Source organism: Balaenoptera ricei, chromosome 8 (assembly GCF_028023285.1).
Source record: "Balaenoptera ricei isolate mBalRic1 chromosome 8, mBalRic1.hap2, whole genome shotgun sequence".
NCBI classification, from domain to species: Eukaryota; Metazoa; Chordata; class Mammalia; order Artiodactyla; family Balaenopteridae; genus Balaenoptera; species Balaenoptera ricei.
In genome coordinates, this window is record NC_082646.1 from 19,529,801 (window position 1) to 20,106,516 (window position 576,716).

Consider the following 576,716-nt stretch of genomic DNA (forward strand, 5'->3'; position numbering starts at 1 on the left):
TATGAGACTCAGAGAAGTTAAGTGCTCAGCTAAGATCATATAAACATTGAACAAAAAGGCAGAACTCAAACTGAGATCATCTTCAAATGAAATTATAACAGTCCCTAATTCCTAAGAGAGCACTTTGGGTAAACTCTTAACATTTCCTGTAATTGGTCTCTTCCAGGAACATGAGTGCCTTGGACATGGATTCCTAGTAGCAGAAGACAGTTCTTCCTCTAGGCTCCTGTACTGTTCCTGTGGTAACAGAGAAAGTGTACTTGGATGTGAGCCATTCTTCATATTCCTGGCATATGTTGAGGCAACATTCTCAGAACTTTGGAAAATGTCTTTTTAAAAATGTGCTAGGATATGTTTTTATTTTTTGCATTATATATACACTCTAAATAGAATCTATATTCATCTTGTGGTCCTTCATCAGACTATCGTAAATATTGCAGTGACCCCAATATCCAGAAATCTCTTGTCCTGGGCTCTCTGAATAAGAATCTGGCTCAAGGCATCACTTCACATCAATAATCAACATAACTTGATATCACATGATTTGAGCTGTTGTGACAGTTCTTAGGTGTCATTCTCTTTTAAGGTGACTCTTTTTCTTAAAGAATCAGTGCTCCTCATCCACAATCCCCCATCAGATCATTGAGGTAAGCCTCAACAGCCCAAGCAGGTTTTTAAGTGACGTTCAGATTATCAAAGGTGAGCATTTCTCATGTTCTAGAAGGGCAGGGAATAAGAGTCAAGAGGGAGTCCTTGTCTTCCAACTGCACTGAATGCAGGAAGAAAGCCAGCAGAGTCATCCTTGGCCTGGAATATCAGCATCAGTGGCTCAAAAAAGTTCAAGTCCAGTTAGTTCCCTTAGAGAAAAATCTAGAAAATCTAGACTGTGCCAGTATCAGAATCTTATGGAATTTTATAAACTTAAGTTTTAGAGGGAAAAGTGTCATTCAGACAAATAATTTGACCATAATAAAAGGGAATTTGGAGAATCATAACTTTTCACCTTAAGCCATGGAAATAATGAAAATGGAATAAAAAGCCATGGAGGCTAGTATGATAAATGACCATATAAATACTGTGAAACTTTGTTAGGGTTGGGGTGGGCAGTGGGGTGGTGGGGAACAAGTTTTTTGTTTATGTCTTTTGTTAAAGGCATATGGGCACTTGACAGTTTTAGGCCCATACTTTCTAGCTCTCACTAAGCTCTTCAGTTTAAGTCATGGACATCAGCAGGCAGTAGAAATTAAAACATAACTTGTATAACTAATGATAGTTTCTGTTTGTTTGTTTGTATTGCAGATGACTAGCAAAAAACACTAACAATGCAGACATGCAAACTTTTGCTAGCATGCATCTTTGCATCTAGAATGGGTCCTTTTCTATGCAGCTTAAAAATTCCATCTCAGAGGTTCCATTGTAGTATTATTACCTTGAGATATTTAGGATAATTTACTGATGCACATGCAAATTCTGATAAAGGCTTTTAAAATAAACTTTTAGTTTTAAAACAGTTTTAGATTTACAGAATTATTGTGAAGATAGCACACAGAGTTCTTATATATACCACACTCAGTTTCCCCTATTATTAACATATTATGGTATATTTGTCAAAATTAATAAAACAGTATTAACTAAACTCCAAATTATTCAGATTTCCTCAGTGTATATCTAACTTCCTTTTTCCTGTTACAGGATCCCATCTAGGATACCACAGTACAATTAGTTTTGATGTCTCCTTAAGTTCCTCTTGGCTGTGTCTGAGAGAGTGTCTCAGACTTTCCTTGTTTTTGATGACCTTGACAGTTTTGAGGAGTACTGGTCAAATATTTTACAGACCATTCCTCAGTTTGGATTTTACTGATGTTTTTCTCATGGTTGGACTGAGACTATGCATCTTTAGGAGGAAGAACATAGGAGTAAAATGCCATTCTCATCACATCATATCAAGGATACCTACTATTAATGTGATTTATCACTGTTGCTGTTAATCTTGATCACCTGGCTGAGGCAGTGTTTATCAGGTTTCTCTACTGTAAAGTTACTCTGTTCCCTCCTTTTTTGTACTGTACTTTTTGGAAGAAAGTCACCATGCACAGTGCAGATTTAAGAAGTGGAGAGCTACGCACTATCTCCCTAAGGGTAAGTACCTACATAAATATTTATCATTCTTCTGCATGGGAGATTTGTCTATTCTCCTCTATTTATTTATTTATTTATTCAATCAATCATTTGTTTATATCAGAAAGGACTCTTGGATATTTATTTTATACTTTGGGTTACCATCCAATATTACTTTATTTTTTTTTTTGCTCAAATTTTTCCAGCTTTGACTACTGGTAGCTCTTTTGGTTAGCTCCTGTATCCCTTTGATATACCCCATCATTCTGGGGTTTGTTTTGTGTTTTGAGCACTTCCTTACTTTCTGATCCTACAAGATGCTCCAGGCTCATCTTGTCTCTTTCTTGCCTCACTCCAAGAATCGCCATTTCTCCAAAGAGCCCTGGTTACTTTGATTGGAAAATGGTATTAGAAACAAAGATCTGGGCACTAGATGTACTATTGGAGTGTCCTTACTTCTAGGGCTTCTCAACTGACAGAGCAAGGAGATGTGAACACTGATCTATGTATATGCACATATCTATAAATATTTCTGTATGTATCTATCTGTGTCTATATTAAAATAATCATGAGTTCATACTGATGTCTCCAACTCTAATTCATTACAACTGGATCATTCTAGTTTCCTCCCTTTGTTTACACGTAACCTCCCAATACAACAGTGAGAAACCCAGCTCCCACCATGCATTACAAATTTACTTAATTGTTGAATTCCAGTGTACAGGTACAGTGGTTTCAGAATTGTTAACCTGTACTCCTGTGGGGGACAACTTGATCAACTAGAGTACAGTGTTTATGTAGTTAGTTCCTTTTCCCTTTAGGCTTGCAGACTCCACTCGTTTCCAGAGTTACTTTGGTCAGCACCTTTTCCACCTACACTCTTCAGTGAGGTTGTTTCAAACATTTGTAATACATTTAGATTCTTTTGTCACATTCTGCAGTCCATCTGGGATCCCTCTGCTTATCCAGTCACCTATTGAAAGATATCTTGATTGCTTCTAGTTTTTGGCTATTATAAATAAGACTAAACATTTACATGCAGGTATCTGTGTGGACATAAGTTTTCAACTCAGTTGGGTAGATTGCTAGGAGCACAATTTCTAGATTACATGGTAAGACAACATTTAGTTTTATCAGAAGCTGTCTTCCAAAATAGCTGTACCATTTTGCACTCCCACCAGCAATGAATAAGTGTCCCTACTGCATCTTCCCCGACAGTTGGTATTTTCAGTTTTCTTAGGTTTTGGCCATTTTAATAGGTGTATAGTGGTATCTCATTGCTGTTTTCTTTTTTTTTTTAATTTTTATTTATTTATTTATGGCTGTGCTGGGTCTTCGTTTCTGTGTGAGGGCTTTCTCTAGTTGTGGCAAGCGGGGGCCACTCTTCATCGCGGTGTGCGGGCCTCTCACTATCGCGGCCTCTCCTGTTGTGGAGCACAGGCTCCAGACGCGCAGGCTCAGTAATTGTGGCTCATGGGCCCAGCTGCTCCGCGGCACGTGGGATCTTCCCAGACCAGGGCTCGAACCCGTGTCCCCTGCATTGGCAGGCAGAGTCTCAACCACTGCGCCACCAGGGAAGCCCTCATTGCTGTTTTAATTTGCAATTCCTTAATGACAAATGATGTTGAGCAACTTTTCATATGCCTTTTTGTATCTTACATCTTTTTTTTAACATCTTTATTGGAGTAGAATTGCTTTACATTGTTGTATTAGTTTCTGCTGCATAACAAAAGTGAATCAACTATATGTATACATATATCCCCATATCCCCTCCCGATGCATCTCCCTCCCAATCTCCCTATCCCACCCCTCTAGGTGGTCACAAAGCACTGAGCTGATCTCTCTGTGCTATGCATCTGCTTCCCACTAGCTATCTGTTTTATATTTGGTAGTGTATATACGTCCATGCCACTCTCTCACTTCATCCCAGCTTACCCTTCCCACTCCCCGTGTCCTCAAGTCCATTCTCTAAGTCTGCATCTTTATTCCTGTCTTGCCCCTAGGTTCTTCAGAACCATTCTTTTCTTTTTTAGATTCCATATATATGTGTTAGCATATGGTATTTGTTTTTCTTTTTCTGACTTACTTCACTCTGTATGGCAGACTCTAAGTCCATTGACCTCACTGCAAATAACTCAATTTATTTCTTTTTATGGCTAATATTCCATTGTATATATGTGCCACAACTTCTTTATCCATTCATCTGTTGATGGACACTTAGGTTGCTTCCATGTCCTGGCTATTGTAAATAGAGCTGCAATGAACATTGTGGTACATGACTCTTTTTGAATTATGGTTTTCTCAGGGTATATGCCCAGTAGTGAGATTGCTGGGTCATATGGTAGTTCTATTTTTAGTTTTTTAAGGAACTTCCATACTGTTCTCCATAGTGGCTGTATCAATTTACATTCCCATCAACAGGGCAAGAGGGATCCCTTTTCTCCATGCCCTCTCCAGCATTTATTGTTTCTAGCTTTTTGATGATGGCCATTCTGACTGATGTGAGGTGATACCTCATTGCAGTTTTGATTTGCATTTCTCTAATGATTAGTGATGCTGTGTTTGTTGGCAATCTGTATATCTTCTTTGGAGAAATGTCTATTTAGGTCTTCTGCCCGTTTTTGGATTGGGTTGTTTGTGTTTTTGATATTGAGCTGCATGAGCTGCTTGTATATTTTGGAGATTAATCCTTTGTCAGTTGCTTTGTTTGCAAATATTTTCTCCCATTCTGAGGGTTGTTTTTTCGTCTTGTTTATGGTTTCCTTTGCTGTGCAAAAGCTTTTAACTTTCATTAGGTCCCATTTGTTTATTTTTCATTTTATTTCCATTTCTCTAGGAGGTGGGTCAAAAAAGGATCTTGCTGTGATTTATGTCATACAGTGTTCTGCCTATGTTTTCCTCTAAGAGTTTGATAGTGTCTGGCCTTACATTTAGGTCTTTAATCTATTTTGAGTTTATTTTTGTGTATGGTGTTAGGGAGTGCTCTAATTTCATTCTTTTACATGTAGCTGTTCAGTTTTCCCAGCACCATTTATTGAAGAGGCTGTCTTTTCTGCATTGTATATTCTTGCCTCCTTTATCAAAGATAAGGTGACCATATGTGCGTGGGTTTATCTCTGGGTTTTCTATCCTGTTCCTTTGATCTATATTTTTGTTTTTGTGCTAGTACCATACTGTCTTGATTACTGTAGCTTTGTATTATAGTCTGAAGTCAGGGAGCCTGATTCCTCCAGCTCTGTTTTTCTTTCTCAAGATTGCTTTGGCTATTCGGGGTATTTTGTGTTTCCATACAAATTGTGAAATGTTTTGTTCTAGTTCTGTGAAAAATGCCATTGGTAATTTGATAGGGATTGCATTGAATCTGTAGATTGCTTTGGGTGGTATAGTCATTTTCACATTATTGATTCTTCCAATCCAAGAACATGGTATATCTCTCCATCTGTTCGTATCATCTTTAATTTCTTCATCAGTGTCTTATAGTTTTCTGCATACAGGTCTTTTGTCTCGTTAGGTAGGTTTGTTCCTAGGTATTTTATTCTTTTTGTTGAAATGGTAAATGGGAGTGTTTCCTTAATTTCTCTTTCAGATTTTTCATCATTAGTATATAGGAATGCAAGAGATTTCTGTGAATTAATTTTGTATCCTGCTACTTTACCAAATTCATTGATTAGCTCTAGTGGTTTTCTGGTAGCATCTTTAGGATTCTCTCTATATAGTATCATGTCATCTGCAAACAGTGACAGTTTTACTTCTTCTTTTCCAATTTGTATTCCTTTTATTTCTTTTTCTTCTCTGATTGCTGTGGCTAAAACTTCCAAAACTATGTTGAATTATACTGGTGAGAGTGGACAACCTTGTCTTGTTCCTTATCTTAGTGGAAATGGTTCAGTTTTTTACCATTGAGAATGATGTTTGCTGTGGGTTTGTCATATATGGCCTTTATTATGTTGAGGTAAGTTCCCTCTATGCCTACATTCTGGAGGGTTTTTATCATAAATGGGTGTTGAATTTTGTCAAAAGCTTTTTCTGCATCTATTGATATGATCATATGGTTTTTATCCTTCAATTTGTTAATATGGTGTATCACATTGATTGATTTGTGTAATTGAAGAATCCTTGCGTTTCTGGGATAAACTCCACTTGATCACTGTGTATGATCCTTTTAATGTGCTGTTGGATTTTGTTTGCTAGTATTGTGTTGAGGATTTTTGCATCTATGTTCATCAGTGATATTGGCCTGTAATTTTCTTTTTTTGTGACATCTTTGTCTGGTTTTGGTATCAGGGTGATAGTGGCCTCGTAGAATGTGTTTGGGAGTGTTCCTCCCTCTGTTATATTTTGGAAGAGTTTGAGAAGTATAGGTGTTAGCTCTTCTCTAAATGTTTGATAGAATTCACCTGTGAATCATTCTGGTCCTGGGCTTTTGTTTATTGGAAGATTTTTGATCACAGTTTCAATTTCAGTGCTTGTGATTGGTCTGTTTATATTTTCTATTTCTTCCTGGTTCAGTCTTGGAATGTTGTGCTTTTCTAACAATTTGTCCATTTCTTCCAGGTTGTCCATTTTATTGGCATTTAGTTGCTTGCAGTAGTCTCTCATGATCCTTGGTATTTCTGCAGTGTCAGTTGTTACTTCTCCTTTTCCATTTCTAATTCTGTTGATTTGAGTCTTCTCCCTTTTTTTCTTGATGAGTTTGGCTAATGCTTCTTACCAAAGAAACAGCTTTTAGTTTTATTGATCTTTGTTATCGTTTCCTTCAGTTCTTTTTCATTTATTTCTGATCTGATCTTTATGATTTCTTTCCGTCTGCTGACTCTGGGGTTTTTTTGTTCTTCTTTCTGTAATTGCTTTAGGTGTAAGGCTAAGTTGTTTGTTTGAGATTTTTCTTGTTTCTTGAGGTAGGATTGTATTGCTATAAACTTCCCTCTTAGAACTGCTTTTGCTGCATCCCATAGGTTTTGGGTTGGCGTGTTTTCATTGTGATTTATTTCTAGGTATTTTGTGATTTCCTCTTTGACTTCTTCAGTGATCTCTTGGTTATTTAGTAGTGTACTGTTGAGCCTCCATGTGTTTGTATTTTTTACAGTTTTTTTCCTGTAATTGACATCTAGTCTCATAGCATTGTGGTGGAAAAAGATACTTGATATGATTTCCATGTTTTTTTCTTTACCGAGGCTTGATTTGTGACCCAGGATACGATCTATCCTGGAGAATGTTCCATGAGTACTTGAGAAGAAAGTGTATTCTGTTGTTTTTGGATGGAATGTCCTATAAATATCAATTAAGTCCATCTTGTTTAATGTGTCATTTAAACCTTGTGTTTCCTTATTTATTTTCATTTTGGTTGATCTGTCCATTGGTGAAAGTGGGGTGTTAAAGTCCCCTACTGTTATTGTGTCCCTGTCGATTTCGCCTTTTATGGCTGTTAGCATTTGCCTTATGTATTGAGGTGCTCCTATGTTGAGTGCATAAATATTTACAATTGTTATATCTTCTTCTTGATGGATCCCTTGATCATTATGTAGTGTCCTTCTTTGTCTCTTGTAATAGTCTTTATTTAAAGTCAATTTTGTCTGATATGAGAATGGCTACTCCAGCTTTCTTTTGACTTCCATTTGCATGAAGTATCTTTTTCCATCCCCTCACTTTCAGTCTGTATGTGTCCCTAGGTCTGAAGTGGGTCTCTCATAGACAGCATATATATGGGTCCTGTTTTTGTATGCATTCAGCCAGTCTGTGTCTTTTGGATGGAGCATTTAATCCATTCACGTTTAAGGTAATTATCGATATGTATGTTCCTATTACCATTTTCTTAATTGTTTTGGGTTTGTTATTGTAGGTCTTTTCCTTCCCTTGCATTTCCTGCCTAGAGAAGTTCCTTTAGCATTTGTTGTAAAGCTGGTTTGGTGGTGCTGAATTCTCTTAGCTTTTGCTTGTCTGTGAAGGTTTTATTTTCTCTGTCAAATCTGAATGAGATCCTTGCTGGGTAGAGTAATCTTGGTTGTATGTTTTTCCCTTTCATCACTTTAAATATGTCTTGCCACTCCCTTCTGGCTTGCAGAGTTTCTGCTGAAAGATCAGCTGTTAACCTTATGGGGATTCCCTTGCATGTTATTTGTTGCTTTTCCCTTGTTGCTTTTAATAATTTTTCTTTGTATTTAATTTTTGATAGTTTGATTAATATGTGTCTTGGCGTGTTTCTCCTTGGATTTATCCTGTATGGGGCTCTCTGTGCTTCCTGGACTTGATTGACAATTTCCTTTCCCATGTTAGGGCAGTTTTCAACTATAATCTCGTCAAATATTTTCTCAGTCCCTTTCTTTTTCTCTTCTTCTTTTGGGACCCCTATAATTTGAATGATGGTGCATTTAATGTTGCCCCAGAGGTCTCTGAGACTGTCCTCAATTCTTTTCATTCTTTTTTCTTTATTCTGCTCTGCAGTAGTTATTTCCACTATTTTATCTTCCAGGTCACTTATCCGTTCTTCTGCCTCAGTTATTCTGCTCTTGATTCCTTCTAGAGAATTTTTTTAAAATTTTTATTTATTTATTTATCTATTTATTTTATTATTTTATTTTTTTAACATCTTTATTGGAGTATAATTGTTTACAATGTTGTGTTAGTTTCTGCTGTATAACAAAGTGAATCAGCTATATGTATACATATATTCCCATATCCCCTCCCTCTTGCACCTCCTTCCCACCCTCCCTACCCCACCCCTCCAGGTCATCGCAAATCACTTAGCTGATCTCCCTGTGCTATGCAACTGTTTCCCACTAGCTACCTATTTTACATTTGGTAGTGTATATATGTCAATGCTACTCTTTCACTTCGTCCCAGCTTACCCTTCTCCCTCGTCATGTCCTCAAGTCCATTCTCTACATCTGTGTCTTTTTTCTTGTCCTGCCCCTAGGGTCATCAGAACAATGTTTTTTTAGATTCCATATATATGGGTTAGCATACGGTATTTGTTTTTCTCTTTCTGACTTACTTCACTCTGTATGACAGACTCTAGGTCCACCCACCTCACTACAAATAACTCAATTTCATTTCTTTTCATGGCTGAGTAATATTCCATTGTATATATATGCCACATCTTCTATATCCATTCATCTGTCGATGGACACTTAGGTTGCTTCCATGTCCTGGCTATTGTAGATAGTGCTGCAGTGAACATTGGGGTACATGTCTCTTTTTGAATTATGTTTTTCTCAGGGTATATACCCAGTAGTGGGATTGCTGGGTCATATGGTAGTTCTATTTTTAGTTTTTTAAGGAACCTCCATACTGTTCTCCATAGTGGCTGTACCAATTTACATTCCCACCAACAGTGCAAGAGGGTTCCCTTTTCTCCACACCATCTCCAGCATTTAATGCTTGTAGATTTTTTGATGATGGCCATTCTGACGGGTGTGAGGTGACACCTCATTGTAGTTTTGATTTGCATTCCTCTAATGATTAGCGATGTTGAGCATCCTTTCATGTGTTTGTGGCAGTCTGTATATCTTCTTTGGAGAAATGTCTATTTAGGTCTTCTGCCCATTTTTGGATTGGGTTGTTTGTTTTTTTGATATTGAGCTGTATGAGCTACTTGTATATTTTGGAGATTAATCCTTTGTCAGTTGCTTCATTTGCAAATATTTCCTCCCATTCTGAGGGCTGTCTTTTCATCCTGTTTATGGTTTCCTTTGCTGTGCAAAAGCTTTTGAGTTTCCTTAGGTCCCATTTGTTTATGTTTGTTTTTATTTCCATTACTCTAGGAGGTGGGTCAAAAAGGATCTTGCTATGATTTATGCCATAGAGTGTTCTGCCTATGTTTTCCTCTAAGAGTTTTATGGTGTCTGGCCTTATATTTAATCCATTTTGAGTTTATTTTTGTGTATGGTGTTAGGAAGCGTTCTAATTACATTCTTTTACATGTAGCTGTACAGTTTTCCCAGCACCACTTATTGAAGAGGCTGTCTTTTCTCCATTGTATTAGAGAATTTTTAACTTCATTTTTTATTGTGTTGTTCATCATTGTTTGCTCGCTCTTTAGTTCTTCTAGGTCCTTGTTAAACATTTCTTGTATTTTCTCCATTCTATTTGCAAGATTTTGGATCATCTTTACTATCATTACCCTGAACTCTTTTTCAGGTAGACTGCCCATTTCCTCTTTATCTGTTATTTCTCTGTCTTCTCATTATGCTTAACTTACTGTTTTTGGAGTCTCTATTTTACAGGCTGCATGTTCGTAGTTCCTGTTTTTGGTGTCTGCCTCCAGTGGCTAAGGTTGGTTCAGTGGGTTGTGTAGGTTTCCTGGTGTAGGGGTCTGGTGCCTGTGTTCTGGTGGATGGGGCTGGATCTGTCTTTCTGGTGGCAGGAGCGCATCTGGTGGCGTGTTTTGGGGGGTCTGTGAACTTATTATGATTTTAGGCAGCCTCTCTGCTAATGGGTGGGGTGTGTTCCTATCTTACTAGTTGTTTGGCATGGGGCATCCAGCACTGTAACTTGCTGGTTGTTGAGTGGAGCTGGGTTTTAGCGTTGAGACGGAGATCTCTGGGAGAGCTCTCGCCGATTGATATTATGTGGGACCAGGTGGTCTCTGGTGGTCCAATGTCTTGAACTCGGCTCTCCCACCTCCGAGGCTCTGGCCTGACAGCCAGCTGGAGCACCAGAACCCCGTCAGCCACATGGCCAGGTAAGTGGGGAGTTTCTTGCTTTGTCAGAAGTCTGAGGTCTTCTGCCAGCATTCAGTAGGTGTTCTGTAGGAGTTGTTCTGCATGTAGATGTATCTTTGATGTATTTGTGGGGAGGAAGGTTATCTGCACGTCTTACTCCTCTGCCATCTTGAATGTCCTCTCTATGTCTTCTTTTATGGGATGTCAGAGCAGATCTTTTGCCCATTTAAAAAACTGGGATATTTTCTTATCATTGAGTTTAAAGAATTATTTATATATTTTATTTTTATTTCAACATTTTAAGTATTTCATCCAACTCTCTTCTTGCTTACAAGATTTCTAATGAGAAGCTGTAATTCTTATCCTGTTCCAGTACACGAAAAGTGTATTTTTTTTTCCTTGGACTTCTTTGAGGATTTTCTCTTTGTCTTTGGTTTTCTGAGTTTGATTACAGATGCCTACATGTAGTTTGTTTGTTTGTTTGGTTTTAGTATTTATTCTACTTTGTAACGCTAAGCTTCCTAGATCTGTGGTTTGAGGTCATTAATTTTGGAAAGTTTGTGGCCATTATTACTTCAAATATTTCTATTTCTGCTATTCTCTCTTTCTTCTCCTTCTGGCATTCCGATTGTTCATATGTTATATGTTTAAAATTATCTGACAGTTTTAAAATTTACTTTTCTGATTGTCAATTTTTTTTCTATTCAGTTCAGCATGGAGAGTTTTTATTGACCTATCTTCAAGTTAACTGATTCTTTCCTTCAAGTTAACTGATTCTTTATCAGTCAAATCTGCTGGTAAACCCATCAAAGACATTGTTTTTTAAAGTTTCTGTTACAACGTTTTTGATTTCTATCATTTCCTTCTGATTCTTAAAATTTCTTTCTGTCTACTTACATTATTTATCTGTTCTTGCATGTTGACTACTTTTTCCATTAGAGCCTTTAACATATTAGTCATAGTTATTTTAAATTCCTTTTCTAATACTTCCAATATCTGCTTCATATCTAAGTTTGGTTCTGATGCTTGCTTTGCCTCTTTGGACTTTTTTCTTGTATATTGACGTGTCTTTTCAATTTTTTGTCAGAAGCCTGGTACATTGTATTAGGTAATAGGAACTGAGGTGTGTGAGAGTTTATGGTAATCCGGCTAGGAGTTGAGCTTTGTTTAATGTTTGCTGTAGTTATAGGTGCCAGAGGCTTCAGATTCCTCTAGTGTTCTTGGTTTTATATCTTCTGTTGACCTTGGGCTTCCCTAAGTTCTTCTCCTTAGAGAGAGCCTGGGTATTGCAGTTTTTTTCAGTTATAACCCACTACTATTACATTGGAGCCTTGCTGGAGTGGTGGTAAGGTGTAGGGGAGGGGGAGGGTCAATAATTTTCCAATTCAATGCCAATCTTTTATTGGGTCTATGTCTCTTGCCTGTGATTTTCACAAGTATTTTTTCTTAGATAGTCCTTCCCTCACTTTAGGTAAGACAGGAAGACTAGAAGGGCTGGGGTGAGAGGAATGTCCTTCCCTCATGAATCTGGGACAAGGCTCTGGTAAAGTTGTTTCTCCTGGAGGGTAGGCCTTTATCATGGAGAAGACTTTAGGAATATTTCATAATAATTACTCTTCCCCTCACCCTGGCCACAAGGGCATTTTTCTCAGATCTTTACTTTGAGAACCTGGTGGGATTGGCCACCTCCTCTGTCCCTCTCTCCCACCCACCCACCCTGAGACTGTGGGTCCTACTTATGCTAATCTGCATTCAAACTCCAACAATTCACCAAAATTATGATCCAAGTATTCCTACCTGTTTATGGCTCCAGCAGCTTCTGCTTTGGATAGGCAGATCTTGGCTGTGAGTGTTTGGATTTGTCTGTTTTTCCAGATTTCAGGGTGGCAGTTTGCCCTGCAAACTCAGTTTTCTCATGGTTCCAAGAAATGTAATTGATTTCACTTTGTTCAGCTTTTTTGTTGCTGTTGTAGGATGGGAGTTACCCTGTCCAAACTCTCTATGTGTCAGAGGTGAACTGGTAATCTCCTGATAAAGATTCTTATTTAATCTATGCAAGACGTAGAAATATATGGAAATAGTACATAAGTAGTGGACAATTAGATTTAAATCATCTTAAATAACCAAAGTCAGTTCATGTTAGAAATAATAAGATTAGCTCCAGGTGAAGATAAACTACTATTTATGAAGCTCTTAATTCTTCCTAGAACAGGATAGATGAAAGCTGTCCAGTGATAAAACAGATGGAAATTATAAAAATGTTTTCAGTGCCAAACTGGGATACAATATCCAGTGCTGTCATTTACTAGGTCGGTGACCCTGGGCATATTATTTAATCTTTCTAAGCTTCAGTTATCTCATCTGAAAAATGGGCTGTGTAAGGTTTAGAGATAATGTATGTTATGAATCTAGCAATGCATAGCACTTACTAGATGCTCAATAAATGTTGACAGTTACTTTTAATTGAAAATAATGTGATGGAAGAAAGAATTCATAAGTATTCCAGAGAATTTGAGGAGTACTAATTGTAGGCCATGTTCTAAAAGCTGATTGTTACAAGGCAGATAAACTGACAGGAAAACCAACTGCTTGGTGGCTATAAAAACTCTGAATTTGGTCTAATCCCGAGGGAAAGAGAGTACATAATCCTGAACTGCCACCTGCTGGCCATGACCAACTAAAAAGAACTAACTGTAAGTTCCAATTCCTTACTAAGTGAAAAAAGTGGTAGAGGTTTAGTTTATCTCAGACAAATGATTAGGGCATGAGTTTTCAAATATTTTTACTAGTAGACCTCTTTATCAGAATCTTTATGGTGAGAGCTACAGTAATTTTTACTGATAACTTCCATGAGTGGAGATGGTTTTGTTAGGCTTGTTAGTATTATCTATGGTTCAAATGTGATTCAAGGGCATATGGAGACTTTATTCATTTCTATTTCCTTTTCATATGTTAATCTTTCATAGTTTTATTATTGTGTAATTTTAGTGGCATTAAACTGGAACTGATTCAAATTATATAATTAATTATAACCAGCTTCAATTATTATGATTAATTATAATCTATTAGACCAGAGGTTCCCCCAAAACAATGTGCAGACCAGTTGATCTGGCTCATCCCATCAGATTGTCTAGTTTCCGTTTCATACTTGCAGAATCAGAATATTTTTGGGTAAAACTGAGGAAGCACTATTTTCTAAAAAAACTCCCTTTGTGATTCTCAGGAAGCTAATTTCAGAGACTATCATACTAGGTTATAAACTCCTTGAGGCAAGGACAATTTCTTATTCATTTTGTATTCTTGAGGCTTAACAATGTCCATCCAGTACACTGTAGGCACCCACAAAAAATTAGATAAATGAATGAACAAATGCGTGCAGAGACAAACTGCAATTGATTCATGACTCCTGGCAGAGGTTAGAAACACAACAGCTGTGGTGGCCAGAACCTCTTGGCCTTCTAGTTTATGTGTTCTAGCCAATTAGGCAAATATATTTTTGTTGTTGAAAATTTCAGAGATGTTACATACACTGTGGTTCTCTGGGATTAAAGTGGCTGCATGTTGGCCCTGCCAGGTTTTAGAGGATGTGAGTTAAAGAAGATGGAACCAACCTAAGCTGCAACCTCTAAAATTCCATAGAGGTATTGTGCCCCAAAATGACTTCAGACTGATGATATTTATAAGGCATAAAGAGACAAAGAGGGATTTCTTTATTTGAATAAACATATACTTCGTTGTAGGGTTATTAATTTCCTTTTCAATAACAAAGTTGACATACAATTGACTTGATTTACCATAAATTATTTGCCTTTTTTACATGACAAGAGGACTTAGATGAATCATCTTTTAGCTTCTCAGGCCAAGTTATTCAGCTGCTATGGGACTCTCCTGAAATTAAACAGTATTTAATTTCAGTAGCAATGTAAGAGGTAGTTACATTATAGAGAGGAGAAAAACTTAAACAAAGAACTACTATTGAAGAGATCCTTTCTGTGCCTGGGAACAAATTGACCGGTAGCAGTTAACTCTAAAACATAACAGTAAAACTACCAGGTTTTTTAAATTGAAGTATAGTTCATGTACAATGTTATATAAATTATAGGTATACAATATAATGAGTCACAATTTTTAACGGTTATACTCCATTTACAGTTATTATATAATGTTGGCTATATTCCCTATGTTGTACTTATAGCTTATTTTATACCTAATATTGATAGTTCGTACCTCTTAATCGCCTGTCCCTATATTGCCCCTCCCTCCTTCCTTCTCCCCACTGGTAACCACTAGTTTGTTCTCTGTATCTGTGAGTCTGCTTCTTTTTTGTTACATTCACTGGTTTGTAGTACTTTTTAGATTCCACATATAAGTTATATCATACAGTATTTGTCTTTCTCTGTCTGACTTATTTCACTTAGCATAATGCCCTCCAAGTCCATCCATCTTGCTGCAAATGGCAAAATTTCATTCTTTATTATGGCTGAGTAGTATTCCATTGTGTGTGTGTGTGTGTGTGTGTGTGTGTGTGTGTGTGTGTATACATATATGCCACATCTTCTTTATCCATTCATCTGTTGATGGATACTTAGGTTGCTGCCATATCTTGGCAATTGTAAATAATGCTGCTATGAACATTGGGGTGCATGTATCTTTTTGAATTAGTGTTTTTTTTTTTTTCAGATGTATACCCAGAAGTGGAATTGCTGGGTCATATGGTAGTTCTATTTTTAGTTTTTTGAGAAACCTCCATAATGTTTTCCAGCTGCACCAATTTACATTCTCACCAATGCTGTACAAGGGTTCCCTTTTCCCCACATCCTTGCCAACCTTTGTTATTTGTTAAAAGTATCACATTGTTTAAAAAAATAGGGTGATCCTCTTATCCTGCAGTCAAAATAAGTAAGATCCCCAAAGTACATGTTATATAACAATAATTTAGCAATTCCTAGGTAAGCATTAGGTGATTATACAAGAGTACATGCTTCCTTGTTCTTATAAAATGTCATTAGGCAAAAATAATCAGTGTTGAAATTTAGCAGCCTTTTTGGGTATATATTGTTTTAAATTTTTACAAATTTTGAGATAAAATACAAAGCTCATATAATTTCTTACTAGATATCAGAAACATAATTTTAAATATTAATAGAACCAGAAAACAAAAAGAGGAAGCTATTATAGAGGAAAGTGAAATAATATTATTTGGTTAATTGAGAAAATATAGGGGGGATACAGTACTGGAAAAAATAGTATTTTCATAGACTGTGGAACTCAGAGCAGGGTGGGAATTTACTTACCTCCATGTCAATCAAGACACATGAATTGAAATAAAAACTGGAAGAGAAAAAATTAAATATACATTTTTACCCATGTATTTTCTTCCAATTCATGTATATGGCCACATAACTTGAATATTAAAGAATAGGTCATTCTTCTTGGAAATTATCTGTGACAAGCAAGAAATTAAAATTAAAAAATAAAAAACAGCACACGTGGAAGTTTTGGAAACTTTGTAAAAAATACAAACTCTTTCAAAGAGTGAAAACTTACTAGATTCTGTTTATTGTACCTTGAAGGAATGTTTTTATCAAAAGTTATCAAAGAATGAAAAAAATGCAAATGGATGCAAAGACTCGCATTTATCACATGTTCCTAGAAATGATAAAGAGAATGAAAAAGCACATCAGCAAAATGTTAAGTATTCAAAATTGAAATTGGATTTTAAAAGTATATATGCAACTGTTGGTGCTGTGGAATAGAGACTATACTTAGAGGGTAAAATATAAAACCAAATAATTAACACAATAGCAGACGCATTACATGAGATTATTTGGATAAGGCAAGATATGCTAAATATTGCTCAATTGTTTTAGTTATAACCTTCATAGAACCCATGTAAAAGAGATAACAATTACTGTTAGATTTGTGGATTTCTAAAATCCACTCTTTCTGTATATGAACATAGATTTTGCTCAGCAAATGACACAACTGGAGAATTATCAGATCTACATATCTAGTGGGCTACTTATAAACACAGAACAGAAACCAAAATCATGTGAAGGGAAGAGATCTTTGTGATTTGTGATGGTACTCTCCATGATGAGAGCATGTTGGCCAAAGTAAAGCTTCCCTGAAGACTGAATTCAAAGTAAATGCCAAAAAAGCTTCTGACAGCAGTGTAGAAATTGTGACAGTGAAAAAAAATACTGTTACCTGACTAAAGTTTGAAATGCTACAGTTTTGAGGTGAAGATGTTACGGCAAATTGAAAATGATCTATCCTTAAGAAAAAAAAAGTAACTACTGGTTCATAGGTTGATATTTGGAAAAAAATTTGGTTCAAATAATAATAATTTCAGCAGTAATAATAATATTATTATTAATATACTACTACTACTATTATTAATAGCTTGGAAGTCAGAGATATGATAGTGTCACAATTTTGTAAATGAAAAGCCAAATGGATTTTGACAGGAAGATTCTCAAAAAGTAATTCTAGAGAATTCCATATCCCTGTCGTACGTTCTTCAAACTTAATGGTGAAAAACACAGCAAAAATCTTTTTTTTATACATTTGAAATTTTCATATCATCTAAGAACTATACGTCTACCTTTTAGTTCATTGAAACATGGAAGAGTATTAAAATATTAATTTTGAAATCATTATAAAATAAACGATGTGAAAGTCCAGTTGAGGTCATCCTGTCACTAAAACTCAATTAGAGGCAATAAACAATGCTCTTTTATAAATTATTGATATTTTTAAAGCTAAATTATCTGGATAAAGGTTAGAATGCTAGCCAAAGATATACTTTTGAAAATACCTAGGTTTAAATGTATTTTCTCAGCACTATTTTGGTATGACACTTTTGGTGTGGACATTTTATATTTTAAACCATTTTTATTGAAAATATAACATACCTATAGAAAACGATATAAAACAAGTATAGAACTTATGAAGTATTATGAGGCCAACATTCTTATGACTAGCACCTAGGTCAATAAATAGAACTGTGCCCTCTATTCCCATCATTCTTTGAACTCTTTTTAAAAATTTTTTGGCACCTCAAGACATTCTAGGCTCATTCTGTACTTTTCCTGCCCCATCCCTGGAATTAGTTATTTCTCCAAAGAGCTCTGGTTCATTTGATTGGAAAAAAGGGTATTTACAGACCAAGATCTGGGCGGCAGTTGGGCTCATCACTACTGGGTATCATTGCTTCTGTGCTTTTGCAGATAAGATAATCTTTAAAAAACAGTTTTAAAGTACAGAAAGCATATAATGGTCTTTTCAAATTTTAGAGACATATGTAATTTGAAGAATTTTGATGATGAACAAGCACAACTATGTAAAAATTAAAATAGAAACTAATGATGAATAATATTAAATGGGCTATAATATATGAGGAACTGATATTACATCCTTCTCCCCCTAAATTTTAATAAAGCCCCTGCCCCCACTGAAGTTTTGCCTGTATTTGTAGTAGCAGTTACCAGGCATATTTCCAAATACTTTTTAGCCCTTTAGGGGCCTTTTTTTTTAAAAGTATTTATTTATTTATTGGCTGTGCCGGGTCTTCGTTGTGGCACGCGGGATCTTCATTGCTGCATGCGAGATCTTCTTTGCGGCATGTGGGATCTTTAGTTGCGGCATGCGGGATCTTTAATTGCGGCATGCGGGATCTAGTTCCCTGACCAGGGATCGAACTTGGGCCCCCTGCATTGGGAGCACAGGGTCTTAACCACTGGACCACCAGGGAATTCCCAGGAGCTTTTTGAATATTGGCTGGTAGTGGAGGATGTAGTCTGAAAATTAAAATGTGTTAACAACTATTTAATGATGTCCTCAATGTCACTGAACGTTTGTCTCAGGGTCATTTCTACAGAAAACAGGTTATTGGAGTAAATAAGCATTGAAACCATCATAAAAATATTATTTTATCCAATCAGGATGTGACTTATTTTTATTACAAATCATTAAATCCATTAGTGACTTTGGAATGTGATATTGAGTTTTTTATTGTGATTAAGCTTTGAATTTTCTTATTTTATGTCAAAAATTTGATATATATAATGAACAAAATGATTTCCATTGAGTTCTATTTAATTCTCTGAATAGTTTCTGTTCTTACACATGGATACCATATCTTACCTTTCTAAAAATATTAATTTTTGAAGATTTATTTTTCTCTTTGCATTCATTTGTTAGTTTTAGCTTCCAACTTTTTAGTTAAAGGATTTCCTCAAATGTTTGGTGGTCTTTGCTTATTATTTCGTATTTGAGTAAGGCTGATCAGAAACAGGTGTTTGGAAGGGCTTATTAATTGGTAGGTTTCACTGAAGAGCCAGGGGAGGTCAATGACTTGCCATTTATTTGGTCGCTGCCTAAATGCCATCATATCCAGGTCTTTCTCTTATGCCAGTCAGCTTCCCGAGAGACAAACGGTCCAGTTTTTTTGCCTGAGGCATGTTTATGCTTGGCTGCTTCAGATTTAGAAGAAAAGTGAGAATTAGAGTTGAGATCCTCATTGTTCTGTATATACCCTTAAAAAATTAAAATAATTTAAAAAATTGTGGTAAAGTACACATAAAATTTGCCATTTAAACCAGTTTAAAGTGTAGAGTTCAGTGGCATTAAGTATATTCACATCCTTGTGCAACCAACCTCCAGAACTCTTTTCATCTTACAAAACTGAAACTCTCTACCCCCTAAACAGCAATTCCTCATTTCCCCTCCCCCCAGCCCCTGGCAACCACCATTTTACTTTCCATCTCTATAAATCTGACTACTTTAGGTACCTTATATAAGTGGAATCAGATGGTATTTGTCTTTTTGTGACTGTCTTATCTCATTTAGCCTCATGTCTTCAAGGTTCATCTATGTTGTAGCATTGTCAGAATTTCCTTCCTTCTTAAGGATGAGTAATATTCCATTGTATGCATATACCGCATTTTGTTTATCCACCATTTGTGGATGGACACTTGGGGTGCTTCCACCTTTTGGCTGTTGTGAATAATGCTGCTATGAACATGGGAATGCAGGTCTCTTCCAGACCGTGCTTTCAATTCTTTTGTGTGTGTATCCAGAAGTAGAATTGCTAGATCTTGTGGCAGTTCTATTTTTAACTTTCAGTGGATGTATATATACTTTTATATAACCTCCCCATATTGAGCTTTACTGTCTACCACATCTAGTGACTCTGAGTGTGGAGATTTTCCAGTTCACCTGCTCCCCCATTCCCTCACCCTCCATCCTCTGTTTAGGGAATGGGCTCGTGGTTGGGGCATTCATCTGGCTTTGTGGGGTTGGAAGGGGAATTTGAGGGTCCAAGTACTCTGCATGTGAACTTTGAACTTCATTTCCCTGTTTTCCTTGCCACAACTGTGCCCTCACCCCTCCCTAGTGTGTATTTGTGCTCTAGGTAAATGTACCAGAAAAACCAATTCACTGAAAGCCAATTCACTTAAACGGCCAACTTGCAAATAACTTTTAATTCTTTATTTTTACTTATTTTGTCTTCATGATAGCCTTTTAAGGCAATTCAATTTGACTCTGCTCCAGTTCCCTACTGCTGCAGCTACACTCTGACGGGCTAGAAAAAGGGGTAAACCCAGAAGGACATAAGAAGAATACAGAATATTCATTTTTATTCCTAGGGAGGTACCCTGCAGTGGACAGAAATCAGAAGTTGTTAACTAGCTGTTTGATTTTGGGGCAAACCATTCGGCTCCCTGGGCTGAAACATGCAAAACGAGGATCACAATTATAATTCACAGATGGGTGTGTGTGTGTGTATATGTGTGTGTGGCGGGGGGTGGGGCGGTGTGTGTGTGTGTGTGTGTGTGTGTGTGTGTGGCGCGGGGGTGGAGGGGCGCGCAGTGGTGTTAGCGCGCGGTTCGCTAATGAAAACGCAGAGCAAAGTAACAGCCTTTAAGGGTTAAGTTGTACGACCTCACCATAGTAACAGCAACCAGCGCGCATGCGCCTATTTAAAGCGCCGGCGTGCTTTAGGAGCCACTCAGCCCCGCCCTCTTCCTCAGATTGCCCCGTTTCCGATTGCCCCGTTTCCGTTTCCCCCGAGCCTGCTCCGCTCCGCTCTGCGGATTCCGAGACGCCAATCACCGCCCACTTTTTTCTAGCTGTGAACACGGCGCGTGCCCAAGTTTCGAAAGCCCGGGGGCGGGCTCGTGGTTTCGCGCACGCGCAGTCGTCCTCTTTCCCCACGCTGGTTCCGCGTCGTCTCAGTGCCGTATGTCCTCCTAGCCTCATCTCGTGTTTGGGCACCGTGTGGGCTGTCGCCACCGCCGCGATGGGCAAAACTTCCGCCTCGCAGGGTCCAGGAGCTCGGCCTGACCCGGTGCGGAGCTTCAATCGTTGGAAGAAGAAACACAGCCACAAGCAGAGCCAAAAAAACCAGTTGAGGAAGCAGCTGAAGAAACCCGAGTGGCAGGTCGAGCGCGAGGTTATCAGCCGCCTCATGCAGAACTATGAGAAGGTGAGGCCGGCGCCGGGGAGGGGGCGCGGGCCGGCTGCGGGGCTACATGTCCCTGCCGCGCTGGGCTGCACAGACGAGGGGGCCGACCTGTCACTGGGACCCTGCCTGGGGAGCAAGCCGTTAGTCCCGGAGAAGGGAGTGGGGTGAGGGGTGCCACCCGGGGCCCTGTTGAGGCCACAGGTGGTCTGCTGGGTGCCACAACCCAGGCCTCCTGACCGTCCAGGCCGCTCTTCTGCTCACCACACTGGTCTTGATAAAATGATGGAAATGCAGTGGTACTTAAGCATAGGGAGATTAATTGTTATAATAGGTATAGCAATATTCATAAAAATAATACTAACAACAGTAATGGTAAATAATGACACATTTTAAGCCACTCACCATGTGCTTCACACTAATTATTTGACTTGATCTTAGGCATTGGGTCTTATTTTCATTTTACAGATGAGAACATTGAGGCTCCAAGAGAGTAAGAAACTTGTCTGGAACCTAGACTCACGTCTTTCTGATTCCAAAGCCTTTGCTTTTAACCGTTATGCTAGTCTTGCATCTCTCATCACCATCTTTCCTATGCTTATTTTTTCTACTTGTTTCATGTCCCCATCCAAGAATTGCTGTAGGAAAGCTGGACTCTTGGTGTGTTTCTGGTACCTGCCATCCCACAATGTAGCTGATGTTCCCAGATGAATGTCCCTGTAGTTATCATTTTGACTTCTTGATCTCTTCCAAGCTCGCGCTCCTTGGGGCTGCCACTACCCCTTCTTTTCCTTCCTCCTAAATTCCACGTCTGTTGGCCTTCACCCACCTCACTTAGCCTTTCAGTGATTGCCCCCTTCTAGTGCAGTGTAATCGGGGATTTAACATATGGGATATATCTGGAATTAAAGCCATCACGTGTCATGCTGGTACAACTTTTCTTTAAACAACGCTTAGATCAAAAGTAAGGTTAGATGGAGCTTAGAGTTTGTTTTGGGCTTTTAAGTTAAGATGATGATGATTTGATTCTGGCTTTTGGTTGCCCGATGAGTGACTTTGGGCAAGTTACTTTGCTTCTCTGGTCTTTAAAAGGCATAATAATATCTACCTTATAAGTTATGGGCAGTTAGTAAGAATGCATGTAAAGTATTCTGCACAATGCCTGACGCATAAATATTCCATATATTACCTGTTATATTACTACTGCTGCTGTATACACAGCACCTCAAGAAGCCACTGTAAGGTAAATTACTGTCAGATTGCATTTTGGGCTCTTCATCTGACTGGAATTGCTTCCGGAGGAGAGCCTCAGCCCTTGCTTCTTCTCACTCTGTTCTCTTCTCTTGTGTAATTCCAAGGTTTATTCTTGCGACTCCTCCTTCTTGCATTCTACCCAGAGCTCTTCTGAGTTCATATCCTTTTTTTTTTTTTTCTGACGGCGCTGAATGTCTTTATTTGTGTCATAGGATACCTTCAATGTCGCAGATCTAAAACTGAGTTCATTATATTTTTCTTCTAAATTCACAGTCCTGTGTATTATTTCCGTATTGCCACCATGGCAAATTACCACAAATTTGGTGCCTAAAAACAACAGGAATTTACTCTCTCACAGTTCTGGAAGCCAGAAGTCTGAAATCAGTTTCACTGGGCTGAAATCAAGGTGTCAGTGGGGACACACTCCCTCTAGAGGCTCTAGGGGAAATTCTGTTTCTTGCTTCTTCTAGCTTCTGGGGGATGTATTCCTTGGCCTGTGGCTGCATTACTCCGATCTCTGCCTCCATGGACACACTACCTTCTCCTGTTCTATGTCAAATCTACCTCTATCCTTTTTTTGTAAGGGTACTTTTGATCACATTTGGGGTCTACTCAAATAATTGAGGATAATCTCCCCATCTCAAGATTTTTAATCACTGTGCAAAGTCTCTTTTGTCATGTAAGATAATATCCACAGTTCCGGAGATTGGGATATGGACATATTTGGGGACCATTATTTAGGCTACCCCATCCTAGCCCCACCATCTAAGCAGACTGCTGAGCTAGAAACCTAGGAGTAATCCTAGAGGCCTCCGTCTTACCACTCTTACATTCAGTTAGTCACAGTGGTGATTAACTCTGCTTCTTAAATTTCTCAAATGCTTCTCCATCCCCAGTGCCATGCCTTAGTTCAGGCTCCATCATCTCTTGCCTGGGTTACTACAGTAGCTATTGCTTGTAACATGGGTCAGCAGACTTTTCCTGTAAAGGACAGGACAGTAAATGGTTTTAGCTTTGCAGGTTGTAAGGGTGGAACTACTCAACTCTGCCATTGTAACACAAAAGCTTGCCATGGAAATAACTTAAATGGGCATAGCAAAACTTCAGTTAATAAAACAGGTGGTGGGATTTGTCCCTGAGGCCTTACTGTCTTCTTTTTTTTTTTTTTTTAAATAAAGTCTATTTTTTTTTTTTAAAGGAACTCCTTTATTTATTTATTTATTTATTTATTTTTGGCTGTGTTGGGTCTTCGTTTCTATGCGAGGGCTTTCTCTAGTTGCGGCAAGTGGGGGCCACTCTTCATTGCGGAGCGTGGGCCTCTCACTATCGCCGCCTCTCTTGTTGTGGAGCACAGGCTCCAGACGCGCAGGCTCAGTAATTGTGGCTCACGGGCCTAGTTGCTCCGCGGCATGTGGGATCTTCCCAGACCAGGGCTCGAACCTGTGTCCCCTGCATCGGCAGGCAGACTCTCAACCACTGCGCCACCAAGGAAGCCCATGCCTTCTAATCTATCCTCCATATTTGCTAGAATGATTCTTTCCAAGATGAGATCCAATTGTTTTACTCCTGATTAAAACCCTTCCTTGGCTCACAGTTATTTTCAGGAAAGTGGTCAAACACTTCAGTGTGTCAGCGTGTTCTAGTCCAGTGAAAGAGTAAGTTATTGGTAGTCAGGCAGACCTGGTTTAAATCTCACTCAGTTCAGGTGTTGACTCGCCAAATTTCTTTATGTCCCTGTGTCTCAGTTTCTTTATTCAACAGAGATTATTAACCACCCAGAGTGTTGTCAGGCTCAAATGAGGTGATGTATATAAACCAAGTGGTATGTGGTAGGCACACATGGAAGAACAACCTGCACTTTTGGGAACTGGCCATGCTCCTTGATGCTTCTTGTCCTGGTCCTTGATGTTTCCACTGCTTGCAGTGAGCAGTCCCATTTCCCCAACCCTAGGGACACCTACTCATCCTCCAAGATTTACCTCCAACTTCTCTTCCTGACCTCCCCAGGTAGGGCTAGGGCTGCTGTGTGTCCGTAGCATTTTGTATATGCCGTTATTATAGCAGTCGTCAGCAGGCTGTGATGACTGGCTTTAACTTCTTTGTCAACTCTACCACTAGGCCATTGATGATATACTTGCTTTGCTCTCCGCAAAGATGGGTCCCACAGTGCTTGTCCTTGAGAAGACCTTCAGTGTTTAGATGTTTGGTGCACACTGACCTTTTCCAGGTGGCTTTGTTCTGCTCGGTAACGTGGGTCCGTTCTTTTTGGTCTCTTGTTTTAATAATAATTACTAACATTTATCAAGCTTTTATACATGTTGATTTGCCATATTCTCACAACAAACAGCCCTATGAGATAGTTCCCATTATATAAGTGAGGAAACTTTAAGACACAGCAAGGCTAAATAATTTGCACTACATTAAACAGTAAGTGAAAATGCTATTGATAGTAAGGGAAAAAGTTCTAATCCGGGAGGCATAGGTCTGATGCCAGGGCTCCAGACCACCATGCTTTACTGTGTTGCACAAATGTTTAAATCCCAATCTTTTCACTAAGTTGAAGGAACATTTTTTTTCCTGCCAAGTGTTGTTCTTTTTTTTTTTTTTAAGTTTTAGAAATATTTTCTTAAGATTTTGTTAAGAAATAAATGCAGTATGGAGTCAGTTGCCATGGCTAGCAATACTAGAATACCGTCAGGGCAGATTGTATGTAAAAAGGGGCAGACCCTACCATATGGCTTCTCAGATGGTAGAATCTGTGCACAGAAGTTTTATTACAGTGGACAGGACACAGGTGGTGCTCAGTAGCCTCACTGGTGAAATACTGAACAATTTGATTCAGAGACATTTTGAAACATTTTGACAGGTTGTTGTTGAGGCTTAGGTAAAAATAGGTGCGAAAAAAATACCTGTCTGTATCTCTAGGGAGGTGGGGTGGGGTTGATACATTTTGACAGATGTAATGCTAGTAAATATGTGCAGTGCCCTGGAGTTCGAGGATGGTGTAATCAGGGGAAAAAAGTTGAGTTATTCTGTGCAGAGCCCTTTCTGGCCAGATGACTTAGAGAAAGGTTTTACCTCTGGGAAAAACCTACCCTTCTTCCTGGCGGTTGCAGCCTCAGGCCTGGCTGGTGGAGCTGAAAGTGGGCTGGATTTCAGCTCCCACACCTCAGCCTTACCAGATGCCTTTGGGTAGAGCATGAACTGTACAGCAGTTTGTGGTAGCCATGAGTGGAGCCAGTTCTTGAATGACGTGTTCTCCAGGTGGAAAAGATTGGCAAGGACATTGTAGGTGGAGGGAGCAACAAGAGGAGATACAAAAAGATGTGAAAATACATGGTGTTCTTTGAGGGGGACATACTCCTTGGAGTGTGATATGTGTTCCAGAATTGGCTTCAGATGAGGTTGAAGAAGAGAGTTGAAGGTAGACTGAATAGCTTTGGAGGCTGTAGTAGGTAGAATAATGATCTCCTGAAGACGTCAGCATCCTAATCCTCAGACCTGTGAATAAGTTACATGGCAAGGGGTAATTCAGGTTGCTAATCAGCTGACTTTAAAATATGTTGGTTGATCTGGATTATCCAAGTGGACCCAGTGTAATCATCCAAGGGCCCTTAAGTGTGGAGGAGGGAGGCAGAAGAGTCAATGTCAGAGCACTGTGAAGTGAGAGACTTGACTGTCCATGCTGGCTGGCTTTGAAGATGGAAGGGGGTCATAAGCCAAGGAATGTGGGCAGCCTCTAGAAGCTGGAAAACGCAAGGAAATGGATTCTCTCCTAAAGTTACCCAAAAGAATGCAGCCCTGCCAACACCTTGATTTTAGTTGAGTGAGACTGGTTTTGGACTTCTGACTTCCAGAATTGTAAGTAATAAATTTATATTGGTTTAAGCCACTGTTCTTGGTAATTTGTTACAGCAGCAGTAGGAAACTTATATAGAGGCTGTCTTTAAAAGCTTTATCTAGAAGCAGTGGTGAGTTTCTGGGGGCAATTAGAGAATATATCCAAACTGTAAAGGGTCTGGAGGCTAGACTGTTGGTATAGTCTAGATCCTGGGTCCTCTGAGAGGCAGATGCCAAGATGGGGTTAAGTGAATTGGAATTTATTGGGGGAAAGTGTCTGTAAAGGTAAAGGAGAGGGAACAGGAATAGGGAGGGAAAGGAAGGAGGACAGAAGGAGGAGGGGGTAGGAAGCGCGCAGGCTGCAACACTGTTTTCAGAAAGCTGACAGGATGTCCTCGAACCAAAGTTGCACATTAGAGGAATCCCCTGCCCTGCGGGAACGGGTACTGCTGCTGTGCTTGGTCATTGGCTGGGTGCAGGCCAGGCAGGCATGGCTTTTTCAGTGGTGGCTCTAGAGGGGTGACAGCTGGCATTTATCAGTCGGCTCTGCTCCCGAAGTGGGAACTCTGGGTGGCTTATTTCTAAGGCCACTATGTAGGGTGTGTGTTCTAGAGGGAATGACGGAGAGCTGGGGATTGAAGCTTATGGAGAAATGTTGAACTATTTGTTTAGTAATGGTTTTCACTTGCTGAATGACTCAAGCTCTCCGCACCTAGGATTCATTTAGATTTTTTATTGTAATCAGCTATGCTGTATAGGAACTCTGCTTTCTAATCTGATTTTTTTTTTTTCTCTAATCAGAATTTGGTCTGGTGTAATTTGAAGTAGATTGCTTTTCTTCTCTTGATTGCAATAGGTGGAGCATTCTAGGAAGTTTTAAATACTTTTTCCTCCCTGCTTCGGGATGTAAGAGCATCATTCACTTTTGTGAAAAAAAGACAGTTGGAAGAAGTATAGGAGAGTGGTTAAGTAATATCCACCCTGTTCTCCTTTCCTCTGACCCCTCTAACTTTTCCACCAATGCTGGGACGTTCTTAATAAGTATCGTCACTGAAACATCTGTTCTTTGATTTCAGAAGAATGATGATACAGATTTTTAGAGGTTTTGATTGATAGAGATGTTATGATTTTTCTAAGAGTGATTTTTTTCTAAGAAAAGAAAAGGATGAAAGGAAGGGGAAAGAGAGTTTTATTTTTTTTGTAGGAACCATAGCCATCTTCTTTTGTGGCTTCCTAGTGTTCCTTGGACTATAATTGACAGTCTTCTAGAACATGCTTGGCAGACTTTTTCTGTGAATATTAAGATAGTGAATATTAAGTTTTGTGGGCCAGATGGTCTCTGTCACAACTACATAGACAGTATGTAAATGAATGGTTGTAGTTGTGCCCCAGTAAAACTGTATTTACAAAAACAGGGAGGAAAAGATTGGGCCTGTGGGCCATAGTCTGCTGACCCTTGTTCTAGACATCAGTGGAGTAAAAAATGTCCTTTTTGTTTCTTTGGTGACCTCTTTCTAAGCGTATAGTGTGCAGTTTTATGTTGTAATGGCTGGTAGAGTACTGGAATAGTTTGTTTCTTCCAGACTTTTCCTTTAGGAGGTTGATAGACTTTAGAAAGATATGCACTCTTTTGTCTGAGTAGCCCACTTTGCCTGTGGGCTGTATCTGTGATGGGGATTAAAGTGTGTGTTGCCCGTCTAGCTCCTGTAAGCATTCTACTTGCTGTGAAAACAGATTTTTAGCTGATAATACCACAAGTGCAGGGTGGACTGCACCTGATTTTAATGTCCGGTTTGGGAGATTACTTACCTCCTAATTTAGGTTCCTTGATAGGACAGGATATTATTTGAATGAAGTTTTCTCCTTCTACTGTTCGTACACTGATTCTGCCTCCTCTCCAGTGTTATCTGGAATGGGTTGTAGGGATTAAGGCAATGTTTTAATAATTATGTTTTCATCATTTGAGGCCAGAGAATAACCCTGTCTGGACTACATTAAGAATCTGTAGACTAAAATGAAATACAGGCTGTCATCCCTTTACTGCCTGGAGTGTAATGTTAATAAATGAACCTTACAAATGCAGCTTCCCCCTTTTGCGAATCATGAATAATTTGGCAGCACATTCCCAGATCTGAGTAGTTCCTACTATCAGCATCTATGATAAAATAATTCTCCTGAGCATCCGAAATGACATTCAGAAAATTGAGTTTATGCTAATGAAGAACATCAGTGATGAACATTTAGATAATGTAAAGTTAAAGGGCAAAATGTTACTTTTTGTGACTTCAGATCATGACAGAGACACTTTCCCTGGTTATTGTTAAATAATACCCCATCTCCAGTATACCCCCAAACGAGTAGTTGTCAGGTTGGGTTTGAAAGGTTTGTGCTAGCAAGATATATTTCTGCACCTAACTTCAAGTTAGTCTCTAAAGTGTGTAAAGAGAAGTTTTCTCATCGTGGTCTGTGGTTTATAGTCATTTTGCCCTTTACTTCCTAGACTGATATTCTTTGAAGGATGGGATGAAGGGAAATTTTCTTCCTAAAATTGACGTGATGATGACTTATTGTATTGTTAACATTTTAGAGGTGTTTGAAGATATTGAAGGTAGGGGTGTGTGTGTGTGTGTGTGTGTGTGTGTGTGTTGAGTGAATGAAGTTTTTTTTTTATCCAGTTGAAATGGTTACAGAGTTATATTTTTGATGATAGCTTCTTCAAGGCATATTTCTTTTCAGAAGGAATGATAGTTTTTACTTAGAAGTGATGATTGAATTCAATCCTGCAGTACCAAGGATGTGCTACGCAGCACAATGTAGACAAAAATTAGTTTTGTTGTAAAACAAATGAATTATGCAGTATGTTATTTTGCCTTATCTCACATAGTCCCCTTTTACTTTTCAGATAAATGTAAATGAAATTACAAGATTTTCAGATTTCCCCTTGTCCAAAAAAACACTGAAAGGTAGGTTCATGGTGATCTTGGACATATTGTTGGATTTCTTGATGCTTTTTTTAAATGGAAAAATGTTTAGAGAAAGTTTAACCTGAAAAAAGTCTTATTTTGTGGGACCTAATGAAATTTAAAAGCTTTTGCACAGCAAAGGAAACTATAAACAAGACGAAAAGACAACCCTCAGAATGGGAGAAAATATTTGCAAATGAATCAACGGACAAAGGATTAATCTCCAAAATATATAAACAGCTCAGGCAGCTCAATATTAAAAAAACAAACAACCCAATCAAAAAATGGGCAAAAAACCTAAATAGACATTTCTCCAAAGAAGACATACAGATGGCCAAGGGGCACATGAAAAGCTGCTCAACCTCACTAATTATTAGAGAAATGCAAATCAAAACTACAATGAGGTATCACTTCACACCGGTTAGAATGGGCATCATCAGAAAATCTACAAACAACAAATGTGAGAGGGTGTGGAGAAAAGAGAACCCTCTTTAACAGTTGGTGGGAATGTAAATTGATACAGCCACTATAGAGAACAGTATGGAGGTTCCTTAAAAAACTAAAAATAGAATTACCATATGACCCAGCAGTACCACTACTGGGCATATACCCAGAGAAAACCATAATTCAAAAAGACACATACACCCCAGTGTTCATTGCAGCACTATTTACAATAGCCAGGTCATGGAAGCAACCTGAATGCCCATCGACAGACGAATGGATAAAGAAGTTGTGGTACATATATACAATGGAATATTACTCAGCCATAAAAAGGAACGAAATTGAGTCATTTGTTGAGAAGTGGATGGATCTAGAGACTGTCATACAGAGTGAAGTAAGTCAGAAAGAGAAAAACAAATATCGTATGTTAACACATATATGTGGAACCCAGAAAAATGGTACAGATGAACCAGTTTGCAAGGCAGAAATAGAGACACAGATGTAGAGAACAAACGTATGGACACCAAGGGGGGAAAGCGGGGGGTGGTGGTGGTGGTAGTGGTGGGATGAATTGGGAGATTGGGATTGACATATATACACTAATATGTATCAAATAGATAACTAATAAGAACATGCTATATAAAAAAATAAAATAAAATTCAAAAAGAATCTTATTTTGATACCATGAAAACCTATAGCAAGAAACAGTATTAATTTATTTAAGTTTTACCAATTTGTCATTCTCATTCTTTCTGGACTGATTAAAAAAACAGTAGTAAAAAACCAAGGTGCCAGGGCCCCTGAATAATTAAAATGTTTAAAATAAGCAAGAGAGCAAACAAAAATGTGTCACCTTTTGTATTGATTTGCTTGTGCCACCGGAACAAAATAACACAGACTAGGTGGCTTAAACAACAGAAATTTATTTTCTCATTGTTCTGGAGGCCAGAAGTCTAAGATCAAGGTGCTGGCAGGGGTGGTTTCCTCTGAGGGCCATGATGGAAGTATATGTTCCAGGCCTCTCTCCTTGGCTTACAGATGGTCGCCCTCTGCTGCCTCTTAAAGTAGTTGTCCGTCTGTGTACTCACACCCCTAGTGTTTGTTTTTGTGTCCAAATTTTCCCTTCCTATAAAGACATCAGTCAGATTGGATTTGGGCCCACCCTAATGGACTCATTTTAACTTAATCACCTCTTTAATCACCTGTGTCTGAATACAGTCACATTCTAAGTACTGGGGGTTAGGGGTTCAACATATGAATTCTGGGATTGAGCAGGTGCACAATTCAGCCCATAGTACTGTTCTGCAGGGATGCTCTAAAGTGTCATTTTCTTCCTGTCCATACTGGCAGGTTTGCAAGAAGCGCAGTACCGTTTGGTAACTGAGATACAGAAGCAGACCATTGGGTTGGCATTGCAAGGTAAAGATGTCCTTGGAGCTGCCAAAACTGGATCTGGCAAGACTTTGGCTTTCCTTGTTCCAGTAAGTAGTTTTTTCATGTTGGGTCAGATCCTTTGTTATATGATTTTAAAACATTCTGTGCCTAGATAGAAATAAACAGTTATGTGAAGAGTTGTTTCGTGTTGGGTTTCCCTGTCTAGAATGCAAGCTTTATCAGACTGGTGCCACATCTGTCTTGTTTTCTACTGTATCCCCCATGTCCTAGCACAGCACCTTGCACATGATGGGCACTCAATAACTTACTGAATGAATGAATTATCGTGTGCCGACAAGCCTGAATTCCTGAAGGATGTAGGGTGTTCCAGGGTGGCGGATCAGAATGGTTCTCTGCAGTGAGCCCGGTGGCGTGGCAGGGAAGGCTGTTTCTGTACTCACCCTTGCAAACCTGCCAATCGCATTTATACTTGCCACCTGTTTAGTATAAAGCTGAAATTGCTCACTTTAAGGAAATTGGGTCATTCATTGAGAATTTTCCAGGACATTGATATCTATCTTTTATAGCAGTAAAACAATAGAGCCTCTTAGGAATTCACTTATATCTGTTATTCAGTTGGTCTCATAATTTTTAATTCCTGCTAAATAATCAGCTCAGAAAAATCACATTTGATTTTTTGTTCCAAGTGTTAACCATTTTTCTCTTAAATTCTATTTTTTGTAACAACATCTTTCTACAACTAGAAAATTCAGTCACTGTATAACTACGGCAGTTACACAGAGTTTATTTTAATGTGGTTTCTGTTCAGAAAATGGCGACATATATTTTTCTGAAATCTGTTTTAATGAACTGTGGGCTATACAGACCTTTCACTGATTGCCATCTCCTCATGGCATGTCTCTGGTAGCAGCTGCACTGCCATGGGGCTTCTTTTCCTCTATGACTTGGGGGAGGATGCTTCTGGTGGATAGAAGAAAAAGAAAAAACAAAGCAAACAGTTTCTTCTTTCTGATTAAGACTCATGACAGGTATGCTTTCTGCTTGGAAGGTGTCTTTGATTTGGGGGGGCAAGGTTGACTCAGGAGTCAAAAAGTTGCTTCTCTGAAGGACTTACTGAACGTGAATTTGTTCTTTTTTGAGGTGCTGGAAGGCTTGTATCGTCTGCAGTGGACCTCAACAGATGGGCTGGGAGTTCTGATTATATCACCTACAAGAGAACTGGCCTATCAGACCTTTGAGGTTCTCCGAAAAGTAGGGAAGAATCATGACTTTTCAGCTGGCCTCATCATTGGCGGAAAGGTTTGGGTTTTTGTCCTTGTCCTTCTTTCTTTCCTTCTATAACTTATTTATGTTGGAGCACTGTGGCGGTTGACTGGGAAGAGGTAGAGATATCATCTAAACAGAGACTGGCCCCCTAGACAGGAGGTGGCAGCATCCTGGTGTGGTCACTATCATCCAGAATATGTTTGTCAGTTTTGCAGGTCCAGAAAGTCTGTTTTGTCAGGGTATCTGGATTGATCAGATTCTCTGAGACTAATTAATTCTAATTAGCCTGTAAATCTATTTGTTAATATTCATTGGAAAAGGTACATTTCAGTATGTAGACTAGTTCCTTTCAATAAAGTATCTAGGAGGTTGAATAATTCAGAACATTGCTGGGTCAGCAGCAGAAGAAAGGAAGGCAGAAGGTAGTTTTGAGGCGTGTTTATTTTAGGTTATAGTAAAGCCTGCTGCCCTACTTCTCTTTCTTCCGGTTTACCTGGACTACTTGTCTCGGCTAGAGTCTCTTCTAGATTGTGAGGAATTCTTGAATTTATATGCAAACATGCACAAAAAAAGGAAGAGTATCACAAGCCCTCACATACTCATGTACCTATCACCCAGCTTTAACATCTAACATTCTGTGGCTCTTGTTTCGAGGAGAGATATTCTAGAATGTGGAGAACTCAGCTCTTGTTTTCAGTCCAGAAGTGCGGTGAGTGGTGTCAGAGAGCCTGTTCAGTGCCCCTGGGTTCTGACTTAAAAGAATGGCTATAATTCTAGTTTTTAAGTAGGTTCTGGCAGACACAGGAGGAAATAAAGACTTGGAGCAGTCACATATTTTTCTTGGCTTCAAAATCCCAGATATGATGAAGAATCTAGAGGAGCTCTGAACTCTTTAGGTCTTCACTAAGGACTTTTATTTAGCCCAGAAATTTGGATGTGCTATATAGAAGGGAGAAATTACATTTATTTCTAGAGTATCTACATTGCTATGATGAAATGCCGCATGCAGATGGCTTGTATAGTTTTGGTTCACAGGCTGCTCAGTGATGGGTCTGTGTAATCAAAAGAAACAACTGTTTTCAGGATCTGAAACACGAAGCTGAGAGGATCAATAACATAAATATACTTGTTTGCACACCGGGTCGGCTTCTTCAACACATGGATGAAACGATATGTTTTCACGCTACCAATCTCCAGATGTTAGGTAAGTCTAATATATCTCTAATGAAAAAAATCTCAGGCTTAGGAGCGAGCGCTCATAAATTTTAATGATAGAAATATTTTATTGAATAAATATTGTGACTAAAAATCTGAGAAATAACTTGAAGCAATTTTTTGGCATACAGTTCTAAATCCAGAGAGTACAACTCAGACTTTTTTTTTATATCTTTATTGGAGTATAATTGCTGTACAATGTTGTGTTAGTTTCTGCTGTATAACAAAGTGAATCAGCTACATGTATACATATATCCCCATATCCCCTCCCTCTTGAGCCTCCCTCCCACCCTCCCTATCCCACCCCTCTAGGTGGTCACAAAACATCGAGCTGATCTCCCTGTGCTATGCAGCAGCTTCCTACTAGCCATGCATTTTACATTTGGTAGTGTATATATGTCAGTGCTGCTCTCTCACTTCATCCCAGCTTCCCCTTCCCCCTCCCCACGTCCTCAAGTCCATTCTCTACATCTGTGTCTTTATTCCTGCCCTGCCACTAGGTGCATCAGTACTGTTTTTTAAGATTCCATATGTGTGCGTTAGCATACGGTATTTGTTTTTCTCTTTCTGACTTACTTCACTCTGTATGACAGACTCTAGGTCACTCTACCTCATTACAAATAACTCAATTTCATTCCTTTTTATGGCTGAGTAATATTCCATTGTATATATGTGCCACATCTTCTTTATCCATTCATTTGTTGATGGACATTTAGGTTGCTTCCATGTCCTGGCTATTGTAAATAGTGCTGCAATGAACATTGTGGTACGTGTAACTTTTTTTTTTTTTTTTTTTTTTTTTTTTAAATTTTATTTATTTATTTTTGGCTGTGTTGGGTCTTCGTTTCTGTGCGAGGGCTTTCTCTAGTTGCGGCGAGCGGGGGCCATTCTTCATCGCGGTGCAGGGGCCTCTCAGTATCGCGGCCTCTCTTATTGCGGAGCACAGGCTCCAGACGCGCAGGCTCAGTAGTTGTGGCTCACGGGCCCAGTTGCTCCGTGGCATGTGGGATCTTCCCAGACCAGGGCTCGAACCCGTTTCCCCTGCATTGGCAGGCAGATTCTCAACCACTGCGCCACCAGGGAAGCCCTTTTTTTTTTTTTTTTAACATCTTTATTGGAGTATAATTGCTTTACAATGGTGTGTTAGTTTCTGCTTCATGTAACTTTTTGAATTACCGTTTTCACTGAGACCTTTTTAAAATCAAAATAGTCAGAAAGAGATAAGCCCTCTTTTCTATAGGAAATTAGACACCTCAGTATTTGACACTGCTAAGAGTTATCTTTTAAGGTACTTCTACTTATGATGTTACCTAATGTGTATTTTTTTAAATCAACTTCGGAATAATTCTAGATTTATAGAAAAGTTGCAGTGATAGTACAGACGTTCCTCTATACCCTTCCATCCCTCAGTTTCCCCCAGTGTATAATCTTACATAACTTTGGTATCTTTGCCAAAACTAAGTGATTAACATTGGCATATTTATTTAACATACAGACTTTTTTTCGATTTCACCAGTTTTTCTACGAATTTCCTTTTTGTGTTCTAGAATCCAGTGCAGAATACCATATTGCATTTAGCCTAACGTGTATCTTAAATATTGTTGTTCAACTTGCATTCTCTCTTTTTAGTTCTTGATGAAGCAGATAGAATCTTGGATATGGGCTTTGCTGATACCATGAATGCTATTATTGAAAACCTTCCCAAGAAACGTCAGACTTTGCTTTTCTCAGCTACACAAACCAAATCTGTAAAGGACCTTGCACGCTTGAGTTTGAAAAACCCTGAGTATGTTTGGGTTCATGAAAAAGCAAAATACAGGTATGTACTATTTGAAACCATATTTGATTCAATCACAATCAATGTTCTCTGTTTTTAGATTAAGAATTTGCCATTTCAAATTAATACTACTTTTCTAGGAAATAAAGCGTTATTTTATATTGTTGATTAACTATGCAAAGCATAGTAAGTATACTGGTAAAAATTATTTAAATTCTCTATGCACCTTTAAATGTGTGACTACTCTAATGCAATATTTTCCAAAATGTGGTGTGGGGAACAAATTCTCCCATAAAATAGGGGTGAGGTGGGGAAATGCATACCTAGATAGATAAATAGCAAATGTTGAGTTAAGGTAAAGCAGTGTTCTTCAAGACTTCTCAGAACCTTTAATATTTTCTTGGACATTGTGATTCTTCAAAGCAGTGGGAGATGAATAAAGCTTCCTGCATTTACCGAAATTATTTTGGTACAGAATCATTCTTTTTAGCTGTATTATGTAGGACTAATGTGCTGTGGAACACATTTTATCAACTGCATTAATATTTAGCAAAATACCTTTCTGTTTAAAGCATTCCAGCAATGTTTTGTGTTGGTCTCACTAAAACTGGAAAGTAAGGTATGTGTGTCTGTGTGACAGTAAAAGGTGTGTGTGTGTGTGTGTGTGTGAGAGAGAGAGAGAGGTGTAAATGGGTTGGGGGAAATATGTTTTAAAGTGTATTTTGATATTATGACTGCTGGAAGTGTATGTATGTTTGGTATGAATCATACGTACATACGTGCAGACTGTGGACATACCTGACTTCCAGAAATGTTTTCCAGTGAATTTAAATTGAATCTGTATTGAAGATCTCAATATGGACTCACCTCTACCATTATCTCTATCTTAACTTTCATTTCTTGCTGTGAAATGTTAGTCTAAAAAGAAATATATTGGGAAAACGCATTGGGTTATCTTCTTGGGAAGTCTTTAAATACAGGGGATATGGGCATTGAGGCCCACCTTGACCTTGTTCAACCAATAGATGTCTAGGATTAAAAAAAGCCTGAGAAGAGGCTAGATTCTATGCTTCCAGGTGATCCTAGTGGATAAACTTTGGAGAATCTGAGTTCTGGTAGCTTTGGTTATTAAGAACTCCTTAGGAATGGGATAGCAAGAGATATTTGAAGTACAGTTTCCTCCTTGGCTTACCATTGAGTAGACACTGGTTTTTGTTTGTAAATTTGTGTCGAGATAGCTATTGAAATTCTTGGTACAATTAATTTGATAATCTAAAGACTGTTTAGGTCTTCTGATTTTATTCTTTGTTCTCTTTGCTGTTTCCTTTCTGCCTGTTTTTATCTTTACCTGACACTAATTTTTCAATCATTAGATGGTCTCTAAAATGTAAATTAATTTTATATATTATCTCTGTTCCCAATTTCTGTAGATAATAGTTGGTCATTATCTGTAGATCATGGAGTTAGTTAGAAAAAAATTAATGCAAAAACTGTTTATTTCATAAATGATTCTTGAAAGCAGTTCCATCATTTATGAAAAAAATGTGACTATCAGAAAACATATTGGAAGACAGGTATTTAGCAACATAATTTACAAAACTGCAGGTTATATGATAATGACTGCAGTACTCTGTAATTTCAAATTCACCAGAAGCACTATAAAAAGCAGATGCTATTGTGAATTTTGTTTAATATCGTTATTGAATTTTCCCCTTTAGCAACTTAACAGTTTGGTTAATATATCCTGAGAGATTATGGCCGAGAATATTTTAAGGCATAAAAGAATATTTACTCTCAAATTACAAAGGACCAGAAAAATCAGGATTGAATCTTTCTGAGTTGTATATCAGAGTATACGTAGAAGAAGTGCACCAGTGTGTTTCCTTTATATTGCTATATGTTGCTCTTTTTTCTCCTCTTTATACAAACAGACACACCCACAGGGTTGCCTGTGTGTGCATGAATGTATATATACCTTCACTCTGATAAATGGTACCAAATTTTATGTACTATTCTTCTTTGCCTCTTTCACTTAACAGTATGCCCTAGAGATCACACCATAGCACTATATATATTCCTCATTCCTTTTTTTGCAGTTGCATGATACATTATTGTGTACAATAGTTCATTACACCAGTTTTCTACTACATATGGGTTGATTTCCATCTTTTTTTTTTTTTCTTTGTAAATAATACTGTATCTTTTTGTGTTTTTACCAGATTATTTTTTGGAACAGAATCCTTAAAGTAGGTTTATTAGTTCAAAGAGTAAATGCATGTATGTTTCTCTCCAACATTTTTATTATGAGAAATTTCAAACACGCAGCACAATTGAAAGAATTTTGCAGTGAAAACCCTATACCCATCCCTCTGTATATCAACCCATCTTATTTTTGATGCATTTCAAAGTAATTTGCAGACATCTGTACGCTTCCCCTAGATATTTCAGTACACATGTCACTAACTAGAGTTCAGTATTTGTATAAAGATTTTCTTTTTTGATGTAAGATTTACATACAATGCGAACAAACGAACAAATTAAGAGTACATTTACTGAGTTTTGATAAATGTGTATGTCTCTGTAACCCAAGGCCCTGCTAAGAAGTAGAACGGTACCATGTGCCCGGCAAGTTCCCTCATGGCCTTAAGTTGATCCTTGACCCTACCCTTGCAGAGGTGACCCCTGTTTGCATGTATATTTTTGATATATAATCTATAAGGGATTTTGTATGTATTTTGGTCATGTGCTATATTCATTTCCTAAGGGACAGTAGAGAGGTTGTTTTGGGGGGTATGTATGTATGTGTGTGTGTGTATGTGTGTGTCTGAAAAATTTGCTTGAGAGGCATGCCACTGTTAACATTTGTTTTGTTTTTTGGTCTGGATTTCAAAGTTACCAACACGGCATATTTTTAACATTTTCCCTCTTATTTCCATAAGCACCCCTGCCACTTTGGAACAGAACTACATAGTCTGTGAGCTACCGCAAAAAATAAGTGTGCTGTATTCCTTTTTGAGAAGCCACCTGAAGAAGAAAAGTATTATATTTTTCTCCAGTTGTAAAGAGGTACCTAGTGTTTATTTTTCTTAAGTTATTCGTGTTGAATTGTCCCTTTTAAAATATCAAATTTCTGTTAGAAAATGCTATTTGTCTATTTTAATAGATACAGTGCTAAATGTGGAGGGATTTGTAGATAATGAAAATCTTGCCTCTTCATTTTTAAAGGAACCCATGGATGAGACTGTAAGCTCAGTGAGGAAGGGCAGAAGCTGTCCGTTTTTACTTCAGTATTGTTAGCACCTAGCACAATACTGAGGACATAGTAGTCCTCAATACATATTGGTAGAACCAACAATTGAATGGCTAGACTAACTAGAGGTCTTTATAACCTCATGTCTACCTTACCCTCCGTGAATACCGAACTGAATATGCCATTTATTTCCATGCCTCCATATCTTTGTTCATGCTGGTCTCCCTGCATCCCTCCATCCTAATTCTGGAGGAATATTTCATATCCTTTAAGACTAAGCTCAAATGTTATACCTGAAAGTCCTTTTCTGACACTCCCCAACCCCCTTGTGACAATGAACTGCACCTTCCTCTATCATTCTGTAGTGTTTTGTTTATATCTTTAGTTGATCAGTATTTCTTAAACACTAGTCATATGCTTATAAGTAAGGGATTTAGTGATGTATAAGAAAACTTGGTCTTTTCCCTTAAAGAGAAGAAACTGTGGTCGATTTTGTGTGTCGCTTTTCTTCTACTATATTTCAGATTTCCTGATGACATATAGTTGTTGGTATATAGTAGGTTGATTCTAGATTTATAGCTTTTGCAATAGCTTAGCATGATAAATATGCAGTGAGTTTTCCTCCAGCTTATGGGTAAGATAAGTAGTGGTCTGTTTTTTGGGGAAAGCACAGAACCTCATTATTTTTCCATGTAAAGAATGACTTCAGATTTTTTAGGACTTCTTTTAGATTTTTAGAATTTTATATCTTCTAAAGAAAGGATGTTTTTTGTATCTGTGTACCAGGAAATAATTTTAAGAGTTAATGTTTAAAGTTTTTACTCCGTAATACTCTGCCTTTCCTCTTCACAGTGGGCCAAGTATACTCTGCCCTTTCTCGAGCTATACTCTTTCTATACCTCTTTAGTTCCATGGCTTTAAATGCCATCTGTATTCTAACAACTGCCAAATCTACATCCTAAGCCCTGACTTCTTTTCTGAGCCCCAGACTTGTTTATCCACTTGACTACTATATATTTCCAGTTGGGTGTCTAGAGGGCATCTTAAATTTAACATAGGAAAAGCAGTTTTAAGATTTCCTATCCCTAAGTTCTGCTCCCTCTAACTCTTCCTCATCTCATTAAATGACCGAATCCTTAATTCTTGCTTGTCTTCAATTCATATTCAATCTGTTGACAGTTCTCATTAGTTTTACCACTTCTCACCACCCATCATGCTACAGTGCAGTTTAAACCATGCTTAACTTTCTCTTAGCCTCTTGGTTGATCTTCCATTTTAATAGTTCTTCAATTTCCATATATGCTTTTCTGAGATTGGGTTGCCTGAGAGTACATCTGTGGTCTGGTCTGTGGGCTCTCCTTTCTCATCTCCGCTTTCATGGTAGCCCTTTTAAAAACTTTACAAAGGAAAAGCAGGAGTCCCTCTATCCCGAGTCTTACTGGTGCATTGTCTCAGGATCAGAGAACCTTCCTAACACTAGAATATTGTTTGAGAAAGTGAGTAACTTTAATTTTGGAGTAACAAGTCATTTTGCAATTTAGGTGGTTTCCCATTCTTTACTTTCAACAAAATCCGAAGGAAGACTTAATGGAGTTATTAGCTGATAGATAAAATTATTTGTAATCTATCATCATGTTTTTGACATATTTTATAGGAGTTCAAAAAGTTAAGGTCCCTTCCAGTCCATTTTCTATATTTTCATGAAGAGATTTTCTTAACACCTGTGTTAGAGAAATAGGAATAAAATGATGCTGTACTCTGCCTCAGTCTAGCAACCAGTGGTATTCATTTATAAGTACGTAAACTAAAGAAAAATAAAACTAAAGCAACAGCTCTATCTACTCTCATATATTAAGAGAGATATTTATAATAGAATTTTATTTTTTATGTTTAACAGTTTTTTAAATCAAATTTTAACATTTTTTTGTTTTGGCCAGTTCTGTACTAATAATTGTAATAGTAGCTGAGTCTGAGAACTTTTAATGCAGCTTTACGGCTACAGGAAATTAAAATTAAAACTTACATATACATAGTTTTGTTGTAGAAAATCACAAATTGTGATAAAGTGATCAATAGACTTTCGAGCATAAAACAAGATAAAATTCTGTGAGGTCAGGAAATAGAAATATGAATTCAAGGAAGAAAAGAAATGATGTAAAATTTTTCTGTTAAGGAAGAGGTTCGTCACATTTTGTTAGTAATCTTCCTTTTTTAAAGACTGTTTTAGAGCAGTCTTAGGTTCGCAGCAAAATTGAGGGGTCCTGCCCCACACTTGCGTAGCCTTCCCCATTATTTTTATATATTTTTAAATAACTGGTGGTGGATATCATATTGCTGTGCTATTTAGAATCAATTGGATACATTTATAAGAGGTAAGTCTTTATTTTAAAATATATTTAAATATACCAGAAATTACATTCTTTGCAACCACTTAAATTTGGAAAAATGTCAGATACTAACTTAAAAATGTAAGGAGGGCATATGTTTTTCAAAATTCTTTTAGGAAATAATGTGAGCAAAAATGTTCAAAGACCACAGCTTTGTTTGAAGACCACAGCTCTAGACTACATTTCCCTTTCTGTGCTCTGTACTTTAATTGATGAACCTGTGCTCTGTAATGCATTTTTCTGTTCATCTTGCAAGCTTACTTCCTGCTGCTACCCAGAAGTACTACCAAAATCATTTTTCTGTAAATGCCTAGGTTCAGTATCTGTACCGAGTATTCTGCCGGCTACGTCCTGGCATTTCTATCCTCGCCCTGCATGGTCGACAGCAGCAGATGAGAAGAATGGAAGTCTATAATGAATTTGTTCGCAAGAAAGCTGCAGTACTCTTTGCTACTGATCTTGCAGCCAGGGGGCTGGGTAAGAAAACTTCTTTTGAGAAAATATTCTGTGATCATGGGCTTATAAATGGGTGTATTCCGGTAATTCAAATAGTTTGACTCAAATAATTGGGCTTTCTTATTTTATAAAAGAAAATTAAGTAAATTGATAACTGGGATGACTAACACTAAGGATATGTCAGTGAAAATTTTTATGATGTCTTCATCTTTTGTGCTCTTATTGTTTCATGATAGTAATTACATCATAGAATCCGAGGAGCCTACAGGATCAAAGGAGAATTAAAAATTTAAAGATGTGAAAAAAAATTGTTTCTTTGAAAATTGGAAACTTTGACAAATACTATAACTTACTTAACAAGAAAAATCAGTGAAGTCCATCTTTTCTCCAACCATTCTAATTTTTATTTTAAAATCATTACATTTAATGTGTTTAAACTTTCAAAAAGCCATTATAGTATCATACAACTGATGGCTTTGTGGGGGTGGGATGGGGTATGGAAGTAATTACAGAGGATAACTAGTTCAGAGGCAAGAACAAAAGATAAGGATAAATAAGTGGTAATTTGAATTCTTCAAACACCTAATTTTATTGCATTAATTATTATGGTAAATTTTAAACATACACAGAGATTGAGTCTGAAGTACCGTCATATACATATTACCCAGTTTGAGCAGTTATCTTTCTCATGACCACCCACTTAGCTCCCCGACTTCCGTCCCTCTGGGAGTATTTTAAAGCATATCTCAGTCATCATAAAGTTCATTCCCATGTGACTGGCAGCAGTAGTCAAGTATGCATATTTTTAAAGCTCTCTAGGCTATTTTCTCAGGTCCACAATAACTCATTCCAACTACCCTCCCCCACCCCCTGCCCCTCATCACTGTTTTGAATGTACCGTTTTGAAACATTTTAGTTATGTTTGTATATACTTATATTACACTCTGATTCCACCCTTCCCCTCCCGATTTTTGAACCTAAAATAGTTTAGGTCAAAATAAGCAATTAATTATATTGCATATATAACATGTATTCTGTATATTGATATATCACAATGAACAGGTATTACTATTTTGTCATATTTTCCTTGCAGTTTGTTAAAGAAACCAAATATTTAGTAGATGTAGTTGAAATCCTTTTTGTACCCTTTCCCAGTCTCACTATTTTCCCTCTCCTCCTTTCCCTAGACATATTTACTGTCATATAGTTGGTAGGTAACCTTTTAATTGAAGGCTCTTCACTTCTTGTCTGTGATAGAATTCAGGGTGTCTGTGAACTTAGATGGGGAAAAAATTACATATATTCACTAACCTTTAATTGAGATTTAGCATTTCCTTCAATTATAAATGTAAGCAGCGAACTGTTGTGGTAGTACCTGTAACTTTGTCATCAATTGAAAATCATAGATATTTTCATTTTACATTACATTTTCTGTAGATATCTTGGAATGTTTACACTTAGTACTATTTTGATATTATGGTAGTTATTAGATATACAGCTAGGTTGTGTTATTTAATATGTTAGTAAATAAGCATATATATTGCTATATGAAAAATTCAATAAAAATGTTTATTTCATTATAATTGTTTTCTCTTATAATCCTATATGTTTTACTTTATGCGTTTAAAAAATATTCTGAAAAGGGGTTCATAGGTTTTAACTATGGCACAAAAAGTGTCAAGAATCTCTCTTCTAGTTTATTTTAAAAAGCTTATATGAATGTATTCATGAGTAATATATAGTATTATGTGTTTATGAAGTGTATAAAATAATATTATACATACCAGTCTATGACTTGCTTTCCAAGGCTTTCCATGTCAGTGTATAAAGTTCCAGTGTATTTATGTAGCATATCTCATAGTATGTCCAGGAATTTCTTTAGAGTACACCAGTATCTTTTAAAAACTTTATTCTTAATTTTTCTCAGTTTTATTTCTTAGTGAATAATATGCGATATGGGTAAAAATGAATTATGAGACATATAGCAAGCCCTACTCTACCCCTCCTCACTCTCCAGAAGCCATTATTTCTCTTGGTATTTAGCTTCATATTTCTAAGTACACTTCTTATATCAAGTTAATGATTGAGTTAAAATTAGTTTTGTGTTTCCTGTTCTAACTTTCCTCAAATGTTCCAGCAGATGTCACATGCCTAGTTTCCTAACAGTTCAAACACAGTCTGTTTCTTTTTCCCTTGGGATCTCCTTGTTGCAGCCTTTTAAAAGTCTTCAGCTCTAATCTGGACTGGTTGCTCCATAAGCCTGATGCACGTTTGTCATCGTGAGACTTTTCATTTTGGGTCTTCATTGCTGCGCGTGGGCTTTCTCTAGTTGTGGCGAATGGGGGCTACTCTTCGTTGCAGTGCACGGGCTTCTCACTGTGGTGGCATCTCTTGTTGCGGAGCACAGGCTCTAGGCGTGGCTTCAGTAGCTGTGGCTCGCGGGCTCTAGAGCGCAGGCTCAGTAGTTGCGGCGCACGGGCTTAGTTGCTCCGCAGCATGTGGGATCTTCTCAGACCAGGGATTGAACCCTTGTCCCCTGCATTGGCAGGCGGATTCTTAACCACTGCGCCACCAGGGAAGTCCCCTTTCTCTTTCTTGATTTATTATTATTATTGTTTTTTAAACTAAAGCTCATTCTTTAATAGCTTCCTAAAAGTAAGAGTGCATGGGAGGTACATTTTTTGAATTGTTGCATATCTGATAATGTCCTATTCTTGAATGATAGTTGTATTGAGAATAGAAATCTAGGTTGAAATAATTTTCTCTTAGAACTTTGCAGATAGTGCTCCATTGTCTTACAGTAGTCAGTATTATGTTGAAAAGACCTTTGCCTTTCTGATTCTGTTTTTTTGTAGCCCCCTTTTCTTTTTCTGGCTGTTCTTAGTATTTTCTGTTTATCTATGGAGTCCTGAAATTTTATGATAATGTGCCTTAGTGTGAGGTCCCATTTGTTGTATAGGCATTCAGTATATTTTTTCAATCTAGACCAGCAGTGTTCAATAGAATTTTCTTTGATCACTGAAATGTTCTATGTGTGCACTGTCTAATACTATAGCTACTAGCTACACGTGACAATTGACCACTTAAAATGTGTCCAGTGCAATGAGGAAAGACTGAGTTATTAATACTATTAAATTTTAAACTTGAATACCTTCCGTATTGAGCAGCACACAATAGGGACTCATGTCTTTCAGTTGCAGGAAATATACTTCTGAATTACTTCTTTGGTGATTTGGTTAAATAAATATTCAGTATTTGTTTTGAGTATGTAATTACTGCTTACTAATGGGGAATTTGTGTACTTAGCTTGTTTCCTTTCTCATACCTTTTTTATAACATTTTCCCATTCCCCCCTTATTTTCTCTTTCTGGAAGAGTATTTGACCTCTTTGATCAATCCTCTAGTTTTCCTGTTTCTTCTGTTGCCATTTCATTGTCTTTTTCTTGTTATTTCTGGGGGATTTCTTGATTTTATATTTCAACTTTTCTGATTAAAATTTTAATGAAGTACCAAGAGTTCCTTTTTTATAGCCTCTTACTCTTATTTGATGGATGCAGTGTTTTAGCTCTCTGAAGATATTAGGTTAAAGTTCTCTTCACATTGTTTCTGTTTCTGTTGAGTTTCATTTTTACTCTTTTATCTGTCTCTTCATTTTTGAGACTTTTCCCGATTGTCTGCAATTGACTGTCTTTTATTATATTTAACAGTGAGGCATCAAAAAGCTTATTTGAAGTGATTTGTATGTGGATGAGGCTTGTTGACTAACAGCCTTCATTGCCAGGGGATTTAGACGGAGTTGGTCATCTTGTGGAAGACCAAGATGTCAAAGTGTATTCTTTTTGAACATTCAGTCTCTCCAGATAAGAATACTTCAACCTCTTGAGCAGAAGAAGGATTAAGCTTGCTGCTGGCTCTCTAGAAGCCTAGCAAGGAAGTGGACATAGAGGGCTCCCAGGATTCAGACTTACACTCAGTACCCCTGTTTTCACTCTGGCTCTGGTGCCTCTTTTTTCCACTCTCTCTGATGTCTTGGCTTGAAGCCTTTCTCGAGAATAAGACTCTCGCTTTTCTTCAGGAGACCCAGAGTATAGGATCCAGGAGGGGACCTGAGGATCTGAGTGCTACTTTCAACCTATCTTCCTTTTTACAACCCTGAAATATATCCTTGCCTTCTGAGGTACCTGGTTACTTCAAGTCCCAAGGGAGAGAATTGTTCTAAATATCTTTTTTCTGTTTTTCTTGGGTTATGCCCATTTAAATAGATTCAGCCCTTTTGAATAGCTTGTATAACTTGGTCGTAGTTTTTATGCTCATAGGTATCCATAGGTATCATTATCTTCCCAAATCTTTCTCTTTTTCTTTTTCCTTCCTTCCTCCCTCCCTCCCTTAGCTTTTTTCTCTGTGATAGACATTGATCTGAAATCCTTATGGCAAAATCCGTAAATGACTAAAGGTAGTTTTCTTAAGTTGTTGAGACCAGGATCTCTGGGAATGAATGGAAACTTTTGCAGCCAGAAATAAATAGGAAGTAATTATTGCTAGGAAATGGGGAGAGGGGTTTAAAAAGACATCATTAATTTGAATGGAGATGGAAATAGCAGGAAAAGTAAATTTTCATTAAAATTTATAAACCAGTTTCATAGTTCGCTGGGAGCTCATGAGAAGTGGTTCTTTTAGGTTATTAACTATCAGGATATTTCATTATTTGTGTGACACAAAGCAGTCTGTCTCCTCTGTCAGATACAAAATGATCTTCACATTCAAACACTGTCATTAATTTTAGTTCAGTTTGTCAAAGAAGAGAAGTGTTTATTATCTCTCAGTTCATGCAATTAATTTTATTTTTAATAGTGTCCACAGATGATATCTATCAGTTTGATGTGATGGAAAGCCCTGGCAAGCAATATTATAAAATAAAAATAGTGCAGCAGGAAGATCTTGTAACTGGTTTTTCAACTTGATATTCCTTCTGTACAGATTTCCCAGCTGTGAATTGGGTTCTTCAGTTTGATTGTCCAGAGGATGCCAACACATATATTCACAGAGCAGGTAGAACTGCCAGGTAGGTGTGCCGGCCTATTTCTTTGCTTTTGGTTTTATCTCAGCAAAAAAGCATGCTTTCTGAACTGTGTACAAACAAAGAATGGAGGAATTCAGGTAAGTGACTGATGGTTTGACATTTTTGTGTTGTTGGTTGCTAGCAAGTGGACAGCTCTTGCTAAGTGATTATGGCCGAGACTTGATCATGAGGGCTGAGAAAAATCCATGAAGATCTTCCTTTAGTGTTTTTGTTCTAACTTTCTTCCCTTACTAAGCTTTTCATTAGAACTGCTCACTGAACATCATCTCTTTGATGAGGTATAAGACTGTTTATTCAGTCTCTGTTTTCAGATGACAAAACTTGAGTGTTTTGAGCAGTTAAACATTTTGTTTGAAAATCCATAGAGCCAGGATTTGAACCAAGGCAGTCTGACTCCTGTAGTCTAGATCTGTGCTCTTACCTTCTCTGGTATAGGTTCTAATAAGAGACAAGGTGGTTTTGAGTCACAGATTTCTCTTTTCCTTTTTTCTAGTGTGGGAATTAGAGGCATTGCTGGAGGCCGCTCCCAGATACTCCCTTTTCACCACCCCCCACCCCCAGTAAAAGTATCCTGTGTTTGCTCATGAATGTGGGGGAGCTGTTTGGAAAAGAATATAGCAAAGTCATTTGGGAGGAAAGGGCATAGAAAGGTATATGAATGAATGAAAAGGATAACATGCTACGTCATTGCTATTGAGGTTGCAGTGAAGTTGGGAGATGTGTGCTGCAGGTAGAATTATAAATGTTAGCATCTTTCTGGGTAATATTTGGTAGTACTTATCAAAAGCCTTAGAGTTCTTCCTTTTGCTTCAGTAATTCCACGTCCAGAAATTGATCTTAATAAAGTTTCTGTAAAGGTGTTCATCTTACTGACATTTGTAATGGTTAAGAATTGGAAATAACCAATTAAGTGTTAGACCCAAAATCACTAAGTATATGGCAGAAACAGAACTAGAATTCAGATCTTTTGACCCCGGATTTCATTCTTGTTCACTAAGTAACCATTCATGAAAGACCAACCACGTGTGAGGTACTGGATTAGGCCTGGTGTGAGCTTCTGCATGAAAATAAGATATAGTGTCCATTCCATTAAGGACGTTTTAGTACCTTGAAAACAGTCTATAGTAGAGGCATATACAGTATTAGAGGTATTGACAGAAGTTTCATGGAGCTACAGCGGAAGTAGAGAAGAAAACTTCACAGAGGAGAAACAGTTGGGTTCAGTTTTGATTGGCAGATACAAGTTCTTGGGAGGCAACTTGATACAAGATATTTCTTCCTCTGTTAACTATGTGCTATATAATATATCTTTCTGTATTTTAACTCAGACTCAAATCCCATCTACTCTTTTTTTAAAAAATTTAATTAATTAATTAATTAATTAATTTATGACTGTGTTGGGTCTTCGTTTCTGTGCGAGGGCTTTCTCTAGTTGTGGCAAGCGGGGACCACTCTTCATCGCGGTGCGCGGGCCTCTCACTATCGTGGCCTCTCTTGTTGTGGAGCACAGGCTCCAGACGCGCAGGCTCAGCAATTGTGGCTCACAGGCCTAGTCACTCCGCGGCATGTGGGATCTTCCCAGACCAGGGCTCGAACCCGTGTCCCCTGCATTGGCAGGCAGATTCTCAACCACTGCACCACCAGGGAAGCCCCCCATCTACTCTTGATAATTTTTTTTGAGGGAGGGACTACTAGAAAATACAAGAGTTCTATGTGTCCATATCGTAAAATGTGATCCTTTCCATAAGCATCTCCAAACACTGAACCCCTAGTCAGTTGTAAAACATTGTTCCCTAAAGTTAAGGAGTGGTCTGTGTGCCATGCAGTACTGCAACCACTTGCAACATGTGGCTATTTAAATTTCAATTAAGTAAAATTAAATTAAAATAAAAATACAGTTTCTCAGTCACACTAGTCACATTTAAACTGCTAATACCACATCTTGAACAGAGCAGGTATAGAACATTTCCATCATTGTGAAAAGTTCTATTGAATACTACTGGTATATGTTTAAAATACATTTTGCTTAAAATTGTTGCACCAAAGAACCATAGATTCATATAATAAAACCATAAAATAGAAAATCATAAAGACGTTAGAACTGAAAGTAATCTGGATTCACTCATTCATTTGTTCTATATGGATTTAACAAATACATATTAAGTGCCAGGCATTGTACATAGTAGGAGATAAAACGAGCAAAACAGACATGATTCCTGACCTCGTTCATCTTGAAACCTAGAGGGAATACAGGCAATAAAATGCATAATTTCAGTAGAATGTGATTGATTATTTACTCCTATCTCTAATTTTGTTGCAGTCATGAGAACGCATGGCAACTCTCTTAGGTTTACACATGCAAAGAGAAATAGACATTTTTGTCTCCTGAGAGGTTATAATCTTTCTGAGTCACAAAAACCCCCCTACTAACTAAAGTTTTCTTTCAGAGATTTCTGTAGGTTTTTGAGGTGTGAGCTTATTAACAGGCATTTTTACCTCACATAGATTCAAATATGAGGTTCTTCAAATGTGGGTACATTTCGTTTAAAAAAGAAAATTGGAAACAACGTAAATAATAATCACAATAAGGTTGTGATTGGTTATGATGGACTATCTCTTTGGTTTTACATTTTCTTTCTCATCAAAACTGCATGAGTATTTATAATATGGATGTCAGTGAGACATTAATGCTTAATGATGGAAGAGATACGAACTGTTGGTTTAAATGGACCAAGTTACTTCTGATTATTAAGCCACCAACTTCTATTTAATGAGTTCCCAGGGATGGCAGGATCTTTAAGACCCAAGATTTAAATCCTCATCTAGGGACTTCCCTGGTGGTCCAGTGGTAAAGAATTCGCCTTGCAATGCAGGGGGCACGGGTTCGATCCCTGGTCTGGGAAGTAAGGTCCCACATGCCGTGGGGCAACTAAGCCTGCTTGCCACAACTGCTGAGCTCGCGTGCCTCGAGTAGAGAGCCTGCGTGCTGCACACTACAGAGCCCTCGCGCCCTGGAGCCTGTGGGCCACAACTAGAGAAGAGAAAAAACCCACACGCAGCAACTAGAGAGAAGCCCGTGCACCGCGACAAAGAGTCTGTGCACTGCAACGAAGAGCCCGTGCGCCACAACGAAAGATCCCACATGCCTCAACGAAGATTCCGCATGCCGCAACTAAAAGACCTGATGCAGCCAAAAATAAATAAAATAAATAAATAATAAATAAATCTTAAAAAAAAAAAAAGAAATCCTCATCTGAGCAAAGTCTGTCATTCGCCAGCAGGCTTGCTTTTCTACCTGCCCTGCACCCATTTCAGCCAGTGGCCTCAAGTTTGAATGTGTCCTCTATCCTTTGCTTATCTAGGAAGTCCCTTTGGAGTTGAGTCTCTTAAATTTCTTTGTATCTACTGTTCTTGGATGGCTTTAAAGGGAAAAAATTTTTTTGTTTGTATTTGGTCAATTTTGTTGTTGTTTCAGTTGAAGTGGAGGTTTTTCCTGTTCTACAGCCTAACAGGGTATAGAGCTCCTTCTTCCTATAATTTTCTAATTTTCATAAACTGTTTTAATGTTTAAACATTTTTCGATTGATTCAGATTTACCCTGTGGGCTGTCAAACATGGGCTATGATCAAAATGTACTCATTTAAATTAAATGCATTTCTTTTGACCAGCATGAAGAAGGAAAGGAGAGATTAGTACAATAGTGAAAGATAAAACTATTTAACAGTAGGATTGTACTAGAGGATTCAAAAGTAAGTCTTTTTTATTGTAATTAATTATATAATTTGAGCAAGTAATAGAGTTAGAACTAGGCTCTGTGTATGATTTCATTGTACATTCAGACAGACTTGTCTTTAGACTGGTAACCTTTTGGTTTCTAGTGGGATCTAAGTAAATGGAACATAGGTAGAACAGCAGCTTTGTTTTCCATTTTGTAAGAAGGTACATGGTGCATCAGAGGTCTTTGTGTTGGGTACATGTTTGGATTATCTTTCATAGTGACATATTTAGAGAAGTCATTAGTAGTGGTTGGTGGAATTAGTATTTCACCACTGTTTAATTCTCCTCAGTAAATGTGTAGCATGTATGAATTTGTACATGTATTTGTGCACACATTTGCATTTCGTGGCCCTGTGGGCCTCTGGATAGGTGAGGTTGGTGGATATCATCTATCATTAGTGTATTGGACCAGGCCAGACAGGCTTTTTAGATGTGCTAATGGTGTGGGCATGGACAGGTTAAACTGATTCCTTTATAGAATACATTTAGCAGTATTTTAAAATTATTCATCCTATATGAAGATTATTTGACATCTCAGTATATCAGGAAAAGTTTCAAGAAGGGGAAATATTTCAGGGTGCTTGGTTCTTGGAGAAGTCGTTAAAAATCTTATGTAGTTGAACATGCCATGGTAAGCATTAAATTGGTTTTAATGACTGTGGAGGTGAAGAGGAGGTACAACATCACAATGATTGTGTTTGAAGAGAGAATACCAATTTAAAAAACTATTATAATGTAGTTTCTAATATGGTCATTAATTTTTAAAGTACAAGCCTGTTTGACTCTTTGTAACCAATTAAAAATATTTTGAATTGACTGTTTAGATGCATAGTTAGTGGAAAGGTTTAGGATATGTAATGCTTATTTTTTCTTTGTCAGTCTAATAAAAAAAAGAACCAAACTGCAAAAAGTTAAAAGTTACCATTAATGGGCTTAGAGATAATTAGAAAGTTTTGTGGGCCATCAGACTGGATAATTGAATTGAATAAAAGCTAAATTAAAATTCGAAACTAATTAAAATCCTGTGTATATGCTGTAATTAAAACTAGGTTGCCAGATAGTGTTTGCTTTTGGAAGTGAACTATACTATATAAATATAGAGAAATGAATTCACTGCTTTGTGGCAGAATAGCTAAGGTTTGGGGAATCTGTTTTTTTCCTTTCTCTGTTTTAGCTAAAAATAAAGGGTGGTTTAGGTACTTGTTGCCTTAAGTGCTTTATTCTGTTTTAATTTATTCACCTATTTAAAATTCTTTTGATCTTTAGCAATTGAGAGAAATTTCTGTTTTCTTAAATATCCACACCCCTTTTAACAAAATGATCTCGTTTAGGAGACAAATGAGGCAAGGAATATGAATATAGTTTTTTAAAGCCGTGTTCTGTGATACATTCTACCACTTAAAAGCGAATGTCTTTAGGGCTTGTAGTTTTTAGTACTCATAAAACCAAGCTCTTCTATTTCTTATAAAAATGCTCAGTTGAAAATAAAAAGGATTTGGGAATGGAAAGTCCTTACATATCAGATACTCCTAATTTTTAAAATGCTTTTATTTGGGCAGTAGGGGTCTGTGGGTGGAAGACGGGAGCTTATATATAACTGTGTATATTTAAACAGTTGGGAGTTTATATATAAGAGTTGGGACTTTATATATATAACTGCTTGGTTTTCCAGAGTAGTGGTAAAATTCCAGCAGTATTTCAACTGAGCCTTATTTGCCTGGCTGCATTTTGTGGATCTCAGATTTTGTGGGAGATTTAGGTAGCAAAATGTGATTCCAGTAGGGGGCAGCAGAGGCCAGTCCTTTGCATTGCACACTGGCTTACATCAGTTTAGATTAACAACAGCAAATATGCAGATGGGAAGTAGTTAAAATTTCTAATGTGATAACTTGTGCAGAGTTCATGGTTTGTGGTAAATACTAGTACTTTATGGAATAGATAATGAGAATTTTTTAAGTAGTGTCTTTAATTGGTTTGTAAATTGAAATAATAAAAGTGAAAAGACAATTTCCATGAGCATTAATTTACTGAAACATACTGTGTATATCTTAGGTATAAGATAGGAACAGTCTTTGCTAGTGAAAATTCTTATTACTTTGATTCCTTCGTTGACTGAAGCTGCTAACTTTACTCAGCTCCTCCTAGATAGAGGCTGGTGCTTCCTCACATGGCCTTCTGCCTTTGTTGTTATCTAGGATTTAAAGCAAAAAGGCAAAACCAATGCTTTATTTTGCGTCAAAAAGCACTGAGCTGGGGTAGAGTATGACCACTATAGCTAGAGAGGTAGATAAGGGGGCTGATATTTCTTAGGGGTCTCTTATTTCCTAGCACTTCCCCCTTGCTCTCCTGCTGTCTATTCTCAATATAGCAGACTGAGTGATCCTTTAAAAACACAAGTCAGATCATGGGACTCCTCTGATGGCTCCCCATTTCACTCAGAGTAAAAGCCAGTGACCTACTGGGCCTATGCTATTCAACCCCCCTCCAATCTTATTTCCTATTATTCTCCGCTTGTTATTATTCTCCGCTTGTTCCCTTGCTCCACACTGGTCTTGCTATTTCTCCTGCATGCCAGGCATATTTTTGCCTCAAAGCCTTTATATTATGCTTCTTCCACTGGAATGCTTTTTCCTCAAGTATCCACATGGCTGTCTTTCTTTACACTGCCCCAACCACTCCTCCTTACCTTGCTCTATATTATCTTTTTTCCATAGCACTTATCACCTTCCAATATACTAGAGCATTTACTTATTTTATTGTTTTTTTCTTTTTCTCTTCATAAGACTGTAAGCTCCATAAAGGCAAAGGAGTTTGTCTACTTAATTGATGGTTCCAGAGCACTTAGAACAGGGTCTGGAATGGAGGAGGCACTTGAGATAACACAATTAGTTTTTCAAATCAGACTCATGAGTCAGAGATAACACATAAATTATTTATTATGATGTAATGAATTACCCCACAACTTAGTGGCTTGAAGCAAGAACCATATATTATGTCATGGTATCTGTGGGTCAGGAATTCAGGTGGGGCTCGTCTGGGTCCTCTGGCTCTTGATCTGTCACACGGTTGCAAATCAAGGTGTCACAGGTACTTTAAGGCTCAACTGGGGCTGGGTCTCTTTCCAAGCTCATGCGTGTGCTTGTTGACAGGATTCATTCTCTTGCTGGCTGTTGGTCAGAGGTGTCTTTCAATTCCTTTCCATGTGGTCCTCCTCTTCAGAGGGCTTCTCACAATGTGGCAGCTGGTCTCATCAGAGAGAGCAAATGAGAGGGGAAGGAGTACGGTGGAAGCAGCAATGTCTTTTATGACCTAGACTCAGAAGTCAAACTCCGTTTTTTTTTTTTTAATAATTGACATACAACATTATATTAGTTTCAGGTGTACAACATAACAATTCAGTACTTGTATATTTTGCAAAATGATCATCAAAATAAGTCTAATCTGTTACCATACATAGTTACAGAATTTTTTTTCTTGTGATGAGAACTTTTAAGGTCTACTCTCTTAGCAACTTTCAAATATACAGTACAGTATTATTAACTGTAGTCACCGTGCTGTACGTTACATCCGCATGACTTATTTTATAACTGGAATTTTGTTCCCCTTCTCCCATTTTGTCTACTCCCTGCCCCCTGCCCCTGGCAACCACCAATCTGTTCTCTGTATCTATGAGCTTGGTTTTTTGTTTGTTTGTTTTTAGATTCCACGTATAAGTGAGATCATACAGTATTTGTCTTTCTCTGACTTATTTCACTTATTATTGTTTTAAATCTATTTTTGCCCCACCTGCTCCTGACATATTTTCTATAGTGTAATGCCCTTAAGGTCCTTTCACGTTGTTGCAAATGGCAAAATTTCATTCTTTTTAATGCCAAATAATATTCCATTGTATATATATACTACATCTTCTTTATCCATTCATCCATTGGTGGACGCTTAGGTTGCTTCCATATCTTGGCAATTGTAAATAATGCTGCAGTGAACATGGGGGTGCATATATCTTTTTGAGTTATTGTTTTTCTTTTCTTTGGATAAATACCCTTAAGTGGAATTGCTGGATCACATGGTAGTTCTATTTTTAATTTTTTTGAGGAACCTCCATACTGTTTTCTATACCGACTGCACCAATTTACATTCCCACCAACAGTGCACAAGGGTTCCCTGTTGTCCACATCCTTGTCAACACTTGTCATTTCCAATCTTTTGTATAATAGCCATTCTGACAGGTGTGAGGTGATATCTTATAGTGGTTTTGATTTGCATTTCTCTGATGATTAGTGATGTTAAGAACCTTTTCATGTACCTGTTGACCATTTGTATGTCTTCTTTGAAAAAAATGTCTACTGCCCATTTTTTGAATGAGATTCTTTGGTTTTTGCTATTGTGTGAATTCCTTGAATATTTTATTTTATTTTATTTTGGTTTTTAAAATAAATTTATTTATTTATTTATTTATGGCTGCATTGGGTCTTCGTTGCTGCGTGCGGACTTTTCTCTAGTTGTGGTGAGCGGGGGCTACTCTTCATTGTGGTGCGCAGGCTTCTCATTGCGGTGGCTTCTCTCGTTGCAGAGCACGGGCTCTAGGCACGTGGGCTTCAGTAGTTGTGGCACGTGGGCTCAGTAGCTGTGGCTTGCGGGCTCTAGAGTGCAGGCTCAGTAGTTGTGGCGCATGGGCTTAGTTGCTCCGCCGCATGTGGGATCTTCCCTGACCAGCGCTTCAACCCATGTCCCCTGCATTTGCAGGTGGATTCTTAACCACTGCGCCACCAGGGAAGCCTCCTTGAATATTTTAGAACTTACCAGATATATGGTTTGCAAATATTTTCTCCCATTCAGTAGGTTGCCTTTTTATTTTGTCGATGGTTTCCTTTTCTGTGCAGGAGCTTTTTAGTTTGATGTAGTCCCACTTGTTTGTTTTTGCTTTTGTTGCCTTTGCTTTTGGTGTCACACACAAAAAATCATTGCCAAGAGCAGTGTCAACACTTCATCTTGGCCAGGAGGCCCAGATTACAGTTAAGTCCCCTACATACAAACGAGTTCCGTTCTGAGAGCGCGTTCGTAAGTCCAATTTGTTTGTAAGTCCAACAAAGTTAGCCTAGGTACCCAACCAACACAATCGGCTATATAGTACTGTACTGTAATAGGTTTATAATACTTTTCACACAAATAATACGTAAAAGACAAACACAAAAAATAAAGAAAACATTTTAAATCTTACAGTACAGTACCTTGAAGAGTACAGTAGTATAGTACAACAGCTGGCACACAGGGGCTGGCATCGAGTGAACAGGCAAGAAGAGTTACTGACTGGAGGAGGGAGAGGAGGTGGGAGATGGTAGAACTGAAGGATTGTCAGCAGTGGGAGATGTAGGGCAAGCTGCAGTTTCACTCACGCCTGACGTTGATGGCACGGTTTCTGGTTCCTTGTTGGATTCAACTCTATCTACGCTCTTGAAAAAACAATCCAGTGATGTCTGGGTAATAGCTCTTTTTTTCTCATCATAGATGACATGGTAGCACTGGATTGCATTCTGAATGGCTGCTGCAACCTTTGTGTACCGTTCTACATTAGGGTCCTATGCCTAAAAAACTTATCAGTGCCTCCTCAAATAAAGAAAATTCCCTTGCCATTTCCTGCGTCGTGAATCTCTTTGGTTCTTCAGTTACTTCTTCTTCCTCTTGTCTCTCTTGGTCCTTTCTCTGGGCTTCCAATTCCATCAGGTCTTCATTAGTAAGCTCCTCGTGGTGTACAGCAAAGAGTTCAATGAAGTTGTCCTCTTGCAGATCTAGCTTGAAATAACGATACTGTACAGTATTACTGTACTCTATACAGTACTGTACAGTAAAGTACACAAAAAGCACAACCACTTGTAGAGTTTGCATGCACATGACAATGTACGCCAGACACATGAACTAACGTACGTGATTGGACATGCGAACGCACGTTCGCATCTTTGAAAGTTCGCAACTTGAAGATTTGTGTGTAGGGAACTTACTGTATTGGGAGCCAGTAATTTAGAAGCTGCCTACCACACCTAATGTCAAACTTCACTAGTATGTAATTTCAAGTGCAGAGGTAATCACGCGGTATAGGTGAAGCAGGAAGAGGTCTGGGACCTCCATTACAGCTCCGCAGGTGCATTCTTGCCACATCAGGGTGTGCTGTGGCCCAGATTAACCTCAGAGTCTCTAAGTGGTATATGAGGTTTATCATTTACACAGATGGGCCACTGGTATAGTTACAAAGCTGACCCCAGAGACCTACTCCTTAAATGCATAGACTGTAAACAAACCTGGTACATCGTCTTAGTATCTCATAGATGAGGACTCTCATGCTAGCAGATCTACCATGTTTGTTTCCCAGGAGGCTTGTCATTGGTATGTTTACGAGGAGGTTTGACTATATCACTTGTTTTTTTGGCCAGGGTAGCTCCTTCCCTGCCCCCTTCTGCACCTCCACAGTGAATGATGGGTTGTGGCTTAGCCATTCACTTCCTAACACATAGCTGGGTGAATATGAATGAACTCATTTAGCTTTTATAATAACCTTATGAGAGAGGTCTTCTTATTAAAAAACTGTTTCTCAGAGATTCTGAGGTAAAATGTGTCTAAGATCACTCAGGAAGTACCATGGCTGGGATTTATACTTGGGTCTTTCTGACTCTACAGCTCATGTTCTTGTCAGTGTGTCCCAAACTAGCCGTTTTCATTTAATGAAGTCTAGTGGCCGTTGCTTCCATGCAGGGCTTCTAGAATGTATGAAAGGCAGGTACTTGGAGAAGGAAGGTAGATATTTCTATTTAAGTTTGCTGCCATTCATAGTCATGAGGGTAAACTAAAAATATATGCGTTTTCCTTGTTTATTTGGACTGTGAGAGACAGATATCCCATAGTTGATCAAACACTGTCCTTAAAAGTCAAGAAGTTTAGGTTTGGACATGGCTCTGTCACCTGATGGCTGTGTACCCTTGGACCTTGTGTTCTTAACTTCTTTAAGCCTCGGTTTCTTTTGTAAAATGGGATTAATCATATCCCTCAGGTTCCTAAAAGTATAATTTTAGGTAGTATCAGTACCACTTTTGTATAGGTTTTCTTTTTATTTTTAATCTATTAAAACTTTAGTCTTTTTCAAAAAAAAATTCTTTTCTGGGGACAGAGTTGACAGAGTTTAATGATTTCTGCCCTTTCCCTGTGAACTTCATAAATCCTTATACTTAATCAGTTTGCTAGAAGCTTTCCATACAACGCATGTTAGCCAGCTTGGTTTCTTTCCAGTTATTTTATGGTGAACCTCATTTGTCAAACTGTTGCGCCTATGTGGTATACCTGTTTGTATTTCTAAGATCTTAGGCTGCAGATGACTTCATCTTTCCCGGAACATTTCCCAGTCTGTCTTTTTCTTTTTTAAATCTCGTGTAGTATCTTTAGATCCTGGAATAAGCTCTCCTTTGTACCACGTTGTGCAGGAGGAGCAGAACAATTGGACCCTGATTCTTATGGCTGTCTGTCTGCCTCTGCATGGCTGACTGCACTGTCCTCCCACAGTGTTAGGAACTCTTGGGGCTGGTTGCCACAGGTAAGGCTAAGGCATAGGGAGAATAGAAGCAGACACAGGGCGGGGACAAAAGAGAGAAGGGCTGTGGCATAGCAGAGTGTGACCAACAGTTGTCCCCATTTCTCCATCTCTTGATCATACTTGTATTGTGAACAATGACTAGTATATTAATACAGTCACAGGTGTAGAATTAAGGTCCTAAAGGGACCTATATCGTCTCATTCAAACTGTGTTATTTATAAATAAGAAAATGCAATATATAGTGATAAAATGACTCATTATCCAAGGTTATAAAGCTAATGAATAGTAGAACTGGGACTTGAAATCAGTTCTCTTGATTCCAAATCCAGTATTTCATCTGCTAGTGCAACTTCTAGTGGTTTGTTTGCATTTTTTCACCCACCAAATATTTAGTCACCAGCTTTTAGGTACATACGATATATGTTAGGTCTGAAAGTCAGATTCATACATGTTAATTTAGTGGTCAAGATAAGAGAATACACTAATATTGGTAGTACTAGGATGTGTTAAACAAGGTAAGAATTATATAAAAGATGTAGATTTTCAAAGCTTATAAAGTTTTTACTTGTTTTTGATAACTTGTGTTTTATTACAAAAGAAATGCTTATTTATTATACAAATTTGAGACAATGGGCAAAACAGTTAAACCACCCAAATTCTACCACCTAGAAAAATTTCTTTTTCGTGTATGTTTGTATATATATATTTTTAAATGACAAAAGTCGAATCATTCTAAACATTCTTTTATAACCTGATTGATAACCTGGAGAACCAGGCTGGGAGAACTCAGAGTGGCAGTTGTGAACACTGTCAGATCCTGCTGCAGCAGTTGTTGAAGGTAGGAGTGAGCAAGGTTTAAGGGCCATTTAAAAACTCAACTAGAATGGAGTTTGTGTTGAGGAATCTGAATTGGAGGATTAATGACTCTTGGGTAGGAGGCAAACTATTGCCAGAATGGCAAGGCCTTTTTCCCTTCCTCTGGCCATATTGTTTCAAGGTTATTTCAGTGGAAGAATTACCATTGGGATCCAAGAGTCAGTGGTCTGGATCTCCTATTTTAGCTAGAGATACAAGTGAGCTGTAGGGTGTAGAAGTAAGTTTCCTGATATCAGACAGTTAGGATCAATCTATTGAGGATCCTTCTTTCTGGACAGAATCCTGGTATAGTTGAAAAGGAGTATGGAATTGAAAGTGTAGTCATCAGCTGATTATTTATTTATTTAGGCCAATTTCTTGGCCTTTCAGGAGCTTTTTTATTTGCTTCCTCTATTGGTTGCTTGCTTTTAAGATTGGCAAATTAATGTAAAATGAAGCTTATTATAAATTCTGAAGAGTTACATAAATGTAACATGGTATTAACACTGATGGTAAAAATGAGACTTTTTGTTGTGTTTCAGATGCAGAGCTTTTTTTTTTTTTTTGATGCCTACAGTGTTTCTTAAAATAATCTGTCTAAATATATAGAACTTTAAAATGTAGGTCTTATGAAGAACATTTATTTCTCTATGCATATATTTAGCCTTGGGCCTTGGATATTGCTTTGGAAATATAAACGCTAGCTCATGGGTAAATAGATTATTCTTGTAAGCATTTTAAAAAAGGGGGGACAAATGTGCTTATGCTTTTTTAAAAGTGCTTTTCTTTTTGAAATAAAAGCTTACTGGAAAATTTTGAGTGTTGGTATGTGGGAGATAATTTGTGCTCTACATTGTTTCTGGGAAAAAATGTGTGTGATGTAAAATAGGTAAAATAACCAGTGATGATCTTTATTAAAAGATGCTTGCTCTGTGGGATGCGACTTTGGACATGTTTTTCCATTTTCCTTTGGGAATCTTTTTCTTCTAAATTTCAGTGTTGCAGTCTGTCTTAACCTTAGCCTTTTATGTGTATATTCTGTTAGGTATATTCTGTTAAAGGTTTGAATATGGCCCCTTTATGACTTTACTCGTGACTTATCCTCCTAGATTATCCCTGGATGCATGAATGGGTAGATAAGATAGATGTAGATGGTTAGACTTATTCTTGCTTATGAGTCAGTCTGAAGATCGAGATCTTCATTGGATTCCTTTTTGATATCCTAGAGATTTCTCTTTACCCCTTTGCTACAGCTCTGGCCTAAGTAGACTTTGGAAGCCTTTTTATTTTCTCTCTCCATCTCTGAATTTGGATGTAGAATGTTAGAAACGTTTGTTATCCTTCAACCACTCATCTCCCTTATTCCTAATTGTTTTTCTTTGTGCCACATGAAATAAGCTTTTTTACTTATGAAGGTAACTGATTTTACCTCGAGTTGGGCTGCTTTGAGGGTATTTGGTAAGTGCATACATAGTGAATCAGTATTAACTGATATCTGTCCTCTTTGACCTTCACCCTGTCCTTGGTAAAATTTTAGAATTTCAGAAGTTGTGATGTCTCTCAGATATCTTGTTTGTTCAGTTGCCTCACTACTTCATAGACTAATAATTTCTGCTCACAGATAGTTTAGTCCAACAGTTCTTAGGGGAAATGCTTTAAATTCATATTTCTTCATAGTAAATTAAGATGAAACATTTGGGTCATACTAGTCTGTATTAAAATACAGTGAAGAAGTTTTTCAGTTACGAAACAGATTCTTTGTAAAAGGAGTAAATGCATGCTTAGTTACTCTCGTCTCCCTGTTTAATACACAAGCATTTAGAAAACATGGATAAAACGAACAAGCACGAAGTAGACAAGACTACCAACTGGACTCTCTCAAATGCTGTTTTCCCCGAGGAAAACTTGACTCTCCCCTAGCAGTTGACTAATTCCTAATTGTTCTTTAAATCTCAGCTCTTAGATGTCATTTTCTCGGGGCAGTTTTTTTTTTTTAAACTCCTAGAGCACATTGTGTAGAACTCTGTGTTATGTGTTCTTGTAGCTTCCCATATGTCTACTGTAGCAGTCATATCACTTTGTTGTTATTATGGGTTTTATGTCTATCCCTAATAGTCTGTAAGCTCTGTGACAGCCAGAACTGTATCTGTTTTATCACTCTATTTCAGTGCCTGGCATATAGTAGCCCCTTAATTTTTTTAAATTTATGAATTAACTTAAACCTTTTAATACTTTTGATGTTTTATTTCATACATTTCTATGTGTCTGGGTACACATAAAAATATATAAACACACATACTTTTGTAATGGTATTACACTGGAGTTTTTTTACCCTTTTGTGTAGGAATAGAATTTTGAAATCAACATGTGAGGTAAAAATTGCTCTTCAGTCTTTGGATTGACAATAAGTCAACAAAGTCAGTTTCCCTCCAGTGTACAGTGATAAAGGTCTGCTTCTATACAGTGGTAGTTGGTCTCTGTAGAGACTTATCCAAGGTCCTCTAAAACCAGACTCTCATGTACCTTCCGGCAATCTTTCCTGCTGTGCACTTACATACACTGGCTTCAGTTGAATTTCTCCTATCTTTAGTTTACTCTGTGTTTGTCTTGTATTTTCTGGTTCCCGCTCCTTTGTTCATGCCATTTTTTCCTCTTTGGAATACCTTAGCTTTTCCCTTTCTATCCATTTTTAAGGCCCACCTCAAATTCCATCTGCTGTGACATGTTTCTCTTTTTCTCTGGCTAACCCTTAGTGTCCTCCTTTCACTTCTGAGTTCATGGCGCTTTATTGCCAGTGGTTATCCTTTGACACTTGGTGATTTACCATTTTGGGACTGTTTTTTGAGTCTCTTGCTTTTGTGTGAGTTTGTCTTTTCTGGTAACCATATTGTTGGATCACTGAAGGCAGGGATATTCATCTTCTATTTATTTGTGTTCTTCACAATTTATACCTGGCACAAAGTTTCTCAGTAAATAGTTTATTTGGTTAACTATAAAAATTTATTTGCGGGCTTCCCTGGTGGTGCAGTGGTTGAGAATCTGCCTGCCAATGCAGGGGACACGGGTTCGAGCCCTGGGCTGGGAAGATCCCACATGCCACGGAGCAACTAGGCCCGTGAGCCACAGCTGCTGAGCCTGCGCGTCTGGAGCCCGTGCTCCGCAACAAGAGAGGCCGCGACAGTGAAAGGCCCGCGCACCGCAATGAAGAGTGGCCCCCACTTGCCACAACTAGAGAAAGCCCTCACACAGAAACGAAGACCCAACACAGCTAAAAATAAATAAATAAATAAAAAATTTAAAAAAACAAAAAAACCCCAAAAAAAACCAAAAAAAAACCCAATGAACACATGTAGGAAAATAAGAGCGTAGTAGACAAGAAACTTTAAAAAAAAAAAAAAAAAAAAATTTATTTGCCCCTCATATTTATAGCATGAACCCTGAAGAGAATGCTTTGAGATTACTTTTTCTTTTGTGTCTTTAAGAAATTTCTACAAATACCTGATTCTGTTCTGTCTTACTGCTTGCATGTAATATCTAAGGTGTCAAGGAAATCTGTATATAAGTAGCACGAGAAGCTTAAGTAACTATGGGGTGCCTTATGGCCCACTTACATAGAAATTTTTGATGGTGCACCTATACTAGGTGAAGGAAGAGAAATCACGGATTAGAGGTAAGTTTTTCAGCGGAGCAGAGATCCATTCCTTATAACTGATGCCTCTGAACTCTGAACCATGTTATTCCCAACATAGAAGAAAAATCTCCAGGAAGATGATTAGATTTCCTTAATGTATTGGGAGCCATGTTTATTAAATGATTAGTTTTATTACAGCAGTCTTGTGACTTGAATGAGAAATTGTCTCCTTGCTATAGGTAGACCGTTATTTAAGAAATTCTTCTTAATTGATTTGTTTCTTCTACTGTGGTATAGCCTAAAAATCAATGGGAACTGTAACTAGTGATGAATTTTGAGAAAGGTGTTCAAGAGCCCTAGTTTTCTGTTGTCACAGATGTTAAAAAAAATGGTATTCCTAATATTTACTAATTTGGTGAACTTGCTTTCTTGTTACCTGTTCATCAGACTGTTAAAATGTAAAGTGCAGATTGCATTAATGTGGAAGAGATTTTGTTTGTTTTTTGTCTAGGTACAAAGAGGATGGTGAAGCTTTATTAATTTTGCTTCCCTCAGAAGAAAAAGGGATGGTGCAGCAGCTTCTTCAGAAGAAAGTGCCTGTGAAGGAAATCAAGTAAGAACTATTTGCTGTCTTGATATTATTGTTAGAAAAATGAAGGCATGGAATTATTATGCCTAATTATGTATACCTAATTCCCTCCTCCCTCTAAGCTTTTCTGCTGTCTGATTTTGGACTTTTTGTTTGTTTTGTTTTTAACAACTTTTTTAGAAGACTGTCAGCGGAGAAAACAAGATGAAAAAGAGAACTTATTAGCATCAGGAGGCATTGATGGTTGAAAGGATTAAACCTCTTGGATGAACTTATTTTTGGGGTTGTCTGTCTATTTCAGAGGATTGTCCTCTCCTGTCATTGAAGATGTTTAGATTGAAGTGTCAGCAGAATTGATTGTAGTCTCACTTATATTGGGACCCTTGAAACACCCTACTTTCATTTGGAGGAAAATAACCTGGGAGGGTGGTGAGATGTGGTGGAGGAGTGGATAAGAGTTTAGATGAAACAAGATTGGGTGTGAGTTGATAATTGTTGAGGCTGAGTGAAAGTTTTCTACCTTTGTATATTTTGATATTTTCTGTAATTAAAAAAAGTAAAAAACACCTCATCTGCCACCACCTATTACCACTCCAGCTTTTCGGGAACAAAATTATTCAGTCTAAAATCAGGGAAACAAGTGGAGTTTCCTTTGTGAAACCTAGAATAGATGCTTGTAAGAATTACATTCTTTGCTGTAATTTTCATTCTAAACCTGGGCAGATTTAAGTAACCATTCTATTATGTTATGCCTGATTTCTAGATAAGGAAAACTATATCCTTGGCTACTTGTTTATTATTTGACTTTTGTTTTACGGTATTTGACTGAAAATGGAAATCGTATAAAAATGACGTTTGCTTTCATTTATTCCATTTCATTGATGATCCACCTCCCACAAGAGGCTACTTTCTATCCTTAAAGACTTAAGAAGTGAACATTGCTAATTGTGGTGTTAACCTAATCTTTCACTCACTCAGCATGGGTTGTTTAGAGAAAATGTCTAATTTTACATTTCTTTTTCCTGCATTATTCAAAATATGCAGAGTCAAATTTCTGTCTAGTGTAATTTCAGTCTAATCTGGGTCATAGATGAGAAATAATGTTATAAGTTATAAAAATACTGAGGAAAATAGAAAATGCTATGTACTGTTTTCAGTTTCTGAAATTGAGATGTCTTAGTTTAACCTTTATCTTTTTGTTACAAAAGAATCAATCCAGAAAAACTTACAGATGTTCAGAAAAAATTGGAATCGTTTTTAGCTCAAGATCAAGATTTAAAAGAAAGAGCTCAAAGGGTAAGTCATTTTTGAATTTGATACCTTCACTGGAATAGAGCATATAATTAAGTTATGTTGTATCATTTTCTACTACTTCTAGGTTGCATAGTTATGCTTCAGATATTCAGGTAGTATAATGTTCAGGTAAATTTAACTTATTCTTTAACTTCGAAAATATTATGTATTTCTTTCTTTCTTTTTTAAAAAAAATTTTTTGGCTGCACCGCGTGGCATGTGGGATCTTAGTTCCCCAACCAGGGATTGAACCCGTGTCCCATGCAGTGGCAGCATGGAGTCTTAACCACTGGACCACTAGGGAAGTCCTAAAAGTATATATTTCTTATAGTAACTTGGAAAAATGTCTATTATTTGTCCATAATCTTGTCAGACATATAGAAAATCCTCTTAATGATTTTTAAGTGCACAATGGCTGGATTTCTAATATACTTGATAAAGTTATCAACTTTTGATTTCTTCAGTAAAGTTATTATTAACTTCTGACTGCACTTTCTTGACTGTAAAATTAATATCTTTTTTTTTTTAACTTTGGGTTTATTTATTTATTTATTTATTTATTTATGGCTGTGTTGGGTCTTCGTTTCTGTGGGAGGGCTTTCTCTAGTTGCGGCAAGTGGGGGCCACTCTTCATTGCGGTGCACGGGCCTCTCGTTATCGCGGCCTCTCTTGTCGCGGAGCACAGGCTCCAGATGCGCAGGCTCAGTAATTGTGGCTCACGGGCCTAGTTGCTCTGCGGCATGTGGGATCTTCCCAGACCAGGGCTCGAACCCGTGTCCCCTGCATTGGCAGGCAGAGTCTCAACCACTGCGCCACCAGGGAAGCCCTAAAATTAATATCTTATATTAGGTTAAATTTCTAGAAAGCATAGCACTCTTGCTAAATTCTCTTTAGGAATGAGATTTTAATCTATAAGTGTGACAGTGTTCCCAAACTGCTTTTTTTGGACTTAGAAATCCTCTTGAATAGCAAATACACAAAGAATTGTCACTTTTAGGTATACTTATTTTTTAGTGCTTAGAGTACCCAGCAGTAGATCTTTAGAAAAGGAAGATGTGAAATTATTTTGCGTTGCGCTTACAGCTGTCCAATCTTTGAATTGACAAATATTTGAGTCCCTGTTATGAAGTTCTTCATTTTCAATACTCTTTTACTTATATTTTAGTTACGAGATCTACATAGGATATCTACATCTGCATCTCCCATAACTCAACAATGAGTTAAAGAGTAGGGATTCAGAGATTGGAGGAAGAAAATAAAGAGGAGGCATGGAAAGGGCATCCTCAGTATATAGAGGAGCCTGAGCAGAAAAAGTCAGTAGTCAGCCTTTTGTGTGATGGTTTTGAAACTGGATATTCTAAGCAAAGAAGTTTTATTTAAAGAGAAGATCTTATGTTCAAAAAATTAACTTAGGTTATATTTTATCAAATTATTGTCGCTGTGCTTAAAATACCAACATTAATGATGAAAGCTAAAATTCAGATGCTTAGTATGTGCTAGGCACTTAGCTGCAGCATGACCCTATTACATGACAGTTTGGTTTTTTTTTTTGTTTGTTTTTTACATGACAGTTTGATATGCATTGTGTTATCTAATCTTGCCAACAACCTGTGAGGTAGGTGATATTGATTTGATTTTATAGATGGGAAAATAGGAGCTGAGGAAATTAAAAATTATCCAGGGTGACGTAGCTGTTAAGTGGCAGACCTAAGATTTAAATCCAGGTCTTTCTTCAGAACTTCCATGATACATCAGGAGAAATTAATTCCAAAGTATAAGATAACCAAATAATGAACTGTGCGTAGTTAAACTTCTGTAAGCTCACTTCACCTGAAATCTAATGAAAAGGGTCTTTAAACAGATTTTTTTTTCTTAGTTTTTGGGCATATATTTAGGCATGGAAACATTTGTGTGCATGTTTTGCCTAGCAGACATACTTTAAGCTAGGAGTTAAATCTTTTAGAAGCTTTGCAAATAGTATGCACATTTGAAAATAATATACATGAATTCTGATGTCATGACTTTGTGCATACTTAGGTCATTCTATTATGAATCAGGAAATATGAAACACTGGAAGGATGTCGTTTCACTGGTTTCTGTGTATAACAAATGAGCCTTCCAGAACAAGATTATAGAAAAGCACATTGAAATAAATGATGTGATTTAATGGGTGTCACGCATGGTTTAGCAGAACGGCTAACTGTTGTCAGCTGCAGCAAGCTATCTAATTTCACAGAAGCGATTTTCTAGCTTTTGATTATAATCTGGATAGAACAAAAACAATAAGCAACTGGGATGATTTCTTGTGGACGATTGTAGGGGAAAAAATTATCCTTGAATTATTCATTTTAATGCCTATGGAGACAGGGAAAATGGTTTGAAGATTAGTGTAAATGGTTTGAAGAAAGGATTAGTGTAAAGTTAGAGAAAATGTGAAGTTTAGGAAATATAGAAATGGAAATTAAATATATTTTACAAAAATTAATTTTGAAATCAAAAAATAAAGCTCCTGCTTACATGTGTTTCACCATCTTTGCTGCCTGTTTATTTTACAGACTGACAGAGGATCCAGGACCATGTTTACTTTTTAGTTTGTAATAGCTCTTGGCATAAAGATAGTTTACTTTCTTTCTTTTTTTTTTAACACAAACAGAAGAAAAATATTACAAGTTAATGACAGATTACTTGAAATTATAATGACAAGTAATTACTTGAAATTATAATAAAAAAGAAAAAGCTTTAGGAATAAACTTTTCCTGTTATGATTTTGTTAAGCTTAATATAAGTACAGTAAAATTTTATTTTGTTGTAGTAGTCAAAGGATGTTTTCAAGTAATAATTATTACTTATAACTGGTATTCATTGGTACTTAATGTATTCCAGAAGAAATGCCAAGTATTCTACATGCATTTTTCTCATTTAATTCTCATAACACTCTAAGTAGAAGGTACTGTTACATTATGTTCAATAGATGAGGAAACTGACGAGAAATGAGAAACTTGCTCAGCTAGTAAGATGTGGAGCTCAGATTTCAACGGTATTATTCCAAAGCCTGTGTTTTTCCCTATTAATGCACCTGAATGATATTAACTTCTAGAATAGCTTTTTGAGAAGGTTATGTTTTATGTTGAGTTGGCTTGATGAAACCAAATTTAAAGTCTTTTCTAATATTACAATTCGAAAAAGGTAGGTTTTTTGCTTTTGTGGGATGACATATACTCAGCTATTTTTGAGGTTTTTCACTACTGTTGAATTTATCCCTTTGATTAATTTTTTTATCTCAGTTAAAATTCATTTTCTATTTCTGACTAGTATATATCTTACACTTCAACCTTTTATGTTTACAGTGTTTTGTCTCCTACATACGTTCAGTGTATCTGATGAAGGATAAAGAAGTATTTGATGTGAGCAAGTTACCTATACCTGAATATGCCCTGTAAGTATTCATATTATAGTTTTGCTTGTGAATCCTTAAAGTTAGAGGGAATTTGTTTGAAACCTGGTTCTGAGAGTCTTAGTTTAAACCACTCTGCCTTACCTTAAAAGAATCTGTTGAAGATTTGCAGAGAAAAAGATTATATAAACTGTAGAAAACTTATTGAGCATTCAGTTCAGTCAGGATTTTCAGTCAGGAAGAAGTTTCTTACTTGTAAGTATGAATTCCTGAAAGTTACACTGGCAGTTTCCTGTAGTTTGGGCTTGAAGGAGATGGAGAGCAATTGACAAGCATTCTTTGAAATCTTTAAATGTCTGTAGTCCTCTTGTTTTCTAAAAAGCTGGCTTGGTTTACTATAGTTCTTTTTATGCTTTGGATGCAAGTCTCTTTGTCAGTTCTTCCCTGCTTTTAGATTGGTTTCCCATGCTGCTTATTGCCTGGATATTCTTTGTGTCTTGGTGTTTCTTACAGGTGCTCACAGTTACCATGGCAAAATGTCTCTCTTTAGTAATTGTGGTTACTATTATATGAAAATGGAACTCTTGGTCTTGTTTTGGCTTAGTATTTGAAGGATTTTTTTCCCTAACCTTTTCAGGTATAAAGGAGGAGCATCTGTTTTTCATTGGGGTCCCACCTGTGGGAAAAGCATTGACAAAATCCTATAGAAGCACCCTTAAGGTTACTCATACTTTGAATGTCAGATTGAAATCTCCTAGTCTGTGATGAAATATATACTTTCAAAGCAAGGTCTGTGTATTTGGCCTGCTTTCCAGGAATTCGAGTACCTTTACCTTTAAGTTGAGTCTAATAAAAACTTGTATCCGAGTGAACTGCTGTTTTCCATTCTTCATGTTAGATTGCAAGTTCAGTATAACAGGTAATTTGTCAGTTGTAACATTTTAGAGCCATTTAATTTGCTAGATAACAAAGTAAGGTCACTGACTTTTTGTTTAGGTAATGGATGGAAAATCACATGCCATGGATAACATGTTTTTGTTTGCTTATCTCTTTACGAATTTTACAATTTCTGAATATGATTCATGGTTTAGGTTATTAGCTGATTTTTGTACTTTATGAAGTTCTATCCTGGTTTCCTGGTTTTCTCATTGACACAGCTGAGATATTAGCAAAGAGGAGAGGCAAAGGTCTTTTAATGCTGCAGGGCCATATTTAGGGGACATTTTGTTGCCACAGATGCCAGTAAATCTCATCTGTTTACAGTTGAAGACCTTTGCTTTTTATTGGTGATGCTTAGGGAAGCAGAAAGTTAAATTCTGAGCCTAAATTACTGGTACAGTTTAACTTGGTGTTTTAATTTAATTTTTGTGGATTTTAGATGTATAATTTCCTTGATCTATAATTTCCTTTAGAAGCCTTTGATACCTAAAACAGTGCTATGTATGTAGGATAAAATAAAGGTTTAAAAAACTATTTTACTGAAGAAATATTTATTTATTTACATTAGTAAAATACTTTTTTGAAAATTAAAGAAATATGTTTTAAATACCTAATATGTCTAGTTCATTGAGCTAGGCATTAAAATTATAGATGTACGGTTATGTACTTCTACCTTAAAGGAGGTCCAAGTTTAGTAGCAGAGAAAGACATGTAAACGTAACTGTAATACATTGAGAGAAATGCTCTGATGCGTACTGAGTTTGTGATCCTAACTGTATCCCCTATAACAGTAATAATGACAAGTGCTCAGTAGTGGCTGCGTGTGTGCTAGGCACTCTTTTAGATGCATTGCCTCTGTGAACTCATTTTATTTTTATAATGACCCTATAATGTAGGTGCTCTTGTCATGCCATTTTGCAAATGAGAGAACTGAGGTATAGAGAGGTTTAATAATGTCCTTTGATCATACAGCTAATAGGTGACAGAGCCAGGATTTTAACCTCAACAGTTCTATTTATGAGTCCAGGTTTTACAACCACACCTCTCAGTTTCTGTGAATTGTGTCTTATAGGAAAAAGGCAGTCGGTCCATTTTCTAATGTTAGCTTTTTATTACAGCAGGCCTTGCTTTAAGAGTTTCTTTTCAATCCATCTGTGGGAACTTAGAAGCTGGGAAAGACCTGACCATAAAGTAAATCTTGATCTTAGAAGGAGAAAATAAGATTTTTTTTTCTTTTTTGGTCTCAAGTTTAAAAATCCTTTTTTATAGAAGTGATTGTGCCACATTTTGTGTGTTAGAAGGGAGGATGATAATACTTGAGTGCATTCGTTGCAGAGAACTGTGTTTGGTTCTTGCATGGTCATGTCTTTTCCAGCTTTAGTATTTATATTTTACAAAGTATTTTCATATAGTTAGTACATCAGATATTTAAAACAACTGTGAGATAGGCCTGGTAGGTATTGTTATCTCACATTTGAGAAAGCTGAGGCTGAGAGAGTTATACTGGAAATAGGCAGATCTAGTAGTTGCACTGTTTCCTTGTATCTGGTCTCATGCCCTTTATTTTGTTAACCGTGTTACCGTCATAGTGGAAAATGGGGTGTCTCCAATATTTTCTGACAGGTATTCATTATCTTTTAGATCACCTAACGTGTCAAGATTGAGTTGTATCTCAGAGGAACATTTTCTTAAAAAAAAAGTTCCAAAAATCTCAACTCCTGAGAAACCATTTCATAATAAACTCATAAACACACCATCAGTGTACTGAGGTAACTGTTTTCATTTGCTCATATTTAAGGTCTCTTGGTCTTGCTGTGGCACCACGGGTAAGATTTCTTCAGAGAATGCAAAAACAACCCAACAAAGAACTGGTAGTGAGCCAAGATAATAAAGTAATTGAGCCAAGGACTCTCTCCCTCACCAATGATGAAGTGGAAGAATTTAGAGCCTACTTCAATGAGAAAATGTCTATTCTCCACAAAAGTGGGAAAATAGCAGAAGGGACAGAGTACAGACTGGCTCGTGGTATTAGTGATGAAGAGGAAGAAGAGAAAGAATGTGAAGAAGAAATGGAAGAGAAACTGGGAAAAACAAAAGGGTCTCAACCTCAATCTGTCCCTAGCAACAAAGAGTCACAGAAGAACAGAGAAGTTCCTGTGCAGTTCTTGGACAGAGATGATGATGAGGAGGACGATGGCCTCAATGCTGACTTCTTGAAGGTGAAGAGGCACAATGTGTTTGGGTTGGATCTTAAAGAGAATAAAACATTACAGGTAAGTTTACCCCTAGTGGAGGATCTTCTATTATTTCCTACCACTTCTTACCACGTGCTTCTTGTTGCCTTTGGGGAACTATGGGAAAATAACCAGGAGAAATTTGTAGAATGACTTTCTTTGCTGTGAACTCTCCCTCCTTCTCCATCTTTAAAGATGGAATAGGTGCTAAAGAATTCTCATTTTTCATAACTTCGGGAATTCTAAGAGGTTGACAGCTTTAATCTTTTCATTTATTGGTTTTCTGATGCATGTTTTAAAAAGTAGCCAGAGTCATGATTATAACATTAAGTAATAAGGTGATGGGGTTTCGTGGTTTATGATGTGAGGATCCTTCATTGTGATTCTTAGTATACTACTTTCTGATTTAAATAATTACAAATATTCCTTACAACAATTCGATCGCTCTAAACTTTTAATGAGACATTTGGTTTTGGGCACCAATCCAGAATCTTAAAAAGAAAGCCAGCACTTCTATTTAAAGGCCGCTTATGAAGGTTTATTAAGTTTCACATAGGTCCTTTGTTTTTCACTAGGCACCTGCTAGGAGGAATAAAAGAGATAATCCAGGTAAAGGACCTGTTTCCTGGGGTACTTGTAGGTGCACAGTAAATATGTTTCTCTACCCTTCCCTTATTTTCGTTTTAATTTTGTATGCCTATTCTTGATCATTTCTTTGGAGAGAATTGAATGAAAAATGAACCTGAACTCTTATTTTTTATACAATTCTAAGAGTCACAATAGGAAATATTAAATTTTGAACTATGAAACTTGGATAGGTGTTTTTTTAAGTAACTAAATAAAAATTTTAAAAGTAGCAAACATACTTACTAAGTACTTTATGTATTGGGCATTTTCTAAACATTATCTCATTTGGTCCTTGAATAACCCTCTAGGTAGGTACTCTATCATTATACAAGTAAGAGGAGAAAAACGGAGATACAGAGATAATAAAATAGTGAGGTGCACAATTAGTTATTGCCAAAGTTGGAGTTTGAATCTAGGTATTCTCACTCTAATATTCATATCTTGACCAATAATCTGTTTTTTTGAAGTCTGATTTAGGTTTCCTCTTACGTTTTCTTCTGGACTTTTTATAGTTTTAGCACTTGAGTTTAGGGCTAGTGTTCATTTCAATTTAATTTTTGTGTATGGTGTGAGGTAAGGGTTGAGGTTCCAATGCCTCCCTCCCCACATGTGGATGTCCAGTTGAACCAGTACTGTTTTCTGAAATTACTGTCCTTTTTCCATTCTAGTTACCTTGACTCTTTGTTGAAAGTTAGTTGACCATGTACGTGTAGGTCTCTGTGTTGACTCACTTGGTTTTCTACAGTTATCCTTTCATAAATAACACTGGTGTCGATTAGTATAGCTTTATGGTAAATCTCAAGTCAGATAGTGTTAGTCTTCCAACTTGATATTTTAAAAAATTGTGAGCATTTTTAGACCATTGCATTTCCATGTAAGTTTTTGAATCTGCTAGTTAATATTTACAAAAAGTCTTTTCATATTTTCATTGAGATTGCATTGAATCTATAAATCTATTTGGGGAGAATTAACAATATTGACTCTTCCGATTCATGAATATGACATATCTTTCCATTTATCTAGGCCTTCTTTAATATCTTTTAGCATTTTTTAATAATTTTAAGCATGTGCATCTTACCACATATTTTGTTAGATCCATCTCTTACTATTTTATAGTTTTCAATGCTATTATAAATACTTCAAAAATTCAGTTTCTTATTTTTTGTTGCTAGAATATAGAAGTACAGTTTTTGCGTACCAGTCATTCTAAACGGTCCTGTTAAGTTCTTGTGGCTGTTTTTTGAGATTCTTTGGAGTTTTCTTTAGATCTTCTCTGTAGCTGGTCATGGTATTTGTGAATAAAGATAGTTTCATTTCTTCCTTTCCAATCTGTGTGTCTTTTATTTCATTTTCTTACTTGATTACACTGTATGTTGAACAGCAGTAGTGAGAATGGACATCATTGTCTTGTTCTTATCTTAGGGAGGGGAAACATTCAGTCCTTTACCATTACATCCGATGTTAGCTGTAGGTTTTTTGTAAATGCTTTTAACGGGTTGAAGAAGTTCATTCTATTTCTGGCTGGTTTAGTGTTTTTATCAGAAATGGATGGTGAATTTTGTCAGATGCTTTTTCTGCAACTGTTAGGGTGGACATAGAGTTGTTGTTATTTATTCTGTCAGCACATTGATTTTTCTAATGTTGAACCAACCTTTAATTCCTATGATAAACCTCACTCATTCGTGATGTGCTTTCCTTTATCTATTACAGGACTCTATTTGCTAATATTTTGTTAAGGGCCTTTGCTTCTGTGTTCATAAGGGACATTGGCTCGTAGTTTTCCTGTAATGACTTTGAGGACATGACATGTTTTAAAAGCTTTAGATACATTTTGCCAAACTGTCCTGCAGAGAGGTCATATTGATCATTGTCTCACTGGCTTTACGTCCGTGCCCATTTACTAACACCAACACTGAATATCCACATGTTTTTACTGTTTTGAAACAAACAATTAATGAGAAATTCAAACTTACTATTTGAATTTATTTTTCCTTGATTCTGTTACTGAACATTGTTCATTTATTTATCCATTGTATAATTTGTGTGTGTATTGCTTGTTTTCCTCTCTCTTTTTTTCTCTTATGATATTGGTGTCTTTCCTGTCGATTTGTAAGATGTCCTTAAACTTTAATTACTATTCCTGGCTTTTAATTATTTTATAGCTCCCACCACATTTCTTGCCTGCCTTCCTTACTGGATTTTGAATTTCCTGAAATTATTGTCTTACTGACCAGTGTGTGTTCACGGCTTGATACAGTGTCTAGGACCTAGTGCAGATTTCACAAATGTTTCATGAATGAATAAGTGAATCACGCATATCTTCTTTCACTTTGATAGTTTTGTTTGCTGTGAATTATGTAGAATTCATATATGTAGAGTATATTCTTTGAAATCTATATTTTGAAACTAAGTATGATTTGCCTGATTGACTTAACAATAATTCAAAAGGTATTGTTGAATTTTCTATAAACATGAGCAGAAATGACTTATTTGACTTGAATGATATACCTGTGCAGGCCAAGCTTTGTAATTTAGATAGTAAATAAAAATATCTAATAGTAATGATGTAAAATTCTGTTAACTAAGAATACATTTGCATAGCATACTATAAAAAGTTCTATCTTTAAAATACCTGCTTTTTTTTTTTTTTTTTAACCATAACAAATGGAAAGTATTATGGTGTTTGTGTCAAATGTGAGGGAACTTTTGGGGCAGTTACAGGATTTTTAAGAAGCCAACAAAGTAATGTTTTTCTGTATCTTCCTGCACATTTCCTAGTACTATACACAAAAAGTAGAGTTAAAATTATTGGCTCTTCAGCTGAAATAGAAATAGAAAGGCTTGTCAACTTTACCTGTTAATTTGCCTTTGGATCTTCAAAATCAATACTTATTTGTACTCAGATTGTCATTTTTTTGTTGTTGTTGTTCTTTATCATGTTTTCAAGGCATTTGGTTTTGAGTGTGATTTTGTATCCACAATCTCAACTTGACTTTCCTATTTAGCCTTTGTTTTGGCATTTTATATTTTCGTATTGCATTGCAACCATCACTCACTGGAAGCTGTTTTTTTCTTTTATTACCTGTTTTTAAGGATAGATCTGACAAAGTAAAGAAAACCAAACAAACCTTACACAAAATGGGAAATAATACTATCATTTACATGTGTAAATGAATCTGTTCTTCTTGAGAGATTAAGTATTGGGTTGGCTGAAAAGTTTGTTTGGGTTTTTCCACAACATCTTATGGAAAAACCTGGATGAACTTTTTGGCCAACCCAAAACTTTTTCAGACACTGCTGCCTTTGTTCAAATATTTTTGTTGCTCCTGTTTTAGAATTTTCTTTAGGGACAGCATACCAGGCATGCAAGGGAACTGGTTTCCTTACCTCTATCACAGGCTGTTCTCTTTGTCTTGTTATCTTTTTCCTCATTTCTTGCTCCCTTGGAGCAGTTGTAGAACTCAGTTGAGACTTGGAGTCAGTGGGAACACACTGGATTACAGATTACATGGAATTTGTTTATCATATCATATCATTAATAAAATAATATATTTTTTGGTATTTTACCATATACCAGTGCTTTCCTTGCAAGTATTCATTTTATCCTCATGACAGGAAAGGTAGATGTTATTATTTAAAATTTCAGAGACTTTTAAGTGACTTTTCCAAGGTTACAGTAGTGGAGTTAGTACTCCAGTCTATCCCTGATGTCAGATCACATTCTCTTTCTCTTTTATCCTGTTGCCTACCGTCATTTGTGTGTGGTTTACTTTCTGTAAACGGGTAGTGCCAGTGTAATTGACAGCACTGTAGATAATTTTGGGCTACCCATTGTGTGCAGACACTTTGAATAGAGAATTGATAAGTTTACCTCTTTAGACTTGGGCATAAATGGAGAAGAGAGGTACTGAGTGCGAGGAGCAAGTGATATCTTCTGGAAGGCTGCCCTGTCACAGTTCTTTTCCATTTGACAGGTTCAGGGCATTGACAGAGAAACAGATCTCCTTAGCATTGGAGAGGGAGTCATGAGTGATGGAGCCATGAAAGAAATGGGCGGGAGAGAGCACACTTGGGCTGATTAGGCACTACGGTAGTAAGAGAAGGTTGGTTGACCTCCCACCATAGGGAAGGGACTTTTGTTTTGCCTTGCTTTCTTGGCTGTTGTGTGTATGGAAAGTTAGCTTCCCGAGAGACAGTGTTAGAGAAGAGCGTGAATATATAATTAAAATGTTGAAATTGAAAATGATTTTAAAACATGTTCTTAAATAATGAGAATGAAATCTCCAAGCAAATACTTTTCTCTCTCACATTTTACAGTTGTTTAGAAATGAGACTGATAGGTGGATTCCATTTTAGCTCAGCAAGTGTCCTTTTAAGGCTTTCTCAACAGTAAACATAGATCAGTCTTAGTTAAGATTTGAGTGATACTCATAAATTATTCTTTGTCCTTAGAGCTGAATCTATATTCTGTTTACATTTTAATTTTATATTTTGGCACAAAATTCTTAGTATTTTAAGAACTCACTGTTGGTGGTAAAACATAGGTTAGCTAACTTTATTATTAAATTGTTGCTTATGAGTATTTTCTTATAAATATATTAGAAGTTCTGCATCAAGATTCCGATATTTGGGAGCTGGGATTTTTCTGCCTCTTGTCTCCTCTCCTTTTCCCTTTCACTCCCTTCTCGCTTTCTTTTTTTTCTCCTCCCAGCAGTGATTACTGAGTGCCTACAAGGTGCCAGGGACTGTGCTAGGTTCTTAGTAAGTTTCAGAGCCTTATACTTTAGTTAACCTAGCAGATTATTAAACCAAAAATTCAGTACAGAATCCTAGATTTCTGTTCATTTATTGATTCTTGAAACCAAACGTTTTAAAGTGTTGACATTGGCACCACAGTAGAGAAGACATCCTGAGGGAAGTTGAGCCTTAAAGAATGGATATGAGTTAATAGGAAGGGGAAAAAGCATTCTAAGCAGAGAGTACAGAATGAGCAAAACCATGGCCACAAGAAAGTGTGTGTTTAGTGTGGGGAACTATTTCTGGTATGATGTTTAGTTTCAGTAGTTAGCCTTTCTGAGGCTTAGTGTCCATCTCTGTAAAGTTACTACCTGGCAAAGTTATTGTGATGCTTAGAGATAGAAAGCAACCAGCACAGTTTGTGTATGTAGAAGGAGCATGGTTAAAATTAGCTGTTATTTCCACTTGATGAAGTATAATAGGAACATACAGGTAAAGGGTTGATAGAACTTTGCCAGTGCAATGGCTAGGCAGTGTCCGAGGTACTGCTGAAAAATAAAGGCTTTTTCTGAATCGGGTCGCATTGTAGAGAGAAAAAGTGATGCATTTTATTTATTCCAGGTGTAGTATCAGGAAACAAGACTACTTTTTGATTTTAGCATAGTTGATAGAGCAGTTTTCACATTTTCAGTGTCCTGCATTGATCTGGAGAGTGCTAAGGCCTACACTGATACCACAGGTCAGGTGATGTCATAGCCAGGTATTTAAGGAGAACTTATAATTTGGTATAATCAGACCATAACTAGGCAAGCACAGTGCCCTGTGGAAATGAATCAATTGGTTATAAATAAAACTAAAAATGATGTTAGTAGTAGATATTTCATGTGGAGTCATTAAATGAAATTCATTATTATATGAATATTTTTCTGGGTGGAGTTCTCTGTCCAGTTAACTGGCAGTATTCTTGTGGATATTAATACTGTGCAGTATACCTCTAGAAGATATTATAAAGAAGATATTAGGTTATGGATGTTGTTTATATGTTTAAGACTGTTGATTTAAAAATGGACATTAGACCATTGACAGAGGAATGGATAAAGAAGATGTGGTACATATATACAATGGAATATTACTTAGCCATAAGAAAGAATGAAATAATGCCATTTGCAGCAACATGGATGGACCTAGAGATTGTCATACTGAGTGAAGTAAGTAAGACAAAGACAAATATCATACAATATTGCTTATATGTGGAATTTAAAAAAATGGTACAAATGAACTTATTTACAAAACAGAAATAGAGTCACAGATGTAGTAATCTTATGGTTACCAGCAGGGGAAGGGAAGGAGGGATAAACTGGGAGATTGGGATTGACATATACACACTACTGTGTATAAAATAGATAACTAATAAGGACCTACTATATAGCATAGGGAACTCTACTCAAAACTCTGTAATGACCTATATGGGAAAAGAATCAAAAAAGAGTGGGTATATGTATATATATATAGCTGATTCACTTTGCTGTACAGCAAAAACTAATATAACATTGTAAATCAGCTATACTTCAATAAAAATTTTTAAAAAAATGGCATTAGAGAAAGTAACGCCCTTGTTTGGGGAGTGACTGGGCATGCTGATGAGCTGCTTTAGGAGAGTGCTGATTTAGCTGTTTTTTTAGCCCCATAATTATTTAATTTAAAAATGGGAATGAACCATGTTAACTTATTTCCAGAAATTTCTTGCAGACAACTATGTTATTGTAGAAGAAGATCAGGAAATGATGATCATCTTTTGGTTTTCTATAATCTGCCATGCCTTTGAATATTGCATCTCATTGCTTAAACTCTCCACAACCTTGCACAGTATTATCCCCATTTTGTGGGTTAAGAAACAGAGGCTTTGAAAAGTTCTATTGCTTGCCTAATGCCCCACAGTTGGTGAAGTGGCAGAACTGGAATTTGTTGTGCCCAGGCCCATGGACTGTTTTGACTGTGCTTTTTTCGATTCCTGTCATTCCTACATTTTAGCAGTTCTTCTTTACTTTTAGTGTTCCTCTTTACTTCCCACTGGCACTACCACTGTTCTGTCCCACACCGTTTTCACCTCAGACTTGGCTTGTGGGATAAGCCTCGTAATTGGTCCCAAATGTTGTTCTTCTGAGTCACCTTCCTGTGAACCTCTCTCAGGTCTGTTTTTTTCACATGGTTGACCTTCCATGCCTCCCTTCAGTTCATCCTTTTCAGGTGGGCTTTGTAAGCTAGCCCCTCCCCTGGTAAACTACCAGTCCAGCCCATTCTTCCCAGTGTGATTTTCCACTTACACTGAAGGGATTCCTTCCTAGGATATTCTCACCATTCCAGCCTTTCACATCTTACCTTTCAAGATTCACGGCTGATCTTGCCTCTTCCTTGAAGTCTTTTCTTTACTTACTTATCCCACTGACCTCTGGATTCCAATTGTCTATTTTGCTAGTACTTTTCTTTTTGGCTCCTCATAATATACCTACTTGAATGTCTTAATTTCCATTTCTCTTGGTGATTCCTGAGATTGTCATAACCTTTGTATGCAAGGGTCTTATATATTGCTGTTGAATTAAACAGAAGGGAAAACTCTTTAATATAAAACCTAGGAGTCAAGAGACTTTATTCTCAATTTTTTGGTACCATGAAGTGGAACACAATCTTAAATGTTGAGTAGCTCAAATAGAGTTGGTATATATGTTCTTTTGTCTTCTTACAGGTGCTTTTTTTTTTTTTGCATCCTGTGCTTAATTCTTATAAGCTTCATTCTAATTCAAAAGGAATAGTTACTGTGTGACTTGAAGCTTAAGTGTACATACTGAGTTGCTATGTATATGTATATATATATTTTTCTCCCCTATTTGAGTTTTGTATGCAAGTGATTTCCTAAGGATGTAAATTCTCAATGAAAAGCTAAAAGTTTTTGGCTTGATGTTTATTCTTTCACATGCTGCATCATTATTGTATCAAAAATATTTCAACTTGTTTCTCTTCATTTCCTAGTTCTATACATATTAAGTGTATAAAGGAACTGCTGACTAGTACTGGATTTTCTCATGACCTACTTTTATAGCCTAAATTTCAGGAACTACATTTATCAGGGTATGCTTATCTTCATTTTAAGGTAAAGTGGAGGTAATGACAGAAATTTGATATAGGACAGGCTATTCTTGAAGAGTGTCATATAAGTCGCCCTTGAACTTGACTGTTAGGATAATCAGAAATGAGCTTTTCAAAGTCATCAACAGGTGCTTCTGTACGTGTGTGTGTGTGTGTGTGTGTGTGTGTGTGTGTGTGTGTATAAAACAAATATAACTATAGAGAATTTAGACTAATATGCCAGGTTTTCTGCTGATGAACAGATTAGTTCCAATATGCTCTTTGTGAGATCCTTTGTTCTTGAGTCTAAGCCATCAGTATATGTATATTTACCTAAAGCTTTTTAATGGGAGGACTGTCTTTGTGGTGACACACTGGATTTAACTGTTAAGTTTCTTTCCAACTCTTAAATTTGTCCAAATGTATTTCACTTTTGACTTTGTTCTTTTCAGTGTATGTTTTTGAAACACAGCTTCCAAAATCCATGCTGTGTCTTAAGTCCAAGGCAGCAGTTGAAGCTAGTGCCATCTGGTGGTGACAGGCAGAGTTAAATCACATTTGCTTTGATGTGAAGCTTTGTTCCTATCATGAAAGTTTCTATTTTAGGTGAAAGGAAGGCTTGTTAAATAAAGCATTAATGAGATAAAAAAAAAAATTCACTCCTTCAGCAAATATTTACTGCATACCTGCTATGTGCTAGGCATTGAAACATCACCATTCCCTCTCCTCATGGAGTTTTATGTTCTAGTGAGGGGAGATAGGCAAAAACTATAAACATGTGCTGTGGGACAAATGAAGCACGGTAAGGGGGTGGGGTGGAGCATTTCAAATAGTAGGATGGTGAGAGGCACCTCCCTGTGAGTGTGTAAGGCACTCTTCTACTATTGCTAGATTAAGACCCTTAGATGTTTTCAGCACTGAAGATTATGGTGCTTCCTCTGCCCATATATAATTTGAAACAAAAAGAGTACCACATTTTAAAACAGAGTCCTCAAGTTATTATTTTTTCCATGATGACCACTTCATTGCTTTTGTTGAAATATGTTATTTCAGAAACATTTTTTCTTAAAATACTCCAGTTTTGCTGGTGCCCTGAGCATGTGTTGTGAATAGCCGGTTGGTTAATTGCACTTGAAAGCTAAGCCTGGTAGGGGAATGGAAAGAGAATTCAGAGCCTCTTGGGAGCAGGCGCTAGCAAGTAAATTGGTCAGAGCAGTGGCACTTCAGTGAAGTTCAGTGGGAACAGGGATACCTGTATATTAAGAAAGGCCTATTTTTCAGTAAAAGTAAAGTCTAAGCATAAATTACATACTTACAAAATAAGTGTAAGATTAGCATAGTGATTTCATGATGGTTTAAAATTTTAAAGTCTTTAGGGCAATACTTCTCAAGCTATGTTTGCTGAAGGGCTAGCATTTTAATTTCCAATTCATCGCACACCAATAATGTTATAAAATAGATTAAAGAAAAATTACTAAAAAAGTGAAATGAACGTTTTCTTGGCTCTTTTCTTTCTCTACCTTTTTTCCTGCCTTTTCTTTCTCTCTCTGGGTTAGATGATTATCTTCTCTTTTACTATTTGATCATAAAGCCTCTTTCTGTATTCTTTTTTTTTGTTTCTCCCCATTTCTTCTGTTTGTGTGGCCATAATAGAATACAGTGTTGTGGGGTGTTTGTGTAATGAATGATGTTTAATGAATGGAACATACTGTTTGTCATTTAGAAAACTGTGTAGTTTCTCTTTAACCCTTCCATGGCTTTTGGGTTATTTTTGATGAATGGGATTTGGCCCTGTAAGGGATACCACCACAGTTGGGATATGAGTGTTCCTTGGCCCTTTTTGGTATTAGTTCCTTGTTTAAGTTGTGCACTTTAAACAAGGAAAGATTAAGAGGGAGAAATGATTGGTAAATGGGCTTTTGGTAGGCACATTGACTATACAGAGAAATGTGTAGTAAGATGTATCTCCCTTGGCTGTGTCAGGTCGTATTTGCGGCGCGTGGGCTCTTTGTTGCAGTGCGCCGGCTTCTCTCTAGTTGTGGTGAATGGGCTGCAGAGCGCGTGGGCTCTGTATTTACAACACTCGGGCTCTATAGTTGTGGTGTGCGGGCTTAGTTACCCCTCGGCATGTGGGATCTTAGTTCCCCGACCAGGAATCCAAGTGGCGTCCACTGCATTGCAAGACGGATTCTCAACCACTGGACCACCAGGGAAGTCCCCGCACTTCTTGCTTGTAGCTGCATCCTCTGCAGCATCTTTTACATGGTAGACACTGAATGCTTGTTTCTAGCGTGGGGTCATTTGCTTTCAATGAGCCTCTCCTGTGGCATTCATTGACAGCACTTTCATCCTTAGTATCAAAATGAAAGAAAACAATAATGTAGCTCTTCCTAAACAAATCATAATTAGAAACATCTACGATGAAGTTTTAATAAACTGAATTTAAAAAAATTTATTTATTTTTCAAGCTGGGAGTGTTTTGCCATAGAATAAAAAATTTATCTCGATTAAGCAAGAGGCAGACCATCAATCTCTGGACATTTTCTCCCCAAGAACGCTGTTGCTGTTTTTGGTTTGTTTTCCTTTCTTTTCTTCTTTTAGCTTGCCTGCTGGCTGTTAGAACAGAGGTGACAGACAGACCTGATATACTGTTGGGTAGAGAATCTGCTGGTTTTTATTTGGCATAATAAATGATTGAAAACAGAGTGATATTTTGTTACAGTTCTAATAAAGCCAATACAGTGGTGATTCTTACAATGCATTGATTTTAAGCTCCAGAAACAAGTGCCTTACTATACTGGGCACTGTAAATGTCCCTGGAATATATGAAGAAAATCCTAAGCATTTGGCAAATGTGATAGAAGTCATGTATTGCAACTTTTCTGAGAGCACATAAAGGATGCAGCTCATATTTTCAGGGATAATTGCTCTTGATAAAATTTTCTTACTGTTGGTCTGTTCCCTCCCCACCCCTCACATTGGTGGAATAAGCGAATCAATTAATTTCTCAGTGGCAGTCAATATAGAGCCTGCCTCCAAATAATAATTCCTACCTGAGTTTGTTTTCTAAATTAAAATGGCATATTTCCCATTATTTCTTTTGTGTGATCACAATTAGAATAATTCTTCCATCTGCACGCATTTTCATGTCTGCTGGTTTATGTCATAGGAAGCAACAGAGCAGAGGAATGCTTTCTTCCTTGCTGTGCTACCTAATTTGGAGGTATACTAATTTCAGAATGTTTGTTGTAGGAAATGGTTGCATATTCCAAAAACAGTAAGAACTTGCTGAATAATGTTCTCTCCTGTGGTGTGGTTCAGCACTGTTTTTTTTTGCATTTTTTTTATCTATCTGGACTGTTTTTCCTATCTGCTGACATTCCATAAAGTAGAACTTTACAAATCAGAGAGTAGGTAAATTTCTATTAGGTTCTCTATCTCTACTCCCCACCCAAATCTTCTGAGACTGAACTTTTTTTTTTTTTTTTTTAAGAAATCTGAAAAGCTGACCTTTAGTGAATCTTATTTTCTCCTTACTATTTTCCATTAAGTGTTTTTAGGTTGACTCAATTTCAAGCATACTTAGTAGTACATGTTTTAATAGCTATTGAACAATTTTATTTAATAACTTGAACAAAGTAGTGGTGTTCAGTGGGTGTTTTTAGAAATAATAGTCTATTTCTAACTCTCCTCCTTCACATATTGCCCAAGAATATGGCATCAGTGTCCTGGAGCCTACCTACCTATCTAATTTCTAGCCTGTCTGCTAACACCAGCTTAGCTAACCAGATTTATAATGGATTTACAGTTACAGGATTAGACGTGGTATACTGGGTTACTCTTCCTCTCTTCCTTTCCCCACCTCCCATTAACTAGCCCTGTTCTGTGGTGGAAATTGCAGGTTAATTTGGCTTTTCTTATTCTTTTACTGAAAAGAGAAAAATTATTTCTAGGTTTCAAGAACCATGAAGAGTCTGAGATTCTACTCTACTTGCCATGAGTTAGCCTGCCATATTTTTTTTTAAAATTTTTATTTATTTATTTATTTTAGTTTTGACTGTGTTGGGTCTTCGTTTCTGTGCGAGGGCTTTCTCTAGTTGAGGCGAGCGGGGGCCACTCTTCATCGCGGTGCACGGGCCTCTCACTGTCACGGCCTCTCTTGTTGCGGAACACAGGCTCCGGACGCGCAGGCTCAGCAGTTGTGGCTCACGGGCCCAGCTGCTCCGCGGCATGTGGGATCTTCCCAGACCAGGGCTCGAACCCGTGTCCCCTGCATTGGCGGGCAGATTCTCAACCACTGCGCCACCAGGGAAGCCCAGCCTGCCATATTTTGATATATGTTGCTAGACAACTCATGGGACAGCAGGCCGCATGAGCTTCAAGTTTGCATTGGTCCCCCTGCCTCTGAGGTTCCACAGGGGCCATGCGAAGGTGTCCCCAGGTTGGAGCTGTCCACAGGGTAGCTTTGTGTCAGAGCTAGGAAGAAGACTCCTGGCAAACCTGCCCAGCCTTCACCCAGAGGGAAACGTTGTCTCTATTAACCTGGTCAGGAGGAAGTCTGTTCATTGCCCCCAGGGGAGATACTGTCTGTCTTCTAAGGCTGTATGCTGTGTTGACATCCTTGAAAGATAATCTGGAAGAGTAACTGATTTAAGATGTGCAGAAACATGAGAGACCCATAGGTGATTATCTCTCAATGCTTGGTAGCAGCAGAGTCAGAACTGTTTCCTTCTGGTTCTGTTTTGGTGTGTTTCTCCCAAATCAGAATGTAGAAAAACTAGTTTAAATGATCAACATGAATTCCAGAGACACAGATTCCTCCATGGGAGAACTGTTGCTTTTATTTGATAAGGCCTAAAATAGTGGGTAGTTAGGTTTGCTGGGACCAAGTCAGGTGCTCCAAAGTGTGCGTCCGGAGCAACCTGTCCTCATGCTGTCATAGCACTGAGCACGCTGCACTGTCATATTGTTTGTTTTCCCCACCGTATGATGTACCTTTACAGAGGCAGGGAATATATATTAATTCATTTTTGTGTCTTTATATCTGTCAGGGTTGCCTGTCATTGTAATAGGTTTTTAGTAGCTGTTTGTTGAATGAAAAGAATGAATAAATAAATAAACAAGTAGAGCCTTTTAAATTCAAATCTGGTTAATCTTTTGTCTGTTTAATCAGATTTCTTACCCCAGTTTGAGACTGTATCATTTGATAGAAAAATGTACTGGGAACACAAGGGGTTCAGAAAATATTTGTTGCCTGAATGGGTTAATCTTAGGTAGGACCCTTGTGTTGGATTAGAAAAGCTGGGTTAGGTACAGAGTAAATACCTTGTGTGAAATCTTTCCTAAGCCTGACTTTAATTCATCCATATCCTTTTCTTTGCATATTGGTTATTTTGATCTCTAGGACCTGTTTTCTTGCTGTGGTCCTCCGTTGTTCTCGAGAAAAATAAAAATTTAAGTGATATTTTGGCTCTTCACCTTTTTCTAAAGATGGTTGAGAAAATATTTTAGAAAAACTAACTTCTTATGTTGAACAGCCAGTAATTTTATTTTACTGAGCTTTACTGAGTAAAGTGAGTTTACTTGTAGAGATTAGTTTGATCCTAATGCTGTCCATCAGTGGGTTGTTTTAGGTCTAGATTGGTATATAGTTTTGAGCAGAGTGTGTGTTTAAATCACTATTTCCAGGAGAGTTTGCAAGACTCTTTCCCACCGTTGTGTACTTCTTCAGCCTAGACTTAACCTTAGCAAAGGCAGGTGGAGGCAGGCTTCCTGTTTCTCAGTGCTGGCACAGACGCTCCTCCATTTGCAGCACCACGTGAGTCCTGGTGTCCCCACACTTAAGAAGCTTGGAGAAGCAATTTAAGAACTACTAGACAGTACTTGTGCTGTCTCTTTTGAGACATGAGTAAGCACAATAATCAAAATTACCTAGTTATTTTAAACCAGAAATGACAGAATTGTTTTGGCAGGTCTGTGTGTTCACATCTGTGTTGGGTTTATATGTTCCTGCAAAAAGTGTATTTAGCAGTATAAAGGAGAATAATGATTCATAAGCTTTTTCAAATTCAGATCTACAATTCATTTATATGTAATTATATCCTCATTAATATCATTTTGAATGGCTTTATATGGTTTTCTAGGAATTCCTCAGATTAGAAGTTGAGGGAAAGAGTAGTTTCATTGCAGCTGGGGAAGCATTTTTCCAGTTGTGTCCATGTGTATTGAGTTGCACATATTGTGTGAAATGTAGAGCCTTAGCATGTGCCAAGAAACAATCATTTAATGAGGCTATTTATGTCTCTGGTTTTCTCAGGTTGAAAGACCCTGCTAGACTGCTTAGAACACCAGCTTCTGTCTTATTCTGTTGAGATCTCTGTAAAAACACCCATAGCCACTTCAGGGACTTATTTATTCCTGCTTTCACTGAAATAATTCATGGTTCCCAGACCCAAAAGTCTATTGAAAGAATAAAAATACTGAACCTTTAGGGATAGTGGGTTAGTCTGAGCATTTGGGATTGTTTGTGTCAGTTGGCCTTAAATATCTTCTGCCACAGTTTACCCCCGTAGTTAATCAAGTGTTTATTTTACTCACTTAATGTGGACATGTTACTGTACCAAATACGAAACAATTGGACTTGTCAGCTCTCAGGAAAGTTACAGACTTGAGGAGATAGGACATTTATGTGGAAATGTTATATGAAAAAACAATATAAGATAGCTGTGTAAAAAGGATAATGTAAAATATTTACCTAAATAAAATGTTTTGAATTTAGGCTAGAGTCTTAGAGATCTTTCTGAGTAGGTGGGACTTGATTAGTACTAAAGGCTGTGTTGTATCTGATAGGTGGAGAAAGAGGGAAAGGATATGAGCAGAGTTGGGGGCAGTAGTTTGGATCATTAGTTTTGGAAGAGTAGAAGAGCTTTGCAGGAACCATGAGGCAAGTCAAGAGTGATTCTATTTATATGTCTTTGTATTATCCAAGTTCACTACTATGACCACTACTGCAGTTTAAATATAAATCCGATCATAGTATCAAGTAAAGGAAAGTTGATGCAGATTCATCTTAAAACATGACTTCTGAAAGTTAGTCTTCCTTTTTACAGTTCTCTGAGTAGTCCTAATTATTATTACAATTAGCATTTATAATTGTGATTTTTATCAGTGAGAAGAAAATAAGTATATCAGATACTGAACTCTTCTAGACCTTGAAGATCTGATATATGGTTCGATATGTTGGAAATTAGTGCATCATGTTATTCCCTTCTCAGTGGAAGACTTCCAGCATGTCTCTCATATCCCCTCTTTTTAGATAACAGCTTTATTGAGATATAATTCACGTATTATAAAATTCGTCTATTTAAATTGTACAACTCAGTAGCTTTTGGTATGTTTGCAGAGTTGTCCAACCATCATCACAATCATAGAATATTTCATTACCTCTGAGGAAATCCCACACCCTTTAGCTGTTACTCCTCAAGCCCCCATTTTTCCTCAGCCATAAGCAACCACTAATATATTTTCTATCTCTACAGGTTTGCTTATTTTGGATAGTCCGTATAAATGGAATCATATATGTGGTCTTTTGTGACTGGCTTCTTTCACTTGAGATTATGGTTTTAAGCTTCATTCATATTGTTGCATGTATCAGTACTTCATTCCTTTTTATGGCTGAATAATATTCCACTATGTAGATACACCACATTTTGTTCATCCCTTCATCAGTGTCCATCTTTTGGCAATTATGAATGATGCTGCTATGAACATTCGTGTACAAATTTTTGTGTGAACCTAAGTATTCATTTCTGTTGGGTATATACCTAGGATTGCAGTTGCTAGGTCATATAGTAAGAATGTTTAACCTTTTGCAAGTCTGTTTTCCAGAGTGATTGTACCACTAACAGTGTACGAGAGCTCCAGTCCTCCCATATCTTCAGTAGCACTTGTTATCATCTACCTTTTTGATTATAGCCATCCTACTGGATGTGAAATGGTATTTCATTGTGGATTTGACTTGCATTTCCCTGATGACCAGTGAGTTGCTTATACTCATGTTGTTTTAGTTTGGTTCAGTATACAGAGCATAAGCATTAAAAGATGATTAACAATACCTGTTAGCTTAGGTATGTTATAGAAATATTTTGGAAGGAGATAGTGCAAGGACCTGTGAGGGTGGGACTTGAATTGAGTCTTGAAGAAAAGAATTTTAGCTACAATTGTGATTATAAGGATTTTTTAGCAAGGCGATAGCATAAACAAAGCCTTGCAGATAGAAATGTACATTTCATGTTGTGAAAGTGTACTGGGTGGAGTTGTGAAGGTACATGTAAAGGAATCATAGCTAAGTTTGGATAGGTAGGTTGTGCTAGATTAGGAGGCTCAGTATACGAATTTGATCTTGATAGTGTAAATAGGGATCATTTAACATATTTTTGTTTAGTCTGATTATATATAAATCATTTTTGGTAGATCAGTCTGATCAAAATATAAATCAAGGATAGTAGATAGGTGTCCTATTATATGCTAACTGATTAGTTGGTGTTGGCAACCTGGATCTCTATATTGAAAAGAATGATAAATTCAGTTTGGCTCAGGGGACCAGAGTGTGGTGATTGAATAGTGAGGCCCACTTTTAATATGGTATGGAAGAGTTTTGACAGGATCAATACTTACTTCCCATTTCTAGGTAGACTGAGGTGATTGATAGCAGTGAATGTAAGAAACATGGAGAGAAGTGTTAATGGCATAATACTGTGGGGGCAAAATGTTTGTGACTTCTACCCAGACATTCCTTTTGTTTTCTGGGTAACTTACTTACTTACCTGTATACTTTCTAATTTCTTTGACTCATTCCCCATCCTCTTCATGCCTACCACTATCCTCTCCCTATTCTTTCCTTTGGACTGTTAAATTAGTCCCCTAACCGATCTCCTTTCTCAAATCCATCCTCTAACATAGCCATCAGAATTGTCTTAATTAAAGGCACATCTAGTCAGTACTATTAATGATCTTCCTCTTGCTATATATACTATGACTCCAGAGTTATTGAGTCATGGAATTCATCCTATCAAACTTTTTATGGATTTTGGCCTTCCTGAGACCTTGGGGTACACTGAGTCCATTATCAGGTTTCAGACAGAAACATGTACGCACACACACGAGCCTGCACACGCGCGCACACACACACACAAAGTAACATTGAAAAACAGTTTAAGTCTGCATAGGGGCTTCTATGATGTAGGTATAGTAAGCGTCTAATAGACTGATCCTCCTGCAGTTAAGAATCATAAGTTTTGGACAGAACAAAAACTTAAAGACTCGAGAGAGAGCAAAAGTAAGCAGATTTTAGAGGGGAGTCAAAACTTGCAAGAAAGGACTGGCTGACACAGGGTGGATTTTCTGTTGTGGCCCCTCTGTCCTAAGGATGGGCCACAGTAACAAAGTGGGAAAAACTCTCATAGGAAGTATGCAGTCTTACTGGCCTGAGGAAAAGAGTGGGGCTAGGGCAATTACGGCCCTCAGAGTGAGAGGAGACCTCTGGAAGAGAGAGGCGGAGAAGGAGAGCTCCAAATCATTTTAAGGCCATTTAACTCTCCTTTGTCAGCAAATGATAGAGCAACTAGATTTAAAGAAATCAATAGACATATGAAAACATTGAGAATGTATCTGGATAATACTATCAACTACCTAGGCCTAACTGATATTTTAGAACAATACATCCAACAACTGCAGAGTATTTATTTGTTTCCAGTTCACATGGTGTTTTCATAATACATTATATACTAAGTCATAAAATAAGCATCAATATATTTAAAAGGTTTGAATTCCTACTGAGTATGTACTTTGATTACAACTGAATTAAAATAAGAATCAGTAAAACATCTAGGAAGACCCCAAATACTGGGACACCCAATCCATTCAAAGCTTGAAGATAGTGAGTATCCTTGCTAATTACCTATTTTTGTCTTCTCATTGCTAATATTGACATGAATATGCATTTTAAATAGTGGGGTAGAAGTACAGAGGAACACAGAATGGGTTACATATGAATATTGAAATCTGTATCTGGATTTTTTCCTTAGCTTTATTGAGATATAATCATGTAGATATTTTTAAAGGCCAGAATGGTAAAGGAAATAGAATTCCATCCATTATTATATACAATTTATGAAATAGGGATTTGTTACGGTGTACTATAATTCTCCTAATTATCGTACTAACAGTGTTTACACTGTTAATGATGGGAATCTTTATTCCAGGAATGGGGGATTACTGCCGTATTTATTTCACTCTTCAATAGTTTGTTAGCTTACTGAAAGGTTGCATGTTTTATCAGGACAAATTTAAAAGTTCTCTTGATGCTTAAAGGTCAAAGAACTGATCCTCTTTTGTTATTCTTGAAAGAGAGAAACCATGTAATTTTATTAAACGCTTCCTTTAAATGCTTGGTTTTCTTCCTCATGCTTCTTGGAGTCTTCACTGCTATAATTTTTTTCTGTAAATGTCAGTATATATAGAGTGTGTACTACAGTATGAAGTAAATTGTGGCTGAATCCCATTTAATCTGTAAAATTTTATTAATAAAATTGAGTTATCATGAAAGAAATCACGCTGAAGCTAAGTGTTTAATGATCATTTAGAAGTCTAGAATTTCAACCAGGTGTTTATTTTGACTTAAGTTTTATTTGAGCCAAACTGAGGACAATAGCCTGGGAGACATCCTCTCAGATAACTCTGAGGAACTGCTCTGGAGAAGCATGGTTTTCAGCACAAAGAACATCGAACAAATCAGGGATACCTTCCTTCATGGTTTTAAAAAAAAAAGATCAGCGTGTACACGGCAAGTCGGTAGGGCCTTGGCAGCTGGGAAGGGAGTCTTATCATCAAAGGAGAACCAACATTGGCCTCCCAAGAAGGGAGGCATTTAATCTTTATTTTTAACATGGAGGTTCTTTACTTTTGGTCAGTGCACCCGTTTCTTTAATAATTAAAGCAGATGTATGTTTGATAGGCCACAGACAGGTTGTTTTAGTTAGCATAAAATTCAAGTTAAATCATGAGTAAGCCAGAATGACCTCCCCATACTTCAGTATGTCAAAATTTCTTTCATCAATAGTGTGATGATTTGATATACATATATTGTGAAAGGATTTCTCTCACAGAGTAAATTAACAACACATCTGTCACCTCACCTGTGTGTGTATGTGTGTGTGTGTCTGTGTGTGTACATTTAAATTCTGCTCTCTTAGGAAATTTCAGTTACATTACACAGTGTTATTAACTGTGGTCACCATGTTATACATTAGATTCTTAGACCTTCATCTTATAACTGAATGTTTGTATCCTTTTACCAACCTTTCCCTCTCTCCCTCATCTCCCAACCCCAGGCAACAACCTTTCTACCCGCTTGCAGTGACTAGTTTTTATGTGGAGGTGTTAGAAGTACATTTGTGTAGGTTCTTCAAATTTAATCTAAGATTAAACCTGCTGATTTGCTTCTTGCTCTTGATGTGTACTCAACACAAGATAGAAAAAACAAGTAGAGGTGTCCTCATGCTGCCTTCAGCATGGCAGTGCTTTGGGTTTCTGCCACCTATTTCTGCTTCTCTCTTTACTTTCTCTCTTGTGGCATGAATTGGGTAGAGGTGGCTCACCAAGTAATTTATGTAGAGCTTTGGTTAAATTCACAGCTGTCACCACTGATAGCATGAACATCCAGTAGTGTTTTATCTAGTAACCAGTGATACATGTGATGCCTGTTTTGCATCACTAGCATGGATCCATCTTGGTGTGCTTCTGAATGAGTAGGTAGCTGGTGAATGTCATGACTCAGTTGGAACAGTTTTTGTTGTTCTGGTCTAACAGCCAGATTGGATTGTCATATGCCATGTAATAGTCATTCACTGTGGAATGATCACAGTGGTGAGAACTTGTGATGTCTATTTGAAACGGTTTTGTATTTGTCATATTCATATTATATGCACTTCTAAAATAGAATTGGTAGAAAATTACAAGACAGTATTTTCCCCAGCACTAAACTATAAACATAGCCTAACATTTTGCCATGTTGAGCAGTAGCACCTTAATTTTTATATTTCCTAGGCAATTCAGTGTTGTTTTTTGATGCCAGATTTTGAGTCGCTACTAGACAGTGAATGTCACAAAAGTTCCATTTTTGTCCCTTGAGGCCTGGCACAGTAGGTACTAAATAAATATTTGCTGTATTGAATTCTGGTGGCCAAACTATAATGTTAGAAAACGTATAGCTCTTTATCATCAACTAGAAACGTGTTTCATATCGATTACCAGTGACTGTTAGCAGTCTTTATTTCAGAAAGGAGACTTCATAATGCATAATAATTTGTACAAACCAAATTTGTTTAGTTTTTTTTATAGATGGACTAACAACAACACAACTGGAACGCTCATTAAAAATTTATGTCTTAATCACAAGGCACAAACCTTGCGTAACTACTTCCGCACTTATCCTTGGTTGGAGAAAGTCTATCTAAATAGAGCCACTGTTTTCTAATTTTCAATGTTAAAAGTCTACTGTCCTTCACGGGGAGGGGGAAGGGTAAGCTGGGACGAAGTGAGAGTGGCATGGACATATATACACTACCAAACGTAAACTAGATAGCTAGTGGGAAGCAGCCACATAGCACAGGGAGATCAGCTCGGTGCTTTGTGACCACCTAGAGGGGTGGGATAGGGAGGGTGGGAGGGAAGGAGATGCAAGAGGGAAGAGATATGGGAACATATGTATATGTATAACTGATTCACTTTGTTGTAAAGCAGAAACTAACACACCATTGTAAAGCAATTATATTCCAATAAAGATGTTAAAAAAAAAATAAAGAACAGAGGCATCCTAAAATTTAGATTGTTCTCAAACAAACAAACAAACCTACAAAATGGAGTCATCCACTCCAACATAGATAAACATTCCAAAAGGAAGCAACAGTACTGTATTATTACATATTGCCCTTACAAGTGTTAAAGCTACTTCGAAATGCCCAACCATTCCCCACCTGTCACGTTTTTAGTGATTACACTTTTTTATATATCATGAGTGCTAAGGATTCTCTGTGCATTGATTCCTGTAAATAACTGGTTCAGAACAAAATTGGAAGCTAGAGTAAGCATGTAAGATGTGTAGTTCCTATGGTGTGTTCTCATTTGGAAAGGGAAAAGCATCATGAAAAATTGGAAATACTGAATGCAGGACAATTAAGCAAAAGTATTCTCCTGGAATTAATTTGGAAATATTTAGTAAAGTTTTATATTAGTGAGTTACCAAATAAGTGAGCTTAATTTTAGATTTAGTATTATTCTGAGCCAGATAATACTTGCTTTTATAGGAGTATTAAGAGGTTTAGTGACTTGAAATTTCTTAGACTTTTCTTGAGATGCCTTATGAATGTAAAATGCTGAATGCAGAGTGGGGTGTGTGTGTGTGTGTGTGTGTGTGTATGTGTATGTATAAAGTAACATATTTATATATTACATTTATTTTTGGCTGCCTTTTCCCTAAAAGTCAATCCAAGACATCAGTCTCTCAATTTACCTGTTTAATTCAGTGTTGACAACTGTTCTCATTCATTAAAAATTTTGTTTCTAACAGAGTTAGTTTTTTTTTTTTTTAATAGCTATTCTATTTATTTATTTATTTATTTATTTATTTTTAGCTGTGTTGGGTCTTCGTTTCGTGCGAGGGCTTTCTCCAGTTGCGGCAAGCGGGGACCACTCTTCATCGTGGCGCGGGGGCCACTCTTCATCGCGGTGCGCGGGCCCCTCACCATCGCGGCCCCTCCCGTTGCGGGGCACAGGCTCCAGACGCGCAGGCCCAGCAGCTGTGGCTCACGGGCCCAGTTGCTCCGCGGCATGTGGGATCCTCCCAGACCAGGGCTCGAACCCATGTCCCCTGCATTAGCAGGCAGACTCTCAACCACTGCGCCACCAGGGAAGCCCCAGAGTTAGTTTTGATGCTGATTTATGTTGTAGTGAAGTAATGGACTCTATACAGTGGCTTGTTTTTTTGTTCACATTTGATGCTGCTGTTCTTGCTGGGATGTATCATATCACTGAGCTATTTACTGTTCTTAGTACATAGTATGACTCTAAAGGCCCAGTCTTAGTATGACCTTCACTGTATGCTTTCCCTGGTGGGTTGTCCAAGCTGAATGAACCGTGCCTTCATTACTGTTTTCATAGTGTTTTATACATTAATATGTTTGAGTGTATCATTCACTTTACAAGGATTATTTTGGTAGTGCCAAGTTTGGAACCTATGGCCATAATCTAGTTTCTGTGTAGAATGTGCTTGATGAAGCATTGGGATATAGGAAGAAAATATTAGAACCTGTATTTGCTTATCTATCCTTTATACTTTTCTTGTATAATTTGATTTTATATACACCTACATATATTCATACACAAATTTTGTAAGTTAAAATGTGTATTGGGTACATATTTAAAATGTTTTTACTAAAAGGTGTAAGTGATGAAAAACATTTGTAAACTAAATAAATAATAGGTGGGTAAAAGTTAAATTAGAGAGGTAATGTCAGGAATCGGAGAGGAAGGGGAGTAATTTAAGATATAGTGCAACGTTTAGCTGTAGGTGGGAGGTAAGATAAGAATAAGGTGGGCGACAGAAGGATCAAAGAAATTCCATTTTCTTGTTCATAACTTCAGTTAGCCTGGGGGATCTATGAGAACAGAGGGGAAACCTTGTTCACAGTTCTATTCCCTGTACCTAACTGGGTGAGTAGCCAGGAGGATAGCGGTTAAAAACTAGAAAGTCAGCATCAGAAAAGGTTGAATTTTCAGAGTGATGCATTTATATCTGTTTAATTTGCATACTCTACTGAAATGCACTCTCATGCTTCCTGCCTTTACTGTTCAGAAAATCAGATTTTGTTGGCTGAATGTTATGACCCCAACCCTAACAGTACAGATGCTATTGATGGGGAGTAAATGTGGGCCAGGAACAAATGTAGGCTGTGCAGCAGCCCTGGTGCAAATGGCTGTGACTTTATAAAACCTGTTCTTGGCAGGACGTACTGCCTCCCCTGGGGATTTAGAAAAACCTAGATGTGTCCGTGAGAGGCGGCAAAGAGAAAAGCTGCGCTAAACGCTAAAACAGTGCCTTTTAACAATGTAATTAAAAATACAAATCTTTCTGCAAATAAAACTACTTGCCCTTGAGAAGGTCCTTGATGTTACTTCTTATAGCTTCTGTGCAGACTTTTTTCTGTAATGGATTTATATAGGAGTCATAAGTCTACTGAAAAAAAAAAAAAAAAGTCTACTGAAACTTTTAAAATCTCCTGCTTATGAACTAGCCTGGGTTGGCAAACTACGGCCCCTGAGATAAGTCTGACCTATTACCTGTGTTTGTAAATAAAATTTAACTTTTTAAATAAATTTTATTGGAACACAGCAGAGCTCATTTGTTTATGGTTACTTTCTGGCTGCAGTAGCAGGGATGAGTAGTTGTGTAGTTATGACGGAGGCCACATGGGCCATAAAACCTGAAATATTTATTATCTGACCCTTCACAGAGAAAGTTTGCTTACCCCTGAGTGAGTTGATCTTGCAGATGTTTTATGAATAGTTGTTTCTCTTTACTCAGATTTGATTGTTTTTTTGTTTTTAATGTTTCCATGGAGAAGCTTACCTTTTATGAGACAGTATAGTGGAATGATTAACAACACTGACTCTGGAGTAAAACTTTGTGAGTTCAGGTCTTGCTTCAGCCACTTGTCAATTTTGTGACTTGGGGAATATTACTTCTCTTCCCTTTAGTTTCCTTTCTGGAAAGTAGGGCTAATAATAGTACTAGCTCAAAGGCTTGTTCTAAGAATTCAATAAGTAAAGTGTCTAGTGTACGGCAGGTGCTCAGTAAATAAATATTAGCTGTTTTCACTACAGGTTTTTTTTTCTTTGAAATCTGAAATATAATGGTAAAAGGAACAATTCCAAGATCATACATCATGTCAGAAGTTTGCACCTTCCCTCATACTTAGCCTCTGGCTACAATGATTTCGTTAGTGCTGCTTCAGTTTTCTTCTTTAAAGATATTTGTCCAAACCACAAGAAGGTTAGTTTGTGGTAAATTTTATTGAATGTGATTTCTGTTGGATAATCCATGTTTATTTTTCATACACTGACTTCATAAAATTCAACCCGATTGTTCATTGGACTGGGTGATTCTTACATAGAGAATTTATCAGTGCTGTGGACCTCATGCATCTGGATGTCAAACTCACTGAGATCAGATTACATTCTTCATCTGCTTTAATCATATTGCAAGCATAATGAAGTTCAAATTTATAGTTGTCTTGAGAATAGGCTGCAGAATTGATGAGAGGTAAATTGAAATTGACCCTGTATTTTTCACTCAAGTTAATTTACTCACTTCACTGTGTATAGTTGGATTTGTCTGTTGATTTAGGATATTATGGACTTTACCCAATCTTTGGTTTACATAGTCCTGAACTAGTAACCTTGTTCCTATAATATCTTTTTAGTTTTGCTCTTTGAGCTACAGATAAGTTAGAGCTGTGAATAATTTTCTGCAGACTTCAGGTTGCTTTCTTTTGGAAGTTCCTTTCAGAGCAGCTTGTCTAAAACCAGTAAGGTAGTATTCTCATGATGTTTTCAGAGTATCTATTTTTGCTTTCTTGATGGCTTGTGATGGCCATTAGGCTTTTTTTGGCTATTCCTACAGTGAGAAAAATGCAGTTCTTATGTTTTGGAAATTACAGTCAACATCCATCTACTCATGTCTTGCTTTCAGATTCTTTTGGTCTTAATTGAAGGAAAGTGTTGTAAAGTCATTTATTAAGTAGAATTATCTCTCTTGTAATTCCTAAAGCATACCAACACACATTATCTTTTTTGACCTAGGAACTATCTGAAAAATATAGCAGATAACAGAGCATTTGATTTTAGTCCGGATCTATATTTTGATAGAGGGTAAGACTGCTGAGGAAGGTGCTGTGTTGGAAGCTGGATGACTTTTTGAAGCCCGTGGTCTGTGGTTTCACTAGTTCATTTCAGGTGTTATTTCACCAACCCAATCACAGAACTCTCCCATCTCTCCCCACAGAGAATTCTTTAAACCAAAATCAGCCTGTCTGCATTCACCTTTATTTCCATCTCTTCCTCTTTTCCTGTCTCTATAGGAGAAATGTTTTTTTCTCCTTTCCATGATTCGTTTTGCATATCAAAATCATTTGATTTCTAGAAACTCAGTTTCTGCCTTTTGTGTTCTTGTCTGTGTAACGTAAGCTACACCTGTTAATTATAGTTTTATGTAATTATCCAGATAAAAATATTTATTGGTAACTGTATTTTTATAATTCTGAATACTGTTTATGGGATTTGGGAGCAGATGTGTGCACATGACGCTCTTTTATTTATTATGATAATTTCCATACTCATCGAAATGCCTGGATCCAAATAGCCAAGAGTTCTGTGGCCAAGAATGCCCGACCGACCCAGGGGTTTCCTGAAAAAGTATGGTTATCTTCCTTGGTGTCAGCCTTAGTAATCAAGCTTCTCTTTATAGGCTTGTGATTTTATTATGCCTAGATTTGACCAAGCTCTTTGACTTTTTAGTTCCTTCTGGAACCATCTGTCCATTGCCCTGTTGGAAACTGTCATACTCTCTGACTCTGATTTCTTAACCTTCCAGCCCTTATAATGTATTATTCTTCCTCTTCTTGTTTTCTGGCTTTTCCCTGATCTCTAGCCCCCAAGTCAGTACATTTTCTTACCATTTGTCAGCCTTAGCTTCCTGTATTTCCTTCCTGTCTGCTTTCTAATTTGTGATCGATTGAACCTTTTTCTTTTTTGCTTTGTTTCTTTCAGTACCTTTAATGCCATTGCATTCTTGTCTTTCTAACTCATCTGCCCAACAGACTTCATACTGGAATTCACCTGACCTGTCCACCTTCCCCACGCCTGGACCTGGGTTGCCACAGCAACCTCAGCTGGGCTTTGCTCTTTCCGCCTTCTCTTACGCATAGTGACAACATCAAATTTTTACTCTTCCTAAGCCTCCTAACCAGTCATCTCCCTGCTCAGTTTTATCAAATGGCTCCAAAGAGAAAATAGCTACCATCTGGCAGAAAATCTGGTTCATGGTAAGTAAGCGAGGGGTGAATCTATAATACATTTTTTGTATCCTCAGCACCTACTGCAAGTTCATGTGCTGTGGGTATTCTGGACGTTTGACAATGTTGTATCATTTATTTTAAAAATTTATACCATCTCAGCCTATAAAGGATTTGAAATAGCTCACAGGAAATACATATTAAACAGTGAAATAAACTTAAAAAATGAAACTTTTGGATTTTGTAAAATGTCAGGACAAGAGATATATATAGCATGGGGAAAATGGAATAATAGAGGGATTGTACTAGTTTCCTGTAGCAGCTTTAACAAGTTATTACAAGCTTAGTGGCTTTAAAGCAACACAGATTTGTTTTCTTACAGTTCTGTAGTTCAGAAGTCTTACATGGGCCTCATTGGGCTAAAAACAAGGTGTCAGCAGGGCTGTGTTCCTTTCTGGAGGCTCTAGGAGTGAGTTCGTTTCCTTGCTCTTTCGATTATAGAGAGGCTGCCCATGTTCCTTGGCTTCCTGCCTTCTTTCTCTGTCTTCAAAGTCGGCAACAGTGGGTTGAGTTCTTCTCACATCACATCGCTCTGACCTCTTTGCCTCCTCCCGCTTTTAAGGATCCTTGTGATTATATTGGACTCACCTGGATAATCCAGGATGATCTCCCTATTTTAAGATCAGCTGATTAGCAACCTTAATTCCAATTACAACCTTAATTCCCTTTGCCATATAATGTAATAGATTCATAGGATGGAGGGATTAGCACATGGACATATATTTTTTGGGGGAGGATGGTGTTTTTCTACCTACCACAGGGACTGACTATAAAATCCCACTCAGTTGTTCTAGTTAAGTCATAATTGTGTCTCTAAGATGCCTTTAAGGTAGCCGAAAGGAAAATAGGAAATATTGCTTGTTTTATATTTATTTTATATATATATTTGTGTGTGTATATACATATATATATGTGTGTGTATGTATATGTGTGTGTGTGTGTGTGTATATATATATATATATATATATATATATATATATATATATATATTGCCTTTACTAACAAACATACCAGTTCTAGTAATGCTGTTAAAGTATAATCCACATGATATTTTTAGTTCTTCCCTCAACCATGTTGACTTGCGTTATTGAAGGTTGGTATTAGATGTTAATAAAAGTAATTATAAATGAATAATGCAATAAAAATTAACTTGTTTATCTTTTAGATGCTATGTAATTGTTTCCTTAAATTATTTGATTACGATACAACTTAACAAAAAACTGTGTCTAAGTTCCTTGTACTTAGAGCTCTTATATACCTGTAAAACCAAAACGAGATAAAAAACAAAGCTAAAAACCAGTGCACTTCAAATAAACAGCATTCATTGTATGAGCGGGGTGATGCTGTTTTGAGTTAGTCATGAGTGCAGGGGTTGTGTGATGAGTCAGTGCTCCCACTCTGCTCCAACTTCTCTACCTTTGCTCCTGCAGTTCCAGCACTTCTGCTTCGTGCCAGTATGGTTGTCAGGACTCCACTGAACTCAGATGTTAGATTTGGTTGTAGGATCATCATCCAGTTGATCCAGAATGTAAACTAAGCATTTTAGATTGTCTCTGAACTAAAAATGCAACATTTTAAGTTCTTACAGCGAATTTATAGTTCATTGAGACCTCTTTTTCTACTACATCAGTCCCAGGGCTGCTTTGATGACTCCAAAACTAAAGTCGGCAGAACTTGGTTTATTACCATCATCCTGCGTCTTTTTTCTTCATCGGTTAATAGCTCATGACTGAGATTTTCCATACATTTCTTTATTCCAATAGCTCAGATTAGGATGTGGCAGTAAGACTTTTGATTTAAGATACTTATTCCAGATGTCATATTTTATCAGGAATTAGTGTTATTACAAAATTACAAGTTAATGAAGGAATTTTCCAGGCATTCATGCTGTGCCAAAAAAGCAGGTATTTTTGTGTGGAGGATGCTTGGCCTAGCCTCCTTCCATTTCACTGTATAGCTGATTTTGTCTGCAAAAGAAAGAGTTTTGATGTATTTAGAGAAATTGCCTGCCCTGATTCACTACAAATAAAAATATGATTATCCGACTGTGAAAGAGATAACTTGGATGTGTGAGTAGCGGGTGCGTCTTTCGCGTCTTATGTTTCTTATTGGTTGTTCTTTACTTTGCTTGAATCTGGAACTTTCACTTTCACGTTTTCCTTTTCGTTAACCTTTTCTGTGTGGTATGTGTGAAGGTTGGTTTTTCTTATCATTAAGTAAAGGTTTGTTTAAGCTTTAAGAATTGTTTTTTATACTGGGCTGAGTTCTAATTGGGCTTTGTTCTGTTGTTCGTGAAGTAGATCTCTGCAGGAAACTGGCACAGCTCATTAGATTACTTAGTGAGTTTGATGGGTGAGCTGGTGGGGATGGTTGTGGGTGGACATGTGAAAACTAAGGGAGAGACAGAAGGACATAGATTCTAAAATGTTTCTACTTTTTATATTTTTATACATTTTTAAATGATTACTACGTTTGATGTATTAAAAAAAACCCAAACTTGTTAAAGTTCCTATATGCTTTCATGTTAATTCATGTGAGAATGTTCTTAAATTGATCTTTTAGGATTACAGGTAATAAATTTATTTGTACAACTATGAAATCATATTCAGATTTGATTTAGGATATGTTTTTATTAAAGTACAACATAGTATTGTTTTAAAAAAAAAAGGTTTGGGGCCTGTAACAGGAAAGGTGGTTACCTTATCCTGACTGTATCCCATTAACTTACAGATGAATGACTTGTTGAAGTAGAAGTCTAGAGTTTAGGAATAGGAAAAATCTCCTTTTATGCTGGTCTCAGAAAGGAGCTTTAAGTTTGATTTTAACTTTTGCCATGTAATTCTTTCTCATGGATCGTTTTGATGGTTATTTTCTATGATTGGCAGGGCTATTCACCTACATCTTCTTTGAAATGATGTGAAAAATCTTTGGGAGTAGGAGATTGAATAAACAAAGTAATTCAGTCACCTAAGCACATGCTGTTGGAATTCTAGCTGTGTGACAAAACCTAACTCACACATAGTGCTTTATCAGGGCCTGTAGAAAAAATGAAACAAATGCAAGGTGTAAAATGAAAACAATTTTCAAACTCTCATCACTTCAGAAAGCTTTTATTTTGGAGTGTGATAGGACCTCTAAGGACCTGGTTGGTTTTCTGCTTCCTCTTTCCTTTTTGTGGCAACAGTATGAGCATCCTTCAAGAAGGAATGAGCCAGCAGATCTCTTCCACTCTGTCAACTACTCAAAGCAGGGAAGATGTATAGAAAGCCTGATTCTATTTTGATTCTGTTAGGAAAATTGTTATTTTATGTGCTTGTGTTTTTCTCTTCCTCTCCGTTTGGAGAATAGTAGTTTAGAGGCAGCTTCTCTCCAGTTTTCTGGTGGCCTTTTTGCATGGCAATAACTGAAGTGGGATTAAAGTCCTCTTTGATTCTGGACTTTTCTTTCTAAATGGCTGTTAACGTTAACTTTTAAAGAGCTTTTGGACTTCCGATCCCTTCTAATATAAAATTTCTTCGATTTAGAATGCTGTTACTTCTGGCTGGTGAGATTGCTATTTATATTTCCCTGTTACTCTCTGTCCTCAGTGATCAAGAGATTACCATGTATCGGGACTTCCCTGGTGGTCCAGTGGTTGACTCCATGCTTCCACTGTAGGGGGCGTGGGTTCAGTCCCTAGTTGGGGAACTAAGATCCCATGTGCTGTGCGAAGCGGCCAAAAAAAAGAGAGAGAGATTACCATGTATTGCTTCTGTGTTCATTGGGAAACTTAGAAAACATGTATGGACCACTATATCAGGGAGGTTAGTGTTTTAGAGAAAGAGTCAAGTATAAATCCAGATCTGTTCTTCTTGTAAGACATTTCAGTAGCCGTAGTGTTGTTTTTGCTTCAACTTGTGTATCTTTTGGCCTCTTCCATTTGGCTTAGAATAAGAAAGGACCATCAGAGAGAGGAAGTATCTTGTAATTAGAAGTGAAACTTACTGTTAGTGTGGAGAGGTGTGTATTGCAGGAAATTTGAATATCCATTTTGTGGAAGCATAATATGTTAGTACCTTGGCAGATTTACTAAGAATGGAAAATAAGATAATTTGTAATAAATCATTAGGTAAATGTATGTAATATTTTATGTAGTAATGGAAATGTGAAAAATCAAAGTTTGACATTGCACTCATTAAGAATGTGTATGATTGATGTTTATTGTTCACTGGGGTTTCTCAGTTGGATTAGAACAATAATCTTTCTTTTGGATTGAACCTGCTGTTCCTAGTTTTTGTAAATTATTAAAAGAAGGCCTGCATATATTTAAATGAAGAATTATGGGCAAGTCATGGCCCGTTGTTCATTTAGTAAATCTGATTGATTTACCAAATCTCTGTGTTGAGAACGTGAATATTACAACCTACCAGGTGTGCATCAGAGATAACCTTTCCTTAACTCCCTGTCCCCAGTCCCTCCTGATTTGTCATGATTACTTTATAGAGGGTGTAATAAAGTTTCTACTAGAGAGCAAACAACTTGACCTTATTTTAAGTAATAGACATATTCAGCCTAAGTTGCAGAAAGGGACATTTTGTGCATTTAAAAACATTTCCCTGTTGATTCTATTGTAACTTAAGTGCTATGGTAATAACAAAAAGTTTGTATCTAGTACATAATAAAAATCAATCTTGTTAACTTAAATATTCAATTCAAGGGACATTTTGCCATTTACTGTTAAAGTCTTCAGGCCTTTAATTCTACAGTAACACTTGCAAAAAGATTTTCAAATGGACAGTGCATCTTTATGACCTTACTATTAAAAAGGCTCAAGTATGTCCAAATGACAGTTAATTCCTATTAATCCTTAGTGACTTCTGTACTTGTTCTGCTATACAAGTTAATTCTGTACTTCAGCCAGCTGTTGCTTTGCGAGTTGCAGTCAGCTATGTCTGAGAACAAGAAACTAAGTCTTACTCAGTTGATAGACCACTATAAATTAGATGATACATTGCTACACTGTAACAGAAATGAAGAAGAATTTATAGGTATTTAATTCATAATTTTTTCTCCAGATTATCTTTTTGAATGACAACTTAATTAAAAGATACTTACACATTTTAAAGGGAAGTTATAAGCCATTAGGGCTTAGAGAAAGGCATACTGGTGAACCTGGATCAATTTTAGGGCACTCTGGTGTATAAGTACAAACTAAGTTCTAAAATGAAAATTTAGTATTTTGGATAAACTTAACCAATGAAAACTTGACAGTTAAAGAAATGTGAAAAAAATTTAAATCATGTTAAAAAATAATTTGGACAATTCTGGAAGTCAGTTTTAATACGCTGTTTTATTGTGATAAAAAGTTTTATTTAAAGTTAAAAAATAGTCCAATTTGGTGAGTCTAAACCTAAACAGGTCTATAAATGCCTGCCCTTCTCCTAAGTTTATGACCCGTGTTTCCATTCATTTACCATATATTTCCATTTCAACTGATTTCAACTGAACTAAACTTAAATACTTAAGCATTTGGATTAATGTATTATTCCAGGAACTTGCCATTTTCTAGATATGAGCCGTACATGGATTCCTTTTCACACCCCCCCACCCTCCGCCCCAATACCATTCACCTCTCCCTAAAACAATGAAGGCATTGTTGTTTTTGGCATCACTGAATTATATGCTTGGCTTTTAAAGAGAATTGTTGGTATATTCATAGTCACTGAATAATACTTGAGAATTTGTTTTTTAAAAAGTGCTAGAAGTTAGAAGAATGGCACAGAGTGAATAAATGTTTTAAAAAAATTGAGGTAGATTCTGGCAGTGAAAAAACTGGCAAGCTAACCTTCATCTTTAGTGAAAATTCTAGATCTTATTAAACAGATGTGAGCAACATAGGGGAAAAAAAGGAATGAATGTTAGAAGTCAGTGTGGATTACTTTAAATCTAGTTCATTTTCTGAATAGGATTGCTAGATTGACAAATACAGGGACTTATTTAGAAGTGTAGTGTGTTCTGCTTTTTGACAGATATTCTCAGAGCATCTTTGGTAGCAAGATAAAGAAACTAGGAATCCCCAAAGTATTGTCTGTTTTGTTCTAAAGCAATGCTACTCAAAGTATGATTTGTATACCAGTTTCAGTTCATAAACTGTTTGTTGTTGACCTTGATCAAATTGGTATTTAAGGTTTTAAACTTGACTCTTAATTTCTGTTTTCACTCTTAGAAGACAGAAGAGGGTTGGACTAGATATCTCTTAGCTTCCTTCCTTGCTCTAAATTTCCGATGCTCAGGGATATTTTTATTTGGTTTACTTGTTGTGGAGTGAGATGCTCAAATATGTAAGACAGATGTGTACCAGTGAGGTGGAAATATATCAGCAGTCCCTATTTAGGTAACAAAACTCAACAGAATGGGTAGTTATTCCTCCTTGAGTTACTTTCCCCTTTATCAGGGTTGTGCTGCCAGGCAAACAGTGTGGTTCATTTATGCTGTTTTTGTGAAAAGAAGCAAGCACACAAACAAACCAGGGATTCAGGATAATAAATATATCCTTTTCCATTTCTGGTATCACAGTTACAATGGGAATTGGGTATTATCAGTCTAGATCAGGAACCCAGGCTTAAAAACTGGGGAACAAAGATTGAAAACCTAGGCAGGAGTTTCTGAAAGCAGGACATAACCTACTGGTCAACTAGAGGTCTTCTAGACTAATGGAACTTGATTACTAAATTAAAGGCCCTGTGAGACAGAGATTCTCAAAATACCCTTAAATTGGTCTCCTGTGGGTAAGGCAGATCTTATCTTGTTGGAGGTAAGTAAATGATCTTGATTAAAGTCAGAAGAAAGCAAAGTAATGTCTATATCAGTGGTCTCATTTTTGGGGGACATGTATACAAAAATTATGTGCATTTCTACCCTCATTTTATACATTATTTTATTCCACCTTCCCATGGAGAACACTGTCTCTTTGGCTGACAGTGAACATTCCTTTCCTTTTCCCTTTCTTAGAACAGTGTGATTCCTTAAAATGTTGAAAATAGGTTCTGCTGGCTTTCTTTCCTTGCGTATAGAATAATTTGATTCCCATTAAAATATCTTTGAGTTTCAGTATCATGCCTCAAAGGAATAAATTCTAGTCACAAAACAACTGTGGTACATATGGATCCTGTTCTCTCTTATCTTTTGCTGCCTCTGTGTTCTTGAACACATTGATTCCTTCACCATGGTGCATGCCTCTTTGTAGAGCAGGACCTGGGTGTCCTTGACAAAAATCGCCATGACAGGCAGAGCAGGTGCTCGGTTAACAGATTCAAAGGACAAAAATCGCCATGACAGGCAGAGCAGGTGCTCGGTTAACAGATTCAAAGAGGGGGCTAGTGCTCTTCTTCCTCTGGTTTCAGTTCCACTGCTGCCAGACTGGACTGCACTGTAGCAGTTATATTGAGAAGAAGTTGATAGTTCCTCTGATGAAGGGGGATGGCACTGATGTCTAATTTCACAGGCCTTTATGAAGGTCATCTGCACTTGGGCTTATCTTTACCTAGTCTCTCTCCACTTGGTTTCGCAAGAATCCATAGTAACTTAAACATTAAAAAAAAGTATCCATAAGGCATTCTATTACTAGAAACAATGTGTTAATAAACAAATAAGACTGATTAGAGATATGGGGGATGCTGAACACTTGGCAGTGCACACATATTAAGGATTTTCTGTATTGGTGAGCACCATGCTTTTTCCAGTGTTGAATTTATTTGGCTTCATTTTTAAATGGGCTAGAAAGCTTTGTAGTTTTGAAATGTTTTATTGTTGTGCTTTGATACAACCAAAGTCATTTGGTATAAGGACAGTACACTTAATTTTTTTTTTTTTTTCATTTTTTTTTTAACATCTTTATTGGAGTATAATTGCTTTACAATGTTGTGTTAATTTCTGCTGTATAGCAAAGTGAATCAGCTGTACATATACATATACCCCCATATCCCCTCCCTCTTGCATCTCCCTCCTACCTCCCCCATCCCACCCCTCTAGGTGGGCACAAAGCATGGAGCTGATCTCCCTGTGCTATGTGGCTGCTTCCCGCTAGCTATGTATTTTACATTTGGTAGTGTATATATGTCCATGCCACTCTCTCACTTTGTCCCAGCTTACCCTTCCCCCTCCCCATGAAGGACAGTAGACTTTTAAAATTGAATTTTTAAATTGAGTTGTGAATCATTGGGTAGTAGGTTCTATTTTAATTGTGGATATAAAGGAATAAATGGGAGAGAAAATATTTGACTCTGCTCAGAATGTATGTATAGTAAAAAGAAAAGGGTTTCCATTCTCAACAAACATTCTCTACTTAGTAATACTGCATTGAACAGTTCAGGTTTAAAATTTTATATAAGAATACCTGATATTCAAAGAGAATATGCTGTGTTTCCACATATTCAAATTTGCAGAAAATAGAAATTGATAAATACTAACCATTGAAAATATGGTGCTTTTATTTCTTTATTGACTAAGTAAAAAGAGAAGAGTGAAAATTATGAGAATTGTGGAAATAAACCATTTTTGTTTTGAAGGCAAAACATCTAAAGCCTGTGGTAGGTTTTGAATAAAAAACTTTGTATTTTAGTGCATCTTTATAACTCCACACTCATGTTTGGGAACTGCTTTTGCAGGACAGTATATATTGTGTTAGATGAGCAGCAAAATGAAGTTTGCCTCTTTCAATTTTATGAAAGAGTCAAACACAACATCAAAGGAATATCATCTCTTCCAGGGAATTTTTTGTTTAGCCAAGTAGAACACAAGATGAAGAGTGAGAGAGACGTTTACAAGGGTTGTTAATTCATTTTGGTGTGGGAGAGAAGAGAGAAATAGCATGCTGAAGTTAGTTTTTAAAAATTTCACTACAACACAGATCAGTTTCACTATGTTTGCAAGGAGACGTAAATTAGGAGGACATTCAGCGAGCAGAACAACAAAAACAAAACAAAGCAAAATAACAAAAACAAAACAAAGCTTGGGAAAAGAACAAAAAAAAAATACTACCTTGATACTATGAATATAAGAAATAAAAAGTTTAATTGGAAGTGGACTGAGGTAGGGCATGGGATGCATTTTATAGTATGCTTTCCTTGACTTTGTCTCTTAAAAATCTATAATGATTTGAAAATTGATTATATAAACAATGAAAAATACTTAGATAAAATGTCTTCTGAACTGTCGTATTTATGGTGATTCTAGTATAAATAACAACATAAAGTTAAACCTAAAATTCGTTCTATTAGCTTTGGGATAAAAAGCACGTTCTTTAATAATATATTCTATCAGATAGGACATACAAATGAAAAGAAACTACTTGGATTGCAATTTAAATTTTTATTTTCGTTTCCTTGTTTTTAGTAAGATATTAACTTCCGTGCAAGATTGTAATTGACCTTCAAAGTAATTTTAAATATTTTGAAGAAAGCAAAATTTCCTAGTAGACCTGAAAGATGGAGAAATCTACAGTTATAATACTTTGCCAGTTCCACAAAGTAGATTTGTACCATGACTCTGAGACTTTGAGGCAATGAATATAACAATCTATTACTTAAAGTCAGTGGAAGTGTCAAAAGAGCTACAGTGCTACTGAATTTAAAAAGTAGACTGCTTTAGTTTTATGCTACATCCTCATATTGTCCCTTCATTGAATAACCTATATACAATTAGTCATAGTCTTCGAATATGGATAAGAAAAACACTAGCATTCAAGTTTTGTATACTGTAGCTTTAGAAAATTACCGCTCTTTTAGAAATGTTGACAAGGTGCTATTAGTTTTTAAGTAAATTTGGTGCTCTGTCTTTAAGTTAGGCCTAGAAAAATATTTGTAAGCTATAGTTTCACTTCAGCTGTCTAAAGGAAATAAAATATTTTGACTGCAGTTTGAGAAATTTGACAACCTCATATTAAATCCAGGAGTCATTCTGTATTTTATAGATGCCAGTTTACTTCTGCATTGTAAAATATATTACTAACCGTGATGTTTGACATTTGTTCATATACTTTATTTTTCATGCAAGCCTCACAAAATGATGATCTGTGCCTAAATAGGTGAGATTTTCTATTAAGTCAACTCTGCAATTCAACAATCATTTAATTGTGTACTTTTGCCTTTACATACACTGAGAGGGTTTTGAATGGAGTGGAAGATTGGGCTAGGTGATGCTGTAAAGAACCTTAAATTGTTGATGAATTTGACCATGTTTTAAGGAAATTTAAATAGTTTCTTATTAATTAGTTGGAGTATTGAATCACAGGCGCCTACAAAATTTAGTGATCAGTGAGAGCCACAGTTGTATGCTTAACTTCAGCACAGCCTTACTTAAATTTAATTGATGTTACTTACTTAAAGCTTTACTTAAAAAATGATTTTGAATTGGGTATTTTCCTCAATATAATAATACATGGGCCTCTACATTTATAGTTCGATTGTATTTTCCTTTGTTTCTGTTATCTTTGTATCTTTTTTTCCTCCACTAGATTATAAGCTTATGAGGGCAGAACTGTCAATATGTCTTGTTTGCCTTTGTATCCCTCACAGAACCCAGCAGTATGGGTCAAAAAGAAGTAAATTAATACATTTTGTACCGTGTATCTAATATTACATATTCCTGATTATTCCTTCATAATGACAAATCTGTAATTTCTTTTCATGATGACAGTTAAAATAGAAACAAAGGTGGTGTAGGATTTTAAAAAATTTCTTACTTCATTCAAGTACATAATCTAGATGAAAGTAGCACTTTACACACACGTGACTTTGGACACTTGCTTGAAAACCATTGCAAGCTAATTACTGTGTATTTTAGATCTTTTTTATGATCATAATTGATATTAACAGACATTTATTGAACACCTGCTGTGTAAGTATGTGTTTTCTTATCCCAATTGTTTAGATTTGGAGCAAACTTACATTATAGGTACTTGGGTGTGCGTCTTATTTGTATTACTCAGAACTTTAAACAAAACAATATGAAGAGAATTTTAGTTAACGAAAGTCATGGTTCTTGAGATTAAATAGTAACAAGCTGGGGAAGTGTTATGTTGTATTGGGAAGGAACATCTGTTTTCATCACAAGATGGCAGCACCAATGCCTAGTTTTTTTTTGGCTGAGCTGCATGCCATGTGGGATCTTAGTTCCCAACCAGGGATGATGGAACCCGCATTCTCTGCATTGGCAGTGCAGAGTCTTAACCACTGGACTGCCAGGGAAATCCTCCGCCCCCCCACCCCAGTACATAGTTAACACTCATTGACTAATTGAATGACTGACTGAGTGAACAAATACATGAATAAACAACTGAATACAATTTAAGAAGGTTGGTACAGAGTAATTAATTGGCTAGGCTGGTGTGCAACCATTAGGATTTGAGTCGTTTGTTGATTAAAAGCTTCAGTTTGACTTCAAGAGTATGGAAAACTTACTTTGTGAACTCTTTATTAAGTAATGGGTGCTAATTGCCTGATGTCTATTAAGCAGTTGTTGGGGCAAGAGAATCTTACTTCCACTTTTGGGGTGCCAGCTGTTTTAGTTTTGGAGAGTGAAAGGGAAAGCAGTATTAGGCACTAAGCAATATGGACCTCATCTTATGTATCACCAATAGTCTATATATGCTTTCAGCAGTCTATGGAATTGTATTACTACTTATTGAAAGTCACTATCTTGATTATTTGTTTTATACTGAGGTACATTCTGAGAAAAGGTGGTGTAAAAGTGCGTCTGTGCAATGGAAATTCATTTTGTGCAATAAAATGGAACTCAGATTTCACGTTCCTTTGGGGCCAAACAGTAAAACCCTGTCTACTTTCCAATTTAGGCATCTGCAATTTGATAACATATGGTGAGTACAGGACACTGATTACTGTGAGGAGAGGAAGGTGGAAAAGAGACTGGGATCCACTGGCAGCTTTATCTCCTGCGTTAGAGATGAGGATGTCTCCTGTTGGTTTTTAGAAGTGAATGCCAGGGAGATGAGCTTTGTGCCCTTGCAGTTCAGAACTGCAAATTTCGAACTGTTTTTAGTTTTCCTACACAAACCATGCTGTTTTATCCCTTTGGCTTTTACTCATGCTCTTACATCTCTTTGGAACAAACTTCACTTAACCCATTCTTTGCCTAGTTAATTCATGGTTTATTATGTCAAGGAGTATTTTATCTGGGGAAGCTGCCCCCCCATCCTTCCTCCCTGGTAATTGTAAGTTAGTTCTCTAAGTCTGTGAGTGTTTCTGTTTTGTAAATAAGTTTCTTTGTATTAATTTTTTTTTTTTTAGATTCTGCATATAAGTGATATCATATGATATTTGTCTTTCTCTGTCTGACTTACTTCACTTAGTATGATAATCTCTAGGTCCATCCATGTTGCTACAAATGGCATTATTTCATTCTTTTTAATGGCTGAGTAATAAGTATTCCATTGTATATATGTACCGCATCTTCTTTTTCCATTCATCTGTCAGTGGACATTTAGGTTGCTTCCACGTCCTGGCTATTGTAAACAGTGCTGCAACGAACATTGAGGCGCATGTATCCTTTCGAACTATGTTTTTCTCTGTATATATGCCCAGGAGTGGGATTGCTGGGTCACGTGGTAGCCCTATTTTTAGTTTCTTAACCTCCATACTGTTCTCCATAGTGGCTGTACCAATTTACATTCCCACCAACAGTGTAGGAGGGTTTCCTTTTCTCCACCCTCTCCAGCATTTATTGTTTGTAGATTTCTTGACGATGGCCATTCTGACTGGTGTGAGGTGATAGCTCATTGTAGTTTTCATTTGCACTTCTCTAATAATTAGCAAAGATGTTTAGCATCTTTGCATGCGCCTGTTGGCCATCTGTATGTCTTTGTTGCAGAAATGTCTATTTTCGGTCTTCTGCCCGTTTTTTTTTTCCCTTGACGAGTTAACTTTTATTTTATTTTTTATTGGCTGCACCGCATGGCTTGTGAGATCTTAGTTCCCTGACCAGGGATTGAACCCAGGCCCCAGGTGAAAGTGTGGAGTCCTAACCACTGGACCGACAGGGAATTCCCTGCCCATTTTTTGATTGGGTTGTTTGTTTTTTTGATATTGAGCCATGTGAACTGTTTATAAATTTTGAAGACTAATCCCTCGTTGGTTGCATCATTTGCAAATATTTTCTCCCATTCTGTGGGTTGTCTTTTCATTTTTTTTTTTTTAATATCTGTGATCTTTTCTTAATTTTATTTATTTATTTATCTATTTATTTTTATTTTTTGGCTGTGTTGGGTCTTCATTTCTGTGCAAGGGCTTCCTCTAGTTGCGGCGAGCGGGGGCCACTCTTCATCGCGGTGCGCGGGCCTCTCACTGTCACAGCCTCTCTTGTAGCGGAGCACAAGCTCCAGACGCGCAGGCTCAGTAGGTGTGGCTCATGGGCCTAGTTGCTCCGCGGCATGTGGGATCTTCCCAGACCAGGGCTCGAACCCGTGTCCCCTGCATTAACAGGCAGATTCTCAACCACTGCGCCACCAGGGAAGCCCCTGTCTTTTCATTTCATTTATGGTTTCCTTTGCTGTGCAAAAGCTTTTGATTTTAATTAGGTTCCATTTGTTTATTTTTGTTTTTATTTCCATTACTCTGGGAGACAGCTTAGAAAAGATATTGCTGTGATTTGTCGAAGAGTGTTCTGCCTATGTTTTCCTCTAAGAATTTTATAGTATCCGGTCTTACATTTAGGTCACCATTTTGAGTTTATTTTTATGTATGGTGTTAAAGAATGTTCTAATTTCATTTTTTTACATGTAGCTGCCCAGTTTTCCCAGCACCATTTATTGAAGAGACTGCTTTCCTTCACTGTATGGTCTTGCCTCCTTTGCTGTAGATTAATTGACCATTGGTGTGTACATTTATTTCTGGGCTTTCTGTCCTGTTCCATAGGTCTACATTTCTGTTTTTGTGCCAGTACCATACTGTTTTGATGACTGTAGCTTTGTAGTATAGTCTGAAGTCAGGGAGTCTGATTCCTCCAGCTTCATTTTTCTTTCTCAAGATTGCTTTGGCTATTCAGGGTTTTTGTGTCTCCATACAAATTTTAAGATTTTTTTGTTCTAGTTCTGTGAAAAATGCCATTGGTAATTTGATAGAGATAGCATTGAATCGTAGATTGCCTTGGGTAGTATAGTCATTTTGGCAATATTGATTCTTCCAATCCAAGAACATGGTATATCTTTCCATCTATTTGTGTCATCTTTGATTTATTTCATCAGCACATTATAGTTTTCAGAGTACAGGTCTTTTGTCTCCTTAGGTAGGTTTATTCCTAGGTATTTTATTCTTTTTGATGCAGTGGTAAATGGAATTGTTTCTTTAATTTCTCTTTCTGATCTTTTGTTGTTAGTGTATTGAAGTGCAACAGGTATCTCTGTGTTAATTTTGTATCCTGCAACTTTACTGAATTCATTGATGAGCTCTAGTAGTTTTCTGGTAGCATCTTTAGGATTTTCTATGTATAATATCATGTCATCTGCAGTGACATTTTTACTTCTTCTTCTCCAATTTGGATTTCTTTTATTTCTTTTCTTCTCTAATTGCTGTGGCTAGGACTTCCAAAACTATGTTGAATAAAAGTGGTGAGAGTGGACATCCTTGTCTTGTTCCTAACCTTACAAGAAATGCTTTCAGCTTTTCACCATTGAGTATGATGGTAGCTGTAGTTTTGTCATGTATTGCCTTTATTATGTCAATGTAGATTCCCTCTACTCCCACTTTCTAGAGAGTTTTTATCATAAATGGGTGTTGAATTCTGTCAGTAGCTTTTTCTCCATCTATTGAGATGATCATATAGTTCTTATTCTTCAGTTTGTTGATGTGGTATATCATACTGATTGATTTGTGGTTATTGAAAAATCCTTGCATTCCTGGGATAAATCCTACTTGATCATGGTGTATGTTCCTTTTGATATATTGTTGTATTCGGATTGCTAGTATTTTGTTGAGGATTTTTGCTCTATGTTCTTCAGTGATATTGGTCTATAATTTTCTTTTTCTGTGGTATCTTTATCTGGTTTTGGTATCAGGGTGATGGTAGCCTCATAGAATGAGTTTGGGAGTGTTCCTTCCTCTGCAATTTTTTGGAATAGTTTCAGAAGGATAGGTATTAACTCTTCTCTAAATGTTTCATAGAATTCGCCTGTGAAGCCATCTGGTCCTGGACTTTTGTTTGTTGGAAGATTTTAAATCATGGTTTCAATTTTAGTACTTGTGATTGATCTGTTCATATTTTCTATTTCTTCTTGGTTCAGTCTTGGGAGATTGTACCTTTCTACGAATTTGTCCATTTTTTTCTTGGTTGTCCATTTTATTGGCATATAGTTGCTTGTAGTAGTCTCTTATTATCCTTCGTATTTCTTGGTGTCCATTGTAACGTCTCCTTTTTTATTTCTAATCTTATTGATTTGAGCTGTCTCCCTTTTTTCCTTGGAGTCTGGCTAAAGGTTTATCAATTTTGTTTATCTTTTCAAGGAACCAACTTTTAGTTTCATTGATCTTTTCTATTGTTTTCTTCATTTCTATTTCATTTATTTCTGTTCTGATTTTTATGATTTCTTTCCCTCTATGAGCTTTGGGTTTTGTTTGTTCTTCTTTCTCTAGTTGCTTTAGGTACAAGGTTAGGTTGTTTATTTGTGATTTTTCTTGTTTCCTGAGGTAAGATTGTATCACTATAAACTTCCCTCTTAGGACTGCTTTTGCTGCATCCCATAGGTTTTGGATCATCGTGTTTTTGTTGTAACTTGTCTCTAGGTATTTTTTGATTTCCTCTTTGATTTCAGCAGTGATCTGTTGGTTGTTTAGTAGCATAGTGTTTAGCCTCCATGTGTTTGTGTTTTTTACAGTTATTTTCTTGTAGTTGATTTCTAATCTCAGTGTTTGTGCCCAGAAAAGATGCTTGATATGATTTCAATTTTCTTAAATTTACTGTGGGTCGCTTTGTGGCCTAGCATGTGATCAGTCCTGGAGAATGTTCCATGTCCACTTGAGAAGAATGTGTATTCTGCTCCTTTTGGATGGAATGCTCTATAAATATCAATTAAAGCTGTCTGGTCTAATGTATCATTTAAGGCCTGTGTTTCCTTATTGATCTTCCGTCTGTATGGTCTGTCCTTTGATGACAGTGGGGTATTAAAGTCCCCCACTATTATTGTGTTACTGTTGATTTCTCCTTTTATTGCTGGTAGTATTTACCTTATATATTGGGGTGCTCCTATGTTGGGTGCACATATATTTACAGTTGTTTTATCTTCTTCTTGGATTGGTTCCTTGATCATTATTTAGTGTCCTTCTTTGTCTCTTGTAACAGTCTTTATTTTAAAGTCTATTTTGTCTGACATGAGTATTGCTACTCCAGCTTTCTTTTGATTTTCATTTGCATGGAATACCTTTTTCCATCCCCTCACTTTCAGTCTGTATGTATCCCTAGATCTGAATTGGGTCTCTTGTAGGCAGCATATATATGGGTCTCGTTTTTGTATCCCTTCAGCCAGTCTGTGTTTTTTGGTTGAAGCATTTAATCCATTTACATTTAAGGTACTTATCAATATGTATGTTTGTATTGCCATTTTCTTAATTGTTATGGATTTGTTTTTGTCGGTCTTTTTCTTCCCTTTTTTGTTCTCTTGTGATTTGATGACTAACTTCAGTGTTCTTTTGGATTCCGTTTTCTTTTTTGTTTGTGTATCTATTGTAGATTTTCGGTTTGTGGTTACCATGAGGTTTTGATATAGCAGTCTATATATAACCTAGATTGTTTCAAATTGCTCGTCTTTTAATTTCAAATGCACTTCCAATATCCTGCATTTGTGCTCTCCTCTTCTCACAATTGCTGGTTTTGATAACATATTTGTGTACAGATGATTTCCTACCTTTACTTTATGTTTGCCTTTACCAGTGAGTTTTTCTATCTGTAATTTTCTTGTTTCTAATTTTCTTGTTTCTTGTTTTCTTGTTTCTTGTAGTGGCCTTTTCTTTTCCACTTAGAGAAGTTCCTTTAGCATTTGTTGCAAAGCTGGTCTGGTGGTTCTGAGTTCTCTTAGCTTTTGCTTGTCTGTAAAGCTTTTGATTTCTCCATCGAATCTGAATGAGGGCCTTACTGGGTAGAGTATTCTTGGTTGTAGGTTATTCCCTTTCATCACTTTAAATATATCATTCCACTCCCTTCTGGCCTTCAGAGTTTCTGCTGAGAAGTCAGCTGATAACCTTATGAGAGTTACCTTGTATGTTATTTGTTGCTTTTCCCTTGTTGCTTTTAATATTTTTTCTTTGTCTTTAATTTTTGTTAATTTGATTACTACGTGTCTTGGCATGTTTCTCCTTGGGTTTATCCTTCCTGGGACTGTCTGTGCTTCCTGGACTTGGGTGACTCTTTCCTTTCCCATGTTAGGGAAGTTTTCAGCTGTTATTTGTTCAAATATTTTCTCAGGTCATTTCTCTCTCTCTTCTCCTTCTGCGACCCCTATAATGCGAATCTTGGTGCGTTTAATGCTGTCTCTTAGACTGTCTTCATTTCTTTTCATTCTTTTTTCTTTATTCTGTTCCATGGCAGTGATTTCCACCATTCAGTCTTCCCGGTCACTTATCTGTGCTCCTGCTTCACTTACTCTGCTGTTGCCTTTTAGTGTATTTTTCATTTCAGTTATTGTATTGTTCATTTCTGTTTGTTCTTTAGTACTTCTAGGTCTTTGTTAAACATTTCTTGCCTTTTCTCGATCTGTGCCTCCATTCTTTTTCTGAGATCTTGGGATCATCTTCACTGTTATTACTCTGAATTCTTTTTCTGGTAGATTGCCTATCTCCACTTCACATAGTTGGTCTTCTGGGGTTTTATCTTGTTCCTTCATCTGGGATATATTCCTGTGCTGTCTCATTTTGTTTAATTTTCTGTGATTGCGGTTTCCATTCTGCAGGCTGCAGGATTGTAGTTCTCCTTGTTTCTGCTATTTATCCTCTGGTGGATGTCTAAGTCTCATGCAGGCTTCCCAATGGGAGGGACTGGTTCCTGCCACTAGTGGCTGGAGCTGGGTCTTGTCCCTCTGGTGGGCAGGGCTGTGCTTAGGAAGACTTTAAGTAGCCTGTCTGCTGATGTGTGGGGCTTTGTTCCCTCCCTGTTGGTTGTTTGGCCTTAGGCGGCCCAGCACTGGGAGCTTTCAGACTGCTGGGTGGGGCTAGGTCTTGGGGAGGAAATGGCGGCCTGCAGGAGGGATCATGTCAATGAGTACTTGCCGGAACTGCTGCTGCCAGTGTATTTGTCCCCACAGGGAGCCACAGCCACCCCCTGCCTCCACAGAAGACCCTCCAATACTAGCAGGTATGTCTGGCCAAGTCTCTTATGAGGTCATTGTTTTTTTCCCTGGGTCCTGGTGTGCAAGGGACCTTGTGTGTACCCTCCAAGAGTGGAGTTTCTGTTTTCCCTGGTCCTGTGGAATTCCTGAGATCAAACCCCACTGACTTTCAAAGCCAGATTCCCTGGGGGCTCCTCCTTCTGTTGCCAGGCCCCCAGGCTGGGAAGCCTCACGTGGGGCTTAGGACTCTCTCCCTCACGTGGGGGAGAACTTCTGTGGTTTAATTACTTTCCAGTGTGTGGGTCACCCACCCAGCAGGCATGGAGTTTGATTTTATTGTGATTGCTCCCCTTCTACTCTCTTGTTGTGGCTTTTTCGTTTTCTTTGGATGTAAGGTGTCTTTTTTGGTAGGTTTCAGCATTTTTTTTGTTGATGGTTTTTCAGCAGTTAGTTGTGATTTTGGTGTTTTTGTAAGAAGGGGTGGGCTCACGTCCTTCTACTCCGCCATCTAGCTGGCCAATTGGCCTTGCTCTGGTTGTTCTTTTTTATGATGATGGATTGTTTCCATGTGTGTTTTATAATTTTGTATTCTGAAGCTATCTTCAGACTACCTTCCCCTGTGGTAATTTTGTGTGCTGTAGTTTGCATATATGTTCCCCTGAACCTGTTTTGTATTTGTTTTGGCACCTGAAGTATCCCAGACTTCACTCAGGTTATTTTCTTGGGTAGGGAGTTCTCAGACCAACCATGTAAATAAACATTGACCTGTTATTCTTCATTTACTTTGTTCTGAATTGGGATGTTTGTATATATACCCTTAGTGTCATATTATTGAGATCTGGGAACTTTCATTTAAGTGTTAGGAATTAAATTGTAGTTCAAGTTGTGTTGTACCTGCCTTATTGTGTGAGATAAGATTTGAACAATCTGAATGATTCTTTGTCATAGAAAGTTATTGAAACTGGTGGGTAGAAGGAGTGAGGTTGTTTTGAAAAGTAGGAACAGTTCAAGCTAGTGATACTAAAACTTAGTGGTTGCACAAACTTTTGACACCCATAGTCATTATTGAGGGCCCCAAAGAGCTTTTGTTTCTGGGGGTTATATATATTGATATTTATTGTATTGGAAATAAACACTGAGAGATTTTTTTTTCTTTTATTTATTTTTAATACAGCAGGTTCTTAATAGTCATCCATTTTATACATATTAGTGTATACATGTCAATCCCAATCTCCCAGTTCATCACACCACCACCCCCACCACCCACCGCTTTCCCCCCTTGGTGTCCATACGTTTGTTGTCTACATCTGTGTCTCAATTTCTGTCCTGCAGACCGGTTCATCTGTACCATTTTTCTAGGTTCCATATATATGCGTTAATATATGATATTTGTTTTTCTCTTTCTGAACTTACTTCACTCTGTATGACAGTCTCTAGATCTGTCCACGTCTCTACAAATGACCCAATTTCGTTCCTCTTTATGGCTGAATAATATACCATTGTATATATGTACCACATCTTCTTTATCCATTCGTCTGTCAATGGGCATTTAGATTGTTTCCATGACCTGGCTATTGTAAATAGTGCTGCAATGAATGCCGGAGTGCATGTGTCTTTTTGAATTATGGTTTTATCTGGGTGTATGCCCAGTAGTGGGATTGCTGGGTCATATGGTAATTCTATTTTTAGTTTTTTAAGGAACCTCCATACTGTTCTCCATAGTGGCTGTATCAATTTACATTCCCACCAACAGTGCAAGAGGGTTCCCTTTTCTCCACACCCTCTCCAGCATTTGTTGTTCGTAGATTTTCTGATGTTGCCCACTCTGACTGGTGTGAGGTGATACCTCATTGTAGTTTTGATTTGCATTTCTCTAATAATTAGTGATGTTGAACATCTTTTCATGTGCTTCTTGGCCATCTGTATGTCTTCTTTGGAGAAAAGTCTATTTAGGTCTTCTGCCCATTTTTGGATTGGGCTGTTTGTTTTCTTAATATTGAGCTGCATGAGCTGTTTATATATTTTGGAGATTAATCCATTGTCCATTGATGCGTTTGCAAATATTTTCTCCCATTCTGAGGGTTGTCTTTTCGTCTTGTTTATGGTTTCTTTTGCTGTGCAAAAGCTTTTAAGTTTCTTTAGGTCCCATTTGTTTATTTTTGTTCTTATTTCCATTACTCTAGGAGGTGGATGAAAAAAGATCTTGCTGTGATTGATGTCAAAGAGTGTTCTTTCTATGTTTTCCTCGAAGAGTTTTATAGTGTCCGGTCTTACATTTAGGTCTCTAATCCATTTTGAGTTTATTTTTGTGTATGGTGTTAGGGAGTGTTCTAATTTCATTCTTTTACATGTAGCTGTCCAGTTTTCCCAGCACCACTTATTGAAGAGACGGTCGTTTCTCTATTGTATATCCTTGCCTCCTTCGTCATTGATTAGTTGACCATAGGTGCGTGGGTTTATCTCTGGGCTTTCTATCTTGTTCCATTGATCTGTGTTTCTGTTTTTGTGCCAGTACCATATTGTCTTGATGACTGTAGCTTTGTAGTATAGTCTGAAGTCAGGGAGTCTGATTCCTCCAGCTCCGCTTTTTTCCCTCAAGACTGCTTTGGCTATTCGGGGTCTTTTGTGTCTCCATACAAATTTTAAGAGTTTTTGTTCTAGTTCTGTAAAAAATACCATTGGTAATTTGATAGGGATTGCATTGAATCTGTAGATTGCTTTGGGTAGTATAGTCATTTTCACAATATTGAGTCTTCCAATCCAGGAACATGGTATATCTCTCCATCTGTTGGTATCATCTTTAATTTCTTTCATCAGTGTCTTTTAGTTTTCTGCATACAGGTCATTTTTCTCCTTAGGTAGGTTTCTTCCTAGCTATTTTATTCTTTTTGTTGCAATGGTAAATGGGAGTGTTTCCTTAATTTCTCTTTCAGATTTTTCATCATTAGTGTATAGGAATGCAAGAGATTTCTATGCATTAATTTTGCATCCTGCTACTTTACCAAAGTCATTGAAGCTCTAGTAGTCTTCTTGTGGCATCTTTAGGATTCTCTATGTATAGTATCATGCCATCTGCAAACAGTGACAGTTTTACTTTTTCTTTTCCAATTTGTATTCCTTTCATTTCTTTTTCTTCTCTGATTGCTGTGGCTAGGAATTCCAAAACTATGTTGAATAATAGTGGTGAACGTGGACATCCTTGTCTTGTTCCTGATCTTAGAGTAAATGCTTTCAGTTTTTCACCATTGAGAATGATGTTTGCTGTGGGTTTGTCGTATATGGCCTTTATTATGTTGAGCTAGGTTCCCTCTGTGCCCACTTTTGGAGAGTTTTTGTCGTAAATGGGTGTTGAATTTTGTCAAAAGCTTTTTCTGCATCTATTGAGATGATCATATGGTTTTTATTCTTTAATATGTTAATATGGTGATTCACATTGATTGATTTGCATATATTGAAGAATCCTTGCATCCCTGGGATAAATCCCACTTGCTCATGGTGTATGATTCTTTTAATGTGTTGTTGGATTCTGTTTGCTAGTATTTTGTTATGGATATTTGCATCTATATTCATCAGTGATATTGGTCTGTAATTTTCTTTTTTTGTAGTATCTTTGTCTGGTTTTGGTATCAGGGTGATGGCGGCCTCATAGAATGAGTTTGGGAGTTTTTGGAAGAGTTTGAGAAGGATTGATGTTAGCACCTCTCTAAATGTTTGATAGAATTCACCTGTGAAGCCATCTGGTCCTGGACTTTTGTTTGTTGGAAGATTTTTAATCACAGTTTCAATTTCATTACTTGCGATTGGTCTGTTCTTATTTTCTGTTTCTTCCTGGTTCAGTCTTGGAAGGTTATACCTGTCTAAGAATTTGTCTGTTCTAGGAATTTGTCTGTTTCTTCCAAGTTGTCCATTTTACTGGCATAGAGTTGCTTGTAGTAGTCTTTTATGATCCTTTGTATTTCTGCAGTGTCTGTTGTAACTTCTCCTTTTTCATTTCTAATATTATTGATTTGAGTCCTCTCCCTCTTTTTCTTGATGAGCCTGGCTAATGGTTTATCAATTTTGTTTATCTTCTCAAAGAACCAGCTTTTAGTTTTAGTGATCTTTGCTATTGTTTTCTTTGTTTCTATTTCATTTATTTCTGCTCTGATCTTTATGATTTCTCTCCTTGTGCTAACTTTGGGTTCGTTTGTTCTTCTTCCTCCAGTTCCTTTAGGTGTAAGGTTAGATTGTTTACTTGAGATGTTTCTTGTTTCTTGAGGTAGGCTTGTATAGCTACAAACTTCCCTCTTAGAACTGCTTTTGCTTCATCCATAGGTTTTGAATCGTCGTGTTTTCATTGTCATTTGTCTCTAGGTATTTTTTGATTTCCTCTTTGATTTCCTCAGTGATCTCTTGGTTATTTAGTAATGTATTGTTTAGTCTCCATGTGTTTGTGTTTTTTACGTTTTTTTTCCCTGTAATTCATTTCTAATCTCATAGCGTTGTGGTCAGAAAAGATGCTTGATAGGATTTCAGTTATCTTAAATTTACTTAGGCTTGATTTGTGACCCAAGATGTGATCTGTCCTGGAGAATGTTCCGTGCGCACTTGAGAAGAACGTGTAATCTGCTGTTTTTGGATGGAATGTCCTATATATATCAATTAAATCTATCTGGTCTATTTTGTCATTTAAAGCTTGTGTTTCCTTATTTATTTTCATTTTGGATGATCTGTCCATTGGTGTAAGTGAGGTGTTAAAGTCCCCCACTATTATTGTGTTACTGTTGATTTCCTCTTTTATAGCTGTTAGGAGTTGCCTTATGTATTGAGGTGCTCCTATGTTGGGTGCATATATTTTTATAATTGTTACATCTTCTTCTTGGATTGATCCCTTGATCATTATGTAGTGTCCTTCCTTGTCTCTTGTAACATTTTTTTTTAAGGTCTATTTTGTCTGATATGAGCATTGCTACTTCACCTTTCTTTTGTTTTCCATTTGCATAGAATATCTTTTTCCATCCCCTCACTTTCAGTCTGTATGTATCCCTAGTTCTGAATTGGGTCTCTTGTAGAAAGCATATATATGGGTCTTGTTTTTGTATGCATTCAGCAAGCCTGTGTCTTTTGGTTGGAGCATTTAATCCATTCACGTTTAAGGTAATTATCGATATGTATGTTCCTGTTACCATTTTCTTAATTGTTTTGGGTTTGCTTTTGTAGGTCCTTTTCTTCTCTTGTGTTTCCCACTTAGAGAAGTTCCTTTAGCATTTGTTGTAGAGCTGGTTTGGTGGTGCTGAATTCTCTTAGCTTTTGCTTGTCTGTGAAGCTTTTGATTTCTCCATCGAATCTGAATGAGATCCTTGCAGGGTAGAGTAATCTTGGTTGTAGGTTCTTCCCTTTCATCACTTTAAGTATATCGTGTCACTCCCTTGTGGCTTGTGTAGTTTCTGCTGAGAAATCAGCTGTTAACCTTATGGGAGTTCCCTTGTATGTTATTTGTCGTTTTTCCCTTGCTGCTTTCAATAATTTTTCTTTGTCTTTAATTTTTGACAGTTTGATTACTGTTTGTCTCGGTGTGTTTCTCCTTGGGTTTATCCTGTATGGGACTCTCTGTGCTTCCTGGACTTGGGTGGCTATTTCCTTTCCCATGTTAGGGAAGTTTTCGACTATAATCTCTTCAAATATTTTCTCTGGTCCTTTCTCTCGCTCTTCTCCTTCTGGGACCCCTATAATGCGAATGTTGTTGCATTTAATGTTGTCCCAGAGGTCTCTTAGGCTGTCTTTATTTCTTTTCATTCTTTTTTCTTTATTCTGTTCCACAGCAGTGAATTCCACCATTCTGTCTTCCAGGTCACTTATCCTTTCTTCTGCCTTGCCTTTGTTATTCTGCTATTGATTCCTTCTAGTGTATTTTTCATTTCAGTTATTGTATTGTTCATCTCTGTTTGTTAGTTCTTTAATTCTTCTAGGTCTTTGTTAAACATTTTTTGCATCTTCTCGATCTTTGCCTCCAACCTTTTTCCGTGGTCCTGGATCATCTTCACTATCATTATTCTGAATTCTTTTTCTGGAAGGTTGCCTATCTCCACTTCATTTAGTTGTTTTTCTGGGGTTTTATCTTGTTCCTTCATCTGGTACATAGCCCTCTGCCTTTTCATCTTGTCTATCTTTCTGTGAATGTGGTTTTTGTTCCACAGGCTGCAGGATTGTAGTTTTTCTTGCTTCTGCTGTCTGCCCTCTGGTGGATGAGGCTATCTAAGAGGCTTGTGCAAGTTTCCTGATGGGAGGGACTGGTGGTTGGTAGAGGTGGGTGTTGCTCTGGTGGGCAGAGCTCAGTAAAACTTTAATCCGCTTGTCTGCTGATGGGTGGGGCTGGGTTCCCTGCCTGTTGGTTGTGTGGCCTGAGGCAACCCAACACTGGAGCCTACCTGGGCTGTTTGGTGGGGCTAATGGCAGACTCTGGGAGGGCTCATGCCAAGGAGTACTTCCCAGAACTTCTGCTGCCAGTGTCCTTCTCCCCCCGGTGAGCTACAGCCACCCCCCGCCTCTGCAGGAGACCCTCCAACACTAGCAGGTAGGTCTGGTTCCGTCTCCCCTGGGGTCACTGCTCCTTCCCCTGTGTTCCAATGCACACACTACTTTGTGTGTGCCTTCCAAGTGCGGAGTCTCTGTTTCCCCCAGTCCTGTCAAAGTCCTGCAATCAAACCCCGCTAGCCTTCAAAGTCTGATTCTCTACGAATTCCTCCTCCCGTTGCAGGACCCACAGGTTGGGAAGCCTGACATGGGTCTCAGAATCTTCATTCCAGTGGGTGGACTTCTGTGGTATAAGTGTTCTCTAGTCTGTGAGTCACCCACCCAGCAGTTATGGGATTTGATTTTACTGTGATTGCACCCCTCCTACCTTCTCATTGTGGCTTCTCCTTTGTCTTTGGATGTGGGGTATCTTTTTAGTGAGTTCCAGTGTCTTCCAGTCGATGATTGTCCAGCAGCTAGTTGTGATTCTCGTGTTCTCACAAGAGGGAGTGAGAGCACGTCCTTCTACTCCGCCATCTTGGTCACAAGCTCCATGGATGCTATTTTAAATGGCTAAGTTTGTGGTAATTTGTTATGCAGCAATTGAAAACTAATACAACAGGGTTTTCACCCAGCAAGATTTCCTTCTTTCTTGGTAATCCCGTTCAGTTCCTACTTGATTTTGGTTGCCCTCCAGTGCCTTCAAAGAGTTGTTTTACATATTTTGAGTGGAGTTTTTAATTGCCATCTGTGGGAGTGCTAGTAGGTTACAATCTATTTTACCATTGCCGGAGCTAAAACCCTGCATATTAATTTCAGGGTTTCCTTTTCTTTAAAAATTATTTATATGGTCTTCATGTTAGTTATACAATATTTCTTTCTGTTGAAGTACCATTCTCCTAATGTTAGCTATTTGGTTGTTTCTGATTTTTGCTATAAAAAGCAAAAATATCTTATATGAGTCTGTGTTTTGGTTTTGTTGATTTATTTACTTAGGATAAATTTGGGGTAGAGTTCCTAGGTTGAAGAGATTAGAGGAAATAAAGCCTTTGGAGGGATATGTGAGTTCACATTCTGCTATGCTACTTACTAGCTGTGAGACTGTGGCAATTTAACCTGGTGGAGCCTTATTTTCATCTTATGTGGAAAGTTAAGAAAACCTCTCCTTTGTGGTTGTTTGAGCATTAAATTATATAGCTTATAGAAAGCACTGGGAAAAGAGAGGATTCTTAATGGTAGATGAAGAGATGAGGGTTTTGATGATAGCTATTGATGTGTTTTGCCATCTTGCTTTCCGGTAGTAAAATGCCAATTTACAGTTGGATTGCTTTCTTTAATAGGTCTTCTGTGTAACTAATGACACAAGGAGGGACAACTGCAAAATGCAGAGCACAGGACAGCATAGCTGAAGTTAAAGATGAAAGAACAGACTTTATAATACTACCGCATACGTATTTGGTGCTGAATCAGCTCTCCAAAAGATATAATTGTCCTATCCTCCTTAGTTGGTGCATCAAAAGGAAATCTTTTGAGGCGACTTAGAGGGGTGGTTTCTGGACACTTTCTTTCCCTCTGTGCTTTGGTTTCGGTCTAGTATGTTTGTTCAGGCCAGCAGACTATATTATCTGGTTTGTTTTCAGTATAGCTGTCATTTGAATAATCTGAAAAGCTTTTTATTGGAGGTCTTTATCAAGTGCTAGTTGGATTTGTAATTTTCCTAGTTTACCACATCCTCCATAAATATACTTGTCTTGTCTCTGTGTCCCAGGGGATGCTATTGTATTACAACTCATTGAAATAACATATTCTTAGCATTCCATTCAAGCATTTTATTAATATAGATGCCTGGGTTATATTGTTGCAGAATGTTTGTTATTGACAACTTGCTCTCTTTTTATTTGGATGGGGCAATAAATACAGGTACTTAATTTACATAAGCCTATTAAATGAAATTCTCAAGAGGAAAGAAAATAATTTTAAATGCAGTTTACAATGTGGTAAAAGCTGATCCACTTACAAATAAGCTCATTTAGTGGAATTGGATTGAATGAAGAAAAAAAAAACTTTGCATAACATTATTGTTTGTGATATATACCAAACGGTATTTATGATACTGAGCTGCATGAAGAGATAAACTCTATTCCTACTGACCCCTTCTCTTCTCTCTTCTTACCCCTAGAGGGTACTATTCCTATTGACCCCTTTTCTTCTTGCTTCTTACCCCTAGAGAGTAAAAGAAGAAAGAGGGTTTTTGTTTTGTTTTCCAAAATGGTTCTATCAATGTGTAATTAATATGGCTTTCCTTTAAAAGGGAAGCAAAGAGTCTGAGCTGCAGTTATTAGATGTTCTAAAAGTGTAGTTCAAGTTGCAAACCAAAGAATCATCTCTCCCGAATGTTTGTTTCCTTTCTTGAATGAATAATTTTTCGGGGTAGAAAATAAAATTAGCAAGAGAGTATGAATAGGACAACTGAATTGTTCTATTTTTAGTATCTCTTCAAAAGTTTTTAAAAGTAGCTTCTGTAACGCCATAAGGATTTTGTTTCCATTGGCCATTGGGAGTTAAGAGCACAGTCATCAGAAGAGATTATTCTCACATTTTCCTCTTTGACCTTCACAAAGGTGCATTTCCTTCTTGAAAATGCACAAAGGTGCATTTTCTTTGACCTTCACAAAGGTGCATTTTCTTTCTTCACAAAGGTGCATTTTCTTTCTTCAGCTAATGTGGAACATGGAGCCCATTTGTTTAAAGGGTTTCAGCCTTAGGGCACAAATATAACACATCAGCTCTTCCAGTTAATTTCTGGCAAGCTCAGGTGATGACTTTGATATGTTGGATCATGTATGGTGTGGATATGGGACTTGGTTACCTTAGAAACCATCTTTTTTCTTAGGTTTCTGCTTAGGAATTGTGATTCTTACAGGCAATTCTGCAGAAGATTTTCAGATTTGAATTTGGATGTAGAGGACTCACCCACATTCTTCAGAGAAAGCACTAGGCTAGAATTCTTCTCCCATTAATTCATTCTGCAATCATTTTTCAAAATCTGGATATGGTTAAAATTTGTATCATCAGTTTTTCTCATCTGCAATTAAATTCTAGTTAGATTATTTCTAAATCACAAATTCTGCAGTTTCATTGTCCCAGGATCACTTTCTGCTTGCTTCTGTTGTATACATTTTATTAATTTACGGTAGTGTACCTGAGGCCACTACTCATGCACTATATTATCCTCATAACTGCTATTTTTTGTACATGTTTGTTTGGACGTTACTTTTATGAAAGCAATTAATTTGACTAATCCTGTGGAGAGAACTGAATATTCTTTTTCTCATCAGTACATCATTAAAGTTGCAAATGAAAACTTTTTATAGTGACCCAGTTTGCAGTGTCTACCAACCAGTAGGAGGCTGGGATCAAATCTTCTTGAGAGCATTTAGAGTGTGAGGAAGATGGAGACAGACTCTTGGGAATAGAAAAAGAATCCCACAAAAGAGTGGGATGGGAGGAAAGCCAGAGAGAGAGTATCAAGAAAGGAATAGTAATCAGTGATATCAAATTTTGCCTGACAGGTTAATTAATTTCTCCTAGATCCATCCCTTCCTTCCTGCTCACTGATGCAGCCTGACTTAAGGTCATTTCTCTATTTTTCACGTGTATATACTCTGTCTGAAATATCCTTTTTCAGTGTCTACAACATTATGAATTCCTGTTAAACCTGTAAAACTTTGATTGTTCATTGCTTCTTTGAAACTGTTACTAGCTCCTGTTCCCTGTGATTTCCCTGTATCATGTATAGGCTTCTGTCATTGAAATTATTTACCAGGTATTAAAATCATCTCTGTGACTATTTCTCCCATTAGACTGAGCTTTTTAAGATAGGGGCTGTTTTAATCAACCTTGGACATCTAGTGCCTAACACAGTTTGGCTTTAATGGAAGCTTAAAAATAATCAAGAAAGAACTGCAAAGACTCAAAAGGGGTCATTAATTTTAGCCATGAGGCAATAATTGGTGACCTTTCCCAGAGCAATTTTAATCAGGTAGTGGAGGTGGAAGCCATATTGAAGTGGGTTGATAAATGAAGAGATAAGTGGCCACAGTTCAGGTTGACTGTAAAAGGCATGGTTGGGAGTGGAGGCCATAGCTGGCAGGGCAGGGAATATAAGGTGCAGAGTCTTATACTGTGTGTAAGAAGTGGGAGGTGTGAACATAATTCAAGGCCTAAGACAAGGAGCCCTGCACCTTATGGAAGCCAGTGGGGACATTGAAGAGCAGCAGGTTCAGGAGGGGTGGGAGGGATCCAGTCCAGGGTATGGGGGAGAGGTGAGCTTCGGGCGTGACAAGGTGTCCACATTCCCTCGAGAACGAAATGAAGAAAAGTTTAAATAATTGACTCAGAAGTGAATTTAGGGAGAGAATCCTTTATTTTCTTAAACAGGTTTAATTCACTTTACTTTTCTGGTATGAAAGCTATGTGGTGACCACAGTTGGAGCCTGGGTCCTCTGCAGGGAGACTCTGGTTTGGGTCTTTTTGAGATGGTCAGTGAATTCCTGATAGGGAGACTTGGTGAAAGTGGTCTCTGTAGAGGCTTAGGGATACAGCTGTAGGTTTGGAGATGACATCAAAAGCAGCTTTGGTGAAGTTGCCAGGGAGTGTTCTAGCCATCCTCAGTACCGTCTGTAGCAGCTTCTTGGGTCTAGGGGCCTAGATGATGCCATTGCCCCTGGGGGTGAGGATGAGGAGCACCTGCATAGAGCCACAGCGGCTGGTCACCTTGCAAGGGATGGTTAGGGCTTGCTGATCTTGTGTCCCCAGTAGCCTCGCCACACAGGAGGTGATGAAGAGCCTGGCCTGGACGATAGCCCTGAGGATGGCAGTGGCTACCTCCATGGAGTGCGTAACACCCAGACCAGCACGTCTGTAGTAAACCCCAGTGGTGACAGATGCCTTAAACCTGGTCCACTGGCCAGCACAGGTCTGCTTTTGCATGGGCATAATCTTCAAAACCTTGAGGGACATCCCTGAAAAAAGTCAGTGATCTCAGATTCTGTGAAGGGCAAGGAGAAGAAAGAGATCTCCTCCAGGGACTTTACTTCATATCCTTGACCAGGCAGCTCAGTTTGGTGACAGGGACCCACTTCTTGTCCTTTGCCGTGCCTCCACGGAGCCCTTCCCATAGCACCTGCCCATCATCCACCGTTACATGTTCTCTCGGAGAAGAAATGCAGAATTCTTCAAATCAGGTGCTTTCTCCTCTTGTACCTTAAATCAGAGCCAAAGTTGAGTATACACCAGCAGCATAGGCTTGGTAGCAGTTGCTTTTACTGTGTTTAGGTAGTTTGAATTGATGAGCAGAACAAAGAAGGAAATGTCATCTGTGTATTGTTTCATTCTGGTTTTTGTGAATGTCCTTCTTCATTTCAGACTAATATTATAGGTGTATCTGGGAGATAGCTCTTAAAATACTTGTGAAAAATATATGTGCAAGTTGATATTTTATACTACTGTATCATTCAGTTTCAAAGAAGAAACTCTAGTCATTTGAAGATGCAATTGAGCAGGCTCAGTCTGTTCAAATATTCAAAATTAGATGTATTTTATAAGCTTTGAAAAGATCTTTTCAGTAAAATGATGTCATTTTTTGCTGGCTCCTGTAAAATTGGCTTGTCCTTTGTCAGCAGAATGACTGAAGTTCTGCTTCCTGTTTATAAAGCTAAACTTTTTTATCCTGAAAATTGTATTGCCAGGCGTATAGCCTGTAGGATACTCTTCATTGCAAGAAACAGGAAACACAACCAGAAGTGGCTTAAAAAATGAGAATTGTTAATTACATAATGAGAAACCTGGATGAAAGACAGTTCTATTGTCAGTTAATTCAACAAAGTTTTCAAAATCAAGGTTCTTTCCATCTTTCTGCTCTTAGTTAATATTGAGTTGACTTTTGTCCTCAGACTTGTCCCCTAATGATTAAAAAGACACTGTTACTCCAGACCAGTTAAATGAGAATCACTATGGGGGAGTGAGGGAGTCCAGTCATTAGTCCATTTAAAAGTTCCCAGATGATTCTATCCTGCAGCTTGCTAGGACTGAGAACAGAGTTACACCAAATAAGATTAACCCTGGGGATTATAATCCCAGCTACCGTGAAGTATATGGCCATTTGATAGCTGAAGAAAACAGGAGTTCTTTTAGCAAGGAATAATGGAGAAGAATTAGGCCAATATTGTCTGCCATGCTACGGATGATTTATTTAAAGTGTAAAAAACAAATAATATGTTTTGAATTCACGTTTGATCATTATTGTCACTTAAAAAAGCTATGTAAATTGTTCCTACCCCTTGCCTTAGAGACAAATCTTCAGATAGGCAGTTATATTAACCCACTGAAGTACAAAGAGAATGTTTTGGCTAGGAAGGAAGCAGGAGTATTAAAGCATACTTTCTGGCATTTGGTGTGTAGATAAATATCCATCTTTTAAGTAAATATAAAGTAATGATCTATGTTGCCTTGTCTAAGGATTGTAGTCGACTTTTTTTTTTTAATCAGAAGCACCAGTCCTTGTTTATTTTTTTTTTAAATTAATTAATTAATTAATTAATTTACTTTTGGCTGTGTTGGGTCTTCGTTTCTGTGCAAGGGCTTTCTCTAGTTGCGGTGAGCGGGGGCCACTCTTCATTGCGGTGCGCGGGCCTCTCACTGTCGCGGAGCACAAGCTCCAGATGCGCAGGCTCAGTAGTTGTGGCTCACGGGCCTAGTTGCTCCGCGGCATGTGGGATCTTCCCAGACCAGGGCCCGAACCTGTGTCCCCTGCATTGGCAGGCAGATTCTCAACCACTGCGCCACCAGGGAAGCCCCTGTAGTCGACTCTTGATCAATCAGAATTGAGTCTCTTCTTCATGGGTTATATAATATGTGCTCTTTGTTTTGGCTCTCTTGTTTTTTAATTTTCAGATGCATTCTACCTCTGCCAACATGTGTCAGAACAGAATTTGTTATTATCCCTTCTAAACTTGTGTTGCTTAATGACGTTACCATTTTCCAGCCAAGACATTTCACTTGTATTCGTATAGCATCTCTGGCAAGCATGTTTTCTCTTCTTTCTTGCTCACAGACATTGTGCCACTTGAGGGTCTCCTTTGCTTTTGACTCCAAAATACCATCTTAAAAGGTCCTCCCTCTCCTTCCCTTTGCTTCCCATATATTTTTCAGTCTCTCTGTTTTAGTTTATCTGTAATAGTGCTTCTGGAGTTATCATCCTAAAATTTAGATAGGATCATGTTTTTACATTGCCCTATCTACCACTTATCTACAGAATAAAAATTCAGTGTGTTAGATTGTCTTTTCCAAGATAGTCATAAAAATATTTCCCATCTCACACACTCTGCTTTATACTGTGATGTTGATACTTCTCCCATGAAGAGGTGGGATCTGTGTCCCTTCACTAGAATCTGGGCAGGCTTCTGACTGTGGTGGAAGAGACACTAATGTGACCGCCTAGACTAGGTCATAAAGAGTGATAGGGCTTCTGCCTGTACCTTTGGGATACGTAGTATTGGAACCGAAGTCCCCATGATGTGAGTGAGAGCCCAGCCAAAACCTTCCCTGCAGCCCTTGCTAAGCTTCCAGCTCCCACCATCTTCCTGCCCTGTGAGTGATCTTAGAAGTGGATCCTTCCCCCAGTTAAGCCACCCAAGCTGACCTTTGTGGAGAAGGACTGAGCCATCCCTGCCAAGTCCGCCTGTATTGGAAAATCATGGGGGGAAAAAAAAGGTTACTTGTATTTAAAGTGACCAGATTTTTCTTTTTAAAATCAGCTGTGATGAAGTATAAGGTCCATAAAATTTCAATAATGTTCAGTATACAATTCAATGAATTTTGACAAATATTTGCGGTCTTTTCACACTAACACAATCAAAATAGAACAGTTACATCATTTTACAAAGTTCTCTTGTATACCTTTGCATTCAGTCCTCTGTCACTATCCTTAGTCCCTGGTAACCGCTGATCTGCTTTCTATTATTAGAGTTTTTCCTTTTGCAGAATGGAAAATTTGTTTCTGTACTAGTTTTTGGCTGTTATAAATATACCTGTTATGAATAGTCAAGTATAAGTCTTTTTGTAGATATCAGTTTTCATTAGTAAAGAGTGGAATTGCTGGGTTATATGGTAGTACATGCTTAATTTTTTAAACTGCCTGTTTTCCAATTTTCCAGAGTAGTTTTTCCAGCAATGTATGAGAGTTTTAGTTGCCCTGTGTTTTTGCTAGTTCTTGTTATTGCTGTCTTTTTTTTTTTTAAGTTCAGCCATTCTCATGGGTGTAAAGGCATCTGATTGCTGTTTTAATTTGCATAGCCCTAATGACTAGTTGTGTTGACATCCTTCGTGTGTTTGCTATTTCTATATCTTCTTTGATAAAGTATCTATTCAAGTCATCTGCCATGTAAAAAAAGATTGGGTTGTTTATCTCTTTAATACTTAGTTTTAAGATTTTTTTTATATTTGGGATATGTTTCCTATCAGATATATAGTTTGTAAATATTTCCTCCTGCTCCGTGGGTTGTCTTTTCACTTTCTTGATGGTGTCCTTTGAAGCACAAAGTTTATCATTTTGGTCAAAGTACAGTTTATCAATTTTTTATTTTGTGGTTCATGTCTTTTGTGTTTTATCTAAAAAAACAAACAGACAAACAAACAAAAACTTTGCCTAAACAAGGTCACAAAGATTTTTCTCCTGTGTTTTCTTCTAGAAGCTTTATATTTTTAGCTCTTGCATCTAGGGGTATGACCCATTTTGAGTTAATTTTTGTATATGGTGTGGGGGAAGTTTCAAAGTTCATTTGTATATTTTCAACAACATTTGTTAAAAAGACCATCTTTTTCTCATTGAAATATCTTGGCACCTTTCTTGAAAATCAGTTGACCATATTCATATGGGTTTGTTTCTGGAGTATGTGTTCTGTTCCCTTGATTATCTGTCTATCCTTATGCCAATATTATACTCTCTTGATTACTGCAGCTTTATAGTCAACCTTGAAATCAGTTAGTGTTAAGTTTTCCAACATTTGTTCTTTTTTCAAAGATGCTCTAATTGTTCCAGGTTCTTTGCATTTCCATATAGATTTTATAATAAGCTTTTAATTGCTATGAAAAGGTTTGCTAGAATGGGGATTGGATTGAATATATTGATTAATTTACTGACAGTAACATCTTTAGTATTTTTTCTCATTTTGCATATCCATTTACTTAGTTCTTTTAGCAGTGTTTAGTAGTTTTCAGTGTATAAGTTTTGCACGTTTTGTGAAATTTATTCTTTGCACTAATGGTGGCAGTCCAGATAGGGTTCAGTTACTAAAGAACACTCAAAGGCTCCAAAATTAGAAATTTATTGCAGGGAAAGGATTCAACATAGCAACAGGATTAGAACATTAAGGATATGCGTTGCGGCCAGAGGTTCCCTGATTGCAAGAGCTTTAGAAGGGCTAGGCATGACCTCTGACTGTCCTCTTTGTTGATCATATGGACACACTTTTCCTCTCAGATCAGGTGCCACTGATGTGTGCACAGAACCATGTAGCCCCTAATGGAGTCTAGGCTGGTACTCCTTATGCTCTGCTGGTTATGTAGGCATAGTCTTTCTCATAACCAGCCCCAAAGGTAGAGCCCTCTGTGGTGTTTCACTAAGACCAGATGCAAATCATCAAATCTCACTTATCAATAAACATTGTTGACAGTCTGATACCCTGAAACTTACCTTAAACCCATCAGTACAAAGCAACACTATCAAGCCATACATTTCATGTCTTGACAGGGATCAGCACCATACAGGTACATTTTTACTTTAGCAGAACAACTCGGGCTAATTCCAGGTGTGCTGCAGTTGACTCACATCCCTAAATTTTTCTTTGGTCCTGTTATAATTGGTATTTAAAAAAATTTCCATTTCCAATGTGTATTGCTTTTATATGTAAATAAAACATGCTTTTTGTATATTGACCTTATATCTTGTGACCTTGCTAACTCACTTATTACTTTTAGTAGCTTTTTGTAGATTTCCTAGGAATTTTTACATTGAAAGTCTTGCAGTCTTTGAATAAGGGTAGTGTTTCTTCATTCTTACCAATCTGTATGCCTTTTATTTCTTTTTCTTGCCTTGCTGCATTGGCTAAGAACTCTAGTACAATGTTGACTAAAAGTGATGACAGCATTCTTTCTGATCTTAGAGATAAAACATTCAGTATCTCAGTATTAAGTAGGATGTCGTCTCTAGGATTTTTATAGATATTATTTATCAAGTTGAAGGATTTCCTTTTCCTTTTATTCCAAGTTTTTATCATGAATGGATATTGAATTTTGTCAGATACATTTTTTGCTTTCATTAAGACAATCATTTGGTTCCTTTGGTGGTGGCGGGGGTATGTTAGTCTTTTAATATGGTGAACTTGTATTAATTTTTGAATGTTAAACCAGCTTTGCATTCCTGGAATAGACCTCTCTTGACCATGATTCTTTTTATATATTGCTTCGTTCAATTTGCAAATATCCTGTTAAGGATTTTTACTTCTGGGTTTATGAGAAACATTGGTCTTTAGTTTTCTTTTTTTGTAATACCTTTGTCTAATTTGGGTATTAGGGTAATGCTTGACTCACAGAATGATTTGGAGCCTGTTTCTTCTTCCGTATTTTGCACAAGTTTATGCAGCATTGTTATCTATTTCTTACATGTTTGGTATAACTCACCAGTGAAGCCAACTGGACTTGTGAATTTTCTTTGTGGGTAGGTTTTTAAACTACGAATTCTTTTTCTCTAATAAATATAGGGCTATTCAGGTTATCTATTTTTTTCTTGGATGACCTTCAGTAGTTTGTACCGTTCAAGAAATTTGCCCATTGCATTTAAGTTACTGAATTTGTTGATATAGAATTCTTAGTAATATTCTCTTATTAGCCTTTTAATGTCTGTATGATCTGTAGTGATGTTCTGTCTTTCATTCTTGATATTGTGAATTGTGTTTACTCTCTTTTTTCCTTATCAATTTTACTGACCTTTCAAAGAGCTCGTTTGGGGTTCATTGATTTTCAATAAAGACATTGTTTTTATGTTTTTTGTTTTATGATGGCAGAACTATCCTTATTCCTCATAACCTTTATAGTACAGATCCCTTCTGTTCTAATTGAATGTGTACTTGTGTTTTACCCCTTCACCTCCCAGGTGAATATGCTTTTTGGGACAACTATTGTTATTCATCTTTGTCATTTTGACAGAATCTTAATTTAAATTGGACTCAGTAATAGTGAATAAAGATCTTGGAAGTTAGCATAAGTTGATTTAGTGTTCTGGTAACTGCCTCATATAGAATTCAATAGTAAGTTAAAACAAGAAGGCATAGAGAGAATTCTCATTATTTGGATGGAAAATTTAGCCTTTTTTAAATAAAAAATTGTCTCTATAATGTGTTTTAAATATTTATATTTTTATTATGATTCACATGCTTTAGGTAATTCTGGTCTCATTTTCTTTTGGTATATAAAAGGAGAGAAGGGCTCTTTTAGTACATTTATCTGTTTTAGAGCTTTCTTTTCACCTCACTTCAAGTCTTTCTCCCATGCTGCCGTGGAGATGAATGCAAAGGAATCCATACTAGGATTTAACAGAATAAATAAATGATTTCTATTACGAAAAGAGCCACTCTAGGAAATAAAGCTCTATCTAGTAAATATGGGCTTACTTAGTACATTTAACATGTGACTGGAGTTACCACAATTTTGTTTATAAAATCTTTCAGAATTTCATCTATCACGTAATTTGTAAAGAGAGTTGTATCATTATTACAGCAGCTCAAATTTTGGCATACTTCCATTGTGCTTGGCCAACAGCGAGTAACAGAACAGTGGTTATTTACTGACCTTTTCAGATATTTTTAGATGAAGAAAGGTGTAAATAAATAAAGCAATTCTTTGATTCCTGATAAATGGCCTGGAAGGCTGATCTTGTGCAGTTTACTGTACCTTTATCTGCTTGCTCAGCCACTGCTTAATAAAGATCCCAAGGGAGCCGACTGAGGCTACATCCCTCCTCTTACTCATGCTAGAAATCTTAACAACTTCATCTTTGAACTGATCCCTAAAATGGTTATTTCTTTTCAATTTTTCTAAACAGTTTTTCTTGACTCCCTCCTTCCAGCTCTCATTTCCATCTGACATATTTTAATATATTGATGTCATTTTAATCTTGCTAAAAAACATTGCAATTATATCATTCTTTTGCCCCCAGACTTTCACAGAATAAAATACTCTGAACTCTTCGTCCCCAGTAAGTGATTCATTTGGTTTCACTCACTGCCTTGGGACATGGGCTCATCCTCAGTTATTCGCCATTTCAGTCTCAATTTTTAAAAATATTTTAGTAATATTTTAAAACACACATGAAATTTCCCATCTTAACTGCTTTCAAGTGTACAGTTCAGTATTGTTAAGTATATTCACACTGTTGTGCAGCCAGTCTCCAAAACTTTTTCATATTGCAAAACTGAAACTCTATTTGTTAAATAGTAACACCACTTTTTCTCACCCCTCCAGCCCTTGGCAACCATCATTATACTTTGTTTCTATGAATTTGACTAATCTAGATTTCTCATATAAGTAGAATTATACAGTATTTGTCTTTTTTTTTTTTTAACTTTGGGATTATTCATTTATTTATTTATTTATTTATGGCTGTGTTGGGTCTTCGTTTCTGTGTGAGGGCTTTCTCCAGTTGCGGCAATTGGGGCCACTCTTCATCGCGGTGCACGGGCCTGTCATTATCGCGGCCTCTCTTGTTGCGGAGCACAGGCTCCAGACGCGCAGGCTCAGTAATTGTGGCTCACGGGCCTAGTTGCTCCGCGGCATGTGGAATCTTCCCAGACCAGGGCTTGAACCCCTGTCCCCTGCACCGGCAGGCAGACTTTCAACCACTGTGCCACCAGGGAAGCCCGTATTTGTCTTTTTGAGACTGGCTTATTTCACTTAGCATGATGTCTTTAAATTCATCCATGTTGAAGCATGTGTCAAAGTTTCCTTCCTTTTTAAGGCTGAATATCAGATCTCTTTTTAAGAGCAGGGTTTTTTATGGGAAGGGGATTGAAGATGTTAGAATATTAAATATGTGAGAAGAATTACTATAGTTAGAAGGCAGGCTGGTGGGGGGAACATTCTGGGGCTTCTGAAAGTTCCAACTTCGCTTACCCTACTTGTGTAGGGTAGCAGAATATGCCACCCCCAAATATGCCACTGGGGCATAAGGATTATTCTGAGTCAAAGGCACATAAACAGCAGATGCAAGAAGGCCATTCTGATCTTTCTTTTTCTTCTTGAAAGCAAGAGGTAAACTCTCATGTAAAAGGTGCCTTCTGGATACCAGGTGAAAGGAAAACATTCTTACTACTAGAGATGGGGAATAGAGGCTGGGAACAATCTGTACAAACAAACCTTGTTACTAATCCTTATCTTTCTCATCACTTTTCCACAATTATCTGCTCTAGCCCAAACCCTTTGTCTTGTTACATCTTCACAATTTACTACTTTTTATCCAACCATACATATAAGCTTTTGGCCCTACCTGCTTCTTTGGGTCTTTATTTTCCTTGTGAAGGCTTTCAGATACACAAAAAAATTACTAAATAAAACCTGTGTGCTTTTCTCCTGTTCATGTGTCTTGTGTCAGTCTAATTCTTAGGCCCAGCTGGGAGAGGGTAGAGGAGAAATTTTATCACCCCCTCTCCCCCAAGTCTTGTTTCCCATTTACTGAGTTTCCTGTAGGTATTAGTAGTGCCTGGGTTTTCGTAATTCTTTTTATTTAAGTAAAATCCCATCTCAGACCAAGTTTATTTCTAATTAATAGGCATACTGATTCAATAATGTATCTGCTGTCTTAGGAGTCGCCTTTTCTTTGCAGTCTTTGCAATACATGTTTTTTGTTTTTGTTCTTTCACTGAAGATCTGTTAAAATTAATGTAAATGTCTTTTTGGACTCATGATAACCCAGATGACCTGAAAAATAAGTTGTTTCTTTGGAGTTCTCTTAGTCATTGATAAGTGTGTGCATGACAAAGTTTACTTTTCTTGTTATATAATAAAACAGTCTTCAATGTAAAAAAGTTCAGTCTTCAATTTGGACAGAACTTTTTTTTTCTACTTACTGTGTAGCAAATATGATAGTCTTCTGAAAGGGTTAGTTCTTGGCCTCCTTGAACCAGAACCATCCTAAGAAGTTTTTTGGGACAAATCTGATCTCTTTATACCTCCAGAGTATGCCCCTGTCTTTTTCTATATGTGAATTCCAAAATCTTTAGCTACTAAGTGTTTTACAGTCTGGTGCAAAACTAAATACATGTCCTATTTCTTGTCAGACTCCAATTCTCTCCCTACTCACTTTCATCCCTGCCTTCAACTCAACGAAATGACTTAGAATTCTCCAAATGTGGCATACCTTTCCCTTGGCCTAGCAAATAAGATTCTCCCTGCTTGGGATACCCAATTCTTGTTTCTCTGTATCTGGTGAAATCTCCCTATTTGATGGAAGCCTTTGTCTGCCACGGTTTCCTTTTTTTTTTTTAAATGAATGAATGAATGAATTAAGCTGCATTGACCCTTCGTTTCTGCACACGGGCTTTCTCTGGTTGCGGCGAGTGGGGGCTACTCTTCGTTGCAGTGCACAAGCTTCTCATTGTGGTGGCTTCTGTTGCGGAGCACAGGCTCTAGGCACATGGGCTTCAGTAGTTGTGGCGCACAGGGTCAGTAGTTGTGACGCACGGGCTTAGTTGCTCCGCGGCATGTGGGATCTTCCCGCACCATGGTTTGAACCCGTGTCCCTTGCATTGGCAGGTGGATTCTTAACGACTGCGCCACCAGGGAAGTCTCTCTGCCAGGGTTTCTTATCTGAACCTCAGAACTCAATGATTTGAATGACTGTTTCTCAGTTTTTTTAAAGATGGTGTATGAAAAAAAATAAAGATGGTGTATGAATATTATTCTAGACGTATAAGAACAAAGTTAATTTATTACCTTCAATGGATACTTTAGGGCATTAGGAATTAATTTTCTTTTGAGACCCCCACTAAAAAAGGTGTAGTCTGAGTTTGTTTCCTTCTATTGCCCTTGCACAAATTTTAAACTCCTTTGGAACATTTGTCATATTATAATTATTTGTTTATATATTATATATTATTTTTTGTCAGCTTTTCCATTTAGACTGGACATCTAGAGAACAGTCTGTCTTATTTATTCTCACACCCCAGTACGCGGCACCATGCCTGATATAGTGTTGATGTTCAATAAATTTTAGTGAATATAGATAGATACAGATGCTGAGGATTATACTGACTTCCTTAAAGTAGCTTAGCTTCATTTTTTTCAGCATGACTATACTCCACGTTCTTCATTCCCTTTTCGAACTTATTTTTGTATTTGCTTTCTTTCTTAAATGAGCACCTTAATATTTGCTACCCTATCCTCTACTTGTCTATATATCACACTTCAGCAATTTTCTTGTTCCTTGTGGATGCTTTGCCTGCTTAAATAGAGCTAAGTGCTCCTATTGGTATGGATTTTTGGAATCTCTCGTGTCAGATTTATAAGAAATTAAACTCATTGATTAATTGACAGCTACACGGAAAATTGTATGAGATGATGCTTTTGCCTAATTTTATTTGAATAATAATGTTGCTTTTGTAGTATTTATAATTTGTGTTATCTGTTTCCATTTTCTCAGTTGATGATCATTTTCACTATACATTATTACACTTACCCTTTGAGTGTTTGCTCTATGAATTGATTTCTCATCCAGATGGTAATTTCCCTCCATTCTTTTTGCATCCCTATCTGTCCAGTATGTAGAGATGGAAATAGATATTGGTTGTTATTTGATGTCATTTTGTCAAGTATATGCTATGTTCATCAAGAACAAAAGAGTTAATCCTTCAAATTGGCAGAACCACAGACAATGCTGAGGTATCAATTCTCTCTCAGACTCTGGAGGATAATGACAGTACAGCTTCTCTTCGTGGAAAAGACCCTGTAGTTGTTAGATTATGTACTTTGGAATGTCAGAATGGGTTCTTTGCCAGAGTGTGATTGTTTCCATTTTTGTCAAGCAAATATTAAACTAGACCATAGTTTTCTAACAATATTAGAATAAAACAAAAAATTTGTCTTCATGTCTCCTTACCTGCCTAGCCTATGAAGATTGATAGGACACATTCACTATTTTGTTAACTGCCGTAGAATCAGCAGTAGGTTTCTCTTCTGTTGTGCTGTCTTTCTCCTCTCCTTAAAGCTTGAGATAAGTGTGCTTTTTTGAGGTTGATTAGAAACATGTTTTCAAAGTGTCTGAATTGGTGAAATGTTAAACCATTCCAAGATTGGAAGTAGCTTGGCATGTGTGGAGAAAACCACATGGCTAATGGACTAAGATGTCAGAAGACCTGTGAATCCTGACTATGTTATGTTCTGTTTCCTGAATTTGTCCTTAACTTCTTGTAGCCTCAGTTTTCTCTTGTTGTGAAAATCAAATAAAAACATACACAGTAATATTTATATAGCCTGTATGGAACAAATGTGAAGTGGCATTACTTTCTGTGTTTGGTTGATAGGGTATTATTAAGCGAGCTTCTATTTTCTCCTGCTTGAATACATTCTCCATATTCTTCTTGCCCCTTTGTAATGCATCCAACCTTGAAAACCCTCTTCCTCATGAAAAATTTGAGTATTGTTTTAAATGAGCTAGACACTGCTAAATAAAAACATAACTAGTAAGTAGCAAAGTTAGAATTCAAATCCAGGTCCTTTTTACCCCTGAGCTTGTGCCATTAACCAATATATGCTATCAACTATCAACATTCTTTTATCGTCATTAATGTTGAATGGTGATCTTGAGAATCTTATTATTCAGAGATAACTGTTAATTAAAAGGGAGCTATAGGAAGCCTGGCAAAGAAAATTATAGAAATTCTCAACATGACACTGTTCTAGTAGGTGTGTTTGTAGTCAAAACAAACAAACAAAAAAATAGGATCAGTGTGAACTGAGTACTGTGTGGCCTACTGTGGCTGATGAAGTAGAACCCATCACTTCTCTGTTCAGAAAACTCAGAAATGTGTGTGGGTAAGTCTGGAACATCCAAATAATCGTGCATTAATGTGATTTAAAATTTACTAAATGCAATAATACTGTTACTTGAAAGATGCCAGGTTTTTTTTTTTTTAATTCTTTAAAGCAGTCTTTCAAATTTTTTTTTGAATTTTATTTTATTTATTTTTTTATACAGCAGGTTCTTTTTAGTTATCCATTTTATACATATTAGTGTATATATGCCAATCCCAATCTCCCAATTCATCACATTTCATCATTTGAATTTCTTTCAAATTTTTATTAATCCATTTTTGTTTATGTACCAGAAGAAGTATCTGATTTCTTGTACAAAGTTTATGTTTACAAGACAGCAGCATTTTATTTCTCTTCAGGGAGATGTCATTCTCTCAAGCCTGGTTCTGTATTGCTTAGAATAAGTTGTTTTTCTTTTGTCTGAAACTTTGTGAGATTTTTAAAAAGCTAATTAAAAGATCCCTAGAGTTAGTTGCTTACATTGCATGGAAAGAGACAGGTATGTGCTTTTATTTTTATATGTGCACTTTAGTGAAAATTACCCCTCCCTCCTCATTAACAAGGTGAATTTTTGAATGAGAAAGTGCTGACTTAGGATACTTGTCTCATGAATTTATCTTTCCAGGCTTGAAATTTGATTTTATCACTCCCTCAGATTTAGATATAAATACAGCTCCTAAATACTGTCATCAGAAGCAACCTATAAAATTGATGTCCGTATCATTTTTATAAATCCATCATTTAAGAAAAAGTAAAAAATATAGTTCTTAGAAAAGCCAATCAGATTTAAATTTATTCTATAGAACTTATACTCTGCTATTACAGACGCATGTGGTCTCCACCAACCTTTTCTTTTTCTTTTGGCTGTTTATTTCAGTTTCCTCTGCTTTTTCTTTCTTTCTTTTCAAACAAATGATTCTTTGCCAGCAGCATTCTTTCAATCTCTCCAATTTGGTTCAATATTGAAAGTTTTTCTGCTACCTTTGTTACTCAGGGTCATTTCCACTCAGATGAATAATATTACCCAGGAGCAGTATTTTAGAACCTTTAAGGATCTGTTTTTCTTTATCATTGCTGTTCACATTATATCTCTGAGGCATATATTATATATAATATATATAATATATATAAATAAAAATTATATTTTGAAGTCATATAAAATATATTTAATATATATTTTTATATGCTCATTCTTTTATATTTTTAGGTAAGTAAATTTCAGATATTAATTTCAGCAGAAAGTTTTTGATTTTAAATGATCTTTTGCTTATAAAGTAATCTCTAGGTAATAGAAACTGAGAGATAAAGCAAATGCTCATGTGTTGGAAATAAATATCTTTGGTTGTTGCCCCTGGACTGTGTTTTCCTTTTGCTAACCTGTGAGGATCACATGAAATAATTGCATTTTTGGAATATTTTCTCACTTTTGAGTTCTGTAGCTTCTCATCTCTTTTTAGAGTAAGGCATTGCTAATGGGTCTCTTTTCAAGGCAATTTCTAGCTTTTCTCATTTGTGGGCTTTTTTTTTTTTGCCTGTTTTACGACAGAATTGAAATATAAGTTGGCCAAAAAGATCAAACTCGCACAGTTAATTCAGTAGGCATTTATTGAGGGCATTGTATGTTGTGTAAGTCCAAGTACATCAAAGAAATAAAAATGAAATCAAATTAGCGAGCTGTTCTAAGGCAGTGCATTAGTTTTCTATTGCTGCATAACAAATTTCCACAAATTTAGCAGCTTAAAACAATACACATTTATTATCTCATTTTTTTTGTGGTGCTGGAGTCGGCACGGTTTAGCTGGTTCTCTGCTCAGGATCTCACAAGGCTGCAGTCAAGGTATTGGCCAGTCTACATTCTCATCTAGGGACCTGAATGGAGAAGATTCCTATTCTGGGCTCATTCAAGTTGTTGGCAGAATTTCTTTGGCAGCTGTATGATGTAGGCCCCAGATTTTGGTTGGCCATTGGCTGGGTGGTGATCACCCTTAGTTCCTAGAGGCTGCCCACAGCTCCTTCCATGTGGGCTTCTCCAGTGTGGCTGTTTACCTCATTAAGCCTGCAAGGGGAGTCTGTAGCTCCAGTCTGCTGGTAAGATGGAGGCTTATATAATGTAACATAATCATGGGAGTGATATCTCATTACCTTTGCCACATTCTGTTGACTAGAAGAAAGTCATAGGTCCTGCTTACGCTGAAGGAGACAGGATTACACAAAGGCATGAACACCAGGAGATGGGATCATGGAGAGTCACTTTTGGATCATTCTGCCGCAGGCAAGATGTAAATAAATGGGTGATAAGTAAACCTTGAGTGATTAAAAATGGTACATTTTATTGCTTATATATATTATGTTCATGCTGGGGTTAGATTAGACAGTGTTGAAGCTGGGCCATTACTGTGATTGGCACCTTGTTGAAGCATGGTTTCTACTTTGACGAGACTGTGCAAGCTAAGGATGAGGTCTATTTCACGAAGCCCTGCAGTCTGTGTGCCCTAGCATTCCAAAGACGTACCTACATATATTTGAGCCTCCATAGTAGAGGCCAGAATTTCTTTCTCTCCACATTTTATTCATTAAGATTTCAGAATTGTCATCAGACTTTTAATATAGTTAGTTGCTTTTGTTTAAAGTAGCAAACAGGGGCTTCCCTGGTGGCGCAGTGGTTGAGAATCTGCCTGCTAATGCAGGGGACACGGGTTCGAGCCCTGGTCTGGGAAGATCCCACGTGCCGCGGAGCAACTGGGCCCTAGAGCCACAACTACTGAGCCTGCGCGTCTGGAGCCTGTGCTCCGCAACAAGAGAGGCCGTGACAGTGAGAGGCCCGCGCACCGCGATGAAGAGTGGCCCCCGCTTGCCACAACTAGAGAAAACCCTTGCACAGAAACAAAGAACCAACACAGCCAAAAATAAATAAATAAATTTAAAGTAGCAAACAATGCAGACATAAATGATAAGTTTCTTATTAGGTTGAATAAAAATCTCATTAAAATAATCATTTAGGGGCTTCCCTCGTGGCGCAGTGGTTGAGAATCTGCCTGCCAATGCAGGGGATGCGGGTTCGAGCCCTGGTCTGGGAAGATCCCACGTGCCGCGGAGCAACTGGGCCCGTGAGCCACAACTACTGAGCCTGCGCGTCTGGAGCCTGTGCCCTGCAACAAGAGAGGCCGCGATAGTGAAAGGCCCGCGCACCGCGATGAAGAGTGGCCCCCGCTCGCCACAACTAGAGAAAGCCCTTGCAAAGAAACAAAGACCCAACACAGACAAAAATAAATAAATAAAATAAATAAATTAAAAAAAAAAAGAATAATCATTTAGACATGTATAGAGGATAATTTTTTTTAGATTTATATGTTCTCGGAAAGCAGCAATATATTTTTAGATTTCATAATAACGTTAGGGTTTCTTTTTTTGCTTCAACTTACTCAGTTATTTAAACAGGTAATGAGATTAGTTCCATTGAATTTTTTCACCTTTTCTTATTTTTCCTCCTACTTAATACTAGGCCTTGTTTTACATTGCTCAGTTGATATCATGAATTTAATGACTTAGAACAGTGACCTTTAATTTTGGCTATAGATTAAAATCAAAGATATCAAATTTCTCAGTGTCCTGCCTCTGCAACCTCAGTTTATTTATGCCAATATAAGCTGCTTTGATTTTAAAGATTTCTGGATTAAATTCACATTTTAAATATATTTTTATTCTTGGGAAATATACCAATTTAATAGTGAAAATTAAAAAAAGTTGATATTTGTAGATATTTTTGAAAGTTAAATTTGTAGAATAAATCATAGTCTTTTAAAAATAATTGTTTATACATTTTTTTTCTTTTTTAATTGAAGTATAGTTGATAAGAATTCTGTTTATACATAAAAAAAACTTTTCTATTAAGAAGAACTGCAACAACAGGAATAAGTGGGTGGAAGGGACTTGAATAGATATATCTTTTCCCCTGACTGTATTCTTTTGATGTTGTTTTATAACATGAGTCATGAGAGCAGTGATGACAACCTGTGTGGAGAAGAGTAGGATGTACTGTACCCAGTTGCATTTATAGATGATTTATAGGTTTGGCTTGGAGGGCTGGGGGTGTGTGTGTGTGTGTGTGTGTGTGTGTGTGTTTTGGGGGGCGATAAGGGAGGAGAGGTTGATTGAGAAATGGAGATGGTGTTCTCAGTTGTACTAACTTTCATTGTTTAGAATTGACTGATGTGGACCACATCTCTAAAATGGGTACACTAAGCTCCAATTAAAGTATAAACTTCTTAAGTATAAACTTTCGCTTTTCCATGGAATTTGTGCTTTGTCTTCTTTTGAATTTTTTCCACACTTGAGTGATAATGCGTGCACATGTGTGTACATGCACACAATGCATGTACACACATGTGCACACACACACAAATGCATGGCTAGATGCTCTGGGAATCTTAACAACCACCAACCCCTGATCCCCACCTCCCTCAAACACACATACCACACACTTGCCATTCCTCCTTTACCCTGCTGTGTATTTTTTCCCATAGCACTTACACCTTCCAGTCATTATTCTTTGTCTGTCTCCAATGGACTGTAATATCCAAGGGAGATGTTTTTGTCCATTTTGTTCACTTTCTACAAAAAAGGTGAACAAAATATATTTTACAAGATATTTTTGTCTGTTCACCTTCTACAAGAGATCACTAGATTTTGTTGACTAAGTCAGTAGTTGGTCACTTGATGTAAGTTATGATGCCATCTTTTTCGTACTCAGCAGTGTGCCAGTGTGGTGTATGTCTATGTTGGGATGGTGGTGGTGGCTGTGGTTATATATACTTTCAACCTGTCACACCTCACTTGATTATATTGTGATTATATTGTGGAGATAGGTAGTATGTGTAAAAATTAGCAAACGATACAAGACCTTATAAAATTAAGTGCTAAATTATATGGTAGTAGGAATTGATCAAAGATCATCCTGTTGGATTGGGCAAGAGACAGCTTCATGGCATAGGTGGACCTTGCACTGGTCTTTTAAAATTATAGAGGGTAAGGAAGGATATTCTAGGAAAGGAGCCCTTATGCTGCCTCCTTGCTGAACTTTCTCTGATTTTACCCCCATCCTTTAGGATTTATTTTTAAAAAGGAAACACACTAAAACGTTATTCACCATCTTCTACCATGATCTGGCATATAGCACATAATTAAATTTACATATTATAATGTAATTATTTGTATACCGTTTTTTACTCAAAAAAAACCAAAAAAAAAGTCTTAGACATATTGTTGATGTTACCTTAGAGATATTTGTTAAAAAGCAAGCAGATAGAATGTGTTTTCTCTTTCAGTGAGGGGGAAAGAATCCTCAGAAGACAGTATGGATCTATTTAGCACCCAGTTATATTTTCTCATTAACTGTCCACCAGTTTCCCATTGCCTTTATGCCCTAGAAGTGACAAGTGATCCTACTGAATTTTAGTTAGCTAGGACTAATAGAGCAAAGGATACTTCTGGAAGGGAAATTGACTATAAATGTGATAAAGAGAGAGCCAGTAATTAATAAGACGGGCAATTTTTGATACACATTTGCTGTACTCTTTTTGTATATATTTTAATTGTATATATGTAGAAGATCCTCATGTTTTTTGATAATGTTCACTTATCCTAAAATTTTTATACTGGTACTAGTTAAAGGTAAGCATGTTACTATGTTCCTGTTTTTCTTCTAGTAAAATCATTGATCATTTTGCAGTAATGGCTGCAACCAGTCTGCTCATTAATTTCTTTGTTGCAAGAGGCTTTGCCTGACACACTAGATACAATTTGAGGAATGGACAACAAAGTCAATAAATAAGATATTTTCCAAAACCCAGTTATCTTTCAGGGTTTATTAAGCAGATCACTGATACACAGATATTATGCCTTTGAAATGAGCTTTGCCACATAGCATCATCAAATCTTGCTGTGTTTGACATCCTGTGTAGCCAATTAATTAGCCGCCTTTGTTTTCAATTGATTTTTGCTTTTCAAAAGTAAATTCCCTAAATATTCTTTTTATAGTGTTATATCTCTCAAAACGCTGCACGTGAATGAGAATTTTAGTATACTTCATTTTTGATGAAATAGACATGTAAGCTCATTACTTACATTGATTTATAAGTACATGATAATAGTCAACACTGAGTTACATTTTTGTAGTTCTGAGGTATTACCACCCTTTATCTACTTGTATATGTTTTTCAGTAACTGTTGACTAAATGGATTATAGCATGTGTGAAAAGATGTAAAATGAATATTTCTAAAATTATAATAATGAAAAGTCATAAAAATGCCATGAACATTTACTCTGTTTATGAACAGATTTCTCAAGTTGTTCTTAAGTTGTTATAAAATTCATAATATATGTTTTTGAAAACAGACAACCAGCCAAAACCATATGTATTTTCTTCCTTACTGATATAGAAAATATTTGAGTGTGTATTTCTCTTCATTTAAAAATAAACTATAGAATAAATTCCCAGAAGTGAAATTACTAAATCAAAGGGTCTGTACGTTTAAATTTTTGATAGATATTGTAAATTGGGCTATTATTTCTGTTTGTAATACATGATACCACTTTTTCTCCTAACACAGCATCTTTTCAAATATTTGATCTTTCCCAGTTACACAGGAGAAAACTGGTATCTCTGTGAAGTTTTCATTTACATTTCTCATATCATGAGTGAGCCATTTGTATTGCATTTTCTGGGAACTATCCATATCTTTTGCCTTACTGGGAGGTTGATCTTTTTTCTTACTCTTTGCATTACCTCTTTATATTGGGAAAATTTGACCTTTGCTTGGATCTAATGAATTGCAAGTAGTTTGCTTTTGTTTTTTGTTCTTGGTTTGTTTTTGTTTTCCAGATTAGACTATCTTTTGTTTTTCTTACTTTGGATCATGTTTTAAAAATTTTTTATGTAGTTGAATTTGCCAATTTGGTCTTTTGTGACTTCTGAGTTTCATGTCAAAGTTGAAAAGAACCTTCACTGCTCTAAGGTTATAAAAGACTTCTCCCAGTATTTATTCCAGTACTTTTATGGTTTAATTTTGTGCATATAAGTTTTTGATCCACTTGGAAAATATTCTTTTGTAAGGTGTGAAGTGTGGAAAAAATAAACTGTATTTTTTCTAGATAGCTATTTTGTTCTAACACCATTTGTTGAAGTCTGTCTTTTGCACTGATTTAATGTGCCACCTTTATTCTATGTGAAAACCTTTATATATTTTGGTTCTATTTTTGGACTTTCTGTTCCATTCCATTGATATGTATATTTTCCTTTATCATAAGCTTAAATATTTCATAGAGCTACTCATCACTTACTCTTTTACAGATTTCCCAAAATTCTGAACTTAAATGTAAACTATTTTTTGTTTATTTCTTAACCTGGGGGTTTCTGGTGGTGTAAATTTGGGCAATCCACCTTGGGTTTTTTATTTTATTCTAGGATTTTTTACTCATCTCCCTCCCCTTAGTCTCTTTCTTGTACCCAGAGCTCAGAGCCTGAACTGATCTAACCTTCCTTGTTGTCTTTTTGGGCCCCCAGCCGTATTTTTTTCTGGTCCTTCTTTGACAGAGCATACAGCCATTTGAGAGTTTCATAGCGGATTGATTGTTCTCATTTCCTGCATCTCTTCTGCCAAGTGTGAGTGTAATACTCAGTCCCATAGCATTTGTGGTTTGTTTTGGGTTGATAGTACACCTGAGGACTACCCAATTTCCTTTTCCTTTTCTGACTTGGGGGATTTTTTCTTGCTAAATTAGCAATATATTTAATTATTGAAAAGCTATTTAGTTATATTTTATCAGTGTTTCTAGATATTTATGGTGTGAGAGCTTCTACCATGTTGCCAGAACTGGAAGTCTCTAAATATTACACATTTAAAACCACCTTTCCTATCTTGGCAGTGAATGAATAGTGATTTATAATTTTCTCTTATGCCTAGATTAGGTAATGTGTGTAAAGTTTAAACTTTAGCTGGTCTTTTGATATTAGTATTCATCTTTTTGCTACATGTAAGCCAGGGTTTAGAAAAAACAAAAATGACATGTTTGTCAATGTTTCTAAGTTAACATTGGACACAAATTGTTTTCTTTATTTTCTTGAATACTGCTAACAAGTGTTGGTAGAGGTTTATTTTTCAAGCTTGTGACTGGTTTATTTTTGGCCAGATTTATGGTAGGTGACTTTCTACTTAAAGGAGCTAAAATTGAAAACAGGGGCCAGGTCTGCAGTAGCATATGTAAGAGAGTATAAGGTGGCAAGATACCATAGTGAAGTTGAAAGAGTAACAGCTGGATGGTCAGACAGTCAAAGCTAGATGCCATTCTCAGTAGGATGATGAGTGGAGGTAGACCAGAGTAGGAGGACACATCTGTGATCAGAGCTGGTTGATGAATTTTGAGGTTAGTAGACTAGATGAGTGAAGACATATTTACTAATTAATCCTGAAGGTAACCCTATCAAAAATATATTATCGTGGGCTTCCCTGGTGGCGCAGTGGTTGAGAATAAGCCTGCCAATGCAGGGGAGATGGGTTCGAGCCCTGGTCTGGGAAGATCCCACATGCCGCAGAGCAACTGGGCCCGTGAGCCACAATTACTGAGCCTGCGCGTCTGGAGCCTGTGCTCCGCAACAAGAGAGGCCGTGATAGTGAGAGGCCCGTGCACCGCGATGAAGATTGGCCCCCGCTTGCCACAACTAGAGAAAGCCCTCGCAAAGAAACGAAGACCCAACACAGCCATAAATTAATTAATTAATTAATTAAAAAAAATTACTATCTGGCTTACATTGTATTTCTATAAAAAAATATATTATCGTTCCTATTTTACAGATGAGGAAGTTGAAGATTGGGAGGTTAAAAAATCTTGAGCTAGTAAATGATAGAGCTAGGATTAGGACATAGTAATAAGTAGTTCCAAAATTTATGTGCTTAATCTTTATACTGACTTAATAATGAAGCAGGTTTTTTGGGTCAGTTTTCATCTTTTTGTTAATTTGTTAGACTTAACTGTAGAAAATGTTCACCCCTTTAACATGCTTGTGTGAATGCTGGCTGGCTGGGTCTAGGCTGGGTCACACAATAAGTGTATAATTAAGTCTTTGCGTAGCTTTTGTAGAGTTACTCTCTTATCCCTGTACATATTTATTAAGAATAAAAAATTAACAGATTTCTTTGTTGGTGATTTTTAAAATACAACACTGTTATTAAAATAAAACAAGCTAGCTATTAACTTCATGAATAACAGAACATGTTACCTTTCCATACTCTGTCCACCCTACTAGATTTGGGAGGCAAAATCTAATTTGACATTAGGAAGCTCTCAGTTAATCATTAGATAAATTTTTATGAGTTTCCCTTAGCATGATGCTGGGAGGTAGTTTAAAATAAAATAATGGGCAAGGTAAGTAAGATGGAAGCTTACCATTGTTTTCGGAAGAACTAGATTTTAAAAAAAAATGAGTACTGGGATTCCCTGGTGGCGCAGTGGTTGAGAATCTGCCTGCTAATGCAGGGGACATGGGTTTGAGCCCTGGTCTGGGAAGATCCCACATGCCGCGGAGCAACTAGGCCCTTGAGCCACAACTACTGAGCCTGCGCGTCTGGAGCCTGTGCTCCGCGACAAGAGAGGCCGCGACAGTGAGAGGCCCGCGCACCGTGATGAAGAGTGGCTCCCGCTTGCCACAACTAGAGAAAGCCCTCACACAGAAATGAAGACCCAACACAGCCAAAAATAATAAAATAAATAAATTAATTAAAAAAAAAAAGAGTACTATTAATGATCCAAAAGCTCCCTGGGAGACAGACATAAAATGTTTTTAGGATGTTCAGAAGACCTGGATGTCCTGTAAAATGGGCTTATTGATTGCTTTAATGGTTGTAAAATTGGGACCATCAATCAAACAACTCTTTAAATAATGAGATTTCTTTGGGCTTAGTTAGCTTTATTCCTTTTCCTTATTAATTTGAATCTGAATGGTAGTGAACTGATTTGTCATTCCCTCCATTATAGCATGAAGATGAGGTCAAAAGGAGTAAGCTTGTTACTTTCCACTTTAAAATTACAAAAATTTAATTTTATTTATTTGCTTAGTTTATTTGGTTTTCTCTGCTGGTTCCCCCATCTTTAAATGAGGGAGTGCCCCAAGACTCTGCCTTAAACTAGTCTCCACCTAAATACATTCCCTAGGCAAACCTAGACGTTGGATTTGTCGATGAATCCAAATACATGTCCTGAACCTCTTCTGCTTCACTTAAACTCCTTTTAACTAGGTGTTTAATATCTTTTGGATATTTAACACCCGTCACTCAGTCACTCAGTCTAAGAACCTAGGAGTTATCCCTGAATCCTCTTTCACCTCCCACATCTACTCTTCTGGCAAGTGTTGTTACTGTTCCTTCAAAATATATCCAGACTCGACTGTGTTCTTCACTTGCTACTCTGATTCAAACCATCTATGATCTTGCATGTAGACTGATAGATTAATTTTCTAATTGGTTTTCTTGTTTTTTCTTTGTCCCCCCGTTGCTTCTATACAATTTGGTGTCTTCACAGCGGGGTGGGGGGGGTCGATAAAAAAAGAGTAAGCTAGATCATGTCCTCTTTCTTGCTCAAAACTTGTATTCATTCTGTTGTATTCAGGGTAAAATCATACTCCTTATAGTGTCCTACAAGGCCTTGCCTAATCAGAAATCTTCCTTTGTCTCTGATTACCTCTCTTATCACCCTCCATCTTGCTCACTTTTGTCTGGTCACTCAGAAGTTTTTGTTTCTTGAAAATAATAAACTCATTTCCGCTTGTGGGCCTTAAGCACTTATTGTTTCCTCTACCTGCAAAGGTTACATAGATTACTGACGACTTCCTCTTTCACATCCTTATGATATTTGCTCAGGTGTCCCCTCTTCAGAGAGGCCTTCTCTGTCTGAAATTTCTCCATTCTACTCAGTCACTTCTAGCCCCTTACTCTGCCTTTGTTTCTAGCTCATAAAGCTCCTTGACATATTAGTGTGTGTGTGTGTTTGTGTGTATGTGTGTGTGTCTGTGTTTTCCGACTAGAATCCAAGCTTCACTATATCCTTAGTGCCTAGGATAGGACTTGGGATATAATAGGTACTTAGTGTTTGATGTATAAATAACTGAGCTTCCTTTATTCCTTTTAATTATATTTTATCCCTCCTAATCCCACAAGGAATTTGAAGTGGCTTAAAAAATACTTCTAAATGTAATAAAGTGGAAAACATCAGGCATGCAAAATATAGATAGAATAGAAATGACTGGTGGGAAATTAAATATGCAGGTCATGCCAGGTTTTACCTGGTTCTTAATATGGATCAGGAATTTGGCTCTGGGGTCTTAAGTGCCAAAATGAAAAGAAGAACACTTTTTTCATATGGAGAAAACATTCTTCTACTTTATAGAAACACAGCTTTTCCTTGCAATTTAACAACTGTCCTACAGTACATAAAGTAATAAATTTTTTATGGCAATTTTCAATACCTATCTTAAGTAACTGGAGAGATGATGCCAGGGTAAGTTCAGGGAAAGCAACTCTCTAGAAACTGATAAGATACTCATACACATTCATATTTGCTCCCTCCCTCTGTGCCTTCCTCCGCCAAAAAAAAAATGCATGCATGCTTCTCTGAGTAAGGTGGAGCTTACTTTAACATGATTGTCAAGGTATAGCAGCTGATTTCTGACGAAGCAGTGAATTACAACTTACTGTTCTTAAAATGGTTAGTCCATTCCAAAGCAAGTTAAAAATTATCCAGATGCTATGCCTTCAGTTGAACGAGGCTTAGTGTAGGTGCTTAAATAAATAGCTGATAATAGTACTATTTTGATCAAGTTACTCTGTGATAGTTTGTGGTCTTTATTAGGAAGTTTTGACATCTAGCATCTTAGATTCAGAACTAATGAAGCAAATTATTAGTGAGCTTCATAATATGCTGACTCCAGAAATCTTAATACATGAGTGGAGAATTAATTGCATTTTAATAGAGAAAATTCCCATCAATTCAGCCTGTTTACTTGATTAGATTGAAATCGAATGTATTTGAAATTAGTTTTAGGTAAATCTTTTATTAGGATCATCACTGAGTTATTAATGATTCAACCAAATCCTTCGAATTATTGTATGATTTAAATAATTCAAGTTTTTGGAGAAGAACCGGTTTAGGATATGTTATAAATAGTATTGGTCAGTGGTAGCCTACTAACTTGGAAATAACCACACTGAGTTCGAAAGATTCATTTCATGTTTTAATATACTCTTTTCTTTTGAACTTACCACCTCTATTCTTATATCTCAGGCATTCTTTTGGTGTAAGGAAGAGAATATTTGGGAGATGGAAGACAGTTATTCATCCTGTCAGTATGTTTTCCCTATTTAGAGTTGATAGTTTGGTTAGGTGTCTGTTAGGGGGAAAAAGTGAATTGGCTGTATGGTGCAGTGTTTTTGCAACACATCACTAATCGGGAGAGGAATTTGTTTTCTTAGAGCTTTTCCTTTCCCTTGTTTCTTCCTTTCTTGTGATTTTGTTTTCAGGTTGTCTCCTTTTATTACTGTAACTGTCTTGACTCTGCACAGCTGTCCTTTTTCTTGTCTATATTGTTCCATACATGTTGTCTCTTTTGTCCCCAGTCTTCCCCGAGTCTTGTCACAGAACTCTTATTAGCTCTCTACCACCCCCCAACTTTATTTCGCCTCTGTCTGTAATTAGTATTTTCTTTTTCCTAGATTGACATAAAATTCAATTTGTCTTTGTTTTCATTACCAGAAGAGGCCTCTAAAGGGTAAGAGTGGAACTTTGAAAAAAGCATTTAGATTGGGATTTTGACCAATATTAATTGCTTATGTGGTTTGGAAACTACATTAATTTTTTAGTAAAAAGAGTAATTTTCCTTGCTGTTTTCTATTAATGTAATTTATTCTTTTAAAAATACATAGGAAAGATAGCAATAGGTGCCCAGTGCAACACACGTTTTCTTTATTTAGTGAATTCGCTATCAAAGGATTTGTTCAAGTAGAAATAGTATTTCAATCTCTGAGAGAGGTTATGGGCTCCAGCATTTGGAAAGTAGACTAAAGGTTCCTACAAACAATGTTTCTAAAGTTTTTTTAATCAGTGACATTGTGGAGTCCTGAGAAGAGCATGAGCTTCAGCGTTTGAGATTATAAAATTTGAGTTTGATGGGTCTGTGTTTAGAACTCCCTCTATCTCTTTTAGCAGGATAATTGTTAAACTTATTTTATTGTCAGTTTCATCACCTGTAAGATGCAGGAAATACCTCAAAAGGGAAGTTGTGAGGAGTAAATGAAATGTAAAACATCTAGCATGGTACCTGGCAGATGGCATCTCTAATTAGCTACTGTTCTATAAACTTCTCAAAGAAAAGTTTAGTGATCTTCTGATCTGCTGGTAAGTCCATCTGGATTGGCACTTGTCATGCATCAGAGCTTAGGACAAATTTCACAATATCATGGCATGGATTAAGGAATAGGCTTTATTGGGAACAGGTGACATTTTATGGGGAAAAGCCAGGATCAGCAAGAAGAAGGTAAGGCATGGGTTTCCCATCCTTTTATTATTCCACACAGAGGAATGCCAGAGGTTTGACAGTCTACTCAATATAAAGCATAGGTATTATTCTAGTGAAGGTATCCTGTCCTATATATTATTCTCTCTTACGTATTAGAATACGTGGTAGATCAACCTCATATGTGAATTGTCACACAGACTACTTGGGAATCAGACAGAATAGTGTGGATGCCTGCAGTCATCTAAGAAATTCATCTGTCCAGCATGTGGAGACCTGGGGCCCATGGGAAGTTGGGTTTGCCCTGCTAAGGGAAGAAGCTCTGGCTTTGTCTAAAGCTGAGTGAGGTCACACAGCCTCTCCTGCTGGGAGAAGGGGATGAAGGAGTGATTCCAGCTCACTGACTAGGCACCCAGAGTGACTCCTGACTGCATTTACAGACAGTTCTACTTCTTGCATCATACTTTATTGTCCAGAGTCAGTGAATCCATTTTCTCAACTAATAAGTGTCAAATGTGAAATATTATATGTTTGTTTATTTTTATGTTATTTAAGTAAGTTGATGTCAGAATAGGTAACAGAAGAATGCATTTCAGAGTCTTTGAATGAACGTTGCTCCCAACAAAAATTGGTCTTGATTTGACCAGTCTCAGCTCAGCTTCACAAATAATTATTAGTTTGTCCAGGCACAGTGTTAGGCACTTACTCTAGGAATTGAACAACGAGTAAGACAAAGTCCATATCCTCAGGGAGTTTGGTGTGGTGTCTAAGAGGAGTAAAATAGAAGTAGCAGAATTTCTTAAAAATAGAAGTAGAGTATAAGAAAAACCATGAAAGATAATCACCAGAAGACCGAGGGAAGAAAGTGAGAAAAGGTCTCAAAAGACAGCCAGTGTTGAATCTTAAACTTTCCTTTTGTGGGAGAATTTCAGGCATTTTTTAAAAAATTGAAGTATAGTTAATTTACGATGTTGTGTTAGTTTCTGGTGTACAGCAAAGTGATTCAGTTATACATATGCGTGTGTATATATATATTCTTTTTCATATTGTTTTCTGTTATGGTTTATTATGAGATGTTGAATACAGTTCTTTGTGCTATACAGTAGGACCTTATTGTTTATATATTTTATTTATAGTAGTTCATATCTGCTAATCCCAAACTCCTAATTTATCCCCCCCCTTCCCCTTTGGTAACCATAAAATTGTTTTCTATGTCTGTGAGTCTATTTCTGTTTTATAAATAAGTTCATTTGTATCTTTTTTTTTTTTTTAGATTCCACATATAAGTGATACTTGTCTTTCTCTGACTGACTTCACTTAGTATGATAACCTCTAGGTTCATCCATGTTGCTGCAAATGGCATTATTTCATTCTTTTCTATGGCTGAGTAGTATTCCATTGTGTTTATATATATGTGTGTGTGTATGGGTATATATATATATATATATATATATATATATATATATATATATATATATATATATATATACACACACATACCCATACACACACACAACGCCTTCTTTATCTGTTCATCCGTTAATGGACATTTAGGTTGCTTCCATGTCTTGGCTATTGTACGTAGTGCTGCAATGAACATTGCAGTGCATGTATCTTTTCAATTTATGTTTTTCTCCGGATATATGCCCAGGAGTGAGATTGCTGGATCATATGGTAACTCTATTTTAGTTTTTTAAGGAGCCTTCATACTATGCTCCATAGTGGCTGCACCAATTTACATTCCCACCAACAGTGTAGGAGGGTTCCCACTTCTCCACACCCTCTCCAGCATTTATTATTTGTAGACTTTTTGATGATGGCCATTCTGACCAGTGTAAGGTTGAATGTCTCATTGTAGTTTTGATTTGCATTTCTCTGATAATTAGCAATGTTGAGCATCTTTTCATGTGCCTTTTGGCCATCTGTATGTTTTCTTTGGAGAAATGTCTGTTTAGGTCTTATGTCCACTTTTCTGATTGGGTTGTTTGTGTTTTTGTTATTGAGTTGTATGAACTGTTTGTATATTTTGGAAATTAAGCCCTTGTCAGTTGCATTGTTTGCACATACTTTCTGCCAGTCCGTAGGTTGTCTTTTCATTTTGTTTATGGTTTCCTTTGCTGTGCATCAAGCATATTGATAGCTCCTACATTTTCTAGGTTGTGGATGGGACAGTAGGAAGAAGACTGATTTAAAAAAATAAAAAGTGTTGCTTGGCTGTGTAGCATAAGGAGTTTGGAGCTTAGCAAAAATTTCATTTTACTTCTTTGGGAAGTGTGGTTTACAGTAGTTTTTAGTAAGTGGTAGTCCAGAATATTACATTTTAGTGTTACAGATTTACTAATGAAATAACAGGGACTCATTCTAAGGTAGGAGAAAAATAAACAAGTGAGCAAGAATCTGTCAACACCTTTCAGTCACTGTCAAGCTTTTAAAAATGTTTAAGTGCTAAAGAGGGCAGATGGAAATTATATTAATCACTGCATGCTCGGCATGCAATTTACCAGGAAAAAAAAGCACATTGAGAGGCAGAATACTTTTTTCTAGATGTTATGCTTTTGAGAGATTTAAAAAAAATAGAGGTCAGATTTAGTCGTATATCTGGTCCTGCCATTAAAAAAAAAAAAAAAAGAAAAACACTTTTAAAATGCATTCCTTGAGAAATTCTTTGCGTTTTAAGGAAAACTGTTTGTTGTTGACCAGCTTTTGATTTCTATTTTATGGAGCGTTTGAATATTGTTTAGGAAAATTATGATTCTCAGAGGAAAGTGTGGTCTCTGAGATGTTTCTAAGATATTTTATTAGTTATACGTGGTATTAAGATAAGACCACAAACTAGGTTTTGGGGTGTTTTTTTTTGGTGATCAATATAGGTTTTATTTTTCTTGTTTTTAAGTATAATTGATTTACAATATTATATTAGTGTCAGGTGTACAACATAGTGATTCAGTATTTTTATATATCACGAAGTGGTCACCACAGTAAGTCTGGTTACCATCTGTCAAAATTAAAAAAAAAAGTTATTACAGTATTATTGGCTATATTCCCTATGCTGTACATTACATCCTGCAACTTATGTATCTTATAGCTGGAAGTTCTTACCTCTTAATTCCCTTTATGTTGCCCACCCCTCTACCCCAGGACTTAGAGTTCTAGCCCTAACCTTGCTGGTATTGTTGTGTGATCTTGAAAACCTCTTAACTTCTACATATACAGGTGCATGCAGTGTTATTTTTCTAGGTGATCTTGGCCTTTTCATCCTTCCAGGTTCTGTATTTAATAATGCCAGTATTTAAAAATCACCATTATATGGCTTTGCATACCACTATTTTATAAATGGTGTATTTTTAAGAATATCCAATTTTAAATGACTGGACATAATCCAAGCACATTTTGTTGACATGTGTACATGTAGGCTGGCCTTTGACCTTTCATTTGGTACTTTTTGCTTAGCTAACTTTTGTATACAACAGAAGGCAGAGCTTGGAAACTTGATTTATGTGTAGTTGTGAACATGGCTTGGACTGGACGTGGTAGTGATGTTTATTATTTCTCTCTCAGTTAAGATACATTCCCATTCATGTCTTGTGATTACTAGTGTTAACCAATTTAGAAAAATGGCAGACACTGGAACCGTGGAAGGTGGTAGAGAAGTAGACAGCTTAGTTGCTTTCCCCAAGAGAGTATACCTTAGTGTCATATTGTTTCTAGTAGTTTCATAAGTGCTGCCCCAAGTCTTTTAACTTAGTTTATTACCACCAGTAGCAGTGATTGCCTTGTCTTGGGAGTTTGGGAGGTTGGCATCAACATCTCTTAAATGTCTTAAAATGGCCTGTCAAAATTGGCTTAACTAACTAGGTACCAAGGCCAGTTTGAGTTTAGTATATATCTTTTTAAAAAAAAGAATCACAAATATTTCATAATAAATATTTTGTCATTGCTGCTTAATATATTGTAGTGCTCAGTAACCATTCTCATTACTTTATACATTGAAATTGCAGTTCACAGACTACAGTGAAATTAGTAGTGCATGGCCTTATTAACCATACAGAATAGAGAAGGAGAAAGATTAACATTTACTTATGGTTTGCTTCTTAATATAAGATGGACTTATTGTATATTAAGCTAGCTCCTTAATATACAAGGACTGATCTAACCTTAAAGTAAATGAGGAACTTTGTTGGGCTATGTAGGCTCTCATCTATATGATTTTGTGTTTAGAATAAACACACATTATTTATAAAATTTAAGAATTTGGAAGGATTTGTAGAATGGGTTATTTAGGCAATCTTTTAGATATAATTTATGAAGTGTCAATATCAAGTAATGAGACAAGTATCTCATACAAATAAATTCTATAACAGCTATGATTCTCATCAGAAAGGAGGTAGGGTTGGGGTCTTGTAATTTGAATAGAATATTCTTAGCAATGATCTTTTGGTTAAGATGCCAAAAGCATAGGCAACAAAAGCTGAAATAAGCAAAGGGACTACATCAAACTAAAAAGCTCTACACAGCAAAGGAAACAAGTTAAAAAGGCAATCTATAGAATGGGAGAAAATATTTACAGATGATGTATCTGATAAAGGGTTAATATCTTAGATATATAAGGAACTCATACAACTTAAAAACAAAAAACCAAATAATCATATTTTAAAATGGGCAAACAACCTGAATAGACTTTTTTCCAAAGAGGATATACAAATAGGCAATAAGTACATGAAAATGTGCTCAACATCACTCATAATCAGAGAAGTTTAGATAGCTTTAAAATAGATTGTCAAATAGTACATCCTTATTTTATACTGTAAAATTAAAATTTGTGAATCATTGTAGTTCAGCAAATATAGAATGATTAAGGATTAAGTTTACATGGCAGGCAGTTATGCTTTTTTTAGAAAAAAGTAATAAACAAGTTCTAGTAGGGTTTGGTTATTTAGGCAGCAGAAATATCTGAAGTTAAGTACATTTGGACTTTGGGGCAATAGTGTTTATAAATGTTACAAAAGGCCCTTATCTTTAGCATGAGGGCATAATAGGTATCCTCTAAGGTTCCCACCAGGATTGATAGTTCTTTATTTTGTTGGTTTTCTTCACTTTTAGATACAATTTCTATTATAAACTATTAATTATTCAGTGACACACATGGAGCTACTTTAGGGAAAGATAAAAATCTGATTTCTTTGGAGTATCTTTCCCTTTAATTTTAACTTTCATCTCCTTATGGTTTTGTTTTTCATCGTTTTGCAATAATACTTTTATCCTCTATGATATCTAGTAATGTTTATACTAAGGTAGGTTTTTTTCATTGATTGTATTTTGAATCTTCTTGTAGCCAATATTAACTAACGTGGCCCTTTTGATAGGAACTGTTATTGTGTTTGTAACTGTTCTCGTTGTTCTTTTATCTTCCAAGTTATTCATGGCAACCTGCTACAGCTGTCACTATCGAGAATGACTTGATGCTTTGTCAGCTTTGTATTTTATGACAGTTTTCCTCTTGGCATTTTATTTTAAAGTATAGCATACATGTTGTGGAAGAAGTGCAAATAGAAATGAAAATTGCATTTTGATGTTTTATGTCTTGTCAGGAAATCTTTCATTATACTTTGTGACTGCTGCAAATTTCATTCTTGTACCAATAATATAAAGGCTTATAGTCAAAATATAACTCTTGCCTAGCAATAGGTATAATTTATATTCTTTTGTGACAATGTATGGAAATGTAAAGTATTAATGAGTACTTTCCCCCTTGTTCAAGAGCCAGTGTTGAAACTTTTAAGAAAAGTAAGACCTGCATTTTAAGGAGTTAAATTCATTTTTAAAAAGTCTTTTAGTTGGAAAAGTATTAAGTATGGCACAAACCTAGAAAACCCAGAAAATTTTATTATTTAAAAAAATTAATTTTATAAAAATTAAAAATATATGCCTGGCAAAAGCCAAAAACAAAGCAAAACAAAAGAATATTACCCTGTATGGCAGAAGTATAAACATAAATGATGAAGTAAGAGAAAATATTGAAGCATCTTTAATCAATGAAGAAATTTCACAAATTAATAAATGAAATTCCAGGAATTCATTAAAAATGCTGGCAAAGAACATATACAGTGCACTGAAAAATAAATGCCTTTGCAGAGATGTTCTGCTATGTTTAAAATACAAATGCAAATTAAAACTTCCCTGAGATATTATTTTTTCACCTAGTTGACTGGTAAACATAAAGCCTAATATTATATTGGGTGGGCCAAAAAGTTTGTCTGGGTTTTTCCCTAAGATCTTACAGAACTTTTTGTCCAAACCAATACTTTGTTTGAATAGATAAGGAGAAGCAGTTACTCTCAGATTTTTGATTGGGTTATAAATTTGTATAACTTCTCTGGAAATATCTTTCAAAATTTAAATACACATAGTCTTTGACCAAGTGCTTTAAGTTTTAGAAATGTATCCTAGATAGATAAATACACATGTATATGAAGGTGTAAATACAAGACTGTTCATTGCAGGGAGGGCTCTTTTAGTAACTTGTTGCTCTTCATATGTACCTCAATGTGGGTAGAATGTCTCTGGAAGGGTACAGAAAAAGCTAGTAGCAGTGCTTGCTTCTTGGGGCATAAACTGAGATAGCTGGAGAGGACATAAATGCAGCTTTTTTTTTTTTTTTTTTAGAATAATTCTTTATTTTTATTTATTTATTTTTGGCTGTGTTGGGTCTTCATTTCTGTGTGAGGGCTTTCTCTAGTTGTGGCAAGCGGGGGCCACTCTTCATCGCGGTGCGCAGGCCTCTCACTATCGTGGCCTCTCTTGTTGCGGAGCACAGGCTCCAGATGCACAGGCTCAGTAGTTGTGGCTCACGGGCCCAGTTGCTCCGCGGCATGTGGGATCTTCCCAGACCAGGGCTCGAACCTGTGTCCCCTGCATTGGCAGGCAGATTCTCAACCACTGCGCCACCAAGGAAGCCCATAAATGCAGCTTTTTAACTGAATATCCTTTACAGAATAAATAAGCATGTGTTACCTGCTAAAATTAGTATTCAAAAGAATGACACTGAACTAAAACTTTCTTATAAGCCATATGTGAAATACGCCATCAGTGGACACACAGAAGGTATTTGTTCATCACCAGTGTGTCAGTAATGCAGCAGTGTTCGGGTGTTTGCTACTCCATTCAAACATCTGTCTCTCAAGAGGAAGTTTTCTTTGACTTCCTCTCCTCACTCTAGACTAGCTAGGGCAGGCACCCTATTAAAGATTTATTCATCCTCTGTATTTTGTCTGAGCACTTACTACATCTGTGATTAAATAGTTAATGTTTAATGTTTTTTTCCCCCATTGTTAGAGTTAGGTTCATTGAGGGTCTTTCACTGTTGGGGCAGTATGTACTATGATAACTTGTGTTTTGATAACAGTGCATATTTGAATGAGTGAGGATTAATTCTAGAGTATCAGAGCAAAGCCACAGCCTATTAGGAAATTACAATAAACATGTCTTCTCACCCATGTTGACATTTCTGTTCCTTCTTTCAGTGGCTTCCCTAAACAATTCCCTGAACAAACAATTTAACCTTTTTTTTGTGGGGAGGAGGGGGAGATCACAGATCCCTTTTAGAAACCATGATAATCATAAAACTGCGGAGATGCAAATACCCCCAAATTTTGTTACATAATTTCAGTAGTATCATGGATTTCCCTAAAGCTCTTGATGTTGTAGACCCACATCACTCCAAGGTTTCACTCTGCAGGATTGATTCTTCTGACTGACTATTATTTTATTCTGACAGTTTTTGGTGTCTTTGCTTTTTTGACCGTTTCTCTTGTTCCTAGGACTGGGCTTTTGTATTTTATTACAGTAAATTTCAAGCATACAGAAAAGTTGAAAAACTGTACTTTGGATACCAAAATATCCATCACTCCTATTCTATAATTAACTTTTTGCCATATCTCCTTTCTCATGTAATTTCCCATCAATCCATTCATTATCCTTTTTTTATTTAATGCATTTCTGAGTAAGTTGTTAACATCATTACCCTTTCTTCCATGTACTTCAGCTTGCCTGGCATTAACTTAAAGTTCAGTATTGTTTACAAGATTCTTCTTTGAGGTAGAAATTTATATACAGTGAAATGCACCAATTTTAAGTGTAACATTTGATGAATTTTGACAAGCGTATACGCGTGTGTAACTCAAACTCCTATTGAGATGTAGACCGTTATCATCACCCCCAGAAAGTTTGCTCCTGTTGCTCCTCAGTATTTTTTGTGCTTTATTTAAGTGATAACTTACTCCTGTTTAATTGTTATTTTTACATCATGATGATTCTCTCAGATTTGCACTGTTTGATCAGCATTGTCTCTATCATAAGCTGAGGGTTGGTGACAGAGTATCAGCCAACCCAGGATCCTTAAGAATCAGCCTAGACATAAAACCAAGAAGATCCAGTAGGAGTCAGTAACATAGTCTCCAACCTGGTGGTTGTGTTGGTGGTGTTTGCAGGGTAAAAGAGGGGTAGGAGGAATGACTGGGTGGGAGGAAGTCTTATTAGTGCCCTGTGTTCACAGGGTACACTACAGGGAGAAATTTATTTTGGTTGACAAACTTCCTGTTCAAGAACTCTTACTCGATCTCAGCTTTGAACACAACTTAGTTATCATAGGATGTTTTCCAGTATTCATATAGTGAATTACTGTAATGGGAGGAAGATTGTTGAGTCACAATGTATTGGAGTCATTTTGCTTTCCAGGGAAACATTTTCCTAGTCTAAAATTTTAAGTGTGTGCTTGGAAGTTAGAGCTGTTTTTAAAATGTGCTGTTTTTAGCTGGAAGATAGCTTACTTTATCTTACATGTCCATTTTATCACATTATCATGTAGTTTCTGATGCTTTAACATTATCGGGATAGCACAGTTTTAGTAACAGAAGAAATTTAAGGTTATTTACGTCTCACATTCACATTCAAACTTAAACCCCTTTAGCATTGGGGGGGGTCATTAGTTAATAAGTCTAATAATTTTATTTCTGGACAGCAGTTTTGGTGCTTCTCATTAGCCAAGGAGCAATAAACACGCTCTGTTTTGGAAAGTGTATTGCCAGTGTTAAATTGTTAATATAAAATTGTAAATATAAAATTTACCTAATCATCTGTGTTTTTTTGTGTATTCTCACACAGAAGAAAGAACCTTGTAAATCCAGTGTGGAGAAAAAAGTGACCAAGGTTGCAGAAGCAAAAAAAGTAATGAAGAGAAATTTTAAAGTAAATAAGAAAATAACATTTACTGATGAAGGAGAGGTAAGATTCTGTAAATGCTTCATTTCTGAGGTACATTCCAAGTATTAGAAAGAGTTTGACTCTCCTGCTGACTTTGCCATTCTTTAATAAGAAAAATAATGTTTTTCTAAAGCACTTGGGCAATTCCTTTCATTGTTACTGTAGGTAATTGGTCAGCTCTGCATCTGTAGGCAAGAATGACTTTCTGACAATAAGCTGGGTTACTTTCTAGTAATAACAACAGAGTTGGTTTTGAACTTTACAAATCCTGTTTTTATAGATAAGACTTTCATGTCATGGGGTCCATCTGTTAACATGCTCTATGGGAACATGCTCAAGGATAGTAACACAAGTACTGGCCACAGCTTCTTTTGCTTGACTCTGGAAAGCCTCTGCTCTGTGGTTCCTCAATTTTAGATGCCATATTGGCATGTTTTTTACTTACTGGCCTGCTGTGGGAAGGAATTCCCTGCTTTAAAATAACCTCGGACATATAGGTGCCTGGTTTTCATTTCACCATTACCTGATCTCAGTGTAAATACATCCCAATAGAGTAGGAAAGGGGTTACCACTCACAGATTGCTCATGAAAGATCACTCTATTAGATAATAATATCTTCATTTTTAAAGAGGAAACATATCTAGAATGTCAAGTGACTCACCTAAGGAGTGATGGCTAGAGTCAGTGGTCATAGCAGGATCTTCTGAATATTGTCTCTGTTTCACTCTCACCAACCTACAGGTTTCCCCATTCATTCTGATATAGCACTCAGCACCCAATGCCCACCATGATCTCATTTCCCTTGCCCTATGTTTATTTTTTCTTCATAGCACTTATTATGAGACTTTACATTCTGTATTTATTTGGTGGTTGTCCATTTCTTCCATTCCAGTAGGATGAGGGAAGGTATTTCTATTTCACTGGGTTGAGAAAAGCTACATGAGGGAAGGTATTTGTTGGCTATGTTTACTACTCTTTCCTCTGCACTTAGAATAGTGCCTAACAAATAGTAAGCCTGCAGAAAAAGTCTGTTCTAATACCCCAGTAAAATAACAGAGCTTTTTATACTGACTATAATGTATCACATCAGATAGTTCATCATTATTAATAAAAATGCTTCCTGCATAGTCTGTATTCAGTGGAGTGTGTTTCCTTTTAATTCTGAAGTTAACAAAGATTTGCACATTACTTTGGGGAAGAGGGCTTTGTTTTAGAAGCCCAAATTTGCACTAGTAATATGGAGTAAAATGGTGTATAAACCATACGAAAACTAACAAAATAGAATGTAATTCAGCGTGTTGAAGTTGCAGAGGAAGCCTATATAATTGGAAAATACGAATCTTTGTGAAATTACTGAGAAGAGGTCAGCACCTGAGAAACAGGCTAGACCAGAAAATAGTTGTAGTATTACATCAATGCTCACTGTAAAAGATTAGTGCTGTTAGCATAATGAGGTTCCTTACTGTGCTACTAAATTTAACTGTATGTATTCTACCCATTAGCTTCAAGTTGAGTGTTAATCCTTAACTGTAAAATGTTTCAATGTAAACTTATTGCTGATAGGAGCTCTGTGTGGCTGGCAGCCGCTGCACTGAAACTTCTGATCTAAAACTCTGAAAGAAATGCTACCATTTGTTCAGCCCACAGAGGGATGAATTTTTTTCACTCTGATAGAAAAAGGAGTGAAGAGTCAGAGCAGTGGATGCGTTCTTACTGTCACAGCGCATCCCTTTCACTGCTTCCTCAGTGCCGGTGACTGCTAGCATGGCTACTCATGCATTTGTGACCCTTGTTCGTTGCTTCAAGCTGCAACTCTGTCGGAATCTCATCTTGGAGAATGTGGTGGCGACAGGAGTGAGAGGAGGCACTAATACCTGTGATGTGTGTGCCTGCAACTTCCATTTGCCTGCCGTTTAATTAGCAGTCTTCCAGAAACTGTGGCAGCTGCTTAAGTCCTCCTGGCAACCAGTTATTAGGCAAAACAAGAAAATTGTTTTTGTCTAAACTGTCTAGAATTTTACTGTGTTAGGCCCGGAAGATTATTAAGTCAGACAACCCTTATTTTTCAGGTAATGACACAGATGTCCAGAGATTAAGTAATTCATTCAGGATTATGCACTGGGCTAGTGAAAAAGCCAGGACATTCAGACAGATCTCCTGACTCCCAGATCAGTGCTCTGACTTCTTTGTCACCTTGTTCCTAACATAAAAAGTTTGTGTAAAATTGGGTAGATCTGAGCAGGCTTGTGAAACCCAAACTAACTTTCTCCTTTACGCTTAAGTTAGTTATTTCAGTTTGTATGTGCGGTATCAGCTGATATGTGATTCCTCAGTCAATTTTGAGCATCTCATGTGTGCCAGATAATGTGTTGGGTTCTGAGGACCCATGAATAAGGCATATGGCTGCCCTCAAGGAGATTAGTGATTAATTTACAGGAAAGTAAAACAACCCAGTGTGGTGAGAGAGGTGTTACAGGAGGTACACCAAGGTGCCATGGCAGTGGCGGGGCTGCACTCTGGCCAGCCTGGGTACTGCCCTGTGCGGGTCATTTGAAGCTGAGTTGGTGGAGTACAGCATACTAAGAACACTGAAATGATGTTGAAGCAACTACCTTCTCCTCCAAATTATTTAATGAAAATTTCCTTTAATCCTGCTCTCATGAGTTATGGCAGCATTACTTTGTCCTGACTGGGAAAGTCTTTTCTGTGACTTGCTCACTTTTATTATAAAGCTTGTTAGAAAGTTTAAGAAATGTAGGTTGTAAGGCAGAAAGTATGTATCATTATGCAAAGGAAAGTGGTGTTCTGTTACTATTCCTTGTCTCCTGCCGCATACTCACCTTTTTCCTCTCTGCAGTTGGTTCAGCAGTGGCCACAAGTGCAGAAGTCTGTCTCCAAGGATACTGAGGAAGAGGACGATGCTGGTGGTATTGACTTAGATAAAGCAAAGGAAAGGCTTGAAGAAGAGGACAAATTTGACAAAGAAGAATATAGGAAGAAAATTAAGGCAAAGCATCGGGTAAGCTTTCCATCTTGAATTAATACTGAGTGAAATTTAATATGTCCTAAATATATGTATATGTTCATTAGATATTCTTTGGTAACCAAGTTACTTTATTGTTTTCTTTAACCTTATTTTTCTGTGGCTACTTTGTTGTTTTCTCTAGTCCTTCTTTTCCCTTCTGCTGGTGGAGTCTTTGTATATTAACTAATTTCTGGGAATGTCACCTAAATCTGCTTTTGGTTGAGGTGACCCAAATTATAGTGATTTTTTTTTTCAAATAAAGTTTTAATTTGGAGATAACTGTAGTTGCACATGTAGTAGTTAGAAGTAACAGAGAGAGATCCTGTGTGCTCCGTTTCTATAACTTTGTCATTTCAGGAATGTTATATAGATGAAACTGTGTAGTATGTAGCCTTTTAAGATTGGGTTTTTTCACTCAACACTCCATTCTTTCTGTTACTGAGTAGTGTTCCGTGGTGTGGATGAAGCACAGTTTGTTTCACGTTTCACCCATTTGAGCAACATAAGTGTTGTTTCCAGTTTCGACTTAATAGTTAAATTTCTTTCCATAAGCGATTACTTGGTAATAGATATTAGATTAAATTTACTATATTAAGAAAAAAAATAAGGAAACCTTGTGAGAGGGAGTGCTTCCACTTAGGCATATGCCCTATTGGCCTTAAACTTGGCAGTTTTCAATTATCATTGAAACAGAAAGGGTTACTCCATTCTGGTCACTCATGATATTACTGTCCTTTCACACTACTTAAAAGTGGACATTTCACTGGATAAATGAATCAGTTAATGAACTAAAGCAGATTTACATTTTTTAAGAAGTTTCTGCAGCATGCCCTTGAGACAATGAATGATCTCAGGGTAACACAGTATCATATGCAAGAATCACTGCTATAATGTTGGGCTGGCCAAAAAGTTCGTTCCAGTTTTTCCATAAGATGTTACAGAAGAACCAGAACAAACTCTTTGGCCAACCCAATATTAAGTTCTGTACCAAAAAAATTTTAAGCCTTTGGATGTGGACATTATTAACTGTATCCTGAGGAGGGTTCTCATAGTTTTTGACTCCTGTTTGACCTTGTTACTATTTAATAACCCAGTAAACTTTTTTTTTAATAGAGCAGCAATTCTCATTTCTTTAAGACTTGATACAGCTTCCCAGTAGCATTTAATAAATAAGAAAACGTAGATATTGAAGATAGCTTTCAAGGATGGAAACGAATGGTGGGAAAAACGTTCCAGAAATATGGAGAACAAATGAACCTGAAATATACTGGTTACAGTTTTTGGGTATTTATGTTATTGAGAGAACTAAACATCTCCTGTATTGCTGCTTTTAGTACAGTACTTTAAATGGAAATTTGGTGTTAATAATTTGTTACTAAAATTTTTTTTAAGTGTCAGCAGCTTGCCATGTTTCTGCTTATAGTCTTCTTAGAGTATGTATCCAACATAAGAACATTTTACCTTTAAATTGTAGCCAGCAGTAAAAGGAATATGGAGAATTTACATAAAATCAAGCCCCCCCCACCCCGCCACCTGCTTCCCCTTTCTTATCTTCCCTTTCACTCCTTTTCCCAATGTGTGGAAGTTACTACTGTATCCAGGTTGTAGAATATTTTTTCTGAAAAATTTAGGAACTTAATTTCAAATTGACTGTTGTATATTTATTACACAGTGTTTGTGTGCTAGGCTCTGCCTTAGGCAGTGAAGATGGAATATTTAAAATACATGGGTTCCTCTATCCTCAGGAAGATTATTATAGTTAAATCATAGTTAACTATGGGCATTCTGTCACTGCACAGAAGCTTTTTGTGCCCCAATTTTTTTACATTAAAATTTTTGAAATGAATAATCTCTTTACATTTTTCCAAAATCAAGAGGGATAAAAAAGTTAATGTTGAGAAGTCTTGCTTCTGCCCATACCTGTCATTTTTATTCATCCCTCCACCCCAGAGGTAACTTTTTATTAATTATTAATGTATCCTTATAGTTTCTTTATGCAAAGACTAGTAAATAGAAATACATATTCTTGCTTTCTCCCTTTGTCACATGAAAGGTAGTATACTGTAGATTGTTCTATACTATTTCATTTTCACTTATTTTTGAGATTTTATGTAAATCATTTTCTTTCCTTTGTACCATTGTTAAAACATAGCATATGATTTTAAAACTATCACTGTGATTGTCTCACAGCAAGGTTGAACAGAGCAGTTTGGGGCTGACACAATTGTGAGAGAAATCACAAGAGCTTTCCATGCTACTGGTTTTGAACCAGTTCTCTATAACTAAAATAGGTATAAGGTCTTTTTAAAACAAGTCAAAACTTGTTGTTTTATATAAAATAAGTATATACTACACAAGGTGGCCCATGGCATACTTTCTATATTGGAGGTTGAAAATATTATGTAGCCTAAAAAGAACACAAAGAAGTAACCGAAATAGTCTTCTCTCTATTCAACTTTAATGTAAATGCTACCTGGCACAAATATGATTCGTTTCTTGGTATTTTCATCAGTAAAGTTATTATTTAAACACATATAAGTATTTGTGTATTAAATTAGTGAAAATTTCATGTTTGTGAGCACTTAGTATGTTTATTACAATAGCATACATAAGATACAATACAGGTGCTCAAATCAATTATTTACCAAGCTGCAATGGACCGGATTTCTACCTAGAAGGCATATGGAATATCTTTTTCAAATGGCAAGTTTTAACATTTGGCATAATGTTTGGTGGAAAGAGTGTTGTGCTATAACAAGTTGGAATACTTGCATTTGAGTCCTGAGTCTAGCATTACCTAGTCCATTTGGGATCACCAGTCACCAGTTTGGATTGCACTTTCCTATTCTGAAAAATGAGGGAGTGAGAATGGGGGTTCATACCAAGTGATCAGAGAGATCCGCTGGCTCTCTGTGTATAGGTAAGATGTGAGAATAAAATGATCCTTTCCTGTCTGAAAAATGGAATTTTAATTTGTCGTTTTTCCCTGCTGACCAGTCGGGTTCCGTGCTTGATGATAAGGCTTCCTTCTTGTTCACTTATTTTTCCAATGGTTACTAAAATTTTACCTTAAAAAGTAAATATATTCTTTTTTTAAAAAATTTATTTATTATTTATTTATTATCTATCCTTGGCTGTGTTGGGTCTTCGTTTCTGTGCGAGGGCCCTCCCTAGTTGCGGCAAGCGGGGGCCACTCTTCATCGCGATGCGCGGGCCTCTCACCATCGCGGCCTCTCTTGTTGTGGAGCACAGGCTGCAGACGCGCAGGCTCAGCAGTTGTGGCTCACGGGCCCAGTTGCTCCGCGGCATGTGGGATCCTCCCAGACCAGGGCTCGAGCCTGCGTCCCCTGCATTGGCAGGCAGATTCTCAACCACTGTGCCACCAGGGAAGCCCCAATATATTCTTTTTTTTTTTTTTTTAATTTATTTTTATTTATTTATGGCTGTGTTGGGTCTTCGTTTCTGTGCGAGGGCTTTCTCCAGTTGTGGCAAGTGGGGGCCACTCCTCATCGCAGTGCGCGGGCTTCTCACCATCGCGGCCTCTCTTATTGCGGAGCACAGGCTCCAGACGCGCAGGCTCAGTAATTGTGGCTCACGGGCCCAGCTGCTCCGCGGCATGTGGGATCTTCCGGGACCAGGGCTCGAACCCGTGTCCCCTGCATTGGCAGGTGGATTCTTAACCACTGCGCCACCAGGGGAGTCCCCCAATATATTCTTAATCCTGCACAGTTTATTTTATTTTAATTGCATTAGCTGAACACATTATTGGTTTTAAAATCATATTTTTTTTCTTAACACAAAACTGTGAATGAGGAATGTGCCTGAAAGACTTTTACGTATGAAAAGAAAACTCCATAAAATCTGTAACATAATTCTGTATTTGATACATATTATGACACATATTATATTTTTAAAAATATGTATCAATTTTAGAAGCTTTTTTGAGCTTAAAAATCTTTCAGCATGTTTAAAATAATTGTATTTCATGATTATATTTTTGGTTTAAGAGGATAAGCTAGTTAATATATAAGTTATATATAGGTGAATATATATAATCATTAGTCTTAATGACTCTGTTTGAAAGTAGTTGTTTGTTCTTGCTGTTTAAAATTAACAGCCTCACACCATAGCTTCTAATATACACTCAGTCTTTGTATTGTAGGTCTCAGCTATTCATTTATTCCCACCTGTTTTTCCTCCGTGCTGTAACACCTGTCCTTGACTCATTTTTCATCTACCAAGTTCTGAAATCTGTGTAATTTCTACTGTGACTCAAGTAAATATCTTTGTCCTAAAGATTTAGAAACTGAACTATAGAATTTTAACTAGTTTATAGCCAAAAAAAAAAAAGCAAAAGAAAAAATAAAGGCAGTACAGTTTATGACATCACTGGGAGTGGAACTCAGCTGCCCGCTTGCTGGAACTTAGCCACTCGCTCTGGAGACTCAGGAGCCCTTGCATAACTGCTTTGGATCACCCAGTCTGTAGCTTTGTTTCTCTTCATGAGTCTTCATTGTAGTCATTAAGCATCATTTTCTTCTGAGACCATTCTGGTCTTTCTCTTTCCCTGGCAATTTATAAGTAACTATACTTAATTAGGCCTGTTACTGTTTTCTTTGCTAAACCTCTTGAAACTATTTATCAGAAGTAAAATTATAGCAAAAGCTATATTTTTACATATAAAACCATTAGTAAATTACTAAGTTGTAAAGGCGAAAGTGCTGCTTTTGCATGGAAACAGTGTGTTTTCTGGTAATTCAGTCAGAACTGTGAAAGATGGGCCATGGATCATATCATTGAAAGGTTTTTACTTAAATGGAATGAAAATCTGCTCTGTGGTGTATGTCATCATTCTTAGCTCTGAAAGATAGCTTGTGTTTAGTGTGATAATATCTGCTGTAACAGCTGAGAGTGGAGAGAAGCAATTCATTATGAGATTCTCTTTCATTTCTTTGAAATTTGCTTTGAGTGCTTTATCCATTTTGGATTGTATATTTAGGTGACATGTTCATAAAGTGTCTCTGGACTGTTTGCAAAGTTGCTCTGGGTTCTACTTAACTACTAGCATGAATATTAGAACATTAAGAAAGAATTAAAGGGACTTTTTAGAAAATCTGTTTTGTTTTGTTGTTGTTTACACAGAATTGAGTTGGCATGGAACCCAGGTATCTTAAACATAAATTTATTATGATAGTCAAGAAGGAGGGAAGCTGTAATTAGGCATCTTAGGAATAATAATAACAAGTAGCAGTTAGTTAACTGGGCCCTGCACTAAGCATTTTTTATGTGTCGTATTATATGCTAACAATTAACTTCTGATATAAGTGGGTTACCTCATTTTATTAATGATAAAACTAAGACTTATAAGGGTCAAGTAATTTGTCCAAGGCCCCACAGCTTATAAAAGCTTACAAATAGTAGCCCTGGGACTCTTACCAAGGTCTTTGTTTCTCTACACACTGTTTTTAACTATGTAGCTGCTACCTATCTCATACCAATAGCCATTCTCTTACAACAGGATAACTCTGAAGCAATGAATCAAAAGGTAGAGGATGACAGCTGGAGACGAGGATTTTGAAGAAGGAATGACACATAATAGAAATTGTTCATGTTTCCAGAGCAAGGTCATTGGTCTAAAATAAATTTAGAATAAAATAAGCATTGAGGTTAGTAGTTTAGTTTAGGACCACATACTAACATTACCTTTCCCTGAATGTTCATTGCATAGCTATATAGTTACTAGTACCATAATCCATTTTTAAGAAGGTATGGCCATTTAAGCGTCTAAGGCATTGTCAGAGACTGGTCTAGCTCATATGAGCTTATGAAGTTTTACTAATGTCAGAAATGTCATCATGGGGAGACATGTATCCCATACTTAATTCTAAAATTCACTTTATGAATAAAGCTTATTTATGGGGGAGGAAAGGAGATTCTCTTCTTGTACAACCGTCCTACTACCTGTCCCCTTCCTACTACCATCACAACCGGATTTATTATAAAAAAGGAACCAGCCTATTACTATAGAACCTTTGCGTATAATTTAGAGATGTCTACCTGGGAGGTTTCTCTTCTTATTCTCATGAGCTTATAGCATCTTGTGATAGTCAGTCCAACATCTGGGTATTTGGGCCTTTTTTCATATCCAGCATCCAAATGAGATAAATACTCAAGATTATATAGGTCTTATCCACTTTGTGGCAAGTCTTTGACCTGTTTATTATCTCTATTTTTATTGTTAAGTTCTTTGTTTTGTGGATTTTTAAAAAAAAAACACCATATGTTGTTTGAGAGGTGGGGTGGTTGTTAGATTGATGGTAGGTAGCTGGAGAGGTTGAGGAGCAAGGGCAGAGTTTGGTGCTGATGGAATTCAGGGATCTGGCAAGATTAGGTCATAGACTACAAAGATGAGGGGAAGCTTGGCTGTGTCTGTTTTGCCCATCCCTATATACCCAGACCCCACCACGGGACCTGGAACATAGTAGCTCAGCAGATGGTTGAAGGAATTGATTAGTGAATCGGTGTTTCTATGTAAATTTGTTTTTCTCCCTGTCTTCATATCCTTACTGCAGTTGTTACACATTTATATATGGAAGCCCAATTTTTTATGTTGTTCAGATGAAACTCTGTAGAACAGGTAACAGATCAGAGAACCTTGTTGTGTTCTTCGTTCCCAGGAGGGATTTAGGCTTACTGGGATTTTGTTCTTGGAGGACAGGGGGTATCTTCAGGGCCAAAAATCCTTGTAATCATTCTTTGACTCACTTCTGTTGAGCCAATTTTCTTCCCTGAAAAAGAGGTTCCTGTAATACTGAAATGAGGATCGATGTCCCCTCCTTCTTTATGTGACAGCTGGGAACTCCATTCCTTACCAAACTGACACAGTTGCCTGAGGCTCATTCAGATAGGTTGTATGCTTCCACCACCTCCTGAAAAATATTGGTTTCCAAATCTACAGATTTCCAAGCACCATGGAATGAAAATGGTTTAAATACATAGTCCTGACATGTTGAAATTCATATTTCTGGAAGCTAAGGACCTGTAGTGTGTGAGAAGCCAAAAGACATATAGTAACGTCTATAAAGAAGTATTTTGTACCTTGAAATGTAATTTTTCTGTTTTCTTTTGAATTTGATTTTTATTATTGAATTTCATGATCTTATACTTAATCATTTGTAGCATGGCAGAACTAAAGATAAAATTGTGCATTCTTTTTGTTGGCATAAAATACCTTTTGGTACCAATCCTAAAAAATGAAATAGGAAAAGAAAGGATTTAAAGCATTTAAACCACCTAAAATTAAGTGTGTGTGGGGGGGTGATTCGGTTACTGAATCTAATAAAATTCAATTGTATTTTTCCCCTAGTCATTGTAATTCAACCTTTTATTTTTATGTCTTGTCATTTATAGCATCTATGATTCACATACTCTTCTTTTAAGAAAAGAACCCTTTTCCTGCCTTAGCAAAAGAAGAAATTGTACTTTCTTCCCTATATCCGTTTCCCAAATTTTGGATTACCATAATTCTATTTCCTATTCTCCTCTGTTTAAAGACTAATGTTTACTCTTTCCTCTTTTCAGATAGAGTGCTAATATAGCTTTTTAAGATAAGAAAGAGAAGTTTTCTAATTTTCTTTTTGTTTCACCCAATATTGAAAGTTTGTTCTTTTTATTATACTTCATTTTCATGTCCTGGTCATGTTCATTTCATATTTTAAAGGTTTTGAATATCCCTCACCCACCTGAGACTTGTGGCAGAAATCTTAAAAGGAAAAATTATTCTACTTGCATACACATGTGAACTCTGATAGCCAATTTAAATTTTGAAATTCAAAATATTCTTCATTGACTATCATGAGTCAATACTGGTGTTCAATAGTAGTAGAAATTTGTTAATATTTTTTTTCTGCTCTGATTAAAGTGGCTAGATGAAAAGCCCCAAAAGAGAGATTGCATTTACTTGTTTAGAGAGAGTTTGTCTGATGTGAACATATCGAGGTTATTCTTTGGAACTTTGAAATGCCATTTTCAGATGCTCTAGTGTGCTGGGAGAAGGCCAGTTACTGAATAAGTACAACAACAATTTGTGTGACTGTTAAATGTGGTTAATTATGTTTTTTCTGGACAGGAAACAGGCAAAAATTAATTAAATAGTGTACATAAAATGCTATCAGGAAAAAAATGCTCTCAGGATGAAAGACCCATACGGTAACCGACCATTATTAATAATAAAAGGAAATGCAACATTTGGCTGAAACATGTTGTTAAGATAAAAACTATTCATCTAACAAAGCTGCGTAAACTTTCTCATGGAGGAGAGAAGAGGTATAGACGTGTGCTGGAGTTGAGGGAGTTGGGGGTGTTGACTCCATGGACCCAATTTTAGTCTCAGCTCTATCACACTGGCTGTGTGACATAAGGAAGGTTACTTCATCACTCTGATCTTCAATTTTTTCATCTATAAGATGGAAATGATAATACCTCAAAAGTTTTGTTACATAGAATTAAAAATATATGTGAAATGTTTAGCACACTGCTGATTCTTAATAATTCAGTGCTTCTACTGTTAGTAAGAAAATAACAATAGCAATAATGTGCTAATGAACAGATACATATGTATAAAAGTACAGTTTTTTTTTTTTTTAAAGTTTTAATTGATTGATTGATTGATTGCTTGATGGCTATGTTGGGTCTTCGTTTCCGTGCCAGGGCCCTCCCCAGTTGCGGCAAGCGGGGGCCACTCCTCATCGCGGTGCGCGGGCCTCTCACTATCGTGGCCTCTCCTGTTGCGGAGCACAGGCTCCAGACGCGCAGGCTCAGCAGCTGCGGCTCACGGGTCCCATCGCTCCACGGCATGTGGGATCCTCCCAGACCAGGGCGCGAACCCGCGTCCCCTGCATTAGCAGGCAGACTCTTAACCACTGCGCCACCAGGGAAGCCCCTAAAAGTACAGTTTTATCACTCTCTAGTTATTTGACATTTTATGTAGCTGTAGTTTTAAAATTAGTTTAAGCAGTACAACACTCAAAAGTCACTGTGATCTTTGTAGACTAACATAAAATACTGTTCTGCTTAATTTTACTTTCCATACATGAAAACTTTGTGTGGAAAATGAAACTAAATTGTGTATGTATGAAAGAGAGAAGAGAGAGGAAATTACAAATACATTCATCCACAAACTAAAGCCAGCTCTCGAACTAAGCATAATTATGGTCAGTGGTTTAAAATTTTTTTCCTTAATATTATTTTGCTACTTTCATTTATTTTGTAGTCTGCTAATACTCATAGAGAATCAGTAATTGGTGCCAACTTTTGTGAAAAATTTGGGTGCAGATGTTTACAAACTGTCATCCATTAACTTTTTCCCCTCCCACAAATGAGGACACACTGAGATTATTTCACTTTAGTGGCCGAGCAACTCTCATAAGCTCATTAGAGAACCAATTCATGTATAGTGTCTTAATAACTATTGCATTCATTGGCTGCTTGGTAAAATAATAGTAAGTTTATTTTTTTCTGTTATAAGTCACACATGTTAAATTCTCCAAATCCTGACTTTTAATTTTTTTGAGAATGTATCCAAAAAAGACACCAGACTTGGCACACGGAGACCCATGTTTGAGATCGGTCTCTCACTTACTAATCTCTTTGACAATGAAAAGAATGTGTTTGACAACACGTTCTTAGTTTTGATTCCTTCATCTTTCCTTTTCTCCTGACCTTGATCCTGGAACTTCCAAATAATCTTTAGAATGTTTCTCTGTATAATTGCACATTGTTTAAGTTTTACATGCCCTTTTAGTTGTATGTTTTATTTGGAAGTCAAAGTAATCCATTTTCTCCAAAACTAGTGTAGAAAAAGAATAATAATCACAGAAAAGAATAATTTAACATTATGCATTATTTAGGGGTATGACACATGAACAGTTGCCATTTGAATTTGAATTTTCACTTAGAATTTAGCTTTCCTGCTATGCAATCTGAAGCTATAAAAACTGAATCTATAAGTTCTCTGGGCTCCCCTCCTCTTTGCATTAATTAGTACTTAACCCCCTTTGAAACTTTTAACATTTATGTTCTCACTATTAAAAAGAAGTCTATAAACCTAGATAGGGTGTATAGTGTGGATTGTAGCAGTTTCTTGCCCTTCTCAAAGCTGTGAGCAATAGACCAGCCTCAGGTCTGTCTCTAGAGTATGTATTAGAATTGGTTCTTCAATCTGGAGAAAGCTATGTATGAAGCATAGTGATAATGATAGATTGTCCAGACTGAAAAAATTGTTAATTCTCATGTTAGTGGATATTTAATGTAAGAGTGAATCATGGTCACAGTTTCATATTACTTCATGAAAGAATTATTTGCTGTTTATTCACTTTTTACATTGATCTAGTAGTTCATTAAATTTAAAATAGTTAGCTATGAATTCTGGATTGAGACTAGCCTCTATATTGTTTTACCACTTTATTTTTTGAAGAGGAAAGGAGGTGTTTTATTTAAAACAAAAGTTTTTTCAACTTTAGCTTCATTTTGTTGTTTTGAATTTTATTAATATACATATTTATTTTTCTTATTTTGAAAACATTAGTGCTGTATTTTCTGCCTGTTTTATGATCATTGGAAAACTAATGGGGAAATTATAAAACAATTCAGTAAAATAAGGTGCTTATAAGAATAATCTTCCATTGTTTTTGTTTTGAGAAAAATACTGCCACTTTTCTAAGAACCCCAAGGTTGAGGATTTCATATCCTTTATAAATTCTGCTTTTAGAGGAAAAGGAAAATAATCATTACTGCATTTCTTCCTTTTTATTTTAATAGCCAACACTGTGAACCAGTCATATGTCAGACATTGTGCTAATAAGCATTTATGTTATTTTATATAGTTCTTATACCAACTTTATGAAATGTGTGCTCCTGATATCTCCATGTTTAGATGAGAAAATGAGAGGTAGCGAATAAGTTGCCCAAAACTGCACAGCTAGTAAATGGTCGAACTGTAATTTGATTCCAGATCTGTTTGACACATACTTAATGATTATGAAAACTTACTAATTTTCCCCCTCTTCCTGTAGGAGAAAAGACTGAAAGAAAGGGAAGCCAGAAGAGAAGCCAGTAAGAAACAAGCAAAGGTAAGGGTTTATATTTTAATGAGAAGAATGTTTGTAACATTGAATGGAATTTAAATACTTTTCTTTTCCATATGTAATTTATATTTATTTATACATCATGTCATTTGAATTGGATTTAAGTCCGTGTATGTGTATCACTTGCTTTCTCATATTCATTTGTTTCCTCTGTGGTGCAGGGTGAAAAATACATAAGATAATTTGTTTGTTGGGCTTTGCCCTCCTGCCCTCACCATCTTTTTCCATTATGTTTTGTGTGTATTAAGTATAGGAGATGGTTGACTCTGTGGGCCAGGCCTGATAGGATTTTATTCTATGTCATCTTCAGACTAGAGAGACAGCTTGTGTGAACCCAACTTGCTAATAGATAACCCTGAAAGTATTGGTTGCTTCAACTCCTAGAACCTAGGGGAAAGCACTCTGTATCTCCCACCTTCACTGTATTCTGTAAACAGAAATTTTCAGCAAGTGTATATGTACAGTTTCTTTCAAGTATATGTACAATTGTAAACACTGTCATCCATGTGCAGCTAAAATTTTTATCTGGTGTGTTTGACACCAAGGAAGGAAGGTTCAGCTTCTGCATTCTGAGGACATTTAGTAGAAATGATTTCCTAGAACCAGGGCACAGAAATGTATGTCATTTCTCATGCTGTATCTCATTGTGCTATGCCTGACTAGCCATCATTTCTTCTTAGCAGTTAACAAAGATCTGACTCCCTTGAGTAAAGCCGTAATGTTCTTTGTCATTTTTTTCCATGCTGACCATAGCACTTAGAGAGCAAGTCAGAGATGATAACTCATGCTGTAGTTCTGAAGTGGGAAGCAATTAATCTTCAGTGTAAGATGAAAAGACTGCTTATATTCAGTATTAAATATCACTTTGTCTTCAAAGGTGCCCTAAAACGAGAGCTACAGTGTGTGCAGCCTAACTGCTAAATCAGGTGGTGGATTCTGTATTTGCTTTTAAAATGCAGATGTGAACTGTCATGGCATGGAAATGAGATCTCAGGGACTATAGTGGGAAAATTTTAAATTTAAGAAGGAAATCTTAACTTTAATGAAAGCAGTTGATATTTATGAATATTGTATGTTCAGCATAAAAATAAATCATTTTATTTTACTAAGAAGCTCTCATTTCTTTCTGCACATGAAATTATAAAATGAAAGATATCAATACAGTCTGGAGCCAAAAGAAAACCCTGTATTTCCTTTGTGTGTATTTGTGCATATTTGTGTATATTACCAAATCTGGTTTATTTTTTATACTTGTTGATACTGTATGCTTCATCTTTTGTAGTGGTTTAAGCTGTAAGAAAGAAATTGCTCTCACCCTTGAGCGTGCCTCTTGTGCCTCTTCTTTTATTTCCCTATAAGTTGCTGTATGTATTTGGTTCTGATACTGTGCCAGCTGGGAAATGAAAAGCCGTAAAGGCCGTCAGAGTTAGGTTTTGCCACTGGGGTAGACCTCTAAAGTGAACTCCTCAAGCCAAGCCCGTCCCTCCACTCCACACCCCTTCCCCTGTTTGTCATGTGTGTTTTGTTTCCTGATGTCTAAGAAAGGAGGAGGACTTCCTTGTCAAGAGGTTGTCTCATTTCTGTATAAGTGCTAAGGACTGTTCTGGGAACAAAGAAAAGAACAGCTGACATGGCTTTGCTGCTCAGCCAGGAGCTTTCAATAGACAGAGGCGGTGTTTTAGTATTGCTCTGAATAATCGAGCTGCCTCCATTTCACAGCCCTGTGTGAGTGCTCAGAGACAGCAGCCCTCTTTTTTTTTTAATTAATTTTTATTGGAGTATAGTTGCTTTACAATGTTGTGTTAGTTTCTACCGTACAGCAAAATGAATCAGCTATAGATATACACATATTCCCTCTTTTTTGGATTTCCTCTTATAAGAGTGATATTAGCAGAGAGATGAGAGGACAGGTTGTATCCAGGACTCGAATATTCCTCAGCACACCAAGGACTGACAGCAGTGACAGATTCAGGCTGACTCATGGAGGCCAAGGAATTAGCTTGGGCTAACCTTTTTGCACCCAGCTTCTTTTCAAATGAAAGTGACAGAGGATGGAGGCTCTTACAGCTTTTCAGGTGCCCCTTTGGAAACAGACCCAGAAGATGTTGGAGGGACTCTGTAGAGAGGTGATGGGCCAGAGTTCTGTGATAGCTAAGAAGAAATATATGAGATGAATTTTCAGGTTTTCCAATTGTTTGTGTGTGTATGCACGCACAAGCTTTAAATTATGGCTATGTCTTAGTTTTAGAGTAAAAATTGTCTTCTCTTTAATATGTCTAAACATAGTCGTTGTGTGACTTGAGGCTGTTGCCTTCTGAGGCCTTCTGGTCAGCTTCAATCCAGAGCATCCTTCAGTCTCTGAACCTATATCTAAAAGATACCTTAGTGGTGAAAGAAAGTGGTGTGTGCAGACTTACGATAGCACCGGAGGTGTTTTCTTACCCATTTATACCTATTTCAAGAAATCAGTGCATAGAAACTGGAAGTTTGAGAAAGGGAGACTCACAGAACAGTTTTCTACCTTGTTTTGTGCTTCATTTAGCAAACATCATGTTAAAGGAGGAGGAACATAGAAGACACAGAGTATTGCTTTAAAAATTGGAAAAATGTGTTAGAATAAAAGTTGATAGTATTATCTTTATTTCCAAGACAAGAGAAGGTTTAAAGATATTGTGAGTTCTCAATTTTATAAATGATGCTTGGTGGTTATCTCTTCCCAATACACAGTAAGTATTCCTAAGAAAAATTTCTTTGAAGTTGGAGTGCAGTAAAATAAAGTTGGAATGGACCTCTCAGAAAGCTGATGCAACTTTTTTTTGAAAGATGGTTATAAGATCTGCCTAGAATACATTATGTGCAGTGTCAGGAGTTGGAGAGAAATATGAAGTTGAAACTCCTAAGAAAGTTTTCAGGGTACCCAATGTCTAGTGATTTGAGAGAGAGAGGTCTTTGGGTATCAAAACTTTCCTTAGCATTGAAATATTTGAACTGCTAAAGAATATTTGACTTTTACCTTAGCTAATGGGATGTTGTGTGTTCTTATAAGTTAGAAATTTTAAACTGAGATCTGAAAAAGTAGTTGTAGCAATGATGAATAGACCACATTACTTTTTGGATTCAGGGAGGTTACATAATCCTAGAAATACAGCTTTACCTCATTATCCAGCTAGATTTCCTCATGTTACTTTGATGGTCTCAAGTGCTTGTACCAACCTGTGGTGGCTGGAAGGATTTTACAGAAATGTAAAGAAATAAAGTATGTGGTTGGTAAAACTGAACACTGAGTGTGAAGGAGCAAAGAGTAGAAAACAGCTCAGAGGCACTTAAACACCATAAAGTTAAGCGTTGCTTGGACTTTATATTACAGATGATGCTTATAGTTTTTATTTTTTAGGCATGGGGGAAATTATATGAAAATAATTAAAATGATGTATGTTTTGAGGTTGATGTTATGTAGCACTGTAAATTTTAACTTGATTTTCTCTTTCTGTTTTCTTTTATTGCTTTTTAAAATTTTAGTGACTCTGGAGCACTTTATTAATGTACTTCATGAATAGTAGTCTTAGGAGATAGTTTTAGGTAAAGTGGTTTTGGTTAGTTCTTTCATGATAAGAGTAGAAGAAGTTGTATAATTTTAGAACTTGAATATACCTGAGAGATGGTCTGGAGGTGTTTCCTAAAACTGGTTTATAATATCTTTTTCTCTGGCTAACAATAGTTTCATAAAGCAAAGCTAAATTTATTTATTTTGATATTATGTTCTTTCGAAATCTTTTTGAACTTTTCCTGGTCCATGAAATGTAAGAATGGAAATTCCAGCAGTTTTAAATAGTGCATTGAGTAGCCTAGGGGTTCTGCAGAGGTATACCACCCCCCCTCCCCATCCCCCCAGGATACAGGAGGGTTATTTGGGCAGGACTCCAGGCTCCCATTTTGTCTTCAATAAGAGTAGCCCCCTTTTTTTCTCTATGTATACTGAAGCTTCCAGGGAAACTTTTGTTTGAAATAATGGTTCTACTTAAATACATACATCCATTCATACTTGTTATTTTTAAAATACCCAAATAAAGTAAAGCTAAAAGCAAGTAAATGACTTAACATCGTCACTGGCTTCTCTGATGGCAGAACCGCTATGTGTACTCAGGCTCCCTGAATCCTCATTTCCTGTTATTCTTATTGCACCATGCAGTTTCTGTATGTTACTTTTTACCTCTTCTATTTCTATTTTTTTTTCTTTAAGAAACAACCCTGATCTATGGTATATAGGCTAACAACTATTCGTAGAAAATTACTCATAGCAAATACCTTGAGTAAGGAGAGAACGCCACACTAAGACTGGAAAGCAGTCTGTGTCTCGATTGCTGGGTGACCCCTTGTTCTGAGCCAAAATATGTAACAAGAAGTATGTCTTACTACAGGCTTATCTGCTAAAGGATTATCTCTCCTTGTAGAGCTACAAATAGACATTGATAAGTGTTGGTAATGGTCATTCACAACTTTTCTAGGTCTTCAGCCTTTGCATTTATTCCCTTTTGGCAGTGCTTTATTGACTGACACCAAACTAGTATTTTTTAATTTGTGGGGAAATACCTCCTTATTCCATATATTTCATATAAACCTTCTACCCCCCCTCCCACCACCTTTTTTCTTTTTTGGCATTTTATAACATTGAAATATTTAACTGGTCTCTTCCTTTGTTCTTAATATGTTTAGGATTTCAAGGGCTCTAGAGGATTGTCTATTTCAAACCAAACAGCTTTTGATAAAATTAAAAACAAGATAATGGAAACGTAAGTTTGTTTATAGTCCCAATTCCCAGTGAAAGCAAAGGTGCTCCCTGGAAGTAAATTGCTCTCCCATTTGAAGGGTCCGAACTCTTCCAGGGCACCGATTGCTGCACTGATACAGTCACTTATTCAGTGGTGTCCTAAATGAAGTCATTCAGTTTCTCTAAGCAAACTATTCAAATAATACCTTATTTTAGTGCTATAATAAGACCCATTAAGCTGTCCTTCTACTTCTTAAATAAACAACATTGAGTCTTTTAGAAGGGGTGCTTTTTCTGTTTAATATCTACTTGAGTTAGCAATGAAAACCCAAGTAGCTTTTATTGTAATTCTAGTGTTGGTTTGGTTGTGTGGAGATTAATGTAGTGGTTTTTGAATTTTTTCCCCTCTCTTTCTTTCTTTGGTGATAATGAAGAAGGGGATCACTAGGTTCGAACTTTTAACCATCTTGGGTTATTTAAGAGGTACTTCCAGTGTTCACTGTAAGAGAATTGCCCTTTTCTAGTCATGAAGATTTAAAAGTTAACTATGGGAGAAGGAACGGTTCTGGTCATGCATATCATCCAGACGGTGAATACATGCTGTTCTTTTAAGACTCAGTTTATGGGTCTTTTATGAAGATTTTTCCAACCCTCTCAGATATAATATGGACTCCTGCTTTTGTAAGTCTTACTCCAGCCTCCTTTATGAAGCATCTGGTGGTTTATAGCACTTATCTGGACACGTGTCTGTTTTTCCTGCTCAGCTCGAAGTCTCGTTGTTTGTATTCCCTATCACAGTGCTTGGTTCATAATAAGCACTTAGTAAATATTTGAATGAAGGAGGGGGTGAATGAGTGACTTAAAGGGATACAGAGCACAGACTGTAAAATTCTTTATAGTGGTAAAATATATCATCACATTTGCTACTTTAACCGCTTTTCTGTGTACCGTTTGGGAGCGTTGATTACATTCACATTGCTGCGAACAGCTGCCACTGTCATTTCCAGAGCGCTGTCATCATCCTGGGCTGAAATTCTTTGCCCCTTAAACAGCAGCTCTCCATTCCCACCTCTCCCAAGGGTACAAGCTTTTAAAGAGGAAAGTCATATTCCTAATCATTCTTTAACAGGTGAGAAAGTGGAGGCCTTTAATGAATAGGTGATTCTTCCAGTGTCTTACAGTTAATTAATAGCAAAATAGGGCTAGACCCCACCCAGGTCTCTGAGTGATTTGTGTGTGCTTTTTTAAAAAATTATTTATTTATTTATTTATTTATGGATGGCTGCGTTGGGTCTTCGTTTCTGTGCGAGGGCTTTCTCTAGTTGCGGCAAGAAGGGGCCACTCTTCATCGCGGTGGGCGGGCCTCTCACCATCGCGGCCTCTCTTGTTGCGGAGCACAGGCTCCAGACGCGCAGGCTCAGTAATCGTGGCTCACGGGCCTAGTTGCTCCGTGGCATGGGGGATCTTCCCAGACCAGGGCTCGAACCCGTGTCCCCTGCATTGGCACGCGGATTCTCAACCACTGCGCCACCAGGAAAGCCCGAGGTAACTGGTATTATCGCCATTTCCAAGATGAGGAAAGATTATGCAACTTCCCCAAGATCACAGAGCTAAGGATATGGCAAGCCAAACTCAAATCTACTTTACTGAACTCTTTTTTTTTTTTTTTTTAAATATTTATTTATTTATTTTGGCTGCACCGGGTCTTGGTTGTGACACGTGGGATCTCCGTTGCGGTATGTGAACTCTTAGTTGTGGCATGTATGTGGGATCTAGTTCCCTGACCAGGGATCGAGCCTGGGCCCCCTGAATTGGGAGCACGAAGTCTTACCCACTGGACCACGAGGGAAGTCCCTACTTTACTGGACTCTAAAAGAGCCTTGACCCTTAAGCATAAGGCCATACTGTCCCCTCATTTCCAAGGCAGTCAAGAGTATTCACATTTGAGAGCCCTAAAAGCTAAAATAGAAGTTACAAGTAAATACTTTCTTCTCCTGAAATTTCCCTTCTTATCCACAGTTAGTTCCCTGTTATAGTGGTTACTTTAAGAAACAGAACAGATAGTTGCATAACCATTGGCAGATATAGAGTATTGTTAATTTCCTGCTAGTTTCTATAAAACCTCACTGTAATCCCAGTAGTCAAGTTTTTTTCTTATGAATGAAGTATTATGAAACAATTTACCATTATTTCCAGCCCATGGAGATCAGTTAAAATTGTCACATTCTCCTATATTTACTTTTACACAAACTTTCCCTCTGCCTAGAATGTCCTGTCTTCATTACTTCTTCCTCCTAGCACCATTTCCTTTTTTTTGAAGCCTTTCCTGCCTTCTTCAGGAGATTTAGACATTTTTTCCTTTCTGCTCTACTCTACTTTTTGGACATTATTCTGTCATGATACTTAGTGATTGTCTCTCTTACCTCTAGACTGTAAACTCCTTGTGAGCAGCAACTGAGATTTTTCATAGCTGGCATATAATAAATGCTCGTAAATATTTATTGAACACATCAGTGAAATGCAGGTATATTTATTCTTAAAGTTAACATTTACATGTTAATGCTTTGTCAGTTACAGGCTCCTTGAAATCCAGCAACTGGGCCCATGGAATACAGTGGAGTTGCATCATATGCATTTAAATTTCAGCCAAACTGTGAACGTACCCAGCATACCTGGGCTCACCAAGTTGATGCTCCTCTCCTCCCCCATCTTGTTTATTCAACACAATTTCAGACAAACCCATTAACTTACATTAAGGTTATAGATGCTTAATACTAAAACAGAATGTAGTAAACTCTTAGGCAGTCAGGATCCCTTTATTTTTTTTATTTTTATTTTATTACTTTATTTTTTATTACTTTATTTTTAACATCTTTATTGGAGTATAATTGCTTTACAATGGTGTGTTAGTTTCTGCTTTATAACAAAGTGAATCAGTTATACATATACATATGTTCCCATATCTCTTCCCTCTTGCGTCTCCCTCCCTCCCACCCTCCCTATCCCACCCCTCTAGGTGGTCACAGAGCACCGAGCTGATCTCCCTGTGCTATGCGGCTGCTTCCCACTAGCTATCTATTTTACGTTTGGTAGTGTATATATGTCCATGCCACTCTCTCACTTTGTCACAGCTTACCCTTCCCCCTCCCCATACCCTCAAGTTCATTCTCTAGTAGGTCTGTGTCTTTATAGCCAGGATCCCTTTAGAATACTTGAGCCATATCCTATTTGCTAAGAATATATTACCTTAAAAGTTGAGCTGTCCTAATATGTACATATTGATTTTCCTTTTCTTCCCGCCTTTTTTCTAACTTAGAGGTTCTCAAGCTTTAGTGTAGTTGAATACAGAAAACTATGTGTATTGTACTTTATGGAGGATAAAAAGAACATTCTAGGGTAGTTTGATCGTGATGATTGTCACCTTGCCTGCTTATTTTGGAACCTAACCTCTATCGGAGTTGTGCGACTTCATTCTGTCATTCAGTACCTTGCTCACAAATATTTGTTGATTGACCAAATCAGTGGATCCTGCTAAAACTTCTTTGTTCACAGCGTCATGTTGAATATTATATTTGATGATATTGAACATGGGTTGCCTGAGTAATTGCAACCTTATTGAAATGTGATTAGACCATGAAAGAGTGAGCACAAAGATGCAGGTCTGTCTTCACTTCCTGACTTGTGAACACTGAGGGCCCTGCAGGGGTGTTAAGGTTAAGGGTAATCCTAAACATGTGCTGTGCGAGACATTAACCCTGAGAACAAGAAGAAATTTTTTGGAAAACAAGCCATATTTGTTACTTTTAAATTTGCAATGCAGTACCAGATTAATTTGAGACAGAATTTTTGAGACAGAATTTTAATAACTATTTCAGGAGGTGTTCTAATACTTCTTAGAGAATGTTGTTTCCTTTATAAAACTTGCAAAATAAAAATGTTCTAACCACATAAAATTGGAGGAAAATAAACTCACAACACAGTTGAATAATGTGTCAAAAAAGCACTCGTGCTTACGTTCTCTCTTTCACTCTCGTGTGTGTATATATATATATATATATATATATATATATATTATTTTGTATATGTTATAGATGAACATTGTATTATTGAATGGTCTGTTGGATTCTGCTGAGTTGGGTGGTCATTTAGGTCTATTAGGACTCCGAGTTCAGATTGGACCAAATGGAATCAAGTAATCCTTGTGATGCCCTTTATACTCATGGTTTATTCTCCTTATCTTAAGTTAGGATATGATGGTTTATAGTCTTCTCTTTTTAACAGTTTAATTGAAGTGTAGGTTAAATACAATATTATATTAATTTCAGGTGTACAGCATAGTGATTCAACATTTATGTACCTTATGAATTGATCACCACAGTAAGTCTGGTAACTGTGTCACCATACAAAGTTAATGGAATAGTATTGAGTATGTTCCCTATGCTGTATATTATGTCCCCATGACTTATTTATTTTATAACTCTAAGTTTGTACCTCTTAATCGCTTTCACCTATTTTGCTGCACTCCCCTCCCCTCTGGTGACTACTGGCTTGTTCTCTGTATCTATGAGTCTGTATCTATTTTATTTTGTTTATTTGTTTTGTTTCTTAGATTCCATATATAAGTGAACTCATATGGTATTTGTTTTTCTCTGACTTACTTTTATTAGCATAATACCCTCCAGTTTCATCCATATTGTCACAAATGGCAAGATGTTATTCTTTTTTATGGATGAGTGATAGTCCGTAGTGTATATATACACTTCTTTATCCATTCATCTATCAATGGACACTTCAGTCACTTCCATACCTTCGTTACTGTACAGTACCATACAGTTCTGATTACTATAGCTTTGTAGTATAGTTTGAAATCAGGGAGCATAATACCTCCAACTTTGTTCTTCTTTCTTAAGATGCTTTGGCTATCTGGTGTCTTTTGTGGTTCCAGCAAATTTTAGGATTATTTATTCAAGTTCTGTGAAAAATGCCATTGGTATTTTGATAGGGATTGCATTGAATCTATAGATTGCTTTGGGCAGTATGGACATTTTAACAATATTAATTCTTCCAATCTGTGAGCAAGGTATACCTTTCCATTTATTTGTGTTGTCTTCGGTTTCTTTCATCAGTGTCTTATAGTTTTCAGAGTAAAGGTTTTCAACTCCTTGGTTAATTTATTCCTAGGTATTTTATTCTTTTTGATTTGATGGTAAATGGGATTGTTTCTTAATTTTTCTTCCAGATAGCTCATTATTAGTGTGTAGAAATGTGATCGATTTTTGTATCCTGCAACTTTACTGAATTCATTTATTAGTTCTGATAGTTTTTTGGTGGAGTCTTTAGGCTTTTCTCTCTGTATATAGTATCATGTCATTGGCAAATAGTGACTTTTACTTCTTCATTTCCAGTTTGGATGCATTTTCTCTCTTTTTCCTGTCTGATTTCTGTGGTTAAGACTTCCAATACTATGTTGAAAAACAAGTGGTGAGAGTGGGCATCCTTGTCTTGTTCCTGATCTTAGAGGAAAAGCTTTCAGCTTTTCATTGTTGAGTATTATGTTAATTGTGAGTTTGTCATATATGGCCTTTATTATGTTGAGGTATGTTCCCTCTATGCCCACTTTCTGGAGAATTTTTATCATAAATGGATGCTGGCTTTTGTCAGATGCTTTTTCTGCACCTATTGAGATGATCATATGATTTTTATCCTTTAATTTGGTAAGGTGATGTATCATATTGATTGATTTGCAGATATTAAACCCTGGAATAAATCCCACTTGGTTATGATGTATGATCATTTTAATGTGCTGTTAGTTTCTCTTTGCTAATATTTTGTTGAGGATTTTTGCATTTCTCTTCAACAGGGGTGTTGGCCTGTAGTTTTGTTGTTTTTTTAAAATGTCTTTATCTGGTTTTAGTATCAGGGAGATGCTAACCTTTTAGCATCCTTCCTCAGATTTGGAAGCATTCCTTCCTCAGTTTTTCAGAATAGTTTGAGGATAGTTGTTAACTCTTCTTTAAGTGTTTGGTAGAATTCACCTGTGAAGCAGTCTTGTCCTCAACTTTTGTTTGTTGGGAGTTTTTTGATTACTGACTCAATTTCATTACTGGTGATTGGTCTGTTCAGATTTTCTATTTATTCCTGAATCAGTCTTGGGAGATTGTATGTTTCTAGGAATTTATCCATTTCTTCTAGGTTGTCCAGTTTGTTGGTGTATAATTATTTGTAGTAATCTCTTATAATCCTTTGTATTTCTGTGGTGTCAGTTGTCATTTCTCCTGTTTCATTTCTGATTTTGCTCATTTGGGCCCTTTTTTTCTTGATGAGTCTGGCTAAAGGTTTATCAATTTTGTTTTTCAAAAACCAGCTCTTAGTTTCATTGATCTTTTTTATTATCTTTTTCAGTCTCTTGTTTCATTTATTTCTGCTCTTATCTTTATTATTTTCTTCCTTCTACTAACTTTAGGCTTTATTGTTCTTTTTTCACCCCCTAGTTCTTTTAGATAAGAACGAGTGTAAGATATAAGGTTAGATTGTTTGACCTGCTGGTTGTTTAGCCTCCACATGTTCTTGTTTTTTCCAGTTTCTTATTGTAATGGATTCATACCATTGTGGTTGGAAAAGATGCTTGGTATGATTTCAGTCTTCTTAAATTTATTAAGACTAGTTTTGTGGTGTAACATGTGATCTGTCTGGTAGAATGTTCCATGTGCAGTCGGAAAGAATGTGTATTCTGCTGTTTTGGGGTGGAGTGTTTTATATGTATATATGTATTAAGTCTGTCTGTCTAATATGTCATTTAAAGTCACAGTTTCCTTATTGATTTTCTGTCTTGATGATCTTTCCATTGATGTAAGGTTTTAAAGTCCACTACTATAATAGTATTAGTCAATTGTCCCCTTTATGTCTGTTAATGTTTGTTTTATGTATTTAGGTGCTTCTTTGTTGTATTTACAAATGTTATATCCTTTTGTTCGATTGATTTCTTTATCATTAGATAAAGTAATGCCCTTCTTTGTCTCTTGTTAGTCTTTGTCTTAAAGCCTATTTTATCTGATATAAGTATTGCTACCCCAGCTTTCTTTTTGTTTCCATTTGCATGGAATATCTCCTTCTATCCCCTCACTTTCAGCCTGTGTGTATCTTTAGCTCTGAAGTGAGTCTCTTGTAGGCAGTATAAAATGGGTCTTCTTTTTTTATTTATTCAGCCATACTATGTCTTTTGATGGGAGTGTTTAGTTCATTTACATGAAAGTAATTATCGAAGGTATGTACTTATTGCCATTTTACTGATTGTTTTCTGGTTGTTTTTTGTAGTTCTTTTCTGTTCCTTTCTTCTTCTCTTCCCCTGTGATTTAATTGTTTTAGTTGTGTGTTTGTACTCCCTTTTCTTTATTTTTTGCATATCCGTTATAGGTTTTTGGTTTGTGGCTAACCATGAGGTTCATATATAACACCTATGTATATAGCAGTCTATTTTAAGATGATGATCACTTAGGTTTGAGGCATTCTAAATGCACTACATTTCTGTTACCTTACCCCCCCCCCACGTTTTATGTTTTTGATGTCATATTTTACATTGTAAAATTTTGTGTATTGTTTAACCAATTCTTTTAGATATAGATGATTTTACTACTTGATACACTACCTTTACTATATATTTGCTTTTACCAGTGGAATTTTTTTTGTTTCGTAATTTTCTTGTTTCTGGTTATGGCCTTTTCTTTTCCATTTAAAGAAATTCCTTAAATGTTTCTTGTAGGGTGGATTTTTTTTTTTTTTTCATTTCTGATTGATAACTGCTGTGTAAAGTATTCTTGGTTGTAAGTTTTTTCTTTCAGCACTTTGAATATGTTGTGCCAGTCTCTTCTGGTCTGTTAAGTTTCTGCTTAAAAATCAGCAGATAGTCTTGTGTTGGCAGGCAGACGGGGAACCTTCTATGTAACTAGTTGTTTTTTTCTTGCTGCTGCTTTTAAGATTCTCTGTTTCATTTTTAACTTTTGACTTTTCAATTATAGTGTGTCTTGGTGTGGGTCTCCTTGGGTTCAGCTTGTTTGGGACTCTCTGTGCTTCCTGCACATGGATGTGCATTTCCTTGGCCAGGTTAGGGAAGATTTCAGCCATTATTTCTTCACATAGGTTTTCTGTCTTTTCTCTTTTTCTCTCCTTTTGAGACCCCTGTAATGTGAATGTTAGTATGCTTGGTGTTGTCCAAGAGGTCCCTGAAACTATCCTCATTTTTAAAAAAATTCTTTCTTCTTTTTGTTTTTTGCTTTGAGTGATTTTCACTGCGTTGTCTTCCAGATTGCTGATCCATTCTTTTCTAATCTGCTGTTGATGCCTTCAAGTATATTTTTTATATCAGTTATTATATTCTTCAGTTCTGACTGGTTCGTTTTTATATTTTCTGCCTCTTTGTTGAAGTTTTCACTTGAGTTCATCCATTCTTTTTCTAGTTTTGGTGAGCATCTTTCTTTGAATTCCTTATCTGGAAGATTGCTTATCTCCATTTCATTTAGTTCTTTTTCTGAGGTTTTGTCTTGTTCTTTCATTTGGTAGATCTTCCTTTATCTTCTCATTTTTCCTAACTCTCTTATGTTTGTTTCTGTGTATAAAGTATATCAGCTATGTCTCCCAGTTTTAAGAGTGGTTTTATGTAGATGGTGTCCTGTGGGGCCAAGTTTTGCAGTCCCCCCTTGTCACCAGAGCCAGGTGCTCTAGGGGTATCCCCTGCGCGGCCTGCATATGCCCTCTGTTGTGGTTGGGCCGTTATTCCTGTGGGTGTGTTTGGCCCCTAGGCCAGCTGGCTGAATGGCTTTGATATGACTGTTGTGGACACCTTGGTGGGTGGGGCCCGTCTTTGGCTGTCTCTGAGCCCTGGCTGTGAGTGCTACATGTGTGCTGGTGAGTGGGTCTGGCCCTACGCTTGGCTGGCTGGGACTGCTTTGGGCACACTGATGTGTGGAGCTGGCCCCCGGTGTGACTGGCTGTGAGGCCCGACTGCAACTCTTGCAGGTGTGCTGGTGTGTGGAGCTTGCCCTTCGGAGTGGGAGCTAGTTTGGAGGGGTGCTAGGCAGGGCAGGTTCTTAGGGGCACGTTGCAGCAGAGTGCATGGCATTAGCTAGGTTGATGGAGAGGTGACAGACATGGTGCCACCAGTGCCAGGCCAGCTAGGTAGAAGGAAAAAAAAATGGCGCTTGCCAGTGCTTTTGTCCCAGGAGAAAGTTCTACCAAATCCATGACATACACCATAAAATTAGTCAGTGAATCTTCTTGTATTACCCAAGTGCTTTTTAAGCTGCTGCCTCTATGCTGGGACTTGGAGTGAGTGAGTTTGTACGCAAGCCCTTCAAGAGGAGTCTCGGTTTCCCACAGTCTTCCTCCAGCTCTCCCAGACGTAAGCTCCATGACTTTTCAAAGCCAGATGTAACAAGAGGAGTCTCGGTTTCCCACAGTCTTCCTCCAGCTCTCCCAGACGTAAGCTCCATGACTTTTCAAAGCCAGGTGTAATGGGAGCTGATCCTCCTGGTCCAGGTTTCCCAGGCTGGGGAACCTGATGTGGGGCTTGGACTCATGGCTCCTCAGGGGAGACCTCCATAGTTGTGATATCCCTCCCGCTTGTGTTTCACTGTATCATGGGTGTAGGTTTTGACTAGACTATGTCTCTGCCCTTCCTACCAGTCTCAGTATGGTCTTTTCTTTATATCCTTTAATTATAAAAAATCTGTTCTCCTAGTCTTCAGTTTGTTCTCAGAGATAGTTATCCTGTGTGTAGTTGTAGTTTTGATGTGTCTGTAGGAGGAGGTGAGCTCAGGATCTTCCCACTCCACCATCCTGATCCACACTCCTTGAACAGTCAATGGATAGAAGTTTTGTGTTAATTCCTAAAGGCCATTCCTGATCTTGGAGTTTGATGGGAGGATAAAGCTGATTCCTAATTTTCCAGTGTTTATGGTTACTACTCCTGTGTGAAATACTTTTCAGTGAATAAGGAAACCTCTTTGGGGAGGGTGAACTTTTACTCTGTTCTGTGGTGTTTGTGGAGTATAAAGTAGCTAAGCTTTATTGCCCCTTCTTTTGTAAATTAAAAAAAATTTTTTTTATATTTTTATTAGAGTATAATTGCTTCACAATGTGATGTTATTTTCTGCTGTAGAACAAAGTGAATCAGCTATATGTATCCCCATATCCCCTCCCTCTCAAACCTCCCTCCCACCCTCCCTATCCCGCCCCTCTAGATTGTCACAAAGCATCGAGTTGATCTCCCTGTGCTATGCAGCTGCTTCCCACTAGCCGTCCATTTTACATTTGGTAGTATATATATGTCAATGCTACTCTCTCACTTCATCCCAGCTTCTCCTTCCCCCACTGTGTCCTCAAGTCCGTTCTCTACGTCTGCATCTTTATTCCTGCCCTGCCACTAGGTTCATCAGTACTGTTTCTTTAGATTCCATATATATATGTGTTAGCATACGGTATTTGTTTTTCTCTTTCTGACTCACTTCACTTTGTATGACAGACTCTAGGTCCATCCACCTCATTACAAATAACTCCATTTCGTTCCTTTTTATGGCTGAGTAATATTCCATTGTATATATGTGCCACATCTTCTTTATTCATTCATCTGTTGATGGACACTTAGGTTGGTTCCATGTCCTGACTATTGTAAATAGTGCTGCAGTGAACATTGTGATACATGACTCTTTTTGAATTATGGTTTTCTCAGGGTATATGCCCAGTAGTGGGATTGCTGGGTCAAACGGTAGTTCTATTTTTAGTTTTTTAAGAAACCTCCATACTGTTCTCCATAGTGGCTGTATCAATTTACATTCCCACCAACACTGCAGGAGGGTTCCCTTTTCTCCACACCCTCTCCAGCATTTACAGTTTCTAGATTTTTTGATTATGGCCATCCTCACCGGTGTGAGGTGATACATCCTTGTGGTTTTGATTTGCATTTCTCTAACAGTTAGTGATGTTGAGCATCTTTTCATGTGTTTGTTGGTAATCTGTATGTCTTCTTGGGAGAAATGTCTCTTTAGGTCTTCTGCCCATTTTTGGATAGAGTTGTTTGTTTTTTGATATTGAGCTGCATGAGCTGTTTGTATATTTTGGAGATTAATCCTTTGTCAGTAGCTTCGTTTGCAAATATTTTCTTCCATTCCAAGAGTTGTCTTTTCATCTTGTTTATAGTTTCCTTTGCTGTGCAAAAGCTTTTCAGTTTCATTAGTTGCCATTTGTTTATTTTTGTTTTTATTTCCATTACTCTAGGAGGTGTGTCAAAAGGGATCTTGCTGTGATTTATGCCATAGAGTGTTCTGCCTATGTTTTCCTCTAAGAGTTTTATAGTGTTCGGCCTTACATTTAGGTCTTTAATCCATTTTGAGTTTATTTTTGTGTATGGTGTTAGGAAGTGTTTTATTTTCATTCTTTTACATGTAGCTGTCCAGTTTTCCCAGCACCACTTACTGAAGAGGCCGTCTTTTCTCCACTGTATATTCTTGCCTCCTTTGTCAAAGATAAGGTGACCATATGTGCATGGGTTTATCTCTGGGCTTTCTATCCTGTTCTATTGATCTATATTTCTGTTTTTCTGCCAGTACTATACTGTCTTGATTACTGTAGCTTTGTAGTATAGTCGGAAGTCAGGGAGCCTGATTCCTCCAGCTCCATTTTTCTTTCGCAGGATTGCTTTGGCTATTCGGGGTCTTTTTTGTTTCCATTCAAATTGTAAAATTTCTTGTTTTAGTTCTGCGAAAAATGCCATTGGTAATTTGATAGGGATTGCACTGAATCTGTAGATTGCTTTGGGTAGTATAGTCATTTTCACAATGTTGATTCTTCCAATCCAAGAACATAATATATCTCTCCATCTGTTTGTATCGTCTTTGATTTCTTTCATCACTGTCTTATGGTTTCCTGCATATAGGTCTTTTGCCTCCTTATGTAGGTTTATTCCCAGGTATTTTATTCTTTTTGTTGCAGTGGTAAATGGGAGCATTTCCTTAATTTCTCTTTCTGATTTTTTGTTAGTGTATAGGAATGCAAGAGATTTCTGTGCAATAATTTTGTATCCTGCTGCTTTACCAAATTCATTGATTAGCTCTAGTTGTTTTCTGGTGGCATATTTAGGATTTTCTATGTATAGTATCATTTCATCTGCAAACAGTGACAGTTTTACTTCTTCTTTTCCAATTTGGAATCCTTTTATTTCTTTTTCTTCTCTGATTGCCATGGCTATACCTTCCAAAACTATGTTGAATAATAGTGGTGAGAGTGGGCACCCTTGTCTTGTTCCTGATCTTAGAGTAAATGCTTTCAGTTTTTCACCATTGAGAATGATGTTTGCTGTGGGTTTGTCCTATACGGCTTTTATTATGTTGAGGTAGGTTCGCTCTATGTCCACTTTCTGGAGAGTTTTTATCATAAATGGGTGTTGAATTTTGTCAAAAGCTTTTTCTGCATGTATCGAGATTATCATGGTTTTTGTCCTTCAGTTTGTCAATATGGTGTATCACATTGATTGATTTGGGTATATTGAAGAATCCTTGCATTCCTGGGATAAACCCCACTTGATCATGGTGTATGATCCTTTTAATGTCCTGTTGGATTCTGTTTGCTAGTATGTTGTTGAGGATTTTTACGTCTATGTTCGTTAGTGACATTGGCCTGTAATTTTCTCTTTTTGTGATATCTTTGCCTAGTTTTGGTATCAGAGTGATGGTGGCTTGTAGAATGAGTTTCAGTGTTCCTCCTCTGCTATATTTTGGGAGAGTCTGAGAAGGGTAGGTGTCAGCTCTTCTCTAAATGTTTGATAGAATTTGCATGTGAAGCCATCTGGCCCTGGGCTTTTGTTTGCTGGAAGATTTTATTTATTTATTTATTTACTTATTATTTATTTTGGCTCTGCTGGGTCTTATTTGCGGCATGTGGGCTTCTTAGTTGCAGCCTGCATGTGGGATCTAGTTCTGTGAACAGGGGTTGAATCTGGGCCCCCCTGCATTGGGAACACGGAGTCTTACCCACTGCACCACCATGGAAGTCCCTGTTGGAAGATTTTTAATCACAGTTTCAATTTCAGTGCTTGTGATTGGTCTGTTCATATTTTCTATTTCTTCCTGGTTCAGTCTTGGAAGGTTGTACTTTTCTAAGAATTTGTCCATTTCTTCCAGTTTGTCCATTTTATTCGCATATAGTTGCTTGTAGTAATCTCTCCTGATCCTTTGTATTTCTCCAGTGTCAGTTGTTACTTCTCCTTTTTCATTTCTAGTTCTGTTGATTTGAGTCTTCTCCCTTTTTTTCCTGATGAGTCTGGCTAATAGTTTATCAATTTTGTTTATCTTCTCAAAGAACCAACTTTTAGTTTTGTTGATCTTTGATATTGTTTCATTTCTTTTTCATTTATTTCTGATCTGATCTTTATGATTTCTTTCCTTCTGCTGACTTGGTTTTTTTTTGTTTTTTGTTTTTTTGTTCTTCTTTCTCTAATTGCTTTAAGTCTAAGGTTAGGTTGTTTGAGATTTTTCTTGTTTTTTGAGGTAGGATTGTATTGCTGTAAACTTCCCTCTTAGAACTGCTTTTGCCGCATCCCGTAGGTTTTGAGTCATCGTGTTTTCATTGTCATTTGTTTCTAGGTATTTTATTTCCTCTTTGTTTTCTTCAGTGATCACTTGGTTTTTTAGTAGCGTATTGTTTAGCCTCTGCGTGTTTGTGTTTTTTACGATTTTTTTCATGTAATTGGTATCTAGTCTCGTAGCGCTGTGGTTGGAAAAGATGCTTGATAGGATTTCAGTTTTCTTAAATTTACCGAGGCTCACTATGGAGAACAGTATGGAGGTTCCTTAAAAAACTAAAAATAGAACTACCATACAACCCTGCAATCCCCTGCAAAACCATAATTCAAAAAGAGTCATGTACCAAAATGTTCATTGCAGCTCTATTTACAATAGCCAGGACATGGAAGCAGCCTAAGTGTCCATCATCGGATGAATGGATAAAGAAGATGTGGCACATATATACAATGGAATATTACTCAGCCATAAAAAGAAACGAAATGGAGTTATTTGTAGTGAGGTGGATGGAGTTAGAGTCTGTCATACAGAGTGAAGTAAGTCAGAAAGAGAAAAACAAATACAGTATGCTGACACATATATATGGAATCTAAGGGGAAAAAAAAAAAGCTCATGAAGAACCTAGTGGTAAGATGGGAATAAAGACACAGACCTACTAGAGAATGGACTTGAAGGTATGGGGAGGGGGAAGGGTAAGCTGTGACAAAGTGAGAGAGTGGCATGGACATATATACACTACCAAACGTAAAATAGATAGCTACTGGGAAGCAGCCACATAGCACAGGGAGATCAGCTTGGTGCTTTATGATCACCTAGAGGGGTGGGATAGGGAGGGTGGGAGGGAGGGAGATGCAAGCAGGAAGAGATATGGGAACATATGTATATGTATAACTGATTCACTTTGTTATAAAGCAGAAACTAACCATTGTAAAGCAATTAAACTCCAATAAAGATGTTAAAAAAATAAATTTACCGAGGCTTGATTTGTGACCCAAGATGTGATCTATCCTGGAGAACCTTCCATGAGCACTTGAGAAGAAAGTGTATTCTGTTGTTTGTGGATGGAATATCCTATAAACATCAATTAAGTCCATCTGGTCTAATGTGTCATTTAAAGCTTGTGTTTCCTCATTTATTGTCTGCTTGTATGATCTGTCCATTGATGTAAGTGGGGTGTTAAAGTCCCCTAATATTATTGTGTTACTGTCGATTTCCCCTTTTATGGCTGTTAACATTTGCCTTATGTATTGAGGTTCTCCTGCGTTGGGTGAATAGATATTTACAATTGTTATGTCTTCTTCTTGGATTGATCCCTTGATTGTTATGTAGTGTCCTTCCTTGTCTCTTGTAATAGTCTTTATTTTAAAATCTGTTTTGTCTGATGTGAGTATTGCTACTCCAGTTTTCTTTTGATTTCCATTTGCACAGAATATCTTTTTCCATCCTCTCACTTTCAATCTGTATGTGTCCCTAGGTCTGAAGTGGGTCTCTTGTAGACAGCATATATACCGGTCTTGTTTTTGTATCTATTCAGCCAGTCTCTGTCTTTTGGTTGGAGCATTTAATCAATTTACATTTAAGGTAATTATCGATATGTATGTTCCTATTACCATTTTCTTGTTTTGGGTTTGTTTGTGTAGGTCTTTTCCTTCCCTTGTGTTTCCTGCCTAGAGAAGTTCCTTTAGCATTTGTTGTAAAGCTGGTTTGGTGGTGGTGAATTCTCTTAACTTTTGCTTGTCTGTAAAGCTTTTGATTTCTCCGTCAAATCTGAATGAGATTCTTGCTGGGTTGAGTAATCTTGGTTGTAGGTTTTTCCCTTTCATCACTTTAAATATATTTTGCCACTCCCTTCTGGCCTGTAGAGTTTCTGCTGAAAGATCAGCTGTTAACCTTATGGGGATTCCCTTTTATGTTGCTTGTTGCTTTTAATATTTTTTCTTTGTGTGTAATTTTTGTTCATTTGATTAATGTGTGTCTCGGTGTGTTTCTCCTTGGGTTTATCCTGTATGGGGCTCCCTGCACTTCTTGGACTTCATTGACTATTTGCTTTTCCATGATGGAGAAGTTTTCAGCTATAATCTCTTCAAATATTTTCTCAGACCCTTGTTTTTTTTTTCTTATTCTTCTGGGATGCCTATAATTCGAATGTTGGTGTGCTTAATGTTGTCCCAGAGGTCTCTGAGACTGTCCTCCATATTTTCATTCTTTTTTCTTTATTCTGTTCTGTGGCAGTTATTTCCACCATTCTGTCTTGCAGCTCACTTATCCGTTCTTCTGCCTCAGTTATTCTGCTATTGCTTCCTTCTAGAGTATTTTTAATTCCAATTATTGTGTTGTTCATTACTGATTGTGTTTACTCTTTAGTTCTTTTAGGTCATTGTTAAACGTTTCTTGTATTTTCTCTATTCTATTTCTGAGATTTCGGATCATCTTTACTATCATTACTCTGAATTCTATTTTAGGTAGTTTGCCTATTTCCTCTTCATTTATTGGGTTTTGTTTGTTTTTATCTTGCTCCTTTGCCTGCAAGATATTTCTCTGTTTTCTCATTTTGTCTCATTTACAGTATTTGAGGTCTCCTTTCTCTAGGCTGCAGGGTCGTAGTTCCTCTTGCTTCTATTCTCTGCCCCTGGTGGTGAGGTTGGCCCAGTGGCTTGTGTGGGCTTCCTGATGGGAGGGACTTGTGCCTGCATTCTGGTGGGTGGAGCTGAGTGTTTTCCCTCTGGTGAAGGCGCCGTGTCAGGTGGTGTGCTTTTGGGTGTCTGTGAGCTTAGTATGACTTTAGGTAGTCTGTGTGCTGGTGGGTTGGTTTGTGTTTCTGTCTTGTTTGTTGTTTGGTATGAGGCGTCCAGTGCTGGTTTCTGCTGGCAGTTGGGTGGAGCCGTGTCTTGGATTCAGATAGAGACCTCCGTGAGAGCTCTCAGCGACTAATCTTCCCTGGGGCCGGGAATTCTCTAGTGTTCCGGCATTCTGGACTTGGTGATCCCACCCCAGGGCATCAGGCCTGACTTCCGGTAGAGGAACCAAGACCCCTCAAGTCTCTCGTCCCGGCAATAAAGGGGATTGGAAAAAAAAAAAAAGATTAAACCCCAGACAAATGGTAAAAATTTAATTCAAACAAACAGAAACAGAAACAAGGAAACACGCACACTCACAAAAGAAATAAAAACAGAACCAAATAAAACAAAAAGCAAGAGAACAACTAGACAAACAAAACAACCTAAGGATGAAGTCAAACAATTAAAAAGAAAACTGAGAAAACACAAAACCAGAAAACAAAACCAGAGCAGAGTACCAACTGAAGAATGAAGCAAAGAAAGAAAACAAACTGACAAAAATGATGATTAAAAAAAAAGAGAGAAAGGGGAAAGAAGACAAAACAACAGAAAAGGAACATAGAAATAGAAATATAAAAAAATAAAATAGAAAATATATATACAAAAATAGAGAAACAAAACCCCAGAGAAATGGTAAAAACAAAATCAAACAAACAAAAGCAGAAGCAAGGAAACACACATGGAAAAGAAACAAAAACAGAACCAAATAAAACAAAAAGCAAGAGAACAACCAGAAAAATAGAACTCAAAAATGAAATAAAACAATTAGAATCAAAACTAACAAAAACACAAAACCTAAAAACAAAACCAAAGCAGTGTGCCAGCTCAAGAATCAGACAAGGAAATAGAACAAACTGATAAACATGATTGAAAAATAATAATAATAAAATAAAATAAAAAGGGAAAAATAACAGAACAGAGAAGCAAAGTAGAAATGGAAATATTAAAAAAATAAAAATATATTAAAGACAAAGAAGAAGAAAAAAATAAGGTGAAAGAACACAGAATAACAGAAAAGCAAAGTAAGAATAGAAATATATTTAAAAAGTAAAAATAAAAAATAAAAAATGCTGTGAAACACGAATATTCCAAAAGACAAAAAAAAAAACAACTAAAACAACAACAAACAAATAAGATAAAGAAAAGGAACCAAAAAAAACCCAGCCAGAACCAAGAACAGAATGACTCAAAACATAATAAAATTAATAGTAGTAATTGTTTCCCTGGGGTAAGTGTCTTTGCACACACTGTGAGCCACAGCCCACCTCCGCCTCCCCAAGAGGCCCTCGTTTGCCTCTGGGCTGGTCTCTGGACCTGCTGTGGGCCCTGTGGGAACCACTCAGACTCTGATCTGGCCCAGTTCCTGCATGTGCTTGGCCCCAAAGTCCACAGCTGCCAGGGCTAGACCGTTTTCATTTGTGGGAACACTCATTGTCTACTCATATATACCATAGATGCAGGGTCTACCTAGCTGATCGTGGGATTTAATCTGCAGGTTGTACAGCTGACGGAAAGATTTTCAATCTTCTTCCTTAGTCACCCCGTCCCTGGGGTTCAGCTTTGGTTTTATCCCAACCTCTGCATGTGGTTCACCCACAGAGTCTGTTTCTGAGGCTGCCCTGGAGCTGTTGGGTCTGCCCCAGTGAGGACAGGGCACAGAGGTGGTATGACTGCATGGACCACGGGATGGCTCCAAATGTGCAGGGAAGCCGGCGGCCACAGGCACAAGGGATATGGCCCTAGTGAGGGCCTTTTCTGGCACCCGGCATAAGGCGCGTTGAGTATCGCCCCTTCTTTAAGCTATAATAACTTCTGTTGGAGAGCACCATAAGCCAGTGTTCTAAAGAGAAAAGTTAGTGGCTAGAAGAATTTGTTCCTATAGGTAATCAAATATACCAGAAATTTTGTTGAGAAGACTTATTTTTCTCACTGACATCTTTTTTTCAATACTCTAAAGAATTATATATGAAATGTGTTATAACTATAGAGCTCTGTTTAGCTAGTTTTATTACTCTTATTATTGCAGTTATTATCAGCAACATTAAATGATTTCCTGTTTGCTGTATTTTCTCACTTTAGGTAAAGATGTAGCCAGATGTCTGCAATATTTTATACAGTAATATTTTTTTCCTTTGCCTATTAACTATTATTGATATATATTATAGGGTTCAAAGATTCTTTACTTAATGAGAACTCCAGAATTTGTTGTTTATAGACTATGTTGGGGTAAATTTTCTGTAATATCACATAGCATTTATCCTTTTCAAAGTACTTTCATCAAGATTATCACACTTGATTAATCAATTTATGTATAAGTAGAAGCCATTATAGTTATCTGACAGTTGAAAAGCTTTACTGTGGAGAAGCTAGGTAGGTGACTTGGTTAAGGTCATGTACCTAATTAGTAGGTTAAAATAAACAAACCTTAGGTTTCTGTATCAGGACCTGATATGTAGAGGTCTTTTGGTATTATTTAGGAGTTCATCCTTTTTCTTTCCTTCAGATTTTACATTAATATATCTTCTCACCCTGAATGCCTTGAGCATTATCTGCAATGTTCAGAAGGGAGTAATATTACATTATGAGACCTTGAATTTATCTCTCTTTCTTTTCCTGACTCACTGTATATTTTGGTACAAAATCACTATAATTCTGTAAGCTTTACTTTTCCTTTTTAGCAGTTTAACTACTTGGGGAAAATGTTTGGTGATGTCTACTAAGCTGAATGTATACCTACCCTGTGTCCCCCACTTCCTCTCCTAGGTATATACCCAAGAGAAATGTCTACATGTTTACCAAAAGATGTTCATAAAGCAGCACTATTTATAATCATCAAATTTGGAAATAACTCAAAGTGTAGAATGGATAAGTTTTGGGTTTAATATAATTAAATATTACAGTTGACCCTTGAACATCATGGGAGTTAGGGGTGCCAACCCCCATGCAGTGGAAAATCCAAGTATAATTTCACAGTTGACCCTCTGTGTTTAAAGTAGTACCTTGTCTGCAGATTCAACTAACCACGATCATGTAGCACTGTAGTATGTATTCATTGAAAAAAATTCACATATAAGTGGACCCACATAGTTCAAACCTGTGTTGTTCAAGGGTCAACTGTATATAGTTTTGAAAGAATTATTGCTACATGCAATAATAATAAGGACAGATTTCAAATATTGAGTTTAAGAAGCCAGACACAAAAGAGTAAATACTATAGTATTCTATTTACATAAAGTTTGTTTGTTTTTTTTTAAAGTAAAACTAATGTTTGGGATAAGTGTCAGGGTGGTGGGATTACCTTTGGGGGAAAATAGGGGTTGTTGCTGGAAATGAGCATGAGGGCAGGTTTCTAGAGAACTTGGGAGTGTTCTGATTTCTTATTTTGTGTGGTGGATACATGGGGGTGTTCTCTGTGAAAATTCATCAAGCTGTATGCTTATGATTTCTGCACGTTCCTGAATTTATGTCATACTTCAATTAAAAAAAGTTTCTTTTAAAAAATGAAGTGGTAGACTGGATCTCTGTATGTGTTTTTAACCTAGATGTTTTAATTTTTGGATTTAGGAATATACAGGGTATTATGGATAACTCTGGTAACTCTAGAAGTATTAAGAACCTTAGTCCCTAGAGTCATCCATGTTTTATGAAAGCTATGAAAGAAAATAATTTATATTCCTCAAATGCACATTTCTTTTAAAAATCCTCTTGTTCTGAGAAGTATGATATTTTACCCCCTAAAACTTAATAAACACTTTCTCCCAAATGAGAAAATCAGTGTTCTTTTAATTCTCATGCAAATTAAAAAATAAAATGCTTATTTTCTAAAAGAGGCACAGTAATCATTGTGCTGCTCAGAGATTTGAAACCGTTCTACGCCAGTGGATTTTCTGCTTTCTACACTAAATTTATGAGGTGGTTTTGTGGCCTTAGAATGTTGTATAGGTTTCTACTGTTCATACCCTCTGAGATGATAGTGAGAGCTATTGAATTGGACTTTATTTAGAATAGGGAACACAAGGGTAATGAAACAGACATTAGTATGAATGGTCCCTATGTGTAATTACTGTAACTTCACAAATTGAAATAATAACTGACACAGAAATTAAGAAATATTCAGAACTTGGAGGATCCTAATCAAAGAAGTGATTATCTTCCTATGAGTAGGCTTTTTTCATTTAGTTTACCTCGTTATTGCCCTAGACTCTGGTTATCCATGCATGTCTTATGTGAATTAAGTATTTACTTCTTTCCTTTTGCTACCTGCAGATAAGCATCAATTTGACAGGTACTTGCTGAACATCTGTCATGTACCTGGTCCAGTAGTAAGAGTTTACAGTGTTAATGAGGAGGAAGTAGACTCTTTTTGTTAATATAGCCTCATTTTATCTTTACTTGAGGGAGTAAATTTCTTGCAACTCCATCTCAATTGTTAAGCTTGGAAAATGCGCAGAAATAGTGTATGCATGATCCAAAAGTTCCTGTATCAAGAAACATATTGCTTGTCTGTCTTTGAACTGTAAGATAATCGCTGCTAGAATTAAGAACAATTGTTTTATTTTACTTATCTTGATTTTCAGCTGTGTACATAAATTTTTCCCTTTACTACAGACGCATTTGATTTTGATTTTGTAAAGTCATCTCATTTCGTTCAGTTGGAAATGATATATACTCTCAATCTTATCCATTTATTTATATTAGTGCAGCTTTTTTTGAAAAGTAGAAAGTATATTGTCGGAGAGCTTCAGCGTCATTGAATTGCTTTTAACATGAGTCTTATCTAAATTCTAAACACAACTGCTGTTGATTGCTGCCTCCTGGCATACATCCAACCCTAAGATTTTTGCCCTTCTCCATACAGCTGTTACATGGTATTTTTGTGGTGTTCCTTTGAGGATAACAGAAAGTGAAAGAAGGAAGAAAAATACTGAGTCATCTCTAAGTAAAAGAAAAAATTAAGATTGACTGATACTGTAGTCTGCACTGTAAATTCATCAGTAATGTTAGATTATAGATTTGGGGTTTAAGGTCAGCTTTTATCATTAACTGCCAGGTGGTTAGAGCTCTCCCAAAAGAGCATGAGATTTGGAAATAGAAGAGCCAGGTTCAGTTCTTGCTAGTAAGCTTTGGAATCCATGGCAATCATCTTTCCCCTGAGCCTCAGTTCCTCTTCTGTAGAATAACAGCAGTGATGTTGCCTGCATTGTCAGCCTCTTGTGAAGATAATAAATGTGTAAGGGCTTGATGAGCTATGAATCACTCTAATGTTACTATATGTTGCCTTTTTAGACACACTTCTGCCTAAATTCTGAACTACCCAGGATCTAAAGCAGTGGTTAAATCAGGACTGGAGTGTGTTGAATCCAGATTACTGAAAGATGTCTCAGAATGCACATATCTAGCTTCTCCCCTCCTCACCTTCCTCCCATCAGAATCTCTGGGGAAGAGGGCTTATTTGCATGTATTCATGCAGTATATGTGTATATAATTAAGATACTACCACCACCCTATTAAGAGCCAGTGGTCTAAATCCAGATATGCACCTTTACTTGCTTACAACCCTCAGGTGCTAATAATAAGCCTTTTCCATTTTTTAGTTTGGCTTACGTCACCATGGTAGAATGTCGTTCTGCTAGAAATACGTGGATAAATGCAAGCTCAGTCTCTTGAGTCAGTTTGTAACCTGGCATGAGCAGTGTAATTCTCCCTTAGCATGTTTGATTGTATGCAGATTGGCATCAGAGAAAGATCTCTTTTTGTTCTTGGCCCTGAAACCTTATGAATAACCTTTGAACCAATGCTGGGTGTAAGGGAATGAGAGTATGAGAGGAATATCGCCTAGAGCCTTGTAAAAGACAAGGACCACCAGTATTTGGCCCCTCCATGGCATGTAAACATGTAAGTCCTGCTTTTTTCAGCTTAGTGTTGGGGGAAGGAGAGAGTCCTACGAGTGACCACACTGGGATAAAGTGGACCTGGTTTGTTAGGTGGAACTCATGCTGACCTAGAGGATCTAATGGCCTGGGAGCCTGATTTCTACGCTGCCAATGGATCACTGTGTGGCCTTGAGCAAATTTCTCAACTGGCTCCAAGTGTCTTGGACTAGATGTTCTGTATGGCCCCTTTCAGCTACTACTTCTGATTTCCTTTTTTATTCAAGAGCTGATAAAATATTTTCTATCATTTTTAGATCCTTTCTAACCTTCCCAAATACTACTTGTAGGTGTGTTGTCTATTCTGTGTAGTATGGTCACCAGTGTTAGAAATACAGCAAGAGACCATAACCATTCCAGTTTAAAAGATTTGACTGGCATTTTTGGGGCTTTGGGGAAGCATCTCAATTGGGAGGGTCTATCAGTTTTTACTGGTATGCAAGAAGAGTAACAGGAGCTAGAGCTGGAGAAAGTTGGTAGATCATAGACGATCCCAAATGCTTAGTTAAAGATCTGGGCTGATTCAGGAATGTGGGGTATGCACTGAAGATTAAAGGAAGGGTCCAACATAAGCAGTAGGATGATCCTAGAAAGATTTATGCACTTATTCTACGCACATTTCCTGAGTGCCTACTATGTATTAGCCTTCATAACTCCAAGATAGAATTAACCTGCTCTTGAGGAACTATAAATCTAATGGAAGGAATTTGTAGGTAGCACAATATAATGAATGCTATGATAGAGAAGTTTTGTGAATTGTCTACATATATAATGGTTGAAGACAAAGGGGAAAAAATGAAATGTTTATATGGTGCTTTCCATGTGTCAGATACTATTGTAAGTACTTTCCATGGATTTTTAAAAATTTATTTTAGTGTACAAATTTCAGCCCTTGAAGTTATAGGTAATAATATTGTTATGCCCATTTAACAGATGAAGAAATTTTAGCATAGAGGGTTGTACACCTCTTTGTCTACAGCGATTCAAGATTCCAAGCTATAGATGGTCTGACTCCAGAGAGTGGATGACAGAGCGAGAGCCAGGTCACAAATCCTGGGGAACAGCAACATTTAAGGGGCAGGCAGATGAAAAGCAGTTAGGACAATTGAGAAGATATTATCAGAAAGATAGGAGAGGAAGGAAAATTGGTATATTGGTTTAGGAAGTATGGAGAGAGAATTTAAAGTAGGACCTAGTCAAGAGTGCTAAATGCTATGGAGAGATAAACTAGGATGAGAACTGAAAACAGACACCATTTGGTAATTAGAATGTCACTATGATCTTACCAAGATTAGTTTTGTTTGCATTGTGTGGTTGGATTGGAGGGCTAGGAAGGCTAGTGAGGAAAGGACATTTTATGCAAGGTATTCAAGAAATATAGCTATCAAAGAACGATAACTGATTGGGCCTGAGGAGGCTGGGAGAGATGAGTCAAAGATTACCCTGAGGTTTCCAAAACTTGGTACCCAAGGTGGTATCAGGTACTGACTGCTTCAGGGAGTGCAAAGGACTGTAACAGAGAGCCGTTTTTAATAGCTACCAGTATTAAACTATTATGTACTGTACACTATTCTAAGGCATTTTATTTAGTACTACTCACATGTAGGTATTCTCAACACAATTTGATAGGAGGGACCGGAGGCTTAGAGAAATTGAATAAATTTGTCCAGGGACTCACATTCAGTAAGTGACTATCTGAGTCTACATTCTTACATTTAACTTCTGTTCTAGAAGGCAGATCTAGTAAAAGAGATAAAATAATGGACATAATTGTAGTAGCAGCTCCACCCATGAGTGATACAAGGTACAAACAATTCAGAAGTTGGAGAGATTATTCTTTACTTGTAGAATTCAAAAAAGAGAGGATTGCAGGAAAGGGGGCCATTTGAGTCAAGCCTTGAAGCATAAATCAAATAAGTCTTCCTGAAAGTTCTTTCATTGCAATGAACCATAGAACTATCATATTGACAATAAGTGGGGTTGAATGTACCCAGTTGGCATCAAAAAGAAGCAAGGGAGAATTAAGTTACAAGTTATTAGCAGCAGAATTTTTTCTGAGGGGTAGAGGTTCTCAACGTGGAGCAGTACAAGTTGGGGTTGGAAATAGAGGGCCTTGAATGTTATAATAAGTAGAGTGCACTTTATTAGTGGGTGGTAGAGAGCCATGAAGAGTTGTGAGCAGATGTAGGGATGTGTGTTTATGTGTCAGCTCATGTTTTAGTAGTTTTGTGTATACCTGTATTGAGTAGTGTGAGTAGAAATTTGGAACTTTGATTTGATGCTTCTTAGGAGGTGAAAATATAAATGGAAGCACATAATTAATTTAAAAAACTGAAATCTAATTCATCCTTGATACAATACCTTACTTATTTGAAAACCGTTGACTAGAGTCAAGAACCAGGAAGTGAACAGAAGTCTCTGGCCAGTCAACGTAGAAGTCACAACATCCGGGTGCTGAGCACATGCAGTCTGCCTCCAGGGAAGGTCCGCAGCCACTACACATTGATTTGCATTTTAGTCACAATCCTGACAAATATGATTTGGTGGGTTATGAGGCTACAGAGGATAAATAGCAAAGTAGAACAGGTAGTTTGTTAGAGGCCAGTCCTCTATCATCAGTCAAATGAGATAAGGAAAATGTATAGCAAAATTATTAATAAAACAGACCTCCTTTTTTTTTTTTTAAACATCTTTATTGGAGTATAATTACTTTACAATGGTGTGTTAGTTTCTGCTTTATAACAAAGTGAATCAGTTATACATATACATATGTTCCCATATCTCTTCCCTCTTGCATCTCCCTCCCTCCCACCCTCCCCATCCCACCCCTCCAGGTGGTCCAGACCTCCTTATTGAAAGCACAGTAGTACTGGGACAGAGTCCTCAGGAATCTCAGTAGACCCAGAAGGCACCACTCTGTTACAGTACTGATGGTTGTAATTTTTGCCCTCAGACATCAAGGAAATACTGTTATATTCTGTCTTCAGGCAGCCCTTCATATATGGTTTGACTTAAAGGCCTCTTTCATATGAATAGTAGCTTGGGACCCAAGGTAATAGGAAACTCCTAATTTTATAGATATTACAACTTGGTATTCACTGGGTTCATTTTTCTTTTGCCTCCAGTGTTTAAGCCTACTGACATTACTTATTTACCTTGGCATTGGGCTTTACAGTCAGGAACGAAGAAAGGGCAGAGAAAAGCTCTTGGTGCCTCATCTCACTTAATACCTTTTAACAAGGGACTTTGATCTGTTGCTCGTAGTAGCACTGTGAGATGGCTGTTTGTGTTACCTCCATTTTTCAGATAAGGAAAAAAGACCCAGAAAGTTTAGGTAGAAGGGCAGTCTGGGTGCAAGACTAGATGATTGAAGATCATGAAGTTATGGTTGTGGAAGAGTGAGTAGCTCACTATAGGGTTTTCCACACTTTTTTTGTCTAGACCCTAGAGTAAGAAACACATTTTACATCTCTTCCTAGTAACGTGTATAAACAACATTGAAAGATAAATTTCACAAAACAATACTTACTATGCGTCATACACAGAATTTTCTATTCTGTTTTCTTTTAAAAAATAGTCACAATCCACTCAGTGACTTCCTGTTCACTAATGAGTTAAGATGTGCAATCTGATAAACGCTGGTATAATGTGACTTGAAAGTAGATTATTTTATGAGGAGGTAAAGCCAGAGGGATATATTGCGGTTAGATTGCACATGTTCTTTAGTGCCAGGCCAAGGAACTTATCTCTCATGGGCAACATAAAGTCCTTGAAGAATTTGTGTCAAGGTGATAATATGATTATGTCTTTGCGTCAGGAATGTGAAGATCATACCCTAACAGAGCTCCTTACAGTTTATAAGTAACTTTCACATCCGTTATTTAACTTGTTCCCATTAATAACCTTGAGAAGTAGATAAGAAGAGATATTTATCGCCTTTATGCAGACGAAGAAACTGAGGTTTAAAGAGGTAAGGCCCTTTCTCAAGTTTAAAGCCACAGTTAGGAATTAAGCTCAGTTTTTCTGACTGCTAGATCAGTGAGTGGGAGAAAAAGCTTATAGCTAACAGGCCTTTTCAAATATCTGGGCAAGAGGAAATGACAGTGATGGAAATGAAGGGGAGGGGTCAGATGCAGAATTAAAGGAAAACCCAAATAATTGCTTGAAGAATTTATTTTTATGTAGAAAGTCATATGCATACATCCTTAACTCTGATTTTGTCTTTTGTAAGATAGTTTTTTGGTTATATTGTACAATTCCAGCCCATTTACCCAGCAAGGGCAGGGTATAAAATTGCCATTATGCTCTGTCATGGCCTATGATAGTTTTCATCATTCATTTTCTCTTTGGAGGGAACTGAATTGAGAAAGCGTTTTTCACTGTTTCATGTTCAAATCTGGAAATACTGATATTTAAACTTCGGAAACATATCATTTGGAATAAGACATGTCAGCAGGCCTTTTGCTAATTGTGAATTGTTACAGATATGCCTGAATTCTTCCTTTTTGTTATAGATTAATCTGTATTTTTATTGATAAACTTTCATTAACATCTTATTTATTTGGATTCCTTACCCCTCTGAAAGTCATTAAAAAACTAAGTCTTGCTCCAAATTTCACTCTGAACAGACTGCAGATTATCAATATTAGTCTGAAATGAAAGAATGAAGAAATGAATGCTTAAATATATTTGTATACAGGTAAACTTCAAAATCTCAGTTTTGTCCTTTTTTGATCTATAATTTGCCAAAAGAATTTTTCTTTTACCAAGAAAAGTATGATATATATTCTGTTTTTAAAAAAAAATACTTTATGTAAAATGGTTAAAAGGTTATTACTGACATTTTGACAGTTCAGAGTTTTTAGCTTCATTATAGGGAATTATGGTAAAATGTGGATATTAAGAGAAGGCTAAAATTGAAAAACTTCTCTATCATCATCATTTACCTGTTTTTTTCTTGCCTAGAAACCTGGGAATCATTTTTAGCTTTTTCTACTCATTATATGCAATTAAGCATCAAGTTCCTGCAATTCTATTTTTAAAATCTCTCTCAAACTAATATATTACTCTTCCTTGAAACCTCTGTTCATATAATCAACTGCGTACTGGAAATCTTCACTTGGATTTTTAGTAGGAGTCTCAAACTTAACATAGACAAATTCAAACTTCAGATTTTTTTCTCCCAAATTTGTTCTTCCCATGGTCTTCCTCATCCCAGGAAATGACAGCTCCATCCTTCCAGTTGCTCAGGAAGGATGAAACCCTAGAGACATCCTTGACTTCTCATTCTTATACTCCATCACAATTCATCAGTAAATCTTGTTGACTTTACCTTAAAAATAGATCCAGGAAAATTGGTACAGTCTAATAAGTTTCGTTAATAGTAATATGCCAGTGTTGGTTTCTTAACTGTGACAGATATAACACAAGAAGTTAAGAATAGGGGAAACCTGGATGAGGATTATATGGGAACTCTGTACTGCGTTAGAAAATTTTCTGTAAATCTAAAATAGTTTAAAAATGAAAACTTTCTTAGTAAATCCAGACCACAACCACTTTTTAACACCCTTACTACTATCACTTTGATCCAAGTCACCATCATCTGTAGCATGGACCGTTAATTGTAATAGCATTCTAAGTAGTCTACTTGTCTCCCTTCTTTTACCCTTCCTGCCTCTGTCCCCCACCTCAGTTTATTCTTAATGTAGTAGCCAGAATGAGCCTTTAAAAGTAAGTCACAGGGACTTCCCTGGTAGTCCACTGGTTAAGACTCGGTGCTCCCAATGCAGGGGGCACGGGTTCTATCCCTGGTCAGGGAACTAAGATCCCGCATGCTGCTCGGCGTGGCCTAAATAAATAAATAAATAAATAAATAAATAAATTCTTCTCAGTTAAAAAAAAAAAAAGTAAATCACATTATATCACTCCCTGTTCAGAACCCAACCCGCAGAGGGCTTCCCTATCTTATTCATAATCAGAAGTACAAAGTCCTACATATATGATCTAGCTCTCAGCTCCCTCTCTGATCTTATCTTCCACTGTTTTGCCACTAAATCCTTTAACATCAGGCCCTCCTTATTTTTCCTCAAATCAGCTGATTGTGTCCTTTGCCCTTTGTACCTCAGATAGCTATTTGATTTGCTTCCTTACTCCTAAAAGCATTTCCTCCCACCCTGCTTTCTCTTACTGTGATTTAATTTTCTCCAGAGTACTTCCCTCTACCAGACAGTACATAAAAATATACTCATTGGGACTTCCCAGGCCGTCCAGTGGTTAAGACTCTTCGCCTCCACTGCAGGGGGTGCAGGTTCGATCCCTGGTCAGGGAACTAAGATCCCGCATGCCACGTGGCACGGCCAAAAAAAAAGATACTGTTGTTGCTTGTCTTATTCCAGCTAGAATGCAAACTCCATGACAAGTGTATCACCAGTGCCTAGACTAGTGTACCCAGCAAATAGTAGGCACTCAATATTTAATGAGTGAATGAAATAGTAACTCTTTAATGAAGTTACTTATTTTCACTGTTACACTTATAAAACATGATGTAGCATAATTATAGTATGCTATTTATTGGAAGGCAAAATAATTTGGGGGATATTTCAAGGTCATTTTAGAGGAAAAACAGTAAAACAAAACAAAATAAGGTTGGGGGGCACCTAGAAAGCAGTGTTATTGGGCCAAATAGGAATTATTAAATCTCTGATGGTACATTTTACGTCTCCAAGTTCCGTTGTAAGCTGGAGCATGTTTTTTCCATAGAAAAGATGTCATACACTGGGGTTGATGAGGGTGACCATATAAAGTACCATACAAACAGGATACTTTAGAGAGTGAAAATAAGTGGAACGAATAACTACACCTGGACAGCTGGCCCTGGGCAAACCTAAGGCTGTCATTGGCAAACCCGGGTCTCCTTCATTATAACTCAAAGATACCTTTAACCTATGTGAAAGGGCATCCTGAGCTCTAAGGGGGCTTGGGACTCTGGAAACAATCTCCTGCTGGTAGAAAATATGAGTTGTAAAGTCATGCCACATTTTGTTTCATCTCTCCCCTTTCCTTTCCAGGATACTCTACTCGTCACTTTAGCACTGAGCGGGGGAAATCTTTTCCCCACACTATTCTAGAATTTAAAATAAATTTCAGTTTTCCTTGCACTATCCATCCACTTGCCTACATCCCCACTTCATCCTCCTCCTTACTAGTCCCAGTAATTAAAGAAAAAAAGTTGAGCTTTGATGATAGGTCTCCCCCTGTTTATGTATAACGGAGTTTCAGTGAAGTAAGTACTAAGAAATTTTATGAGTTAACAAATGATTGGAATAATAGTAGTGGTTTACTAAAGTACATCCATTGCAACATTCTGAATTTGTGCTATGAGGTAACTATTTTGCAGTTATCTTGATTCTTACTTTTGCACAGTGTGTTCTTGAAAACTCATCTTGTCAAATGTTCCTCTGAATACCAACAAGATAAATCACAAATATATAAAAGATTGATGATTAATTGCAATCAAAGTCAACTTAATTTTACATAATTGATTTTCCATTAAGTGGTTATTTGCACTGAATATCCTTTAAGATCATTGTGTTCTATTTTAGTGTCTATAAAATAAGAAGTTTCTTCACTAGGTTCAGCTATTTCAGAAAAAAGCAAATTGGTATAAGCATAAGACACTTAAGAAAACATACCTTAAGTTTTAATTTCCTTAAAATTAGCACTTACATAAGTTAGCGTAGGGAGTAGAGGGATGGGGGTGTAGCCTCTAAAAAGTATTTGAGTTGCACAAAACCAGGGATACTTTGAGATAATATTCTCCCTATGTTTAGACAGCTTTGGTTTGTAAAATAAACTTGTTTAGACAGCAAAAATATGAGTCCATTTTGGTTCAGTGTGCTAGCTTCTCAACTGACTTCTGTTATTTTTGGCACTATTACCATTCTGTTTCTTTTAGAAGAACTTCTAAGTTAATTGTACTCAGTGGTGTCTGGTAGGGTGTGTGTGTTTGAATTTGTGGAAATACTTGACAGTATTTACCTTCAGCAGTGTGTTCTGGTGCAAATACCAGTGTGTTGTTTATCTAAAGTATATGGATGCTAATTTCTCCTGTCAGCTCTCTTACTCACCCATTTCTCTTTCTCTCTCATTCTCCTTCCCATTCAGTCTCTCACTCTCCTGTGCCTTCTACCCCCATACTATAAAGGCTCTGAAAACTAGGAAATGCCCTCATTAAATATGACCTATATTGTGATTTAAGACCAGGAGCCACTGCTCAGAAGGAGGCCTAGAATGAATTCTGTGAGTACATGTTTGTAGGGTAAACATCATGGGCGTAATTCATAGTGAAATAATCCTGAGGATTTATGCAATTCTTTAACTGTTTCATGTATCACTGGAAGGTTACCGTGAGATTTTACCTTGTCATCTTGTGTTAGCATTGTGTTGGTATTTAAGTTTGGACTAAGTGGCCATTTTTTTGGTTGGAAAATTGAGCCATGGTGTATTGTTCTTCTAAATAGGTAGACAAGGGTGTCTGAACTGTCCGATGGTTAAATTTGAGGAAAACTTGACACGCTGTTCCTGAATAGCATGGTATTTGTCAGGGATTAGTGTGTGTTGTTTCAGTCCCCATGGAAAAAAAACTTACAGTCTCTTTTCCCTTCTTCCTTTTCACTTCAGCTTTAGATCTCTAGACTTGAAGTACCTAATAGTTCAGAGAGATATGTTTTTATCCTCCTGACTGACTGAATATCCCCTTTATATAGGAGTGAACCATTATAGAACTATTTTTTCCCTCCAAGTCTATGGTTTTCTTTGTCTTATAACATTGTCCTGGGTGTTCCAACCATGAAAACTTTTATTTACCAGAGAACACCTCCTTTTTGGGACAAATTCTTTTGTGGTCTGGATATGCTTCTCTTTTTCCTTTATAAAGAATTTCAAATTCCTTTCATAAAACGTTTCCAAAGGTTAAATGATTGATGGGCCAGGAAGGGGAATTCAGACTTAATACCCTCTGACGTCTACACTGCCTGTGCATTTTGTTTGACCCACAACATTCACTTAAATATTTTGTCCATGATACAAAGCTGCCTCATAAGAAAGTTTAGTTGTCAGTATAGTTTTATCAAAACAGATTATACAGCACCAATCCCAAATAAGTTACTTTATTAATCTTTTATTTTTCTGGGTATTGAACTAAATTGGATCAAACAGTACCTGAGCTGTATTTCATTCAAATAACTCCAAAGGGTCTATTTCTGTTAAATGTTTTAGCTGTCCACAGTTAGTAGGTGTGCTTGCCTGACCTCCTGAAGAAGGGTACATTCTATTTAATCTTCAAGATTGCTAAGAAGGGGTATTGATTTAGGTGATAATACTGTGTTTTCACAGCAGTAGAAAAAAGTCCTCATGTTTTACAGCCACAGGAAGTGCAGCAAATTGTTGATTAATTGAAGATGACATGGCTTTTGAAAAAGAAATTTTAAAAAACAGTGTATGTGATGAAGGTTGCATGTGGAAGAACTTCATGACAGTTAGAACTGTTGAGAAATGAAATGAGTTCTCTCATAAGGGGAAAGTGTTGTATCCTTCACTTTCAGACACCATTCTCAATGAAGCTAGAAACTCCTACCCAACATAGGAGTTTGAATGAGAGAACTTCTGAGGCCTGTGAAGACACTCAAAGCTCATAATTGTGTTGATTCTACTTGGAGAGGGATCAGAGGAGGCACACAACATGTTCTGTAGCAGAGAGCTGTCTATAAGACTGATAGTGGATTTAAGAATAGGTACTCTGAGATATTTGAAGGTGCTTGAAGTTGGTTTCCTTTGTTTAGTAGCGCAAACCTTTTTAACATCCTAAGAAATCCAGCCTTACTTAATAGCTAAACAGTTAATTTCAGTTGGACTTTTAAAAAAAACTATCAATGTGAAAGCAATGGGCCTAAATTAATAAAGTATTGTGCAGTACTTAAGCCCAGTTCCTTTATTGAAGGCAGTAGAGCAGAGTGGTAAAGAGGGCTGGGCCTGGAATCAGAATGCCTGGGTTTGAATTCTTTGGCAACTTATTGAAACCCTTAGAGCAGTTTCCCCATTTCTAAAATGAAGTCAATAATAGTACCTATTTCACAGCACTGTTTGGGGGTTAAGTGAGGTAATGCATGTAAAATTAGCACAACTAAAGTTAACCAATAAAAGGTTGTTATTGAGCCAGAGGTTTAGGGCAAATAGTTTTGCTTATTTCAAGGAATAACTCTAAATCAAGAAAGGACATAAAGTTTCTAGGAAAATTCACTACAATGTACATCATTTGAATTCTGATTAAAAGGAAAAGAGACTGGCTGATTTTGGTCAATCTATGCTAGTTGTCCGTTGCCACACAGATATTTTCTAAAGTTTTAATGCATGTATTTAAAAAATTTGACTTCTTGTACCTTAGGCCTTTGTCTCCACTGAGACCTTAATGAGTCATGGTTTGAAAGTGCAGATCCTGGTGGAAACCAGAGGGCCTGAATGGGTCAGAAGCTTAAAAAAAAATTGCGGGTACTTCTTTTTTTTTTTTTTTTTAATGTTTTATTTATTTTATTTTATTTATTTTTGACTGCGTTGGGTCTTCATTGCTGTGCATGGGCTTTCTTCTAGTTGCGGCAAGTGGGGGCTGCTCTTCGTTGCGGTGCGCAGCCTTCTCATTGCTGTGGCTTCTCTTGTTGTGGAGCATGGGCTCTAGGTGCGTGGGCTTCAGTAGTTGTCGCACACGGGTTCAGTAGTTGTGGCTCTCGGGCTCTAGAGCGCAAGCTTAGTAGTTGTGGCGCACAGGCTTAGTTGCTCCGCGGCATGTGGGATCTTCCCGGACCAGGGCTCGAACCCATGTCCCCTGCATTGGCAGGTGGATTCTTAACCACTGTGCCACCAGGGAAGCCCCTGAAGGTACTTCCAGTCCCAATTTTAGAACTCCCTGTGTCCCTCTTATCTGTCATTATAGAATAGTTTCAGGGGTTCTAAACTCAGAAGGGTCTCTCAGCAAGAGATTTGTTGTTCCAGATTTTAAGCTCACATCAGAATGAATGCCTTTTGAAACTGCTGATGTATTAAGCGCACAGATGCAGAATAGTGTCTGTAACATTCTAGTATGCATGACCAGGTGGCTGAAAGAGTCTTTATTTCCAGGATAAATGACCAGGTGGCCAGAAGAGCAATCAGAGAATATTTCCACAGGGAATGTCCAGAGTTAGCATTCTGCCAGATGTTACCTGTAACAACAGTGGCTAAGGTCCGCATTGGCTTTCCAGTTCCTGGAACGCTTTCACGTGGCATGCCTCTGTTGATTAGCTTCTCACTACTAGCCTTCCCAGTAAGGTGGTGGCTAGGAATTACTATTGTATTCGTAGGAACTGGGGGTGGTTGGTGAGGTTGGAGATGGCAGATGGTGGTCTATGAGTTTTCCTGTTTATTTTCATATAGCCTGTTAGATTCAGGGAGCCCCACTCAGTGACTCAAGTCTTTATCTGCACTAGATCATCTAATGTAATGTTCTCAACAAATCTATGATGTGTAAGTAATGTTGTTCTCCCAGTTCTGCACATGAGGAAAATTGAGCCCTGGAGAGGTTAAATATCGGTTGAATCTTTAAAAATTACTGATATCTGATAATCTTTCATTGACAAAAACAGCACTTTCACATGGTTCAATCTAATAATTTTCAGTGATACTAAATAGGCATGTTTGTATAGCTCTGTTCTGATTTATTTTACGTTGATTTTTATCATTTGACTCTTAGAAGACTATCTTATTTTCATTCATTTTTAGTTTCTTTTGAGGGTACCTTCCTATTGGCACCATGTTTTACCTGACAGTTTTTATTTTCTTTCATCAGATGAGCATCACAGGGGTTAAGTGATTTGTCTATAATGCACAAGTTATATAACAGGTAAAATCCATATCCTCCAAACCTCTTTTCCCTGTATGCCACATCAGTGGACAAAATGGTTAGAGGACTTTGGAGGCATGAGATATTACGAATGGTTGCAGAGGAACTGCAGATATTTAACTTGGCTGAGAAAATACTTAAGAAAGGAAAATAGCATTGACTTTTGAGTCATACAGACCTGGATTAAAACCCATCTCATTATTTACTAGGTATGTGATCTTGAACAAGTTTCTTAAACTCTCTAAGTTTTTTCATCTGCCAAATAGGGCTATCGATACCTAAATCCTAGAATTATTGAAAGAAATAAGTAAGATAACATTTATGAAGTACCTGTTATTGCTTGACATATAAGAGTTTCTCCACAAATTATTTCCCTTTCATACCACACTTCTTCAGAAGAGAGAAAATGCATCTTATTTATTTATTTATTTATTTATTTATTTATTTATTTATATTATTGTGTGAAGTCACGTCAGCCATTTTATGGATGTTAAAATATGGCAGATTTCGTCACAATTTTTTAGAGAGATTTCAGTTAAAGTTATACTACCACCACCACTACTTGTGTCCAAATAAAAGTCCCCTTTGTTATAAAAGGGATTCTTGGTTCAATAATGGTTAGTCCAGTTGACCTCCAAAAACTTTCCTAGTTTTTTGGAGAGGTAGCCATGAGCTAAAAGAGCAAAAGGCCAACACTTGTCATGTTGTCATCATAAACATCAAAATATTCTGGAACATTCAAAATTTTAATATATTTCTAAGATTGCTTTTTTCCTTTAAATCTCGACTATCTAGATCCCATTATGAAAAGCATAAGTGGATGAAATCTTGTTCCCTGTGACTGTTTTTACATACTACTGTATTTAATTTTTCAAAAGAATGTTTAGGTTAAAGCATGTGCAAACTTGAATGTAAGTAACTTGTATGGTTGTTTTATTTTCATGATTCTTTGAAAATCTTCAGCGCCATTTGTCTTCTGTTTTTTTTTTTGACCTAGACATTGTTCTAGGAAGTCTAGTAAGTTATGTGTAGCTATAGTTCTTTAAATTTATGTAATGCTTTTGGGTATAGACAGCACAGGTGGAATTTCATTTTAGTGACCAGATGAGATTTCATGTTATATCTAAATCTCAGTCACAGTCTGTTGTTACAGCATAGTTACCATAAAGAATTTCACTGGGTTTCTAAAATATTTGTATAAAGCAAACTTGTGTTAGGTATTTATTGTGTTACTAACGATGAAGGGGGAGTTGGCTGTTGGCTATGCATGGTTGATTTGGAGGAGGGGCAAAGTGCCTTCTGAAGGTAAATTTACATTGTCCACATTTGATTTGTAAAAGGCATACAGTTGATGATCTGGACTCAGGGTCCTGGGTAGACATAAACATTACCATAGGAATCCTGTGGAAGATACCTGTATAACTCCCTGCCTTGGAGAGTTTTGTCTTGATAGCTGGAAAATAGAAAAATGCAGTTCCCATTTGATTTGCCATTTGTTGTAGCTTTCCAAATCTGGCAGAGTTCATTTGATCATTTGAAGTGAAACAGTCTAGCCCAAAGAAAATAAATTTCACATCCAGGAAGCTTATTAAGGCACTGCTAGATGATGCTAGCTAATGTTTCTTTTTCTTTATCTTGCTTCTATTTGTACCTTGGTGATTTCTTTTTCACTTCTTCCCTCCCTCTTCTTCTCCTCCCTTCCTGTCCTCCTTTATTTCAGAAAAAGGAAGATATTTAATGGAAGGCTTTTTTTTCTCTTTCTCTCTACTTATTATTTGAAAATAATTTCTAAGGTAAAATACCAGTTTTGGCTGTTTTTGAACCTCCATGTTATTCAGAATTAGGCATATTGGATTAGTATACAGGACAAAAAATTTTTTTATTAGAGACAGTGTAATAATTTTTCCAACTTCAGATATGGAAAAGTTTAGAAGCAAAAGATGAAGAGGTGGATTGGGCAGAAATTCGTGTTTGTTTGTTTGTTACTCCTTGGAAGACAGATGCACTGATACATTCTCTTATAAAGAACGTGTTGTCTCTGTACTTCATATTGCATGTCAAACTTTTCTATAAATTGCTATGTGGATATAGATGTATATCACACGACTGCTACAGAAAGTTTTTTTATGCTTTTTTACCACTTTCTCTTGGTCAGCTACTATTTCACTGGAGAATGAGCTCTACACTGATTCTCTTTTCTTGCTTCCTTCCCCTAATGTGATATTTCAGTTTTCCTTTTGGAATGAAATTATTCATTACTTGAAAATCATTCTCCCTTTTTTCCAGAGTAGCTCCTCAAGTCTTATGACAAAGCTTCCTCTAATGTCTCACTTCGTTTTTTTTTTTTCTGATGAAGGTCTTCATTTGGCACACTGTTACAAAGGGATTCTCTATCTTGAGGACTGGGTAAATACTTGCCTTTCTTTGTCAGTTGGTTGCCAGAGCCATGTTTTAGTGCAGAGAACTTGGGGGTTGTTGACAAACACACTTGTTTTTTCATCCTAATTCAAAAACTTCATAGGTCTGTGAACTTGGGCAAATCACTTAACTGCTCCAACTTCAGTTTACTGACTTATAAAGCGAGGAGAGCCTCTAAATAGAACTGAAATACTTTTGCTTTTATTATAGCTTTCATAGAGTTCCATGTTCAGCATTAACTGGAATTAAGGATAGAAAAAATTTTTCCCATTAGAATTTTCTAAGTCTTCTAAACACTGAGTTTAATTAATTTGCTGTATTCTTCTAAAGATAAACAGCTTCCTATTTATATGAACAACATTTAGTTTATACTCTAGCTTGGATTCCTCTTCAAATACCTGTGGAGGAACCATATTCATAAATAATATAATCTTCCTAAAATAATAACTTCTGCATTGCTCCTACTGATGAAAGATCATGTAATAAGAATTGCAGTAGGCTTTAGAAGCACATGGTTATGTAACATTTGGCTTGCTGTTTGATACAGAGACATGGTGAAGTACAAAAAAGATAAACAAAATCCTTTACTTTCCCCTGTTTTTATTATTGAGTTATGACAGTAAAATAGGTAACCGTGACCACCTCCTAATGTTACCACTCTTGCCAGCTCTGGATAGGTGACAGGCAGGAATAGATAAGAATCATCACTATCTCTGCACATAATACTTGTTAATAAAAAAAATTGATTTTGCCTTCTATTGGGGTCATTCTGACCTGGCTTCATCAAATTAGCCTTGTCACAATGTCCCTTATTTCAAGGTTACCATATCAAAATGTTTTGTTGTGGCTTACACATGTCAAGACCAAGATTTTACGGGTATAATTGCATACTTTTCCAACTTTGACATGTTGTCCAAAAAATACGTGCTAGTAATTGAAGGGAATTTACTAATTTGTGGATTTTTGAAGACTAGCTTTTAAAAACACTCTTCCTGACCAAAATGCTTTCTTGATATTAGTCAGCTCAGGCTGCCATAACAAAATATCACAGACTGGGTAGCTTAAACAACAGAAATTTATTTTCTCATGGTTCTGGAAGCTAGAAGTCCAAGATCAAGGTGCTGTCAGGATTGGTTTCTGGTAAGGCCTCTCTTCCAGGCTTGTGGATAGCTGCCTTCTCACTGTGTCCTCACATGGCCTTTCCTCTGTGCTTGCATGCTGGGAAAGAAATTTCTGGTGTGTCTTCCTCCTCATGTAAGGACGCCTGTCCTATTAGATTAGAGCCCCACCTTTATGACCCCATTTAACCTTAATTACCTCATTTAAGGCCCTGTCTCCAAATATAGTCACATTGAGGGTTAGGGCTTCAAATATATGAATTTGGGGAGGAGGCACAAGTTAGTCCATAACAGCATTGCGTTGGATATATGAACATTAATTAGACCTCATCTTAATCTTCAAAGGGTTCTGTGTGGAAGCTCAATGTATAAACAGATTATAGTGTATTATCTAGTAAGTGTGATAGCAGATGTATTCAAACGACAGTATCATTTTAGTTGGATAATAATAAAAAAAAAACTGTAGGCTTTGCTATGAAGAAAGAAAATACAGGCATTCTGGGAAAAGGAAGTAACGTCACACTTCAGGGTTGAGCTGTAGTTAACAGTGAACCTGGTAGAGCTTTAAACAGGAAAACTCTGACATAACCTGATTTATATTTTAGAAAGATAACATTGGTCATCTGGTCCAGACTCCAGACAGATGTAGAACTCCCTAATTCTTTAAGCACTTAATCAAAGCTATGGCCAGGTGGTACTTCTAACTATATTTCTGGGAAGAACTTTCTTCTACCATGGTATTATGGAGTCTTTTTTTTTATTGACATTCAAATTTCCTTATGCAGCTTAGAGCATTTTTACATTTTTTTTTTTGGCCTGAGGGAAAAAAGTTTATTTTTATCACTACCACTGTATTTATAGATGGACTCTTACGTACCTTTTTGCTTTCTCTGAACTAAGCCATGTGTATTAGGTGTTTAAAACTTCCCGTTAATCACTTTTGAAGGGCTCTTTAAACTCTCACTTTCTTGATGTACCACATGCATTGTGAGCACAAATTTTACAGCATCAAAAAGGAGTCAGTATTTTATCCTGTAGAAAGCTCTGTGAAGAGTTAGTCTAACTGGTAGCTTAATGGTTGTTTCCCCTCTCCTACAAGATGGGGTAGCTGTTAGGCTTCATGGCTGCTTTCTGTGGGAAGGTTGGCTTCGTGGAAATTTCTTTTTCATAGATCAGTTTGGCATAGAAACCTTAGATGTGAATTAAAGATGAGAAGCTTAGTGTGATTATAATGGCAAGCCTGATATTTGACATAAAACAATCTGGGAAAATATACCTTATTTTTATAAAGATATAAAACAAGGTCAAAGGAATTAAGAGGGTCTAACCTAGAGGAGAAAAGACTTTGAGAAGATTTAAAACCAGTCAGAAATATATACAAGTATAGTTTTCAGATGATTATGATAGACTCCATTTTCTTTTAGTACAGGAAGAGAGTTTGTGGGCCTAAGCTCTTGTCAGAAGGTATTAGGTTAGGCGCCTTGAAGTGCCTTACCACAAGAGCTGCGGAGTCTCTGAAAATTTCCAGGGAAGGGGGTTAGGCACCATCTTTTCTGGGAAAGGATTGAATTGGATGCCTTCTTAAGAGCCTTTTCAGTTCTATGCATGTGTGATATTTTAATATATTATACTGTGGGTATTACAGAATCAGAGTTTATATTCTGAATAAATCCTTCTATGCTAGATAGAGAGGAGAAAAGATTGTTTTTGCTGGTTAGAGAGCAGAACTATAAATAATTAGCTCTTTGCTGCAACTTTTTGTTTCTGCTTGTTAGGCAGGATCATTTTTCGATGAGTTGTTTAAATATTGTCTCTATCTTCATTAACTACAAACAGGTTAGAATCACCAACAAACAAGTTTTTTAAACACCTGCTTGTTAGAAACAAGGATTCTATGAATTGTTTTCAGGTGTGGAGAACATTCATTAATTTTATTCTCAAAGGATTTATCAAAACTACCCAGCGCTTGCTTCCTTAAGTCTGATGGATGTTTCTTTTCTAGTCTTCTTTCCCATTGCCATCCACTCCAATTTGAGATTTCTGTTGTATCAAACTATACTGCTACAAAAACTTTCTAAATGGCTCCAGATTCTTAGAATTATTTTCTAGGAGGTATGATTCACATACAATATAGTGCTAATGATGCCTTTTGGAGTTGTGCAGCTCATAGCAGCCCTGTGATACCCCCTTCACCAACCAGCCTCTCATAGTTCTGTAAAATTCATCCTACCAAAATGCTGCTCTCACTGTATTAGTCTGTTAAGAATCTTCATTTTTTTTCCTTTTGCTTATTAGCTAAAGTTAAAGCTCCTACTTAGAAATCTGGCTATCCCTCATGAATTACTTTCATTTTGTTTTGTGGTTTGCTCCCTCCCCCGACTTCCTAATCTGAGGGCTACTCACTTTCTCAACATTTCAGGCCTTAACTTCATTTCCAAAGACTTGCCTGATCCATAAAGACCTTACTTTACAGATATCTTTGCCTGTTTTAAATATGGTGAGGAAGGGGGAGAGAAAGGAAAATAAAATATGTGTACTGTGTGGGCCAGGGGCTCCCTATGCACTATCTCATTTAATTCTTTCTCCAAACGTAGGACATCCTAGAAACCATACCAATTTGACAGAAGAGGAAATAGCTTCAGAGAGATTCAATCATTTAAATGAAGTTATACAACCCAGAGAGTTGGGATTTGAACTTGGGTTTGTCTAATTTCAGAACTCTTTCTCTATCTGATTGTCATTTAGCCCCTACTATATTAGCTATACCAGGTTTTATTTTCTTAAGTTTTATTTAGGTTATAACAAAATGTCATCTAGGGCAGCCTCCCAACAGAAGGCTTCCTGCTTTCTCATAAAGCTGTTGGGAACATTTCTCTCCTCTCTCTGTCTCTGTCTCACAACAGGGTTATTATTTGAACAGTGTTAATCCTTTCAATTCAGTAATATAAAGTAGTCCTTTTATGATAATAAGGGACACATCTTAGATAAGTAAAGTCTATGTAGAGTTCCCAAATGTTGTTTTATCCTGTGATAGCATATCCTTCCAAGAGTAAACCATTAGGAGATTCACTAACAAGTGGTCAAATTGTCAGGTCTAAAACTAATTTATTTTTATTAACTCCATTTACTTCCCGGTAGAGAATTGAGCATCATGAGGGTTGCTTAACCATGGAATAATTATGAATTATGGGGGAGAAAGAAAACTAAAAGCATCCATCCTCTCTAAACTAGATGAAATAATCACTCCAAATTATTCAAGAATTCTCTGAAGTCATTTTCTTGCTTTTCTATATTTTCCTCCATAGTAGTATTTGCTTAAAATCTGCCCCCTCCCATCCCATTTTTTTTTTAAGATCTTTATTGGAGTATAATTGCTTTACAGTGGTGTGTTAGTTTCTGCTTTATAACAAAGTGAATCAGTTATACATATACATATGTCCCCATATCTCTTCCCTCTTGCATCTCCCTCCCTCCCACCCTCCCTATCCCACCCCTCTAGGTGGTCACAAAGCACCGAGCTAATCTCCCTGTGCTATGCAGCTGCTTCCCACTAGCTAGCTATTTTATGTTTGGTAGTGTATATATGTCCATGCCACTCTCTCACTTTGTCACAGCTTACCCTTCCCCCTCCCCATATCCTCAAGTCCATTCTCTAGTAGGTCTGCATCTTTATTCCCATGTTGCCCCTAGGTTCTTCATGACCATTTTTTTTTTTTAAGATTCCATATATATGTGTTAACATACGGTATTTGTTTTTCTCTTTTGGACTTACTTCTCTCTGTATGACAGTCTCTAGGTCCATCCACCTCACTACAAATAAGTCAGTTTTGTTCTTTTTTATGGCTGAGTAATATTCCATTGTGTATATGTGCCGCATCTTTTTTTTTTTTTTTAAACTATTATGAAGAATTAATGCTGTCCATCTTTTTTTTTTTTTTTTTAAATTTTATAGCTACTTTTATTTTTATTTATTTATTTATTTTTGGCTGTGCTGGGTTTTCGGTTCGTGCGAGGGCTTTCTCTAGTTGCGGCAAGTGGGGGCCACTCTTCATCGCGGTGCGGGGACCGCTCTTCATCGCGGTGCGGGGACCGCTCTTCATCGCGGTGCGGGGACCGCTCTTCATTGCGGTGCGCGGGCCTTTCACTATCGCGGCCCCTCCCGTTGCAGGGCACAGGCTCCAGATGCGCAGGCTCAGTAGTTGTGGCTCACGGGCCCAGCTGCTCTGTGGCATGTGGGATCTTCCCAGACCAGGGCTCGAACCCGTGTCCCCTGCATTAGCAGGCAGATTCTCAACCACTGCGCCACCAGGGAAGCCCTGTGCCACATCTTCTTTATCAGTTCATCTGTTGATGGACACTTAGGTTGCTTCCATGTACTGGCTGTTGTAAATAGAGCTGCAATGAACATTTTGGTACATGACTCTTTTTGAATTGTGGTTTTCTCAGGGTATATGCCCAGTAGTGGGATTGCTGGGTCGCCTCCCATCCCATTTTTTAAAATCTGGGAGCAGGTAGAAATGGACCCAATTTTTGTGCTAATATTTGAAGATTATTCTCAACCATTATGATCTCAGGGTGCTCCATTCATGTTGTAATTCTGCATTTCACCCAGAACTGGAGGCAGTGGTTAGGTAAGAGCAAGCACGTAGTCCATGAGGATTGGGGTGAAACAAGGAGTTTAGCAGTCTGTTTGACTACATTTAAAAACCTCATTATAATTTCATGGTGACATCCATAATATAAGCAGTTAATCCTCAATTGTATAGATAATAAGGTATCATGAAACATGCTCTTAAGCCATTAGGTAGAGTGTAAAAATTTGTTGCTTTTCATTGATAGATAGGAGGTCAGATTTTTAAGTTTCTTGTATGTCTGTTAACTTTGATTTTATTTCTTTTAGTACCTTAGGAAATTACAGAAAATGCGTTTTAGCTAATATTGTACAAAAGTATTATAATGAAAAAGGATTTGGAACAGTAGTCTGGAATTAGGACACCATGCTTCTTGCTTGTTCTGGGACAGTGACATGACCTTGAACAAATCATTTTAAATCTCTGGGTCTTTAACATTTCCTCATTTATTTTTATTTATTTAAAAAAAAGTTTATTTATTTTATTTATTTTATTTTTTTGGCTGTGTTGGGTCTTTGTTGCTGCGCACGGGCTTTCTCTAGTTGTGAGAAGCAGGGGCTACTCTTCGTTGTGGTGCACAGGCTTCTCATTGTGGTGGCTTCTCTTGTTGCGGAGCATGGGCTCTAGGTGTGCACACTTCAGTAGTTGTGATACACGGGCTCAGTGGTTGTGGCGCATGGGCTCTAGAGCGCAGGCTCAGTAGTTATGGCGCACGGGCTTAGTTGCTCTGCAGCATGTGGGATCTTCCTGGATCAGGGATCGAACCTGTGTCCCCTGCATTGACAGGCAGATTCTTAACCATGGCGCCACCAGGGAAGCCCCCCCTCATTTATTTTTAAAATGTTGCTTTCACATCTAAAATTCTGTGACTCAATACTGTAATGGCTTTCTCTGCATTCATTCCTCTTTGTTGCTCCTACCATTTAAAATAATGATTACATTAAAATCCTAAACACTGGTTTTAAAAAAGCACAGGTGGATATACTGTGGGGTTTTTCTTTTTTTTCTGTTGTGCTCTCTGTTTAAGGACACTTTGTGCTAGTTTGCATTAAAACTTGAATTGTAGCTCAGCAGGTTGCTAATTATGTTTCGTTGGAATACCAAAGGGAATTGAAAATAACTTTTTACCTATATGACTCATAAGAGCAGTGATTATACTTCAAGACTTTACTTTCTCTGTAATATTAGGAATTATGAGATTCACAGGAAAATCAGTAGTTTTTTGCCTTTCAGATCAGTCTATAATGGAATGAAATTCTGGGTATGATATATGCTGTTTTCTTCTTTGCTTTCAGAGAACACATAGGCTTGGAAGGTAACATGATACAAATAATTTTGCAGTTTTTTACCTCTGTGGTAATATATGCATATCACACCTTCTTGAGGTTTGCTTTATTGTAAGTGGTGTTGTCTAGAAGAGTGAGCACTGAAGAAATAAATGTTCCAGCTCTGTAGTAGTGGGCTGCATGACTGTGACCTTAGGGACGATTCCCATCCCCCAATTCTGTGACCTCCTTTATTCTAGAAGGAGGTTGAACTAAATTATTTTTGGTAACAATCAGTTGCTAACATTTCTTGAATACTTACACAAATGTTCAAAGAGGCAGGTCCTGCTATCGCCCTACCTCATTTCAAGAAGAAACTGAGGTCTAGTAGAGAGTAAGTAATTAGCCCTTAGTAGTGGAAGAGCCTGGTATTCAACCAACACCTACCCACGCACCACCTGCTTTTAAAACTCATAATTTGACCACTTCAATATACTGCCTTCCAACTTAAACAGTCTGTGATTATGGGAATTTCTAATACAGGAGTATCTATCTTAAACAACATTCAGAATCTCCAGATACTGCCCACATCAGTTGCTAAGTATTCCTATGTAAATTTTCTACAGCCCATGCCAGATCACTATGTACATTTGTAACACTGCTGTTTCTAAATAACTTTAAAATAGTTTGTACTCGTATTCACAACACTCCATAAGGTAAGTTGGGCAACTGAGGTATTATAATACAGATGAGAAAGAAGATTTGGCAGGTGTTATTTAGGTGGTGAATTGGTAGAACCAGATCTTGAACCCACTTCTTGGCTACTCCTGTTTTCTGTAGAACATATACCTATGATGATTGCTTTTAAAGATTCACACAAAAAAAGATCAATCACTGAAAGACTCTCTCAGATTACTACTGAGAAAATAGTAATAATCCAAGAGGTTATTTTATATTATATAATATTCCTTCCTGCACCTGTGACTTTCCATCTGTTACCATGAATAAATTGTCCCATCTCCGATCCAAGGCCAGCCTCTACTTGGGCTCTGGATCTCATCCCTTCCCTTCTACTCAAGAACTTTGTTCTTGAATTTTTCCATGTCTCTTCTGTAACATCGATTTCTTTCTCTTTACCAGATCATTCTTATTAGCATACAAACATGTTATATCTTTCATCGTAAGGGGGAAAACATCCTTTCCTAGATTTTGCATTCTCCCTTAGTTTTGTCACATATTGGATGCACTTAGTTGTGTCACATTTTTGTCAATTTCCCTTGATAGTAAAACTCCACAGAATTTTTTATGCTTCTGTTACCATTTCCTTATTCTTCCATCTCTCCAGTCTCCTTGCTCAGGATGTACTACTTCCACTTCACTGAAATTTTTCTTTTCATAATTATCATCAACTTCCATCTTAACAAACAAGTGGTTGGTTCCCAGTCTTCATTTTACTGGACCTCTCAGTACTTGACCCACTTGTTCATTTTCTCCTTCTTAAAACCTTTCTTTACTAAGCTTTAAGACTGTCAAGTTCTGAAAATCTCCCTGGAAGCCTCTCTTTTACTAACATTCTCTTTTACTCCTGGACTTCTGGTTGTTGGAATGCCTCTGAACACAGTCCATGAACCTCTTTTCTTTGTCTTCACTCATCCTCAGATGGTCTCATTCATTCTCAGCACTTTAAATATCATTCCACAAACAGTTTTTTGCATGAACCAATTTAAGTCTCTCATACTGTTTGTGCTACTTTGCACTGACTCAGCCTGTTGCAATTTAATCTAACCCCCATCCCCTGAAAAATAAATAAAACAGCTTTAGCCAAAAAAACCCAAATCATTCCAATGTGATGAATCCTAAATTTGTATCTTTAGCCTTCACCTCTCTCCTGAGGTCCTGATACGTATATTTAACTGCCTACTTAATATTTGGGTGGCTGTTAGGCATTTCAAATTTATGATGATTAAACATACTATTTTATTCTATTTTACTTTAATGCTGAACAAGGAAATTGATAAGCTTTTAAGATCAACAAACCAAAGGGAATGAAAAGAATTTAAATGGTCTCCAATCTTGGGAAAGCACAAGAGCATGTTATGTGATGGGTAGAATGTCAACTCATCTTCATTTATGGGCAATTCCAAAGGTATTCTATTCTGTCCCCCATGAAAGAAAGAGAGAGTAGTAGTAAATCATTTTTGAAACAGACCCAATGACATAAGAATCCATTCTTCCAACAATTTGAAACCTATTGTACCTTGAAAAAATTTAACTAATGCCACCCAATGCAGTTAGATGAAAAGCTGGAAAGGCAAGATATTTTGAGTTGAAAATGCAAGCTAAACTGTTGACTTACAGATCTCTGTTTTTGTTTCTGCTAAATTTGTACCTCTCAAGTCTTCCCCACCATAGTTTATGGCAGTTGATTTGGGTAAAACGATAGGTAGGAGTTCCTTGAACTCACCAAGCTCATTGCTACCTCTGAGCCTTTACACTTGATGGTCCCTCTTCAGATAATTCTTTCCCCAAATCCACGTATGGTTTTCCTTTCTATCTCTTCCCCCTCTTCTTTCCTCCTCTCTTTCCTTCTCTCCCCCTTCTTACCTGTCTCCTCTCCTCCCCTTCCTTCCCTCTTTCTGTCTCTCTGACTCTCCCTCTCCTTCTCCCTTTTTCTGTCTCTCTGTCTTCATGTTCTGGTGAACAGGATGTGAAACGCCTCTACCTCCTTAAAATCTGGGCTCTTTTGAGAGGACTACTGAATTTTGCCATGGAAAATCCATCATCATTTGAATGCTATTTAAGCATTGCTTTGCTTCTTTTGACATCTAAACATATCAGTGACATCAGAGTGTCAGACACCAGTAACAAAGTAGCTTTTATTTATTTGGAATGAAACAAATCAAAACCACAAGATGGTAGCTAAGAGAGATGTCTTCTCAAGACAGATCAAACAAATGTTTTTCAGTTTTTTAACCGCTGAGTTATTAAGTTGATCTTTCTTTCAATCTGTGTTATTTTTTGTTGTTTTAATTGTTTACTAGCAAACATCATTCCATTAGCCACATAAAACTAATTCAGTACATGAAGATGCACATGCTGTACTGGACATTTGAAGGTTTTCCGGTTCTTACCACTGTTTCAGCTTAATGAAATGTTTCCATATTTTATCTTCTGGGCTACTCTTAATCACCATTCTCCTTTCTTTTTTTATTAAACATATAATTCTTGGGAAATGATATATTGCTTGGAAATATTAGAAATGCAATACTAGTTACTAATGTGTGTTATAGTTCTGGAAATACCTACAAATTAGCAAATATTAATTTTCATAGAGAAATTGAAGATTAGTTTCTTGTTTGTAATTTTAAGCTTCTGAGTTTACTGCTATATTGTACATGGGTATCATGTAATATATTGCTTTACCCAGTGCAAAAGTCAAGGCTATTAATCACCAAAGAACTAATTAATCTTTAGAATTAAGTACTTATTTCCAAAATAAAAAAATGTCGAAGTATTTCTTAAAATTTTAGAGATATATATTTCTCTCATTTATATTTTTCTCTGTATAGCAAATCAGTTGCTTGGAAAAGCATTCTTGTTTCTGTTTTGTTCTAGTTTTATCATTGATTTTTTAAAAAAATTTTCTTAAGGAAAACTGATTGTGGTACAGCAAGTTTGTTAGGCCCTGAGCAGATCACTCGTGAATTCTCTTGATGCAGAGGATAAAATCACATCTGAAATAACCTGAAAATCATAGTCAGCTAAAAACACTGGTTAGAAATATATTAATGTTCTACCACCCACCCCCCTAACTTTCTAGCTACTAAATTACTCTTGGTTTTTATAACTTTTTCTCTCAGAGGAAATAGATATTGCTTTGTTTGAGATAGTGTTTTTTATGCTTATACGTCTTATTTTTAAGATTATGACTCATGGATTTTAATAGCCCTGTCAGTCACTTTATGGACAAATCTTCTTAGCGGAGGGATAATGATTAGAAAATAAAGATACCAAGCCCTTTGTATTATAGGCCCTGAACTGTAAAAATCATCTGTTTTTATGGAATGTCAAATTAAATTCAAATAAGGGGTAAAAATAATACTATCAAATTCTAACATGAATTTACTAATAACATATCTGCAGAATCATGCATGGTTTCAGTTATCTGGAAGTACCTACACATATTTAATTTATATGCCTCCACCCTCTTAGCCTTGAGTTATGTTGACCAAAGAAGCCACTGAATTCTTTTATTTATTATGCAAAAACCCAAGTGATGGTATAAGTAAAATATACTGTTTTCTGGTTGCAAAGTTTATATGCCATTTCACTTCCTGTAATCAAATATAGCTGTTACTATTATCATGTCTTGACTATCTCTGTGTATGCTCTGCATAACTGCAGTATGCACTCACAGATTCGTGAAAGACTATACAGCTGTTCGAGATTAGGGTTTATGCTGCAAAATCTCTGTGCACTTTCCTAGTTTGGTTAAATTCACTTAAACAAAAGCATTTTACTGGGGAAGTTGGACATGCTATATATACTGGTAATAGACTAGAAATGAGATATAGATGTTGATATATTTGACAAGACTTATCAACCACTCTCCCCTCTCCCCTTAAAAAAGTTTTGATGCCTAACCAGTAGATTTTCTTGGTGTTCATCTCTATGGTTTAAGTCTAATTTTCCACACCATAAGATGTTATGATATAGTGATAAGAACATAGAATATGTAGTTAGACCCAATTCTAGTCCAGATTCTGCTGTTCACCAGAATTATGGCCTTAGGCCAAGATATTTAAGGTCTCTAAGTCTTACTTACCTTGTCTATAAAATAGAAATAAAAGCCCATCAAATAGATTTGTTTGAGAATTGAGTTAACATAAAAAATGTGCTTTGTAAACTGTATATTGATTATATAGATGTCAGAATTCTTACAGATATTACCTATCCTTAATAATTCAGTATTTTACAATATATCCAGGTTATCTTCCTCACTTTTTATGATGATTACATAACCTGTCAGCGTCAAAATGACAAGAGATGGAGTTGAACCTGTAGTGACCCATAACACATACTGCTTCTTTCACCTAAAAGTCCTTTGTCCCCAATTTCTACTTAACTGGAAGTTCCAGTTGTGTTTGAATAATGGAGGTTTTAGTTTTTTTATGACTTCAAAGTACTTTCAGCTGATAAAATTTGAGCCACAACACAGTTGACCATAGAAAAGACACTAGGGACTTCCCTCGTGGCGCAGTGGTTAAGAATCCGCCTGCCAATGCAAGGGACACGGGTTCGAGCCCTGGTTCGGGAAGACCCCACATGCCGCGGAGCAACTAAGCCTGTGTGCCACAACTACTGAGCCTGCACTCTAGAGCCTGTGAGCCACAACTACTGAAGCCTGCGCTCTTAGAGCCCGTGCTCCGCACCAAGAGAAGCCACAGCAATGAGAAGCCCGTGCACCTCAAGGAAGAGTGGCCCCCGCTCACCGTGACTAGAGAAAGCCCGTGAGCAGCAACAAAGACCCAATGCAGCCAAAAATGAACTAAAAAAAAAAGACACTAAATTCTGAAGCCTGTATAAGAATAACTTGAATTGTACCAATATATATTTAAAAAAAAAACCTTGAAAAGGTTATTTAGTTATAACTAGTAATTTATTGTGTGTGTTTATGGTTGCTATGAGACAAGTAAACGAGAATTAAAGAGCAAACTCACAGTTTCAGCACAGCCAAAAATGAAAATGAGAAGCTTGAGAAAGGAAATTTTTTTTCTTGTTTGGTTTGTATCGGCACATCGTAAATATAAGTGATCGTTTTGACATTTTGAGGCATTATAAAGAAAATTCTATGTATAACATACCAAGTCTTAAGTAAATAGAAGTTTTCAATAATTAAATAGGTTAAGGAATAGCAGTGTTATTTCTTTTGTAGCAGAGATTTTCAAAAAGGTGTATTGAATCTCCTTAAAAAGATAAAAATATATGAAACTTGACATAGGATCAGACAGTATAGAACAGACCAATAGATCTTAAATATTTGTTAAAGTATAGATGCATGGCTGCCTTAGAGAAAGTCCTTCTTTGAGAATTTCACTATTCTGAGTATTTGGTAAATATACTGTGTCCTCTACAAGGTTAAATATAATTTGATAGAAATAGGACATCACTTCAGGAGCTATCAATCCATATCACTATGATAAACTGCAGCTGAGAGAGACACTGTCCATTCTGCCTACGAGTGGCTTGTTGGGAATGACAAGTGCAGCCTGTGTAGGATCTGAGGACAATATGTTGCAAATGCCCTCAGCTCTTCTGGAGCTGCCACTTTGTTCTCAGTGTCTTCTGATTGTCGCCTGGTACCTGTAGCGCTGCAACACCCTTGCCTACTCCTGCCCTTTTTTAAAAAAAAAATTAAAAAAAAATTTTTTTAATTGCTTCAGCATGATGCTTATTGCTAGAATGAATTTTTCAACTACCACATTTTAAATAAAATGCCACTTCTCTGTTTAAGAACCCATGTAGACATCCTCATTCATTAAACTACTCTTTCAACATTCCAGATTCTCCGTAGTCTGACCTCACCCTACAATTCCATCCCAAATTTGTTTATTATACCAAGTTCCATTCCACAGAGGATTGGGGGAGCCCATGAGAATACTTATGATAAAATAATGGATAAATATATTTAGAAATGAGGAACCTTGGAAATACAGAAATAAAGAGCCCAGAAGGTGACACTGGGGACGAAAACCTAGATGCACAGCTTATACCTGCTGTAACTAAGGTTAAGGTTTGGCTCTGAACTGCTAGATATCATCTGTTCTGCCGTCCCCTCCAACATGCATCCTCTCTACTTCAGCCTTCTCCCAACTGTGCCCATGTTTAGTGACATTTCCGTGTATGTGGGTGTGTTCACTTATCTTTCTGCTATCCTCCCATTATTCAAAGTTCAGTCTTATATCCATTTCCCATCTTCCATGAAGCCTTCCCTGTGTGTTCCAGCCCTCTTGGAATTCCTTCTTTGACTTCTGTAGCAGTTATACTCACTGTACAATAGTGTCAGCTCTTTATCACCCATCTTTTGTGGTGATCAGGAATTATGTTTTCGGCCAGCTTTCTTGAAATAGATTTTTAAGTATTCCGAGAAATTTTTATATTTCTAAGCTTGTCTGTTGGTGGCTCCCTTTATTCACACTGACATCCTATACTGGTGCCTGTGCCACCAGCATTCTTCAGGCATCGTGTCTCACTCTCCTTCTGCATCCTTCACAGGAGCCTGCACAAGGCCGAGATTATAGTGTAGGCAGTAAAGTCAGGAATGACTGGCAGGTAAGTAAGTCTGTCTAGTCAATGCTTGTATTTGCAAAAAGCATGGCTTTAATATTTGGAGCTTTCCATTGTGGACCTTTTCAGATATATGGCTGTGTGGATAGTTTAACCACTCTCTGGAGGAAAAGTAGACTTTGAAGAAAAGTGTTACAATTCTGAACTTTCTTACCTGAAAGCACAATTGCGAATCAGTCCCCTTCATAATGTCATTACTCCTGACCTTATACTTCATACTGTGGCTCTGGAATGAAACTCAGGTAGGTCCCAAAACCTGTCTACTAAAGCATTCTATACAATTCTAATCACCCAGTGTTGCAGTAATTTATGCCCAGGATTATGCTACTGATTACTTGAATTTGGTGAACAGCAGGTATGGAGCCAGAAATTTCCAGAACATTTTGAGGGAGGGTATGAGGCAGAGAGGTGAAGAGTTACCAGGATGATATAAAAACCCCTGTAAAACTAGCAAAGATGAGGTTCTCATACTGGGCAGTATCTGCAATCTGTTCAAATGTTACCAGTATCTTCTGCATGTCTCCAGACAGACCTTTGGAGGCCTGGGAAGCCTGCATCTGTATCTGGGAGTGTGCTGCCTCATCTGGTGCTTTCTGTAGTAGTCAGGACAGATGTGGTTCCATATCCTTTGCCTTTAAAGAAATTTTATATTTTTAACCTCATCTGTTGATGTCACCTTCATTTGCATCATCCTGTAGTAATGCCTGTGCAGCCAGCATTTTTAAAAAACTACCTCAATTAAAAACCCTGAACTGAATAATTCTCATACATATGAAGTACTAATTTGAACATGCATATAGTTGCTATTAGCATTAGTAAAAATATACATTTTAAAAGGGTCTCAATTTATAGTAATTTTGGTCATTGCATATATTCTCAAAACTAAGAATTACTATCATTATGGGGGGAAATGAGGATGGAGGAATCTAGGCATTTTTTTAATGGTTTAAAAAAAAAATCCTAGTTTTAAAAATGTTAATAGTGTTGGGCCCATAGAATTAAGTCCAGATTTCCTTAGCATATGTTCAAGGCCCTTCCCAAGCTGGCCCTTGTCTACTTTTCTGGCTTTGGCACCCACTGTTGTCCCATCCTTCATAGTCCTGAAACCCCCCTGTTGTTTCCTGCCCCTCTCTCTTTCCCTTTGTCCTATAAATTCTGACTCATTCTCGAGACTATTTTGAATCTCTTCTGTGAAATCTTCTCTGTCCTTTTAGATTCCCTTTGTATGTGTGTGTGCACACAAATAAAGTAACTCTATGAGCAGATGCTTTACAATTTAGAAGTCTTTCATTCACTAAACTGGCTTATGTAAATAATCTATAAATACTTGCTGAAGGAAGGAAGGAAAAGACAAAGTGCACATGAGCGTTCATAAATTTGTATAATGCTTCTTGTATAGTGATTGTTTAGGATTTATATTGATTTGAAGATTATTATTAACATCACTGACTTGGTAGTTCAGATTATGGATGAAGGTGGGAGATACTTGTTTAAATTATCTTTTTTGGAAAGATTTTAGGTTAATTTTGTATTGTAACCCAAAGGTTTGGGTTCTATCTCTACCACTGACTATATTTAAATTATCTAATCCTATTTCCTTATCTGTAAACTGTGAAATTTTAATATAATTTTCATTCATTCATTCATTTGTTCATTCATTAAACATTTGTCGTCTAGACATTATTTTTATCTTTAAAATTTAACCTTTAAATAATGGGCTTTCCAGTTATACTGCTTAAACCTTTAGAAAATGCACCAAAATGTTTGTGTTTTCTTTTTGTTTTTCCTTAGCAGCTTATTTGCCTACCTTATTCTTTTGGAAAGCTGCACAAAACAAACTGTCTTTCAGATATATGGTCACTAGAGATTGTAGTTTCAGCTCTATCTATAAATAATTATATATGGATAGGTGATTTAATCTTAGCCCAACATCTGAAATGATATACAAAAATTGCTTTTTGTTAGTTTCTTACCAGGGAAGCATTGATTGCTAAATAGAATATTAAAGAGATTGACATGCAAGATTAGCTATTTTTTTCCAAAGAGAGAAAGTAATAGAAGGTAAGAAATTTCATGCAGATTTATGCAGTGGATGAGTTAGCTGTGATTTCCTCAAAGTATGTTTCTCCTTTGTAAACAAAACATTTTCTTTGCTTTTGTCTTGCTGAATGGAAAATTGATTATCTTAATTGTGCCTCTATTCAAACTCACTTATAAATGACTATGTGGCAAACTGTAAGGAAATAGAATAGAGAATTTCAGCATTTGAAAGTTTTCACTGCACAAGTGAACTTTAATTTTGGATTTTAAATTTTAATTTGGCTATTAAAATCATGAGCTAGTTGATTTCTTAGTTAAAGAAAATTTGTGAGAACATGGGGATAATAATACACTGTGACTACACATGTCATGTTTTAGCAGAGGAGGTACTAGGTTGGTGCTGAGAAGTTTTATAGATAGGAAGAGTAAGAATTAGGAAATAGTAAGTGAACTTGAAATTTCATAGTATATTTTTATTGCCTTTAAGGTGAAGGTGGCAAAGATGTAGGAAGTTGATGGTAATTCAGTCTTTCTATAATATAAGGCACTTAAGATATTCTTTTGTAAACTTTTAAAAATGTATTTAAACAACTTAAATGAGAGTTAATCTTTTCATTATTGTAAGCCATTGTTTATTATGTGCTGCAGATCATGATTTTTCTAGTTTTAATGTGTAATTCATTTCAACTAAATTTGAAAATAGAAGCCTGAAATGGAGTAAACTTAAGACTACTGGAGTAGATTTATCTCTGACAAATCTACTTATCTTAGCAGTGGTTTATTAGTTTTTTTAAATGAAAACTCAATTCTTTGGTTGCCAAAGTGTCATGGGGGAAATAACAAAAGTTAATAGGATTCAAAATGCAGAACATTTTGGAAAATGGTGTTTTGCTCATTTAGGCATACTCCTTTGTAAAATACTTTGTCATTAAAAGAAATAAAACTTCCAATAAAGGACAACTATGTGACTTTTCAATTAAGTAGTGATTGTGGAATTTTAAGGGAACTTGGGAGCAATTTATAATTCATTTCCATTTTTGAAGAAGAAAAGACTTTTGTTTACTGCTGTAAAGAATATCGAATGATTACTGTCTTCCTTTTTTTTTTTAAGTGGAAATTTCTTATCCTATATAGAAACATTTTAGAATTTTAGATTTGTAGTTGGCATTTATGCTCTGGCCTACGATTCAGATCATGACTATTTTGGTCAATTTCAAAATAAGAAAAAGATGGAATTTTAAGTAATTTGTAGTTTATGTTTAGCGAGGTTTGGAATATATCCTCTGATTGACAGAGGCAAGCTTTGACCTGGGTAATTAAAAAGAGTGCATACTGGGACCAATTTACTAATGCTTGAACAGTTAATTGGCTCTGTTTTAAGATGTGTAAGAGTGCTTGTAATACACTCTCCAGAGTGTTAGATGCCATCATTGAGTTGTTTTTCTATGCATTGTTTTATTAGTCCTGTTGTATTATATCACTAAATCAGTATTCAGCTAAACCCAAATGGCACCATTATGGAATAAATTTCTAGGAGACAGAAATAAACTGAAAATATTCAAAAATATTTTAATTAGTATGATAATATTATTATTAAAAAGTGAAGGGGAAATCAGGCTATTACAATTTAGCATTATGGTGCAGGAACAGTAATTTCTCAGCTCTGTCAGCTGCTCTTGGGTTTACTGTTCTGCACATTTACCTTAGTAGGTAGATGCTCATTTTCAGCAGGCACATTTAATAATAACATTAATCTTTTTGTGTTCATAACTCATAAAAAACGTTTTCAATAATTTCTTCTCTAACTAAGTTTGTACCTGGGATTTATAGCTTGGGTAAATCTCAAAAATCAGTCTCTCTTTAACTATCAAAAATGGTTGGCTGTATATAGCAATCAGAATTTTTTTATCTTCCCAGTGCTTTCTTAGAAAGTTGTTTTGAAGCTTTACTAGTGAGAACAGAATGTATTTTGAATACCTCATTTTTCTGTAAAATTTTCTTTTCTTCACAATCTTTATATTCTTTGTCAGGATCAGAAATAGCTTATCATGAATTTTGGAATTTTCCCTCCTTGTGAAATTTTGAGGTGTCAAAGTTGACATTCCGCTTTTAATTCATACAATATGGGGAGGTTCCTTTTTAAACATCCTAAGTGGTGGCTTCCCTGGTGGTGCAGTGGTTAAGAATCCGCCTGCCAATGCAGGGGACACGGGTTCAAGCCCTGGTCCGGGAAGATCCCACATGCCGCAGAGCAACGAAGCCCGTGCGCCACAACTACTGAGCCTGCGCTCTAGAGCCTGCGAGCCACAACTACGGAAGCCCGTGTGCCTAGAGCCCGTGCTCTGCAACAAGAGAAGCCACCGCAATGAGAAGCCCGCACACCGCAACAAGGAGTAACCCCCGCTCGCCACAAATAGAGAAAGCCTGCATGCAGCAACGAAGACCCACTACAGCCAAAAATAAATAAATAAAATAAAAAAATAAAATTTTAAAAAATCCTAAGTGGAATTAAGTAACTAAAATTTAAATACAATTCTTAAAGCTTATTTCTATGAATGCTATATGGTAAACAGAAAGGCAATAAAGATAATTCTCTATATTTAGACTGAATTGATTTCCTCACTAACAAACACTGACTGACCAGCAAGAATGCCCATTCACTCCTTAATCCATTACATGCAATGTGGCTTCCACCTCTACTCCTTAGTAGAGTGGTTGAAATTGTCTCATTCCCTTTTACTTTATAAACATTTAAGGTCTTTGGCCTAACAAAATTTACTGTGGCACTAAGGGATGATCCTTTACTTTCTGTTTAGTACAAGGAAATAATCTATTCTCCTTCACTTCACATCAGCCCTCCTCTCCATTTCTCAGAGATGTTCTGGAGTTATATAACTTTGTTTTTAATTTGAATACAGCTTCAAGAGTGTTACCCTTTTTTTTTTTTTTTTTAAGAATCACTTATTGTTTAGTTAATGTTGTAATTTATAGCAGCAGTCCCCAACCTTTTTGGCACCAGGGGCCGGTTTCGCGGAAGACAGTTTTTCCACGGGGTGGGGGAGGGAATGGTTCAGGCGGTAATGCGAGCGATGGGGAGCGGCCAGTGAAGCTTTCCTTGCTCACCCGCCACTCACCTCCTGCTGTGCAGCCTGGTTCCTAACAGGCCACGGACCAACACCAGTCCACCGCCCAGGGGTTGGGGACCCCTGATTTATAGAGTTTGCTTAATCGCTCTTTTTTTTTTTGTTTTTTGATGTGGACCATTTTAAAAGTCTTTATTGAATTTGTTACAATATTGCTTCTGTTTTATGTTTTTGGTTTTTTGGCTGCAAGCCATGTGGGATCTTAGCTCCCCGACCAGGGATCAAACCTGCATGCCCTTCATTGGAAGGTGAAGTCTTAACCACTGGACCGCCAGGGAAGTCCCAGTTACACTTCTTATTGAGACATTTTGTGCTCTCTCAATTTTAACATTAGAATTTCATTTTTGTTTTTGCTTTTGCTGTAGTTGTGAATGCTCTCAGAAAGAAAAAGAGATAAGGGAAATATAGCATGTGTAGAAGCATATTTAAGCATACATTTATACCTCTTTTAGAGAAAAAATGAGATATACAAGATATATTCTGTTGCATGTCTACCAGAGGAATTTTATACAATATTCTAAAGTTTTAAACTTCTCAGAAGTAAGACCCTAACTCATTCATTTTTGCATACCTATTATGGGCTAAATATACTAAGCACTCAGCAAATGATTATTAATTCAAGCTGAAGGGAGTGCTTGAGGTTTCTATATTTTTTTAATGAAATTCAAATTCATGTAATGGTCATGAATTTGATCATACATAAGTCCATATGTATAGAAATAACTAGATTCTTTGTATATGTATAAACCCTCAGTGTGTATACAGACTCTTACATGAAGTTTTCTTGCATGATTCTCTAGAGGGAATTTTAAACAACTTATTTGTTATTTTATAGGCGTATTGCACATTTCATTTTTCTTTACTGACTACTCATTTTTTTTCCCATTAAGGTGCTGATTGCATATTTTCCAAGCATCTGCAATTAATTAAAATCTTTACAAGCTTGCTTAAACCTGAATACTGTAAATTTTATACTTGAGAAATCTGAGATGGAAATTAAGTGGTTGACAGTTATTAATAAAAATCTTATGATCAGATCTGAATTTCATATGATCGGATTTCTAGCGTTAAACCCTTATCAATAATAAGTACTTATATATTTTTTATTTTTTATACTCAGTATTCAATAAATAATAATAAATAATAAATATTTAATAGTATTGTATTCCACTTTAATATTTTCACATTAAATATCTATTTATCAAATATTTGAGAACCTGCTCTGTGCTTTTTGACTACAGTAGTGAGCAATGTTAAAAAATGTTTAAAGAAGATAGTTTAGGTGATACAAGCTTTAACATTTCATGAAGTGGACAGTTTCCTTTTGGAGAACTGCAAAATGGGGCAGAAGGCAGGAGGCTTTTATAGGATAAAGAACAAAGAAGAGAAAAATTGAAGATATCTGATTGATTGGGGCCACATTAATCAACCTTGTTTGGAGTGAGAAGACCCAGAGTTGGCTTGGCGTTTGGGGATTGGCTGACAGGACATACAGCATTTCTGGTCAAGTGGACATTTATAGGGACACGGAAGTTGTCTAAGTTTTGGTTTGCTGATGTGGCACCCCAGGCAGGAGCAGCTCCATCTTAGCCCTAGAAATCTATTTCAATAATGATAACAGGACCTGGCCTCTACTCTCATGAAACTTATTGCCTAGGAAAGGTTGCAGACATTAAACAAATAATGAATTCACTCTAGGTATAGCACTGAAGAGAAATCTACAGGATGTTTTACTAAGGGAGTGATGTTTAGAAATGTTTAATCTGAGACCTGATTACTTGAAGTTAACCAGGTTTGGTATAATAAGAATATATATTTGGTCTTTGTCCCTGGTTCCTGACAATGAAGTCAGAGGTTTTAACCCATGGAATTTCCTGAGTGATGGAAGTGTTTTGTTGTTCATAAGAAGCCCCTGTTCAACACACTTGAATTTATGCTGATGAGGTGACTCAGGGTGGGATGTCTAGATAGCTTCAGAGTGGGGACTGGTCACCAGAAAGACTAAGCGTGTGATTAGCCCCATCCCCCTTCCTGGGAGGAGGTTGGGCCTGGAAATTGAGTTATAAGAACTCTTGAACAACAAGATTCTGAGACCTTCCAGATTGGTGAATGTGTTGATGTGCTGGGAAGGTGACCCTCCTGTAGAAGACATGGAAGCTCTGCACCCCATCCCCACTGCATACCTCGTCCTGTGCATCTCTTCCATCTGGCTGTTCCTAAGTTATACCCTTTAAATAAATAAACTGGTAATCATAAGTAAAGCACTTTCCTGAGTTCTAGAGAATTATCAGACCTGAGGAGGGGGTCGTGAGAATCCCTGAATTTGTAGTCGGCCAGGTAGAATGGCAGGTAGCTTGGCGACTGCATTTTGCAGCTGGCATCTGAAGTATGGAGTCTTGTGGGACTGAGCCCTTTACCCCTGGGGTCTACGCTAACTCTGCATAGTGTCAGAATTAAATTGAATTGATAGACACTCATTTGACTTTGAAGACTTAGTGTTGAAGAGAAACCACATGTTTGGTGTCAGAAAACACTACAAACCAGGCAAAAGGAAGTAGAAGAAGATTCCAGTAGAGAAGTAGCAGTAATGCAGACTCTGAGGTGGGAAGGGGCTTGACTTGTTCCAGGATCTGAAAGTGTGGCTTCAAAGCTTGTAAGCAGGTGATAGACATGATCAGATTTGAAACTTATTAAAAAAAAAATTCTAATGACAACACAGAGAATTGGAGTGATCAGAAGAAGAATGGTTGCAGGGAGACTCATTAGGAAGCTGGTACAATATTCCACACAACAGAGAAGAGAGGCTTGGGAGCAAGGGTCATGAAAGTGGGGATGGTCACATACAAGGTGACACAGAAAGCATCCCCATATGTTTTATGAAGCTTATAAAATATTATTGATTCTGAAGAAATAATTGTACAAGTAGCAAATTCAAAGCTTTAATGGTGAAAGTTGAGATTCAGGATGATGTAGGAGAAGACCTAGCATATGCACATATTTGTGTGACCTTGTTAAGCTATTTAGTCATCTGACTCACATTTTCTTAATTTTGAAAATGGGAACAATAATTCTTTTTCTTCCTACTTCATAGAGTTTGAAGATGAAGTAAGATAATGTATGTCAGAGCACTTCATAAATTTGTTGTAGAAGAATGCCACTTCTCATCTGTATTTCTTCTCATCATCAAAACTGAAAGCAAAATAAAAGTTGGTTGGGTTACATTTCTTTTTTGGATATTTTCATCTGCCCTACTTAATAACTGAGTCTTCCAAGTGTGTATTTTAGGAAAAGTATTCCTATTTTAGGTGAAATATTTTTCTCAGAGGTTCTGAAACTATATTTCAGGAACAGCCAGTTCATAGAGGTGACCCTGATCTCTTAGTGTGTATGAACTACTTTTTTTTTTTTTTAATTTCTCAGAGCCTTAAGACAAGAGTGTGGGTGTGACCGTAGGGCTGGGAGGGTAGAGAAAAATGAGAGAATTATCAGTCAGTGAGGGAGGAGTGGTTGCAGCTTCCAATCTGGAAGCACCTGAAGAGAAAGAGGCATGTTGACAGCCAGGATCCATAAGTTGAAGGCTGCATTCTACCAGATGTTAAGCATTTAGCAGGGCAGGTGGAGTCGATTCATTCTTTAGTGGCTGCTCCCCAGAAACAGAAGAACATGGCTTTCATTTTAGTGCTTATGTGGATAACTATCCTAGAACAGTTCATTTTATCATCAGGGCAGGGACTCTGTCTTATTCACTGCTATATCCCCAGTACCTAGTAGTATGTCTGTCACATGTCTCCTTAATAAAAACGTATTGAAGGAAGGCATTTTTGTAAAGTGTCTTCATAATACTTATTAAACTTTCTTAGACCATGTTTATCATGTACAACTCTGCTTATGAACATAATGATCCTCTGAAATATACCATCTACCCATGTAGTCCACAGAGTCTAGTTGGTTCTCCCTCCTTAACATCTCTCGAACCTGTTCCCCACTTCCATCTCCACTGCGACTTCCTTCCTTGAATCCCTTTCCTCACCTGGATTATTGTAGTTTTTAAACTGATATCCTACCTTCAAATCTTATACCCTCCAACCACCCTTCCCATTGTTGCCAGGGTGCAGCATCTGTAAGATATAAGTTTAGTCTTCTGCTAAAGGACTTAAATGGTTCCCTTTTACTTAGAGCAGTGAGTTTCCAGCCATGATGTTCTAACACACTGATATGTCACAATCATTTGGAAGGTGATAGGTATATCATAGTATTTGTGCTGTCTCTCATGAAAATGAGTCCAGAGAGAGATAAAAGTGAGGATGGCGCCATATTTATAAATTAGCTTTTAAATGGTTCATGAAATCACAAGGAGAGAGAGAGAGAGAGAGACAGAGCAGCTAAAATGTCCAATGTCCATTTTCTTTACCACCTTATCTAACTAGAAAGAGCATACTTCTAAACTAGACCTTGCCAGAACAATAAACTCAGTACTTTTCTCCAGAATGTTTTCATTATGGCAATACCCTCTTTACTTAGTGATTTTTATTTATGCTTGGTGTTTGTTGTAGATGATAGTGTTTTTTAAATTTTTTAATAGATTAAAGGCATTAATAGAGGGACATTATACTTTTTAGTACAGATATTATACATTTTTATAGTTATATGTTTCTAACCCTTCAAAGAATGAACTAAAAGACAAAAAAGATCAATATGAAAATGTCTTTCTCCATCATCTCTACACTTTTGGTAGGTTGAAATTGTGTTTCTGAAAGGAGTGATTGTCAACTTAAATTTATTTGTCATTGTCATGAATTGAGGAGTATAATGCAGCACAGACAATATGGTATGGCATCAACAGTGGGATCATCTTGTAGATCAGGAAATAGCAAGACCTGAATGTTGTCAATTACACAAGAGTCATAGTAATACAAATTCCAGATAATGTTTTATCCATTTAAAAGTAAGTTTTCATCATTTTGAATTTGTATTTTCCTTCAAATAGATAAACATGTACAGTGGAATATTGAGTTAAGGTGTTTATACTAACTCACTTTCTAATTTATTTTGTATTATATTGTACTTAATTTGTGAAGGCCACTTGCTTTATAGTAAATGTTAAAAGGAGCATATTAAATGATTCTAGGTGTTAAAATACAATTAATTGAAGTATTCTGCTTGACATATCAGAGTACAGATCTCAGAGCCAACAGAGCAACTGGAGATTAGGGGAAAACCCAAGAAGCAAGGAAATCACAGAGAGGGGAGCCCAACTCTGCCTAAATCCTTGGCTGAGTGTCACATTTCACAGGCTGAGGGAAGACTCATAGGAAACCAGGCTAAAAAAACAGCAGTTGGAAGCCATAAGAACAAAACAGAGATGAGATATAAGTAGCTGAGTACCATGGGTTAGAGAGAATTTGCAGTTTGAATCCAGGCAAGGTAATTGTCTATTAGAATAGAAATCTAATAATCCTCAGAAAAACCTAACAGAATTCAGTTTTTCTATAATATATTATCTAAAGTGTCTAGTTTTCTACAAAAATATGAAACATGTAGTGAAGCAGGAAATTGTGATCCATGGCCAAGAAAAAGTAGTCAATAGAAACTCTTGTTAGCCCAGATTTGAATTTAACATAGATTTCAATGTAGCTGTTTTAAATATGTTAAAAGAATTAAAGGAAAATATAGGTATGTAAATAAACAGATAGGTAGCCTCCCCAGAGCAATGGAAACTATATTTAAACAAAACAAAAACAAATGTGGTATTAGACCTGCCTGAAAGCACAATTACTGTAAAATTTTTGCCAGGCAGGCTGAAAAACAGTTTGGAATTGTCAGAAGAAAGCAACAGCAAACCCAAGGACCCAGTAGAAATAACCCTGTGCAAAGAACAGAAAGAAAAAAGATTGAAGAAAAATGAACAAAACTAAGAGAACTGTGAAGTAGTCCATTATACATGTTCTTGCAATCATGGAAGGAACGGTAAGAAAGAGGTATAAAAATATTTGAAGAAATCATAGCCAAAAACTTCCCAAATTTACTGAAAAGCATTGATAGATCCAAGAGGCTTGCAGAGCCCCAAGAAAGATGAATACAAAGAAAACCATTCTTAGACACATCATAGTCTAACTGCTATATGATAAAGAGAAAATTCTGAAAGCAGCCAGAGGAAAACGACACTTGTTGCTACACTTCAAAGAAAACACTGAAATTATTTCTCGCTAATGAAAAAATTCAAGCTTCTAAGAAAAAATTAGAATTTTAGAAAACTTATATCCACCAGTAACTTCGCAATACTTTGAAAGACATTTAAAATGATATTGACCATGATATTAAGAAATATGATTTTAAAAAATATTGTATAATGAAATGTGTTAATATTTGAAGATCCACATAAGGAAGATATGCATAATTTAGTGAACCAGTATTTTCCAAATGACCGGTGCACAGTGTTATGAAATCATTCACTGGTAAAAGATCCATTCAAAGTGCAAAGTAGACCAATGGATTTTAATGTAACAGAGTACAGAAAGTTTATTGATAATGGCTTCAGATTCCACATTGTAACTACTTTTTAAGAAACTTCCAGTCATCAGTGTTTATTGTAGTATCAAAGGAGAGTAACTGCACTTCTCTAAAAAGGCTGTTAAATTACTTTTCCCTTTCCCAACTACCTATCTCTGAGAGACTGGATTTTCTTCGTATATTTCAACCAGAACAACGTATTGAATGCAGAAGCAGATATGAGCATCCGGATATCTTCTTCTGAGCCAGACATTAAAGAAATTTGTAAAAATGTAAAACAGAGTCCTTTTGTTTTGGAAATAGTAGCTATTTTCATAAAAACACTATGTTACCATATATGTTAATATATAATAATGTAGAGTTTATTATTACTTTTAAGTTAATGAATTTTTTAAAATTCGAGTTTCAACTTCTAATACATTAAATGGCGATAGATATAATCCACATTAACAGGAGCTCTTTGGAGTCCTTCATATATTTAAATGTAAAGGTGCCATGGGACCAAAAAAGCTTGAGAATTACTTTGGTAATTCTCTGGCTCCACCTTTAGATAACAGATTCCTTTGAGAGCACCAGACTGGAAAATTGGAAATATCTTGTAGCCTGGGAGATTAGTGTTCTTCAGTATATGATGACATTCAATTTTTGTTGACATCCTTGATTATTTTCAAGTGGACCGTATAGTAGTATGCTGTTGAGTTGTACTGCTTACTGCCTCTGATGGTGGCCTTTTCTTCTTCCCTTCTGATATTTGTTTCCAGACCTTTTATTTTTAGCAGGGAATTTTACCAAGAAAGCAATAAAGGACTTTTGCAGTGGTGACTAATCCTTATTTTCTTTACTTCTTCCTTCTTTGGCTATGTTTAGAGGTTATCAAGGGAGAGCTGTACAAAGAGTGTAAGCAGACTTCAGTAGAGGGCTGCACAGTCAATTGCTATGCTATGCTATGCTGAGTTGTTATTCAGTTTCTGGGAAACAGCATTAATCATTTGAAATCAAAGAATCCTTGAAGTTTGTCTCATATGGTGTGAAACAGAATTATAAAGTGGGTAACTAAGAGTAATTCGTCCAGAATTGTTTTTTAGTCCTGCTTACTACTTATAATCTGTTAAATGCATGTGACAATGTTTGTTTGTATTTCTTATCTACCAGGTGACAAAACCAATCTGCCAGAAATAAACTGGTTATAAAGGATGTTCATTACATAAATGTGTAGTAAATTTATTTTAACATTGCATTACTTTGTTCTTTGACAAAAATAAACCCTTGCAAAACAAAAGTAAAAAAGCCTAAATACCTACCTACTTGCATGAAACTGGATAGTTCCCAACTTTCTGTATCTTGGTATTCCATCTTATTTTTTAATTGTTCTTAGTGACTTTGTACTTAATTCGAATTTAGAAGGCCCCTCACTATTAAAGAGCTTGTACAGATCTGATTGTTGCTTTAAGATTTATTGCGGTCAAAAAATTATCAGACAGATATTTCTGTACTCTCTCTTCTGGCCTTTTACATTTTTACCTAATATTTTTGGTAGTTTTGAAACTTGCATAGTGGACAGGAGCACTAAAACAAATTTATTTGACACTTTATTTCTTTGATAGTTGAGTTACATGGAAGTAATTAAACGGTCAAATTTGTCCCATATTGTGTTTAAGGGACTTAATAGTGATTTACTTTTTGAACCATATTTTGTTTTACTTTTGAAATGACATGGGTTTTCTTTCTCAGTGCAAATGATTATGTTTCTGAAAGTCACATAGAGGCTTTCGCCAGAATAAAAGGCTTCTGATTTGAGGATCTCAGTTAGGGGTATTTATTTGGGGCTAGAAATAAGACCTGATTATTTATGAGCTGTTTTCTTAAACCACAATTTCCCTTGTGTTTTCTTAGGCTAAAGATGAAGAAGAAGCCTTTCTGGATTGGAGTAATGATGATAATGATGGATTTGATCCAAGCACACTTCCAGATCCAGATAAGTACAGAAGCTCCGAAGAATCAGATAATGAAGATATGGAAAATAAAATTAGGTATGTTTCTACCATTGGTGGCATTAAGAATATGGGTCTTCTCCTTTTAATAAGTTCAAAAGATGTGTGGAGACAAACGTCTCATGCCCTTCTCGTCGTTTTAGGGGCCCTTCTGCTGTTTCTGTTAATTCCTGTTAACAGATATATGGGTGATATGAGAGCTGTATCTTTTTCTTGGTCTATTCTCTTCTTGTCTCTCTCTTTCTGAATCTTTTATGCTTAAGTATTTGATGCACTAGGGTATATTTAGTGCAAACAGAGGTAAGATTTTATTTTGATTCACTGTTGAGATTGTTGTTAAAAATTATTTCTGAATTTTTTAAAAGGGAAGTTATACTTTCACATTCTTTGATGTAAAATTAAGTAAGAAACACATAAAATAATGGAAAACTCATACATAAACAGCCTTTGACAAATTCTCTCAAATTAGAATCTGTTCATTTTAATGTGGACTTACTTGCTGCCATGCCAAAAACAGATGAAATGTAATGAATTGAATGACTTGCTCAGCACTTGTTTTCAGAGTACTATGTATTAGATTAAATTGAGATTCTGTTGATTTAAAAGTTGAGAATATTGAACTGCATGGTTCATGATTGAACTAAATCAATGAGCCTATTTAGGCACAAGGGGGAGGTACTAATGATGGATGAAGTTAATATGGTTGAAGGGGAGAGGAAGCTTGTTGGAACCCCTCAAGTGCTAGTCTGAAAAGTTTGGAGTTGAAAAAATAGGCCACAGAGAGCTATAATCCGGTTTTAACTAAGAGCATTATGAAAAGGTCTCAAAAAGATTATCCCCTTAGGAGAAAAATGCTATAGAGAGATCATTTCAGAGTTACTCTTCATTTTAATATTGTGCTCATTTAAACATAGTATTATTTTATAATAGTGAAAATGACTTATCCAAAATGCAGTCTTCCCATGTGATGCCAGAAACTTGAGACATTTGCTATTGGACAACTAGCTTTACTACCACATAATAGCTTTACTACCACAAGACATAATAGCTTTACTACCACAAGAAGCACCACAGGTGAAAATAATTTATTAGGATTTAGAAAAAATATTTAAATGATAAGGGTTAAATAATTTAGGTCCAGGGTGTAATTCTAATCTTTAGAAATTGACCTCTAAGAGTAAATATGCATATTCTACTTCAGAAAGTTTCGTGGTACACATGTCCAGACCTTGATGAACTGTCAGTATGGTTGTTTGTTGCCCTTTTTATTCTTATATAAACGTCCCTGTTTCAGAGTAGTTTATGGGATCTCCATTTTGATAGATGTGATCTAACTTAACACGTATAACTTTATATCATTAACTTCCAAATGCTCTGTGTAATTTTACTTTCTGAAGGGAACTTTAATTGGTTCTTACAGTTTGTTATTTGGCCATATTTTCCACATCTGTCTAACATACCTTTAAAACATAAAGCCAACCTTTGAAATCACTGGTAAGATGTCAGCAATCCTTCTGTATCTGATTCATAAGGATTTTTTTCAAACATTTTTCATGATAGTTTCTGGGTCATCCTTAATCTACGTACAGCAGACATTTCGTTTCATTCTTTTGGCATCTCTCACCCTCATAGTGACATTTCCCTGCTACCACCTAGCTAATATGACTTGTTCTCAAATAGTTTCACGTTTCATCCTCTTAATGAGCCTGTAAATGCTGTGTAGCTAGAAAATCTGTCTTTTTATGCCAATACTTTCAGCTCCAGCCTTTACTCATCTCCCCAGCATTGTCATAGGCACAGAGAAAGGCCCTGAAATACTTGTATTGATTAATAGATTGATGAAGGAGATTTATAGAGTAAAAGAGAGAAGCATAATGCTTAAATGATACCAGAGATGACAGAATAGATGGTTGGAGAACTGGAAGAAGCCAGGTTCAGATAGTGTAATGGTGATGCACAAGATGGTAGTAATACCTTGAGACATGCCAAAGCATCTTAACTCACTGACAAGCGTTCAGATGGGAGATATTTAAGCATTACATGAAAATTAAAATAGTTTTAAGTTAAGGCATAACTGATAACTACATTAGCAGAGATTGAAAGGAATTGATAAACTTGTCTTAGGCTGAAGAAAAATTATCTTGTTGTTGAAAAGAATATCAACAAGGGCTTTATTCCTTTTGTGCATTTAGGGGCTTGCTAGCAGTTTTGTCTGTGTATGAGCACAGTGATTATCTAGTCCAACCCCCTCCTCTTATAGATGAAAAAGCCAAGCCTTCGAGGGATAAAATAATTTGTCTGTGATCACAATACAAGTTAGGGACAGGTCAGTGTGATCTGCCTGAATCAAATTGATCCTCTGGTTCTAATACTCCAAACAAGATATATAGAATTACTATGGCATTAGGAGAGGTAGCTCAGGAAAACTACCTCAAGACATATTTAATGTTATTTGGCTGAAGACCTGATCCATGGACTAACCATAGGATAGATTTGACTGGACCATGGTTTCCCTACCTCAGCATTATTGGCATTCTGGCCCAGATGATTTTTTGTTTTGGAGAGTTTGAGGTGGTTGTAGACTGTCTAGCCGCATCCTCTACCACTAGCACCTCCCCAGTTGGGATAACCAGAAGTATCTTCAGACATTGCCAGGTATCCTTTGGGGAGCAAAATCTCTCACAGTTGAGAACCAGTGGACTAGACCCAGGATGGCAGAATGTATTACTAGTGCTTAATTGCCCCACCCCTCATCCAGGATAGGCTTTGTCTGTATTCCTTTCCATTGAGTCCTAGCAGTCCTTCTCAAGCAGGGTCCATCAATCAGTCGGGATTGGTACACAAGATAAAACCTGTTTTCCATTCCTGGACTAGAAGGTAGGATTTAGGGTAAGTTACAAGTAATAGTCTACATGTGAAATTTCTATTTATACTCTCATTTTCCCTTCTCTCTTGAAATTACCTCAGTGGCAATGAATAAAGATATATGTAAACTAAAACCACATTGTTTTGGATAAGAAGAGGTACTCACAAGTAAATTCACGTACATTAGGATTTTGACAGTAGTAATTGCTTCTGCTGTGTATAATAATAGCACCAATTCTATCTTCCTATATTGTTCCAGTTCTGCTACGTCTTTTTTCCTTTGCCTCTCATGGACATGACCGAATGCTAAGATTTTGTGATGTTAGCTTTAGAGGATCCTCCTGGCTTGTTCACAGGTTTTATTTGGTGCACTGTTTCTGGCTTCTGCTCAATAATTGTAGGAACAGCTAGTGTTCCAGCCTCTTGGTCATCCTCACCCTGTCAGTAGGTTATTCTCTGGATATTAATTTAGCATTTTCAGATATGAGTTTGTATAGGACTGGTTATACCAATTAGAAACTGGCTATTAGTCCCAAACTAACCAGTATGAGCTAATTTCTTTGAACATTTCCTTTCTGTCTCTTTTTCCTTCACTTTGGTGACACCCATAGATATTGCGCACAGGTAACACATTTGTCTCTCTACATGGAAAGACACTTAGTCAGTAGGAAATAGGCAAAGGAGAGCCAGATTTAGTGGAGAACGACTGAACTTGGGGTCAATAATTCCTCCTCAGGGAGGTCTGATAGGATTTTATAGAGTTTGTACCTCTGTCCTCCTCCTCAGCTCAGTATATAGCCACAGTAGAATTTAAACCCTCCTTAACCCTCTGTAGAATTATCAGAATTGTCATTCAAGAGATTCAAAAGAGATTCTCATATATAAGATGCAACTTCTTTAAGTTAGCATGACAAAAAGAGATATCTTGCTTATAATATGGTCCCAGGGACAATGAAAATTATATGACCCTGAGTTCCTTTTAAGGAACTTTAAGAATGCTGCCATTAATAGCTCCATTTACCCTTAGAAACAGAGCTGTGAAATAGGGGGAGTGGGTAATCTACCCATCGTACAGAAGGAATGTTCGCTGGTTAGTCAGCAGCAGATGCCTGAATTCCATTGGAAGCTCTAAGCTTTTGTGCGCTAGTTTTGAAAGTAGGTATAGAAGGGAGAGCTTGCTTTGATGCTCTCTGCTTTCTTTTCTCATCTTCTTCCATCTTACGAATTGGTCCATGCTGTGTTTTACTCTGTGGTTTTCATTTCTGATTCCTTCTACGGAACTAGCATAGGTAGAGTTAATACAAGATATTGGGATTTGTTGTTATTATTATTGTTATTAAAATAGACAGAAAAATTTCGTAGGAAACCTAGCCCTTTGTTGCAGTGGACTTTGTGACATCAGAGAATTCATTGGTCTGCTGGGAACTACACAGAATCATGTGTTCTTGCCTCCAGTGAGTTTTGATATAGACTTTCATACCTTTTGAGGACGTAAGACCTCAAATATTGCATGTAATTATCTTTGTGCTCATAAGTGATTTTTCATTTCTTAATCTCCCAAATAGTCCGTATAGTAGAGTTATACTGCTTTGACAATAAACATATTTGTCTAGCTTCTATATGTGGTGCCAAGAGCTGGAGAAGCAACTTTCTGCATTATTTAAATCACATTCTGGTTATTTAAGAGTAAAAAAATATCTACTTGATCTGTAGTCTCTGGCTTCTTGTCACATTTCCTCCATCAATTCTTTCAACTACGAATTTTTTTAGTACCTATCCTGTGCCAGGCATAGTGCAGGTACAGAGGATAAAACATTAAGCAAGAAAAATACCTTTGCTGCTTTCACAGAACTTTTAGTTCAGTGGAGGTTACAGATGGATAAGCAAGCAATTACAAAACAACATGATGGTTAAGTACTGTGATTTGTGCACTGGGGAAGGTGGTGGGGAGAGGAATGGATGAGCACGAAAGTGATGGGCCTAACAGTTGGGCTTGGCAAACCAGAAACAGCTTCCTGAAGGGAGTGATGGCTAAGCTAAACCTGAAGTAAGTTTAAGTTGTAAGAGAGCCGGGAGAAGGGTAAATTGCCATTCTAAAGAATATGGCCTTTGAAGTGAGACAAGTGTCTAACCATATTCCAGTTAAACTCTTCTTTCAATAAAAGTGTTCCTTTTAGCTGCGCCTCACAAGCTGAGAGAGATTTGGTCCTGAACATGTAATATAAGATTAATTTTTGTATATCTGGTAGCATTCATCATGTTTGGTTTATGGCCATCTTCATGTGAATTGCTAATGATGTGAAAATTTGCAGAGTATTGAATACGATGAAAAAGAAGCAGCTGGATGTTCCAGATATTCATTATCCAGTCAAATTAAGTTTTTAATATTTATAATCTTAACCTTTTTCAAGCAAAAAAGGGAAAGAAAAAGGTTGTGGTTAGACTGTTACTGCATTATATCAATCTTTTCTTCACAGAACACAGTCTCTGACTAAGGCAGATTGCTTTATAAAGAACTGTTATATGGTGGGGTATTTGGTAGCTTATTCTAGGTGGTATAAGACCACTCACGTGTAATTTGTACTGAGACTGTTGGCATAATTTAGACATGAAAACCTCTATATGGATTGGTACCTTTTCCTGTACAGGGTAAATTTTCACATCTAATATAATTAGCTGTTCTTTTTGCCTAGCCTGACACAGCTCTGAATCAAAAGGCTGATCAAGGATTTTTGTCTGGTTTTCCATTTGTTTTGTTTTAAAAATCTGTTTTATACTAGTTTTCTGTTTTTGAGTGAACTTGCCCATCTTTAAAGTTCTCTCTTACATGAAGGAGATGAGCCACTTAATCTGTATGGTTTCTCCTAGTGTTCTGTGACAACTCTTCAGTGAATTTTGCCCAGCAACTACTCTTCTACAACTTTACAGTCAGCTTTGTAATACATGGAAGACTTTTCACCTGGAAAAGAAATATGTATGCATTAAAGATAAATTTGGGGGGAAGGAAAATTCCCAGAAAGCATTTTCCTTTCTTAACTGGTTTTGGTTGGGGCTGAGTATGACACATTATGTATTTTATATTAATTGGTGGCATCATTGGTGCTAAATATAGGGGATGATTTTTTAAGGGATTTTTTTTACTCAGAGTCTAGGTGATTGTTAAATAGGATTGGCTATAGTTTTCACTTACTTGAACCAGTGTCCATTGGTGAATCTAGTTGTGGGTGGTAGATATGGAAAGAAGTTGGCTCAGCTCAGTGATATATTGACTTTATTGTATGCCTGCCATTCTTTCCTTTTATTTTTTTTTAACTTCAGGAGATTTATCTCTGATTCCAATATGCCTAGCAGCTTTCAAGAGAAAATCTCAGTCATCTCTTCTTCTTTGTGAAATACAAAGTTCATGACCTATCAAAGTTCATAGAGCTTTTATCAGCACTTAACATGAATTGTGAATAACAAGAAGAGTTCATTTACTTGACTTTCTTTAAATTGTGTTCCTTTTGTCTTTCTCCCTTTTGCCATTGCCCTAAAACAAAACAAAAGCATATCCTGTGTGATGTAAAGCATGAATGGACAAACTTCCGAGGCAGATTGTTGGGGTAGCAGGGAGAGGGGAGTGGGGAGGGTGGGAGAGGAGTGGGAAGGCAGTATTATTTGTCTTGGGACTCTTAGGGGAAAGGTTGCTACCTATTGAGGAAGGAAGGCATTATTTTCTGAGGTGAGGGTTGGGATGGGGAAAACACATTTTGAGAAATTTGAGGTTTAGGAAGCTCTCAGCTTGACCTTACTTGCAGTCTCAGGTTTTGCCCTGTGCTTTCTACTCCTCTGTCATTTAGACACCCATTGAATAACTGTCACTCAGTGACAGTGGTGGGTTTGTCATGTTTCAGAAATACTAGGATCTCTAAGAAGATGGATGAATGGCTCAGGATGCCATGAGGCCAAGGTGAACCACCTAGTAGGTTCACCTAGTAGATGAAACACCTAGTAGGGTTCTCTTGGCTGCTGCCCTGATTATGGTGCATGTTGACTTTGCTTTCACTGAAAAGACTGTTGAACATGACACTTTCTCAGAACCAACCTTGAGAATGACACCACCCTTTTTTTTTACTTCACATTGCTTCATGTAGAATGCATTAATACCTAATGACTATATTACATCATTTAGTTATGCCATAATTTCTTTATCCATTCCTCTTTTAGAATTTTAGGTCATACTCATGCTTAGTTGTTTGGTTTTGTTTTCTTTTGTTTTTGCTATTATAAGTAATTCTTTAATGGATAACTTTGTTGAACATTGGGTTCTCTCTCTCTTGAAATCATTTGAAGGACTAATGAAGAGTTAGTCTAAACTGTAAAACTTAATTTTGCCAGAAAGCTAGAACATTGGGGACATGATTAGGTAGGTGGTGATCTTGAATATTAAAAACTAATCAGTGAAAGTAGTTTGAGGAGAAAAGCTGTTGTGCTTTTTGGGAGCAGAAATATTTTAATACAGATTAGTAGCAAGAAAAATCCATAACATAAACCCAACTTGTATGAGTGTTTAAATATTTTTTTTAATCTGGGAGAAGAGAAATCATGTATGTCTTCTAAATTGCTGCAGAGCAGAAGTTCTTAACCTGAACTCCATGGATGAACTTTAGGGGAATCTCAAACATCTTGAACTTGTATGCAAAATGATGGTTTGGGTGTGCATGTAGCAGACACTCCCGTGCCTTTATCTGGCAAAAGCGTCACGAATTTTCATCAAATTCTTAAGTGGGTTTATAAACCAAAAAAATAGAGATTGGGGGAGCCAAAACTTTTTGCCCGTCCCAAATGATGTTTGTGGTTTTTAGAAGGAAACATGTACACGGGTCAGTAGTGTGATTGCAGTCCCTTGTGTACTGTTGCCTTCTCACAATCCCCAGCCTTCTCTGATTATTAGAGTTCTGATCTAAGAGGATATCGTCTGCTCTTGCAGTTATGTTTGTAATGAATGCTGAGCCAGTCACTCTTTTCTTTGACTAAATTGTTTTTACAGATCCGTTTCTAGTACCGAGCAGCTAGAAAAGAGACAATAAGGACATGATACATTTTCAGTTCCATTTCTATATGCGATAGCCTTCACCATCAGAAGGAAACTGGGCAGATTTTATGGAATGTACTGCAGTAATTAATCTTCATTAGGACTGTTGCCATGGCCTTGTAAGTGAAAATTTATGATAAGGGGAAAGTCTTTGGCACAACGTATTTGAATACCAGAGTGCCAGTACTTAAGGATAGGTATAGAGATCTCTGAGAATTTTTTAATGATCCCAAGGTCATTTATTATTAGCTTAAAATTCTTTAAGAAAAAGTCCAAGCTACATTTACTGATATGAATGCAAGAAGGAGAGTTTTATACGATAGGGGCACAAACTGGACATTCAGATGCTGAACTCTTGGTAGCTTTCCACACACAGTTTGGCAGCATGTTGTAAAAGGACACCCAAGGGTTTCTGTGTGAGTGAATACTCCGCTCTCCACCTCAGTCCTCAGCTTCCTTGCAGCTAGCTCAGTCTGCAGTTTCACCTGATTTCTTCCCTTTGCATTCCAAAAAAGAATGAGAAAACAGCATGAGGTTGAAAGCTGCACAGACACTGTAGTAAAGGGAGTGTGCTTTCTTCCAGCAGCCCCTTGTCCTGGCATTTGTTAGATTTCTGAACAGGCTTGTATGGTGATGTTGGTTCTCCATTTTATGATGTAGCACACACCAACTTTCACAGCCTTAATTGTGCATGAACAAAGGCAGCCAGTACAGAAGTAAGGAGCTCTAACATATGGCATCATGATGCTTTCTGGCTGCACAGTCTTCCAGTATCAGGTTTACAGAATCCCTGGTGATTCTGGTTGCCATTTTGTAACTTAATTATTGGAACTGCTTGCCCCAGTGTCCTTGGAAGTTTAGTGCTCACTCCATTACACTGTGTTTCTATAAAGCCTTGCATACACCAGGGAAGAAGTCGAAAAGTTTTCCCAGCATATCTTTTCTTCTGTAGTGCCTTGGCCACAATCATATCAGACAGCACTTGGAACATTCTTGAGATTTGGAGTAGCAGTTCCAAATTCAGCACCCTTGTAGCCCAGGGAACGTGGTTTCCAGGTTACAGAGGACATTCTGATGTCTTGTATTGGAGTTTATTCACACATCATTTATTTAAAGTATGCTGTTTAACAATTAGTAGTCTTTCTATTCATGGCAGGTACTAATGGTTACATTCTTCTTGTTGGACTGTCCCATCCCTTTCTACATCTGTTAAGACTGTTGACTAAAGCTTCCTAAGGGCCAGAGAGAGAATTTGTAAAAATCAAGCCAAATAAGACTTGGTAGTTTCCTCTACATGGAAAAAATATTATATCAAGGAATCAGGCTCTCTCCTTTTGCCTTTCTGTATTAATACATAGGAATTTAAAGTATGTCTGTTCCTGGAAGAATGGTCTCAGATGCATCTGTACTATGGTTCTATGAACCCAGAGACTGAATGACTTGCCCACATGCACCACCGCATATAGTTTGGGAATATGGATCTACATTACGTATCCTAAACTTGGCAACATGTGGAGAAGTAGGAGTTTTGTGAAATTAAGTCTGTGTTAGAACAAAGGCAGGCTACTTCGCCCTGTGGGATAATTGTGACTTTTGGAGTCAGATAGACAGACCTAAGTTTGAATGTTACTTTCTTTTACAAGTTGTGGACCATGGACACATTAAGTTACTTAACCTCTCTGACCCTCAGTTTTCTTCATCAGTCTTTCTTTATCAGATGATAATTCTTACCTTGCCAAGGTTACCATGAAGATCTAATTAGGGTGAAAAGAAAGCAGAGTATGATATGTAATAGAGTCATTAATATATGATAATCATTTTAATTACTAAAAGCAAAACTGTGGCAGGAGTTTTTAAATGAGTATATACATTTACAAGAATAGAATTGAATGTCTTCTGGGATATCAACTTTCCTTTTTCCTCATCAAAATCATTCATTAAGCCTCAGATACACAACATGGCAGGCCCTATATTCAAAACAGTCTGCAAAACTATCCTACAGACTAGGTTGAAGTGATGCATGATATAATGAAAATAATGTCATTAACATATCCTATTCAATGTATGGATAAAGAGTCCATATTACCAAATTGGAATGTGGGAAATGTCTTCACTTGTCTGTTCTTCTTCCTCAACGTTTCCATTATTCAGGAATTAAACACACTGGAAGGTTACTATGTGCTTGGCATAGAGCAATAGAGATACTAGATCCCAGCCCTCATAAAGCTTATATTCCAGTGAGAGAATGTAAGTAAAGAGAAGAGATGGTGATAAGGGCCATGAAAGTGGTAAATGTAGGGTAACTAGAGAGGAATTGGGAGAGTTTGCTTTATATAAAGTGGTTAGGAAAAACTTCTCTGAAGTGAGACCTGAAGAATTATTGAAAGCCCTCTCTTTAGGAAAGAAGGAATCATTCATCCTAACGTTCTAACCATGAATTGCTTGGACAATTATTAAAATTTAAATATTTAAATTAATGTTTAATATTAATATCAAATAAATAATTATTTAATATTCAATTTAAATATTTACCCTTATAGCAACTCTATATAATTATGTATATTCCTGCCAGAGGAGATTCCTCGGCTTTTTTTCATTCCATCATCCTTCAACCATGTGTCTGTTCCGACTATGATTCTGATTGGTTTCATGGAAGGTGATGAGGATAAGAAGCAGCTGCTATTCTAGTCCGTAAAGTGGCAACTCATTAGAAAGGTGTATGCCAGCATGAAGTTGATGAGAACAGGAGAGTGAAGTTAAGATGGACTGATTACTCCAATTGAAGACTGGGAAGGTATTTCAGGTTATGAGTTAAAGCACCATGCCATTCATTGGGGGTAAGAGGAGAAAACTTGAATGTATTTTTATGCCTAATTATTTAGGTTATAATGTATTGATGGTATATCAACTCTTTTTGAATATATATACAGTGGAATATTACTCAGCCATAAAAAAGAACGAAATAATGCCATTTGCAACAACATGGATAGACCTAGAGAGTATTATGCTTAGTGAAGTAAGTCAGACAGAGAAAGAAAAAATCTGTATGTTATCATTTATATGTGGAATCTAAAAAAGAAAACAGATGAATGTATATAAGAGAACAGAAACAGACCCAGATAAAGAAAACAAACTAATGGTTACCACTATTGGTTACCAGTGGGGAGAGTACAGAGGGGAGGGTCAAGATAGGGGTTTGGGATTAAGAGATACAAACTACCAGGTATAATATAAATAAGAAACAAAGATATATTGTCCAATACAGGGAAATATAGCCGTTATTTTGTAGTAACTTTACGTGGAGTACTATCTTTAAAAATATTGAATTACTATGTTGTACACCTGAAACTAACATAATATTGTAAATCGACTGTACTTTAATAAAAAAGAGAGAAGTTAGTTCCCGTCAACGGGATTTGGAGATACTATAATTAATATTTATAATGCATTTACTGTGCGTATATCACTTATCTTGCATGAGGTAGATATTAATCACATTTTACAAATTAGGAAATTAACACTCCATGAAGTTAAGCAGTTTTCCAAAGTTTTAGGCATTTGCTAGCATTTGAGTCAGGTCTGACTCCGAAGCCACTTTCTTCCATACCAGAATTTTTGTAAAACTATCTGTTAAGTAACTGATTTTAAAAAGCAGACATTTCAACATTAAACATGCTGGGGGGAAAAGATGTTCTTTACATTATGAGATATACAATCCAGAGAAGTTACATGTATTGTTTCAAAGAAAATCAAAATTACTCTTTTTTTGTTGAATCAAAATGGCAAGTTATACTCCTTCTGTAATATTGAAGTATTGTTTCATTTTTTATTCTGAGTCTGAGGTTATTGGGTGCTTCTTTCTAGTATTATTTTCCTTATGCCATTAATGTTTTAATTTTCACTGTAGCTTTGATCTTTTGGATTTCTTTGGGATTAATGATATGCGATTTGAAAAAAAATGCAGTACAGATTTTAATGTCCACTTATATACTCTCTCACAAAGAACGTAAGAATGTGGTTTTAGTTAGAGATTACTGTGCCTAACTTTATATGATAAAGAGTGGGCCAGTCAGATATTTAGCAGTATAGAAGCTTATTAGCCTAGTGGGTTTATTCGTCATTATTCAAGAAGTATTTTTTGAGCCTATGGATACTAGGGCAATGTGACTGCAAAGAATAAGACAGTTTTTGTCCTTAAGGAACTTGGAATCTAATCAGTGAAGCAGATAAGTAAAATAGACAGTCTTAGTACAGCATTTCATAGGGTGTAATGGAGGAGTGCATAGTGCTAGGGGGCACCTAAGAGGGCACTTAACCTAGACTAGGATGGTCTGGGGAGGCTTCCCAGAGCTGAGTCAGGAGGGGAATGAACAACAAATAGTTACAGAGGCACTAGAAAGACTTAGATGGGTTTGAGAGAGATTAGTGAAGAAATGATCAATTAAATTAAGGAGGTGAAGAAGAAGTAGTTAAAGGACGACTTCCAGGCTTTTAGTAGGGGTATTACTGTTCACTCAGAAGGAAAATATAGGAGGAAGAATAGATTTGGGGAAAACATGTAGTAGTTAGGGGCATGTTGAGTTTGCAGTGCCTTTGCAAATGTAAATAGAGATTTCCAGGATCCAGCTGAATATGCTGATCTGGTGGTCAGGAAAGAACTCTAGGCTATAAAGATGCATATTTTATAAGTCATTAGCACTATGGAAGATAGTTGAAATACTGAACTGCATGAGAATACTCAGAATGAATATGTAAAGTGAGAATAGTAAAGGGCCAAGGATGGAACCTAGAAATATAGATAGTTAAGTAATGGTGACAAAGGAAGAGGAAACTAAGATACCATTAGGGAGGTAGTAGTTAATCTGTAAGTACTTAAAAGTTAGATGGCTGCCCGTTACATCTCATGGAAGCTGCAGTAATGGTAAAATTTTAACCGTCCGCTGACTGGGTGTTAACTCAACAGAAGTCATGTGTTTGGAAAAATGAATTACTAAATTTAGCCTTAACATGACCATTTATATAATTTTGAAAAACATATGCAAAGCCAAAATTTAGAACACTGGGAACTTGTGCTATTAAAAACAGGGGATTGGTCAGCAGACTGGCGCCTGTGTACCCACAGACCGGACTGAGTGCTGTGGGAGTTTTCCCATGAGTAAAGCTCTGCTCTGTGACTCCGTTGGAACTTGAATTAGAAGCAAGGTCTAATGGAACATTGTCTTCTTCATTGCAGTAACGGTACCTCTCAGGACTCCAAAGAACCTTCAACAAGGTCATGATTTCTGCCTTTCAGATGAGTGGGCATTTATTGAATGACTTCTTTTTTTTTTAACATCTTTATTGGAGTATAACTGCTTTACAATGGTGTGTTAGTTTCTGCTTTATGACAAAGTGAATCAGTTATACATATACATATATCCCCATATCTCTTCCCTCTTGCATCTCCCTCCCTCCCTATCCCACCCCTCTAGGTGGTCACAAAGCACCGAGCTAATCTCCCTGTGCTATGGGGCTGCTTCCCACTAGCTATCTATTTTACATTTGGTAGTGTATATATGTCCATGCTACTCTCTCACTTTGTCCCAGCTTACCCTTCCCCCTCCCCATATCCTCAAGTCCATTCTCTAGTAGGTTTGCGTCTTTATTCCCATCTTGCCCCTAGGTTCTTCATGACCTTTTTTATTTGTTTTTTAGATTCCATATATATGTGTTAGCATACGATATTTGTTTTTCTCTTTCTGACTTACTTCACTCTGTATGACAGACTCTAGGTCCATCCACCTGACTACAAATAACTCAATTTCATTTCTTTTTAGGGCTGAGTAATATTCCATTGTATATATGTGCCACATCTTCTTTATCCATTCATCTGTTGATGGACACTTAAGCTGCTTCCATGTCCTGGCTATTGTAAATAGTGCTGCAATGAACATTGTGGTATGTGACTTTTTGGATTATGGTTTTCTCAGTGTATATGCCCTGAGTAAACCATAATAGTAGTGGGATTGCTGGGTCATATGGTAGTTCTATTTTTAGTTTTTTAAAGAACCTCCATAGTGTTCTCCATAGTGGCTGTATCAATTCACATTCCCACCAGCAGTGCAAGAGGGTTCCCTTTTCACTACACCCTCTCCAGCATTTATTGTTTGTAGATTTTTTGATGATGGCCATTCTGACCGGTGTGAGGTGATATCTCCTTGTAGTTTTGATTTGTATTTCTCTAATAATTAGTGATGTTGAGTACACTTTCGTGTGTTTGTTGGCAATTTGTATATCTTTGGAGAAATGTCTATTGAGGTCTTCTGCCCATTTTTGGATTGGGTTGTTTGTTGTTTTCATATTGAGCTGCATGAGCTGCTTTTATATTTTGGAGATTAATCCTTTGTCAGTTGGTTCATTTGCAAATATTTTCTCCCATTCTGAGAGTTGTCTTTTCGTCTTGTTTGTAGTTTCCTTTGCTGTGCAAAAGCTTTTAAGTTTCATTAGGTCCCATTTGTTTATTTTTGTTTTTATTTCCATTACTCTAGGAAGTGAGTCAAAAGGGATCTTGCTGTGATTTATGTCACAGAGAGTTCTGCCTGTGTTTTCCTCTATGAGTTTTATAGTGTCTGGCCTTACATTTAGGTCTTTAATCCATTTTGAGTTTATTTTTGTGTACGGTGTTAGGAAGTGTTCTAATTCATTCTTTTACATGTAGTTGTCCAGTTTTCCCAACACCACTTATTGAAGAGGCTCTTTTTTCTCCATTGTATATTCTTTTCTCCTTTATCAAAGATAAGGTGACCATATGTGTGTGGGTTTATCTCTGGGCTTTCTATCCTGTTCCATTGACCTATATTTCTGTTTTTGTGCCAGTACCATATTGTCTTGATTACTGTAGCTTTGTAGTATAGTCTGAAGTCAGGGAGCCTGATTCATCCAACTCCATTTTTCTTTCTCAAGATTGCTTTGGCTATTCAGGATCTTTTGTGTTTCCACACAAATTGTGAAATGTTTTGTTCTAGTTCTGTGAAAAATGCCATTGGTAGTTTAATAGGGATTGCATTGAGTCTGTAGATGGCTTTGGGCAGTGTAGTTATTTTCACAATGTTGATTCTTCCAATCCAAGAACATGGTATATCTCTCCATCTGTTTGTATCGTCTTTAATTTCTTTCATCAGTGTCTTATAGGTTTTCTGCATACATGTCTTTTGTCTCCTTAGGTAGGTTTATCCCTATGTATTTTATTCTTTTTGTTACAGTGGTAAATGGGATAGTTTCCTTATTTTCCCTTTCAGATTTTTCGTCATTAGTGTATAGGAATGCAAGAGATTACTGTGCATTAATTTTGTATCCTGCTACTTTACCAAAATCATTGATTAGCTCTAGTAGTTTTCTGGTAGCATCTTTAGGATTCTCTATATGTAGTGTCATGTCATCTGCAAACAGTGACAGTTTTACTTCTTCTTTTCCGATTTGGATTCCTTTTATTTCTTTTTCTTCTCTGCTTGCTGTGGCTAAAACTTCTAAAAGTATGTTGTATAATAGTGGCGAGAGTGGACAACCTTGTCTTGTTCCTGATCTTAGAGGAAATGTTTTCAGTTTTTCACCATTGAGAACGATGTTGGCTGTGGATTTGTCATATATGGCCTTTATTATGTTGAGGTAGGTTCCCTCTATATCCACTTTCTGGAGAGTTTTTATCATAAATGGGTGTTGAATTTTGTCAAAAGCTTTTTCTGCATCTATTGAGATCATCGTATGGTTTTTATCCTTCAATTTTTTAATATGGTGTATCACATTGATTGATTTGCATGTATTGAAAAATCCTCACATTGCTGGGATAAATCCCACTTGATCATGGTGTATGATCCTTTAATGCGTTATTGGATTCTGTTTGCTAGTATTTTGTTGTAGATTTTTGCATCTATGTACATCAGTGATATTGGCCTGTAGTTTTCTTTTCTTGTGACATATTTGTCTGGTTTTGGTATCAGGGTGATGGTGGCCTCATAGAATGAGTTTGGGAGTGTTCCTCCCTCTGCTATTTTTTGGAAGAGTTTGAGAAGGATAGGTGTTAACTCTTCTTCTCTAAATGTTTGATAGAATTCCCCTGTGAAGCCCTCTGGTCCTGGGCTTTTGTTTGTTTGAAGAATTTTAATCACAGTTTTAATTTCAGTGCTTGTGATTGGTCTGTTCATATTTTCTATTTCTAACTGTTTCAGTCTTGGAAGGTTGTACTTTTCTAAGAATTTGTCCATTTCTTCCAGGTTGTCCATTTTATTGGCATATAGTTGACTTGTATGAATCTCTCATGATCCTTTGTATTTCTGCAGTGTCAGTTGTTACTTCTCCTTTTTCATTTCTAAATCTGTTGATTTGAGTCTTCTCCCTTTTGTTCTTGATGAGTCTGGCTAATTGTTTATCAATTTTGTTTATCTTCTCAAAGAACCAGCTTTTAGTTTTATTGATCTTTACTATTGTTTTCTTCATTTCTTTTTCATTTATTTCTGATCTGATCTTTATGATTTCTTTCCTTCTGCTAACTTTGAGTTTTTTTGTTCTTCTTTCTCTGATTGCTTTAGGTGTAAGGTTAGGTTGTTTAGTTGAGATGTTTCTTGTTTCTTGAGGTAGGATTGTATTGCTGTAAACTTCCCTCTGAGAACTGCTTTTACTGCATCCCATAGGTTTTGGGTCATCGTATTTTCATTGTCATTTGTTTCTAGGTATTTTTTATTTCCTCTTTGATTTCTTCAGTGATCTCTTGGTTATTTAGTAGCGTATTGTTTAGCCTTCATGTATTTGCATTTTGTACAGTTTTTTTCTTGTAATTGATATCCAGTCTCATAGTGTTGTAGTCGGAAAGGAAACTTGGTAAGATTTCAATTTTCTTAAATTTACCAAGGCTTGATTTGTTACACAAGATATGATCTATCCTGGAGAATGTTCCATGAGCACTTGAGAAAGTGTATTCTGTTGTTTTTGGATGGAATGTCCTATTAATATCAATTAAGTCCATCTTGTCTAATGTATCATTTAAAGCTTGTGTTTCCTTATTTATTTTCATTTTGGATGATCTGTCCATTGGTGAAAGTGGCGTGTTAAAGTCCCCTACTATTATTGTGTTACTTTTGATTTCCCCCTTTACAGCTGTTAGCATTTGCCTTATGGATTGAGGTGCTCCTGTGTTGGGTGCATAAATATTTACAATTGTTATGTCTTCTTCTTGGATTGATCCCTTGATCATTGTGTAGTGTCCTTCTTTGTCTCTTGTAATAGTCTTTATTTTAAAGTCTATTTTGTCTGATATGAGAATGGCTACTCCAGCTTTCTTTTGATTTGCATGCATGGAATATCTTTTTCCATCCTCTCACTTTCAGTCTGAATGTGTCCCTAGGTCTGAAGTGAGTCTCTTGTAGACAGCATATATACGGGTGTTGTTTTTGTATCCATTCAGCCAGTCTGTGTCTTTTGGTTGGAGCTTTTAATCCATTTACATTTGAGGTCATTATCGATATGTATGTTCCTATTACCATTTTCTTAATTGATTTGGGTTTGTTTTTGTAGGTCTTTTCCTTCTTTTGTGTTTCCTGCCTAGAGAAGTTCCTTTAGCATTTGTTGTAAAGCTGGTTTGGTGGTGGTGAATTCTCTTAACTTTTTCTTGTCTGTAAAGGTTTTAAGTTCTCCTTCAAATCTGAATGAGATTCTTGCCAGGTAGAGTAATCTTGGTTGGAGGTTTTTCTCTTTCATCACTTTAAATATGTCCTGCCACTCCCTTCTGGCTTGCAGAGTTTCTGCTGAAAGATCAGCTGCTAACCTTATGGGGATTCCCTTATATGTTATTTGTTGCTTTTCCCTTGCTGCTTTTAATATTTTTTCTATGTATTTAATTTTTGATAGTTTGATTAATATGTGTCTTGGCATGTTTTTCCTTGGATTTATCCTATATGGGGCTCTCTGCGCTTCCTGGACTTGACTGTTTCCTTTCCCATGTTAGGGAAGTTTTCAACTATAATCTCTTCAGATATTTTCTCACACCTTTTCTTTTTCTCTTCTTCTTCTGAGACCCCTATAATTCGAATGTTGGTGTGTTTAATTTTCTCCCAGAGGTCTCTGAGACTGTCCTCAATTCTTTTCATTCTTTTTTCTTTATTCTGCTCTTTGGTAGTTATTTCCACTGTTTTATCTTCTGGGTCACTTATCCGTTCTTCTGCCTCAGTTATTCTGCTATTAATTCCTTCTAGAGAATTTTTAATTTCATTTGTTGTGTTGTTCATCATTGTTTGTTTGCTCTTTAGTTCTTCTAGGTCCTTGTTGAATGCTTCTTGTATTTTCTCCATTCTATTTGCAAGATTTTGGATCATCTTTACTATCATTACTCTGAATTCTTTTTCAGGTAGGCTGCCTATTTCCTCTTCATTTGTTTGGTCTGGTGGGTTTTTACTTTACTCCTTCATCTGCTGCATATTTCTCTGTCTGCTTATTTTGTTTAACTTACTCTGTTTGTGGTCTCCTTTTCACAGGCTGCAGTTTCATAGTTCATGTTGTTTTTGGTGTCTGCCCCCAATGGATGAGGTTGGTTCAGTGTATTGTGTAGGCTTCCTGGTGTAGGGGACTGGTGCCTGTGTTCTGGTGGGTGAGTCTCGATCTTGTCTCTCTGGTGGGCAGGGCCGCATCCGGTGGTGTGTTTTGGGGTTGTCTGTCAATTTAGTATGATTATAGGCAGCCTCTCTGCTAATCGATGGGGTTGTGTTCCTATCTTACTAGTTGTCTGGCATGGGGCGTCCAACTGCTGGCCGTTGGGTGAGACTTGTCTTAGCACTGAGATGGAGATCTCTGGGAGAGCTCTTGCCAGTTGGTATTACGTGGGCCGGGAGGTCTCTGGTGGTCCAGTGTCCTGAACTTGGCTATCCCATCTCAGAGGCTCAGGCCTGACACCAGGCCAGAGCACCAAGACCCTGTTGGCCACACAGCTCAGAAGAAAAGGGAGAAGAAAAGAAAGAAAAAAAATAAAAGATAAAAAAATAATAAGAAAAAACTTAAAAATTATTAACATAAAGAGAATAATATTTCAAAAAATAAAGAAGAGAGCAACCAAACCAATAAACAAATCCACCAGTGATAACAAGCGCTAAAAACTAAACTAAGATAAACCTAAATATCAGAAACAAATCAGTCGCAGACAGCAAACCCCATGTCTACAGTTGCTCCTGAAGTCTACCGCCTCAATTTTGGGACGATTCGTTCTCTGTTCAGGTATTCAACTGATGCAGGGTACATCAAGTTGATTGTGGGGATTTAATCCACTGCTCCTGAGGCTGCACGGAGAAATGTCCCTTTCTCTTCTTTGTTCGCACAGTCCTGGAGTTCAGCTTTGTTTTGGCCCCACCTCTGCATGTAGGTCACCCTCAGGTATCTGTTCCCTGCCCAGCCAGGAGGTGGTTAAAGCAGCAGCTGATTAGGGGCTGTGGCTCACTCAGGCAAGGGGGAGGGACGGTCTGGTAGTCATAATTGGAATGCGGGGTGAGCCTGCGGCGGCAGAGGCCAGCATGATGTTGCAACAGCCTGAGGCGTGCCACGTGTTCTCCCGGGGAAGTTGTCCCTAGATCACGGGACCCTGGCGGTGGCGGGCTGCACAGGCTCCCGGTGGAGGGGTGTGGAGAGTGACCTGTGCTTCCGCACAGGATTGTTGGTGGCAGTGGCAGCAGCCTTAGTGCTTCATGGCTGTCTCTGGGGTCCGCGCTGATAGCCGTGGCTTGCGCCCATCTCTGGAGCTCATTTAGGCGGTGCTCTGAATCCCCTCTCCTCGCGTACCCCAAAACAATGGTCTCTTTCCTCTTAGGCAGTTCCAGACTTTTTCCCGGACTCCCTCCTGGCTAGACCATAAAAATAAAACTAATTTCTGAAGGTAGAGAAAATCACTTGATACAGTAAAATCAGAAGAAAAAGCAAAACATCCTCAAGGCATTTTAACATACCATCATCATGTTCAAAGATGACCGAATTATTGGATGCAAGTTTAAAACAAAATAAAAAATCCATCTAGTAGCAATGGCGGTAGCAAGTATTTATTAAGGGCTTACCAAGTGTGGCACACTAGCCCCCTTCAGGCTGTGTTCACGCAGCCAACCCCAGTCCTCTCCCTGGGGCCTGACCTCGGAAACCCAAGCCTCAGCTCCCGGCCCCACCCCCCCGCCCCGGTGGGTGAGCAGACAAGCCTCTCAGGTTGGTAAGTGCTGGTTGGCACTGATCCTGTGTGCGGGAATCTCTCCGCTTTTCCCTCTGCACCCCTGTTGCTGAGCTCTCCTCTGTGGCTCCAAAGCTTCCCTCCACCAGAGGCTCCAGAAGAGACTTCTTAGGGTGTGGAAACTTTTCCTCCTTCACAGCTCCATCCCAGAGGTGCAGGTCCTGTCCCTATTCTTTTGTCTCTGTTTTTTCTTTTTCCTTTTGCCGTACCCAGGTACGTGGGGAGTTTCTTGCCTTCTGGGAGATAGAGGTCTTCTGCCAGTGTTAAGTAGGCGTTATGTAGGAGTTGTTCCACATGTAGATGTATTTCTGATGTATTTGTGGAGAGGAAGGTGATCTCCACGTCTTACTCCTCCGCCATCTTGAAGGTCCCCCCAAGAGTCCTTTTCTGAAGATACCAAATTATGACCATATTCTGGCTAAATGTTTACCAGATTTATTACATTATTCCCTTTGGGGGAAATGAAATGTTTTCTAGATTCATAACATTTTCCCCTTTTTTAGTAAGTTACCTGTAGAATATCTAAATCATTATTTAATAATTAATTTGTTCTACCAATTACCACTTTTTTGCTACGGAAAGTATTATAAAATATCTTTTTAAAATTTGAACTGGTCCACAAAGCAGCAGTGCTGCTAATTCTGAAAATATTTTCCATCTACATAAATTTTCCATCTTTTTTTTTAGTATCTGAACCAGCTGTTTCCTGCACAGAATATAGTGTGCAGGAGCACATGAAGAAAGGAGACGTTAGTAAAGCCCACTAATTAGGCTGCTTCTGATGAGCTGCTCTTAGATGCACTTGAAATACAGGCAGGGCAAAAATCAGTGCTAACTTGTTCCAAATAAATCACGGTACTCTAGCCCAGTGGAATTGGCACCATGCTGGCCATAATCAAGCAGGTTAGGACTCAGTACTTTTTTTTTTTTTTTTTAATTTTATTTATTTATTTATTTATTTATTATTTTTGGCTGTGTTTTGTCTTCGTTTCTGTGGGAGGGCTTTCTCTAGTTGCGACGAGTGGGGGCCACTCTTCATCGCGGTGCACAGGCCTCTCACTGTCACAGCCTCTCTTGTTGTGGAGCACAGGCTCCAGACGCGCAGGCTCAGTAGTTGTGGCTCACGGGTCTAGTTGCTCTGCGGCATGTGGGATCCTCCCAGACCAGGGCTCGAACCCATGTCCCCTGCATTGGCAGGCAGATTCTCAACCACTGCACCACCAGGGAAGCCCAGTACTTTTTTTTAAAGTCCTCTTTCCACTAAGAGTAACTTTCTTTACTGACTGAATTCCCATTATAGGGAACTCTTTTGTGTTCATGTCTGTAGGTACATACCCACCCTTTTAAAATATGATTATTTGTAGCTGTAAATAACCTCATAGTTTGTCTTTCCTCCAGTGGTGAGAGAGAACCTGCTGCTGAGTCAGAGTACTGGGCATTTCTGGGAGGTGAATGGGGAAATAGTTTACAGTTTTGCTTCAGGCTGGTCAGAACTGGATATGCTGATTAGGCACATTCACTTTAATATCCCCACTATCTTCTTAAGGCATAATAGAGTCCGTTGGAACTTGAGCAGTTTATTCTCTTTTGGAATACATCCTATGCTTGGAATACATTTTGCTTTCAATTGTCTGGCTTTGGGGCTGAATTTAGAGTAATTTAGCTCTGGGTTTGAATTCCATGTGCATAATCTGGGTTCAATCATTTAACCTCTTTTAACCTCATTGTAGAATGAGGCCAGTGCTCACCACACCAAGGATTGTCATGAAGGGAAATGTTGTAATCTATGTAAAGCATATACCACAGTGCCAGACCCTTGGTAAGCCCTTAAATAAATAGTTGCTACTGCCATTGCTACTAGATGGATTTTTTATTTTGTTTTAAACTTGCATCCAGTAATTCGGTCATCTTTGAACATGATGATGGTATGTTAAAATGCCTTGAGGATGTTTTGCTTTTTCTTCTGATTTTAATGTATCAAGTGATTTTCTCTACCTTCAGAAATTAGTTTTATTTTTATGGTCTATGCCTCAAGTGTGTGCTGAATACTGCAGTAATGTTTATGTTTTCTTCAGACCATTTGTGAGTCTTAGATACAGATTTAAATGGGGCAGATTTACTTGATGTCTTAAGTAATTTGTAACTTAACATTTCAGGTTCTATTTTATTCATGATCTATATATCACAACAGATATTACTGCTACCTAAACGATAACCTAACTATATAGAGAGGGTTTGATGTGACAGGACAAGCGCAGATTGGAGCCAGTCTGGAGCCAGAATGTGGGCCAGTTGGTATCCTCATATTGTGAATGATATGTCCAGAGCTTCCTAGAATTACTGTGAGGATTGGATGACATAGTGTATACAGTGTACCCTGCACAGTGCCTGGTATATGATAGGCCCCCTCCCCACATCTGTTAATGGGAGGGTAATTACTATGACACAGATAGCCTGATGTTGTTATAGCTTCTTTCCCTCTTGAATAATATCACTTTACCAGGTATCTGTTATTGGTAATTTTGTTCTATTTTAAGTGTTTGACTTCATAATAATGGATTTATTTATTTATAAAGTAAATCATTGGATTTGTTCCCACCAGTGATACCAAGAAGAAGCAGGCAATGAGGAAAAGGAACAACAGTGAAGTGGAAGACGTGGGACCCCCAAGTCATGACAGAAAGAAGACCAAGTGGGAAACCTCAGAGCCTTTGGATACAGGCCTGTCTTTAGCCGAGGATGAAGAGCTGGTGTTACATCTGCTCAAAAGTCAAAGCTAAATAGTACTTGCTCTTGTCTTCTCCTTGAAACCTCTAGTCATGATTATGTGGGCAAGAAGTTGAAAAAACAGTTGGCTTTGGGGCACTTAGGTAACATGAGTCCCATGCCCAAAGGACCCATTCTTTCAGACAGGAGTTATCACACCTCTAAGCCCCTTTCACAGGCCATGCTTGCACCATCCCAGAGCAAACTCAGAGTGATGGTGGATTATAAAATTTCCTGCTCCCATTTTTCAGCCTGTGCTCTGTTAGATTTTATCCGTGGGTTCCTATATCTTATCACTGGAAATGCTTCCTTTGTTTTACTGGCAAGTTCTAGAGACCTTGTTTCATTGTTGGAAATTCCTGTCTTGCTTACCATACAGAAGTTTCTCTGTAATATTAAACAAAATTGCTCAGAGAAAGAGTATGATGAGTATGATGGACCAACCCTGAGAAAAAATGAATATTTTTTAATTGCCATGATCAATAACAAACATGTTTCCTATAAAATAAAATATTAATGTTTTCACTGTATCCAGAAATACGAGACCATTCTCAAGGGAAGTTTCTTAAGATTAAAATGCTGGGCCAATTCCTGAAACAGTGAATCTTTCATATTCTTAAATTAGCCTTCCTAAAGATACCATTTAACTTACACTTGCAGACTTGGTAGCCATTTATAAATAGAAATCCTGAATCTGAAGACTCTGTGATCTAAAACCAGATCTGTTAGTGAGCACCTAGTATGCTGTAGGTCTTCTACAAGTGCCTTTTTCAGCAGGTACCACAGATCCCTGCCCAGAGCCAGCTCCTGATAATGAGTAGAATAAGACAGAGCCTCTTTTGGTTATAAGTAACTGGCAAATTCTTCACAGGGAAAGAAATCTGTGCCTTGGCCATGACACCACTGATTTGATCATAGATTTGTCACCTTCTCCTTATTCTCTCCCTTTCCTACTTTCCACTCCATGCACAAACAAAAATAATTTTTGCTTACTGGTACAAATGATTCATGAATCCAAGGAAGGGAATATCCATAATTGCTTCCCTCTCAGCCTGAGTCCATATTTGTCTCGGAAAAGTTTCTCCTGCTTCCTTGCTTGGTATCCTTGTGAGCAACACCAACACCTTTTAGTCCTCAAAATGAGAAACTTGACGACTGCTCAGCTTCTCCCTTTCCCCACCCTTCGCTTTGATGGTTCTATTGATTCTTCTTCATAATGACTCTCTTATCTCCATTGTTTCTTCTCTGTCTTCACAGCTTCTGCTTTCAGGCAGAGTTAGATTCTCATCATGACCTACTCAGATTTCTGCAGTGGTCTCCTAACTGGTCATTGTGCTTCCTACCTCACATTTTTCTAGGCCAATCTTCCATGTTGTCAGAATTCTCTTCATAGCATTGATCTGGCATGTTTCTTACTTCTGTTGCAGTGCTTAGTATGTAATGTTTCAGACATTTGTTTACAAGCCTGTTGCCCCTGTTGTAAGACAAGTTTCTTGAGAGCATAAGGGATATGTTTTATCCCTCCTGTGTATCCCCAGAGCCAAACACACCTGCCCTATAGTAGGTTCAATAAAGGCTTTTTGAATTAATGAATGGACAGTGAAAAACCAAGACAGTTTTTGAAAGTGTGTGGTAGTGCATTGCTCTGTTACCTCTGGTGGGAAGGATATAAAATGGTGGAAATGAGAACTGGATGAAATGGCTATAATGGGCAAGAATGACCATAATGGAGAAAACAGATGAGAAAGGAATTTGGGGTATAACAACCTGGGATGATTTTGAAATTAAGGTTTCTGGTACAGGATCTCTTGAATATTTTCAAAGGACAAAAAGACGCAAGAGTATATAAACTAAAGGTTTGGGCTTCCCTGGTGCACAGTGGTTAAGAATCTGCCTGCCAATGCAGGCGACACGGGTTTGAGCCCTGGTCCAGGAAGATGCCACATGCCGTGGAGCAACTAAGCCCAGGTGCCACAACTGCTGAAGCCCATGCACCTAGAGCCCATGCCCTGCAACAAGAGAGGTCGCCGCAACGAGAAGCCTATGCACTGCAACGAAGAGTAGCCCCCTCACACAGCTATGAAGACCCAACACAGCCAAAAATAATTAATTAATTTAAAAAAAAACAAAACTAAAGGTTTACCATTGAATTCACTCTATGCAGTTGTAGATTTTGTTTTTTCTAATCCAAATAAGGAATTTTTACTTATTTTTTACTCTATATATGTAAGCATTGAATAAATATACTGCAAGGCCTTTGGTTCATAAACTAGTTTGAGCTGTATTCTGTCCCTAGACCTGAATGGATCCTGACCTAATATATACATTGTAAGGAACTTTAGCTTGCTGAAATTTGAAAACTGGTTAAAACATCAGAATAGTGCTGATTGAAAACTCAGGTAACAAACATATGTTTCGGTAGACTAAATTGTTACTGTTTTAGCTGTGGTGGAGTTGGGGGCACATGACCTAAATCTGACTGGCCAAGCTATTTCCTAGACTCGGAGATTGGCCTAGACGTGGGTATAACACTCAGGTAAGGACAGAAAGAAAGAAAGACTCCTTCCTTGAGAGTAAAGTACAGAATATGAAAGAAAAATTCCTTACCCATGGGGAATTCCTAAAAAGGGAAGATGTCGATCTGGGACCTTTGGCAGCAATTTTTTCTGGTCAAATGGAGGCTGCTTCTGAGAGGTTGGAGAGAATAAGACCAGCACCGTGAGGTGAGCAGAGTGGAGAGATGGAGAGAGAGCCCTGATGGCATCATTTGAACCCTTTGGCTTCAACTGTATCTGCTCCTTGTACTTCCTAATTATGGGTCAGTAAGTTTCTTTTTTGCATAAACTACTTTGAATTGTATTTTGTTCCTGGAACTGAATGGATCCTAACTTAATATATACATTGTGGGGGATTTTAGTTTGCTGATTTGAAAGTGAATTAGAACATGGGAATAGTGCCGATAGAAAGCTTGGGCATTGTTGTTCAGCAGACAGCAGCTCCAGCTCCTCCCTCCCTTGGAGAAGCATGAGTTTCCCACTCTGCTCACGTTGGACTTGGCCCTGTGACTGACTTTAGCCCGCGAAGTGTGGTGGAAGTGACTGTGTGCCTGTTACAAACAGAGGCTTTAAGGTGCTCTGATGCTTCCATCAGCCCTCTTACACTCTTGTCTTCTACCCTAAGACCAGCGTGGACCAGAGAGGATACTGCTTCAGGCTGGGCACAAGGTGAGAAGACATGTGAAACAGACCTACAGCCCCCTCCAAGTCCTGTGGAGCAAGAAATCCACTGAGACTTGGGGTTCTTCACAGGAAAAGATGAGAGAAGCACTTAACCAATGAGCAAAAGCATTCATTCGTTCATTCAATAAATGTCAATACAGCAACTACTGTGTGCCAGGCCCTGTACTTAAGAGAAATAGAGCAGTCCCCTCCCCTGCTGTCATGTAGTAAAGGGAAAAAGAGAAGAAAATTCATAATTTCAGTGCATTATGAAAAGAGCAGGCAGGAAAAGGAAGATTGCTCTTTGAATGAGAAAGCTGTTGCTGGAGTACAGGAAGGATGGAGGACATGGGTAGTTTCTTGGCCTGCGACCCAAAGACCAATTCTTGCTTGATGCTTAACTGAGGCAGAGAGGCCATTCATCAGACTTACTCATGTAAAACGATCCCTAAGATGTGTAAGTCTCTGAGCAGCTACACTCAGCAGCAGAGTGCTTTGGAGGACTGCCCTCTCATAAGCTTAACATGGCATTTTTTTTTAATAAATTTATTTATTTATTTATTTATTTTTGGCTGTGTTGGGTCTTCGTTGCTGTGCGTGGGCTTTCTCTAGTTGCGGCGAGCAGGGGCTATTCTTCATTGCGGTGCATGGGCTTCTCATTGTGGTGGCTTCTCTTGTTTTTGTTTTTTTTTATTCAGTAGGTATTTATTGAGTACCTACTGTCTGCCAGGCACTGGGAAGTCAGGGGTCTTCAAGCAGACATAGGGGAGACAGTGAATTCACATGAGCATTTCAGATCATGGTAAGTGCTATGGGAAAATAAAGAGGGAAAAAGGGAACAACAAGGTGTTTGTGGAGTGGGGGCAGGCGTGAGATAAGGCAGTCAGGGAAAGCCTCTTGGAGGCTGGAGTTGAGGCCTTTCTAAAAGTGGGGTGATGAGGATTCCAGGTAGCGAGAACAGCCAGTGCAAAGGCCCTGTGGTGGGAGTGATTGGCATAGTTGAGGATCAGAAAGGAGACGTGTAGTTGGTGTAGAGAGCCAGAGGGTGAGTGCAGGCGTGAGTTATAGAGGTTGACAGGGGTGCAGTTGATGGGGCAGGGCTTTGTTGGAACGTGGGAGGGGTTTGGATTTCACCCTGACTGCAGGAGACATTCCTTCAGGCCCAGGAGGCACTACAGGATTGGGTGTGGAAAAAACCCACTGGCTGCTGAAATTCTGGACAGCTGGGGTATTAGCCACAGAGACCTACAGTGGGGGCCTTGGGACACACTACAACTGTCCCTGACCTCCCCCTCCCCGGATGTTACCACACTAGCCCCCGAAATAGGTACAAAGTCCTAAGGGAAAGCCAGGACATTCATGGTTTGTAGTAGAGAACACTGCTTGAGGAGTCCAAGATCTGAGTTCTGGGGTCACCCCTCACTCCCTGGAAGAGGAGTCACCATTTGCTGAGCCTGCTGTGGGCCAGGTGACAGTGTCTTGGTATGTTGTCTTATTTACTCTCCCCCATGGTTCTGTGAGGTGGAAATTATGTCGCCATTTACCAGATGAGAAAAGGGGAGCTGATGGAACTTGGTGAAAGTGTTTTGGAGAGACCTGGGGCTTGGCCTCTGTGCAAAGAGGTTGCTGCATTACATGGAGTAGAACCTAGTCCCGGCTGGTCCCGGCTGGTCCCGACGGCAGGAAAGGTGGTGTATTTCCGTGGAGGGGAGGGGACGCTCGAGCCCAAGGAGCACGGGCTCTAATTGCGTGCAGGCTTCAGTAGTTGTGGTGCGCAGGCTCAGTAGTTTGGCTTGCGGGCTCTAGAGCGCAGGCTCAGTAGTTGTGGCGCACGGGCTTAGTTGCTCCGAGGCATGTGGGATCTTCCCGGACCAGGGCTCGAACCCATGTGCCCTGCATTGGCAGGCGGATTCTTAACCACTGCGCCACCAAGGAAGCCCAACATAGCCTTTTAGATTTGTTTGGGGCTATAAAAAATGGGTAAGTTTAATTAAATGTAATTAATTTTGTTATACAACATTTGAAATATCCTGAACATGAAGGTTGTCTCCATGACTGTCAGAGGCCACCAGAGGATGCAGATGTTCCTGGGAAGTGTGGGGAAGAAGGTGGGGCTGGAGGTGGTGGTACGGGTGAAGGGGAAAGAGCCTGCAACCAAGCTTTGAAAACCCTGTTTCATGTTTTTTAAGACCATTTTAACTAGGCATGTAATCATAGTGTGATTTTCTTCCACGGCCCCTGCTGATCAGACAGGCCAGAGCAGACATGTTTTATACTGTATTACCCAGCGCCTGCTGAATCAGGAATTGGCAGCTAACCCAAAGGCTAGCCATTAGCCTGTGAGAGAGGCTAGTGCAAAAAGCTCTGCCCAAACAGGGACAAATTGGGCAGATAATGTTCTTATTCTCTGAAACTGAAATTTAGGTAGTCAGCAACATAAGGTTATGAGACAGACCAAGAGCACATCACGGGCATAAGTGAGCTCAGATTAGAAGTCAGGCAAAGCTACAAGTGCACTAGAACTCTGGCAAAAAGATAGAGAGTAAATGGTGAGGGATCTAGTTGGTCATGGAATGTGAAGCATGCGTGGAGAGTATTGCACCCGGTCCAGAGCAGCAACGACCTGCAGACCCTCCTTGCAGAGTCTCCAAGGTCCACACTGACCCTCTGGGCCTCGTCTCCATGAGCCTTCACATTCTCCTGGGTCCTATTCTTAGATTTCTGTTCAAGTCTGTCTCCTTTGCTGCCTGGGATGTAAGACCCTATTGTCTGAGGTAGTCTGAGTGAGTCCTTAGGTTTTTTGTACCCAAAAGAGCTTCAGTAAAACTCAGAATACTCTAAGGTCTGCTGCTTAGATTTAACGTGTGTAGGAATCACTAGGGAATCATTTAAAAGTGCTAATCCTGAATTGGTAGGTCTGGGGTGGGGCCTGAGATTCTGAATTTCTTATAAGCTCCCAGGTGATGCTATGCTGCTGGCCCTTGGCCACATTTGAGTAGCAAGGCACTAATGGAATTCAGGGAGTCACTAAAATCATTATTTACAGATGGGGATCCTGTCAGAGTTCCAGCAGGAAACAGATGGCACACAGAAATTAGGATAATTCCAAGGGGATTTAATAAAAGGATTATTTACATAGGCCAGAGCAAGGTGTAAGGAAACCACAAAAGGTTAGTCTACCAGAGGCTAGTAATAGAAGTGTTACCACTCCTCTCCCTGAAGGGATGAGGGGAGAGAAGGGAAGGAGAGACAGCCAATTTTTGACCTTCAGTTGATATATATGCAGCCAGCCTGAGGTGACCACAGGGAATGAGGCAAGAGAATAAACTCTGTGACCTCACTCTCCGGCCAGTGGTCCCCGCTGGCCCCAACCAAAGCCAGAAAGCAAGTTGCCCATAGATGTAATTATACAGTCTCCCAGGACACAGCAAGGTGGAGAAGTGTGAGGGGCCAACAGGAGAAACTGGCCGAGATGTAGGGTGTATATAGGTGGAATCTTTTTGTGGGGAAGAGGAGAAGCCCTCAGACTTTGTCCCTTCAACACCTACTGTGTATCAGGCGTTGTTCTAAGTATAGACACATAGCAAGGATGGGCAAGAAGCAAACCAGCATATAAAACACTAAGTGTACGTGTAAGAGTAAGGAGATAGAGCAAGTGAGCAGCAGAGCAGAGGCTATTTGGATGAAGGCCAGCAAGAACCTCTGATGGGTAGGAATCTGAAGGAACAGGACCTACTTCCCAAGTACATGTGAACGAAGAGAAGTGTCCAACCATACAGACTGGTCTCACTAGAAAATTCATTCTTCTAGTGGGCCTTCAGTGCTGTTTTCCTAGCTTTGCCCTCTCCTACACTCCAAGACAACCATTTCACACATTTCCCTCTCAAATCTCCAAAACCTCTTGCCCTTCTTCACTCTTGGCTGATGATCTTACTTTTGAGTTTACTGAGAAATCAAAAGAATCCTTCCCTGGGACTTCCCTGGTGGTCCAGTGGTAAAGAATCCGCCTTACAGTGCAGGGGATGCAGGTTCGATCCCTGGTCAGGGAACTAAGATCCCACATGCTGCGGGGCAACTAAGCCTGTGTGCCACAACTACTGAGCTCGTGTGCCTCAACGAGAGAGCCCGTGTGCCACAAACTACAGAGCCCACGCGCTCTGGAACCTGTGCGCCACAACTAGAGAAGAGAAAACCTGCACACCACCACTAGAGAGAAGCCCGCGCGCCACAATGAAGAGCCCATGCACTACAACGAAAGATCCCGCATGCCTCAACGAAGATCCCATGTGCCGCAACTAAGACCTGATGCAGCCAAAAATTAAATAAATAAATAAATAATAAATCTTAAAAAAAAAAAAAAGAATCCTTCCCCAAACTCCCACACCACATCCACCCTTGCACCTGTGCCCACACTTCCTGCCTTCCCTCCTGCCTAAGGCCAAACCCCCTGCATGCGCTGATCCCATGTCCTCTGGCCCTTTGAAGGATATTGCTTCTGCAATTGTCCCCTCTCTCTACAGTATTATCAATTTTCCCTCCCTACTGGGTTATTCCCATCAGTGAACAAGCGTGCTGTAATGTCTCCCATCTTAAAACAAAACCTTGACATTCCTGTGCCTTTCCAGGCACTACTCCATTTCTCCCTTTACTTGTATAGTTTGAGTCCTCAAAAGAGCTGTCTCTATTACCACTTGTCTGTACTTTCTCCCTTGCCAATCTTTCTTAAACACTTTATCGAGGTATAATTGATATGAATAAACTGCACACGTTTAAAGTATACAATTTGCTAACTCCTGTTCTTGTTGATTACTTCTTTTCAGTCTCTTTTTCTGGGTGTTCCTCATGTTCTTTACTTCTAACCATTAGAGACCTTCTGACCTCAACCCTTGGATTTCTGTATCTGCATTCACTCCCTGAGTGATCTCATTTAGTCTCCTAATATAACATACCATCTCTAGACTGATAACTCTGAAATTTATCTCTAGCCCAACTTCTCTGCATTCCAGACTCATGTCCAACTAACTATACTCAACATCCTATCTGGATGTCTAGTAAACATCTCAAACTTAATATGACCCAAGATGAACTCTTAATTTTCCCCCAAATCTTTCTCTCCTGTTTTGTTTCCATCTCAGTAAATATCATATCTATTTTTTCTGTTTCTCAGGTCAAAATCCTTGAAGACCTGTTTAACTTATGTCTCTCAAATCCTAGATCCAACCCATTAGCAAATCCAGTCAGCTTTGCTTTTGACATACATCCGAAAGCTAACTTCTTATCACTATTCCCATTGTAATTTCCACTCTATTACAACACATCATTCCCAGGAATATTGCAATAAGCTCTTAACTGGTCTCCTTGCTTCTGCCTTTTCCCTCATCCAAAAGCCAAAATGATTCTTTTAAATTATAAACGGAAGGTTCTTCAAAGGACATCAAGATGAAGGAGGAGGAGGATGTTGAGCTACCTCCCCCAATAAACACATCCAAAAAAAAAAAAAAAATCTACATGTGGAACAATCCTCACTGAAAACGAACCAGAGACTGGTAGAAACTCTCATACAACCAAGACTGTAAGGAAAGATTCACACGGAGTTGAGCAGGAAGGGAAGAGAAGTGATCAAGTCAGGAGCTGTGCCCCTAGGAGGGGGCACAGAAGAGGGGGGGATTACATAGGCTCAGAGATCCTACCTGTGGAGTGAGTGGTTTGAACCACATATTGGGTGCCCCAACCCTGGGGTCCCACATTAAGAAGACAAGTCCCCTTACCTTAGCTGGTTTGAAAACCAGTGGGACTAACAGGAGGGCTGTAAGAAACCAAGACCCCACTTGTGCAGAGTGCACAAATGCTTGCTTATGCCCAAAATAAGGTGAAGGAAGCAGAGTGAAACTGCAGGGCTCTGGCTGGCTTCCCCCAGTCCCAGTGTGTGCCTCGGCCCATACTGAGCGTCCACTCTAGCACCTTCAGCTTTGTGCAGCTCCTGACATGAGCAAAGACTGCTGTTGCTGAGGAGAGTGCACAGTTGAGGGGGGATGGAGCCTGCTTGAACCTGGCATGACATCCAAACAGGACGAGGGTGGCCATTACTGGGGTTCATGGAGGCAGCAGATCAGAAGTGGCCTGGAGCTCTGACTGTTGTGCCGGGACGATCCCGGTATGTGCAGTGGCCTGAACTGGGTACCCGCTTGGGCCCATCTTGCTCCAGTGATGCTCCCCCTGGGGTGAAGTTGCTGATTCTGGGAAGAGGGAAGAGCACACACTAAGAGGGGAAGGAATCAGCTTGACCTGATCCTGAGGGCTTCCACTCCAGCACCTTGGGACCTGACCCTGCCCTTGATAGGGTGGTGACAACCACTGAGCATAGGAGAAGCCCTGGCTCACACCTGGCTCTGGCTCTAGCCACTCCAACTCCAGCCCCATCTCCCACCAAGGTGATAGCTGCTAGCACATCTTGGGGGAAAATGTGACCCGTGCTCACTTCAGATCCACCTCTCCCATTAAAGCCACTGGGCACACATAGACTACACAGGGACCCTCCCACACAAGGACACTGCTTCAAGACCAGGATAAGTAGCTGCTTCACCTAATCTCATAGAGACAGAGAAAGTTAAGCAAAATGAGAAAACAGAGAAATTTATTCTAAATGAAAGAACAAGAAGAAAAAAAAAAAAACCCTGAAAAAACAACTAATGCAACAGATAAATAATTTACAAGATAAAGAGCTCAAAACAATAATAATAATGCCAACTGAACTAGGGAAAAGAGTAGATGAACACAGTGAGAATTCTAACAGGGAATTAGAAAATATAAAAAAAGAACCAGTCAGAGCTGAAGAATACAATAGCTGAAATGAAAAACATACTAGAGGGAATTAACAGCAGACTAGGTCATACAGAAGAATGCATGAGATCTGGAAAATAGAAAATGGGAATCAGAACAGCAAAGAGAAAAACAAATTTAAAAAAATAAGAACAGTTTAAGGGACTTCTAAAACAGTATCAAATGTACTAACATTTACATTATAAGTGCAGCAAGAGAAAAAAAAGTCGTATAGAAGAGAACCCTGTCAGCTGATTTTTTCTGCAGAAACTTTGCAGGTCAGAAGGGCATGGCATGATATATTTAAAGTGCTGAAAGGGAAAACCCTACAAACTAGGATACTCTACCCAGCAAGATTATTATTCAGAATTGAAGAAGAGATGAATAACTTCTCAGACAGACAAGTAAAAACAAAAAGATTTCATCAATACTAAACCGATCCTAAAAGAAATGATAAGGGGCCTGCTCTAAATGGAAAAGAAAAGGGTACAACAAGAAGTAAGAATTTATAGAAAAGCAAAAATCCTACTAGTAAGGGCAAATGTATAGTAAAGGCTGTGGATCAACCATTAAATAATCCAGTGTGAAGACTAAAAGAAAAAAATTGTAAAATCAACTATAACTACAATAAAGAATTAAGGGACAAACATGAAGATGAAAAACATGACATCAAAAACACAAAACATGGAGGAAGGGATTAAAAATGTAGATCTTTTATAATGTGTTTGAACTTAAATGACTATCAGTTTAAAACAAGTAGGTATAGCTACAGGTCAACAGAGATGAAACCAATGGTAACCACAAATCAAAAACCTACAGTAGTTAAACAAAGATTGTCATACTGAGTGAAGTAAGTCAGACAGAGAAAGAGAAATGTCATGATATTGCCTATATGCAGAATCTTTAAGAAAAGAAATGATACAAATGAGCTTATTCACAAAACAGAAACAAACTCACAGACTTAGAGAATGAACTTATGGTTACCGGGGGGAAGGGTGGGGGAGAGGGATAGTTAAGGAGTTTGGATTGACAAAAAAAAATTGTAAATCACTATATTGTACACCCGTAATTTATATAACATTGTACGTCAACTATGCATCAATAAAAAGAAAGTTGAAAAAAAAAACTAGACAGAAAGGAACTAGCATACAACTAAAGAAAATCATCAAACCGCAAGAGAAGAAACCAAAAGAAGAAGGAAAGAACAGAAAAGAAACATCAAAACAACCAGAAAACAAGTGACAAAATGGCAATAAGTACATACCTATCAATAATCATGTTAAATGCCAATAAACTAAATGCTACTGATTGGATTTTAAAAGATCCATCTATGTCCTACTTACAAGAGACTCACTTCAGAACTAAAGATGCACACAGACTGAAAGTAAGGGGATGGAAAAAGATATATCAGACAATGTAGACTTTAAAACAAAGTGTATAACAAGAGACAAAGAAAGGAATTACATAATGATAAAGGGATCAACACAAGAAGAGGACATAACATTTGTTTACATATATGCACCTAACATAACATAGGAGCAATTAAATATACTAAGCAGATATTAGCAGACATAAAGGGAGAAATCTACAATAATACAATAATAGTAGGGGACTTTAACACCCCACTTACATCAATGGACAGATCATCCAGACAAAAAATCAATAAGGAAACAGTGGTCTTAAATGACACATTAAAAAAAAAAAAAAAAAAAGACACATTAGACCAGTTGGACTTAATAGACATACATGGGACATTCCATCCCAAACAAACAGAATACACATTCTTTTCAAGTGCACATGCAGGATACATCACTTGCTAGGCCACAAAACAAGTCTCAACAAATTTAAGAGGATAGAAATTATATCAAGCATTTTTCCCAGCCACAATGGTATGAAACTAGAAATCAATTATAGGAAGAAAAATGGGAAAAAGACAAACACATGGACATTAAACAATATGACACAAAAAACCAATGGGTCAATGAAGAAATCAAAGAGGAAATCATAAAAATCCTCAGGACAAATGAAAATAGAAACACATTTCTAAAATCTATGAGACCCAGCAAAAGCAGTTCTAACAGGGAGGTTTATAATGATATAGGTACCTCAAGAAACAAGAAAAATCTCAAATAAACAACCTAACATACCTAAAGTAAAAGAAGAACACACAAAGCCCAAAGTCAGCAAAAGGAAGGAAATAAAAATGATCAGAGAGGAAATAAAGACAAAAAAAACAATAATAGAAAAGATCAATGAAACCAAGAGGTGTTTTTTTGAAAAGATAAGAAATTGATAAGCCTTTAGCCAGGCTCATCAAGGAAAAAAAGGTAGAGGACCAAAATAAACAAAATAAGAAATAAAAGAAGAGAAATTACAACTGATATCAGAGAGATTTTAAAAAATCATAAGAGAATACTACAGAAAGTACATGCCAACAAATTGGACAACCTAGGAGAAACAGGTGAATTTCTAGAAACATACAATTTTCCAAGACTGGATCAGAAAGAAATAGATAATTGGGACAGACCAATCATTAACAGTGAAATTAAGTTAGTAATTTTTAAAACTCCCAACAAACAAAAGTTCAGGACTGGACAGCTTCACAGGTAAATTCTACCAAACATTTAAAGAAGAGCTAATATCTATCCTTCTCAAACTATTCCAAAAAGTTGAGGATGAGGGAACACTCCCAAATTCATTCTATGAGGCCACCATTACACTGAAACAAAAACCAGACAAAAACACTACAAAAAAGGAGAAAATTACAGGTCAATATTTCTGATGAATATACACGGAAAAATCCTCAGTGAAATATTAGCAAACTTAATTCAACAGTATATAAAAAGGATCATACACCATGATTAAATGAGATTTATTCCAGGGATGCAAAGATGTTTCAATATCTGCAAATCAATCAGTGTGACACACCACATTGACAAAAGATAGGATAAAGATCACGTGATTATCTCAATAGATGCAGACAAAGCATTTGACAAAACTCAGCATCCATTCATGATAAAAACTCATCAAAGCTGGTATAGAGGGACCATATCTCAATATAATAAAGGCCATTTATGACACATCTATAGCTCATATCATACTCTATGGTGAAAAGCAGAAAGCTTTTCCTCTAAAATCAGGAGGAAGGCAAGGATGCCCCGTCTCACCACTTCTATTTAACATAGCACTGGAAGTCCTAGCCGTAGCAATCAGATTTAAAAAAAAGAAATAAAACGCATCCAAATTGGAGGGAAGAAGTAAAACTGTCACTATTTGCAGGTGACATGATAACTATATATAGAAAACCCTACAGTCTCCACTAAAAAACTATTAGAACTAATAAATGAAGTGGCCCTCTGCAGTAAGTGTCCTGTGCATCCCAGCAGTGTACACCCCTCTCAGCACCCAAGCTATATGCTCTAGAGGGTCCCCTTAAGAGGGTTGCATGGGTCCTTCTGTTGTGGTAGGTTGACTCTGTGCGGTGTCTGATAGGGTTGGTTGGCCCCTAGTCTGGTTGGTTGCCAGGCTCTGACTTGTACTGATGCTGCTGGCTGCTGTTTAGCAGTGCCTGGTCATGAGGTGGCTGGTTGCAGAATCCTAGGGGGTTCCGGGACTAGAGTGAAGTCTCTAATTCCCTCAGTCCTGTGGGGCTCCTGCAGTAAAGCCCCACTGGCCTTCAAAACCAAATGCTCTGGGGGCTTGTCTTGGCTAGTGCCAGATCCCTGGGCTGGGAGCCTGATGTGGGGCTCAGAACTCTCATGCCTGTGGGAGAACATCTGCAATATAATTATTCTCCAGTTTGTGGGTCACCCACCCAGGGGGGTATGGGATTTGATTATATTGTGAGTCTGCCCCTCCTATCCATCTTGTTGTGGTTCCTTCTTTATGTTTAGTTGCAGAAAATCTTTTCTGGTAGGTTCCAGTCTTCTTCGTTAATGGTTGCTCTGCAGATAGTTGCGATTTTTGTGTGCTCGTGAGAGGAAGTGAGCTCAGGGTCTTTGTACTCTGCCATCTTGGTTGCTCTCCCCATACTATTTTATAAGCTACTTTTTTCTCTTAATATTTGGTAGACATTAAATATCTTTTTACAACACAGTTTTCAATGATGTACTAAAATTCCATGGAGCATACCCTAGTAGCGATGAGCACACCTATCACCCAGATCTTGGTTTCTAACACCATTCTCTAATAAAGGAACCAGGGCTTCTTAGATAAATGGCTGATTCTAGGATCATAGCAGGAAATGTATAAGAGGAGCCTGGAGCATCTTATCATGCCAGAAAGTAAGAGAATACTGAGAGAGAGAGAGAGAGAGAGGGAGGGAGGGAGGGAGGGAGGGAGGGAGAGAGAGAGAGAGAGAGAGAGAGAGAGAAAGGAAGAAAGAAAGAAAGAAAGAAAGAAGAAAGAAAGAAAGAAAGAAAGAAGAAAAAGAAAGAAAGAAAGAAAGAAGAAAGAAAGAAAGAAAGAAGAAAAAGAAAGAAAGAAGAAAGAAAGAGAAAGAAAGAAAGGGAGAGAGAGAGAGAAAGAGAAAAAGAGAAAGAGAGAAAGAAAGGAGGGAGGGAGGGAGAAAGGGAGAGAGGGAGGGAGGAAGGAAGGAAGAGAGGGAAAAAGAAAGAAAGAGAAAAGGAAGGAAAGAGAAAAAGAAAGAAATAGAAAAAGAAAGAGAAAAGGAAAAAGGAAAGGAAAGAAAAGAAAAAGAAGCCCACAATGTGGGGGTATGCCAAAGAGGTACAGGAGCCAGCTGAAGGAGCTCCCAATGGCCAAAGCTGAGAGAGTCTGAGCCACAAAATAAATATGGTATTCCATTATAACTATATATATGTGTGTGTATATATATATATAATGCATAAATCTATGCTGATAAAAATAAATTGATTGGATAAATAAATAAATGTGGGAGAAGAGGCAAATCTCCTGTGCAGAAGAATCCTAATAATTTATACAGATATTCTGCCCTCAAAAAGGTGGAACATAACTAGCTACTCCTTACGTGTGGGCCACACATTGTGATTTTCTTTCAAAGAGAGAGCCAAAAAAAAAAAAATGATGTGGTTAAGGTCAACACCAACAGTGCTAAGTCAGGGTGATAGTGTGTACTCCTGATATGATGTAATGAGACCAACACATCACCTCTGTGTTCTTGCTCCCAAAAAGACATAAAACGAAGCAGCACAGCGAGAAAAACATCAGACAAATCCAAATTGAGAGATATTCTGCAACATACTTGACTAGTACTTCTCAAAATTCTCAAGGTCATAGAAAACAAGGGAAGTCTGAGAAATGGTCACAGCCAAGAACAGCTTAAGGAGACATGATGATAAAAAGTAATGTGGTGTCCCAGCTGGGATTCTACTTGTAATAGGACGTTAGGTAAAAACTAAGGAAATGAATAAAGCATGGGCCTTAGTTAATAATAATTTATCAGTATTGTTTCATTAATTGTGAGAAATGTACTGTAAAATGTAAGATGATCGTAGGAGCTGGGTGTGGGATATACAGGAACTCTGTACTAGCTTCACAATGACTCTGTAAGTCTAACAGTTTAAAATTTTATTTGAAAATATTTTTAAAATGACACAAAAATGCATCATATTTAATTTAATTTATTATGATTGGTCATTTAAGTAGTTTCTAAATTTTTGTTTTTGAACACATTTATGATGAACGTCCTTATGATTCCATCTTTGCACCCATACATTGTAATTTTCTTTAGAATGAATTTATAGAAGTGAAGTCGGGAGATAACAGGTGTGCATATTATAATAGTATTAAGGATTTTGGTACAAGATACATAATGAGGCACTTTCAACTGTAGACTAACTGAACTCCAAATAACAGTCATGAGGAGAGATGGTCAGATTTGGAAAGGACTGTTGTTAGATATTTTTCCTGTCCAAGCCAGTCACATCAAATGCTAGATGTTCAGGGTTTTTCTTGCTGTCTGCAGCTTTACAACAGATAAATGAGCCTGTTAAGGTACCAACCTGTATCATAATACTACACTTCCTCATGTTGAGTTTGACCAGCCCAGTATGAAAAAACGAAAGTAGAAAAAGAAATGCTGATCTCCAGATATCCAGAGGACATGAACAGAGCCTTTCTGGACTTTATCAGGCAGTCAGACTAAGAAGAATATTGTAGATCTGTGGTTCTCAAACTGCGGCCTCTGGAACCCACGGCATCAGCATCACCTGGAAATGTGTTAGAAATGCAAATTCTTGGGCCCCACCCTCACTCTACTGAATCAGAGACTCTGGGGTTAGGGCCCAACAATACGTGGGGTTTTTTTTTGAGAAGTGTATACACTTAAAATTTTTTTAACATCTTTATTAAGATGTAATTCACACTGTATGACAGACTCTAGGTCCACCCACCTCACTACAAATAACTCAATTTTGTTTTTTTTTATGGCTGAGTAATATTCCATTGTATATATTTGCCACATCTTCTTTATCCATTCATCTGTCGATGGACATTTAGGTTGATTCCATGTCCTGGCGTTTGTAAATGTGAAGTAAGTCAGAAAGAGAAAAACAAATACCGTATGCTAACACATATGTATGGAATCTAAAAAAAAAAAAGGTACTGATGAACCTAGTGGCAGGGCAGGAATAAAGACATAGACATAGAGAATGGACTTGAGGACATGGGGTGGGGGAGGGGGAAGCTGGAGCAAAGTGAGAGTAGCATCGATATATATACACTACCAGATGTAAGATAGTTAGTGGGAAGCAGCGGCATAGCACGGGAGATCAGCTCGGTGCTTTGTGACCACCTAGAGGGGTGGGATAGGGAGGGTGGGAGGGAGGCTCAAGAGGGAGGGAATATGGGGATATGTGTATGCATATGGCTGATTCACTTTGTTGTAAAACAGAAACTAACACAGCATTGTGAAGCAATTATACTCCAATAAAGATGTATACAAAAAAAAGATATAATTCACATACCATACAATTAACTGATTTAAAGTATACAATTCAACATTTTTTCGTATATATACAGATTTGTGCCACCATCACCACAATCAATTTTAAAACACTTTCATAACCTCAGAAAGAAATCCTAGACACTTTAGCTGTAATCTCCTATCAACCTAGCTGCACACAGCCATGAATCTACTTTCTGTCTTTATAGAGATTTGCCTATTTGTATAAATGGAAGCATACAATATGTAGCCTTTTGTGTCTGACTTATTTCACTTAGCATAATGTTTTCAAGGTCCATCCATGTTGTAGCATGTATCAGTACTTCATTCTTTCTTATGGCCAAATAATATTCCATGATATGGATATACCACATTTTGTTTATCTGTTCATGAGTTAATGGGCGTTTGGGTTATTTCCACCTTTCAGCTGTCATGAGTAGTGCTGCCATGAACATGCCTGAGCAATATGTGTTCTCGCAAGCCCTTCAGGTGATTCCAGTGCATGCTAGCTTTTGAGAACCACTACTGTAGTTGAGGGGGGGACAAGAGTTAATAGAAGACAGTTATTTTTCATAAACAGAGAGCACCATTTATCCTTTAGGTCATAAGTCAAGGTGGAAAAAGAGGAACCTAGGCAGTGGGATCCAGTGACGTGTGCCCAGGCACTGATGCTGAGATGCAGGGAAGGTGGAGCTGAGATGGCTGAAGGAAAGGAAGCCCTGGTTATAATGGAATTGCTCACTTTTTGACCACTAGGCCTCTCCTCACTACTTTACCAGCATGTCATTGTGTTCTGAAGGTCACCCGGGTCTCTTGAGTGTTGAAGCTTCTCTTCAGAAGGAACGGTTCATTGGCACCTTGAGTTTCAACAGTTCTTGAAATTTTACAAAGCTTTTCTCTTCACGCTCTCTTTACCTTCACACTGTCAGTATCCTCAGGTCAGCCAAGTAAGTCCATTTTACAGATAAGGCCACTGAGGCATAGTGAGAGGAAATGACCTGCCTGAAATCATAGAGCAGGATGTGATAAAATGGGGATCAGCCTCAGTTCACCTACCCCTCTGTTCACTCCAACAGTGGTTCTCAATCCTAGCTACACATTAAAATCACTGGAGGGTCTTTTTTAAAAACACTGATATTCAGGCTCCACACTCAGAGATTTGATTTCATTGGTCTGAGGTGGGACTCAGGCACTGATATTTTTTAAAGGCTTCCTGGGAGATTTTTTTTCTAATTCTTTTCTTTCTTTCTTTCTTTTTTTTACTTTTCCTTTTGAAATGACTTTAGACTTACAAAAAAGATGTAAGATAGTACAAAGAAGCCCCATATATCCTTCCCTCAGCTTTCCCAAACGTTAATGTCTTACATAACCACCATGTAATTATCAAAGCCAGATATTAACATTGGAACAATACTATTCACTAATCTACAGACCTTAATCAAATTTCTTCAATTGTAATTTTGGATCTTTTGAGTTGCTCCATCTCCTTAGTGACCTTTAATCTTTTCCAGGTGATTGTAATGTGTATCCAGGGTGAGAACTGCTGTGTGGACCGTGGAGCCCTGAGTTAGTTTTCTATGTGTAGACTTAGTCGGCTGTATGGTGCACTTCCCCCCATTCTCTGACATGTAAGAGCCGTGTCTGAAAACCCAGTGTATTTCTAAGCTATTGTTATGCTGCTGATGGGATGAATCATTTGAAGATTTCTGACTATTTTTTTGAAGCATCAGTTGTTCTATCTGCCAGGAGGAGAAATGAGGCTAGTTGTATTCATAGCAAGGTTATTGGCACCCAGGTGAAAATGGAAAATGGTGCATTGGAGAAGGGAGAGTTAAAGAACTTTTCAATATTAACTCACAACTCAGTGATCTAGGTCTTTGCTGAAGAGAATGGCATTCTCTGGATGTAAATGTCTTGAATGCAATTTAGATTTTAATTAGAGATGTGCTGGAACTTAATGTAGAAATATTTATATAGCGAGGCCAAAGATGCTAAACTGAAAACCTTGCATTTCTTACAGATGGTTTGTTAAATTAAAAAGTGTCTCTCAACCTCTAGTCTTGACCCTGCCGTTGCAAAGATGAGTCACTGAAACATCGGCCTGTCAGTTATTCTGAGTGATTGGCTGGGTGCTCCAGCTGGATGCGTCGCCTGACAATCCATTAAGCTGGGTAATTTATAAGGGTTTTTAGTTTTATTTTCTCCTAAGGTAGTTGAACTACCTTTATCCAATTAGAATTTTCATCCTCATCTACTTAATATCTTCTGCTCTGAGTAAAAACAAACCTATGTATCTTTGCTGTGTGCAAATTAGCCTGGTTCCCAAGGCCCCGGGGCTTAACAGAAACCCATCTATGAGTAAGTAAAAATGTTATTAGATCCAAAACCACATCCCATCACCAGCACTGGATTCCTCTAGGCTACAGATGTTCACTGTCAGCAAGTACTTCCTCTGTGAGACACCAGCTTGGAAGCGTTTGAACCTAATGGCATTACATGTGTAATTTATATCAGGAATCATACACACAGGTACATCGATGCCTTCAGCTTCCCGGAGGAAGCAGCCGGCTGCAGTGGTGTCCGCCAGCCGCAGGGCTCGTGGCCCGGCCGTCTGGGTTCCTGCCCAGGAAACTCTCTCACAAAGAGAACACACTGGGGGGCTTTTGAACACAATGCTTCTTCTGCCAAGAATGCCCTCCCCCCACTAGTCCTCACCGCTTCCTCTCCTGGCTCCCTGTCGCCACCTCCTCTCAGAATCTTTCCTGGATTTCCTCCCCCAACCTGGGTTAGAAGTCTTTTCTATGTATTTGCACAACGGCCAGTGCTTATATTGTGCTGTTGTTTAAGTCAGTGTTCGCTTGTCTGGTTTCTCCACATTCTAGCACCTAGCCCAGTGCCTGCTACACATTAAATGCCCAAGACAGGCTCTTGTGTTTGGTGGGTAAATGACGAATCAGCCTAGCAACTGCCAAGTACTATGGTAGCCGTTTGTTTCCGCGTCCGCCGCCTGCTCTCAAGCTTTGCCAGCTGGCCCTTCAGGGGAGTCATGGTCAGATCTGCCCTCCTCCCAGGTGCACACCTCCAGGTGTTCTGGAGGACAGTGAGGGGCTGGGTGAGAGGAGGGACCCTTTGGGTCTGGAGGTTCGCAGTTCGGGGTCTGCTCTTGCTTTCTGGCTTTTCAGATGCGCAGGTAATTCATTGTGGAAACAGTCCAGACACTTCTAAGGTTTCAAAGACTCAAGACTGGAGTTTCTTGCTGAGGGAGGCTCTCGTTTCCTTAAGACCCTTCTCCACCTCCTCTTTCTGTGCCTCCCACACCTGATGACCAGAACTTGGTGGGTGGTTCAGGTTTTAGCCTGGGCTGCTCAAGTTTCCTTTTCTCTCCTCCCTGTTAGAACAGGAATCCATACATGAAGGTCTTTCTGGCTCCGCTAGCACCGTTCTCCCAGAACGTCCTAAGTAAAGAGAACCGTCCCCCCTCCCACCATCTGGAAAGCTTGACCTTGCAGGGAGCTCCGCCCCTCACACTCCTGGCCCCAGCTGACCAGACCAGGGGCGAGGCCCAGCCTAATGCCAGCAAACTCTGACTGGCTGATAGGAGAGAGAAGATGAATGAGCTGGTCAGCAAGAGTCTCCTGCAGGGAGTTTAAATGAGGGAGCACAGAACCGCGCAGCGGAGCAGGGCCGGGTGTGTCACGAGACGCCCGAGCAGCGGGACCTAGAGGGGGCCAGCTGCCCAGCTACAGGCAGAGAGGAGCGGCATGCTTTTCTTTCCTACGCTGTCGCATCTTGTCTAAAGTCCTACGCTCAAAAGAATCAAATTTTCCCTTTCGTTTTTTTCATTTTAATCTAAAAATATACAAATCACTGCCCCCAGGGTCACAACTGCGTTCTTCTGAGGCCCCTGACAATCTGTAGGTCTTATCTGGAAGCCATCTCTTTTCAATAGACTGTGTCTCCAGCTGATTAAAGTAGATTCTCTTCAACATTATTGGGGCAGCTCTGAAGGTCTGCTAGAAATGACTGTCCCGCTGGAGATTCACCATCATGCTTGTGTTTGTGGTACCCCCGTGGCCACACAAGTCAGATTTACAGGCAAGGAAATGAAGCCAAGTAAGGGGAACACGTTCCACACTGTCGGAGTATTGTGGCTCTTCTTCTGAGCGCTTCCCAAATCACAGCCCCCATTGACCTTAAGGATGGCTCCTGGGGAGGCAAAGGAACTCGGAGGAAATATTAGGAACCAATGGGCCCAGCATGGAAAGGGTTAGGAAAAGAAGGATGAGAAGATTTCAAGGGTAAGCTTAGTAATGAAAACTGTGATCTCTGGGCTTCGGAATGATTGCAGCTTAGACTGTGTAAAGAACAAATACAAACACAGAAAATCTTCACTATTATGTCTTTTAAAAAGTTTATTTATTTATTTATTTATTATTTATTTTTGGCTGTGTTGGGTCTTCGTTTCTGTGCCAGGGCTTTCTCTAGTTGCGGCAAGCGGAGGCCACTCTTCATCGCGATGCGCGGGCCTCTCACTGTCGCGGCCTCTCTTGTTGCGGAGCACAGGCTCCAGACGCGCAGGCTCAGTAGTTGTGGCTCACGGACACAGTTGCTCCGCGGCATGTGAGATCTTCCCAGACCAGGGCTCGAACCCGTGTCCCCTGCATTGGCAGGCAGATTCTCCACTATTATGTCTTAAATGAGGAGACCCATTAACATTATGGGGTATTGAGTAGAGTTATTTTTATGCAATTTTGTGACTCTGTGAGCAACTTTAGAGAAAAGAAAAGCCAACACTTTCAGCAAAGGGAGCTCATGTGTTAACCTGGACAGACACAGTCATCTCTCTGTGTCCTGTGAGGCAAGCGCATGGCTTTGCCGGGTGGTTAAACTGTTGACATAGTTTAAGACCTTGCTTCTGCTCTGCCATTAAATCTTTGCAGAGATCTGTGAAGAAACCCCTAAGGAGTTTGTACTTTGGTCTGATTTTTTTCTCTATGTTGGAGAGGGTTATTGAGTTCTCAGAAAATGGAACTTAGCCCTGTTCAAAGAGTCTCAAGAAGTTGCCTTTACAAAAATAACAGAAATTATGGGGTTTTCCTGCCTTCCTAGTCTTTATTCTATACCAGGGACAGCCAGCTGCATTAGTGGGATTGCTGCCTGGCACACAGAGGAAGGAGGTTCAGCACCTGCCTGAGGAGGTGAGAGAGCATCAATTGCAGTGATGGGCATGTGGAGACGAGTATTTTTCCACATAAACAATACAGGATAGTATGGCAATAATTAGAAGACAAATCTGCTGTAATATTGTTTACTGCTTCTCGACGACAAGTTGGCAATTTATATCAAAAGCTGTGAATTTTGTGGTTTTTTTGCCCAGCAATTCCACCTCAGCAATCTATGCCAAAGAAACAAAGGCTATGGAAGGGTCTTCATTTCAGCCTTGTTTATAATAGAAAAAACCTGAAAACAACATAAATTTCCAACAACTGGAGAGTGAATGAGTAAATTATGGCAGACTCAACAGAATACTATGCATCTGTTAAAAAATTTCACTGTAAAAATAATTTCTTGATATGAAAATATACTTATGAAATTGCTGCATTAAAAAGGACACAGATATAATAATACAGAATGAACCACTAAGTAATTGCCTGTTTGGGTGAAATTATGAATCATTTTTTTTCCTTCTTCTTGCCGATCCGCATTTTATGATTTTCACCAGCATTTATAATTTTTTTCTTTACAAAAGGAAAGAAAAGAAAACCAAACTGCTTATTGACTGTTTGTAAAAAGCAGGAAACTTTGCACCCCTTCTTGGTGTATGTGTAGAAGAGCAGTTGCATGAATGCACAGGAAGCAGGAGAAATGGGAGTTCTGGGCTAGAAAAGCTGGATAGAAGGGAGGAGGGAGGTCAGTGTGTGAGCAGAAGCTAAGCTGCTATTACAGGAAAACCCCAAACTCAGTGACTCAAAGAACGAAGGAGTTTGTCTTTCGTGGCCAGGATAAACATTCCTGGACAACGGGCAGTGCTGTCCACTTCCCGTGGGGCCAGGCTCCTTCCATCTCGAGGCTCTGCTTCTCCAGCACTTTGTCATTCATTGCACGTGTGATGGAGGCACTGCACACCAGAAACGTCCCCTGTCACAATGCGTCCCACTGGTGAGAGCTTCGTCCACGACCTGACCTGACCCAACACACTGATTCTCGGTCCAGGAAACATGGGTCTTCCAGGTTCCACGTGGCTGGGGTGCCCCCAACAATGGTGTTTCTGTGTTGTAACTAAGAGGGTCCTTTGGACCAGACAGGGAGCAGGTGGGGACTGTGCACCATCAGTCATAGTGGATGGCAGAGTAAAAAATGATCCAAAGGACCATGAACAAGGCAAACGATGTCATAAACCCTTCCTTTGTGAGCTCCCACATGCCGCCATACTCTTCCTCATCTATCTGTAAGTAGTTGCTGAAGTAGAGGTACAGGACATCTGCATTGATCAGGAAGAATCCTGCTATTCCCAAGAAACCTGGCAATGGTAACAGTCCCCAAATGACACCTAGGACCACAGCAATGATCTGTTGGAACCAGTAGATCACAACTGACCTAACTGCAAATGTGGTGTGGTTGGAACACACATGGCTGGCTTTGATTTTGCTCCTGTGGAAGAAGGGCAGAGTGGATTTTGGTGGACCACTAGAATCTCCACTGGGGGTCTACGAGCTGAGTGTAGTCACAATGAGCAGTGAGGCAAGGCAGGAGAGCAGAGAGAGCAGGTGGAGGAAATGGAAAGCGTAACCACTGGTGGCAACTTGCAACCAGTGTTTCCTGTTGAAACATTAAATGATGATTCTCAATAGTACATAGATGGACAGTGTACAGGTGTGCTAAGCACTTTTTTCATAATTCCTGATGTGCCAGCATCACTCCTTTCTCTCCTGCTCAGGAAAGAGTATCAGAATTCAAGGTAATGTGACATTGTTATGACGAGGTCTCCATGGGCTCCTGCCTGGGCTTCTGCAGCAGCCTCCTAACTCACCTTCTTACCACCCCCCATCCATTATCCACAACCAGAGAGATCTTCTAAAACCAAGTAAAAGCACCTCATTTCCCTGCTTACAGTCTCTTCAGAAGCTTTCCAGTGTTTTTAGGATAAAGTTTAAAGCTTTTACCTTGATTCACAGTGTCCTCTGCAGTATGGCCCCTGCCTACTCCAATAGCCCTGTGACTTTGCTGATCTCCAGCCACACTGGTTGCATCAGCTCTTGATTATAAAGAACTTTTCTCTCCTACCTCAGGGCCTTTGCACATGCTGTTCTCCCCACCTAGAGCACTCTGCACTCTTCTTGCTCTTCTCCTGGACAACTCCTCCTCATCCTTCAAGATCTTTGAGTAAACATTGCTTCCTCACAGGGACTACCTGTCTCCCCAAACCAGTCAACACACCTGTGCTGTATATTTCCACACCCCTTCACACTTTCAGAACTCCTATAAAACATGAAACTTACTTATGTAATAATGTCTTCCTCACTCAACAGTAGTGAACCCTGAGGACAGGGTCCAAATCTGTTTTGTTAGACTCTGTGTTAAATGGGTGAACCAAAAAAGATTTGGATTCTTTGGGATGATAGAATCCTTTCAAATGAAGAGATTTAGAACCAGGAGGGAGTTAACTTGGGGAAGGGCTGCCAGCCTAAGGAGAGAGGATTTCCATGAAGAATGTTAAAAGGTGAGCAAAGCATTCACTGACCTTGAGGGAGAAACCTGAGTTTTAGATATTGAAGAAGCTGAAATAGGTAGGAATTAGATATTTCAGAAGGTGCAAAAAGTAAATGTGTCTGACCTTGTTTTCAGAGCATTCCTGGCCTCTGGGATATATTTGTATGCATATATTTTAATAACATACAAATATATTAGCCTGGAGGCATTGTAGGTAGGGAGATGGGTGGAAGGACAATGGTGAGATCATGTGGGGGTGAGAGAGAAGAGGGGAAAGAATGAAAAAAAGTGTCCACTATTCTGTATTTTGTGCATCAGCTTAACAAATAGTTTTGATGACTTACCAATGTGCTAGGCACTGTGCTGGACACTTTTGCAGGTGGCAGGAAGGTAGTAAGGAGATAGAGGACTGAATGCTCAAGGTCTGTGAATGCACAGAAGAGAAAAGAATTTCCCTGGGCCAGGTGGGAGAAAGTGTCACAGAGAGGCTGAATTTGAGCTGGATGGGCCTTAAAGAAAAATTGGAGTTTTCCAGTCAAAAAAGAGGAAAAATGGTATTCCAGAAAAGGGATAACGTGAGTTTGAAAAATCTCAGAGTGTTTGGGCAGTAGTGAGAAACAAAAGTGCGCTGTGCATCAGGAACCGGGGCTGGAAAGCAGAGATGATAATACTAATAGCTGATGTTTGGCAGACCTTCTGATGCACCAGACACTGCCTAAGTGTTTTACCAACATTATCGCAGCTTGTAAGGGGCAAAGTCAGGGTTTGAGCCAAGGCAATCTGACTCCATAACCCACACTTGTAAGCACGGGGCTATTCCACATTGTCAAGGAGACTGAACGCCATGCTAAGCTCCTGGGAGGGGCTGAGGGCTTGGGAAAGATTTTATCGTTTGGAAAATGACCCATTCAGACTGTGCTTTCGAAAGTTCATTCTGAGAGCTGTGTGCAGGCTGGATGTGTAAGATGTCACGAGAGGCAGAAAACATGGGAACCTGCCCACCATCAGGAAACGAGGAGTCTCCCTAACAAGCAGAACTCATGTGTGAGCCAATGAAATGCTAGCGCTGTTGCCGCAGGTGAAAATATGAGTTCTAAAAGGGCTCAGAGACAGCAGAGCTAACCTGGCTGGATAGAATGTGTCCATTTTAAGTTGAAAGAAGGTGAAGTTGGTGTGTCCAAGTGGAGATTTTCTTTGCCTCTTGGCAGTGAAATGACCCTGTTTTTGTCCCCAAATATACTGGTTGTGTCCCCCTAAAATTCATGCTTATCCCAAACCTCAGAGGATGACCTTATTTGGAAATAGGGCCTTACAGATGTAATCAGTTAAGATGAAGTCAGTCTGGAGTAAAGTGGACCCTAAATGCAATATGACTGGTGTCCTTATAAGAAGAGGAAAAGAAACATAGAGACTGACACAGACATACAGGGAGAAGGCCACGTGAAAGTAGAGACAGAGATTGGAATGATGCATCCACAAGCCAAGGAATGCTAAGGATTGCTGGCAACCACCAGCTGCTGGAAGAGACAAGGAGGGATCCTCCCCTGTAGCCTTCACAAAGAGAGTGGCTCTGCCTGCCGACACCTTGATTTTGGACTTCCACCCTCCAGAGCAGTGAGGGAATAAATTTCTATTATTTTAAGCCACCGAGTTTGTGGTGGTCTGTTATAGCAGCCCTAAGAAACCTTCAGGGAGGCTGAAAACCAGAGCTGATGTTCTCTCCACCTACCCAGAGTCCACAGTCATAATGCTGAGGTTAACCAGACTAACAACCGCATGTCAAGGTCATGGACTCTGGATTTCAAGTCCCCCCTCCACCACTTAAGTAAGTGGGTGACCTTAGACAAGTTACTCAATTGTCACATGCCTCGGATTTTTACCTGTAAGATGTGGTTAATATTATTTAGTTCCTACCTCATAGGGTTGTTTTGAAGATGAAGTGAGTTGTACATTAGCCTTTAGCGCTGTGGTTCTGTTACCCTTATTGTCACCAATGACATCATTCACTTGGGTTTGGGTTGGGGAACAAGACGCCCTAGACCTTCACCACTTCTCTCGCCCTGCTCTAACCAAGTATGCCCCTGCTTCTGTGCGCTGGATGGTGAAAGTTCAACATCCACGCTGCTGTGCACGCCGCTTTGGTGATGGGGGCTCCATACACAAATATGCAGGGCACAAGGCCGATTAAACACTTGTGTGCATCTCAGATTCAGGTCTGCCTGTGATTCAGATAGTGTGGTGTCCCAAGGGCCTACACACCAAGGCTGCTGGGAGGTTGTTTGCTCCAGAAAATGTGGTGCAAGTTGCCAAGAGATGCTGAGAGGCCGCAGCTGTTGGATCCCAGGAATCACACTTCCAGGTCCCACAAGGCCCGTTTCAAATGCAAGGGCCTGGGAAGAGTTCCAAAGCATCACTTGGAGTCTCTCTTTCCCAGACCTGGCCCAGCCTACACCGGATAGCAACCACTGAGCACACCAACCCTGGGTTTCACGCTGGCATTGGAAAAAACTTGAGAAGAAATTGAAGTGTTCTGTGGGATTCTTACACTGGCCTGCCTGGGTTTCTTAAGACTCTTGGCTTCTCAAGACCCAGGCTTTCCTAGGTCTGGGAAGGCGGTCATTCCTTCCACTCTCAAGAGTTCTGGTTTATGGAATATAAACACGAAGAACTGAGCCGAACAGGGGTCCATATATCACCTTTATTTCCCAAAGAAAGGGCTCCCCAGTAAACTGCAGACTTGAGGTTAAAATGGGTCTTTATGCACCTTCCCCCACCTTAAAATCAGATAGATCTCCCCGTTGTGGTAAAGATGGCTGCAAACCCTTTGCCCCTCCTCCCATTTCATGTAGGATCTATGGCCCCTATTCTTGAATCTGGTAGGATCTTTGACCAACAGAATATGGGGTGGAAGTGACACTGTGCCAGTCTCCCCACTTTCTTTTTCTGGTCTTTTGGGAGACTCACTCTTAGAGCCCTGAGTGGCATGTGAGATGTCCAACTACCCTACTGGAGGGACCATGCAGTGAGGCTCTGAGACTCCATGGAGAGGAAGAGGTGCCAGCCGAGCCCCGCCTTCCAGCCACGCCTCTTAGGGTGCCAGGCACCCGAGTGAAGCTGTCTGGGGATCCCCAGCCCAGCCCAGCCACCAGTTGAATATGACAGAGTAACTGTGGTCATTGCCATGTGGAACAGAATTGCCCAGATTCCCGATCTATAAAATTGTGATATATGATACAATTGCTGTTGTTTTCAGCCACTAAGCTTTGGAGTAGTGGGTTACTCAGCAAGAGATAATCAGAACATTCACCCAGTCCCAGATGGAGATGCTGGGTGCTGAGAACAGAGGTCGTGCTGGCAGGACAAGCAAGCACTCTCCGGTTGTTCTTAACAAAATGATACCCCAGGGCACCTGAGCCCAGGGGTTCAGGAGTGAGAGGGGAGCCATGAGCCCCTGACTTTACGGGCACGGACCTGCCCCTGGTGGACAGACCCAGTGGGTGTCAGCTTCCTACCACTCTCACTGAGCAGATAAACCCCTCTCTGGAGGACTTCTTCAGAGGGTGGAAGTGTTTGCAGAAGGTTCTTCTTCTGTGAAAACCTGAGAATAGAGGAGTAAATATCATATGCTAACTGAAAAAAACAGAAACGAATTATCTGGTTTGACTTCACAAAGCAAAGACATACTTGGAACTGGTGAGATAGAATCTGGCAAAATACTGGATTTTCCCTTCTCAATCTGTCTTTAATCCAGAGCAGGCCAGGTCCTATTATATGCTTTCTTGGCGCTTTTTAGTTCTCCCTTGGAACGCTTTTCAACATTATAATTAATCTTTCATGGGATTATCTGTTTAATGTCTGTGCTTCCCTACCCTGAAAGCTCCAAGATGGCAGGGCGTTTTTCTCCACTGAGTCCCTAGGGCCCAGCACAGTCTTGCTCACCATAGATGCCCAGAAAGTGTTTACTGAAATGCATAAATAAATAAGGTGTCCCTAACATTTGGCTTGCGGAGCCCTGATTTTACCTACTCCTCCAGCCTCATCCTATGAGCCAGCACCTCAGCCCTCTTTTTCCTCAGCTTCCACACGGAGTCCTTCCAGCAGGTGGGTGGCACACCTGGCCTTTCCCTGTCACCCACTTGCAGGGCATTGGCTTCTCTTTAGTTTTCACTCCGTTGAACTGTGTCAGCACAAGAAGAAAATCGTAAGTGCCAGGAGGCAGATTTTCCCGTCCCCACCTTCTACTTCCAAGTTGGCTGTGTGACCCTAAGCAAGCCACCTAACAGATTGAACCCAGCCTTCTATAAATAAGCATAATCTCTGCTTTGCCAGCCTCACATGGTAGCTGTGGAAACCCAATCAGAAAATGAGGCCAAGATTTTTGTAAAGCCCTCCTTCAAACAATTAACAGCGGAAGTACAGTCATCGGTTTGAGATAAAGCGCAAACTTTGTCCATGGCTCAGGACTTTTTAAAAAACAGCTTTATTGACATAAAATTCACATACCATGCAATTCACCGTTTAAAAGTTGCAATTCCATGATTTTTAGTATGTTCACAGAGTTGTGTAACCATCACCACAATCAATTTTGAACATTTTCATCTCCCCAAAAAGAAACCTCATACCCATTGATAGTTACTCCCCATTTCCCCTCTGACACCCCCAGGCCTAGACAACTACTAATCTACTTTCTGTCTCTATAAATTTGCCATTTCTGCACATTTCATATAAATGGAATTATAAACAATGTGACCTTTTTTGCCTGGCTTCTTTCATTTAGCACAATTTTTAAAAAAAATAAATTTATTTTAATTTTTGGCTGCGTTGGGTCTTCGTTGCTGCACGCGGGCTTTCTCTAGTTGCGGTGAGCGGGGGCTACTCTTTGTTGCAGTGTGCGGGCTTCTCATTGTGGTGGCTTCTCTTTGTTGCTGAGCACGGGGTCTAGGTGCGTGGGCTTCAGTAATTGTGGTTCATGGGCTCTAGGGCTCAGGCTCAGTGGTTGTGGCGCATGCGCTTAGTTGCCACGTGGCATGTGGGATCTTCCCGGACCGGGGCTTGAACCCGTGTCCCCTGCATTGGCAGGCGGATTCTTAACCACTACGCCAACGGGGAAGTCCCAGCACAATGTTTTTAAGATTCATCCATGTTGTACCAAATAATATTTCATTGTATGAATATGCCATTTGTTGATGGACATTTGGATTGTTTCCACTTTTTGGCTATTATGAATAACATTGCTGTGAATGTCCATCTACAAGTTTTGGTGTACACCTGTGTTTTCATTTCTCTTGAGGATATAAATAGGAGTAGAACTGCTGGATCATAATGTAACTCCATGTTTAACATCACTACTAAGGAATTTGCTGCTTTGGGAATAGAAAAATCAGGCTGTTCTGAATAACAGGTGCGTGTGTGTTATACACGTGTGCAGGAGCAGTGCTGCTGAGGTAAGTGGAACAACTTTTGAATATCATCTCGTATTCAAAGTGATTTTTGGCGAATCAGTTCCTTGCGGCCCTGAAATTTCTGCCTGTCTGCTTCCTTGTCTGAATGTTGTCCCTATGGGGTGATGGTCCTCAAAAGTTCATCCGTCAATTAGAAGGCTGAAAAATTCAATGAAAGCATTCTAAAAGAATCAGTTATATGAAACTGACAATGCAGAGTACTGTGAATGTTATTATTAGTTGTCGTATGTGATGTGCCTTTTAGATCTGTACAATTTATGATCAATATATGGACATATACATGTGTACACATTTCCCCCCAAGAGCCGTTGTTAGACCTGTACTAGTTGCTTCTTCCTACAAGCACAGAGGCAAAGAGCCTGCTGATGTCACTAGAGTCAGCTGTCGTGTCTGGGGTGGGTGCCTCCTGACTTGAGGGATGTTAGTGATGACAGTCTCTGACAATACTCTTAGCATTTTCCTCCCGAGCCATTTCCGTAGGGCTGATTCAGTACTGCGTGATCTAGTGCCTTTTGTTTTTAAGGTAAGGCTCAGACTTCAGTTCACCTGTTTAGTTTTCCTTTACACAGGTGTGTTTGGAAGGACTCTGGTGCAATGGCATTCCTGCCTGTCCTAGCAGGGCCTCTGGCTCTCGGGCAGGAGCTCTGTTCCTCTCTGTCCCTCCTGCCTGCTGCCTTCCAGGGGCGCCAGTCACTCAGCCACCTGGTAACTCAGGGGGGCCTCTATGGCCTTAGTCTGGGAGACCTCAGGAGACCAGAGTGTGAGAAAAGAAGGGGTGGAGAGAAGAAACCGCTTGTTTTCTCTCTGATCCCAGGCTTGACAGAATTCACTCATTCTGCCTCCAGCCCCCCAGAGCTTTTAGAGCTTTGTCTGCGATCATCATACTCCTGGAAGGATAAAGGTCTTTGACTGACACCTGAGACTGGGATTGCTTCTTATTCAGTGTCCTTGATCCCTGCACACCACAGGTGGGCGGGCCTGAGTGTTGAAATGTCAAGTCTGCAGAGAAAGAAGTCTCACAATGACAGTTTTGAAAGAGAAAACCCTGTTACTAAATGTATAAAGATTTTTGCAGAACCGATAAGATTTATTTAATGATTAGTGCCATAAATAAATTGGCATATTGATCTCTTTGTCAGGGAAATAAATTGATCAGGTGCTCACATCACGTCACTGGATCAATTTTACTGCACCTGATGAGCTGAGAGCATTCTTCATTGGATACATGTTAACACCCTAATTGATGTATTCCATAATTTTATTATAAGCCACAGGATTGCTTCTGGGGATAACAATTTATTTTTTATTGGCAAGAGCTCCAGAGCAGAAGGTGTGTGGTATTTCCCAAAAGTGATGAAAACTGAGACACATGTGAGATCAACTGGAAAACACCTCTGACTTTTGGATCCAAAGGAGACGCCCCTGACAGGTGTTGCACCTATGCAATTCACATGCAAATGGAGAAAACATGAGATGCTCACAAGTTGTAACTTTGAGTGGTTTATTATGGTTGAGTTACAGTAAATTAGACTCTGGTCCACTTTCCTCTGCACAGTATTTTACTAGCCAGCGAATCACCACTTTCTCTGCCTCATTTGCTTTCCTGGTGCCGTTGGGGAGACTTGGAGCTTTCTAGGATGCCGAAAACTAGGGCAGACCCATTTCCCCTGGAAGCTCATGTCTAAACAGTGCTGACAGCACTCACCATGCCCCAGTCGTGAAATGTATGGCTAGCTTACCTTAAGCTCTCTCCTAGCCCTTCATGCCGATGCTATTCAAACCTTGCCCAAATATTTGCAGGTGCAAACCAATCCTGAACAAGTAATTGCCTGCAGAGTTAAATTGTTTGTGGTGTTTAGTATTCTGCTAGCTTCTCTCATGCATTTTGGGATTTTTAAGTGCAACCAGGAGCAAACATGTACGGGAGGGTGCCTACAGCAGAGAAGCAGAGTGTGTGCGTGTAGAACTTTTGGTCCAATCCAGCCCCCCCCACCCCCCCCCCCCCCCATCGCCTCCACCTAGCACCTGGTGTGATTATTCCATGCTAAAAATAGGAGTGTTATCACAGCTCTTCTGCAGGGGGGAAGATTTGTGGAAAGAGATTGTCTTTGTTTTTTTCCGGCTCCCTTCCCAAGTCCTTGAGCGCCAGATGGACGAATGCTGTCTGATTATAATGTGTGTGCAGGGTGGGTTGGGGAGGTGAGAGCAAACTCCACTTGTGCCCATGGTCAGAGTCAAGGCCAGGGCAGAAGGGCTTGCCCAGTTCTCTCACTCTCAAACTGCAGCACTGAAAACAGTACCTGTGTGTAAAAACTCATCTTAGAAAACTACTGAATTTTGCTCTTGTACTGCTATACTTGGGGAAAAAAAGAGGATTAGGGAATAGTAGATGTAAATGTGAGAAGAATAAGTTCTTAAATATTTATTCAATTCCTACTCTGTACAAAGCAAGAAGGTTTCCCCAGCTACGGACTACTGGAACCACCTCATAATGAGGTTCTTTGGTGACATCAAGGAGTTTACAGCATAGTCCAGGAGTCAAGGTATAAACATAAAAGTTATGGTAATATAATGAATAGTATACAATAGCAATTTTTAGCATATACAGGCACACCTTGTTTTATTGTGCTTTGCTTTATTGCACTTCGCAGATATTGTATTTTTTACAAATTGAAGCTTTGTGGCAACCCTGTGTCGAGGAATTCTACTGGCGCCATTTTTCCAACAGCATTTCCTCACCTCGTGTCTCTGTGTCACTTTTTGGTAATTCTCACAATAATCCAAACTTTTTCATTATTGTTATATTTGTTATGATGATCTGTGATCAGTAATCTTTGATATTACTAGTGTTAAAAAGTTACAACTGGCTGAAGGCTCAGATGATAGCATTTTTTGGCAATATAATATTATAAAATTAAGTTATGCACACTGTTTTTAAGACATAATGCTATTGCACACTTAATAGACAACAGTGTAGTGTAAACATAACTTTTATATGCAGTGGAAAACCAAAAAATTTGTGTGACTTGCTTGTTTTCGATATACTCTTTGTTATAGTGGCCTGCAGCTAATCCTGCAATATCTCCAAGGTATGCCTGTGTAGAATTTTCTCTTATTTCTTCTGGAAGAACTCTCCTAGTTATGCCAGAATATGCCGGAATAACTCTCTTATGAAAGTACCTGGAGCAGTTATGCAAACATACCCAACTGACCCAATAGCCTCTGTTCTGGGAGGAATGAGCAAGAGGGGTTGGGTAAGGAAGTGAGGATGGATTTTCCAGGAAGCAAAAAGTGGACCCTAAAAGAAGAACTCTACCCCTATACTCCATCCAAGTAATGGCAGTGAAGAATGTCTGCCCTGGGCACAAATGGAAGAGAACACTCCACACTGAGGTACTGGAGAAATTTTGCCCCAGCACAACATCATTTCTCCTAAACATTGCACTATGGACTTAATGACATCCCTGTGCTAGAGGGGATGCATGTGTCTGTGCCTGAAGCACTGTCGACGGTCCTCTGGAGGCTTACCCTGTACAGCAGTCCCCCCCCCCCATATGCAGTTTTGCTTTCCGTGGTTTCAGTTACCTACTGTCAACGGTGTTCTAATAATATTAAATGGAAAATTACAGAAATAAACTATTTGTGTATTTTAAATCACACGTCGTTCTGAGTAGCGTGATGAAGTGCTCAGCATCTGCTCCATCCCACCTGGGATGTGAATCCTCCCTTTGTCCAGCATGTCCCTTCCATTTGTCGCTTAGTAGCCATTTTGGTTGTCAGGTCGACTGTCACAGTATCACAGTGCTTGTGTTCAAGTCACCCTTATCGTACTTAATAATGGCCCCAGAGCTCAAGAGTAGTGATGCTGGCAATTCAGATATGCCAAAGAGGAGCTGTAGAGCGCTTCCTTTCAGTGAAAATGTGAACGTTCTCTACTTAATAAGGAAAGAAAAACATCTTATGCTGAGGTTGTTAAGATCTATGGTAATAACAAACCTCCCACCCATGAAATTGTGAAGAAAGAAAAAGAAATTTGTGCTAGTACTGCTGTTGCATCTCAAATTACAAAAGTTACAGCCACAGTGTGTAATAATTGCTTAGTTAAGATGGAAAAGACACTAAATTTGCACAATAAGATATGTTGAGAGAGACTGCATTCACATAACTTTTATTATAGTATATTGTTATAATTGTTCTATTTTATTTTTAGTAGTTGTTCATCTCTTACTGTGCCTAATTTATAAATTACACTTTATCATAGGTATGTATGTATGGGAAAAAACATAGTATGTATAGGGTTTGCTACTCTTAGTGGTTTTAGGTATCCACAGGGGTCTTGGAACATCCCCTGTGGATAAGGGGGATGTATGGTCCAGGGTGGGCTGAGCTGCTATAAATAACTAAACTCCCCCACATCAACTGGATAAACAATATATCAGTTTATTCCTCTCTCACGTAACGGTCCAAATTCACTCCTTTCCATGTAGTGATTCAGGAACCTAGGCTGGTGGCTGACTTTTCCAAGGGTAGGTGTCTTAGCCTGTGTAATCTCATTAGAAAGCAGAGTCTGAGGCAAGGACTTGGTGCAGGGGTTTTATCTGGGAACTTAATTTTGGGATCGATGGGACTATGAAGAAGTTTTGGGGAAAACTGAAACAGGGATTGAGGTGAAGCCAATGCAAGGGTGGTTATCAAGCTGGTCCCATTGTGGGAAACTGAGGCGCCATCTCACTGGGACATTCTGAGGTGCTGTGTATTAGTTTCCCAGGGCTGCCATGACAAAGTACCATAAATGGGTGGCTTAAGCCTCAGCAATGTATTGTCTCACAGTTCTGGAGGCTGGAAGTCTTAGATCAAGGTGTTGGCAGGGTTGGTTCCTTCCGAGGGCTGTGAGAAAGAATATTTTCTAGGCCTGTCTCCCAGGTTTTACTGATTTGCTGGCAATCTTTGGTGGCCCTTGACTTGTAGAAGCATCACCCCAATCTCTGCTTTTATGTTCACATGGCGGTCTCCTTGTGTGTGTGTCTCTGTGTCCCAATTTCCCCATTTTATAAGGACATCAGTCATGTTAGATTAAGACCCACCCTAATGACCTCATGTTAACATGATCATCTGCAAAGACCCTATTTCCAAATAAGATCACATTCACAGGTACTAAGGGCTAGGATTTCAACATCTTTTTGAGAACACAATTTAACCCATAATAAGCCATATAGACTCTACTTCAGAACTGTCTACCCAAGGGAACAAAGAGGGAAGCACAGGCTCATGGCTTCCAATGTCAATGCCCCATGGGATGTAAACTCTCCTGTTTTTCCAGATTTCACTGTGTGAGTGGCCAGTGGATCCTGCTGGCACCCCATACACCAGCTTCAGAGAATCCCCAGCCCAGAAAATGAGAGATATACCAAGCAGCTATCAGGGTACAGTTGTGGAAAACTCTCAGGGTACAAGTTGGGCTCAGAAGATGTGAGATGAGACCAAGAGGTATCTGACATGGTGGGTGAGATGTTCCTATAATCCACTACTCATACCTTGATGCTATCCCTGCTTGTCAGCCTCTTTTACTGGACTGGGAGCTCCGTGAGGGCAAGTTCATGCAGGTCTTTTTCACCCTTGTATCCCTTGGTACAGCAGAATGCGTGGCATATTAAAAGCAATAATTCATACTGAAAGAATAAAGGGATGTGGGGATGCATGTCTAGTCCCAATATCTCTATCAAGGCTGGATGTTTTGGAGACTTGAAGCAGCTACAGGAGGCTGCTTAAGTGAATTGAGGAAATAGGATTCTCTGCCATCCGTCTTCCACACACAGTTAAACCATTTGGAAGGTTAGAAAGCATGATCTACCTCCTCTTCTCCCCCCTCTTCCCTCCCTGCCTGCCCCTACCCCACTGCCTCCCCCTTCTAACTCCTGAGGGATGGAAGTACAGCAAAGCATTTAATTTTTTCTTAAGTTGATGTTTCTCAACTGTTTTTTTTGTTTGTTTTTGTTTTTGTCTTTGTTTTTTTGTGAAACCACCTTATAATGTGTCTTATAGGTATTTTAATAATCAAATCCCTTTGGACAGGATCCAGGATGGAGCCTCAGTGGAACAAATGGTGCTATAACAAGATTACTGCATATTACTGTTATCTCTGTCTCCTTTATTTCAACATGGGCTTGCAGAGAGAGAAGAGAGGTCATCTGTAAAATGCTCATTTAAAAGTAATTTCTAAGCATCTGTCTGCACTGAGTGCTGCATTAGGTACTAAGTGTACGGAGCGTGTTCAGTTGGGGTCCTAACAAGGTCATGCCAAAGCACTTACCCATTCGGCTCAGACTGGGTGTATGAGGACACTGTGACCTGCCTCTCGGAGTCGCTGATTAACAAAACAGAAAAATAAAACTGTTTTGTCCTGACCTCAAAACACTTGTCAGGCTTCTGACCCTGCAGCATGGGCTAGGTGCAGGCACATGCTCGTGAGTCTCTTGCGCCTGTGATGGGGACTTGCTTCCATCCCCCTTCTCCATGGTGCGTCCCTGGAGCTCTGCAGCCTCTGGTTGTCTCAGGGATGATCTGTGTAGCCCGGAGCAGAATGCCCTGCTCCGGGGGCTTGTGAAGACCTGGTTGGCTGTGTGCCAGCTCTTCCCCTCCCCATCACTTTAAAATCAGGGGACCTTTACATAAAGCATTGCATGAGGGTTGCAGTGGGGCAGATAAAGTTCTCCATGCCCCTTCCCCCTGTGCTCGCTCCAGCAGCTGATGATTCACTGGTATAAACCTTTCCCACCACAGAGGCTGTCTATGGGGAGATGGCTGTGTGTTGTTGGAACAGTCATCAGGGCTTATTCTCCCCCCTAGATGAGTAGGGAGCGGTATGAGTAGGGGTCGGGGGGAAGAATCACCAAAATGGGTGGGGGGGAAGAGTATTGCGTGGATCTGCAAGGAGGGAGTTGGAGGGGTGCGTGGACAATGGCCTCCCACCTCCACCACCATGATGAATCGCCGAGGAAGAAGGAAAAGCAGGGTGAACGCTTCCTGCCTGAGGAAGGTAGACTTTTAGGGCCAGTTCTTCCCACTGCTCAGCGTAGAAGAACTGGAAACCCCAGCAGAGGATATGCGGAGGGCACATTCTAGTGGCTCCTTCTCCGGTTTGGAGGCAGACGACTGAATTCATCCCGTTAGCGGGGAGGCCTTGCTCAAGCAACTGAATTGCCAAGTCCCAGTTCCCTCCTCTGAGAGTGGGAATTATAGTAGAACCTACCTCAGAAGGTTATTGTGAGAATTACATGAAAAAAACCATGTAAGGCTGCTTATCATAGGACCTGAGAATAAAACCAGATTTTAATAATCAGTATTTTCTATGACATGGGGTGTTCTCCTCAAGGGCTTCATTATCATCTGGCTTTAGTGATTAGCCAAGAAAGAGATAGTGCTGTTTTAGGACGGGCCTGAGCTGGCCATCCATGCTGAGGAGGAGATGCCCCATCCGGCAGAGGAACCCCGGTTCTCTGGGTGGAGCTGCGCACGCCCCTCAGTGGCTGTCCCTTAGAACCCCAGACAGACTTCTGACCCCTCGCTCCTCAGACTTCTAACTACCAGGCTCTGACCCAGCCCGGTAACCATGCCTTCTTAGGAATCTTTTTCTTGGTTGCTAATTCAGACAATGTCCTGACCTGGTTGTCCCTGTGACCTGGGTGACGTCTGATGGGTAGGGTGGACTCAGAACATTTAAGAAGGGCCAGGAGCTACTTGTAGTTACACTAGGACTTGATTAACCAGTGGTTCCTGAAATCATCAAAAAAGAAGATCTTACAAAACAGATGGGTTTGCAAGTCTCTGGAAAAAAATGCACAAAGAGGGCTTCCCTGGTGGCGCAGTGGTTGAGAATCTGCCTGCCAATGCAGGGGATACGGGTTCGAGCCCTGGTCTGGGAAGATCCCACATGTCGCGGAGCAACTAGGCCCATGAGCCACAACTACTGAGCCTGCGCATCTGGAGCCTGTGCTCCGCAACAAGAGAGGCCGCGATAGTGAGAGGCCAGCGCACCGCGATGAAGAGTGGCCCCTGCTCGCCACAACTAGAGAAAGCCCTCACACAGAAACGAAGACCCAACACAGCCAAAAATAAAAATAAAAAAATTTAAAAAATGCTCAAAGAATAAATCCCCTGAGCATGATGCTTGCTTCAGGAAGATCCCAGAGACTGATGAGGCTCACCCATATTTGTGTTCTCTCTTCTTGCGCTGCCATGGCTAGATTATATATCCCAGGCTCCATTGCCATTAGGTTGGTGGGGGTCGGGGTGGGGCACATACCTGAGTTCCAGCGAATGCAGTGTGAATGGAGGTGATATGGTCCATAAACACCCACCACTTATGATCCTCTCTCTCTCCCTGTTCACCAGTGGACTGGAGAAGACCATGGTGATTTAAAAGAGGGCAGAGTCATAAGATGGAAGGAGTCTGGGTCGCTGCATGACTGCATGGTCCCTATCTCAGGAAATGATGTTGTAAGGAAGAAACAAAGCATTATTGTATTATGCCACTGAGATTTTTGAGGTTGTTATAGCAGCTAGCTTTATTTAACCAAATATAGTTTATTTAAGATTATACTTTTCTCACATGCTGCAAGATGGGGACCCTAATTCTAGGTAGATTGTATAGGTGAGCATGATGGCATTTTGTATTTGAACGTGTACTCTTTCCTTTGACCGAGGACATTGAAGGTTGTTTGTAATAAGGCTTTAAACATCATTCATTTTAATGTGTTCCCCCATCCATCTCCTCTATGTTCCACTTTCGCCCTTCCCCCATGCCCTACTGCCACCAAAACGGCATTGCATTCTGACTGTGTGTCAAAGAAAAACATGGAGACTCTGAGAATCTGAGACTTTTAAGCTGTGGGGAAATTTATAAAATATTGAAACTCGAAATTGAGGATTATGTAACCCTGAAGAATAGTTATCTTTTGACTATATCTTTTCAGTTTCTTTCTAATACATAGCTGTACATATACATACAGTTATTTATTTCTTTATTTTTAAATTAATTAATTAATTAATTTTATTTTTGGCTGTGTTGGGTCTTCGTTTCTGTGCGAGGGCTTTCTCTAGTTGCGGCAAGCAGGAGCCACTCTTCATCGCGGTGCGCGGGCCTCTCACTGTCGCGGCCTCTCTTGTTGCGGAGCACAGGCTCCAGACGCGCAGGCTCAGTAGTTGTGGCTCACGGACCTGGTTGCTCCGCGGCATGTGGGATCCTCCCAGACCAGGGCTCGAACCCGTGTCCCCTGCATTAGCAGGCAGATTCTCAACCACTGTGCCACCAGGGAAGCCTCATACATACAGAAGACTCATACAATACAGTTATTGATAAGAGTTCCAGCTAGAATTTATTGAGAGGTTACTACGTGAGAATCACTTTTAAATATTTCTAATTCTCAGAGTAGCCCCATAGAATGGGCATTATTCTTCCAATTTTCAAATAGAGCATCTGAGCTTCAGAGAGATTAAGTAATTTGTCTGAGGTGACACAGTAGTCATGGGGTCCAAATCTGTACCTGCTCTGACCCTGATGTTGCCTGTTGTGCTATACTAACCTATAGCATCTCTATTTTGGGGATAATTTGGGGGACCTCTGGCCAGGGGCCTTGACCCTGGGGATGGTGACCCTTCCTTCTCACGACTTGTCCAATAGTACAAGACCCCCCAGACCAGCATACTTTTTTTTTTTTTTTTTGGCTTAAACAACAGAAGTTTATTTCCTCACAATTCTGGAGGCTAGAAGTCCATGATCAAAGTGTTGGCAAGTTTGGTTTCTCCTGAGGCCTCTCCTTGACTTGCATTCAGCTGCCTTTTTGCTGTATTCTCACATGGCTTTTCTGTGTGCACACACCCCAGGTGTTTCTTACAGGGATGAAGGACGGTGCCCTTATAAGAGCACTGGTCTTACTGGATTACAGACTCACCTGACAGCCTCATTTTAACTTAATCTATTTAAAGACCTTATCTCCAAATTCAGTCACATTCTGAGCTAGTCGGAGTTAAACTTATGAATTTGGCGGGTGGGGCAAGGGCAGGACAACACAATTCAGCCCATAACAATATGTCTATGCTTGTGCCAGTACCACACTGCTTTGATTTCTGTAATGCTGCAGTAAGTTGCAGATCAGCACACTCTTTATAGACCTCTTTGTGGGATCTCAAATCAGGCCCAAAGACTTTTGTTGCCACCTGTCCCATTTATGCCTCATCCACCCTCAACCTCCTGTGTCTTTCCTTGTTAGGGTCCTTGCCCTGAGCAGAGCCCTGTCTTCCAAGGGCAATGGAATAGCTGGCACGGGAGAATGAAGGGCTCTCTTAGGTCAGCAGTGGTCATGCAGAGCAAGACAATAGAAAAGGTGGCTAGAAGGTGGAATAGACAGGATATGTTGGTCACTGTTTGGGTGAGATGGACAAGGGGAAAAGAGGAGTCAAGTGTGTTCCCAAGTTTTTGCCTTGGGCCGCTGGATGGGCAGCACGTGCAAGAAAGGACCAGCCTTAAGGGAAAATTATGAAGGAAACTTGGATCCACATGTACCTCCCATACACACCACCATCTCTTGAGATGTTTTACAAATTTATGGAGGCTTTTCTGGGCCATATGGTCAGGAGACAGTGTGCAACAGCCCTCAGAACTTTTTACTGAATTTTAACCAATTATAACAAAAACTAAAGGATGGTTCAGTTCAGTTTTTCATCATACAATGTGTCTGTGTTTTATGAAGCTCATTGATGGCAATGTGTAACTTTGCTGGCTTCCATGGGTGTTTTCCTTCGTGAATATTGTTCCCTTACATAGTTATATGTATTTGATCACATTTATATATGCATACAAGGTGTTCTCTAAAATAGTTTTTTTTTAAAGGGCACTTAGAGACACAATTTGAAATGAAATTGAGATGAATGCCTTTTAGCTTTTTCTTTTGATATACAGGACTAACTTTTCTTGGGCCCTGATTGTCTAAGCTGGTGGTTTCCATACATAGCTGCTTGTCAAAATCACCTGGATGCTTTTGACAGATACAGCTTCTTACCATGACCCCTCCTCCTGGAGGCTCTGATTCATTGGGGCTGAGGCATTTGCATTTTAAGTTCATCAGAAAATTCTGATGAGCAGCCAGGTGTGAGAATCACCCATTCTAGTCACAGCTTCCAGATTTATAATCCCAGCTTTGGTTACATCAGCATTTTATTTTCATTGAAGAAGAGGTAGGCATTTTAGTACAGAAGTTAATGCTGTTTTATTAACAAAAACAAATATTAAATTACTGACTACTTGCTATTGCCGGACAGGGGCTTCTTAGGAATTATTTTACTTAGTGTAGTCTTCATTGATGAGTTATAGAACACCTCTGCATTCTAAATTCACAGAAACTGAAGCTAAAAGAGATTGAAGAAGTTATCTCTGCCTCCGGAAGGAAACCTATTTCTGAACAACTAGGTTGCCAGTTTATGGGATTAGTGATGATTCCAGAATTTCTCAGCTGCTTTTTGCCTTTTGGAGATAAGAATTTTCCCCCTGTTATTACTGGGAGGGCAATAAGTCGAAGTTGACACTTTCCACAGCCGAGCACTCTAGTGAAGGAAAAATCTTCTTTCTCTGCCAAAAGAACTAGAGAAGGCCCTTACTAGGAAAAACAAACAAATAAACAAAAGCAGAGAAGAAGATCAAAACAAAAACTGTGCTTTCCTAAATATTTGAACCAATTTTTTGACCCAGGATTGATTTAAGTTTATTACTTATAAATAATATCTTTTATTGCACAGTTAATGTATCCAGTTAACTACATCCGTAAGACGTTCCTTCTGTTTGCGCTGTCATAAATCATTGAGAGACTGTTAATAGTAACACTGGCTTAGTCACTCTGATGTCTCTGTTGCTAATGGGGACTATAAAAATAGACGGAGGTGTGAAGAAGTGTGTCTTCTGAAACTTGCCAGGCTTGAATGGAGCAGAAACATGGATCTGGAAAGTCAAGCCCATAAACGCCTTTGGGATGAGGAGGGTAGTCATAACCACTCCGTCACCTCGCTTTCGCGTGGCTCTTTATGAAGCGCTTGATTTTACTTTTGGCCACCGCCTTCATGTGAGGAGACCTAGGCAGCTTCTCCCATCACAGCCGCCTCTGGGTCCAGGCAGACACTGCCTGGCGCTGGCCCATCCCCGCTTTATCTTGCCACCCACTGATCCTCACAAGGCCTTTGGATCTTGCGATTTCCCCCTGTGCTTGATTTGAAGTGAGCCGGGCTGAGATTCAGAGTTGCTCCAGGCCACACACACATACTTCAGTCGCTGGTAAAAGGGAACAGAGAAGCTGAATTGTCACTCGGCTCCGCAGAAGGGTATTTGCCATAAACTCTCAGCCTTTTCAATAGCTCCGCTTTATTAGGGCATGAGCCAGGGATATTTTTCTTCATTTCCTAGCTTAGTACTCATACAAGGGTTATTGCTTCGTAATATTTAGTTTTCTTGGCACTGTAGCTGAATTAAATGAAGACCAAGAGGGACCTGGGCGAGAGGGAGGGGGACCGTCTCCTCGCTTTGGATCCACCTCTCGGCCCAGTTTCCTGTATTTAATGAACACTGTGGTGAAGGTAAGAATTGACCCACATGCTGTGGGCCTCCATAGAATCAGGGCAGGCCTTGCAGAAATGAAGAAAAATATCATTTAAAGTGTTTCTGGAATTAGATTGCTCCTTTTATTGCCCCCAGCAGGCCTGTGTAGCAGACCCTTGTGATTTTCTAGTTGGAACTAGGTTGAGGGGAAGAGGAGAGACATATGAAGTACTTTTTAGGTCTTTGTGTTTTATTAACCTGTGAGTGGGTTAATTTCATCACACCCCTAATTTTAAGTTATCTGCATCTCTGGGACTAAAGTGTAGCTGGAGTCAATAAGTGCTCGGTTCAGATGGGGCTGGAGGCTGTGCGGGAGGGGAGAACTGACAGGAATTTTAGTCAGAACTAGACACAGGTTGGCAAGAGTTCTGAGACAACCATAGAGTTCTGTGGAGATTGGCAAGTGCTTTGCCCTGCAAAGGGCTTGGCCCAGTGAGGTCTCAGTACTCCAAGAAGAGTGGCATCAGCCTTGTGGTTAATTCTCATCCCCCTGGTGCCTCAGAGGCCAAGAAAGAGCTGAATGGTGGACTGAAGTCATTTCTCTACTGAGGCTGAGGGGGTGCTGGGTACTTTCCCTCTGCAGCCTCAGCAGGACCTGCTTTTGTACTGCCAGCCTTGGAGGAAGAGACCACCAACCAGACCCAACCCCACTGAGCCAACAGAGAAAAAGAACATGCAGGTGAGAAAACCCAGCAGCTAGAGAGAGAAAGATGAATCAAACCAACAGAACACAGGCTTAGCAAAATGGAGCTGCTGGAGGAAATAGGCAGAGATATAGTAAGAGAACCTAGAGATTTAAGTGCAATACAAAAGGAATATCTAGTAGAAAAAAATCTTCATTAATCAATTCAGTAGGTATAACTGAAAGAGTTAATGGTCACTACCTTAAGTCCCCTACACACAAGCCTTCAAGTTGCAAACTTTCAAATATGCGAGCGTGCATTTGCATGTCCAATCATGTAAGTTAGTTCATGTGTCTGGTGTACATTGTCATGTGCGTGCATCCTCTACAAGTCTTTGTGCTTTTGTGTACTTTACTGTACAGTACTGTATAGAGTACAGTAGTACAGTATCTTTATTTCAAGCCCAGGGTGTCCGGAAGCAAGCTTAAAAGCAGAGGTGATGTAGCTGGTACTGCTAAGAAGCGCCAAATTTTAACTATGGAAACAAAAGTGAAAATAATTGAGAGAGTGGAGCAAGGCAAAAGGATGGTAGACATCACTCATTCCAACATGAATCGTTCAATCATCGGCACGATTCTAAAGAACAAGGAGAAGATCATGGAACGTGTGAACTCTGCTCTGCCGATGATGTCGACAATAATATCGAAGAAGCGTGGAAAAGTGATGGAGGAGATGGAGCAACTTCTCAGTGTGTGGATACAGGATCAGCATCAGCTTAATGCTGATTCAAGAGAAAGCTAAAAGCCTTTATGAAGACTTGAAGAAGAAACATGGTGAAAGAATCAGAGGGCACATCTTCTAATGCCAGCCATGGCTGGTTTCATCGATTCAAGGCTAGAGCCAACCTTCACAACATAAAAGTAAGTGGCGAGGCAGTGAGTGCAGATACAGTAGCTGCACGGGAATTTCCTGAAATGCTTCAAGAAATTATTGATGAAGGCACGTATTTACCCGAGCTGGTTTTTAATGTGGATGAGACAGGACTGTACTGGGAGAGGATGCCAGACCAAAGTTACATCAGTAAGGAGGAAAAGTTGATGCCAGGCTATAAAGCAGCAAAGATAGGCTAACTCTGTTGTTTGGTGGCAATGCTTCCAGCGATATGAAGCTGAAGCCTCTCTTAGTTTATCATTCATGGAACCCAAGAACCCTAAAAAACATAGCCAAAGGCTCTCTTCCTGTTGTGTGGAAGAGTAACCCCAAAGCCTGGTTTACACAGGCCATTTTTCAGGACTGGTTTGTTTGCCACTTTATCCCTGAGGTAGAGAAATATTGCTTGGAGAAGGACATCCCATTCACCATTCTTTTGCTGCTCGACAATACTCTGGGCCACCCCCCATTCATGGAAAACTTTCATCCCAATGTCAAATAGTGCATCTGCCACCGAATACTATGTCGCTCATCCAATCTATGGACCAGGGAGTTCTAGCGACTTTCAAGAAATATTATTTTACATCACATTTTTCGTCAGGCAGTAAAGGTGAGTGATGAATCAGGAACAATCTTGCAACAATTTTGGAAGGACTATAGCATCTACAAGGCCATAAAAAACATTGACTTTGCTTGGCGTGAGGTTATGGCCGTCACCAGGAATGGGGTTTGGAAGAAGCTTTGCCCAAAGTTTGTTCATGATTTTCGTGGATCTGAGAAGGGTGGATGAGGAGTCCAAAGAGGTCTTCAACAATTTAGTGACCCTCAGTGAGAAGCTGGAACTAGATCTGCAAGAGGATGACTTCATTGAACTCCTTGCTGTGCAACATGAGGAGCTTACTAATGAAGACCTGATGAAACTGGAGGCCCAGAGAAAGGACGAAGAAAGACAAGAGGAAGAAGAAGTAACTGAAGAACTGAAGAGATTCACGATGCAGGAAATGGCAAGGGGGTTTTCTTTATTTGAGGAGGCACTGTTAGTTTTTGAGGCACAGGACCTGAACGAAGAATGGAACACGAAGGTTGCAGTAGCTGTTCAGAATGCAATCCAGTGCTACTGTGTCATCTATGATGAGAAAAAAAGAGCTACTACTCAGACATCACTGGATCGTTTTTGCAAAAGAGTAGATAGAATTGAATCTAGCAAGGAACCAGACCTGTGCCATCAACATCAGGCTTGAGTGAAATTGCAGCTTGCCCTCTGTCTCCTATTGCTGACGATCCTTCAGCTCTACCATCTTTCACCTCCTCTCCCTCCTCCAGTCAGTAACTCTTCTTGCCTGTTCACTCGATGCCAGCCCCTGTATACCAGTTGTTGTACTGTACTACTGTACTTTTCAAGGTACTGTACTGTAAGGTTTAAAATGTTTTCTTTATTTTTTGTGTGTTTGTTTTTTATGTATTATTTGTGTGAAAAGTATTATAAACTTATTACAGTACAGTACTATATAGTCAATTGTGTTTGTTGGACTTATGAACAAATTGGACTAACAAATGCACTCTCAGAACAGAACTCATTTGTATGTAGGGGACTTACTGTATCGAGACCTACATTGGTGGTTTGGAAGACCGAAGCACAAAGAGCAAAATCACAAGAAGATGAAAATCATAAGGAAATAAAAGGAGACTGGGAGGATAAAACCAGGACACCTAACTTGCAAATAATAAAATTTATAGAAGAAAAAAAGGAATGGCTGAAGAAAAGTCAATAATTAAACACATAATAAAAGAAAATTTTGGAAAGACCTGATTCTATATATTGAAGGGACAAACAAGTTTCAGGTTAGATTAATGAGAAAAGTGAGACCCAATATATTCTGATAAAAATTCCTAACTCTAAAGATAAAGAGAAAATCCTATTAAGTTTTTAGACAGAAAGAACAAGTTACAAGGGAACAGAAGCTAGAGGATACTGGAACAAAATCTATAGAAATACAAAACATAAGAATCCTATTCCCAGCCAAGATATCATTCACCTGTCAAGGCCAGAAATAAAAAGTGATTTAAAGGTATATAATACTCTGGGACTTCCCAGGCAGTCTAGTTCCCCAACTAGAGGAAAGCAAAGTTGGATCACTTTCATATGCACACAATAATGAAACTCTTGCAAAAAAATTGGGATTTCACATGTATAATCTGGTGGCAAGGGAGATCTTAACCAAAATTAGGAAACTTCAAGCTTTAAAAAAAAAAATTCACCAAACATAAAGAAATAAAAACAAGTACATGATAGCCATAGAAAAAAAGATGCTTGATACGACTTCAATTTTCTTAAATTTACTGAGCCTTGTTTTGTGGCTCAGATGTTGACAAAATTCAACATCCATTTATGATAAAAGCTCTCCAGAAAGTGGGTGTACAGGGAATATACCTCAACATAATAAAGGCCATATACAACAAACCCACAGCTAACATCATACTCAACAGTGAAAAGCTGAAAGCATTTCCTCTAAAATCAGGAACAAAGCCCATTCTCACCACTTTTTTTTTTTTTTTTTTTTTTTTAATTTTTTTTTATAGCTACTTTATTTATTTATTTATTTTTGGCTGTGTTGGGTCTTCAGTTCGTGCGAGGGCTTTCTCTAGTTGCGGCAAGCGGGGGCCACTCTTCATCGCGGTACGGGGACCGCTCTTCATCGCGGTGCGCGGGCCTTTCACTATCGCGGCCCCTCCCGTTGCGGGGCACAGGCTCCAGATGCGCAGGCTCAGTAGTTGTGGCTCACGGGCCCAGCTGCTCCGTGGCATGTGGGATCTTCCCAGACCAGGGCTCGAACCCGTGTCCCCTGCATTAGCAGGCAGACTCTCAACCACTGCACCGCCAGGGAAGCCCATCACCACTTTTATTCAACACAGTTTTGCAAGTTCTAACCACAGCAATCAGACAAGAAAAAGAAATAGAAGGAATCCAAATTGGAATGAAAGAAGTAAAACTGTCACTGTTTTACTTTAAGTAGAAAATCCTAAAGATGCCACCATAAAACTACCAGAACTCAACGATGAATTTGGTAAAGTTGCAGGATACAAAATTAATATACAGAAATTTGTTGCATTTCTCTACACTAACAAGGAACTCTCAGAAAGAGAAATTAAGGAAACAATCCTATTTAGCATCGCATCAAAAATAAAATACCTTGGAATAAACCTATCTAAGGAAGTAAAAGTCCTATACTTGGAAAATTGTAAGACATGGATGGAAGAAATTGAAAACAACACAAGAAGATCAAAAGATATACCATATTCTTAGATTAGAAGAATTAATATTATTTAAAATGACCATACTACCCAAGGCAATCTACAGATTCAATACAATCCCTATCAAAATACCAATGGCTTGGGATTGACCTATACACACTACTATATATAAAATAGTTAACTAATAAGAATCTACTGTATGGCACAGGGAACTCTACTCAGTACTCTGTAATGGCCTATAATGGAAAAGAATCTTTAAAAGAGTGGGTATATGTATATGTATAACTGATTCACTTTGTTGTACACCTGAAACTAACACATCATTGTGGATTAACTATACCCCAATAAAAATTAAAAAAAAAAAAGCCACAGAGGGAAAGCTTGTTGACTTGGATTTGGCATTAATTTCTCAGATATGACACCAAAAGCACAGGCAACAATAGAAAAAATAGATAAATTAGGACTTCATCAAAGTTAAAAATGTGTGCATCAATTGGCATGATTCATAGAGTGAAAAGGCAACCTTCAGAATGGGAGAAAATATTTTCAAATCATATATCTGATAAGGGATTAATACCCAGAATATATAAAGAACTCTTAAAATTCAACAGCAAAAACAAAATTGGGTATATACAACCAATTGAAAAATGGGTAAAGGATTTGAATAGACGTTTCTTCAGAGAAGATGTATAAATGGCCAATAAGCACAAGAAAAGATGCTCAACATCACAAATAATTAGGGAAATACAAATTCACAATGAGATACTTCACACCCATTTAAAATGGCTTATCATAAAAACAGAAAACAAGCATTGACAAGGATATGGAGAAATTGGAACTTTTGGCATTGATGGTGGGAACATAAAGTGGTGTAACTGCTGTGGAAAATGGTATGGCAGTTCTTCAAAGAATTAAGCATAGAATTACCGTATGATCCAATGATTTTGTTTCTGGGTATATACACAAAAGAATTGAAAGCAGGGACTCGAACATATACTTGTACACCAATGTTCACAGCAGCATTATTTGCAATAGGCAAAAAGTGGAAAGAACTCAAATGTTCATCAATGGATAAATTAATAAACAAAATGCAATGTATATATACAATGGAATATTATACAGCCTTAAAACCAAATGAAATTCTGATACTGTGGATAAACCTTGAAAGACATTATGCTAAGTGAAATAAGCCAGATGCAAGAAGATAAATATTGTATGATTCCACTTACATGAGACAGAAAGTAGAATGGTGGTTGCCAGGGGCTGTGAGAAGTGTGGAGTGGGGAATTACAGTTTAATGCGTACAGGGTTTCAATTTGGGATGATGAAAATTTCTGGGGATGGATAGTGGTTATGTACAACAGTGTGACTATACTTAATGCCACTGAACTGTACACTTAAAAATGTTTAAAATGGTAAATTTTGTGTTTTGTATATTTTACCACAATAAAAAATGCAACCCCCCCCAAATTACCAATGGCATTTTTCACAGAACTAGAACAAATAATTTTAAAATTAGTATGGAAACACAAAAGACCCTGAATAGCCAAAACAATTTTGAGAAAGAAGAACACAACTGGAGGAATCACACTCCCTGACTTCAGACTGTACTACAAAGCTACAGTAATCAAAACGTATGATACTGGCACAAAAACAGACACATAGATCAGTGGAACAGGATAGAGAGCCCAGAAATAAACCCACACACGTATGGTCAATTAATCTATGACAAGGGAGGCAAGAATATACAATGGAGAAAAGACCGTCTCTTCGATAAGTGGTGCTGGGAATACTGGACAGCTACATTTAAAAGAATGAAATTAGAACATTCTCTAACACGTTATACAGAAATACACTCAAAAAGGAATTAAAGACCTAAATGTAAGACCAGAAACCACACAAATTCCTAGAGGAAAATGTAAGTAAAACACTCTTTGACATAAATCGTAGCAATATTTTGGGGGATCTGTCTCCTAAAGCAAAGGAAATAAAAGCAAAAATAAACAAATGGGACCTAATTAAACTTAAAAGCTTTTGCTCAGCAAAGGAAACCATTGACAAAATGAAAAGACAACCTATGCAGTTGGACAAAATATTTGCAAATGATGTGACCAATAAGCAGTTAATAACAAAATTATAAACAGCTCATATAACTCAACATCAAAAAAGCAAACAACCCAATTAAAATATGGGCAGAACACTTGAATTGACATTTCTCCAAAGAGGACATACAGATGGCCAAGAGGCACATGAAAAGATGCTCAACATTGCTAATCAGTAGGGACATGCAAATCAGAACCACAATGAGGTATCACCTCACACCTATCAGAATGGCTATCATCAAAAGGAACACAAATAACAAATGTTGGCAAGGATGTGGAGGAAAGAGAACCCTCACACCTTTTTCCATCCCTTCACTTTCAATCCGTGTATTTAAATCTGAAGTGAGTCTCTTGTAGGCGGCATACATATGGATCTTGTTTTTCCATGCATTCAGCCACTCTATGTCTTTTGACTGGAGTATTTAGTCTATTTACCTTATTGATGTGTATGTTCTTATTGCCATTTTGTTAATTGTTTTGGGGTTGTTTTTGTAGGCCTTTTCCCCTTCTTTCTTCTTTTATTCTCTTCTCTTGTGATTTCATGACTATCTTTAGTATTATGTTTGGATTCTTTTTTCTTTTGTGTGTGTGAATATCTATTATAGATTTTTGGTTTGTGTTTACCATGAGGTTTTTCTATAGCAATCTATATATGCGTGATTGTCTTAAGTTGCTGATCTCTTTTAAATGCATTTTAACAACCTTGCATTTGTATTCTCCTCCCCTCATGATTACTATTTTTGATATCATTTTTTACATCTAATTGTTTTGTGTATCCCTTAACTGCTTATTGCGGATATAGATTATTTTAATACTTTTGTATTTTAACCTTCCTACCACCTTTGTGCATGGATGATTTCCTACCTTTACTGTATGTTTTCCTTTACTAATGAGCTTTTTCCTTTTGTAAATTTCTTATTTCTAGTTATGACCTTTTCTTTTTTGCCTAGAGAATTGTCTTCAACTTTTGTTGTAAAGCTGGTTTGGTAGTGCTGAACTCTTTTATCTTTTGCTTGTCTGTAAAATTTTGATCTTTCCATCAAATCTGAATGAGAGCCTTGCTGGGTAGAATATTCTTGGTTGTAGGTTTTTCCCTTCCATCACTTTAAATATATCATGCCACTCCCTTCTGGCATGCAGTTTCTGCTGAAAAATCAGCTGATAGCCTTATGGGAGTTCCCTTGAATGTTATTTGTTTCTTTTCCCTTTCTGCTTTTAATATTCTTTAGTTTTTGTCATTTTAATTACAGTGTGTCTTGGTGTTTTCCTCTTTGGGTTAATCCTATATGGGACTCTCTGTGTTTCTGGGACTTGGGTGACTCTTTCCTTTCCCAGGTTAGGGAGGTTTTCAACTATTATGTCTTCACATATGTTCTCAGGCTTTTTATTTCTCTCTTCTCCTTCTGTGACCTCTATAATGTGAATATTAGTGCACTTGATGTTGTTCCAGAGGTCTCTTAAACTGTCCTCATTTCATTTATTCTTTTTTGTTTTCTCTTCGGTGGCAGTAATTTCCACTACTCTGTCTTCCAGCTTGGTGATCCATTCCTCTGTATCATTTAGTCTACTGTTGATTCCTTCTAGTGTATTTTTTTTTTTTTTAAGAATTTCACTTTATTTATTTATTTGTTTATTTTTTTGGCTGTGTTGGGTCTTCGTTTCTGTGCGAGGGCTCCCTCTAGCTGTGGCAAGCAGGGGCCACTCCTCATCGCGGTGCGCGGGCCTCTCACCATCGCAGCCCCTCGTTGCGGAGCACAGGCTCCAGACGCGCAAGCTCAGCAGCCGTGGCACACGGGCCTAGTTGCTCCGCGGCATGTGGGATCTTCCCAGACCAGGGCTCAAACCCGTGTCCCCTGCATTGGCAGGCAGACTCTCAACCACTGCGCCACCAGGGAAGCCCCCTTCTAGTGTATTTTTCATTTCAGTTTTTGTATTCTTCATCTCTGTTTGGTCGTTCTTTATATTTTCTAACTCTTTGTTAAGAATTTTTAACTTCTAGCTCGCTCTGTGCATCCATTGTTCTCCAGAGTTCTTTGATCATCTTTATGGTCATTATTCTGAACTCTTTCTCAGGTATATTGTGTATCTTATTTCACTTAGTTCTTCTTCTGTGGTTTTACCTTGTTCCTTTGTCTGGAACATATTCCTCTGCCACCTCATTTTGCTTCAGTTGCTGTTTGTGTTTTTATGTGTCTGGTAGGTTAGCTATGTTTCTCAATCTTGGAGAAGTGGCCTCTGTAGGAAAAGTTCTCTGCATCCCAGCAGTACACGCCCCTCTCATCACCCAAGCTATATGCTCTAGGGGTACCCCCTAAGAGGCGTGCATGGGTCCTTCTCTTGTGGTGGGCTGACTATGTGGGCAAGCTGGTAGGCTTGGCAGGCCCCCAGTCTAGTTGGTGCCAGGTCCTGCCTCGTGTGGAGGCTGCCGGCTGCTGGTTGGTGGGGCCTAGTCACAGGGCTGACTGTAGACCCCCCAGGGGACACTGGGGCTAGTGCTGGGTCATTGGTAGGTGGAGTTAGGGTCCAGAAGACTCCAGGGCTGTTGCTCACACATTGGTGGGTGAAGCTGGGTCCTGGGGTTAGTGCTGGACTACTGACAGGCAGAGCCCTGTCCTGGAGTCTGGCTGCAGGGCCCAGGGATTCCAGAGCTGGTGTCAGATCTCTGGTGGGGGGCGACTGGATCCTGACACAGTTGGGCCTGGGGTCCAGGGTGTTGTCCTGCTACTGGGCAGGGCTAGGGCCCAGCTGGTCCCAGGGCAGGGTCTGGCCTGCTGTGGGTAGGCTGGGTCTGCAGGCTGTAGGATAGTGGTTTTCTTCTGTCTGGTGTCTACCAGATGGGTGAAGCTGATCCAGATGTTAGAACAGGCTTCCTGGAGAGTAGGGCCAGTGCCTCTCTACTGGTGGGTGGAGCTGTGTCCTGGCCATCTGGTGTTCAGGGCCATGTCTAGGTGTGTGTCCAAAGGTGGCTATGGGTTCAAAAACTCTTTAGGCAGCCTGTCTGTTGATGGGTGGGGCTGTGTCCCTGCCCAGTTAGTTGCTTGGCCTGAGTTTTCCATCTCTGGTGCCTACAGACTATTAGGCGGGACCAGTTCTTGGCTCTAATGAGCTAGAGGGAGGATTTTACAATGACACCCTCCACTACCAGTGTCCACACAGTAAAAGTAGCTCCCCAACATGGCTGCTGCCAGTGTCTATGTCCTGAGGGTGAGCCACAGCCACCCCTTGCCTCTCTGGGAGACTCTCCCAGACCAGCAGGTAGGTCTGACCCATGCTCCTATCAAATTGTTACTTTTGCCCTGGGTCCTGGAGCATGTGAGATTTTGTGTGCACCCTGTAAGAGTGAAGTCTCTATTTCCCTCAGTCCTTTGGAACTCCCAAAATTAAGCCCCACTGGCCTTCCAAGCCATATGCTCTGGGAGTTCGTCTTCCCAGAGAAGGATCCCTGGGCTGGGGATCCCAATGTGGGGCTCAGAACTCTTATGCCTGTAGGAGAACCTCTGCAATATAATAATTATTCTCCAGTTTGTGGGTCACCGCCTGGAGGGTATGGGATTTGATTATATTGCAAGTCTTCCCCTCCCACCCATCCACTAAAATTGTGGTCCCTTCTTTATGCCTTTAGTTGTAGAAGATCTTTTCTGGTAGGTTTTGGTCTTTTTCATTGATGGTTGTTCTGCAAATAGTCATGATTTTGCTGTGCTTGTGAGAGGAGGTGAGCTCAGGGTCATCTTGGCCAATCTCCTGGAAGAGATTAACATTTGAATCAGTAGGCTGAGTAAAGCAGACTGCTCTCCCCAGTATGGGTGGGCCTAATCCAATCAGTTGAAGACAAATAGAAGAAAAAGGCTGACCTTTCTGAGAGTAAAAGGGAAGTCCTCCTGCTTGACTTCCTTGAATTGGAACATTAGTCTTTTTCTGCTTTCAGACTTGAAATGAAACATCTGCTCTTCTTGGGTCTCGAGCCCACTGGTTTTTGGACTGGAATTTACACCACTGACTCTCCATGGTCTCTAGTTTCCTGACTGCAGATCTTAGGACTCCTTAGCTTCTATTAGTACATAAGCCAATTCCTTATAATATTTATGGTTTCTCTCTCTCTATGCATTCTATTGGTTCTGTTTATTTGGATAACCCTGACTAATGCAGATTTACACATGGAAAACAAAGTGAATTTTATTGGGATGGAAGTGGTTTTATCAATTATTGTATTTTCATCCATACATGATATCTTGTACAGGTATTTAAAAAGCAAAACCCAAACCAAAAAATAAATCTATAATTCCATTGCTTGAATTGGAGGGATTTCCATGATGTGGTTTGTAGTGAGAAAAGCAAGATGAAGAAAAGTGTTTAAAATATAACTCCATTTTTTGTAGAACAAACAATACCATATCTCTTACATTTGTATATGTTTATAAAGGATATGTGTGTGCATTTGTATAGTATTATACGAGCACAGGGAAAAATATGGAAGGACACATGTTTGGTTTTTACCAGAAGATTTCTGTTTGGGGAAAGAGGCCATGGTTTGGGTGAAGCCATAAGGGAGAAGGGGAGCAGGGTTGCAAAACAAAACAAAAACCAACATGTATGATATGATATACTTGTGCTTTTAATTTTAAACGTGTATTTATGTATAAGGAATTTAAAAAATAAAATGTATAAAAAAGAAGAAAAAAGAGAAGAAGAAGCTGGTGTATGGGGCTGCCAGAGGCTCTGCACATCTGGCATAATTGGCAAGACCTAGTTCATAATGATCAGGATTACAGTTGACCAGCTTTGGCAACTGTGGTTTCACCCAAACCATAAGCTGCTTTGTGGCCAGATTTAAAACTAAAGATGGAGATAGATATACCAGATGTGAGTAGGCCAGACTGGCACACCAGAGGACTCTATGTTAAGTTTTAAAATAACCAAGGTACTAATAGAGTGAGTCTGAAAATGTTGTTTAGGAAAACTAAAATGGCCTAGAAAGTTTTTCTTCTTCCATGTCCTAGACTAGAGTACACCTTCCTGAATTGTTCCAGTGTTAATATTAACTTACATTTAAAAGAGCCTTCACATTGAAAAATCTTCCGTTCTAGCACCTAATAATTCTTACATAATGCCAAGACTTTCTCGGTGAATAAAGGGGAACCTGGTGTGTCTAATGCACCTTTATGACTTTGCAGTCCCTGAACAGATTTCCATGTTTATTTGTGGAAAGAGAATCCATCTCTTTGTCTCTGTTATTTCTGCTGCTCAGTGCTGCTCACCGGTGTGAAAATGTCGCCTCGTTTAGTCCGTGGGGGAGGCGCATCTGACCTTCCAGTAATTACCTCCTGCCTGCCCTGATCCCTGGCAGGATGGGCCAATTTGGTGGGGTTGCTGGGAAAGAGGAAAGTCCTCAAGCAGAGGTCACGTGGCTGCTGCTACATTGTTAGTGAATCGGACCCACTCTCGATAGGACAAGGGACAGTTTGCTTGGAGTTTGGGATGGGAAGGTTGCAGCTGCAGAACTGCCCTTTGGCCTCTGAAGGGGAGGTAGTGGCAGGAAGATGTGTGAGTGGGCATCACTCAGACATCTTCCTGCGGGTGTCCAGCACACCCCATCTGCCTGAGGAGAGTACTGGGTTCCCTTAAGGTGAGTTTCTTGCTTGGCTTCTGCCAAGTGCAACTCAGCAGACTGTGGTTGGATTTTCTCCCCCATTGGTGGTCTTCTTCCTAAGATGATCTTTTGTGAAATCATAAAAGGGTTTTATCCTTCTGTCCAAGATAAATTGCATTACTCTGTTCTCTTTTTTTCTTCTTCATCTTACATTCCTGTGTCCCATCCCCCTTCCCTTCTCCCCACACCACTATGTTTGACATTGTTAGACAGGGCATTTATTTAACTTTCCATGAGATGTTTGCTTTCATACCCATAATAGACATCTCAGACTGACTCCTGGAGACAAAATAAATTCTTATATTTTTTGAGTGTTATTGATTAGTATTTGAAGGAATCTTTTAACCAAAACCAAATTGTGGTATTGGGCATTGTACATTTTATTTTAAGAACCAACCACCCAATCCAAAAATGGGCAGAAGACCTAAATAGATATTTCTCCAAAGAAGATATACAGATTGCCAACAAACACACGAAAGGATGCTCAACATCACTAATCATTAGAAAAATGCAAATCAAAACTACAATGAGGTATCACGTCACGCTGGTCAGAATGGCCATCATCAAAAAATCTACAAACAATAAATGCTGGAGAGGGTGTGGAGAAAAGGGAACCCTCTTGCACTGTTGGTGGGAATGTAAATTGGTACAGCCACTATGGAGAACAGTATGGAGGTTCCTTAAAAAACTAAAAATAGAACTACCATATGACCCAGCAATCCCACTACTGGGTTTTCTACCCTGAGAAAACCATAATTCAAAAAGAGTCATGTACCACAATGTTCATTGAAGCACTATTTACAATAACCAGGACATGGAAGCAACCTAAGTGTCCATCGACAGATGAATGGATAAAGAAGATGTGGCACATATATACAATGGAATATTACTCAGCCATAAAAAGAAATGAAATTGAGTTATTTGTAGTGAGGTGGATGGACCTAGAGTCTGTCATACAGAGTGAAGTAAGTCACAAAGAGAAAAACAAATACAGTATGCTAACACATATATATGGAATCTAAAAAAAAAAAAAAGTTCTGAAGAGCCTAGGGGCAAGACAGGAATAAAGACACAGACGTAGAGAATGGACTTGAGGACATGGGGAGTGGGAAGGGTAAGCTGGGACGAAGTGAGAGAACGGCATGGACATATATACCCTACCAAGTGTAAAATAGATAGCTAGTGGGAAGCAGTTGCATAGCACAGGGAGATCAGCTCAGTGCTTTGTGACCATCTAGAGGGGTGGGATGGGGAGGGTGGGAGGGAGACTCAAGAGGGAGGAGATATGGGGATATATGTATATGTATAACTGATTCACTTTGTTATACAGCAGAAACTAACACCATTGTAAAGCAATTATACTCCAATAAAGATGTTTAAAAAAAAAAAAAGAAATACCAAGGCTATTTGATAGGTACTAGCCTGGATAAAAGGATTTAGAGCAAGAAAGAGCATGTGAATGCATAGAGGACAAATTATGGTAGGTCCAGTCCTCAGGATATTTAATTTTTCAGGCTAAAAATTGGTACACATAAGTCTGGCAAATAAGTTTGTAATAGTGAAGGCAGGAAGGAAGACTGTTTCATGTTTGGACTGTCCCAGAACATAGAAAGCAATAAGTACTCCATCTCAGTGTATAAAACAAGGGAAGCAGAGAGAACCCTGCCATTTAGATGTCAAGGGAAACAAAATTTTAGTTTCATTGTTGCTTCTGACATCCCATTGGTCCTAGGATTTCAGAGGTCAGAGCCTTACTCTATTGAATAAGTATTCGTGGGAGTCACATCGTAGTGTAACTTCTGCCTGTTTTCAAGTAAATGCTTAGAAAATGATTTGGAGAGATTTCTGGCCAGTTTTATGGACAAAGCCTCTAGATTGCTAATGTTTGAAGGAGCCTGGGAAAGAAGTAATTAAGGACATTTGCTGTAGGTTTCTGTATTGAGTCTTGCTTCTGGGCACATTCTGCACCTGAAAATGAAATTGGAATTTTAAAAACAAAATCAACATGTCTACAATTTTCCAGCTTCTGCCCAAACCCCTGAGTTTTTGTCTTTTGTAGTCTTTGAAATGAAAATAGAATCCTCAATTACTTATGGCCCCAAGTTGTTGTTCATGTTTCCACTGAGAGGAATGTTAATTGCTCTTACAGTACAGAAATATGAGCCACCAGGATTTTTCAGGAAAAGGGCCAAATTGTTGTCAATGTAAGATTTCTCAAAATCACTTAAAATAGACTGAAACAATCTATTTTGAATTTGGAATATGGGTATCAATTATTTTAATGGATTGAATTTCAATCTTTTCTGACAAACTATTTTTATTGACTTTCATTCTTTTAAAAATTGGGGGTAAATTGTGCTACTTTTAAGTTGTATTTCATGGTTAAGAAAATATTTATCATTATCTTTAATGAGGGGGCATTTCATTACCAACATGGAGTCCTAGAAGTGGTAGGGATCCAGCAGTCATGTTACTAATCTATTTTGTTTTATAGATGAGGCACATAGAAAATGTTCAGAGAGGTTGTGCTGGCCCCAGTTCTTAAAGCTAGTTAAAAGGTCAGTAAGAGTAGCAGCTGGGTTTCCTAACTGGTGATCTTTCCACTTCACTGTACTGCACTTAAAAGCACCTTGACCAACCCGATTTCTTACTGTGGTTTTCAGTACAGTCAAGACTTACTGTGCCTGGCATCACTGGTGCAGCCTTCCAAGGACTCCATATTTTCACCTTTACAAGCATCACTTTTGTTTATTTTCCTCTGTCTAGAAAAATATCATTACTTACAGGTCTATATTTTGATTAAATTAGGCACAAACTAGAACTAGAAGATTGATGGTTGTTGGTAGGACCGTAGGGATCATCTAGGTCAACTTCTCAATGTAGTTTCATCCCTCTGGAGGCAATCTTGCCTGAGACAGACTTGATCAGGTATTTTTCCTTCTGATAAACTAACCAATGAGTCCAAGCCAGTTGAGTATTTCTGTTGGAGGAAAGGACTAGAAATGAACCCAATGGGAACACAGGCATTTGTCTCCATTCTTTCTTCAAGAAACATTGAGCCGAGATCTTGCCGTGGGGGCATCTTGTAGATAGATGGCTTTCTTTCCGGGGATGGGTTAGGTATTTTGCTAAAAGATGACCTGGATCTTTTTTATTCTATGATGATATGGATTTAGGTACTTGTTTGGTGGTTTGGAGTAGGAGCTGGTCCTTGAACCCTTCTACTCTCTCCTTTTCTCTTTGGGGTTCCTTCCAAGGAATCTACACATACAAAGAAAAAGGACCACATGGGAAATGCATTACCAGCTAAGGAATTATTTACAATTGCTTAAAAGGTTGGGTGATTTATTTACAATTGCTTAAAAGGTGGGGTGATTTAAGGAGGATTCACTACATTTTGTGCTGTTGTGCTCTGTAGATGTGTACACACTGACTGCTTTTGTGTATAAAGGGTCAAAGGAGTGGGATAGAGTGGCATTGGGAAGAGATGAGAGACATTTCTGCTTTCAAGTTCAAGGGGATTTAGAAGAACATTTCAGCAATTATCCAGGGATCAATGGATCAGTCCCTTGATAGAAGTAGATTTCAAGCCAACCAATGACACTGTGGAAGTATCAGGATCCGGCAAGACTCTGTCTTAATATGTAAAAAGTAAACTATACATTTATTATGTACATGAAGATACTACTATATTTTTTTCTTTCAGTTAACTATTTCTCTGTAACCTTTTAATAAGAGTATTTTCAACTTGCGGAATTGGAAAAGACATTACTTTTAGTATGATATATTTTTCCAGATGTATTAGATGGGTATAGATCTAATATTATGTTTTATTCCAGAAAAGGTAATCAGAGCTCTTGTGACAGATTATAATCTACAGTAGCATTTGAAACATTTTTAAATTCTTGTTTTTAAAAGCTTCAAGACTCTTAAAGATAGCATTAAGAAGCTTCTTCTTGGTACAAGTGAATTTACAACAATTTGCTAGGAAACTATATTTTTATGGATATAGCAAAGATAAGCATGGCAAAGTTCATGAAATCTGAATTCATAAGGTTTCTCTCTACTCAATATTATCCATTAAACTTCATTTCATGCCAGATTATGAGTTAAATTTAAACTCTTCTAACCAAACTTGTACTCTATCACTGAAATTTTCACATGAAAAACCCAAATTCTGGTAAGAAAATCTAATTTATCTATATATAATTCCTAATTTGTGTTGTGCTATTTCAGTATAAAGATAATAACATGAAGTAGAAATTGTCCTTTAGTAGACAGATGAAGGTAATTACAGTGATTATAATAGATGCTGGCAAATATTGCAATATATCAACTAATTTAGTTCACATTACAGAAACTATTAAAACTGAAGCATTAAATGCTAAGTGTGCAATATTTATTAAAATCACACAGCACAAATACCTTTGCAATTGTAATTGTGTAGAAACCAGCTCCAGTCTTTATTGATCTAAATTCATGAGGCTTGTTCACAAATCAATATCTTCTAAAAGTTAGAGCCCAACAATACACTCTTCTTTGCACTTTTTTTCTATTCTCTCCCTCCCTCTCCTTCCTTCCTCCCTCCCTCCTTCCTTCCCTTCCCTTTCCTTCCTTCCTTCCTTCCTTCCTTCCTTCCTTCATTTCCCCTCTCCCTCCCTCCCTTCCTCCCTTCCCTCCCTCTCTCCCTTAGTTTGTTCTTTCCTTAAGACCTTTAAGAGCTTGTTTCTTTCCCCCTGGGTATTTACACTTGAGAAGTTATATGCTCAATCACTTTGTCTTGACAGGGGTGGAGGCACTAAGAAATGGCCACATAGTCAGAGGCCAGAGATTTAGAAGGAAGAAAATCTTCACGTTTTCAAAATATCTTGGTCCATAACTCTTCTAATGCTGCTCCACTTCCTGGAGATGAAAAGCATTGGCTAATATTAGTGGATAAAATAGACACTAGGATGTCTTCCGGTTGGATCTTTTTGGACAGTTTTTACTTTCAAGGTTGACTTGGCACTGGTTTAATCTGGAGAGCTCGGCCTGCTCAGCCTTTGCTCTCTCTTCCTACTTCCTTCTCAGGACTGATGCTACTTTTCAGCAACCCTTGCAAATGCTTTTTCTAAAAATATTCTCAGCAAAACCAGAATCCTAATTATCCCTTCTGAAGCAGATGGCCTAGTGCCACCTGCTCCCCCTCTCCTCTTCTCTCCAAAATAAACTTTCCTCTTGACCAAACTCCCTTGATTTTGCATTGGCATTTTATAGCTTTGTACAAATTATGCAGTACTTAAATCACACCTAATTACGATCCCCGCCAGCAGGGCTTGCTACCCAGAATGGAAATGGAAGAGACCCAGAAGAAACCAGATAAGAATCAGCCATTTGAAAGAGGAATCAAGTACTTGCAGTTGGCTGTCTTCTGATAGAAATACTGGGAAATCAGACTATCAGTTCTGAACCCACCCACAGCCTAGTGAGTAATTCAAGAAGCCTTATTCTGACCAGGTTGTTGAAGTAATACCATGTGCCTCTATCTGGCAGTAATAGCTCTCTAGTTCTTTGAAAAGATTCATGGAAACTGGGAATGATTATATCTGTGGAGGAGGCTTGGGGCAAGGAAGGCCACAGTGAAGGTCTTGCAGGGCCACTTACTTCCACGGAGGCAGCTATGGTTTAATTCTAGAGAATGTCTGATGACCTGGGTTTTGTTATCCCTTTATTTAAAAAATTTCCAACTACTGTGTTAGTGGTTCTGAGACAGTTTTTTCCCTTTACTTTAGTTTGCAGAATGCTCAGAAGTAAAATAATTTTTAATATTGGTCAAAGTCAAATACAGTTAGGTATTAAGTTTTGCAGAGCAAATTTTTAAGTAATTTTTAATATAACCTGTGCATCCCCAGTTTTAAGAGCTGAGGGCTGACAGTTAAAGGGTGGATTCATGAAATTCTCAAAATTCCTGGTATGCTGATGGTACCCTTCTTGTTCCCATGCTATGTAATTTTCTTATTTTAATGAAATTTGGGGGCAGTTTAATGTATCTACTTAGTGGATGCCATGTGATACCACCCCGTTCCTATCCTGTCGTTGCACATGCTGCCTCCTCTCCCTAAAGAATCACAAGCTCACAAGCTTTTTCTTTTTCTTTTTTAAAAAATTTATTTATTTTATTTACACTTACTTTTGGCTGCGTTGGGTCTCTGTTGCTGTGCGTGGGCTTTCTCTAGTTGGGGGGCTACTCTTCATTGTGGTACATGGGCTTCTCATTGTGGTGGCTTCTCTTGTTGTGGAGCATGGGCTCTAGGCATGCGGGCTTCAGTAGTTGTGGCATGCAGGCTCAGTAGTTGTGGCTCGTGGGCTCTAGAGTGCAGGCTCCGTAGTTGTGGCTCACGGGCTCAGTTGCTCCGTGGCATGTGGGATCTTCCCGGACCAGGGCTCAAACCCGTGTCCCCTGCATTGGTAGGCAGATTCTTAACCACTGCGCCACCAGGGAAGCCCTACAAGCTTTTTCTAATTCACCATCTACCTCCTCCCCACAACTTAAAGTTAACCTTTCCCATACCTGAGTTATGTGTGTTTCTTTGGCATTGTTGCACTTCTGTTTACTTGTCAGCCTCTCCACACGAGGTGATTTCTTGGAGACCAGAAGCTGTGTCTTTTTTTCTTAGTTTTTACTGCATCCTCAGTGCCCACCACAATGCTGGGCACACAGTAGGCACCACATAGATGTCACCAAATTGAGCACAGCAAACCTGCTCCATAGCTTGCACACACCATCTTCATTGCTTCCTTGGAAGAAAGTGGACCTGCAACAATGTTGAGCTATTAGGAGTTGTGTTTTTAGGCACAGGTGTTGCACTTGCTGTCTTTAGGGGCATCGTGACCATCTGGGCTGGAGTGGAAAAATAATCTTTGAAAGATGTCTCGAGGGTCTGACATAGAGACTGACATCCATTTCCTCATACGAAGGAAAAGAATTAAGCACATTACCGTTACTTCAAGGTAGCACCCTCTGTTCCCTGTTTGAAAAACTAAAAATTGTTGTTGAAGTATTTATGAAATGCAGCAAAAGAAGTAAAATTTTGTAAAAAGTAAAAGATAAAATAGTTAAAGTTCATTTGTCACTAAAGACCAATAAAACTCTGAAAACATTTAAGTTATTTTATATCCTGCAGTATTTGATACATAAAATATATAACACGTATGTTATAAAACAAGTGAATTCTTAAAACTATGTTTTATAATATATATGTAATATATGTGTAATAAATTAAATACCAGGAACTTGCCACCCAGCTTAAAAGCTAGTACATTAAAAATATATTTTTGGTGAAAGAACTGTTTACAAAGATGTAGGCAAGGTAGGCAATGTCAAAGTGAACCAGCAGGGAATGATGAAGCACTACAGAACTAGCAATTTTAGGGAGATATTACCTTCCTAGGCTTGAAAATAAGGGAGCAGTTACCAGAACCCAGAGAGAGAAAGTAGCTGTAGAGGTCTGTCTGACAGGTTTTGGTCTTTGGTAGAGGGAAAGAGTCCAGCCATGGTCAAGGGAACAGATACCTAGTCTCACTCTCCTTTCCCTCACTTTGATCTACTAGCCTACCTTACCTACATCTTTGTAGATAGTTCTTTCACTAAGCTCTCCTCTATTACTTGGTTTAAGTGAGCCATTTATTTTTTGTCTGCATCCTGACTGATAGACCCTGCCACGGACTGCATGCTTCTTACATTGACAATAACTGACCATTAAAACTTGGGAGAAAAGACAGCCTCTTCAATAAGTGGTGCTGGGAAAACTGGACAGCTACATGTAAAAGAATGAAATTAGAACACTCCCTAACACCATACACAAAAATAAACTCAAAATGGATTAAAGACCTAAATGTAAGGCCAAACACTATCAAACTCTTAGAGGAAAACATTGGCAGAACCTTCTACGACATAAATCACAGCGAGATCCTTTTTGACCCAATTCCTAGAGAAATGGAAATAAAAACAAAAATAAACAAATGGGACCTAATGAAACTTAAAAGCTTTTGCACAACAAAGGAAACCATAAACAAGATGAAAAGACAACCCTCAGAATGGGAGAAAATATTTGCAAATGAAGCAACTGACAAAGGATTAATCTCCAAAATTTACAAGCAGCTCATGCAGCTCAATATCAAAAACACAAACAACCCAATCCAAAAATGGGCAGAAGACCTAAATAGACATTTCGCCAAAGAAGATATACAGATTGCCAACAAATGCGTGAAAGGATGCTCAACATCACTAATCATTAGAAAAATGCAAATCAAAACTACAGTGGGGTATCACGTCACACTGGTCAGAATGGCCATCATCAAAAAATCTACACACAATTAATGCTGGAGAGGGTGTGGAGAAAAGGGAACCCTCTTGCCCTGTTGGTGGGAATGTAAATTGGTACAGCCACTATGGAGAACAGTATGGAGGTTCCTTAAAAAACTAAAAATAGAACTACCATATGACCCAGCAATCCCACTACTGGGTTTTCTACCCTGAGAAAACCATAATTCAAAAAGAGTCATGTACCACAATGTTCATTGCAGCTCTATTTACAATAGCCATGACATGGAAGCAACCTAAGTGCCCATCGACAGATGAATGGATAAAGAAGATGTGGCACATAGATACAAAGGAATATTACTCAGCCATAAAAAGAAATGAAATTGAGTCCTTTGTAGTGAGGTGGATGGACCTAGAGTCTGTCATACAGAGTGAAGCAAGTCAGAAAGCGAAAAACAAATACTGTATGCTAACACATATATATGGAATCTAAAAAAAAAAAAAAAAAAAAAGGTTATGAAGAACCTAGGGGTAGGACAGGAAGAAAGACACAGACCTACTAGAGAATGAACTTGAGGACACGGGGAGGGGGAAGGGTAGGCTGGGATGAAGTGAAAGATTGGCATGGACATATATACACTTCCAATGTAAAATAGATAGCTAGTGGGATGCAGCCACATAGCACAGGGAGATCAGCTCAGTGCTTTGTGACCACCTAGAGGGGTGGGATAGGGAGGGTCGGAGGGAGACGCAAGAGGGAGGAGATATGGGGATATATGTATATGTATAGCTGATTCACTTTGTTATACAGCAGAAACTAACACACCATTTTAAAGCAATTATAGTCCAATAAAGATGTTAAAAAATAATAAAAACATAGTTATTAATTAAAAGAAAAAACAATAACTTGTTGTTAACAGTTACATAGAAATTACAGTTCACTAAGTACGCTTACATGAGTTATCTCTTTTCTCATTCTTTATTCGTGACTGTTAAAACTCAGACCTCACCTGCTCTACTGGAGTAATAATTATACATAATGAATGTAAATGTGGATATTTACTACCAAATCCAAGTCTAAACCATATTCTTAGGGATTCCAGAACCCCAATGCTGTATAATCTTTTAAAGTTGAATAAATTAAAGCCTCATTATAAATATATATATATATATATATATATTTTTTTTTTTTTCATCCATTTATGTGCTCTTTCTCCATCTCAAGCCCCTGTCTCCACCTCTGAGGTGTTTCTCCTGAGTGTTGGGTTTGTCATTTTTATTTGTCTGAATTTTAAGTGATAGAGAGAAAGAAATGTCAAAAGATGAGTGGTATGGGTCCACAGCATATCTATAAATCTTCTGCCAAACTTGTCTGATAAGCAATTATTTCTATGGCTTGTTAATTCATTCATGTATTTCATAAACATTTGTGTGATTTCTATGTGCCAGACATTAACCACGAACATGCTCTACGCTAGTACATTAAAAATATATTTTACTGTACTAGCGTACACCACCATGAACACGCTATATTCCAGCCTCACAGAGCTCATGATCTCATGGAGGACACAGAAGCTAAACTGACCACTGCTCCGCAAAGGGAGACAGAGGGAGCTTCTAGGAGGGGCAGCTAACCGGGCCTGGAGGTCAGATAAGGTGAGAAACAGGGAGTTTACGTTGATTCCCGAAGGGTGAGAAAGAGCTAGGCAGGCACAGGGGAAGGCTGGTGGGAACAGTATATGCAAAGATCTGGGATCATATAAAGCCTGGAGCATTGGGGGAACTGCGTGGAGCTCAGAGAAATGAACTGGAAAGAGCAGGTCTGGGAATGAGAATCCTGAGGCTCTAAAGGAAAGCAGGACTAAGACAGAGAGAGCCTTGCATGCTGTTATCAGGCAACATGTGTTTTTTGAACATTTTCTATGTACAAAGCACTGGGCTTGGCACTAGGAATACAAAGAGTTAAAAGAACAAATCCTTGCATTTAAGGAACTAAAAATCTTCTCAGGAGATGGAACATGCATATGGGTTTGTGCACATACACAAAGAACACGAAAATGACATCAACAACATAGGGATGGCTAGGTTCTAAATAATAGTTAAGTTACCAAGTGCTACACGAAACTCTGAAGAAATACCTGCGACTGAAGATGTTAACAACATGGTCTAAATCAGGTCCTCCCTTAGAATACAGACTATTTAGATGCTTTGTTGGCAAAGGTAAATACAATTATACATTAAATAACTGTCATGTTTTGACTTCTAACTTCCCTAAGCGATGTTTATGGCATTGCTTTTTTCCAAACCTGTCCAAAAACCACCATCTGCCTTGAATAATATTCTCTAAGATAGTGTTGGCCAACAGAACTTTCTGCAGTGATGGAAATGTCCTGGGAGGCTTTTCAACAGCCAGTTCATAGGCGAAGACTAGGAAAACAAGCAGTAAATGGGAATGAAGATGGGGATCAGTATTAAATGAGGAAGGCAGGTGAGCTTGGTCTCTGTGTACCTGTGTAATGAAACCTGTCCCAGTAAGTGAAGGGTTTCCAAATTGGTGGTATTCGTGGTTTTCGATATCTTCTCTCACCACTCCCTGTGTTGCTGCCAATGATATTACTTCATCACCTCAAGCAGTTTTAAGCCCCTGTCCCTTTTACTTATTTTGTTTACTCTGTTGTGAAGGTCTTTATCCCCACTTTGCTCCCTGTCTACTCATCCTTGAAAGGGTTCATCTCAGATACAGCCTTCCCCCATCACAGGTCACAGGTATTGGCTCCTGGTGCTCCCAAGTAGTGTGGTTATAATTCTTCCATCATTTTATCGTTGATCGTGAGGAAGGTCCATCCCACTATACTCTTGGCCCCCTTGAGGAACTTGCTTATTCATTGCTACATATCTTTGTTTCCTACCTCTGGGCAGTGATATGTACATAGTAGGTTCTTTAAAAAGAAAATGTCTGTTGATGTCAGTGAGGGCACTCCACTTCTGCGATGGGAGTGAAGGATTCCATTGACTCTGGTGCAGTTGTAAAGCTAGAGACCCAGCACCGTCAAATGACAGACACCCAGCATATCAGAGCAAAATTTCACTTGTCTTTATATATTCCTCCTTGTCATGTATTTCCAGCAGATCTACGGTCTGCTTTGACAAGCAAGCTGATTAGCTATAGGCAAGACTAAATAGGCTTGGAAAAGAAGAGTCATTTGAAGACTTTTATCTTTCAAGGATTACTTTAAACTTTTCTTTGTAGTCTTCAGTGAGAACAAGAAAAACAAAGGGAAAAATTCATTGCCTGCCAATTCAACCTGTACAGAGGAACTTACAAGTGGATGCAAATTCATTTAATACAAGCAGAAGGCTTAAGTATTCAGAGGCACAAGTTAGAAGAGTGAACTGCGGCTCCTGGAAGGTGGATGGGTTTTTGTTCCCAAATTTGGGGCTAACAGGTTGTGGTCAGGCTCACTTACCTTGGTTCAAGACTATCCTCAGTTAGTGTCCCTTGGAGGCACCTCCAATGATGCTTTGGGTAGATCCAACAGATCTCCACCCAGGCTGGGCCAGTAATTAGCTGGGATGCTTAGTGACTCAATTAATAATAATTGTTAATGTTTACTAAGCATTTACTTTGTTCCTTTGAACAGTACTTTGTGCTGTTCTAAGCCTTTTATGTGTGTGAACCCATTCAACTGTCATGAAGATCCTATGTCATAGGACTTAAGTACTATTATAATCATCCCCATTTTGCATCTGAGAAACTGTGGCCCAGAGAGGACAAGTAACTTACCTAAGGTCTCACAGCTTGTGTCTGGATACGCAGGATTGAGATGCAAGCCATCTGTCTAGAGTTTACACATGTCGGAACAGTGCTGGTCTGACCCCCTCTCCCACAACGGGGTCAGAGAGGCTTGGAGGGTGTATGCACATGGCCAGCTTGTTCTTTTGGATGGTGTTATGGACGAAATTGTGTCCTCCCCAAAATTCATATTTTGAAGTCCTAACCCCCAGTACCTCAGAATATGACTGTGCTTGGTAGATAGGGTCTTTAAAGAGGTAATTAAGTTAAAATGAGGTCATTAACATGGGTCCTAATCTAATGTCCTTAAAAGAAGAGGAAATTTGGACACAGACATGTACAGAGGGAAGATGGCCATCTACAAACCGACGAGAGAGGCCTCAGAAGAAACCAACCCTGCCAACATCTTGGTCTTGGCCTTCTAGTCTCCAGAACTGTGAGAAGATAAATTTCTGTTGTTTAAGCCAACCAGTCTGTAGTGCTTTTTATGGTGGCCTGAGCAAAAAACGCAAATGGTCAGAGGTGGTCAGTGCTGCGCCTGCCTTTGTCTTCCTAGACGGTATTTCTAAGGAGCAACACTGGGCATCCCTGTCCATATGGTCTGGGCTGAGGGTCAGGGGTTCCTGTGGTCATGTGCCCTTTGTTTGGTGGCTACTGGTCAGCAGAGCCCTCTGCCCTTCCAGTCTGCAAGCCCACTGACTTCTGGCCGCTATTGGATTTGCAGGCCCTTGTCAAATCCTCATCAAATGCAACATACTAAACTGCAGTGAGCTTTCTGAGAGAGATGTTTCGCTGAAGGCCTTTGGGCCCTTCTTTCATTATACAGGGCTCCACAGGGCTGAACCAAAAGGCAGGTGGTCGAAATTTGCATGAAACCCCTCCTCCCTTACTCCCCAACATGGAGCAGCCCACAGAGAAGAAAGCTCTTCGATCATCTTGATAGAGGCTGTATCCTAAATACTGAAGATTCGCTCCACCCCCCGCCAAGCTCATTAGAATATATGGAAGATTAGAAAATCCAATTAAAACAAGGTCCCAAATGGCATTCTTTTAATGTGTCGGAGCTTGGTATCAGATAGGTTCAAGGAGATGGGATCTAAATTCTATTCTGTTTGCATTCTTATGCAAACATCGCTGCTTTGTGTCACAGACCAAAATATCTTTTTAATAGGCTTCCAGTGTGGAAAACTGTGTGTCATTAAAATGGAGGTGATTTCTAGCCTCTCATCTCCTCACTTTGGGCTATGGAGAGAAAATGCCCACGTGCATGTGTGCACGTGTACACACACACACGTGTACACACACACACATGTGTACACACACACACAGAGTAAATGGAGTTCCACTTAAATATCTCTTAAAACCACACAGTTTAAAACCCATCCCTAGTTCTGATTCCAGGGCAGAATTGTTTGGCTTCATCACTTGAAAGCCAGTTTTAGGGTGTTTATACCTTGTTATTAGCTTGTGTTAAAGGCTGGCATTTCTCTCAGGCAATCAAACAATAAATATCGAAAGCCTGCTGTGCTGAGGAAGATACAAAAGAAGCTGGAGGTAAGGCCGCCCCTGCTCTTACCCTGACAGGGCTCACCGACTTGAAATAAGGGCTGCTGTACGCTAATCTGTGGGATCCCAACCACAGACAACGTGCAGCCAAGAGAGATGGCGAGTAGTCGGCCTGAGGATGCCCCTTGGGAGCGTCTGCTCAGCTTGCAAAAGCTCCCCTGTTTCTGGAAACCACTCCTTCTATCCACAGGGTCACAGGTTGGCTCCACAGGGTACCCCAGAACCCAAGTGCCGGCCCTCGCTGTGACAACAAGGGCGGACGCCTGAGCCAAGGCGGCCAATTGGCTTTTTCCCAGATAGCCTGTGAGATTGATCCTGAGGCTGTGAAGATTTTGTGTGCTTTAAAAATGTTTAATGTTTATTTTTACTTTGCCTTTTCACAGCAGTGCTACAGGATTTTCAGTGGTAATTTAGCTTGTTTATGTTAGTTGCAGATTTACTTACAGTGTGCTATTTATTTTTGCTTAAAAAAAGTTCTCAACAGGAAAAAATAATATGTTCTTAAGGATATATACCAAAGGTAAGAAAAGAAGCCATTATTGTATCTTTTTGGCAAATTCCAGATGAGCTGAGATCAAACAAAACTGCTTAGGCAGAAACTGAAGCAAGGTGTGGTGAGGGCAGAGAAAGACATTGTGAATCCCAGTGACCTCTTTCCAACCATCCACCCAGAGGAGAACAGTCCCCACACAAGTGGTTCATCAGCTTCACAGCGTGAATGAGACACGTCTGTACCTGGTACTTTTTTCTGTCTGAGAGATGGAAACCTGCAAGCATTTGTGTTAACTTGAAATCTGTTGATATTTAACCTATAGTAGGAAACCAGATTTAAGTATGAGATAGGAAAGAAACAAGATTCCTTTTCATTTTGGGGCCATCTACTTACATGGGGCAGAGAAACAGAGAGAGCCAGTCTGTGGAGACACAGAAGAATGAAGCTGGTGTTTGAGCCCAAGGCATTCTCACACACACTTTATCTTTTTAATAAGCTCACTTTTCCATATGCTTCTCTGTTTGGCTTCTGTAACCAACAGATAAAGAGTTCTGACTAGGGTGCCTGGTTCACCAGACAAGCAGGTCCATTAGGGCTGGAGTTTATGGGGAACACCATCAATGAAAACCCGATACTTCAAGGCAAGAGAGAATTGTCTAGATTCCCTTAATGAGAAGAGATCCAGAGTCTTGGGAATTTTGGGAAAGGACTAATCTTTTCTGTGACTGGCCTACAGGAAATATTAACTATTATTCTGGGCTTTTGTCTGTCCTAGCACTATAATCCGTGCCCTTGTCTGTGAACTTTAGGTGGAAAGATAACTTTTATAAGAGCCTGAGACACCTTCTTTAAGTTCCTATTATAAGTGAAAAAACAGTTGGAATATATAGAAAAGTACAAAGAAGAAAAAAAAAATCATCTGAAATCCTACTGTAGAGGCAACCTCTTTAAATATTTTCTTAATATTGAAAAAATCTAGTTGTAGCTCTATGTCTAGATAACTCTATGTATCTAAATATCTGGCTAGATATAGTGACCTAGGCAGCTATCTACCTGCTATCTAGCTGTCTAGGTTAGTCAACTCTATTTATATTATATTTTCTTAAGAAAAATGAGATCATGTTGTAAAAAGTATTCTACTACAGCATTATTTTTAATAACTGCATTGTGTTCCTTTGTATGGATATACCATTAGCTATTTCTCCAGTCTCAATTATAAATAATATTTATTAAGCATCTTTATAGAAGAATCTTTGTACAGAGTGACTTCTAAAGGAAATAATACACTTGAAAAACTACGTTAGCCAATTGTAAACTGCAAAAGCCAATGATGTTTGCCAAATTGCCTCCCACAATGGTTATATCATTTAACTTCTCCAACAGTGCATGAAAGTGTCTCTTTTCCCAAACTCTTGCAAATACTGGGTATATAGGCTTTTGTGAAAATATACCTAGTTCTATAATTTACTAGTTGTTAATTTGGTTAAGTTTCTTAGTTTCTCTTAGCCTCTGTTTGGTAGTCTGTAAAGTGGAAAAAAATCTTTTCTAGGGCTATTGTAAGGGTCAAATAAGATAATCTATGCACAACACTTAACACTGTACTTGGCAAATAGAAAACATCCATTAAATGTTTAGTTTTCTAGAGGAAACAAAAAGGTGAAATAGTCAAGAGCATGGTTTTGGAACCCAAGTATCTGAATTAAAATTCTATTTTCAGTGCTGTCTAGTTTTGTGACTCTGGGTAGGTTACTTAATCTTGCTGTGCCTTACTTATTCCCTTGTCTGTAAAACATAGGGGATAATAATAGTAACTTCCTCATATGCTTGTTGATTAAATGATAGTATGATTAGATTAAATGAATGAATTCATGTAAAGTACTTAGAAAAGAATCTGGCTCATAGCAAATACTCAATAAATATTAGCTATTGGCATTTTGTTTCATTTTTGTCCAGTTCATATATTTAAAATGTTTAACTTGCATTTATTTGAATACTAGTAAATTTAAAAGATTTTAAAATTATGTATATTACCCACATATTTCTTTTGAAAAATGCCTGTTCATGTTCATTGACCATTTTTCTATTGGGATGTTTATTTATTTTCTTTTAGATTTATAAGAACTCTTTATGTATAATATTTATAAGAACTCTTTATGTATAATATTTGTATCTGCTGCAAATATACCCTGATTTATTTCTTGCCTTTTATTTTTCTAGTCTGCTAAGAAAGTGAGACATGGCATGACTCAATAGAAAGATAAAGAATTCCTTCATCTGCAACATTTCCCTCATGGGAATGACAATTTAGTAGAGAACATGTGTCATATACAAATGGAAATATAACAAGTAATGAGAGGGAACAGGATAAACAGTAAATGACTGGTAATAGTAGTGGTGAGAACTGTCTTCTTTGCAAGTAGCTTGTTCCATTGTGCAGTTCAGATGAGCTATTTTTGCATTTGAGCTGGTGAGCAATATTTACCACTGAAGTGTTTGTTAAGAAGTTACGTTTACCCTTGAAGAGCAGTGAAGGTTGGATTAGAAGATGATTCGTAACTATGACACCATCCAGGAGAATGTTTGCTATAATATGGGAAGAACTGGGTTAGGAGGTAACATTGGAGCCTAAATGGCAAGGGATTCTGGAAAATGTAGTTCCCAGTCTTCTAGCCCTGTGATACAGGTGAGAGTAAGAAGGGGGGATTGCTAACAGAGAGTATGGCACAGCTGCTATTTTGGGTATGGTGGTGAGGAAGGAGGAGGGATGTCCTATGAGGTCTCCAGATTCTGTTCACATCTTTCTGTCCCACTAGTGTATGTCATTATTCTTTACTGTCATCTTTGAGACAGCCACTCTGAGGATTTCTCTTTCTTCAAACTTACACTCCCAAAATCCATTCCCCACTCTGCATAAAGAGCAATATTTCTAAAATATAAATCTAACCATCCCTATTACAAAGATCTTCAGAAAAATCTCCAAGCTCCATAGAATGGCATTAAGGTGCTGCATGTCCTAGCCCTGCCAGCCTCTTCCACCTCATCTCTCCCACAGCCCCTCTGATTCCCTCGCCTTTATCTGTTCTAAACCACTTGAAAATTCCCAAGCAAACCAGCCACTCTCTTACCTCATACATGTGATTCCTTCTGCTTTGATTGTTCTCTACACCTCAACTCGTTGCCAACTTGTATTCGTCTTTCTGTCCTACTAAACCATTTTTACTGCCTCATACTCTTTCCAATAAGGGGTGGTCATGGGCTACTGTTCTGAGCCCATGAGTTCTTGGCAGAAGAACAATGAGTTCTTGGCAGAAGTCCCTGCAAAGGGCACCCATTCCCAAATAAAAAGCCAAAGTTTATCCAGAGAGTCTTTGTCCCTTCACTCTTGTCCATTTCTTCTGTCTGGAAAGTAGAAAAGAGATCTGGAAACAGAGTTCCCATCTTACAACCCTAAGGTGAGAGTCTGAAAGTGAAAGACAACATGTTGAAGATGATGAGGCAGAAAGATGGGGAGAGACTGGGTCTTTGATGACACTGCTGTGTTGTCATGCCACCCCTGGACTTGCCTCTCCTGAGCTTCTAACTGAGCTTGAGAGATAATCTGTATCTGTGGAAGTTATCAATCATTTTTCTTTGATTGCTGTAGAACATATCCCTAACTGACCCAGAAGAAGCTCAGGTGTCACCCCTTCTAGGAATATTCCCATCTGTTATCCTACATAATCCTATACTTATTCCTTGCCTAGAATTTATCCCTTTCTTCACTTATCTGTTTTTTGCCCTGGAATTTGAGCTCCTTAAGAGTGGAATTTGCCCCCATTTCTCTTTCTTTCTCCAGCATCAAGCACAGTTCCTGCTTCACAGTGGTCACTAATGACTCCTGACTACACATATGGCCCTGCCAGAGGTTCTCACTTCACGTGGGGAGAACATATTGTTCGTGGACATAGTGCAAGGAGCTAGTGGAGGGAGGAAGAGGTTGGAAATAGGATGCGGAAATTGGACTACAGATAAAATGAGGTGCTGGAGGAGGTAAGAGTGAATGGTATCAAGAGCAGGTGGAAGTATTAGTCTTGGCAAAGAAGCAGGACACGTCTCAGATACAAGAGTAGAGGAAATACTGGAGAAAATTTAGGGCAAGGCTGGGGAAGCTGAGGGAATTAAATCACATTAAATTATTATAGTCTTCCCAGTAAAAGTAAAATTATCCATAGAAAGTGAGGTGGCACATTTTGGATGGAGGCTAGGAGAAAGAGGACAGTGGTTGCTGTGAGAACTATTAATACAGTTCATTGGGAGAGAGAGCTTGGAGCTGAATGAATTCTCAGCAGAACTGAGGGCCCTGGTGGAATTAGTAGCATGTATTTGATTTTACATTGAAAAAGGCTCAGGGTCATTTTTACTCTATCCTTCCTTTTCAGATTGCCAATATTTTCTAGAGAAAGTCTTGGAAACAGGGGGTTTCTTAGCTGTGGAAGGGTTGTATTTGGATGGCAAATGGGGTTCTAGAATGTAAGTGAGCGCACCGTTAAAGGGACTACCTACGCGATATGAATGAGTGAACCTGGGAGGGCATGATGGACTGGGAAGCTAATATAGGCGAGGAAATGGAGATCACAGGCGGCTAGAGCGGCAGAGTAAAGGATCAGGAGAGGGGACAATAGGGGTTTATAGATATGGTATGATGCTTTGCAGATGCTGGGAGGAATGATGATATCTAGGGAATCCCTATGTCTCTTCAGGTTCCTGTGGTTGATCAGAGATCACTAGCTTTGTAGAGACACTTAGAGGCTAAGAAATTAAAAAGATTGTCAATAGGGGTTTGGAAACCTTGAGAATGATGACAGGGGATATCATAGAGGAAGGTAGGCTGTGATGAAGTCCAGAGGAGAGGTATAAGCTGATGGCCTTGGCATCCTCTGTTGAGGGAAGGAGGGTAAAGACTGACCCAGAAAGGAGAATGGGAAACTCGAGTGCCCATCTACTATGTCTGGCCATGAGAAGAAGTCCTTTCACCAAAGAGAGTTGGGAGGAAAGTAGAGTCAGAAGGAAATGTTTCAGTCACAAGAACCTGAGCATGGAGTGGAACAGGGGCCGACCAGCTTTGAATCCCGACTCCTCTAAATGCTAACTCAAGAGACTCAATTTTCTCATTTGAAAAATGGGGATAGTAGTTTTTGGCTCATACCTTAACTCAAAAAGCTATAGTGAGAATTCTATGAGAAAATATATAAAAATGCCTCGTATGTAATAGGTGTTCAATAGTGATTCAACTATGATTGTTTTTCCATAAGGGAATTTATAACAGAACGATTGGTTCTAAAGAGCCAAGGGCAGAAACCTGTGGGTTGGTATGAGTTCAGTGGACTCTGGCCCATCTGGACACATTTGAGAGCATAGACAGAGGGAATGGGGGGATGGAGGTGTGGTCTCTGTGGCAATTGTCAGTTGCAGGGGTTGGGAGGTGGGATAGGGAGACCTCAGCAGAAGGAAGGCCAGCACATCCCTGAAGCTCTTGGAGACACTGGGGAGGGAGGGCGGTGGGCACCACGCTGGTGTGGACAGAGGCCATTTCTGAGCCATCTGCACACATGACATGGTGGAAGGAGTGGGGGCCTTAGTTCAGAAGCCCTGGGACTGACTAGGCCCACTCCTTCCACCTGAACCAGACAAGGAACTGTGTGACCTTGTGAGGAAGCCACATATTGAGGCACTTGAGAGTGGTTTGTAGCCTGTTCACTGCCATGAAATGTTGGCGTGGGGGGCTTAGGGGACAGTCTTGGGCCTGTGTCAGACATGAATGTGTGCACATGGAGAACAGCTCATGCTAACATAATAATGCATTTGATGACACTGACTTTGGTCCTTAAAAAAAATGTAAACTTTATTTATTCATGTATTAATAAACTTTATTTTTAGAGCAGTTTTGGGTTCACAACAAAATTGAGAGGAAGGCACAGAGATTTCTCATATACCTGCTACCTCTACTTATGCACACCCTCCCCCATTATCAACATCCCCACCAGAGGGTACATTTGTTCCAATCAATGAACCTGCACTGGCACAGCATTACCACTCGAAGCCCATAATTTACTTTGGTGTTGTACATTCTATGGGTTTGAACAAACCTATAACGACATGTATCCATCATTATAATATCATACACAGTACTTTCACTGTTTTAAAAATCCCGTGTTCCACCTATTCATCCCTCTCTTCTCCAACCCCTGGCAACCGATCATCCTTTCACTGTCTCCATAGTTTTGTCTTTTCCAGGATGCCATATAAATGGAATCCTGCACTAGACTGCAGCCTTGGTTTTAGGGCTTGCAGAGGATCATCATAACTACAGCAGCCCTGTGAGGCAGGTATTCTTATCCCCATTTCATAGCCCAAACACTGAGGACGAGGGCAATGCAGGAGATCACACAGCAGGTGAGGGGTGATCCCTTCCCACAAGTAGGCCTTCCTCGTGTAAAGGGGAGAAGGCTTTGATGATGGTGACTCATTGTTGTCCTGATTGCAAGCCTTTTTTCTGGGGCCCTGCGTGATTCTCTCTTCCTTTAAGGGGAAAAACATATTCCAAATAGGCAATTTTTCTTCTGCATCTGTTTCAGTCAGGAAGCTGATTTTTTATTTGCTCTGAATCTCCCACTGAAATACTGCTGTCTCCTTTTCTGCCAAATAAATCCTGAAAGACACACTCCTGCCTCATTGATCTCCTGATGCCTCTCCAGCCCAGTCATTCTCTGCTTGCCTCCATCTCCGTCCTTGATGAATTCTCAGCACAGCACACAGCCTTCCTCGGAAAAGTGATGTGCTTCGCCGTATCATTGCTTACATTTCCTTCTGAATTCCCAGCTCTCTCCCCATCCCCTTAGATTTGTTATCCTGTGATTCATTACAGTCAGCCAGACTGTTTTAGAAATGCATTCTCTAATGAGACAGGTCCTATGAAAACCCTAGCTCCATTCTGTAAGCACGTGGAGCTGAGCTGATGGAGGGGGCAGGGAGGTGGGGTGGTCTGAGCTGGCATTCTGGGAGCAGAGCATCCATGTGACAAGCCTGCCTGTGTGTGAGAGAGCTGTGGGTATGGACTCGGGAGCTGGGCTCTTTTTCTGACTCTATCACTCCCTGGGTGATGGGGGATCAGGACCTGCTTTCAGCAGAAAGAAAGTGGAGGTTTACAGTGGCAAGCACTAGGCGTTTTAGTGGTTTTCTGTGTAGACCAACGACCAGAGTCCCAGAGGAGGCTCCTTGATGCATTGGTTCTACAGAAGGCTCAGGGATCTTTGCACAACCCCAAGGGAAAGCCCCTCAATCAATTGAGATTGAATTTTCTGCCACCATTTTGGAGGGGCTCCAGCATTGAATTTAAGTTGATTTAAAGTACATGCAGAAATGTGATACGCTTGCATATCTGAGTTTGCAGACTGAGATTCATCCTTGCTATGTCCTGAACCTGAACCCCCACCCTCTCGGACCCAGGCAAGTCTCATCCCGAAACACTCCCTATTTACTTTCCAACATGGCCAAGCCGCTTGTGCTTCCAAGCAGAACTGCTTTTCCACCTCAGTGCCTTTGCTCGTGACACTGAGAAGAAGCTTCTGAACAAAGTCGTTTGTGTGTAGTGCTCTTTGATTATGGGACGCCAACTCTCTGCATGCAGGAACAAGCATCTAATACACAGACACACTGAGGAACAGCCTCAAAGTGGCCTGGCATGAGAACCCTGCTCAGCAGGACTGTTCTGCCCTGAATGGGGTTGGCTGGTGGAGTCCCAGTCTTGGTAAATTGGAATGCAGCAAACAGAAGATCAGCAGACGCTAGCATGCGAAGTAATCAAGGCATATAAGGAGAAGGTGGTAGGCAGCAGTAAACACCACGAATAAACAGAAATCAGAGGGAACGAAGTAGAAACATAGCAGTGGATGGAGATGTAGAAAGAGAAAGAAAGAAAGAAATAGACAGAGAGAGGGAGAAAGGGGGGTACGGGGAGAGTAAGAGAGAGACTTTATTACCAGTGTGATGGATTACTTGGATAAGGGGCAATGAATGGATCCACTTCTAAGAGAACACAAGATAGCTGAGTGCTAAGAACTGTGTTGATTCTTGAATATTCCAAATGAGGTCTGACTGTCTTGCTGCAGAGATGGCTTCCTGTCTTTTATTTCCCTGTGTATCTTTATATTAAATTCCCATTAACTGAACCAACATTTTAGTTTTTCAACCTGGAAAAATTCAACACAGTTCTGAGGTCCCCTCTGCCCAGATTCCTCTCATCTCTCTTCTACTCATGGCTAACTTCTATTCCTACTTTAAAACTCTGTTCAGGTGCCCCCATTCCTTTTGTCTTATTCCCCCTTCTCTCTCCCAGGCCCCATCCTCTGTGCTCCTAAGACTGTGAGTGTCTCCAAAACTGTGCTGCCTCACCATGTTGTAATCACCTACTTATTGTTCCTATTAGATGTCTGCCTCTTGATGGCTGGTATTATATCTTATTCATTTTTTAATCCAACTAGCAAATGTAAGAACTTGAAATTGAACTCAGGCCTTTACTACTAAGCTCATTACTACTGCTTTAACGTGTCTCCCAGTAGATTTTTTCAGCAAGAGATTTTTTTCTAGTATCTTCAATCTCACACAAGTACAGGCATCTTTATTTGCTTAAATCTGTATATGTATCAGAGTAAGACATAGTTTTTCATTACTCTCAGGTTTGCTTGCTAATTTCTTAGTTGAAAAATAAAACACAGTGATTTCTTTCTCATTGAAGAGTAGAAAGGTTGATAAACTAGGGCTAAACAAATCTTTAAGATCTACTTTCAGGTACAAACTATGTCAAAATATACGTGTGGCAAAAAAGGCCCAGAGATTTAGGGTGGGCTGTGAATGAATTGAAGAAATAAGATTTTGGAAGCTTGGCTGCAGAAAACTAAACATTGTCAGAAGGAGTAATGGGGAACTTACCAACAGCGTGGGGAACTTACTGACTATTTAAGTGAGGTGCCTAGGGTTCAAAATTAAAGAAGGCGTCACTCTCAGAACCTTATGTGAGAAACTGACAGTGACTCCACCCTAGGCACCTTACTTCCCTCACCCTAGTCTTGGCCCTACAGATGGAGTCCTTGTTTCAAAACCTAAAACAACCTTCTTCTTGTATTTTCTGTGCCTTTGTGCCTTGGAGGTTTTGAGCAATGGGATTGTGCCTGTCTTGTTCCCTGCTGTGTCCCCAGCACCTAGCACACTGTCAGCACCTAAGTAAATGACTTACCAGGATCTGGGGAAACCAAAGTGGATTCAGCAGTAAGTAGTGTCTATATCTTTTAGAGCAGACAAGCCTAAAGACAATTGCATTTTAGAGTGGATGAGCTGGGATAGATGAGACAGGTCATTGTATCTCCAAAGCAAAGATGAATTCCCTCTCTTCTTCTCTAGTGGATATTTACAAAGAAAACACTAACATTTAAATGAACTAGTTTAACAATGAGGTATAACCTCGTACCAGTCAGAATGGCCATTATCAAAAAATCTACAAATAATAAATGCTGGAGAGGGTGTGGAGAAAAGGGAACCCTCTTGCCCTGTTGGTGGGAATGTAAATTGATACAGCCACTATGGAGAACAGTATGGAGGTTCCTTAAAAAACTAAAAATAGAACTACCATACGACCCAGCAATCCCACTACTGGGCATATACCCCGAGAAAACCATAATTCAGAAAGAGTCATGTACCACAATGTTCATTGCAGCTCTATTTACAATAGCCAGGACATGGAAGCAACCTAAGTGTCCATTGACAGGAAGATGTGGCCCATATATACAATGGAATATTACTCAGCCATAAAAAGAAACAAAATTGAGTTATTTGTAGGTGGATGGACCTAGAGTCTGTCATACAGAGTGAAGTAAGTCAGAAAGAGAAAAACAAATATCATATGCTAACACATATATATGGAATCTAAAAAAAAAAAAAAAAAAGTGGTTCTGAAGAACCTAGGGGCAGGACAGGAATAAAAACACAGACGTAGAGAATGGACTTGAGGACACGAGAAGGGGGAAGGGTAAACTGGGACGAAGTGAGAGAGTGGCATGAACATATATACACTACCAAATGTAAAATAAGTAGCTAGTGGGAAGCAGCCGCATAGCACAGGGAGATCAGCTCGGTGCTTTGTGACCACCTAGAGGGGTGGGATAGGGAGGGTGGGATAGAGATGCAAGAGGGAGGAGACATGGGGATATATGTATATGTATAGCTGATTCACTTTATTATAAAGCAGAAACTAACACACCATTGTAAAGCAATTATACTCCAATAAAGATGTTAAAAAAAAAAGACAAAAAAATAAAAATAAATAAATGAACTAGTTTAGTCTAGTGATAAGGGGCTAGATGAGATGGACTTTGGAAGAAACTCCAAATCTTTATTCTTTTGTTTATTAATCCATTCTTCCAGCAATCATTTATTGAACATCTACTTCATGTCATAATTGACAAGGCCTGATTACTGTGGAGTAGTTGAAGGACTGGATCTAAATATAAGAGCCCTCTTGACCTAGCTGTCAAAACTTGGGGAAGCTGGTAGTATTATCTGAGGGAGGCCTGCTGCAGCTGGGCAGGCAGTAGTACCACACTACACGTAAAGACAGGACCAGCAGTTGAAGGGTTAATTGAAAAAGTTGATTAAAGTGAGGAAGCATAAAACATGTTTCATGGGTTCCACAGTCATGTTATTTTAACTTAAACTGTATAAATGTGCATTTATTTGCTGATATTTTGATGTAAAACCAAAGCCTTTGAGTGGTACTTCATCTTGGGGTTCAGCACTATCTTTTTTATATAATCATATCCACCATGCATCCATCATCTGTGACTTCTAGTTTCAGTTTCTGTAAGATAGAACGCGAAGGCAGATTGGAGGCAATCTGTGTGTAGACACTTCTAGATTTTTATAATCCCCTCTCCTCTAATCTTTAAAAAATTTCTCATCCATACCCCATTCACCAGCAGTTCTTAATGGCTCAACTGTATGAAGTCTTTGCAAAACATTTGACTTCATTTTAGAAACTAATCTCTTTCTTTTCATAGTCATATTTGAGGTTTGTAATATACAAGTATCTAAAAGTATATAAGTATATTATATACATATGCTTATGTAATATATACATATATAAAATAATATTTAATTAAATTACGTAATTACATGAGGTAAACAGTTGTTTGCATTTTATGCAAAACATAAACATGTAATTCAACAGGGAGAAATGTGTGTTAATGAGACTGTGCTGCTAGCTTCACCGCAATGTAAAGCTCTCAGTGTGCTGTGGCCATTGGTCTGTGTGTCTCACAGAGGAGCTGAAGCACTCAGCTAGTAGAGGTGGGTTAGGAGAATATCTAGTAACTCTGTACTGTATTACCATTTCCCGAATTTGGTCTTCTACTTTGGATGGCCAGAAACTCACTCTTGTTAGGAATAAAAAGGAATCAGTCTTAAGATACTGGCTCAGACAAATGAATTCACAGAGGCCTAAGATCTATGGCAGTTTATTAACAGTTCATTTACAATGAAGGATAACTTTCAAAAGACCCAGGCTATCGGAGTCTGCATGATGAGCATATTCTCCCTATGTTATCTCAGCCCCTCTTATTTTTTATTCCTTCATTACATAATCTGTAATTATTCTAATGCCTTCTTATCCGGCAATTGCAACTGAGGGATGAATGAGGATTTTAAAAATAGTTTCAGTAGGATTTATTTTTCAGGTTCACAGCAAAATTGAGGGGAAGGTACAGAGATTTCCTGTAAAGCCTCTGCCCTCCTCACCCTTCCCCTGTCAACATCACTAACCAGAGTGGTACATTTGTTACAATTGATGAACCTACACTGACACATCTTAATCCCCCAAAGTCCATAGTTTACATTAGGGTTTACCCTTGGTATTGTACATTCTATGGATTTGGACAAATGTATAGTGATATATATACATCATTATGGTAACATACAGAGTATTTTCACTGTCCTAAAAAGCCTCTGTGCTCTAGCTATTCACTCTCCCTCCCCCCTAACCTGGAACAACCACTGATCTTTTGCTGTCTCCATAGTTTTGCCTTTTCCAGAATGTTATATAGTTGGAATCAGACATTATGTAGCCTTTTCAGATTGGTTTCTTTTACTTAGTAATGTGCATTTAAATTTCCTCCACGTCTTTTCATGGCTTGAGAGCTCATTTCTTTTTAGTGCTAAATAATATTCCATTGTCTGGATGCATCACAGTTTATTTACCAACTCACCTACTGAAAGACACCTTGGTTGCTTCCAAGTTTTGGCAATTATGAATAAAGCTGCTGTAAACGTCTGTGTGCAGGTTTTTGTCAGACATATCAATACATTTCCAATGCATCTGGGTGAATACTAAGGTGAACAAAGATTTTTGTTGGTTTGCCTTTGTTGTTATTATTATTGTTTTAATGATGGAAGAGACTTGAGGAGGGTACAGGCCACTGGGAAGGACGTGATAGAAAATAAAAGCTGAAGCTTCAAGGATGATACAGATAGTTAGTGGTATGGAGCCCCTGAGCAAGGTGGCCAGGACTTGGTGCAACGGTAATTCTTAGATAGGAGGAGGGATTCCATATTGGTTGTAGTTGGAAGGAAAGGTGAAAGGAAAGGCGTGGAGATGGTAAATTGCCAGGAAGTTGAGAGAGTTCTCACTAGTATCTTCTATTTTCTTGGTGAAATGATAGGTGATGCCCTGAGAGTTTCAGAAGAGTGGTGGAGGCCTGAAGAGCAGTTCTAGAGAAGAGACTTTTCCCCAGGGAAATATTCAAGCTGGCTGGCTTTGGGGGGCTCAGCTGGGGCTGGAGGCTATGACTGATTGTGGCCTTGGTCTCTAATCACCCATGGAGCTCAGATGCAGGCACGAGAGGGTAAAATTTGGCTAGTTCTAGGTCAGGTTTGTCAGGTGGGTGCATGGACCTTATAGCATTGACAAGAATGTGGTTGAAGCAGTGGCTCCTTTCAAGCCTTCTTTGCCCACTTTCTTGCATTTTGACTCCGTTTGTCTGCAATGGGGCGACTAGCTGGGTGAGTGAAGAGATACTAGTGATAGGATAACATATGTCTGACGGTGTCTTAGGGCAGATTGTTGGGCTTTCCTTTTACTGAAGCACTCCAAAAATGCTGATCATTCATCTTGGGATTTGGCAATTCAACAACTTAGGTAAATAAACGCTGAGAGTTTTGGTGGACCAGTGCCAGTGCCTGGAAATATAAAAATGAGTAGTAAGAGGGTCCTATGTTCCAGGAGTTTACAGTCTAGTGGGAGAGACAGATAAGTAATTAAGTGGAAAAATTATAATGTGTTAAGTCCAAAGATAAAGACATTTACCTGGGGTTGTGGCTACCCAGGGAAGGCTTGACACTGACTCAGGTGTTTGCCCACCACGCTGGAGCAGCAACAGGCAGAAGGATGCTTGGCGTCTGCCTGTCTGGTCAGAAGGGATGCCTGCAAAGCAGCAGGTCTGGGCAGGGCTGCAGTGCTGGCTTCCTTCCTGGAAGCTGGGGCGGGCTCAGGAGGGAGCCGTCTGTGGGTTTCACCCTTGCAGAATTCATAGTAATAGTCGTAATAATAACAATAATAGCAACAAATACGACTACTACTGACATTGATTAAGTGCTTGCTTAATGAGTGACAGGAATTTGTGGTTTAATTGCTAAGACAAGCTATACAGTAGATGTTAGGGGCCCTCTTTTAAAGATAATGACTCAAGGTTTGAAGAGGCTGAGCATCTTGTTGAGAGTCACATAGGTGGAGATGACAGAGCTAGGACACAACCTGGGGGAATCTAACTTCAAAGTCCACCCTGTTGACCACAGCTGCCCGCTGCTCCAGAGACATTTTACATTTGTGCATTGCTTTCCAGTATCAAGTCACCTTTCCCTCCGTTATCTCACTTTAACTCCACAGTGCTCCTGGGAGGCAGGCAGAGCAGGTATTATTGGCCCATACCACAGATGTGGAAACCGAGGCCCTCAGAAGATAGGTAACTATCCTAGTGGGACGTGGCTGGCTTACAGCTGAGCCTCTAACCAATGTTTACTTGTTTGTACCCTGCTCTTCTCTCTGTATCCCATCTAGCTGCACAGTTCAGTCTCCTTTATAAGATGATAGTTTGGGTGAGAGAATACAACCAATGACTTTGGAAACAGCCCAAACCACATAGGAGGAAAAGCAGCCCTGAAGGGGGTATTTCCAACACTTATGGTTGTTAAGGTAACTGTGACGTGGCCTATTACTGAGTTTGAAGAAAGGTGCTGTTTAGGTCAGGGACAGGGATTAACCTCGGCATAGGCTGTATGGCTGGACATAGAGAGAAACCAGTTCAGGAACGCCTGGCTGAGACTGACCCTAAGTGGTAGCTGTTTGCCTTCTGATGTACCCCTCAGCCCCACAAGGTTCTTGGTGCCCTTTGGCTATCCCTCGGCACTTTGCCTATTCCTCATCATTAAGGATGGTCACCTCTCACACTTGGGCAGCACTCTAAGCTTTATGAAGACTTTTTACATACATGATCTTATTGGCTTCTCATAATAGCCATGAAGAAAAGAAAGCCAGGGCAGGACATTTTATAAATAATTATTAGAGGCCTCAAATAACTTTTTCAAGATATACAGGTATTAAATGGTAGGACAAGGACTCAAACATAACCTTGTAGCTCTAAAGCCTTTGGTCTCTTTACTGTTCTTAATGATTTTCAGAAACCCATCTGCTCTGTCTTCTATCTCCTTGGGGCCTGAAAATTCTCAAGCTTATGCACTACTCCTATCAGTATGTTTTAAGGTTCTGGCAACAGAAATGCTTAATATCTGGTGGAAATGCCTGGGACAGGTGAGTTACTTAGCATTGGAAATCTAAGATTTCCATCATTTTCCTATGGGTCCTATCACAGACCAGGGCATACGGATGCTGAGTGCAAATGCATACTCACTGCTCTGTGAAAGTCATACTCTGCCATTGGTGGATCAGAGGCTCTACTTTCTTATAGGAGAAGCAATGCAATTTTTATTAGTTTGTCATTTTGAAGAAATACTTTTGGCAACTATATGGCTATACTATACTTACTCTTCATGGGTAAGCCAGCCAAGGGAAGAGATTTTGAGGGAGCTAAGTATGGACATAAAAATTACTTTAGAAAGAACAATAGAGAATGTAGTCTGACCCTCATATTTTATGGGTGTATGTATCCATTGGGATATTTTTTGCTGTAACAGAAAACCTACCAGCCAGGTCTTATATCATAAGGACATCTGTTGTTTACTTAACAAGAAGTCTGGAGGAAGTTGTAGTTGAGGTTAGTTCATTGGATCAGTGATACCCACAAAGACAGCTTCTTCTAGTCTTTCCCACTTGCTGATCTATGTGTGGCATTTTCTTCCCTTAAGGTTGCAAGATACCTGCTTCAGTTTCAAGTATTGCATCTCTCATGAAAGGGTGTAAAAGAGGAATTAAGAGGGTATCTGGGGGTGGTGAGAGAGTGTTTTCCTCATGTGTCTCTGTTTTTTCTTTTTTTTAAATTAAGATTTAATTTTTTATAGCAATTTTAGGTTCACAGTAAAATTAAGGGAATGATACTGACATTTCTCATATACTCTCTGATCTACCTGTGCATGGCCTCCCCCATTGTCAATATCACTCACCAGAGTGTTGCACTTGTTACAATTGATAAACCTATATCCACACATCATAATCAACAAAAGTCCATAGTTTATATCACAGTTCACTCTTGGTGTTACACTTTCTATGGATTTGGACAAATGTATAATGATATGTATCCATCATTATGATATCATAGAGAGTATTTTGATTTGCCCTAAAAATCATCTATGCTCTCCCTGTTCATCCCTCCCTGCCCATTCAACCCCTGGCAACCACTGATCTTTTTGCTGTCTCCATAGTTTTGCCTTTTCCAGAGTGGCATATACTTGGAATCATATAGTATGCAACCTTTACAGATTGGCTTCTTTCGCTTAGTAATATGCATTTAAATTTTCTCCATGTCTTTTCATGGCTTGATAAATCTTTCTTTTTAGTGCTAAATAATATTCCATTGTCTGGATCTACACAGTTTATTTACGCACAGTAATTACTTATTACTCTAGGACATCTTGATTGCTTCTAAGTTTTGACAATTATGAATAAAGATGCTAATAAACATCTATGTGCAAGTTTTTTATGGACATAAGTATTCAACTCTTCCATAAACACCAAAAGAGTGAAACTTCTGGACCATATGGAAGGAGTATGTTTAATTTTGTAAGAGACTGCCAAACTGCTTTCCAAAGTGGCTGTGCCATTTTGCATTCCCACCAGCAATGAATGAGAGTTCCTATTACTTCAAATCCTCACCAGAATTTAGCATTGTCAGTGTTTCAGATTTTGGCCATTTTAATAGGTGTGATAGACCATTCTGATAGTGGCACCTCATTGTTTTTTTAATTTGCATTTCCCTCATAACATGTGATATGGATTATCTTTTCATATGTGTATTTGCCATTTGTATATCTTCTTTGGTAAGATGTTAAGGTCTTTGGCCCATTTTTAATCAAGCTGTTTGTTTTCTTATTGCTGAGTTTTAAGAGTTATTTGTATAATTTGAATAACAATTCTTTATCAGATTGTCTCTGTTTTTCGATGATGAAACTCTTATCCAGAAGCCCCCCCACCCCCATCTATCTCATAGGACCCTGACTGCAAGGAAAGCTAGGAAAGTGAGAATTCAGCATTCATAGTCTCTGCAGTTGGAGACAATTTGAGAGAAGGGGTTTGGGAATGCCTGCTGGGTGGCCAGTCATTGTACCTGATCACCGGAGACACTGAGGTCCTGAGAAACCATGGGACTTTTCTGGGGGTCGCATCACCAGTAGGAGCTAGATCTAAAATCTACGGTTTTAGTCAGGAATCCAAAATGGGCAACTGAGTGTGTGGAGGGGTAGCGCTTCTGTCCCAGGGCATCTCTTATTCCCATCTGATCCACAGAAATCACATGGCCTCGTTGATCAAGACCCCACAGTTATAATTTGGAGCCTGATTCCTGATGCAGCAAGGTGGTCTTGGTGGCCAAAGGACTACCAATTTTTCCTTTTGTCTCTTCGCTTTCAGGCTACGATACCAGGTCAGTTGTCTGGTCATCACAGCAAATGCTGTGTTTCTTCTGTCAGAATTCATCTTTTGCAAGGTGTTGGCGATTTTTCTGTTGGCCAAAGGACAAAAGAAAAGTACTTGAGTCTCTAACTCCCCTAAGGTGAGCTATTTTAGAAATCCTTATAAAGTCAGGTAAGAAAAGATCACAGCCCAGATCAATAACTGCCTCCTGGGCTGAGAGCAGAAGATAATTTATTTATGTGCCTGGGAGGTTGTTGAACGTATGCTCAGTACTCAGGCTTTTGGCCATATGGGCATAGATAACACCAAACAGTGAATTATTGAAACCAAGAGAGACTTACTTAAGTCACATCTCTTGTGTTGAGGCTGCAAAAAGCAACTTCTACTCTCTTGATTGCCTTGAAAAACTTCCCAGAGCTGTGGTTTGGAATTACTTTTTGCCAAAGATTTTAAGTGCAATATAGGTCAAAGCCATCACATACAATAATTGTATTCCTGGGAGGGGATTTGTAAATGCTGTTTGGAAAAATCACTTCATGTTTTAATTGAGCTGGAGAAGCAGACAAGTTAAAGGAATCATAAAGCCCAATCCTTTGCACAGAGAAGGCTCATTTTGTAATGTTATTTGTAATGCTAATAAACTCTACCCTACATATCTGTTTAGTGTGTGATATACTTAGTTGGAGTGTCTAGAAGTGGGGCCATATTGTGTTTCTTTTTTCCTTCCATTTTTATTAAGATATAATTGGTATACAGCAATGTATAAGTTTAAGGTATACAGCGTAATGATTTTACCTACATACATCATGCAATGATTATCACAATAAATTTAGTAAACATCCACCATTTGATATAGATACAAAGTTAAAGAAATAGAAAAAAAATTTTTCCTTGTGATAACTCTTAAGATTTACTCTCTCAACAATTTTTATATAGCATATAGCAGTGCTAATTTTATTTATCATGTTGTACAGTACATTTCTAGTACTTATAAGTTATAACTGGTTCATGGTGGCCTTTTGACTGCCTTCATCCTATTACCCCTCCCACCACCTGTTGCCTCTGGTAGCCACAAATCTGATCTCTTTTCATATGAGTTTGTTTGTTTGTTTTTGAAGTATAGTTGACCTACAGCACTATGTTAGTTCCTGTTACACAACATAGTGATTCAGTATTTTTATACATTTCAAAATGATCACTAGGATAAGTCTAGTTATGGTATGTCAATATACAAAGATATTACATGGTTATTGACTATATTCCCCACACTGTAGATTTCATACTATGACATTTATTTTGCAACTGGAAGTTTGTATCTCTTAATCTCCCTCACCTATTTCTTTCCACTCCCTCCCTCCCTCCCCTCTGGCAACTATAACTATGTTTCTGTTTTGTTATTTAGATTCCTCATGTAAATGAAATCATGCAGTATTTGTCTTTCTCTAGCTGAATTATTTCACTTAGCATAATATACCCTAGGTTCATTCTTTTTCATCCAACTTATATATATACATATATATATGATGTAATCTCTATATATAAATTACATCTTCATTATCCATTCATCTATTGATGGGCACTTATGTTGCTTGCATATCTTGGCTATTGTAAATAATGCTGCAATGAACATAGGGGTGCATATATCTTTTCTAATTAGTGTTTTTGTTTTCTTTGCATAAATACTCAGGAGTAGAGTTGCTGGGTCATATGGTAGATCTATTTTTAATTTTTTGAGGAGTATCCATATTGTTTCCCACAGAGGCTGCACCAATTTACATCCTCACCAATGCTTGTTACTTGCTGTCTTTTCAATGATAACCATTCTGACAGGTTTGAGGTGATCTCTCATTGTGGTTTTAATTTGCTTTTACCTAATGATTAGTGATGTTGAGCATTTTCATGTGCCTGTTGGCCATCTGTATGTCTTCTTTGGAAAAAATGTTGATTCAGGTCTTCTGACCATTTTTTAATTGGGCTGTTTTTTTGATGTTGAGTTGTATGATTTCTTTGTATATTTTGGATATTAACCCCTTAATGCATATATCATTTGCAAATATTTCTCCCATTCAGTAGGTGGCCTTTATTTTTTGTTGATAGATTTCTTCATTGTTCAAAAGCTTTTTAGTTTGATATAGTCCCATTTGTTTATTTTTGCTTTTGTTTCTCTGGCCTGAGAGACATATCCAAAAAAAATATTACTAAGACTGATGTCAAAGGGCTTACTGCCTATATTTTCTTCTAGAAATTTTATGGTTTCAGGTCTTACATTTAAGTCTTAAATCCATTTTGAATTTATTTTTGTGCATGGTGTGAGAGTAGTCTAGTTCGAGTTTTTTGCATGTAACTGTCCAGTTTTCCCAACACCATTTATTGAAGAGGCTCTGTTTCCTGCATTGTATATTCTTGCCTTCTTTGTCATAGATTAATTCCCCATCTGTGGTGTGGGTGCACATAAATGTAGGTTCATTTCTGGGCTCTCTATTCTGTTCCATTGATCTATGTGTCTGTTTTTGTGCCAGTACAATACTGTTTTGATGACTGTAGTTTGCTTGAAATTAGGAAGTGTTATACCTCCAGCTTTGTTTTTCTTTCTGAAGATTATTTTGGCTATTTGAGATCTTTTGTGTTTCCATACAAATTTTAGAATTATTTGTTCTAGTTCTGTGAAAAATGCGATTGGTATTTTGATAGGGATTGCATTGAGTTTGTAGATTGCCTTGGTTAGTATAGTAGCTTTAACAACATTATTTCTTCCAATCCAAGAACATGGTATATCTTTCCATCTGTTTGTGTCGTCTTCAAGTTCTTTCATCAGTGTCTCATCGTTTCCAAGTATAGGTTTTTAACCTCTTTAGTTAGATTTATTCCTAGGTAATTTATCCTTTATGATACAATTGTAGATGAGATTGATTTCTTAATTTGTCTCTCATAGTTTGTTGTTAGTGTATAAATGCAACAAATTTCTGTATATTAATTTTGTATCCTGCAACTTCACTGAGTTCATTAATGAGCTCTAGTAGTTTTTTGGTGGTGTCTTTAGGATTTCCTATGTATAGTATCATGTTATCTGCAAACAGTGACAGTTTTACTTCTTCCTTTTCCATTTGGATTCCTTTTATTTCTTTCTCTTGTCTGATTGCTGTACCTAGGACTTCCAATATTGTGTTGAATAAAAGTGGCAAGTGTGGACATCCTTGTCTTCTTATTCCTGATCTTAGAGGAAATGTTTTCAGCTTTTTACCATTGAGTATGATGTTAGCTCTGGGTTTGTCATGTGTGGCCTTTATTATTTTGGTACAGCTTCCCTCTATACCCATGTTGTTGAGAGTATTTATCATAAATGGATGTTGAATTTTGCTGAAAACTTTTTCTGCGTCTATTGAGATGATCATATCATTTTTATTCTTCAATATGTTAATGTGGTGTATCACATTGATTGATTTGCAGGTATTAAACCATCCTTGCATCTCTGGGATAAATCCACTTGACCATGCTGTATGATCCTTTTAATGTATTGTTGAATTCAGTTTGCTAATATTTTGTTGAGGATCTGTGCACCTACGTTTATTAGTGATATTGGCCTGTAATTTTTTTTTGTAATTTCTTCATCTGGTTTTGGTATCAGGGTGATGCTGACCTCATGGAATGGGTTTGGAAGCATTCCTTCCTCTGCAATTTTTTGGAATAGTTTGAGAAGGATAGGTGCCAACTCTTCAGTAAATGGTAGAATTCATCTGTGAAGTCATCTGGTCCTGGACTTTTGTTTGTTGGGAGATTTTTAAAATTACTAGTTCAACTTCATTACTCATAATTGGTCTGTTCATATTTTTTATTTCTTCCTGTTTCAGTCTTGGGAGACTGTATATTTCTAGGAATTTGTCCATTTCTTCCAGGTTGTCCATTTTATTGGTGCATAATTGTTTGTAGTAATCTCTTATCTTCCTTTGTATTTCTGTGGTGTCAGTTGTAACTTCTCCTTTCTCATTTTTGATTTTATTTATTTGGGCCCTCTCTCTTTTTTATTGATGAACCTGGTTAAATGTTTATCAATTTTGTTTATATTTTCTAAGAACCAGCTCTTAGTTTCATTGTTCTTTTCTAATTTTTTTTTTTTGTATATCATTTATTTCTGTTCTGATCTTCAGAATTTCTTTTCTTCTATTAACTTTGGGTTTTGTTTGTTCTTCTTTTTCTAGTTCCTTTAGGTGTAAAGTTAGGTTGTTTATTTGAGATTTTTCTTGTTTCCTAGAATTGCTATAAACTTCCCTCTTAGACCTGCTTTTGCTGTGTCCCAAAGATTGCGGATTATTGTGTTTCCATTTCCATTTGTCTCCTGGTATTTTAAAAAATTTCTTCTTTGATTCCTTCAGTGATCCATTGGTTATTTAGTAGTGTATTGTTTAGCCTCCAGGTATCTGTGTTTTTTGCATTGTTTTGGTAGTTGATTTCTAGTCTCACAGCATTGTGGTCAGAAAAGATGCTTGATATGATTTCAATTTTCTTAAATTTATTGAGACTTCTTTTGTGTCTTAGCATGTGATCTATTCTGGAGAATGTTCCATGTACACTTGAAAAGAATGTGTATTCTGCTCCATGGAATATTCTATATATATCTATTAAGTCAATTTAGTCTGAAGTGTCATTTAAGGCCAGTGTTTCCTTGTTGATTTTCTCTCTGGATGATGTAAGTGGGGTGCTGAAGTCTCTTATTATTACTGTGTTATTGACAATTTCTCCTTTTATGTCTGTTAATATTTGCTTTATATATTTATGTGCCTTATGTTGGGTGCAGATATATTTACAATTGTTATATCTTCATGTTTAATTGATCCCTTGATCATTGTCCTTCTTTGTATCTTGTTACAGTCTTCGTTTTAAAGTCTATTTTGTCTGGCTTTATTTTCTTTTCCATCTTCATGGAATATCTTTTTCAGTCCCTTCCCTTTCAGTCTGTGTACATCTTTAGATCTGGAATGAGTCTCTGGTAGGCAGCATATATATGGATCTTGTTTTTGTATCCATTCAGCTACTCTATATCTTTTAAATTGAGCACTTAGTCCATTTACACTTATAGTAATTATTGATAAGTATGTACTTTATTTCATTTTGTTAATTGTTTTGGTGTTGTTTTTGTAGTTCTTTTTGGTCCTTTTTTCTTCCTCTGCTCTCTTCTCTTGTGATTTGATGGCTATCTTTAGTGCTATGTTTGGGTTTCTTTTTCTTTTTTGTGTGTGTACTTATTATAGATTTTTGATTTGTGGTTACCATGAAGTTTATATATAGCCATCTCTCTCTCTCCATATATACATATATACATATATATATATATATGTGTGTGTGTGTATATATTTTTTAAGTTGCTAATCTCGTAAGTTCAAATGTATTTTTATAGCCCTGCATTTTTACTGCTCTCCCACCACATCTACTCTTTTTGATATCATATTTTATAACTTTTTTTGTGTGTATCCCTTAACTCCTTCTTGTAGATATAGATGATTTTACTACTTTTTATTTTAACTTTCCTCCTACCTTTTTACGTCGTTGATTTACTATCTTTACTGTGTATTTACCTTTACCAATGAGATTTTTCCTTTCATACTTCATATTCCTGGTTGTGACCTTCTCTTTTTTTGCTTAGAGAAGTCCTTTTCACATTTCTTGATAAGCTGGTTTGGTAGTGCTGAACTCTTTTAGTTTTTCTGGTCTGTAAAACTTTTGATCTCTCTGTCAAATCTGAATGAAAACCTTGCTGGGTAGAGTATTCTTGGTTGTAGATTTTTCCCTTTCATTATTTTAAATATATCCTGCTACTCCCTTATGGCCTTCAGAGTTTCTGCTGAAAAGTTGGCTAGTAGCCTTATGGGAGTCCCCTTGTACATAACTTGTTGCTTTTCCCTTGCTGCATTTAATATTCTCTCTATATCTTTAATTTTTCCCATTTTAATTACAATGTGTCTTGGTGTGGTCCTCCTTAGGTTGATCCTATTTGAGACTCTTTTGTGCATTTTGGACCTGGCTGTCTGTTTCCTTTCACAGGTTAGGGAAGTTTTCAGCTATTATGTCTTTAAATATGTTCTCTGCCCCTTTCTGTGTCTCTTACCTTCTGGGACCCCTACAACGCGAATCCCCTACAATGCGAATGTTACTACACTTCAGGGGTTTTTTAAATTGTCCTCATTTCTTTTCTTTCTTTTTTCTTCTTTCTGTTCAGTTTCAGTGATTTCCACTATTCTGTCTTCTAGCTCACTGATCTGTTCCTCTGTATCATCTAATCTGCTGTTGATTCCTTCTAATGTATTTTAAATTTTCATTTATTGTATTCTTCTCGGTTTGGTTTTTCTTTATATTTTCTAACTCTTTGTTAAAGCTTCCAGTTTCTCACTCTGTTCATCCAATGTTCTCTCAAGTTCTTTGAGCATCTTTACCATCATTACCTTAAACTCTTTATCAGGTAGGTTGCTTCTCTCCACTTCACTTAGTTCTTCTTCTGGGGTTTTATCTTGTTCCTTCGTTTGGAACATTTCCCTCTGTCACCTCATTTTGTCTAATTTGCTATTTTATTTCCATGTATTTGGCAGGTTGGTTACATTTCCTGGCCTTGTAGAAGTGACCTTTTTTAGGAGACGTCCTATGTTTCTCAGTAGCATACTCCCCTCTGGTCTCTAGAGCTATATGCACTAAGGTTGCCCCCAATGTGGGCTGTGTGGGTCCTTCTGTTGTGGTGGGCTGACTACTGTGGGTAGTTTGGTAAGCATGACTGGCCCCTTGTCTACTTGGTTGCCAGGTCGTTTTTTTGTGGTGGCTGCTGGCTGCTAGTAGATGGGGCTGTGTCATGAGGCAGCTGTCTGTGGATCCCCAGGGCGTCCTGGGGCTAGTGTTAGCCCACTGGTGGGCAGAGCCCACCAGGATGGGTGGTTTTGGGGCTGGGGGTCCTAGGGCTAGTTTTGGCCTGCTAGTGTGTGGGGACTGTTCTTGATATGGCTGGCTGTGGGGTGAGGGGTGTCCTAAAGCTGGTGTTGGCCTGCTGGTGAGTGGGGCTGTATCCTGAGGTGGATGGCTAAGGGGCTCAATGTGTCCCAGAGCTAGTATTGGCCTGCTAGTGGGCATGGCCTGGGCCCAGGGGATCCTGGGCTGGTTCTGGCTTGCTGGTGGGTAGACTGGGTCCTGACACAGCAAACTGCGGGACTGTGGAGGTGCTAGGGTTGGTGTCTGACCACTGCTGGGCAGGGCTGGGCCTCAGGGGGTCCTGGAGCTGGTGCCACTTGTGGGCAGAGCCTGGTTTAGCATCCCTGGCTGCAGGGCCCTGGAGATCCTGGGCTATTGCCAGTGCACTGCTGTGTGGGGCCAAGTCCTGGGCCCTCTGGTGGGAGTCTTAAGGCAGCAGGCTTGCTGGTGGGTGGGGCTGTGTCCTTACCCAGCTTTTTGCTTGGCCTGAGACATCTCAGCACTGGTGCTGACAGGCTGGTGAGTGGGGCTGGGATCTGGCACTAATAATCTCCAGGGAGGATTCCAAAATGGCACTTGCCAGCACAAGTGTCCGTGTGGTAAAACAAGCTCCCAACTATGGCTGCCACCCGTGTTTGTGTTCCCAGGGTGAGCTCCAGTTGCCCCTGCCTCATGGGGAGGCTCTCTAAGATCAGCAGGTGGGTCTGACCCAGGCTTTTTTCAAATCACTTCTTTTGCCCTGGGTCCTGGAGCATGTGAGATTTTGTGTGTGGCCTTTAAGAGTGGAGAGGCCACACTGTGTTTCCACAGTATGAATGGTAGGAGAACCCTGGGATATTTGGGCCATGAGAGTTGGCTTAACAGTAGAGGAAGGGCTGAAAATATATCAGGAGCTACTTTAATGACTTCCAGTGTGATTGAGGAGACCGTGAAGAGCATGGCGAAAATTAACATTTGTGTAGAGAATAGAGGGGTGCCTACAGGTAAGTTCTAATTAGTATGAATAGGGACTTTGTGATCCTATATGCAGATGATATAGAGTATCCTGTACAGACAGACTTTGCGTATTCCTGGGCCCATGATCATTGCATCTTGTAATGAACAATAAGTTGTCCTAGTTTGGTGTATCTTTCTGTCTTCAGTGCTGATGTCTATTCTCTGCTCCTACTGTCTCTTTCTCTAGTCCCAAAGCCTATGCAGTGCCGGCCCCTGAAAGTTTTTCTTTAAACCCCTTTGCCAGACAGAACTTGAATTCCCCCCTCAGACTTTTTGACCATGGCACATTCCTAGGCCCATTCCAAGTGTGGGAATTTCTGGAGGAAGATGTATCATTTCTATCATATTTGGTCTCCTTTTTCTTGGAATTTCCTACCATTCCAAGAACGTGTTCCTTTGTTTCAACCAATGGAGGACCACACTCTTTCTTGTTCTTCAAACAGCCAAGTCTTTTGGACCTCAGTGCTTTTATTCATGCTCTGCCTCTGTCTGAAATCCTCCCACCCCAACTCACTGTCATTGGGTAAAATTTTTTGGTTCCAAGAAAGAAACCAAGTAAAGCTTGCTTAAATAAAAAAGGGAAAATGTACTGGAAAGACAAATGGGAAAGCTCAAAGAACTGAAAGGCAGTAACTGGGCCTTAGGAACCAGGAACTGTAAGGCAGTAGAAATCTAGGTAGTATTTTCCGTCTCACATTTCTCTGTTCTTCTCATCCCTGCCCACTTCATTCTTTGCTATTTGTGGATTGGTTTCCTTTGTTCTCTGTTCACATGGTGGAAGACATGGTCTCCTCCTAGCTCCCAAGTTTATAAGCTATAGACTCAGCTACCCAGAGAGGCTAATGTTCTCTTTCTGGGTCCCCATCCCAAATTCCAAGGAAGGTACTCTGACTGGTCCATTTTGTGTCAATGGCCCATTCCTGGAACAATCAGCTATGTCCAGGGGCCAGGGTAAAGCAGTAGAAATATAATATGCTTTTAATACAATGTCTCTGGACAAGATGAGCAGATTCCAGAGAACAGGGCTGGGTAAGTCAGAGGATGTCTGCTATATCCTTTCTCCATGCCTGTGAAATAAATAGCCTTCCTTCCTTCCTTCTTTCTTTTCTCATATGATCAGTAAACGTCTCAGGCAAAGTGCTAGTGCTAGAAATACAGCTCTGAATAAAAACTGGTCCCTACCTCAGAGATCTTACAACTGAGCAGAGAATACAAGTATAGGAAAACTTCTACTTATCCCTTACAACCCAGTTCAAATATCACTCACATTATTTGGAGAAGTCTTCCCTGACCCTCTCCCCAAACCCAATTCTCACAGCTTTGTTGGTGTTACCCTCTTCCTCAATTCCCTGTTGTTCCCTGTACCTACTTCTACTATAGTAATCACATTTCATAACAGTTTTGTTTCTATGATTCCGTCTCCGTAGCATGTAAATTCCTGGAAAAAAGAGATGGCTTTTAAATTCAGAGTAGTTGGCCCAAGGCACGGGCACGTGTTCAGTGAATGTTTGTCGATTGAAAGAACTGCTCTCTTTTAGGAAAGAGTGTGGTCTCTAGGCCTCTACCTCCTCTGAGGTGTAAGGCCGATGAGGGGACATTGCAGAGCTGCCTGTATCAAGGTAGATGGCTTGGCATCTCTTGGGAGGACAGGGCTACCATGGACACACAGCCTGTTGCATATGAATAGGAGTTGGAGGAATTAGCCTGCTGAGAGCAGTAACTGATAGCCCTCAATAGTCCCAGCAGGAAATGCCTCACAGCTTGTTTTATTACACAAAAGGCAGGTCAGACCATTAGCTTGATGGCCTTTTTGACTCTTTGGGCTTTACTTCTTAAAAGGGAAGCTTAGTACCAACGTCTCTCCCTTCTGAATATTCCATTATTCATTATTTCCCTTCCCCATCAAGCCCCTATCTGTGATAAGCTCCAACTGAGAGTATCAAAATTCTTAGTTTATTGAAGAGAAACATAAGTAAAATAAAATTTGCCCCAAGCACTCTTTGAGTGATTCACAGAACAATTAGCAGCACCCAAGTTTGATTTAAATGATATAGATATTTTTTTAATTAGAAAATTTCTTAAGGTATTTAGCCAGGGCTTGTTATGTTCATAGAACTGACTCATGGTCATTTTGGATTTTTGAGTGAATGCCATTGTTAGTTTTGAGCTTTCAACAATACATAATTGGCACCCAAGAGCTCCACATTTTTCTTTCTTCTTTTTTCCCACGAGTCAGCTGTGAGTGGCAGGAGGTATGAACATTTCTCCCGGGTCTGTGCTTCCCTTCTGATGAGTTCCTTGCCCCCCTTGCTGGGTTGTATATTCCAAGGTGCTGGATGATTAGGGTATTTGGTAGGAGAGTTTTTTCTATTGTATTTGCTGTGGCATTCACTTCCTTTGCGTTTTCTTCTTACTACACATTTTGAAGAGAAAATCAGTGGAAATAATTCCCTTCTCCTTCTCTCCCCCCACCTTTTTTTGGGGGAGAGGAATGGCTCAAACAATGAACAATTAGTTAGCAGAGAGTTTTCTGCTAATCATGATGCCTTTAGTTTCCTCCTCTATAAAATGAGGTTAACAGTAGAGTATATTTCATAAGGTTGTTGTGGGGAAGAAATGAGAAAATAAGTAAGAAAATATGTATAAAACAGCTAGAATACTGTGTGACCTAGTAAGTGCTCAGTAGATGTTAGCTGTTATTAATTTCCCTAAGACTCTCCAGATGCTGACAGGGTTCATCCTTGTACACCTCCTGGCTCTCTTGTGCCACTGTCCTCCATGGCACTCAAAACCCTGAGAAGTCACCAGCTATGGTCTCCAACCCTCCAGACTAAAAATTCTCTTATCCCAAACTTAATATCTAAAAATAAATGGAAATCCTCTGTATGTATGTGTTTCCAGTCTGTTGCCAATGAATTTTTACTTCCATTAGTCTCTCACTTAAAGTGATCTTTCAAGTTAAACAGTGAGCAATTGCTGAAAAAGAACCATTAAGAAATCTGGGTTCTAATTAACTTTATCTCTGATTGTTATGTAGCTCTGAGTCACTGTATTTTTGGTAAACAAGAGTAAGAACTACAAAGATTAATGAAGGTTGTCAAGACTGGTAGAAGAACAAAACTGAAAATTTCCATAATGATATCTTATAAAGCCAATGCTTTGCTTCATTTGATCGCATAGAGCCTGGTGAAGCTGGAAGAGTTACTTCTGTTTTGGTTTGTAAGAAAACTGAGCACAGAGGAACAGAGGCTTTTCTACATGGCTTGGTTTCCACATTCCTTCCCATGCTCCAGCCCTCTGACAGAGCCCTCCCTGCCCTGTAATGGAATTGTTTGTTTCTTGAATCCTTCTCCTACCAGAAAGAGATCTTCTTGAGGACAGAACCCCATCTCATTCATCTCTGTGTCTCTAGTGTCCAAGGCACATAGTACATGCCCAATAATGTAGAATGAATGAATGAATGAATGAAAAGAGAGTCAAGACCAAAGACTTCATCCTATGATTCTCAGGCAAATGTTTCTTTGCTCCTTTTACACAGCTTCCCACCCTGCACTGACCATGAAGTTATCCGAGGAAAAGGAGAAATGACAACTTATGAAGTTATAAGCAGGAAGCGCTGAACCAAGAATATGAATTTTTTGTGTATTTTATTTTTTTTAGGTGGGACACTCAAAGGATCATCTAGTCTGACAACATTAATCAGTCACCATAGATTTATTGAGGATTTGCTTGGGCACTGAGCTCTGTGATGCAGGCCTGTTCTCTAGTTTGGGAGATAGGAGGAATGGATGTGAACGGTTGCCCAGGGTCAACAGTGAGAATTGAATGTCCTAAGAGTAGGAGATAGACGATGACCTCCTGGAAGAGGCTGGATTTGGCCTGGGCCCCAAAGGGTCAGAGGGAGTAGCTCTCCAGCAGAGGGGATGCGAGGAGAGGGGAGGCACCAGAGTGGACAATGTTGGGTGTGCTTGGGGACTACTGGGGCTGGGTGCTCAACTGGATTCTCCATGGAAACCACAGGACGTTTCAGGTGGGTGAGAACTTCCCTCATCTCTTCTACTCTGCTCTAAGCTTGTTTATTGTCACTCTGTATAATGGTTAAGATGCACTCTTCTAATGACTGATGACTGGAATTACCTAATAGTTATTCTTTCATCAGAAGAGTCAATATTAAAGATGCCATAAACAAGAAGAAAGTTATTTCTCCAAAGAAATTGGCAAACTGAAACATGCTAAAACCTCTCTCTGGACATCACTTGTCACCCACTTCCCAGCATGGACAGTCAGACACAAAAGGGTTTAAGTTTACATTTTTTTATCTGCCACTTTCTAGATAAACTTTTCAAGTTATTCAACCCTCCCTGAACCTTCATCTACTTAGTTATACCACAGAGTAAGGAAAGCTATGTTGCAAAATTGCTGTGAGGATAAAATGAGAAAATGTAGGAAAAGTTCTTGGTATGCAGTGGGTGCACAATAGCTGCCTCATTAGATGCATTAGGTTCAAACTCATATGCCCACAGGCAGATGATGGGAATGAATGGAGACTAAGTATAGGATGTGTATAAGGGCCTAACTGGGACTATGGCAAAATAGTTGTTGCACATGCTCTCCAAAAAGAGCAGCTGCTATTCAGAGCCAACTAATTATTGCCACACTGGAATCGAATCTTTGTGTTGTCAGACGTTTCTTTTTTTAAAAAAAGAAGCCAGTTATCAAAAATTTTATATGAAATCCTTTGATTTCAAAAGTGGCAAGTGTGGCAGAGATGGCTAATTGCCCCCAGGATCCCCTATTCCCTGCTTTCTCTTTGGTCTACAGCCCTCAAGTTTTAGTTAAGTCCATATTCTTCCCCTTCCCTCTACCTCCAGCAGCTAGATATTATGCTTTCCAGCTTCCCTTGCAGCTAAGTGTGGCTACTTACCAAGTTTGTTCAATAGAGCATGAAGATGAGTGACGTGTGCAAATTTGTGTTCATGTTCTTAAAAAAGAAGCTCCTTGAATTCCACTTCATTTTTTTCTTTTCCTACTGGTGGTGCACCTGTTTCAACCACATGGATGAATACATCATTTTCAGGGACAGCTGGGAGCAACCAGATAGGGGTAGAGTTGCCTACACCCCTATATAACTTACCAGTCCACATCTTTACTGAGAGAGAAGTAAATGTCTATATCATTTAAGCTACTGTTATTTGGTCTCTGATAAAACAGCAGGACCAATATCCTAAATAATACAACTAATTCACAATGTTCAAAAACAAAGGATACATATACACATATAATCTATTTATGGGCTGAATTTGCTGTTGGGATGTTATTTTTTAAAAGAATTAAACAGCGTAAGACCCAATCCATGCTGCATAGAAATTTTAGTCCCACTGGAAAAGCCAGACTGGTATACAAAGCAATTAGCACATGATACAAAACAGAGTGCACAGACTCTAAGTGCTATAAGAATTCAAATGAAGTAGGTACCAACTAGAGACTTTGTGCATCCTTTGCTACATCACTGGCAGTGCATTTGCCACTACCAGGAACCCTAGTGTAGCAACAGTCAAGGTGGCGCAGGCTGGGCAGGAGACAGGTGCATCCTATGCCTGTGACAGGTGTGTTCTATGTCTGCTGGTCCCGGTCACCCTACAGGAGAAGAAATGGGAAGCCCCGGGCAGGTGGTGCTCCCATTGTCAAGCACCTACATTTTATATCCATTGTATCATTTAAGCCACCCTTCCCCCATTGCAGGTGAGGAAGCTGTGGCTGAGAGAGATGAAATAACTTTCCTCTAATCGTTAATAGAACAGGGCTTCAAACTCGAGACTGCTGGACACGAAGTCATTTCTTCTTTCTGCTGCCCAACCATAATATCTGCTTCCTTGGTGGGCCCCAGCAGGCTGAACCACATTGTTAATCATATCAAGGAAGGTAAAGAGGAAAAATAAACTCTGAAATCTCTTTTTGGCATTATAGGCATTGCTTGAAATAAATTCATGAGGAAGAAATTCAAGGGGCGAGAGGCAAAGGATGAAGTGGAAGAAGTGTTGTTTTTTTTTTTTTTAAAGTTTAATCACATTGAATAAACCTAGAAGAAAGAAATGGTATTCAGAGCATCATTTTCTTGAGGTTCCCACAATGCATTTTGATCTCTAAGAAGAGAGGCTCATCGGGCTTCCCTGGTGGTGCAGTGGTTGAGAATCTGCCTGCCAATGCAGGGGACACGGGTTCGAGCCCTGGTCTGGGAAGACCCCACATGCCGCGGAGCAACTGGACCCGTGAGCCACAACTATTGAGCCTGCGCGTCTGGAGCCTGTGCTCCGCAACAAGAGAGGCTGCGACAGTGAAAGGCCTGTGCACCGCGATGAGGAGTGGCCCCCGCTTGCCGCAGCTAAAGAAAGCCCTCACACAGAAACGAAGACCCAACACAGCCAAAAATAAATAAATAAATTAATAATAATAATAAAAAAAAGTACATAAGACCATTTATTTAAAAAAAAAAAAGAAGAGAGGCTCATTAAACAGGAAGATTATCTGCTTATTTGGGATGACAAATCTATCCTTATAATCATGGCTGCAAGCACTTGGGAGCCTGATCATAGGCACATTTTCATAATCTTTGCAAAGATTAATGAATGATAATTACTTTATTCAGTGGCAAAAACTGGTTTGGAGTATGTGTCATAGTAACAATTTCTGCTATTCATATTCTTAAATGAATCTATATAATGCATTACTTATAATTCCTGTGTTTTTTTTCCCCTCCCTTCAGATTCACTAGTAGACTCTTTTCATTTTATAGTATAAAGTAACTCAATGATTTCATGATTGCCAGTTACTGCATTAAAAAAAAATCATACTTTGGGTTTTAGTTCTCCGGTGAGCCAGGGACATTACTCAATATTTGTTGACATTGTGGCTGCAGGAACCTTTGCTTCCTTCAAGTTAAATGAACTCCCATTTCAATATCGAAGTTTTGGGAACACCAAAGAGCAGTTCTGAAATTACACAGTTGATGTTCTTAATTGCAACGTGGGGCCTGGAGACCATTGCTGAGTTGCAAATTAATAAAATTTTTCTGAAGTGGAAAGGTCATATTCAAAGAGACTGTAGGATTTAAGCTATAAAAACCTGGGAAGGCATCTACATTTGCACAGTAAAAAATTTACCCTGACGCAGCCCTGATAATTAGTGAAGAATAAAAACAAGATCTCTGAGCACCCAGGACAAGGTTAGACATGGGAGAGGCAGGACGTGGGGGGTGTCCAGCAGAAATGTGGGGGAGGGACCACATGCCACATTTGTCCCATACCTTTCCTCCATGCCCCAAGGCGACAGAGACAGGAGAGCCTCTTTCAGTGCTAACCGTGCAAATTCCTATCCCTCCACTTCTCAGCATAAAAGCCATATATGGAAGCAGAGGCCATGGAAATAGAACTGGGTTTCCTGTTCAATCTCTCAATCCCTTTAAAATTCTCTTCTTTTAGCTACAAACTCACACCCCTTCCTGGAAGTAAAACTCATCCCTACAGATGTTACAAAAGACACCATTTAAGCAATATATGTAGAATAGGTTCTTATAATTCTTTTTCCACTGCTAAGTAACCTCTCATTTCCCACCGGAACTTCAGCACTCATTTCACCTCCAGTTCACTGGCCCTCAGCACCTGTAAGTTTTCATTCTTTTTTCTCTTCTTGGTTTTTCTACTTTTTCATGATGATTTGCTTTAGCATTTCTGCTTCATAGAGACTCATTCTGCCAGGATCATTAATCGTCTTTCTTTAGTTTTTCTTGTTACAAGGCCCCAGAAATACTCCCTTTCTAACGGCCCTATGTATGATCTCCTCCTATGATCCTATTTTCTGACTCAGAAGCTTTCGTTTGAGGAGTTGGGACATGCCCTCTGGCATGGATGACCCTTCCAGCCCAAGAAAGGCCATATCCTCATGTCCTTAAGAAGCAGAGACAGTTCTCTGGCCTCTCAACATTTTTGTACCTCAAAAGGGAGCAGAGCCTGGGCCTTTAGCTTAATCTCTTTACATCCCAATTTCCCATTTTTATTCTAAAACAGATGCCCACCCTTCCCCTCATCAGTGTATGCACTGTATCTTGTACTTTATCAACTTTGAGGCAAAATTCAGCTCCTTCACTGGTTTCTACAAGAAATTCAAGGAGGTTTACTGAATGTTTGTGAGGTCTCAGGGAAAGGTTCCCTCACAAAGCACACAGCATTTCTCTTGAAAAATCTATTGGTCTTGTTTCTTCTTCCATCTTCCCTCCTTCACCTACACCTTAGACAGGGATTCTGCTTTTCTGCTGATACTGATCTCGTTCATAGCTCTGCTGCTTTTACTCCATTCCTCCCAATTTCCTTGGCATCCACTGTTTCCTCTCTTTATTATGTAAAGTATCTCTTTGCTCCCCTGAAGGAAATCTAGTACTCAGCCCAGTACCCTTGTCTGGAGGCTGATTCTTCTGGATTTGGATGAGTGGGCTTATCCAACAGCTTTGCAGCAAAGCTAGCTTTCTCCTTATAGAAGAATTCTCTGACCAGCTGCTCTTACAAAAATATAAACATTTCTGCATACCATTACTCATAAAATGGGATTATTAATACTTCATAGGTTTGCTGAGAGAACGAAAAAAAATAGTGAACATGGAAGATTTAGCACAGCATAGTTTATCATCATCATCATTGAATGGAATCAGATTATGCAATTTGTATCTGCTCTCTCTCTGGGGCTGTGTTGCTACCTGCATTCCAATACTTACAGCTGAGTTGTCTGAGGTTGTTCCTAGCTTTGAGCTCCCCAAGGGTAAGCACTTCATCTTATCCCTCCTTGTGTCTCCAGCACCTGCTGCAGTGTGCAGTGCCCAGTGATGCACAATAAATGTTTGTTGAACAATTGAATCTTTGGCCCGAGGAGCTTCTGGAACATTCTGAAACAGCACTATATGTGGAGAAAAATACATACCTGAGGAGGAATGAAAACTAAGTTCCAGGGTCATTGCTGAAAACTGTTCAACACACGGAAAGCACTTTGCAGGCGGGGGACAGGAGGGGCTGTGCTCCCTCATTTGTGGCTCCCCAGTGCCCAGTACCATGGTGGGCACAGAGGAGGTGCCAAGTCTCCCCCCACCCCCAGAATAGACTTCTCACATTCACTTTAGTTGTTCGCAGCTTAAATGTTTAATTTTTAAACTTAGTTTTTTTCTGTTTTAAGAAGTAAACTTCAATGTCAATGAATGAGGTTCTAATTGTATGAACTATTTATCATGTTACCTACTCACAGCAAAAGGATGAAGTCTAAGAACCTCTGTGCTTTCACCAAGTTCTCATTCTGCTTTGTGCCTCTGGTTTTCTTTTCATCGTTTGAACAAACAGTCCCATGTGTAACTGTGAATGGGAGGAGGAAGGATCTAATTGTGTGCAACTCCTCCTCTCTGTGCTCTGCTTCTCCCGGACCCAAGAGGATGTGTGGGGGGAAGGGCTGGGCTAAAACATTGAAGCATCCCAGGAAAATGCTGAAATTTGGTGTCCTATCAATCTGGTATTCTTAAACGTTTGTTCATCAGAGGCCGAGGACCTGTCTCATGGGGAAAGGATGCAGATTGCACATGGGGCAAAGATGCAGCTCTAAGCAATTCATATCAGTCCCAAAGTTGTGTGCTCAACTTAGACAAAAGAAATCTCTGCATTAACCCAACCAACTTTCTTAGAAGACAGCTCATGAAAGTGCCGTCTTATGTTACTTGAACCTGTTCCTGGGTGGGTGAGGGGCCCATCCAAAACCAAGTGGTTTTTAAAAATATTTTTTTCTAACTACATAGACAAGCACCCTGAAAAGAGTTCTTGTGAAATACATTTTTTCCAACTCATTAAATTTCCAATGATGTCTTAGTATCCATTATTGATTGATACTCCAGCTGGTGTTACCTTAATATTCCACGTTTAGCTTGGGAGGTAGTTGAACTCTGGCCCAAGAAAAGTATCTTCTAAATGTATGATTCCACTTATTACATTGGAAGATATAATATGAATGTTGATATGATTTCTTATTAATTTTGATCACCACAATTTTTGGTGTATAGTATTTGTTTTATTTTTATTTTTTTATTGAGGTATAGTTAATTTACAATCTTGTGTTAGTTTCAAATGTACAGCAAAGTGATTCAGTTTAGTATTTGTTTTATTATTCCAGCAGCTGATGTTTGTTAACTCCGAGGTCCTGAATTGCTCTTCCAGGTTCTATGTCTCTAAAAAGGAGGTCCTGGTATAGCATTCTGGAGCATTCCCCAGAAAAGTAGCCCTGATAAGTATGGTCAATTTTAGTGCATTCACAATGTTGAGCGACCATTACCTCTACTTAGTTCCAAAACATTTCCATCACTCCAAAGTAAAAGGCTTACCCATTAAGCAGTTTCCCCCATCTGCCCCCGACCGCCCCCACCTCCCAGTCCTTGGCAACCCCCAATCTGTATTCTATCTTTATGGGTGTATCTATTCTGGCTATTTCATATGAACGGAAATATGTCACCTTTCATACCTGGCTTATTTCACTTAGTATCATGTTTTGGAGATTCATCCATACTGTAGTACATGTGAGTACTTCATTTTTTTATGGCTGAATAATATTCCATTGTATGTATAGACCACAATTTGTTTGTCTATTGATCCACTGATGGACATTCAGGCTACTTTCTTTTTTTTTTTTGGTGGCCCATACCAGGCTATTTTCATACTCTGGCTGCTGTTAATAGTGTGCTGCTATGAACATGTGTGTACATGTACTTGTTTGAATACTTGTTTTTAATTCTTTTGGGTACATGCCTGGGAATGGAATTGCAGGATCATGTGGCAATTCTATGTTTAGCTTTTTGAGAAAATGCCAAACTGTTTTCCACAGTGGCTGAACCATTTTACATTCCCACTAGCTATATGAAAAGGTCCAAATTTCTCCACATCCTCACCAACACTTCTTACCTCCTTGCCACCCCCCCCCTTTTTTGATGATAATCATCCAAGTGGATGTGAAATGCCACCTGATTGTGGTTTTGATTTGTATTTCCCTAATGACTAATTATGTTGAGTATATTTTCGTATGCTTTTTGGCCATTCTTACATCTTCTTTAGAGAAACACCTGCTTTCTCTTGCAGGCTTTTATCTTGGTAGGGTGACTAATCAAATCGTCTGCCTGGGATGAAGGAGATTACCGGAATGCAGGACTTTCAGATTTAAAACCAAGAAAGTCTCAGCAAACCAGGGCAAGTTTGTCACCAAAGTGCTGGGTAAGGTGATTTGTGGAATCTCAGGCTTATAGTTTAGGCATCAGAGCAAGAAATAGCATAATTATTCCTTAATCTTGGGAACAGCCATGGCCATTCTGTTTGGCCATTCTAATTGGCCTGACTTGGAATGGAGGTCCATCCCAGGCAGATAAATTACTTGGACATATTTATGCATGTGTTCACCTTGAGTTGAAGGATTAGCTTCTTCTCAAAAAATAGGGATGGAGCAGGATTACTATGAAACTGGGGTGGTGATTCTTCAAATATAGCGATGCTTGGCAGACACATATATGATCATTACAAACATTGATATGCACCAGCTATTGTGCTTGATGCTTGCACATAGATTATTTCATTCAGTCCTTACAATAACCCTTCTAGGTAGATATTAATACCCCAGTATTAGACATAACAAAATTGAGCCTTAGAAAAGTTGTTACCGTGCTCACAGTCACGTAAGTGCTGGAGAGATAATTGTTTCTTTTTTCTTTTTGATATATAATTGATGTATATCATTGTATTAGCTTTAGGTGTACAACAATGATTATATATATATATGGAGAGATAGAGAGAAAAAATGATTTAGGCTAAGTTTTAATATAACACAGTATAAAAAAGAATTTTCAGACAGCAAGGAGAATTCAACTTCAGAAAAGGTTGAAGAAGCTTCCTTCAGAGAACTTTGTCACAGTCAGGGTCCATTCAGGAAAACGAACCAAACCAGTTATTTTAATAGAAATTTTAATGAAAGAAATTTGTTAAAAGGTATTTAAATAAAGAAAAAAGGGAACACTGAAGTAACATAAGTATAGCAGTTTTAGGAACAGAGGCAAGAGGTTGGGGCCATTAGAATCTAGAATCTAGGAGGAGAGGCCCAGACAGCTAGCCTGCTATCTCTGCTGTCTCTGAAGTGGTGCAATAAGGCTGGTTCTGGGAGTGTGGAAAACAGTTGAAACTGGAACCAACTACCGCTGCAGGTACAGAAAGCAAAAAAAGAGGCAATCTTTCCCCTCCTGCAGACTTCCAGTCTCTCTCTAGCACCCCCTGTTGGCAGAACCTAATAGAGCACCAGCTGGCAAAGCAGAAATACCATTTACAGGTTCCCTGTTCCAGGATCACAAAGCAGATTGTAGCAGGATGGGTTGAGAGTTAAGAGACAATAGCTTAGGGGCTTCCCTGGTGGTGCAGTGGTTAAGAATCCGCCTGCCAATGCAGGGAACACAGGTTCGAGCCCTGGTCCAGGAAGATCCCATATGCCGCGGAGCAACTAAGCCTGGGCGCCACAACTACTGAGCCTACACTCTAGAGCCGGCGAGCCACAACTACTGAGCCCGCGTGCTACAACTACTGAAGCCCGCGTGCCTAGAGCCTGTGCTCTGCAACAAGAGAAGCCACCGCAATGAGAAGCCCGCGCACCGCAACGAAGACCCAATGCAGCCAAAACTAAATAAATTAGAAAAAAAAAAAGAGACAATGGCTTAATTACCAACATTGCCTTTAAAAGAGGAAAACTCAGAGTTCACAGTAAAACTGTTCATATATAAAATTAGAAAGATGTTTGGATTTTGTTTTTAATAATCCCAGAAGTTTGTATTTTCTGAATTTAAGTTTACTTTTCTAGATTTGAGGAATTAACATAATTAACTCTACCTTCCTCCGTGCAGGTGATTACCAGGTCTATCCCTGGTCCTACCCCAGATAACATCATGCTTGAAACTTTCAGACCATCTCAAATTCATTTCCACTCTGTAATTTATCCATTGAAGTATTGCTTGAAACTGATGTGGAAAGATCAAAAGCTTTGAAATCGGAAATGTGTGGATTCAATCTTGCCTCTGCCACTTTGCTTGTGGATTAAACTTGGGTGAGTTAATTAGTCTTAATTTCCTCATCTTTTAAAGGAACGTAGATAACACATATCAATATAGTAGCGTTTTTATAAGATTTACATGAAATAATGTATAAAAAACAACTGGCAAGCTGTCTAGCACAGCAGTGATGCTTACTTAATAAAAACAAATTCCACTTCTTGTTCTTTTTACTCAACTCTTCTACTTGAGAGCAAACGATGAGTTTCAGACAGATCATCTCCCTGAATGCAGAATCTCACTTTTGCAGCAGCAACAAAAATTGGACAGGCATTGGTGTCCCCACATAATTTCCATCAGCTCCCTCAAATAACCCACTGATCTAAGTGGCAGTATGATCGCTTGCTATGTCATCACAACCAAGACAAGTTTCCTACTTTCTCCTTCCAACTAGAATGCCATCCTTGGGCTCCCTCCTACGGAGAAAGTCTGACCTCAAGACTTGTTGTCCTCTCCTTGTTTCCCTGAACTGCCCTAAGATTTCTTTATTGAGAATTGATGGCAAAGACCCATCTTCAGATGAAGCAAGGTGGATTTTGGTGAATTGTGTGCATTCCAAGCTTGCACTTCCAAGCTTGGGAGGTGGTATTTCTGAACTACCAGAAGTGTCCCCTCCTTGGGAAGTACGGGTGAGCAGTGATGCTGGCAGAAGTGCCAAGTATTCCTTGGGTCACTTTATAATGAAATTATAATTGGATAAATAGTCACAGATGTGTAGACGTCTTGGATGCCTGCCTCAAAATACTCTCTGGAGGGTAACAGAGAGACAGAGGCAGTTGCTTTATTTTCAGGAAATGAGGAATTGGGTCATAATTTGCCTTTACCTCATTACAGAGTGTAAGCTTACTGAGCATCTCCTGTCCCCTCCCTGCCTTTTATTGAACCAGAGATTTGATGTGTATCCCCCAAGAGATTTCATGAATGCAGTTTGTGAGGGGGACATTGCTCCCTGAGGATTCCCTGAAGAGCAAGCTTTAACACGTGCTGTTACCACGGCTTTTCCAGGGAGCTCAGTTCTTTTGGCTTTAGTGTCCTAATAGGTCTCTTTGCACATAGGAGTTAATAACCTGTGAAAACTCAAACTTAAAAACAAAATCATCTTTGAGTCACATGAGGGCAGAAAAGCAGGGCAACACTCTAGCTGTCTTCTTTTTAAACAATCTGTTTCCTTTTTTTGTTTTTTTCTATTTGTTTATTTCTTCTCAACTTTTTATCCTTTCTTTGAATCAAACTGCTTCCTGGACTGTAAACTCACTATGTTGCTTTTCAACTTGGATTGAATTTTTACAGCAAGTCATAAACCCTTGGAAATAAGATTTATAATGGAAACCCTGACACAGGCCTAGCTAGCGTGTCCAGAGAGGTGTTCTAATAATACTGGAGAGTAATATTCTCCAAATCTAAGACTCTATAGATTTTTCTCCTGCTGTGATTCATACTGACCCAATTCTTTCTCTGACTCCTTCAGTGCCAAAACCTGTGGCCTGCCATGTCCCTGACGGGCAAAGTCAAATGCCCTTTGGGCATGTCTGGGTCACATTGGCATCTGGCAGAACATGACACAGTTAATTCCTGTAGGCACAGACTTGGGTGAGGGGGCGTCCTGGAAGGAGACCAGATCCCTGGAATGAGGCAGGTTTGGGATGGAGGGGATAGGCACAGCTGGCTGTAACTAGTCTGGTAGGCAGAACTTCACAGGAGGGAGAGTTTCCAGGTAAGAAGACAGGCTGCTCTGGCAGGTGTGCGGAACACAGTGATGGAGAGCCAGGAAGCATAAGTAGAAATCCAAGCAGGTAACACAGTTTTAGTCTCTGGCTATGATTCCCAGGGGTGGGAGAGGGTTGGGGTATAACTTTAAAAAAAACCATAGTCTTTGCCCCCAGTTCCTGGTATACAGTTTCAGAAACGCTTGGAATTTCCTGAGTGATGGGAGTATCTTGTGTTATTCATAAAGAGCCCCTTTCTCCATACCTGAGTTTATGCTAGTGAGATGACTCAAGGTGGCCCCTCAGATAGTTTCCAGGGAAAGGCTGGCTACCTACTGTGACTAGAGTTGTCACTTTCAGCCCACTCTTCAATTTCGGGGGAGGTAAGGAGGGATGGAGATTAAGTTCAATCACCAATGACCAATGTCTTAGCCAATCATGCTTAAGGAAACCTCAATAAAAACTCTTGAACTACAAGGTTTGGGGAGCTCCCAAGTTGATGATCACTTTGACATGAGGGGGGCTGGTGCACCCAGAGAGGTCTTGGAAACTCTGCACTCCCTCCACCCCCACACCCTGCCCTCGGCTTCTCTTCCATGTGGCTGTCCTGACTCATAAGTATAGAGTTTCCTGAGTTCTGTGAGTAGTTTTCATGAGTTATCAAACCTGAGGATGAGCCATGGGAACTCCCACATTTATAATCAGCTGGGCAAAAGAGCAGGTATCCTAGGGACCTCATTTATAGTTTGTGTCTTGTGGTATCTTAGAGTTAACCAGCGGGGTCTGTGCTAACTCCCATACTTAGTTCATGAATTGAATTGAGTTGTAGGGCACACAGTCAGAGAATTTGAGAATTGGTTGTTGTTTGGAAAATGACATAGGGATCAAGGGGAGGGAGACATTGGTAGGAGCAAGATAGGGCCCAAATCACAGGAAGAGAAAGACGTGGAATCAAATGCTAGTTCTGTTATTTACTAGATGTGGGACAGCCAAGTGAAACTCTCAATTTCTGTTTTCCCATCTGTAAAATGGGCATAATATCCTATTTGTTAATAGGATGCATTCTCTCTTTTTCATGATTAATATGTAGATAATCAAAAATATTTGTACAATGAATGAGTGAAGAACTCAGAGTAAATAGATAATCTACACAGGGCCTAAAACTCAGGGAACAAACGAGGAACTGAGCTATGTATCTGGGTACATAGTCAAGGTTAGAGCTGCAGGGAAGTGTGTCTTAGTCCCAAGTATATATACAAAGCCACTCAAGCCCCTTTACCATCTTACGCCTGAAATCAGGATTAGGTGATCAGGAAGCCCACAAGTAAAAGTTAGAAGACCCGAGTTATGAGGAGAAGAAGGCTATAGACGATGGGGTGTGACAAGGGCCTGGCTCGCACAGTATAGCAGAAGGGTAGTGAATACAGGCTCTACCCTCAAACCACCTGGGTTCTAATCCCATCTCTGCTTACTAGCTGTGTGACAGACATCAGGCAAATTAACCTCTCTGACTTTGTTTCATCATCTATAAAGTGAGGTTAAGGGCAGTTCTGATCTCATGGGTTCTTGAGAGGAAAACCTTTGGTTCGAAAAGTTGGGAGCTTCCTGGGTGAAATCTGAAACTGGCCCCGTATATGAAGGGCAAGGAGAGACCAAGACAGAGGGAGATTGCTCCAGATTGGTAGGTGGCAGGTTTAATAAGCAAGGGAACTTACATGTGAGGCTTGTCTTGGGCAGCCGAAAGACGAGTAGATTTTCACATCCCCACCAGAATCTTAAAAGTGTATGTAGAGGCCTTAATGGGGTTCAGTCATGTATTCAGTCATTATGTATTCAGCAACACATTACTCTGTCAAGGCTGTGTCCTTGAAATGGCTGTGGGAATGGTGGGCAGAATGTACATTCAAGGATGGATGGGGAGGGGCAAGGAGCCTCCACTGCCAGGTCCAGCTCACGGGTCAACCATTGATCACGTCCTCTTGATGGCCTCCCCCAACAATAAATGGAGAATGTACCAGGCACACATCTGAAACATGGGAATTGATTAGTAAGTGTTACTAGGTATTATCACTGCTTTTACGATTCTTCTTTCTGAGAGAGCGAGTTCAGTAGTAAAGCAGGGGTGGGTGGGAATTCCATGAGCATCCTTAACAGTTTCTAGGAAAACCAGAGCCTAGGAAGGAAGATGAAAAGAGCAGACATCTCTCCAGAGCAGCTCCAATTCACCCCAGCCTGAGTGGAAAAGCTCCACTGAGTAGCTCCAATTCACCTAAAAATGCTTCCCATTGTTCACCATTTCTTGTCAGAAAGTGGAAGGACCGTTTCTTTCAGCCATGGCTTTGTCCATGTTCCACCAGGCCTTGCCCCAGGTTGAAGTGCTGCTGAAGGAGCCCTGAGCCTCGTGAACTCCTGTTTGAACAGAGGTGTTGGGCTGGGCTTGCCACAATGCCAGGGTGAGCTGAGTACAGAAGCAGCGCCTGCTTTGCTTGTCTATCCTTGGGAGAGCCTCACAGATAGGTCTCCCTGTGGAAGGAAAGGGGAAGAGCCAATTGCTTCAGCCCCAGAGATCTGCACAGGTGGATGGGCAGTAGATTGGTTTAACTCCTTACATCCAGAGTCTCACCTCCCAATCTTCAGGTGAGGAACCTGAGGCCCAGAGAGAGGTGACTTGCCTAAGGGCACCTGGCTAATTAATGCTGGCTTACAGCACAGTTGGGAAAATTCAAAGTTGTCTTCATATAAGCTTTTAATGACAATTTTGCTGACATTATTTCTGAACAAAATAGATCACAGGTGCTCTTCTGTGGACGGCGAAGAGCCAACTGGTAGACAGCAGCAGGATGCCCAGGTCCTCGTGGGAGCTCAGTGGCCCCTGGGCACGAGGGAGAGGCTGGGGAAGCTCTTTGGAAGGAGGGGTCTCAGGTATGGGTTGGGAGGGGTCACAGCACCTCTGAGTGGGCTTCTTTCCTAATGTGGCCCTTTATAGGATTCAGTGGAAAACTTCTTTTTTTCCTCTGCTGGTCTTTGGCTCTTTTGATTTTCTTTTAAATCTTTAGGTAAGCAAGAGCAACAGTTGAAGAGCAGTGTTTCTTCTTGTTTAGCCTGAAGGCTGTGTGCAGTTCTGGCAGTTAACCTCATAGATTAAGACCTTTGAAGAACACGACTGTTTTTGTCCAACTTGGCAAGTCTTGAGATTCAACATTTTCCCAGTGAGGCTTCATCAATACAGAATGAGAGAGATCGAGGCCGGGGAGCACTCTTTGTCTTCTCTTTGTGCAGATTTAGTTTGGCCTCCATAAGACTTAGGCTGCTGCATATGGCCTCCCAGGCTGTGCACTGCACAACTCCAGGGTCACGATCCTAAGATGTGACTGGAACCCCAGTGTGTAGTACTGGGACTCTGGGCCTGACTGTCACTCTGATGCTGCAGTTTTAGAAGCCTCTGAGGTTCACTCATGATGGAACTACTGCACTAGTCTCTGCTTCTTTTGGCATTTAACTCCAGCTCTGCCCCTCATGTGGGCTCATGGTGTCTTCCAGCTTCTAGGGAACCCCAAACCAGGGTTCACTCATTCTGGGTAACAATTGTGACCTGAACTTTGTCCTATCAAAATGTCCTTTTTCTGGATGTGACATACCTACCAGGACTATTGGCATTTAGAAGGGTACATCTGGAGACAAAATATCAACCTAAAGGAAAAATTTTCCATAGTGTTGGGAGTAGGGGCATTTTAGGAGCAGAGGGGCCTTTGGAGGAAGCTCTGACACTATCCCAATTACGATGGCCATTTCTGCTTCTCCCCTCCCCCTTGGTGTGCTTTAGCCACAGGAGAGATAATTGCCTAGTTAGTCCCCAAACAGCCTTTTTTGGTTTTGCACCCTCTCAACATCACCTAACTCTGGGTTGGGGCCCTACACTTGGAAATTGAACTTGGGCACAGACCCCCTTCTCTTTCTTCCTTTCAGGACAGCTGAGACAGGATAGCTTCTTCAAAAAGAACTTTTGTGGTGTTTTTGCTGGTGAGCTTTTAATAAAAGACACAGGAACTCTACATAAAAGTTTTTTTTTTTCCTAAAATTTTTATAAATGGGCAAAGGAAAAAGAAATTCAGGAATGAAGAGGACTAATAAGGTAGATTAAGGGGGAAAGTTATTTAGGAAATATCAGCTAAAAGAGACAACTAAAAAGGAGCCTAAATTTAAGTACTGAGCTTGCTCTGTCAGGTCAGGAGAGGAGACACCATGTCTATGTAGGTATAAGTGAAGGGAGAAAATGCATTTGTTTGGAAAGAAAATTTTCCCCTACAATTCCAGTGGCAAAACAAAACAAAACATAAAACGTCTAATGGTGTATATTTTTGAAATATTTTAATGTGATTTTTTTTTCCTTTCTGAGTTCAAGACTTTCTCCTCACTCAGCTAAGGCTATTCATCTGCTTGCAGGTATGTTAGGAATGTTTGAGAAGGAATGCAAAAAGAATAGACATATAAAGTAGTATTCAGCTTCTGGCATGCAAAATAGAATGCAGTCAGGCAATAGGCTTGAAAACCAGGCATTTTAGCATGATAATGGATTTCCTAAATTAATATAGGTCCCATCTAACAAATCAAGGGCTAAGCCTGTAGGATTCATATTATAGAGTTCTACTGCTATGTAGAGAATGCACCTTTATTCGTGAGAGAATTCAGATCATAGAGTTCTTTCAGTGTGTAGAAAAATCTCTCTTTGTTTGCAATGCGTTTTAGCTGCAAGCTTGGAAGAGAAGACTATGTCTTACTGTTTCTGACAGTGTGGTCCCCAGATCAGCAGTATCAGCATCATTTGGGAACTTGTTAGAAATGCAAGTTCCCTGGTCGCACCTCAGACCTACTGAAAAGAAACTCTAGGGATAGAGCTCAGAAATTTATTTATTTATTTATTTATTTATTTTTTTTTTTCACACACACACACACTGTATTTTATTTTTACAAGAGATAAATCGACTGACACCAAGCATTGTACATGGATGACCACAACAAAAGCAACAATGATTGCAATTACCAAACATGAAACACACTCATACTATGTCATAGTATTGACATTCAGTCCAGTAATCCTCCACTGTAACAGCTCCTTTACTTTGCAGTGAAAATTGATTTGTATATTCTTTGCCTCTGAGTCCTTGTGGAATTTTTTTTTTTTTTTTTAAATTCAGACAGAAAGTCACAAAAATTATACTCATCCTCATCAGTTCACTCAGTCCCATGTAATTAATTTTTTTTTTTCATCTTGATCTTTTGTTAGCACTTTTATGAGTTCATCAGTTTTTCATTAGAGTTCTGAAAATGCTTATTCATTCAGTTCAGCAGTACAGTCCGTTACCAGAAACCTGTACTTGTCAGAGTCTTTTCCATGTATTTCTTGAAGATGAAACCCTTTTATAGGAACATATTTGCAAAATCATCAGAGTACACCCAGAACTGTCTGTAAATGACAAAAGACTTAAAAAAGCTGGTTCTTTGAGAAGATAAACAAAATTGATAAACCATTAGCCAGACTCATCAAGAGAAAAAGGGAGAAGACTCAGATCAATAGAATTAGAAATGAAAAAGGAGAAATAACCACTGACACTGCAGAAATACAAATGATCATGAGAGATTACTACAAGCAACTCTATGCCAATAAAATGGACAACCTGGAAGAAATGGACAGATTCTTAGAAATGCACAAACTGCCGAGACTGAACCAGGAAGAAATAGAAAATATGAACAGACCAATCACAAGCACTGAAATTGAAACTGTGATTAAAAACCTTCCAACAAACAAAAGCCCAGGACCAGATGGCTTCACAGGTGAATTCTATCAAACATTTAGAGAAGAGCTAACACCTATCCTTCTCAAACTCTTCCAAAATATTGCAGAGGGAGGAACACTCCCAAACTCATTCTACGAGGCCACCATCACCCTGATACCAAAACCAGACAAAGATGTCACAAAGAAAGAAAACTACAGGCCAATATCACTGATGAACATAGATGCAAAAATCCTCAACAAAATACTAGCAAACAGAATCCAACAGCACATTAAAAGGATCATACACCATGATCAAGTGGGGTTTATCCCAGGAATGCAAGGATTCTTCAATATACGCAAATCAATCAATGTGATACACCATATTAACAAATTGAAGGAGAAAAACCATATGATCATCTCAATAGATGCAGAGAAAGCTTTTGACAAAATTCAACACCCATTTATGATAAAAGCCCTGCAGAAAGTAGGCATAGAGGGAACTTTCCTCAACATAATAAAGGCCATATATGACAAACCCACAGCCAACATTGTCCTCAATGGTGAAAAACTGAAACCATTTCCACTAAGATCAGGAACAAGACAAGGTTGCCCACTCTCACCACTATTATTCAACATAGTTTTGGAAGTGTTAGCCACAGCAATCAGAGAAGACAAAGAAATAAAAGGAATCCAAATCGGAAAAGAAGAAGTAAAGCTGTCACTATTTGCAGATGACATGATACTATACATAGAGAATCCTAAAGAGGCTACCAGAAAACTCCTAGAGCTAATCAATGAATTTGGTAAAGTAGCAGGATACAAAATTAATGCACAGAAATCGCTTGCATTTCTATACACTAATGACGAAAAATCTGAAAGGGAAATTAAGAAAACACTCCCGTTTACCATTGCAACAAAAAGAATAAGATATCTAGGAATAAACCTACCTAAGGAGACAAAAGACCTGTATGCAGAAAATTATAAGACACTGATGAAAGAAATTAAAGATGATACAAATAGATGGAGAGATATACCATGTTCCTGGATTGGAAGAATCAACATTGTGAAAATGACTCTACTACCCAAAGCAATCTACAGATTCAATGCAATCCCTATCAAACTACCACTGGCATTTTTCACAGAACTAGAACAAAAAATTTCACAATTTGTATGGAAACACAAAAGACCCCGAATAGCCAAAGCAATCTTGAGAACGAAAAATGGAGCTGGGGGAATCAGACTCCCTGACTTCAGACTATACTACAAAGCTTCAGTAATCAAGACAGTTTGGTACTGGCACAAAAACAGAAATATAGATCAATGGAACAGGATAGAAAGCCCAGAGATAAACCCACACACATATGGTCACCTTATCTTTGATAAAGGAGGCAAGCATATACAGTGGAGAAAAGACAGCCTCTTCAATAAGTGGTGCTGGGAAAATTGGACAGGTACATGTAAAAGTATGAAATTAGAACACTCCCTGACACCATGCACAAAAATAAACTCCAAATGGATTAAAGACCTAAGTGTAAGGCCAGACACTATCAAACTCTTAGAGGAAAACATAGGCAGAACACTCTATGACATACATCACAGCAAGATTCTTTTTGACCCAGCTCCCAGAGAAATGGAAATAAGAACACAAATAAACAAATATGACCTAATGAAACTTAAAAGCTTTTGCACAGCAAAGGAAACCATAAACAAGACCAAAAGACAACCCTTAGAATGGGAGAAAATATTTGCAAATGAAGCAACTGACAAAGGATTAATCTCCAAGATTTACAAGCAGCTCATGCAGCTCAATAACAAAAAAACGAACAACCCAATCCAAAAATGGGCAGAAGACCTAAATAGACATTTCTCCAAAGAAGATATACAGATGGCCTACAGACACATGAAAGAATGCTCAACATCATTAATCATTAGAGAAATGCAAATCAAAACTACAATGAGATATCATCTCACACCGGTCAGAATGGCCATCATCAAAAAATCTAGAAACAATGAATGCTGGAGAGGGTGTGGAGGAAAGGGAACACTCTTGCACTGTTGGTGGGAATGTAAATTGATACAGCCACTATGGAGAACAGTATGGAGGTTCCTTAAAAAACTACAAATAGAACTACCATACGACCCAGCAATTCCACTACTGGGCATATACCCTGAGAAAACCATAGGTCAAAAAGTGTCATGTACCACAATGTTCATTGCAGCTCTATTTACAATAGCCAGGACATGGAAGCAACCTAAATGTCCATCGACAGACGAATGGATAAAGAAGATGTGGCACATATATACAATGGAATATTACTCAGCCATAAAAAGAAATGAAATGGAGGTATTTGTAATGAGGTGGATGGAGTTAGAGTCTGTCATACAGAGTGAAGTAAGTCAGAAAGAGAAAAACAAATACAGTATGCTAACACATATATACGGAATCTAAGGAAAAAAAAAAAAAAAGGCCATGAAGAACCTAGTGGCAAGACGGGAATAAAGACACAGACCTACTAGAGAATGGACTTGAGGATATGGGGAGGGGGTGGGGTGAGATGTGACAGGGTAAGAGAGTGTCATGGATATATATACACTACCAAATGTAAAATAGATAGCTAGTGGGAAGCAGCCGCATAGCCCAGGGAGATCAGCTCGGTGCTTTGTGACCACCTAGAGGGGTGGGATGGGGAGGGTGGGAGGGAGGGAGATGCAAGAGGGAAGAGAAATGGGAACATATTGTATATGTATAACTGATTCACTTTGTTATAAAGCAGAAGCTAACACACTATTGTAAGGCAATTATACTTCAATAAAGATGTTTAAAAAAAAAAAAAAAAAAAAATGACCACGGTTAAAGATTTGATGACAGTTCATAATAATGCAGTTGACAAGAAAATTAGTTATTTCTGAGATATACATTTTAAAGTAATAAATAGGATTATTACTTATAACATTATACCAGAACATATAAGATTTTTAGAAATTTCATGTAATGTCTGAAACATTTATATTAACATATTTCCATACATATTTCCATACAAGTACAAATATAAGATTTTTAGAAATTTCATGTAATGTCTGAAACATTTATATTAACATATTTCCATACATATTTCCATACAAATACAAATATGATTTTTAGAAATTTCATGTAATGTCTGAAACATTTATATTAACATATTTCCATACATATTTCCATACAAATACAAATATAAGATTTTTAGAAATTTCATGTAATGTCTGAAACATTTATATTAACATGTTTCCATACAAATAACCCAATGAAAGTTTAGTATTAGTTGTTTTGTTTGTTTTTTTATACTGCAGGCTCTTATTAGGCATCAGTTTTATACACATCAGTGTATACATGTCAATCCCAATCGCCCAATTCAGCACACCACCATCCCCACCCCACTGCAGTTTTCCCCCCTTGGTGTCCATATGTCCATTCTCTACATCTGTGTCTCAACTTCTGCCCTGCAAACTGGCTCATCTGTACCATTTTTCTAGGTTCCGCATACATGCATTAATATACGATATTTGTTTTTCTCTTTCTGACTTACTTCACTCTGTATGACAGTCTCTAGATCCATCCACGTCTCAACAAATGACTCAATTTCGTTCCTTTTTATGGCTGAGTAATATTCCATTGTATATATGTACCACATCTTCTTTATCCATTTGTCTGTTGATGGGCATTTAGGTTGCTTCCATGACCTGGCTATTGTAAATAGTGCTGCAATGAACATTCGGGGGCATGTGTCTTTTTGAATTACGGTTTTCTCTGGGTATATGCCCAGTAGTGGGATTGCTGGGTCATATGGTAATTCTATTTTTAGTTTTTTAAGGAACCTCCATATTGTTCTCCATAGTGGCTGTATCAATTTACATTCCCACCAACAGTGCAAGAGGGTTCCCTTTTCACCACACCCTCTCCAGCATTTGTTGTTTGTAGATTTTCTGATGATGCCCATTCTAACAGGAGTGAGGTGATACCTCATTGTAGTTTTGATTTGCATTTCTCTAATAATTAGTGATGTTGAGCATCTTTTCATGTGCTTCGTGGCCGTCTGTATGTCTTCTTTGGAGAAATGTCTATTTAGGTCTTCTGCCCATTTTTGGATTGGGGTGTTTGTTTCTTTGATATTGAGCTGAATGAGCTGTTTATATATTTTGGAGATTAATCCTTTGTCCGTTGATTCATTTGCAAATATTTTCTCCCATTCTGAGGGTTGTCTTTTCGTCTTGTTTATGGTTTCCTTTGCTGTGCAAAAGCTTTGAAGTTTCATTAGGTCCCACTTGTTTATTTTTGTTTTTATTTCCATTACTCTAGGAGGTGGATCAAAAAAGATCTTGCTGTGATTTATGTCAAAGAGTGTTCTTCCTATGTTTTCCTCTAAGAGTTTTATAGTGTCCAGTCTTATATTTAGGTCTCTAATCCATTTTGAGTTTATTTTTGTGTATGGTGTTAGGGAGTATTCTAATTTCATTCTTTTACATGTAGCTGTCCAGTTTTCCCAGCACCACTTATTGAAGAGACTGTCTTTTCTCCATTGTATATCTTTGCCTCCTTTGTCATAGATTAGTTGACCATAGGTGCGTGGGTTAATCTCTGGGCTTTCTATCTTGTTCCATTGATCTATGTTTCTGTTTTTGTGCCAGTACCATATTGTCTTGATTACTGTAGCTTTGTAGTATAGTCTGAAGTCAGGGAGTCTGATTCCTCCAGCTCCATTTTTTTGCCTCAAGACTGCTTTGCCTATTCGGGGTCTTTTGTGTCTCCATACAAATTTTAAGATGATTTGTTCTAGCTCCGTAAAAAATGCCATTGGTAATTTGATAGGGATTGCATTGAATCTGTAGATTGCTTTGGGTAGTATACTCATTTTCACAATGTTGATTCTTCCAATCCAAGAACATGGTATATCTCTCCATCTGTTGGTATCATCTTTAATTTCTTTCATCAGTGTCTTAGAGTTTTCTGCATACAGGTCTTTTGTCTCCCTAGGTAGGTTTATTCCTAGGTATTTTATTCTTTTTGTTGCAATGGTAAATGGGAGTGTTTCCATAATTTCTCTTTCAGATTTTTCATCATTAGTGTATAGGAATGCAAGAGATTTCTGTGCATTAATTTTGTATCCTGCAACTTTACCATATTCATTAATTAGCTCTAGCAGTTTTCTGGTGGCAGTTTTAGGATTCTCTATGTATAGTATCATGTCATCCGCAAACAGTGACAGTTTTACTTCTTCTTTTCCAATTTATATTCCTTTTATTTCTTTTTCTTCTCTGATTGCCGTGGCTAGGGCTTCCAAAACTATGTTGAATAATAGTGGTGAGAGTGGACATCCTTGTCTCGTTCCTGATCTTAGAGGAAATGCTTTCAGTTTTTCACCATTGAGAATGATGTTTGCTGTGGGTTTGTCATATATGGCCTTTATTATGTTGAGGTAGGTTCCCTCTATGCCCACTTTCTGGAGAGTTTTTATCAGAAATGGGTGTTGAATTTTGTCAAAAGCTTTTTCTGCATCTATTGAGATGATCATATGGTTTTTATTCTTCAATTTGTTAATATGGTGTATCACATTGATTGATTTGCGTATATTGAAGAATCCTTGCATCCCTGGGATAAATCCCACTTGATCGTGGTGTATGATCCTTTTAATGTGTTGTTGGATTCTGTTTGCTAGTATTTTGTTGAGGATTTTTGCATCTATATTCATCAGTGATATTGGTCTGTAATTTTCTTTTTTTGTAGTGTCTTTGTCTGGTTTTGGTATCAGGGTGATGGTGGCCTCATAGAATGAGTTTGGGAGTGTTCCTTCCTCTGCAATTTTTTGGAAGAGTTTGAGAAGGATGGGTGTTAGCTCTTCTCTAAATGTTTGATAGAATTCACCTGTGAAGCCATCTGGTCCTGGACTTTTGTTTGTTGGAAGATTTTTAATCACAGTTTCAATTTCATTACTTGTGATTGGTCTGTTCATATTTTCTATTTCTTCCTGGTTCAGTCTTGGAAGGTTATACCTTTCTAAGAATTTGTCCATTTCTTCCAGGTTGTCCATTTTATTGGCATAAAGTTGCTTGTAGTAGTCTCTTAGGATGCTTTGTATTTCTGCAGTGTCTGTTGTAACTTCTCCTTTTTCATTTCTGATTTTATTGATTTGAGTCCTCTCCCTCTTTTTCTTGATGAGTCTGGCTAATGGTTTATCAATTTTGTTTATCTTCTCAAAGAACCAACTTTTAGTTTTATTGATCTTTGCTATTGTTTTCTTTGTTTCTATTTCATTTATTTCTGCTCTGATCTTTATGATTTCTTTCCTTCTGCTAACTTTGGGTTTTGTTTGTTCTTCTTTCTCTAGTTTCTTTAAGTGTAAGGTTAGATTGTTTACTTGAGCTTTTTCTTGTTTCTTTAGGTAGGCTTGTATAGCTATAAACTTCCCTCTTAGAACTGCTTTTGCTGCATCCCATAGGTTTTGGGTCGTCGTGTTTTCATTGTCATTTGTCTCTAGGTATTTTTTGATTTCCTCTTTGATTTCTTCAGTGATCTCTTGGTTATTTAGTAACGTATTGTTTAGCCTCCATGTGTTTGTCCTTTTTACGTTTTTTTCCCTGTAATTCATTTCTAATCTCATAGCGTTGTGGTCAGAAAAGATGCTTGATATGATTTCAATTTTCTTAAATTTACTGAGGCTTGATTTGTGACCCAAGATGTGATCTATCTTGGAGAATGTTCCGTGCGCACTTGAGAAGAACGTGTAATCTGCTGTTTTTGGATGGAATGTCCGATATATATCAATTAAATCTATCTGGTCTATTGTGTCATTTAAAGCTTCTGTTTCCTTATTTATTTTCATTTTGGATGATCTGTCCATTGGTGTAAGTGAGGTGTTAAAGTCCCCCACTATTATTGTGTTACTGTCGATTTCCTCTTTTATAGCTGTTAGCAGTTGCCTTATGTATTGAGGTGCTCCTATGTTGGGTGCATATATATTTATAATTGTTATATCTTCTTCTTGGATTGATCCCTGGATCATTATGTAGTGTCCTTCCTTGTCTCTTGTAACATTCTTTAATTTAAAGTCTATTTTATCTGATATGAGTATAGCTACTCCAGCTTTCTTTTGATTTCCATTTGCATGGAATATCTTTTTCCATCCCCTCACTTTCAGTCTGTATGTGTCCCTAGGTCTAAAGTGGGTCTCTTGTAGACAGCATATATATGGGTCTTGTTTTTGTATCCATTCAGCCAGTCTATGTCTTTTGGTTGGGGCATTTAATCCATTCACGTTTAAGGTAATTATCGATATGTATGTTCCTATGACCATTTTCTTAATTGTTTTGGGTTTGTTTTTGTAGGTCCTTTTCTTCTCTTGTGTTTCCCACTTAGAGAAGTTCCTTTAGCATTTGTTGTAGAGCTGGTTTGGTGGTGCTGAATTCTCTTAGCTTTTGCTTGTCTGTAAAGCTTTTGATTTCTCCATCAAATCTAAATGAGATCCTTGCCGGGTAGAGTAATCTTGGTTGTAGGTTCTTCCCTTTCATCACTTTAAGTATATCATGCCACTCCCTTCTGGCTTGCAGAGTTTCTGCTGAGAAATCAGCTGTTAACCTTATGGGAGTTCCCTTGTATGTTATTTGTCGTTTTTCCCTTGCTGCTTTCAATAATTTTTCTTTGTCTTTAATTTTTGCCACTTTGATTACTATGTGTCTCGGCGTGTTTCTCCTTGGGTTTATCCTGTATGGGACTCTCTGCGCTTCCTGGACTTGGGTGGCTATTTCCTTTCCCATGTTAGGGAAGTTTTCGACTATAATCTCTTCAAATATTTTCTCTGGTCCTTTCTCTCTCTCTTCTCCTTCTGGGACCCCTATAATGCGAATGTTGTTGCGTTTAATGTTATCCCAGAGGTCTCTTAGGCTGTCTTCATTTCTTTTCATTCTTTTTTCTTTAGTCTGTTCCGCAGCAGTGAATTCCATCATTCTGTCTTCCAGGTCACTTATCCGTTCTTCTGCCTCAGTTATTCTGCTATTGATTCCTTCTAGTGTAGTTTTCATTTCAGTTATTGTATTGGTCATCTCTGTTTGTTTGTTCTTTAATTCTTCTAGGTCTTTGTTAATCATTTCTTGCATCTTCTCAATCTTTGCCTCCATTCTTATTCCAAGGTCCTGGATCATCTTCACTATCATTATTCTGAATTCTTTTTCTGGAAGGTTGCCTATCTCCACTTCATTTAGTTGTTTTTCTGGGGTTTTTTCTTGTTCCTTCATCTGGTACATAGCCCTCTGCCTTTTCATCTTCTCTATCTTTCTGTAACTGTGGTTTTTGGTCCACAGGCTGCAGGATTATAGTTTTTCTTGCTTCTGTTGTCTGCCCTCTGGTGGTTGAGGCTATCTAAGAGGCTTGATGGGAGGCTCTGGTGGTGGGTAGAGCTGACTGTTGCTGTGGCGGTCAGAGCTCAGTAAAACCTTAATCCACTTGACTGTTGATGGGTGGGGCTGGGTTCCCTCCCTGTTGCTGTGGCGGTCAGAGCTCAGTAAAACCTTAATCCACTTGACTGTTGATGGGTGGGGCTGGGTTCCCTCCCTGTTGGCTGTTTTGCCTGAGGCAACCCAACACTGGAGCCTACCCGTGCTCTTTGGTGGGGTTAATGGCAGACTCTGGGAGGGCTCACGCCAAGGAGAACTTCCCAGAACCTCTGCTGCCAGTGTCCTTATCCCCACGGTGAAACAGAGCCACCACTCGCCTCTGCAGGAGACCCCCCAACACCAGCAGGTAGGTCTGGTTCAGTCTCCCCCAGGCTCACTGCTCCTTCCCCTGGGTCCTGATGCACACATTACTTTGTGTGTGCCCTCCAAGAGTGGGGTCTCTGTTTCCCCCAGACCCGTCAAAGTCCTGCAATCCAATTCCCACTAGGCTTCAAAGTCTGATTCTCTAGGAATTCCTCCTCCCGTTGCCTGACCCCCAGGTTGGGAAGCCTGACGTGGGGCTCAGAACCTTTACTCCAGTGGGTGGACTTCTGTGGTATAAGTGTTCGCCAGTCTGTGAGTCACCCACCCAGCAGTTACGGGGTTTGATTTTACTCTGCTTGCGCCCCTCCTACCGTCTCACTGTGGCTTCTCCTCTGTCCTTGGACGTGGGGTATCCTCCTTGGTAAAGTCCAGGGTCTTCCTGTCAATGATGGTCCAGCAGTCAGTTGTGATTCTGGTGCTCTCGCAAGAGGGAGTGACAGCACGTCCTTCTACTCCGCCATCTTGGTTAATCCTCGAGCTCAGAAATTTATTTTTTAAACAAGCCCTCTGGGCAATTCTGATGTACATTAAAATTTGAGAAGCAATGGTCTAGAGAAAACTTCACCGCTTTCCAATCCAGGGCATTTGGGAGGATGGAGGAAAGAGGCATGAAAGATGTGTATCCCTATTTTTCTCTTCTCCAAGCTTCAGCTCAGAAGTGGAAGGAGCTTTAGAGCAGTGAGAGTAACACAGAGGAAGCAGGATGCTCTCGCTCGTGCTCCTTATCTGGAACTCTGTGTGGTGGCCATCCATTAGGTTGGCCTAACCAGCTGAGGATGTCGCTAGACCTAAAGAGCATTTGGTGTTGCTGTGGTTAGGCTAAGGAGCTTTGCATTTTCAGTTTTTTTATTCTAAGCCTCCTGTGAGTCCCCTGTAGCATAGGCAGGTCCCAGACTGAGCTGAAGAGTCCAGCACGGGGGTTTGTCAACAGGAGTGTCTATCTCTATTGGGGGTGAAGCGGCTTTGAGCAAAGATTGCAGCAGGGTTCCCCAGGTCAAGGCAATGGGAAGCACAGTCATATCTCAGGGTTCTCTAGAATCAGAAAGATCCACACTTAACTAGGATGGTACTGGCCTCTTGCCAAACTGAAAGAAAATGACACCAACCTTGGGGTGGACACAGAACAGTGCTCCGGGTCCAAGACCAAGTCACCCTCTCTTTCCCTGTTACATGAGTTAATATATTTACTTTTTACTCTAGTTAGTTCAAATGAGGTTTCTGCCACTTGCAGTGGAACGCATCTGGAGAATATGCATCTCAAACTCACTAGTGCAAAATGAAACGCATCTTCCCAAATCTGGTTCTGCTCTTATTCAATTTCCATTAATGACGCCACCATTGATCCCATTATCTAGGCTAGATCTCTGGGTCTCATCACTGACTCTGTCATCTCCTTTCCCCTCTCCCCATTTTTCTCTTGAATCTGATCATTTTTCTTTATCTCAGTTCAGGCCGACATAATCTCTCCCCTGGATTATTGCAATGGCTTCCTAACTAGTGTCCCTGCCATCATCCCTGCCTCTTCCTTCCATTCTCTGCAATCCAGCAAGAGTGATCTTTCTAAAGTGAAATTTCATCATGCAATTTACTGACATCTGTTCCAGACACCTGTCCCTTATGCATTGTGTATCTCTGGGAGGCTTTATTAGACACAACATTTTCCTAATAGAGTTGACCACAAGGTTTTTATTCATGAAATATTTCATGGGGATAATGTTCTACTGCATACAATTTGGGAAATAATATTCTAGAAAAACTTAAGGGCAAGAGTTACAAAATCTTGCCTCCACTATTAAAAGACTCTAATTTGATTCTTATAGAACGTGCCATTTTAATAATCATGGTATCTGACATTTATTGGATTCTTATTATAGCATAGGCACAGCTAAGTATTTTACGTGCATTATCTTATGGAACCTCCAAAATAGCCTTTGAAGTTGCTATTATTATCTGTGTTTTATAAATGAGGAATAGAAGCTTAAGTCAATTTGCTCAAATTCACAGAGGTGATAAATTGGAGAATTGATATTTGGAACTAGGATTTCTTGATTCTGACGCCTGTATGTTTAACTACTAGCCAATATTTTTCAAAGCGTGTTTTATATAGCCCTGGGGTTCTACAGTTATGCCTCAGAAGCAGCTGCAAAGAAGGAACAGAGGGAGAAGGAGATGAGGGGGAAACAAACTCTGTGAAATTGTGGGTCCCTGAAGACCACTTCAACCAGAACATCTATGCCTTTATCTCTTTCATAAATGGGGGCTCTGTAGAAAAGTTTTCTTGTGCAAATGGTTGGAACATGTTGGAAATTACTGGATTACTTGATACTGATACTTAAGGGAAATTTTCTGTCAAGAATCCTTTCCTCCCCATTTCTTCTGATTCTCAAGTTTGCATTTCCATGAAGACACTGAAGGAGCATTTGACTGACACCTGGAATTAGCTCATTCAGCTGGCATCATTGGTAGATTTTGTTTATGTACAGTTTCCTTAGCTGTCTTCTGAATTACATGAAATAGAGTAGGGTGGGTATAATAGAATACTCTGTCTAAGCCTGCTTGTTCCTTATCTCAGATATTAGATTTAGGGAATTACAATTTATTCAGTGGAAAGCTGGCATAGGATATTGAGGGATATTCAGGAGATTGATGGGTCTGAGGAACTTGAAAAGTAAGAGAAAAACAAAGCAAAACAAAGAAAGGAAATACAAACTGAGTAGAAGAGTTTTCAAGGGGCAGGTTCCTTAAGGTTCTCAATAAAATTAGCTGGGAATTTGATTCATCATGAAATCCCCTTTATCTCTCAGATATCTATCCTTGAGCTGCAGACTGGCTGGCATAGATCTCTGCCATCTGGCTTGGTTCCTTCTCTTCCTCTCCTTGTTGTCGTCACTTAGACACCATCTTGTTTCCTGTCAGTCAGGAGCAGTCTGCCTAAAGATGCATTTACGCACTGGCTTCAGCATTTTCTTTCCCCTTGATGTAAACCTTCTGTACTTCTGGGGATTTCTACTTCCTTTCAATTTCCTGGCTTGGGGCTATGCCTGAGCTAGACTCATTTCCCTAATCATGGTGGTTAATACCATTGGGCTTCAGTGAAGACTCAGATATTCCTAGTTTAGGTCATCCTAGCAATTCCATAAGTTCCAAGGGATCTGTTCTCTAGTAATATGTTTTTCTAACTGAGGCCTCTGGGAAGTCATTCTGATTGGTTATTTTTTTAACTAGTTGTTAAATTAATTAATGCTTCTAATGAATTAGATATGTTTGATTGGAGGAATTTGGTACACAAGTCCCCTCAATGTGGGGGAACTATATAGTGGATTCAAATCTTAGAAAGAAGATTGCATTAGGTGATCTCCTAGGTCTTTTTATCTCTTCATTTCTTCTGCAACTTGTTTGATCTATATAACTCTTTTGATCTCTGCATTTCAAGCCAAGTAAGAGGGCTACCATTTGTACTCTTCAATTCATAGGCAGCATGTTAAGGCAGACTTAAGCACAGAATTAAGTATAATTGTAGCTATAAAGTATGGATTCAAGTTAGAGGCAGATTAAGGGAGGATATGGAGAGGTGGTGGGTGGGAGAGGTGTTGCCAGATTACCCCCTCCCATGTGTTTGTGCATGGAGTTACTTATGTTACCCTGATGTCTTAGCTATTTGGATATGCTACAGAGATAAAAAGTATTGTTGGTGGAAATTTCTTCTTATCGTTGTCCTCTTCATTTAGATACTTTTATAAAGAAAAGTTGCTCAAAAGCCCTGAAGGGATCCTAGGACCAAGCGTGTCTGATGAGTGGTGGTAGCATCTGTAATCTTGGTGTCTTTTTTGGTTAAAATAAAATTGAAGAATGTCAGACACCCAAAAGCAAGACACAAAATTAATCAAACTTAGCATCTCTTTTCCTCAGGGATTCCTAAATCCTAAATCTCAGCCTTTCAAAAGTTACTGCAAAGATCATAAGGGATAAAAATGGTCATTTAAAAACCCATGGAAGAACATTAATTTAAATTATGATAATATGACCTATTAAAGAGATGCACTCTGGTCTCCCACCAGACTAAAATAAATCAATTTTGTTAATCTTTTGGGAAGAAAATGGAAGTTACTTACACGAGTGGTCAGAAATTAAAAATAAGTGAAACTAGCTACAATATATTACCTTTCTCTCTAATGGTGTTTGCACAGGGAGTGGTGATCTCTGCCATTTTCTCAGGCTTTCAACACTTTTTTATCTATGCTCTACACTTGGGTAGAAAATGATCAAAAGCATCACAAATTCAGAGAAATGCTAATCAGATTTCTGCCCACATCAGGAGGGACAGACAGAACTTGACCCAGGTGTTCATGCTGTAGGAGAAATTGTATATTAAAATTAGTAGCATCTGTGCTGATTAAAGCTAATGATTAGACCTAGACAAATACTGTGCATGAAGACTCAGATCTGCCAACACCTAAGCCATCCTCTTACCTACCGACACGAACTACAAAGGGACAAAGTCCCCATCAGATCCCCTCCCTTCTCGCTTTTAAGTTCAATAGGCAGTCAAAGTCATAATGTTTTAAGTGGGGACCTTATAATCAGGATTGGAGTAACTTTATCCAGCATGCCAAATAAAATTTTAAAATATCAAAGATTTGGGTCGAGTCTGAAGCCAAAAAAAAAAAAAAAAAAAAAAATTTAAGATGGGAATAGACACTGGAGAAAGAATTAGAATGCATATCCCAAGGTGCTAAGATCACAGAGATAATGTCTTAGAAATAATCTATGACATCATTTAGATGTAATTAGTATCCCGAGGCATCTTGACTAATTGTGTACACGCAAACATGTTTTATTTCTAGTTGTGGTCAGCTGAACTCTATTGAACTTTTCATTCACTCATAATTCATTCTACAAATATTTATTGAGAACTTATTGTACGTCAAACACTGTTTTAGGTACTGGGGATATAGTGATAAATAAAATAAAATCCTTGCCCTTATGGATTTTACACTCTTCTAGATAATAATTCCCTTTATTGTAGTCTGATTCCATACTTCTTCAGATACTTTGGTTTATTTAAAAGCCACTATGATCTACTAAGGATGTCTTTGTTTTGGGTTATTCTGTATACTGTTCTTAATGCGAGGTACAATGTGTAAAGTACAAATAAGTCAATACTAGTACAAACAGAGATATAGAGGTACTTTTTTGCTTTGTAATGTAGGCAACAGGGAAAGCAACTAGGACAAGGAAACTGGTGTAAGATAAGCAGGACAAAAAACAAAACAAAACAGATTAAAAACACAAAATAACAGGATAGTAGTGATTTGGGGTGAGTGCCATGAACTGGTAGCTGGAACCAAGTGAGAGATGTAGAGTTGGATGGAGGGTAGGCTTGATACTGAATGTCCATTAAGAAATCCCTGAGCAAAACTCAGGTAGGGAAGCTGGTGGAAAGTCATAAACAATGAATGAAACTCAGGTGTATGTCAGCAGCATGTGCAAGCAAACACCAGGGTATAGAGCAAGATCAGGTGTCCTGGGAAAATAGCCAGAGATTAGAAGAAACTGAAGGAGAAGAGTAAAGCCAACAAGAGGCCAGAGGTAGATGAATTGAATGGGCTGTAGCTGGGGGTGGGGACCAGGTGGTCTGGGTAAGTGAGATGAGGCTTATAGGGCCAGCAATAAATACAGCAGGAGGTTGGAAAACTTAAGTTGGAACTGGCAAGTGCTAATGCAAACTGGATGAGTATTGAGATGGAGAAATCTGAAGCAAAGAAAGAAAATTTTGAAGTGGGAAGGAAGGTAGAAATCTGGATCTGGATCTGGCCAGGAAGTTCAAGGACCTCTTAACAGGAGGAGTAGGCTAGTTTGAGGAAGGCTGGCAGATTGGCTGTCCTGGAGTTGGAAAATCTTTGTTGAGAATGGGAAGTTGACAAGCAAGAAGCGTTAACTTCTTGGGGGGCTATCTCAGAGCATATGGGGTCCCCTCACTGGGAGACAGTCCCTGAGAAAGGATGCTTTTGTGAGCACTGCAGTATCTGTTTATAGTAAAGGCATTGCATATATTGGGTTGGCCAAAAAGTTCATTCGGGTTTTTCCATAAGATGTTATGGAAAACCCAAATGAACTTTTTGGCCAACCCAAAATAAATAACAATGGATATTTTACATATAGAGCTTACTGCTTCTACTTTGTTCCTCTTCTCCATGCAGCAGGGAAAAGGATTGTTTTAAAATATGAGTGAGGTTTGAGACTTCTGGAATGCTGGTATGAGGAGTTTAGTGGACTGTTTTCCTAGCAAAAAAATTATTTAACTGATGAAAATTTATATATATATATATATATATATATATATATATATATATATATATATATATTGAAGTCTCTAGAAATTGTCTTTAGAGTATATAATAAATGGAGAAATATGTATTCAAGAAAATCTACAAGTAAAAATAATGAGTCTGTGGCATTTTTTTCTTAACATCTTTATTGGAATATAATTGCTTTATAATGGTGTGTTGGTTTCTGCTTTATAACAAAGTGAATCAGGTCTGCATATACATATATCCCCATATCTCTTCCCTCTTGCATCTCCCTCCCTCCCACCCCCCCATCCCACCCCTCTAGATGGTCACAAAGCAAGGAGCTGATCTCCCTGTGCTATGCAGCTGCTTCCCACTAGCTATCGGTTTTACATTTGGTAGTGTATATATGTCCATACCACTCTCTCACTTTGTCCCAGCTTACCCTTCCCCCTCCCCGTGTCCTCAAGTCCATTGTCTAGTAGGTCTGCGACTTTATTCCCGACCTGCCCCTAGGTTCTTCATGACCATTTTTTTTTTTTTTTTAGATTCCATATATATGTGTTAGCATACGGTATTTGTTTTTCTCTTTCTGACTTACCTCACTCTGTATGACAGTCTCTAGGTCCATCCGCCTCACTACAAATAACTCAATTTCATTTCTTTTTATGGCTGAGTAATATTCCATTGTATATATGTGCCACATCTTCTTTATCCATTCATCTGTCGATGGACACTTAGGTTGCTTCCATGTCCTGGCTATCTTAAATAGAGCTGCAATGAACATTGTGGTACATGACTCTTTTTGAGTTATGGTTTTCTCAGGGTATATGCCCAGTAGTGGGATTGCTGGGTCGTATGGTATTTCTGTTTTTAGTTTTCTAAGGAAACTCCATACTGTTCTCCATAGTGGCTGTATCAATTTACATTCCCACCAACAGTGCAAGAGGGTTCCGTTTTCTCCACACCCTCTCCAGCATTTATTGTTTGTAGATTTTTAATGATGGCCATTCTGACTGGTGTGAGATGATATCTCATTGTAGTTTTGATTCACATTTCTCTAATGATTAATGATGTTGAGCATTCTTTCATGTGTTTGTTGGCAATCTGTATATCTTCTTTGGAGAAATGTCTATTTAGGTCTTCTGCCCATTTTTGGATTGGGTTGTTTGTTTTTTTGTTATTGAGCTGCATGAGCTGCTTGTAAATCTTGGAGATTAATCCTTTGTCAGTTGCTTCATTTGCAAATATTTTCTCCCATTCTGAGGGTTGTCTTTTGGTCTTGTTTATGGTTTCCTTTGCTGTGCAAAAGCTTTTAAGTTTCATTAGGTCCCATTTATTTATTTTTGTTTTTATTTCCGTTACTCTAGGAGGTGGGTCAAAAAGGATCTTGCTGTGATGTATGTCATAGAGTGTTCTGCCTATGTTTTCCTCTAAGAGCTTTATAGTGTCTGGCCTTACATTTAGGTCTTTAATTGATTTTGAGTTTATTTTTGTGTATGGTGTTAGGGAATGTTCTAATTTCATTCCTTTACATGTAGCTGTCCAGTTTTCCCTGCACCACTTAGTGAAGAGGCTGTCTTTTCTTCATTGTATAATCTTGCCTCCTTTATCAAAAATAAGGTGATCATATGTGCGTGGGTTTATCTCTGGCTTTCTATCCTGTTCCATTGATCTGTATTTCTGTTTTTGTACTAGTACCATACTGTCTTGATTACCGTAGCTTTGTAGTAGAGTCTGAAGTCAGGGAACCTGATTTCTCCAGCTCCGTTTTTCTTTCTTAAAATTGCTTTGGCTATTCGGGGTCTTTTATGTTTCCATACAAATTGTGAAATTTGTTGTTCTAGTTGTGTGAAAAATGCCAGTGGTAGTTTGATAGGGGTTGCACTGAATCTGTAGATTGTTTTGGGTGGTATAGTCATTTTCACAATGTTGATTCTTCCAGTCCCAGAACATGGTATATCTCTCCATCTTTTTGTATCATCTTTCATCAGTGTCTTACAGTTTTCTGCTACAGATCTTTTGTCTCCTTAGGTAGGATTATTCCTAGATATTTTACTCTTTTTGTTGCAATGGTAAATGGGAGTGTTTCCTTAATTTCACTTTCAGAGTTTTCATCATTAGTGTATAGGAATGCAATAGATTTCTGTGCATTAATGTTGTATCCTGCTACTTTACCAAATTCATTGATTAGCCTAGTAGTTTTCTGGTAGCATCTTTAGGATTCTCTATGTGTAGTATCATTTCATCTGCAAACAGTGACAGTTTACTTCTTTTCCGACTTGAATTCCTTTTATTTATTTTTCTGCTCTGATTTCTGTGGCTAAAACTTACAAAACAATGTTGAATAATAGTGGTGAGAGTGGGCAACCTTGTCTTGTTCCTGATCTTAGAGGAAATGGTTTCAGTTTTTCACCATTGAGGACGATGCTGGCTGTGGGTTTGTCATATATGGCCTTTATTATGTTGAGGTAAGTCCCCTCTATGGCTACTTTCTGGAGGGATTTTATCATAAATGATAAATGATTCATTTATCAAAATGAATTTTGTCGAAAGCTTTTTCTGAATCTACTGAGATGATCTTATGCTTTTATTCTTCAATTTGTTAATATGGTGTATCACATTGATTGATTTGCATATATTGAAGAATCGTTGCATTCCTGGGATAAACCCCAGTTGATCATGGTGTATGATCTTTTTAATGTGCTGTTGGATTCTGTTTGCTAGTATTTTGTTGAGGAGTTTTGCATCTATGTTCATCAGGGATATTGGCCTGTAGTTTTCTTTCTTTGTGACATCTTTGTCTGGTTTTGGTTTCAGGGTGATGGTGGCCTTGTAGAATGAGTTTGGGAGTGTTCCTCCCTCTGCTATATTTTGGAAGAGTTTGAGAAGGATAGGTGTTAGCTCTTCTCTAAATGTTTGATAGAATTCGCCCGTGAAGCCATCTGGTCCTGGGCTTTTGTTTGTTGGAAGATTTTTAATCACAGTCTCAATTTCAGTGCTTGTGATTGGTCTGTTTATATTTTCTATTTCTTCCTGGTTTAGTCTCGGCAGGTTGTGCTTTTCTAAGGATGTGTCCATTTCTTCCAGTTTGTCCATTTTTTTGGCATATAGTTGCTTGTAGTAATCTCTCATGATCTTTTCTATTTCTGCAGTGTCAGTTGTTACTTCTCCCTTTTCATTTCTAATTCTACTGATTTGAGTCTTCTCCCTTTTCTTCTTAATGAGTCTGGCTAATGGTTTATCAATTTTGTTTATTTTCTCAAAGAATCAGCTTTTAGTTTTATTGATCTTTGCTATTGTTTCCTTTATTTCTTTTTCATTTCTTTCTTTTTTTAAAAAAAATTTATTTATTATTTATTTTTGGCTATGTTGGGTCTTCATTTCTGTGTGAGGGCTTTCTCTAGTTGCGGCAAGCAGGGGCCACTCTTCATTGCGATGCGCGGGCCTCTCACTATCGCGGCCTCTCCTGTTGCGGAGCACAGGCTCCAGACGCGCAGGCTCAGTAGTTGTGGCTCATGGGTCTATTTGCTCCACGGCATGTGGGATCTTCCCAGACTAGGGCTCGAACCCATGTCCCCTGCATTGGCAGGCAGATTCTCAACAACTGCGCCTCCAGGGAAGCCCCCTTTTTCATTTATTTCTGATCTGATCTTTATGATTTCTTTCCTTCTGCTAACTTTGGGTTTTTTTTGTTCTTCTTTCTCTAATTGCTTTAGGTTTAACTTTAGGTTGTTTATTTGAGATGTTGCTTTTTTCTTGAGGTAGGATTGTATTACTATAAACTTCCCTCTTAGAACTGCTTTTTGCTCCATCCCATAGGTTTTAGGTCATCGTGTTTTCATTGTCATTTGTTTCTAGGTATTTTTTGATTTCCTCTTTGATTTTTTCAGTGATCTCTTGGTTATTAAGTAGTGTATTGTTTAGCCTCCATGTGTTTGTATTTTTTACAGTTTTTTTCCTGTAATTGATATCTAGTCTCATAGCATTGTGGTCTGAAAAGATACTTGATATGATTTCAATTTTCTTAAATTTACCAAGGCTTGATTTGTGACCCATGATATGTTCTATCCTGGAGAATGTTCCATGAGCACTTGAGAAGAAAGTGTATTCTGTTGTTTTTGGATGGAGTGTCCTATAAATATCAATTAAGTCCATCCTGTTTAATGTATCATTTAAAGCTTGTGTTTCCTTATTTATTTTCATTTTGGATGATCTGTCCATTGGTGAAAGTGGGGTATTAAAGTCCCCTACTATGATTGTGTTACTGTCGATTTCCCCTTTTATGGCTGTTAGTATTTGCCTTATGTATTGTGGTCCTCCTATATTGGGTGCATAAATATTTACAATTGTTATATCTTCTTGGATGCATCCCTTGATCATTATGTAGTGTCCTTCTTTGTCTCTTCTAATAGTCTTTGTTTTAAAGTCTATTTTGTCTGATACGAGAATTGCTACTCCAGCTTTCTTTTGATTTCCATTTGCATAGAATATCTTTCTCCATCCCCTCACTTTCAGTCTGTATGTGTCCCTAGGTCTGAAGTGAGTCTCTTGTAGACAGCATATATACGGGTCTTGTGGTTGTATCCATTCAGCCAGTATATGTCTTTTGGTTGGAGTATTTAATCCATTTACATTTAGGTAATTATCTATACTACTGTTCCTATTACCATTTTCTTAATTGTTTTTGGTTTGTTATTTGAGGTCTTTTCCTTTTCTTGTGTTTTCTGCCTAGAGAAGTTCCTTTAGCATTTGTTATAAAGCTGGTTTGATGGTGCTGAATTCTCTTTGCTTTTGCTTGTCTGTAAAGGTTTTAATTTCTCTGTTGAATCTGAATGAGATCTTTGCTGGGTAGAGTAATCTTGGTTGTAGGTTTTTCCCTTTCATCACTTTAAATATGTCCTGCCACTCCCTTCTGGCTTGCAGAGTTTCTGTTGAAAAATCACCTGTTAACCTTATGGGGATTCCCTTGTATTTTATTTGTTGTTTTTCCCTTGCTGCCTTTAACATTTTTTCTTTGTATTTAATTTTTGATAGCTTGATTAATATGTGTCTTGGCGTGTTTGTCCATGGATTTATCCTGTATGGGACTCTCTGCGCTTCCTGCACTTGATTAACTATTTACTTTCCCTTATTAGGGAAGTTTTCAACTAAAATCTCTTCAAATATTTTCTCAGTCCCTTTCTTTTTCTCTTCTTCTTCTGGGACCCCTATAATTTGAATATTGGTGCGTTTAATGTTGTCTCAGAGGTCTCTGAGACTGGCCTCAATTCTTTATTCTGCTCTGCAGTAGTTAATTCCACTATTTTATCTTCCAGGTCACGTATCCGTTCTTCTGCCTCAGTTATTCTGCTATTGATTCCTTCTAGAGAATTTTTAATTTCATTTATTGTGCTGTTCATCATTGTTTGTTTGCTCTTTAGTTCTTCTAGGTCCTTGTTAAACGTTTCTTGTACTTTCTCCATTCTATTTCCAAGATTTTGGATCATCTTTACTATAATTACTATGAATTCTTTTTCACGTAGACTGCCTATTTCCTCTTCATGTGTTTGGTCTGGTGGGGTTTTACCTTGCTCCTTCATCTGCTGTGTGTTTCTCTATCTTCTCATTTTGCTTAACTTACTGTGTTTGGGGTCTCCTTTTCACAGGCTGCAGGTTCGTAGTTCCCATTGTTTTTGGTTTCTGCCCCCGGTGGCTAAGGCTGGTTCAGTGGGTTGTGTAGGCTTCCTGGTGGAGGGGACTAGTGGCTGTTTTCTGGTGGATGAGGTTGGATCTTGTCTTTCTGGTGGGCAGGTCCACCTCTGGTGGTGTGTTTTGGAGTGTCTGTGGCCTTATTATGATTTTAGGCAGCCTCTCTACTAATGGTTGGGGTTGTGTTCCTGTCTTTTTAGTTGTTTGGCATAGTGTGTCCAGCACTGTAGCTTGCTGGTCGTTGAGTGGAGCTGGGTCTTGGCGTTGAGATGGAGATCTCTGGGAGATTTTTGCCATTTGATATTATGTGGAGCTGGGAGGTCTCTTGTGGACCAATGTCCTGAACTCGGCTCTGCCACCTCAGAGGCATAGGCCTGACACCCAGCCAGAACACCGAGACCCTGTCATCCACACGGCTCAGAATAAAAAGTAGAAAAAAGGAAAGAAGGAAAGAAAAAATAATAATAATAAAAAATAAAATAAAGTTATTAAAACAAAAAATAAAAAACAATTATTAAAAATAAAAAAATTTAAAAAGTATAAAAGAAAAGAAAGAAAGAAAGAAAGAAGACAGCAACCACACCAAAAAACAAATCCACCAATGATGACAAGTGCTAAAAACTACACTAAAAAACAACAACAAAAAAGGGACAGACGGAACCCTAGGACAAATGGTAAAAGCAAAGCTATACAGACAAAATCACACACAGAAGCATACACATACACACTCACAAAAAGAGAAAAAGGGAAAAAAAAAATATATATCTTTGCTCCCAAAGTCCACCTTCTCAGTTAGGGATGATTCGTTGTCTATCAGGTATTCCAGAAATGCAGAGTACATCAAGTTGATTGTGGAGATTTAATCCGCTGCTCCTGAAGCTGCTGGGAGAAATTTCCCTTTCTCTTCTGTGTTCCCACAGCTCCTGGGGTTCAGCTTTGGATTTGGCCTTGCCTTTGTGTGTAAATCGCCTGAGGGCATCTGTTCCCCACTCAGACAGGATGGGGTAAAAGCAGCAGCTGATTAGGGGGCTCTGGCTCACTCAGGCGGGGGGGAGGGAAGGACACGGAATGCGGGGTGAGCCTGCGGCGGCAGAGGCTGGCGTGACATTGCAACAGCCTGAGGCGCGCCGTGCGTTCTCCCGGGGAAGTTGTCCCTGGATCACGGGACCCTGGCAGTGGCGGGCTGCACAGGCTCCCGAGAGGGGAGGTGTGGAGAGTGACCTGTGCTCGCTCACAGGCTTCTTGGTGGCGGCAGCAGCAGCCTTAGCGTCTCATGCCCGTCTCTGGGGTCCGCGATGATAACCACGGCTCATGCCCGTCTCTGGAGCTCCTTTAAGCGGCGTTCTTAATCCTCTCTCCTCGCGCACCAGGAAACAAAGTGGCAAGAAAAAGTCTCTTGCCTCTTCGGCAGCTCCAGACCTTTTACCAGACTCCCTCCCGGCTAGCTGTGGTGCACTAACCCCTTCAGGCTGTGTTCACGCTGCCAACCCCAGTCCTCTCCCTGCGAGCCTCAGCTCTCAACCCCTGCCCACACCGGCGGGTGAGCAGACAAGCCTCTCAGGCTGGTGAGTGCTGCTCGGCACCGATCCTCCATGCGGGAATCTCTCCGCTTTGCCCTCCGCACCCCTGTGGCTGCGCTCTCCTCCGTGGCTCCGAAGCTTCCCCCCTCCGCCACCCGCAGTCTCCGCCCGCAAAGGGCCTTTCTAGTGTGTGGAAAAGCTCCCTCCCACTGGTGCAGGTCCCATCCCTATTCTTTTGTCTCTGTTTTTTCTTTTTTCTTTTGCCCTACCCAGGTATGTGGGGAGTTTCTTGCCTTTTGGGAAGTCTGAGTTCTTCTGCCAGCGTTCAGTAGGTGTTCTGTAGGGGTTGTTCCACATGTAGATGTATTTCTGATGTATTTGTGGGGAAAAAGGTGATCTCCACATCTTACTCTTCTGTCATCTTCAAGCTCCTCCGAGTCTGTGGCATTTGAACCAGAACCTACACCAATTTCCCCCTCCCCTCAGCCCCATGCAACAGAAGCTGTGATGTGATCATTTTACTTTGAGCAGGTACAGCCAAGAAGAAGGGGGCTTTCTCTCTCCCCAGCTCCTAGGGCTACTGTTTCATTCCACTAGCAACAGTGTCTCTTACCTACCTTCCACTCTCCCAGCTCGTGTCACAAAAGTGCTATTCCAGGCAGGTGCAGCTGAGAGGATTGGTGTTCCCTTCCCTCATCTAGCTCCTATTCGCATGGGAAGGGTTGTGGCTGCCCCCAGCTCCAGTGAGGTGGTGCAGAGTTTCTTCCCAGGAAAAGAGGCAGGCCTTAAGGACAGAGAGGCCCACAACTCTGCCTGAGCAGACTTAATTTACTTGGAACAGCGTATGGAGAAGTTCATGCCTGGGGTTTTGCAGAAAACAATAGATATCTCGGTGGTGAGCAATTAAGAGGGCCTAGTAGTTCCATGATACAAGTAGTAGAGAAGGTGATAATCAAGGAGAGCCCTCCTGGTCACTCTCATACCTGGGGATCCAGAAGGCTGTGTGTATGTGCTTGTATCTGCTCAGGAGCAGTCAAAGCTGAATGTGGGGCAGACTAGAAAGCATGACCTAAGCCACACACAGATCCATCAGCAAAATGTGGAAACCTTACTTGCTTGAGAGAAGTAAGTACAACCTCTGATTAAACACTAGCTGAACAATAAGCTACTCTGATCCTAGGAAGCCAAGCTTCCTAGGAAGACTGTATGCATGTATCAGACTGCCCTCTCAGGAGTGAATAGTGACAGAAACTGAGCTACTAGCCCTGGGCTGAACATGGGACAAAATTGTAAACTCCCTGAACTATGAAGGCAGCCTCTTAGCCACATACACATCTAATGGTAAGAGTGTATATGTAACTTGCTAAGGGGGCTTATGCACAACCTTTGATCAAAAGTGGTTCACACAGACCTAGGGGTGACCCCTAGATGCCAGGAGGAAAGAAAAAAGCAAGGAAAAAAAATCTAAGCAGGGACATCAGAGACTGCATACTGTGGGGGAAATGGGCTTCAAGAATTAGTCCAGTCAAGTTAAAAAAAATAAAAATAAACAAATGATGAAACAAACAAATTTAGTTCTCAAACACTTCTCAAAGAGAGGGAAGGATCAGTATTGAGTTGCTACAATATATTATCTAAAATGTACAACTTTCAAGAAAAAATGAGACATACAAACAAACAAACCCTAGGAAAGTGTGATACATACAGGGAAAAAAAGCAGACAACAGAAACTATCTTTGAGGGGCACAAATAATGGACTTAGCCAACAGAGACTTCAAGGAATCTAAATAAATAAGTTCAAAAGAACTAAAGGAAACCACGTTTAAAGATTTACAGGAAGGTATGATAACAATGACTCATCAAATAGTGTAAAAAAAGACAGAAATTACGTAAAAAAACTAAATGTAAATTATGGTGTTGAAAAGTATAATAACTGAAAGGAAATATTCACTAGTGTGACTCAATAGTAGATTTGAGGGGGCAAAAGAAAAATCAGAGAACTTGAAAACTGATCAATAGAAATTATGTAATCTGAAGAACAGGAAGTAAAAAGAATAAAGAAAAATGAACAGTCTCAGAGCAATGTGAAACACCATTTAATGTACCAACATACAAGTAATGGTAGTATCAGGAGAGGAGAGAAATGTACAGAAAAAGTATTTAAAGAAATCATGACTGAAAACTTCCAAATTTAGGGAAAAAACACTAATATCTAAACAGCTGAACAAACTATTAGCATGATAAACACAAAGGGATCCATACTTAGAAACATCGTAGTCAAAATGTTGAAAGCTAAAGATAGAAAATCTTGAAAGCAGCAAGAGCACAATAAGATTAACAGCTGACTTCACATCAGAAACAATAGAGAGCAGAGGGCAATGTGACTCCTATAGCGGTCAAGGTCTTCTAGTGGCTTCCCATCTCTGAGAATAAAATCCAAACGTTTAAACCAGCAACTGCCCCTCACCCCCCAATCTCATGCCATCCTTCCCTGAAAATGCCTTTACTTTATTCCACATTTTGATCTTAGTTTGGATAGGTATAGAATTCTTGGTTGGAAATAATTTTTCCTCAGAGTTTGAAAGCACTGCTCTATTTTCCCTTTGGAAGCTTTAAAGATACTTGGATATTTCTCTTCAACCCCAGTGCTCTGAAATGTCATAAAAATGTGTCTAAGTGTGGATCACTTTTCTTTCATTGTGCTGGATGCTCAATGGGCCCTTTCGATTTGTAAATTCCCATGTGTGCGTGTGCATGCATGTGTGTTTGATTTCCCTTCCACCACCCCTCATATGTTGAGCTTTATTAGTTCTGGTCTTAAGATATTTTCCTGTTCTCTGCCAAAGTCTGGGAGGAACTTGCTGCAACCCCAAGTGCACCAATCCTATTCTCTTGATCATCACTTGGCACACAACTGTGCCTAATAAGTATTTATCAATGGTCAAAATGAAACTATGTATTAGGAGTGACTAATAAGATGAACTGAAATGTGATGGGCTATATGTACATCACTGCTCTAGGTTGGTTGGATGGCTCTGCATACCCTCTTCCTGTCCCCATTTCTTTTGTTAGCCTCTGACTCTGATTAGTTCCTGACTCTGATTCTCAAAGATCTTATATAAGTTTCACTTCTGTTTTGATATCACTTTTATTCACCAATTCTCCAAAACTGTCTCCAGTACAGCACATGACTTCTCTGTTCTGGCTCCAGAGTCATGCATTTAACCATTCAATTCTTCTAGCTCTAAAATTCCTAAAATTAATAACCACCTAAAAATAATAGTAGTTTCCAGTTATTGAGCAAAGGTAGATATTATGATCCCTATTTTTCATATGAGGCATGGAAGCTTGCCTGGGTGAAAGAATGAGGCTTTCAATCCAGGTCTGACTCCAAGGCTTCATGCTTTTTCAGCCTTCCATACTGCCTCTCAGTCCTCACAGTGTGGTCATAAGGATCAAATGAGGCAAGCTCAGCACAGACTTTGGTTATGTTAACGGAAATGCAAATTCTCCTTGAAATTTTCTCAACTTAAAAGGTGATTTCTGGATCTAGAGATATTAACACAAAGGAATGCATCTCTGATGATAAGATATAAGATGAGCTAGCAGTTATGGGGATGGTGGAGGAGGTGGGCTAGGTTATTAGGGGAGGGGAGGCATTTTGGCAGTGCCCTTGAAGAACCTCATCCAGGTGCTGCTTGGACAAGCAGAGCTAGGTTATAACAGCAGAGCTTTTGTTGGCATTGCTTCCTCCATGGATGATGACGCCAAGGACAGTGTGTTCCTGCTTGTGGGGAGAAGCAAGCTGTGCATTAGGAGGTAAATCTCTGGCTTGCAAAATGTTGAATAAGATACTCCTTTAAAAAGCTCACCAGTTGGCTAAATTTAGGATGGTGAACACCAACAGGCCAAGAATATTCTTTGGCCTTGGGCCCATAGCATTTTCATTTGACTGGGAATTGGATGCATTTTCATTTCCTCTTGACTCTTAGTACCTTTGTCTTTGGAGGAAGGAGACTATGTGCTGATAATTGGGTAAGGCCCTGTGGCAATGACTAATGTCCCTGTTGAGTATGATAGTTAAAGATGGTCCTGTTTTTTGGGATCCTGTTTTTCTGTGAGTGGTTGAGTGTGTCCTATGAAGTTTTCATATAAATTTGTTTCATCAGTTATCAATCTAGAGGAACATTTTTTGACTCTTCTCTGCTCTTCTTTCTCCTCTGAATTCCATTCTCGGAAGCTTATTCTTTCTTTTGAAGATGTTTTCAAAGACAAGAATATCATTAGCAACAGGATCCCTCTGCTGGCTATAGATAAAGTGTCTGAATGCCTGTTCATCTGCTTATTGATTCAATACCACCACTCCATGTCCACTCCCATGACTTCAGGGAGGCCCATCTTCCAAGCCAGCATCCTGCTAACCTGACTGTGAAAATAAACATCCAAACCTATGAAATTTGAGAAGCAATAAGGGAGGAAAAAAAAAAAAGTGTGGACTCTGACATCAGCAGGTTCAAGTTCCAGTACCAACTTTGCTATTTACTGTACATACTATTTGCTTCTCTGAGCGTTGGTTTCCTTATCTGTAAGAAGATGTTGATAACACTTTCCTTGAAAGCCTTTATTTGGCTTCAAAAGGATGTACATAGGTGCTCTGTAAGTGGTTGTTCCCTTCCCTCTTCTTTTACAAGGAACAGTTGGTTTGACCTTGTTACTCTTTCCTCTGCCCTCTGGCATTGCCCGTCCAGGAGCACCAATCCCTGGTTCCGTCACGGTGCTAATTCATTGTGAACCCTAGGGAGAGTACCCAGTTTTCATTCCTTTTTCCTTTTGTTGGTTTGTTCCTCAGTAGACCTTAGTAGTTTTTAATTACATCTATTAATCTGGTTCAGATTCATTCATTCACTCAACAAATGTGTACTAAGCACTTTTATACGCCAACGCTGCATTAAGTGCTAAAGATATAAAGTCTCTGCCCTCAATGAACCCACAGTTTAGTGGAGAAGACAGACGAGTCAACATACAACTGCAACTGAGCCAGCTGATGCTAAGACAGGGCAGATGCACAGAGAAAGGGTGCCAAAGCCAACCTTGGGGAGTCACTAAGGGCTTCTTGGTGGAGGGGACAATTATACTGAAATCTAAGGATGAGTAAGAATTGGCAAGGTAGAAGCCTGGTAGCGGTAGAGTGGTATGAAGAATGGTGAATGTGAAGGCAGTCTCATCTGTGCAGCATGGAATGGCCTGGGCCTGGGAGAGATCATGTTGACCTTGATACTGTCTACCTAGAAATTACTGAGAGGCTGTGGGGCCTGGAGGTTTCAGAGAAGCAGAGGGTCATTGAGGATGACTGCTGAGAATTGTCCTTTTGCAGAGTATTTTAAAATATACTTTATTACTTTTCAGATACTATTCTGAAATAGTCCCAGTGTGATACTTTTGTTGGTTAATGGGTCAGTGTTTGTGTGCATTTATGTGTGGAGAGGTGCAAGGTGTAGGGGAAAGTCACTTCTCTCAAGTTTTATGGCATGACATTAAATGTGTTTTCTCTGTAGGTTGTTCAGTTTCTAGGCCCAGGCAGTTTGAAGAACAGGCTGTGACATCTTTGGCCCAGCTACCCATCCCCACCTGAGGCTCTCATGAAACTCTCAATGACCCTAAAGAAGATGCTGCTGCGTTAGACAGGGTTTAGGCTGACTGATGGAGAGGGAGGATGTATAATACTAGATACAGGGCCATGGATCCCTGCTCAGAGGTGAGGGACATAGAAGAGCAGTGTAAGTGTGTGTGTATGTGGGTGTGCACACGTCCGTGCATGTGTGTGTTGAAAGTGAGTGGGAGGCCAGCATATCTCCAAAACTGGCTGCCACTTTTCACCTTCCTTCTCCAGTGCTTCCACCCTGCCCATCTACTATGCCCATCTATGTGGGGAACACCTAGGAGCTCCATTATGGAGTATCACCTGGGTTAGCCAGGCAGGGTCAAAGTGGCTCAATAGTTTCAAGTCTGCCTTGGTTGGGTAGGAGGCTCTTTCACTGGAAACTTTCAGCCATGGTTTCAGAGGTGGTGGATTGTCTCTTTTATCCTATTCTCCTTCCCACCTTGCCACCCCTACCCCAACTGCCTTTGAGTATAATACAAGGTAGTTCTGTTTCATCCAGAATCTTCAGATCCCAAGATGGTCAGTAATTTTGACCCCATTCAGCGATTCTCAGGGTGGACCCTGAGACTGATGTCTCTTTATAACACTTTTCTTTTAGCACTTTCATCTATTCCCATCTTTGAATCTGAATTCCCCTATTGCGAAGGACCTCTCAGAGATTATCTAGTTCATTTTGCATGTGACGAAGCTAATACATCAGGAAGTGTAGTGATTTGTCCAACGCCACAGAACTAGCTGGTGTGAGAACCAGGTCACTAATTCTTAGCCCAGTAGTGTATAGTCCCAAACATTGGTTTCAGAAGTGTGAGAGACTGCTGACATGTGTTAATGTTGTGCTAAGGGCCTCGCAAGGCTTATGTCTTTGATTTACCATGCTAGCCCTTCAAATAGGTCCATTGACACAGCAAAAGAAAGGAAGAGACTCAGAGGGTGAAGCAACTTATCCACAGATGGAGTGGGGATTTGGAACAAGGTACAGAGCCTATGTTCCTTTTTCCAGGCAACTGGATATTTACCTGCCCCACTTGAGCATAAGAACTGAAGGGTTTTGGATTGGGGTCAGGGGTTACTGCCTTTTGCTATTAACAAACACTATGCAGAAATTTAAACCTGGGTCTGGCTATGCATTTTCGTTGTTATCCTCTACATTGCGGCCTTTAGGGCTTAGTCTCTCCATTGAGACAACCTTTACCTCAATCCTGATTGAGTCCAGTGTCTGCCCTAGCTGGACTCAATACAGCTAGGAATTCATTCATACCAGGAATACATTCCTTGGGAGTGTATTTTTTTCTCACTCAGCCATCTTGATTCTACCCAGATTTATTCTTTGCTTTTGGGTTGGTTAAAGAATATTTGCTAAGGGAGGAATAATTTTAAAATGCAGAGCTCACTAATTTCAGAGAGGGATCTCAATTTCTTTCAAGCAGCCTTTCATAATGCCTTACTGGAAAGACCTCTTGACTTGTAGACTTGTAGATGACACATTTAATCACCACCTGGAATCGTTGTTTATATTATTAGCCGAGGCTCTTAGAAAAGGTGGGTGTGACTGAAATTGTAGTTTCTCTTTATTTACATATAAAAAGTTCTCCCTCCCATTCCTGAATTGATCACAGCTGATTTGAGTTTTGGGGCCATGCATTCAATTCCTTTAATACGAGTCAAGCACCCACAGGATGCAAGCCACTATAGTGAAGACAGTCAGGCTGAGTTATCTCCCCTCATCTTTAGTCTTTAACTTTTGGAAGCTGGAGATTTGGAATGTAGAATTTAAAGGGGCCAGGATGCAGTTTTAACAGTATATTTGTTGTCTTAGATTCAAGTTATTTATGTCATTTATTTGGACCTGTTTGTGCATTTTGAGTTTGATGTGCTTGTCTGTGGTGTGACAGGATGTTCTCACTTGGCTTCACAATGTTTCTGATTCTGATTTTCCTGAAGTCATCGCACATTTCTTAAACATGCTCTTTCTTCTCATCCAGGCTCACCTGCCTCTCTTTCATGACAGCATTTTGAGGAAATCCTGGGTCTCGGCACCTTTCCATCTTGGTCTATAGAGCACATGGCCAGGCAACTCCTGAGGGCCAGGCTGCAGCTCAAGTACTGAGTCCGGCAGGTGCCGAGTGAACTTTCCTCCTGGCTCGTGCACAGATGTCTCTGTCATCCCTCAGCCAAGCGTTCTCTGGCTTTCTACTGAATTACTGACCCACTGTGAGCTCTCTCATTATCTCTTTCTCCCAGACCTGCTGTGGACTGATTTTTCTCAGAAGAGAAGCTCCTAAGACACAAAAAAGGCCAGAGGGCACTGGGAAAGAGTACAGCTTATTTGCCCACATGAATTGTCTGGAGTGGGCTGGGAGATGAGAAGTGGGGAGAAGATAGGGAGGAAGGCAATACTGAGTTTGGGCACCAACCCTTCCATCTTTTCAGAATGAAACCTGTTCTTTAGGAACCTTCTTTTCTGAAACCCTCTAGATAATGGAACACTGTAAGAGGCTATGGACCTCTCAGCGAAAGAGAGTGAAGGAGACTTTGCAGTATGTAAGATGTGCTGGTGGACATCAACCTTGGACTTTTCTTCATGGAGTGTCTTTCTAACCCCTCCCCCATACCTGTTTTCTCCCCCTCAACTTTGCTAGCTTTACCTAGTACCCCTTCCTGATTTCTGCCTTACTCGATAACTTACCTCTACCTGAAACTGTTTGGATTCTCACTGAAGTGTGTTCTGTGATGATTCTTAGCTGGGGGCTTCAGTAGTTCTAGTAGGAACATTATTTTGAGAGTCTGAGGGTCTCAGAAGTAGAATGCCTCTTGGTCTGGGGGTTAAATTAAACTTCTGTGTGTTGCTGCCTTATTTTAAGATCACAAAGGCCCCAAGGCTATGGTGGCAGCCTACCCTTATGTGGTTAAGCCCACTGTATCATCACGTATAGTTGTGATAGGTTCTGTGAGGGTCTTAGCTGTTTGTCTTATATAGGCAAACACTGACCTGGTACAAATGCCAAGAATGGGGTGAGTAGGTCCCTAAGGTAAGATGACAAAGGAGATTGTTTCCCCATGATGGCATCTGGCCTAAATTATTGAGATGGAAAGGCTGGTAGGGCTGGCTGAACAGTCTCTCCCTTCAATCTTACCTCTTGCAGCTGTTTAATAAATGGCAAGAGTGAGGAAAAAATATGGATGTGGCCTTACTTCTCTGGAATCCATTTATTTAGTAGAAAGGATTCTAGAATTAGGTGATTTTTCTCCTCATCATTTTTCCTAACAGATTTTCTCTCCCTGTTACATCATAAGATTGATTTCTATCTTCAAAACGTGGTCATGGGGATGAGGGCTTTTCAGTGAAAGCATGACAAATCATCCACAAACATCGGGCGTCTTTGGGAGAAGTGAGGCCATTTCTACAATGCTCATTTTTCACAGAGAACAACACCACCTGCCATCCTCCTGTATTTCCAATTTCACATTCCTTTTGTCTGTTTGAAGCTTGGGTATGCGAATTCCAGCTGAGCTTGTGCCGGCTTTTTAAATTTGCGTGGTTTGAGGAGAAGAAGCAGTGACAGCTGATTGACACAGAAATGGCTAAGGAAGCCAGGCTGAATCAGAAGCCCTGATTCCCATGAAACCCCCATCTTTGCTGAGTGCTGGCTCGTCACCAATGAGACCATATTTCAAAGTGATTTCACAAGTACTGGTTCATTGACTCCTCCCTGCATCTGTGAAAGAGGCAGAGGAGGAAAGATTAAGTCCACGTGGCAGAAACAGAAGCTGAGAACTTGAATGTTTTTGTGACTTAACTTTAGCCCAAAACAGGTTAGCGGTAGGGCTAGAAAAAAACCTAATTCCTTTTCCACTGGACTTGGTGAGACCAAGCCCTGGGGAAATGTTCCTTAGGAGTCTATATAAAGCATTTTTGTTGTTCAGTAGCAAGAAACTCAGATGGGATCAGAAAATTAACCAAAAGAAATCTGGATTTTGAAAAGAACCCCAATGGCAGCAAAAGATGTGATCCCAAATGAGCCAGAGGATGCCTGCATCTCAGCCACAGACCTCTTGTTCATTTGATTCCATAGGTTTTGAACTGACTGTTCCAGGGATTATTTTCCTTGCATTGTCCATTTAGATTCTGGGAACCCCTATCTGGAAAAGAAACTGACATTTTCTGTCAGACATTTTCCACAGCTTCTACAATGGCCTGTGACATGCCTGGCTGGACACATAGGACTGTGAATGTCTTAGAGGAGAAGTTGTTGGGATTTGATTTCTTTTTGATGTTTCCCAACTTTCAAACCTCTCACTGGCTTTTTACATTTTCACTGATTTTCTGACTTGGAATAGACATATTCTAATCCATCATGTCTCTCAGACACGAGTTCTTGCTCTGGATTTTCTTGATGCCCTCATACCTTGGCCGCGGTGTCCTCTCTCTGAAGATCTGGATCTGTTCTTTGGGCCCCTGGGCTCCCTGATGCCTGACTGCTTGCCTGATTCCAGACCCTGATTCCATCTGAAACTTTGGCTTCTGGGCTCCTCTATCCTCTTGCCCTGTGACCCAAACCGTGTGTTATTTTAAGTCTTGCTATTTTCCCTGTCTTTTTACCTGACCACTCTTACTGACCAATGTTCATGTGTAGGAGAAGTTATTTTGTAAGTTGAGAGCAAAACAAATGATCAAAATACCATCTTATGGAATCTTGAAAAAGTTTTTGTCAAACTCTTCTATTTATTGATGAGAAAACAGGCCCAAAGAGATTTAGTAAGTTGTCTCAGTTCACAGAGAACGTTGGTGGCTGTGTCAAGTGTAGAACCCAGGTATTGGTTCCACCACTGTGTAACTATGGTGTCTCCTATTTTTCTTAAACTTATAAAAACATCTAAACTCCACTGGCAAAGGAAAGGAGGAGTAGAAACCTCTTTTCAAATGGAATGGGTGCACATTCCTCTCCTGTGTCCCTTGCCCTTCTTCACCAGTCCTTAAGATCCTAGGGAAGGAGAGGAATTTCAAATGTAAGTGTTCTGATTGCCTAATGCTTCTAGTTTCCAAAGAGTCAAGACTATGGGCTATTAGCAAAAGCATTACAGTTGGTTCCCACGAATAAACTTAAGGTGATCCCCATGGTAACCATGACCAGAATGGAAATGGCAGCGTGTATTGCACCCTGGAGCAAATTGTTTGTCATAGAAGACCACAGGCCACAGATGTAATGAGCTCCATGGGACCCATGGTTTTAGACTGGTGACCAGCCAAACTTTGTAAGTGAATGAGCTTGAACAAACTTGATCTGTTAAGCTGTAGAGATGAGAACCAGAGAAATTCAGATTGGAGATCTGGCCTGTGTTTTGTCCTGGAGCTGTCCGACCAGGTTTAGTGCAGCTTATGGTGTGGAGGCTTCCTCTGTGGCTGAGAAACAGGGCTGTGCCCAGGGGCACCTAACCTGGGCAGGCTAGACTTGTGTTTCCTGCTGTCTTCTCCTGAAGCCACATATGCTCCCATGAGTTCTATCTTAGGGCACAGGCCATACTTTTGAGCACCTCCACCTGGCCCTCTAGTCCTGCTGTAGGGACAGCTAGGCCCCAGGTGTAACTTGGGGTGGAGGTGATTTAAAGGGGTGTTGATCTTGGATATGGGAGCTGTCATGGGCCTAGTTCACTTCTAAGCCCTCCACTTTTTACTGGGAATGACTGCAAACCTAGGAATACCTGGCCAAGGGACAGGTTGCTGAAAACTAAGAGAGAAGAGAGAGGAAGCAGTGGTTTTAGACAAGGTCAGATACATGTTTGTGTTGTCTAGGCGGCTTCCTGCCCCGAGTACTGCTGTGTCATTTCTCTGTCCACATCATCCCATCTCCCCTGCTGCTATGCTTTACCACTTTCTACTTCCTTTCTTCTCTGTCAGGAAAGGAAACAGACGTTTTCTAGTAGACATTTCCGCAGCTTCAATGGCCTATGACAGACACGGCCTGATTCACATGACCTTAAGTATTGTTAGAGGAGATGTTGGGATGGCTACAACAGACTAGGACTGGAAAAGGGGACTCTGGTACTGGGTCACAGCAAGAAGCCTCTTCCATTCAACATCATGTGCTCAACATACCTTCACTGAGGCCTACGATGGGCCAGGACATAAAGGTGAATGAGGGAAAGCTTCCTGGAAGAGGTGGTACCTGAGCTATATCTTAAAGGTTGAATGAGGCAAGGAAAGAGCAGAAGGGCATTCCAGGCAGCAGGGTCAGCAGGAGCAAAAGCATGGAGGCGAGAAGGAGTAGGGACCGCAGGGATGTCACAAGCATTCGGATTTTGCTAGAGTATGAAGTGAATTGAAGCAGGAGATTGAGACAGGAGGGTGGGAATCATTTTTTATCATGTGCTGGCTGCATTATTGGTTCTATCACTGTTGCTATTTAAGGGACCTTAATGAAAGCTATTTTTTGATTATCCATGTTAATGGAACTTCAGACATTACAAAATAATGGATAATTCTCAAGTTACTGAAATCCAGCCAGGGAAAGTGACCAGATGAGAGTGTGGGGTGCAAGGCTGGCTTTCCTCCTCTTTTACCAGAGGATCCATTTGAGGGGTGTGGGGATCTGCCTGCAGCATTTTCTTTGCGCCTGTCTCTGTGCAGCTCTCTCTCAGCTCTCCTCTGGGGCCGTCACAGGAGCCTGCCTTCCTCCCTCTCACTGCATGTGCTGGAGAGTGGCTGGGAGAGGCACTGGTCTGGGAATAAGGACCCAGACATGCCCTTGATACTTGAACTGGGAGACCTCAGACAAGTCACTTCACCTCTCTGCCCTTCTGTTTCCTTGTTTGTAAAATGAAGGGATTATTACTCTGAAATCTTGATGGGGAACCTTGCTCTGCTCTGAATGCCCCTAGCTCCAGAGATGGTGCCAGCTTTGGTTTTCCTGAATTGTATTCTTATTTCATTAAAAAAAATATCCTGGCACATTAAAAACATGAAATAAAATCCAATGATAAAATATTACATTATAAATATATAAAATATAATACATTAAATATTAAAATATAACAATAGCATATGTAATAAATATTGTATATTTATATATGTAAACTTATATGTGTATATATGTATACACACATACACACATACATACATATTTCAGAGTATTAGTGCACCTATACTGTCTTTCTTAGCTCACATTTGAAAGTCATCTTAGAATTTTGGATAATTTTTGGCATCATTGCAGATAAGTAAACGTATGAGGAAAGCCAAAATAAATACTGCCCCCTACCCCATCCTCTTTCCTTTTTAGAACAACCTAATTGGAATCTATATAAATCATCTCTTCTGGGTATGCAGGGTGGACAGGGAGATTTTCACAGGGAAATCGGATAGTATGAAATGGATCAAGGCCTGAAGACATTCCCAGGGTCAAGTGCGCTTTAGCTCTTGCAGGTTGTGAGGGAGCCATTCAGTATATTAATAATACAATAGCTACCATTTATCAGGAATAGTGCTCCTTATGTACATCATCTCTAACTTTTATACAAACTTGCCAGGTATGTATTATTTTGCAGGTGAAGAAACTGGCTCAGAGAGGTTCGGCAATGTGACCATAGTCACCCAGCTAGTGCATGGGGAGTTGGAATATGAAATAAATTTTCTGGGAAAGCTGGTTCTTCCTTCCTGGTTACCCTGCCGCTCAACTAGAGCAATCTCAGTGTGTGTGACATGAACTACATACCTTCACCTGCCTGAGAGTTCTGGGGAGCGGCTTAGAAGCAGGAGTGTAGAAGCTTTGTCTTCATCTGGGAAAGGGAGTTGTAATGATACTTAGATAAGATTATATAAAGGACACAATGCTTAGTCAGGGACTGCTGGTTCTCTATTCTGGCCCTTATAAAATACTGTGCTCCTAGCCGAATAATTGTAACATGTGTAATAGTAGCTAATTTATTTGTTACTCTGTTTGGTGGATACTTACTATTTATATGCTCAGCATTTTCTTTTTCTGGGAATGGCAGCCCTCTACTCTAGCTCTATGATTTCTGCCAGAAAGGTCATATTTTTTTCCTGACTTTCTCCATTTGACCACCTTTGTCTAGTCCAAGGTTGGACACTGATCCAAGCAGGGGCAGCCCAAGTAGCTTGCTCGCATGGCCACAGTTGACTGGCCCAAGTTTGGGAATCTGACTGGGTCTGGGCCACATAGTTTTTTACCGTGTTTTTAATTAGGATCAGAAAAAGCAACAAGTCCGTCTCTGAGGGCTGGAGCTTTAAGACCTACAACTCTGGGGCTGTTGTTGACCATGCTTTCCTCCACACTGGTCCACACCGGTCCACACTGAAAGACAGAGTGAAGCAGGACCAGAATTTCAAACCCTGAAGTCAAAGTAAAAGTGTGCTTGGTAAACCTCTTGACTGATAATGAAAATGTTCTGTGCTTTGTGCTCCAGTTTTGCTTCTTGCTCTCCCACCTTCAATTTGGTACACCGACTGGCTGTATCTGTTTTCTAAGCTCAGAGCTTGGCCTCTGATTATGGCTCTCAAGCAACTCCGTCTACCTTGTGATCGTAATATATCGGTGATGTCTGATATCCTAAATCCCACTTATTGGTTAGATTCTTCGTTCCCTTCTCCATTTCTGGGCCCTGGGTCAACTGGGGCCTTGTTTGAGTTAGGACTCAGCTATGTGTACGTTTGGAGATAAGAGAAAGCATTTAAAAGTATATAGTTGGATCAGTTAAAATTCATCATCACTACTTTTGATCACAGGTTAGTAACATCACCTTTCTTATAAAGAACAACCTCCCTATTCCTATTCAGATTAGTTCAACTTGATGTAAAATCTCCCAGATGAAAAACAGATAGCACGGAAAGACAAGGGCCTTCTTTCCCCCTCAGTTTCCTGGTAACACATAGAGCTCCTCTTTCAAGTCATATTACACAAAACATATTTTCTCTGTTCTTATTTGTAAATGTATTAACATTAATTTGAAGTGAAAAGGATAAGAGAAAGTAATTTTTAAAAAGTACAGTTGATATTCTGCCAATGATTTTTTTGTGTACATATCAAACATCACTTTGAACAACAAACTATTTCCAACACAATTAACAGTATTTTACTAAATACATTTCCCATTTGGTTTTAAAAAGCATTAGTGCTTGAGTGAACACTGGATGGCTGCTCTGCAAAATGAAAATAAGTAACTAATCACTTCTGGATCATGTCTAACAATGCTTGGCTATTACCATTGAAAACTGCCATTGGGATGGAAGAGTGGCAGTGTAATGAGACTGGCTGCCCGGCCTCACGAAGACCCAAGCCTTTTGGCTTTAAAGGCTCAATAAATATGTGGAATGGGTATAGATGGAAAGCACAGTGTTTGTTTATGGAGCTGTGTCCCAAATTGGGCGTGGGAGTCTTCTATCAAGGGACATGCTCCCAGGCAGGCACAGAGGCCTTCTCTTTGTGGATTCAAGCTTTTAGGGGTTTGCTGAATGCTCTGGGCCAATGCAGGCTTTCTTTAAACAGACTATTGGTTATTTCACAGGCATTCTGAAGCGGTGCTGTGCATCATAATGCAGCATCAGTTGCTGTTATTTTCAAGTGATGTAAATAGGAGTGGTGCTGGAAGAGGGGCGTAGCAAGGACAGGGCAGAGGTGAGAGGGTGTGGCTCACAGGACAGGGCACTGATCAAGGGGGCAGAAAAGAACAGGGACCCCTTTAGGGTATGAAGAATGTAACTTTCTCACTTGTGTGTTCGAATGGAGCAGGCTAGGGTCAACTGGCTCTGTAGCACAACCTAGCTCAAGCCTTATCTCTGCGCCTATGACTTCCCATCACATGCCTTAGTTTTCAGTTACGTTGTTCTCTGAAGAATGGGGAAACATTACATACACTTGATCCTCTCTGTCTCTTTCTAGAAATTCTGTTGTTCAAAGTCCATTCCAGATGTCACTTCCATAGCTTGTCCTCCCCGATTCCTGCAAGTAGTTCTTCCTCAGAACTTCCTGATAGAAATATCAATCATTTATCATTTATTACATCTTGCCATGTAGATAGATGGTATCATTCCGCATCTGTTTTTCTGTGACTCACAGTTTCCTTCACTATTTTGTTTCTGATATTCATCCACACTGATGTAGCTGTAGTCCATTTACTTCGCTGGGGTAGTATAGTCTGTAGTATTAATTTGCCACAATTTATGTACTCCTTTGGTGATATACATTTGAGTTGTTTACATTTAGTTGCTCTTTACATACATTACTGCTATGTCTTCTAGTGCACACTTGCAAGAGTGTCTAGTGCACACATGCAAGCATGAAATTATGGTTCATAAAGTCTTTCCAGATTTCAAGGTAATATGAAGTTATTTTACAAAGGGATTGGATTCAATTACAGTCCCACCCACCAATGTATGATGGCTCCCATTGTCCTTCATCTTGACCAAAATTGGTAAAAAATTAAATTAAATTTAAATTTAATTAAAAAGTTTAATTTCTGCATTTCTGATTATGTAAAATTGCCTTTTATTGCAGTTAAAACTTGTATTTCCCTGATTACTGACAAGGTTAGCATTTCTTTTTTTTATGCCTGTGATCAGTTTTTTCTTTTGTAAGGTGACTGGACAGACTTTTGTTCATTTTTCAGTTTAGTTATGACTTGTTTATATGTGTGAATTTATTACAGATTATGGATACTAATCCTTTATTGGTTACATTTGTTGCAACTCTTTTTTCCTCGTGTGTTGCTTGTTTTATTTTTTATTTTTTAAATAGCATCTTTTGCTTAACAAAAGTGTCACATTTGTCATAGTGAAATACAGCAATAATTTTCTTTGTGATTTTTATGTCTTGTGTAAGTTCACAGAGATGTTCTTCTCTGTTTGCTGCTAAAAGTTTTGAAGTTTTGTACTTCACAGTTAGGTTTATAATCTACCTAAAACTGAATTTTGTGTTATGGAAGGAAGATGGAGTCAGATTTAATTTTTTTCTATATGGATAACCAACTGTAACAATGCCAGCTTTAAAACAGTCCCTCTTTCTCCACTAACTTGCAGGTCCACCTCTTTCATTAAGTTGCTGTATATGAATGGTTCTCTTTCTGAGCTTTCTGCTTGGTCCCTTGGTCTATTTGTCTATTCTTGCACCAATGCCATACCGACTCTATTACTATAACTTTAAAATGGCTTTTGGCATTTCATATAGTGAGTTTTCCTCCTCCTCCTTTCTCAGGACTGTTTTGGACTTTTGTTTCTTATATAATTTTAGATTCAGATTATTAGCACCCACAAAACAAAACAAAAATAAAACAAACATTAGCATTTTGATTAGAATTACACTGAAGCTATAGGTCAATATGGAAAAACTGATATCTTATGGTATTGAATTTTCCTATCTATGAACATATATCTGTCCAGTTATTTGAGCACTTTTCAATAAAGTTTTAGAATTTTTGTCATAAAGGTCTTAGACAATTTTTGCTGTTGTTAGATACATTCCTAGGTGACTGCTTTTTGTTGCTATAGTAAAGATTATTTTTAAATTACTTTTTCTCTTTGTTGCAGAGATATAGAAATGCAATTAATTTTGTATATTGATTTTATTTTAGTCCATCTTTCTAGACTCTCATCAATTTTAATAATTTGTCTATGATCGACCTGGATTTTCTCTGTAAAAAGCATTAACTTATGAATAATTAATTCATTCTTTCATTCAATAGATATTTACTATGTATCTACAGTGTGCTAGGCTCTATTCTAGGTAATATTCTAGGAATTTAACAAAACAATCAAAAATCTCTACCTTCATGTAACTTACATAGGCAATTCTTCCCTCCCCCCAACTCTTGTACATTTTATGACTGGGAAGGGAAGGGTTAGCAGCTGATCTGTAACATAGACTATTCAGGAAAGAGAGGAAAAGAACTCAAAAGAATAAAATGACCTGGTCAAATCTTCTTGTAAACATTGTGGAGAGTCGTTATATGCGGACTGCTTTTAGCAGGCTATGCCTGATCCATGTAGTTTGTTCATGGTAAACAAACCAGTTATTCATAGATTTATGGGGCATGGCTCAGTGGAAAATGTCAGTATTAACTATGTAATTTTTGGTGTACAAAATGGAGATGTTTCACAATAGGAATTGCTCCCCTTTGTGTAAGTGATGTCCAGCGTGCATCATGAGAGAAATCAGCTTAAATCTGGACCAGGGAGCTTTCTGCCATAATACAGTGAGGAAAGAACTGGGGAGCTGTGATAACAGGGTCAGAATTATCCATGATTTACCTGCTTCTTGTGGTTACCTTTATTCTTTGAATTAGTAATAAAGTTTGATACTAGGTAAAATCTCTCATTTTTGTGAGTTTAATTTGACAGACTGACATTCTGTGTCATTACAGTGTTTCCCCATTTTCTTACTGTAGTGAAATAGGGTGATACTAGTGGCTGTCAATGTTGTTCCTGATTTTATGTATATGAACATCTAATGTTTCTTCATTTAGAATGTTTTCTGTGTGTTTCTGGTAGGTAGTCTCAGCAGGTTAAGGAAATTTCCTTCAATTTTTTTCTTTTTTTATACTTATGAATGAGTGTTGAATTTCTTTCTTTTTTTTTCTCTTTTTGGTTGCGCTGGGTCTTCATTGCTGCGCATGGGCTTTCTCTAGTTGCGGTGAGCAGGGGCTACTCTTTGTTGCGGTGCACGGGCTTCTCATTGCGGTGGCTTCTCTTGCTGCGGAGCACAGGCTCTAGGCGTGCAGTCTTCAGTAGTTGCAGCAAGTGGGCTCAGTAGTTGTGGTGCATGCACTTAGTTGCCCTGTGACATGTGGGATCTTGATAGATAGATAGATAGATAGAAATGGAGAGATTTATTATAGGAATTGGCTCACGGTGTTATGGAGGCCCAAGAATCCCGTAATCTGCTGTCTGCAAGCTGTAGAAGCAGAAAAGTCGCTGTTATAATTCAGTTCACAAAGGCCGGTGAATCAGGGGAGATGATGGTGTAAAGCCTGGAGTCTAAAGGTACAAGAACTAGGAACTCCAAATTCAGAGGGCAGGAAAAGATGGACATCCCAACTCAAAAAAAGAGAGAAAGAGAATTGACCTTTCCTTCACCTTTTTGTTCCATTTGGGCCCTCAGTGGATTGGATGATGACTGCCCACGTTGGTGAGGGTGAGTCTCTTCACTCAGTCTGCTGAATCAAATGCTGATCTCCTCCAGAAACACCTTCAGGGACACACCCAGAAATAATTTTTCACCACCTTTTTGGGGATCCCTTAACCCAGTCAATATGACACATACAATTAAACATCACAATGTATATCTTTTATATACGTTGTTGGATTCACTTTGTAGTATTTTATACATATATATGTATATATATAAAAATATACATATATATGTATATATATATACATATATATGTGTATATATATATATACATATATATGTATATATATATATACACATATATATATATATTTACAAGAGAAGTTGACCTATCCTTTTCTTTTCTTGTACTTTTCTGATTTTGGTAGCAAGATTACATAATCTTAGATATGAATTGGGGGATATTCTTTATTTTTATTTCCTGGAAGAGTTTTTAAAGGACTGAAATTCCATTTATTTATCTTCCTTTGTGGGAAGATCTTTAGCTACTAATATAACTTTAATGATTGTGGGCTATTTATTTCTTCATGAGTCACTTATGGTAAGTTGGTTTTTTCCTAGGAATTCACTGATTTTATATATTTTAAAGCTTATTGGCTGAAGTTATTATTATCTTTTAAATTCTTTGCTCTATTTGTAGCATAATCTTCTTTTCATTTTTGCTATTGTATATTTGTGCCTTCACTCTTTTTTACTTGCTTAGTCTAACTGGAAGTTCAACTTTTTATTTGTATTCTCAGAGAAATATCTTTTGGATTTGTTGGTTCTTTATATTGTATCTTTCTATTATTTGTTTCGGCTCTTACATTTATTATTTATTTCTCTTTACTTTCCTCAGGGATTTTCCATTTTCTTTTTTCTTAAAAGAAATGGATATTTATCAGAAGTGTAGTTTGTTGAAGAGCCCATTTCCATTAGACTCTAATCAGACATTTTAGAAATCACCAGGACATATGCTTATTAGGTTCTAGAATGTCTCATCTAGAAAAAATGTACTGTTTAAAATTGTTTTCTAAGATAGACATTCAACTTTAAAATTTTTAGCCTTTCTTTTTTCATACAAGCATACAAAACTATAAATTTCCTCAAATTATTATTTTAGCATTCCACACATTTTGATATGTATTATTATTACTTTTAATTTTTAGTATATTTTAATTTCCATTATTTCTTCTTTGACTCACACATTATTTAGAAATATTCTAATTTCCAATCATAAGAGGCTTAAATTATTTTAATATTGACTTCTAACTTAATTGTGGTCAGAGAATATGCTCTGCGTGATATGGATAATTTGAAATTTGTTGAGACCTATTTTATGGCCTAATATTGAGACAATTTTTGTAAATGGTCAATGGATCTTGAGTATAATATGTATTTTTTATTGTTGGATGCATGACCCTGTAAATATCCATCAAACCAAACTTTAATTCTTGTCTGTCTGACTACTAATAAATGAGAGAAGAATGCTGAAAACTCTTGGTATGATAGTAAATTTATACATTTCTTGACATTCTATTAACTTTTATATCTTTTGAGGTTATTTTATTGGATACATATTATCCTTATTGATTGAAAATTTTTATCATTAAGCAATGGTCATCTTTATATATGCTTTTTGTCTCAAAATTTAATTTTCTGATGTTGCTAGTTTTCTTGTGATTACTGTTTGCCTAGTATATCTATCTTTATATTTTAATTTTTTCCATGTTTGTATGTTTTTACTGAAATACAGTTTATTTATAATATTATATTAGTTTCAGATGTACAACATAGTGATTCAATATTTTTATAGATTATACTCCATTTAAAGTTATTATAAAATATTGACTATATTCTCTGTACTGTACAATACATCCTTGTTGCTTATTTATTTTATACATAGTAGTGTGTTCCTCTTAATCTCCTACACCAACTTGCCCCTCTCCCCTTCCCTCTACCCACTGGAAACCACTAGTTTGTTCTCTACGTCTGTGAGTCTGTTTCTCTTTCGTTATATTCATTCATTTTATTTTTTAGATTCCATAAATAAGTGATAAGTGTCTTTCTCTGGACCTCTAGGTCCATCCACGTTGTTGCAAATGGCAGAATTTCATTCTTTTTTTATGACTAATATTCCATTGTGTGTGTGTATGACATATAGATGAGGTTTTTTTTAATGCAGTCAACCACCCTATGTCTTTTGATTGGAGCATTTAGTGCATTGACATTTGAAGTTATTACTGATAGGTATGTACTTAATCCCATTTTGTTACTTGTTTTCTTTTCTTTTTTTTTTCTGTGGTTCTTCTCTGTTCTTTTCTTCTTTTAGTATCTTCCCTTATGTTTTGATGATTTTCTTTAATGGTATGCTTATGTTCATTTCTCTCTAGGTTTTGTGTATCTATTGTAGTTTTTTGATTTGTGGTTACCATGTGGTTTATAAATGTTGATATGTAACTATATATACTTATTTTAAACTGGTGGTTATTTAAGTTCAAACATATTCTAAAAGATGTACATTTTTTATTCCCCTCCTCCATGTTTTATATTTTTGATGTCATATTTTACATCTTCATGTTTATCCCTTCACTGTTTATTGTAGTTATCACTGATTTTATAATTTTGTATCTTCTAATTTTCATACTTGCTTATTTAAATGGTTGATCCACAGCCTTTACTATATATTTGTCTTTAGTAGTGGGATTTTCCTTTCCTACAGAGTCTTACTTCTTTTTGAGGCTTTTCTTTTCTACTTAGAGAAGACGCTTTAACATTTCTTTTAGTGTGGTTTATTATTGATGAACTCTTTTAGTTTTTGTTTGTCTGAAAAGTTCTTTATCTCTTCTTCAGTTCTGAATCTTGCTGTGTAGAATATCCTAGGTTGTAGGTTTTTCCCTTTCAGTGCTTTAAGTATATCATGCCACTCCCTTCTGGCTTGCAAAATTTCCACAGAAAAATCAGCTGATAACCTTATGGAGGTTCCCTTGTATATGACTCTGTTTCTCTCTTGCTGCCTTTAGAATTTTTATCTTTAACTTTTGCCATTTTAATTATAATATGTCTTGGTGTGGCTCTCTTTGGATTCATCTTGTTTGGGACCCTCTGTGTTTTCTGTACCTGGATATCTGTTTCCCTCTTCAAGTTCAGGAAGTTTTCAGCCATAATTTCATCAAATACATTTTCAACCCCTTTATCATTCTCTTTTTTGTTCTGTGATCCCTATAATGTGAATGTTGGTATGCTAGATGTTGTCCCAGAGGTCCCTTAAACTGTTCTTATTCTTTTAAAATTTGTTTTTCTTTTTGCTGTTTTGATTGGATAATTTCCATTATTCTATCTTCCAGATCACATATGTGCTCTTTGTATCACCTAGTCTGCTGTTAATTTCTTCTAATGTGTTTTCCATTTCAGTTACTATACTTTTCTCTTCTGATTCTTTTTTATATTTTTAGCTCCTTGTTAAAATTCTCACTGTGTTCATCTATTCTATTCCATAATTCATTAGCATTCTTATTACTAATGCTTTGAACTCTTCATATGGTAAATTATTTATCTGTTTTATTAATTATTTTTTCAGGGATTTTTCTTGTTCTTTTGTTTGAAAAAAATTCCTCTGTCTCTCATTTTGCTTAACTTTCTCTGTTTCTATGAAATTAGGTGAAATGGTTACCTATCCTGGTCTGGAAGGGGTGCCCTTGTGTGGAAGCATCCCTACACTGTCTGTATTTGCCCAGTGGCTTTGGTGGGAGAGCTGGATCTGACGTGAGCACAAGTCACCTCTTCCCCCAGGGTGTGCTGGCAGTTATCACCTTGGTACTAGATGGGGCTGGAGATGGAGGGGCTAGAGCCAGAGCCAGGTATGAGCCAGGGCTTCCGCTATGCTCAGTGGCCAATACTACCATATGGGGTATAGGGTCAGGTCCAAAGTTGGTAGAGTAGAAGCCCTGAGGTTCTGGTCTGAGCTGATTTTGTTCCCTCTGAGTGTGTGCTGTTCCCCCTCTCAGCATTTGGCACCTTGGTCCCAGACAGGAGCAGTGCTTGAGCGAGAGATTGGAGTGGGCTCTTGGCGAGGGTTGGAGTGTGAGCTGGGGCAGTCCCAGCACCAGTCAGAGCCCCGAATAGCTCCTAACCTGCTGTTTCTGTGAGCACCAATAATGGCTGTCCTGTTCAGATGCCATGTCAGGTCTGAGCCATCTCTATCCCTCACAAATGAGCAGTTTTCTTAACTGTGGCAGCCTTTGCCCTAGTGTGGAGCTGTGCCTCAGAGCAAGCAGGCCCAGAGTGGGCACTCAGCTTGGCTGGGGCCTGTGTTGGGGTGGTTACATGAAGCTGGCCAGAGTCCCAGGCAGTTTCAATCTGCTTCCTTCACCATGTTTCAGGAGTAAGCAAGTGTGTGTGTGTGTTCTTCACGAGTGGAATCTAGATTTCTTACTGCCCCACTGTCAGTCCCACTGTTTTTCAAACCAGCTAAGGTGACTCATCCTTCCATTGTCAGACCCCACAGCTGTGGTGCCCAATATGTGGTTCAAACTGCTTACTTCCCAAGGAGGATCTCTGAGGTTGTGTAACCCCCACCTCTCCTCTGTCCCCTCCCTGTAGTGCAGATCCTGACCTGATTGCTTCTCTTCTCTTCCTACCTGACTTCATGTGGATCTTTCTCATAGCCTTGGTTGTATAAGAGTCTTTCAGCCAATCTCCAGCTAGGTTTCAGTGAGACTTTCTCCACATGTAGATGTATTTTTGATGTGATTGTGGGTTGATTTGAGCTCTGCATCTTCCTTCTCTGACATCTTGATCTCCTCTTCCAGTTTGTATGTTTTATATTTGTTTCTCTGAAATAACATGTAGCTGATTTTTAGGAAAACCTGACAATCTGTCTTTTAACTATGAATTACATTTGCATTTATTATTGTTACTGATATATTTGAACTCATCTTACCACCTTATGTTGTGTTTTTATTTGTCCCTGGTGTTCTATGCTTCATTATGTCTCATTTCTGACCTTATTTTTGATTAGTTATTTCTTGTTCAATTTTCCCCCTGTACTTGTTAGGAATATAGTCACCATTTATCTCTGTTTACTGGTTTTCTTGTAGACCGAAAGTCTGAAATTAATCAGTGTCTGAACTCCTTGAGTAATACAAGGGTCTTATAATTCTTTATCTCTGGTCATCCCCCTCTGGGCTTACATGCTGTTGTTATTCAGGATTTTATTTCTATCTTTAAAAAATTTTTTACAATTTAAGCATAATTACTATTTTATACACTCAGGTTTTTCAGATTGGTCTAAATCTTTAATAATTTCTTTGCTTGCCATTCTTTATTGTATTTCAAATCTTACTTTTTGAATCATCTTTTCTTCTTGAATTTTATCATTTAGAAGGTCATTTTTAAGAGTCTGCTAGTGGTAAGCTATCACAGTTTATGGTTATCTAAAAATGTCTTTATTTTACTCTTGTTCTTGAAAGATAGTTTCGTTGGGTATATAATTCTAGAGTTATAGTTATTTTCACCCATCAGTTTGATCATTACATATTACATTATATTCTGGCTTCTAATACAACTCTTGAGAAGTTTGATATCAGTTTAATTTTCATTCACTTAAAAGCGATCTTTTTTGTGGCTGTTTTAAAGATCTTTTTGTTTTTCATGTTCAGCAATTTCATTTTGTTATTTCTGCCTTTGTTATTCTGATTGTAATTCATTAGGATTCCTGTACCTGAAAAATTGGTGTACATATTTCACAAATTCTGAAAATTTCTTAGCCATTCTCTCTTCAACTGTTATCTCTCCTCGTTTCTCTGTATCATCTCATTTCTGGAACATCAGTAAGTCCTATGTTAAGTCCCTCACTTTATCTTCTATGTCTTAATTTAGTTTTTCAGTTTTTAAAATCTCCCTATCATTTGTCCTCAGTTATGGATAAATACTTTAATTCTACTTTCCAATAGGTTAATTATCTTTCATAAGCATCTAATTAGATTCAAAGTCTAATTTTAGACTTTAATATGTATCTATATCCCAGTTGTGAAATTTAAAATTTAAATAGCTATATATTTTATTTCTAATAATTTATTTGAGTCTATTCACAACTTGGTCATTTCTGGTAGTATCTTTTCTTGTTTTTACTCTTTTATTTCATTAAAGTTTTTCTTTAAACATATTATATAGAGTATTTTATATTTGGAATCACATAATTCTGAATACGTGAAGTCCTTGGTGGGCAATGGGCTAAAACTGTTTTTTATTTTACTTTTTTTTCTCTTCAGACTCTTGTTCATGATATCTTACTTCTTTATTTGCTTAACACTTTTTATTTTGAGTTCATTATTTTTTAAACATAGTCTGTGAGAAGTCTTAGGGGCCTAGTTTTGGATGTCTTCACCCAGAAAGAAATGGTATTTGTTTCTGCCATATGCCAGGACACACGTTTTTCTTTTTTAAATTTATTTATTTTTGGCTGCGTTGGGTCTTCGTTGCTGCACACGAGCTTTCTCTAAAGTGGTGAGTGGGGGCTACTCTTTGTTGCGGTGAGCAGGTTTCTCATTGTGGTGGCTTCTTGTTGCAGAGCATGGGCTCTAGGCTCATGGCTCAGTAGTTGTGACTTGCAGGCTCTAGAGCGCAGGCTCAGTAGTTGTGGCACACTGGCTTGGTTGCTCCGCAGCATGTGGGATCTTCCTGGACCAGGGCTCGAACCCGTGTCCCCTGCACTGGCAGGCAGATTCTTAACCACTGCGCCACCAGGGAAGTCCCAGGACACACTTTAATTTACTTTCTGGATTAGGGATTTCTCTGACTATACCTATGAGTGAGCAGACCTATGATTGTGGACTAAATTTTTAAGGGGTAGCTATCATCAGTAGTAATATTATTTTATTTTTTACTAAACAACCATAGCAGAGGGAAACAGGGTTCCTTATAGACTCACTTTCCTGAAAGATAATGTTTTTCTAGCTCACTCCCTCATTAATGCAGAAGTCAGGACATCTTTGGCCATCCAGGAAAGCATATGCACGCTTCTTAAGTGCCTAAAACACAGAGGATAACAAATAATTACAATTATATTGAAGTATAGTTGCTACAGGCTGAATGTTTTTTCCCCCTACCCACATTCATATGTTGAAAACTAAGCCCAATGTGATGATATTTGGAGGTGATGTCTTTGGTGACTAGGTCATGAAGGCACAGCCTCATGAATGGTATTAGTGTTCTTGTTAAAGGACCCCAGGGAGCTCCTTTGCCTCCTTCTGCCATGTGAGGACACAGCAAGAAAATGGCTGTCTATGAACCAGAAAGCAGTTTATCCCCAGAGACCAGATCTGCTGGTGCCTTAATTTTTTACTTCCCAGCCTCCAGAACTGTGAGAAATTAATTTCTGTTGTTTATAAGCCACCCAGTCTATGGTGTTTTGCTATAGCAGCCTGAATGTACTGAGACAAGAGTTAGCAAAATACTAAAAACAAGTGTGATACATTAATACATGTGCTTCTTTATTCATGCATTACATAATGAAATCTAGTGATTTGTCCAACTACCATAATGGTGAAACAACCATAATGAGCATAAACATCATTTCAAATTGTCTGCAATGCTCTAATATGATATGAAATATCTATGATTTCTATTAGAGACAAAGACACAGTTATTGCTCAAACTACTGTGATCTGTTGCTTATATTTTGTAATGAAAGGAAATTAGAGATAAATGAAAATAAACATGTACTTTTTATCCCTATCCAAGTCCATGAATTCTTTGACTTTTCTCACAAATACTTAGAGAACACACAGACCCCAGGTTTAGAACCCCTGGAAAGGACTGACCTCTCATTTTCCTCTGGCTAATCTCAAAACTCTAGGCTTCTGGTCTTGGCACTTTCTTCCCAGTTATCCCTGGCTTCTGCCTTACAGGTCATGACTGGTTTAAACCTCATGTTCCTTTTTCCCTTCTATAAGGATTCTCTTACTTTCTTAGAGATAAACAATATATTTCAAAGTTTGCTTTTTTTACTCCTACAGGAGCTATTTGTATTATATCAGAAGAACTCTTTTTATTATAAAAATGTGATATCGGCCACACTGTAAAAAGTAGAATTGTAAGCTTCTCTCCTTTTATAAGATCTTAGAGGACAGAGACTTTTTCTTTTTCTTGTTGTTGTTAAACCCACAGCAATGGACAAAAGTGCCTACATGTAATGGATACTACATGTAAATATTTGTTGAATAGATAAATAATAAACGCGTGACTGTGGGACTTAAAGATCACCTCTTACTTCTCAATTCCCAGGGCCACTGTGAACTATTCAAAGAATTTTATAGTTTCAAGGTTTGAAGATGCAATTCTCCTGTGAATACAGTGTGACCTATGTTCACAGTGAATATTCTATCTACAGTTCTATATATAGAGATAATGAGTGAAGCATATACCAGGGACTGCTATATATAGATTTATCTAGCTCCAGAGAGCAAGGGAGATTAGAACAGAGCTCTTACATAACTTTAAAAAGATGGTACCACTTTCTACATTTTAAATTACTCTAATAAAATCATTTTTAAGGAGAAACATTTTACAAGATGGTCTCAACTTTAAGTGCCACACTTCCATCGGAAGATAGATTAGTTTTCATTTTTGTTAACCTCTTAACCTCAAGGACAAAATCTGCCAGACTTCTCACTACTGCTGCTTCCTTCTAGTTGCTGCCAATTGGAGGATAACTGACTATAAATCAAACTTTGGGACAACTTTAGTACAAACCTAACAGTTTCCCCAACTGTCATTATCTCAAGCTACTCTTAAGAACAAGCAAAAACACCCAGATGTGTTAGTGACATTTTCTGTTATGAAAGATTAAAATTGGGTCCTTGCCACGTTTGGTTCCCACTGTAATTAGTCTTTCCTTTATAAGGCATCATTGGTCCATTACTCCTCTGCCATTTGTTAAGAGCAAATTGTATATTACTTTTAGGATTTCATTCACCTTTTATCTACCAAAAGGTGGTATTGAATAAGAAAAGGACATTTTGTTCAGAATGTACAGTGTTCTAGAATGCCAAGTCTCTATAGAAAGATGAAAAATGGGAGTGCAAATAGAGAAACCACAATAGAGCTGTTTCGGATTTATTATATTCAAGCATAACACACTTGGATACCTACATACACATCCATTTCAGAGTGCAGAACAGTGGATAGCTCACATATCACTTCAGCTAAAAGGTCAGAAAAGAACCTTTTCCTCTTTGTTTATTGCCAAATACATAGTTCTTCCACCTTATGGGAGTTACTCAGGCAATATTCAGGATAAAACAATAAGATAAAGGTTGGGGGGGAGCTGGTAACATTTCCCTGGATTGAATTTGGGGAGGTGAATAACTGATCTTTGGTAAATAATTAATGGTTGAAAGGGGGTAGGGTCAGTGGGTATTTGGTGCCAGTTGAATTGTGTCCCTCTAAAAATATGTTGCAGTTCTTACCACTGGCACCTGTGAATATGACCTTATTTATAAATAGTCTTTAAGATGTGATCAAGTAAGTTAAGGTCATAATGGATTAGCAAAGACCCTAATTCAATGACTGGTGTCCTTACAAGAAGGGTGAAATTTAGACACAGAGACACAGACACACGGGGGAGAGGGCCATGTGAAGATGGAGGCAGAGATTGGAGTGATGCATCCATAAGCCAAGCAGCACCAAGGATTGCCAGCTACCACCAGATGCTGGGAAACAGGAAGAGATTCTCCTTCAGAACCTCTAAAAAAAGAACCAATCCTGCTGATGCCTTGATTTCTGACTTCTAGATTCCAAAACTGTGAGAGAAGAAAGGTCTGTTGTTTTAAGTCACTCAATTGGTGGTACTTTGTTACCGCAGCCCTAGGAAACTAATTCAGTATTATTACCAATGAAGTGCTTTCTGGATTTCAATGACTTTAAAAAAAATTCTGGTTATTTATTAGTATAAGATGAAATAAGTGAGATTAAACAGTGAAATAAGTGAGATTTTGACTCTTTCTAAATTCTGGGAAATTTCTACCTTCTAAAAATTGTGATATAATTGACATATAACATTATATTAATTTCAGGTGTACAATATGATTCAATATATGTATGTATTGCAAAATGTTTACCACAAAAGTTTACTTAACATCCATCACCACGCATAATTACCTTTTTTGTCCTCGTGAATAGAACTTTTAAGATCTACTCTCTTAGCAACTTTCAAATATACAACACAGTATTATACCTATAGTCACCTTACATTACGTTCCCATGCCTTATTTATTTTATAACTTGAAGTTTATATCTTCTGACCACCTTCACCCATTCATCCATTTTGCCCACTACCCATTCCCCACCTCTGACAACCACTCATCTGTTCTCTGTATCTATGAGTTCTGTTTTCCTTTTCTTTTTCTTTTGGATTCCACGTATAAGTGAGTGAGATCATACAGTATTTGTCTTTCTCTGTCTGACTTATTTCACCTAACATAATGCCCTCAAGTTCCAACCATGTTGTTGCAAATGGCAGGATTTCAAGTTACAAATGACAGGACTTCAGTGATTTTTGATAATTCTTTGTATTATTTACTTTTTTGTTTGGCCTAAAACCCAGAAGGCCAGCTACTATACCTCAAGGCCCACAGGGCTTTTTGGGTTGTAGCTACATTTACTTTCTTTGCCTTTTTATTTTTATTATTATTAAAGATAAACCCTTTTAAAAAAATGAGTGGGCACTATTATTCTTATCTTGATAAACTGAAAACTATCCCTCCTCACTCCTGCTTGTTTTTGGTGCCCCTCCCCTCACTGTTAGTGAATTTTCAAACTCAATGCACATTTGCCTTACACAGAATCCCACATATTGGAAAGGATATGTTGTGCAGAGTAAGAAATAGAAAGAGAAAAGCTTGTACAGTCTCAAATGTTGTTAAGTAAAATAATGGGTACATGCTGTGAGTTTCTGAGGAGAGGTCTTTTGAGTAATCCAGCTTTGACCTGTGTGCTAAGGTATCCTTTCTTCCTACAGGCCGTTCCCAGGTCAGGCCCAGCCAAGTCTCCCTCACTCTGTCCCAGAACATTCTGGGCTTGCCTCTTTCAAGTACCACACTTTAGTGCAATGGTCTTTCTTTCAGCTAATTTTCTCTCTCTGTCCCTGGTCTCTCTCTCCCACTACACCCTAAGGGCCTGGGGCAGGGTGCCGTTTGCATTCCATCTTTGTATTCTTTGTTTTCAGCAACCTGCCTGGCAAAGAGCTGACTCTCAGCCTTGGAAGACAGAGTCTCTGCCCTCAAGGGTCCCGTAGTGCAATCTGGCACCTCCTTTTCAAAGCAAGATTGACAAACGGCAACGGCTTTCTATTTGAGCCCACATTTGTTAATGCTGCTTTTAACAAAAGGTGCCCCCATGTTATACTGGCACATACTCCCCCATAAAAAGAAAACTAAGTCATCTACACAAAACAGAGGTTATCCTGAGATAAGCCCTGCATCCAGGGAGGGAGGTGCAAGGGAGAGGTGTCAAAATATTTACAGGTATGTTGAGGATACAAGAGGGACGCTGAAATTTCTGGTTATTTATGTTCTTCTATGCAAGCCTCTCTCTAGCAGTGACTTTGGTTAGCTGTGAATGCCCTGACTTTAAATTAGTGATGGTGCTGCTATTGACTTTTGGGAGCAAATCTAAGCTGCTCCATATTTTAACTGATCTGTCAGGTGTTGCCAGCAGCTGCAGATTAATCCAGCCCCCCTCACTCTACCATACTCGTTGGCTAGGATTTACTGGCTGTGGCTGTTCTGTGTTAACGCACTTCTCGGAGTGGGATTGTCTCGGTGATTATTTATTTTCAGGAGGTGGCCTTCTCACAGGAGCCCATCCATCCCCGTGTTGGGGCAACCTTGTCCACCAGCTGCTGCGGCCACCGCAGGCATCCTGCCAGCTAAACACTGCAGGCTGAGCAGGGCTTTCTCTGCTTCCTCTAATTCCCCTTCCCCTTTCCTGCCCTGTGTATTTCCATGATAAATCACCCAGGAAAGATTTTCATTGCCTTTTGACAGGATAAATCTGTGTGATTCGGCTTGATCTCGTTAAGAGCCCCATAGCCAAATCCCTCCAAAGTGCAGAAGACGAGGAAAGCTTGCAAACTGTGATGGCTTGTCTTTCTAGCTGAGAGAAAGACACTGAAAGACCTTAACCGACACTGCTGACTTTCTGCCCTTGACCTAAAGGAGAGAGGGATATTTATTACATGTTTTCATTTGCAGAGTCCCTGTGTAAGTGAAGTGTAAGTCAGTGAAGGTATTCCTTTAAGGGGCAAACATCCAGGCTTCTAAAGAATGTACCAGCCCTCTTCACTTATTCATTCATTTATTCATTCATTCCGCAAACATGCGAGTGCTAAATGTAACAAGCTCTGTGCTAAATAATAAATAAGACAAAAATCCATGCCCTCAAGTAGCTCACAGTGTGGTAGGGAAGAGAGATATGCAGAAAGATCTATACCAGTATGTGGAATGCAGTGGTATATAAAAAGCATTGGGTATTACAATGGGAAGGGACACCAAACTCCATCTGGAAGGGGTGGTGATGAGGATGAGCTTTCTGGTGGAAGTGATGCTAAGCCTGATTTCACAGGATGAATAGGAATGAGCATGGTGGATTTGGGGTGGTGGAGGTGGGCTCTCTTAGGCAGAGGGCAGCCATGAGCAAAGGTTTTCTTGTCAATGTCTGTTGCTTTCAATTTCAAGATTTGCTCATAGACCGTGATTCTCCTGTTTTCTCCTTTTGTGTTTTCCATCCTCAGATGTGTGCTAACTGACTATCTCAACCTGACTCTGTGTGGCTTTCGTTGCATGGACCAGATTTTAGCATCCTGCTTGAATGATCTTAACCATCTTCAGCCCACCCTTGAGTTTCGGTTCATCACTCTTTTCTTGACACCGACAGCTTGTAGTGATTCTTATGGAATATACACAAACAGTTAAATGAAACAAATTTCTTCAGAAACAATATGGCAGTGCCCTCTGTCCAGGGTAATAGGAAATTCAAGGTTGGGTTTGTGTCTTCTCCATCATTTTATTCCCAACTGCCTTATGGACAGAAGGGGCTCAGTACATACTTGGTGAGAGAATGAATGAATGGGTGGCCCAACTAAAGGAATCCCATGTATTCAGTGTCTTTTATTATTCTGGCTCTTCAAAAAGCAGAGAATGCAGTTTTTTTTTTAAAATGAAAATTCAACTTCTCTGCACAGTCAGAAGGAGTCTGTAGGATTAGAGGAGCCTGCAGTCAGACGACCATTGTTGTACATGACCTGAAAGCCATACACAGAAAGCAGAGGGCTCAACTGAAGTAAATGTAGAAACCCTGAGCACAGAGACTGCAGCCTGGAAAATCAGAGTGGTGATGATCATGAAGATGGATTCATTTTTATCTTGTGTGCAGTGGCTCATTTTTAGGACTCTTTGCCTTGGCTAGTCAGGAGGCACTTCTATTCTGCATATGAGAGAGGCAGGAATGGCTTTTCCAGGCAATTTGCTTAAAAAGAGTGCGGTTCCTTGGCTTTACAGAAATGTCAGAAAAGATTATGAAGTCTCTGAAGACCAGATAGAAACCAGGGTGGTAAATAACGCTTTATTCATTACGATGGATATCCAAGTATTCTGTGCCTTGAAGAAGCTTTGTCCGGGAGGGGATATGGGGATATATGTATATGTATAGCTGATTCACTTTGTTATAAATCAGAAACTAACACATCATTGTAAAGCAATTATACTCCAATGAAGATGTTAAAATAAAATCACAGATGATGTTAAAATATCAACATAATGCTGACATTCCACTAAAGGAAGTAACATTCAAATGGAAGTTTCAAGCATTATAATAAAAATGATTTTTAAAAGTTAAAAAAAAAAGAATGCTTTGTCCTTTGTACCCCGGGATGAGGCCTCTGGGGTACCATTAAGTCATAATAACAGCAGTAAAACACTTTACATTTGCATGGTCCTTTGCAGTTTTGAACCATGTTTTTTTGCATGTAATTCAAATTATAGGGGGAACTTCTTGTAGGGGGAGGGTGGGAGGAGGAGATTTTCAAAGAAAGATTGTTTCTGTCCTTTAGGAAATTTGACAATCATCTAAGTCTCCAGAGTCTGATTCAGACTCACCTTAAACAGTTCACAGCGTAGGGCGTTGTAGTTAGAAGTGTGAGTTTTCTTGGCTCTTCCCACCACCATGTGCTCCAGCTGCCATCGCAAGGAGAGTCCGGAACCCTAATTCCTTCCTGGAAAAGCCCAAGACACTACAGTCAACCCCATCAGAGCGGCAAGTGGCTTCTTGCAGTCTTGGCTTCTGCCCTGGTGGCTCAGTTTCTAGAAGCTGCATGCTGAGGAGCGGAGCTTCAGTGATCACTGGTGGGATGGGTGCCTCCTGCTTGCTCTCTCTTGGATCACAGTGCCGGGTGCCTCTGCTACTGAGACCAGTCTCTAGCACTGGCCACGCCACTGCACTGGGTTCCACCCCTTTCTGTAGCCTTAGTCACTGTGGTTGTCACTAAATTTGATGCTAATTATTCCACTTTAGTCTCCCTGTCGTGCCTACTGCCACTATAACCACCATGGCTACCATTTTATGCCTCTTTTACCACCTGTAGTACGTAGGAAACCAAACAGCAACTTATTCCTATGCATAAAAACTTGCGTTCTCTTGGGTTCACCCCATTCTTGGGTCCTTAGGGCCAAGAAGACAGGATTCCATGATATAGCTATCCCACTTGCTCCTGGACGTGGCTCTTGCTTCCACAGCTAACTGTCCTGGAGAAGAAATGGGCAGCGCTCCACCTTTCCCTTAACCAAACCAGGCTTGATGGTGAAAATGTGGGTTCTTCTTTGAATCCAAGAAGATTTAGGGCAAATTTTAGTTACATGCTCTTTCAATATAAGAATATATGGTTATCGTCCTGCTTCCTGGTCCTACTAGCATGAGGGAATCCTCCAAAGGGCTAGGCAAATAATATGCATTAGTTCTGATTCTCACAACCGCCCTACATGTTGTTCCTGTGTTATAGATGGAGATACTGAGGTCAGAGAGGTGGAGTAATTTGCCCAAAATCACACTGATAGTAAAGGCCAGAGCTGGATTTTATACCCAGATCTGCCTGGCCACTAAACCATTCCATGAGATTGCCCACTCCCCTTTCCTTCTATAGTCAACTGAGACAAAGCCTCAGAAGAGGCTTTTAAAACATGAGCAGTTTATCCAAAGCCATGTTATCTTTTTTTTTTTTTTTTGACTTTAGTAATTTTGAGTTAATTTTGATAAATATTCATTATCTTATTTGAGACTCACAAAGTCTCTGTGAAGTTGGTAAGGCGTTAATTATTAAAATAGTAATTGTAAATTGATGAGACTGAGGCTTCAGAAGGTTTAATGATTTCCCCAAAGTACAAAGCTAAGAGGTGATGGAGAGCAGGCTTACTTCTAGATTCTCTGGATCAAATGCTTGTGCATTTTAAAGGAATCCTCATTTAAAATCTGATTACAAAATAACTTATATTTCTTTCTTTTTAAAAAAATTTCTATTGGAGTATTGTTGATTTACAATGTTGTGTTAGTTTCAGGTGTACAGCAAAGTGAATCAGTTATACATATACATATATCCGCTCTTTTTTAGATTCTTTTCCCATATAAGTCATTATAGAGTATTGAGTAGAGTTCCCGGTGCTATACAGTAGGTCCTTATTAGTTATGTATTTTATATATATTAGTGTGCATATGTCAATCCCAATCTCCCAATTCATCCCTCCCCCTCTTACCCCCTGGTAACCATAAGTTTGTTTTCTACATCTGTAACTCTATTCCTGTTTTGTAGATAAGTACACTTGTACCCTTTTTTCAGATTCAACATATAAGCAATATTATATGATATTTGTTTTTGTCTGACTTACTTCACTAAATATGACAATCTCTAGGTCCATCCATGTCGCTGCAAATGGCATTATTTCATTCTTTTCTATGGCTGAGTAACATTCCATTGTATATATGTACCATATCTTCTTTATCCATTCATCTGCTGATGGACATTTAGGTTTCTTCCATGTCCTGGCTATTGTAAGTAGTGCTGCAATGAACATTGGGGTGCATGTATCTTTCCGAATTATGGTTTTCTCTGGATATATGCCCAGGAGTGGGATTGCTATATCATATGGTAGCTCTATTTTTAGTTTTTTAAGCAACCTCGATACTGTTTTCCAAGTGTCTGTATCAGTATACATTCCCACCAACAGTGCAAGAGGGTTCCCTTTTCTCCACACCCTCTCCAGCATTTATTGTTTTTAGATTTTTGATGATGGCCATTCTGACAAGTGTGACGTGATACCTCATTGTAGATTTTGATTTGCATTTCTCTAATAATTAATGATGTTGAGTATCTTTTCATTGTGCTTTTTAGCCATCTGTATGTCTTCTTTGGAGAAATATCTATTTAGAGCTTCCGCCCATTTTTTTTGTTTGTTTGTTTGTTTTTTTGTTTTTTTTAAACATCTTTATTGAAGTATAATTGCTTTACAATGGTGTGTTAGTTTCTGCTTTATAACAAAGTGAATCAGTTATACATATACATATGTTCCCATATATCTTCCCTCTTGCATCTCCCTCCCTCCCACCCTCCCCATCCCACCCCTCTAGGTGGTCACAAAGCACCGAGCTGATCTCCCTGTGCTATGCGTCTGCTTCCCACTAGCTATCTATTTTACATTTGGTAGTGTATATATGTCCATGGCACTCTCTCACCCTGTCACATCTCACCCCTCCCCCTCCCCATATCCTCAAGTCCATTCTCTAGTAGGTCTGTGTCTTTATTCCCGTCTTGCCACTAGGTTCTTCGTGGCCTTTTTTTTTTTTTTTCCTTAGATTCCATATATATGTGTTAGCATACTGTATTTGTTTTTCTCTTTCTGACTTACTTCACTTGTGTGACAGACTCTAACTCCATCCACCTCATTACAAATACCTCCATTTCATTTCTTTTTATGGCTGAGTAATATTCCATTGTATATATGTGCCACATCTTCTTTATCCATTCATCTGATGATGGACACTTAGGTTGCTTCCATGTCCTGGCTATTGTAAACAGAGCTGCAATGAACATTTTGGTACATGACTCTTTTTGAACTATGGTTTTCTCAGGGTATATGCCCAGTAGTGGGATTGCTGGGTCATATGGTAGTTCTATTTGTAGTTTTTTAAGGAACCTCCATACTGTTCTCCATAGTGGCTGTATCAATTTACATTCCCACCAACAGTGCAAGAGTGTTCCCTTTCCTCCACATCCTGTCCAGCATTTATTGTTTCTAGATTTTTTGATGATGGCCATTCTGACCGGTGTGAGATGATATCTCATTGTAGTTTTGATTTGCATTTCTCTAATGATTAATGATGTTGAGCATTCTTTCATGTGTCTGTAGGCCATCTGTATATCTTCTTTGGAGAAATGTCTATTTAGGTCTTCTGCCCATTTTTGGATTGGGTTGTTCGTTTTTTTGTTATTGAGCTGCATGAGCTGCATGAGCTGCTTGTAAATCTTGGAGATTAATCCTTTGTCAGTTGCTTCATTTGCAAATATTTTCTCCCATTCTAAGGGTTGTCTTTTGGTCTTGTTTATGGTTTCCTTTGCTGTGCAAAAGCTTTTAAGTTTCATCAGGTCCCATTTGTTTATTTGTGTTCTTATTTCCATTTCTCTGGGAGCTGGGTCAAAAAGAATCTTGCTGTGATGTATGTCATAGAGTGTTCTGCCTATGTTTTCCTCTAAGAGTTTGATAGTGTCTGGCCTTACACTTAGGTCTTTAATCCATTTTGAGTTTATTTTTGTGCATGGTGTCAGGGAGTGTTCTAATTTCATACTTTTACATGTACCTGTCCAATTTTCCCAGCACCACTTATTGAAGAGGCTGTCTTTTCGCCACTGTATATGCTTGCCTCCTTTATCAAAGATAAGGTGACCATATGTGTGTGGGTTTATCTCTGGGCTTTCTATCCTGTTCCATTGGTCTATATTTCTGTTTTTGTGCCAGTACCAAACTGTCTTGATTACTGAAGCTTTGTAGTATAGTCTGAAGTCAGGGAGCCTGATTCCCCCAGCTCCATTTTTCGTTCTCAAGATTGCTTTGGCTATTCGGGGTCTTTTGTGTTTCCATACAAATTGTGAAATTTTTTGTTCTAGTTCTGTGAAAAATGCCAGTGGTAGTTTGATAGGGATTGCATTGAATCTGTAGATTGCTTTGGGTAGTAGAGTCATTTTCACAGTGTTGATTCTTCCAATCCAAGAACATGGTATATCTCTCCATCTATTTGTATCATCTTTAATTTCTTTCATCTGCCCATTTATTGATTGTGTTGTTTGTTTTTTTTGATATTGATATGCATGAGCTGTTTGTATAGTTTGGAGATTCATCCTTTGTTGGTTGCTTCATTTGCAAATATTTTCTCCTATTCTGAGGGTTGTCTTTTTGTTTTGTTTATGGTTTCCTTTGCTGTGCAAAAGCTTTTAAGTTTAATTAGGTTCCATTTGTTTATTTTTGTTTTTATTTTCATTACTCTAGGAGGTGAATCAAAAAATATCTTGCTACAATTTATGTCAAAGAGTGTTTTGCCTATGTTTTCCCTTAAGAGTTTTATAGTATCTGACCTTCCATTTAGATGTTTAATCCATTTTGAGTTTATTTTTGTGTATGGTGTTAAGGAGTGTTCTAATTTTATTCTTTTACATGTAGCTGTCCAGTTTTCCCAGCGCAACTTATTGAAGAGACTGTCTTTTCTCCATTGTATATTCTTGCCTCCTTTGTCATAGATTAGGTGACTATAGGTGTGTGGGTTTATCTCTGGACTTTCTATCCTGTTCTATTGATCTGTATTTCTGTTTTTGTACCAGTACCATACTGTTTTGATGACTTTAGCTTTGTAGTATAGTCTGAAGTCAGGGAGCCTGATTCTTCCAACTCCATTTTTCTTTCACAAGATTGCTTTGGCTATTCATGGTCTTTTGTGTTTCCATACAAATTAAAAAAATTTTTCTTCTAATTCTGTGAAAAATGCCCTTGGTGATTTGATAGGGATTGCATTGAATCTGTGGATTGCTTTGGGTAGTAAAGTCATTTTGATAATATTGATTCTTCTAATCCAAGAACATGATATATCTCTCCATCTGTTTGTGTCACCTTTTTTTTCTTTCATCAGTATCTTATAGTTTTCTGAGTACAGGTCTTTTGCCTCCTTAGGTAAGTTTATTCCTAGGTATTTCATTCTTTTTGATAAGATGGTAAATGGGATTGTTTCTTTGATTTCTCTTTCTGATCTTTCATTGTATAGGAATGCAAGAGATTTCTGTGCATTAATTTTGTATCCTGCAACTTTACCAGATTCATTGATGAGCTCTAGTAGTTTTCTGGGAGCATTGTTAGGATTTTCTATGTATTTTCATGTCATCTGCAAACAGTGATAGTTTTACTTCTTCTTTTCTGATTTGGATTCTTTTTATTTCTTTTTCTTCTCTGATTGCCATGGCTAGAACTTCCAAAACTATGTTGAATAACAGTGGCAAGAGTGGACATCCTTGTCTTATTCCTGATCTTAAAGGAAATGCTTTCAGTTTTTCACCGTTGAGAATGATGTTTGCTGTGGGTTTGTCATATATGGCTTTTATTATGTTGAGGAAGGTTCCCTCTATGCCAACTTTCTGGAGAGTTTTTATCATAAATGGGTGTTGAATTTTGTCAAAAGCTTTTTCTGCATCTATTGAGATGATCATATGGTTTTTAATTTTCAATGTATTGATGTGGTGTATCACACCATTTGATTTGTGGACATTGAAAAACCATTGCATCCCTGAGATGAATCCCACTTGATCATAGTGTATGATCCATGTGTTGTTGGGTTCAGTTTGCTAGTATTTTGTTGAGGATTTTTGAGTCTATGTTCATCAGTGATATTGGCCTGTAATTGTCTTTTTTGTTGATATTTTTGTCCGATTTTGGCATCAGGGTGATGGTGGCCTTGTAGAATGAGCTTGGGAATGTTCCTTCCTCTGCAATTTTTTTGGAAGAGTTTCAGAAAGGTAGGTGTTAACTCTTCTCTAAATGTTTGATAGAATTCGCCTGTAAATCCATCTGGTCCTGGACTTTTGTTTGTTGGAAGATTTAAAATCACAGTTTCAATTTCATTACTTGTGATTGGTCTGTTTATATTTTCTACTTCTTCCTGTTTCAATCTTAGAAAGTTGTACCTTTCTAAGAATTTGTCCATTTCTTCTAGGTTGTCCATTATTTTGGCTAATAGTTGCTTGTAGTAGTCTCTTATGATCCTTCGTATTTCTGTGGTGTCTGTTGTAACTTCTCCTTTTTCATTCTAATTTTACGATTTGAGCCCTCTCTCTTTTTTTCTTGATGAGTCTGAATAAAAGTGTATCAATTTTGTTTAACTTTTCAAAGAACTAGCTTTTAGTTTCATTGATTTTTGCTATTGTTTTCTTTGTCTGTATTTCATTTATTTCTGCTCTGATCTTTATGGTTTCTTTCCTCTACTAATTTTGAGTTTTTTTGTTCTTGTTTCTCCAGCTTTAGGTGTAAGGTTAGTTTGTTTATTTGAGATTTTTCTTGTTTCTTGAGGTAAGATTGTATTGCTATAAACTTCCTCTTAGAACTGCTTTTGCTGCATCCCATAGGTTTTGGATCATCATGTTTTCATTGTCATTTTTCTCTAGGTATTTTTTTGAGGTCCTTTTTGATTTCTTCAGTGATCTCTTGGTTATTTAGTAGCACACTGTTTAGCCTCCATGTGTTTGTGTTTTTTACAGCTTTTTCCTGTAATTGATTTTTAATCTCATAGCATTGTGGTCAGAAAAGGTGCTTGATATGATTTCAATTTTCTTAAATTTTCTGAGGCTTGATTTGTGACCCAAAATATGATCTATCTTGGAGAATGTTCCGTGTGCACTTGTCTATAATCTATTCAAATATTTTCTCATGCCCTTTCTCTTTTTCTTCTTCTGGGACCCCTATAATTCGAAGGTTGATGTGTTTAATATTATCCCAGAGGTCTCTGAGACTGTCCTCATTTCTTTACATTCTTTTTTGCTTTATTCTGTTCCTTGGCAGAGATCTCCACCATTCTGTCTTCCAGGTCACTTATCTGTACTTCTTCCTCAGTTATTCTGCTATTGCTTCCTTCTAGCATATTTTCTATTTCAGTTATTGTATGGTTCATCTCTGCTTGTTTGTTCTTTAGTTCTTCTAGGTCTTTGTTAAACATTTCTAGTATCTTCTCAATCCATGCCTCCATACTTTTTCTGAGATCTTGGATCATCTACACTATCATGACTCTGAATTCTTTTTCAGATAAATTGCCTATCTCCTCTTCATTTAGTTGTTTCTTGTAGGTTTTTATCTTTCTCCTTCATCTGTAAGATATTTATTTGTCTTCTTATTTTGTCACACTTACTGTGTTTGTGTTCTCCTTCCTGTAGGCTGCAGGATTGTAGTTCCTCTTGCTTCTGGTGTCTGACCCCTGGTGGTTGAGGTTGGTCCAGAGGCTTGTGTCATTATCCCCTTGATAGGGGGTTTGGCTGGTGTTGTGGTGACCAGAACCTGCACTGGATATTGAGCAAAGCCTCCCCTTTGCTCTGTGGTTGTCACTGCCTTGTCAGGGGCAGGGTCTGCTCCCTAATTGATGGAGTAGAGCCCCCCAGATCTGTTTCTTAGCTGTGTTTCTGATCTGTGCTGTGAGGTAGGCAGGATTGGGTCACTCCTGCTGGGAGAGAAGCCACTGAGTATTCCTCCTCTGGAGATGTTCACCTGTGAATGTGATCTGTTGTGTCTCCTTTTGCCAATTGTGTGGGCTCACAAAGTACACTGTTGTTGGCTCTGCTCTTGGTCCCACTTTTACTGTGGTTATGCCAGCAATTGGCCCTGGTGACTCTCAGGCATTGTTTTCACCAGGCCACTGATGCAGATCCAGTGAGGTCAGGTCCCAGGACTGGAGTAGTCATGCACCTGGACCCGCTATAGGAGCTATGGAGGCAACTCAGACTCTGGCCTGGCCCAGCTCCTAAATGTACATGCCCACAAAGCTCACAGATGCTAAAGCCAGACCTGTCTCAGCTGCAGGAGCACTTGTCCTTTTGGATGTTTCGCAGGTGCTGAATTTAGGAAGATGTCAGTGGAGGTGTAACTCCATGGTTGGCTGAGCCACGAGGAGAGATTTCAGCTCTTCTTCCTTAGTCACACAGCCGCTGGGGCTCAGCTGTGGTTTCCATCCCACCTCTATGTGTGTTCCTCCCACCAGAGTCTGCTCCAGAGGTTGCCAGAGCCCATGAGCCCATTAGGCAGGAAGGAGCCAAGGCGGAGATTGGGGCGATCAGGCCACCTGGGCAGGAGGGTGCTGGGTAGCGACTGGAATGTGAGGGCCTGTCAGGTGGTGATCAGGGCGAGCGTGTCACCCAGGCTGGGGGAAGGGGACAGAGGAGGCGTTGGCTGGGGGTGTGCAAGCCTGCTCTAGCAGGAGTCCGTCCTAGCACCCATGGAGGCAGGGGTTGGAGAGTGAGGAGAGAGGCTGTGGTGGTGGCCCTGCTCTTTGTGCATCACTCAACAATGGCACTTTTCTTCTGTGGCGGTCCGGCTTTTCTCCACGAGCATTCCCAGTTGCAGAGATCCTCACAGCCAACAGCAGTACTCCTCCCGGGGTCTACTCTCCAAGCCCCACGTTGCAGCACCCAGCCCCTGTGTGCACCAGTGGACACCGTCTCAGGCTGGGGCACACAGGGCTGTGGCCTGGACCATCCGTGTAGGTCTCACTCTGTTCTGCCTGCCATAGACCAGTTGCTGGGCTCTCCTCCAAGCCCCTGAAGCTCCCCCTCTGTCCCAGCTAAACTCCCTGCCGGTGAGGGGCTTCCCCAGATGCTGGAACCTCTCTTCTCCTTCAGCTCCCTGCCAGGGGCTCAGGTCCCATCCTGCTTCCTCTCCTCTTCCTTTTGTCCTACCCAGTTACATGGGGATCTTTCATGTTCTTTTAGGTGTCTGTGGTCCTCTGCTAACGTTCAACAGGTGCTCTGTGAGAACTGTTCCATTTGTAGATGTATTCTTGATGAGTTTGTGGGGAGAGATGAACTCCACGTCCTCCTACTCCTCCACCATCTTGAAAAACCCCTAAATTATATTTCTTATGGAAAAAAAAAACCCATAGGGAATAAAATAAGAAACACACATAAATCTGATTTCCAAAAATCCCATGTTCTCCCATCTGTTTACATCTGCAGGGCAGATACTTTTGCTGTTCCCATGCAGGAGTAACCCCCTCTCCTCTGGGACACGACACACCCAGCTGTAGAGTGGCTGGGTTGGGCACAGCCCGGAGGACAGTGAACGTGAATCGTCCACCTTTCCTCTGTGTGACCCTTACTAGCTTCTTCACAGATTTGACCCTGCATCCTGACTGCTTCATCAGCCTTCTCACTTGCCTCTGAAGGCCAGCTTCAGCCCAGGGCTGCACAGGATTCGTGAAAGCTGTGACACTTTCCCAGCTTGGTGGTTAACCAAGACTTCTGGGATTTATGCTCACTTGAAGGTATCAGGAGTTGCCTTTGGTAAAGAGATCAAAGAAACAAACTATTCACTTCCTTTAAAATTGTTTACTTCCCTTAAAGCTTCAGTTGAGTGACTAAGAATGTCTTCAAAAAGTTGTCTCACCAATGAAAGAAACATCTTTATAATTAAACTAGTGCCAAATGGTTAGTGGTAAGTTCTACACTGTGATTGATTGATCCTTTTACTGGAGGGCAGTGATCTATCTATTGATATATGTCCTCAGCTCAGACGTGAAGGAATTATGGTTGGGGACTCACTCAGGGTCAGTGAGGCAATAGAGGGTGTGGGAGAGCACCCTGAAAATGAGGGTGGCAGACTTTCTGGGATGGAAATCTGATTTCTGTTTTGTTCATTGATTTCTTGTAACTGTTTGTTCACTGGCTGCTGTTTGGCTTCCTGGAATGTAGTGGAATATTTTGTTTACTGCCTAGAAATCCTAGCTTATCAAATTCACACAAAGACTCAGGAACACACTGATCAAAAATGGAAATTTCCGAGATACAGCATCTGATCGAAAGCAAGTTTTCCATTCTCATAGCCCTTCTGCAGGCTTGGCTTGAACCACTGAAAGGCAGTCTGATTTCATGTCTGGGCACTTCTACCTCTGCTTCTCTTTCTGTCCTTTCCTTTGTCCTTCCCCTCCTTCCATACCCCAAATTTCTCAGCCTCAGCCTAGGAAGCAGAGCAGTACTCCTCACACTTTACTGTGAAAGCCAATGGCCAAGGGGTCTTGTTAGAATGTGGATTCGGGTTCCCCGGGAATACCAGATGGTGGTGTTTCTGCTCCTGTGAGGACCACACCTCAATGGCCCAGGGTCTGAGGCTCTGTGGGGTTGGGGAGCCCTGGGGAGGCTGCAAGCTTGGCTGCAGACTAAGCCAAGTGTCTGGTTCTGAGGGTGAAGGGGCCTGGCTCAGGGTGGCCCAGAGTTGTCAACTTCGAGGAACAAGACAGCCAGTGGCCCCTCCCCTGCTCCATGGAGCTCTCATGTGACCAGACTCAGGCCCCGTGAGCCCCTCTGGGCTGAAACTGCTGCAGCTATTTCTTCCAAGGTCTTAGCTCACATCGTTCCTGCCGCCGTAGGGAGGGGCAGATGTGAGAAATGCTTTACCTCCCTGTTTTCTCTCCCTGGCCTGGTTTCTGATGATGAGAGAAGGACTTTCCTCTAGTTCTAGAGCCACGAGGGTCATGTCTCCTGACAGTTCCACATGTGCAAGATGGTGGAGTCAAGTGTTCTGACCATTAAGCTGCTCTGGATATTCAGGCTCGATATTGACCGACTTCGCTGTTCTTCAACAGTTAGAGACAAACTGTTTAGATCACTACTTTCCCCTTGTTCTATTCTTCCAGGCTTATTACCTGACTGTGACTGGAAAGTCTGGTAGCACCTGACTCGGGCAGTCCCCTGCCATGAGGTAAGCTTCTGTGTGAATGTGGTTTTAATCACAATATCTTTCAGCAGCCTGGGCTCCTCTTTAGCTCCCTGTCTTACTAGAGCTCCCAGGAGCCATGACTTTGGATTTCTGAGACTCATAATATAGCAACAGATTTTAACAATAAACAAATGCAAAAAGTATGCAGAGACTATGCTCTCAAAAACAACTAAATTAGAAAATTATCTCAATGAAATGATTTCAAATCCAAAGGCTAAAAGGCTTTAGCCTGGTATTCTTGGCTTCCTAGAAATCAAATTAACTCATGAAATCAAGGAGGAACAAGAGTAATTAGAGAAATATATTACAGTTTTACTATCAGAACAGGAGCAAGGAAAACAATAAAATAAAATAGAGGAAGACAATATGATTAAGCTAGATAAAGGAGAGATTTCCTCAGGATATGTATTATAATGTGGATGCCAAACTAGAAAAAATGAAACAGAAAATCAGACATTTGAAAGCTAGGAGAGGCAGATATGAAAGGGAAAAACAAGATAAGCCTATGTATAATTGCTCTTAAACAGGGCTTTAGAAAAGAGGGAAATATTTTAGATGTTACTATATCAGAAGTAGTGACGGGTCCAATAAAGGTAAGAGAAACAATGTCTTCAGGAGAAAACTGGAATGACTTCTCAGAAGACGCCAGAATCCAGAACACAATGGATAAAACACTGTGAGAGCTACAAATACAGACTCCAGCATAAGAGAAATGGGCAACCATCCTTGTAAATTGAGACAGCTATTCCAAGGGGTTATGGAAAAACACTACTTGAGAGAAGAATACTAGGAAGAAGAATGATTTGGAAACCTTCAAAATGACACGGACATTGCTTGCACCTTGAGGGAACGTACCCAAGAAATGTATGGAATTAGTACACTAAGAGAAGGCACAGAAAAAAATGGGAATATTAAATGGGAGCAGGCAGATAATAATAGATGATGTCCAGGCCTGAGTTGACCTGATGGGAGAAACTGTCCTTGGTGAATGGGATTATGCAACTCGGTGACGCTTTGAAGGTGGGAAGGTTTGAACAGTGGATGATTGTAGTAGACCCAGATTGTTTTGATTTCTTATTTCTTGCTATAGGAAAATGTGCAAGACAAAATCTGAAGGAGTATTTTCCAAAATCATATATCTGAGCCAGAAACCAAAGGGAAAGTAAAAGGAAAGAAGGGAGGCAGATTCTAGGAACATTTTAGCACTACCTGTGTTAGAACAGAAAGGGATGTCCTTAAGGTGTAACTTGAACATTTAGAAACTCAACTGATCCTTCCTGAAATGGATAGGGGAATAACAGATGGCAACAGCACATAGAAGAGCACTTGGTGTTCTCTGCTTACTCCTCCAGACCCATTGTCCATCCTTCCAGACCTGCTCTGTGCTTCTAGAGGCCGACCTCTATCACTCAGACTGCTTTACTCTCTTGATCGGGTTGAGTCTGGCCAATGTAAGGCCCAGTGGGATTAGAGAGCGAGAGAGGGGGGCTGAGGTATTTATTCACTGACTCCTTGCCTGCCAAATTACAGTTTGGCAGTGGCTGCATTTCCCTGTTGGGCAGCCCCTCTCCTACTGCTACAGCTCCCTTCTCTCACCCCTTCAGCCGGGGCTGGTAATAGCTTCCCTGGATGCTTCCCTTGTAGTTTACTTTTACCTACCCACCAATCCTCAAACACAGTGCTCAAAGGAAAAATGAAAACTTAGAGCTCTTTAATGATACAGAAAGCAAAAAAGATGCTTCAAACAAGATCTGTTCACTGATGGTGTCATCATTGTAGCTCTCTAAAACTTTGCAGTAATAGAGTTATTCCTTGCAAGATGTCTCGAATGCAACTCTTCAAGCAAAAGACAGTATATGCAGGGGGGGATTTCCCCCTAGGTGAAGTAAATACATAGTGTCAAGATCAGCTTCCCGATGGGAACATTCTCCCTGTTAAATAGTATCCTGGCGAGGCTGCATCCAGAGATCTTTGTTGTCTGCTGTCTTCCCCTTTTAACACAGAGTCTTTGCTATGCTCTGTGGTAACACTAAGTACTTAGATCTGGAGATATAGAAATGGAGAGATTAACTACATTAGGGGCTATATTTTGTCATTATGGGACTAGTGCTGTGATAATTTTATGTGTCTTATTGACTTTTTTGACTTTATTTGTAAGTGAGACATATGCAAGGCTTATCACTTAATTCAACTTGAGAGGGTCTGAGAAAATTAAATTCATATGGTGGGCAAGAGCCAAGGCAACAGCTACTGAAAAATCCAAATTCTACCCAAGCATCACAAATCCTCCAATTTGAGATTGAGAAAAATTAAAAATTTAGAGGGATTATAATATAATAATCATACAGATTTAAAATTCTTTGGATTTTGAATTTTAAAAGGAAAGAGAATTTAATATTAGACTTTAACTTGTGAAAAAATTCATTTTTGAACATTAATTTCTCCCTGAAAAATTCACAATTGGAGTTGATTTCTCTTCAAACTTGGGGACACTTACTCTTGGTATTCTCTGAACGAAGTGCAGTATTTTATGTTGTTAATAATAACATTGCAGAACCTCTGAGGAGATGTATTAGATCTTACAGCTGGGCAAATTTGGGATGGGAATGGAATAGAGAGTGAGTTTTTCAGCTTTGAAGTTAATTGAATTAATAAACTGCATCAGCCCATTTCAGAGCTCTTGGAGAGCAAAATATTAAACTGTCCCCCAGTGTCCGAGGAGAACCCGCAAAGAAGCAATGGTTGGCATTGGGAGATTGACCTCATGGAGATGGGACAGACTTCTGAGCTCCTCCTCACTCATCTGTTTGAACATGGGATGAATGCAGTGGTTTTCAACTACAGCTGCTCGTTAGAATCTCCTGGGAAGTTCTTAAAATCCCAATACTCAGGCCACTTCCTAGACTTACTAAATCAGAATCTTACTGATCTCACTCATTGCCCCTCAAGGTAGTAGAACAAAATGCTGATTGAGGAGTTTGGGAGAATAACTGGGCATACATTTCCTCTTCTTTCTTGTGTTTGGACCTTCCTACTGAAAGAAGTGTCTGCTTTCCTGTGGTTAAGAGATAAACTTCATGTTTCTCAGAGGGGTGGGATATGGAGGGTGGGAGGGAGACACAAGAGGGAAGAGATATGGGGATATATGTATATGTATAGCTGATTCACTTTGTTATAAAGCAGACCTAACTAACTAACTAACTAACTAACTAACACACCATTGTAAAGCAATTATACTCCAATAAAGATGTTAAAAAAAAAAAAAAAAGCCTTTTGCTTTTTAAGTGTGGCCTGTGTTGGTCCATCTCTGAGTGCATAGAATTAATTTGGGGCTCATATCTCATTTGAGATATGAGAAAGACAACTTGGTCCCTATGTTCTCCAAGCAGCTTTATCAGTTAAAAGAATAAAAGTCAATGTTCTACCTTCATCTGCCTGACTTCTGTGTTTTTCCTCTCAGTTTGTTCTGACTTTAAGAGAGGAACAGAATAAACCAGGACCCAGGTTGGACTAATCCATGTGGATGCCAAAAGCAGGCTAATAATTTGGCAACACTTTAAATCGATATTTTAAAAATACTTGTTCATTTTTATAAGTGAGGGGGACACATTTATATTTTGCTAAGAAAATTTTTATGCTTGTTCTTTTATGTCTGAAATTACATGCATTGCACCAAATGTGACCTAATATTTTAACTTACTTGGTTTATCTTTCTTTTTTTTAAAAAAATTAATTAATTAATTAATTAATTTTTTGGCTGTGTTGGGTCTTCATTGCTCTGCACGGGCTTTCTCTAGTTGCGGCGGGCTGGGGCTACGTTTCGTTGTGCTGCCTGGGCTTCTCATTGCGGTGGCTTCTCTTGTTGCAGAGCATGGACTCTAGGCGAACAGGCTTAGTTGCTCCGCATCATGTGGGATTTTCCTGGACCAGGGCTCAAACCCGTGTCCCCTGCATTGGCAGGTGGATTCTTAACCACTGCACCACCAGGGAAGCCCATGGTTTGTCTTTCATTTCTAGGTTTTTATAGCGCTCATGATTGGATAGGTTTAGTCACTCGGACTCACTAAGGATAGAAGTAATTTACATAGAAATTCTTGCTAAATCTTATTCAAAATATTTTGAAAGTTTTTTTGCTGGCTTTTATGTAGGCAAAGTATTTCTCACCTGTTAGTTGTTCCTATTTTGTCTTTACTTTTCTTTTGGAATTTTCTGAACCAGACAACTTCTTCAAAATCATACTACAAAGTTTATAATACAGATAGTAGTAAATCACTCATTTGTAGCAAAGGGCATTACACAGTGTTGACAGGACTTCCAGCTTCAGATTACTGTAGTAACATCATGAAATGTGCATATGTACCTTGTGGAAATAGTCAACACAGAGAGGTCAGCACCTCTGAAATTTTCACTCGAGGATACTGCCTTCCTCCATGTGAAATGGACCACACTGTGCCTGTGACTCTGGTCACGTGTGGAAACTGATACCACAATTTCTGTGTATTCCCTGCACTTTAGTGTCCCTTGTAGGCTGATCAGACTGGGCACTTAGCTCTCTGACTCCTCTTTTAATCAGGGGCTGGCCAGGATGCAAGAGGAGAGACTGCTAGCCAAAATGCCAAATTGAGGCCAGGCTTCAAGTTAGTGGTATTTGGATTATTCAACTGAATAGCGAGTTCTGATGGCTGTGGTTAGAAGTAGTGGGCTAGGGTTTGTGTGAATGCCTTTTAATGAAAGGTCCTGAGGGCTTATGAGGTAGAAAAGTATGAGGAGGATTCTGATGATGAGATATTTATATAAATGGGATGATTTTTGACTTCACTAATAGAGGCATTAAAATAGTACGTATCTAGGGTTCCCCGAGCAAAGTAGTGCAGAGTTGAAGTAAAATAAAGTAAAAAATATTTTCCTTTACCGAGAAGCAATGGATGGTGATAGGCTTTAATGAAATAATTTAAAACTATGTATATGGCCTTTTGATATTATTAATCAATTGTTGTATAAACATTATTGAAATATAACTGGCTTATTGATAAGAAGACTCTCCTTTTATGTCTAGTTTCTCCAGAGAAAATCAGAAATGAATGTCTACAAAGATAGTTAGGTAAAGAAACACTGGATTATTTGGGTCACTCAGGAAACATCTGACTTAACTATCCTAGAATCTCTTAGTCCTTGTGTTAAAGGACTTGTATTAAAGCCTATTACTGCTCTTTTATCCTAACTCTATGCAAAAAAGTAACCTTAGTAACCTATGCAAAAAAGTACATTAGAACTCAGGTGTACTCATGTCACAAGTCAAGCCCTGTCTTACCTATAATTAACTAGGAGGCCTGTTCTCAATATAGAGATTTCTGCTAATGAAATTTGTATCACTCTGTTCACTGGTGGCACTTTGTGCAACTACCTCCTTCCTCAGCCTTGGAAGATGAACAGGGGCCAAATATTATTACTTTATACCTAATGGTTCTATACATTAGGGACTTCACTCATTAATTTCTGAAACTTCTACCACCAATATGCTTCACTGAAACACATTAAGAAGTCTAGCTCGGGACTTCCCTGGTGGTCCAGTAGTTAAGAATCTGCCTTCCAATGCAGGAGACACGGGTTCAATCCCTGGTCAGGGAACTAAGATCCCACATGCCATGGGACAAATAAGCTCCCCAAGCCACAACTACTGAGTCTGCGTGTCTCAATTAGAGAGCCCGTGTGCTGCAAACTACAGAGCCCATGTGCCCTGGAGCCTGTGCGCCACAACTAGAGAGCCTGTGCACCACAACTAGAGAGAAGCCTGTGTGCTGCAGTGAAAATGAAAGATCCCGCGTGTCGCAACGAGGATCCCGTGTGCTGCAACTAAGACCCGACACAGCCAAAAATAATAAAAAAATTAAAAAAAGAAGTCTAACTTATTGAAAATGTATCCACTCCCATCTTGTTTTAAATTGCAGAATGAATCAAATCAATAGTACCTTGATAATCTTTAGAAAGGTCCTAATTTGATGAAAATCTGACATTTTTGAGTGTGACTATGGTATAGATTGATAATGTAAATCTTAGAGTGGTTAAATTGGCTGAGATTTCACTTTGTTCAGCAAATCAGCTTCTGAGTCATTAAGAGTTGGCAGTAATGTGATGGAGCATTTGGACATATGAAAAGACACTTGGCAGATCTTGTCTGGTTTACGTGTTGAAAATTTGACAAGGTTAGCAAAGAATAATTAATGATAAATCTTAGGGAAGGACAGGAAACATGAATACGCACATTTGTTATAATCAATTTTTTTTCCCCACTCTATTCTTCAGTTTGGGTTAATTCTAGGGATCTTCTTCAAGTTTACTGATCCATTTTCCTGTTATTTCCAATCTGTTGTTTAGCCCACTGAGTGAATACTTCATTTCAGATATTGCAATTTAGAATTCTAAATTTATTTTTATTCTTTTTTAAATAGAATCTCCATCTATTTACTGATTAAGACCATATTTTCTTTAAGTCCTTGAAGATGTTTATAGCTACTTTAAAGCTATTGTCTGAAGATTCCAACTTCTGTATTATCTCACTGTCTGTTTCTGTTCATAGTTATTTTTTCTTGATTATGGTCCACATTTTCCTGCTTCTTTGTATGGCTAGAATTATTTATTGTTTGCTATGTATTGTGGATGGTACATTATAAAGCGTCTGGGTTATGTTGCCTTCCTTTAAAGAATGTTGAGGTAGATAATTTTAGGGTGTTTCTCCTTCATCCTTCAGGCTTGGTTTTCAGCTTTGTTAGAGGAGGGCTATCCAATGAACCTTTCTGTAATGATGGTAATATTCTGTATCTCTGTTGTCGACTGTGGTTGCCACTAGTCACATTTAAATCTTAAGCATTTGAAATGTGGCACGTGAGACCGACAAAATGAATTTAAAATTTTATTTAATTTTAATTAGTTGAAATTTAAATATAAATTGCTTTGTGTGGTTAGTGGCTACTGCATTGGTCAGTGCAGGTCTAGATTAAATCTTACTCTAGGGTATGGTCCTTCCTCCAGACCCTTCTGGAATCTCAGTGAATGGGGTGTTGATGAGTCTTTCCATTCTGACTGGGCCAGAGCACCAGTGTCTTCCAGAATTGTATAACCTCTACTATCTTTGTTCTGCTTTTAAATCTGTAATGGCCATTCTTTGGCAAGCTTTGTTGAGTCTTGCCCTGTATGTGTGCAGCCTGGCCTTTGGTGAAGGACCTATAGGGAGTTTTCACACAGACTTATGCCACCGACATGCTATAATTAGGATTTGGAATTTTTAGCATATTTTGATTTTGCATATTTCATTGTCCTGTTACTGTACCTAAAGATGACCATAAAATTGTGGACTTAAAAAGTCAGATAGGCTATAATGATGGCTTTTTGGCTTCTTCCTCCCTGTTCCCAAAGTAACCTTCATTCCCCCATGATGTCTCTTATCACATTCCTCTAGTGAGTTATGTACATGTCTGCCTTCCCAACTAGTCTATGAGCTATTTAAGAGCAGGGACTGTGTCTTTTTCACTTTCATGTCTTCAGTACCTAGAATCTGATGGATGCATAGTGATACCGTATTTATTGAGTTATGGAGGATTGAGAGAAGGCAGGAGGAACTAAACTTTTAACAGGCCAGACAAACCAGCACTGTAAAGGCCTCAAGTGAGCTATCCATGTGAGCTGAAAGAGGCAATCAGACAGACACTGGGTTCAGCAGGAGCTGTCTGGGGATTGCTGTCACATCACTGCACACTCATGGTCTCTTTTAAAAGCTGGGAAATTAAAAAAACTTTGTGACTCTCAACATTATTCCACTTTTCTAGTGGGGTCCTGAGAGAGCAGAGCTTTATGGCGGCAAAGAAAAGTGGGAGAGGCACACCTATGAATATATCCATCATACCTATGGTGATGATAACAGTAATTGTTATGTGTCAAGCACTGTATAAGTCTCTCACAGCAATCCTGTAAGATAGGTATTATTATTATCTCCATTTAACAGATGAGGAAACTGTGGTATAGAGAGAATAAGAACATGACCAGGTTATAAGAACTAATACCTGTCAGAGAGGGATCCAACCAGGCAGTGTGCTCCAGAGCCTATGCCCTCAGCCTCTACATGATCTAATCTCTCATATTCCTTTTCTGAATTATTATCTTGACATGAGGAAGAGTGATGGATTAGCATTGTTTACCAGCAATTTTTAGCATCAGTATTTTCAGCAAACACACCTACTCTGCAGTGCTCTGCTAGACATCCGTAGTTAAAAGATGTGCTATATAGAGCCCTAGTCTAAGAAACTTGAATCTAGCTGGACAAATAAGACATAGAGCTAAAAACTGAATAATGATATGAAACATATACTAAAAACAACTAAAGATTACACAGCTATTTTCAAAATTTATTATTACATAGGATACTTGGGTAAATTTATCATATAATGTAACTATATTACAGGTATAGAAACTGAAGTTCACAGGGGTTAACTAACTTGCTCAAGCCCCTAATCAGTTACTTGTCCATCCACCTACCTATCCATGCATCCATGCATCTATCCAATATTTATCAAGTGTCATAACAGAACTTTGAAAACATCCTGTGGGGGTTAAGTGTGGGCATGGTGGTGTCAGGGAAGTTTTCCCAACTGCATCTGGTAGAGAAGAGCAAGCAGCGACATCTGAAGCAGGCAAACAATGTGAGATGGGACCTGAGTGCAGGGCAGGCTTGAAGAGTCGTGAGTTTGTGGCAGAGGTCGATTTCATGGGAATCTGTCATCTCAGTCCAGTGGTCCTTCCACAGCATCATAGCCGTTGCTCATTTGTTTTGAAACTGGCACTTCTTCAGCTCTTTAACCCTTAGAAAGTGCTATGAGAAGAAATTGTTGTAGCAGATTGCATTCTCCAAGATGGTCACAATCAGCTCTCTCATCCTGCATGCTCTTCTTGTGACATGATGCTGACACTCTGCCCTTTGAGGAGTGGGGTAACAGGTGAGTGGTGTTTGCCTCCCCAGATGTTTTTACATGATGAGTCTGAACATAGCAAAAAATTTCCTTCACAGACAGGATCATATTAATAAATGTACAATGATTTGGTTCCTATTTTTAGGCATTTGCTTTTCTTTGGCCTTTATGGCATCTCTACTTTCACCTGTGTAGTCACAGATGCAGGCAGTTTGCTTTTACTATTCAACAAATATTTATTGAGTATCCACTATGTCAGGTACTGTTCTAGCACAGGTGATACAACCATGAACAAAACCAACAGCCTCTGCCCTCATAGAGCTTATACAACAGTGGAGAGAGATAAATACATAGACATACATAAAATAATGTTAGATAGTATAGATGTTACAAAGGAAAAATAAAACAGAGTAAGGATATAAAATGTGACAGGGATTCTATTAAATAGGATGATCTCAAATGGCCTTTCTGAGGAGGAGACATTTGAGTAGAGAATTGAATTGAGTAACGGGCAAGCCATGAAAATATCTAGGGGAATAGTATTCCAGATAAAGAGAAAAATTGCAAAGACCCTAAAAGTATTGCATGCATTTTCATCCTCTTCATGGGACTGTTGCTTTAAATGCTCCAGGAATGGGATCTGGGTTCAATAACTCTCTTACTGTTACCATTTGCCAGCTGAGACCTCTTCAGCTTCCCAAAGGTAGGTACAGAGTTGCCTACCCTGAAACAGAGACCAATAGGTGGGTCCTGGGAATTTTCATCATTTGACACACATGCGCATCAGCACCAGTTCGCTTAAGAGGAGATCTTTGGAACGCAGGGGCCAATTTTTGTTTAAGTAGGTTGCTTAGTTTCCTGTCTCTGCTGCAGGCTCAGCCTCAGGAGTATCTAGAATCCTATTTTCAGCAATATTACCTTTTACTTGAAAATGTAGGGCTTTATTTGTATGGATTACTGGCCATAGCAGCAGACAGTCTCTCTTGTGTTTAATTACCTATTTGTTGCATCTGCTTGCTGAGATGTCTAGTGGGAGACAATTTGGGCATTCTGAAACCGATGCAACCTCTCTGAGGTCAAACTCATCTACCACTTAATAGCCATATGGCCTCAGGCAAATGATGCCTCTCTGGGTCTCAGCTTACTCACCTGTAAAATGGCTACAGTTTCTTCTTGATGGTAAGTCCCTCTTACTTCCATTCACCAAACCCTGAACAACTCCTGGATCTGAGTAGTGTTAAATTACCTTAATTCACTTGGAAGTTAGGGTAAGACATTCCGGAGCATGGTGAGCTTGCTCCCTTGATGGAAGCACTCGGCTGGCAGACACATTAATTTTGATGATTGCTCACTCAGTTTTCCTCTTGTCAGACACTAGTTACTGGCTCTTGAGAGGGTTGTCGATCCTTTTACTGGGTACAGAGGCTGGGAGAAGATACAGAGTGTCTAAACTCCAACAAATGGCTCTCAAAATGCTGTCCACTAAATGATACAGTGGATCCAAAAGCACTTGGAAGCTTAGATACCTGGCTTGGAAGGTATTGTCTGATTTTCTAAAGTTTGAGATGTGAGGCGTATGTAGTGAGTCTCAGTGAACATTGTAGAGCTTCTGGGAAGAGCAACGTGTTTCCAGGGGATGGCAAATATAATCAGGGCCCACAGACCTGTGGGATTGACAGCACTAAAAAAATATTCACATCTAATATTTCAATTATTCTTTCTAAAAACCTTTGAGAGCCAATAAGGCTTAAATGATAGCCAGCAAACCTGTTTTTACTGAACACTGAAATATCTCTAATGAGAAAAATTGTCCTTTAAAATCGATGAACTTGGATGTTATTACTGCCTGGCAAAATGTCACCTGTGCCATTATCCACACAGAATGTTCTGTGTTCATACCTGATGAGTTTGCTTATGTGTTATCTTTATTAAATCACATGAGGACACAAGTGAATGCCCTGAGTGATCTGACCCCCAGCCTAGAGAACTTACTAAATCAGTGGTTCAGATCATGGTGCTCTTGGTGGGTGCTTACATCAGGAATCATCATCTTAATCATCATCTTAATCTCATCTTAATCTGTGTTTTCTCTTGCGTGTTGCCTATATTGTTGCTGTGGTATCATCCTCCAGCACAGCCAGATAGCCACCGAAGGAGTCACCTCCATGCTAATGAAACACCTTGCTGACCACTCAGGGCACATTACAGAAGAGGGTGGCATGTGACATTTTAAGAGCCAGTCATGAGGGGGTGGAGTGTTCGAGGAGGTCATTGAGAGGACGTGATGGCCAGTTGACCCATGACGGTGAGACCCTGGCAGCTGGAGGTTCCTCACCCCTCCCCTGTCCTTGGTTGTACGTCCTGCCCACCATTCCAACAGTGGAAGCCATTTTCAAGGGCACAGCCTTGAGAGAGCAAATGTGTTATGGAGATGCATTTAAGCATTGAACCCAATTAAGGATTCAGTTAAGGGTGATTGAACCCTGTTAAGGGGTTCTATATAAACTTTTAAGATTCTTATAGGACTCTATATAAATATTTAAGATTCTGGCGGTGGGTGTGGGAATCTACTCATCTTGCAGCTGCCCAAGAAAAGACTTGAATGTAAGTTCCCTTGCTTATTAAACCTGCCACTACAAAAACAAAACAAAACAAAACAACCCCCCCTCCCAAAAAAACTTTGTGAAGAAAGCAGAACAGATTTTTTTATTCATTCATTCATTCAGCTGTCATTTGTCAAGCACCTATTGTGTCTCAAGCAGGAATAGGCTTTTTCTTTCATATAAATTATCTCATTTAATTCTCAAGGCCCCTTGAAAGGAATCCTCAGAGTTTCCCTTTTCTATATGAGACAGCCTCAGGAAAATAAAGTGCTATCCCAGATCAGGAAGGATAGAAGCAAGGCTGATATTCAGCAGGTGCACACCAATGTGGTTATACTTTCTGTTAAAATATCAAAATATTTCTAAGTCTCTAGAAATAGTCACTGCCTGGAGCTTCTCAATTGGCCCCATCCAAGTCCTCTGGTTCCTTGCCTCCAAATCCTTCCCATGATTTAATAACTAACTGGTCAGTGGTTGGCACAGCTGGGGGATACTGGGTCCCAGCTCTGGCGTGACAGCCAGTGTTGGCTCTAATCAGTGCTTCTGCCATACTGGTCAGTAAGTATTTGAATATCACCCCGCACATTAAAGTTTAGGGAAATTAAAGTTCGAAGAGATTAAGTGGGTTGTCCAGAGTCCCAGGAGGATACAAACCCAGGTCTTTGACTCTTAGTTGTGTTTTATTTGTTTATTTGTATTACAGTACTACCCTATCTTTCAGTAAGTGGAACTGGAAATATTGGGTCTATTGATTTTGCATTTTTCTCTCAAAATCTTTATATGGCTTGTTTCTCAACACGTAATTTGATATAGATTATGATATAAAATTATATAAGTATATATTTATGATAATATAAATGATATAAATTAATCAACTTGAAAGGTTAAAACTTTAGTGCTTTTATCAGACAGAAGCAAATAAGGGAAGCATCCTCTGCAGACAGTTTGGTTATGATAGCCTTGGAATTAGTGGAGTGGAAAATAGCACACTTTATAAGGAGTATGCTTTTCTCGAGCATATTTTATTTGATCTTCATACCACTCAGGGAGCAGAATCTCCCCCTGGCAGGAAGGCTGCTGAAATTTCTCAATATTTGAGATGGCACTGGGGCTGTAAGCAGAGCTTTTTTGAATGTAGAATTCAGGATTGGAAGAAAGAGTTCAGTCTGGGCAAAGCAAGTGCCTAAAGACAGGGCTTCATAGTCACTGGATCTCAGAGCTGAAAAGGCTTTAGAAATTTCCTGATTCATTCAGTTGAAATTTTTTAAGTAACAGCAATGAGCTAGACTCTGGGAAGCTCTAAAGATTCAGAACTAAAAATCAGTTTCTACTCATAATGAACTCAAAGGCTCATTGAGAAACAGACCAGGAGGAAGATGTAACTGTATACTCTAATACAGCTGTTGTTGGGGACTGAAAGAGAGAGCTGACTGGGGAGCCAAACGTACTGCCAAGCAGCCTAAGTACCCGTCCAGGGTTGGAATGGTGCTCCTATTTTCTAGCAGAAAAGAACAACGCTGGGTTGAACCAAGATAGGGGGTTATGCCAGAGAGTGGTTTAAGTAATGGATCACAATGTCCAGGCTGGTTATGGAAGAATGTGAAACTGACAGTGTAAGAGAAAGTGGAGATTCCATTGCCTGGATGTCTTAGGTCAAAGTCAAGAGCAGAAGTGACAAACGGTGGTGTTCAGGAGTGCAATAGAGGAAGAGGTCCAGGGAGTGACACTGTTAGATAGCTGAGGTGTCGAGACTGAAGAGGCAGCAGCATGTCTGTGGAGGAGCCAGGCTTCAGCCAAGGCATGATGGAGAGGAGTGTTCCAAGAAGAGGCTGGGAATACTGGGGGATATAGAAGAAAGTGTTAAGAGGATAGGAGGGTTGCAACTGGAATGAAGAAAGCACAGAGAATGAAGGTGTGAGGGGATAAATGATGGTGGACTGCTATTTTGGGCAGGAGTCAAGGATGGGACGGACACAGAGCTGGCAGGTTTTCCAAACAAAGGACCCACTGAGGTTGTTTCAGTGCTGAAGGGGCTGAGGTCCCAAATGGAGTCAGGGACTCGGAGGACATGCTGGAAGATGTGCCTTCATTTAAGGTTCCAAACGGGGCCTGGGAGAGAGCGCCATTGTGTCTTCATATACATCCTTGTCCACCTCAGCAAAAGACAGGACGGCTCTGCTTCCAGAATCCCCAGCTTGATTTGGAGCACTTATATTTCTGGAAGGAATCTGCTGAGGCCTCGGTGGATTCCGCTCTAGCGGGGATTATAGCCAGGTGTAGACAATGTCATTGGGCGGTTCCCGGGATCTTGCCCTCATGCAGTAAACATCACCAGCCGTGAGCTGTCATATATGTATTGTGTCAAATTTGAAATTTTGATGAGTTAACCTTTTTTTATCATTGGTGAAAAGATATGGTTTCTGAGAAAGTCCAGTTATATTCAGATACATTTCATTCCAATTTACTTCTAAAGTTTAGAAGCTGGAAAAATGACATCTCTGTTGTTAAGAATCCATGCCTTTCAAGGACGACATTCTGTTGACTTTAACTCATAGTTTTGAAGGCTCCACAGTTATTTCAGACCAAGACAAGAAGTCAGTCTCTCTCATTAAATGGTGAGCTCTTGAAGGTTGGTTCAGAAGGGGTATTCAGTAAATGTTTGTAGAGTTAATGGCAAGTTTTTGACCATTTCTTGGTGTGATGGGGCAGCTGTTTCTTCACTAATAATCCCTCTTTCCACAGGCCCTCCTTTTCTGATCCTGCTGTCTCTGACCTACATGGAAGTGCAGGATATCTATCTAATATCTCATTCCACTATGCATGCTTCTAACTAATGTCCCTTCCTCCAAAATCTGCCTTCTCCAGTCCATCCTGAAGATTATTATCTAATATATGCTCTAAAATATTATGTTTACCATGCCATTCCTTTGTGCAAAAACCGTCAGTGGAGATCTCTGTTCCTTAAATGACAACATCTAGAGTTCAGAGTGTGGCAGTCAGTGACTTCCATGTTATAACCAATATCTTCTCAGCTTGATTTTCCATTTATCCTTTATAGGAACTTACCTTTCCAGCCAAATTTATCTGTTGACTGTCATTTGTTTGGGACTTGTACTTTATTACCTTATTTATGCTCACCTTGCTTGGAATAGCAACCTATTCCTTCTACTTATTTTCTGCTTTCTGAAACCAATGCACCTTAATGAAGTTTTTTGGTATTGACTATACATGCAATAAGAGTTCACTTGAGGTAAATCCAGTCAGCCACTCAACCAACATTTATTGAGCTTACACTATGTGTTAGCCAATGTTTTAGGTACTCTTTGGCAACAACAATAATGATAGCTAAAACGTATGTGTTAGGGACTCTTCTAAGTGTTTTACATGCAATTGATCATTTAATTCACTGAAGTAATTTAACTCAAATAATATTACTTTAATGTAAATACATTCTGCTCTCGTGGGACTCACAGTCTTATTCAGGGAGACAGAAAGTTAAAGGTAATCATGATGCAGTTTGGTAACAGCGTTAATCACATGGTACTATGGGATTGCATATGGTATGGTATTAGTTTTATGTTACTGTGTAACAAATTACCACAGATGTAGTGGCTTAAAACAACACAAAGTTATTATCTCACAATTTTTTAGGTCAGAAGTATGGCATTGCTGTGTTATTTGCTTGTGGTCTTATTGGGCTAAAATCAAGGTGTCAGTTAGGCTATGTCTCATTTGGGGCTCAGCATTCTCTTCCAAGATCACTGGGTGTTGGCAGAATTCATTTGTTTTGAGATTGTAGGTCTGAGATCCCCATTGTTTTGCTAGTTGTCAGCTACAGTTCTGTTTAATCTTCGACGGGCCTTCCTAAGGTTCTTTCCGGGTGGCCCCCTCCATCTTCAAGCCAGCAATGGCTCATCAAAACTCCTTCATGTTTCAAATGTCTTACTTCCTCTTCTGCCACCAGCCACAGATAACTCTGCTTTTAAAGGGCTCATGTGATCAGGTCAGGCCCACATGGATCATCTCTCTTCTGATTAACTCAAAGTCAACATATTAGTAACTTTAATTGCACCGCAATATCTCTTTTACCATCCGTGCAATGTAACATGATCATAGCAGTGATGTCCTGTCGTATTCACAGGGGAGGGGGTTGTATGTGGGAAAGGGTCATTGGGGATCATTTTGGAATTCTACCTGTGGACATATAAGATGAGCACTTCACCTAATTTTGGGATTGGAATGGGAGTAGGCAGAGCAGGAGAAAGCTATTAAAAGAAAGTGATAAGTAGAGAGCTAAAGAATTTATAGGAATTAGCCAGGTGCAAAAGAGTAGAAGTGAAAATGGAGAGGAGAGGGCTCCTGACCAGTGTAGTGAGGGTGATATTTGATCTCAACCAATGTTCCTTTTGTTCCTGGTATTTATTTTCTTCACTGAAATCTTTTATTTATTTTGTGTTTTGTTCCTGATATTTCCCTGTGTACTTAAACATATCCATTTATTTCAGCTGGCAGCTAAGGCAGCCTGAACTTATAACTTCAGGGAAGGGATGGGTCAATATTCAGCTTTTGCATTCCACAGCAGACTTCTAAACCTCATGGTAGAGCCAGTAGATAAAATTTGTTTCCAACTCAAAAGTCGAAACCCTGAAGGACTGAGACATAGAATTTTGACTTGGAAGACTGAGAATCTGTCAGAGTCTGCTTTTCCAAGTGAGAAGAAAGAAATTCTTCCTGGGAGAAGAGCAGTAGAATTAGAAACTGGTGCAGCTATCTGATAAAGGGTAGTGTAGCCTATACTTGGTCTGAGCCCTGTCTGGGTGAGGACGATAGAATCATCATATATATTGGAGGGTAGGAGAGCAGAAGGGAGCTGAGTCCTGCATCCCTGTTTGGAGTCTTGGGGATCGTCAATTTTAGCAAAGTTCTCTTGTCTCCAGGGCAAGAGGCATAAGTGAAGAGATGGCTGTGGGGGATATCTAGCCAAAGAGTCCTGACATAGCCTTGCTCAGTTGTCTCTCACCCCAGAGAGACTGAGAGTATGGACCAGCAGACTTGACCAGCCTTTGTGGACAAAAAACCAAGAGGTAGCAGAGGAGGCTGGGTTAGTCTGTAGAACCAGAGAACGCCTGGAAACTCAAGCCCTGAAGCAGATGTAAGTATAGAAGGACTCTGATGATGGGTCAGTAGGGAGATGCCCATCTCAGCAGGTGCCAGAGTAAAGGGTGGACAATACCAAGGTGATAAGATTTTCCTCACCCATTCTCCAACCTAAGCATTATGTAAGCCTGCCTGGAATTTAGATGCAATCCTAGGAAGAAGAAGAATCTGAAAATCCAGAAATGATCTGAGCAAGAAGAAACAAATGTGACTACGATTAAATTACTATCTCTAGTTAGACTGGGAGCTTGAGCTAGAAATCACATTTAATTACAGAAAAATAAAAAGAATTATATTCCTAGATGTCTGAGTTTGTGGTCTGGGGAATTTGTATCCACTGCAAAATTCTGAAAATGGTGAAAGCATTGTGACAAAGGAGGCTGGAGGGCGAGGGCTTGAACTGGATCTTAATGGATTTGCAGGACAGGAGAGAGTACTATGTGGGGGAGGGGAGGGAGGATTAATATAGAGCATGAATAAAGGGAGAGAGGGAGAAATGGAGGTGAAGAGTGGGGGGAGCCTAGTTGGGGCACAGAATTCATTCAGGGGGACACATGGTTGGACATGGAGGGTGGAGTCAGATTATGAAGGGCCTCAGTGGGTTGGGAAGAGTTGGTGCTGAATAGGATCATAAGATCTCAAGCTTACTAGAGAGGGGAAAGTGAAGCAACACTTACTGCATACTTTCTGAGGCCCAGGCACTTTGCAAATTATCTACCATTTATTTGTAATAACCTTCAAGGCATGCATTATGCCCATTTTACAAATGAGTACACTGAGGCTCAGGGTTTTCAATTTCTTATATAAATTCCCACAACTATAGTTGATGGAGCAGGGATTTAAATCCTTGTCCTTGGCTCCAAAGCCCAGGAATCTCCCACTGCATCCGAGTCTTCCTGTAGTACATTTCTGAATAAGGGAGAGGCCTGAATAATCAACATTTCTGAAAGATTGGTCTGGCATAATTGTGAATGATGGATTGGAGAACAGAAGCTGGAGCCTTAATTTGGGGAGCAGGTGACATGGGCCAGATTTGGGAGATGTTAAATGCAAAAGGAGAGGGAGGATATACCCAAGAAACCCCTTGAAGGAAGAAGCTGCATAAGATGGATCTGATAGATGAGACTGTCTTTTTTTTTTTCTTTTACTCTAAATGATTTCCCTCCCCAGTTTCCAATGGTTTCAACTGCAATCTCCACAAACCTACAGCTGTTTAAAAAAAAATCATAAAACATTAAAACGCAGTAGTAGCCCAAGGCTTTTCACTTTTGGCAGGTTTATTTGAGGACATCTAATTCTCATAATTAGTTTCCAGAAGGTATGAGCTCTATCTGCAGTGTTTCAAAGAAACAGTTTAACTTTCTCCAGGCTTTTTGATAGGAAAATTCACTTAGCCACGGTTGCAGCTTGCCACACACCCAGCTACACAGACTGTTCTTTTGTAACATATGGGAAAAGAACAATGAAAGCACAAGCCCTCTAAGGTGTCTAAAATGTATGCCATTTTATGCCCACATTTTCATGGAATTTCTGGTAAAAAGACATCTGGAAGCTTGCTATCTGCAGTCTGACACCAGCAACTGGTCCCTATTTCTGAGGCAGGTCTGCATATCAGGGGCTCCCGGTGTTTTGTGAGGAGTTACTTTTTTTCTTAAGTTCTGGCCATCACCTGAAGTTACAGCCCAGGTTCTGGTTAATACTTCAGATTATTTGTTGTGAGCTGTAAAAGCAGATGCTAGCTATCTTAAGCTAAACAAATGGAAAAGTAATGGAAGATTCCTGGGGTATTTCATGAGACTGAAGGAAGAAGAAAAAAAGTTGATGAAGTAGGGCAGCTCTGGGGATCCCAGCTGCAGGACTTGGTGGATACCTTTATAGCATTTGGAAATTAATGCAGTCCAGCTCTGAGACTGAGAGCTCTTCCATTCAAATTTCAAATTCCCAGGAGAGAATTTGATCAGATTAGTTAGATGTGGGGGTCTCTCTGTGCATCAGATGTCATTTCCAGAAGCAGGACTCAGTGTGAGTCAGGCAGGCATCCCATTATACGTCTACAGAAATGTCCTTGGAGTCAGATAGCTCTGGGTTAAATCCAGCTGTTCTCCATTCATTCATTTATTCATTCACAAATATTTATTGAAAATCTATTGCATCTAATATGTCTGTATTTCATATTTTTAAATGTGGGTTTCTATTTTCTGAAGAAGGAATATAGAGACAGTCCCTGGAATGTGTGGGTTTCACAGTCAAGTTTATCAATAAGTAAGAAAGGATTTATAGAGGCAACTCTCCTGTTAAGAATTAAGGCAAACTACAGAGGAACACTGATGGAGAAGAGGTATTTAGGGTAATAAGTGGCTAGGTGAACTACTAGGTAAGACTTCAATTTTGAGTCTATAAATGTGAATTTGTACAAATTTTCCAGAGAGTGAATACATGTCAAAAGACTTAAAAATGTTTATTTTTGGACTCAGAAATTTAACTTCTAGGTATTTATCCAATGGAAATAATTTGACAAGGGTAGAGATATTATATTGCAAAATGTTCAGCATAGCAGGTTTAAAATTTGGAAGTGATTTGAACATCAACAGAATGAGATTGGTTAACTTGATTATCATAATATATGTGTAACGGACTACCTAGCCATTAGTATCATGTTGTAAAAGATTATTTATTGATATGAAAGATGCCAAGTAATGCAAAGTGCTTGCAAAACTGTATTATTCCATGGTTTTTGGTGAAAAAACAAGGAAAAGCATACATATACAAAAATATCTAGAGATAACAGTACTTATCTCTGAATAATGATATTACAGGAGTTTACATGTTTACTTTTTATTCCTTGTTTATATTTTCAAATTTTCTACAGTAAAGGCATTATTTTTATAATTAAAAAAAAGAAATTAAGTATTAAAAAAATCTAGGAAATTGCTTGGCTTCCTACTTTAATTAACCAACTGAATGCCAGCCACTTCCTTTGCTATTGTCAGAATCTTTGAGGGCAGCTGGAAAGCTGACCTTTCTTTTTTTCTGCCTCTGCATAAGAGAAACAGCTTTTGCATAGTTTGTACTAGGACACAATCAGAACATTACACTTGGGAAGTAACTCAGGAAGCATTAGAGGCAGTGCTGAGAGGAGGCTTGAAAGTACCTGGAGATAAACAAATAACATGGGGGGCAATGCTGGGACTTGCTGGAGCCACAGGGGTCTTTTCTGTCTCTGTCTTGTGGTTAGGCAGCCAATAGAAGCCCATGATTTGTGATTTATGTGTCTGCTATCTGTGTCTTTTACGTTGAGTGTATTGCAGAATAGATCATGCCTCTCCTTGGGCCACAAAAGCAGGACAGCTCTAGTCTGCTTCTTCCCCTGGGCTGTTTTATCTTAAAGAGTTTAAAAGGAAGGAAAAATGAACTCCCTTAGACTATCTATCAATGCTTTCCTCTCCTCCTTTTTAAAAAAGGTAAACCCATAATTTTTTGTTTTTTACTTTGAAATAATAATAAAATGCTATTAGGCTCTTCCTAAGAGATGGAAGATGTTATGGGACTTTTAGCTCTCCCAGCCCATGTGCAGGCAGCTCAAATGCTGACGTAGTTTCAGCTCATTGCTTGGCAGGGCTCTCCTGAAGCACAGAATTTATGGAGGAAGAGCCAGCTGTATGTTTGAGTGTCAATTTCCCAACCACTCAGCATCTCTGTTTCTTGGTTGACTCATCTGCAAAATGGAGGTCATAATACCTGTCTCAGTATTTTGGAGTTTAGGGATCATATATGTAGAGCACTGAACATGTTCTCTGGTACATTAGCAAGCACTAAAATATGGTAACAATATCATCAACTAGGACTACGTGTTGTAGCCATGGAAAATCCAACTCAAAGTGGCTTATATAATAAAGGAAATTTGTTGGCTGACATATATGAAAAGATCAGGGGTAGGAGTAGCTTCAGATGAGATTTGATCCACCTTCTTAATAGTGGCACCAAGGAAACTTTCTGTTCATCTCTCCCATCCCACCCGCCTTCACAATCAACCCTCTGTTCACCTCGACCCTCTAGGCTTTCCTTTTTTGACCGTGCTAGTTCTAGATCTCAGATTGTCACTTTCTATCCTACAGGGAAAAAAAGAAAAAGTCTCTACTGGTGTTTCTAGTTGGAAAGAGAAGAAGTTTCCTTTGCTTGAAACTGTAGCTTCAAGTTGCAGCTTCATATTTCACTGGTTCTGATTGGGTTTCATGCTCATACCAAACTTTGCAGCCAGAAAATGGTGTGTGTTAATTGGCTGGGCTTAATCAAGTTCTATCGCTAGAGTTAAGACTGAGTTGATTCCCATCTAAACTACATAGCTGAGAATGGAGTAGCTGTAGTTGTATAAAGGAAATCTGAATATAAAGGATGTTTGGTACAAGGTGTTAATGTGCAAACAACAGATGTTTATCACTGTGGTTTTTAATTTGCTCTTCTCTGATAATTAACAATAGTGAGCAATTTTAATACACTTATTGGCTTTTCCTCTTTTGTGAAGTGACTGTTCAATTCTTTTGCTCATTTAAAAATAAATTGTGTTATCTTTTTAAAAAAAATTGATTTGTAGGAGTTCTTTTTGCCAGTGATACATTTTGCAAATATCTTCTCCCATCTGTGGCTTGCCTTTTCATTCTTTTAAAGGAATCTTCTGATGAACATAAGTTCTTAATTTGAGTAGAGTCCAACTTATCAGTGTTATTCCTTATGGTTAGTACTTTTACTGTCCTGGTTAAAAACTCTTTTCCAACACCAGCTATCCTCTGATGTTATCTTTATTGTTTATTTTACTCTCCACATTTAGGGCTGCAATCCATCTGGAATTAAATTTAGTATATGAAGACATTTGGACCTGGAGTTTTCTTTTTTTTGGAAGGGTTTTAAATTACAAATTCCATGTCTAATAGATATTCACATATTTTATTTATTCTTTTGTCAGTTTTGGTTAGTTATGTTTTTCCAGGGGTGTGTTTATTTCACCTAAATTGTTGAATTTATTGGTATAAAGTTTTCAGTAATATTTCCTTATCATCCTTTTAATGCTTATAGTAGGGCTTGGCAAACTTTCTTCTGTAAAGGGCCAGATAGTAAATCTTTTAGGCTTTATGAGCCATGCGATCTCTGCCACAAGTACTCAACTCTGCTGTTGTAGTATGAAAGCAGCCATAGATAAAACATAAATGAATGAGAGGGGCTGTGTTCTAATAAAACTTTATTTGTAGGCACTAAAATATAAATTTCATGTGATTTTCGTATGTCACAAAATATTGTTCTTCTTTTGATTTTTTTTTTCTCAACCATTAAAAAATGTAAAAACCATTCTTAGCTTGCAAGCTCTACAGAAACAGGTAATGGCAGATTTGGCCCATGGACCATAGTTTGCCTACTGCTCTATAGTATCTATAGCACTGACCTCTCTTTCATTCCCAAGTTGTTAATTTGTGCTTTCTCTTATTCTTTTCTTGCTCAGTCTTGCTGGAGGCTTTCACTTTTAATAATCTTTTTTAGAAGCAATTTTTGGCTTTGCTGTTTTTTTTTTTTTCCTGTAGTTTGCCTATTTTCTATTTCACTGATTTCTGTTCTTATTTGTATTATTCCATCTATTTACTTTATGTTTAATCTTAGGTTATTAATTTTAAAGCTCTCTCTTTTTCTAATACAAGAATTTCAACCTTTATATTCACTCTTCTAAGCATTACATCAGGTGCATCCCACAAATTCTGTTACGTTGTATTATATGTTCATTCAGTTCACAGTATTTAAAAATTTTCCTTATGATTTCTTCTTTGACTTAAGGATTATTTAGAAGTGCATTGCCTAATTTCCAAATAGTCAATGTTTTTGCTTTTTTGTTATTGGTTTCTAATTTATTTCTGTTGTGTTCAAAGAATATACTCTATAAGATTTCAACCTTTTGAAATCTGCTGAGACATTTTATGGTATGTAATATAGTTTATCTTGGTGAACATTCTATATGCATTTGAAAATCATCTTTATTTTACATTTTTGGGGTTAGATATCAACTAGATCAAGTTGGTCAATAATTTTGTTCAAATATTCTCTATGTTTATTGACATTTTACTCGTTCTGCCAGTTGCAGACTGAGTGCTGCTTAAATCTCCAAATATGATTGTGGATTTGGTTATTTATTCATTTGGTTCTGTTAGTGTTTGCTTTATGTATTTGTTAATCTTTATTGGAGTATAATTGCTTCACAATGTTGTGTTAGTTTCTGCTGTACAACAAGGTGAATCAGCTATATGTATACATATATCCCCATATCCCCTCACTCTTAAGCCTCCCACCCACCCTCCCTATCCCACCCCTCTAGGTCATCACAGAGCATCGAGCTGATCTCCCTGTGTTATGTTATGCAGCAGCTTCCCACTAGCCATCCATTGTACATTTGGTAGTGTATATATGTCAATGCTACACTCTCACTTTGTCCCAGCTTTACCTTCCCCCACTGTGTCCTCAAGTCTCTTCTCTATGTCTGCGTCTTTATTCCTGCCCTGCCACTAGGTTCATAAGTACCATTTTTTAAGATTCCATATATATGCGTTAGCCTACCACATTTGTTTTTCTCTTTCTGACTTACTTCACTCTGTATGCCAGACTCTAGGTCCACCCACCTCATTACAAATGACTCAGTTTTGTTAGTTTTTATGGATGAGTAATATTCCATTGTATATATGTGCCACATCTTCTTTAACCATTCATCTGTTGATGGACACATAGGTTGCCTCCATGTCCTGGCTGTTGTAAATAGAGCTGCAATGAACATTGTGGTACATGACTCTTTTTGAATTATGGTTTTCTCAGGGTATATGCCCAGTAGTGGGATTGCTGGGTCGTATGGTAGTTCTATTTTCAGTTTTTTAAGGAACCTCCATACTGTTCTCCATAGTGGCTGTATCAATTTACATTCCCACCAACAGTGCAAGAGGGTCCCTTTTCTCCACACCATCTCCAGCATTTATTGTTTGTAGATTTTTTGTTGATGGCCATTCTGACCAGTGTAAGGTGATACCTCATTGTAGTTTGTTTGTTTGTTTGTTTATTTATTTATTTATTTATTTATTTATTTATTTATTTATGGCTGTGTTGGGTCTTCGTTTCTGTGCGAGGGCTTTCTCCCTTTGCGGTGAGCGGGGGCTACGCTTCATCGCAGTGCGCAGGCCTCTCACTATCGCGGCCTCTCCTGTTGCGGAGCACAGGCTCCAGACGCGCAGGCTCAGTAATTGTGGCTTACGGGCCTAGTTGCTCCGCGGCATGTGGGATCCTCCCAGACCAGGGCTCAAACCCGTGTCCCCTGCATTGGCAGGTGGATTCTTAACCACTGCGCCACCAGGTAAGCCCCTCATTGTAGTTTTGATTTGCATTTCTCTAATGATTAGTGATGTTGAACATCCATTCATGTGTTTGTTGGCAATCTGTATATCTTCTTTGGAGAAATGTCTGTTTAGATCTTCTGCGCATTTTTGGATTAGGTTGTTTGTGTTTTTGATATTGAGCTGCATGAGCTGCTTCTATATTTTGCAGATTAATCCTTTGTCAGTTGCTTCATTTGCAAATATTTTCTCTCATTCTGAGGGTTGTCTTTTCATCTTGTTTATGGTTTCCTTTGCTGTGCAAAAGCTTTTAAGTTTCCTTAGGTCCCATTTGTTTATTTTTGGTTTTATTTCCATTCCTCTAGGAGGTGGGTCAAAAAGGATCTTGCTGTGATGTATGTCATAGAGTGTTCTGCCTATGCTTTCCTCTAAGAGTTTTATAGTGTCTGGCCTTACCTTTAGATCTTTAATCCATTTTGAGTTTATTTTTGTGTATTGTGTTAGAGAGTGTTCTAATTTCATTCTTTTACATGTAGCTGTCCAATTTTCCCAGCACCACTTATTGAAGAGACTATCTTTTCTGCATTGTATATTCTTGCCTCCTTTATCAAATATAAGGTGACCATATGTGCATGGGTTTATCTCTGGGCTTTTTATCCCATTCCATTGATCTATATTTCTGTTTTTGTGCCAGTACCATACTATCTTGATGACTATAGCTTTGTAGTATAGTCTGAAGTGAGGGAGCCTGATTCCTACAGCTCTGGTTTTCTTTCTCAAGATTGCTTACGCTCTTTGGGGTCTTTTGTCTTTCCATACAAATTATATAATTTTTTGTTTTAGTTCTGTGAAAAATGTCATTGGTAATTTCATAGGGATTGCATTGAATCTATAGATTGCCTTGGGTAATATAGTCATATTCACAATGTTGATTCTTCCAATCCAAGAGCATGGTATATCTCTCCATCTGTTTGTATCTTCTTGGATTTCTTTCACCAGTGTCTTACAGTTTTCTGCATACAGGTCTTTTACCTCCTTAGGTAGGTTTATTACTAGGTATTTTATTCTTTTTGGTGCAATGGTAAATGGGAGTGTTTCCTTAATTTCACTTTCAGATTTTTCATTGTTAGTCTATAAAAATGCAAGAGACTTCTGTGCATTAATTTTATATCCTGCTACTTTGCCAAATTCATTGATTAGCTCTAGTAGTTTTCTGGTAGCATCTTTAGGATTCTCTATGTATAGTATCATGTCATCTGCAAACAGTGACAGTTTTACTTCTTCTTTTACACTTTGGATTCCTTTTATTTCTTTATCTTCTCTGATTGGCATGGCTAGGACTTCCAAAACTATGTTGAATAGCAGTGGTGAGAGTGGACATCCTTGTCTTATTTCTGATCTTAGAGGAAATGCTTTCAGTTTTTCACCATTGAGAATGATGTTTGCTGTGGGTTTGACATATATGGCTTTTATTATGTTGAGGTAGGTTCCCTCTATGCCCACTTTCTCAATGGTTTTTATCATAAAAGGGTGTTGAATTTTGTAAAAGCTTTTTCTGCATCTATTAAGATTTTCATATGTTTTTCATCCTTCAATTTGTTAATATGGTATATCACATTGATTGATTTGTGTATACTGAAGAATCCTTGCATCCCTGGGATAAACCCCATTTGATCATGGTGTACAATCCTTTTAATGTGCTGTTGGACTCTGTTTGCTAATATTTTGTTGAGGATTTTTGCATCTATGTTCATCTGTGATATTGGCCTGTAGTTTTCTCTTTTTGTGACATTTTTGTCTGGTTTTGGTATCAGGATGATGGTGGCCTCATAGAATGAGTCTGGGAGTGTTCCTCCCTCTGCTATATTTTGGCAGAATTTGAGAAGGATAGGTGTTAGCTCTTCTCTAAATGTTTGATAGAATTCCCCTGTGAAACCATCTGGCCCTGGGCTTTTGCTTGTCGGAAGATTTTTAATCACAGTTTCAATTTCAGTGCTTGTGATTGGTCTGTTCATGTTTTCTATTTCTTCCTGGTTTAGTCTTGGAAGGTTGTACTTTTCTAAGAATTTGTCCATTTCTTCCAGGTTGTCCATTTTATTGGCATACAGTTGCTTGTAGTAGTCTCTCACGATCCTTTGTATTTCTGCAGTGTCAGTTGTTACTTCTCCATTTTTGTTTCTAATTCTATTGATTTGAGTCTTTTCCCTTTTTTTCTTGATGAGTCTGGCTAATGGTTTATCAATTTTGTTTATCTTCTCAGAGAACAAGCTTTTAGTTTTATTGATCTTTGCTATTGTTTCCTTCATTTCTTTTTCATTTATTTCTGATCTGATCTTTATGATTTCTTTCCTTCTGCTAACTTTGGGGTTGTTTTGCTCTTCTTTCTCTAATTGCCTTAGGTGTAAGGTTAGGTTGTTTAGTTTAGATGTTTCTCATTTCTTGAGGTAGGAGTGATTGTATTGCTGTAAACTTCCCTCTTAGAACTGCTTTTGCTGCATCACATAGGTTTTGGGTCATTGTGTTTGCATTGTCACTTGTTTCTAGGTATTTTTTTATTTCTTCTTTGATTTCTTCAGTGATCTCTTGGTTGTTTAGTATCATTTTGTTCAGCCTCCATGTGTTTGTATTTTTTACATTTTTTTCCTGTAATTGATATCTAGTCTCATAGAGTTGTGGTCCGAAAAGATGCTTCATATGACTTCAATTTTCTTAAATTTACCATCGCTTGATTTTTGACCCAAGATGTGACCTATCCTGGAGAATGTTCTATGAGCACTTGAGAAGAAAGTGTATTCTGTTGTTTTTGGATAGAATGTCCTATAAATGTCAATTAGGTCCATCTAGTCTAATGTGTCATTTAAAGCTTGTGTTTCCTTATCTATTTTCTGTTTGGATGATCTGTCCATTGGTGTAAAGGGGTGCTAAAGTCCCCTACTATTATTGGGTTACTGTCAATTTCTCCTTTTATGGCTGTTAGCATTTGCTTTATGTATTGTGGTGCTCTTATGTTGGGTGCATAAATATTTACAATTGTTGTATCTTCTTCTTGGATCTCCTCACTTTCAGCCTGTATGTGTCCCTAGGTCTGAAGTGGGTCTCTTGTAGATAACATATATATGGGTCTTCTTTTTGTATCCATTCAGCCAGTCTGTGTCTTTTGGTTGGGTCATTTAATCCATTTACTTTAAAGGTTATTATTGATTTGTGTGTTCCTTTTACTATTTTCTTAATTGTTTTGTGTTTGTTTTTGTAGGTCTTTTCCTTCTCTTGTGTTTTCTGCCTAGAGAAGTTCCTTTGGCATTTGTTGTAAACCTGGTTTGGTCATGCTGAGTTCTTGTAACTTTTGCTTGTCTGTAAAGCTTTTGAATTCTCCATCGAATCTGAATGAGATCCTTGCTGGGTAGAGTAATCTTTGTTGTAGGTTTTTTCCTTTCCTTACTTTAAATATATCTTGGCACTTCCTTCTGCCCTGTAGAGTTTCTGCTAAAAGATCGGCTGTTAACCCTATGGGGATACCCTTCTATATTATTTGTTGCTTTTCCCTTGCTGCTTTTAATATTTTTTCTTTGTGTTTAATTTTTGGTAGTTTGATTAATATGTGTCTTGGTGTGTTTGTCCATGGATTTATCCTGTATGGGACTCTCTGCACTTCCTGGACTTGATTGACTATTTTCTTTCCCATGTTGGAGAACTTTTCGACTATAATCTCTTCAAATATTTTCTCTGACCCTTTTTTTCTTCTTCTTCTTCTGGGAGGCCTATAATTTGAATGTTGGGGCGCTTAATGTTGTCCCAGAGTTCTCTGAGACTGTCCTCACTTCTTTTCGTTCCTTTTTCTTTATTCTGCTCTGCAGCGGTTATTTCCACCATTCTATCTTCCAGCTCACTTATCTGTTCTTCTACCTCAGTTATTCTGCTAGTGATTCCTTCTAGAGTATATTTCATTTTAGATAATATGTTGTTCTTTACTGTTTGTTTGCTCTTTAGTTCTTCTAGGCCTTGTTAAACATTTCTTGTATTTTCTCTATTTCTGAGATTTTGGATCATATATACTATCATTATTCTGAATTCTTTTTCATGTAGTTTGCCTATTTCCCTTCATTTATTTGGTCTTGTGGGTTTTTATCTTGCTCCTTGCTGCAAGATATTTCTCTGTCTTCTCATTTCTTCTAATTTACAGTATTTGAAGTCTCCTTTCCCCAGGCTGCAGGGCCATTGCTTTATGTATTTTGAAGCCTGCTTTTTAGGTAGTTATTTGCACCTTTATAAATACAACATGTTTCTCTTCCCTTTTGGGTATATACTCAAAAGAAAAGAAAGCAGGCTTTGAAGAGATATTTGTACACTCATATTCACAGCACCATTTTTTACGTTAGTCAAAAGGTAGAAGCAACCCAGCTGCCTAATGATGGATGAGTCAATAATCAAAATATGATATCTGTGAACAATGGAATATTATTCCATCTTCAAAATGAAGGAAATTCTGACACATGCTACAACATGGATGGACCTTGAAGACATTATGCTAAGTGAAATAAGCCAGTCACAAAAAGACAAGCTATATGATTCCACTTACATGAGTTATCTAGAGTAGTCAAATTCATAGACCAGAAAGTTGAAAGGTGGTTGCCAGGGTTTGGGAGAAGGGGGGGTATGAAGAGTTTAATAGGTACAGAGTTTCACTTGTGGAAGATGGAAAAGTTCTGGAGATGGATGGTGATGATGGTTGCACAACAATGTACATATACTTAATGCCATAGAACTATACACTTAAAATGGTGAAAATGGTAAATCTGTTATGTATATTTTACTGCAATAAAAAATAGAAAAATAAAAAGCAAAGAAAAAAATGTTCCTCTTTATCTCTGAAATTCCTCCTTGTGTTGAAATCTACCTTGTCTAATATTAATATACCCATACACTCTTTCTTATGCTTACTCTTGCATGCTATATCTTTTCCCATTATTTTACTTTTAGCCTGTCTCTGTCTTTATATTTATGGTGAAAATCTTTTCAATAACATTTAGTTGTATCTTTTTCTTTTTTAAAAAACTCTATTCTGACAATCTCTTTCTTTAATGTTTTCTTTATTTTCTCTCTGTTTAATCAATTTTCTGTTTCTTTGTTCCTTTTTTCCTGTCTTCTTTGGGGTTAATCAATATTTCTTAGTATTACATTTTTTCCTTCTATTCATAGTTTAGCTATACTCCTACTGTATTTTAAAAAAATGAGTTTTCTATGGATTATAATGTACCCTTAACTTACACATTCTATTTTGTTTTACTATTGTGTAATGATATGTAAAAAATGTATAACTATTTGTAAAAGTCTTATAACAGTAAATTCTTTTTATCTTTTCTTATTCTTTTTATCTTCACTGTGTCATAGATTTTACTTCTAAATATGTTAGATCATCTGCACAATACAGTGTTATTTTTTTTTACAAATCATTTTTTAAAAAATCATTAATATAAGAAAATACATTTAAAACATTTACCCACATATTTGCCATTTCTGGAACTATTCTTTGGACCTGAGTTTCCATTTATATTATTTCTCTCTAGTTTGAAGTCTTTACTTTAGCATTTCTTGTAGTGTAGATGTACTGGTAACAAGTTCTTTCAGCTTCTGTTTATCTGAAAATGGCTTTATGAAATCTCTTTTTGGAAGGGTTGTTTATCCAGATATGAAATTCTTGATTAACATTCTTTAACATTCTAAAGAAATCCATTTTCCATTTTCTTCTGCCCTCCATTGTTTTTGATGAATGTCAGCTGTTGTTATTATCATTGTTCCCCTATACAGTGTGTCATTTTTCTCTGACTGATTTGAAGATTTTCTCTTTATTTTTGGTTTTTAGCAGCTTGGGTATTAAGTAACTAGAATGGTTTTACTTCATATTTATCTTGCTTGTGATTTGCCAGACTTTCTGGATCTATTGATTGATGTACTTTATCAAATTTGTGAGATTTTCCAACCATTATTTCTTTAAACAACTTTTCTACCCCATACTCTTTGCCCTCTAGTTCAGAGTTTCCAATTACATATATGTTAAACTACTTATTATTTTTTTCAAATGTAATTGAGGCTGTTAATTAAAAACAATATTTTTTTCTCTTTGCTAGTGTGAATAATGTCTATCAATTTGTCTTCTAGTTCATTTACCTTTTATTCTGCACAGTCCAATCTGCTTTAAGCTCATTTTGTGAATTTTTCATTTCAAGTATTATAATTTTCAATTTTAATTTTCATTTTTTAATAGTTTCTATTTCTTAATTGAGATTTTCTATACATAACTAATTTTGCCTATCTTTTTCTTTAAATTCTTGAAAGTATTTCCAATAGCAGTTGTAAACTTCTTTTGTGTTAATTCCAGTATCTTTGTTATCTTTGGGCCTTTTTCTTTTGACTTCTACTTTTCTTGTTTCTGGGTCAATTTATGTGTTTAGTATTTTTTTAATTATATGCTGTACATTGTGGATAATATATTGAAAGGAGTCTGGATTATGATGCCTTCTTTTAAAGGATGTTGAATTTTGTTCTGACAGGCAGTTAAATTATTGGAGGAACTTCTTGATTCTGTCAGGCATGATTTTAAGCTTTTTAGGGTGGGTTTATTTTTGTTTTGTCCTTAGTCCTAGGATATAACCCTTATTCTAAGGTGTGGTCCTATTCACAAGAAATGGCCTTTTTGGGGTCCCAAATGAAACTTTGTTGTACTCAGAGAGGTTTCTCTATTCTGGCTCAGTCAATATGTCCAAGCATTTCTAAACCTTTGGTATTTCCATTCAACCCATACTCTCCTAAGAGCCTCTCTCTGTTAAGTGTTATGAAATTTCAACCTGCACACACACAGCCCCACCTGCAGCCAAAGACTCGAGGGAAGCCTGTACACAATGTTCTGAGGCCTCTACTTCACAGAGCTTTTAAAATTCTAGTAGCTTGTCCCACAAAACCCACTCTCCTCAGCAGGAATAAACCCTGATGCCTGCTTCCGCAACTCAGTGAGGCAGTTGCTCTCTACTTTGTCTCTACCTCACCATGTTTTCTGCTCTGAAAACTGCCCCCAGGCAGAAATCCCAGGTGAATATAGGTTTTACCTGAGTATTTCTTCTCTCAAGGACTCTGGCCCTGTGCTTCTCATTGTTTAATGCATGACAACAGCTGTCTTATGTATTTCATCCAGATTTATAATTGTTTATGGTAGGAGAATAAGTCTAGTTTTACTAGTTATTCCATCTTGTGCAGAAGCAACTGTTACTATATTATATAAATACATAATCAGTTATCTGGTGCTTTGTACCATCATTTTCTTGACTCTATGCTCACATAGTCACACATTTTAGGTAAAGGTGAAAGTCTTTAGAGTTTTGCCTATATTTCAGTGGTTCTCAAATTTTGGTGTGCAAAGGAATCATCTTTTAAGAAATATAGATTCATTTGGGTATGGGGTGGTATCTAGGATTATTCATTTTCAACATGCACATAAAAAGATTTTTGATACGTTTGACCTTAGTTCTATACTTTTCAAAACACCTCTTATATTGTGTTGAATAATAGCTTATTTGTCCAAGTGAAATTTCACCATAAGCAAATCTGTATCACTGATAGAGAAACTTGATGAAAATTCACACATATCATTTTCTCAGAGGGAAGTAATCACTTCACTCTGAGATAATAATGATGCAGCTTCTTCCTTACAAACATTAGTAAGTAAGCCTTGAGAATTGAAGTGTAATTTGGATTTTATTTCATAAACTGGCAGATTATTCTCCCCTACTAGGCTTAGGTACACTACATGTAATTTAAGACTGATTTTAAAATATAGGAATCCTGTAAGTATTTAAAGGTGACATTATAAGTCAGATTCCATTTTGTTTCTTGTGATAAAGACTAAAATGTTAGGGGTTTGGAAGTCTGCTACATTTAAAGTTTACTATTGCTTTCCACAAGAAGTATCTTGCCCTAGGCTCTGGTGTGATCCTGTGTAACTTGATTTGACAGAAGGAATCCATAAGATTGTTTGATTATTTGTTTTTTGTGTAGTTTCTGCAGGAAATTTCTCCCCTGAGGTAGAGAATTTTATTGCACTATTGAAGAAAGTTAATCTTTCCCATTACTTATTTAATTTTTGATCTGTCCTGTTTGAAATGTATAAACACTGAGCTTTGTATGTATTCAGCATAAACACTATACAGCAACATTGACAGATATAGCAATTATTACTCTTCTTCAAGACATTTTCTGTCGTTTTTTAAAAAATGAAAGTCAGGGTAATAATGTTGTCCTTAAGGAGTCATTACTTGAATTATAATCTTCATATATTTAACAGTTATTTACTAAACAAACAATTATCTGATATATATATATATATCTGAATCACTGTGCTGTACACCTGAAACTGACATGACATTGTAAATCAACTATACTTCAATAATAATAAAAGGAAAAATTGTCAAGGTCATGAAAGACTGAAGAACAGGCACAGATTTGAGAAGACTAGGGAGACATGATGACTAAGTGCAATATGGGGCCTGGACTGGATCCTGGAAGAGAAAAGGGGCATTAGTGAGAAATGGGCAAAATCCAAATAAAGTCTGTAGTTTAGTAAACAGTATTGTACCAATGTTAATTTCTTAGTTTTGATAATTGTACTATGGTTATATGAGATTAAGACATTAGAGGAAGCAAGTTGAAGGGTACATTGCAATTCGCTACTATTTTTGCAATTCTTCTGTAGTCTAAAGCTGTTTCAAAGTAAAGAGTTAAAAAATTAGGACCCTTGCAATTAAGCTTGTTTTGTTCCTTTGGGGACAACTCTACACATTGTCTTTATAGAACTGCTTTTTTGTAGTTGAAGTAAGAACAAGGCTGACATGGATACTAGCAAGTGGATGACTTGGAGGAAACACTTACAAATGCCTCAGGTGTTTTGAACTTCAGACCTTAGTAATGAAGCAGTTCTTTCATATTTGGTGTCAAGGCAGAGGGCAGGCTCCTCGAGCTGTTGGGTAGCCACTCAGGAAAAAAGCAGTTCAATACTTTCAGCAGTTTAAACACATTTTTATTCTTCTGTGGAGCAACTGATAAATGCTTGAGCACAGGCCAGAACTGGTTTCTGTTGACGGTTTTACTCCCATCTAGTATTCTATGAGGGGGATCTCAGAGACAGGGAGATAAGAGATTGTAAGAGTATATTTTGACATTAAATCTGTGGGAGCTTAGGAATCTGTGAAAGAACAGAGTCATCAAGAAGGAAAGTTTTCATCTTGTTTATGGTTTCCTTTGTTGTGCAAAAGGTTTTAAGTTTAATTAGATATCATTTATTTATATCTGTTTTTATTTCCATTACTCTAGGAGGTGGGTCAAAAAGGATCTTGCTGTGATTTATGTCATAGAGTGTTCTGCCTATGTTTTCCTCCAAGAGTTTTATAGTGTCTGGTCTTACATTTAGGTCTTTAATCCACTTTGAGTTTAGTTTTGTGTATGGTGTTAGGAAGTGTTCTAATTTCATTCTTTTACATGTAACTGTCCAGTTTTCCCAGAACCACTTATTGAAGAGGCTGTCTTTTCTCCACTGTATATTTTTGTTTCCTTTAAGGTGACCCTCAGAATGGGAGAAAATATTTGCAAGCTAAGCAACTGACATAGGATTAATCTCCAAAATATACAAGCAGCTCATGGAGCTCAATATCAAAAAAACAAACAAACAACTCAACCCAAAAATGAGCAGAAGACCTAAATAGATATTTCTCCAAAGAAGACATACAGATGGCCATCAAACATATGAAAAGATGCTCAACATCACTATTAGAGAAATGCAAATCAAAACTACAATGAGGTATCACCGCACACTGGTCAGAATGGGCATCATCAAAAAAATCTACAAACAATAAATGCTGGAGAAAAGCATGTGTGGAGAAAAGGGAACCCTCCTGCACTGTTGGTGGAAATGTAAATTGATACAGCCACTACGGAGAACAGTATGGAGGTTCCTTAAAAAACTAAAAATAGAACTACTATATGACCCAGCAATCCCACTACTGGGCATATACCCTGAGAAAACCATAATTCAAAAAGATACATGTACCCAAATATTCACTGCAGCACTATTCACAATAGCCAGGACATGGAAGCAACCTAAAGTCCAGCGACAGATGAATGGATGAAGGAGATGTGGTACATATATACAATGGAATATTACTCAGCCATCAAAAGGAAGGAAATTGAGTCCTTTGTAGTGAGGTAGATGGACCTAGAGTCTGTCATACAGAGTGAAGTAAGTCAGAAAGAGAAAAATAAATACCATATATTAAAGCATATATATGGAATCCAGAAAAATGGTACTGTTGAACCTAGTGGGAAGGCAGTAATAGAGACACAGACATAGAGAACAGACTTGTGGACACGGGGTTGGGGGGGGAAGGGAGGCTGGGACGAATTGAGAGAGTAACATTGACATATATACACTACCATGTGTAAAATAGCTAGTGGAAAGGTGCAGTATAGCACAGGGAGATCAGCTCGGTGCTTTGCGATGACCTAGAGGGGTGGGATAGGGAAGGTAGGAGGGAGGTTTTAGAGGGAGGAGATATGGGGATATATATACATATAGCTGATTCACTTTGTTGTACAGCAGAAACTAACACAACATTGTAAAGCAATTATAATCCAATAAAGATGTAAAAATAAAAAGAAGGAAAGTTTTACAGATCCTTACTAGGAAGAACAAGGTTTTCCAATAAAAATCTAGAAATCATTAATTTTTATCAAGTTATTAAGTTTTTATTGAGCTGTTACTAAATGCCAGATACTTTTCATGTGTTTTATCCCATTTAAACATAAGCCAAAAACTTTGAAGTAGATATAATTATTCCCATTTAACAGGTGAGGAAACTAAGACTCAGAGAAGTAGGTTGCCCAAAGACATAATCTTGGCAGTCTTCCTTGCAGGTGGAGGAGCATCCTAAGAACATCAAGTTCACTCACTTAGTTGGTTAAAACGAACACTTGGTACTGTGCCAGGGTGTACAATACATGCTGGTTGACATGCACAGATTCAGAAAGTTTAACTTTAAAGTAAAATGTGGGAGCTAGGGTAATAACCCAGGCTTGTCCCAATCTGAACCTAGTGATGTTTGTATCACATCAGATGAATTTTGTGGGGGTTCAGATAGAAGAGGTGAAACTTGCACTAGAATAGGACAAGTGAGTACGCTTTGGATGGGCAAAGTAGAGGCAGAGATGTAGTCATATTGGAAGCAGGCTAGATATCTTAATTGTCCCTTGATGATTTGAAGAATTTTCAGTCCTCTTCTACTATTTTTTGTTGTTGTTGTTGAATATGGGTATCTCCTCAAAGAAATTCATCTGCTGACCACCTTCAAGTTCAACTGATAAATTAATATCTACTCTTTGGTGGTAACTTGTTCCCAGATTCTTAGGAATTTGTCTCCTCCACTAAGAAATGACTTGCAATAGTACTGATGTGCTTAAACAATGCAGAATGTCTATTCTCCTATACCCTTTACCTGACAGCCCTGGCCTAAACCCTCCTTTGCTTCTAAACTGTTTTGGGTTCTGGAAGAGGTTGGGAGTCCTAACAGGATATTTCATTAAGAGTTCCTCTTTTGGCTGTCAGCTTTGCCGGGACTTAGGTATATTTTCATAAAGAAGATGCATGGGCAGATCAAAGCTAGATCCCTGCCAGCTTTCTTATTTATCATGTCTCCAGTTCCTCTCCTTCATTACAGAGAACTGTTTAGAACTCAGGAGGACCAAGAACAGACTAAGAGAACACTTACCGCTGAACCACTGAATTTACCATGAAAATTTAAAAAGATAAAAAATTACTTTACCCCCATAAGCGGGGCAATTCATGTGCTGAGCAGAGTGCCATGAATTCCAATGTGGATGAAAGATTAGGGCAGATTAACAGAGTACTTAAAGTTGTCTTTTATGCAATAGACATTAAATAGAGGTTAAAATTTTTTATTTAATTCTTTCCAATGTAATCCTACAGTTTTCCCATCTCTTCCAAAAGTTTCTAGGCAAGAGATTGATTTAATCAGCAAACACCTGTTAAGCAACTAAAACACCTCTTTCAAGTGTTATATTAGGTGATAGAGTTAAAAAAATGAGTAAGATATTGTACCTACTCTCAGAAAGCTCATAATCCAGTGAGAGAAGCTAACTATAAGTAGTTACAATATAATGTCATAGTGCTAGGATGAATGTATAATAAAGAATTGGGGAGCAAAAAGGGGAGTGATCGCCTTTGGGGGTGAGAGGTGGTTGACAAAAAGTCAGGTGGATTCATGGTAATCAGAGGTTGGACTATGTATGGCTTGGTTGGAGTTAAAGGTTTGTCTTAGTCTGTTTGGCTGCTGTAACAAAGTACTATAGACTAGGTGGCTTATAAACAACAGAAATTTATTTCTCACACTTCTGAAGCCTGGGGAGTCCAAGATCAAGGCACCAGCAGATTCAGTGTCTCGTGAGGGCCTGCTTCCTGGTTCATAGATGGCCATCTTTTATCTCCTCACATGGTGGAAGGAGTGAGGGGGGGTCTCTGGGGTCTTTTTCATAAATCTCTAATCTCATTCATGAGGGCTCCACCATCATGACCTAATGACTCACCAAATGTCCCACCTCTAAATACCATCATGTTGGGGGTAGGATTTCAACGTATGAATTTTGGGAGGACACAAACATTGAGACCATAGCAAGGTTCTAGTAGGGGTGTTTTCTAGACTCAATATTGACTAAGTAAAATAATTTCTGGATTACAACAATTTTTAAAAAATTATTTCAAGGACAAATTTATGAAGGCCAGAAAGTATCATAAAGTCAGAAAAATTCTAGGGCAATTAGGATGTTGCTCACTTTTGTTTAGATAGAGATGATTTTTATACATTGATACGATGTGGGTAATGGGTGAATCTAGCCAATGATGGCTTGATCACCTCTATTTTCTATTTCCTTTCCAGACAGTCTGGTGACACAACTTTAAATGTGAAATCTCAGAGGATAGAGATATATTCTACTTGAGCTTGCTTCAAAAGGTACCTTATAAGTATATTTTAATGATAAGAATAAGAAACAGCATAAAAAGTAATCTACTCCTAAGTACAGCCAGTGGCAAATTATTGTTAATAAACTAGCTGCTTTTCTTGCTGTTGGCTCACTGTCATATGTCTGTTCTATGCTCTCCATGGTGTACATACAGGTTGTATTACATTAAATTAAATTCATCAAACATTTATTGAGAGCCTATTGTGCACTAGGCGTATAGTCTATGGGATACAAAACGGATCTGGAAAACTGACTGCAAGAAGAAATAGCGTTGGTTTCATTCATAGTTCCTGTTATCGCAACGTCAAGGGATTTTGATAATTCACACATTCAGAAAAACAGGAAAATATAGATTTCTGACTATTACATGTAACTAGCTGAAACAAATTATTTTCTTAACAGCTCGTACCAGAATTTCTCTTTAAGAGAGAAACTCTTTACGGAAATACCTTGATAAGTTGCTTGAAGAAAAGGTGAGACACCGAGGTGATGGTTTAGTAGGAGGTAAATCAACACAAGTAAAAAGTTATCATTAGATATGAAGAGAACGTCATTGGACTGAGGAAGCCCAGAAGGTAGACGCAGTGTGATAGATAGAGTGCCCCAGGATGGTTCAGAACAGGGATGTGTTACTTTCAATTTTAAGTTTTTGTGTTGTGGTGAAGTAAACTGTCTGTATGGGCCTCCCACAAACCTTCAGTAAACTCTGCTACACCTACACACATACACACAGGCTGTGTGTATGTGTGTGTGTGTGTGTGTGTGTGTGTGTGTGTGTGTGTGTGTAGAGAGAGAGAGAGAGAGAGAGAAGAGGAGGGGAGGAAAGGGGAGAGGAGGGGAGAGAATATCAGGATGGAAAGAGGCTGTATTTTATGTCTGTGTTGACACTCAGGGTGGAAAAAGGACAGGACCATTAGGTGAGTCAATCTCTAAACCGAAAGAGTTTTGCAAAAGTGGTAGATGAGATCAAGAGAATTTGGTCACCTCAAACCTTGAACTTATAGATTTCTTTGGGAAGTCTTTGGACATTTGAATTAGTCTTATCTGGATCTCTATTGTCACATTCTGTTTTATCAATTAATTCTGTTTTATTGCCTTCCCAGCACTTGATATTGCCTGAAGTAATCTTATCTATCTGTCCCTTTATTTTCCATATCTTCTAGCTTCCCCATCCTCCCCCGTCCCATCCTTTGAATATAATCCTCTCAAGAGTAGGATCTTGCCTGTCTTGTTACTGCTGTAACCCTAGTGCTCGGCACAGTAGCTAGTACAATAGTAGGCATTCAGTAAATGTTTGTTGGATGAAGGGACTTTTGAACTACTAGGATTACATACAGTTCACACTGCTGTTGTCCTTTGAAATTTTTCTCTGCTTGTGGTCAGTATTACAGTTTTGCCTATATTTAGACTACACAGTTGGCCCTCCATATCTGCATGTTCTGCATCTGGGGATTCAACCAACAGTGGTTCAAAAATATTTGAAAAAAATTTTCCGGAAAGTTCAAAAACAAACTTGAATTTATCCCATGCTGGCAACTATTTACATATCATTTACATTATATTTACAACTATTTACATAGCATTTACATTGTATTAGGTATTATAAGTAACCAAGAGATGATTTAAAGTGTACAGGAAGATGTGCTTAGGTCATACGCAAATACTATGCCATTTATGTAAAAGACTTGAGCATCATGGATTTTAGTATCTGTGGGGGATGTCCTGGAACCAATCCCCTGTGGGTAAGAGGGACAGCCCTATTTCTTTTCAAATGTATTAGTCAGTGACTATTTCATATACTCAGTATTTTTAAAAGTCATTTTGGATTAAAGAATGAAGTACTGATAATTTTATCTTTATTATTAGAAACTCCTTTCTCTACCCCTCTCTATCCCTTAATCCCTCACTATTTCTATATAAACATCAGTATGTGCATTTCTGTTCTGACCAAGATAATGAAGGAGTTGGAAATGGTCATTTATTTAAGTAGATAAGGGTGTCATTCTGAAAAGAATTATGTGTCAGTTGGTGGGGTGGGGTGGGTATGGGAAGTAGACCATTTAAGAGACTGCTGTCTGTACTCTCTTTGCATTTCTCTCTTGTTGCATGTTGATTGAAAAGACTTTTGGTAGCTGGAGACAGCCTGGCACCCTCCACAAGGAACAGATCTGCATAGGAATGGAATAGTTCACCCTTTTGCCATTTTGATCTGGGAGTGAAGGCTCATATTTGAAAATTACCATGGATATTTTCCTCCTACTGTTGAACACTCCCTTGTTGAAGATTCATGTTTTTGGATGAAGTTTGATCTCCCAGTTTTTGACTTTGGGATACTATTCATTGAACCTAGCCTTTTACTGTCTCCTCAGCATTACTTGCTGTTTCAAATTTCCTTAGGGATAAGGTTGTCAGGTAAAATATAGGCTGCTGAGTTAAATTTGAATTTCAGATAAACAGTGAATAATTTTTTAGTATAAATATGTCCCATGCAATATTTGGTATATACTTGCACTAAATTATTTATTGTTTGTATAAAATCTTAATTTAACTGGGTATCCTGTGTTTTTATTTGCTACTTAGAGAGAAGTCACTTGGGACTGAGATGCTGAAATTCACATTTTAGGACATCTGTAGGATACATGGAAATATAAGCCTGTCTCATGCAGGGAAGAGACCATGAAGCCACTGCAGTATATCACCCTGGTAAGAATTGAACTTCTTTTCTAGCACTTTTATTTTCAAAACACGTGCCAAAGTAATTTTCTAGATTGAGGTAATGAATTCCAGATCTCTTAATACCATGTACTGTAATTAGCTGGATAATAATCTGTAATAATTCTGGGAAAGTGAACCCATGTATAAATTATTAAAGTTGTAAACTATGCTCTTTCAGTGGAGGAACTTTTGGCCTTTTCTAATCAGCTGTGGCATTCAGAATCCTCTGAAGAGTATTTGGCCCTCTGTGCTGGGCCATCAGTCTCCCATCTCTGCCATCCTCCTAGACGTCTCTCACTTTCTTTAGAGAGCCTGGGCAGAGATGCTGGATCTGCTGTGTCAGTAGATGGCACAGAGCCCAGACCAGACATATAGAAAGCTATGTGAGTTCTATGAAGCAGAAGGCCAGGTAGGCACTTCTACAGTAGTTAGGGATGCAGGTGCCCACGGATATGTAGCCTGGACATTGGGAACCAGTCAGGTGGAAAGTGGAGGATATTGTGTCTGAAGGGTCTTTTGGCACAAATCACCTCCCACAGATATCACCAATGGGACACACTTTCTACACACGGTACCTCCATCCAGGTATAGTGCTTGTCAGAACTGTGAAGTTAGTAAAAGTTTATCATTAGAATTCATTAGCATTTTTTTTCTCCCTCAGAACCTTCTCATTCCTATGATGCCCTCTGTCTGCTTAATCACTAACAGCTTACTTATCACTCTCTAAAAAAACCTGGACTTTGAAAAAGGAAATCTGGCAAAGACTCTTTTTGAGCCTTTATCCCAGCAGCAAGTCTCTAATAGTGAAACTTCAAACATTATGGAGATTTTTGGGATGTATTCTAGGAAGTAGGAAATTTCTGGTGGTCTTTGGGTTTTATCACACGAAAAACTAGTATAAGGCAAGTCATGTCTTGATCTTGGGAGGGTGTTGGATATCTCAGAAGAAATATGAGGAGGCTCAGTGCAGTGACGAATTGTCCCAGCACTTATGCCCCAGAGCTGCCATCATGGTGGATTCTTAGTCCTCTGACTGAAGGGTGAGAACTCCAGGAGTCTGAGAATCTTTCAAATCTTAGATTCTAACAGATTTTTGTATGTTCACTATTAAAGGATTCTGATAGTCTGTTTTATGCATTAAATGTGAGTGGGAAAATAATCTCAATAATGCTTATATTTATTGAATACCAAGTATGTGCTAGGTAACATATTTCTTTAATTCTTACAGTATTTCTATAAGAATATCATTGGACTCATTTTACATTTGCAGAGTGAGGCTCATTGAGGTTAATGATTTGCCCCAAATTAGTTAGTGGTGCAGCCAGAATTTGAATCCAAGTTCATCTACATCCACTTTGTTTGTGGTCTCTCATCCTTACATTCTTTTGTTGAGGGTGGCCCTGGAGTGGCACGTGGCAAAGAACATGCCTCTGTTTAAATTTTAGAGCTTGGAGATTATCTAGTGCAAATTCTTACATTTTGAAAGTTAAGAATCTGGGCCAAGGCCTCTAAGTGACTTGTATAATATCTCTCAATTGGGTAGAGACAAAGTTGGAATCAGAACCCATGTTTCCTGTCAACAGTATTTCCATTTAACCATCCCATGACTCTGTACGCATGTTTCAATCACAAGTTAGGTTTTGGTTGAGATTCAGCTCCTTGTGTATCCTGTAAGGAGTGTTCCCACCAGTGTGCCTGTTTTTGTGACCTTTCAAGGGGTCAGGAATCAGGTCTACCTCATTTTCTCTCTGCATCTCTCAGCCCCATACCAGGAAGGATGAGAAACTTGATGATGATGATATCATTAAGGAACTTTTGATTGAAGACACATAAATGCATCCTCCAGACAATAAATATATAATCAGAAATTCAAACATAAACAGTAAAAATACCCTACTCCTTCTTCTGTATATAAGTGCCTAATACTTGATGGATGGGTCAGTTGTTTGGGTAGAAGAGTTTTACAGTGTCTGGCTTTACATTTAGGTCTCTAATCCATTTTGAGATTATTTTTGTGTACAGGATTAGGAAGTGTTCTAATTTCATTCTTTTACATGTAGCTGTCCAGTTTTCCCATCACCACTTTTTGAAGATGCTGTCTTTTCTCCATTGCATATTTTTGCCTCCTTTATCATAGATTAGGTGACCATAGGTGTGAGGGTTTATCTCTGGACATTCTATCCTGTTCCATTAATCTATATTTCTGTTTTTGTGCCAGTACCATACTGTCTTGATGACTATAGCTTTGTAGTATAGTTTGAAGTCAGGGAGCCTGTTTCTTCCAGCTCTGTTTTTCTTTCTCAAGATTGCTTTGGCTCTTCAGGGTCTTTTGTGTTTCCATACAAATTGTAAATTGTTTTTTGTTCTAATTCTGTGAAAAATGCCATTGGTAATTTGACAGGGATTGCATTGAACCTGTAGATTGCTTTGGGTAGTATAGTCATTTTCGTAATATTGATTCCTCCATTCCAAAAACATGGTATATCTCTCCATCTGTTTGTATCATCTTTGAATTCTTTCATCAGTGTTTTATAATTTTCTGAGTACAGGTCTTTTGCCTCCTTAGGTAGGCTTATTCCTAGGCATTTTATTCTTTTTGTTGCAGTGGTAAATGGGATTGCTTCCTTAATTTCCCTTTCTGATCTTTCATTTTTAGTGTATAGGAATGCAAGGGATTTATCTGCACTAATTTTGTATCCTGCAACGTTACCAATTTCTTTTTTTAGTTCTAGTAGTTTTCTGGTGACATTGTTAGGATTTTCTATGTATAGTATCATGTCATCTGCAAACAGTGACAGTTTTACTTCTTCTTTTCCAATTTGTATTCCTTTTATTTCTTTTTTCTTCCTGATTGCAATGGCTAGGACTTCCCAAACTATTTTTAATAATAGCAGTGAGAGTGGACATCCTTGTCTTTTTCCTGATCTTAGAGGAAATGCTTTCAGTTTTTCACCTTTGAGAATGATGTTTCCTGTGGTTTTGTCATATATGCCTTTTATTATTTTGAGGTAGGTTGCCTCTATACCCACTTTCTGGAGAGTTTTTATCATAAATCGGTGTTAAGTTTTGTCAAAAGCTTTTTCTGCATCTATTGAGATGATCATATGGTTTTTATTCTTTAATGTCTTAATATGATGTATCACATAGATTGATTTGTGTATACTGAAGAATCCTTGCATCCCTGGGATAAAGCCCACTTGATCATGGGGTATGGTCTTTTTAATGTGTTGTTGGATTCTCTTTGCTAGTATTTTGTTGAGGATTTTTGCATCTATATTCATCAGTGATATTGGTTTGTAATTTTCTTTTTTTGTGATGTCTTGGTCTGGTTTTGGTATCCAGGTGATGGTGGCCTCACAGAATGAGTTTGGGAGTATTCTTCACTCTGCAATTTTTTGGAAGAGTTTGAGAAGGATAGGTGTTAACCCTTCAATAAATGTTTAATAGAATTTGCCTGTGAAGCCATCTGGTCCTGGGCTTTTCTTTGTTGGGAGATTTTTAATCAGAGTTTCAATTTCATTACTTGTGATTTGTCTGTTTATATTTTCTAATTCTTCCTTGTTCAGTCTTGGAAAGTTGTACCTTTCCAAGAATTTGTCCATTTATTCCAGGTTTCCATGTTATTGGCATAAGGTTGCTTTTAGTAGTCTCTTATGATCCTTTGTATTTCTGCAGTGTCAGTTGTAATTTCTCCCTTTTCATTTCTAATTTTATTGAGTTGAGTCCTCTCCCTTTTTTCCTTGATGTGTTTGGCTAAAGGTTTATCAATTATGTTTATCGTCTCAAAGAACCAACTTTTAGTTTTATTGATTGATTTATTGATTGACTGTTTTAGTCATTTCTATTTTATTTATTTCTGCTCTGTTCTTTATGATTTCTTTCCTTCTACTAATTTTGGTTTTTTTTTATTCTTCTTTTTCTAGTTGCTTTAGGTGTAAGCTTAGATTTCTTGAGTTTTTTCTTTTTTCTTGAGTTGAGATTGAATTGCTGTAAACTTCCCTCTTAGAACTGCTTTTGCTGTGTCCCATAGGTTTTTGGTTGCCATGTTTTCATTTTCATTTGTTTCTAGGTATTTCTTTAATTACTTCTTTGATTTCTTCAGTGACCTATTCGTTAATTAGCAGCACACTGTTTAGCCTCCATGTGTTTGTGTTTTTTACAGTTTTTTTTCCTGTAATTGTTTTCTAATCTCATAGCTTTGTGTTCAGAAAAGATGCTCGATATGATTTCAATTTTCTTAAATTTTCCGAGGCTTGATTTGTGACCCAAGATGTAATCTATCCTGAAGAATGTTCCAGGTGCACTTGAGAAGAAAGTGTATTCTTCCATTTTTGGGTGGAATGTCCTATAATTATCAATTAAATCTTTCTGGTTTATTATGTCATTTAATGCTTGTGTTTCCTTATTTATTTTCTGTCTGGCTGATCTGTCCATTGATGAAAGTGGGGTGTTAAAGTCCCCCACTATTACTGTGTTACTGTCGATTTCCCCTTTTATGCCTGTTAGCCTTTGCCTTATGTATTAAGGTGCTCCTATGTTGGGTACATAAATATTTATAATTGTGATGTTTTCTTCTTGGATTGATCCCTTGATCATTATGTAGTGTCCTTCCTTATCTCTTATAACAGTCTTTATTTTAAAGTCTATTTTATGTGATATGAATATTTCTACTCCAGCTTTCTTTTGATTTCCATTTGTATGGAATATCTTTTTCCATCCCCTCTCTTTCAGTCTGTATGTGTCCCTAGGTCTGAAGTGGGTCTCTTGTAGACAGCATATATATGGGTTTTGTTTGGTATCCATTCAGCCAGTCTGTGTCTTTTGGTTGGACCATTTAATCCATTTGCATTCAAGGTGATTATCGATCTGTATATTCCTATTACAATTTTCTTAATTGTTTTGGGTTTGTTCTTGTAGGTCTTTTCTTTCTCTTGTGTTTCCTGCCTAGAGAAGTTCCTTTAGCATTTGATGTAATGCTGGTTTGGTGGTTCTGATTTCTCCTAGCTTTTGCTTGTTTGTAAAGATTTTGATTTCTCCATTGAATCTCAGTGAGATCCTTGCTGGGTAGAGTAATCTTGGTTGTAGGTTTTTCCCTTTCATCACTTTAAATTTATCCTGCCACTCCCTTCTGACTTGCAGAGTTTCTTCTGAAAAATCAGCTCATAAACTTATGGCAATTCCCTTGTATGTTATTCTTTTGCTTTTCCCTTGCTGCTTTTAATAAATTTTCTTTGAATTTAATTTTTGTTAGTTTGATTCATTAGTTTCATTAGTATTTGTCTTGGTGTGTTTCTCCTAGGGTTTATCCTGTATGAGACTCTCTGCATTTCCTGTACTTGGGTGGCTATTTCCTTTCCCATGTTAGGGAAGTTTTTGACTATAATCCCTTCAAATATTTTCTCAGACCCTTTCTCTTTCTCTTCTTCTTCTGGGACCCCTATAATTTGAATGTTGTTGCATTTATTTTTGTCCCAGATGTCTCTGAGACAATCCTCAATTCTTTTCATTCTTTTCTCTTTATTCTCCTCCTCAGCACTTATTTTCACCATTCTATCTTCCAGCTTACTTATTTGCTCTTCTGCCTCAGTTATTCTACTACTGATTCCTTCTAGTGTATTTTTCATTTCCATTATTGTGTTGTTCATCACTGTTTGTTTGTTCTTTGTTAAACCTTTCTTGTGTTTTCTCGATCCGTGCCTCCATTCTGTCTCCAAGATTTTGGATCATCTTTACTATCATTACTCTGAATATTTTTTCAGGTAGGTTGCCTATTTCCTTTTCATTTATTTGGTGTTGTAGGTTTTTACCTTGCTTCTTCATCTGTAACATATATTTTTGTCATCTCATGTTTTTGATGGGTGGGGCTGTATTCTTCTCTTACTGGTTATTTGGCCTGAGACATCCAGCACTAGAATTTGCAGGCAGTTGGGTAGAGCCAGGTCTTCATGCCAAGATGAGGACCTCTGGAATACTTCACTGCAATTAATATTCCCTGGAGCCTGAGGTTCTGTGTTAGTCCATTGGTTTGGACTTGGCACTCCTACAACAGAAGCTCAGTCCTGACCCCTGGCCTGGGAACCATGACCCCACAAACCATGCGGCACAGCAAAAGAAAAGAAGAAATAAAGGAGCAGTACAATAACAAAGAATAAAAAATAAAATAAAATTAGAAAAATAAATAATATATTAGGAAAAATAAAAATATAAGTTTAACAACTACAAGAAAATAAAACAGAACCACACAGAAAAAAACAGGAACAAGCCAAAAGGAACAGAACAATAACAAAGTTTAAAGAATAAAATAAAATTAGAAAAATAAAAAAATTATTAGAAAAAAAATAAAATATAAATGAAACAACAACAACAAGGTAGAACAGACCACAACATAAGAAAAAAAAAAAGGTTGGAAAAGGCCTTGGTTGGGGGGCAGAGCTTAGGCAGGGGCAGGTCTTGGGCATGGCAGTACCTAGGCTCACGACCAGTAAGGCAGGGAGATGCAACAAGGCTGGAAGCGGGCCTTGGAGTGTGAAGTGTAGAGGTAGGGCCCTGGGTGGGGTGTTGGGGGCTTAGGGGCTTAAGTTCATTGTGGCTGGAGGGAGCATCAGAGGGCAGAGAATTAGGTCCTCAACCTCAGCAGGCTCCCCAGGGACCAAGTGTGCAGGGGAAACGCTGGCCATGTTCCCTTCCAATCCTCTGCCCTCTGTAGCGTCTCTCCCTATCCCCGTTGATCCCCTAACTGTGGGTGGGGCTCTCTGAGCTTGGGAACCCCTCCCCTCCCCCAGCCACCCCTCAGGGGCACTTACCCCCTCTTTCACCCTTATATCCTACTTGGTTTATCGGGGAGTCCTCCTGTCCCCTTAGGTGTCCGTGGTCCCCCACCAGTGCCTGGTAGGTGCCTTAGTTGTGTGGAGATGCGAACTCTGTGTCCTCCTACTCCAGTACTTTTTCTGCTTTAACAAATCTTTGTTAAGCACCTACTAGGAGCAGGGGGTATGGTGGTGAACAGAAACAGATACATCCTGATGTAGGTATTGAGAAGAGCATGTGCTTTGGGAGTTCTGAACATATCTAAATCTATTATTTAAATTCTAGGCAATGAAGTGTTGAAAGGTTGAACTTGCTAGAGACTGAGAAAGGTGGGAAGAGAGTGGTTGGTGCTTTGGGACAAAGAAAAGGCACAGGATCAGAGTGAGTGGAGGTTAGCTGACAGTAAGTCAGTAATATGGCACTGTGTTATTATATTACTGTTATTATTATTACTGTTGTTTTAAGAGCAAGCCTAACATTGGCCTTGCATAAAGAAAGTCTCTCCAGGTAAGCAAGTGGTCACATTATATGAGGGTAAATAATTTTGGTCATCCTCAGCATCCAGAAATTTTGTCCTCTTGTGGATTAAGACCACACAAAGAAAAGGAGAATAAAACAAAAGGATCCACTCCTTTGTATCCCAGTCTTCATTTCACTTTCCTTCCACTTTCAGCCCTCCTCATCTGTTCCTTCTCTGAGAAATAAAGTAAAATATAGAGACCTCTGAGATGCCCTCTATTAAAAGGCCCATAGCCATTCTCCATGCTTTATTCTGCTGTCATTTCGAGCTGTCACTTTTTCCCCTGAATTTGGCCAGCACAATACCCTCCATATTAGTGCCTTCCTGACCTCCAGCCTGAGAGCTGGTCTGTTCTCACAGTAACTGCCATACTTATGCATAAGAGTTAAAGTTGGAACCCATTGTCTATGCAGACAGGGGAATTCACAGAACAATTACTGTGGGAAGTGATTGCTCACAATTTGCTTGAAAACAGCTTTGCTGACTTGTGTGCACTGCAAGATAATGTAGCTCTGAAGTACAGGGAATAATAACCAAGTCCTTTCTTGAGGACCCCCATAATATGTGAAAGCACAGCCACAGCAGCTGACTATAAGAGTTCAGAAAATGCCATGGGGGCAGTTTTTAACCGTTGAGAAGCTGTTATATAAGCCTTGCCAATGTGCTGTTTTCCACTCTTTTCCTTTTTGCTGTACAGACACACAGAGCCCATCCATCCCTTCACCTGTGCAACTGAGGGCTTGGGAGGCATCCTGTCAGACACTCAGCCCACTCCCCTCCTGCTTTTATGGCTAATGCATTTTAGGTGCAGGGTCATGTTTTTGAGCTAATTCATAATAAAGGATGAAAATTAGTCACTAGCAGACTGAAGACAGAATCTCTCTAGAACAAGTTTTTTGTTTTGTTTTGTTTTTCTGTGACAAATACAACACTTGTCATGGATTATATTTAAATTTTAAAAATAATAAAATATTTTGATTTTTGAAAAATATCTGTTAGCTTTTTCCTGAGAGATGAGGTCCTTTAAATAGGGAATTAAGGTACATCACTTAGAAGGTCAGCTTTGTCTCTAATGACCCTTGTGACCTTGAGCAAACTTCCTTAGTGATGAGTGGGACTCAGTTTCCTCATCTGTATGTAGCTGCTGAGGTGTCCCTTGGCTGAGCCTAAGCATAGATCAGGCTGGGGATTCTGGCAGCCCAAGCTCACCTTCCATTGGTTGTATTCTCATGAAATAATAGTCATGAGGACCTCTCCCCCTTCTCAATCAGAAGAGCAAAGGAGGACTTTTCTGTAGAGGTACAAGGGTAGCACAAGAAAAGAATAAGATAGTGAAGGGGCAGATAATTTGGGTTCATTTTGAGCCCCCAGACCAAGAGAAGTCATAGGCAGAAGCTGAAGAAACTATTTTGGGGAAAGTCCTGGTGAGTCTTTAAGCATCAGTGAAGCTCCTTCAGGGCTCAGTTGGCGCAATACAGCCCAGAAGTAGAAAGAGGGCCATTCTTTTCCATCAACATGTGCAGCAGCTCAGAAGTGAGGATAATTCCAGCTAAAGCCTTTCTAGGTTTGGTGAGGTTAACTGCTCTTTAAGAGAGGTAAAAGGAAAGGTGTGACTGAAAAGAGATCTTTAGCCCCATACTTTGGGCACTGAGTATCCCAAAGGATGACACTTTATAGAGAAAAATCTTAAACCATATCAGCCCTGGCTAGACTCCTGTGTCACTCATACTGTCCCAAGCTTTGACATGCCATCAGAGAAGTAAATTTTTTTTTTTAACTTTTGGGTTTATTTATTTGTTTATTTATTTATGGCTGTGTTGGGTCTTCGTTTCTGTGCGAGGGCTTTCTCTAGTTGCGGCAAGTGGGGGCCACTCTTCATCGCGGTGCGCGGGCCTCTCACTATCGTGGCCTCTCTTGTTGCGGAGCACAGGCTCCAGACGCGCAGGCTCAGTAATTGTGGCTCACGGGCCTAGTTGCTCTGCGGCATGTGGGATCTTCCCAGACCAGGGCTCGAACCCGTGTCCCCTGCATTGGCAGGCAGATTCTCAACCACTGCGCCGCCAGGGAAGCCCAGAAGTAAATTTTTATAGTGGAGAAAATGGTGAGGAAATTTGATCAGCCTCTTGTAAAAAGAATGAGGTCAGAAAATGGAAAGTTTTCTTGGGGGGTTCTTTTTCAGCCTTAGTAAAAACCTTGGAACTTTGGCTGAAGCATGCCTCCTGAGAGGTATGCTCTGGAAGGAAATATAAGTAAGATATTAACAGTTTGCACGTCTTTTCACTGGAGTCTGTCCATCTGCTCTGGCAGATTGCTAATTGCTGTGATGGAGAGCTTGGGTATATTTAACAGTTACTCAAATATGGGAAATTTTAGGACAGTGCAGGTTAAGTTTCTTAAGCCTGACCAAATAGAAGGGCATGTACACTCTACTTATGTATGTCATTGTTCTTGCCGAAAGCCATCGTCCATTTATTTTCAAAATGTGTGCCACGTAACCCTAAATTTTCTTCAGTGTCTACTTAGAGGGCTCCCCCACAGTGGAACTAGAGAATGGGAAAGGGTGATGGGTGGGGAGGGAGGCCAAGGGGATGGGATTCCTGGCCTCCTACCTATACTTCAACCAGAGTGGCTCTGCTTTGAATATTGAGCCACTACTTATGAGTTTGTTTAAACAAAGCACTCCTTGGCTGAACCATGGCCATTGTATCAGAGGCTGTGGCTAGAAGGAAGTTGTTAGTTCACAAGTGTCTCAAAAACTCATTGCCAGGGAAGCCTTAATGCAGGGCTTTGGTGCAGGCTTAGGCTGCAGTGACAACGTGAATAGTCTTTTGTTTCTCTGGGCTTCTCATGGGCTTCGAGAGAACCAAACCACTTGGAATAGTCACTAAGACCCTTACCAGGGTAGAGGAGGCAGTACAATCAATGATTTCACATTTCAGAATATTGCCCAAATAGACTACAAAGGCCACTGAGACTGTAGAGAGCATGATTCCACCCTGAAGTGTGAGTGTTTCTGAAACAAGAGCCAGGGACTTCTGAAGCAGAAATTCTGTTATTGTTGGACACAGGATGGCCATTTCCTAGAAGACTTCAAGTTTAGGGATGCTTTAATTAGTGATTCAGAAATAAAATGTACTTGAAAGCACAGGAACTATATACCCTGGTCTTCCTTCCTACCCCACCATCTCCTAGTTCCCTATTCCTGGGTAGTAGAGCATATTCCTCGACTTCTTCACATAGTTGAGGGCTGACTGAGCTCTTGAAGAAGGGATATTGAACTCCATTCTCACATTTGCTCAAGCCACAAACCTGGAATTCCTTGACTCTCACATCTCACATCCAATATATCAGCTAGTTTTGTTGGGTCTAGCCTTAATATGGATTCAGAATTCCACCATTTCTCACCACTTCCCTAACTACCTCTTTGGTTTCAGCCTCCTTTTCCATTTATCTGGATTCCTGCAGTAGTTTCCTAACTTGCATCTCCACTCCCACCATCTATTCTCAGTAGAGAAGCCAGAGTTATTCTATTAAAATGTAAGGAATGTGGGTCATTGTACTTCCCTGTTTAAAATCCCATTTCACTCACAGTAAAAGTCAATGTCTTTATAAATGCCTACAGGGCCCCTCTACTTGATCTGATCTTCCATTATTTCTCTGAACTCATATCCTGTTCTCTCCAGACATACTGGCCTCCTTGCTGTTCCTTGAAGATCCAGTTTTAGGGTCTTTGCATCATCTGTTCCTCCTGCTTGTAATGTTCTTCCCACAGATGTCCAAATAGTTAATTTATTCAAGCTTTTGTTCAAATGATATTTTCTCAGTGAAGTCTTCCCTGACTACTCTATTCAAAATTGTTCCTACCCCCCTACCATACACACTTGCTCTTCCTCCTTACTTGGTTCTACTTTTTCTTTTTCCAAAGTATGTTTTAGTGTTCTACACAGGTCACTTATTTATTATGATTATTTTGTATCTTTCTCTGACCTAATATAAGCTCCATGAGGACAGGGTTCCTTTCAGTTTGATTTACTACTGTATCTAAAGAACCTAAACTCATGCCTGGCTCATATTAGGTGCTCAATACAAATTTCTTAAATGATTAATTGAGTAAGGGAGTTGGCCTAGATTCTTCCTCCTTCTGCTTTAATGTCTCTTCCACTTCAACATGGTGTGATTCTGTGATAAAAATAAGACACATTTCTCAATAACCTTTGTTTTCTGGTTAGAAAAAAATACTAGATTTCAGGGGTTAGATAATCAGTTGAATCTCTTCTGATTTGACAAAGGCTCTTGTAACAAGTATTCAGCACTATTGTGTGCCTAGGGGTCCTTTTAATGTCCCTACAGTTGTATTTTAATGATAACCCTACAGAAAGAGGAAAAGGGAAACAGAAGGTAGGCGATGAGGACTAAGTCCCTGTCCTGAGAATCGTTCTTGCCAGTGCTTGGGGCACATGGTAAGGTAGCTCCCAAGCAGTTGCAGCTAACATGAAAGTTCTGGTCTGTGTTGGGTAATATTTCTAACAGTAAATTAATAAACTGGCATTTGGGCATCCAAATCAGTCTCATATGTATTTTATTGAATGAGAGTTATTTTCTCAGGCTGAATGGGAACTGGAACTTGGTGACCCAGTTGGGGTTAGGGTCTTTTGAGGTTCTGCTTAATTACTGCTGATACTATCTGACATTAGTACATCTTCCATCTTTCAATCTACTGGTTTGATCAAGAAAATACCTGTTTGGGAGAGCAGGATGATTCACATCTGTTTAACTAAAATTATTGATAAGGAAGTAAAATATGAAATTATGAATTGTTGAAAAATCATGTGGTTGTGAAGGATCTATTTGAACCTCAGTTTTATAGTTCCTACAATTTCTCTGATCTTTACTTTACTGCACTTCCTATATCTACCTGTAGAAAACATGTTCAGAAAATTGAAATGAAAGTAAGCAAGAGAGGCAAAACACATGGGCTATTATTTTTTTCAGCTTTATTGAGGTATAATTAACAGTTAAAAATTTAAATTATATATATTTAAGGTGTGTAACTTGATGATTTGATATACATATTCATTGTGAAATAATCACCACAATCAAGCTAATTAGCATATCCATCACATCACATAGTACCATATATATATATTTTTTGTGTGATGCGAAGACTTGAAGATATACCTTCTTAGCAAATCTCAAGTGTGCAACACAGTATTGTTAACTATAGTCTCAGTATTGTACTTTAGATCTCCAGAATATATTCATCTTGCATAACTGATAATTTGTAGCCCTTGACCAACATATCTGCATTTTCTCTCCCCACCTCCCCCCACCACCTGCCAGCCCCTGACAACCACCATTCTACTCCTTTCTTCTATGATTCTGACTATTTTAGATTCCACATATAAGTGAGATCATGCAGCATTTGTCTTTCTATGTCTGGCTTATTTCACTTAGCGTAATGTCCTCCAGGTTCATCTGTGTTGTCACAAATGGCAGGATTTCCTTCTTTTTATGATTGAACTATATGTATAATATATATAATTTTCTTTATTTATTTATCTGAATTTTTAATATATATATATAATTTATATAATTTTATTTATTTATCCACTGATGGACACTTCGGTTGTTTCCATATGTTGCTTATTGTGAATAAAGCTGAAATGAACATGGAAGCACAGATATCTCTTTGAGATCCTGATTTCATTTCCTTGGAATATATTCCCAGAAGTGGACTTGCTGGATCATAAGGTAGTTCTATTTTTAATTTTTTGAGGAACCTCCATACTGTTTTCTGTGATGACTGTAACAATTTATATTCCCACCAACAGTGTACAAGGCTTCCCTTTTCTCCACATCCTCACCAATGCTTTTATCTTTTGTCTTTCTGATAATAGCATTCTAACAGGTATGAGGTGATATCACATTGTGGCTTTGATTTGTGTTTCCCTGGTGATTAGTAAAGTAGAGCACCTTTCCATATACATGTTGGCCATTAACATGTCTTCACTGAGAAATGTCTATTCAGGTCCTTTGCTATTTTTTTTTAACTGGGTTATTAGTTTTTTGCTATTAAGTTGTATGAATTCCTTACATATTTTGAATATTAACCCATTATCAGATATATAGTTTGCAAATATTTTCTCCCACTCCATAGGTTACCTTTTTACTCTGTTGGTTGTTTCCTCTGCTGTGCAGAGACTTTTTAGCTTGATGCAATCCCACTTGTCTATTTTTCTTTTTGTTGCCTGTGCTTTTGGTATCATATCTAAAAAATCATTGATGTGGGCTATTCTGCATTTTCTGGAAAGCAGAATAAACTGAGTTTCATAATAACTGAATTCTAGTTTGAAATCCTATGTCACTCAATAAATGTATAGGGAAACAATTTGTGGGCAAGTAGTGGAGCAGAGGCAAGGGTCACATTCTAGAAATCAAAACCAGAAGGCAGACACCTAGAGCATTTCTGGGCACAGTGCATGGTCAGCTCCTACAATGTTGATTACTATTGCTTCTCACCTTTCAGATTGAAGGGAGGACACAAATCCCCCTAAAGTGAATACTAGTCAGTCAATCCTCCGAGTCCTGGACACTTTCTTTCTCTGTTCAATATACACTCTACTCATAGCTCTGCTCATGGACTGGATCCTGGGAAATCGATTCTATCTCTTCCCCAGCTCCTTCATGATAATGGTCTTTTTATCTGAGCCTTGGGTGAGTGATTGCAATGACCCAGTTTGATGTAATATCAGTACACGACTATATTGTGTATTGTTACACTGCATTAGAGGATAATGATGACTCTATTTGAACACAAGGGACATGAATCTCTGCTGTGATATTTGAGAATATTACTGTGCTGCATATGGACTTGCCTCAAGTACTAAAGTTAAAAGAGAAAAACAACACAAACTTCCAATAAATGTAATAATTCCAAAGTGGAAGGATGTAGTTCTGAATCTTCCTTTCTTTTACTTCCAAACGTGCCCATAAGAATTCCTCAGAGGCACTGAAAATATACATTGTGAGGAAAACCAATTTTGTTTTTTTTTAACATCTTTACTGGAGTATAATTGTTTACAGTGGTGTGTTAGTTTCTGCTGTATAACAAAGTGAATCAGCTATACATAAACATATATCCCCATATCTCCTTCCTCTTACATCTCCCTCCCACCCCCCATCCCACCCCTCTAGGTGGACACAAAGCACTGAGCTGATCTCCCTGTGCTATACAGCTGCTTCCCACTAGCTATCTATTTTATATTTGGTAGTGTATATACACCCATGCCACTCTCTCGCTTCATCCCAGCTTACACTCACCCTTCCCCATGTCCTCAAGTCCATTCTCTACGTCTGCATCTTTATTCCTGTCCTGCTCCTAGGTTCTTCAGAACCGTTTTTTTTTTTTTCTTCTGTGGATTCCTTATATATGCGTTAGCATACAGTATTTGTTTTTCTCTTTATGACTTACTTCGCTCTGTATGACAGTCTCGAGGTCCATCCACCTCACTACAAATAACTCAATTTCGTTTCCTTCTATGGTGAGTAATATTCCATTGTATATATGTGCCACATCTTCTTTATCCATTCATCTATCAATGGACACTTAAGTAGCTTCCATGTCCAGGCTATTGTAAATAGAGCTGCAATGAACATTGTGGTACATGACTCTTTTTGAATTATGGTTTTCTCAGGGTACATGCCCAGTAGTGGGATTGCTGGGTCATATGGTAGTACTATTTTTAGTTTTTTAAGGAACCTCCATACTGTTCTCCATAGTGGCTGTATCAATTTACATTCCCACCAACAGTGCAAGAAGTTTCTCTTTTCTCCATAACCTCTCCAGCATTTATTGTTTGTAGATTTTTTGATGATGGCCATTCTGACCGGTGTGAGGTGATATCTCATTGTAGTTTTGATTTGCATTTCTCTGATGATTAGTGATGTTGAGCATCTTTTCATGTGTTTCTTGGCAATCTGTATATCTTCTTTGGAGAAATGTCTATTTAGGTTTTCTGCTCATTTTTGGTTTAGTGTATTTTTTTTTTGATATCAAGCTGCATGAGCTACTTGTATATTTGGAGATTAATCCTTTGTCACTTGCTTCGTGTGCAAATATTTTCTCCCATTCTGAGGGTTCTGTTTTCGTCTTGTTTATGGTTTCCTTTGTGGTGCAAAAGCTTTTAAGTTTCATTATGTCCCATTTGTTTACTTCTGTTTTTATTTCCATTTCTCTAGGAGGTGGGTCAAACAGGATCTTGCTGTGATTTATGTCATAGAGTGTTCTGCCTATGTTTTCCTCTAAGAGTTTTATAGTGTCTGGCCTTACATTTAGGTCTTTAATCCATTTGGGGTTTATTTTTGTGTACAGTGTTAAGGAGTGTTCTAATTTCATTCTTTTACATGTAGCTGTCCAGTTTCCCAAGCACCACTTACTGAAGAGGTTGCCTTTTCTCCATTGTATATTCTTGCCTCCTTTATCAAAAATAAGGTGACCATATGTGCATGGGTTTATCTCTGGGCTTTCTATCCTGTTCCATTGATCTATATTTCTGTTTTTGTGTCAGTACCATACTGTCTTGAATACTGTAGATTTGTAGTATAATCTGAAGTCAGGGAGCCTGATTTCTTCAGCTCCGTTTTTCTATCTCAAGATGGTTTTGGCTATTTGGGGTCTTTTCTGTTTCCATACAAATTGTGAGTTTTTTTGTTCTAGTTCTGTGAAAAATGTTGTTGGTAGTTTGGTAGGGATTGCATTGAATCTGTAGATCACTTTGGTAGTATAGTCATTTTCACAGTGTTGATTCTTCCAATCCAAGAACATGGTATACCTTTCCATCTGTTTGTATTATCTTTAATTTCTTTCATCAGTGTCTTATAGTTTTCTGCATACAGGTCTTTTGTCTCCTTAGGTAGGTTTATTCCTAGGTATTTTATTCTTTTTGTTGCAGTGCTGAATGGGAGTATTCCCTTAATTTCTCTTTCAGATTTTTCATCATTAGTGTATAGGAATGCCAGAGATTTCTGTGCATTAATTTTGTATCCTGCTACTTTCCCAAATTCATTGATTAGCTCTATTAGTTTTCTGGTAGCATCTTTAGGATTCTCTATGTATAGTATCATGTCACCTGCAAACAGTGACAGTTTTACTTCTTCTCTTCCGATTTGGATTCCTCTCATTTCTTTTTCATCTCTGATTGCTGTGGCTAAAACTTCCAAAACTATGTTGAATAATAGTGGTGAGAGTGGGCAACTTTGTCTTGTTCCTGATCTTAAAGGAGATGGTATCAGTTTTTTACCATTGAGAATGATGTTGTCTGTGGGTTTGTCATATGTGGCCTTTATTATTTTGAGGTAAGTTCCATCTATGCCTACTTTCTGGAAGGTTTTTATCATAAATGGTTATTGAATTTTGTCAAAAGATTTTTCTGCATCTATTGAGATCATCATATGGTTTTTATCCTTCAGTTTGTTAATATGGTGTATCACATTGATTGATTTGCGTATATTGAAGAATCCTTGCTTTCCTGGGATAACCCCACTTGATCATGGTGTATGATCTCTTTAATGTGCTGCTGGATTCTGTTTGCTAATATTTTGTTGAGGATTTTTGAATCTATGTTCATCAGTAATATTGGCCTGTAGTTTTCTTTTTTTGTGACATCTTTGTTTGGTTTTGATATCCAGGTGATGGTGGCCTTGTAGAATGAGTTTGGGAGTGTTCCTCCCTCTGCTATATTTTGGAAGATTTTGAGAAGGATAGGTGTTTACTCTTCTCTAAATGTTGGATAGAATTCACCTGTGAAGCCAAATGGTCCTAGGCTTTTGTTTGTTGAAAGATTTTAAATCACAGTTTCAATTTCAGTGCTTGTGACTGGTCTGTTTATATTTTCTCTTTCTTCTTGGTTCAGACTCGGAAGCTTGCGCTTTTCTAAGAATTTGTCCATTTCTTCCAGGTTGTCCATGTTATTGGCATATAGTTGTTTGTAGTAGTCTCTCATGATCCTTTTTATTTCTGCAGTGTCAGTTACTTCTCCTCTTCATTTCTAATTCTATTGATTTGAGTCTTCCTCCTTTTTTTCTTGATGAGTCTGGCTAATGGTTTATCAATTTTGTTTATCTTCTCAAAGGACCAGCCTTTAGTTTTATTGATCTTTGCTATTGTTTCCTTCATTTTTTTTCATTTATTTCTGATCTAATCTTTATGATTTCTTTGCTTCTGCTAACTTTGGGGTTATTTTGTTCTTCTTTCTCTAATTGCCTTAGGTGTAAGGTTAGGTTGTTTTTTCTAGATATTTCTTGTTTCTTGAGGTAGGATTGTATTGCTATAACCTTCCCTTTTAGAACTGCTTTTGTGGCATCCCATAGGTTTTGGATCATCGTGTGTATTCATTGTCATTTATTTCTAGGTACTTTTTTATTTCCTCTTTGCTTTCTTCAGTGATCTCTTGGTTATTTAGTAGTGTATTGTTTAGCCTCCATGTGTTTGTATTTTTTTTACAGATTTTTCCTGTAATTGATATGTAGTCTCATACCATTGGGGTCAGAAAAGATACTTGAAATGATTTCAATTTTCTTAAATTTACCAAGGCTTGATTTATGACCCATGATATGATCTATCCTGGAGAATGTTCCATGAGCACTTGAGAAGAATGTGTATTCTGTTTTTTATTTTATTTTATTTTATTTTTGTTTATTTTTTTGATGGAATGTCCTATAAATATCAATTAAGTCCATCTTGTTTAATGTATTATTTAAAGGTTGTGTTTCCTTATTAATTTTCATTTTGGATGATCTGTCCATTGGTGAAAGTGGGGTGTTAAAGTCCCCTACTATGATTGTGTTACTGTCAGTTTCCCCTTTTATGGCTGTTGGCATTGGCCTTATGTATCGAGGTACTCCGATGTAGGGTGAATAAAGATTTACAATTGTTATATCTTCTTGTTGGATTGATCCCTTGATCATTATGTAGCATCCTTCTTTGTCTCTTGTAATAGTCTTTATTTTAAAGTCTATTTTGTCTGATATGAGAATTGCTACTCCAGCTTTCTATTGCTTTTCATTTGTATAGAATATGTGTTTCCATCCCCTCACTTTCACTGTATGTGTCCCTAGGTCTGAAGTGGGTCTCTTGTAGACAGCATATATATTGGTCTTGTGTTTGTATCCATTCAGCCAGTCTATGGCTTTTCTTTGGAGCATTTAATCCATTTACATTTAAGGTAGTTATCAATATGTGTGTTCCTATTACCATTCTCTTAATTGTTTTGGGTTTGTTATTGTAGGTGTTTTCCTTCTGTGGTGTTTCCTGCCTGGAGAGGTTCCTTTAGCATTTGTTCTAAAGATGGTTTGGTGGTGCTGAATTTTCTTAGCTTTTGCTTGTCTGAAGGTTTTAATTTCTCTGTCAAATCTGAATGAGTTCCTTGCTGGGTAGAATAATCTTTGTTGTAGGTTTTTCTCTTTCATCACTTTAAATATGTCCTGCCAATCCCTTCTGGCTTGCAGAGTTTCTGCTCAACGATCAGCTGTAACCTTATGGGGATTCCCTTGTATGTTATTTGCTGCTTTTCCCTTACTGCTTTTAATATTTTTTCTTTGTATTTAATTTTTGATAGTTTGATTAATATATGTCTTGACATGTTTCTCCTTGGATTTATCTTGTATGGGACTCTCTGTGCTTCCTGGACTTGAATGAGTATTTCCTTTTTCGTATTAAGGAAGTTTTCAACTTTTGTCTCTTCAAATATTTTCTCAGTCCCTTTTTTTTTCTCTTCTGCTTCTGGGACCCCTATAATTTGAATGTTGGTATGTTTAATGTTGTCCGAGAGGTCCCTGAGTCTGTCCTCGATTCTTTTCATTCTTTTTTCTTTATTCTGCTCTACGGTGGTTATTTCCACTATTTTATCTTCTGGGTCACTTATCCGTTCTTCGGCCTCAGTTATTCTGCTGTTGAATCCTTCCAGAGAAGTTTTAATTTCATTTATTATGTTGTTCATCATTGTTTGTTTGCCCTTTAGTTCTTCTAGGTCCTTGTTAAACGTTTCTTGTCTTTCTCCATTCTATTTGCAAGATTTTGGATCATCTTTCCTATCATAACTCTGAATTCTTTTTCAGGTAGACTGCCTATTTCCTCTTCAGTTGTTTAGTCTGGTGGGTTTTTACCTTGCTCCTTCATCTGGTGTGTGTTTCTCTGTCTTCTCATTTTTCTTAACTTACTGTGTTTGGGGTCTCCTTTTCACAGGCTGCAGGTTTGTAGTTTCCATTGTTTTTGGTGTCTGCCCCCTGTTGATAAGTTTGGTTCAGTGGGTTGTGTAGTGGGTTGTCCCTTCCTGTTGGAGGGGAATGGTGCCTGTGTCCTGGTGGGTGAGGCTGGATCTTGTCTTTCTGGTGGGCAGGACCATGTCCGGTGGTGTGTTTTGGGGTGTGTGTGACCTTATTATGATCTCAGGCAGCCTTTGCTAATGGGTGAGGTTGTGTTCCTGTCTTGCTAGTTGTTTGGCATAGGGTGTCCAGCACCGTAGCTTGCTGGTCATTGCATGGATCTGGGTCTTTGTGTTTAGGTGGAGATCTCTGAGAGAACTTTTGCCATTTGAAATCATGTGGGTCTCAGAGATCTCTGATGAACCAACATCCTTACCTTGGCTCTCCCACTTCAGAGGTTCAGTCCTGACACCCAGTCAGAGCACCAAGACCCTGTTAGCCACACGGCTCAGAAGAAAAGGGAGAAAAAGAAAGAAAGAATGAAATAAAGAAAGAAAGAAAAAATAAAATAAAGTTATTAAAATAAAAAATAAAAATATATTATTAAAAATAAAAAAAATAAAAAAGTAATAAAAAAAGAAAGAAAGGAAGAAGAGAGCAACCAAACCAAAAAACAAATCCAGGAATGATAACAAGCACTAAAAACTATACAAAAACAAAAACAAAAAAACGGACAGACAAAACCCTAGGACAAATGGTAAAAGCAAAGCTATACAGACAAAATCACCCAGAGAAGCATACTCTTATAAATTCACAAAAGGAGGAAAAGGAAAAAAAAAATATATATATATACATATAAAAGGAAGAGAGCAACCAAATCAATAAACAAATCTACCAATGATAATAAGCTGTAAATACTAAACTAAGATAAACATAAAACCAGAAACTAATTAGATGCAGAAAGCAAACCCCAATTCTACAGATGCTCCCAAATTCCACTGCCTCAATTTTGGGATGAATCATTATCTCTTCAGGTATTCCACAGTTGCAGGGTACATCAATTTGATTATCGAAATTTAATCTGCTGCTCCTGATGCTGCATGAAGAGATTTCCCATTCTCTTCTTTGTTCCCACAGCTCCTGGGGTTCAGCTTTGGATCTGGCCCTGCCTCTGCATGTAGGTTGCCTGAGGGCATCTTTTCCCCACCGCCCAGAAAGGACAGGGTTAAAATTACAGCTAATTAGGGAGCTCTGGCTCACTGGGGTCTGCGGGAGGGAGGGGTATGGAATGTGGGGCGAGACTGCAGCAGCAGAGGCCAGGGTGATATTGAAACAGCCTGAGGCACGATGTGTGTTCTCCAGGGGAAGTTGTCCCTGGATCATGGTACCCTGGCAGAGGCAGGCTGCACAGGCCCCCAGGAGGGGAGGTGTGGATAGTGACTTGTGCTTGCACACAGGCTTCTTGGTAGCTGCAGCAGCAGGCTTAGCATTTCATGCCCGTCTCTGTGGTCCATGCTGATAGCCGTGGCTCACACCCTTCTCTGGAGCTTGTTTAGGCAGTGCTCTGAATCCCCTCTCCTCATGCACGCAAAGCAATGGTCTCTTGACTCTTAGGTAGTTCCAGGCTTTTTCCTGGACTCCCTCCTGGCTAGCTGTGGTGCATTAGCCCCCTTCAGGCTGTGTTCACGCAGCCAACCCCAGTCCTCTCCCTGGGGTCTGACCTCTGAAACCTGATTTTCAGCTCCCAGCCCCCACCCACCCCGGCAGGTGAGCAGACAAACCTCTCGGGCTGGTGAGTGCTGGTCAGCACTGGTCCTCTGTGCGGGAATCTCTCCACTTTGCCCTCCGCACCCCTGTTGCTGCTCTCTCCTCCGTGGCTCCGAAGCTTCCCCCCCTCTGCCCACTCCCCATATCCACCAGTGAAGGGGCTTCCTAGTGTGTGGAAACTTTTTCTCCTTCACAGCTCCCTCCCTGAGGTTCAGGTCCCATCCCTATTCTTTTGTCTCTGTTTTTTCTTTTTTCTTTTGCCCTACCCAGGTATATGGGGAGTTTCTTGCCTTTTGGGAAGTCTGAGGTCTTCTGCCAGTGTTCAGCAGGTGTTCTGTAGGAACTGTTCCTCATGTAGATGTATTTTTCATGTATTTTTGGGGAGGAAGGTGATCTCCACGTCTTACTCCTCCACCATCTTGAAGCTATATCAGGAAAACCAAGTTTTATTGAATGCAATCTTTTTTGGTGGGTATGGGTCAAACCAATCCTCTTAACCTCATTTCATCAGGTTGAAAAGGACCTCCTGCTTCTTATTGTATATTTCTTATTGTATATGTGGATAAAATACACAGAATGAGATTATCTTCAAGGAATTTCAGGAGCTCCCAGCATATTGGCAAGGGTAGTAATGATGTAAAATCCCTAATAAATGGTTAGCAGTACTCATTTTGTGTTACTTCTTCTAATGTATCCTTTCTCTTTCGGGCCAGCTGCAGAGGAGTGATTTGGCAGCTGGCTTATTAGTTGCAGGATTTAGGTTATAGGTTTAAATTTTTTATTGGTGACCTCTGGATTTCAATAAACAACATCTTCACATTTTTCGACAGAGAGATTGTGCCCTCAAAGGCTCTTAGTAAATGGTGGTGGTTATTCTCATTTCTTTCTTCTTTTCCTCCATATCTCCTCTGAAGGCTGGGCCAGTCTATGTTGCCTGGGGAAATTTGGGAGAAGTAAAAAGCAAGAAAGTTTTCAGTGCATTAGGCAAATAGCATACAAAGGTGTGCAAATAGTTGCAAATGAGCTTTGGGTTTGAGGTCTGAAGCCAAGCAATTGTTGCTTCGTCCTGGAACATGCCCTTCTGGGTTGCAGTTCTTGTGGTCCATTCTAGTCTGAGTGCAAAAGGAGTGTCCAGGGCTCTCAGTTGAGATATTTCTATTCATTCCTCCTACCCTCTATCTCCTGGTTTCTGAAGCTGAAGCATTTATGGATGGTCTGGTCCTTTGGGTCCTTGCTAGGTGAAGTTGGGGAATTATGGTGTCAGATGAGTTCTGCCCAGAGATAAGTGAGATTCTTTGGGCAGACTTGGTGTCTTCAGGTGTGCAGCTTGTGTCTAGATACGTGTCAATAAGAGAGGAGGAAGAGTTAATACTGGGGTTGAAAGACTGGTGGGCAGATATGTTGAAATTTTGGGAAGAAAGGTAGAATTCATATCCCTATATAATGAAACCAGTAAGTGGAAATTATCATCTTGGCCTATTGTTCTTGCTACAGATAGGCCCATTGTCGTTTGGGCTGATCTAGACCAGAGCAGAATTCCAAACCTGTATCTTGAGGCTGTGCTATTCCTTCATTCATTCACTGGCTTATTCATTCATTCACCCATTGCATCCATTTCATTTATCCACCTATTTATTCAAGAAATAGTCATTCAGCACTTGTGTGTTGAGCTGGACACTTTTGATATAGAGAAAAGAGCCAGTTTCCCCTTCACATTGTAATAGGAGAGACACGGACAGATCAGTGATTATAGCATAGAGTCGGGTTGTGCTAAAGGCAAGCACAGTACAGTAGAAGAGGGACATCCCATGATGGCTGAGAAATGAGGCCTTAGCTGAGTCTTAGCAGATGAGGAAGGGTTAGCCTGGTGAAGGAGGAGAAGGGCCTTCTGGGCAGTGGGACGGTGTCCCACCATCTGGTTGAATATGCTTTTTCAAAACATTCTTTCTGTATCTTTAGACTGACCGGAAGAGACCTGATACTCTCTGGCGTCAAGATTCTTGCATGTACTGAATTTTCCTGACAACTTTGTGTCTTTTTTCTCTAGTGACTGTTTAATTCTCAGGAAAGTACATGGAAGCCACTGCTCAATTGATTTCAGGGAAGACTGAGATGTGTGTGCCTTTCTGGAGATTCTGCTTTTCTTTTCACTGAACTCACAACAGCTTCATAATGAAATTGTTCTGATTAAAATAATCCCTACTAACTGATGAAAGCTTGAATAGTCTTTGGAATTTCCTGTGAAGATTTGTATTCAATGGTGAGACCTGAGGTCAGGAGATGACGGTTTACAAAGGTGGCTGAAAGGGAGCTGTTAAAGAAATGTTTGACAAAATGAGTCAAATCCATGGCCTGGCATTATTCTTTGAAGCAAAGACCCAGCTTTGATCCTTTCAGACTGAACTGACAGTGATTCACAGCATACAGTGTTTTATCATTTATCCTGCTCCCAAGTATACCATTCCTCCTTTTGCTCAGCTGCAAGCTTTTGTTTTCATTTCTGGCTTTCTCACAATGACTGAGAGGACTGGAGGTATTACTTACATACAACAGATGCTCTTTCTGACTGTTGGAGAAATTGCCAAAGGTAACGGGCCTTTTCTAATGTCACATGAAAGTATCTGGATATTTTGTCCTCTCTTTTCTGACATGAAAAAAACAAAGGAGGCCTGAGGTTTGAGCATTGCCAACTCACATCAAGTCTAGGATCTCAGTGATGAGTGAGTACCCTCCTCCTACACCTGAGACACATATTTCGGCGAAGTTTGGTGGTAAACACTGAGTGACAAGAGGTGGCAGCTGGGTGGCTTGTGCCCTAATTGACGCCTGCTCTAAAAATTTAGAGGTCCTGATTTTAGACAGAGCTATCTGTCTTATGACAAGGCTGGAAAAAACCATCCAGATCAGAGAAAGCTTTTTAATGGGTCAGGGGTGGTGGATGATATGCACTGTGGTGGTTGGAGAAGGGAATTGAATCAACAGAGGAGGGAACTCTGAGCTTATATGGAGATTGAATGCATGACCTTGATCTCATTTCTACCAAACTCAGGCAACTGAAATTCTCAAGGGGTTGCAGGTGGAAATGGTAAAGTAGGGACGTTAGCATGAAGAATGCGCATGGATTTCAGATCTGGGTCTCCCACTCATGTGCTGTGTGGTTAGACAAGTTTTAGACAAGTTACTTAATCTCTCTATGTTCTCATATAAAATGGAGAGAATTAATTTCAGAATGAATAGTAAAGACTAATTAATTAATATTGAGACAAAAAGGACTGTACAAAAATGACTAAGTAAAGTGACTGTCACTCAATAAATAATACCTAAAAATAATATTAAAAAATTAGCCAGAAAGTGAACTATGTGAGTAAGATAGGACTGAAGCACATGGACAATGGGAAACCTTTGTAAGGCAATTGACCACACAGTTGTCCTCCAAACTTCAAAGTCAATAATAACAGCAATAAAACAACAATAACAATGACAATTTGGGTTATAGTACGATTCCGATGTTATGAAATGGTGTGACCCTGACTCAGCCATGCTTCAATGCCGCCTGGCGTCCATTCCTCCTTTACCCCACTTGGGGCCTGAGCTTGACGCCTAATTAGGACTGCCTTCCTTCCAAATCTTGGGATCTGAAACCCTCTTAGCAACACAAAGGAAGTGGATAAAAAAATGGAAGAGCTAGTTAGCTGGTCTGCAGAACAGGCCCTGGACTCTGTTCACCACACAGCTCTATACCTGAGGGGCAGCAGAAAAGCACCAGAGGGAGATGGCAGGACCAGCTCTCTGGGAAGTGTATTCACCCAGCAAGATGCATGCCCAGGCAGAGAGGTCACAGAGCACAGAGGGACTCCCATCCATTAGGAAGATACGGCTCATTGTAGACTCTGCTGCTCCTTCATCACTGGAGGGAAGGGGACTGACAATTTCTCTCCCACACATTAAGAATGGTAGCTAACATTTACCAAGTGCCCACAGGCAGTCCTGTCTGGCTACAAGTCTCATGTTCTCAAGTTCCCTGCTAGGAAGTACCAAAAAGGAAGAAGTTGCTACTCTTCAGATCTAAAATACAAGAGCGTGAGCCCTTTGTGAAAACTATCCTAGATGTTGCATATACTGATGTTTTCTTTTCACCTTACCCTTTAAGCTTGCAGCATCTTTAATTATATCATACTTGACTCCAAGTGTTCTTTCTTTGGCTCTCAGCTTTTTAAACTGCCAGCTTAGTAGATGTTACTTTATTTTTTGTCTTAGAAATCCATACTAAGAAATTTGTAACAGTTATAGATGTATATATATTTTTAAAAAGCAATGAGTTATATTGTCAGATAAGCATTCCTGTTCTCTGTGCAGGGAATCAATTTCATTTACTTGTTAATAGAGTGAGGTCTGGGTGCCCTTATAAGATCTTATTTAGGCAAACATAGGCTTGTGAGGTTCTGCTAGAATGCACTAGGGTGCAGAGTTAAAACAAAAGAGATCCAGCTATATAATTATACACTCACTATTCTGAAAACTTCTCTATCCATGTCTTTTTCTAAGAAGACAGGACAAAAAAGGCAGCTCTATCACAGTGGAAATACCCTTCTTGGACTGGAATCTCTGATTCTTTTCTGTACTTTTAGAAGTCGGATGACTAGATGGAAGGGCTTTATAAATAGGAAAACCCCACCCTAATGTCACCTGTTAAACTATTATTATTAGTTCAGTAATTTGGTTCTATTCAGAGAATGTTTATTAAGTGATTTCTATGTACCTGGCATATTCTGAATGTTTTGGAGGGTTTTTTTTTTTTTTTTTAATCACAGGATTTAATTCTTCATCTCAAGGAGATTGTAATTTAATGGGAATATCTGGCATGAATATCTGGCATTCATGAACAAAATCAATTAGAGAACTTCAGTACTTAAATAAACGCAGAAAAATTTTAAAAAGTGTTTTGAAAATTTTAAGAAGTGTTTTGCATATTAGGAATGCAGTTTTCAACCACAGTATTATTACACACACGTCACAATTGGTTGTGAGATTTGTTGCAGGTAATTTATTAGTAATAATAACTGAAGACCTAAAATTTGTGAATTATTTGTTTTTCATATGAATTAGGGTGGATTCAATAATTCCTAAACATCACTTGTTTCCATGCTGAAATATTTTCTTGAAGGAGAGAAAATCAGAGAGGTTGAAGCTAACGAACTGTAATTATCATAGTACTGCTTCTTGTTTAGGAGCTCCAGCCCTGGAGTCAGGTCATCTGAGCTCGAATCCCAGTTCCCTCACTTTGACCTAACATCGCTGAGACTCCTTGGTTTGCCATGAGGATTCAAGGAGAGAATCCCTGTGCAGTCATGTTCACCTTGCCATGAGGCAACCGCTAGATAAATGTCAGCCAGCGTCATTATTAGTTATGTACAGTGCTGGCTATGCAGCTATTATTCTAAGAGACCAGAAAAGGGAGCAAGCAATGCTGGCTGCAGTTAAGGAAGGCCTAAGAACAGGATCAGGCAAGAATGGTGCAGTTTAGAAGAAGCGTTCATTCCACTTTGGCTGCTCTTGTACCATCCTGCACTCTATGCCTCACTTCCTGTTTTCTCCACTACTGACAAGCCAATCCTGAATATTCTATTTGTTGTCCTTGGAGTTTGGCTGATCCTTATGTGATTGGATTGTTTGGCTTTGGGAAGGTGTGTAATGACTTGATTCTTTTCTTCTCTTTCTTCTTCACACACTAATGGATAAAAATGTCACTCCTGACTCCTATCTATCATTTCTGTTCCTCCACCAGTGCAGATTGGCCCCACCCAAGCCCCACCCACCTGAGGTGGACCTTTGCTCTATTCTTCAAACCATTTCTTTGCTATTGGTCAACACAACTGCATTTCCTTCTGTAACTCTTTCAAATCATCACTTCCCTTAAGCCCAATACTTACACTAGTTTTTTTTTAAATAAAATACTTTTATTACAAATATCTTAAACACATAAAAGTAAAGAATAATAATGAAGCTCCACAAACATATGAATATTCTTTAATTTTGAAGATTCTGCCCTTTTTGCCTTATCTCTATCCCTTTTGGCTTTTTCTGTGATGAATTATTTTTTTTTTCTGTCTATCCTTGAATTTCTATTTATTTGAAAAAATATGTTTGTTTGCAGTATTACCCAATGTGATGAATTATTTTTAATATTTTTTATTGATGTATAGTTGATTTACAATATTGCATTAGTTTCATGTGTACAGTGTGATGAATTATTTTAAAGCAAATTTCAAATATGTTATTTCATGACTGTGTGCTTGAGAACACATCTCTAAAAATTATGGGCATTTTCTTACATAACCACAATGTTGTTATCACACCTAACAAAATAAAAAATAATAGTTTGGTATCATCAACTACCCAGTCAATTATTAAAATTCCTTTAAAAGTTGGTTTGTTTGAATTAGGACTCACAAATTACATTGAGTTGTGTCTTAAATTTCCTTTGATATATGTCAATCTCCTTCATGCCTATCTCTCCACCTTCCACATTTTTTTAACCCACCATTGACTTACTGAAGAGAAGAAGGTAGTCATCCTTAGGACTGTCCTATATTTTGAATCTATCTATTCACTTCTTTTTTAAAAAATGAAGTAAAATTGATTTTCAATATTATATTCGTTTCAGGTGTACAACACAGTGATTCAATATTTTTATAGATTATACTCCATTTAAAGTTATTATAAAATATTGGGTGTATTCCCTGTTATGCAATACATTTTTGTAGCTTATTTGTTTATACACAGTGGTTTGTATCTCTTAATCCCCTATCCTTATCTTGCCCATTCCCCCTCCCCACTGGTAACCAGTAGTTTGTTCTCTATATCTGTGAATCTGTTTCTGTTTTGTTATATTTGTTCATTCATATGTTTTACTTTTTAGATTCCACATATAAGTGAAAATATACAGTATTTATCTTTCTCTCTCTGACTTATTTCACTAAGCATAATACCCTTTAGGTCCATCCATGTTGTTGCAAATGGCAAAATTTCATTCTTTTTTTATGGCTGAGTAATATTTACACACACACAAATATATATATATGTATTTATATATGTCACATTTTCTTTATGTATTCATCTATTGATGGACACTTAGTTTGCTTCAATATCTTGGCTATTGTAAATAACATTGCTATGAATATTGGGATGTGTCTACCTTTTCAAGTTAGTGTTTTCATTTTCTTCAGATATATGCCCAGTACTGGAATTGCTGGATCATATGGTAGTTCTAATTTTAGTTTTTTGAGGACCTTCCATACTGTTTCCCATTGTGACTATACCAATTTACATTTGCACCAACAGTGTACTAGGGTTTCTTTTCTCCACATCCTTGCCAACATTTGTTATTTGTGTTCTTTTTGATAATAGCCATTCTGACATCTGTGGGACAATATCTCATTGTGGTTTTGATTTTCATTTCTCTGATGATTAGTGACGCTGAGTATCTTTTCATGTGCTTGTAGCCATCTGTATGTCTTATTTGGAAAAATCTCTATTCAAGTATTCTGCCATTTTTAATTGGGCTGTTAGTTCTAATTAGTTCTAATAGTTCTAATAGTATATTGATGGAGTCTTTAGGGTTTTCTGTAATAATATCATGATATCAGCAAATAGTGACAGTTTTACTTCTTTCCTTCCAATTTGGTTGCCTTTTATTTCTTTTTCTTGTCTGTTTGTGTGGCTAGGACTTCCAATACTATGTTAAATAAAAATGGTGCAAGTGGGCATCTGAGGAGGAAAAGATTTCAGCTTTTCACCATTGAGTATGATGTTAGCTGTGGGTTTGTCATAAATGGCCTTTATTATGTTCGGATATGTTCCCTCTATACTAACTTTGATAAGAGTTTTTATCATAAACAGATGTTGAATTTTGTCAAATGCTTTTTCTGTGTATTTGAGATGATAATGTGATTCTTATCCTTCCTTTTTTTAATGTGATGTATTAACAGTGATTGATTTGCAGATATCGAACCATCCTTGTATCCCTGGAATAAATTCTACTTGATCATGGTATATGATCCTTTTTCTATATAGTTGAATTCAGTTTGCTAATATTTTGTTGAGTTTTTTTCATCTATGTTCATCAGTGATATAGACCTGTACTTTTCTTTTTTTGGGGGGGGGAGTGTCTTTATGAGTCTTTGGTATCAGGGTGATGCTGGACTTGTAGAATGAATTTAAGGTTGTTCCCTCCTCTTCAATTTTTTGGAATAATTTGAGAAGGATAGGTATTAGCTCTTCTTTATATGTTTGGTAGAATTCGCCTGTGAAGCCATCTGGTCCTGGACTTTTGTTTGCTGCAAGTTTTTTAATTACAAATTCAGTTTCACTAATTTAGTGATTAGTTTGTCAGATTGTCTATTTCTTAATGACTCAGTCTTGGAAGATTGTATGTTTCTAGAAATTCATAATTGCTATTCAGTTGTGCAGTTTGTTGGCATAAAACTGTTCATAGTACTCTCTTATGTTTTTTTAATTTTTGTAATATCATTCGTAATTTCTCCTCTTTAATTTCTTTTTTTTTTTTTGGTTGTTGTTGTTTATTTAGGTCCTCTCTCTTTTTTTCTTGAAGAGTCTGGCTAAAGCCTTATCAATTTTGTTTACCTTTTCAAAAAAAACCCTCATTTTCATTGACTTTTTCTACTTTTTTGTGGTCTCTGTTTTATTTATTTTCTCTCTGATCTTTATTATTTCCTTCCTTCTGTTGACTTTGGGCTTTGCTCGTTTTTCTTTTTGTAATTCCTTTAGATGGAATCTTAGATTGTTTATTTGTGATTTTTCTTGTTTCTTGAGGTAGGCCTGTATTGCTATAAACTTCTCTTTTAGAACTGCTTTTGCTTCATCTCATAGATTTTGTAAAGTTGTGTTTTATCTACATTTGTCTTGAGGTATTTTCTGATGTCATCTTTGATTTCTTCATTGACCCATTGGTTTCTTAGTGGTATGTTGTTTAGTCTCCGTGTGTTTGCGTTTTTCCCATTTTTCTTCCTGTAATTGATTTCAAGTTTCTTACTGTTATAGTTAGAAAAAAAAATGCTTGATATAATTTCTTTCCTGTTAAATTTGTTGATACTTGTTTTGCAGGCTAGCATGTGATCTATCCTGGAGAACATTCCATGTGCACTTGAAAAGAATGTGTATTCTGCTCCTTTTGGATGGAATGTTTTGTAGAAATCCTTTAAGTCCAACTAATCTAATGTGTAATTTAAGACCACTATTTCTTTACTGATTTTATGTCTGAATGACCTGTCCATTGATGTGCTTGGGGTGTTAAAGTCCTCTCCTATTATTGTTGTATTGTCATTTTTTCCCTTTATATCCATTAATAATTGCTTTAGATGTTTAGATGTTCCTACACAGTAAGTTCCCTACATATGAACCTTCAAGTTGTGAACTTTCAAAGATACGAACATGCGTTTGCATGTCCAATCATGTAAGTTAGTTCATGTGTCTGGCGAACATTGTTATGCGCATGCATCCTCTACAAGTGTTTGTACCTTTGTGTACTTCATTGTACAGTACTGTATAGAGTACAGTGGTACAATATCTTTATTTCAAGCCCAGGATGTCCAGAAGCAAGTGTAAAAGCAGCAGTGATATAGCTGGTTCTGCTAAGAAGCACCAAGCACCAAGAAAGGACAAAGAGAGACAAGAGGGAGAAGAAGTAACTGAAGAGCCAAAGAGACTCACAATGCAGGAAATGGGAAGGGGATTTTCTTTATTTGAGGAGGTACTGTTAGTTTTTGAGGCACAGGACCCAAATGTATCAATAGAACGGTACATGAAGGTTGCAGCAGCCATTCAGAATTCATTCCAGTGCTACCATCTCATCTATGTTGAGAAAAAAAGAGCTACTACTCAGACATCGCTGGATCATTTTTTCAAGAAGGTAGATAGAATTGAATCCAGCAAGGAACCAGAACTTGTGTCATCAAGGTCAGGCGTGAGTGAAATTGCAGCTTGCCCTCTGTCTCCTATTGCTGACGATCCTTCGGCTCTACCATCTCCTACCTCCTCTCCCTCCTCCACTCAGTAACTCTTCTTGCCTGTTCACTTGATGCCAGCTCCTGGATGCCAGTTGTTGTATTGTACTACTGTACTTTTTAAGGTACTGTACTGTAAGATTTAAAATTTTTTTTATTTTTTGTGGTTGTGTGTTTTTTATGTATTGTTTGTATAAAAAGTATTATAAACCTATTACAGTACAGTACTATACAGCTGATTGTGTTAGTTGGGTACCTAGGCTAACTTTGTTGGACTTATGAACAAATTGGACTTACAAATGCGCTCTCAGAATGGAACTTGTTTGTAAGTAGGGGAGTTACTGTATTAGATGCCTATGTTAACAAAAGTTATATCCTCTTATTATATTCATCCCTTTATCATTATATAATGCCATTTTTGTCTTTTGTTGTAGACTTTTAGCCTTATGGGGATTTCCTTGTATGTGACTTATTGTTTTCCTCTTGCTGCCTTCAGAATTCTCTTTTTATCTTTAACTTTTGCCATTTTAATTATGATATGTCTTAGTGTGGGTCTGTTTGGGTTCATCTTGATTGGGACTCTCTATGCTTCCTGGACCTGGATATCTGTTTCCAACTTCAGGATGGGGAAGTTTTCATCCATAATTCTATCAAATACATTTTTGGACCCCTTTCTCTGTCTCTCTGTTCTCCTTGTGGGACCCCTGTAGTGTGAATGTTAATTTGCTTGATGTTGTTCCAGAAGTTCCTTAAAGTTATCTCATTAAATTTTTTTTTCTTTTTGCTGTGCTGATTGGGTGATTTCCATTATTCTATCTTCCAGATCACTTATGCATTCTTCCATATCACCTAGTCTGCTGTTAATTCCTTCTAGTGTGCTTTTCATTTTAGTTATTGTATTCTTCAGCTCTGACTGGTTCTTTTTTATATTTTCTAGTTCCTTGTTAAAATCCTCACTTTGTTCATCTATCCTTTCCCCTGGTCATTTAGCTTTCTTATTACTAATGCTTTGAATTCTTTAACTGGTAAATTATTTATCTCTGTTTCATTAGTTGTTTTTTTAAAAAATTTATTTATTTATTTATTTATTTTTGGCTGTGTTGGGTCTTCGTTTCTGTGCGAGGGCTTTCTCTAGTTGCGGCGAGTGGGGGCCACTCTTCATCGCGGTGCACGGGCCTCTCACTATCACGGCCTCTCTTGTTGTGGAGCACAGGCTCCAGACGCACAGGCTCAGTAGTTGTGGCTCATGGGCCCAGTTGCTCCGCGGCATGTGATATCTTCCCAGACCAGGGCTCGAACCCATGTCCCCTGCATTGGCAGGCAGATTCTCAACCACTGTGCCACCAGGGAAGCCCTCATTAGTTGTTTTTTCAGGTGTTTATTGTTCTTTTGTTTGAAACCAATTTCTCTGTCTTCTCATTTTGCTTAACTTTCCCTGTCTCTGTGAAATTAGGTGAAACAGTTACTTCTTCCAGTCTTGAATGGGTATCCTTGTTTTGGAGCATCCCTTTGCAGTCTACATGTGCCCAATGGCTTTGGTGGGAGTGCTGGAACTGAAGTGACCACAGGTCACATATTCCCTCAGGGTGTGCTAACAGCTATCACATTGTGGGAGATGTGGCTGGAGATTGGAGGGGTTAGAGTTAGAGCCAGGTGTGAGACTGGGCTTCTCCTATGCTCAGTGTTTGTCACTGCCTTTTCAGGAGTGGGGTTGTGTCCCAAGGTACTGAAGCAGAGGCCCTGAGGGTCGGGTCCAATCTGCTTCCATTCCCTCTAAGTGTGCACTCTCCCCCATTCCAGCATCAGCACTTTCACTCCAGACAGAAGCAGCACTGGAGCAAGAATGGCTGGAGCGGGCACTCTGTGTGAGCTGGGTACATGCTTATGTGGTTCTGGCACTCCAGTCAGAGTTCACTCCTGATCTACTGCCTCCACAAGTGCCAGTAATGGTTATCCTTGCCCCATTCAGATGCAGTGCCAGGTCTGTGCCATCTCCCACAGCTGCACTATTTTTTTGCAATGGCCACCTTTGCCCTAGTAAGGAGCTGTGCAGGAGCTAAAGCGGCTGGAGCTGGTGCTCAGTGTGGGCTAGGGTGCGTGCTGCGGTCATGGGAAATGAGCCAGAGTCCTGAGCAGTTTCAATCTGCTTCCTCCTCCTTGTTCCCAGGAGTAAGCAAGCAAGCATGTGCATGCTTTTTAAGAGTGGAGTCTAGGTTTCCTACAGCCCTCCTGTTACTCCCACTGGTTTTCAAGCCACCTAAGGGGACTCGTCTTCCTGGCGTCAAACCCCAGGTCTGGGGTTCCCCCCAATATGTGACTTGAACCACTCACTCCCCAGGGAGGATCTCTGTGCCTGTGTAATCCCCTCCCCCCATCTGTGTCCCTTCTCAGGAGCACAGGTCCTGACCTGATTGCCTGTCTAACCTTCCTACCCAACTCCATGTGGATCTTTCTTTACAGCCTTAGTTGTATAAGTATCTTTCTGCCAGTCTCCAGTTGGTTTTCACTGAGGACTTCTCCTCATGTAAATATATTTTTGATGTGTTCATGGTGGGAGGGGATCTCAGAATCCTCTACTCTACCATCTTGATCTCCTCCCTGTATTTGCTTCTTTGTGAAAACTTGATCACTCCATTGATGTTGAGTCATCCTATAAGAGAGAGGAAATTTTTCCGTTTATTTAGGTACACTTTTTCAACTTTCAGTAGTGTTTAAAATTTTTCCTTATGTAGATTTTGCATAGTTCTTGCTAAGAGTATGCCTAGATAGTTTATCTTTTTAATCTGGAGACTTCTCTTCCTTTATACAGCCTAAGATTTTTGCATTTGTGTATATGGAAACTATTGATTTCTATATATTCATTTTGTATCCTGTTAATATATTGCATTCTCTGAATTATGCAGTAGTTTTTTCATTGATGCTCTTGAGTTGTCTTAATATAGAGACTTATTATTTAAAATAGATCTAGTTTTACCTTCCAATTGGTTTATCTTGTCTAATTCCATTGACTAATTCTTCCAGTATCATGTTAAATAGTAATGGCAGTACTGGGCAAGTTTGTATTGTTTCTTACATCAATGTGAATGTCCTTAAGTGTTTCTTAAGTGCCCTTAAGTAAGATGTATGTTTAATTGATTTCTATTTTAATGAATAAGTGTATATGTGTGAGTGCATATGTATGATAAAAAATAAATGCTTAATTTTTTTCAGTGGATTTTTTGGCATTGTTGGAGATGGTCATGATTTCTCCCTTGACCTGTTGCTATGCTTAATTATATTAATGGATTTTCTCATATAGAATTATCTTGTATTTCCAGAATAAACTCTCTTTGTGATTTTTTTTAGTTCATATGACATGATTCTATTTTTAATATTTTGCTTATCACTTGTATATAGGTTTCATAAATGAGAATGTTATATAGCTTATGTAGCTTTTTTATGGTATTATCTTTATATAGCTTTTTATATCAACAAATATTTTACATTTGACACTAAAAATTGAATAATTTTCTTTCCTTTTTTATGATCTAACAATTTAAATAGCAGCTAGACTGTCTTTTAGTTGTTTGGTAGTGTTCCACTTTGAAACCCTCTGATCCTGGTGTTGTTTTGAAAGGTAGCTTTTTGAAAACCCTCTCAGTTACTTGTATGATAATAAATCAATGTATTTAGACGTTTTATCTCAACTTTAATTTTGACTAGGTTATCCATTTCATCTAGGTTTTTAAATATCTGCATAAAATCGTGCCAATATAATTACATTCACTAAAAAATTCTGTATTTTGATGGTTATTTTTTCTTTGTCATGTTTATTTTTTGTATTTGTGCTTCCTATCCCTATTTACTAAAAAAAAAAAAACAACAATTTATTTGTCCACTTTATTCACGTTTTTCAAAGGACATGATTATTTATTAATGCTATACTTTTTGTTTTTCTAACTCATTTATTTCTGCTTTTATCTTTAGTAACACTTTCTTTTTCTTAGCTTTATGCTTACCGTATATTACCATCATTTTCTTTGCTTTTCTTTTTTTTAACATCTTTATCAGAGTATAATTGCTTTACATTGTTGTGTTAGTTGCTGCTGTATAACAAATTGAATCAGCTATACGTATACATATAAACCCATATACCTTCCAGCTTGTGTCTCCCACCTACCCTCATTATCCCACACCTCTAGGTGGTCACAAAGCATGAGCTGATCTCCCTGTGCTTTGTGGCTGCTTCCCACTAGCTATCTATTTTACATTTAGTAGTGTATATATGTCAATGCCACTCTCTCACTTTGTCACAGTTTACATTTCCCCCTCCATGTGTCCTCAAGGCCATTATCTACGTCTGTGGCTTTATTCCTGTCTTGCCCCTAGGTTCTTCAGAACCTTTTTTTTAGATTCCATATATATGTGTTAGCATACGGTATTCATTTTCCCCTTCCTGAGTTACTTCACTCTGTATGACAGACACTAGGTCCATCCACCTCACTACAAATAATTCCATTTCGTTTCTTTTTATGGCTGAGTAATATTCCATTGTATATATGTGTCACATCTTCTTTATCCATTCATCTGTCGATGGACACTTAGGTTGCTTCCATGCCCTGGCTATTGTAAACAGTGCTGCAGTGAACATTGTGGTACATGACTCTTTTTGAATTATGGTTTTCTCAGGGTATATGCCCAGTAATGGGATTGCTAGATCATACGGTAGTTCTATTTTTAGTTTTTAAAGGAACCTCCATACTGTTCTCCATAGTGGCTGTATCAATTTACATTCCCACCAACAGTGCAAGAGGGTTTCCTTTTCTCCACACCCTCTCCAGGATTTATTGTTTGAAGATGTTTTGATGATGGCCATTCTGACAAGTGTGAGGTGGTACCTCATTGTAGTTTTGATTTGCATTTCTCAAATGATTAGTGATGTTAAGCATCCTTTCATGTGTCTGTTGGCAATCTGTATATCTTCTTTGGAGAAATGTCTATTTAGGTCTTCTGCACATTTTTGGATTGGGTTGTTTCTTTTCTTGATATTGAGCTGCTTGTAAATTTTAGAGATTAATCCTTTGTCAGTTGCTTCATTTGCATATATTTTCTCCCATTCTGAGGGTTGTCTTTTCGTCTTGTTTATGGTTTCCTTTGCTGTGCAAAAGCTTTTAAGTTTCATTAGCTCCCATTTGTTTATATTTGTTTTTATTTCCATTTCTTTAGGAGGTGGGTCAAAAAGGATCTTGCTGTGATTTATATCATAGAATGTTCTGCCTATGTTTTCCTCTAAGAATTTTATAGTGTCTGGCCTTACATTTAGGTCTTTAATACATTTTGAGTTTATTTTTGTGTATGGTGTTAGGAAGTGTTATAATTTCATTCTTTTACATGTAGCTGTACAGTTTTCCCATCACCACTTATTGAAGAGGCTGTCTTTTCTCCGTTGTATATTCTTGTCTCCTTTATCAAAGATAAGGTGACCATAAGTGCGTGGGTTTTCTCTGGGCTTTCTATACTGTTCCATTGATCTATATTTCTGTTTTTGTACCAGTACCATACTGTCTTGATGACTATAGCTTTGTAGTATAGTCTGAAGTCTGAGAGGCTGATTCCTCTAGCTCTGTTTTTTTTCCTCAAGATTGCTTTAGCTATTCGGGGTCTTTTGTGTTTCCATACAAATTCTGAAATTTTTTGTTCTGCTTCTGTGAAAAATGCTCTTGGTAGTTTGATAGGGATTGCATTGAATTTGTAGATTGCTCTGGGTAGTATAGTCATTTTCACAATGTTAATTCTTCCAATCCAAGAACATGGTATATCTCTCTATCTATTTCTTGTAGTTTTCTGAATAGAGGTCTTTTGCCTCCTTAGGTAGGTTTATTCCTAGGTATTGTATTCTTTGCATTGCAATGGTAAATGGGAGTGTTTCCTTAATTTCTCTTTCAGATTTTTCATCATTAGTGTATAGGAGTGCAAGAGGTTTCTGTGCATTAATTTTGTATCCTGCTACTTTACCAAATTCATTGATTAGCTCTAGTAGTTTTCTAGTCTTTAGGATTCTCTATGTATAGTATCATGTCATCTGCAAACAGTTGCAGTTTTATTTATTCTTTTCTGATTTGGATTCCTTTTATTTCTTTTTCATCTCTGACTGCTGTGGCTAAAACTTATAGAACTATGTTGAATAACAGTGGTGAGAGTGGGCAACCTTGTCTTGTTCCTGATCTTAGAGGAAAAGGTTTCAGTTTCTCACCATTGAGAACGATGTTGGCTGTGGGTTTTTTAACACATGACCTTCATTATGTTGAGGTAAGTTCCCTCTGTGCCGACTTTCTGGAGAGTTTTTATCATAAATTGTTGCTGAATTTTGTCAAAAGCTTTTTCTGCCTCTATTGAGATTGTCATATTGTTTTTATCCTTCAGCTTATTAATATGGTGCATCACATTGATTATTTTGCATATATTGAAGAATCCTTGCATTCGTGGCATAAACCCCACTTAATCATGGTATATGATCCTTTTTATGTGCTAGTCTTTTGCTAGTATTCTGGATTCTGTTTGCTAATATTTTGTTGAGGATTTTTGCATCTATGTTCATCAGTGATATTGGCCTGTAGTTTTCTTTCTTTGTGACATCTTTGTCGGGTTTTGGTATCTGGGTGATGGTGGCCTCGTAGATTGAGTTTGGGAGTGTTCCTCCCTCTGCTATATTTTGGAAGAGTTTGAGAAGGATAGGTGTTAGCTCTTCTCTTAATGTTTGATAGAATTCACCTGTGAAGCCATCTGGTCCTGAGCCTTTGCTTGTTGGAAGATTTTAATCACAGTTTCAATTTCAGTGCTTGTGATTGGTCTGTTTATATTTTCTAGTTCTTCCTGGTTCAGTCTTGGAAGGTTGTGCTTTTCTAAGAATTTGTCCATTTCTTCCAAGTTGTCTTATAGTTGCTTGTAGTATTCCCTCATGTTTCTTTGTATTTCTGCAGGGTCATTTGTTACTTCTTTTTCATTTCTAATGCTGTTGATTTGAGTCTTCTCCCTTTTTCTCTTGATGAGTCTGGCTAATGTTTATCAATTTTGTTTATCTTCTCAAAGAATCAGCTTTTAGTTTTATTGACCTTTGCTATTCTTTCCTTCATTTCATTTTCATGTATTTCTGATCTGATCTTTATGATTTCTTTCCTTCTGCTAACTTTGGTTTTTTTTTTGTTCTTCTTTCTCTAATTGCTTAAGGTGTAAGGTTACGTTGTTTATTTGAGATGTTTCTTGTTTCTTGAGGTAGGATTCTATTGCTATAAACTTCCCTCTTAGAACTGCTTTTGCTGAATCCCATAGGTTTTGGGCCATCTTGTTTTCATTTTCATTTGTTTCTACCTTTTTTAAAAAATTTCTTCAGTGATCTCTTGGTTATTTAATATCACATTGTTTAACCTCAATGTGTTTGTATTTTTTACAGTTTTTTCCCCCTGTATTTGATACCTATCTCATAGTGGGTGGTCAGAAGAGATATTTGATACAATTTCAATTTTCTTAAATTCACCAAGGCTTTATTTGTGACCGAAGATATGATCTATCCTGGAGAATGTTCCATGAGCACTTGAGAAGAAAGTGTACTGTGTTGTGTTTGGATGGAATATCCTATAAATATCAATTAAGTCCATCTTGTTTAATGTATCATTTAAATCTTGTGTTTCTTTATTTACTTTCATTTCTTTTGATGTGTCCTTTGTTGAAAGTGGGATGTTATGTTCCCTACTATTATTGTGTTACTGTCGATATCCTCTTGTATGTCTGTTAGCATTTGCCTTATGCATTGAGGTGCTCCTATGTTGGGTGCATAAAGATTACAATTGTTATATCTTCTTCTTGGATTGATCCCTTTATCATTATGTAGTGTCCTTCTTTGTCTCTTGTAATAGTCTTTATTTTAAAGTCTATATTATGTGACATAAGTATTGCTACTCCAGCTTTCTTGTGATTTTTCCATTTGCATGGAATATCTTTTTCCATCCCCTCACTTTCAGTCTGTATGTGTCCCTAGGTCTGAAGTGGGTCTCTTTTTGACAGCATATATATGGGTCTTATTTTTGTATCCATTAATCCAGTCTTTTGGTTGGAGCATTTAATCCATTTACATTTACAGTAATTATTGAAATGAATGTTCCTATTAGCATTTTCTTAATTGTTTTGGGTTTGTTTTTGTAGGTCTTTTCCTTCTCTTGTGTTTCCTGTCTAGAGAGATTCCTTTAGCATTTGTTGTAAAGCTGGTTTGGTGGTGCTGAAACCTCTTAGTTTTCGGTTGTCTGTAAAGGTTTTAATTTCTCTGTCAAATCTGAATGAGATCCTTGCTGGGTAGAGTAATGTTTTTGTTTTTGTTTTTTTTTTGGGTAGAATAATCTTGATTCTAGGTTTTTTCCTTTCATCACTTTAAGTATGCCCTGCCACTCCCTTCTGGCTTGCAGAGATTCTGCTGAAAGATCAGCTATTAACCTTATGGGGATTCACTTGTATGTTATTTGTTGCTTTTCCCTTGCTGCTTTTAATATTTTTTCTTTATATTTAGTTTTTGATAGTTTGATTAATATGTGTCTTGGCGTGTTTCTCCTTGGATTTATCCTGTATTGGAGCTCTCTGTGCTTCTCAAACTTGATTGACTATTCCCCTCCTATGTTAGGGAATTTTTCAACTATAATCTCTTCAAATATTTTCTCAGTCCCTTTCTTTTTCTCTTCTTCTTCTCGGACTTGTATAATTCAAATGTTGGTACATTTAATGTTGTCCCAGAGGTCTCTGAGACTGTCCTCAATTCTTTTCATTCTTTTTTTCTGTATTCTGCTCTGCAGTAGTTATTTCCACTATTTTATCTTCCAGGTCAGTTATCCATTTTTCTGCCTCAGTTATTCTGCTCTTGATTCCTTCTACAGAATTTTAAATTTCATTTATTGTGTTGTTCATCATTTTTTTTTTTTTTTTTTGCTCTTTAGTTCTTCTAGGTCCTTGTTAAACGTTTCTTGTATTTTTTCCATTCTATGTCCAAGATTTTGGACCATCTTTACTATCATTACTCTGAATTTTTTTTCAGGTAGACTGCCTATTTCCTCTTCATTTGTTTGGTCCCATGGGTTTTTACCTTCTCCTTCATCTGCTGCGCATCTCTGTCTTCTCATTTTGCTTAATGTACTGTGTTTGGGGGTCTCCTTTACACAGGCTGCATGTTCGTAGTTCCCGTTGTTATTGGTGTCTGCCCCCAGTGGCTAAGTTTGGCTCAGTGGTTTGTGTAGGCTTCCTGATGGAGTGGACTGGTGCCTGTGTTCTGGTGGATGAGGCTAGATCTTGTCTTTATTTCGGGCAGGACCACATCTGGTGGTGTGTTTGGGGTGTCTGTGACATTATTATGATTTTAGGCAGCCTCTCTTCTAATGGTTGTAGTTGTGTTCCTGTCTTGCTACTTGTTTGTCGTTTGGTGTCCAGCACTGGAGCTTGTTGGTCATTGATTCGAGTTGGGTCTTAGTGTTGAGATGGAGATCTCTGGAAGAGTTCTCGCCAATTGAAATTACGTGTGGCCAGGAGGTCTCTGGTAGTCCAATGTCCTGAACTCGGCTCTCCCAGCTCATAGGCTGAGGCCTGACACCTGGTCAGAGCATCAAGACCCTGTCAGCCACACGGCTCAGAAGAAAAGGGAGAAAAAAAAGAAAGAAAGAAAGAAAAGAAAAGAAAGTTATTAAAATTAAAAATTAAGGAAATATTATTAAAATAAAATATAGAGAAGTTATTAAAAAAAAGAAGAGAACAATCAAACCAGTAAACTAATCCACGATTGATAACAAGTGATAGAAACTAAACTAAGATAAACATATAAATCAGAAACTAGTCAGATACATACAGCAAACCCCAAGTCTACAATTGCTGCCAAAGTCCACTGCCTCAGTTTTGGAATGATCCTTTGTCTATTCAGGTGTTCCGCAGATGCAGGGTACATCAAGTTGACTTTGGAGATTTAATCTGCTGCTTCTGAGGCTGCATGGAGAAATTTCCCTTTCTGTTTTTTGTTCACACTGCTCCTGGGGTTCAGCTTTTTATTTGGCCCTGCCTCTGCATGTAGGTCACTCTCTGCTATCTGTTCTTCTCCCAGAGAAGAGGTGGTTAAAGGAGCGGTTGATTAGGGGGCTCAGGCTCACTCCAGCTGGGGGGAAGGGAGGGGTACAGAATGCAGTGCTAGCCTGCAGCAGTAGAGGCAGCATGACGTTGCAACAGCCTGAGGTTTGCCGTGTGTTCTCCTGGGGAAGTTGTCCCTGGATCACGGGACCCTGGCAGTGGCAGGCTGCACAGTCTCCCAGGAGGGGAGGTGTGGATAGTGACCTGTGCTTGCACACAGGCTTCTTGGTGCCTGCAGCAGCAGCCTTAGCATTTCATGCTGGTCTCTTGTGTCCGTGCTGATAGCCGTGGCTCGCTTCCATCTCTGAAGCTCATTTAGGCGGGGCTCTGAATCCCCTCTCCTTGCGCACCCCAAATTATTTTCTCTTGACTCTTAGGCAGTTCCAGACATTCTCCCTACTCCTTCCTGGCTAGCTGTGGTGCACTAGCCCCCTTCAGGCTGTGTTCACGCAGCCAACCCCAGTCTTCTCCCTGAGGTCTGACCTCTGAAGCTGGAGCCTCAGCTCCCAGCCCCCACCCACCCCGGCGGGTGAGCAGACAAACCTCTCAGCTTGCTGAGTGCTGGTCGGCACCGATCCTCTGTGTGGGAATCTCTCCTCTTTGCCCTCTGCACTCTTGTTGCTGCACTCTCCTCAGTGGCTCTGAAGCTTTCCCCGCTGCCCCCTGTCTCTGCTGGTGAAGGGGTTTCCTAGTGTGTGGAAACTTTTTCTCCTTCACAGCTCCCTCCCAGAGGTGCAGGTCCTGTCCCTGTTCTTTTTTCTCTGTTTTTTGTTTTTTCTTTTGCCGTACCCAGGTATGTGGAGAGTTTCTTGCCTTTTGGGAAGTCTGAGGTCTTCTGCCAGTGTTCAGTATGTGTTCTGCAGGAGTTGTTCCACATGTAGATATATTTTTGATGTATTTGTGGGAAGGAAGTTTATCTTCACGTCTTACTCCTCTGCCATCTTGAAGGTCCTCTTTAGTAATACTTTTATTTTGCTTTCTGTTTTTATTCTTTGCTGTTCTTTATTTCACTTTTGGAGTTGAGGGTTTAACCCACTTATTTCATTTTTATTGATATTGGTAATAAAGATATGAATTTTGGAGTGTTTAGTTTCACTATATCCTGTAGATACAATATACTGCATTTTTCTTATTGTTGTCTTCTGGAAATTCTGCAATTAATTTTTATATTTCCTCCTTGACACAAGATTTAAATGAGTTTTTTTTGTGTGTGTGTGTGGGGGTTTGTTAGTTTACGTTTCTAAGTAGAAGGATTTTTAAAAGATCTTATTATTAATTTCTAGTTTTATTGCACTCAGAATGTACTGTTCTGTATTTTTTTAAAAAATTATTGTAACTTTCTTTCTAATATATTAATTTTTGTAAATTTTCCATGGGCACTCTTAGAGAAGGTTCATTCTCCATTATTGGAAAACAGGGCTCAATACATATCAATAAGACCTACTTGTCATTTATTTCTTCTATATCCTTACTAATTGATTTTGTCCATTTAATCTATCTGGATCTAAAAGAAACCAATATGAGAATGATTTATTTTTATTAGTTGAGTTAAGCCCACTTTCATTTATTGATATAATGGGTATATTTCATGTTTTTGTTTTAAACTCATGTGTTTTCTTTGCCCTCTATTGTTGTTCCTTTTGTTATTTGAAAGTTTTAACTTTTGTTAAAATGGGAAGATTTCTTTCTATCTTTGTTTAATACTTTTATTCATCTCTTATTTAGCTATAACCTCATGGTTTTCTACTATGACAAGTACTGGGGTTAAGTAGTAACCATAACTTCTTTTCTCCACTGTATCTCCCCGAAGCTCCAATTTTAGACATTAGTATCATCTTAATGTTATTTTTTGGTAATCTTAAGTATACTTAGCCTTTGCTACTTGGTTTGCCAGCTTCAAACCACACATACACATATTCCAGTTAATACCTATACCATAATCAGTAAGCTTATTTTACTTTCCATTTACTCTCCCTTTTCTCATGTAATATTTGTTATTTTTGTACATTTTTAGAGCATATATCATTTCATTCTATTATATTACACTTACCTTCATCCTTTAGTCTTATTTAAGTAGATAAATATAGTCAATGCTCACTCCTAGAACATAGTGTTAAAACTTTCCAATTATTTTGTGGCTATCTGAAGCTTATTCTTGGTAAATTACTCAGAATAAGCTCATGGAAACAATATTCTCTAAGTTCTAGCATGTCTGTGACCTTTATATTGAAGACAATTTTGGATAGATTTGAAACCCTGATTTGCAGTTTCTTTCTTTGAGTATGTTGAAAGTGCTACTGTTTACCAGTATGCAATATTATTGTCAAGATGAATGTCTAATCTACCTAATGTTCTTTCCCTATAAATGACTTAAACTTTCCCCCAGATACCCAAAGGACTTTTCATTATATTGAAAGGACAATACTTTTACTAGGAAATGTCTTTTGTGTTGACCCTTCTGGATCAATTTTCCATGGTAACAGTATGCTCTTCAATATATAGATGCACGTTTTCTTTTATTTTAGGAAAATTTTCTTGAAGTATAGTTTAAACATTTGTTCCATTTCATTGATATTTTTATTTTTGAGGAGGGTGCCAATTGTATGTTTATTTATTCTTCTGTCTTGTATTTTTTATTTATCACTTTTTCTTGAACTATGTTAAAAATCTTTGAAATTTTCTGATTGATTTTTTTATTATTTTATTTTATTTATTTCCTTTCTATCCTCTAGTTACTTTCTTTGGTGTCTATTCACTGTATTTCTTCAATTTAGTCTTAGATTCTGAAAAATGTTTTTCTAATTTTTTACTAACATGTCATTTCTTGCTTTATGTATTCCTCTTATCTAGTCATATATATATCTGAGCTTTTCTATTTCTTATTTGTGGTATTGTGTAAAAGCTTTAATAATTCTTAAAATTTTGATTACCTCATTTTGAAATATTTGAATAAAGTTTTCTGCCTTGTGGTCACATTTTAAGATCTTTAAGAACTTTCTGGGTGGGGTCAGAGGCCCCACCAGGTGAACCTTCCCTCTCTTACTCTTACTCTCAGTTTTTCTGCTTTTCTCAGTTTGGTTCCTTTTTCCACTGGCTTTCTCTCAGGTAAGAATCAATTCCTCTGAGATAAGTATTGGCTGAATCATTCTGAAATTAGAGAGCTGAAACACTCTTTGGCTTTCCCATGTCTGGGGATATGTTTTTACCCTCACCTGCATCACAGAACTGGAGGAGGACGTTCTCAATTTCACTTGTCATTCCTAGATCTATTTGGTTTCCCTCTGAGTAAGGTTCTCTCTTCTGTGGGTAAAGTTTTGTGGCAATGTTTAAATTTCTACAACTTGGAGGATTGGTTGGTAGTCCCCTTTTATTTCCTGCCTTCCCAACCATACAGCTGTAAGTCCTAGGCAGGTCAAAGTTGGTGGTTTGGTAGTATTTATTCACATCTTGGGTCTGTGGCAATTCTCTATTGTGAACTTTTGTTACTGATGGCCCCTATGGAAATTTCCCCCCTTGGTCGTGGCTGATCTGTTTGGTTTGTAGGTGGTGCTATGGAGACTCTAAGAAACTAGATTCTCCCTAGATCATGCTGTCCTCCCTGCCCCTTATTAGATGAACTTGCTCCTTATTTTGTCTCTAAACTTCCTGCCTACTTGCCCCTTATGCAGATGTATCTATATCCAGATCTATCCTTAGCATCTTTCCTTCAGACTCAGAAGAATGTTCTAAGTATTACCAAGGGCAGGCTTCAGTTTCCTCTTCTCTTGCTACTTCTGTGAGCTCACTCTGTCAGCTATCCCCCACTCTTTTTTTACCTTTAATCTCTCTCTTTCCTGACATCTTCTCCTTATCTCATAAACATGATCATCTTAAAAAATAAATCCTTTTATGATGCAATACAAGACACCATCCAAGCTCTCCTCCCCCTTTATCCTTAAATTAATGATTAGTAGTCTTCTTTTCCTCACCTCCCAATATCTGTAACTCATTGCAAACTGCCTTTCATTTCCACCAATTTTTTTGAAATAGATCTTGTTATAGTCATCAATGAGTTACTACTTGAAAAATCTAATGGCATCTCTAGATTTATCTCATTTGACTTCACTGTTATATTGAAACTGTTGATCATGCCTTCCTGTACTCTCCTGTGTGTACCTTTAAGTCCCTATCTCTATAAGGACTAACAAAAGAAATGTGTCTCTTTAGTGCCAGTGAAGAATTTTGCTTCTCTAGAGCAATTGTTTATTTTAATCTTACAAAAGGTTGATGAATAATATCTGGTGAAATAGCAAGATCAGAGGTAAAAGCTCCCAAGCTTAAAATGTGAAGAAATGCGGCTTAGAGGAAAAGAGCCATGAATGAAGTTATCTGGAGATCTTGTAGCTTTCACTAACTAGCTATGACCTTGAAGGACAACCTTCCTGAATCTGTGAAATGAAATGATGGTCTAGGTAAGTGCTATGAACCCTCATAGCTCTAACATTTGATTCTAATAGTCCAGATAGTTATTTTCAAGAAGGTATTTCAAATAATGTGGGATAATTTGGAGACAGCCTGGTGCAATGGCCTGGCAAAGTAAAGAAAACCCAAGACAAAATTATTAGCACTAGATATCCTCCCTGTAGACACAGATTCATGAATTCTTGCCATATACTATGACCTTAGTTTCATACCAGTTCCCCTTCACCCACAATCTTCTACCTTTCCCTCTGCCTACTCATCCCACCCTCCCTTCCTCCAAGGCCCAATCACATCCTACTTCCTTGTTTGTATTTGTCCTTTCTCTGTGTTTCTGTTTACTAGAATTATGATAATTACCACACTTCCATATTTAATTATTCCCCAAACATTTAATGTGACTTAAATTTACGATGAAAAATTTTAAGCTCATAGGACACTGAGGCATGTGCTTTAAAATCCTCAAGACTTCTTCATCAGGAACTAGCACTGTGTTGGCGTCATAGTGGATCCTTATAGAATCCTTGCAGGCTGATTAATCTACAGTACCAATATTAGAAAATGTGAATCAAACATTGAATGAGGGCTGTTTGGTGCTTTGGGGAAATTTCCAGCAGAGCTTCCTCTTGGAGAGGCTTCAAGTTTCAGACCAAGATTAGGACTTTTACTGTGAATTCGAAATCTGCCACAGACATTTTTTGTATAGTTTTTCATTTTCAGGTTGTTACCACTGATTGATGATTATCCTTAACTTACGGGGGTTGGAAGCGATCAGTTTGGGACCTGTGATTCTTCCTTCTTGACACCACACGGAGTTCACCTTTGCTTATTGGATATAGCATCTCTTGAACAAAGCCTGCCACTATTGTTAAGCCTGCTTCAGCCTCAACTGGACAGATTCCTTTGCTCAAAAGGAGCTGTCCCAATCCTAATAACTTCCTGCAGAGCTGGTCTGATTGCTGCTGTTATTTCTCAGCAGTCCACAGCTTTGCCACACTACTTGAAGCTTCCCACGAGGTCATCATTAAAGTAGATAGATAGTAGCCTGCTCTCCCTTGCAGAGTCATGGGCAAGCTTGTCTGTGTGACATACTCTCTATCTATTGGCAGATGGGGTCACCAAAACAACTCTTGTGGAAGACTGCCAGGGAGCAGGATGGGAAGTACATGGGCTTCAACTCAGCTGGGCAGGTGTTGAGGATGACAGATGTGCTGAGTCGAGCAGCTCTCTGCTGCAGGAGAAGGCAGGCACTATCCTGTGGATTTTGGCTGAGGACTTATTCTGCTATCAGGAAACCCTTGACTTCTCTCAGATGGGGGTCTGAGTGTGTCTCTTTGCCAAGTTTATTTAAGCAGTTACTACTAGAGGCAATGCCATATTCTCCCAAAGGCTCTTTGGCAATACTCTATTTGTATCTTTCACAAACACTTTATAGAATGTGGCTTTTACTCCTTTAAGATCTGGTATTCAATTCAATTCATTCAAATTCAACAACTGTTTTTTAAGAAGCTGGGTTGCTGGGATTGCACTGTGAAGAAGACAGACATGGCATATATTCTCTGGGATTATCTCATGTTCTTCTGGAGCTTTTAAAATTTTATTTTTACATTTAAACTATTGTATTAATGATTATATTAAATTAATGATATATTAAATCATTAATTCATCTGGAATTAATTTTGACATAAGGTATGAAATAAGAATATGATTTTTTATCATTTTCTAGATGATGAGCCACTTGTCCATTTTTTGAATAAATCACCTCTCTCTGTCCATGAACAGTACTTTCTTTATTATGGCAGAGTTCTTCCCTTGTGTTATGATGGTAATTTGTTCTAAGTAGAAAATCTTCTTAGTGTTATTTCAATGGCAAAAAACTGTGTGGTTTCCTGACCATCAAAGCAAAAAGATTTTATGCTAAAACAAACCCACACCCCATTGAAATATACACAATAACTTCAATAATTAATGTTTAGCTATTATGATCTGACATGACAAAAGCAAGTTTCATTAATTTTTCTATAATATGGTTATATACCTGTACACATTCATCTCCTTCATGGCCATTAGATATTGTTGTAATCTTAAAATAATCCTCACAGACAAAGCATTCATATAATCCTCAATATTTATGTAACTGAATTTTCTGGGTAAAAAAAAATCAATGAAAATTAACCTAGATGAAGCGCTTATCACTACTACATACTGAAGTATTTTAAAGGAAAACCAAATGAACGTGTACCAACTTTACAATTCCAAAGAGTCTGCCTGTAGGCTCTGATTTCATAGCACTTTTTTGCTCAGAAGGAATCTTAATTTATCTTCTTAAATACAAGTAAAGCCTTTTAAGCCAAAGCAGGAGTATTAAATGAAATTCTTCATAAAATGAACTCTTGCCATTTGAATGCCTATACCATAAGATATGGCTCTACTAAACCCAGTATGTATTTGTATCTTCTTCTGGACTCACTATCCTCATTTATTATCCATCTGTTCACATATGCAGCAAAATCATACTCTCCTAATTACTGTAACTTGATAATATGTTTTACTATCAAGTAAAGTTAGTCCTCATTCAATACTTCTCTTTTTCTAGAATTTTTTTGTTTTATTCCTACATGTTTATTTTTCCAGATGAACTTTAGAAACACTTTTGTTTAGTTATTAAAAACATCTACTGGAATTTTATTAAAATTTCATAAGATCTATAATTACTTTTTAGTGAATTGATTTCATTTTGATATTGAGTCTTACAGGACAAGAACAAGTTATGCTCTTTCATTTATTCACATCTTATTTTTGGTACCTTCACAGAATTTAACAACTTCATATAATATAATCTTGTAAATTTCTTCTTAAGTTTATTTCTAGGTCTTTAATTCTTTTAGCTTCTGTTTTAACAGGATCTTTTCTAACTGGTTTATTTTTTTGTATACAAAGTGACCATTATCTTTTGTATGTTAATTTTGTATGAAGTTAGTTGAATTATGCTATTGGGTTTTTTAAAATAAAATTTCAGTAAATTGTTCCTAAGTTTTCCAGTTATATAATCATACAAGTTTAAAATTGATTTACCACGTTTGGGATTAGCACAGCAAGGTGATATTTATGTATTGAGATTTTTCTTTTTTATCAGTAATGGATTTGGGATTGTATCAAATGCCTTCTTTTTGTCTATGCAGATAAGGGTATGATTTTTCTCCTTTGACTTATTACTATGGTGGTTTATATCAAGAGGTTTCTATTACTAAACATTCTTAATTTCTTTGAGTTACCTCCACTTAGATATGGTCCTTAGATTTATTCTTTCAGTGTGCTGTGTGTTCTATTTACTGATGTTATATTTAGGATTATTGCATTGATATTTCATAAGTAACATTGGCCTGTAGATTTTTGTGTGTGCTTTCAGTATCAATATTATACTAGCTTCTCAAAAATTTTCTGAAATAGTTTAAAGAGTACTGTAATTACATATGTATGACATTGATACAATCACTCCTGAAAATCTAGATACTTAATGGTTCTCTAATTTAATGTTCGCTATCAATTTTTTTTTCCATTTATCTCCTACTTGGCTTAAATTCAGCTTCTAGTAGGTTTTTATTCAAGAAAAAGTAAATTTTCTTCTTCAACTTTTGCACATTTGGCTTTTTTCTCATGCAGCTGAGACTACTGGCTGCTTATTCAAGTCTATTATTTCTTCTTTTTGGGTACACATTTCACATTTCCCAGCCTGCCTTGACATCTGAGTTCTAGATAAAGGGATGTGAATAGAACTGATGTGTACCTACTTTAGGCCTACCTCACTATGACCCAGGTACCATTCTGGGGACTTGGGATAAGGCAGTCCAAAAAGACCATCTCCCTGCTCTCTTGAGGTTTATATTGAAATTGAGGGAACATGAAGTGAAGAGAAGGAAAATCTGGACAGAAAAAAATAATATGATTGAAACCCAGGAGTGTGAACAGTAGGCAACAATTAAGAGATAGCATGTATATTGGTGTGACCAGAACATAAATGATATGTGTGGTGGTGGGTGGGGTGGTAAGAAATGAAGCTGATGAGGTAGGCAAGGACCAGATGGTGCAAGGCCAGGCAAAAGGGTTGAGCATTAACAGTGAAGTCATATTCAGGTGTGTGGTGTCAATCAAGTCACCCTGATAATGATCCAGAGAATGGGACAGACTGGTGCTGGACAGGAACCTGGATGACAAGTTAGCAAGTGTCCTAGAAAGAGATGCTGAGGGTAGGAAGGTGGGGCTGAGAGGAGGGACTGTTAATGAGGTAGAGTCAATAAACCCTTGTTACTGGTCAGATGTGAAAGATAGAGGAGGGCTGAGAGAGAGTGCCAGGTTCTTAGTGAGGGTGGATAGTGGTGCCATCCACTTGGACAGTGTACAGGGAAGAGAGCGAGTTTTATCCATGTTCTAATCTACAGGATTGATAACATTTTAACTTGATCAGTATCCATCAGTTAGATGGCTGTTTATCTAAAATTTACAGGAAAATTCTTGATGACATCTCTGATTAGTGTTGGGTTTTTTCACCATAAATGGTCAATTCATAAGAAATTTTTTTGATTTTTTTCTCTTGCCACTTAGGCAAAATTGAGATAAAAGTTATAGGTTTAATTTGTTTGCTTATTAAATTTTTTTTCAAATTATTGTTATACCTTACTTGAATGAGGTTTCACATTTATGTTTACAAATATCTGTATTATTTACTGACAAGCAGAATTCAATAAGCATGATTTTTAAGTGGACAGTTTATTTACAGCTTTCTTTAGAATTTAAAAAAGGTGTCACAGTTGCCAATATAAAGTCTTTTCTCTTTTCTCTTACTGTCTTTTCACACTTTTGGCTACAGGCTGTTATCATTCTTATAGGAAATGAATAGCTATGAATCATAAGTATAACAGCTCAGCATAACAGTAATTGGCATTTCAAACAGGTACCTGTCAAAGGTAAATTAAGACATATGTCCCAATGATATTTTAGTATTTATAAATTTTATTGAAGTAAGTTTTTAAGATCTAGGGAAGCTTTTCTGTGAAGTCTCCCTGGATTTGACTCATAGATTAATAATTTGAGATTTTTATCTACTGTCTTATAATTATGTTCAAAAACATACACACAAAGATAAGGGAAGAATAATTTGCTTCTCCTACACTTTCTATTTCTGAACTTTTTTCTTTAAACTTTAATATACATATGTTCCCATATCTCTTCCCTCTTGCATCTCCCTCCCTCCTACCCTCCCTATCCCACCCCTCTAGGTGGTCACAAAGCACAGAGCTGATCTCCCTGTGCTATGCAGTTGCTTCCCAATAGCTATCTATTTTACGTTTGGTAGTGTATATATGTCCATTCCACTCTCTCACTTTGTCACATCTTACCCTTCCCCTCCCCATATCCTCAAGTCCATTCTCTAGTAGGTCTGTGTCTTTATTCCTGTCTTGCCACTAGGTTCTTCATGACCTTTTTTTTTTTCCCCCTTAGATTCCATATATATGTGTTAGCATACTGTATTTGTTTTTCTCTTTCTGACTTACTTCACTCTGTATGACAGACTCTAATTCCATCCACCTCACTACAAGTAACTCCATTTCGTTTCTTTTTATGGCTGAGTAATATTCCATTGTATATATGTGCCACATATTATTTTTAAAAATTCACTTAGAATTAACCCAAAATGTGGTAACTGAAATACTAAAAGTTATCCATAATGCTAAAATTATATCAATTAAAAATTCTCAGGTTCATGACACTTTGATGCAACATGACGTTTTTTGTTTTTAATGTGTTATGTTAAAATATATGTAGAATGTTGTTTTCCATTAATGTTTGTATATGCTTCACATATTTGAAACTACATGAAGTTATTAAAATACTTGTAATTTCATATAGAATTTTACACATTTAAAAAATTCTACACAGGTGTTGAGTTTAGATATTTACTTAATTATGTACTAAGCAAGCACTTCTTATTTTGTTTTTTTCCCCCCAAGTGTAGCTACTTTTTTTGAGGATTCCTCAAACTAAATGTTTACTTATCATAGCATAGTTCCATAATTCATAGGTAATCCTTCATGTGTGCTAGGCAAAATAAGTCTTCATTTTCACTAAAACACAATTCTGATTTGGTTGGTGACATTCTTTCCTTGCCAGTTTTTTCATATTTAGGTCTATGAATTTTTTTCCATAACACCATCTGTCTTTTATCTTCTTTGAAACTGCCAGCATTCTTAAGCTAATGTGCAGGAAAGTGAGGCATATTCCAGAAAAAGAATGTGTACTCTAAGATATTTAAACCAAACTATATGGCTAAGGATGTTAAAAGCTGATCTTATACTAGACAGTAGCATTAAAGCAAACTTCCCTTTCCTCATTTTCAATGTCATTCCTCCAATTTTTTTCCTGGGTGCATTACTTTAAAAACTTTTTATTTTGAGATGATTATAGATTTGCATGCAGTTGAAGAAATAATATAGAAAGATCTTGACTGCATTTCACCTGTTTCCCCTCAATGGTAACACCTTGCAAAACTATAGTACAATATCACAAATATTGATAAAATCCACAAATATTATTAATATTTCCCTGGTTTTAAGTGTATTCATTTGTGTGTGTATATGAACATGTTTTTAGTTCTCTACAATTTTGTCACATGTATAGGGTCCTGTATCTGCCACCATAATCAAGATAGACCATCTCTGTCACCACGAGGATCCTTTCTGTGTTCTCTTGTAATGGCAACCCCCTCTCAACTGCTGACATTTATTAACCACTAATCTGCTATAATTTCTAAAATTTTGTCATTTCCAAAATGTTATATAAGTGGAATCATACAGTATGTAATTAGCTTTTATCACTCACCCCAATTCCCTAGAGATTCATCCAGATTTTTGTGTGTATCAATAGTTCATTCCTTTTTATTGCTGAGTAGTATTCCATGGTATGGATGTACCACAGATTGTTCATTCATTCATCCACTGAAAGACACAAAGATTGCTTTTGGTTTTGGGCTATTACAAACAAGGCTGCTATAAACATTTGTTTTAATGGTAACATAATTTTCTTTGTGATAAATACCTAAGGTGCAGTTGCTTGGTTGTAGGATAATTGAATGTTTAGTTTTATAAGAGACTGCCAAATGTTTACCAGAGTGGCTGTACCATTTTTCATCTCCACCAGCAATGTGTGAGTAATCCAGTTTTCCTTCACTTTGTCAGTATTTGGTGGTGTTATTTTTTATTTTAACCATTCAGATAGGTATGATTGGTGATTTGTGTCTACCTGCTTTTATATCATTGATTTTCCATATATTTTTTGTCTTTGATTTCATTGATTTCTGCCCTTGTCTTTATTATTTCCTTTGTTATGCTTAGTTTGGGTTTGTTTTCTTTTGCTAGTTTTTTGAAGTAAGAATTTATGTTATTGATCTGAGACCTTTCTTCTTTTCTAATATAATCATTTAGTGTTATAAATTTCCCTTTGGAACTGTTTTAGCTGCGTTACCCATATTTTGATGTGTTGTATTTTGATATGTTGTACTTTTATTGTTTTATGCATTTTAAAAAATTTCCTTTGAGATTCTTTTTAAAATTTTTAAAATGTATTTTATTGAAGTATAGTTGATTTGCAATACTGTGTTAGTTTCTGGTATACAGCAAAGTGATTCAGTTATATATATATATATATATATAACTGTTTGCATCTGCTAATCTCAAACTCTCATTCCACCCCACCCCACCCCCACCCCCTTCCTCTTGGCAACCACTCTGTTCTCTATGTCTGTGGGTCTGTTTCTGTTTTGTAGATAAGTTCATTTGTGTCATATTTTAGATTCCGCATATAAGAGATATCATATAGTATTTGTCCTTCTCTTTCTGACTTACTTCACTTAGTATGATCATCTCTAGGTTCATCCAAGTTGCTGCAAATGGCATTATTTCATTCTTTTTTATGGCTGAGTGGTATTCCATTGTGTATGTATACTACATCTTCTTTATCCATTCATCTGTTCATGGACATTTAAGTGTTTCCGTGTCTTCATTATTGTGAAAAGTGCTGCTATGAACATACAGGTGCATGTATCCTTTCAAATTATAGTTTTGTCTGGATATATGCCCAGCAGTGTGGTTGCTGGATCATATGGAAACTCTACTTTTAGTTTTTTCAGGAACCTCTCCATACTGTTTTCCATAGTGGCTGCACTAATTTACATTCCCACTAACAGTGTAGGAGGGTTCCCTTTTCAACCTTTGAGTTTCTTTTATTTGACCCATGGATTATCTAGAAGTGTGTTATTGAATTTCCAAGAGTTTAGAGATTTTCCTGATTTTTTTTGCTATTAATTTTTCCATTACATTCAGAGAACTTTATTTGAATTCAATATTTTAAAATTTGTTAAGATTTGTTTTATGAATGATGACATGGTCTATCTTGGTGAATGTTTCATAACTACTTGGGGAAAATATGTATTCCGCTGTTGTTGGGTGAAGTGTTCTCTATAGGTCAACAAGATCCTATTGGTTAACTGTGTTGTACAGTTCTATATCCTGGCTGATTTTCTCTCTAGTAGTTCTGTCATTTACAGGCAGCGAGATGTAAAACCCTTAATCTCCATTTGACATAATATACATTTTGCTTCTTTACTTATTCATCTGTTATTTTGCCCCCAGAGACTGTCAGCTTCATGAGGGCAGGAATTTGTGTCTATTTCATTCACTCTGTGTCATTTAACAGGCAGTATGCTGGAACCAGTATACTTCTGTACTAAAAGAGCATTAATGCTTACTGCATCTTTGCTTGAGAGAATGTCTCTCATTCAGCTTGGGCTTAGGGCCCAGAACAAACACTAGCTTTGGGTAGGTGTTCAGTAATGTCTGTGGAATGAATAAATACATTTCCTGGATGACCCATTCCCAGACATTGGGAGGCCTATCAGACATGTTTCTGAAACAACTTTGAGGATGGAGAGCTTTGATTGGCCCCTGCAAGGTTGGCGTCCTTGCTTGGGAAGCTCTCTGGAGAAGTGGCCATGGCAGGCAGCTTCCCCAAAAGGCAGCAGCTGGCACTTGAGATCTGTCTCTTCTTTTGCTTTGCAAAGTTTTCATGGCACAGCTGAGAATGTTCACAGAATATTACCCAATGTTGTCTAATTACATTTTAGAATTCTGTTCAATTATGTTTTAGAGCTTTAGCATCTCATTATGTAGTAATTTGGTTGGTTAGGGGTGAATGGTTGCCGATGATGATTCTGGTCACTTTTGTGTGTGTATAGTTCTTCAGCGTGTGCCAGAGAAAGCTTTCAGGGAGTTGAAGGAGCAACATTTTATTTTTTCCTCTTAGAAAACAAAATATTTTACTGTTAGAAGATGCTAAGAGTGTCAGGATAGCAAGAAAAGATTAGCATATGGATAGAAATCAGGCATTCACATCAGACAGACTGGGTTCAAATTCCAGCCCTGTTGCTCAGTAGTTATGCAAACATTAGTTAGTCAGGTAATCTCTCTTTTGCTCAGTTCCTACTTCTATAAAATTATTTGATATGTTATATTACATAAGAATTGAATGAGTTTAAAATGTCTAAAATGGAACCTGTGATAAATTAGAAACTCATCTAAATATTAATTAATTTCATTCCTACCCTATTTTTGACATGTGGAAATGAAGAACTCTCTCCATCTCCCAGAACATTTACACCCTGTGTCCATGTTATAATTTGACATTGTTCATGGTCAAACATATTGTGGGATACAGAGAATCTGGCATCAACAACAACTAATGGATTTTCAAACACTTCTGATGAGAATGAACATGGAAGGGAATGAAGAACGTAAGCTAAATGTGGGCATATATCCCTGTAAAAGTAGAATAAGTAGTTACAATAGACTATCCTTATTTCCATTTTCTATTACAAGTAGGATATGATCTCAGAATGATCTGTGTCTACTGATTACATGTTACCCATTCAGTTTTCATTATCATATTTCAAGTACCCTTAAAACAAGGTCTGTGTCATACCTATAGTTTCACATTTCCTAGAACATACAAAGAACCCACTGGATTTTATAGGTAACATTTCCACTTATTTTCATCTTTTGTAGTGCACCAGAGTGTTTTTTTGGAACTTCTAGATGAAGGAAAGAAAGGTTGCCCTGTTAAGTAAACTAAAATATCAATCCATAATTAACCAAGGTGAACATATATATTTCTTTATTTGAGTCAAGATTGCTCCTAGGAACCGTAACCTGATAGAAGGCTAAGCTGTCCAAAGATGTCATTAAAATTGTGAGTCATATAGCACCTTTATTTTGACTACATGATTATGAATCAACACTGATTATAGTTTGTTTTCCTCTATGGCATGCTACAAGAACAATGTGCTGTCTGGGAGATCCAATGGGTTTGATCCTCTTGGAAATTTTATTTCTTATTTAGAAATAATAAAGTTTGTTCTTAATCTTGTAATCTTTGTTATTGTGCTGTGCTCTTGAGGTACGGACAAAATTAGGTTTCTGGGTCTTTAAGGCTAAGGACTAGGTTATTGCCCAATGCAATTTATTTTGGAAGTCCACTCTGGGAGGCCTCTAGTGAGGTGATATGCTCTGATGAGTAACACTCTAAGCTCGTCACTGTCTCTTCTTTTCCTACTTGAAACATGCTTACAAAGCAACTTACTTAGAAATTCTTTACACATTTGAAGAGACAATATGAGTAAAAAAAGTAACTAATTCAAAAAGTAAAAGTGTTTCAGATCTGGAAGTGACCTCATATTCTCTTTTATATATACCAATGAAAATACTGTAAAGTCTGAGGTTTAGAAGAATCCTAAGGTTAACTCAGGAGGCCTCTTTATCTCTGGCAGGTTATCATTAAGCCTCTGACTGAAGCTGATTATTGCATGAAATGGACTCTTTATTTAAAAAAAATTTATACTAAACTTATACATAGTGAAATACATATATCTGAAACTACAATTAGATGAGGATTTTCTTGGTATTTATTGCCTTTATTTTTAATATAATTTGTTCAATTATGTTTATATACTTTATTTTTTTATTGGAGGATAATTGCTTCACAATGTTGTGTTAGTTTCTGCTGTACAATGAAATGAATCAGCTATATGTATACATATATCCCCTCCATCTTGGATCTCCCTCTCACTCACCCCCCCCTCATCCCACCCATCTATGTTGTCACAGACCACCGAGCTGAGCTTCCTGTGCTTTATATCATGTTCCCACTAGCTATCTGTTTTATGCATGTAGTGTATATATGTCAATCCTAATCTCCCAATTCATCACACCCTCCCTTTCTCCCCCTGTGTCTACATGTCTGTTCTCTATGTCTGCGTCTCTATTCCTGCCGTGGAAATAGGTTCATCTGCACCATTTTTCTAGATTCCACATATATGTGCTAATATACAATATTTGTTTTTCTCTTTCTGGCTTACTTCACTCTGTATGGCAGACTCTAGATCCACCCACATCTCTACAAATGACCCAATTTCCTTCCTTTTTATGGTTGAGTAATATTCCACTGTATATATTACCACATCTTCTTTATCCACTCATCTGTCGATGGACATTTAGGTTGCTTCCATTCTTGGCTATTGTAAATAGTGCTGCAATGAACATTGAGGTGCCTGTGTCTTTTTGAATTATGGTTTCCTCAGGGTATATGCCCAGTAGTGGGATTGCTGGGTCGTATGTTAGTTCTATTTTTATTTTTTTCCCAAGTTTGGTGATTTTATTTTTTAAACTAATTTTTATTAGAGTATAGTTGCTTTACAATGTTGTGTTAGTTTCTACTGTACAGCAAAATGAATCAGCTACACATATACATATATCCCCTCTTTCTGGGTTTCCTTCGCATTTAGGTCACCACAGTGCATTAAGTACAGTGCCCTGGGCTATACAGAAGATTCTCATTAGTTATCTATTTCATACATAGTATCAGTAGTGTATATGTGTCAATCCCAGTCTCCCAATTCCTCCCACCCTCCCTTGCCCTCTTGGTATCAGTACATTTTTTTCTCTACGTCTGTGTCTCTATCTCTGCTTTGCAAATAAGATCATCTATACCATTTTTCTAGGTTAGACATATATGTGTTAATATATGATATTTGTTTTTCTCTTTCTGACTTACTTCCCTCTGTATGACAAACTCTAGGTCAATTCACTTCACTACAAATAACTAAATTTCATTTCTTTTTATGGCAGAGTAATATTCCATTGTATATATGTAACACATCTTCTTTATCAGTTACTCTGTTGATGGACATTTAGGTTGCTTCCATGTCCTGGCTATCATAAATAGTGCTGCTATGAACACTGGGGTGCATGTTCCTTTTTGAATTCTCTGGGTATACACCCAGTAGTTAGATTGATGGGTCATATGGTTGTTCTATTTTTAGTTTTTAAAGGAACATCCATCCTGTTTTCCATAGTGTCTGTATCAATTTACATTCCCACCAACAGTGCAAGAGGGTTCCCTTTTCTCCACACCCTCTCCAGCATCTATTGTTTGTAGATGTTTTAATGATGGCTATTCTGACAAGTGTGAGGTGATACCTCGTTGTAGTTTTGATTTGCATTTCTCTAATCGTGATGTTGAGCATCTTTTCATGTGTTTGTTGGCCATTTGTATACCTTCTTTGCAGAAATGTCTATTTAGGTCTTCCGCTCATTTTTGGATTGGGTTGTTTGTTTTTGGACACTGAGCTGCATGAGCTGCTTGTATATTTTGGGGATTAATCCTTTGCCAGTTGCTTCATTTAAAAGTATTTTCTGCTGTTCTGAGGGTTTTCTTTTCATCTTGCTTACGGTTTCCTTTGTTGTGCAAAAGCTTTTAATTTTAATAAGGTCCCATTTGTTTATTTTTGTTTTTATTTTCATTACTCTAGTAGGTGGGTCAAAAAAGATCTTGCTGTGATTTATGTGAAAGTGTGTTCTCCCTAAGTTTTCCTCTAAGAGTTTTATAGTGTCTGGCCTTAAAATTAGGCCTTTAATCCATATTGAATTTATTTTTGTGTATGGTGTTAGGAAGTGTTCTAATTTCATTCTTTTACATGTAGCTGTCCAGTTTTCCCAGCACCAGTTATTGAAGAGGCTGTCTTTTCTCCATTGTGTATTTTTGTCTCCTTTGTCATAGATTAGGTGACTGTAGGTGCGTGGGGTTATCTCTGGACTTTCTATCCTGATCTATTGATCTATATTTCTGTTTTTGTGCCAGTACAATACTGTCTTGATTACTGTAGCTTTGTAGTATAGTCTGAAGTCACGGAGCCTGATTCCTCCAGCTCTGTTTTCCTTTCTCAAGATTGCTTTGGCTATTTGGGGTCTTTTGTATTTCCATACAAATTGTAAAATGTTTTGTTCTAGTTCTGTGAAAAATGCCATTGGTAATTTGATAGGGATTGCATTGAATCTGTAGATTGCTTTGGTAGTATAGTCATTTTCACAATGTTGATTCTTCCAATCCAAGAACATGGTATATCTCTCCATCTCTTTGTGTCATCTTTGGTTTCTTTCATCAGTATCTTATAGTTTTCTGAGTACAGGTCTTTTGCCTCCTTAGGTAGGTTTATTCCTAGGTATTTTATTCTTTTTGTTACAATGGTAAATGGGATTGTTTCCTTAATTTCTCTTTCTGATCTTTTGTTGTTGGTGTATGGGAATGCAAGTGATTTCTGTGTATTAATTTTGTATCCTGCTACTTTACTAAATTCATTGATTAGCTCTAGTAGTTTTCTGGTGGCATCACTAAGATTTTCTATGTATAGTATCATGTCATCTGCCAACAGTGATAGTTTTACTTCTTCTTTTCCAATTTGGATTCCTTTTATTTCTTTTTTGTCTCTGGTTGCCGTGGCTAGGGCTTCCAAAACTATGTTGAATAACAGTGGCAAGATTGGATATCCTTATGTTGTTGCTGATCTTGGAGGAAATGCTTTCAGTTTTTCACCATTGAGTATGATATTTGCTGTGGGTTTGTCATATATGGCCTTTATTATGTTTAGGCAGTTTTCCTCTATGCCCACTTTCTGGAGAGATTTTATTATAAATGGGTGTTGAATTTTGTTGAAAGCATTTTCTGCATCTATTGAGAGGACCATATGGTTTTATTCTTCGATTTGTTAATATGGTGTATCACATTGATCAATTTGCATATATTGAAGAATCCTTGCATCTGTGGGATAAAGCCCACTTGATCATGGGGTATGATCCTTTTAATGTGCTGTTGGATTCTCTTTGCTAGTATTTTCTTGAGGATTTTTGCATCTATGTTCATCAGTGATATTGGTCTGTAATTTTCTTTTTTTGTGATATCTTTTTCTGGTTTTGGTATCAGGGTGATGGTGGCCTCGTAGAATGAATTTGGGAGTGTTCCTTCTGCAATTTTTTGAAAGAGTTTCTGAAGGATGGGTGTTAACTCTTCTCTAAATGTTTCATAGAATTCACCTGTGAAGTCACCTGGTCCTGGACTTTTGTTTGCTCGGAGATTTTTAGTCACCGTTTCAATTCCATTACTTGTGGTTGATCTCTTTATATTTTCTATTTCTTCCTGGTTCAGTCTTGGAAGGTTGTACCTTTCCAAGAATTTGTCCATTTCTTCCCGGTTGTCCATTCTATTCGCATACAGTTGCTTGTAGTAGTCTCTCATGATCTTTTGTATTTCTGCAGTGTCTGTTGCAATTTCTCCTTTTTCATTTCTAATTTTATTGATTTGAATCCTCTCCCTTTTTTTTCTCTTGTTGAGTCTAGCTAAAGGTGTATCAATTTTGTTTATCTTCTCAAAGAACAAGCTTTTAGTTTCATTGATTTTTGCTCTTGTTTTCTTCGTTTTCATTTCATTTATTTCTGCTCTGATTTTTATGGTTTCTTCCCTTCTACTAACTTGGGTTTTGTTTGTTCTTCTTTCTCTAGTTGCTTTAGATGTAGGGGTAGTTTGTTTAATTGAGATTTTTCTTGTTTTTTGAGGTACGATTGTATTACTATAAACTTCCCTCTTAGAACTGCTTTTGCTGCATCCCATAGATTTTGGGTCATCATGTTTTCACTGTCATTTGTTTCCAGTTATTTTTTGATTTCCTCTTTGATATCTTCAGTGATCTCTTGGTTAGTTAGTAACGTATTGTTTAGTCTCCATATATCTGTGTTTTTTTACAGTTTTTTTCCTCTAACTGATTTCTAATCTCATAGTGTTGTGGTAGAGAAAGATGCTTAATACTATTTCAATTTTCTTAAATTTGCCAAATATGATTTGTGACCCAGGCTGTGCTCTATCCTGGAGAATGTTCCATGAGCACTTGAGAAGAAAGTGTATTCTGCTTCTTTTGGCTAGAATGTCCTATAAATAACAATTAAGTCTATCTGGTCTATTGTGTCATTTAAAGTTTTTGTTTCCTTATTAATTTTCTGTCTGGATGATCTGCTCACTGTTGTAAATGAGGTGTTAAAGTTCCCCACTATTATTGTGTTACTGTTGATTTTTCCTTTTATGGCTGTTAACATTTGCCTTATGTATTGAGGTGCTCCTATATAGGGTGTATAAATATTTAAAATTGTTACATCTTCTTCTTGGATTGATCCCTTGATCATTATGTAGTGTCCTTCATTGTCTCTTGTAACAGTCTTTATTTTAAAGTCTATATTATGTGTTATAAGTATTGCTACTCCTGCTCTCTTGTGATTTTTCCATTTTCATGGAATATCTTTTTCTATCCCTTCACTTTCAGTCTGTATGTGTTGCTAGGTCTGAAGTGGGTCTCTTGTAAACAGCATATATATGGGTCTTGTTTTAGTATCCATTCAGCTAGTCTGTGTCTTTTGGTTGGATCATTTAATCCATTTAAATTTAAGGTAATTATCGATATGTATGTTCCTATTACCATTTTCTTACTTGTTTTGGGTTTGTTCTTGTAAGATCTTTTTCTTCTCTTGTGTTTCCTTCTTAGGGAAGTTCCTTTAGCATTTGTTGTAGAGCTGGTTTGTTGGTGCTGAATTCTCTTAACTTTTGCTTGTCTGTAAAGCTTTTGATTTCTCCATTGAACCTGAATGAGATCCTTGCTGCGTAGAGTAATCTTGGTGGTAAGTTTTTCCCTTTCATTACTTTAAATATATCCTGTCACTCTCTTCTGGCCTGTAGAGTTTCTGCTGAAAAATCAGCTGATAACCTTATGAGGATTCTCTTGTAGGTTACGTGCTGCTTTTCCCCTGTTGCTTTTAACATTTTTTCTTTGTATTTAATTTTTGTTAGTTTGATTAGTATGTGTCTTGGCATGTTTCTCCTTGGGTTTATCCTGTGTGGTTCTCTCTGTGCTTCCTGGACTTAAGTGGCTATTTCCTTTCCCACGTTTGGGAAGTTTTCAACTATAATCTCTTCAATATTTTCTCAGAAACTTTCTCTTTCTCTTCTTCTGTGACCCCTATAGTTTGAATGTTGTTGCATTTATAGTTGTCCCAGAGGTCTCTGAGACTGTCTTCACTTCTCTTCATTCTTTTTTCTGCATTCTGCTCCTCGGCAGTTATTTCCACCATTATATCTTCCAACTCAGTTATCTGTTCTTCTGCCTCAGTTATTCTGTTATTGATTCCTTCTAGTGTATTTTTTATTTTGGTTATTTTGCTGTTCATCACTGGTTTTTTGTTCTTTAGTTCTTCTAGGTCCTTGTTAAACATTTCTTGTATCTTCTTGATCTGTGCCTCCATTCTATTTCCGAGGTTTTCGATCATCTTTGCTATCATTACTTTGAATTCTTTTTCATATAGGTTGCCTATTTCCTCTTCATTTATTTTGGTCTTGTAGGCTTTTACCTTGCTCCTTCATTTTGACATATTTTTTTGTCTTCTCATTATTTTTGATGAGTGGGTCTGTGTTCTTGTCCTACTGGTTGTTTGGCCTGATGTGTCCAGAACTGGAATTTGCAGGCAGTTGGTTGGAGCCAGGTCTTGGTACCAAGGTGAGGACCTCCAGGGGAGCTCACACTAATTAATATTCCCTGGGGCCTGAATTTCTCTGTTAGCCCAGCAGCTTGGCCTCAGTGCTCCCACCACAGGAGCTTAGGCCCGACCCCCAGCCTAAGAACCAAGATCTCACAAGCTGTGTGGCACAGCAAAAAAAAAAAAAAAAAAAAAAAAAAAAAAAAAAAAAAAACAAGCAAAAAGAGCAGAACAATAACAAAGAAGAAAAAGTAAAATATAATTAGAAAAATTAAAAATATAGTAGGAAAAATAAAAATGAAACAACAACAAAACAAAACAGAACCACAGCAGCAAAAAAAAAAAAACTAAGAAATAAAATAAAAACTAAGAAAATGAAATTAAAATATAAGAATAAAAAAATACAAAAATAAAGAAAATAAAAACTTCCCTGGTACCTCCACTATCAGTGTCTGTGCCCCCACAGTGAGCTACAGCCAATCCCTGCCTCCCCAGTAGGCCCTCCAAGACCTCTAGGTAGGTCTCTGGACCTGCTGTGTAAGCTGCATCTCTTACCAGTGTCTGATCCTGAAGCTAGCCTGGAGCACACATGCCCATGCAGGCCAGCTGGGGTGCAGGTTTTCATAGGCACGGCTGAAGGAGGCTTTGGAGGGGGGTGGTGCTCGGCCCACCTGGGCCTGCGAGGACAGAGGAGGCCCTGTCAGTGGCAGCACTTGGGCTGCCAGGACCCATATGTCCCTTGGAGGTTTTGGCGGGGCTGGGGTTCAGGCCTGTGACCTGTTTGACTGGAGGAAGATTTGTCAGTGTGATGTGCAGGCTGTCGGGACCTGCGTGGCCCATGGAGGTCTTGGGGGGCCTTTTGGGGGGGCTCAGGCCCAGGACCGTAGCAGGCTTGCTGGGGCCCAAGTGGGCAGGGGAGACCCTGGCCACTTTTCCCTCCAATCCCCCAATACCCCAAGGCCTGTCTCCGTCCTGCTGATCCCCACCATGAATGGGCCTCCCTGAGAGTGGGAACCTCTTTTATCCCCCCAGCACCCCTCAGGGGAACTGGTCCCATCCTGCCTCCACTTTTCTTCCCACCTCATTCCCTCCTACATCCTACCTGGTCATGTGGGGATTCCTCCTGTCCTCTTAGGTGTCCAAGGTCCCCCACTGATGCCAGTAGGTGCTCTGTAAGGAATGCTCCAATGCACTCATCTTGTACTCGTGAGGAGATGCAAACTCCACATCTTCCTACTCCACCATCTTGACTCCACCTCCAGAAGTAATTTCTAGTTGTTTTTTATATTTGATTTATCTCTTAAAGAGATTGTGTTTCAAGGTCAGGATCTATGTTTTCTACCTAAAAAATAAGATCCCCCTTGGAAATTAAACTGTTTTAGATATAAAATAGATGCCAAATAGTGCTTTTTTTTATAAAGAAAGGAAGAAAGGAAGGAAGGAAAGAAGGAAGAAAGGGAGGGAAGAAAGGAAGGAAACAGTCTAGAAAAGTGTTTCTATTTTATGTTTTTCAATTTATATGTTGATTGAAAACAGAGCTATGTATTGGAGGGTAATTAGACTCCAAGACAGTGGGAATTGGATGTGTCCCTACACTAGTGATATAGAAAAACGAAAAGCAAAAAATCAGTGACCTCATCAATGAATGTTTAATGATCTCAGTTGCCCAACTGACAGGATGATTTATTTTTTATTCTTAATTTAAGGCAATTTTATTGCATTATTATATTTTAGCGAGTGTTGTTCATTATTTGAGATGATGTAGTTAATATATTTTTTGGTGAAGATTTTCTTTGTTTTTATTAAAATTAATTTCTTGGATAGATTAAATGATTTAAAAAGTTATTGACTGTCTTTCTATGGGGTTTTGTGGTGGTGAACCAGTTTATGATCAGGAGATGAATAGTAGAAGCTTTCATCCTTGATGTTGCTGCTTAAACTGATCCTGTTGTGTCTATTTCTCCCTGTTGGCCCCTGAACCTGCAGAGTTGAGATGAAATGTATTTGTGAGCATGACTCCCTTGCCTCGTGCCCCACTTTTATAGGCTGCATGAATTTATTCCATTCATCAAATTCAGCAAAACTTCCTAATCTAAGCTAGTCTAGGGAAATGTAGTGAACATCAGAGAATATTTATGTAATTAAATTTTCATTTTTAAAAAGTAGTAGTGTAACAATACCTCTTCAGAACACATTCATTGTGTTAAAGGCCCTTGAAGACTTAATTTGCTAAAATAATTAACCTATTAATAATTTGTATGTTATTGGGTGTGTTTTTCATAGACTCAGGGCAGTGTCAGGCTGGATGTAACTGTGGTCTTGAAGTCAGACCTTTTCATCTTACAGGTAAGGGGTTTGGGACCCAGAGAGGTCAATGAGAGCTCGTTGGTGGCAGATTTGGTCAAAGAACCAGGTCTTCTGACTCTTGGTTGAGTGTTCTGTCTTCTATACCTCAAATACACCTACTGTGTTCTGCTTATTAAATTCACTCACCTCATGAGCGACTCACCCATCATAACCACCATCTGCTTAGTAAATCTTTCTAATTAGAGACAGCATGGAAACTTCAGCCCACTGTGAGCATTATCCTGAATTCCAAATGTCTGAAGTCTAAATTTGTATGTTTTTACTGTAATTCTTACTAAGCCAGTCTGATATTTCAGGTACTCTTTTGCTGGACAGAGAATGAATTAATCAAATACTGAACCAGGTCTGTAGAAATTTTTGCATTTTATAAAGACTTCCACATTAATTTGTAATCTCTTCAGTTACATTGCTACATCACAATAAACACCCATGTTTAGAGTCAGGCCAGTTATGCAAATTAACTCTTCTGTGATCACCTATTACCCAACAATTTCATTCATTCAATAAATTTTGAGATTTTTAATGTGCCACACCAAGGGCTTACAACTGGGGGTGTGAGATAACTTGTAAGAACTGATCACATGCCTCACTGTGTTTGATAGATAATTGGAAACTAAAACCAGCAAAGTGAGAAATTATGATAGAGGAAGAATATGGAACCATGAGAACACATGGAAGGACGACATAACATTTCTGGGCAGTGAGGCTGAAACTGATACCTGAAGGATCACTAGGAGTAGCCCGATGAAGGGACAGAGAAAGATCACTCTAAGTAGAGGGAGTAACATGTAGGAAAACTGGAGGCAAGAGAGAGCTCAGCAAAGACAGTAATGGCTGGAACAGAGAATCAAGTGAATCAGGGCAGATGAGACTCAAGAGCTGGTAGAGGGCCTTGAAAGCCATGTGGAGTTCTGCCTTTATCCTAAGGCCCTGTATTAGAGTCTAATGACTTACTCATAAGCCAAGGAAAGATTCATACCTCTCTTATGGGCACTTGTCTTATTATATTATAGTCATTGGTTTATAGGTATGCCTCCCTGGTAGACTCTACACTCCTTGAGAGAAAGGCTATTTCTTTTTCAACTTTGTGTACTTAATGTCCAACGGCATGCCTGACACTGGCCAAGTGTATAGTGAATCATTGAAGCCTGAATGAATGATACAGTTAGTAATAAATAATTATCACCATGCTCTCTGAACGCAGGCTTACTTTGCACATGTAGTTATGTTAGAGTTAAATGATTTCTGTAGAATAGGGAGGATGAATTTCTGAGATTTCTAGAATGATGTTCATAGGATATAGGCTTTTTTCCTATATCCCTAAGAGAAAAGTATAAGAAGTTAAAGTTGACTCATAAGTCATTAGGAGAATGCCGGTTGTGAGTACATGATGTCTTTGTTGTCTGTGCCCCACAACAGTTTAATTTGGGGTCTAGATAACAAACAGTGGAAGTGCTTCTTGTTTAAAGCATTTGTTGACAAAAGCCCTGTAGCCTTTGGGTCATTCTTTACAGTGAGATGCTGACATTCTAAAGACCACATCCATAGGTGACACCACTGTTGCAGCCCCTCTGGTGCTCACTAAGCATTATTCAAGGTGTCCAAATTCAGGCACACTGGCTTGGGGTCAGCCCTGAATCATCTGATGGTTATTTATGTAGATCTGTTGGGGTTTAGCATAAAATCACCATATCTGATGACTTTGTAAAATTCCCCTCTTCTTATTTTTAATCAGGGTTGAAAGCCACAATCTTATTAAACAGTTATTTTTGACAGTGGTGAGTGCCATTGTGATTGGTTTTGCTAATTATTAAATGAGTATTTTACTGATTTCTGACCCTTCTCTTCAGGATAGGCAGTAGCAGCCTTCTCTTCCTTATTTATTGCCATGGAAACTAAATCTAGGCTAACTGCTGCTTCAGAAATGTTCATTGGTCTGTGCGTTTCTTGGTGAGGCTCTTTGCTGATATTGCAATCCCTTATGATTTCTTTCCATTAACACTTGTGTGTGTGTGTGTGTGCTTCTTCACTTCAATTAGTAGTTACTTTGACCTGAATCCATTTCTAAAAGTACTATATGGATTAGTTCCAACCCAGGCAGACCCCTGAGGCCATGTTGCCTGTTTGTATGTATGTGCATATGTGACTGTTGAAGAAATAATATAAGTGGAAACTGCTATGATTTCCTCCTGAGGTGTAAAATGTCAGGTTTGGGCATCTCTCCCTAGAAAGCCTGCTATTTTTCTTCTACAATTGGTCTTGATTGTGTGATGTGTGTTTGTGTGTGTGTGTGTGTGTGCACGTGCAGGAAGGTATATTTATGTCAGACTATTTGTCTCCACTGATAATTCATGTGATTCAAATTATATGAAGTACTTTCTTTGATTAGTTAGCATTACAGTTTTTTTAATCTCTTCTTGATAGAATGGGACAAACACACTATGAATTGGATTCTGCTACTATCTTTCACTTACATCTCATAAAATACTACAGTGCAAATTATGCCTACAGTGCCCCAGCATTACCAAATTAGATGTTCCTTTGAGTGAGTAGGAACTGATATTTCAGGCTGAAACTGGGTCTCAGTGGAAAAACATTAAAAAAAAAGAAAGTGATGCCATATCAGCTATGAGCCTGTAGAAGCAATATGGTATAAAGAATTTCTAGTATGTTCCAGATTAAACTCATGGTGCCTGTTTTACCCTGTCAACTGACTGGACTACTGCACATGGAATCTACTGCCAGTGACCCTATGTTGACTGGCTGCAGGATGACAGCCATTTCTACTGCCAGTATGATGGAGATCAGAGGTCATATAAGGCTGTGTAATAACAACAGGTGCCTCATAAATATTGCAGGGAGAGAAGAATAGTCAAGACAAGAACTTAATGTTGAACTTGCTGTTCTTCCTTGTTGGTAGTTTGCACTTCTGAAAGAGGTGGGTGGATGTGTCCCTCTAGAGGATACCCTTCAATCTCCTTTGCTGCCTTCTTCAAGCTTCTGGCCTCTTTCTAGAAGGCTTTGTCCAAGTCTTAGGTCAGGAAGTTGTTTTTTGTTTCTCTGTGGTTTCTCTCTCAATAACAGGATCCACTCTTAGGGCTTCAACTCCCCTTCCTCTGCAGCCTTCACTTCCCTCCTAAGTTCTGGTTCCTCATAGCCCGCTTCCTGTTCTCCATGGCCTCCTAGATATCCTATTTGCATCTTTACTCACAAATCAAGTCAGTTCTCTGGCATCTTTAGTGTTGTTAAAGGAATAATCACCATTTCTCAGTCAGTTGGGCTTAAACCTTGGTCTCATTTCTGACTACAGTACTTTCTTTTCTTTCCTTTCCTCAAACTACTGTTCATACATTACTGACTTTACTTCCTTAATAATTCTTTTTTAAAAATTGAAATATAATTGACATACAATATTATGTTGTTTCAGGTACACTACATTGTGATTTGTATATGTTATGAAAAGACCACCATAAGTCTAGTTACCAACTGTCCCCATACAAATTTATTAAAATATTATTGACAACATTTCTTATGCTGTATATTACATTCCTCTGGCTTATTTATTTTATTACTGGAGGTTTGTACTTCTTAATCCCCTTTACCTATTTCTCACATCCCATCCTTTGGCAACCACCCTTTTGTTCTCTTTATCTATGAGTTCGTTTTTATTGTTTTGTTTCTTTTGATTTTTAAATTTCGCATATAAGAGAGATTATACAGTATTTGTCTTTCTCTCTCTGACTTATTTCACTTAGCATAATGTATTCTAGATCCATCCATGTTCTTGCAAATGGCAAGATTACATTTTTTTTTTTATGGCTGAGAATGTTCCATTGTGTGTATCTGTGAGTGTGTGTGTGTGTGTGTTTGTGTATGAATCTTTATCTATTCACCTATTGATGGACACTTAGGTTGCTTCCACACCTTGGCTATTGTTAATGCTGCAATGAATGTAGGTGGGCATATATCATATCTTATTGAGTTAGTGTTTTCATTTTCTTTGGGTGAATACCCAGAAGTGAAATTGCTGGATCATATGGCAACTCTATTTTTAATTTTTTGAGGAACTTCCATACTGTTTTCCATAGTGGCGGCACCAATTTATATTCCCACTAATAGTGCATGAAGGCTCCCTTTTCTCCACATCCTTGCCAACATTTGTTATTTCTTGTATTTTTGATAATACCTATTCGGACAGGTGTGAGGTACTATCTCACTGTGGTTTTGATTTCGATTTCCATGATGATTAGTGATGTTGAGCACCTTTTTATGTCTACTGGCCATTTCTCTGTCTTTGGGAAAATGTCTGTTCAGGTCCTATGCCCATTTTTTAATTGGGTTGCTTGTCTTTTTGCTAATGAGTTGCATCAGTTCTTTTTATAGTTTGGATATTAACCCCTTATTGGATATATTAGTTGCAAATATTTTGTAGGCTACCTTTTCATTTTGTTGAAAAGTTTCCTTTGCTGTGCAAAAGCTTTTTAGGTTTACTAGGTCCAGTAAAACAATGTTACTTTTGTTTCCCTTTCCTGAGGAGACATATCCAAAAAATATTGCTAAGACCAACATCAAAGAGGATAATGCCTATATTTTCTTCTAGAAGTTGTATGGTTTCTGGTTTTGCACTTAAGTCTTTAATCCATTTTGTGTTTATTGTATATGATATGAGAAAGTAGTCCAGTTTGATTCTTTTGCACATAGCTGTCCAGTATTCCCAACACAATTTATTGAAGGGGTATCTTTCCGCATTGTATATTCTTGCCTCCTTTGTTGTAAACTAATTCACCAGGCAAGTGTGGGTTTATTTCTGGGATCTCTATTCTGTTCCATTGATCTATGTGTTTGTTTGTTTGTTTTCTGTCTTTATGCCAGTACCACACTGTTTTGATTACTGTAGCTTTGCAGTTTAGTCTGAAGTCAGGGAGCATGATACCTCTAGCTTTGCTCTTCTTTCTCAAGATTGCTTTGGTAAGATTGATTGTTTTCTGTATATCTATTAATTCTATCTGGTCTAATGTGTCATATAAGGCCAGTGTTTCCTTATTGATTTTCTATCTGGATGATCTGTCCATTGATATAAGTGGGGTTTTAAAGGCCCCTACTATTATTGTATTACTGTCAACTTCTCCCTTTATGTCTGTTAATATTTGCTTTATATATTTAGGTGCTCCTATATTGGATGCCTATATGTTAGTGAATGTAATATCCTCTTCTTGTTTTGATCCACTTATCATTATATAATGTTCTACTTTGTCTTTTGATATAGACTTTGTTTTAAGTCTATTTTATATGATATAAGTATTGTTACCCTTGCTTTCTTGTCATTTCCATTTGCATGAAATATCTTTTTCCATCCCCTCACTTTCAGTCTGTGTGGATCTTTATCTCTGAAGTGAGTCTCTTAAGCAGCATATGGATGGGGTTTTTTTTTTTTTTTTATCCAATCAGCCACCTTATGTCTTTTGATTGGAACATTTAATTCATTGAGATTTATTAAGAAGTATGTACTTATTGCCTTTTTATTACTTGTTTTCTGGTTGTTTTTGTAGTTCTTCTCTATTCTTCTTTTAGTGTCTTCCCTTGTGGTTTGATAATTTTTCCTTAGTTGTATGCTTGTGTTCCTTTCTCTCGTTTTGCACATGTATTGTAGGTTTTTGATTTGTGGTTACCATGGGGTTCATATATAACAACATATATACATATGTGTATATATGTATGTATATATATGATTATATATAATGTATAATCTTTTTAACCTTATGATCTCTTAAGTTTGAATACATTCTAATCACCCTACATTTTTACTCACCTCCCTCAGGTTTAATGTTTTTGACCTCATATTTACATCTTTTTGTTTTGTGTATCCCTTAACTACTCATTGTGGATATAGATGATTTTACAACTTTTGTCTTTTAACATTCCTACTAGTTTCATAAGTGGTTAATCTAGCTTTACTGTACGTTTGCTTTTACTAGTGAGATTTTCCCCTGCATAATTTTTTATTTATTTATTTATTTTTTGGCTGTGCTGGGTCTTCGGTTCGTGCGAGGGCTTCCTCTAGTTGCGGCAAGTGGGGGCCACTCTTCATCGCGGTGCGGGGACCGCTCTTCATCGCAGTGCGTGGGCCTTTCACTATCGCGGCCTCTCCTGTTGCGGAGCACAGGCTCCAGACGCGCAGGCTCAGTAATTGTGGCTCACGGGCCCAGCTGCTCCGCGGCATGTGGGATCTTCCCAGACCAGGGCTCGAACCCGTGTCCCCTGCATTAGCAGGCAGATTCTCAACCACTGCTCCACCAGGGAAGCCCTCCCCTGTATAATTTTTTTTTTTTTTAAATTTTTTTTTATAACTACTTTATTTATTTATTTATTTATTTTTTGGCTGTGTTGGGTCTTCTGTTCGTGCGAGGGCTTTCTCCAGTTGCGGCAAGCGGGGGCCACTCCTCATCGCGGTGCGGGGACTGCTCTTCATTGCGGTGCGCGGGCCTTTCACTATCGCGGCCCCTCCCGTTGCGGGGCACAGGCTCCAGACGCGCAGGCTCAGCAGCTGTGGCTCACGGGCCCAGTTGCTCTGCGGCATGTGGGATCTTCCCAGACCAGGGCTCGAACCCGTGTCCCCTGCATTAGCAGGCAGATTCTCAACCACTGCGCCACCAGGGAAGCCCTCCCCTGCATAATTTTTATATTTCTAGCTGTAGCCTTTTATTTTCACTTAGTGAAGACCCTTTTTCATTTCTTGTAAAGCTGGTTTAGTGGTTCTGAACTCTTTAATTTTGGTTTGTCTGTAAAACTCTTTATTTCTCCTTTAAATCTGAATGATGGCTTTACTGGGTAGAGTATTTTTGGTTGTAGGTTTTTCCTTTCATCACTTTAAACATATTGTGACACTCCCTTCTGGTCTGCAGAGTTTCTGCTGAAAAGTTAGCTGATGATCTTAAAGGAGTTCCCTTGTACATAATTGGTTGCTTTTCTTTTGCTGCTTTTAAGATTCTCTTTTTATCTTTAATTTTTGCCATTTTAATTATAATTTGTCTCAGTTTGGACCTCTTTGTGTTCATCTTGTTTGGGACTCTCTTTCCTTCCTGGACCTAGATATCTGTTTTCTTCCCTAAGTTAGGGAAGTTTTAAGCTATTATTTATTCAAGTAAGTTCTCTTCCCCTTTCTTTCTGCTCCTTCTGGGATCCCTATAGTGCAAATATTAGCATGCTTGATGTTGTCCCAGAGGTCTCTTAAACTACCCTAGCTTTTTAAAATTTTTTTTCTTTTTCTGTTCAGTTTGGGTGATTTCCAATACTCTGTCTTCAAGCTTACTGATCCATTCCTCTGCATCATCTAATCTAGTGCTGATTCTTTCTAGTGTATTTTTTTCAGTTATTGTATTCTTTAGCTCTGTGTGATTCTTCTTTAGTTTTCTAACTCTTTAAAATTCTCACTATGTTCATCCATTCTTCTCCTGAGTTCAGTGAGTATCTTTATTATCATTACCTTGAACTCTTTATTGATTAGACTGCTTATCTCTGCTTCATTTATTTTTTTTTCCCTGAGGTTGTCTTGATTTTTCATTTAAAACATATTCCTTTGTCTCATTTTTCCCAATTCTCTGTGTTTATTTCTATGTGTTAGGTATGTTGGTTGCATTTCCTGATCTTAGAGAAATGAGCTTATGTAGGAGATACCCTCTGGGACCCAGCAGCATATGCTCCTCTGATCACCAGAGCTATGTTCTTTAGGGATGCCCTCTATGTGGGTTGCATGGGTCCTTCTATTGTAGTGGGGCTGACTACTGTGGGTGCACTAATAAGTGCAGCTGGCCCCTGGCCTAGTTGACTGCAGGGCTATGCCTTTTGCAGTGGCCGTGGGACTGCTGAAGGGTGGGGTAGGCCTCCTAAATGGCTATCTGCACTTCCCAGGGGACCTCCAGGCTGGTGCTGCCATTGCAGAACAGGACCTGGTCACTGCAATGCTGTCTGCATGGCCCAGTCGGGCTTCGGGCTAGAGCCAGCCTGCTAGAGGGTGAGGCCTCATCCGCAGTGCTAATAGGCTACAGGGATGACTCCAAAACAGTGCTTGCAAATGCCAGTGATATCAAGGTAGAATGTGCTCTTCCAAATGGCTCCAGAATCTCCATTCCCAGAAGAAATACCAGTTGGGAGGCTCTTCAAGATCAGCAAGTGGGTCTGACCCAGGCTTCTTTTGAACTACTGCCCTTGTGCTGAGACCCAGATATTGTGAGCTTTTGTGTGTGCCCTTTAGGAGTGGAGTCTGTTTCCTATAGCCCTCTAGCTCTCCTGTATGTAAGTCCTGCTAGCCTTCAAAACTGGATGTCTGGGGCTCACTTTCCTGATGCAGGACTCCCAGGCTGGGGAGCCTGATGTGGAGTTTGTACACCTTTTTCCTTGGAGAGAACTTCTACAATTGTGATATTCCTTCTAGTTGTGGGTTGTACAGATGGGGGTATGGGTCCTGACTATACTACATCTCTCCCCCTCTTACCCTTCTCATGGTTCCTTCTTTGTATCTTTAGTTGTGGAAAATGTATTCTGCTAGTCTTCAGATTTTCTCATAAATAGTTGTTCTGTAAGTAGTTATAATCTTGGTATGTCTGTGGGAAGAGGTGAGGCAGGTCTTCCTCCTCTGACAATTTGTGGACTTCTGCTTTCCTTAATAATTCTTACACTCCATCCCCAATTGTATGACTATAGTGTAGACCCTCAGTATCTCTCATTCAACATTTGCCCTAGTTTAACACCCAAACTTCCCAGCCACTACCAGCCTTTTATTTTCCCACCCCATTCTGCCAGTTGCCAAATTATTTGTCTTAAAGCCTATTTCTGATTAAACCACTTCTTTATTCAAGAATATTCAATGGCTCCCCATTGTTTCTTAGACAAATATCCACAGTGTATGATTTTAAGATTCATTACATCTTCCAGACATTCCCTGGTACTAAGTTCTTCAAGGTTTTTACTGAACTATAAAACGTTCTCGTATCCACATATATTTCTGTGTCAAACTAAGAATTTTTAACTTGTTTGAATGTTGGTTTGTCTCTCTCATTCACTAGACCATAAGTTCCAGAGCAGGCACCATGTCTGTTTCTGATCATGATTGTATCGTCTTGCCTAGTATATCACTTGTCACATAGCACAGTAGGTAAATTTTGAATGAATAAATGTATTTTGTGATTTGCTTCTACAGAACTTGGTGAATGTGCTTCTCATGCTTGGAGTATCTTATATGTACACCTCTGACTATTGTAATACCTTCTATGCTTCAATACCCATTCAAATATTACCCCCTCTATTGATTGTTTCCTAATCTCTTTTCCTTCTCACCTTGCCTGTGTTCCCTTTCTTCGCTTCCCCAGCTGAGTGTGTCTTTTCCTCCTCCTTCTGGCTTCTTTGAATCTCCCTATGTCACTTAACATATAATAATATCATACTTTGGATATTTGCAACATTATTAGTCTTAAGTCCAACTAGCAATGGATGTTTTATCTCTCCAGATATTATTATGCTGACTCTTTTTGGCGGTATTTTTCTCAATGATATGGACAAATGTGTAGTAAGCATGCTTATTACATTTGTAGATGGCATGAAGCTGGGAGAGGAGCCAATGCTTTGATATTCAAGAAAGCCTTGAGAGGCAGAAAAAGTAGACCAAATCTAACAAGATGAAATTAAAGAAAAATGTGATTTATTCACATAGGCTTTATTTAAAACCAGATGTACAAGTGTAGGGTGGGAAGTATGCAGATTAATGAAAACTTAGTCTTCGTTAAGAATTGGTTTAGTATGGAAAGGGTGATGTAGCTTCCAAAATGCTGAAGCAGTCTTGATCTTGGATCATGGATATATTGACAGAAATAGACCCCAACATGAAGCAAGTGATAATTTTTATCTTAGGCTGAACTGTCCACATTTTAAGAGATATAGAAACACTGGGGCATGTTAAGTGGAGAGGGACAAAGATTTTGAAAGATTTGGAAACCAATCAATCATGGTCAATATAAGTAACTAGAGATATTTAACATAGAATGGGGTCATGATAGCTGCTTCTGAGATAATGGATCTGGTTTACTAAAAAAGGATAAGAAGCTACAGGAGGTCTTCAATGAATCAGAAATGGAGAAGACATTCTGTTGAACAGAGCTTTTCCAAGTAGAAATGACTTCCTCTGGAAAGTGATTTTCTTGTCCCTGGAAATGTCCAAGCTAAAGCTGGGTCATAACAGTAAATCGTTTCTAAAGTCTTTTGTACCCTAAAAGTTGCAAGATTCTAGATTTTCTTACATTTTCTTATTTCTTATGAAAATTAGGGGAAATTCCTTCCATATTCATTTATGCAAACATAAATCAGAGACTTTAAATGTCCTCAGTACTGCAGTATGCCAGGTACTGGTGATACAATGTTGAACAAATAGTTTTAACAGATGGAGGAAATTGATATAAATTAATAATTATAATACAGTTTGATGAGGGCTATAGTAGAAGTACTTATGAGATGCCATGGGAATATAGAAGGACATATATGTTTTCTTGGATGACCGAGGGAAGGATTCAAAGTGGAGTGACATTTGGCAGGCCCTTGAATGAATTGGAGCATGCTAGGAGCATAGAAGGTATTTAAGTTCTGGACCAATATGTGGGTTATTCTCAGTAGATTCAGATGAATTTACACAGGGGAGACTAAATTAATTCTTTTTACTATCCCATAGATTATTTTATAAATTACCAATTAATTCCTGTTATAAAAGAAATACATGTTTATTTTAGGAAATTCAGTAAATCAGAAATGTACAGGAGGGGGACCTTCAAGGTGGCAGAGGAGTAAGACATGAGATCACCTTCCTCCCCACAAATACATGAAAAATACATCTACATGTGGAACACCTCCTAAAGAACACCTACTGAATGCTGGCAAAAGACCTCAGACTTCCCGAAAGGTAAGAAACTCCCCACATACCTGGGTAGGGCAAAAGAAAAAAGAAAAAACAGAGGCAAAAGAATAAGGAAGGGACCTGCACCTCTGGGAGGGAGCTGTGAAGGAGGAAAATTTTCCACACACGAGGAAGCCCCTTCACTAGTGGAGACAGGGGGTGGGTGGGGATGAAGCTTTGGAGCCACGGAGGAGAACGCAGCAACAGGGGTGCAGAGAGCAAAGTGGAGAGATTTCCCCACAGAGGATCAGTGCTGACCAGCACTCACCAGCCGGAGAGGCTTGTCTGCTCACCTGCCGGGGAGGGTGGAGGCTGGGAGCTGAGGCTCGGGCTTCAGAAGTCAGATCCCAGGGAGAGGACTGGGGTTGGCTGTGTGAACACAGACTGAAGAGGGCTAGTACACCACAGCTACTGGGAGGGAGTCTGGGAAAATGTCTGGAACTGCCTAAGAAGCAAAAGACCATTGTTTTGGGGTACACAAGGAGAGGGGATTCCTTCCCTGTCTGCCCACAGAAGACAGAGCACTGCCTAAATGAGCTCCAGATATGGGTGCAAGCCATGGCTACCAGCTTGGACCCCAGAGACGGAGATGAACCGTTAATGCTGCTGCTGCAGCCACCAAGAATCCTGTGTGCAAGCACAGGTCACTATCCACACAACCACCCCCAGGAACCTGCAGAGCCCACAAATGCCAGGGTCCCATGGTCCAGGGACAACTTCCCCGAGACAGCAAATGGCGTGCCTCAGGCACAGGCTCACCCTGCATTCCAATTATAACTACCGTAGCCCTTCCTCCCTGCAGGCATGAGTGAGGAAGAGCCCCCTAATCAACCACTGATTTAACCCTGTACTGTCTGGGCAGGAACAGAAGCCTGAGGGCAACCTACATGCTGATGTAAGCTCAAAACAAAAGCAGAACCCCAGGAGCTGTGTGAACAAAGAAGATAAAGGGAAATTTCTCTATGCAGCCTCAGTGGCAGTGGATTGAATCCCCACAATCAACTTGAGGTACCCTGCATCTGTGGAATGCCTGAACAGACAATGAATCAACCCAAAATTGAGGCAGTGGACTTTGAGAGCAAGTGTAAACTTGGGGTTTGCTGTCTGCGACTGACTTGTTTCTGATTTTTATGTTTATCTTAGTATAGTTTTTAGCGTGTGTTATCATTGGTGGATTTGTTTATTGGTATGGTTGCTCTCTTTTTTTCTTTTTTTATTAATATTTCTTTTATTATTTTAATACATTTGTTTATTTTTCTATTTTAATTATTTTATATTATTATTAAAAATTTTTTCTTTCTTTATTTCTGCCCTTTCTTCTGAGCCGTGTGTCTGACAGGGTCTTGGTGCTCTGGCCTGATGTAAGGCCTGAGCCTCTGAGGTGAGAGAGATGAATTCAAGATATTGGACCACCAGAGACCTCCTAGCCCCATGTAATATCAATCGGCGAGAGCTATCCCAGAAATCTCCATCTCAATACCAAAACCCAGCTCCACTCAACGGCCAGCAAGCTCCAGTACTGGACGCCCCATGCCAAACAAGTAGCAAGACAGGAATATAACCCCACTCATTAGCAGAGAGGCTGCCTAAAATCATAATAAGTACACAGACATCTCAAAACACACCACCAGACGTGGTCATGTCCAACAGAAAGACAAGATCCACCCTCATCCACCAGAACACAGGTACCAGTCCCCTCCAGCAGGAAGCCTACACAAACTACTGAGCCAACCTTACCCACTAGGGGCAGACACCAAAAACAATGGGAAATACGAACCTGCAGCCTGCGAAAAGGAGACCCCCAAACACAGTAAGTTAAGCAAAATGAGAAGACAGAAATATGCAGCAGATGAAGGAGAAGGTAACAACACACCAGACCAAACAAATGAAGAGGAAATAGGCAGTCTACCTAAAAAAGAATTCAGAGTAATGATAGTAAAGATGATCCAAAATCTTGGAAATAGAATGGAAAAAAACAAGAAACGTTTAACAAGGACCTAGAAGAACTAAAGAGCAAACAAACAATGATGAACAACACAATAAATGAAATTAAAAATTGTCTAGAAGGAATCAATAGCAGAATAACTGAGGCAGAAGAATGGATAAGTAACCTGGAAAATAAAATAGTGGCAAAAATTCCCTCAGAGAAGAAGAAAGAAAAAAGAATGCAAAGAATTGAGGACAGTCTAAGAGACCGCTGGGACATCATTAAACACACCAACATTCGAATTATAGGGGTCCCAGAAGAAAAAGAGAAAAAGAAAGGGACTGAGAAAATATTTGAAGAGATTATAGTTGAAAACTTCCCTAACATGGGAAAGGAAATAATCAAGTCCAGGAAGCACAGAGAGTCCCATACAGTATAAATCCAAGGAGAAACATGACAAGACATATATTAATAAAACTATCAAAAATTAAATACAAAGAATAAATATTAAAAGCAGCAAGGGAAAAGGAAAAATAACATACAAGGAAATCCCCATAAGGTTAACAGCTGATCTTTCAGCAGAAACTGTGCAAGACAGAAGGGAGTGGCAGGACATATTTAAAGTGATGAAAGGGAAAAACCTACAACCAAGATTACTCTACCCAGCAAGGAGTTCATTCAGATTCAACAGAGAAATTAAAACCTTTACAGACAAGCAAAAGCTAAGAGAATTAAGCACCATCAAACCAGCTTTACAACAAACGCTAAAGGAAACTCTCTAGGCAGGAAACACAAGAAAAGGAAAAGACCTAAAATAACAAACCCAAAACAATTAAGAAAATGGTAATAGGAATACACATATCAATAATTACCTTAAATGTAAATGGATTAAATACTCCAACCGAAAGACATAGACTGGATGAATGGATACAAAAAAAAAAAGACCCCTATATATGCTGTTTACATGACACCCACTTCAGACCTAGGGAGACATACAGACTGAAAGTGAGGGGATGGAAAAAGATATTCCATGCAAATGGATATCAAAAGAAAGCTGGAGTAGCAATTCTCATAGAAGACAAAATAGACCTTAAAATAAAGACTATTAAGAGAGACAAAGAAGGACACTACATAATTATCAAGGTATCAATCCAAGAAGATAGAACAATGGTAAATATATATGCACCCAACATAGGAGCACTGCAATACCTAAGGCTAATGCTAACAGCCATAAAATGGGAAAACAACAAAACACAACAATAGTAGGGGACTTTAACACCCCACTTTCACCAATGGACAGATCATCCAAAATGAAAGTAAATGAGGAAACACAAAATTTAAATGACACATTAGACAAGATGGACTTAATTGATGTTTATAGGACTTTTCATCCAAAACAACAGAATAAACTTCTCAAGTGCTCATGAAACATTCTCTGGGAGAGATCATATCTTGGGTCACAAATCAAGTCTTGGTAAACTTAAGAAAATTGAAATCATATCAAGATCTTTTCTGACCACAACGCTATGAGTTTAGATATCAATTACAGGGACAAAATGTAAAAAATACTAACACATGGAGGCTAAACAATACACTACTAAATAACCAAGAGGTCACTGGATAAATTAAAGAGGAAATCAAAAAATACGTAGAAACAAATGACAATGAAAACACGACAGTTTAAAACCTATGGGATGCAGCAAAAACAGTTCTAAGACGGAAATTTATATCAATACAATCCTACCTCAGGAAACAAGAAACATCTCAAATAAACAGCCTAAACTTACACCTAAAGCAATTAAAGAAACAAGAAAAGAAACAACCCAAAGGTTAGCAGAAGGAAAGAAATCATGAAGATCAGATGAGAAGTAAATGAAAAAGAAATGAAGGAAACGATAGCAAAGATCAATAAAACTAAAAGCTCGTTCTTTGAGAAGATAAACAAAATTGATAAACCATTAGACAGATTCATCAAGAAAAAAGGGGGAAGACTCAAATCAACAGAATTAGAAATGAAAAAGGAGAAGTTACAACTGACCCTGCAGAAATACAAAGAAACATGAGGGAATACTACAAGCAACTATAAGACAACTTGGAAGAAATGGACAAATTCTTAGAAAAGCATAACCTTCTGAGAATGAACTATGATGAAATAGAAAATATAAACCGACCAATCACAAGCACTTACTTGAAACTGTGATTAAAAATCTTCCAACAAAAATAAGCCCAGGAACAGCTGACTTCACAGGAGAATTCTATCAAACATTTAGAAAAGAACTATCACCCATCCTTCTCAAACTCTTCCAAAATATAGCAGAGGGAGAAACACACCCAAACTCATTCTATAAGGTCACTATCACCCTGATACCAAAACCAGACAAAGATGCCACAAAAAAAGAAAGTTACACACCAATATCACTGATGAACATAGATGCAAAAATCCTCAACAAGTACTAGCAAACAGAATCCAACAGCTCATTAAAAGGATCATACACCATGATCAAGCGGGGTTTATCCCAGGAATGCAAGGATTCTTCAGTATACACAAATCAATCAATGTGATATACCATATTTACAAACTGAAGGATAAAAACCATATGATAATTTCAATTGATGCAGAAAAATCTTTCAACAAAATTCAACACCCATTTATGATAAAAACTCTCCAGAATGTAGGCATAGGGGTAACTTACCTCAACATAATAAAGGCCATATATGACAAACCTACAGCCAACATCACTCTCAATGGTGAAAAATTGAAACCATTTCTTCTAAAATCAGGAACAAGACAAGGATGGCCACTCTCACAACTATTATTCAACATAGTTTTGGTAGTTTTAGCCACAGAAATCAGAGAAGAAAAAGAAATAAAAAGAATCCTAATCAGAAAAGAAGAAGTAAAGCTGTCACTGATTGCAGATGACATGATACTGTACATAGAGAATCCTAAAGATGCTACCAGAAAACTACTAGAGCTAATCAATGAATTTGGTAAAGTAGCAGGATACAAAATTAATGCATAGAAATCTCTTGCATTCCTATACACTAATGATGAAAAATCTTAAAGAGAATTTAAGGAAACACTCCCATTTACTACTGCAACACAAAGAATAAAGTATCTAAGAATAAGCTTACCTAAGGAGACAAAAGACCTGTATGCAGAAAACTATAAGACACTGATGAAAGAAATTAAAAACAATACAAACAGATGGAGAGATATACCATATTCTTGGATTGGAAGAGTCAACATTGTGAAAATGACTATACTTCCCAAAGCAATCTACAGATTCAATGCAATCCCTACTAAACTACCAATGGCATTTTTCACAGAACTAGAATGAAAAATTTCACAATTTGTATGGAAACACAAAAGACCCCGAATAGCCAAAACAATCTTGAGATAGAAAAATGGAGTTCGATGAAACAGTCTCCCTGACTTCAGACTATACTACAAAGGTACAGTAATCAAGAGATTCTGGTACTGGCACAAAAACAGAAATATAGATCAATGGAAGAGGATAGAGAACCCGGAGATAAATCCACGCACATATCGTCATCTTATCTTTGATAAAGGAGGCAAGAACATAAAACGGAGATAAGACAGCCTGTTCAATAAGTGGTGCTGTAAAACTGGACAGCTACATGTAAAAGAATGAAATTAGAACACATCCTATTGGGATTGACATACATACACTAATATGTATAAAATAGATAACTAATAAGAACCTGCTGTATAAAAAAATAAATAAAATAAAATTCAAAAAAAAGAGAACACATCCTAACAACATACACAAAAATTAACTCAAAATGGATTAAAGACCTAAATGTAAGGCCGAACACTATAAAACTCTTAGAGGAAAACATAGGCAGAACACTCTATGACATAAATCACAGCAAGATCCTTTTTGACCCACCTCCTAGAGAAATGGATATAAAAACAAAAATAAACAAATGGGACCTAATGAAATTTAAATCCTTTGCACAGCAAAGGAAACCATAAACAAGACAATAAGGCAACACTTGGAATGGGAGAAAATATTTGCAAATGAAGCAACTGACAAAGGATTAATCTCCAAAATATACAAGCAGCTCAAGCATCTCAATTCAAAAAAACAAACAACCCAATTCAAAAATAGGCGGAAGACCTAAATAGACATTTCTCCAAACAAGATATACAGATTGCCAACAAACACATGAAAGGATGCTCAACATCACTAATCATTAGAGAAATGCAAATCAAAACTACAATGAGGTACCACCTCACACTAGTCAGAAGGGCCATCATCAAAAAACTACAAACAATAAATGCTGGAGAGGTCGTGGAGAAAAGGGAACACTCTTGCACTGTTGGTGGGAATGTAGATTGATATAGCCACTATGGAGAACAGTATAGAGGTTCCTTTAAAAACTAAAAATAGGGCTTCCCTGGTGGTGCAGTGGTTGAGAGTCTGCCTGCCAATGCAGGGGACACGGGTTCGAGCCCTGGTCTGGGAGGATCCCACATGCCGTGGAGCGACTGGGCCCGTGAGCCACAATTGTTGAGCCTGCGCATCTGGAGCCTGTGCGCATCTGGAGCCTGTGCTCCACAACAAGAGGGGCCGCGAGGGTGAGAGGCTCACGCACCGCGATGAAGAGTGGCCCCCACTTGCCGCGGCTGGAGAGGGCCCTCGCACAGAAGCGAAGACCAACACAGACATAAAAATAAATAAATAATAAATAAATTAAAAAAAAAAAAACAAAACTAAAAATAGAACTACCATACCTTCCAGCAATCCCACTACTGGACTTATACCCTGAGAAAACCATAATTCAAAAAGAGTCATGTACCACAATGTTCATTGCAGCTCTATATACAATAGGCAGGACGTGGAAACAACCTAAGTGTCCGTCGACAGAATAATGGATAAAGAAGATGTGGGACATATATACAATGGAATATTACTCAGCCATAAAAAGAAATGAAATTGAGTTATTTGTATTGAGGTGGATGGACCTGGAGTCTGTCATACAGAGTGATGTAAGTCAGAACGAGCAAAGCAAATACCGTATGCTAACACATATAAATGGAATAAAAAAAAAAGGTTCTGATGAACCTAGGCACAGGATAGGAATAAAGACATAGACATAAAGACTGAAATTTAGGAAAAATGGGAGGGGGAAGGGTAAACTGGGACGAAGTGGGAGGGTACCATTGACATATATACACTACCAAATGTAAAACAGATAGCCAGTGTGAAGCAGCTACATAGCACAGGGAGATCAGCTCGGTGTTTTGTGACCACCTAGAGGGGCTGGATAGGGAGCGTGAGAGGGAGGCTCAAGATGGAGGGGATATGGGGATATATGTATACATATAGCTGGTTCACTTTGTTATACAGCGGAAATTAACACAACAGTGTAAAGCATTATACTCCAATAAAGTTGTTTAAGAAATTATATATATTAAAAATAATGTAGACAGAAGAAAAGAATCTCTAATTCTGTCCCTGAGAGAGAACTTCTATTAATATTTTGGGGCAGTAGAAATTAAGGAGGCTTGATGGGTGGAGTTGCAGTTTTTCGAGAGTGATGGGTAAGACCTTTCAGAGGCAATGTTAAATAAGCAGAAACCTGCAGGATATGGACAAGTCAGGCCATTGAAAACTGGGGCTTAAATTTCCTAAATAGAGAGAGTAGTAAGTGCAGCGGCAGGGAAGCAGGAAATTTGTTGCTTAAGGAATAGGAAGGGAATGAGTTTTTTTGGAATGTGTGAGCAAGTGGAGAGTTCTAAGCGAGCTTGGTGAGGAAGGCAGGAGACCAATCATGCAGACCCCTGAAGGCCATGTGACCACGTTTGCACCTCCTTCCTTGTCCCCAGGGGACACCGAGAGGTTTTCAAAGCAGGAGCAACACCATCTGGTGTATCTTTCTGGAAGATGACTCTGGCTGCCAGTGGAGAAAGGACTGGGGTGGAGTGCGGGGCTTGAGTGGAAGCAGAAACTAACGGCAAGGCTGACACAGTATTCTGGGAAGAGCTGACAGTGGCTCGGACTAGAGAAGTGGGGGAGGGAGAAACAGTTTGGACTTTAAAAAAACCGGATAGAACTAATAGAATTTTGTGATTCCATGTAAGGTGTGATGAAAAGTGAAATAAAGGATAACTGACCATTTTATATCAGAAATACATTGTATCTGTTGATTATTTTCATATTTAGTACTGATACCATAAAGTAAAATCCATGTAGTTCTCATAGAGTGTGAAGTGAGTCATTCTTAACTGTTTGTTGTATTAAAAAATATTATCAACCAATCTCTCCAGATATTGTTATAAGCATATTCTTGGCCTAGATGTGTCCTCACGTTTGAAATCAATATTCTTTTGCTCAGGCTGTGCAAATCTTCCTCAGAAGATTACTTTGTCAAAACTTTAAAAAAATATTTTTTTTCTATTAAATGAGTAATTATTTGTTTTATTGTAAAAGTTAAGAAAATAAAGGTGGACAGAGAGAACATAAAAATGATCATTGGTAACCTTGCTACCTAGATATATACCTGTTAACATTCTGTGATAAAAACTTTTAGACAAGGACAGATTTATGTGAAGATAATGAAACTTGCATTATGTCCCTTTTCAGTGCTTGATAGGAGCCCAGGTAATTTTGTGTTCATCTTTTTGTATTCTTTACCTAAAATGGTCCCTTCCTCACATGGTATAAATTTTAGACTGTACAAAACCAAGGTCCAGCTTTATTTCCAGATTATTTATTTACAAGTAAATTTCATATTATGAAACATAGGGTCATATTTCTATTAACTTTTATCTACTAAAATGTTATCAATATCTTTCCATACTGTTGAATAGTTTACAATCATATTTTTATGGGGTGTTTTCTTTTGCCATATGTCTGTACCATAATGTGTTTAATTAAATGACCAGATTTGAGACATTAAGATTGAGGAAAGCAAGTTTTCTACTTGTGTTTGATACTCATTAAATTCATGCTGTGGATCTCTTACTAGAAGGGACATATTATTGCTTCAAAAAGAATGAAATACCTAGTAACAAACCTAACTAAGGAGGCAAAAGACCTGTACTCTTAAATCTATAAGACCCCCATGAAAGAAATTTAAGATGACACAAACAGATGAAAAGATATACTGTGTTCTTGGATTGGAAGAATCAACATTGTTAAGATGACCATACTACCCAAGGCAATCTACAGATTCAATGAAATCCCTATCATAATACCAGTGGCATTTTTCACAAAATTAGAACAAAAAATTTTAAAATCTGTATAGAAACACAAAAGACCCTGAATAGCCAAAACAATCTTGAGAAAGAAGAATGGAGCTGGAGGAATCATGCTCCCTGACTTCAGACTATACTACAAAGCTGTAAAAACAGTATGGTACTGGCACAAAAACAGACACATAGATCAATGGAGCAGTATAGAAAACCCAAAAAGAAACCCACACGTTTATGGTCAGTAATATACAATGGAGAAAAGAGAGTCTCTTCAATAGTGGTGCTGGGAAAAATGGGCAGTTATATGTAAAAGAATGAAATTAGAACATTCTTTAACAACACATGCAAAAGTAAACTCAAAATGGATTAAAGAGCTAAATGTAAGACTGGATACTACAAAACTCCTAGAGGAAAACATAGGCAGAATACTCATTGATGTAAATTGCAGCAATATTTTTTTTGGATCCGTCCTAGAGTAATGGAAAAAAAAAAAAAACAAAAACATATAGGACCTAATGAAACTTAAAAGCTTTTGCACAGAAAAGGAAACCATAATCAAGATGAAAATACAACCTATGGAATGGGAGAAAATATTTGCAAATGATGCAACAAACAAGGGGATTAATTTCCAAAATATACAAATAGCTCATGCAGCTCGATATCAAAAAAGCAAACAACCCAATAAAAAAATAGGCAGAAAACCTAAACAGACATTTCTCCAAAGAAGACATATAGATGGCCAAAGGCACATGGAAAGATGCTCAATATAGCTAACTATTAGAGGAATGCAAATCAAAACTACAATGAGGCAACACCTCACACTGGTCAGAATGGCCATCATTAAAAAGTCTACAAATAATAAATGCTAGAGAGGGTGTGGAGAAAAGGAAACCCTCCTAACACTGTTGGTGGGAATGTAAATTGGTGTAGTCACTGTGGAGAACAGAATGAAGGTTCATTCAAAAACTAAAAGTAGAGTTACCATATGATCCAGCAATCCCACTCCTGGACATATACCCAGAGAAAACTGTAACTTGAAAAGATATATGCACCCCAGTTCATAGTTCATAGCAGCACTATATACAATAGCCAAGACCTGGAAACAACTTAAATGTCCATTGACAGATGAATGGATAAAGAAGATGTGGTACATATATACAGTGGAATGTTACTCAGATGAATGGATAAAGGAGATGTGGAATATATGTATAAATATATATACACAATGGAATAAAAAAGAATGAAATAATGCCATTTGCTGCAACATGGGTGGACCTAGAGATTATCATATTAAGTGAAGTAAGTCCGACAGAGAAAGACAAATATCATATGATATCA

The 576,716-nt window shown here is 38.4% G+C and overlaps 1 protein-coding gene and 1 pseudogene across 2 annotated transcripts; one reads left to right on the forward strand and one right to left on the reverse strand.

The window, feature by feature from the left end:
• The first annotated feature begins 20,927 nt into the window (after positions 1 to 20,927).
• On the forward strand, positions 20,928 to 270,472 carry DDX10 (DEAD-box helicase 10). Of its 2 annotated transcripts, XM_059930405.1 has the most exons (18): positions 20,928 to 21,270; positions 29,243 to 29,303; positions 31,095 to 31,225; positions 32,280 to 32,438; positions 33,489 to 33,609; positions 35,250 to 35,439; positions 38,337 to 38,463; positions 41,349 to 41,511; positions 46,468 to 46,552; positions 62,921 to 63,022; positions 64,207 to 64,294; positions 67,639 to 67,727; positions 70,423 to 70,897; positions 162,190 to 162,309; positions 165,146 to 165,307; positions 176,386 to 176,442; positions 245,855 to 245,991; positions 268,720 to 270,472. In XM_059930405.1, the coding sequence occupies exons 1-18, from the start codon at positions 21,085 to 21,087 to the stop codon at positions 268,895 to 268,897; spliced, it is 2,631 nt and encodes an 876-aa protein (XP_059786388.1). In that variant the 5' UTR covers positions 20,928 to 21,084; the 3' UTR covers positions 268,898 to 270,472. The 2 variants fall into 2 exon arrangements, with proteins under 2 accessions (XP_059786388.1, XP_059786387.1); XM_059930404.1 differs by lacking the exons at positions 162,190 to 162,309; positions 165,146 to 165,307; positions 176,386 to 176,442; positions 245,855 to 245,991; positions 268,720 to 270,472 and adding an exon at positions 93,037 to 94,774 and having other exon boundaries at positions 20,987 to 21,270.
• Positions 126,802 to 132,094, reverse strand: LOC132369492 (small ribosomal subunit protein uS5-like; annotated as a pseudogene).
• Positions 270,473 to 576,716: the final 306,244 nt, after the last annotated feature.

What these genes read in the sequence shown, in the direction of transcription:
- DDX10 (XM_059930405.1), top strand. Translation starts at nt 21,085, where the DNA reads ATGGGCAAAACTTCCGCCTCGCAGGGTCCAGGAGCTCGGCCTGACCCG. An exon ending in TACCAATCTCCAGATGTTAG is followed by an intron (nt 33,610 to 35,249) that starts GTAAGTCTAATA and finishes CTCTCTTTTTAG; the next exon opens with TTCTTGATGAAGCAGATAGA. An exon ending in CATTTACTGATGAAGGAGAG is followed by an intron (nt 162,310 to 165,145) that starts GTAAGATTCTGT and finishes TCCTCTCTGCAG; the next exon opens with TTGGTTCAGCAGTGGCCACA.